Here is a 576716-nt window from a genome sequence, read left to right on the forward strand (position 1 = left end):
CCATTCATATATATTTGCATGTGTTGTGACATAGGTTCAGGTGGGGTGAGTCACAGAAAGAATTCCTGAACACTTGGGAATCAGAGAATGAAATAAGTAAAAGAGGGGATGACAGAACAATGGGAAGTCGTGACTAATTTCAATTACCTGAATTTTCATGGATTCCTAGAGGTAATAGAATTGTAGATCATAGGAACATAGATTTAGATCTGGAAAGGACCAGATCTCATGTATTCTAATATCATCATTTTATAATTACAGTCATAAAAGTTAGGTGACTTGTGCAAGTTCAAACAGAGGTAGGAATGAGACAAATTTAGACTTGTTATCTAGGAAAATTTCACAAGTTCATGTATTCTCCCCGCTTGGTGATCTTCAAATTCGAATGACCTCCCATTGAGTTTGTTTTTAGAGGAAATTCTTTTCAATTACAAGTTCAGCTAAATAGCTACAGGTCACTTCCAACTCTAAATGTGATCCTGTAAGCTGGAGGCTTATAATAATGTCATTCTGCCACAGCACTAAGTAAGCTATTATTTGCAGAGGTATATGACTTTCAGGGCAAATCAAAATCAATACGGACAGGATCCATGCCTTCAAGAAGTTTAGGTAAGGAAGAAATATACAAATAATGAGACAATTGTAGACCAAAAGCAAGTATATGATAACAAAATCCCAAAAATGTGAAAACAAAAAGACTGCAAGTTTTTGAAATGCTCAAAATGACAGCAGAAGCACTGTTATAATCTAACTATATCTATAATAAAAATAGCAACACACCAGGAGAAAAATATATAGTGTTTCCAATATTATGAACAAAAAGAACTCTAAAACACAGATGAAGACTGAGCAATGTTAATGATGCATCTTGATCCTAAAGAGAAAAAAACACCACTCTTTTTTGAACAAGAGGTAGGGAACTATATGGAAGGGATGTTTCATGATTTAGTTACTAGATTTTGAACTCCTAGAGGGTAGGGAGTTTATTTTGCCTTTTTTTGTATCCCCTCCCAGAGCTTAGCATGGTGCTTTTTGATTAAATGGGGTGTATGGGGTATTCAGAAGGACTAGAATATCTGGTGTGAGGACTTGCTGAGCCCTTAATAGGCTGCTTAACCACTCAGCTTTCATCTGTGGCTCGAACTAGTTGTAGGATATGTGGTGGTTACATCCCAAGAAAAACTATCAGCAGAGGGCTTAACCAGGTTGAGGGTAAACATTAGGCCTCAAATCAGTTGATGATTTAGGGGGGTGTCTGCCCCAAGTATGTGAAGACTTCACCAGTAGAATGGGTAGATGAGAACAATTTGTTCCAAAAGAGCATGAGGTGGTTGAAGCAAGTGCTGTAGAGTACTTAGAGTTCAGACAGACATTGAAGATGCCAAGGTCATCCATCACATCCTGGGCCATCTCCAGTCATCTTGACTTTTGTTTTGCCACAGATGACTCTGGAAAAGAGAGTGAGGCTAACAAATTTTCACAGCTCAGCCTCACTTAAATCCAATTCACTCAAGTCAAGATATCAAGATGTCATTTGTCCTCTTTGAAAATGAAGGACAAGAGGAAGCTAGGGAGTACAATGGATAAAGCACCAGCCCTAGAGTCCAGTATGACCTGAGTCCAAATCTGACCTCAGACACATAATAATTATCTAGCTGTGTAACCTTGGACAAGTCTCTTAACTCTACTGCCTTGCAAAAAATAAAAAACCAAAGAAAAAAATGAAGGACAAACCCACAGCATTGATTGACTGTTGGTTTCCTTTTGTTTGACTTTTCTTCATTACAAGGGGGAGCTCCCTTGTGATTGTGTCTGTGGAGAAGGAATAATATTTTTCATAGATGATTATGATGTAAACATAAAAAGCATCCACAAAAAATTTTAAAATAGCAACAATGAAAATTTTTAAAAAATAGTGGGGCAGCTAGGTAGTACAGTGGATAGAGCACCGGCCCTGGAGTCAGGAGTACCTGAGTTCAAATCCAGCCTCAGACACTTAATAATTACCTAGCTGTGTGGCCTTGGGCAAGTCACTTAACCCCATTGCCCTGTGGGGAAAAAAAAGAATAATACATAGAAGAGAAAGATCAGAAGGAATCATAGAAGCAAGTTATTTTGTTAAAATTATAAGTAATTTGGAATGTATTATCTTACGTACAATCATTTTATTTTACTTAATTTTGACTTTGTTGATTTTTACTTAGCCCATAATAAAATATTTTTATATTTATATGTGTGGGACAATTACAAATTATTGATTATCTGTATTGTTAAAGCAGAAGACTAAACAATGATAAAAAATTATTCATTATGATGAAATTAAAGAATTGTGATTCTGATTATATTTCTATTCTTCAAAGTCATAATTTATTTAAGTAAAGTCTTGTGAATCTTCATCCATAAAACAAGAGGTCTGGACTACATGACCTTTAACTTCTCTTCCAGTTAAAACAACCACGATTGTTTGATTAGAGCTGTTAGAGCATGAAAGTATTGGCTAAATCTTATTCCTTGGTGTTAAATATAAATCCTGTGAAATTCTGGAAATGAAAACAGAGTTTCATTTATTAATGAAAGCAAATTCTCTTAGTAATATCATTGGATGGCTTTGGGAATTATTGTGGAACCACAAATAAGTTCATCAATTGTTTTTCCCTTCTATAAACATGACTGGCCACACCTTTAGATGTGATATGCTCCTGACATTTGACAGTGTCCATGTACTTCTAGTTCAAAGTTAGAAAAAAGCAAATATAGACAGATAGACAGAAAGTCAAAGCATTTATTAAGAGCTTTCTATATGCTAAGCTTTGATAGTATAATTAAAATCAAACAGGACCATCCCTGTCCTTAAGGAGACTACATTCTAATTAGAAGAGACAACACAAAAAAGGGAGTTGGAAAGGTGAAGGTGGGAGTGGAGACAGCTATTAATGGCTAGTATAGAGATGGCTTAGTGATTTGGTTCTTGACATTTTAGTGTAAGCCAGATTAAAGTGAAAGTTCACCTAACAGAGCCAGAGGAAGATGATCAGAACCTATCAGAGCCAAAGGACACTGATCCGACTCCAAGATGGGGAGGGAGAGGAGGAACGGATGAGTTTGAGGGTCAGCATGGTAAGGAAACAAATAGGAAAAAAAATTACTCATATAATGTTTGAAAGTTTTGTTTCATAATGGATAAACAAATTGAAGTCTCTGCACATAGGCAATTTTGAGGCTTAAGCTCAACCTTCCAGGAATAACCAATGCAGCTGTGCCTATAAAGACCCAGGAGGAGCTGAAAACCTCACAGGTTATCTTGCCTGGTTCCTTTCCCAACCCCATGGGAAGATTTCTCTGCATCATGATGCTAGGCACTGATGTTGTGAATAAGCTCTCCTTGAAATCATGCTATTCGTCAGGGAGCTGTTCCCTGATGAATAAATGGTCAAAGGATATCAACAAACAATTCACAAAAAAAAAGATTTGCAGTGTTAAACTGGGGGGGGGGGGCTCTACTACAAGTCCCCTAATTAATGTGAAAGTACAGACACCTTAACTTAATCAATCGACCAGTAAACACTTTTTAAGGACCAATTACATATTTATATTTGGGTTGCAAAAAGAAGCAAAAAAATACTCCCTGCCCTCAAGGAGCTTACAATCTAATGGGAGAGACAACATGCAAATAACTCTATACAAAGCAAGCTAATATAGTATTTCTAGGAAAGGCACCAGAACTAAGAGTGGTTGGGGAAAGCTTCCAGTAAAAGATGGGATTTTAATTGGGACTTAAAGAGAGGCAAGTCAGAAGTTAAGGTTAAGGAGGGAGAGCATTTTAACCATGGGAGACAGAGAAAATGTGAAGAGTCAAGAGATGAAGTGTTTAGTTTATGGAACAGGTAGAAAGCCAATTACTGGATTGAAGGATGCATGGTGGGGAGTCAGGTATAAAAAGATTCGTATTTTATCCTCAAGGCAATAGGGAGTCTTGGGAGTTTATTGGGTAGGTAATGACAATGATCAGACAATTGGATTGATTGAATCAATAAATCAATACTATAAGCTAGTCATTGAAGAATTTTTCTATAACCTTATAACAATTGGACAAGCCCTTAATAAATTTGAAAGGTCATTGAGATCATGGAATGAAAGGTAGGTGACATTTCATTGTGAATGACTAAAGGAACTCCAGTTAAATCCCTAAATGTGAATGTGGAGTGAGAGAAAGTAAATAGTTTCTTCATTACTATGTCCCTCTCCCCATCCTGAGCTCCTATTGGAATTTCCATCACTGACTGGAGGCAATAGCCAGGCTGATGGAGGTCAATGCCAGAGGGAGGTCTATAGTTGGACCTAGAAAAACAGCAACTTTCAAGGAGAAATATCCTTTGTGGCGGAGAGAAGTGCTACCTATAGTTTCAACAGATTCTCACAACCTAGCAGAGAACCTAAGGGAAACTTCATAAGGAAGGTCTCTACAAAGAGGAAAAAAGGAAGTAGAAGATGCTAGTTACCCTTTGTCCATATGCACTCTTCATATTTAGAGGTTAATAGCATCATTCTTATTAAATGCCATTATCTCTAGGAAACTTGTGTGTGCAGGGAAAGAATACCTGTTTGGTAAAGATGGTTTTGTAATTTCTGTTCTTTTTTGTACTTTCTCAACAAATACCTACTCTAAACACTCATTGAAGTCTTGATGACTGGAATTCATGGGAAGCACACAAGCGGACTTTCCTGAGCAACAGTAATAGGGTTATTCCTATAACCCTGAGGGAAGAAGCTTCCTTCTGTACACTGGCTGCTGATACAAGTGGGAGTTGGGAAGTGGTCTGGAAAGGATCACATGAAACAACCACAGGAAAGATTGGTCTATATCATTAGGAACAAGAGAAATACAAATCAAAACAACCTCACTCTAGCAACTTAACAAAAATGACAAAAGATGAACATAGTTCACATTGGAGAGTTTGTGGGAAAATGTTAATACACTATCAGTGATACTCTGAATTGATTCACAGTTAAGTAAAGCAACTTGAAATTATGCTGAGATCAGGGAGGCTAGATGGCGCAGTGGATAAAGCACCTGCCCTGGAGTCAGGAGTACCTGAGTTCAAATCTGGTCTCAGACACTTAATAATTACCTAGCTGTGTGGCCTTGGGCAAGCCACTTAACCCCATATGCCTTGCAAAAAACTTAAAAAAAAAAAAAGAAGAAATTATGCTGAGATCAACAAGTATGTGTGAGTGTGAAGTTCCCACTATTAACTAGTAATTACTAAGTACTAGTAGCAAAAATACAGTTTCTTGTTCTCAAATTGTTTAAATTCCCTAGCCCAGGGCGGGGGGGATCCATGAAAAGAATCTGAAAGGGCACAAAATATTCATAGTAGCATTTTGTGTGGCAGCCAAGAACTGAAAACAATGTCTAAAGAAATTATATGCAGGAATGTGATGGAATATTCATATACAAGGGGAAATGTTGTATATCAAAAATGCAGGGACACATGGAAAGACTTATATGAACAAATACTAAGAAGAAGCAGAAAAAAATATATCAAAAGAAAAATGTGGAGGGAAAGAGAGAGAATGAGAGAGAAAAGAAATAGAGATAAATGTAGTTTAATAATTAACAAAATAGAATTGTATAATTTTGGGGCTCTCTGAGGGGGGAAGAGAGGTATACATTTGGAAACATAAAATCAAAAGATATAAATTTAAAAAAATTTTTTTAATTACTTTTAGAGAAAGACAGCAGGGTGGTACAATGGATAAGAATCCTGAGCCTGGAATCTGGAAGACTCATCTTCCTGAGTTCAAATCTGGCCTCAGTTACTTACTAGCTGTGTGACCCTGGACAACTTGACCCTGTTTGTCTCAGTTTCCTCAACTGTAAAATGAGCTGGAGAAGGAAATGGCAAACCAGTAAAATATTTTTGCTAAGCAAACCCCAAAAAGGGTCACAAAGAATCAGACACGATTGAAAGGACTATACAAGAACAACAGTTTTTCAAGAAGCCTAGTCTGAACTTATTTAGGAACCAATCCCTTTTTCTCTTCACACTGTCAATATGTGTGTGTGTGTGTGTGTGTGTGTGTGTGTGTGTATTTGTCCCCTATTCCCTGTAGGGGTTTGCATGACTTTTATATCTCAAGAGAGAGATCCTCCCTTATAGGGGTCCACTTGTCACTGTGTCTGAAATGACCTATCAATTGTTTCTGAAAGCTTCAGATCATTGGGAAGAAGAGACCTGTCATAAAAGCTGTCTAGTTGATGGTCTATTACCATATCATATATGTGGTTCAGTGCTGAGATCTTGGTTTTAGGACTTCATCAATATTCATCACTAAGAACAATGGGGAAGAAGAGAAATAATTAAGTAGGGGAAAATCAAATCTTGTCACAATATTCATGAGAATATTTGTGTTACCTATATAATATTGTAGCTGCCTTGGGTAGGGGGAAGGGAAGAGAAGAAAAGTAGAAAAATGCGGAATTCAAATTTTAACAAAAAGATGACTGCTGAAAACTATCTTTGCATGTCATTAGAAAAAATAAAATTAAAGAGTAAATGAGTTTGTTTGACTATATTTGTTTATAACAAGTTTTCTTTTTCTTGCTTTCTCAATGAGTGAGGGGAGTAAAAGAAAAAGAATTCCATCTGACAAAATAAAATTGAATTTTAAAAAAGAACTAAAATTTTAAACTTTGCAAAAGAACATACAGGACATGTTAGAGTTTAGACTATATGGGTCAGATTGGGTATCAAAGAGTTAAAAAATATTACTTAACCTCTCTCAGCCTCAGTTTCCTTGCTTGTAAGGAGAAGATAATAGCATTTAAATCACAGAATTGTTTATGATGATCAAATGAGATGACATATGTCAAACACTTTGCAAACCCTATGGTAACTACTATAAATGCTAGCTACTATTATTATAAGAAGAAACTCTTGAGTCCTTGACCTATATAACAGCCAGGGAAGTTCTGTGTGTATAAGTAATGATTCCACAAGCTGAAAGGGATGAATTGACCATTGATTCTCTCTACCTGGAAGCCCTGAAAAGTCTCTGGTGATTTTGTACAATGAAAGGACCTGTTTGCCCCTTTAACTGATGTATTTTCAATAGGATTCCTTGTGCACAGATGACCTCAAAAATCCCTGCTGCTCTTATTTATATGAACCTTTTTTTGATGGTGCCATAGAATTTTAGAAGTAGAATCCCAGAAACCATTTGGTCCATTCCATCTCCAAATAGGACCCTCCTTTGCAGCAAGAATTTAATTTCTTTTTTGATTGTTTTTTAAAGGGATATATATATATATATATATATATATACATATATGTATATTATAAAGAGAGAAAGAGAGAGATGATATGGCAAAGACTAGAAATAAACTAATATTCTACCCCCTCCTATACACATGTGTTGGGAGAACTCCATGTTAAACACTTATCTGTGACTAAAAAAACCTCCATTTTGATCATGTTGTGCTGACAAAGTCTCTCATTCACATCAAGGAATCCAGATTAAGCAATTTGCCAACTTTTCTTTCTGGTACAATTTCCTTGTGACTAATAGATTTGGGAGATACTTTAGGATCCAGTTCTTATAAAATATAGGAACCTAATATTTCATTGTTAGTTAAATTTCCTTTGCTTGTACTTTAAGAGAGCCTTTAGAGTTATATAAACCTAATATCTATCCTAGAAGAGAGTACAATAACCTTAATTAGAGTTGCAGTTGCTAATAGGAGTATTCTACCTTAAAGTATTAATTAATAAATTGCTTCGCTCTTAAGTTTGTCTATTCATTTTATTTGATTTCCAGTCTCGGGGGCCTGCTGGTTGGTGAAATATCCTTAGCAGTCCAACTTCCTTGAGAAAATTTCCCCCACTCAGTCTCCTGAGGAAAGAGTAGACTCAGACTTAAAGTAACTGCTATAAACATTCCTCCCATTTCAGGGAGTATTCTCAGTACCAAAATAACAGTCTTTAGCCATCATTCATTTGTATATTATCTTCCCATGTTAGAATGTAATCTCTCTGAGAACAAAAGTTTATCTTTGCTTTTATATTTGTATCTCAGGTTCTTGCAAAGAAGTATTAATAAATGCATTTTTCATTCATTCATTAGGGAAAGAGTCTGAAGTGATACTTGAGCTTTGAAGGGAAGCTAAGGACTCTAGAATGGAATGCATAACACATATGGAAGCCTTGTACAAAGACTGGGAGATGCAATATTGTACATGCAGAGTAGAGGGAAGGGGACAACTAATTGATCATCCCTGATAAATGGTCTTTTGTGCACCCCATAAAGACTTCCAGTGATATGAAACTTACTCCCCACAAAGGCAGCCCCATCCATTTTGGAATGGTGTTAGCTGTGAGCAAGTTCTTTCTCATGTTGCATTAAAATCTGCCTTCCTTTCACTTCTATCATTTGCCCCCAGATCCGCTCTCTGGGGTTGAACCATTCCTTTCCAATGAATTTCTTTTCACATGAAAATCCTCATAGATACAAACATATAAGTCTGTATTATCAAAATAATGAAAATGAAATACCCCAAATGCATGAAACATGTGTGATATAGATGACTATGACTCACTTAAAACCAGCCTAAGTCCTCTAAAGAAAACCAGGAATTTTTATTATTTATGCCAAAAAGATAAGAAAATTTATAGCTATTGCTAGAAAAATGAGTTCTCATATTTTATGTTCTATTTTAATATTATCATCTGTGCCCTGGAAACTTATGATCTGGATTCCAATATTTAACATTCATGTCATTAATTAGCATAAGGCATTTCTTTCATCTCTTCAGTATTCTATCATTTACCCACAATTTGTAACTGCTCATCTGTTAAGAGCAAGGGTATCCCCTGGAACTGCAGCCTACTTCTGTCTCCTGAGAAGGGCTTCTAATAAGAGCTCTCTAAAGCTTTAAGACTCTCGGAGTGGATTTGCCATCAAATAACACAACATTAATAGGCTTTTGCAGAAGAGAATGTGGGGAGAAAGGACAATGCAAACTTCAGGTCATCTCATACTAGAGATCAGACGGACAGTCTGGAGCATTCTCTGATTATTTTTTTTTAGAGTCAGCTGATCATAAGGGTTAGAAAGCTAACTTGGAGCCAGGAATGACTAGATTAATAACTGGCTTCTAACACCCACCATGATCATAGACAAATCACCTAAATGTAATCAGTTATGTTACATGCGAAGCCAGGTCAATATCTAATGTGCCATAGGATCATAGATTGAGATCCAGAGAAAAATTGAGAAGTCAAGAGCCCAAATCCAACTCATTTTAAAGATGGGGGGAACTAAATTAGAGGGAGAGGTCTAGTGTTTTCTAGGATTACAAAACTAGCAATTGACTCAGAAGATTTGAACTAGCACTTTACAATCTTCCACTCAACACCTACCCATAAGGCCATCAACAAGGTCTTTTCTGATTCCTTCAGATGCTACTATTTTGACTAAATACTTTGTATTTCTTTGTATTCATTTGTGCTGTTCCTTTGCAATAGAATCTGTTGAGAATGAAGGACAAACAACAACGCAATAGAATATTAGTTCGTTGAGGATGGACTATTTGACTTTTATTTTTTCTTCCCAATACTTGATATATAATTGGTGATTTATCAATTCTTATTAATTGATCGAAAAAGAATTGAAACGGTAAGGCTCAGCAAACTTTCATTAAGGATTAGATTAGAAAGTTTAAGTACCACCAAGTATAAATTGTCTTTTGTTAACATTTCTAAATGTCTTAACTTGGTATGGTATTTCTGAATTTCCATTTTTTTCCCTTATAAATGTAGCAATAGGGTATGACTCACAAAAGAACTGAAATAGCCCTGAGGCTAGTTGCCAAAAGCACTGCAAACACTTAAATCCAAAACAGTTCAGAAACTGTAAGGAAAAAAGGGAGTAGGCTTGGGCATTTGGATACAAGTTGGAATCACTTAATTCATCAGTTAAAAAGTACAGTACTCACTAGACACTGAGGACAGAAAGATGAAAAATAACTTCTTTTCTTAAGGAGCCTATGGTTGAAAGAGGTAATTAGCTGTGCATAAATAAGGATGAGAAAGGAAGGGGGGGGGGAACTTCAGGAATCATATTGTCTTTTTGCCACATGAACTCTAAATTTGTACCCACTTTCCCTTGGACTCTACATCTAGGTGGCACAGTGGATAGAGTACTGGCCTTGAAGTCAGGAGAATGGGAGTTCGAATCTAGCCTCAGACACTTGACACTTACTAGCTAGGTGACCTTGGGTAAGTCACTTAACTCTGATTTCCTCGCATCCTGATTTATATCTGTTCACTAGACCCAGATGACTGTGGAGGAGAAAATGAGACTGGTGACTCAGCACACCACCCCTTCACTCAAATCCAGTGCAAGTGCTTGTCATGGCATCATCTCATTGATGTCATGGTCTTCTTCAAAGCTGAAGGACAAACATTATTATTACATGTACTCATCAAAGACTCTCAGAATTGTCCTCCCCTTCTTGTCCCCATACTCCCCTACCCACAGCCCCCTTCTTGGGAATGTTTATACCAACTTAGCAAATATTCCTAAGAGCAAATAAAATTTGGTTAATAAATGAAATCTACAGATAATAAAAGGAAAGCATACCACTAAGGTTCAGACTCAGCTCATTTATTCCCAATCGACAAGCATTTTAAGCACCTACATGTACCAAGCACTTAGAGAATCCAAGAAAGAAAAGAAACGGTTTTATGCCTTCATGAATCTTATGGCTTTTAAAAAAATAAATATTATACACATTAATAAACAGATTTAAAAATGCAAGATAATTTTGAGGAAAGGTATTTCACATTCCACCCTTACAAATATTTTATTTTATCTCACAACAATCGTGGGATATAGGTGCTTTTAATACCTTAATTTTTAAAAATAAAACAGCTGAGGTAGACAAAGGATACGTGATTTACTCAGGGTCACATAGCCAATAGTGTTCGAGGATGATTTAAAATTGGGTCTTCCTAGCTCTAGATGTAGGGCTCTATCATCTGCAATGACTAGTTAACTGCCACATAAGCAAAGCTGATATTTTCATATTTTCATAGGCTATCCCAAAAGCTGGAATTATGTCCTTACTCATTTCTACCTCCACTTTCATTGAAGTTCCAGCTAAAATCTTACCTTTTAGAGGAACTCTTTCCTAATCCTTCTTAATTCTAGTGTCTCCCCCCTGTCAATTATTCCCCAACTTATTCTATATACAGCTTGTTTTAAGGTATCATGGACTCCTTGAGAGTAGAGATTGTCTCTTACTTTCCTCTTCTTTTTTTTTAAATTATTTTTGGGGTTTTGGTTTTTTGTTTTTGTTTTTTTTGCAAGGCAATGGGGGTTAAGTGACTTTGCTTTCTCTTCTCATGGTAAAATGCAGTTGTAGTTTTTTACCAGTTTTTAGAGGAAGTTGAGCTTGACTATTGTAACATTTAAAAAGTTTGAAAGAAGTTTCTGGGTAATTATTTTGTTAATGTAGCATATTATTAATAAAAGGAATGGTCATTTGGCCATCTCTTTCTTGAGCCAAAGATGTCCATTGACAGTGGGCACACAGTTTATATGCCCTTAGAAGAGTGGGTGTTCCTGATGGTAGCAATCAATTGATTGCTTATCAATTAATGGGAAGAATGAATATTAAAATGAAATAAAATGAGATAAATAAATAAATATTCTAATGAGGGACTGATTATATCATTTACTTCTAAATTGCTTAGCCTTAGGCAAATAATCAAAGAATTTTCCCCTACCCAAACCTATGTAGAGCACAATGGGCTAACCCACCTGGGTGAGATCTGAACAAGATTGAGGAGAAAGTTAATTCCATTTACTATCATCAGTCCTGCCCTTTAGAGTCGAAACCTTGAAATGAGTACTTTAGAAAAAGGGAGAATTTTGAATCCCTTGAAAGCATTGGCTATTAATAATCAGTTCTTGAACTTCAATGGAAAAGATGGGCATAATTTTGTTTTCCACCTGCTGGAGATAGCAAGTGAAATGTGAGATTCTGAAGCTATTGAATTTGGGATATTAATCCTAAGGATTATTATAATAATAAGAAGAAATATGAGCATAAATGTAGACTGCAAAGAAAAGAGTTCCCTACCAACAGAAGCAGATCTTTATGTGTCTGACCCCTTATCACTTTGTTCAAAAGAAGCCTAACTAGAGATCTGAAGACAGAAAGAACAAATCACAATTCTTGGGATAGAAATGTTAATTTCCTTTTTTAAAAAAAAATCATGTAGACAGAGATAGAAGAAGAATCTCAAAGGTTTTTTTTTTTAGTGATGGAATTCTAAACATCACCATCACTTTAATTTGTCACATGTTCTCTGTCAGGAAGTAGAAAAATATTCATCACCAGGCATTCTGTGACCCAGAAAGGACCTGAGATAGGAATGCCTCCATTTTGAATATTGCTTTCCAGGATTAAAACAAAGACTTGTAAATCAAAAACAGAATGGGTTCTTTAAGTCAGATCAGTGATCAACATCCATAGAACAGACAACTATCACCTACATTATTTAATGAGTGCTGAAAACTATCTGACTCCCTGAATCTCCTCTTTTCCTGCATCTTCTATGAATGGACCACAGATCTAGAGCCAGAGGCAATCTTGTCCAATTCTCTCATTTTAAAGATGAAGAATCTGAGACCCAGAGAGGTTACATGATTTGCATAAGGTCACACAGCAAGGAAGTATTGACCTGAGATGCCAATCTAAATCCTTGTCTCCAAATCCACTGTTCCTACCATTCCATCATATTGTTGTTAAAGAGATTCCTACATAGAATGATAGGATTTTAAGAATTTGGAAGGAATCATACTGGTTATCTACCCAGCAATGACTAACTGAAATTGGACATTTGTTTAACATTTATAATATGCACTTACTTGGAATAAGGTAGTCTATCTAAATTATCATTCTTTGATTAATTTTATTAATCCAATTACATATCCATTGGAATAAAGGGAAAAAGGACTACTCCATAAGTACTTTGGAGAGTTTTAGGAAGTTCTAAGAAGGCTGGTCTAGCCAAGCCCTAACTAAAGAATGAATCCCTTTCAACAAAGACAATTACATAGTATTCAACAAAGACAATCACATAGTATACTGGGATTCAAGCTAGCTATTGGAATTAAGGACCTTCTTTTCTAATGCAAATATACAATGTAGGCAGGAGAACTCCTGTCAGAAGAGCCAGTTTATTTCACAATACCCTAAGGAGATAGGGCACAGGGCAGGTAAATTTGAAGGGGGGGGAAGGATGGTGATCGAAAGGTCCAAAGGTCATACTTGATGAAGGAACCTGGATTACTGGAGGGATTCACATGGGTTTTTAAAAAATAATGTAGGGAGAAGGAAAAAAGATAGAGGTGCTTGGTGAGAGCATGCTTATTTCATATACTACAATGCAGGCGGGTCTTTACAATCTACAATGCAAAGCAAATAGATTCTTCCCCTTCTGGTTGCCCCTAACAACCTGCTACTGAAAGGCATATGTCAATGACTATTTCAATATAGAAAGGGAATTGCATGAATACACAGCCTTCTCACTCACATAGACAAGCACTCTGGATTTTAGTTTTGAAATCTCACACTAGGGAAACTATTACTAACTCTCATAACAATCAGTACCAATGTTGTATTTTTCCATCAAAAAAAAAAAAACCCAGACCTTTCCATTCACCAATAAATTTACCAAGCTGATGCAAGTCAATTATTCCTGAAGCTTTCTGACATTGAGAATTTTATTGTGGATTTTAAATTTTTTATCTTTTTATTTTTGGAAACCTCAATCATCAGTAACTAATTATTTTTCAAAATGATAACCCCTTCTTTAGTATCTTGGTACAGTGATTCACCAAGAATCATTAATGTGACCTATTCATTGATCAATGGCTCAGCTCATAAGCATCCAAGTGCCCATAAAACATCACGTGTATTGATTGGGACTGGACACATCCAGAAAATATAAGCATTCAGACACTCTCTTTTTGTTCTGGCTCTGCTCTCTTATCTTCATATCTCTCTAAAAACAACTGGGGTAAAGCAGGATTTGGCGGTGGTAGGGAACAGATTAACATGACTGTGCTTTGTGTGTGTACCTATGTATTTGACATCTTATTATTCACCCAGTTAAAGGAGAAAAAAAGGCATTCATACATAAAAATGGTGGCATTTATATTTGGCTTTTGGGTGAATTTTTAATTTCAATTTGATTTAATTCAATTCAAGACAACAAGCAGATGGCTAGGTGCCCTTGTGGATAGAATGCAAATCCTGTATCTGAGTTTAAATTCTACCTCAGATACCTACTAGCTGTGGGATTCTAAGTTACTTGTTGTTATGTTCATAGCCCCATTTGGAGTTTTCTTTTTTTTTTCATTTTATTTATTTAAGGCAATGGGGTTAAGTGACTTGCCCAAGGTCACACAGCTAGGCAATTATTAAATGTCTGACATTTGGTGTTTTCTTGACTAGGATACTGGAGTGGTTTACCATTGAGGAACTGGGGCAAACAGTGGTAAGTGACATGCCCAAGATCACACAGCTGTATGAGGTTAGATTTGAAGTCAGGAAGATTCACCTTAATGACTTCTGACCTAGCACTCTACCCACTGTGCCACAAAACTCAGTCTCTGATCTATAGCTCCTAGGGTTATTGTGAAAGTGAAATGAGATGCAATATGTAAAATGTTTTGTAAATTTTAAAGGAATTTAGACACTGTAGATTAGAGAAATGCAAATTAAAACAGCTCTGAGGCACCACCTCACATCCATCATTTTGGCTAATATGACAGAAAAGAAAAGTGACAAATTTTGGAGGGAATGTGAGAAAAATTGAGACAGTAATGCGCTGTTAGCATTGTGAGTTGATTCAACCATTCTGGTGAGCAATTTGGAACTGCAAAGTACTACAAAACTGTACATACTCTTTGATCCAGCAATAACACAACTAGGTCTGTATTCCAAAGAGATTTTTTATAAAAAAAAAAAAAGTAGAAGAATCTGCATATACAAAAATATTTATAGCAACTTTTTGTGGTGGCAAAGAAATAGACATTGAGGGGATGGCTGAACAAGTTGTGATACATGGTTATAATGGAATACTACTGTTCTATCTTATAATCATTTCTTAAATAATGAGCAGGATGCTTTCAGAAAAACATGGAAAGACTTAAATGAACTGATGCAAAGTGAAGTGAGCAGAACCAAGAGAACATTGTACAGAGTAATAGCAATATTGTATGATGATCAACTGATTGTGGCTTCATTGTTCTCAGCAATACAATGATCCTAGACAATTCTAAAGAACTTATGATGAAAATGCCATCTACCTCCAGAGAAAGAACTGATAGAGTCTGAATGTAGATCAAAGAATATTTTTTAACTTTCATATTTTTCTTGGGGTTTTTATTGGATGGGGGGAGTCTGTTTTCTTTTACAACACAACTAGTATGGAAATATGTTTTACATGACTACACAGGTATAACCTTTATGGTATTGCTTGTCTTCTCAATGAGGGGGAGGAGGGAGAGAATTTCTAACTCAAATTTTAAAAACCAAATATAAAAAATAGTTTTCGCATGTAATTAAAAAAGGAAATATTTAAATATAAATTGATTAATTAAAGGGTTTTGGGTTATTCTTATGATTTTACTGATATTGGGAACTTCCACATGAGGCAATTTCTCCTACCATTGAAAGGTGGCATCTGCTTTCCAGTCTTGTACACTCAGAGAGCTGCCTAGAAGGAGCACTAAGCATAACAGTCACATAGACTATATGGAAGATAGAATTTGACCCAAATCTTCAAGGTTCCAAGATCATCTCTGAATCCACTGCTCCACATTATTTCATGCATGCCTTTAGTACTACAAAAAACAGGTAGGTGGCACAGTGGATGGAGCAAGAAGACCTGAATTCAAATCCAACTTTAGACATTTGCTAGTTATGTGATTCTGAATAAGTCATTTAACCTTTGTCTCAGTTTTATCAACTGTAAAATAAGAATAACAATAGAACTTACTATCCAAATTTGTTGTGAGAATCAAATGAGATAAAATTTGTAAAGAACCTGGAACATGGGGGCAGCTAGGTGTCATAGGGGGCGCCTAGTTGGCACAGTGGATAAAGCCTTGGAGTCAGGAGTACCTGGGTTCAAATCTGGTCTCAGACACTTAATAATTACCTAGCTGTGTGGCCTTGGGCAAGCCACTTAACCCCATCTGCCTTGCAAAAACCTAAAAAAAAATAAATAAAAATAAAAATAAGAACCTGGAACACATTAGGCACTTACTTTAAAATGTTTATTTCCTTCCTTTCAGATATTTGTTCTATCCCTTAAATCAGAATATGCCATATCTGATATTCTAGAATTTAGTTTCAAATAAAATCATATCACCTCTCTCTCTCTCTCTCTCTCTCTCTCTCTCTCTCTCTCTCTCTCTCTTTCTCTCTCTCTTTCACTCTCACTCTCTGTTCCTCCTTTTTTCTTTCTCCTTTCTTTTTCTCTTTCTCCTCTTTCTCACTCTCTCCTCTCTCCTTTTTCTTTCTCTCCTCTCTTTTTGCATTTCGCTTATCTCATTCTTTCTTTCTCTCTCTGTTACTGTCTCTTTCCTCTTTTCTCTCTCCTTTTTCTTCTCTTTCTCATTCTTTCCTCTTCATTCTTTTTCTTTATCTCTCTTCTTTTTTTGTATTTCTCTTCTTTTTCACTCTTTTTCCTTCCCTTTCTCTTTCTCCTCTCCTTTCTTCTCTCTCTCTCTCTCTCTCTCTCTCTCTCTCTCTCTCTCCTTTTTCTCTTTCTCCTCTTTCTCTTCTTTCTCACTTCCTCCTCCTCCTTCTTCTTCCTCCTCTCTCTCTCTCTCTCTCCTTTTTCTCTTTCTCCTCTTTCTCTTCTTTCTCACTTCCTCCTCCTCCTCCTCCTCCTTCTTCCTCCTCTCTCTCTCTCTCTCTCTCTCTCTCTCTCTCTCTCTCTCTCTCTCTCCCTCCCTCCCTCCCTCTCTCTCTTCTAAAACCTTTCAAAAGGAAGGGAAGAAGGTTAAGTGTTTGGGTTACTTTGTAAGAAGAGGAAGTTGACATGTCAATAAGCCAATAAATAAGCAAATTAGGTCACTGGCTATCAATAGTGAGGACCTAAGAGGTCAGCCAAGTAAATACTTTAGCAGGATAATGTCCTGCTCCAGTATCTAGTTAAGAGTGAAATGGAAGCAAGCTTAGCTCTCATGCTATATAAAAAGAAAAGAAAGCTACTGCAATGCATACAATTACCACAACAACAGTTACCACAATCTTGTAGGCCAGAGCTAAGAACTGGGCTATCAATAGGAAGAAGCAGCAGCAGCAACTATTCACCCTAGCATAAAGACACCAGCCTTTCTCTCATGCTGAGGCAGCAGATTAAAGATTCAGAGACTCTAGATTGTTCCAAGAGCTGTTTGTCCTAGAAGAAGAAAGAAAGACATATAGCCAAGTCAGACATCTTTGTTTCAAAGTAATCTGGCTCTTGTTCCTGGCTATAAAGAAGATCCTGCAAGCCTCAGTGTTCTCCTGGATTTGGAGCATCTGTATGACTCTAGGGCTGTCCTGTGCTGGATGGGGTCTGTCTGAATGCACAAAGCACTGGGAAATGATGATCTGTGTCAGAGAACCAGGGACCCTCCTGCATTTTTTTTTTGCAGAGGCATCAGTCTTGTCGGCCCTTGCACCCCAGTGCCTTTTGACCTCACTTGCTCGGGGTGGTGGGGAGGGCTTTTTGCCACTTCTCAGTCCTATTCCTGACTGCCCACTCAAGACCTTTTTAATTCAGCTCTGGTATTTCCAACAGATTTATTCTGGCCCCACTTCTAGTGTGGCATTCTTCCAACTTCTCTATTTGGTCTCTACTATCAGCTCTGCAATTCTGATTCCCTTCTCCAAAGTAAGAGGAGCTACCAACCTCCCAATATGGGAAAGGCCCATCTCGTCCCCAGAAATAACTGTGGCTGGATGCTGAATGTCTCATCCCTAGTGGTAGGACAGAAGCATTCCTCATCATTTAACTTAAAAAGTCTGATTTGCCTCAGAAAATTTGCAATGTATTCATTCAAAGAGCACTTGTTGAGATCTAACCAGATACAAGACTGTGCTCTCACCAACCTTATAAACTAGTCCAGGATATAAGGATATAACATCAAATATAGATGTTAAAAGGCAGTGTTGACAACTCCTTAGGAATTAGTCAGCAATGGACTATGTAGCATGTTTATGTCTGTCCCCTCTGGGAGTTAGTACCATGGGTGAGCTACAAGATTGATACTGAGATTGGGGCTGAACCTGTATTTTCATTGGTGTAAGGAACTCTTATATTAGGAAAGTCCCTCTACCAGTACAAGTCAGCACCTCCTCTGCAATTTATAATCTTAGAGCTACCTAGATCACTGAAAAGTTGTGTTCTTAATCAGGTTCCCATATATGTCAGAGGCAAGACTGGAACCCATGACTTCAAGACTTTATCTACTACACTGCCTCCCAAGAATCATCACATTTTAGAGCTAAGGGGATCATAAAAAATATCCTGTCCTACCCTCCTGTTTTAGAAAAGAAAAAGCTGAATTTCACAAAAGAAAAATGATTTGACCAAGGTCATACAACCAGTAATAAACAGAATCTGGTCTAGAGTCCAGGTTTTCTGATTCTAACTGCAGTGTTATTTGGGCTTAGCCATATCACCTCCCTCTTAAGATGCTCTAATACTTATCAATTTTAGATAATTAGATAACTGTATTGTGGTACATTGAGACCCCGGTATCTTCTTAGACAATCTACTGGCTTGAGCTGCTGCTTCTCTTAATTTACCTCACTGGTTCCCCATTCTCAGCTGGCTATCTGGAAATAGAAAATTTCTGTATCTCCTCTCCCTCTCTTCCAACCACTCTCTTCAGTGTTTTTTTTAAAAAAAATATTTACTATAAAGTCCTATAGGGGAAATGGTGGGATGGAAAGGTAATGTATAAGTACAATAACACATGGGAAGAAGGGGGAAAAAATACATGGTTTGATCCTTGTCCCAAGTACCAACTGAGGTTTACTGGTTTCAACTACCTTTTTGTTTTCAGGGTTCAGATATTTGCCTTCTTCCTCTTAGAGTCCCCAATGCCTGACTCCTAGAGCTTACTTCTAGCTCAGCCTGTTTTGTCTGATGCAAGTAAATTAAATTCTACTAGGCTGTACTACCTGCTTAGGCCAAAGATTGGCTCAGTCTTTGATGGTGGAGCCTATGCTTGTAGTGGTTTATACCACTTCTCAGTTCAGCTTCTCCTTTCAGGCTAAATTTCTTTCTCTGTTTTAAAAATGTAATCACTAATCATTTGTTGAGTTGAGCTAATAGACATACCCTAAGACAAATGCATCCAGGATACCTTTCCTTGTTCTCTGGCTCCTCAATCCAATTACTTTCCTCTCTCATGATGAGTCATGGCCCATATGTGGGACCCTCCCCTCTGGGGATGAATCCTGAGGATTACATGTTTTTGCCATAATTACAAATAAAAAATGCATGAGCCTACAGCAGCAGCAACGCTTTCTCATCCTCTCCATAACTGTCAGAATCCTTCTATCACCTGCATAAAATGAGGAATTTTATCATTCAATCCCTCCTGCTCCCTACTTCAGGATGGAAATAATGAATACCTGATAGATATCGTTAGTGCATCCTCCATGATAAGATGACAGTCCTATGCCTTTGGGATCCTTGCTGTTTGCCAATCCAGTTTGAGTCATTTCTAGGTGATATATCTCCAAAGGAGGTGACCCAGGACTATTTCAAATCTACACTTACCACTGAAAGTCGAAATGGAGTTTTGATATTATTATCTTTGGCCCACATTTCTGAAGGAACTAAAAGAATGATCAGTGATCTTCTAACTGATATCAAATATCCTTTTCTCAGTCCTGATCCTCCTTTCTGTGGCCTTTAACACTACTTGACCACTCCCTCCTTTTTGATTCTCTTATCTCCTTTGGTTTCTGTGATATTGTTGTTCAGTTGCTTCAATCATGTCTGATTCTTCATGACATAACAAAAACCCCTTTGGGGTTTTCTAGTCAAGGAGATAGGAGTGGTTTGCCATTTACTTCTCCAGTTCATTTTTATAGATGAGGAAACTCAGGCAAATAGCATTAAGTGACTTATCCAGGGTCATACTAACTAGTAAGTATCTGAGAATGGATTTGAATTTATGAAGATGAGTCTTCCTGATTCTAAGTCCAGTACTCTATACCACCTAGTTTGCTTTCTCCTGCATCTCCAACTATCTATATGAATACTTCTATTCTTTGAGTTTCCTTTGCAAGATCATCCTTCCATCTTCCAGTATTTGGGTGTTGGTGGGGGTGGGGGGTAGGGGGGAGAGGTCTGTTCTCCATCCTTTTCATTCTCTAGATGCTTCCTCTTAGGAAGTTCAGCACCATCCTTGAATTCTATTATTATCTTTATGGTTATGACTTTCATCTCTCCATCTAGCCTAAAACTGACCATACAGTTTCACATATATTGCAAACTCACTGTGTCCAAAGCATACACAGCTTTATTAACCTGACTCTCCTGACTTCCCTATGTCTTTTAAGGCAGTGTTTTCTGGAGTGGGGAAGGGTGGTAATGGTGGTTAAAAGACACAAATGATAAAATGTAAAAAAGAAGATATTCAGTTATAAAATAAACATTTCCCTTTTTAAGGAAGGTCTGAACCTTAAACAGTTCAACTTAAGAAGACAATGAACCCTCCCCCAGCTTCCCTATTTCTTTTAAGACAGGGTTTTCTGAATGGGGGTGGGGGGGGACTGGTGGTGGTTAAAAGAGATGATAAAATGTAAATTGAAAAGTATTCAGTTACAAGATAAAATTTTCACTTTTTAAGGAAAGATTGGAACCTTAAATAGTTCAATTTAATAAGAAGTGGTAAGCAAAGACCATGAACACGTCTCTAGGGCACAGGCCACATCTCTACTTTGTAGCCACATATTTGTATGAGACCCCAGAAGTATAACAGAATGGATTGGGATTAATTATTATAAGATAAGATGGTGTACTGAGAGAATTGACTTTGAACCTTCGGGGTCCCTGAATTGAAGAAGAGAGAGCCCAGACCTTTCCCAAAGTTCTCCAGAATGTGAGGCACCTCAAAACTTAAAAGCAGCTAAGTGGCTTGGACATGGTGTTGTAGACTTAAGTACTGGTATGGAATCAGGAAACCCAGACAGTTTCTATGATCCATGAGCAAATCACAACCTCTGTCTGCCTCAGTTTTCTCAACTATAAAATGGGGGTAATAACACCTATCTAATGGGGTTGTTATGAAGATTAAATGATAATATTTGTAAAGAACTTGGCACATACTAAGTGCTTAATAAATATTTGATCCTTTCCCTAAGGCTCTAAGGGAGTCACAGAGGCTTGCCAATCCTAACTAAGAGTCTTTGTCCTAGTCAAAAAGAAAGTCGTAGCACTCCAATTGAAAGCAATCAGATTCTAGTGGAAGAGAGTACAAGACCACTCAGGTCAGTATGTTAGTGACTCCCCAGTGAATGAAGGTGGTGAAAGAATGTAGCTGCCCATTGAAGAGAAATGCAAAGTAGTTCAAAAGATTGACCTATACAGCAGATCCAGAGGCAGAGCAACCTGCCTGGCCAAGTCTGATGGCAGCTGCTCAGGGGCAGAGTGACCAACCACACTCAATCCAGGAGCCGCTGTGCCTAATGGCTCAGCAACCTGCCCATTCTAGTAAATACGCTCTCAAAGGAGTCAGCCCAGGAACTAAAAGATCTGCTCTACTCAATCCAGCAGTAGTTTGTCCTCGTGTAACTGAGATTCTGTGAACCCTTAAGGAACCAGCCCAGGTGAATAGGCATCTAAATGGTACAGCAAATAGAACCTGATTGGGTCTGGAATCATGAAGACCTGGACTCAGATATTCTTTAGCTGTGTGACCCTGGGCAAGTTACTTAAACTCTCTGAGTCTCTGTTCTTCATATCTTTAAAGACTGGGTGATCTGCCAAGCTGATTTTTCTAAAGCATGGGCCTGATCTTGCTTAATGAGCTACAGTGGCTCTCTATTACCTCTCCAATCAAATACAAAGTCCTCTTTTGATGGATATTTAAAGTTCTCCTTAACCTGATCCCTTCCCATCTTCTCAGTCTTCTTGCCTTTGAGTTCCCTTTATAAACTCTATGATGGGGGTAGCTAGGTGGTGCAGTGAATAGAGCACCGGCCTTGGAATCAGGAGTACCTGGGTTCAAATCCAACCTCAGACACTTAATAATTACCTAGCTGTGTGGCCTTGGGCAAGCCACTTAACCCCATTGCCTTGAAAAATCTAAAAAAATAAATAAAATAAACTCTATGATGGAGCTAAACAGGTGCCTCCTATACCATATTGCCTCTTTAGCTGATGAATATTTATTATTTCTTATGATACATTAACATTACATTTATAGCCATTTACTATGCTTTATTCATTTTATTTCCTAATTAATGCATGCACATTTTGTTTCCATTTTTAGTACCACAAAGCACACTGTTATAAATATTTTGGAATATATGAGATTTACTTCTATCTATGACTCTCTTGAGCTATAGCCCCAGTAGCAGTAGTATATCTGAGTAAAAGAGTGCTAATGGTCTAAATCACTTTTTCTACCATTGTTCTAAATTATTTTCCAGAGCGATTGGACCAATTTCAAGCTATACAAACTTGATTTTCCAGCCTTTGTTCTCATTGTTCTCCTTCTGAGTTCCAGACAACCTGGAATAATAGCTCTTCCAGGAACTCAACATTCAGCCTTCCATCTCTTTGCATTTGCCCAAACCATCCTCATGCCTGGAATGCACTCCTTCCTTGTTTCTGCCTCTCAGAATTATCTTCCTCTGTAGTTCAATTCAGATACAATCTTCTTCCCTTTCTCCTTTCCATCCCTTTTTATTATTAATCTTTTCTATCTGCAGATTACAACTACATCTATGTCTTATATGACTAATCTACATAATTATATAACATATAGGCAGATAAGTTTAAGATAAATTTGAGATGGGAGATCTATTACTCTAGGTAGATAAAGACATTTCTCTATATACACAGACAAGATAAGATGGATAGATAGATTTCTAGAGTATACTTAAGGGGCAGAGGGTTCTTCTAAAGGCTATCAGGTCAAGACCCCATCCTGTATATTCCCCTCAAAAATCAATCAACCAATTATCAATAACACCTAACCAACTTCATTTTGACCAGTGTTTTCCTTGATATGTTAATACCCAATTAACACAAATTAGTTAGTATGATGGAATATTTACTGAAAGTATATGTGGAAAGGATGCAAGTACAAGCTCCTACCTTCTAACCAGGCCATATTCTCTCCTCTATCATTACAGTCCTTGGGAAGAACAGAGTCAATCTTAAAATGGCTGGCACATATATTCTTCCCAACAAGTTCACTTCTTAATGTGGTTAATGAATTGGTCCTGCCCTTACTTGTAGGACATGATATCCTAACTGCCTTGTTGATTCAGTAATGGACTGAGTCCCATGGGTCTCACATCAAAGCTATACTGGCTCCTCCTTTGGTTTAGTTACAGCAATGTCTGCAAAGGACACCTCACTGTAGACCTCTTTTGACCCAGACCCAATCAGAGTTCTATTCACTGTACCATTTAGATGCCTATTTACTGAAATGGTTCCTTAAGGGCCTACAGAATCTCAGTTACACAGGACAAGCTACTGCTGGGTTAGGTGGAATCATTTCATCTCCAATGCTTCTTAACCTAAGATTTAGGAACAGAAGAAACAGTATAACGATGTGCTATGGACTAAAAGGTAGCTAGGTAGGTTGTCCCTCCTGATAACTGCCTCTCTCTGTACTCAGAGGCCCAATCATTTGTTCCTATTCACTAGAAAATAAAACACAAGGGAATTCCTCCATTGCAGATTTTTGTTCTAGTTCAGAAGTCAATTAAAAGGCTTTCTTCATCATGCAAGAATGCCTGAGCATGCTCTAAATCAAGATCTTTCCCTTGACTTGTTATCCTGGGACTGAAAGCAGTCTTCTCAAGAATCTTTGTAGAATTAGCATCAGGTAAAATAGACTGAATTTGCTCAAAAAGAGTGGGCCCCATTGCCCAATCTTCCATTACACTAGCACAGCACCTTCCATATAGTAAGCTATTCATAAATGTTTGTTGGACCACTTTCAATTGCTGACATAGAGTCCTTAAGAGTGAATATTCCTGTAATATATTACATAGGGATATGCACTAGACCTATGATTTCATTTGTTATAGTAAGATTCCCATGAGGAATATCCACTACCAGTACAGGTCAGCATCTTGTTGTCAATTTAGTCTTAGAGAACTATCTAAAGAACTGAGGGGTTGAAGGATTTACCAAGTATCACAGAGCTAGTATGAATCAAAGATCATTTTTGACCCCGTCTTCTTGGCTCTAAGGCCAGTTTTCTATCCAGTATAACACATTGCCTCATATTTAATAGTTATAATAAATAATAAAAGCTGCATCTTTTTTGTAGGACTTCTAACATTCATTTTTCAGTAACCTGTCAATTGTGCTCCAAAAAATCTTAATTAATTCAGCCAGACCCCACTGATTCAGAATGTGTGATTATGCTGTGTTGGAGATTGTCCTTGCTTATTAAAATTCTTTCTTTATGGATTTTGCAAATAAGATTATATATAGAATACTCAAGATTCTTGAGAGGACAACCAATTTTCACATATCCCTAAGCATTTTAGAAATACCTATTTACATATCACTGATGTCCTTACTTATCACAAATCATCGTTAGCTATTCATTAAAGCAGGTAACTCGAGGGCTTCTCATCAGTAGTAGGTTTTAGTTCCTGATATTTCTATATCTACCAAAATATCAAAACTTTATTTTAAAGTATTCTATAATTCATACTTTTGCGCATGTTATTAACAGAACACATATGTATTATACTTTATAATTAAGAATTTATCCTCACCCTGTATCATATACCCACCCACAATCATTTTACACATAAGGAAACTGAGACTCAAAGCTAAAATGGCTCTCCCAGAGTATGGAAACTCAAACCTGAATGATATAAATCCAAACCCAGAACTTTTCCCATATTACCCACATTTTCCTGGTCAGTTGGTATTACTGAGATTTACTCTATCAGCATTTTCAGAATTATACATTTGTATCATAAGAGGAAAGTAGCAAGAAATCAATGAGAATCTAGAAAGATTGGACAAAGTAAGCTAAATATCCAGTCTATGACATTTCAGTTATTCCATTTTTTTGCTTCTCACAGGAGGAATTTGGAATGATGCCGTGGGGGGGGGGGGGGGGAGGGGAGAACTATCACTGTGTATGCCGAAGACAACGTTAAATGAGAAAAAATACATCCAGATTCAAAATGATTTGACTCCTCTGGTGTTTTTAATGCAAGCTCAGTTAGAACTAATCTCCAGTCTCTGTAGAGCAAGCTGGGTGAAAATTGGAAATGGTTTCTTCAGACTGTCAAGACTCCAAGGTACAGCCTTAGTATCCCAAGGGTCACATGGAAGGGGGTTGTTAGTTCATTTGCAAAATAGCACCAGTACTGAAATCAGATTGATCTCTGTGCTCCAATTGGAAATAGACTCAGTTGTTCAGGATCTGGCCTCATGCAGGGTCTTATCCCCACCTGCCTAGGGCCCAATTCCCCCTTATTTGTTGTTGTGCAATAGTTTCAATAGTGTCCTCCTCTTCATTATTCCATTTAGGATTTTCTTGGAAAAGACACTGAAGAGTCTTCTCATTTTCTTTTCCAGTTCATTTTGTAGGTAAGGAAACTGAGGAGAACAGAGTTAAGTGACTTGTCCAGGTACACACAGCTAGGAATTGTCTGAGGTCATATTTGAACTTTATGAAGATGAGCCTTCCTGATTCAAAAATCCCATTCCATTCACTGCAGTACTACCTAGCTACCTCAATCTCTTCTTTAGCCACATTAATTTACATGTCCCAAAAGTCTTAACACAGTTTTAAGATTTAATAACTTAAAACTGACTTTGGGGGCACCTTGTTTATCCATCTCTATCTGCAGCTATAGGTCTTGTCTCTCCTGGGTGGCAATAAGGAAGAAGGCTATGGGATAATAGATGTTGAGCTGTAAGGAATGTTATAAGTTATCTAGCCCAGACCCCTCATGTTACAAATGTGGAAACTGAGGATAAGGGAATTTTAGTGATTTACCCCAAATCACCAAAGTAATAAGTATCAGGTCAGGATTTGATAAGTATCAAATTCAAATCTGTGACTCCAAATCTAGAACGCTTCCTCTTGTATTCTGCTGGGGAGCAAAATAGTTCCCAAAATGATCTGAGCAAAAACTTGTCTTGATACTAAAGCGTCCTAGAAAGATAGGGTAGTACAGTGGACAGAGCACTTAGCTGAAGAGTCAGATAACTAGATGTTAGCTGCTTAACCCTGGTAAATCGACCTCTTTTTAGCTTCAGTTTCATCACCTGTAAAATAAGGGATTAGAATCAAAAGCCTCTAAAGATCTGTCCGACTTTAAATCAACCATCCTTGGGTGGCAAGGGGAGGACCTATAGAAAAAACAGCTATTAAGCTAAACACTAAAAATTAGCATCCAATGTCTCAAGAGTGTATGTGGAGGATTGTTTTTGTTTGTTTTCTTTTATCTTATTTTATTTTTTTAATATGGGGGGGGAGTGTATGCCATACCGTATTCTTTACTTAAGCACAGCTTTATTTTCTGAGAATTATTTCACTGATCCTTGTCGGAAAAAATAAAAACCTTCATTATCCGGAACAACCTATTTGTTCATCCTCTTGTTTCCTGATATAATCTGCCTTTGCCAGGTCATCTGGTAATGTAGAAATTTAATATCTTTTTTTAATGTGAAATACAAATGCTTCATTGTCAAAACTAGGAGAGCCAAGAAAAAGGCAAATGAAGGGTTTCATAGAAGAGGCCATTGACTTTAGAACTAACTAGTTCTTCACCATGCCACTTGGTGGAGCTTAGAGATTTAAGTTACAATGTACATTATTTGACACATGACGGGGAAAATTCCTGGGGCTAAGGAGAAGACTTGCTTCAGATTTGTCACTGGACCCAGAGAAATCGGAAACCTGTAGGAGTTCCCTTCATTGAAGCAGACTTCTCAAAAGTTGAGTGCTAAAAGATTCATTTACTTATATGTGCTCTCCTGAACCCAGCAAAATTAAAAAATAAAAATAGGCCTGAAATATATTCACTTAAAAATGCATGAGTCCAGCCAGACCTGTTTGGAATGCACTCCTTCTTCATCTCCTTCCCTTAAAATCTCTAGCTTCCTTCAAGGATAGAGTCAAGGGCAGTCTCTCAGGGAGTCCTGCCCTGATCTCTCCAGTCACTAGTGGTCTTTCCTCTCCTTCCTCCATAAAACTATCGATTTTTTATTTGCATGTGACCCTCACAAAGAAGGCATTTTACAGATGATTGTTGAACTGAAATGAATTTTAGTCCGTCGATTAGAAACACTGCTGTTACTTTCTGATTTTTTTTGTCTTCAGGTCTCCTTCCTCCATATAATCCCCCATGATTATATGGGGACAAGAGTCTTTCACATTTATTTAATGTTTCCTGACTAAGTCCCATTGAGGAAACAAGAGGATGAGCGGGGTTACAATAGAAATGACAAACCTTATTATTATCCCTTAGAATGGGAGTATTAGAATTAGAAACAGGAAGACCTGAAATCAAAACTCACATCTTTCACTTACTAGCTGTGTTACCACAAGCAAATCATTTAACCTCTCTGAGCCCTAGTTTTCTCATCTGTAAAATGGGAATGGCAAATTTTGTAGTATATGATACTTTACTGGACTGTAATGAGAATCAAATTAGATACTAGATGTATAATAGATTTACAAATCTTAAAACAAGATAGAAATATGAGCTTAGATTTTCTAGAGTTTCTAATCTAGTTGGGCAATAAAGGGGTAGTACTGGATAACGTATCATTTTATTTTATTTTATTTTTAGATTTTTGCAAGGCAGTGGGGTTAAGTGGCTTGCCCAAGGCCACACAGCTAACTAATTATTAGGCGTCTGAGGTCGGATTTGAACTGAGGTACTCCTGACTCCAGGGCTGGTGCTCTGTCCACTGTGCCACCTAGCTGCCCAAAATTTATCATTTTAAATGGTAATATTCCATTTTTTAAAAAGGAAAGATCAAGGCAGTATACATTAAGACCCTAGCCAAGTCATATCCCCTCTCTTTGCATCAATTTCTTCACTTATAAAAAAAGGGTTAGGCTATACTGATATGTTCTGTGATTATTGACTACAATCCTAATTTGCCACCACAATGCAAAAAAAAAAGCCAATATTCCTTTTTTTTAAACACAGTCAATGTGTTAAGGTACTGGTCAATGTGTTAAGTTCTAGGGATACAAAGAAAGGCATCAGGGAGGTGAGGCCATGACAAGCATGTGAGTTGGATTTGAGTGAGGGGGCTGTGCTAAATTATCAGCTTCACTGTCTCCTCTGGAATCATCTGAGTCTTGTGGTCAGATATAAATCCAGGATAACAGCAGATGGCTCTGGATGCAAGGCAATCAGGGTTAAGTGACTTCCCCAAGGTCACATCGCTAGTAAGTGTCAAATGTCTGAGATCACATTTGAACTCAGGTCCTCCTGACTCCAGGGTTAGTCTCTATCCACTATGCCATCTAGCTGCCCTACAACCGAACACCTAAGTCATGATGAATAATGGTACAACAGAGTTAGAGTACTTTAGGAAGATCACTTTGGAATGGAGGATAAGTTAGAGTCCAAGAGGGACATATAGAAGTTATATTGCTAACATAGAATCAACAGACTTGGTGACACATTGGGGGGGGGGGCAGGGAGATGTAGATAAAAAAAGTGGGAAAAAGTTGAGAATGACTCCTAAATTATGAGCCTGACTGGATAGAAAGATGAATTGTAGGGCAGGTGCAGTGGATAGAACACCAGCCCTGGAGTTGGGAGGATCTGAGTTCAATACCAGTCTCAGACATTTACTAGCTCTGTGTGACCCTTAAGGCAAATCACTTAACCCTAATTACCTCTTATTCAGGGTCATTTCCAATAATCCTGATTCTTATCTGACCCCTGAATTCAGATGATTGTGGAGGAGAAAGTGAGGCTGGTGACTTAGCACATGCCCCCCAACTCAAATACAATTCACATGCTTGTCACGGCATCACCTCCCTGATACCATAACCTTCTTTGAAAACACAGAACAAAGATCATCACCAGGAGAATAGTAGGGAGATTAGGAAAGGGAATGGATTTTTTTTGGGGGGGGGGGGCGTGAATGAGTTCAGTTGTAAATACCATATATGCATTATAGATATAATCCATGGCTAACTTTAGCCCCTTAGGCCTAGGCCTAGAGATGTACAGGACCCAATCTCAGGAGAACATTTCACAATTATCTTTGTCTCACATGACTCCTACTCAGAATTTGCCCTAAGAAAATCTCTAAATACAATTCAAATACAATATATGTTTTGGTATCTACAAATGTAGATAAGAGTCCCTAGCTTCCCATATAACTACTCAAGATGAAAATATTTGTATTGGGTAAAGGGTAGTCTTTATTCTATTTCCCACCAAAAAAAATGACCAAACAATTTTCCTCTTTCTATGAGTCAACTTTTTCCCCAGCACCCCTCAAAAACACACTAGGGTTTAGTTTATTGTGTTGCTGATTTCTTTACTTTAAAAAAGTGACAGAGAACATGTTAATAATGCAGATTAATCTTAAAAATGTGTCCCTTCAAAGCCTGGAGGGATTTGCATGAACTGATACCGAGTGAGATGAGCAGAACCGGAAAAACATTGTACACCCTAACAGCAACATGGGGGCAATTATCAACCTTGATGGACTTGCTCATTCCATCAGTGCAACAATCAGGGACAATTTGGGGCTGTCTGCAATGCAGAATACCATCTGTATCCAGAAACAACTGTGGAGTTTGAACAAAGACCAAGGACTATTCCCTTTAATTTAGGGGGAAAAAACTGATATCTTGTTGTCTGATCTTGCTATCTCTTATACTTTGTTTCTTCCTTAAGGATATGATTTCTCTATCACATCACATTCAGTTTGGATCAATGTATACCATGGAAACAATGTAAAGACTGGCAAATTGCCTTCTGTGGGGGGATGGGGGGAAGGAAGTAAGATTAGGGGAAAAATTGTAAAACTCAAAATAAATAAAATCTTTTAAAAAATTTTAAAAATGTATCCCTTCAACTATGATGGATGCAGTTCCTCTTAGCAGTTCATAATCAAGAGCAGCCCTGAGAGACCTGCTATGAGCAATGCCATCCACATTCAGAGAAAAAAAAATGGAATCTGAAAGCATACTATGTTTACTTTTTAAAAACTTCTATGTTTTTCCTTCCTATCTTATGGTTTTCTTTCTTTCCTTTTGTAATTCCTCTTATACAAAATGACTAATATGTAAACATGTTAAACACAAATGTACATGTATAACTTTTACCAGACTGTTTAAAGCTATGGGATGGGGGAGGGAAGGGAGAGTGATAGAAAAATGCATTTATAGAAAAAGGTATTACAAAAATAAATTTGTAAATGGATGGATGTTGAAAACTATCATAGCATGTAATTGGAAAAATAAAAGTGTATCCCTATATACATTTTTTTCCCTCAGAGAGTCATTAGTTAAACATTTATATCATATTTCTGGTACCAATTCTGATGCTAGGAAGTTTTGTTTTGTTTTTTATGTTTTGATGTATTGCCTTTATTTATTTTTTTGTTCCAGAAATTCGCATCAATAGCTAAGGACAGCATGGTATAGTGGAAAAAATACTAGATTTAGGGTCAGAGGCTTTGAGAGTGAATTCTGGTTCTCACTTATTACCACTGCACTCTTGACCAGGTAATTTCTCTTTTATGGTTCTCCTTTTCCTCCTCTGTAAGATGAGAAGCTAGATTATGTCCAACATCCTTCCTATCTCTAGATCCAAGGATGAGACTTCAATGGCACCATAAGATGCAATTCCAACACTAAGTGCTTTCAAACTAGAAATTCCACTCAGGATCTTGATAAGTGTCCAGAGCTGTAAGTAGGAATTTAATAGCTTTTGCAGCTGGGGCAGGTACTATAAACAGCATCTGCTGCAGGTAGCCTGAAGTTTGCCCCCTTTTAAGGAGAAAGGGGACCCTATATAGAAGAAATAAAAACTGTGGGACGCTGGTTACTAGGCTGCTACTGTGCATAGAGTGGGAGCAGGGAGGGAGTGAGTAGAACAGGGAAGGGGGAAATGTTCATTCTCAATCCTCAGCCCTGTATCTGGCAGCTTCCAGGTTTATGGAATTATTCCTCCTAACTAGGTGCTAAACTCTGGTTGTTTACATCTTAATTAGGCACCTTGGGGCAAAGTTCTTGTCACACCACCTTTGTTATGGATCTGAGTGTATTAGTACTTTCCTTTGCATTATTAGTGCCTGAGGACAATAGGAACCCTGCTAACAAAACATTCTAGTATGATTCTGATCAACTTTCTGCTCTTTTTCAAAATTAATTTTAAAAAAGCTCATTTTCCTCCTCCCCTTTCTCTCATCCACAATTCCATTCTTTCTGAAAATATGTGATCAGAGATTTATAGCACAAAATATAGGACCAAGGCTCCTCATACCTGCTCTAATTTTCTTCCTCATCGCAACATTGACCTTTGCCTGTCACAAAAAAAAGGAACGAACCTGGAGAGCCTGTCCATAGAATAGCATTTTAGTTTAGAGATTACCTAGCCCTGCCTCCCTCACTGTAAAGATGAGAAAATTAAGGCCTAGGGAAGGGATTTTTTTTTTTTCCAAAGGTAACCCAGCAAGGTCCAAGCAGAGTCAGGAAAAGATATCTACTGGGACAGGAGATCTTCCCATTTTCTTTGTCTGAATTCCGTTGCCTCCTGCCTCCATGTATAAGGCCTTGCATCCTTATGTTGCCTTCAGATATTACTCAACTGTCCCAATCACCCAAAGATCCTTTTATTAAGAAACCTTGGGCCTGTCCCTCAGTGTTTCAGCTCTAATTCATCAGTTTCCAAGATGAAACTATCTTTTTCTCTTATAACTTAACTTTCACTGTGAGTAGTAATACTGTTGTCTCCCAGAATCATCAACTTTGAGAAGAAAGTGCTACATTTAATGGGATCCTATAAAACTTCCCAATATTAACAGCTTTTCCTTCTTCAGTGTTACAACCTCCTCTGATCAACTTCATTGCAATGATGCTATTGTTATAGACTTTCCAGTGGTCTCTGACTACCGTATATGCGAATCACCTGGTTACAGAATACCTCCACGACTGGTTCTAATATATCAATGAGCCGTGAGACACGAACAATGCCTGTATTGTGTAGGATATTACCTGGTTTGGAAGTGTTGTTAGGTGAAAGAAGTCTCAAGGGCTCTGTTTGCCCTTGAGGAACCTAAACTCCAGGCTTAACTCATTCCATTCTCAAATTCTTTACACATCATAACATGTCAGAGGTTGTCATGGTCTGCTTTGTCTTCCAAATGTTACCTTCCTAGGGCTAATTCAATTAGTCTTTCCAAACAAAGTTCCTCGAGCTATCCCTTCCCTCTTCTTCAACAGGGGAATGAATAAGGGTCATGTAATGCATGTTGTGGAAAATTCTTGCAACAGTTTTAATAACACCAAGGGATTTTTTCCCTTTCTTTCTGAAAAAGTAACTTGCTGGGGCAGCTAGGTGACACAGTGGATAAAGCACCGGCCCTGGAGTCAGGAGTACCTGGGTTCAAATCCAGTCTCAGACATTTGATAACTACCTAGCTGTGTGGCCTTAGGCAAGCCACTTAACCTCATTTGCCTTGCAAAAAAAAAAACCCTAAAAAAAAACAAGTAACTTGCCACAATGGGCAGGTTCAAATCCCATTTTGTGATCCAAGTAACCTTTCTGCATCTCAGTGTCCTTACCTGTAAAATGAGCGTGTTTTCTGGAATGGACTGGGGTTCTGAATTTTCTGTTTCAATAGAGTGGTTTTGACTAATCATAAGATATCAGGAAATCCTTTCATAAGCAAAATTCTCATCAGTTAGGAAGGAATAAGGTAGTACCTCTACTACCATACCACATCCCTACACCCAAAATACAACTATCTAGACAAACTTGGATGAGTCTAGGGACCTCAGTTTCGTCATCCATAAAGAGAGTGGGCTGATCTGGATGATTTCTGAGGTTCCTTCTAGTTCTACATCCATGAGTTTAAATGTCTCATTTCATCAGATAGGTCAAAACTTGTCCTTCAGGGGCAGCTAGGTGCCGTAGTAGATAGAGCACAGACAGACCATGAAGAAGGGAGGACTTGAGTTCAAATGTGACCTCAGACACTTAATAATTACCTAGCTGTCTGAGCTTGGGCAAGTCACTTAACCCTATTGCCTTGCAAAAACTAAAAAAGGAAGAGAGAGAGAGAGAGAGAGAGAGAGAGAGAGAGAGAGAGAGAGAGAGAGAGAGAGAGAGAGAGAGAGAGAGCTCAAGAAAAATAAAGTGAACAAAACAAACTTGTGCCTTATACATCAGTCAATGGTCCTTCACTGTCCCCCAAGCATGCCATTCTCATTCCCAAATCATACTGTTTTCTTCACCAGGAGTCTTTTCTAACTGATCAAATCCTGTTCTTGATATAGGCTTCACAACTTATGTATTCATTCTTCAAGGTCCAACTCAAGCCTGTTTTCATCCAGGAGACCTTTTTTGGAGCACCCTCAATTCAGAGTCATTCAATAAACATTAATTAAACAGTTGCCACCTTAGGAAAGATACAATATCGAATTGAATAAGACATGGTCCCAGATCTCAAATCTACTAAAAGGTATAACATGTGGACAACAATGCTTCAGAAATAAATGAGAAGGTGCTACTATTAGGAGGAATGAATTATCAGACAAGACTTTATGGAGGAGGTGACAACTGAACTGGACCAGGGAGGATAAGATCAGGGCAATTTCTACTTCTGTGAATAAAGAAAAACAAGAAGGGAATGAAAATTATTTCAGTAATTTTGTGAGAACTGGACATTTTTTCCAATAATGAAAGTCCTGCTCCTTTTCTGTTCCAGAATTTTATTTGCCCAAAAAAGGGCAAGAAAAGGAAATTTGTGTGTGAAAAGCAGCTTGTGAGTGCTAGGAATGTGAGAGAAATAGTGCCTTAGTTAAATGTGTTAAGAGGAGCTTTTTTTTGACAGCAACCTAGAAATAAAATCACTGACTGAAGATGAGGGGTAACTAATGTATTATCTACATCTCATTTACATATGACCATTTTCAGTGTTTTGAAGAGTATAGCTGAGAATCAAAGAATTATTTGAGGTAACTGTGGTTTGTTTACACCTGCTAGAGTTCAGAATTTGGGGGTTTTCAACCTGAATTGGAGATTTGCCACTGCTAATGAGAGATTGATTTGTATGCTGTTAGTTTGGGTTACACCTTCTAGAATTCTGGATTTGGGGAGATTGGACATTACTAATGAGGGGTTGATTTGTATGTTTTTGGTTTATGTTATACCTTCTAGAATTCTGGATTTGGGGTTTCTCAACCTGAATTGGAGATTGGACACTACTAATGAAGGGTTGATCTGTGAGGTTGGAGGATGAGAAGATGAGAAGCTCAAGATGGGAAGAGTGAAAATAGCACAGTTAAGTTGGAAGCAGCAAAGAAGACACTGTTCTCTGTTACTTGAAAGCAGAGAATTCTGCTTGAGTTGGTTCTAGGAGTTATTTGGATTGGTGGAGAGCTCTGAAGCTCCTGGGAGCTCATTGGACAAAGTAGAATTCCTCCTGTTGGTTGAAGTTAGAAAGGTTTGTCTGTCCTCAGTCAATTTTCAAAGCTGTAGATGGCACTAAAGAGCAATTTGGACTGGGCCAGCCAACAGGCAACCATCAGCACTAGAAGAAGCATTAGAGTATGGAGGAGGAAGGGAAGAGGGCTCAACTTTCAGCTTCAACTTTGCTGCTGACTAGTTGTGGTTCCTTGGGCAAATCATTAATCCTCTCTGGTCCTCAATTACCTCTTCAGTAAAATAACTAAGTTGGATAAGATTATAAGCTGAGCCTGAACCAGACTATCTAGTGCTTAAGGTATAGAAATGGAAAGAAATTAATCACATTTTAATGCCCCTGACAGTTCAACAAGAAGGTTTACTTAGCATGGAAAAAAATATTCAATAAAAATACAGCACTAGCTGGGTCAAGCTGCCCTGAATTTGTGTTGGCCATATTAGTTGAGTAATCAGGAGACTGAAAGAGAAGCTGTTGAATTCCCATAGGCAACTAGGAAACTGGTTCAAGTCTTCTTCCCCAGATCAATTAAAACTTAAAAGTGGTTTTAATGCCTTTTAAAGAAAAAACTAGGGGCGTCTAGGTGGCACATTTGCCTTGCAACCCCACCCCCCCAAAAAAAAACTAGACTAGCTTTCATGAGGGAGACTATGAGGATATTGTTCCTGTCCCAGAACAAATGACTTATAAGTTCTCTACCAGGTCTTTTTTCTACTATTACTTTTAATCATTTTAAGATTTCTTAGAAGAGGATAAACAATATAGAGAGTCAAAAATTACATAGTCTAGCAAAAGAAATGAATTCAAATATTAAAAGAATTTGTGTCATGTAACACTTTCTTTAACACATTCATTACATTTTTATGAAGTATGCACTGGTTGAAAGGCATAATGAGTGAGCTTGAGAAATTAAAAATGGAATGGGGAAAAGTCCCTGTTTTCAGGGGGTTTCTGATCCTGAAGAAAACTAACCTATTAAAAGTCTTTCAGGAATTGTAAAATGAGAATTTTTCTTTTTTTGTGGACTATAATGCTGGGAGATAATCAGATTTAGTGCTAGAAGGGACTTTAGAGATGCTCTATTCCACCTTTCTCATTTGATTATTAATAATAATAGTAGCTGGCATTTATAATGCTGTCTTCAGGTTTGCAAAGCATAATATATGTGTCATCTCATTTATTCCTTAGAACAAGCCTGTGAAAAAGGAGGGTTATCTCCATTTTAGGGATAGGACAGTTAAGGCTAGAAGAAATCACTTGCTCAAGGTCACATAAGGAATAAAGAGGGGGAAAAAAAAGCATTATTTACTCCATCTCTCTCATTTTATTACAAGCAAAAAATGAGGAGATTCAAATAAAGCCTAATGAATTAAGTTGATCCTGAAAGATCTTGGATTGGGTTCATTGTTTTGGTTCTAAGGGGGAAGTGCACCTGTAGCTGGAAAGGTAATAGGAGACATCTTACAATTAAAGGAAGAAAGACAAAGCCCTATAGAAGTAAATGAAGCCAAAGTTGACTCCATTGCCTAGAATTACCCTTGTTGGCTCATTTCCCAGAGGATTTCATTTCACAAACCTATGGAAGGTGAAAGGGGTTCAAGTATATACCTCAGTATCTACTCTACAAACTAAGTAACCTTAAAGGTTGAGTGTTTCCCAGATACTACTACTAATAATAATAATAACTAATAAGAAAAAGGAATCAGTTATGTTGGAAAATTTGGAGCTGGAATTCATGTTGATCAAATCAAAGATTTAGATTTTCTTTTTTTAAAAAAAGGACAAATATCAGTGTCCCCTTCTGGCAGAAAAGGAAACCAGGGAACTAGAAAGATAAAGTCACTTTCCCAAAGTCACAGAGTTAGTGGAAGAGCTGGCACCATAGTTCAAGTCTTTTAATTTTTATTTGTTATTAGACACAAATGAGACAATAACCAAAGTTTCTGAAAAGGCTTATTAGTTTCATCCTTTTTATCTGGTTCTTTTATTATTTGTAGGCCTATCTGTGTAGCTCTCAAGTTTAACATCTGTTATCATTGTTTATATTTCATTCTTGAAGTCCATGATATCAGAGAGGTAATGCCATGACTTGCATATAAATTGGATTTGAGTGAGCAGGTACTGTGCTAAGTCACTAACCTCGTTTTTCTCCTCCAGAGCCATCTGGGTCCAGAGGCCAGATGTGGATCAAGACATATTCAGGGGAAGTCAGATTCATTTTGGATTTAGAGTCAAGAGACCAAAAGTTCTTGGATCCTACACTATCTGAGTCACCTTGGGAGAGATAGTTACCTTTCCTTCTTCTTCTATTGAATGAGGATGATCAAATTTCTGCTGTGAGCAAATTGGTTTAACTAGCCCATGCAACTGAAATATGAGCTGTTACCATGAAATCTTAAATGGAAGATAGATCAGTTGCCATATGACAATTTTTTTCTTCTATATACTGATTCAAAGGAAACCCTAGAGGTTATCTGATCCATTTTAGAATGGGGTCAAGACCTAGACAATTTCAGAACTATCACCATTTTATTAGACATTCCTAGATGTTTATTCCTGAGACTCCTTTGACAAAAATCATAGAATCTAGGGAATATATATATATATATATATATATATATATATATATATATAATTATTTTAGGTTTTTGCAAGGCAAACAGGGTTCAGTGGCTTGCCCAAGGCCACACAGCTAGGTAATTATTAAGTGTCTGAGACCAGATTTGAACCCAGGTACTCCTGACTCCAGGGCCGGTGCTGTATCCACTGCTCCACCTAGCAGCCCCATAGGGAGTATATATTTGAAGGAAGTATAGTATAATCATAAGAAAGTTGGACTGGGAAACCATCAGATTAGAATCCTATCTCAGATATTTATTATCTGCATGACCTTTGGCAGAGGTCACTTAATGTCTCTGTCTCTAAGTTTATGTACTAAATAATGAAGACAGATAGATTTGCTCCAAAATGAGAGGACTGAACTTGATGGTTCCTTTCTAACTCCAAATCTATGGCCTTCTGCACTTCGATTTCTTTGAATCTCACTGTAAAATGGGGTTAATAACTATGGAACTTATCTCACAGAGTGCAAGGTTTCATTAAGCTAATGTATGTAAAATTTTTGTCTTATGTTTACAACAACAAGAACAATAATAATATGTTATTATTATTGTCTTAAAGGGGTCTTCCATATGTTAATTAGCAAGTAGTTATTAAATGACCACTATAAGTACCCATTATTCAATCTTAGGCAAGATATGATCTTATGGTCTTTCCATATCTGAAGATTCCTACCCAAAAGTGAAATACTAAAGACAGATTGATTCAGCATTTATTGAGTATCTCAGAAGGTAGGGTGGTGACCCTTATCATTAAATAATATTTGCTAAGTATTCGTGTACAAATGAAACATGTTGGTTAGAATGATTGTATGAGCAAGTCAAAAAATACCTGGACCTTGGCCAGAATTATAAAGAAGGCATTGAGTGTCCCTGAGGAGATGAAGTCTAATGAAATCAGACATGACAGCATGTGACTTTCTTTTAATTAGAAGATAGGAAATAAAGAATGAAGATAGAGAAAAGAGTGGTTAGGTCTGAGTTAACTGTTATGGTAGAAGTGGAAGGGGACATTGAGATGACTTAGTCTACTCTGATACTTGCTCATTGCAAGATTGTGGCCTGGTCATCTAGGGTTCTTTGGGTTTCAATTTCAACATCTATGAAGTATACTGTAAGGAGAATGCTTTGTAGATCTTAGAGGAGCTAGGTAAAGGAGAGCTACTACAATCTTTTCACATTTTATAACAAATTGTTAAGTACTGAGACTTTTTTTAATACTTAGATTTTTACTTAATACAATTCAGTAAAATGTAAAGTCCTTGAGGACAGAGATTGTTTCGGTCTGTGAACCTCTTCTGTCTACCATGTCTTGCCAATGTCTGTTGCTTAATAAATATTTGTTGGTTTACTTTAAGTTGAATTGAATTAGAAGGCAGAGGTAAAGGGAGATGATTATGGGACAATACAAGGAAGAACAATTAGCATTACCCAATACTGGGGTCAGTTGCCCTACCAGATAGGGAGATCCTTGTCAATGGAGTTATCAAACTGAGGCCTATAGGGGATTTCCTGGGTTGTCTGGGAGAGATAGAATTGGATTAGATGACCTCTAGAGTCCTTTGCTCTTCAGACTTGATTCTAGCAAGCAACATATTATAGAGGAACCATCTCACTTAGTGCTTAAAATCCTCAGCAGTAGCACAGCACAGCTCAATTTGCTTTTACTTGCTTCCCTCCTTACAAAGAGTGGCTGAGTGGCTGGAAGGGAAAGAATGAACAATCTAGAACAGCAATTCTCAAACTATGGTCTGTGGACCTCTGGAGGGTGATATGTAGGTTATTCTAAATTCACTATACAGATACTGTAATTGAATCCATATAATGAGATGTATGTTTATAGTCAACATTACATTTTATTAGAGGCAAATCTCGATGGCAACTTCCTATTAACTTGTGTCATCTCTGCTTACTCCAATTCCATGAAGCCTAGAAAAGTTAATTTACCTTTGCTACTATTTGTTAATATGCTATGCTGTTGTTTCACTATGTATATGTTTTGCTAGATTGTAAACTAGGGTTACACAAAGACTACTTTTTAACTTTATTTTCATCACAAAGCAGTTGGCATAATTAAGGTCTTCCCTTCTCCTTGGGAAGTCATGAGACCAAGGAAACTCAAGTTTTGATAGGGATCAGCTTTGCTGAGCTTGATTGATTATATTTCCATCCTTTTTGGATGAAATGGTGGCAGGATGAATTGAGTATGTGAGCTGGAGTAAGAGAAGCTGAACTATCAATCAACCAATCAAAGTTTTATTGAGCAATTTCTATTATTAAGCCAAATACTGTGCCAGATATTGGGCATGCAGATTTAAGGAATGCCATAATTCCTTTTCAAAATGTGCTTCTACCTTAATGGAGACAGTAAATACATATCATATATACATATATATATATATATATATATATATATATAAGACATAAGTGTAAAGTTCATAAATACAAAAACATATGCCAAAATAATAATAATAAGAGTCCTAACATTTGGAAGGATCAAGGAATAGTTTCATGTAGAAAAATGGTACCTGAGTTGGATCTTTAAAGAAAGAGAGGAATTTTATGAGGGTGGAGGTAAGGAGAGAGTGCATTCCAAGCATGGACAGCCAAAGATAGAGTCGAGAGATGGGCTGTTATGAGTGAGGAAGACCAGTCTGGTTAGATTGCAGAGTGGAGAATCAGGAGTATTGTCCAATGAAGCTGGAAAAATAGTCTGGGGCAAAGTTGAGTGATGATTTTTAAGTTAAACAGAGATGTTCATACTTTACCCCAGAGGCACTGGAGTTGGTTCCATAGGGGAGTCATGTGATCCAATTTGTGCCTCAGGAAAGTTACTTTTGCAGCAGGGTGGAGGATGGACTGCAGGGGGAGAGACTTGAGGCAAGGAGACCAATTAGGAGATTATTGCAATAATCTAGGGAAACAGTATTAAAGGTCTGAAATAAGGTGGTAGTTATGAAGGTGGAAAGGATTAGCTTCAAAAGATATTGTAAACATAGAAATGACAAGATTTGACAACTGATTGGATAGGTGGGATGGGGGACAGTGAGACATCCAGGAACAAACTCAGTTTGCCAACCTGAGATATTGGAAGGATGATAGTGCCTTCAACAGAAATAGAGCAGTTTGGAAAGAAAAAAGAAAAAAAAAAGAAATAGAGCAGTGTGGGAGGGGGTAAGATTTGAGGGGGGGAAACAAATTCAGTTTTAGGAATGTTGAATTTAAGATATCGGACATCCAAGTTGAAATGTCTAAAAGACAACTGGTGATATGGGATTGAAGCTCAGGGGAGAGCCTGGGCTAGATATAAGAGATATGGAGCCTTCTGCATAGAGATGATAATTAAACCCTCAGGAGCTGAAGAGGTTACCAAGAAAGAAGAGAAGAGAATTCAGGACAAAACCCTGGACAGATTTGTTGCTCCTCCTGAACAATAGAAAATTCATATGTTTAACAAGAAATTTTGGTATCTGGAGAAATTCATTTAGAGGGAAAAGGGAAGGATCACAAGAAACTGCCTCCATAGTAAAAGGTTCAAGAGACATGGGGACACAACAAGATCACTTTGGAGGTTGGTCACCTAATTTTATGGCCACAATTCTGCTTTTTTATATATATTTTTTAAGAAAACTAATCATTCTTGTTAAACTTAGTTGTTTCTAAGTTGCAGGATAGCTAGAATCTAGATTGTAGACCCAGAGACAAGATTCCCATCCTTTCACCCTGGTTAGGCTTTTGTTAATACTTGTTTGGTGTTCAGAGTACATATTTATAAACTTCAAAGTGTTGCTGCATATTCTCTGAGTACCAGTCATACTGATATTTCAAGAATATATGTAAAAACACTTTTTTTGAAGTGAAATACAACTGCGTTTTTTGATGACTTGTCTTTTTAGACTTCCTCAGTTTTCAACATTACCATTCAACATTACCATTAAAAGTAAGTCCACCCCTGGGGTGGAGGTGGGGATGTGGGGCAGGAGCAAATCGTAGTATACCTGTCTCTCTTTTTGCCCCTAAACAGAACAAACATTAATTAATCAACAAACATTTCTTAAGCACTTCTTAGGCACTAAGAGACAAAAGACTGTATCTGGAGTCAAGGAGTTAGCAATCTACAAGAGATAAAAGGGAAAAATGAAAGCCTAATTCTAATAGCAGGAATGGCCTTGAAGCAGTACAGTTTTCAGGGAAATTAAAAATATAACCTCCTACAAAGCCTAAAATCTTCCACCTTTAAAGCTAGGGTGGCTGGGACCAGGGACATAGACCAGAGATGGGTATGTCTGGGAATACCAACTGGTTACTACATCTTTGGAGAAGGCTTTTGTCTGGTGGTCTCTCAACTCACTCAGCTTAGAACTATTCCCTTGATCCTGAAAGGAAGTGAAAATTTTGAGGCCCACATACAGGTGAAGAGTATGGAGTTTCATTCTAGATCCATTGCTGCTGGAGATGGAAAATAGTCTCAAAACCCAATCTAGGGGGCAGCTAGGTGGGGCAGTAGATAGAGCACTGGTCCTGGAGTCAGGAGTACCTGGGTTCAAATCCGATCTCAGACACTTCATAATTACCTAGCTGTGTGGTCTTGGGCAAGCCACTTAACCCCATTTGCCTTGCAAAAAAAAAAAAACAACTAAACTAAAAAAAAGCCCCACAATCTAAATAATCACCCTAATTTTACATAGGAGGATTTGGCACACCCAAGATCATACATAATTAGTAGCAAAATTGCAAACTGCAGGATTCCCGAAAACTCCTGCAAATCCAGGACTCCTCCCATTACATCACAATTTACCTCTCTGGTACAGTGAAAAGTAAATAGAGTTTATAATCAAAGGATGTGAGTTCAAATTTGAGTTGTGCGACTAAGTCGCAGCATAACCTTGGAAAAGGCATTTAGTCTCAAAGTGCCTCAGTTCCCTCTTCTGGTAAATTAGGCTCATCTACTAGATGACCTGGTAGAGCATAGAACACTGGATAATGGCAGAATCTAAGATTAAATTCTATCTCAGATTATTAAAATCTAGCTCACAGAGTTTACTAGTCCTATATCTCTCTCACTCTCAGTTTTCTTATCTATAGAATGGTGATAATATCTCCAGGGCTGTTGTGAAGATAAATTTGTGATAACACATTTTCAAAACTTAAAGAACTATATGAATGCATTTTGTTGTTGTTCAGTCAGTGTCAGCTGACTCTTTGTGATCTCGATTTGCTATTTTCTTTTTGCTATTTCCTTCTCCAGTTTATTTTGCAGATGAGGAAACTGAGGCAAATCCTTGCCCAGGATCATCCAGTTAATAAATGTCTGAGGTCAAATTTGAACTCAGGTCTTCCTGACTCTAGGCCTGGTGCTCCTTATCTGCCGTGTCCACCTAGCTGCCTATCATATGAGTGCTTATGATCTCAGTTGCCACTGCTTCTCTAAGCAGATCAGAATGGGGCTGGGGAGGCCTGAGCTCAGCATTCACAGGCGGCCAGCTTCAAGGAAGGGTGGGGCTGCTGCTTTGTCTGAGCCTGTGTATTGCCAGGTGTGGCCACCTTAAAGGTAAGTCCACCCCTGGGTAGAGGTGGGGGTGAGGAGCGGGGGGCAAATCCCCATATACCTGTTTCTCTTTTTACCCCCGAACAGGACAGATAATTCATCGCCCCAAAAAATTACAATGGAAATCTGACTTTGAAGAGGTAAAAGTCTAAAAACAGGAGGAAAGTAAGTGCTAATGGCATGGTCTTCGGGGGGAGAGGGGCTGTACGGATGGGGGAGGGGGGGGTTACAAGAGTTGGCCCTGAGAAGAAAGACAGAAAAATCCCTCCATGGGCGCTAATCTGCAATTAAAGGCAATTAACGGCGGCGCGGGAGGTCTGGGCTCAGGGTCCCGGCTTCAAGAGGTGGGACTCGAATCCAGTCGCTGCGGAACTGTTAGGAAAATGACATTTAGAGTCTGCGGATCATCCGCTCCTCCTCCATCATTCGGATAAGAAACCGGAGTCTCAGGCTAATTGGCCAGAATCCTCCGGCGGCCGGCGGGCCCCAAACGTTGACCTGAGGCGTAGGCATGGGGGGGGGGGGGTGGGCACTTCAAGAAGCGGGACTGGAACCCGGGCCCCTGGCCTCTGGTCCAGTCCGCCGCCGAAGGAACTGTTAGGGAGCAGATCTCGGATCTGCGGAGCATCTTCCGCGTGCGGGTGAGGCCAGCCGGTCAAGGTCACGCAGGAGGCCCACCCGGGCCCCGCGGCCCGACCCCGCGCGCGGTCCAGGGGGCGCGGGGCCCGCGGGGCCGGGCTCCACCCCCCGCCCCCGGGGCGGGGCCAGGCCGGGCCCGCCCTCGCCGCGGCGCCGGGTTGCTGGGGAGCCGCGAGCCGCTCGGTGCGCTCATTCAGCCGCCGCCGCCGCCGCAGCAGCCGCAGCCGCAGCCGCCCCGCGCCGCCCCCCGCGCCTCGGACCCGGGGCCGCAGGCCAGTGCGAGCCGGGCAGCCGGGTGGCCCAGGCCGGCGCGCTCCGCGGCGGGCAGCCGGCGCGTCCCGGGGCGGGGTCGGCGCGGGGCCCGGGCCCCGCAGCGGGCAGCGGCCGCGCGGCCGGGATGGGAGGCGTCGGCCGGCCCTGTGAGTCCCGCGGCTCCCGCGCCCCTCCCCCTCCCGCTCCCGCTCCGCCTTTGTGCGGGGCCGCGGCGCCGCCGCCCGGCCCTCCGCCCTCCTTTGTGGAGCCTCGGGGCCGGCCGGGGCCGGGCGGCGGCGGCGCCGGGCCCCCCTCCCCCGCCCCCTCCCCCTGTCCCCGGGGCTTCGGCGGGCCGGCGGGGCGGGGGGCGGGCGGGGGTCGGGCGGCGGGGGGCTGCGTCAGCGCGCGCGGCGCCGCAGGTGACGGGCCGGGCGGGCGGGCCCCTCCCCCTCTCACCCGCCCCTCTCTGCGCCCTCCAGAGATGGACCGCGATGCCCCCGGGAGCGCCGGGCCGCGCGCGCTGATGGACGCCCGGCCCGGGGCCGCGCGAGCCCACAGGATGCCGGAGCCCGGCCCGGAGGCGGCGGCGCCCGGGGGCGCCCGGGACCCCAAGCCCGTGCACCACCGCTTCCTGCGGCGCAGCGTGGTGGACTCGGACCAGGAGGAGCCGCCCGGCCCGGAGCCCGCGGAGCCCGAGCCCGCCGCGCAGCCCCCGCAGCCGCTGCGCAAGGTCCTGCTGCTCTCCAAGACGCGCCGGCTCATCGCCGAGCGGGCCAAGGGCGGGGGGGCGCGCGCGCCGCCCGAGCCGCCCGGACCCCCGCCGCCGGCCCCCGCCGCGCCGCAGCCGCCGCAGCCGCCGCCCCCCGCCGCGGCCCCGGCCCGGAGCGCGGAGGCCGCCCCGGAGGCCGCCGCCGCCGCCGCCGCCGCCGCCCCCGCCGAGGCCAAGAGCGGGCCCGGGGCCCCCCGGCGGGAGGAGCCCGAGGAGGAGCCCGAGGACGACGAGGACGACCTCAAGGCCGTGGCCACGTCCCCGGACGGCAGGTTCCTCAAGTTCGACATCGAGCTGGGCCGCGGCTCCTTCAAGACCGTCTACAAGGGGCTGGACACGGAGACCTGGGTGGAGGTGGCCTGGTGCGAGCTGCAGGTGAGCCTCCGCCTGCGGGGCTGGGGGCTGGGCGCGTGGGCGGGAGGCGCCCGGCCCGGCCTTAGCGCAGACCCCTCCCTTGCTGGGCCGGGGAGGAGAGGGCACCTGCCGCCGCGACCCAGAAACTTCTGGGGGGTGAGAAGGGGCAGCGGCCTTCTTTGTGTTTCCAAAGCAGCCGCAGCGCTGGCATTTCGGCCGGTTGGGACGGACACCCCCAGTCCCCCAGATACCTCCCCAAAGAGCTTCCACACATGATTCGGCGCTGGGGAGCCGGGTGCCGAACCCACACTCTGAAGCCGGGCTTTTTTTTTTTATTTCCCTGGGGTAGCCGCTGATGAAGTAGAATTTGGCAAGCCGTTGAGAGGACCAAGGCCATCGGTTTCATTAAATGGATTCATGAAGTGTTGAAATAAAAACTTAAGAAAAGTGAGCTTAGAAGTAAGGGCCATCCCCTCGCCATGCATTTTTCATCACTTGGCCACACAGTGACTGTGCCCACTCAGGATGCACTACCTAAATGCACCATGATCTTACTTCAGGGGCAGTTTTGGGAAACCTTAGTGCATGGTCCAAATTCCCATTTTATCAGTACCTAATAAAATGAGAGTTTAGACAATCCAACCGGCAGCCATTCTCGGTTTTCCGAGTCTAATTACCCTTGGGATTTCAGCAAACTATTATTTGAACTAGACCCCAGTGATATCCAGGCAAAATGTTAAACTTCAGGAGTGCATTCTAGGTCTGATGCAATGCTCCAGTAAGATAGTCCTTAGTGCCACCTAGGCTCATTTTCGATGGTGGAGGGCCCCTGGATGTAATTGGGGAAGTCTGTCAAATTCAGATTCGTTGCGGTTCCAAGGGCGTGAAATTCAGAGTATAATTCTTTAATTTATTTCTATCTCGTGTATTTTTTTTGGATTTTTTTTCTTTTTCAATACAAATTAATGAAATTCTGTCTCCTGGAGTCACGGTGGGAGTGGGGGTGGGGTGGGAATTACCCCTATCTCTTGTTCCTTAGCTTGTATGTACTGCTCGGTTTGGCAGCTGCAGAGCCAGCAACTTGGAAGCTGGTCAGGGAAAAAAAGACAAGTCAGGAAGGCTGCAGTGTTGGGGAACCCGAGGCCCAAGGCAGCAACTCACCAGTTGTTCAGCAAGCACTGACTTTGGTTGGGGGAGAAGGCAGTCCAGAAAAGAAAAACTTAAGGAAGAGAAGCCAGAGGGTCTTCCCAGAAGCACTTGTATCATTTCAATAGTGGTGGTTTCTTTCTTGTTGTTACTATTATTTCTCCATATCACCCCCATCCCCCAACTTTTCCAAAACTGCCGTATTAAACTAGAAACTTCTGGGGTTTTATCGAGGGTTGTAGCATCAGTCCTTGTTTTTTTTATAAAAAAAACTACTAACACTTGACTTTCAGTTGTTAGTGTGTTGATTTGAACTGTTGTGCCAGTCAGAGAACAGGTGCTTGGTCAATTGACATTGAGCTTGTAGGTTATAGAACTGGTCTGGGTTCAGGAAGGATAAAGTTCAAAAGGTGAAGAGGTGAAGGATTTGCAGCTAAAGGAGGTGGTTAATTCTTTTTTTCTTTAAGTTTCTTTTTTTTTGGCAAGGCAAATGGGGTTAAGTGGCTTGCCCAAGGCCACACAGCTAGGTAATTATTAAGTGTCTGAGATCGGATTTGAACCCAGGTACTCCTGACTCCAGGGCCAGTGCATTATCCACTACGCCACCTAGCCGCCCCTAAAGAAACTTTTAACAAAAGGTAGCCAGCCAGATTTCTGGATTGTCTAAATGATGATGATTGTCAATTTAGGGGTCATAAGTCCAGTGACATCATTTTACAGATAAACAAACTGAAAGCCAGAGGCTTAAAGTCTCACAGTTAGTAAGGGACCTTATGGCTGTCTGGTCAAACTCCTTTCAAGGTAATCACACAGGTAAAAATTGGCAGAGGTAAGAGACTAGATCCTCTGATTGCAAATCCATTGCTATTTGCCCTCTGTAGGAGCACCGAGTCCCCTTAAAGCATAAAAGGTAAATTAAATGTCATTTCAAGGTCATTTTCTAATAAAGGAAGTAGAGCCAACACCTAGGATTTTTGAAAGGCAATAGTATGTTATAGATCATAAAATATTTCAGTGCCTGCCAGATGCTGTGTGGGAAAAAAAGTCTAAGGTATAGTGGTTGTCCTTTAGTAGTTTAGAGATTTAAAACTGGGGAAAATGTGTTAAAAAAATTAATATGCCAATAAAAACCACCCTACCACATAAGGTGGCCAGGATTAATGCCAGATGAAAGGTACACACAGGAAGTTTTGTTGGAATTCAAAGAACCGAGAGTTCAGTTCTGTGCATCTGGTCAGGGAAAGTTTTTTGGGGGGGGAGAGGAGGAGTAATTGGAGTGGGACCTTGAAGGAAGGTGAGAGGGGATTTTATATTTGATCCTTGGAGATAGTAGGGAACCTCTGGAGTTTATTGATGGGGGGGGGGGGGGGTTTGACAAGATTAGACCTGCCCTTTAGGAAAATCTCTTTGCTGAATGGAATATGGATTGATGTGAAGGGAAACTTGAGGCAGTTAGCAAGCTGTGTGGATGTGAGGTGATGAGAGCCTGTACCAAAAAAAGAGAATGGGCAGTATCTCACAGAGATGCTACAAATATCATCTCAACTGGCATTGGAAATAAATTGGATAAGAGGGAGCAGATGAAAAGTTTACCTAGGGGGAGTTATGGGAGATAAGACTGGAAGGACCAGATCCTGCAGGGCTTTGAATGTCAACCCAAGACATTTTAACTTTATCCTGTTTGGCACAGGGAAAGTATTTGATGAGAGGAATGACATGATGAAAACAGTATTTTAAGGATATGAAACTGGCAACATATCACAATGGATTGGAGGGAAAGTTAAGGCAGGGAGTTTATGTGAGAATTTTCAGGAGTTTGATGAAAGTGTTTAATGTCAGTGGGAGTAGGAAATAGGGCAGTGAAAGTTTGGCTGTGGAGACAAAAAAAAAAGGACAAAGGTGTCTTTAAAAGATCTAAGAAACCAGGGCAGCTAGGTGGCCCAGTGGATAGAGTTCTGACCCTGGAGTCTGGAGGACCTGAGTTCAAATCCAGCCTCAGATACTTAGTAATTGCTTAGCTGGGTGACCTTGGACAAGTCATTTAGCCCCATTGTCTTAAATAAATAATTTTATTACAAGATCTAAGAAACTAAGTAAATAGTAGCATGATTGACTAGACTGGGGAAGTTAGGAGGACCTGTTTTTGAAGGGAAAATGATGGATTCAGTTTGGAATATGATGAGTATAAGGTGTTGGGGGAATAATTTGCTGGAGGATGGGACTTGTAGGAAGTTAGAAATGAGAGGTTGAGAGATAAGGGCTTGATCTACAAATTTGGGAGTCAAAAGTATAAGTGATACTTGTGGGGCAGCTAGGTGGTGTAGGGAATTGAGCACAAAACCTGGAGTCAGGAGGACCTGAGTACTTTTTTTCCTAAGGAAATGGGGTTACACAGATCACACAGCTAGGTATTTATTAAATGTCTAAGGTCTAAGGTCAAATTTGAACTCAGGTCCTCCTGACCCCAGGGCTGTTGCTCTGTCCATTATTTGCTTTCTTCTTCACTCTTCACTCATCTTCAGTTTATTGTACAAGTGGAAGCTATTCATGTATCCTTGTTAGAACTGTGCCAAATATGAGAAGAAACAGGCTATGATTTAGGACTCATGGCTTTCTACTAGGAGAAAAAGACATGAATTTGTGAATTTTTGTGTATGATCTTTCTTTTGGCTTCTTAAGGACTTTTCCTCTTTTTTCCTCTCTCCCTTTTTTTTGGCTTGCTTCCTGGTTGTCCCTTGTGAAAAAAGATAGTTATAGCACCACTGAACTCTGGCTAAAGTAAGATATTCCTGTAGAAAGAAATGGCAACTAATCCTGAAATAGGGCCAGCAATGGAAGTTTAACAAAAAAAAAAAGCAGAGGTCACCCATGTTCTATGACAGTGTACTTGGTTGGTAGTGTGTGTGTGAATCAATTAGGGTCTGGTCTTAAAAAGATCTGAGTTCAGATACTTTGTAGCTGTGTGACCCTAAGAAAGTCATTTAACCTTTTTGAGCCTTGATTTCCTAATGTATAAAATAAAGGGATTAGACTTGATGACCTCTGAGGTCCCTTACTGTATTCATTAATTAATCAACCTCTTTCATACCTTCTTAATTACTTAAAAGTCCATTTCTCAAACTTTCATGTATAGCTCTATTTCCCCCTTTCTTCCCTTTTGATCCACCTGCTGATTTCAGATAGGACCTTAGAGTCAAGTCCTTGGATTGATTCTCATCTCTTCCACATAATTAGCAGTATAACCTCGAGCAGATCAAATCATGTGACCCAATTAATGCTGATTATGCTGGTACTACCTATGTCACAGAGTTGTTAAGAAAACACTGTAAACCATTCCATCTAAATGAGAATTTATTTTTTTCCTGATGCATAAGGAAAGCTGTGATTCTTTTTAAAAAATGATTATGATTGCAATGAGAATTCCTTCTATCAAAGCATATCACAAACCTCTAGTCCTTAGGAGCTAGTTTCAGGAGCTGCTCCAGTCAAAATATTAATCATCTAGTGGTCAGTCTTCTGATCCTGAGCTTCTCCAAACTTCGTATATTGATTCCTCAGATGACAGACACAGAGTCTGTTGTCAGGTTTGTCCTCAAGGACTTTCCCAGCTTGCATATAACTTGGCAAAAATCTGTGTTTTGCTGGCAGTCTTGGAGACCACAGGGTCATCTCTGAGCATTAGATGAAGATTTGAGGAGCGATGATTGGTTTTATTATAATAGTGATAATAATAATTATTTATTTGTAATTACTACTGTAACATCTGATCTGTCATATGATTATAGGAGTGATTTCTGGAGTTATATACTTCATTACTTCTCTATTCAAATATAACTGGGACCTCTTGACTCTTCTCCCCTTTCACCTTAGTTTAGATGTGGAAATTCAGGAAAACAGTCACCCTTTGAGACTAATCAGAGAAAGAAATCTTTTTGCCCATGATACCATTATTTTGGAACTTGGGTAGCAAGTTCTAAATTATTCAGGGCATTGATGGTTTATTTCAGCTTTTTGCTTACCTTGTATCTGTAGTAATGCTTTAAAATTTGCAGAACTTTTTCATATGTTTTCTTTGGTCTTCATATGTTCTTTTAATTGTAAATACCCATTTATGGGTCACCAGTTTACAAGTCTTCTATAACTATCACCAGACAAGTAAATGAGGTTTCCAGGATTGCTTGGTTGCATCCCAGTTGCTCATAAAAACAAACTAAAATTTTCATTGCCTTCCCATTTTCCTGTTCCTCTAAGTTGTTGTTTTTTTTTTCAAAGCACTGTGGGAAATATCTTTGACCTTCTACTTGCTTGTACTGTTAATAGTTTGTTTGATTTTCATTGGTGTGTACCATCTTTGGGTGAAATTAATCAGTCTAGTTGAGCTTCCTTTGGAGTCTTTAATTAATTCCTTTATGTCTCATCTAGTTAGTTTAGCTTCTAGGCTGTTCTTTCTCCGTACTCCCACTGTTATCCTAGTTCAGGCCCCTATCATGTGGACAGTTGAAATAATATCCTAACTGATCTCCTTTCTCCAAACTATGTTTCACACTATTGCCAAAGTAATCTTCTTAATGCATAGATCTGATTAGATCACTGAGGGGAAAAGTTCAGGGAAAAATTTCTGTATATTCAAGCTCCCACTGGTCTGTTTCTGACTATTATGATTTGTCCATTCCCCACAGGGTTCTTCCTCATTTGTACTGGTCTCACTGTTGGTATTTATTATCCTTTATCTCCTCTAGATTGCCATCAGTTCTTGGTTTCTCTTCTCTTTCCTATGGGTGATGAGGTGTCTTTTCAAGGTGCACTACTCAAAGGGAAATTTGTTTTTCAGCATGATTCTGTGATGACATTGCATTATGCTGGTTCTTCTCTCTCTCTTAGCTTCTCTGTCATTTTTCCTCTTGTCCTAAATGCAGGTGTATCCCAGCAATTCTGTGCTTGATATTCTCCTTTTTCTTTGCTTGATTACTTACCCTGGTAGCTGATACACGATAGTTATTATATATAGACTTAATTCATTCCTATAGCTTAACATGTCTTCTTTGTATAGATGCTTTCAAACTTTATATCTCCAGTGCTGATTTGCTTTTTTATTTTTCTAATTGCATGCTTGACATATGTCTGACCTAGGTTTCCTATTATCATCTTAGTTCTGACTTGTCTAAAACAAAACTCCTTTCTGACTGCCATGATTCAGTTTGCAACTGCCATTTTCAGTCTTATCATTCATACTTCACTGTTTGAGCTTTTCAGTCAAACTCATTCTTTCCCCAACTATGTCTTCCAGTCTTCCCATGAGAAGTACCCTTTTTTGCACTATTTCTTCTGCTGTAATTTTATATCTCCCTTCCCCCTGTAGAAAGGTTGAAACTAGTCATTTTGATAAAGCCCTATTATACTGGTGAATTCTCCTTATCTTGAATTGTTCATGAGCATAGATAATGAGAGAAGGTTGTGTAGGAAAACAGTGGAGTGGACCCAGTGTGTTTTATCCCTGTTTTCTTCGAAGTGCTTGACAAGTTTGCAGGGCTTTTGAGGATTAATTTAATTCAACAAACATTCATTTATTCATTCATTTATTGATTTATTAAGCCTATATGATGTGCCAATTTGGAGGGTTACAAAGAAGAAAATGGAAAAAAATTCCTTGCCATCAAAGAACTTGAATTCTATTGAGGGGATATCACTTGTACCCAGATAAATACATTCTAGACAAGAACACAAAGAGATGCTACTAACAACTGGAAAGGAAGCTTCTTAGAGGAAGTAGTCCATGAGTTAAGACTTATTAAAGATAAGTTTTCTGAGAGGGACTACATTGCAATCTTGTAGGGGTTAGTTTGTGCAAATTCAAAAGGGAATATTGTAACTTTAAGTTTGGGGAGCAGCTGCCAGACAAGTTTTTCCTGGAAAGTAGACTGATTTAAAGGGGAATACTAAGAATGAAAGCTGAAAATGCAGATTGGAGTCACATTTGTGGAGGATTTCAAAGACCTAGAGAGGTTGGTATGGATCATGGCATCTCTAACCCAAGGTGCAAAGTGTCCCTAACCAGGCTCACGAGATCACACATTGGGATCCTATTTGCTGGTATGTTTTCTGACTCACGAATGGTGGTCCTTTGGAGAAGTTATTTCAAAATGAGCCATTGAATGAATTCTTCAAATTTAAGGAATAGAGCTAATTCTCTCAAGTATATTCATCTTCACCAACATACTTTGATCCTCTCAATTTGTCCATTCTGATTATGTATCATTTCATTGACCTATTTATGCTGTTGAGTGTGTGATCTAAAGAAGGAATTGAGTGGAAACCATAGTATGGGGGGGGGAGCAGCTTGTGGTCTGGGAATCCAAAAAACTTGAGTTCTGGTCCTGACCACCCTGTCCAAACTGTGGGATGTTGGGCAAGTTTCTTCAATGCTCCGTATTAAAGGTTTTGACTTTAAAATGCTAGATGGTTTCATTTTTTCCATTCCAGGATGATGTTTATATGTGATGCCATTGGAAGATCTTGCTGACAACTCCTCCACCCCACTCTGTGTCCCTGCCCCTGAACCCTACCCCTTATTAACCAGGAGACAAAGCCTCCCTCTATGTTGTATATTTTATTTTCGTTGACTTTAAGGGATGTTGGGATTAAGTTAGTTGTGAATCCCAAGATTATGGTTACATAGTCAGAAAATGCAGTCTCTGATATCCACTGGCTCTTCTTTATAAAGTCTTTTCTTATCCCAACTGTTAGGGCCGCCATTCTGCTGGCATCTTGTATATGCAATGTATATATTTATATGCATGTCTGTCCTTACCATCCTTGCCTTTCTATGGAATATATATCATTCTTGAGCAATTTTGTTATTGTCTTTGTATCATTACCACCTAGTATAGAATAGTTCCAGACACTTAATAGGTCCTACTGAGTAAACACTTGTTGATTGTTTCTTACCCCCCAACCAAATAAATGTAGTAGAATTTAGACCTGCAGAGGGAGTGTAGAGATCATAAAATCTAACTTCCATTTTATCGATAGTCATGGATTTTTTTCTCCCTATGAGGTCTTCAAGCCAAGACTGGAAATACCCTTTGGTGAGACTTTCAAGTATGGATTGAATTAGGTGCCCATTAAAATCCCTTTCTATGAGCCAATATAATTGTGTGATAATTGAGGAAAGTGAAGCAGACCCTGGTAGGAAGTGACTCACCCACAATCATGGTTTAGAAACTCTTTTTTAGTATTAGTATTGGTGTGTATTAATATTCATATTAATATGCTAGTATATGTATTATTAATATTGTTGTTCCCTGAGACTCACAATATTGTGTAGTGGGCATTTATTCCCATTTTTACTGAGATGGAAAGAGATTGTGACTGGTCATTATCACAGAGCTAGCACATATAAGAGGCAGATGTGAACATGGACGTTTCTGACTTCAAGACCATCCCTCTTTTTACTATTTCACACAACTTAGAAAAGATAATGTTATTGTTAGTGATATAATATCTTAGAGGATGCATGCTGTATTGGACTGAAGGGTAGGAAAACTTGCTTTTAAGTATGACTGACTAAGGATCATTGTCAAGGCATTAAATCTCTTATTGTCCCCACCCACCCCCTCCCAGTCAGCACTTTAAAGCTTGGGTTGTTGATTTGCATTATTGGAAGGAGTTTCTCTTCTACTAATGAAATCATTAGTGTGGACCAAATATCTATATATATCTATATCTATATCTATATCTATATATATATATATATAATATGTACATATATATATATAAAATATCTTAACAGTGAATTGAGTGTTATCTCTTTATTTGAGCTTCCTAATTTTGTTGAAGATAAGTTAGTTTAGTCATAAATATTGTACTTGTTTTCTTAAATGAAATGTTTATATGATCACAATTTCAAATGTATGGTAGTGGAGTTTTTCCCGGGTTGGGGGTGGGTGGTAGGGATAACTGTAGAGGAAATTTTTACTTTGCCTTGTAATGTTTGTATGTTATAGTCTTTTCCATCTTCCCTCCAACTTCCAAAATTCAGAAATATATGTATGCTTCTAAAGCACCTATATATAAATAATCTTGGGGCTTCCTCATTGTTTCAAGGTTTCAGAGTCTTCCAAAAGCATTCTTAGTCATATAGCATGAGTATATTACAGCATAATCTTTTTGAATTTGTTGTGATAGATGTCACTACATAAAACAAATAAATGAATAAAATAGGCTAATATTTAGAAGCAATAGAAATACAATAGAGTTGTGAATGTGTTGACTGCTGTCTTCATTAGTTGAGCTGATGCATTGATAAATTTTCAGTTCCTAGCTAATAGGTTTTAACTCTGGCTAAAGTAAGATATTCCTGTAGAAAGAAATGGCAACTAATCCTGAAATAGGGCCAGCAATGGAAGTTTAACAAAAAAAAAAAGCAGAGGTCACCCATGTTCTATGACAGTGTACTTGGTTGGTAGTGTGTGTGTGAATCAATTAGGGTCTGGTCTTAAAAAGATCTGAGTTCAGATACTTTGTAGCTGTGTGACCCTAAGAAAGTCATTTAACCTTTTTGAGCCTTGATTTCCTAATGTATAAAATAAAGGGATTAGACTTGATGACCTCTGAGGTCCCTTACTGTATTCATTAATTAATCAACCTCTTTCATACCTTCTTAATTACTTAAAAGTCCATTTCTCAAACTTTCATGTATAGCTCTATTTCCCCCTTTCTTCCCTTTTGATCCACCTGCTGATTTCAGATAGGACCTTAGAGTCAAGTCCTTGGATTGATTCTCATCTCTTCCACATAATTAGCAGTATAACCTCGAGCAGATCAAATCATGTGACCCAATTAATGCTGATTATGCTGGTACTACCTATGTCACAGAGTTGTTAAGAAAACACTGTAAACCATTCCATCTAAATGAGAATTTATTTTTTTCCTGATGCATAAGGAAAGCTGTGATTCTTTTTAAAAAATGATTATGATTGCAATGAGAATTCCTTCTATCAAAGCATATCACAAACCTCTAGTCCTTAGGAGCTAGTTTCAGGAGCTGCTCCAGTCAAAATATTAATCATCTAGTGGTCAGTCTTCTGATCCTGAGCTTCTCCAAACTTCGTATATTGATTCCTCAGATGACAGACACAGAGTCTGTTGTCAGGTTTGTCCTCAAGGACTTTCCCAGCTTGCATATAACTTGGCAAAAATCTGTGTTTTGCTGGCAGTCTTGGAGACCACAGGGTCATCTCTGAGCATTAGATGAAGATTTGAGGAGCGATGATTGGTTTTATTATAATAGTGATAATAATAATTATTTATTTGTAATTACTACTGTAACATCTGATCTGTCATATGATTATAGGAGTGATTTCTGGAGTTATATACTTCATTACTTCTCTATTCAAATATAACTGGGACCTCTTGACTCTTCTCCCCTTTCACCTTAGTTTAGATGTGGAAATTCAGGAAAACAGTCACCCTTTGAGACTAATCAGAGAAAGAAATCTTTTTGCCCATGATACCATTATTTTGGAACTTGGGTAGCAAGTTCTAAATTATTCAGGGCATTGATGGTTTATTTCAGCTTTTTGCTTACCTTGTATCTGTAGTAATGCTTAAAATTTGCAGAACTTTTTCATATGTTTTCTTTGGTCTTCATATGTTCTTTTAATTGTAAATACCCATTTATGGGTCACCAGTTTACAAGTCTTCTATAACTATCACCAGACAAGTAAATGAGGTTTCCAGGATTGCTTGGTTGCATCCCAGTTGCTCATAAAAACAAACTAAAATTTTCATTGCCTTCCCATTTTCCTGTTCCTCTAAGTTGTTGTTTTTTTTTTCAAAGCACTGTGGGAAATATCTTTGACCTTCTACTTGCTTGTACTGTTAATAGTTTGTTTGATTTTCATTGGTGTGTACCATCTTTGGGTGAAATTAATCAGTCTAGTTGAGCTTCCTTTGGAGTCTTTAATTAATTCCTTTATGTCTCATCTAGTTAGTTTAGCTTCTAGGCTGTTCTTTCTCCGTACTCCCACTGTTATCCTAGTTCAGGCCCCTATCATGTGGACAGTTGAAATAATATCCTAACTGATCTCCTTTCTCCAAACTATGTTTCACACTATTGCCAAAGTAATCTTCTTAATGCATAGATCTGATTAGATCACTGAGGGGAAAAGTTCAGGGAAAAATTTCTGTATATTCAAGCTCCCACTGGTCTGTTTCTGACTATTATGATTGTCCATTCCCCACAGGGTTCTTCCTCATTTGTACTGTCTCACTTGGTATTTATTATCCTTTATCTCCTCTAGATTGCCATCAGTTCTTGGTTTCTCTTCTCTTTCCTATGGGTGATGAGGTGTCTTTTCAAGGTGCACTACTCAAAGGGAAATTTGTTTTTCAGCATGATTCTGTGATGACATTGCATTATGCTGGTTCTTCTCTCTCTCTTAGCTTCTCTGTCATTTTTCCTCTTGTCCTAAATGCAGGTGTATCCCAGCAATTCTGTGCTTGATATTCTCCTTTTTCTTTGCTTGATTACTTACCCTGGTAGCTGATACACGATAGTTATTATATATAGACTTAATTCATTCCTATAGCTTAACATGTCTTCTTTGTATAGATGCTTTCAAACTTTATATCTCCAGTGCTGATTTGCTTTTTTATTTTTCTAATTGCATGCTTGACATATGTCTGACCTAGGTTTCCTATTATCATCTTAGTTCTGACTTGTCTAAAACAAAACTCCTTTCTGACTGCCATGATTCAGTTGCAACTGCCATTTTCAGTCTTATCATTCATACTTCACTGTTTGAGCTTTTCAGTCAAACTCATTCTTTCCCCAACTATGTCTTCCAGTCTTCCCATGAGAAGTACCCTTTTTTGCACTATTTCTTCTGCTGTAATTTTATATCTCCCTTCCCCCTGTAGAAAGGTTGAAACTAGTCATTTTGATAAAGCCTATTATACTGGTGAATTCTCCTTATCTTGAATTGTTCATGAGCATAGATAATGAGAGAAGGTTGTGTAGGAAAACAGTGGAGTGGACCCAGTGTGTTTTATCCCTGTTTTCTTCGAAGTGCTTGACAAGTTTGCAGGGCTTTTGAGGATTAATTTAATTCAACAAACATTCATTTATTCATTCATTTATTGATTTATTAAGCCTATATGATGTGCCAATTTGGAGGGTTACAAAGAAGAAAATGGAAAAAAATTCCTTGCCATCAAAGAACTTGAATTCTATTGAGGGGATATCACTTGTACCCAGATAAATACATTCTAGACAAGAACACAAAGAGATGCTACTAACAACTGGAAAGGAAGCTTCTTAGAGGAAGTAGTCCATGAGTTAAGACTTATTAAAGATAAGTTTTCTGAGAGGGACTACATTGCAATCTTGTAGGGGTTAGTTTGTGCAAATTCAAAAGGGAATATTGTAACTTTAAGTTTGGGGAGCAGCTGCCAGACAAGTTTTCCTGGAAAGTAGACTGATTAAAGGGGAATACTAAGAATGAAAGCTGAAAATGCAGATTGGAGTCACATTTGTGGAGGATTTCAAAGACCTAGAGAGGTTGGTATGGATCATGGCATCTCTAACCCAAGGTGCAAAGTGTCCCTAACCGGGCTCACGAGATCACACATTGGGATCCTATTTGCTGGTATGTTTTCTGACTCACGAATGGTGGTCCTTTGGAGAAGTTATTTCAAAATGAGCCATTGAATGAATTCTTCAAATTTAAGGAATAGAGCTAATTCTCTCAAGTATATTCATCTTCACCAACATACTTTGATCCTCTCAATTTGTCCATTCTGATTATGTATCATTTCATTGACCTATTTATGCTGTTGAGTGTGTGATCTAAAGAAGGAATTGAGTGAAACCATAGTATGGGGGGGGAGCAGCTTGTGGTCTGGGAATCCAAAAAACTTGAGTTCTGGTCCTGACCACCCTGTCCAACTGTGGGATGTTGGGCAAGTTTCTTCAATGCTCCGTATTAAAGGTTTTGACTTTAAAATGCTAGATGGTTTCATTTTTTCCATTCCAGGATGATGTTTATATGTGATGCCATTGGAAGATCTTGCTGACAACTCCTCCACCCCACTCTGTGTCCCTGCCCCTGAACCCTACCCCTTATTAACCAGGAGACAAAGCCTCCCTCTATGTTGTATATTTTATTTTCGTTGACTTTAAGGGATGTTGGGATTAAGTTAGTTGTGAATCCCAAGATTATGGTTACATAGTCAGAAAATGCAGTCTCTGATATCCACTGGCTCTTCTTTATAAAGTCTTTTCTTATCCCAACTGTTAGGGCCGCCATTCTGCTGGCATCTTGTATATGCAATGTATATATTTATATGCATGTCTGTCCTTACCATCCTTGCCTTTCTATGGAATATATATCATTCTTGAGCAATTTTGTTATTGTCTTTGTATCATTACCACCTAGTATAGAATAGTTCCAGACACTTAATAGGTCCTACTGAGTAAACACTTGTTGATTGTTTCTTACCCCCCCAACCAAATAAATGTAGTAGAATTTAGACCTGCAGAGGGAGTGTAGAGATCATAAAATCTAACTTCCATTTTATCGATAGTCATGGATTTTTTTCTCCCTATGAGGTCTTCAAGCCAAGACTGGAAATACCCTTTGGTGAGACTTTCAAGTATGGATTGAATTAGGTGCCCATTAAAATCCCTTTCTATGAGCCAATATAATTGTGTGATAATTGAGGAAAGTGAAGCAGACCCTGGTAGGAAGTGACTCACCCACAATCATGGTTTAGAAACTCTTTTTTAGTATTAGTATTGGTGTGTATTAATATTCATATTAATATGCTAGTATATGTATTATTAATATTGTTGTTCCCTGAGACTCACAATATTGTGTAGTGGGCATTTATTCCCATTTTTACTGAGATGGAAAGAGATTGTGACTGGTCATTATCACAGAGCTAGCACATATAAGAGGCAGGATGTGAACATGGACGTTTCTGACTTCAAGACCATCCCTCTTTTTACTATTTCACACAACTTAGAAAAGATAATGTTATTGTTAGTGATATAATATCTTAGAGGATGCATGCTGTATTGGACTGAAGGGTAGGAAAACTTGCTTTTAAGTATGACTGACTAAGGATCATTGTCAAGGCATTAAATCTCTTATTGTCCCCACCCACCCCCTCCCAGTCAGCACTTTAAAGCTTGGGTTGTTGATTTGCATTATTGGAAGGAGTTTCTCTTCTACTAATGAAATCATTAGTGTGGACCAAATATCTATATATATCTATATCTATATCTATATCTATATATATATATATATATATATGTACATATATATATATAAAATATCTTAACAGTGAATTGAGTGTTATCTCTTTATTTGAGCTTCCTTAATTTTGTTGAAGATAAGTTAGTTTAGTCATAAATATTGTACTTGTTTTCTTAAATGAAATGTTTATATGATCACAATTTCAAATGTATGGTAGTGGAGTTTTTCCCGGGTTGGGGGTGGTGGTAGGGATAACTGTAGAGGAAATTTTTACTTTGCCTTGTAATGTTTGTATGTTATAGTCTTTTCCATCTTCCCTCCAACTTCCAAAATTCAGAAGTATATGTATGCTTCTAAAGCACCTATATATAAATAATCTTGGGGCTTCCTCATTGTTTCAAGGTTTCAGAGTCTTCCCAAAAGCATTCTTAGTCATATAGCATGAGTATATTACAGCATAATCTTTTTGAATTTGTTGTGATAGATGTCACTACATAAAACAAATAAATGAATAAAATAGGCTAATAATTTAGAAGCAATAGAAATACAATAGAGTTGTGAATGTGTTGACTGCTGTCTTCATTAGTTGAGCCTGATGCATTGATAAATTTTCAGTTCCTAGCTAATAGGTTTTAAGAATATACTTCTTTCATGTACTAAAAATTTCTAAACTTCATTGGCTTGATGCAATACAGATGCTTTCTCAAACTCTTCAGATTGCCATTGTCAGTCATTGTGTGAGATTCTTGTCTTTGTTCTTTCATGAGTCTTCCTTAGATGACCTACCCAATGTATTGGAGACTTCTCTTTTTTGTCTCCCCCCCCCCCCCCACTGTAGAATTTGGTTTGTTCTTCTCTTAAACCTTGATTTCACTGTGTGTCTAATATGTATACTTTTCTAACATTATATTTACTGTCTCGTACTTTTTATATGTGTAAAGTATGTTGGAAATATAGTTCTAAGTTAAGAAATGAGAAACGGAAGAATGATAGAAGTTTCCTGTGTGTATTATGGAGAATTTTCTCAAGAAAAGAGTAAATCAATGGATATATCCAATACTGAACATCACCAAAAGAGGAGTAGACAAAGTGACTATGGGAATCATTTATAAGGGAAAATGTATGGAGTTCAGTCATCAAATTATCAGGGGTAAAGACTTTAAGTGATTGTATGGCTTAAGTAGTGCAAATAAGTTAAGGCATTTTAGCTATTCAGATTACTTTTTAATGGAAGAAGGGTTGAGGAGGAGCAGGGAGGAATCTTGATGACATTGCAAAACCTTCTTTGAGAGTGTATCTACTTCTATTCAACCAGTAACCACAAGTAGTACTTCAAATAGATGTAAGAATGTAGAGCCAGGATTATGTTATATAATATCAATATGAGTTTTCTCACCATTATATAATATGCCCTAACTGAGTAGTAGAATTTTAACATTGGAATGATTTCCGTAGTTTTAGCTTCATCAGAGTATATGGGGGAGGGATGGGGAAGGGAGGAGTAATTGACTAATCTTTTGAATTCATAAATAGGTAAATCATGTAAGTAATATATTAAAATTGTTTAGATATTTTACCTATATGTCAAGTTTCAGTACATTACATCTTCATAGAATTTGAGAGTATTATTTTTTTTTGTTTCTGCAAGACAATGGGATTAATTGACTTGCGTGAGGTCACAAAGCTAGGTAATTATTAAGTGTCTAGGGCAGGATTTGAATTCAAGTCCTCCTGACTCCAGGATCAGTGCTGTATCCATTGTGCCACCTAGCTGTCCCAGAGTGTTCTTTAAAAATGTTGAGGTTTAAAAAAAATACAAACATTACAAATATTTCTCAATACCATCCTTTCAATTTGTAACATCTTTCTCACTTGTAACAAAAATTTTTTAGATAAAACAGAGATACTGGTCATGCACATTTTTCAATATATATAAACATTCAGGACCTCTCTGGGAGGAGAGACTGTTTCATCATTAGGTTGTTTTGTTTGTGTTTTTTTTTTTTTTTTTTTGGCAAGGCAGTGGGGTTAAGTGACTTGCCTAATGTCACACAGCTTGGTAATTATTAAGTGTCTTAGGTTGGATGTGAACACAGGTCCTCCTGATTCCAGGGCCATGCTCTACCCACTGTACCATCTAGCTGCCCTCATCATTAGTTCTTGGGAATTAAGATTGGCCATTTCATTTATAGCAGTTCAACTGAATCTAGACCAAAACAGAATGTTCTTGAGTTTTCATTGTAAGTAATTTGTAAACAAATTCCTTTTTTATATAAATATTTTATGTTTTCCAATTATGTACAATAGTAGTTTCTACCAATCAAAGCTTTGAATTTTATAATTTTTTTCTCCCCCCCACAGAAGGCAATCTGATAATCTTTACATTTTTTCCATCATATGCATATATCAAAGTTGAAAGTGTTGAGAGAAAAAAAACATCCTTAAGGATGAAAGAAAATATTAGAGATAGCAAAATTATGTAATATGACTTTTTAAAAATTGAAGATAATCTTTGGTCTTTCTTTAAGCTCCACAGTTCTTTCTCTGGATACAGATGGTATTCTTCATCTCAGATCCCCTAAAATTGTCCCTGATTATTGCAGTGATGGAGTGAGCAAGTCAATCAAGGTTGATTATCACCCCATGTTGCTGTTAGGGTGTACAATGTTCTTCTTGTTCTGCTCATCTCTCTCAGAATCAGTTCATGTAAGTCTTTCCAGTCTTCTCTGAAATCCCATCGCTCCTGATTTCTAATACAATAATAGTGTTTTATCACATACCACAATTAAACAAAATTCTTAAGAAAGGAAATTCCAAGTACTTCCCTAAGAGACTGACTTTTCTTTCTACCTCATCATTTTGTTATTTCTTTGTAGTGTCTTAATGTTGCAAAATTCCAAAACCTAACCTACCTATTTGGAAAGCTTTACTGGCATCTTTTACATTAAAATGTCAAATGAGTATATTTTTTTTGAGGGAAAGGAAGGGATGTTAATGGTGTGAAGCCTAGATATCTAGCAAGGAAGTTAATAAACATTTTATAGACTCATGGTACCTAGCTGTCTGTAGTTGGTACTATTTTCTTTTTAATTTTTAAAAATAATTATTAAGTTTTTTTAGAAGCTGTTACTTTCAAGGTCTTCTCTATTTTTTTAGTTCAAGACTATGCTCATAGGCAGCCTGTAATAAAAGAAAGGAAATTTATGTACCCTCTGTTATTTGAACTTGATTTAATTTGCCTTCATGATGGTCTCATCTTCTATAAAAATGAGAGGGGTTAGAACAGATGATCTCTGAATCGATTATATGAACTTTATTCTTTTGGTCAGCTGAAACTCCTCTTCCACTGAGGTAATCATTCTTGTCATCAGCTCTTTTCTCATTGCATACCAGCCACAGTATCTGATCTATGGCAGACAGGAGCAGATAGGTGGTGCAATGGATAAAAACTCATCTTTCTGGGTTCAAGTCTGGCCTTGGAAACTACTAGCTGTGTGACCCTGGATAAGTCACCTAACTCTATTTGCCTCAGTTTCCTCAAGTGTCAAATGAGCCAAATGAGCTGGAGTAGGAAATGGCAAATCTCTCCAGTATCTTTGCCAAACTCCAAATGCAATCATATCCAAAGAGAAGTATATGATAAAAACAACTCAACAATTCTATCAAGCTCTGTTCTATGAATTGGAGCAGTTGACAAAATTGACATGTATTTCCTGCCTTCCCAGATCTTTGAACCTATTGGGAGGAGACATTTTTTTCACATGGAAGTAAATGTAAGATAGATACAAAGTAATTTCAGGTGAGAATAATTGTAAGCTAATTAAGAGGTATGGATGGTATAAACCATTGAAATTATTGGAAGATTTCTCATTTCTTAAGTCTCAGTTTCTATTAGTATTAATAAATTAATAATGCTTAATAAATGCTTGTTGTTTGGTTAATGAAAATGGTATCATTTCTAATATGGCCCATATGGCAACTCATTCACATCTCATTTACAATTCTTGTCTACTTTTTGTCCTTTTTTTTTTTTTAGATTGGATCAACCTGTCATACCTAGACTAGAAGTACAGGGACTACTCACAAGCCAAATCTCATTGATCAGCATGGGAACTTTAACCTATTTTTTTAACCTAACTATTTTTCTGACCTGGGCCAACTTGTCCCTCCTTAGGTATCCTGATGGCCCATTGCTCCCAGGGGCTCACTAAATTTGTTTTGGGCTAAGTGTGGGAAATACGTTGGCTTTGTCTACTGTAGCTCAGAATTCTATCAACTTTGGCCTCTCTAGTAGGAAGGAATAGAGGCATACACGACTCCGCCTTTGAATTCTCCATAAAGGATACAATCAATATGTCTGAGCCCTTTCCTAATTCTTTTAACATTTTTTAATACTTGGGCAGGTTCTTACGTGTATCTGGTCTAACTCCTTCTTTGATTATACATTTCTAGCATGATCTCTTTTCTGCTTTATGTTGTGCCATCATTGGTTATATTCTGCAGCTGATACTCATAATTTTAAAGCTAGAAAGTACCTTATAGGTCATCAGGTTCAATCTCATCATCTTACAGATAAGGAAACTGAGGTTCAGAGAGGTTAAATGATATGACTACAGTTGCACAACAAGGAAAGGTCAGATTCAACATTCAAACCCAGATCTTCTTTTTTCTTCATTCCTTTGCCAGCACTTGACCCAATATAAGCATTTAATAAATGTTGATTTTTTGATTCTAAATGTAGTACTCTTCCCACTGTGCCATACTGGATCAGTTCTCATCATTGATGTCCAAGGTCATCCAGTTATAAATCTGTTATCCAGTGATTCTGTGATTACCTGCCATCTTGATTATTTGTCAATTATAGTGTTACATCATTTGTACATTTATTCCATTTATTGTATCCATTTATTCCATTAATGTAAACATTTATTCAGTTAATTTTACAAGGCAATGATATAAGATATAAGGAGGATGGCAAAATGCTTTACATAGACTTGGATAGCTTTTAACAGTCAATTAAAAAGCTTACTTTGATTGATCCACGATTTCATTGGTGTGGTTAGTTCTACCACTGGTACAGTTCAAAAACCTCACCACACATCATCTGTTGTAGTTCTTATCCTTGTCTTTCATGTCCACGTATTCATTACTCCTTTGTAGAAGATCCAGACTAGAAAAACAAAATAGATGAAAATACTAGCCTTTGATCTTATACTTTTAATACTTTGGAGGTGGGGGGTGGTGGAGACTGCTTAGTCGTCAGGCTGTCTACTTATGTCACATCTTTGGAATGAGGCTGACCTGTCTCCTGATCAGAATGTTCTTTCTTTTTTGCACTTCTTGACTACAGAGGTAACTAACACAAGTGTCAGGCTCTGACTTGGATAAATCATCTGGTTTTAATCTTGGAGACTTCTCTCTGACATACTCTCAGTCTTGTTTTACACCCACTCAGGGTCACATCCTAGCAATATCAAAATCTGGCTCATGAATCAAAGGGCCTAGGAAGACTTGGCAAGCACTGAGAAAAACAAAAGTATTGATGATAGAACAGATTTGTTAAAAGTCAGGGAAGAACAGAGGAAACTTTTAGTAAGGTAATAGTGCCCTTCTTCAAATGAGATCTGTTTCCCTTCCTCTCTTAACCCCCTGAATTTCACTGCTCTGCACAGTGCAGCACTTCATTGTATTCCAGTTTTAAGCACTCTATTACATGATGTTTGATGTTAGTTGCTCCTCTCCTTCCTTTAGGGGTCTTGTGCAGTAAATTGCATTAATGTCCATGCACCTGTTTTTGACCTGAACTCTGTTGGGCTACATCTTATATTTGCTTTCAGTATACTCCAGGAATTTTTTTCATTTCTTTCAGTCCATGTGATTGTTTGCCCCAGTTTTTCTCTGTGTTTCTTACTTAGTACAAATTTATTTACAAAATTCTGGAGGAGGATGGGTATCTCAGGCAGCCCTAGCTCATAAAGCAGTGATCAAAGAGATAAAAGATGTGTGTGTGTATGTGTGTGTGTGTGCGTGCGCGCGTGCGCACGCACACACCTGGGTGACAGGGAGAGAGAGAGAGAGAGAGAGAGAATGAATGAACATGTACCACAGCACACATCATTTCTAGGTTCACTTCTCTCCATTTTTACTTGAAGGATGGAATTCATCAGAGATAATTGTGTCCTTGATTTCTAGGATAATCCTCCTAAGTGGCTGCATTCCTTGCACTGTAGCTTCTGAGCCCCCACTAGTGAGCTTCCCATTAATATTTAGCCCTTATCAAAGGCATTCTACTCAGATAGCAAAGCAAGAATAATAATTATAAAATATCACTCCTATCAACTTGGAGCACACTTTCCCATTCATGTATAGTATCCATAGAGGAGAGAGGGCACAACTTTAAGTACAATGATAATGAGGCACAGCTGTAGGAAGTACACGTGGCTAAGGCAGCTCACAGCTCTGGAAATATAGGGCCTCAATATACTTTTTCTCTGTGGAGCTACAGGGCCATAATGTGTTTTTCACTCTCATTAATCGACTGACAGAGTTTATCTATTGGGTGTATTTTCTGTGCTAGGTGATGGTTCTATGACTAGGGTGGTTCACTAGGCTAGGTTTAGCTCCTCAGAGGGATCAGCATCAAGGCTGAATAAATTGCTCAAATGGGTTACTTCACTGATGCTCTGCTCCTAACTTGTTTGTTCCTCTGCTTATCTGGGCTTGCTCATTGAAAGTAACTGTGATCTCTGGGGTTTCCACAGCTCCTGGATCACCTGATATCCTTTCAAAAAAGGCAGAGTAATTTAGCCTAATGTTGGCAGAAGTCCCTCCAGTTCTGCTCCCTTGGCTGGACTCTGAAGTTCTTTTCTATCTACTAGGAAACAAATGACAATGCAAAGAGATATAGCCTCTCCCCTACTTTGATGGCTCTTTCTGGTTCTCCTTCTTAATGAAAGCACACTAATTGAGTGATTTTTAACCTGGGGACTTGAACATATTAAAATGTATTAAACATAGTTTTTAAAAATGATAACTATGTTTCAGCACATTGTTTCCTTTATAACTCTATGTATTTCATTTTACACACTTACAAACATTCTGAGGAGTTCAATCACCAGTCTGCCAGAGGGGTCTGTAACTCAAACATTTAAGAGCCTCTTTTGTTTAACTTATGCTAACCACCCAATACGTGTTCTAAATCTTCTGCCAGTTAATGGCCAAACAGTTCTGAGGTTCAGGGTTTTCCAGGTTTTTTTTAAAACTCTGAATTTCTCTTATTGGCCTTATGTAAAGGAAAGCTGGGAAACCAGGTCTTGAGTGAACTCTCAAGTGTTAGATGATTTCTGTCCTTAGACTTTACAACCTGCCAAAGTCTGAGAAGGGCATACCTATTTAATCAATGAAAATGCAGTTTTTAAGTGTTTACTTTATCAACAAACATTTAGCACTTATTATATTGTGAGGGGCTACATTAAGTACTGAGAATACAAATGTGAAATAAAGACCCAAACCTTCCTCAAACATATAGTCTTAATGTGGGAAATTAACACATAAGGTACCTATACTGGGAATTGGGGGACAAAGAGTGAGTGGTGGAGTCCAAAGAAGAGTAAAGGAGTAAACATGGATGACCTGGACACTTCCTTCAAATGGAGGTTCCAGGAGGAACTGAACAATCAGAAAGTATTGACAAGGACCTAGACTTCTTCCCAGGAGAGAAGTCTGCTACTGGTGCATGTTAGGGAAAGAAGTTTGAAGGATTAAGAGAGAAACCCTGAAAAAAAGTGGAAAAGGGATCCAGTGCAATGCATTATGGATCCCTATGGATCTGAAAAGCAGAGAGTTCCATTTTTATTCTAGTGGGGGAGAGGTTTCTATTTAATCAGATGGCAAGCTTTCCTTGTTCTTAGGGTACCATGATAAAACAGAGGATTATGCATAGTCCATAAATTCATTTCCACTGATAAATTTTTTTTCTGATTTTGAACAATTTGACATTGTCAGGTTCTTTGAAAACCTTGTTTTTCTAGGTCTTTGGTAGCTGCAGCTCCTGAGGAAGCAGGAAACTGTAGAAGCAGGTACCAGGTCACATCTCGGTAGGAGTTGTTTCCTGGGATGATGGCTGTGGGGGTTGGACTGAAAGCAGCCAGATAGATAAAGAATTTATTGAGTGTTTACCTTCTGCCAGGCACTCTACTATGCCCAAAAGAAAAAATATGAGAACCAGACAGCCCTCCCTGCTTTTCTGGAAATTATATCTTAGGGGTGGCTAGGCGGCGCAGTGGATAAAGCACCGGCCCTGGAGTCAGGAGTACCTGGATCCAAATCCAGTCTCAGGCACTTGATAATTACCTAGCTGTGTGGCCTTGGGCAAGCCACTTAACCCCATTAGCCTTGCAAAAACCTTAAAAAAAAATAAAAAAAAGATATTCTATCTTAAAGAGGGCCAGGAAGGACCCAACCAGGAGCTGAGATGGGACAAGGTCGAGAGTATATAGGTAGAGCAGACTGGAGGGGTAGAAAAACTGATAAAGGCAAAGGAGCTGGGATTCCTCAAGGTATGGTGGTTCCTGGGAGAGACTGCCTAATCATCAAGGATCCCTGACACAGATCCAGTCAACTGATGTGGAGGTGGAGCAGACTTTGGAATTAGGAATAAGCGAAAATCAGTGGTCTTGGAAACTACCCATTTCCAGAATTTCTTGTCAATACCAGTTGGTTAATGGTAGAAGTACATGGTGGTGAAGAACATGGACCCCTTCTCCATAGTGATTGTTCCCACAATGATGTCTCCAGATGGTGGTCTGGGGGACACTGCTATACCTACAGTTCTGTGGCTGCCTAAGAGGAAGTGATAATAGTGGTTTAACTTACTTGATCCATGCCATCTATCTCTGTTTTTCTCTGTCTCTGTTTTTTTCTCTCTCTCTACCACCTCTCTTCCTTCTCTTTTGTGGGTAGCAAGTAGTAGATTCATATTTTGCTGAGACTACCTGACCTCTTCCAAATGATAGTGATAAGTCAATTAAGAATTTTATTGGATTAAATATCACTGAATTTACTACTAGTGAAGCTAGAAAGTTGTTAGGCAGGTTTTGTTACCCTCACTGAGCTTAGAGTTTAGTAAAATATGAAAGTAGGAAAGGCCTTAAATTCCAAAAATAATCAAAAGACTTTCTACTAACTCCCTTCTCTCATTGCCATGTACTTGGCAGTAGGTTCGCTTGTGAGAATTCTAGTCTGTGGCATAGATACAACTGCCCACATCTTTCCTCTTTCCCAGGGACTGAGACTTCACATTGGAAGTGTTTGTTTTGCCTGTCTGAACAGTTGCAATATAGTCACAGCAACAGTGGTTTATGAATATTAGCAAGTCTCTACAAACTAAGGCTTGTTATTAATGGCTGAAGTTACTGAACCATCCTAAGAGACTTGCTGAGAAGGGCATACCTATTTAATCTCAGTATGATGGCCCAACTGTTGGGTCTATACTTGGATTGCTCTGAGGACTTAGAGTAGATGACTGGGCTTGAATGCATGGGTGCTTTAGAAAAGAGATTAGTTATTTCACTCTTTAGATTCCAGTGGCTTTCTCTATTTTTATTTAGAGTACAAATATGTAGTTTCTTGGGTTGCTTTATAACACTTCCCTACATTTTTGCAATTAATAGAGTTTTGGGGGTGGTTTTTTGGTTTTTTGTTTTTGTTTTTTAGATTTTTGCAAGGCAGTGGGGTTAAGTGGCTTGCTTGGCCAAGGCCACACAGCTAGGTAATTATTAAGTGTCTGAGGTCAGATTTGAACTCAGGTACTCCTGACTCCAGGGCTGGTGCTCTATCCACTGCGCCACCTAGCTGCCCCCAATAGAGATTTTTAAAAAATATATTCTTAAGGACATAGGCTCAGAGTAGAGCTAGAATAGATCTTAAGAGCTAGCCCCAAGCACACCTGCCTTATTTTAGAATTGAGTATACTAAAGCCCACAAAGGTCAATTGACTTGTCCCAAGAGAGTTAATGGCAAAACTTGAAGCTGCAATCCAAGTATTCTGATGCCTAAATCCTGTGTTTTTCCATTTCATTTTTTAAAAATGTGACTTTTGTCTTTTAAGAGCCTTTTTTGATCTCCATTTGGAACTCCTTGCAACCAAAAAAACTCAGTTAAAAAAAGTATTCATATGCAACATTTTGCACCATAGGTTCCCCCTTCTTTTTGTGTACAGTTCTTTTTTTTGTACCCTTACTAATATTATTTAGTATAATTAAGCATTTTTATTTGCATTTATGTTTTTTATAATTCTTAAGTTCCCATGAACTGATTATTTTTTTTTGCCTCCGTATATGTGTTTATTATATTCATTATCCAATTAGGGGCACCCACTCTGTTTCTAGATTTTTGCAAGCCCAAAACATTGTTCTGTGAATATCTTGATATATATGTGTGTGAGTGTATGAAAAAAAATATATATGTATATGTATATTGTTACTTACCTCCTTGGGTAATATACCCAATAGTCAAAGAATTCAGTATCCTGTTCTCTTTCCACAATAAAATACTTCTCTTGAGCCTGATCCCCTCCTTATATCACAGTATTCCTTATCCCAATTTTTTTTTTAGTTTTTTGCAAGGCAATGGGGTTAAGTGGATTGCCCAAGGCCATACAGCTAAGTAATTATTAAGTGTCTGAGGCCAGATTTGAACTCAGGTACTCCTGACTCCAGGGCCGGTGCTCTATCCACTGTGCCACCTAGCCACCCTCCCCCCCCTTATCCCAATTTTACTGATGGATCTTGCTCAACTATATTATAGCTGTGCAAGAGAAGAAACTGCCGTAAATGCTTGAGAAGCAAATTAAATGTTGAAGCAACCAAAACTGTGGCCAAATGAGCAGAAGGTGCAGCAATCGATAGAACTCACATTTTTTCTGATGACATTTGATACTGGAGTAAGGAATTGGGGGGGGGAGCTTCAGATCTCAGCTTCTTTCATTCTATCTTGCAGTGGATTTTCCTAACTATCTTCAGTATACGTGATTGCAGTGAAATGATTGAGCTAAGTCACAGAAGAACATTGTGAATCAGAAAGGAAAGCAGGCCAACCAACCATCAGGTGACACTCATGCCTCAAGACTGGAAAATCTCTCTGAATGCTTGGCACCAGATGTCATTTTTCTTAAGATGATTAGCATTCTGTCCTACTCCACTGTGGTGCATTCTCCTTCTTGACCCAAGGAGAAGAATTAGAAACTAATGTTCCATTAACCCTTCTATTTGGGAAGTTTGGAAGTGATCAGGTAATTCAACTCAACAGACTGTCATTGAGGGAGAGGCTTTGAATTTCTCATATTAATATCTTCAAAGTAAATTTTTAGCAACAACCCCAGGAGGGAGCCGAAACTTCTTCATGTTGGATTGTTCTGGGAATGTTTTAGGTCCTGAGGGTCAATAACCCAAAGTTACCAGAAGCAGCAGGTACTTATAGTATTATCCAGGACAGGCAGCCCTCACTTCTTGCAACAGTACATTCTTGGAAACCACATCATCCACAATGCACTATATTTTCCCAGATGGATAGTGTTAAAACTCAGGATTACGATTTTTGACCAAGGACGAGGGCTAAAGTAAATCATAGATATGACCAACAATGTCATAAAAGCAAATATTACAACACCTATAAATCTCTCTAATAATATAAATAGCCCTATAAAATGGGCATAAATATACATGTTGGTCATACAAGGACTTTTATTTTCTACCCACCCCACTTTCCCTTTAAAGTATTATAAATTTTATACAACATGTAACCAAATTGGAGAAAACACAGAAAATTTAACCTGGAAAGGACCTTGGAGATCATGTAGTCCTGTTCTTTTACTTTTTAGATGAGAATGGATTAGTAGGTCCTTAATTCTCAAGGGCTTTGAATACTTACCTTCTGTCTCCAAGTCCTTTCATTATTCAAATTCTGCTTAAAGTTCACATGTTGCTTTCTATGTTTAAAATTTCCAAAAGTTTGGGGAAGGGAAGGTTATGCAGATTTATTATGCAGTGTAGGTAAGGTTTAACTTAACTGATGTTTTCTCCTAGTAAATATCCTGGAGCAGAGATATTCAAAATAAATGATTACATTGGACTCAGAACTACATTCAAAGTTGATCATTCTTTCCAGAAAAGTCATCTAAATATTAAAAGGTCCCTAAGGTACCCTAAGGTCTGAAGCAGAAATTTCCTGAATCTAATAATTTTTTTCAGTTCAGCTATAAAGAAGAACCCACTCTTTGTCTCCTGGAGGTACCAATATAGAAATGATGACCCCTGCCTTTGTTTACATTCATCTTCTGCATTTTCTATTGTTTTAGGTTTTTTTTTTATTACTGTTTGGTATATCCTGTCCTTGGCACCACTGACATAATTTGAAAGTGTCAAACAATGAGGTATGTTTGTTATTATTGTTAAGTACTGGTTTTTGATAGGTTGAGCCTGTAGTATATCTACTGATCAAGAATGCTCCACTGTCTCTTATTTCAACCGAAATTTCTTCTCCCCCCCATCTATTTATTTTCCAATTACATGCAAAGATAGTTTTTAACATTCATCCTTTTGCAAGCCTTTGAATTAAACATTTTCCCACCTCTCTCCTTTCCCACCCCCCACTCCATGGCAGCAAATAATATAATATAGATTGTATGTGTACAATTTAGTTTAACATATTTCTATATGTCACTCTGTGAAAGAACTGGAACTAAGAGGGGAAAGTATGAGAAAGAAAGAAAAAACATGAAATAATTTTTTAAAAAGTGAACATTGTATGCTTTGCTCTGCATTCAGAATCCATAGTTTGTTTTTTTTTATGGATGTGGATGACATTTTTCTTAACAGGTCTCTCAGGATTGCCCTTGATCACTGAATACTGAACTCATAATTGATCATCTCCCAATATTGCTTTTCCATGTGTATTATGTTCTGTTTCTGCCCACTTCACTCAGCATTAGTTCATGCAAGTCTTTCCCTGCTTTTCTGAAGTCAGACTGCTCATGATTTCTTAGAGATCAGTAGTACTCCATAATATTCATATCCTATAGCTTGTTCAGCCTTTCCCCAATTGATGGGCATTCCCTCAATTTCCAATTCTTTTTCACTACAAAAGGAGCTGCTGTAAATATTTTTTGTATTGTAGGTCCTATCCTCTTTGGGATATAGACCTAGAGGTGGTATTGCTGGATCAAAGGATATGCACATTTTTATAGCCCTTTGGGCATAGTTCCAAATTGCTTTCTAGAATGATTGGATCAGTTCACAGCTCCACCAACAAGCATTAGTATCCTAGTTTTCCCACATCCTCTCAAATGATCATTTTTCCTTTTTTGTCATTTTAGCTAATCTTATAGGTGGTACCTCAGAATTGTTTTAATTTGTATTTCTCTAATAATAATTTGGAGCATTTTTTCATATGACTAAAGGTAGTTTAATTTCTTCATCTGAAAATTACCTGCTCATATCCTTTGACCATTTATCAATTGGAGAATGACTTGTATTCTTATAAATTTTACTCAGTTCTCTAAATATTTTAGAAATGGGTCCTTTATCAAAAACATTAGCTATAATTTTTTTCCATTTCTCTGCATTCCTTTTAAATTTGGTTTCATTTGTTTTATTTGTATAAAGCTTTTTAATTTACTGTAGTTAAAATTATCCATTTGCAATTTATTATGTACTCTTGTCTCTTCTTTGGTCATCATATTCCATAGATCTGACAGACTATTCCTTGTTCTTCTAATTGGCTTATGGTATCATCCTTTATGTCTAAATCCTGTTCCTGCAATTTCACCAGCCTTTTTATTAAGGACATGCTACATGCACTGGGAATTTCAGAGATCTAAATAAAATTGCCCCGCTCCATAAGAAACACAATTTTTATTGAAATGAGGGTGAGGAAATAAATCTATTAATATTTATTATTTAGAGATTCTCAAAGAGGTATGATTGTAAAGAGCTTTAAATCCCAATCAGCATTTTTTATTTGATCCTGGAGATAATAAAGGAGCTACTGAAATTTTGTGAGTTGGAGAATAACATGACCGTGGTCTACACTTTAGAAAAGTGTACACTTGGAAAACTTTTTGGCAACTGCATTGAGGATGATCTGGAATGACAGACAGAAGTAGGAAGACCAACCCAATGGTTTTTATAGTAGTCAAAGCATGAGACATTGACAGCCAACACCAGGGTGTGGTAGCTGTGAGAGTGTAGGGAAGGGAAGGTATACAGATATTGTAAAGGTAGAAATGACAATATTAGGTGACACATTGTATATGTGGGGTGAGCACAAAAGAGTTAAAAGTGTCATTGAGGTTGTGAGTTTGGGTGACTGGGAAGATGGTGGTGACCTTGATAGTATTTGGGAAGAGGGGAGATTTTGGGTTAAAAATGCATTCTGTTTTGGCTATTTTGAGATGTTTACAAGACATTAAGGTCTAGATGTTGAAAATTGCTGAAAGGTAGATGATGATGTAAAAATGGAATTTAGGAGATAGATTAGGGATAGATATGTTGGTCTGGGAATCATTTGCAAAAAATTGATAATTGAACCCATGGGAGCTAATAAGATTCACCAAGTGAAAAAAATGTAGGAGAGAGAAAAGGAGCCAGGACAAAGTTTTAAAGGAAAGATACTCATTGAGCATGATATATGAAGATCCAGCAAAGGAAAACTGAGAGAATGATCAGTGGAATGAAAACTGAGAGTGAGCAATGTTACAAAAACTTAGAGAGAAGGGTGATTGACAATGACCAGGACTACAGAGACTAGAAGAGAGATGACTGAGAAAAGGCCATTAGATTTAGCAATCAGTAAATCATTGGTAACTTTGGAGAGAATGGTTTCAATTGAAGGGGTTGAATATCTATTGAGGATGAGTTAGGGGTTCAAGGGCATAAGAAAAGATGAAATGATAAAGATTATGATCTTTTAAAGGAATTTCAGACTTCATGAATGTGAAGTGATCTAGGTGGGGGTGATAACAAGGTCAAGGATATGACCCTTTGTGTGTAGCTGAGGTAGACTGGAGAAGTAGGTCATGGGAATTGAATACATTGAGAAGTTGGAAAGTTAGATATTCCCTGAACATCAATGTATAGAAGCCCCTTGTGTAAGGGCAAGAATTGTGATGGGAAGAAAAACTGTAATCCAGACACTTAACTCATCGAGAAAGAAAGGAGTTTCCTGGAGATTGATTGACAATGGCTACCAGTATCTGAATTGGGTGATAAATTTAGAATGAACTTCAAAGAGAGAAAGGTTTCTGAATAATGGTGGGGTAGTCTAGAACTGGCAGTGGGGAACAAAGACAAAGGAATATTCTAGTTCCTCTAAGATGACCAATGAGTATATGTTTTTTGGGGGAGGAGGTGTTGAATGCAACCAGTACTGGAAATAGTGGCCATGGGTATAGTGCCATCAGGAAGGATCCAGATTTCAGCAAGAAACAAAAAATGGAAGGAATGAGTAAGGTAAATGCTTATGTTTGTTGTTCAGTCACTTCATGACCTCATTTGGGGTTTTCTTGCCAAAGATACTGGAGTGGTTTGCCATTTCCTTCTCCTCTTCACTTTACAGATGAGGAAGCTGAGGCAAACAGGGTTAAGGGACTTGTCCAGAAGCTGACTCTTCTTGACTCCCAGGCCCAGAACTCTTCATTTTGCCACTTAAAGGGAAGTTTCTTAATTATGGAGCAGGCACTTTGGAGAACACATATGAAAGGGATACTAGATCTGGAGTGGCAGGTGATTGGATTGTTCTCTTGTCTCAGGGTAAGTGATGATGTTAGGCCCTAGAATTCTGCTTCATCAGACAAAGTATGACCTGGGAAGTCTGGTTGAGGCATGAGGTGGTAGTGGAAGGTTGATCTGGTTAGGAGATGACTTGACTGGAGAAGACCCTGGGGTGAAGACACAGAATGAGATGTGGCCAATGTAGAACTCATCTCTTTGGAAAGAGTTGGCTGGATTCTGGGCCAATGAAAAACTCGCAGGACTCTCTGGGAAGGCTGTTGGGAGTAAGATAGAATCAGGAAATGAGTGACCAGTACTTGGATTGATGTCCATTGAATTGATATATACCACTATCCATCTGGGGTAGACAATGCAGATACACAGTGAATTGGGCCTGGAATTTATAGGAGGAATAGAGTCATAGATTGCATTTGGGAAACTGCAGTGCTTTTAATGATACCAAGCTGTTCCCTGGCACAAAATTTTTTGAGCATTCTCCTCGTGAAGCTGGGTAGTTGCTAATCTTCAAATAACCAATCTCTGCAGAGACAAAGCTGTAAGTGGCCTTAGAGCTACTGCAGAGATGTGGTGGTGTTTGTAAATAGGTTACAGGTCCTAATGACCTACATGCAAAAAGTGGTGGCAAGGGTGTCACTGAGAAGCATAAACTAGATGGAGTATAATCCCAAAGGGAGATAAAATGGGTTGGTTGAAGGATGGGACTAAAGAATGATTGCTAGATTGTCATATCTGTACCTACTTCCATCTCATTTAATATAGGAGGATCTATAGGAAAACTTGGAGGAGAATCATAAAAATTAGGGAGGACCAGTGAGATTTCAAATTCATTGAAGGAATCTGGTATGAAGACAGTCTATGATGTGAGTGGCTAATCCAGGCTGATGCTGGACTCATTGGATAAGCTATGGAGGGAAGACATCCTAGAGGGATTTTAGACCAGTGAATTTTCAGAGCTCTCTGGGAAGAGTCTGGGGAGAAAATAGAATTGAAGAGAAATTGATGTACAGTCAGTCCTTTAAAGGTTAGAAGAAACTCTGGATGGGAAGGAACGGTAGATCTGTGAGTTCAGCTTGCACCCAATATGATAATTTCTCCTTTAGAGTAGTCTAGACAATCATTTAGCTTTTCTTTGGGCAGTTGAGTATCACCTTATCCTGATTAATAGATGGAGCTGAACATTATCATGTTTATTTGGCCCAGAAGGAAAACTGAAGGGTGTGCCAATTTGTTATTCCCCTAAATAATTTAATGAATATTCCTAAATAATGAAGAATTGTTTCAGAGGTTTTTTCAGTCATGTCTCCATCTTCTTGATTCAATTTGGGTTGAGTTTGTTTTGGCAAAGATTTGGAGTGATTTGCCATTTCCTTTTCCAACTCATGTTACAGATAAGGAAATTGAGGCAAGAAGGTTAAGTGCTCAGAATTACAGTTAGGAAATATTAGAAGTCAGATTTGAACTCTAGACCCAGCACTATCAACAATTATGCCACCCAGCTGCCTTTCTTTCAGACATGTTTGAATTATCCCATTATAGTCTGAGTATTTAGTTACTTTCCATGTGCCTTTGGAGTGTGTCTTTGGAAAGTATCTTTTTTTTTTTTTTGCAAGGCAAATGGGGTTAAGTGGCTTGCCCAAGGCCACACAGCTAGGTAATCATGAAGTGTCTGAGACCGGATTTGAACCCAGGTACTCCTGACTCCAGGGCCGGTGCTTTATCCACTATGCCACCTAGCTGCCCCTAGGTTAGAATTCTTAATGATTTTACAAGCAGTTTAATCCTAGTCTCATTATATTGGTGAAGAAGCAAGCCAATTTCTCAGAATAAATTAACCTAGTACATTAGTCCACATATATTAAAACATTAAACTTTCACATATCACCAAATCCAAATATGCACATTAACAAAGCAATATTCATTAAATGCTCACTGAATTTTAAAGGAATTAGGGATGAATAAAATCTTTCTTCTTTGAATTGTACAAATTATTTATTTGCCTGATAGGGTAAAAGAGGTTCCCTTAGATAAATATTATCAATCAAAGCTCTTCCAATTGCTTTCCAACATATTGACTTGAGCACAGTATTTCAAATATGAACTCATACCCACACCTGTAAATAAAAATTCAGATATTCTTTATTACTAAAATTTCTCTGACTTCTACCTGGAAAAAATAATTAACCTTCCTTTTTAAAGTTTTATGAATGCCTTCTGTGTTTTTATATACCAACCATTTCTCAATGTGTTGGTTTCTTCCATTACCCACTGAAACCTTTTATATTGAAGAAAAAATTAAAAACAAGTCTTATTTAAAAATATATTCAACATTCCACACCTGTGGTCTTCCACCTCTACTGGGAGTAGTGTTTCATTCTGTTTACTGACCAAGATTGTGGTACCATGTACCATGTTGTCTCCCCAACCAGGATATAAGCTTTGTGAAGACAGGAACTGTTTCTGCATTTATTTTATTACTTGATTGATAACTTTGTATTCTTATTTTAACTTTCTGTATCCTCCATTCCATTTAAACTGACCTTCCTGCTATTACTCAAAGCAGCAACCTATCTTAATATCTGCAGAACTTTGGGACAAGACTAGGATGCCCTCCTTCCTCAACTCCAATACTTAGAATTCCAAGTTTAACTTAATAGTTTGCCTTAAGTGTTGTCTTCAAGAGACTTTTCACCACCCCTGATGCTTTCTCCCAGTACTAGGTGCTTAATGTATGTTTATGAATTGACTTATAACAAATATTGAATAAATCGAAACTAGACTGACTAAGTACACACTAGTGTTGGACTTCGTCTCCTGTCAGAAAAATGACCAAAAGGAAACAATCGACAGAGATCTGGTCTGATTATGATAATGGGGGTAGAGTCTTTCTCCCCTTAACAGATTTTTCTTTAAAGTTTTAATTGTTTTTCCCCCTATGCTTCTTATTTCCTGTAGATTATAAGTGCCCCAAGACAGGGGGAACTTGGTACCTCTCATCTCCTCTAACATAATGTCCTGCACACAAATACCCAGTAAATATTTTGTTATGTTAATAAAAGAAAGCTGTATCCCCCCCCCCCTTCTAATAGGTAGACATGTGGTAGCATTGAGGCAATCCTGTGTTCTTGAGTCTTTACTTTTTAAATAAATTTTTAAAAAAAGACAGACTAACCAAACAAAACCTAAACCCCAAACACTTTATATCATGGAAGGAACAGCTGTCAGGTCAAAACAAAGAGCTTTTTAGGGCTTGGCACAGTCCAGCCTAGGAAGAAACCTTGCCAGTTTTCCATCTGGCAAACTGGGCCAGTCCTCTGAGAAGTGCAGGTCCTGGGGACCAGCCCTTAATGGAGGGGTAGGTCATAGCTCCTCTGGGTCTTTTAAGAACTTCCAGGTAGAAGGCAAGTAACTCTGAGTAAGGCACAGGTCATCTGAAAAATATGACAAGAGGAAATTAGCTCAGCACCGGGGCCTCTCTGGTTTTCTTATGGGCCAGGCTGGCTGTGGAATTAATAATATAATGTACCAATTTAATTAGCATTATTCATGTGTCCTATCTGTAGGAGGGCTATATTTAGGCCTCTCTCCTGAGCCACCTTTTGTAGCTACTGGACATAATTCAGCAGTAGAGTCAAAACCTATGCAAGTTTTATAAACTAGCTTCACTTTTTCTTATTTACACAAGCCTAAACAAATGTTGATGTATATTGAGGTTTTTCCGTGAATAAGAAATAAATGTATCTTGCCCTCATTTGCCTTCAAGTCTACTCAGTTACAAAGAGGATTTCCAAAGGTATCTGCCTAAAAAAATGATTGGGCTGCCTTTATTGGCATTGTATACATTTGGGGTGTTTGTTATTTTAGGAAAAATAAGAAGTGAATTGAAGGAATGATTCTGTCCTCTGGGGCATCTTGTTCGCTCTGTTGGTTTCACATTTCAATGTTTCAGGTGTCTGTCATCGTCTCATTGTTAGGTAGATTGTAAAACCCCAGAAACCAAATGGACAGTCTTCAGGGGTCCCGTGGCCAAGACGGAGTTCATCCCTGGGAGCCCAGCTTTTGATGAGCCCCTCTCAATGCAGTGGACTTACGTCCCTCTCTTCTGAAAGCCTTTCCAAATTGGTGAAGGATCTGCCAGTGTTTGTATTGTGCTGGCGTAGCCTTTGAGAACTCGGGGTCACCTTCCTGCCATGATGAGGCAGATGCAATAGGACTTGATGAAGGGGCCTGCTAATTTGTTGATTAAATTCCACTGTCGTGGAGAAGAAGCTGAGCTGGCAAACTGTTACATAAGAATCTCTTGGATCTGAAACAAAATGATTTTGACAGGGACTTGGAGGGTAGCTTCAGAGTATGTCTAGTGTATTTGCTAATTATATCATGCTAGAGGAGGTAACTAGTCCTCTGTTTGATAATGACTTGCTAGTAGAAGGGAAGCATTCAGATAAAGTATTTGACCTTGGAGTTAGGAAGACCTGAGTTCAAATGTAACCTCAAACACTTACTCGAGCTGTGTGACCCTAGACAAGTCATTTTAACTCATGTCCTTATTTGTAAAAAAAAAAAAAAGATAATACCCACCTCCCCAAATTGTTGTGAAAATCCATTGAGACTGCCTGGCTATATAAATGTTATAATTTAATATTTAGCTATTAATAAGCAGGCCATAATTTAGCAATGTAATGATGGGATCCCCAAACCCTAATATCTTGTTTTCCTTAGTGGAAATGAAACATGCAAGTACTGAATTGTTTAGTAGTCTTCCTATGCTGTCTGCCCCCACTTCTTCATGCTTCATGGGTCAAGGATCTGCTGGGAGTGGGACAGAGCTTGATATTGGGTGTTGGAGGTGGGGGTGGCCAGGAGCTGATGAATCTATATTCTTCCATGATGGACTTGATGAGGCCAGATGAGGTCAGAGGTCCAGGCCATACAACCAAACAGCCAAATGACATATACTGGCTGTGTGATCCTAGGTAATCCCAACTTCTCAGTTTTCTAATCAACTTTCAACTAGAAGATGCAGAGAAGATGCCCACCTGCATTGGTGGAGGGAATTTTCTCACTTGGGAATGAAAGGAGAGGGATTATCTTGGCTATGTATTGTGTGATAGTTATTGTGTATGATTTATTTGCATATTACTTCTAGGCTAAGGTTAGAACCCTATACTACATCAAATTTATTTGCCTTTTTTGAAGAAAACACTATAATGCCAAAGCCCCATGACAAGACTAAGTTCAAAAGGAGGTGTAACTGGGGCCTGTCAGTCCATATACCCCTTGACAGTGTTTCTGCTCTGAGAGGGAAATGGAGCTCATCAATGGAAGGTCAGTGATTTCTGAGAATCAGAGGTTGGGACTTAATCCATTCTATTGAAGAGTGGGGCATGTGTGCAAGCCACCAAAGTGGGTGTGGAACTGCCCAACTTCTGTCCCAGATAGGAGAGTGGCTACTCAATACACCCAGTATTAAAATGGAATTGATATATTATATATTAAAGTCCTTATTAGAGAGTATGCTTCTCCTTCCCCTCCAAAGTGCTTATTCCCAAAGCATCTTTTCTCTGACTTTTGTATTCTTTTGTGCTATCATTTCTTACCTTAAGTTATACTGTGGTGTGTGTGTGTGTGTGTGTGTTATACTTGGCTGTCTTCAATTTTAGATTAAAGATTTCAGAAAAATCATATTTTTGCCAAACCCCATATTCATAGATGAGAAAACTAAGACCTGGGGAAATAATTAATGACTTGCCAAGCCAAGATCATACAGGCAGCAGGTGACTGAGTCAGGATTAAAAAGTTGGTCCTCAGATTTTAAATCCAGTAATTTTCCTACTGAGTCAGGAAGAACTAGAGAAAAGTAATTTTAAGACTTATTTAAAAAAAGCTGGCGAGGAGAGAGTAGGGCTCTAGGCCAGGCTGCTTCTATCTTAGGTCCTTTATAGTACTTGAAGGATTGTGGGAAAGTGTTCAGTCAGCCTGTCATTCCACAAACATTTATTGGGTGGCCCATAAAGGATAGAAAAATGTATGTCAAGGCCCTTACCCCCGGAGGAATTTGTGATTAAGTAAGACCTAAGCAGGAAAACTTGACTAACAATACAAGACCTTCCAGAAGATCAGGGAATTTGGGGTTGGAATACATGACTCCTGCTAGGACTGTCCTGATGCTTCATGGAGGAGGAAAGGCTGGGTGCTGGGGCCTCAGATCCACAAATATTTAATGAGCGCCTTCTCTGTAGGCACCCAGAACAGGGAACTGTAAAGTGAAGCCAGTAACCCAAGGATGCCTGCAGGCAGCTGCCCTATTGTTCTCTATTGCATAAGTAAGCTGACAAAGGATAGACTGGGTTAGGCTTCTGATAGATAGGACTACTAGATTGACAGCCCCAGACCTTTCTATCCCTAGGATTCTGATGTAATGTCTGAAAAAAAGAGTTATTATGGTATGTGAATCCTTTGTTTTTTGAAATCAGTTAAAAAAAGACCTTTTGCTCTTGTCCAAAAGCATAGAAAATTAAACAGTTATGAGTGTTAGAAAGTGCTTAGTCGGGTCTTTTTTTTTAATCTTCATTGAGCAGATTTTTAAAAAAAAGTCCATGTGAAAGGAGAGTATCTATAGTTCAACTCCTTTTCTAGACTCTATGAGAGGTACAGAGATGACCAAGACACATCTTCCCACAAAGAGTTTATAGTCAGTCTATAGTAGCATAGATGAGACGGGGTCCTAGATCAAAAGTTAGTGCACAAAGTTGTGTTCTCACTACAAATCTTTGAGGCATGTAAGAGTTGTCACCATTTAAGAGAGAAGCTGTGGACACTGAGAAAAACGATGACTTGCTCAGGGGACCATGCAGCTAATTGAACCAGCAATAGTCTTTATTATATTTTATTCATTATAGGAACATGGGGGGAATCAGGTGGAAGACACCAAGGTGTTGAGTGCTCTTAGAGACAGCTCTGCTCCTGTAAGCCTCAGGCTCTGGGGTACCTGATATGGCTGTGGATCCCTTCCAGAAGTGGGAATTATCTTGAGGCTTCGTTCTTTCTGGGATGAGGGGACCAGCCTGCCAGCCTTTGAAAGGCTTATCTCTGGGGAGGTTTTGTTTAGTCACTCATTTGTTTCTGATTACTTTGCCTCTTCTTTTCCCCATTTCCTTTCTCTATTTGCGTAGGGGAAATGCAGGTGCACTTAATCAAAATTCTTCCTCTCCTGTAGAAGCAGATTTAAGGCAACCTGTCCCCAAGCCCTGGGTCCTTTATCCCAAGGATTTAGAGCATCGGCTGAGTTGATCAGGGAAGGTTTCAGGGAGCAGATGGTATTTGGTCTGGACCTTGAATGATGAACAGTATTTCAATAAGCAGAGCTGGTAGGAGGAAAGAAAGTATGGGCAAAGAAAGAAATAAGAAAGCTAAAGGCGTCTTCTAGAGGATCAGTTTGGTTATAATGGAGTTAATATATAGGGAGGATATGGAGGGCTATGAATGACAAGCACAGAGTTTGGATTTTATCCTGTGGGTGGTAGGTAACCATTTGAAAGCTTTTAAAAGGGTTTTTTTCTATTTAACAAACCTTTTTTTTCTTTCTTCCTTTCTTCTCCCTCGTTCAAGAATGGGAGATGAGACAAAATCCTGGGAGCAAAACAGTCCATCATTGGCCACATCCAAAAAGTGACTAATTCTGAACCTTTATGCCAGCAATTGGGCATCATGCTTCAATCAATGGTTCTCTGGAATAATGGCTGGTCATTTTATCGATTAGAGAATTTGGGTCTCCATTTGAAAGCTTTTCAACAGAGGGTGAAAGGGACATGGTTAAAGTAGTATTTTAGGGAAATTAAACTAGCTGCAGGTTAAAAAAAGATAATAGATACAGGGAGAGATCACATAGATAGGAGCTCTTCCATTAGTGGATCTGATTTTGGAAGTTTGGCACTGAACATAAAATTTCCTATGTCCTTTGTGTTTGTTGTAGGATAGGAAAGTGTCTCACTTCATCCTCAGATCTAATTCTTAGGGGCTCTTAACTCAACAGGCTGATGGCTGGATTAAGTTATTCAACAAATATTGAGCCATCTGCACAGGGGGAAGTAAAACTCAAGAAGACACAGATTCTGTCCTTAAGGAATTTTATAATTTACTGGGGAGTTGAGACTTGTACACTACCAACATTAACAAAAAACAAATCTGGAAGGAAGCTTAGAGGTCATCTGGTTGAAGTCAAATTTTACAAGTGGGAAACTGAAGCCCAATGAGGTTAAGGTGGTAGAGTTAATTCTGTGGATTCCAAATCCAATTTCAACTGTAGCCCAATATAATATGAGTTTGGATGAGATCACCATTCTAAGAGATATGAATAAAATGATTTCAGGTTCTAGAGGTATGAAAAGATCAAATAAGATAAAGCATATAAAGTACTTGACAAACCTTAATTAAGGGTTTAAGTATGATAATAGTAGACTCATAGAACACATTCCCAGTTATTAATTTAATGTCATAAATATTTCTTTATTAATGATTATTAAGTTTATTCAGCTTAGAGAGATCATAGAAGTCTTAATGGAGAGGGCAGCATTCTTGTGCTTTGAAATATAGATAGGATTTTCAAAGTTACAAAAAAGGGAGAAAGGAAGGAGGGAAAAGAGAATAGAGGGGGAGAGAGAGAGAGAGAGAGAGAGAGAGAGAGAGAGAGAGAGAGAGAGAGAGAGAGAGAGAGAGAGTATTTGTATAGGGAGATCAGCATTTTAGTTTGTAAAAATAACAATATTATCAGTAGTTCACATTTATGACCTTTAGAGTTTAAAAATCACTTCCCCAGTGATGGTAGTATAAGTTGTTATTAGTTCCATTTTAAAAATTAAGGGTTAGGGATTCAGAGTTGGCCCTGTGATTTGTCCACACTCACCCAGCCTGCAGTGTTAGAACCAATACTTGAAACCAGGTCCTCTAGCACAGTGATGTCAAACTCAAATAGAATTGGGGGCCACTAATCCATACATAAGGATCATTGCATACTGCATATTGATTTAAATGTTACCCATGTCTTATTGTATTTTTAATTAATTTGTTAAATTTTCCTAATTACGTTTTAATCAGGTTTGACCACATTTAGGGGGCTATATGTTTGATACTTTTGCTCAAGTATGCTAGACTTGAGATCTGGAAGAATTGGAGTTCACATCTTAGTGACAGCCTTGACAAGTCATCAAACCTTCTGCCTAAATACCTTACATGAAAAAGTGAGAGGGTTGGGCTGGGCGAACTCTAATGTTCAACCATCTTAGGAACTCCCAAGACTATTATTCTTCCTATTATATTTTGCTAATATAATTCTTCTGAGAACCTCAGATTGTTGAATTTGAGCTTCATGATCTTCTATAAGTTGATTAGAATGGCCTGTATACTTTTGTGAAGCAATAAGAAGGTTGATAGTGGTATGTCCTTTTGATTCATTTTTTTCAAGTCATTCATTAATTGCCTACTATCTGCCAAGCACTTGGAACATACAGACAAGAGATGGAAACAGATTCTACCTTCAAGGAGTTTTTACTGTATGGGTCTGGGGAATAGAAATCCCATCCACCCCTACACACACACACACACACACACACGCGCATGCGTGCAAGTACAAGATACATACAAAGTCAATGGAAGGGGTTGGGGATGCTTTTCACAATCTGGATCATTAACATAGACTTAATGTAGAATGAGTCTTTAATAGTGTTGGTTATTCCAGGAGGAGATGGACAGAGATAAGGATGAATAACATTCATAACATTCCAAATCTTTATACAAAGCTACTGGGCATTTGCTCATATAGTTCTGTTTAAATTTTTAATTGATATTAATTTATAGTTATACTTTTAATAAAGGCTTAGTAGCTGAAAAACTTTCAGAAAGAAGCAGCTGAAATGATTCAGGATGTTCAGATAATTATAGATTTACATCTGAAAGGGATCTCAGAGGTCATCTGATTCAACCCTTTTGTTTTACAGATGAGGAAACTGAGACCCAGTGAGCTTGGATGAGTTGCACAAGGTTTCTTGTAGTTAATGGAATTGGTATTGAACCCTACTTACTGCCTTTAATGAACAAAGATAGAATTTGTATTAAAGATATGCTAATAAGGTATCTTCATTAGCAGAAGTGGGAGGGGAAATCTATTCTATGAATATGTTAGAACCTTTGCACCAGAAAAGAAAACTATGATAGTGACTGAGCTCTTGCCTATTTTGTGAAATGGATGCCAAAATAGAGACTTGAATTGTTTCATTTTGTCATTTTAAGGGGGAGAGAGGGGAAAATTAATGAATATTATCAATCAAGTCATTTAAAATGAGTCTGCTGAGCAGCCAACCTGTTGAACAAAAAATGGAAAAGATGACTCTGTCATCAGATGTGATGCCATGTTCTGCAAGTGAATTGAGTTTAAATGAAGGAGGGCTGTGCAAAGTCACTACCTCGACTTTTTCTTTCAGAGCCATCTGAGTCCAGTGACCAGATATAGATCAGGATTACTAGAGGTGATCCTGGATACAGAGAGAGACCTTGACCTTTTTGAACTGTTGAACAAAATATAGAAAAATATTAATATTTATGGGGAAATCATATGTCCACTGAGTGTGATCCATATCAAGAAATAGGTACTTGAAAAAATTTTTGATTTTTACTGATTTACAGGTAAGCCACTTACTTGAAAATGATAGACACAGAAAGAACGAATTTTTATTGATTATACTTAATATTCTGTTTCTTGAACAAAAGGAGACAAAAATATGTTAAAATGATTCTTAAACTTGATGGCACTAAAATATGAGATTTTGACCATGGGATCAGTAGGTGAACACATATAAAAGATATGTGCTCTGCCTGCATCATTGCTTTCCACCCTCCAGCTCCTCCTATTTTTGTTGCCTTCTAGCTGTGTTCATAGCAACAGTTGCTATGGTAGGAAGACAGTGATGCTCTATTGGCTTAATCACTAGAGGATATATTTTTGGCACTGCGGGTTTTTTTGGTGTCGCCTTTTAGCTGTTAATATAGCAAACAGAAATCTACTGGCAAAAAGCTACATTAGGAAAGCCTTTTAATAGCTTAAACATTTAAGAAATATTGCTTTCTTCATAATATCCTTCAGCTTAAGGAATATTTTATATGTTTTCATTTGTGTGTCTTGTTGAAAAGGTCAGTCAAACTAACATTTTAATTTCTGAATATGATGCTGTAGACCAACTGGATTTGCAATTAGAAGACATGGGTTTGAATTCCAGCTCTTCTCCTTATTAGTTCTGTGACCTTGGGTCACTTTATCTCTTAAGGCTCCAGTATCTTATTCTGTAAAATGAGGGTTTTGGACTCAATGACACCTAAGATGCCTTTTAATCCTGTATTTAGGGAATCTATACATTATAAATGGCAGCTTAGACATTTCCATATGCATTCTACAAGTTGGCACAGAATTAAATGTTTAACTATCACAGGATTTTTTTTAACCTGGGATCTATGAACTTATTTTTAATATTTTGATAGCTATTTCAATATAATTGGTTCCCCTGTAATCTTATATAATTATGTATCATGCATTTCAAAACATGATTCTGAGAAGACTGTAGGCTTTAGCAGCCTGTCAAAGGGGTCCATAATATAATAAAGGTTAAGAATTCTTGAATGTTAGAATATGTTTCTTGAAGTCAGACTGCTATTTTTCTTTGTCTTTAGCCCCAGGTTGAGCATAAGTTCAATGGCTTGGAAATAGTAGATGCTTAATAGATGCTTATTAGATCAATGATAAGAAAGCCTAAGACGAAGAAGTCAAAACACACCATATGCAGTCCAAAGCAGATAAAAATATAATTGGGAAATTTTTAATAAAATAAAAATACAGTAAAATAGATAATATTACATTTTAAAACAAAACAGTATGTGGCCAGCAAGGATACTCAGTGGCCTTTTTTTCTATTTGAATTTGATACCCATTGGTTTAAGAGATGACCTTTTCTTAGTCTCTCTCCTAAGCTCCAGTTCCACATCATCAATTTCCTCTTAAACATGTCAAATTGGATGTCAGAGTGAACTTGTCCAAAACATAACTCCTGTTCCCTTCTTACTCTTTCACCCCCCAAAACCTTCCCTCTTCTGAATTTGATACTGACACTTACAGTGTCACCCATGATTGCTCTCTCACTTGTGCATTCTACATATATTTGGCCATAATGGCTCTTTTGCTATTCCTCCCCTCCCATCGCCATAATTTTGTACTGACTTCTTCATGCTTAAAATGCCCTCTTTCCCAGCCTCTGACTCTTAGAATCTCTGATTTCTTTTACAATTTGACTTAAGCATCACCACCTTCAGGAAACCTTTTTCGGTCCCCTTCCCCCAAACACATACACCCAGCTGCAAGACTCTCCTCTCTCTCTGATATTACTTTCTTTTTTCTTTTTTAAATTTTTATTAAAGATTTTATTTATTTTGAGTTTTACAATTTTTCCCCAATCTTACTTCACTGCCCCCACCCCCCCACAGAAGGCAATCTGTCAGTCTTTACATTGTTTCCATGTTGTACATTGATCCAAATTGAGTGTGATGAGAGAGAAACCATATCCTTAAGGAAGAAACATAAAGTATAAGAGATAACAAGATCAGACAATAAGATATCTGATATTACTTTCCATCAGTTTTACTTATTTACTGTCTAATTATTTATATATGTAGTCTCTCTTATTTAAATGTAAGTTTCTTGAGGGAAGTTTTATGACCAGATAGTTTAGCAGAGTGTCTATATAATGAGTATTAAATACATGCTTATTGATTGGTTGTTTCAAAAGTGGGAAATGGTCAAAGAAAAAGGAAGCTGTTTTTCTTTTTAAAAATACTTTTATTCAGTTGGATGTACAGAATGAATCATACATCATCAAAGGCTCCTTTCATTTCAGCCTGTAGTTATAGAAGGCGTTTCTTAGTTCTTATTTTTTCTCTCCATATCTCCTCTCAGTCAACTAACAAAGATATAAAGAAAAGCAAAAAACAAAAAAACAAAAAAAACCTCAGTCTAATGGGAAAGGCAATTTTCAAGCAGTTCTGTACAAACTAGCTATGTTGGGGATAATGACCAAAGGAAGAAGGCACTAAGCTTAATGAAGACTGTAAAGGCATCTTGCAGAAGATGTAGAAAGAGTGGGAAGATGGGGCGGGGGGAGAAGCTAAAATCGAGTCTAGTATATATCTAGATTACATCAAATCCCAAATTACTATCTTCTGAATTAACAAGAGTTTACTGTTCCAAATCATTAGACTGAACAAGTCCAAAATAAAGGGCTTGTTGGGATGACCTTCAGTAATCAGTTAAAGAAAGAAAGGTCTTTAGGGGTTTTTTTAGGGTTTTTTTTTTTGCAAGGCAAATGGGGTTAAGTGACTTGCCCAAGGCCACACAGCTAGGTAATTATTAAGTGTCTGAGGCTGGATTTGAACTCAGGTACTCCTGACTCCAGGGCCAGTGCTCTTATCCACTGTGCCACCTAGCCGCCCCACACAATTTTTTTAAGAAAGATTTTATTTATTTTGAATTTCACAATTTTCCCCCTAATCTTGCTTCCCTCTCCCCACCCCCCACAGAAGGCAGTCTGTTAGTCTTTACATTTTCTCCATGGTATGTATTGATCCAAGTTGAATGTGATGAGAGAAATCCTATCTTTACAGAAGAAACATAAAGTATAAGAGATAGCAAAATTACATAAGATAATTTTTTTTTAAATTAAAGATAAAGGCTGCATTTGGGGATTTAGTGAACATGTTGACCCAGCCATACCTATGGTTATAGATAAGTCTTTGGTTTTTGTTCAAATTCCACAATTCTTTCTCTGGATACAGATGGTATTCTCCATGGCAGATACCCCGAAATTGTGCCTGATTGTTGCACTGATGAAATGAGCAAATCCATTAAGGTTGATCATCACCTCCATTTTGCTTTTAGAGTCTACAATGTTTTTCCTAGCACCATTTCTGACAAGTGGTCAACTCACTGCTTTTTTAAAGATGGCTTATGTTGGCAAGTCCACTACTACTTAAAAAAGATCCTGTTCTATTCTTTATCCATTGTCTAGTCTTACTTTGAATAATATTTAAAATGGTATAAGAGACAGTCTACTTTAATAATTAGAGACCAAGAGCAGCAGTTGGGATATTTAAAATAGATTGTCAGTTCAAAGAGACAATACCAACAATAGACAGAACCTTTGACTGACAGATTTTATGGATGACTCCTGATCTGTCCAGTCCTGGAACCAGTATTCATGTCCCTTTATGGCCAGCTATTTTGCCTCTCTGTTGGAAAGGTGAAATGAAGGGCATTAAGGCTATAGTTTTAGGACATATCTGGCTTTTATAAGGATAGGAGACAGTTGCTTATTAGCTTTTCCCCTAGTACAAATAATGGTAAAATGAATGTGTTATACACAGCAGGCATTGACAATAATAATGAAATGTGTCTCTAATTTTTGTGAGTGCTTTGTAAACATTGTTATCCAAGCTTCTTAGCAGCCCTGTGAGGTAAGTACTAATATTAACCAAAGGAAATCAAGGCAGAGAACAATCAAGTGACTTGTCCAGGGTCTCCCAACCCCATAAGTATCTGAGTCATTTAAATATAGTGCTTTTTCTAATCCTATGTTGGGCAATCTATCCACTATAAATTTTTTTCAACAAAGATCTAGAAATTGAATGAGTAGAATGTGCTAGGTTTGAAAAATTGTCAAGCCAACAGATCTGTTTACCCTAATGTACTATCTTCTTATGACAATATTTTTTTTAAAAAATTTAGCAAGATCTATGTTCCACTGAGCATTTGTTTTTTCTATGACATTAATCTCAGAAGGTTATGATTTTACTTATGGGAGTAATTCAAAGAATCTTATCCATATCTTTCCTAAATGGATATATCACTGTGATCCAATTCTTTCTTGAACCACAGTTTGTTTTTTTAACAGTCCAGCCTCAGAAGTAATTTCTATATGATTTTTTTTGGCTCTGAAAAAGAGCAGCAGCTTGACCCTGGGGACAGAACTAGGAGCTAGGTGGAGAGCTAGATTGGACTAGATATAGGAAACACTTTCAAATAATTAGAGCTGTTTAAAAGTCAGATGAACTTCCCTTTAACTGTAGGTTTCCTATCATTCCTATCTGCCTTTGGGCAAAGTCTGAATGCTCACTTGTTCTGGATGTTCTTATTGAAATAAGGTTGGACTAAATGAGGCTTTTTTTTTTTTTTGCATGCATGTTTTCTGAATTGGTTCTGGAGCCCACTACAAAGATTCAAATCTGGGACTTCCCATACTACAGGTGAAGAGAGAGTATCAGAGAGGCAAGAAAAGAAAAATATCTGAGACTATGGGAATGACCTACTTTCCCCTCAGACACTGATAAATGTTTTCCTTTTTCCCTTTCTTCTGTGTGGTGGGATAGGGAAAAGTGAAAAGATAGGAACATAGGTTAGACTACAGGGACTAGACTACCCTGCACTGGACAGACTGGGTTGAATAGTGATGAACTGAGGTTCTTAGTTTTTCCAACTTGCCATGGGACTGGTCATCTATGAGAGTCTCATGGTAGACCAGTTGATATCAGCTTCCCAGGCAGGATTGCAGTGTAGGTGTATTTCTTTCCTCTGTTTCTGCCCTTGTCCTCTGTTCAGATGTTCTCTTTCATATGATTTTCCTCCCCAGTTGCCCTATGCTCCTTACTTCCAAGTCAGAACTGTCTCTCAGTCAAGTTTCTCTTGAAAATAAAGAAAAAAATAACAATAAACTATTAGGACTAATGGTCTTCATCTACCCTGGGGGTATTTACCTCCTGAGATAACTCAAATGAAGGTCCAATCAGTATAATATGGCAAGTGCTATCCTTCCCCTCCATCTCCCAACATACACTTTTGTTATTTGACTATGTTTACCATCAGTTTTAGTAATAATGTGAGAGTGTGGGTTACCCACTAAAGTGATTAAAGTTCAGGGAAGAATTCTAGAATAAAGCAAGTCTACCATTCCTCATTTTATCTTTTCAAAACTCTTCCTTAAAGCTTCAAGAGTTTACCTCTAACATTTGGGGATTTAGTGAACATGTTGATCTAGCCATACCTATGGTTTTAGAATCCATAGAATCACAAAATCTAAAAGTACTAAAAGTGACTTGAGGAAATATCCAGCAGTCTAGCATCTCAATTTACAGATGAAAAAATTGAAGCCTAGTAAAGTGATGTGACATGCCCAAGGTCACACAGGTTTTAGATGGCACTTGAAGGACTTTGACTCTGTTGCTTCTTTCCGCTATATCTGTCTGCAGTGGATCTGTAAACTCTTTGATAGAGATACTTCCTATTATTGTGTAAAATAGATTGCGTCCCATTGTGCCTGCCTAGCCTATGTTTCTACTGTCTTTGTCTTCCCATAATTTTGTCAAAAGAGGTGACTACCCAGGGTGTATGTGATAGTAGGGAAATAGAATGGGGTTTAACCTTTATTATTTTAAGGACGGAAAGGAGTAAGAATTATATATTCCCTACTACTTGTTAGTCAGTTCACAAATATTATCTCATTTGAACCTCACAACAACCCTGGGAGGGACCTACTTTCCCCCTCAGACTCATGTTTTCTTTTTTCCCTTTCTTTAAGGTGTGATAGAGAAAAGTAATAAGAAAGGAACATAGGTTTAACTGCAAAGACTAGGCTATCCTGCACTGGAAAGACTGGGTTGAACAATGATGAACTTTTCAATTGAAGAAACTGAGGCAGTTAGAGGTTAAGATGGTAGAGTCACACAGCCAGTAAATTTTTTTTTTGATGAGGCATCAGGTTCAGTGACTTGCCTAGGGTCACACACAGCTAGTAATTGTCAGATGTATGAGACTGGATTTGAATTCAGGTCCTCCTGACTCCATGGCCTGTGCTCTATCCACTACCACCTAGCTGCCCCTAGTAAACATTTTGAGGTTGGATTTGAACTCAGTCTCCTTGATCCATGGCATCATTTGGTTGCCTCTGCCTTCTCTCCTCTTGGACTCTGTCAGACTGAAGAGACCTCATCTTTTTAGCCTGTCCTCACAAAATCCTTCTTTTAGATTGTTGAGTTTCTCCAACTAGTTTATTAACACCAAGGATTTAGGACTATGCCATAGTCTTGTGTTCATCTACCCCTGCTCCGACACTTAGGCATGCATTAGGACCATGATGCTTCTTAAGATGGAATGGAACTGTTTTTTTTTTTTTCTCTTTCCAGGAGAAAGAATTGATATGAACAGACCAGTGGAAACTCACAGATTCAAATTGGTGATTGGGAATTTTGCATAATTAGTAATTCTGCCTTGACTTGATGTATTTAGCACAAGCCCTATAGCCATTTATAGAACAGAAGCCAAAGAGGCACTTGAGGAAATTAAACTCCATGGTAACCCTCACTTTCAAAATTAAAATAGCATCGCTATAAACACCAAAACTTGGCCTTCCACCTCAATCACTTGCTCCCATGCCCAGACACTGGGAGGGTGCTTCCTGATGATGGCATCTGATGATGATGATGACGACGATGATGATGATATGTGATTGTTAAAAGTGAGGCTGCAGCTCCCACCTCTTTTAAGGGAAGCCTGTATTATCTCTGTTTTCATGAGAAGGCTGTTGTTGCTTTCTGCTCTTCTCAGGGTTTTCATGAAAGTGTGGGTTTGGCAGGGGGCTGTGGAGGGTGTGTGTCTGTTAGTTATAAACCAGCAGCTCAGGCTGTTTATCTTGGGCCTTTGTGGTCAAATTCCACCTAGACAAAATGCATGGTCAGAGGCTTAGCAGTTCTATGGATCCATCGATGGGCGTGATGGGAGGGGGTTCTCTCACCAGGGGAAAAGGGAGAGATGTTGGAGGCAGCAGTGGGAGGAGATTCTGAGTGAGTCGCTTGCTTTTTTCTGTGACTAATTCTCCCTCAGCTGGCAAAGAAACACCCGTGGGAAGCAGAGAACAGCTTCCACAGCCGAATCCCAAAGCACCTTCTCTAAAGGGCTTCTTCCTTCTTTCAGTTTCAGATGACAGCCCTTCACTAGATAGATTTCCCAAGGGACATTGAGTTTTCCTCCCCCATGCTCTAGATCTGGTGTCAGAAAACTCTCTTCTTAATGTAGCCAATGCATGGTTGGAATTATATGAGTTTACTATGAAGGAATAAGCAAAATAAAATAGAATATGTAGCAATATAGAACAATTGCTTTTCAAAGGAAGAACAGTTTTCCTGTATAAACCGATTGATGCTATCTCCCAGCCTCTGAACCCTTACATACTTTTTCAAAACTCCCCTTTTTGTAAGAGAAAGGATCAGTGAATCATGTCTCCATCAACCTGTTATTGGGCCTGTAGATAGTTAAAGGGTTGTTATTATAATATCCTTAGATGCTTTCTGGAAAGGCCATAAATTCAGAGTGGGACTGGAGAGGCCACCTTATCCAAATCCTCTCATTTTTTAAATGAGGAAACTAAAGCCCAGGGTCTTACAGATAAATTAGTAATCCTCAGAGGTGGGGTTTGCAGAATCCCCCTGACATACTTTCTCTGAGGATATGCTTAATCATAGAACATTATGTTCTTGGGATAATAATAGCTCATGTTGTATAGCATTTAAAAAATTGCAGGATGCCTTAAATGATCTCATTCAAGCAACTTGGTGACATAGTGGATAGAATGCTGAGCCTAGAATTAGGAAGACCTGAATTCAAATCCATCTTCAGATATTTTCTTGTGGCCCTGGGTAAGTCATTAAAAAACCCCCATCTAGCTTCAGTATGCCTCAATTTCCCCAACTGTAAAATGTGTACTTTCTCAAGGTTGTTATGAGAATGAAATAATAAAGATAAACCTAAACCACCTACCACAGGGACTGGCCCATAGTAGGCATTTAATCATTGCTTCTTCTTTTCCTCTTCTCTCCCTTCATTTGAGCTTCTTAGTGAACCCTGGGAGGAGGTAGATGGGCTCATTCTCTTGGTTTTATGGGGGGTTTTGTCCTTTGTTCTCAAAGAAGACCATGACATCAGGGAGGTGATGTCTTGAGGAGCACATTTGAGTGAGGGGTGGCTGATGAGGATCAGTCCTGCTGAGGACTGTATTTAGGGAGTAAATGTCTGGAGACTCGAATCCCAGGCTTCCTGACTTCAGTCTCAATCCATATCCAGCTTGGAGAGCACATTGAGACCCAGAGAAATTAAGAGAATTGCCTGTGAACTTGTGGCTGGCAGGTGGCTTTTGCAGGTTCAGAAATCTTTTATGGGAGTCTACTTACCTGGATTGGTTAACAAGCATTTCTTAAGAATTTACCATGCTGCAGCTACCTTATTAAAGATTGGAGGTTCATGGAAAGGCAAGATCAGGGTTTCTGCTATAAAGGAACTCCCTTTTAAATAGCTCAAACTCCTCAGGACCTCTGAAACTAAAACCAACACTTTGTCTTTTTATATTAAACTGCTTCACTTCATTAAGTCTCAATTTCCTCATCTCTAAAATGGGTAGATAATGATACCCAGTCTGACCTGCTTAGCAGGATTATTGCAAGGAAAACTGTTGGTCTTTAAAACACTATGTAAATGTGAACTATTATACTAAATAAGGGAGTGATCAGAGTCAAGTAGAGTTCAACTAAGAAGGTTCCTGGAGGGCAGGTGAGTTTTAAAAAAAAGTGTTTGGCTTCTAAATCTTTTTGCTTTTTTTTTTTTTAAATACTGTTCCAAAAATATGACTCTTGTTGTGTCAGAGCCCCATGGGCTAAATGCTGATGAATGAACTCCCTAGGGATAAGGCAAGGGAGCTTTTGTGAAGAAGACTTAGAAAGCTTGGAAAGGGCCTTTTTAAAACCAGACACTAAACAAACTTACTTTTGCAGGGGTGAATGTTTTATAGATAGAATAGACTTGTTCCCACCCACATACTGACAAGCCTTTAATCATAGGCAGGAAGGCGATTACACTTGTCAGACTCACACATTTGCATGTGAGTAACTGAGTCTCAAATGCAGAAATTACTGGTGGTAGAAGGCTTTCAGTATAAAACCTCTAAGGTCTTTTAGCTTGGAACCCTGGTAAACCAGAGTCTACTCTGGTGTCAATGTCCAAGAGGATGTTCTAACTCAGTAACACACACCTTACCTCTCTTAAACCTTTTGGGGAGTCACTGGTCAGATTCCTGCCAGTACAGAAAAGGAGGGGAGGGGAAGGGAGAGGTGGGAGGCAATTCTGACTGTATTGTACACCTGGGGCTGACCTCTCAGGTCAAGGCTCTGTATCCAGACACAAGGGAAATGAAACCTTTTTGTCATTTCTTTATATATTTTTCTGTGGAGATTAGGTGTTATTGTGTGTGTTACCTAAAGGTCCTTGGCTGAAAATAGTCATGGCTGTATTTACAAAGCTTGCATTGTTTTTGTCCTACCAATTGATTTGACATGTGAGATCTTCGCATTGTGAGTCTATTCAACAAAAATTGTTGGCATCCCCTTAGCTGCCTTTTTAATAAAGACTCTGATTTCTATCCTCTTCCTTCCTGCTCCTCCCCTCTATTAACTTCCAAGGGAACCAGAAGGCATGTGTGTCCCAAGCCAGGGTTTGTCTGGCGATACCTGAACTCTCCTTGCTTCTCTTGGGAAGGAAGAACTATTCCAGGATATTCTAAGAACTAGAAGGGAATTTAAATGCCAACTTGTCCAACCTCTTCATTTTAGAATGGGAAAGCCAAGGTCCATAGACATGGATTAATCTTCTATGGTTGTTCAGATAATAAATGACCTTTTTCCAATTTAGCATACAAAGGCAACACTAAGCTGCCACAGCAACCAGCTCATCCCAGAAGACTCTTCCCTCAGGTGCCAGTATCTCCTCTGATGTTTGGGTACATTTGTTAGAAACTCCTAAGTGTTCATCAGATCACTGGCAAATGCAAGCTAGAAAGCATCACAGGGGGTGAGGTAGTGGAACCTTGGAAGATGGCTTTGACTGGCACACATTCAGCTCATCTACATTCTCTAGCAATGATGATAATAACACTAGCCAACATTTAAGATTTTCATGATACATTGGCTTAATTTATACTTGTATGACTAAGTAGTAAAGACGTTCAGAATTGTCCTCATTTTGAAGATGAGAAAATGGAGGCGTAGAATGGCAGACTTCAAGTATTTGGAAGGCTGTCTTGTGAAAGAGGGATTAGATTTGTTTTATTTTGTCCCAGAGGGCAGAATTAGGAGTTTGGGGTGGAAATTGCAAAGAGGCAAATTTTGGCTTGGTGTTACAGTAAGAAAAAAATGTGTTAATGATGACAATTTCCCAAAAGAGTAAAGGCCTGCCTTGGGAGGTAGTGGGCATACTACTTGAAGAAGTCCTCAGGATTTGGCAGATGGATTGTGTATGATATGGATTCTCTTTCCATTATGGGCTGACCCAAATGAATTCTGAGGGATTCTTTCCAGCTCTGAAATTCAGTGATGGTGATTTTGTGATGGAGACTTGTTCATGGTAATCCAACTAATAAATATTAGCAAGAGGATTCCAGTTCTGCTGTCTCTTGACTTCAAGATCTGTATCTTTTCAACCAGACCGCCCTATTTCAGCCTGGGGCAGAGATGGGACAGGCTCAAAAATAGCAGTTGGCAGGACAGGGAAGGAAAAGGGAACAACTAATAAGGATTATTCTTCTTTTAACTCTTAAAGATATATGTTCTTATGGCTATAAATACTTCTCCCCATAGTATCAGTCATAACTCAGCCACCTTTTTTCTCAGCCTGTCTCATTCTTGATATATGCTCCCATAAATCCCCTTTAGAAGATTTACTTAATACTTTGGGATCCTTCTTCTAGATGTTGTTTTTTATTTTAGTTTTTTGCAAGGCAATAGGGTTAAGTGGCTTGCTCAAGGCCACACAGCTAGGTAATTATTAAGTGACTGAGGCTGAATTTAAACTCAGGTCCTCCTGACTTCAGGGCCAGTGCTCTATCCACTGTGCCACCTAGCTGCCCCTTAAATGTTTTAATAATACATGGATACCAGTGTAGTTCTTGGGACTATACATCTGTTACCCCTTGCCATTGTTATGTGACTGACCTATATATTGTTATCATCATGCCTTTCCTATATATTTTTACCCTATTCACCCATTATCAATTGATAAACATCTGTTAAGTGTCTGTTAAAAGGTCTTCAACTTTGTGTGTGATGAACCCCTTTGGTAGCCTGGCAAAGTTTTAATGTATGTGATTCTTCCTAGAAAAATGCCTTTAAATGCATAAGATAAAAAATAGAATTACAAAAGAAACCAATTATTTTGAAAGATATTTATAAGAAATACTCTTCAAAAATTCACAGACCTCAGGTTAAGAATTGTTGTTTATTATTGTTCTGTAAGAAATCATGAATGGTCAGACTTTAGAGAAGTGTGGAAAGACTTACTTGAACTGCTACTGACTGAAGTGAGCAGAACCAGGAAAAACACTACACACTAATAGCAACATTTACGTGACATCAACTATGATGGATGCAGCTTCTCTCAATAGTTCAAAGATCAAGGACAACCCTCTGAGACCTGCAAAAAATTATGGAGTCTGAATGAAGAGAAAAGCATATTATCTTCACTATTTTAAAAGGTTTTTTTTGTGTTTTTTCTTTCTTTTTCATGGATTTTTCCTTTCTCCCTAGTTCCTTAAAATTAAGCATAATTGTTAATATACATTAATCATAAGATTCCTATTTAAACATCTCATTTTAGAACAAAAGCAAAAAGAATATCCCATGATCTTTACACTTTTGTCTTTTTATCCAAACTCTCAGAATCCAATTCCATACATGATACATTTAAACCAATGCAATTACAACTGAACTTCCCAACTGTCTAGTTTGATAAAGACTTTAGAGTACCTTACACAGAGAATCCAGCAGTCACATTCCAAAAGCTCTATCCAACATTAAAATACAATTGTTAGCATTAGTAAGCTTAATATTAAAGCCAATTAGAGTTTTTTCCTAGAAGAAATCAATATATATTCCTGATAACCTAGGTGTTTCTCTTCTTAGTAACACAATACCACTTTTCTTTAACCCAAAGGTGTTACAATAGAGTTTAAAATCCCAAACCACATAACTCCTTGTAATAGTTATAATAGTGGTAAAATAGTTTATAATCCAAAACTAATTTAACAATCTAGGTTATTTAATTCCTCCCATTCTGTGCAAATTTTGTAAGAATGTTACACTAGTATCCTTTCAAAACCCTCAACCTGCTTTCCAAAACTCTAGTTCAGAAACTTTATAAACAATGAGAGTCATACACACACACACACACACACAATATATGTATTTCTTTCCCAATCACATATCCCACCTGTGGAGGGATCTCTTTTCCTTTAAGGCTTAAGTACTTGAGCTCTTCTGTCTCCCCCCCCCCCCACACACACACACACAGGTGTGTGGGACACTTAGGTAGACTCAATCTAGGGTTCAAGTCTTAAGATGGCAGATGGGATCGAGGCCACCACGCATTCAACCCACCACCCCCTTTCCCCATCCCAGAGAGAAAACATGGAATCTTTCCTAGATACTTACAAGGATCCCTCCTATAACTTCTCAGTCTTTCCCTTAAAGGTTTTTTTCTTCTCTTAAACTCTTCTAAACTCTCCCCAAACCACAGCTTTTTCTCTTTAAGAATCCCCCTCCCAGGGGCCCTAGGTGATGCAGTGGATAGAGCATGGCCCTGGAGTCAGGAGTCCCTGAGTTCAAATCCGGCCTCAGACACTTAATAATTACCTAGCTGTGTGACCTTGGGCAAGCCACTTAACCCCATTGCCTTCCAAAAACCTGAAAAAAAAATAGAATCCCCCTCCCTTCCCTTAACTCTACGCACCTAGCACAGCTACCACTGGCTCAGTGAGGGCAGGGCTGATTAACACTTGGGGGCCACTGCACACTACTTCCTTCTCCCCCACCTTCTGAAACTCCTTGGCCCAACTCCCAGCTATCCCTCTTTTAAAACTTAAGCTGCGTCCTCAGACCCAGAAATGCCTAAAACAGACACTTACACAAGACAGGACATAGAATAAACACACACACTCCGGCAGGAACATTCAAACTTACTCACACAGCACTGGATCTAATCAGCTTCCTTCCTTCTGGCTTCCAGCTAGCAGCCATGTGGCTCCCTTGTCCCCCAAACCTGGAGGCAACCTTCCCCCTTTAAGATTTTGGGGAAATTCCTGGAGGGAGAACCTAAATTCCCCTCCTTCAGGGTACCCTTTCATCCTCTGGCCTCTCCTTTGGGATAGCTCTAACACATGAAGGACTTCTCAGCCAGTCCAGGATGTTTCTGGCCATCTATGCCACCCTGGAAATCGCCCCTTTACCTCGGTTCTACTCCCAGACATTTTAATCACTCTTGGTTCCAAACCTGGGCCAGTCTTCCCAGAAATCTCTGAGATTTCCCCAGCAAAGAACACCAAGAAAGTAGGCTTGAAATCAGGCCATTATTTTCTTGTGTTCTTCCTGGAAAATACCAGGAAAAGAGATTTACATTAGTATCCCGAATGAGCCCCCAAATTGCTATAAATGGCTCAAGAATACTTAGTCCAGAGTGATTAAAATGGTTTTTATTAAGATATCTTAACAAAATGGCACACCTCTCTCATGGTGGGAAGAGGGGCCCTTTCTCCTTAGTTCTAATTCCCTTTTTACAACATGATTAATGTGTAAATATGTTAAACACAAATATATGTACAATACTTTTGTCTTAACTTTTTTGCGTTACCCATAATTTTCATTTTTCAGAGATGTGTGATACTCTATTATTCACAGCCTTCTCAGCAAGAGGTAGTGACATTGAAATAATTTGCTTCTGAAATAAAAATTTTTAAAGAAAGAAGGAACATTGTGGGGGGGGGTGAGGAAGAAGATAGAAGTATGTTCTGAGAACATCCAGTTCTTATGATGTAAACAGGCTACATGCCATGTTTGTTGTAGCCTCTCCTGATGGAATATTCATTATTAGCATTGCTTGGACAAGCCTACTTTAGAAATTTTTGTTTGGAATTAAATATTTTTGACCTTGATTACCTTAGAAGACTAAAATTCTCATTTTTGTCTTATGCAACTAAAGAGTGAGAGTTTGGGTGTTTTAGACACAGATCATTCTTTTTTAATGACTTATCTTCTTAACCTTCATTCTAGTTTATCAAGATTTTTGGTCACCTTCCCAATCCCCCACCCCTGTTCTGGTCATCTTCCTTTGCAAGGACTCCATTTTGTAATGTCTCTTGCACAACGTAGTCATCAAAAAGTAGTAAGTTTCAAATAAATGTCAGCATCTTATAATGGTTTGTTTCATGGAAACTTCTTTAAAAAATTGTTATAAGGGATGACTTTCCAGGATGGGGAAGGGAATACAGTGAACCATCTGGGTCAAAGAAAAATAAAAGATGCCAATAAATATTGATTTTAAATGATAAACGTGACAGAATATGTTATGGCCTTCATTATTCTGCCCATTAGAATTCTATTCATGCAGACTCAAATTACATTAGCTCATGTTGCACTGTTGGTTTATTTTGAGCTCAAGGTCCTATAAAGCTTCCAGATCTTTTTCTTGAGAACTGCTTTTAAGCTAATTGTTTCAGTCTTAAGCCTTGAGAAAAATGATTTTTTAAAAATTCCATATGCAGAATTTTAATCTTCTGTTGCTCTTGTCCTAATATTTTTACTTCATTGATTTTTGATTCTAAGTCTGTCATTTGAGACATTAGCAGAACCTCCTAATTTTGTGATCTTCTGACTTGATAAATCTGACAGCTTCTAAGTCACTGATGAAAGTGTTGAACAGCTTAGAATTGAGGACAATTCTTAAGGTTTTCTCTTCATTTACCCAAGATCTTGGGAACTTAATGTTTCGTAAAGTAAAAAAGCATTTCTTAATTCCTAAATATGTGCCAGGTCCTTTGATAAATGTTGAACATCTAAAGAATGTCAAAATCAGTCCCTACCCTCTGGAAGTTCAATTTTAATGGGGGAGACAAAAGTAAATAATTATGGTAAAGTAAATGGATTCCCAAGTCTGGAGTCAGGAAGACTTGATTTCACATCTCCCTCATACCCTGGACAAGAAACTTAACTTGTATTTGTCTTATCTGCAAAATTAAGGTAATAATAGCATCTATCTATTATTTGTTGTTATGAGGATCAAATGAGATCATTTTTGTTAAGTGCTTAAGCCAGTGATTGGCACATAGAAAATGCTTTGTAAATGTTAGCTGCTGCTGCCACTAGTGAGATTAGGAGTGTGAATTGAAGCCAAGTTAGAGGAACAGAGAGGCTAAATTGGGAGGGGGAAGGACAATTCAAGCATGTCCAATGGATGGGCTTGTATTTGAACTTGGTGGTATCAGTGAGTCTGGTAGCTTCCTTGGTGGAAGATGGATCCTAGTGAAGAGACTTGTAACAGAAGACCCATTAGAAAATGGTCAGGGCTCTATTTAGACAAATAGAGTTTCTTAAAGAAATCAGGTCAATGGCAAATGAAAACTCTTTGAAAGACTAAAACTTAGACCCACAGCATTGTCCTGCCATTGAAGTTCATCTCTATCAATCACCATTGCTGTGACACCAAATTGTATGATATGTGCTGCTCTGTCAGCTTTCCAGTTGAGGTTTTTTTATTTTTCTCCTTTCACCTAGGCTTTCAAATATCACACAATCAGTGTCATTTTCATTTTGAGAAATGTGACTGGTATTACAAGTTGTGTGACCCAAGTAATATCTCTTTATGTCTTCTCAACCTCTATTTTCTCATCTTTAAATCAGGGATGATGATGATGATGATGATAGTGATGATGATTCAGATTAGATGATGTGTACAAAGCACCATTATAAAGTCAAAATATATTTATACATTTAATTTATTTGGACCTCACTAATTAGAAGCCCATTTTTGGTGCTAAGACACAGTTCGATAATATACTATTAAATTTTTTTCTTTATTATTTTATTTTTCCAATTGTATACATAGGTAATTTTCAGTATTCAACCATCTAAAAAATTTTTTTAGTTATCTAAGGCAAGGGTGTAAAGTGACTTGCCCAAAGTCACACAGCTAGGCAATTTTTAAGTGTCTGAGGTCGGATTTGAATGCAGATCCTCTTGATTACAGGGCTGGTGCTCTATCCACTGCTCTGCCTAGCTGCCCAACATTCATCCATTTGTAAATTTATAGGTTCTATGTTTTTCTACCACCCTTCCTTCCCTCCTCCTCCTCCTCATGTTGGGGAACAGTCTGGTAAAAGTTATACATGTACAGTGCTGTTTAACATTTTAGTCATGTGAAAGAGAATTAGAACAAAAGGGGAAAAAACCTTGAGAAAGAAAGAAAAAAGTTAAAGTTTTAAAAAGTAAGTATGATATGCCTTGCTCTGCATCCCAGAATCCATAGTTTTTTCTTTTGTTTGGGATGGCATTTTCCATAACAGGTCTCTCAGGATTGTCTTTGATCACTGAACCTACTGAGAGGAAATGCATCCATCTTGATTATATGCTATTCAAAACATCTCAAATAAAATATGAAACAAAATATGAAAAGGAGAATCTTTGTATATCATATCTAATTTTAAAACCCAAACTTTGGACTTTAAGGCTTTCCTTTTTTTAGTAGGAAAAAAAAGCATTTTGTTGAGTGTTTTTATTTTTTCCTTTTTTAAAAATAAATTACTCCACACCTTCAAAATGAAAGAGTTCCTATGCTCCCTTCAGTTCTTAAACAAATTAACTGATTTGCAAGCATAAAGTTGCTCCCCCGTTGGTTTTTGGCTTATGGGACTGCTCAGGAATATTCCATATTTATTTTCCCAACTTTTTCCATAGAGCTGAGATTCCATCTTGACTTTTTAAATCAGGATAATTTTAATGAAGTCACCTTAGATGACAATTAAAGACAGTTCAATGAAATGTTGGGGGTAAGGAGTGTGGAGTCCCTAGCATCAGTATTATACTCTTAGACTCCTTTATATGAGTCTTTAAACTTCGCAAAGCCCTTAATGTCTCATATTTGTCTTCATTATAACAACTCTGAAAGGTGGGTGCTAGCTGAATTTTAATGATTAGGAATTTCCTTATTTTGGGGGACTTAGCCACAGTCACATAGTTAATATGCCTAACTTAGAATTCAAACTTAAATTATAAGACTCTAAGCCCAGCTCTGCCTGTTACACTATCATAACAACTATCTTCATCCAGAGAAAGGAATGATAAATAGAAGTTTGTAGAGAATAGTTATACACACAGATATAATACACACACATCTAGTTGTGCCTAATGATAGCCATGGGGGGAGGGGTAAAAGAAAGTTACATGATAGCTTTATTATATTTTTAAGAGGTATAGAAAATTGTACACAATAGATTTGCAGTTTATTGTACAATCTGTTTTTCCCTATTCTACTATGTTTTGGAATTGCTTGTGTTATTTCTTAAGTTCAGAATAAAATCAATAAACTTAAAAACACCAACTCAAGTCAAGAGTGGCATCTCTTGGAAGGTGATACAGGAGAAAAATCACTCTGTTGCCCTTATAAAGATTACAAAGATTACAATCTTTTTTAGAGAAAAAAAGAAGACATGGAAAGGATAAGAGCATGACAAGAGGCAACTATTTTGTTATGTTAAGAACATGATTAAGTCCTATGAATGTTGAAGAGAATATGTGTGTGCATTTATCTTCCTGTGATGGTCCAGTTTCAAAGAAAGAATAGTATGTGAATAATTCTAATCTTGTCCTTTGGCTCCTAATTGAGTTGGGTATGTCCTAATGAGACAAAGTCAAGTCCTTGGCGGGTAGAGGGAATACCTAATGAGGGGAATTCACGGCCAGGTCCTAAATTTGACTAAGGATCCAAAAGTCATCATCTACTGAAATTGGAAAATGAGATTAAAGGTCTGACATCATAAGACTGTAAAATTTTGGTGGTGATGGGGACTTTGAGAGATCAATATTCTCTCATCTCATCTAATCTTATTTTATAGAATGTTGAAGTGACTTACTTTACATCACAGTGGTAGCATGTGATTGAACTGATACCTGAATGTACTTTTATCTATTCCTATGTTTTTTTATATTATAATACATGAATCCAGAGCCATTTAAACATTGGGTTCAATTTAGATGTTAGCTAGAGTTATAGGATTATAGATATAGAAGTGGAAGGGACCTGAGAAGTCATCCAGACCCACATTCTCATTTTAAGGAAAGCTAAGACTCAGAGAAATGAAATAACTTGCCCAAGATTATTTAGACAAAACAGACCAGAAACACTATTTGAACACAGGCCCTCTGATTGCAAGTCTATACATCTATGCATCCTTACCTGGGCACTTTTCCTCCATCGTACTTGTTTGTTGCTCTGTCTCAATGCAAACTCAGGGCAATTGTCCACTTAATATCTATCTATGTTCTCATTGATGTGGGTATTCATTCTTTCATAATCTCATTGAGGTCTCTTCATTGGTATGGATTGAAACCCATCCACATATAATTAATTTTGTGTGATTCTTCTCCAGGTTCTGTACCAGGGAGAGAAGAGCACAAAGCTCCCAGTGCCCAAGGAAGTGTTCCTGAACTACTTTGGAGCTTCGCCGCAGTCATTAAAAAATAAAATCTATGATTTAGTTTAGCCTTGGAGCTCTGTAGGACAGTGGAAGGTCTGTAAATGAAGGGGAAGAAATGGAATATTCCCAGTTAAAGGAAGGATTTAGATCTGAAAGGAACCTTTGAAATCTAGTGTAACATTTTCATTTCACAGGTAAAGAAATTTAGACTCTAGGAGAAGTCTAACATGACCAGAACCCTTATCTTTAGACTCATAGCTCTTTTCATCATAGCACACAGTTAATTGTTCCCTGCTTCTATCTTCTGATATTTTTCTGATGTCATTTCTTCTGATTTATTTTTATGTGTGTGCATATTACATCTCTCTCTTCTAAATCGAACACTTTTTTGAGAACAACACTATGTCTTAATTGTTTCTGCATAGACTCATACTGCCTCCCATATCCTTTAATGTATGTGGACGCTTTTACACGTTTATTGGATAAATGAATGATGGGTAGATGAAGTAGTTCTGGGTTTTTTGCACCAGCTTCTCCTTAGCTAATTCCAGATGCCTCTGGAAAGAGAGGTAGAGAATTTTTTCTAAAAAAAGAAAAAAGTTCCTCATGTAACAGCTTGAATTTTCAATGTATTTCAGTTGTAGGACTTGTTCTTACAGTATTGAACAATCTTGAAGTCTTGACAACCTCTCTAAAGTATCTGTGATGTGTAATGATAGTAACAGTAAATCATAATAATAATAATAACCTTTTCTCACATAGGGAATGTATCCAGACATTGTTTCTGTACTCCACCTCTACTCCTGAACCCTCTGCTAGGAAGTAGGGAATGGCTTTGGCACCACCAAGAGGGTGACCAACTTGTGGGGCATAGTCTATTGATACTGCTTTCCTATAGTAGTCTCTCCTAGTTACCCTAAATACTTCAGAAATATTTTTGCTCAACTTGGCAGCAACTCAGTGAAATTGAGGAGTGGTGAATATTTGTACCTCTCAGATGAGGGCACTGTCCTTGGCATTGGAAAATGTCATTCCAGTTGGTTTAAAATTTAGTCCCTGATGAATAGTGGTGCCATCCAAATCTATCTTTGGGTGTCCCAGAGAGCAAAATAGCAATCAGATGGTGACCATTCACTTTCTAGAAATTAGAAATGTGATATGTTTGAGCGTGTGGGGATGTAAAAGAATATTTTATATTCAAGGATCTCTTACATTGGTTCCAAGAGCTTTATTTAATATTTTCAGTGATACTAAACTTGGTAAAAAACACAGCTTTCTGTATAAGGAGGAAGAACATCCTGCATAAAGTTGGATTTCTTCTCTCTCTAATTGTGAGGAAATACCTTGACATGGATTGGATTTTTAAAATTTTATAAAAAGGTCAGTATATAAGTATCTACTAAATACTCAACTGGGAGCTACTTGGTTCCTCATTTCATAGCAGGGTTTAACAACTTTTAACGTAGTGGGATTCATTTTCTTTTCTTTCTTTCTTTTTTTTTTGCAAGGCAAATGGGGTTAAGTGGCTTGCCCAAGGCACACAGCTAGGTAATTATTAAGTGTCCAAGGTTGGATTTGAACTCAGGGCCGGTGCCTTTATCCACTGCACTACCTAGCCTTCCCTATGGGATTCATTTTCAAACAGTGTCAGGTTCCTTTTGAATACCTTTGGAAAAAAAAACCCCACTGTACTTTAGTTATTTTAATGAAATAAATATTTTTTTCTTCTCCAAATATTAACCTGATATAAAACAGTGAGAAAATGCTTTTTCATCTTGTTAGGAGGTAAAAGTTTAAAATCAGGATCTAGAGAGCCTAGACTTCACTTTCTAGAAATTAATCTGCAGTCACAAGAACAACAGGTTCTAGTGCTTGGTTATTTTAGTATGTTCATGTTGAAGAGGGATTGCACTGTTCTGGAAGTCCTGTGTGACCTAGCATTCCAGGGACTTAGGAGCAACAACAACAAAAAAATCTATTAAGCACCTTCTACATGAGAGACACTATGTAAGTGCTTTACAAATATTATCAAATCCTTGGATCTTCTCAACTATCCTAAACTGAAGGTGTTAATATTACCATTTTTATAGTTGAAGAAACTGAGAAAGCAGGTTAAGTGACTTGTTCAAGGTCATACAATAAATGTCTGAGGTTGGATTTGCATTCGAGTCTGGCTACCTAACTGCCTCTATCATACATTTAATAGGAGGATACATTCATAACAGTTATACAAAAGAGCGGCAGATACATATGAATTGTACATTTATGTGTGTAATGTATACATGTACAAAAGGATACATACTATATACAGTATTGTCTCCCTTTTAAAGGGGCGCAAGGACTTCAGGGAAAATGCTGGGAAACTGACCTGGGAGATCTAATTTTCAACCAAAATTTTGGGGTGTCTAATGGTCAGAGAAGGTTTTTAGGATGTAGCGGCCTCAGAGGGTGACCTTTGAAGATATGATGGCAAATATAATGATAATAGTTAAAGTTTATATTACACTTTTTACATGTCACTCACTTTGCTAAGGGCTCTAATTATCTCATTTGATTCTAACAACCTTGGGAGGTCGGTGTTTTTTATTATCCCCATTTTATAAGAAAATATAAGTGACTTGTCAGACTTGAGGTCAGGTCTTCATTTTCTCCACTATACCACCTAACTGCTCCTATATTATTATTAATTATAAAGATGATGATGATAGCACTTTAGGTTTTCAAAATGTTTTGTATATCTACATATCTTCCTCATCCCTGTGAGATAGGTACTGCTATTTCAGAGTCAAGCAAAATTTTTTTTTAAAAAAAAGGAAGGCCTTAGTGATTTGCCTCCAAAATACAGAAAATGGATGGGGGGTGAAGAAAATCCATTCTAGAGATGGAAGATAGATGACATAAGCATTGAGAGAAAAGAGGGCAGGTAATGGTGAAAAAGCCACTTTGAAGCAAAGAATATATGTGATCCTTTTGAAGAGGAGCATGGAGAAATTTGGAACTCAAAACTTTAAAAAAATGTTTTAAAAAACTTTGCAAAAAGAATATATGTATGACCTAGGATTGGTCAATTAGATTGGAGTAGATGGTCTTACATGACTGAGTCAGTATATCTTATTTTAATACTTTTATTAAATATTAAAGTAGTCAATAAACAGTAGAAAAATCAGGTTTTGGAGAGAAGAGGAATGCATAATTACATGGAAATATTCAAGTGATACCTTGGGTAGCAGTTTGGAAGTTGGAAAAGTGAGGAGATAAGACTGAAAACCATATAATTGGATAGAATAGTTAAGAGATTATTACAGAACTATTTTGACTTAGGGTTTGAACTTGTATAGTTTGAGTGGAAATAGTGAGGAGGAGTCGGTTTTGAGGAATGAAGCTTATTAAAAGCTTTTCATACTAGAAAGGCAGAAGACCATTCAGAAAAGGAACTACATAGTCTGAATGCAAACTAAAGCATACTATTTTCAATTTTTAGAATTTGTTTTATGTTTATTTTTCTCTTTTTGCTCTGAGTTATCTTTCACAATATGATTAATATGGAAATATGTTTAAGATAGTTATATATGTATAACCTATTTTAGATTATTCTATGTCTAGGGAAAGGAAGGAGGGAGAAAAATGTGAAACTCAAAACCTTACAAAACAATGGTTGCTGAAGACTGCCTTTACATGTAATTGGAAAAATAAATTCATTTTAAAAATAAAAAAAAACTAAGAAAGGGGGAGAGAATAGTCTGTGTGGATCCTGCATATATGATATGTCCTTAGGGGAGAGGAATGCTATTTCTCTGGTACAGAGATTCTTAACCTTTTTTTCTGTTTTGAGTGTCTTTTGTCATCTGGATCTTTTCTCAGAATATTTTTAAATGCCTAAAATAAAATATATAGAATTATAAAGGAAACCAATGATAAGAAATATATGGTTATCAAAATATTAGTGAAACAAGTTCATCTATACCCCCCAAGTTAAGAACTTAATCTCTGTTTTCCTCAGTTTCCTCAAATGTAAAATAGGGATAATAATTGCACCTCCCTCCTGGGATTGTTTTTAATGATTAATATCTATTCACTGCCTTCATTTCTTTACAATGCCTGCCTGCCCTCTTTAATATTGTGTATTTTGATTTTCTGCTTTCTAGATTTAAACTTATTTCTCAAAGTTTACTAGTGACTACCTTCTTATCAACTCTATTAAAATCTCAGTTCTTGTAGGTCTTTTAATCTCCAGTCTCTTTTTCCATTCCTAAAATTTACCATCTCCTTATTTCTTCTGAAATCAAAGTATTTTATCTTACACATTGCTGCCAAATTCATCTTTTATAAACAGATGTTTGCATGTCATTTTAATGCTCAAAATAATAGCCTTTAAAGAGTCCCTCCTGAATAAATTCTAAAATATTTAGCCTTCCATGCAAGGCTTTCTATGCTGTGATTCTAGTGTATCATTCCAGCCTTTTCTCTCAATTCTTGCATGTGTAGACTTTGCTTTTTCTGGAGAATGTCTTTTCTTTGTTTATGTTTTACCTCAGTCTAGTTTGTTTCCTCCCCGTCTCTGCTTGTTGAATTCTCACTTAATCTTCAAGACCCAACTCAAATGTCTTACATTTTGGAATATTTTCTGTTTTCTTTTTTTTTTTTGTTTTGTTTATCAGAAGCACTAAAATCTGTGTAATTGTCTCTAGTCATAGAAATTTCTGACTTTCCATTTCTGTCACATTTTTTATGATTTGACCCTTCTATCTCATCCCAGCCTTCACCCATCCTTTCCCCCCTTCCCTCAAAAGTTTTACAGAAATCAGAATGTGTGACATGGATGTTGGAATGTGTGTTTCTATTGGAATCGTAAAGAATTAAAGGCAGTGAATAGATATTAATCAATGAAAAAAATGTCTTAGATAACACAGAGAGAAAGATCTTAAAAGGGACAGGAAGGTAGAGGGAAGTCTTGGCAAAGGATAGGAGAACATAAGGGGAAAACTGAGTATGTTTACAGAAAAATTAGATGGACTATATGTCATCAAGGTAATAATACAATTTAACAAAAGAAGCAGGTAGAAGGGTTGAATTTGATCTTTGTGTAAATATTAATTGTCTAAAAGGAGACTAATTGGAATAATCTGTAAAGAACTTTAATTGAAATTTCTTTAGAAAAAATAACTTTTCTAGAATGCTGAAATCTTTTGGGGCTCTGTTGATGTTTCATCTAGAGACACATCTCTGTGCCTTTATGAGTGTAGCTCTGAAATGAGCTTGAAAGCAAGGTTTATAAAATGGTCTTTGCTTTGGAAAGATTAAAAGCTTCAGCCTTAATTTTTCAAAGGATAAATATTTCTTCAAGGCAAATTCTATGTCAGTGTGGTGACTATCTCTCCCTCCCCCTTCCAGTAAAGCATTAAGTTATGTTTCATGTTTCCTGTAGGACAATAGCTCAGACTCTATGCTGGGCTCTAGGGAAAAAACAAAATTAAACCAAGGAGTTCATGTGAATTGCTTCCTGGGAGTCACCTTCTTTGAGTAACCCTGTTGACTCCATCTAGAATTAGAAGTTGTCTTCCCAAGAACTGCAAACTCTTCTTCATTGGTGGTGATTATGGTACATAGAAAATAGTGCAGTTAAACCCACTAGTCCATTGATCTTTCTGTCATGACTGAAATGAACCAAAGAAGGCTTCTTCAGATAGCTTAGTGTATGCTTTGCTGAGATAAGTTTCTTAAACTATTCTATCTTCCCCCTACCTAGCCCTGCCCTAGTCCTCTGAAATAGAAAAATTCTGAAGTTATGAAGACTGAACAGGGCTGAGTTCTTTCTGTCAGCCACAAAAGAACTGAAGATCTGATGAGAAAGATATTTATAGCAATTAAAATAACTCTTTTCTGCTTCACTTAAATATTTACAAAGTGATTACCTTAGAACAACTCTGTGGAGTAGGTAGTGAGTAAGGAGTGAGTTGGTAGATAGTGTGAGGTTTCTGAAAGATTGTCTTGGGGTGGAGTGAAAAGACCTGGGTTTGAATTCTGGCCCACTTACATTTGTTTCATGTAAAACATCCATACCTACACATGTTTACCTGTGTGTGTATGTATGAATATAAATCTGGGGACCATCCATTGAGCCTATACCCCTTAATTTTTTACAGGTGAGCAAACCCAAAGATGGTTAAGCAACTGGCATAGGGTTTGTTTGAGAATAGAATTTGAGGCAAAATTTGAATTCATTCTTGCAAAACCCACATCCAGAGCTCTATCTGCTCTGCTATTGTCTACCTCTCAACTTGTATACATGATTATGTACGTCATTAGAAGATAAACTCCTCAAGGTCATAGTATCTAGTACATAGTGGATGCTTAATACATGCTAAACGATTGATTGACTTTGGACAAGTAATTTTCCTCTGATGAGCTTTAGTTATCTCATGTGAAAAAAGAATTAAATTAAATCAGAATTTCTTAAACTTTTTATGTCATGACTCCTTTGACACTCTGATGAAGTTCAGGAATGGATCTCTTATTTTATTAAGTTTTGTTATCTATGCTTATAATTGAAAAAAATGCTAAATTTTAGTTAGAAATCAATAAAATAAAGATGCAATTTTTCCCCATCTAATTTCACATACTAATAAATAATGGTTAATATTTATATAATACTGTGTCAGGTGCTTTATAATTATTCTCATTGGATCCTCATAACAACTCTGGGAGGCAAGTGTTATCTTTGTTTATTTATCTATTTATTTATTTTTAATCTTCATTTTGTAGATGAAGAAACTGAGATAAACAAGTTATATGACTTGCCTAGGTTGCCACAACTCCCCAGAACTAAATGATTTCTAAATTCCTTTTCAACTTTACATTTATTATCCTGTTATTATCATTTTTCAGAAAATGAACTGAGGTTTAGGAACCCACCCAGGATGATAGCTTAGACCTGTCAAGAGTTGAGATTTGAACTCCACCCTCTTGAGTCTCCAGATCTGCCTCTCTTAAAACTATACCATTCTGCATTTCAACTACAAAGAGGAGAGACGTGTTCTTTTTTGGCACAATGATTGAATACTTGATTTACTTTCTGTTCCAGGAGAGCATGCCTGGGAATGAATTATTTCATGGAACTTGAAATTGCCAAACTGATAGGGTGTAGGCACAAGATTTGTTGTGTGAGTTTCTCATTGATCTGAATTCTCTAAATTAGAGATAACAAGTAAAGAACAGTTCAGTCATGTCTACTTGTGGGTAACACCCCTTCCTCCCTGCAGCCCCCTTCCTGATAAAAGTTAGGTCCTCTCATTTAATTTCCCCTGAAGGCCCTTGACTAGTCACATTTGAGGTCTGACTACATTCCTTACAGGAAAGGTATATTAAAAAAATTCCCTGACTGAGGTCAGAGTTACCCCACTCATCCTTCCTTGTTAATCAGGTCCTGTATGTCATCCTGTACCCTCCTTCACCATTGCCTTTAGTCTACTGCCTTTGGCTCTCTCTGCCTTGCTGTTTCCTCCTAGTTGTTGTTTTTATGCTTGGCTTTTCCTGTCACTCATTTTTACTTTACTCTCTTCATGATGATAAATTCAACAAAGAATCACTGAATATCAACACTAAAAGGGATCTTAGACATCATCTTAATCAATTTATACTGGAATGAAATTCCCCTTGATGCTATCCCCAACATGTGATCATCCAGCTTTTATTTGAACACCTGAAGGAAGGGAGGGGGACCAGCTGTCTTTTAAGGTATCTCATTCCATTGCATAGCTATAATAGGAAATATTTTTTTGCCTTAGCTTAAAAATCTGTCCATTTTCAGGTTTTGTCCATTGTTTCTATTTTTTTCCTTAGGAGTTAGGCAGAACAAGTCTAATTCCACATTCCCGTCAAATCTTTGAAGATAGTTAAGCAAAACAGGCTTGATTTCTTCAACTGGTACATATTTGATACAGTCTCCAGTTGGTTCACCACTTGGTTCAACCACTCAGGTACCTGGGACAAGCATGAATTGAGGTGGGAGAGACTAATATCATGTGAAAAGAGGTCCTGGGACCACCATTTTGGAGTGGAGCTAGAGACATTCAGATATCCAGAAGGCTATTGCCCAGGGAGCATGACAGAATATATGGGAATGCACTTGGGATATAAGAAGGTCTTGAAGTTCCACTTTGGGATAATACACACCAGTCCTTGCCTTCATCGTTGGGAGTAACTGTACCAGGGGAAGAACAGCCCATCCCCCCTCATTCTCACCATTCTTAGAAGTTGGTAAAAAGGTGCTTAGTCAGAAGATGGAGAATTCAGCCTTGGGAAGAACCCAAGATATGGCAAGAATGCCAACTGTTCAGCTAGAAGACCAATAAGCCTTCAAGGAAGGTCCCCATTGTAAAGGACCTCTGAGGATTAGAAGCCTGGGAAGGGAAGCATAGGTGATCATGCTTTAGAGTTAGTGAAGGTGCCAGAGACTGTAGTAAAACTACCAGGAAGAAAAATTGTACTTCTTGGGTGCCAGATACCTTGAGGCAAATCTCGAATTGCTCCACCCTAGTTGCATCCCTGCTTGAGTTCCTTCTGCTCACATTCCAGCTTGTCATTGTGCTTCCTTAGCTGGGGTATCTACAACTGAACCCACTACTCTAAGTGTTGTCTGACCAGTGGCAGAATATAGTCACTCAATCTGTATTACTGCAAACTAAGATAATGTAAGATCTTTTGATCACTGTCAATATTAATGACTCATATTAACCTTGTGGTCCATGAAACTCTCCAGATTATTTTTAGATTTTTTTCTCTAATCCAATCTTCTCATCCTATATTCATGAAGGCATAGGTCTTTGCAATTTAACCTTTCAAACTCACTTTGGATCCTGAACCTGACATCCTGTGTTTTAGTTCTTAACCTCCTGTACTTTTAAGGACATCTGTAAATTTAATGAACATATGATTATTACCTTCAAGTCACAAATAAAAATGTTGAACTACATGGGGCCAAAGACAGATCCCTGGGGCACTCCATTAAAAGCCTTCCTGTAAGTTGCTATTGAACCATTAATAACTACCCTGGCTTGTCATCTGACCTGTTTACGTGGATATCCCAGTCTCAACACCACCCAGTTAATGGATTTGGAGGCTTCTTCTCCTGGGGCATATTGTCTGTCCTGAGTCACTGCACTGAATCTGTAACCTTTTACCAGCTAGCACCCAGGCATATGGGGGTTCCCCATTAACAATGAGGTTCTATCCTATATCCTATTTCTCTTTGGTTCCTCCATCACAGAACTCTGGAGCTGAAGCTCTTCTCTGTTTCCAGATGGGAATAGGTTTGATGAGCTACTTATGCTAGAATCTAAGGCTATGTTTGAAGGCTACTTCTATTCCACCCTTTGTCACCACCGTCTAGACCATGACTCTCCATTATCCACAGTGTCTCTGGCCAGGAAGGGTCTCCACTTACACTAAAATTCCCACCATACCATCTGCTTCTTTTCTCTCCATCTCTTCCCAGGAGATTACTTCTCTTAACAGTTCTGGAGCAAGGAGGTTTCTATTTTATCAACTCTGTATGACAGCCCTGCAACATAGATTGTGAACTTATTGCTAGTATATTGCCTGCTTCACTGTATTTCATTGAACCAGTCCAGAGAATCAATATTGCCACATCCCTCTGTAACCATTGGACACCCAGACAACAGACTTCTTGTGCCAGAATTCTCACTGCCAATAACTCCTCCAGAGCAGGGCTTCAGATGCCTTTGATTCATCTCTTCTATAACAATATCCTTCCACTTCTTTTCCTGCCCTCTCTCCAGTCTGCTTCTCTACACTAACACTCTTATCTATCAAAGGATGACTCCAACCTAGGAAGTACTTGATGATTGGTGAATCCCTCCAAGGACTGCCATATCCTGAGCACTCTCACCCCATTTTCTGGTTCTCCTTTATGTTTTGTCTATGAAAGCTTGAAAGTAGGAACCATCTCATTTTCTTGTTTTTGAAACTACAATAACTTAACATAATTAGCACTTAATAAATGTTTGCTATCTAAAATAGCAAAAAAGTAAACCAAAACCCCCCAAACCAACTCCTTTATTCTCCATAGTACTTCTTAGTTTTGAATTATTCTTTAGTTCTCTTGACACCATTCATACTCGATTGTGCCACGCATTTCTATACATTTTCTATTAGCTGCTCTTTGACCTCTCTCTTTTGTGTAAGATATTTTTAATAAATATTTTATTTGTTTTCCAATTATATACAATAGTAGTTTTTAACTATCATTTTTTTCTGGTCTACATTTGTTTTTTATTTTTTATTTGAAGAAAGATTTTATTTATTTTGAGTTTTACAATTTCCCCTCCATTCTTGCTTCCCTCCCCCACCCCACCCCCACAGAAAGCATTCTCTTAGTTGTTTACATTGGTTCCATTTTATACATTGATCTCAGTTGAATGTGATGAAAGAGAAATCATATCCTTAAGGAAGAAAAATAAAGTATGAGATAGTAAAATTACATAATAATATAACGCTTTCCGCCCCCTAATTTGATGGTAATAGTCTTTGGTCTTTGTTCAAAGTCCATAATTCTTTCTCTGGATACAAATGGTATTCTCCATTGCAGATAGCTCAGAATTGTCCCTGGTTGTTGCATTGAAGGGATGAGCAAGTCCATCAGGGTTGACCATCACCCCCATGTTGCTGTTAAGGGTGCACAGTGTTTTTCTGGTTCTGCTCATATCTCTCAGCATCAGTTTATGCAAATCTTTCCAGGCTTCCCTTAATTCCCATCCCTCATGTTTTTTTTGTTTTTTGAGGGGTTTTTTTTAGGTTTTTGCAGGGAAATGGGGTTAAGTGGCTTGCCCAAGGCCACACAGCTAGGTAATTATTAAGTGTCTGAGACCAGATTTGAAGCCAGGTCCGCCTGACTTCAGGGTCAGTGCTTTATCCACTAGCCGCCCCTCCTCATGGTTTCTAATAGAACAATAGTGTTCCATGACATACGTATATCACAGCTTGTTAAGCCATTCCCAATTAAAGAACATTCACTTAATTTCCAAATTTTTGCCACCACAAACAGGGCTGCTATAAATATTTTTAACTATCATTTTTGTAAAATTTTGAATTTTACAATTTTTCCCCTACCTTCCCTTCCCACCCCACCCCCACCCCCACAGAAGGCAGTCTGATATCTTTACATTGTTTCCATGCATTGATCAAAATTAAATATGTTGAGAGAAAAAGCATATCCTTGAGGAAAAAATAAAATATTAGAGATAGCAAAATTAAGTAGTGTATAAAGCAACTTTTTTTTAAATTGAAGATGGTAGTCTTTGATGTATAAGACTTTAAAAAAATTTTCTTTTCAAAATTTTTTCAAAATTTTCAGGGGTACCTGAGTGGCACAGTGGATAGAGCACTGACTCTGGAGTCAGGAGGACCTGAGTTCAAATTTGGCCTTACACACTTAATAATTACCTAGGTATGTGACCTTGGGCAAAAGGATTTTTTGTCTTGCAAAACCCTCAAAAAATTATTTTTCAGAAAGACATTTTAGGGGTAGCTAGGTGGTGCACTGGGATAAAGCCAGCTCTGCAGTCAGGAGTACCTGGATTCAAATCCGGTCTCAGACACTTGATAATTACCTAGCTGTGTGGCCTTGGGCAAGCCACTTAACTCCATTTGCCTTGCAAAAACCTTAAAAAAAAAAAAAAGAAAGACATTTTAAATTATTTAATGAGTTTTCCTATATATTTATATTCTGTCTTTAGGCAGCTTTTCCATTTCTTGCTAATTGAAGTTGTTTGTGTGTTTCTTCCTAATTCAGTTCTTGAGAACTTTCTATCTCTTCTTCCCTCTAGAACTTTAGACTATTCACTCCTAACTATCCTTTTTCTGAACCTTTGGAATCCATTCTTCTGAAATCTAGGGCATGTGTCAGATTATTACTATGTTTACACTCTTTCATTAATTTTAAAGTAGGGTAGTCATATCTCCCCAACATTCTTATCATTTCTCCTTCAGACAACTTATTGGTAAGAATTGGTATATAATAGCAGTTCCCTTCAGGATCTACTTACCTTTTGAAAGATTATCTTTAACAAAGTAATGATTTATTAGCTTATCTCTTGACAGGTAGAGAGCTCTAGGAAATCTCCAGAAACTGAAAATTGCTTTTTACCACCATGTCATCCCTCCAGCCAGTCTTAGGACCTGTTTAACAAACTCTTTGACTGTTGAGTTGATTGAGCTTAATATCATCAGTCAGCCATTTTAAAAGTGTAATGGATAGTGAGATACCCCAGAGTAGCAGGTCATTCCTAGGTAAGTGTTCTGCACCTTCATCAGTTATCATATGGCAGATTATTTTCCAATTATAGAATATTGGATCTGGATGGATTATTAGAGACCATTTGTTTTTGCAAGGCAAACGGGGTCAAGTGGCTTGCCCAAGGCCACACAGCTAGGTAATTATTAAGTGTCTGAGACCAGCTTTGAACCTAGGTACTCCTGACTCCAGGGCCGGTGCTTTATCCACTGCGCCACCTAGCCACCCCATATTAGATACCATTTAATCCCTCATTCCATAGAAGGAAAAACAGAGGCCCAGAAAGCAGAAATGGTCTGTCCAAAGTTAAAGCCACAAAGCTAGTTGGCATTGAGCTGGGAAAGAAACCCACATTGCCAACCTCAGGCCATTGCTCTTTGCACAACATCATTTGTTCCACTTTCCAGGTGTTGTTCAAATGACATGCAAAATGGAAACCTCATGTCATAATCCATTGCATTTCCTTAGTTTTGTTTAATAATGTATATCCACTTATTTCTGCATGTCTAAAGCCTGTTATTTGTAGGGTGTGATCTTGCTCTTCCCTGGATTAGAACTTCATCTTTAAAGCCTGCCCTGTATCTCTTTATTCCTGGCTGTTTGCCTGCATCCCTGACTCAGTGGATCGGATCCTACTGTGATCCTCCTTTTTCTTCTCTGCTTCTTTGAGAGAACAGAGTTTCTTTATGTGAACTTCCACTGGGGGATATGTTCCAAAGAGCTTTTTTTTATTTTTGGCTGAACTAGTTTTTTGTCCTCATGCCTATCCTGGGCAGAAGTTTCAATTTAAAGGTTTTATGGTGTTGTTTTTTCCCAATTTTTTTTAAAGTGCTATCCATTCATATCTTAGTGTGTGATTTTTTTTCCCATGCCTTTAATGCAATTACAGAACACTAGATTTGGGGGTCACAGTGAATGAATTTTGGAGATTTCATCTTAGGTATTTCCTTTCTGAGACAGATGAGAATCCTTCCCAACTCAGAGAAGGAAAACTCCATGGGTTTCCCTGTTAACCTATTCAGATGTCTGATTTTCTTAGAGTTGATAAACAAGAAGTTGTTTCCTTATATGTGTGATCTCACAACAGCTTTTACTCTTCTATAACTTTTACCTTCTGAAAGGTGCCTGGGACACCTTTCAAAGGTGAAGTGTCTCAATCATATTCAGAAAGCCCATTTTTGCTAGAGATAGGTCTCAAATCTTGTTGATTGTAAGGCTTGATCCTCTGTCGCTCACTATTTCATTCTTATGGGAACTTCCAGTGTGGAAGCTTCCTCCATCAAAGAGTTTGGGGTTTCTGAAATGATAAAAGTATCTCTATAAGGAAGATTAATGTGGTAGCCAGACACTCAGAGGGGGAAAAAAGACCTTGCTATTCATTCAAGCTACAATGAGGAACTTTAATGGGAGAAAGAAATAAATTGTTTCTTTTGAAGAAATGGCTTACTGTAATTTCATCTGAGTATACTATTATGTTCATGATCCTCTCTGTCTGAATAAGTATATTATCAAAATGAACATAAGTAGCTCAACAGTATATATATTCCCACAACTTGAGCCTTCTGAGGGAATTCAAAGATTTGATTCTGTTTGGTAAGTGGGGAGATGCATTAAGTGAGGGGAGAGTGCCCTGGACTCAGAATCAGGAGACCTGGCTGAGATTCCCTCCTCAGATATTTAATAACTGCTCTGTTATAGGGTCAGTGACTTATTTGGGAAAAGATTCAGAAATTCTTTAATTGTGAAATGGGGATAATAACACTTGTACTGTTTTGTAAACAAAAGTTGTTTGGAAATGTTAAGGTACTATAGAAATGTAAGTTACTTATTTTTAAGAAACTGTGATGTCCTTGATGTTGGGAGCTTAAGTCATGTAGCTAATATGACAGGCAAGGCTTGAACCCAGGTCTTCCTGACTCAGGCGAATTCAGTATTTAGTCATTATTGTTGTTGTCGTTACCTTTTTGTGATGTATTTTATGAGTTAAGAGGCTATAGCTGAAAGAAATTCATCTTCGCTAGTAGTTGGGGAAGAGCAGTAAGATCTCTTCCCTCTCTGTTGAGACATAATAGTAGCCATAGACATGCTTAGAAAGCAAGAATTTATGTTGGAGGAGAATCAAGTTCAGGTTTCTTTTCTAGGAGAAGGAGGAGTTATTATAAGACAATAGAAATAATCAGTCAAATCAATAAACTTTTATTAAGGACTTAATTTTGTGCCCCTGTTCCAGGATGACAAATACAGGCCGAAAGATTGTTCCTGCCTACTGGAAGCTTACATTCCAGGGGAAAGATCTAGACACAAAAGAAAGCTGCAAGGGCACTGCAGGGAGAGAAGTGGGGAGGAGTCTGGAGGGAAGCCTAGAAAAAAATGAATATTGTCACGTACACTATCTAGGGTGGTTGTGAGGACAGGACCTTGCAAACCTTTAAGTGCAGGAGAAACTTAAAACTTTTATGACCTCTGCCTTTGGAGAGATGAAGCATTCAAAGCAAATATATAGAAAAATATCAACATGCAGATTCATATTTGACAATGTAAGTGCAGTCTCATATTTGACTGTGTAAGTGCAGCTATTTACTGAGTAGAGAAATCATAAAAACTTAGTTTGTAGAGTAATTTTCTGAATCCACCATATCCACTGGAGGAGTCCAGAGACCAGGTGGTCAAATCCAGTCTCTCTTCTTTCCTGCCAAATTGGGGTAACTTGGGGTGGGTTAGTTGATTTCAAAGGTTTTTTTGTTTGTCCTGCGATTTTTCTCAAAAAACCAAACATACACATGATTTTGAGAAGGTCACCATTACTCTGTGGCATTGTCTTTCTTCCAGATACTTTCCTATTCGGTTTAATTTTACATAAGTCAGATTTCCCAAAGGGATGACTTTTTCTTTGTTTTAGTGACTTAGCTTTGTTTTTGTTGTTATTGAGGTGTTTTAGTCATGTCAGACTTTTTCTCAACCCCCATTTGGGGTTTTTTGGACTTGCCATTTCATTCTCTAACTCATTTTACAAATGAGAAAACTGAGGCAAACAGGATCAAGTGACTTGCCCATGGTCACATAGTCAATTCTTCTTTACTCCATTTGCAATTTTCTTGGCAGAGGTACTGAAGTGGATTTGCCATTTCCTTCTCTAACTCATTATATAGATGAGAAAAATTTGGAGGCCCAAACCAATGTCATTTTGGTCCTCTTTGGTCATACTCATCATTTTTTGGGATTTTTTTTGCAAGGCAATGGGGTTAAGTGGCCTGCCCAAGGCCACATAGCTAGGTAATTATTAAGTGTCTGGGCTGGATTTGAACTCAGGTACTCCTGACTCCAGGGCTGGTGCTCTATCTACTGTGCCACCTAGCTGCCCCATTTATTATTTTCTAAAGTTCCAAAGATTTTTTTGTGGTTTCTCTTTTTTCCTTCCCCTTGTAGAGTTAGTACTACTGTCACAAAGAACACCATATCTAGGTCCAGTAGCTGTATTCCTCAAACCCCTTGAAGCCCACAGTGCTCACAACCCCTACTCCCCCTCCTTAATCTTTTCCTCTCTCCCAAGTCCAGTGCCTTGAGCAAGAAAATATTAAATCCTTTAAATCTGCCCAAACCACAACTTGAACTTGAAACTATTGCCTTGATCTCAAAACCACAGTGCGTCCCTGACAGCTGCAGGCTTGTGCTTGTCAGTGGGTAAGTTATATTCAACTTGCTGTGTCAGAGGCTCCAAGGTTTGCCAGCAGAGGGCTGGTGACCCCAGAAGAGAAGTCAGGTGGGGGCCTCCTTGGGTGGCACCTGCTCATCGGAGGCTTTGATTTCATTGCTGAATATTTTAGCAAGATGCTCACTTGAGTGAAGAGAAGCCACCATGCTCTTTGGGAGGTTAGAGGGGCTGGTTTGTTTTGACAGATCCTGCCTTTACCTTACAAGGTTTAGCTTCACGGTCTTTGCCGTTTTGATTCCTGCTCCTCTGACATGTGAAGTCTTGGCTCCAGGCTCTGCATCCACAGAGCACCCTTGCAGAGATGACTAAAAACTTCCCTGTGTGCTGGTCCCTAAATGAAGCTTTAACCTTTAGAAGGCACATACCCAGAATTGGCACTTGTCTGCCACAAAGCTCTGATGTGATGCTGACATCAGTATGCTGCTGCCACATTAATTTTCTTAAATCACTATTTTCAAGTTGTTTAAAGGGGGAGTAATGGAATGAATCTTCAGCCCCCATTTTCACCCCTGTTTCAGTAAAACCTCTAACTCCTTAAGTTACTATTCAAGGCTCCATAAAATACTTTGCCAGTGATATGTACCACTCTTATTTTTCCTACAAAAAATTCCTTGTATTCTAACAAACCAGTCTTCCTCCTTTTCTTATGTGTTCCATGCTTATTCTTTTTTAATTTGGTATAATTTTTCCCCAATTACATATAAAAAACAATTTTCAACATTTCCATGCTTATTCTTGCTTCTAAGCCTTGACTCATACTTTATTTCTTCCATCTCTCCCTCCCACATATTCCCAGATACTCAGAATGTATCTTAAGTCTCATCTTTCCTTTAAGGACTCAAGTCATAAACTATCATCTTTTAAATTTTTCCCAGAGCTCCAAAGCCCATACTGATATTCCTATTCTCAAAATTTTGTTAATACTTCCCTTCCCAAGGTATTCAATCCTAAATAGAAGACTCTCTAAGCTATGATAACTTTCAGCCACCATCAGTCTAGGGGAGGGTAATAGAAGATTGATCTCCAGAGAACAGAACCTTTCTGCTTCATTCTCTGGGTGGTACCTCTTTCCCATAGAGTTCTCTTCTGGGCTGCACATACATACCCAAATGAGCATGTTTCCATACAAGACAGTTGTACTACAGTATTTTAAGATAATTGTAACTTCATACTCAGTTGATTTGGATGAATATATAATCCTGTCAATGATATCAGCAAACCCTAGAACTCTGGTACTTTCCTTAGGCTTCTTTTTTTTTGTTTGTTTTACAAGACAATGGGGTTAAGTGACTTGCCCAAGGTCACACAACTAGTAAGTATAAAGTGTCTGAATCTGGATTTGAACTCAGGTCCTCCTGATTCTAGAACTTTTGTTCTATCCACTGCACCATCTAGCTGTCCCTTTCCTCAGGCTTATTCCTTCATATATGACTGCCTCCAGAGTTTGTGTTTAATAGATCCCATTGACTTGATTCCTATGCTCCTTGATCACAACCTTTTTTATAAAACTGTATGTTATTATGCTTCCTTACTGATCCACCCGGTTTTACACACACACACACACACACACACCAATCACCACAAAAACATCTTTTCTGTTGGAGTTCCAATTTGAACCTGCTATCTTTGAAACTACTCCATTTGGGGGCTTTGATGTATTCCATACCAATCCCAAATAAATATCTTTGCTTTATCTTGCCTCTTTCTATCCTGGGCACCCAACCTAGGACTTGTCCCTGGAGAACATTCTTTACTTTCTTCTCTATCCCTTCTCTTGTTGATCTCTAATTTCCCCATTACTCTTCATGTCTGTCTTCTCTACTTCTTCCAATTGCTTCACCTTAATAATCCTTTTCATAGTTCCTATCTTCATGCCTTTTCGCTTTCTTTCCAAGATGTTATTGTGTACTTGGTCCCTGTTTCAAGGTCTCCTTGTTTTACCAACCAGAGAAAGTGAACATCATTGTTTGAGGCAACAGAAAGATAACAAACTGAGGATTACTTTTATCATGTCCTGACTGGATTACCTGGGATACATCATCTAATCTATCCAGACCTCTTCTATAAAATGAAGGGATTGAACTGCAATTCAGTTCTGAGAAGGGATCAGATGATTTCACCAGAATGTCCAAGGGTTCATGATGCTAAACAAACAAACAAATAAATAAATAAATAAATATTACTACCCTTGGTGAGCTCTAAAGCCCCAAACTCAAACATTTCATGTAGACACAAACAATAGTACATCTGCAACATCAGCAGCATTAAGATTACCTTGGCTAAATGTTTTTTTTTTTTTTAAAAACACACAAAAATCAAATCATATAAGACTTGGGGACAGGGGCTGCTGAATTATAATATGTTCTATGTCACTTTTCATATTTAATCATATTCTCTTAGATGATTACTTAAACATTTCATTTTTTTCTAAAACCCTATCTCCTCTGCTATATTGTTCTTTGAGGTATGTTACTTTGTGCTAATTTTCTGCTCCCTCAGTGCTAGCTAACATAGTTCATACACATAGTGGCTATTCAGTAAACTGATAATTAGCTAAAAATAATTTTTATATAGCTTCAAACTTTACCCTCAAACCATACTTTTTCATCTGAATGGGGTCCTGTATAACTTCAAAAAACATTTTACCAAGTGACCTTTTTGCCAAATCCAACACTTTTTGATACCCTGGATTAGTTGGAATTTTAACACTGCAAACAAGTTTCTTTATTTAGATTGTGTTAATAAAGCTTATCCTACTTTCTAAGTGCAAAACACCTATGGAAATGGTATAGCTGTTTCCTCCTTAATCTTTTAATAAAAAAAAAATCTTAGTTTTTCTTCTCCTTACTTGGATAAATCTGCTGACTCAACAAAGACCATTAAGTCAACCTGGGCCACAGGAGATATTGCCTAATAAAATTACATTCTCCTGATGATGAGTGTACTCTATAGTTTCAATAGTAATAGTACAATGGCAGAAGAGTCATAAAGCTCTCTGGAGGAGCAATAGGCGGATACTGTGCAATGGGAAAGAGCTAAGTATCAGCAAAAAAATATGCAGCATCTCCAATTACTTCTGGTATTAAAATGAAGAGCTTGTTGAGTCCATGAATTATTGAAACTGTTTTAGGGTCTCACAGGTGGGTCTGGGTCCCCTTTATTATCTGTGTGACTCAGGAGAAGTCATTTGATCCTTTTGGTTTCAGTTTTCTCATCTCTAAAATTAAGGGAGTTTGAGTAGATTCTCTTAGGTCCCCTTCCATCTCTTAGTTCATGATAGTAGTAGCAATGGATTTATCCTTAGTATTCTAAAATAGATGGGAGTGAAGGGAAGCAATGAATTTAATATCATTCCCTTTTATAGAGATTATATCATTATCTTAAAATTACATCTTAAGTTAATTTATAGCTTTACCTTTGTTTATCTCATTGTCTGATGTTGCTAGCCAAGACACCAGAACATTTGCAAAGTTTTCTAGGCAGATTATAACCTCTATCATAGAGGTTACTGCTGACAAAGCACTTTTATATCAAGCTTTGTGTGAGTCTTACTGTAAAGGAATCATGTTGTGAAGTGGATGGCACTATTATTATTGTTAATTTTTTTTATTATTAATTGTTATTATTATGCCTTTTTTGCATTTGAGAGTTGTGACTTATTCCAACAGTGATAGGTTGTAACTTATTCCAAGATTAGATGGGAATTACATGCAAAGTCTTAAGTCCAGGTATCCAGGTCTTCTCTGTTAACTACAAATAATTATTAATTAGTCAGATTTATCTCTGTGCTCAAATAGATTCTATTAACTTTGAAACATTTGGAATTGGTGAGGAAGGCAATATACAGAAAAATCTGACTCATTCTTTCTCTGCTGAGATACATGCAGTGTGGTCCTTTTCAGTATTTTTTTTTTGCAAGGCAATGGGGTTAAGTGGCTTGCCCAAAGCCACACAGCTAGGTAATTATTATGTGTCTGAGGTCATATTTGAACTCAGGTCCTCCTGACTCCAGGGCCGTTGCTCTATCTACTGCGCCAACTAGCTACCCCGGTCCTTGTCATTATTGAGAAGACTAAATGATTTGAAATGAGAAGTATTATGCTGGTGTCCCAAGAATAATAATAACAATAAGAAGAATATAAGAATATAAGTGAATTCTCTTCAGATGCTTTTAATGATGCTTCACTGAAAGTGGTCTTGAGCTCTAGATTGTGTTAATGAAGCTTATCCTACTTCCCAAGTGCAAAACACCTATGGAAATGGTATAGCTGTCTCCTCCTTAATCTTTTAATAAAAAAAAAATCTGTTTTTCTTCTTTACTTGGATAAATCTGCTGACTCAACAAAGACCTTTAAGTCAACCTAGGCCAGCCCAAGCTAGAATGGTGTGAAGACTGTTCTAGAAACTTGTTCTTGCATCTTTTTACTGAGGATTAGGCCATCAAAGAAAAGAAAGACTTGTTCACCTGAAGTATGGCCCCTAGTGCTAAATCTGAAATTGAGTATTTGTACACCGAATTAATCACATAAATATGTAACAATTAATATTAATATGCTAATTAATATTTAATAATAATGAAATATAAATATATAATTCTTGGTCTTTAACACACCGGGAAACTTGTTCCACAATGGCACCAGTGTATTTCCAGAATAGATTCTCCTAGTATGTAAGAAAGAGATTTTCTACTTTCTCCCAATAACCCCATCTGATTCACTGTGGATCTTCTAGGTTATTTCACCCAGTTTCCAAAATGTCCTCAGGGTTGATACTGAGTCATTAGAACAATGCTTGTGTCACACAGTAGGCATTTAATTCTTATCTGCTGACTGGTTGTGCCTGAAGGGAGAGATCTAACAGAATGCCTCCTGACTTAATGATGGCAGTAAGAGTTATTGCTTTAATTACATAGGGAAAGGATGCTGATGTGTTCACACAGCAGAGACTATTCAGCTGCTATATGAAGTTTAGGTGTCTGAGATATCACCGATTTTTTTTTTCAGGCTAGGAACCTACAGGGTGGGGCCAGTTTCTAATTTTGTCTCCTGTCCATTTGGATGACAGTAAGTTTCCCCAAGACTAGGCAGTGCCTCATACTGACCATACCAGCTGCTCTAGAAATGTAGGCTTAAATAATATTAGCCCAAATAGTGATGCTGTATTGAAGATTTTATTGGTGAACAAGCTCACAAAATAAGTGATTTTTTTTCTTGGTCCATTCATTCTGGATGGACCAGTGCATCTACTTTGCACCTTTGATTTTTTTTATTCTGAACTTAAAAGGAGAATTTCTATCTATAGACCAGGATTATTAGGGAAGCTTTCAGTCTCCATTTTCTATTACCGATTATTATTTTTTTAGGTTTTTGCAAGGCAAATGGGGTTAAGTGGCTTTCCCAAGGCCACACAGCTAGGTAATTATTAAGTGTTTGAGACCGGATTTGAACCCAGGTACTCCTGACTGCAGGGCCTGTGCTTTATCCACTGCGCCACCTAGCCGCCCCTTACTAGATTATTTTTAAAAATGCAATATATTACTTTCAAAACCGACCTATTTGAACTTCTTTCTGTCTCTTATGCATTTTCCTTTTATGTTTCTAAATTATGTGAAAAACAATTTTTGATATTTATTTTTTAAATTTTGAGTTCCATTCTCCCTCTTCTTCCCCTCCTTGAGAAGGCAAGCAATTTGATGTAAATATTATATGTTTATACATATTCTTTTGTGTATTAAAATTTTTTAGCATCATTTTTATTGACCTTAACGTTTCTTCTCTATGTTACTGACTTAAAACCATAAGGGAAAAAGAACTGTCATAAATAAGCAGTGTCAAGCAAAATGAACCCACATGGTAGCCATGCCCAAAAATGTCTCTTTCTGGAACTTCTGCCAGGAGCTTTCCCAATAAATCCAATCACTGGAAAAGTCATTGGTCATTGATTGAATCAGGGACCTTAAGTTTTTCAAAGAAGTTAAAATGAGCCTAAAAATATAGGTCTCCTTCTGTACTCTGAGCAAGAGGTGGGTAGCAGGTGTAATGATAGTTCTATGGAATCATGGCTAGTCACTGCATTAATCAGTATTCACCAGTCTTTCAAAGTTGTTCAAGGTTACATTGCTGGGTTTTTTGTACAATATGTTCTGTTTTGCTTACTTTGCATGCATCTTTGCTTCCAAGGATTCTCTGAAAAGGTTCCTTTCATCAATTCTTATCTTGCAGTAATATTCCATTACATTCATCTGCCCTAATTTTTTTCAGCAGTTCTCTCTTATATCTTTTCAGTCACTACATCCTTTAAGCCTTAAATTTTAAGAGGTGTTATATTCATCACTTAAATATTGAGGATAAGAGTTGGGCATAAGAAGTCAGAGAAAGGGCATGAAGAAATGCAACTTTTTTTTAAAGAAAGATTTTATTTATTTTGAATTTTACAATTTTTCCCCTAATCTTGCTTCCCTCCTCCCACCCCCACAGAAGACAGTCTGTTAGTCTTTACATTGTTTCCATGGTATACATTTATCTAAGTTGAATGTGATGAGAGAGAAATTGTATCTTTAAGGAAGAAAAATAAAGTATAAGAGATAGCAAAGTCACATAAGATAATGGTTTTTTAAAAATTAAAGGTAATAGTCTTTGGTCTTTGTTCAAACTCCACAATTCTTTCTCTGGACACAGATGGTATCCTCCATTGCAGATACCCCCAAATTGTTCCTGATTGTTGCACTGATGGAATGAGCAAATCCATTAAGGTTGACCATCACCCCCATGTTGCTGTTAGGGTGTATGATTTTCTTCTGGTTCTGTTCATCTCGCTCAGCATCAGTTCATGCAGATCCTTCCAGGCTTCCCTGAATTCCCATCCTTCCTGATTTCTAATAGAATAATCATGTTCCATGACATACATATACCACAGTTTGTTAAGCCATTCCCCAATTGAAGGAAATTCACTTAATTTCTAATTCTTGGCCACCATAAACAGGGCTAATAGGAATATTTTTGTACAAGTGATGTTTTTACTTCATAATCTCTTCAGAATATAGACCCAGGAATGGTATTGCTGGATCAAAGGGCATGCACATTTTTGTTGCCCTTTGAGCATAATTCCAAATTGCTCTCCAGAAAGGCTGGATCACCAGCTCCATCAACAATGTATTAGTGTCCCAGATTTCCTACACCCCTTTCAACATTGATCATTGTCCTTTCTGGCCATATTGGCCAGTCTGAGAGGTGTGAGGTGGTACCTCAGAGGTGCTTTAATTTGCAGGAAATGCAACTTTTAATAACAAAGTCTTCCATTTCTTGGGTCTGTCCATTCTGAGTCCTCTAAAAGAAGTCAGGATTCTTCCTGCACCCATGCCTTTATTCTTACAAATCCACTATGACCTAGGGCAGGAGATGTACAGCAGGATAGACCAAAATTTTTATTTTGTGCTGTACTTATATAGTCTGCTCCTTTATCTCCAACTCATTGGTTCAGGGCTAGGAATGCTCTTAAATGAGTTCTCTTGAGTAGTAATGGAGATATTTATTGATGATGCTGCTGCTGATGGTGATGATGATGATACTGATGGCAGTCTCATTTCTATAAATACCTTTGGGGTTTGTAATGTGCTTTTCCCACAATCACATAGTTGAAACAAGTGGAACAGATGCTATCTTCTTCATACAGATGAACAAAGTGAGAGTTGGTGATTGTAAAATGACTTACTTAAGGGCAAATAGGTAATGAATAGATTATAACTTAGATTTTTAGTCTCCATATCCAGTATTCCAGTTCTTGTGCCATACTTGCTCCTTTTTTTTTTTTTTTTTGTATTTCACAATGTCATTTTTACCACACTGGGCTTTTTCATTTTGCCTTCTCTACATTCATTTAACCAATTCTTTTATGAATTCTATATGCAACACACTGTAAACACTGGAAGAACAGAGAAATGTTGTTGGGTTTTTTTTTTACAATAAACAGCTCTAGTAGAGATGAGAAGATGTGCACATTGGATGTTAAACACATGAGACTAAATGCAAGGTACTGGGCAACTAGGTGCCATACTCATGTCTTTGAACATGCATAGCTGCAAGAGGCATTATTTTTATTTATTTATTTATTTTTTATTTATTTTTACATTCCCCCCACCCAGCTACATGCAAAAATAAGTTTCAGTCCTTACTTCTAAAACCTTGAGTTCCAAATTCTCTTCCTTCTTCCTACCCCACTCCTTCATGGATAAAGCAAGTTACCTGGTGTAGGTTAAAAACATGTAACCATGAAAAAAGTTACTACAATAGACATGTTGTAAAAGTAAATATAACATAATCCCCAAAAAAAGAATTCCCAAGAAAAATAAAGTGAAAAAATATGCTTCAGTCTGTATTCAGATATCATCAGCTTGTCTTTGGGATGGATAGCATTCTTTATCATAAGTCTTTCAGATTTCTCTTAGGTTACAGCATTGCAGAAAAAGGGAAGTCATTGATGTTACTTTGTATAAGGTCTATTTCTCATTGTATCTGCTCATGTAGGTTTTTTATTGAGAGCATCCTGTTCATCACTTCCCATAACTGAACAGTATTTCATCAATCACACACCACAGTTTGTTCAACCATTCCCCAACCACTGGGCACCCCCAAATTTCCATCTCTCCACCACCAGGAGAGAGAAGCTAAAGGCATAATTCACCCTTTTAGTTGATGTGAAGCTTGAACAGGATTGCTGAACCCCATGCCAGACTCAGCTGGCTCTTGCTTATCATGGCTTTCTGACCACAAATCCTTATTCTGTGGTTTATAAAATGACAGTATTATGGATGAAGTGCATGAATTTCTTAGCTGAACTCATGTCTATGAACAAACAGTGTGTGCTTAGGTGACCACTGAGGCTGCCTTGCTGGCAACAGTTGACTCTCATTTCATGTCTAATACTATACCACCATATAAACGAATCTACTGTATGTATCTAAATTTGAGTCCCCAAACAGGAATATTTTGCAGATTGACAGACATAAAGCAGATTTCTTTGATTTTCCATGGTAAGGCTAAATACAACAATTACTATAATAACAGCAACAAAACCCATGTGATTTTACGATGGCAGAAGTTATTTTTAAAACCTCTATTTTAAAACAGGTCACACATCTCTTAACTCCTAGATCCTCTCCTCCCCACTGACCTTCCTTTAGGAAAATAGCTTAATTTATTGAAGTTCTAAAAAAGACAGTGTTTATTCTTCCATGTCAGATTTCAACTTTATGAAAGTTTAAACAACTTGGGACTATTTTAAAAAGGAAAAGTTTGGCATAGAAATGGAAACTCTCCTTAGTCTAGATCTGACTTTATCTGTTTTTCTATCTTCCTCTCAGTAGTTGAGGCTTTTTATTCTCAAGTCAAATCCAAGTCACAGATCAAGGAACCTAAGGCTGGAAGGAAGTTTTTAGAGAATATCAAATCTAATCCCATCAATAAACAGATGAGGTAACTGAGGTCTAGAGATGCTATTTTTTAACCTCTTTAGGAGATATAAATTTAAAAAAATAGAGCAAAGATCAAGTCCTTCTACTCCAATCTGTTCTTCCTCCTATATCATGTTATGCTCACTTTAAGTTTGCTCTGATCTATAGTTTTCAAATATTTGGGTACAGATAACTGTCTGTTTTATCTTGCTTTAAAATTCCAGCACTACTGGATTTATTGATTTATTGAGGATTTTGACTTAGATATAATATCAGTTTTGCAAATATTGCAACAAGCAAATTTGCATTCTGAAAACCCTTTTGGAACCTAAACTGTTAACCATCTCTTCTACTCTAGGGAAGATTGAGAGTAATTAAGTAGAAGGCAGCTTGAGGAAGTTTATTACTTACAAGAATGGGGAAAGAGGTTGTGGTTAAGTTGGGAGAAAATAGGGAAACTGGATGACTTCTAATTCAATGTGGTTTCCTTATTTTGTTTAAATTCCCATTATATTGGATACCTCCATTTTCAGATACTGCTTTTTACAAAACATAAGTGATCTGAGGGTTGTTTGCCCTTTTCAATTACTTTTTCTTTTCTTTCATTGGTGCCAGATAAAACCCCAAAGCATCAACAACTTGAGAATTGACTATATTTTCATTTTCATTCTCATCTCTTAACTACAGGTGGTTGTTGTCTAGTAACGACTAAAACTTTTCCAGTATTGCAAAGGTAAATTAATATAATGGGAGATATTAAGGGAGCAGAGAGGGCTAATTATCATAGTCTAGGAAATGACTGTCCTTGTGGGTCATGATTTCTTAATCCATGTATCCCTCAAAACACTATTACATTGCAACTAATTCCTTTGTCTTATGGGTTTCCTATTTTTTCTTTCATTGATGCTTTTTTCTTAAGGATTAAAGAGTCAGTGATGAGGAGGAGTGAGCCACATAGAGAACTGAAAGAACATTTCAGTAATCATCAACTGTATGCAAGATACTTCAGTGGGTGTTGGGATAGTGTTGAAAAAACAACACAAATTGCATGATGAGGATGGGAAGAGGTGGTTGGACAAGTGGCATGTCTGGAAATGAGGAAAGAGAAGAAAGGAAGATTTTTCCTATTTTCTTTCTCCCTGGGTAATGTGGCAAGTGCAACACTGAAACATGCTTTTCAAAAGATTGGGAAATGTCATCTTGAATTTAGAAAGTCTGCATAATAGAGAGTTGGTCTCAAACTCTCTAAAGTTAGTAGCTGGACAAATAACTAGACCTCTTTGTGTGTGCTTTAGAGGATTAGACTCAATGCCCTTGAGGGACCCTTCTAGATCTAAATCTATAGGTCTATGGTCAGTATACACTTGTGTACCAAACATACAAAAGTAAATGAAAATTCACCTGATCAACTCTGGCTTATTCTGTACCAATAAAAAAGGCTTATTTTTGTGTGGGAGATACCCTTGAGAAGTGGATAGATATCCCCCTTTGTCAGGAAGATCTGAGTTCGAGTTTTGCCTTTGAAGCAAAACACTTAACCTTTTAATATCTCAGGCAATTCTCTAAGTTCATAAGTTGTAGAGAAGACATTGACCTATACTGGTCAGAGTTTCTTCATCTTTTAAGTTCCCTATACAAAATGAAATTGCAGAGTCATCCCTATCCCTGTCCTTTTGTCTCTCAGTGGAACATTTTAATACTTTCCACTTAGATGTCCCAACTTCAAAACTGCCTTCCCCACCTGTTTCCTCCTACTCCTTTATATCTACACTTCATACTAACTTGTTGGCAGTCCCATTTTTCTAGTCCCTCGGACTTAGAACCTCCCTTTCAAGTGTTCCTGACTGTGACTTGGATACACCTACTTGGTTGCCCAGTCCTGTTGACCCTGTCTTCTTGATGTCTTTCATTTCAGCCTCTCCTTTTCTCATACAAGCCCTTATTATTTCTCAGTTGGACTCTTGTAATAATTTTCTAATGGATCTTCCTGTCTATTTACCAGTTCCCTTTCCAATCCATCCTTTGGAGTGGAGAGAATACTGGAGTTCAAAAGACTTGTATTTAAATCCCACTTCTGAAACTTAAAAGCTATATAGGCTTTCCTCTTCTGCCAAACTGAGATAAAAGGAAACAAGGTAGTAATGCAATAATCATTTATTGAGCACTTACTGGGGATGTGATAGAATGCAGGTCCTAAAAGTGAGGAAGACTCATCTTCCTGAGTTCAAATGTGTCCTTAGACACTTACTAGCTATATGACTGTGGGCAAGTCACTTAACCCTGTTTGACTCAGTTTCTTCACTTATAAAATGATCTGGTGAAGGAAATGGCAAACCATTCCAGTATCTTTGCTAAGAAAACCCCAATTGGGGCCATAAAGAAGGCATGAACTAAAAGGTTATGAATAATGGGGAGAGGGAGATAAGGAAGGAAGATAGGTATGTGTGTAGCTGGCATGTGACTGTGAAGTCCAGAAAGTAAGCAGTGGGACTAGGAGGAGAATGACTTCTCCTTCCTGGAATATTCCACAAAACAGATTCTTGAGGAGGAACTCACCAAAGGAGGAGCAGATTGCAGGAGTGGAAGGCTGTTCCAGGATGAGCCAGTTGCAACAAAGGCATGATTTTGAAGTCCAGGAAATCAGATAGTGCTTGGACATAGAAGAGGGAAATAATAACACCTTCATCGGGTTGTTGTGGAATCAACAAAGTTAAAGTATGAAAACAATTTTATGGACCTTAAAGCATTTATTTAAAACTTTACATACATACATTATCTAATTATAAAAACTTTACATACAATATATCATATTTATATAATTTTTTTTAGATTTTTCAAGGCAATGGGGTTAAGTGGCTTGCCCAAGGCCACACAGCTAGGTAATTATTAAGTGTCTGAGGACAGATTTGAACCCAGGTACTCCTGACTTCAAGTCCGGTGCTCTATCCACTGCACCACCTAGCTGGTCCCTATATAATTTTTAGAATAGAAATAAATCTGTATTGCTATTTCTGCTGTACTACTCTGGTTGAACCACTTTGAATGGTGCTTTGTGGCCTACTGAATAAAATAGAAATTCCAGCATTCTAGACCCTCATTCTGGCTCTAACAATCCTTTGGAGTCCTATCTTCTAATAACTACCCTTAAGCGACTACTCACCAGATAAAGGAAACTGCTGCTTCATTGCCAATCTCTCATCCTGCCCTTTTTCTAACTCCATTCCTTTGTTAGCACCATCTTTAGTGCTAGGATGGAGTCTTCACCTATAGATCATCATGATGCTTTCCTTTGAAGTTCTTCAACCAGTGCGAACATTTCATTTTTCCTATGTGAATGCACTCTATTTAGCCCTTTCCTTACACAGGACCATAGATTTTGAAGCTGGAAGGGATCTTAGAAGTCAGAGAACCATAGATTGAAAGTTGGAGAAAACCTTGAAACCAACTGATGATCTATGCCCTGCCCTTAAGGAGCTTACCAAAAGAATGTGAGAGCAGAGTTTTTTCCCTGCCCAGATGAAATTTGTTGGGAGGTTTTCTGAGATAAATTCCCTTTGTGTATTAGGATTTGCCCCAAAATGAATAGGATTGTAGATTTACAGCTAAAAGCAACCAAAGAGATTATTTAGTCCATCTCCCTTATTACACAGATAAGGGAAATGAATATATTATATTTATTGGTTCAATTTCCGTGGGTAGGTCATCACTCACGTACTTGATTGAATTTGAGACACTCAGAAAACAGATCTGAGTGGATGTAGTTGCTGCTTTAGATGTGTGTTTACATAGAGATAACCTATTTAGGTCCTTTTTCTCTGTAGATCTACTCATCAGTCAGTGTGTAGATATTTAGGTTGTAATTTTGCCTTAAAAATATAAGACTCAGGGGAAGTGGAAGGGAAGGGAGGAAGGAGAAAAATATGAAACTCAAAATCTTGCAAAAAAGTTAAAAACAATCTTTGCATGTAATTGGAACAATAAATTAAAATATATATGCATATACACATATGTGTGTGTGTATGTGTGTAAGTATAGATTCAGAGTCCTTGTAGCTGCCCATTCTCCTCAGCCCTTAGCTGGGCCTACAGCTCTATCTCCCAATGGAAAAACTCTGACATGTTTGAAAGCAGATCTGGCTATGGGACTGTGCCCTCTGAAATGATCACAAGTCTGAATTTGACTGCTCAGACATCAGGCAATGTCTAGAGGGAGGGAGAGATCTGAAGCTGAGGCTTTTCTCTGCTCATGGGAAAAAGCCTTAACAAGGGACCTTTTGTATATTTATTTGTTAAGCTCTCCAACTTGGCTTCGATTTAGATTTCAAAACTATAGAAGCTTGACTTTGTACTGTCCTTTAAATAACCATTCTTTAAATTGGACAGTTTGTCTCCTTCTTATTTTCTGTATGCTTCCCTGCTTTGCAGAGAGCTTATGTGTTTCTATGTAAAAGATACAACTGTGTGTTGTATGCAACCTTTCCTGATCCCTATTCCCAACTGCTAGTCCTACCCCTCCCCACGATTACTCTCAGTGTACTTTATATTTACTTATCTGCATACCTATTACTTCCCCTTCTAAGAGTTAAACTCCTTAAGACTGAACTTGTTCCAGTTTTGGCCTTTGTATTTCCAGCAACAAAACTTAGATGCTTCCATATGGTAGGGGGGTTTAATACATGCTTGCTTGACCCTAATGGCTTGGTTTGAAAAGACATAGAGAGAAGCTCCTGTTGAGGGGAGACCGTATGATGTTTTTGGGAATTTGCCAAACCAAAAAAAAAAATCTCGCTAAGCCAGAGTAATGAACTTCCTTTGAGATTTAATGACTTATTGATAAATCTGTTTAGTTTTGGTTGGAGAGGGTTCAAAAGTTCTATGATCTAGTCCCATGAGAAACATTTATTCAGTTCAACAGACATTTAGTACCTACTAGGTACAAGACCTTATTATAAGTCCTGAGATTCAGAGATGAAAGATATAAGGCTTCTCCCTCTAGTTAGGAAGTGCAGGTTCATATTAAAATATACCTAGAACTGGAAGACACTGCAGAGGCCATCAAGTCCAACCTTCTTATTTTACAGATGAGATAATGGAGACACAGGTAGGATTTGAATCCAAGCCTTCTGATTTCAAAGCAAGTACTCTTGCCTCCTGGAAGTTCCTAGGAAACCCATAATTTTTTGAAAAATTAACATAAAAATAAATTTTTGAGCTATGAAAAATAAAACCTTACATCAATACAAAGTAGAATGCAATCAGTGGAAGGGATCTGTCAGATTCACCCCCTTGTACTTGGGGCCAGGATCAGGATATTGTTCCTCTAGTATTAATGACTGATATTTGTATGATGCTCCAAGTTTTATAAAAAAAAAAACTTTCCTCACTCTAATCTGGTGGGTTTAGGCAGGGTAAGGGTGAATGTCCCAATTTCTTAGATGTGGAGTCTAAAGTGAGAGATTAAATGTCTTCCTTCTAAATCATACAGTTGTGTGGAGCTGAGAAAGGAATTATGGTATGGTGAATGAAATGCTGGCTCTGGAGTCAGAAAGAGCTGAGTTGGAATCTTCTCTCAGACACTAAATGCCTCCCCTTGGACAGGCCTTGCAAAACAAATAAATAAAACAAAAAAGGAAGGTAAACCCCTGATTCTCACCTTCCTTTTTTGTTTTATTTATTTGTTTTGCAAGGCAGTGAGATTAAATGACTAGTCCAAGGTCACACAGGTAAATGTTAAGAGTTTGAGTGTAAGGATTTGAACTCAGGTCCTATTGACTCCAGAGTTAATATTCTATCCCCTTTACCATCTAGCTGCCCCACCTTCCTTATTTGTTAAATGAGACTAGATTCCTTAAGTTCTTTATGGCTCTGTTAATCAAGACTTGAACCCCAACCTCTTGACTTAGATCCAGTGTACTTTTTGCCCCATCCCCAACATACATATAAAGTCTGTTTTCTTTGTTCTTGCCAACTCTGGAACATTGTCTTTTCTGTTTTTAGTGCTGGAAAATGCATTCAGACTAATGCTTTATTTTTCTTAACCTTATACCCTTCTCCAACCAGCAAGTACTTGCAGTGATGGAAGCTTTCGTAATTTGATCCTAAACTCCTTCCCTTGAAATCACTCTTTGGCTCTGCCTATACAGCTTTTTTATTTTTAATACTGAATTTTCTGTTGGTGGAGCCATTTTTCCTTTCCCTGGCATGTTAAGTAGGACACACCTGGGGTTAGATCCGAGGATAAAGAGTGTCTGACGTGGTTGCTATCCTATTGTGTAAACAAGATTGTAGTTAATTTTCCATGTTAAGTAATTCTGCCTGATTTTCCCCATCAGACTGTGACTTTTTCCTTAGAAACATTAGTAAAGAATAAAATTTCCTTAAAAAAATTTCTTCCTTTCCTCATCAGAGAATTGTATTACTGCTTCATCACTTGACACAATGGACTTAATCACTCTAAAATGAATATAGTGAACCCTTTGGCTTACAGGAACTATCAAAGATTTGGGTGGTTATGCATAGTAGAGTTTTCTAGATGGCTAGGTGTTCTTTTTAAGGTTTATATTTATTTTAATCATTCTTGACAGAATGTTTCTAAAATGTATTATTGCCTTCCTTATTTCATTTAACATCATTTTTCCATTTCGCCTTAAATGAATACTAAAGAAAACAAACTGGGTGGTGGTGATGAGTTTTGTTTTTAAATAGTTTTACTGAGGAAGAGATGATCTAAGCAAGGGATAGGATCCCTTCCTAGATTGAACACATGGATAACAGATGATATAAAAAGACAGAACTACTTAACTCTTATTTTACTTCTCATTCCTCTCCCAAGGAGAATGATCCTTATATTAGAAAAGACAGAATAAGATAGAGAATTAAAAGGATACCTATATATTCTAGATGAGTTTGTCACCAGACCTGGAAAAAACTATCTTTTAAAGTTCCAAAAGAATTAATAAGCATTTATTAACATGCTATTATTATATATTATCATATTAAAATATTATCAATAAACACAGTGTTCCTGCACTGTGCTAGCTGCTGGGAATACAAAGGCACACTGGCAGATATGGTTACCTAGATATACTCAGTGATCATTGAAAAATCATAAAAGGAGTGAGAAAGGGTACCATGTCACTGGAAGAGGGTAAATGAAGTTTTCATTAATAAAAAGTGGTGTGGGAGAATAGAATTTAACAAATATAGGCCAGTGAGGTTGATTTTTAATACTTGGCAGAATTCTATAACAGCATTAAAAGAATGATTTATAAACATCTTGGATGGGAAGTGGTTATCACAAAGAGCTGTTTTGGCTTTATCAAGAGTGAGTAACCACATTTCCTTCTTTTATGGACTTGATACATAAATAGGTAAGGAGAATTTTTAATGTGTACTTTGACAAAGTCTTTTCGGTGCTTGTTGTCAAGGAGAGAAATGTGAAATAGATGATAGATTTAGAACTAGTTGGAAGTTCTGCAGGTATCTCAAGCTCAAAATAGAACTCATTTTCCTTAAACTTAGCCCACCTCCAAATCTCCCTAATGAAGTTGAGTGTACCACTATCCTTATCACCTAGGTTGTGCAAACTCAGTCATTTTTGACTCTTCCCCATTCCCTCACTCCATCAAGTCTTGTCAAAGCTATCACTATATCTTATATCATCTCTTTGTTACCACCAACCTAATAATTTTTCATCTGAAATTATACAATAGCCTTTTATGTCCTAGCTTTCAGTTTGCCTCTTCTACAATTTTCCACATAGTTTTCAAGATATTTTTTCTAAAACATAGGTCTGGCCATGTCCCTTTTACTCAAGAATATAATTGTCTTTAATACAAAAGCTAAACTTGCTTTACATCTTAGAATTTCTAGCTTCTTTCAAAGCTCCTATGAGGTGCTACCTTTAATGATCTCTTTAGGTTGTTAGTGTTCATCACATTGTCTACTATTGTCTTTTTATTGAATGTTAATTCTTTGAGGAAAGCATAAAAAATGATGGACATTACCATTCCTGCTATACTCAGCCCTGAAAAGACCACATTCAGTTCCCAGTACCACATTTTAAAGTCCTTTGACAAGTTAGGGAAGGTTTAGGGGAGAGGGACAGAGACTGGAGATCATGCCATTGGAGAGAAATCGTAGAGTTTGGGAGCACGGCAGTTAGGGTGACTATTAGAAGGACTGCAGGCAGAAGGATTAGATTTACTCTGCTAATCCCTTGTGGGAAAGGGAGGACATTGCTGAGAGGCAGCTTGGAGTTCTACAAAGGAAAAATTTCCCAACAAAAAGAGCTGTGTAGAAACAGGTGCCTCTGAAGGCCCTAGTGGACCTTCTTTATGCCTCATTTCTTACATGTGGAGCCCAAATTTCAGAGAGGTTAAATGTCTTCTCTGCAGTCACATAGCTATGGGTAGAAGGTTTCCCGTCACCAGAAATTCTCAGGTAAATTTCTTAGAGTTGTGAAGAAGTTGGTATTATACATTTGACAAGTGAGTATACATTTGACTGCTTGCCCTTTTATGATTCCAACTCCTTAAGATTCTGTCTTTCTGTGAATTGTACAGATATGACCCTAAAAGGATATTGAAATGCATAGATTGTTTCTCCACTCCTTTCCATACCTTGTCCTCAAAATGAAATGACTTTATACTTAAATATGTTTAAATTTTTCTTTCATTTATAGTTTTTTTTTATTCTTTTCTCACAACCACTTCTCACCTTGAATCTCCTTTTCATCCAATCCATCTAACCTTTTTGGAAACCAAATAATCAAGTTTGTTGAAGTTGATTGTAAAGTAAAAGGAAATCAGTCTATGAGTGAGCATCTGAGGGAGTTACTTAGTAATAAAATATCTTGTTTTAGTATTTAGTATTTAGTGAAACTTATTTGTCTTCTCTGAAGTAGTTTCTGCTTCCCTTTGTGTTCTCAACTGGTGGGATTGCCAGATGGTGAAATTCCAGAGGGAGAGGCATTACATATATTTATATAAAATGATTTCTAACTGATTCTGTGCATATTTTAATAATATACATATATATGTATATATAATTTACACATATATGTACATATAAATTTTTTACTGTATCTCTAGAACAACATAAAAAATCTTCAGCCTAATATTTAAAGTCCTTTACAATACGCTCCTCCTTTTCTACTAAATTTCCCATTATTCCCCTACATAGCCACTCCCCAGTCAAACCAGCCTGCTAGTGACTATCTCTTATATGTCTGTAATATGTGTATATTTGAACTAGTATATAAATATATAGTAAAGCTTGTCCCACAGATCCTGAATGTGCTCTTTCCTTAACTCCATACCTTAGAATCCTTTTCTTCTATCAAAGCATAATTCAGGTGCAACTTCTGTATGTGAACTTCTCTTTCCAACTGTCAGCTTTTAGTGTTTACTCACCCTTGAAGTTATGTTGCATTATTATATCTATAGTGTCTGTGTATTTATATCTTGTCCCATCAGGAGAGTGAGTTTCTTGTAGGAGGCATTCATTTCATCATTTTGTATTTTATTTTTGCACCATATACAGTGCCTGGTATAGAGTAACCATTTTATAAATGTTTGTAGAGTGTAATTGAAAGGCTTCAATCGGAAAAATAAAGTCAATGCTTCAATTTTTCTTTGCCTGAAATTGGACAGCAAAGACACAATGAGAAATTGCTTTTTCTGTTTCTATACTCACTTTTCTTGAGGTAACAAATGGACTTGTATCACCGACTTAAAATGAGGATAAAGTTCATAAGTACCCAACTGATGCTGTGTTACAATTTTCTGCATTCCATAAAGAGACTGAGAAACTTGCACTTTTCCCTGTAAATAAACAATGTTTTGTGTGTGTGTGTGTGTGTGTATACAACTTTACACCCACACTGTAAAAGCAGTTTCTAATTGATTCTGTGCTTATCTCAATTATAGGACAGAAAACTGACAAAATTGGAGAGGCAACGATTTAAAGAAGAAGCCGAAATGCTTAAAGGCTTGCAACATCCAAACATTGTTAGATTCTATGATTTCTGGGAGTCTTGTGCTAAAGGGAAGAGATGCATTGTGCTGGTAACGGAATTAATGACCTCTGGAACATTGAAAACGTAAGTCCCCAAACTGGCTTCTGTACTGTCAAATCTCCACCATCCAAGAAATCCTATTCTTTTCCCCAACACTCTCCCTGTAAATAAAGAAATAAACACACACATTGTGTGTGTGTGTGTGTGTGTGTGTGTGTGTGTGTGTGTGTGTGCGCGCGTGCGCGCATTGACTATACCCCCACCCATACTTATATCAAAATTAAGTTTTTCTTTATTTGGTCTCTGAGTGACATTCATCCCAGAAAAGATAACTGTCACTATCTCTAGTTTCTTTCCCATCATTCTATTTTATTTCACGAATCACCACAGATATGCTCTTTATCAGTGGATTATTACTTTTTGATTTCTTTTTTTATATCTAAATGGTTTGTCATAGTCCAAGAATCTGTTTAGTTTGGAATCTGGTCATATTTCATTTTGATATTCTCCAAAATGGGGTGTTAGTAGGATATTAGTTTTACTTTGTAAACTATACAGTGAGGATTAAGAAGAGGGTACAAGGATTTGTAGCAGTGTTAAACAAATTTTGTTCTTCTCCCTGGATTTTGTGTGTAACTAATGTTTGCCAAGACTGTGCATAATATAGCAATATAGAAGAAACTTGGAGTGATCACTGAACTTGTGATTTTTTTAAACTTAGCATTCTTCTCTAAATATATTTGCTAATGTGATAGATGCTCTATTTAAGGCTGCAGTCATCCTGTTGGGGCACATTCTTGACAGGTCGTTTTTCCAGTGTCCACGTTGATACTTCTCTCAGATTTGCTACTAGATAGTTAAATTTATCAGCTTTTTTTGCTGCTTATGAAAAATGTGGTCCATATGCACTAGACCATGACTCTTCTTACTAAAACTTATTTTTAGACTTCTGAGCTAAGTAAAAGATCTAGACATCACAGTGTATGATGCATTGACATATCTTTTACAGAATAGTTGCGAGGAGAAGCATATAACCTATAACCCAGCAATTGACATTGCTGGTAATGGCTAAGATAAGGACATTTTCCTAACAGAATTAGTGAGTACTAGATGTTAACATTTGTATTAGATTCTAAAGCTGATTCAAAAATAGAAATGCATTGCTTTTTCAAATTGAACTTGAACAGCTTTTAAAATAAACTGCTTTCTAGAACACCACTGAGATCAATCACTTTAGTAAGCTTTGTGGTTGTGCCTTTTTACCCTCTCTGCAGATATCTGAAGCGATTTAAAGTGATGAAACCCAAAGTTCTCCGCAGCTGGTGCCGGCAGATCCTGAAAGGCCTACTTTTTTTGCACACAAGAACTCCACCAATTATTCACAGAGACTTAAAATGTGACAATATTTTTATCACTGGACCAACTGGATCTGTGAAAATAGGAGACCTGGGCCTGGCAACCCTGAAGAGAGCCTCATTTGCCAAAAGTGTAATAGGTAAATCCATCTCTTCTCCTTGGTGTACTTGGGACCTTTTGAGATATGGAGAAATATAGCATACTAAGGTTTCTAAGCAGTTTTTTCATTCAGGTAAAATATGGTCAAACTGGGGACTTGATAGCTTTAGTCTTCACTTTTCATCTATAATTTGAAAATTATTTACTTTGCTGATCTTATGAACCCAAATTCCTTTTTTCATCTATTTTCTTTACTTTGTTGTTTCTCTTTCCTTTCAATTTATGCCCCATCTATTTGTGTCTCTGCCTCTATTTCTCTCTAATCTCTCTGACCCTCATTTCCCCATTTTTCTCACATTCCCTCTTCCCCATCCCTTTGCTGTGTCTCCTTCATCATTTCATGTATGATAAGCATAGAAGAGTGGTCTTTAAATTCTGTTCTTAGATATTCAGAAACTCTTGGGCATTATTTTAGTCTTTCTATATGCATAGGCCTAGTTTCTACCCAAGTAGTGCTTAAGGAAGTGCAGAAGGAGGCTAACCCAAAGGTACACTAAAAAAAAGTCTTTCTAGAGTTGGCATTTTTAGCGTTGCCTTAGATCCCCAAAATAAAAGTGTATTCATTCAACTACATAATCACTTCTTCTCTTCTTCTGTCATTCAATTTGAAATATTCAGACCTTAATCTTAGCTTTTAACTTGGAGTAAAGAGATTGGATGCTTTATCATAAATCTTTTTTCTTTCTAATCTATTATGAGATAATATTTATAAAGTGTTTTGTACAATGTCTTGCACAAAGGAGCCATTATATAAATGCTATCTATTATTACATATAATATTCTTATTTCTTTTATCTTAGGAGTGATCAATGATTTTAGATATTGCCTAGGGCTCACATGTTATGTGAGTGGATAATCTTTTTTTTATTATCAGTAATCTATTTTTTTATTTTTTTATTTTATTTTTTTAAATTATTTTTTATTCTCATTTTGTACAAATGTTTTTCTTTACATTAATAAAATATACTTGTTTACAAGTAAACAAAATGCCCCTCCCCCCATGAATATAGATAGACTTGCTTGGGCAAAAAAGTAAAGGGGAGGAAAAAAATTAAAATTAAAAAAATAATAGTAATAATTGTAGGTATGGCCAGGTGGTACAATGGACAAAGCACCAGCCCTGGAGCCACGAGCACCCGAGTCCATATCCAGCCTCATAAACCCAATAATCACCCAGCCATGTGACATGCAAGCCAACTGATCCCCACTGCCCTGCAAAAACCAAAAAGAAGAAAAAAAACCCCAAAATAAAATAAAATAGTAATAATAGTAGGGGTGGCTGGGTGGCAGACAGAGCATTGGCCCTTGAGCCAGGAGCACCTGGGTCCGAATCCGGCCCCAGACACCCAGTGATCACCCTGCTATGTGGCCCCAGGCAGGCCACCCAGCCCCACTTGCCCTGCACCCTCCCCCAAATAATAATAACAAAAAATGTGTTTCAGTCTTTGTTCCAACACCATCATCTCTGTCGTGAGTGGATCATATTCTTTATGATAAGTCCATCACAAAAGTTACTTCCATATTTTTCCAACGTTACCATTGCTGATAGCAACTCCCTCCTTTCTTAATTCTCCACTACCATGTACTATATTTTCTCTCTCCTTTCACTCTGACTCTGCTGTAGGGTTGCTGAGTGGCACAGCAGACAGATCCCTGGTCCTGGGGCCAAGAAGCCCTGAGCCCCCCCCATACCACCCCTTAGGCCCAGAATCCACCTGGCCCTATGGTCCTGGGCAGGCCATCCAATCCCAGCCCCTTGCAAGAAGTAAAAAAAGAAAATGTGTTCTATCTGACCACTGTCCCACCATGGTCCATCCTCTCCTCCTTTATTCACATCCCCACCCCTTCCCTCTGCTCCCCGCTCCTTCTTACTCCAGATGTCTATACCCCATTGAATATATTTGCTGTTTCCTCTCCTATCCATCTCTGATGAGAGCAAAGGTTCCCTCTTTCCCCCTTGCCTCCCCCACTTCCATATCATTGCAATAGCTCATTGTAATAAAAAAAAATCTTATTATGTGAAATATCTTGGATTATTCCCCCTCTCCTTTTTCTTTCTCCCATTCCATTTCCCTTTTTTCCTTATTGACTCCATTTTTACACCATATTTTATCTTCGAATTCAGCTTTCTCCTGTGCTTCAACTATAAAAGCTCCCTCTACCTGCTCTATTAACTGAGAAGGTTCATATGAATATTATCAGTATCATTTTTCTATACATGCAGTTCATCCTCATTAAGTCCCTCACATTTCCCCCCCTCTCCTCCAATCTCCATGTTTCACCTGAGTCCTGTATCTGAAGATCAAACCTTCTGTTCAGCTCTGACCATTCCAAAAGGAACCTTTGAAATTCCCCTGGTTCATTAAAAGTCCCATCTTTTTCCCTGGAAGAGGACATTCAGCCTTGCTGGGTAGTTCATTCTTGGCTGCATTCTAAGCTCTTTTGCCTTCCGGTATATTGTATTCCAAGCCCTATGAGCTTCCAATGTAGTTGCTACTAAGTCCTGTGTGATCCTGACTGCAGCTCCACGATATTTGAACTGTGTCCTTCTGGCTGCTTGTAATATTTTCTCTTTGACTTGGAAGTTCTGGAACTTGGCTATAATATTCCTGGGGGTTGGTTTTTTGGGATCTCTTTCTTGAGGGGATCAGTGGATTCTCTCCATTTCTATTTTGCCCTCTGCTTCTAGAAGATCAGGGCAATTTTCCTGTAGTAATTCTTTGAAAATGATGTCAAGGCTCTTTTCCTGATCATGACTTTCAGGTATTCCAATAATTTTCAAATTATCTTTCCTAAGTCTGTTTTCCATATCAGTTGTTTTTTCAATGAGATATTTCACATTTTCTTCTAATTTTTCATTTTTTTGGTTTTGAAGTATTGATTCCTGATTTCTGGTAAATTCATCAATCTCCCTGAATTCTATTCTTTGTCTGAAGGATTTGTTCTCCTCAGAGATTTTTCTTATCTCTTTTTCCATCTGGCCAATTTTGCTTTTTAAAGCATTCTTCTCCTCAATAACTTTTTGAACTGTTTTATCCATTTGACCTAAGCTGTTTTTTAGCATGCTATTTTCTTCAGCATTTTTTTGGATTTCCTTGTCTAAGCTGCTGACTTCATTTTCATGTTTTTCCTGCATCTCTCTCCTTTATTTTCCCAGTTTTTCCTTCTAACTCCCTCATTTGATTTTCAAAGTCTTTTTTGAGCTCTATCATAGCCTGAGCCCAATTTCTGTTTTTCTTGGAGTCTTTAGATGCAGGAGCTTGTGCTTCCTCAACTTCAGACTGAGTATTTTGATCCTTCTTGGGCTCATTTGCAAAATATTTCTCAATGGTCTTCCTCTTGTTTCTTTGTTCATTTTCCCCGCCTAAGCCTGTTTTTTGGGGATGCTTCCTGAGCTTTTGGAACACTCCCACAAGGGTCTCTGTGTGAGGTTCTGTCCTCCCTCCTGGTCTGTGAATGACCATAAGTGTCCCCCTCTGCCACGGGGCTGAGGTGGGGGTGCCCTGCTGTTCTATGGGGGGGGGGCCTAGACTGGGATCAGGATCTAAATGTGGTCAGAGCTCCAGAGTCCTGTTCCAGAGGCAGAGGACAGAGAGCTCAGCAGTCTCTCTCTCTCTCTTCACTCCCCTCCCTCAGTTCAATGGGCTCATGCCCCGGAGGCTCCTGCTTACCGGCTCCACCTGCTTCTGTTTCCGGGTCTAGGCTGCTGAAAGACCAGGCTGCTGGCTGTGTGCCCTGAGGGCTGGGCTCCCCGTGCTTGCTCTGGCAGAGGTCCCCAGGTGTTCCCCCACTTTGTGCCGGTGCTCCCCGGGGTGCAGCTCAGGAGACTCCCCCACTGCTGTGAGCTGAGGCTCCCAGCGCCCTGGGGCTGCCTCCGGGAGGCTGAAGTTCTTTGGCTCTGGCGGGCTACCCCTCTAGTGGGCCGCCCCTCCAGGCCCCGGGGAGCAGAGCCTTTTTGCTCTTTTCCAGGTTACCTTGAGTAGGAGAAATGCCTTATTGGGTCCCTCTGTGGGTTCTGTCTCTCAAAAATTTAGTTAGAGTCCTTAGTTTATGAGTTTTTATCAGAGAGCTCCTAAGACTCGATCCCTTCATGTCACCATCTTGGCTCCGCCGTGAGTGGATTATCTTAATGGTTATGGAAATCTTTTTGCATGTGATATGTTTAATTTATCCTCCAAGTTACAAAATATTTTAAATGTTCTTCTGTGTGAAGAACCATTCTGCATCTTAATGGAACCAGAGGTAAAGTATGAAGTGGAAACCAGGAGTAAAGTCATTGGGAAAATGAAATTCCTTCCTTTAGGAGTAAATACATGGGAAGGTGAAATTCCTTCCTTTATATTACCAGGGTTTTCTGACCAGAGTTTATAATGGAGGTCTCCATTTTTCTTGTCCATGAATATGGTTGTCTTGTGAATCATTTGGAAAGTTGACCCAGTAAATGAAGTGTCGGCTTCATTGTTTCATGCTCAATTACTCTTAGCTAAATTCAAGAAAAAAAAACATAGATGTTATAGACTTAATTTAGTAGTGGTTGTTGCTCAATTGTTTGAGTCACATCCAACTCTTTGTGACCTCATTTGGGGTTTTCTTGGCAAAAGATAACAGTGGTTTGCCATTTTCTTCTCCAGCTTATTTCACAGAGAAGGAAACTGAGATAAATAGGGTTAAGTGACTTGTTCAGGTTGACACAACTATTAAGTGTCTTGAGGTTGGATTTGAACAGGGAGATTAATCTTCCTGACTCCAGACTCAATGCTCTCTGCACTGTGGTGCCACCTAGCTGCCCATGTAATTTGGTAATCCTTGCTTTGTAGCAAACCCTAGAACTCTATAGTAGGGGTTGAACAATATCTAGGTCTGTAAGATTTCAGAAAATCAAGAAAAGAAATGTGAACTATACAGATAAACCCCATTTAGTGAAACTCTGTAGTGACTGAAAGAAAATTTTCTTTGTTTTTATTTTTGTCCAAATTGGTATCTCCTTGACCAAAACCTTTCTTTAGAGCATACGTTTATTTATATGTAAGCTGATCTTTAATAAAGGGTACATATGGTTTCAAGGAGTAGGAGAAATTGGTTTTAATTAAAAGTTTTGGGGGGTCTAAGCCATCAATTCTTGCCTATGAGCTTGTCTGCTTTAACATCCCATCTAATATCTGATATCTCAGAGTTCTCCAAAGACTCTGAGGAAGGAACCCTGCAGATTTAATCACAAAATGGGACAAATTATATTCTATGAAATAACTGATCTGGTGAATTTACTGAATGTGGGCAGGGTATCATCCATAGAGCTTGGTGAACTACAAGATGGTAGAAAGAGAAAACAAATCCTTTTGCATTGAGCTGCTGTTCTCTTTTTTGCTTCCTGCTTATCATATCTCATTAGTATAATAAAGCCTCATTATGAGGGGCTTCGTTATTATATAACAGATCTGGTTTTGGCAGTAGATGGTAATGCATCTTTGGTCTGCTGCATTTGTAAATTTTTTTTAGCTAACCACTTACAGAAAGGTGTTGTCTGTTGAGCCCCTTATTTCCCTATCTGCTTTTGAATTACCTCAACATTTTATAGAGCTTGGGAGTAATAAACACAACCCTTAATTCAAAAGAATCATGAGATACCTATAAAATGTTTCTAGCTGTTTGCACTCCTCATGCCAAGTGCTTTCTTCTTCCTTTTTCTGCTCTATCATTTCAAAAGCTAAAGTTCATGTCCTTGAAGTGTAAAGGTGAGTGAGTTTATAGGTGGGAAAAAAGTCATGGTTTCAATGGAGCATTTCAAGGATTTTTTTGCCTCTACCACAACAAATACTGAATAGTGTGTAGTGTTTAAGGAAGTAAAGCAAAGATTCTTTCCTCTTCCCAAAACCCATATTGCTAGTTAATTCTAAGGAGAAAGGTAGAATATCATTTTCATGAATCTCGACAGTATCACATGGGCAATGAGAGCCTGTGGATTTGGCTAAGGCTGTAATTTATGGGGCTCTAAGTTTACAGAGAGAACTTTTTTTTTAGATCAAGATTACTTTCAAAAGTTTGCAGTCTATTCCTGTTCTCTGGGCTTGCATTTGTTCTTTGAAGATAAAAGTAACTAGCTCTCTGTTCTGTTGAAGTGGTAAGATTCAAAATGCAGTCACAGTGGAAATGGCAGGAGGACAGCCTTGTATCACATGGTCCTCCTCTCATCACCAGCTTGTTCCTGAGGACACATTTCTCTCTCCAGTATGGTCAGCTGTTGAACTACAGCGTGCATGTTCACTGTGACTGTTTAGCACTGGCCAACAGTTTAATATGACTCTGTGGCCTTTAGCATCTGGTAGCATCCCCCCCCCCCCAGTAATATGCCTGTGCTTTACAGACAACAATTCTAGAAGTGTCCTTCAAGAGGACACGAAGCCTAGCCTCCTCGTTGCTTAGAAAAAATAGTTCTCTTTAGGTAACTCAGTTTTTAACATGTGGGTGTTCATGCATTTATAATCTCTGTGTGTATATATATATGTGTGTATATATGTGTGTGTGTGTGTGTGTGTGTGTGTGTATTTATCAAGTGTTTCATTTTAAAGTAATTACCAATGAAATCCTTTCTATAAAGGCAACTGCTCTGCAATGAATTGTCTGAGAATTGTGTGTTAGCGCTAATAGGTTAACTAACATGACCTGTGTATATCAGAGGTAGCACTTAAATATGGGTTGTCTTTTCTCCTGCATCAGTGTCTATCCACTACACTAAAAGTAATGGCACTGTGGAACTTCATGAGTCTATGAATTGGATTTTTTATTTTCAATACAGTACTTTTTATAGTACTTTGTACAGTATTTGATTTCCTTTGTAATCCTATGAGTTTTATCCCTGTAAAAACATTCTGCTGAGAAGGGGTTTCCAAGAACCCCTTCCATACACACTGAACAATGATTAATTGTGCTCTCATTTTTTTTACAGATATGCCACATGTAGTATTCTTTCAACAAATGGTTATTACATACCTACTCTGTGCAGATTGCTATTCTAAGATGTAAGGATGCCACAAAGCTTAGAAAAGACATAGTCTCAGCTCTCAAGGAATCCACAGTTTAGTCTCCCATCTTCTCTTGGGGCTTGGCATTTCAGTAATCTCCCCCATTCTCCCCACTATCTTTAATTTTATTTAATCCAATGACCTTTTTCCTTCATATTTCATGACTCTTCTACGGCTTTGATGGCATTGACCTCTCCTTCTCCTGGATACTCTCTCTTCCCTCTATTCTTTGACCCTCCTCTTTCCAATTCTCTACCTGTCTGTTTATTCCATTCTTATTTACTGGATTTCTTCCCATAAGTGAGGTTATTCTACAAGGTTCTATGCTAAGTTCTTTTTCCCAGTGATCTCATCAATCCCATTATCATCTTTGTTGAATTATCATCTATACAGAGGTGACTCCCAAATCTATATATCCAAGCCATCCTTTCTGTACTAACTCTAGACCTACATAACTAACTGTACCACACAGTTCTACCTGATTTCCTATAGATCTCTCAAATTTTGATATTTTCCAAAAAGACTGCATTTAATGGGAAATGGGAAAACCTCATTGAAAACTCCCCTCCTCCAAATTTCCCTCTTCTTAGAGTACTGCCATTCCTTCAGTCAACCCAACACAATCCTAGACTCTATTGCCCTGCAGTTTCATTAAGATTCTAAGCCTTATTAATTCTACCTCTACATCTTTGCTATCTATGTGCTTCATTCAGGCACTTGCATAATTTATATGGTCTTCTCTTCAATCTGGACTGTTGGAATAGCCTCCTGATTGTTCTGCTAGGTGGCAGAGTAGAAAGAGTACCATGTTTGGAGTAAGGAAAACTCATCTTTCTGAGTTCAAATCTGGTACTTATTAGCTGTGTGACTCTGGACAAGTCATCTGGCTCTATTTGCCTCAGTTTCCTCATCTGTAAAATTACCTGGAGAAGAAAATGACAAACCACTTCATTGTCTTAGCCAAGAAAACCCCAAATGAGCTCACAGTCAGATATGACTTCAAAGACTGAATAACCTAACTGAGCTTCCTATAATCATTCTTCGATCCACTCCAAGTTCCATAGAAGTACCCAAATAATATTCCTAAAGGGCAGGTCTGACTATAACTCCTCTATTTCCAGTGGTTCTTTATTGTTCCTAGGATAAAATACAAAGACTTTTTTTGTTTATGATTACTGCCCTATATTATATTGTCACACAGTCCTATTTTACAATTCCTTCCCTTTATTTGCCATTTTTCTCCACCCTTTGCACAGAATATCCATCATGTCTGTAATACATTGCCCTCTCAGTGCTACCTCTCTGTATTTAATGGGAAATGGGAAGTATCTGAAGTTTTCTTCAAAGTTCAGCTGAGGTGTTAGTTCATATACAAAACCTTTTCTGATGATAAAAGTTGTTAATCTTCTCCCTCTTAAAATTGCTTTGAATTTACTTATCTCTATGCATATTGTATCATCTAGGAATTGGTAAGCATCTTAAAAGTAGAGAGTTTGATTTTGTCTTTGTATTTACAGCTCTAAACAAATGTATTGCACAGAGTAGACCTTTCAGAATTTTTATTGAGTGCTGACAGGAACCACTAACAGCCACAGGAAATAATATTTCATATAATACGTGTATCACAGTTCTAAAACAAGATGTCAGTCTAGTTAGTGTTTGTTTGCTTTTGAAGGAACAAATATGACTGGGCTTCAGATATTTGGATACATTACCCCCACCTCTCCAATGGTAAAATTCCAAATATATGGTGCTTAGTGATTTATAATTTCATTCCGTAAAGAGAAGGCTTGTCATCCTTCATTTTTATTATATTTATTCAACATGATGCTGTCAAGGTATTAGAAAACCTGTTTGAAAACCAATTCAATTTATATATTAGCAAGCTAATCATGGTAAAATATAGTTTCTCTTAATGACTAATGTTCTTGTCATAAAAACAATTACTACAGAATCTTTCTGATTCCCTTGACACCATTCCACAGACCTCTAGCTCTGCTCCAGAGTCAATATTCTTACCCACCTCTTAGAGAGGTAACATGAGCTTTCATTACAGCCATCTCCTAGTAAGACTGATGAATGAATTTTTCAAGGATAATGGAGTAACTAAGATGGTTAGAATAAAAATGTCCAAGCAAATAAATATGTAGGTTGCTTATATTTTCCATTTTTAATGACATGTATTTTTCTGAGTCTTTCAAAGCCAGTAAGCCACAGCTGTACCTCTGCTGTTCTAAGACAGATGAAAAAGGGACATTTTGATGAAACCATAAGGTCATTTTAGAAGTTAAAATCTTCAAGAGAGTTTTATTTAATCCTCTCTTCTGTTTTACTGGTAATTTTGTAATGCTGGCTTCTGTGACTTGGATAATAATGACAGTACCTTGTTCCATATACCTCCCAGTGCTGTTGAAAAGATAAAATGAAATCACTTGAAAATGTTGTACAGATAGTAGTATTATAAGACTGTGTCAACTTTTCTCTTGTCTTAAAAAAAATTACTTAAGGAAAACCATTTGTCATGGAAAAAAATGTTCAGATCATGGATGAATAGAATTTTCTCTTTATATTTTCTATTTCTTACATTAATGTAATTATCCCAAGTATACTTCCCTCTCCCCATCCTAGGGAATCATTCCATTTGATAAATAGTATTTTTTAAAGGGGGGGGAAGGGAGGAAGCCAACATAAATAGTTGATATATTGAAAACAGTGGTAACCCCCTTATCCATGAAGGGATAGTTTGGGAGTTATCTTCTTTTTTTTTTATTTTTATTTTTTAGGTTTTTGCCAGGCAAATGGGGTTAAGTGGCTTGCCCAAGGCCACACAGCTAGGTAATTATTAAGTGTCAGAGGTCGGATTTGAACTCAGGGACTCCTGACTCGAGGGCTGGTGCTATATCCACTGTACCACCTAAATGCCCCCCATTCTTATATATCTTTCCATCCTTGTGTGCATTCATCATACACATCATTTCTTTTTATCTTCTTTTTTTCCCACAAACAATATTTTATTTATTTTTTCCAACAACATTCAACGAGGGTTTTCAACAATCATTTTTTTTAACTACATTTTGGGTTTTACATTTTTCTCCTTCCCTTCCTTCCCTTCCTCTTCCCTCTGACAGAAAGCAATCTAATATAGGCTCTACATTTATAACTGCTAAACATAGATCCATATTAATCATGTCATGAAAGAAGAATCAAATAGAAATGGAAAAAAATTAGAGAGAGAAAAAAATACCTAAGACAGCTTTTAAAAATGGAAGATAATAAGCTTTGGTCTCCATTTAAATTTCACAGTTCCTTTTCTGGCTGTGGATGCTATTTTCCATGTTAAGTCATTTAGAATTGCCTTTGATTATTGTGCTACTAAAATGAGTAGTCCATCCATGAAAGTTTTCCAGACTTCTCTGAAGTCCTATCCCTCATGATTTTCTATAGAGCAAGTGTTCCATCACATTCATATAACACAATTTGTTCAGCCATTTCCAAATTGATGACCATTCCCTCAATTTCCAATTCTTTGCCATCCCAAAAGAGCTTCTATAAATATTTTTGTATGTGAATTTTTAAATCCTTTTTTTTATGATCTGTTTGAGATACAGACCTAGTAGTGGCATTGTTGGACCAAAGGGTATGCAGAGTTTTATTTTCCTTTGGTTGTTTTTCCAGAAAGGTTGGATTACTTCACAATTTCATCAACAGAGCACTAATGTCCCAGTTCTCTCATATCCCCTCCAACATTGATCATTTTCCTTTTTAGTCATATTGACCATCTGATTTGATGATTTGATGTTTGTCCTTCATTCTTGAAGACCATGACATCAGGGAGGTGATGCCATGACAAGTGTATGAATTAGATTTGAGTGAGCGGGAGCTGTGCTAAGTCACTAGTCTCACTTTCTCCTCCACAGCCATCTGGGTCCAGTGGTCAGATATGAATTAGGACAAGTGAAGATGACCCTGGATGCCAGGCAGTCAGAGATAAATGACTTGCCCAAGGTCACACAGCTAGTAAGTGGCAATTGTCTGAGACTGGATACAAATTGATGTTCTTCTGACTCCAAGGCCAGTGCTCTATCCACTGTGCTACCTAGCTGCCAGTCTGATAGGTATGAGGTATATATATCATTTCTTACAAAACTTTCATGTACCGTAATTTATTTAGCCATTACCCAATTAATGGTCATCTATTTCATTTCCAGTTCTTAGCTATCACAAAGAGAGCTGCTATAAATGTTTTTGAGTATAATGGAGACTTTTCTTACCATTGGTTCAACAAGTATGGATATTTTAGTCACTTAATTTGCATAATTCATAATTCAGTTGTTCTACCATTTCACAGCTTCACCAGCAATATTTTGTGTGCCTATTTTCCCATAACTGCTTCAATAATGATCATTGCCATTTTTGTCATTTTGTCAATTTGTTGGATGTGATGTGCAACTTCAAGATTGTTTTGATTTGCCTTTCTCTTATTATTATTATTATTATTATTATTATTAGTGATTTGAAGCATTTTTCATGTGGTTTGAATACTTTGTAATTCTTCTTTTGAGAACTGTTTTTTTATATCATTGCACCATTGATCTATTGAGAATAGTTCTTAGACTATACATAGATATACATATATATACACATATATATATATATATATATATATACATACACACACACACATTTATTTACATTGGATTATATATCTTAGGTAGAAAACTCTTGGGGCAGCTAGGTGGTACAGTGAATAGAGCACTCCTTAGGAGTCAGGAGACCTGAGTTCAAATGCAGCCTCAGACACTTAATAATTACCTAGCTGTGTGACCTTGGGACAGTCACTTAATTCCATTGCCTTAAATAAATAAAATTTAAAAAAAAGAAAACCCCTATCACAGAAATTTGATAGCAAAGATTCCCCCCCCCCCAATTTGGACACTTCCTTTCTTATCCTAGATGCATTAATGTTAAGATTTGGTCTCAAACACTTGCTGTGTGACCCTGAGCAAGTCATTTAACTTACTTTGACTCTGTTTCCTCATTTTTAAAATGAGTATATGAGTATACCAGGAGTATACCAGGCTAGTATCTTTGCCAAGAAAACCCCAAATGGGGTCAGAAAGAATCAGACATCTGAAACAGTTAAGCAACAACAATTTTCTCTATCTCTTATATGGTTAAGAGTATATCTCCTACCCATAGCTGTGAAATGTATATGTTCTGTTTCTCTTCTGATTTTTTTGTAGTCTGATTTTTAGTAGTAAAGTCTTGTATTTATTTACAATGTATTATGAAATTTGATGAAGATTTTTGGTATAATCTTGATTTCTGCCAGATTGCTTTCCAGTTTTCTCAACATTTTTTATCAAATAGAGAATTTTTCCCTAGGCAGTCTATATTTTCCACTTTATCAAACACTGGATTATTGAATTTTGTTGTTTGTTTCTTTCATTTGGGGTTAATTGACTTGCCCAGGGTCATACAGCTAGTCAATATCATGTATATGAGATGGGATTTGAGTTCAGATCCTTCTAATTCCAGTACTAGTGCTCTATCCACCTAGCTACCCCAAGTTATGTGTCTTTCTATAGCCAATAGCAGATGGTTTTGATGACTGCTGCTTTATAGTATAGTTTGAAGAAGTTCTACTCACATTTTTCCCCTACTTTTCATCTAGATCTTTTATGTTTCTAAATGAATTTTATTGGTTTCTCAATACCTACAAAATATCCCCTTGGTAATTTGATTGGTATTTCATTATCACTTATTATTTGTATTTTGCTTTGCCACTTCTTCCTTTTTAGATTCACTTGAGGCCTAGTAAGAATTTTTCCATCACTTCAGTTTTATTTTGTGATTGTCTTTGTTTTTAAAATATGTTTCATGTAAGCAACAGATTGTAGGATTTTGTTTTCTTATCCAAGCTGTCATTTTTTTTGTTTTACTGCATTGTTTTAACCATTCACATTTAAAGTTAAAAGAATTTAATTTATATTTTCCTCAATCTATATCTAAAAATTTTTATCATTTTAAATGATTTTTCCTTTCATCTACAGTAAACACTGTATTATGTCCCTTCACTTATTTTACTTGTCATTTTCTAAAGTGGTTGATACAGTATTAAAAGTGTGAATTAATTTTGCTTTTATTTTGGCATGAATTACTGTATCTGGTATGACATGAGCACAGAATAATCCTCCAGCTATCTAAGTTCTCTTTTGTTTCTTTAAGGAGTAATTTGTAACTGAATCTATGTTAGTCTTTTTTGTGATTTGGGAATCACATGGGTTTTTTGGTATTTTTTAGTTATTTGGAAAGCTATTTCCCTTTTCAGTATTGCTTTTACTTTTCATTATTGCTTCCCTTTCCATGATTCCATTGTTTTGTTATTATTATATAGAAATGCAGGTGATTTTTAAATGCAGGTGAAACTTGCTGAAGCTATTAACTATCTCAATTAGTATCTTTTCTGAGTTCCTAGAGTTTTTTCCAAGTTAGCCATTATATCATCCACAAACAGGAATAAGTAACCTTTATTCCTTTAATTTCCTTGTCTTGTCTTACTACTATTGCTAGCATATCCAGAACGATATTAAAGAGTAGGGAGTAAAGTGGAAAATGTTTTGAAAGTTGGTGATAAACCCACTTTATTTGACAAATCAATTAAAGTATCGTTGTTTTTGGACAGACTTAAGAAATGACCCATATAGAGTTTCCATGCTAGTTGGGGAGGTAAATACAGTGATAATTAAAAAAAAAAACTAGGGAATAAGTTAGTACTGTCTTTGATCCTAGTTGTTTAAATAGTTACAGACATATGTTGATAAATGCAAAAAGTCTTTGGTCAACTCCTTGTGATGTGGAGCTGACCTTGGGTTCTCAAAAATTATGCCTTTGGCTAGAGTGACTTTTCTAAGATCATATAGTTATTCCTTAGATGAGCTAGTACAAGTTGAGTTTTACTTTGGATTATGTTGCAAAATTGAAACCACATTTAAAGTTATGTTGGTGGTGAAGGGATGGAATAAGAAAAAATGGAAAAATACTAAAAAGCAAGGTGGTGTAGTGCTTTGGAGGCAAAGGGCCGATTAATAGTCTGGCCTTTATTACCACCTGTCTGACCTTGGGCAAGCTTTTTCCTAGGATCTCACTTTTATTCAACTGTAGGATTAGTTGGGGAATGGGGAGGGAAATAAACTGAATTATATAGAAAGTCCCTGAATCTATCTTCTTACGAAAAATGTTGGACTTAGGGATTTTCCAGTGATTTTTGCTGAAATTAAGTACTTGATCTGTCCATCCTTAATTCAAAACTGTGACACATCTTTCTACTTCCTTGCTCTAATTCTATGCAAGTGTGCTTCCTGGGTCCTGGATATACCATCTTTTCCTAGTCTGTAATACTAGGCACTAAAATATTGGGTTATGCACTTTGATGAAACAGGTTTTTATAGAGTGGTTTATGTCATAAAACTTTGCAAAAACCCATCTGTGGGTTTACAAAGCAGAATAAAAATCACTGGAAGCAATTGCATCTTTTGCATTTGACACAGTTCTGTCTTGTAATGGAATGATCACCAGGTTTGGAGACAGACTATCTGACTTTGTCCCTACCTCTGATGCTTCAGTCAGGTTTCTTCCCTTCTTGGGCCTCATCTTTTTACTCTATTATATAGATACAGTAAATCTTACACTTATTATTTCACAGTAATATCCAGACTCCAGTGGGAGTGGGCCCTGAAAATCAGAGCATGCCATAAGACATAAAATGAAAGACTGCATTTGTTTTGGATGCTTTTGTTAGGAGAAAGGTTGAATCCATTTGTCAGTAATGAGCTCTTAACCTTTTTTTTTAATGAATATGGTCCTCCCCCATAGAGGTGTTAGTCACTGGGGCAAAATGAGGTATTCTGAGAAGCCACATCAGCTAATATAGATCTCCAAGTGATCACTTTGTATGAGGTTATTTCAGAAACATCAGTGACACCCAAGTGACCTAAAAGTGTTGATACAGAGGCGCCTATTTATTCCCTGAGAGTGGCTTGTAAATGGTAGAATATGCTGCCTCTTGCCCACTTCTGTTTCTAAATAGAAGACAGAATGAAAACACAGCTTGAAACCATAATTTGAATGTATACTATAGCCACTCTTTTGCCACTGGATCTATTCAAGAAGTAAAACTGTTTATAGCAATCAGGAATTTTGGCTGTTAATTTGTTATGTACTCAAAAAAGCATTGGCATTGCTTAGGATCAAAAAGCAAGAAGAGTTGTCTAAAAATGGAATAGAGTGTGTTGTCCCTTAACTGGAGGTCTTCAGGCAAAGCCTGGATGATCCTTGGTATTTCATAGACGGGATTCTTGTTTCAGTTTAGGCTGAACCAGTCTCTGAGGATGATTCTGAACCTTGAAATTTTGTGTACTTGCTTTTGAAGTCCTTTTAGTGATTCTTTGAGCGATTGTTCTGTGTGACAGAGTCAAAATGCCAAACAGTCTTGGCAAGCTAAACTAGACAGGCAGAAGGCAGTAAGATGAACCAGACTAGAGACAAGTACGATCAGAATCAGGAATTCTGAGTTGCAAGGACCCTCAGAGACCTTTTAGGTCAGACTTTATCTAACCAAAGAGGGCATATACAGTATATATGTGACAAATGGTCATCTAGCTTTTGCTTGAAGACTTCTTATGAGCTAGAACACACTAACCTTAGAGGCAGTCTCTATTCCTCTTGTGGAAATCAATTATTCAATCAATAAATATTAAGTGGGCATCCTTGGTAGGTGTTGGGGATCCATGAAGAAGGAATGAAACAATCGCTGCTTGCCAATGAGTTTACATTTTACTGAGTTTAGACAAGTCAATCTAAAATAGGAATATGCACATACATACAAACAAGATAGCTTAGGAGGGAAGGGTACCAGTATTTTCAAGATAAGGAACATCTTGCAGAAGTCTGAGGTCCATCTTAAAGGAAGAGCTCTATTTAGGGTATTTTTCAATACGTGAAGTCCAAATCTGCCTGTATGAAATTTCCCCATATTCCTGTCACTGTTGGCTCTCTGGGACCCAGCAAGTCCAATCTCTCTTTTGATGAATCACCCAGCTACTTCAATATAGATACTCTGTCTTCTCTCATTCTCCTCCCCCAGACTTATATTCTTCAGGCTAAACTTTCCCAGTTTTTCAGTTAATCCTTATATGGTAGGATATTTGCCCTCATGGCCACACTCTTCTGGTTGCTTAAAACTAATCAGCATCCTTTCTAAAATATGTCAATTATTCAAGAATGGGTACAGTGAGACAAGCCCTAGCCCTAGGCATGATGCCTCCTACACTTAGTTTCAGAAACTCAACTCCATAAATCAGCTTAAATCAATCTCATGTGTTGAAGATGACTTGGTTAATCAACAGTCTTTTTTAATAGATTTGTGAGTTTTGGTGAACTTGAATGTCAATGTAATTTGGTAGTGCAAAATAACATCCAAAAGAATTAATGAGATCCTAGGTTTCATTAAGAAAAGTAGTGTTTCAACTGAGGCAAGTGATAATTGCACTGTCACTATTCAAATCAAAATACATTTGTAGTGGTTTTGTTCCATACATTTTTAGTTTTTGCTAGGCAATGGGGTTAAGTGGCTTGCCCAAGGCCACACAGCTAGGTGTAATTATTAAGTGTCTGAGGCCGGATTTGAACTCAGGTACTCTTGACTCCAGGGCCAGTGCTCTATCCACTGCACCACCTAGCTGCCCCAATTTCATACATTTTTTAAACATTATATTTCACTTAACAAAAATCTATTTTCTCTTCCCCATTGAAAAACAAAATTAAACTTTTAGAACAAAAATACATACCAGATGAAACAAATTTGTTCATTGGCCATGGCCCCCCAAAAATGTATGCAGACTGGAAACATGACCTTGTTTTCAGGTTGTTCAGAGTTCTGCAGTCTTTTATAATTTTAATTTTTATATAAATTGATATGGTTCTGCTTACCATATTCTGCAGTAGTTCATACTGGTTTTCCCAGATTTTTTAGAAACCATCCCTCTTATCATTTCTTAAAATCACAGTAGATTTCATTACCTTTATTAACAACAGTTTGTTTAGCTCTAACATAATTAAACTCAGAAGTCAATAAATATAACCTATGTTTGACCAAGAATCCTCCATATAATATTTTTGTGAATAAGGACTGGATGTTCATTTATTAAAAGTAATATTTCCTTCACTGTCTGGTAAGTCTGAGCAGAGCTAACCCTGCTAGTGAGTAAGAAACTACTTTACAACTTTGCAGGTTTGGCTCAAAGCAATTTTGATCTTCTGTCTGAACCCTTGAGAAGCTGCTGAAAGCATGGGGAGTAGTAGCATTCCATATTATATTAAGTGATGTGAGATTTCACTCTGTGAAAGCTAGTTGAATAAACTGAATAAATAGCCTTTGTTGATTCCTCTCATTCACTGCTGCCTTTGTTATCAATTCATAGAAATGACAGTCAAGATAAAAATCACAACAGGTCTGCCACAAACAGATGAATTGCGGTAGGATTAATTTGTTAAAGTAATTTTTAAGAAAAATTATGGTTCTTTGGTCAAGGCTAGATTGAGCTTCAGGAAAGTTTATTTCCTTTTCTTGGTAACTGCTAAAACTTCTTGCTCTATTGAACTTAATTAACATTATTACTAATTGATGCACTGTATTCACTTACTCATCAAATTTCATCTTACTTCTTTCCACCCCCTGCACTTAGTCATAGATCTAGAGAAGCTTAAAACTATAAATGACCATAAATCTCAGCTCATCTAAACCCCCTCATTAAATGGATATTGAGAAACTGAGGCCCATTAATTAATGACAGAGAAAAACACCAACTTCCTGACTCAAAAGTGTCTCCATCTACTTTCAACTCTCACCTGATCTATCTTTAACCCCCTCTAGCCTTTCTTCTTCAGAGGATAAAAATCTCTTTACAAGCACACATTCTACCTTCTGGTGATTTCCTGCTTATGGGTGTAGGAAGGGATGATCACTAGTTGGAAAGGAGACCGAGTCCAAAAAAGCAGTGGCTGAAGATGCTGTGGTCTTCTAGCCAAGACTGTGCCATCCTCAGGACTGAGAGACAGGCTTGTCTCTAATGTACTTTTATACTTTTGCAGATCTCAGATTGCTCAGACTACTCAGAGTTAAATGACCATATAATTCAGAGCAGATACTTCTAAGCCTGCATAGTAGGACTCCGGGGTCACATTGGGTTACTTTCTAGGTCATTTTCCTACGTGTAGTTTTTTTTAAACCTGGAATACCTTGTTAGTCAAATGACAGACCTTGGGTATGAAAAGACAAATTAAATTTGTTTTAAGCTTAGTGCTCCTTTTAGAATCATAGCACCATAGGATGTCTGGACTGGAAAGGCATGTGAGAGATCATTGGTCCTAAACTCTAAATTTGATCCTATGAACCAAGTTATATCTCCACAAAACCCTGACATTCCATGCATTGTGAGTGGGGTTTTTCCATGATAAAATTTCTATTCTAGCAATACTTCCCTCTCTTAATTTTTTTAAAATGTGAAATTATTATTGGACTTTGAGTAATTGCAAATACAAGCACTTTGCATTTTTCTATGGAAAAAAGTGAATAGGACAAGAGGAGAAAGCAAGAATGGGGTTTAATTATGTTACCTTTATTTCCAAATGCTTCTGAATTTCCCTTCTTTTCATTGAGGTCACTACCCTATTTCTGATATTTTAGGTTCTTAATCTCTTTACTGTCTTTGACTTCCTCCTTATAACATAATTTCTTCAAAAGTACCAATAAAATCTAATATTGTCAAATCTGATCTTTTTTTTTTTTGAATTGTCATTCTTCTTGATCTCTGTCCATTATTTGAATGTGCTGACCACTGTCTCCTGTTGACTATAAGTCTCTCTTTTTTAGGCTATTCACAACATAGTTTTTCCTTAGTTCTCCTCCTACCTGTCTTTTAATTCCTTTTCATTCTGCTTTATTGGATCCTCTTCTATGTGGGTGTGCCTCAAGGCTCTGTCCAGGGCCCTCTTCTAAGTACTTAATAAATTTTTGTGAACTGAATATCTCTGTATACTCTTACCTAGTGATTTGATCAGTTCTCATGCCTTTAATTATCATCTCTATGCAACTGATTCCCTGATCACTATATTCAACCCAAAGCTTTCTCCTGAGCACTTTTGCCACATCAAAGTTGAGCATTTCTAATCTTCCATCTCAAACTCAACATTTCTATTTACCACCACTATACTCCATCACCTCTAAACTAATCCCTTATTTCAAACTTCCATATTTCTGAAGAGGGCACTGTCTTCATTCCAGTCATAGGTTTCCAATGTTGTCTTTATCCTTGATTCTTCATTCTCCTTCTCCCTAGTCTTTTAATTAAAATAATAAATTGATAATTAATAAAAATTTATTTGATTATTAATCCATTTACTTAATCAGATCTTGTCATTATTTCCTTCACTTCAACTCATTTCTATCCATTTCTCTCTACCCATTATAGTGAGGTCAGGGCCCTCATCATAATTCACTTGGAATTTATAATAGACTCTTAATTGGTTGTCTCACTTTAAGTCTTTCTGTTCTCTTATTTCCAACTTAAATGCAAATTTAACCATATCATTTCCCTACTCAGTAAATTCAGTGGCTTCTTAATGACTCTTGGGATCAAATATAATTTCATCTTTCTCACATCCTTATTTAATTTTAATTTTCTTAAAATTTGCTAATATAATATAGTTATTAATCTGATGTATATGTTATAAAAAATAAATTTACTAACATTTACTTGACTCTTAAGGTTTTTTAATGAGCTTCTTTTTTTAATCCCCCAAACAACCTGTGAGGTAGGGATCATTAACCCATTTTATCTTACCTCAGATCATACAACTAGTTTGTGTCTGAGGGAGAATTTTAACTTAGGTTTTCCTGACTTCAGTACTCTTCTCTATTATTCAGCCTATCTGATATTATGCATATATTGGGGGTGGGAAGCATGTTCACTTTTTTCCTATTTAATAAGGCTTGTGCAATCAAAAAAGTTTGGAAACCAAATCTATTAGGTATTTAACACTTGGTAGTTCATGTATCAAGGATTAAAATAGTATAATACTGAATTGTTGGTGCTTTCAGAAGAAAATACAGTATCTTATTTCTTTTTTTTATTTCTTTTATTTATTTAAGGCAATAGGGTTAAGTGACTTGCTCAAGGTCACACAGCTAGGCAATTATGAAGTGTCTGAGGCCGGATTTGAATTCAGGTACTCCTGACTCCAGGGCCAATGCTTTATCCATTATGCTACCTAGCTGCCCCAAATACCTTATTTCTTCATCATGGCATGTTATACACTTATTAAGTAGGAATCTTTTAGTTTTTAAATCATTATAATTTGGTGATGACACTCCACTTGTATTAGTCTTTCAATATTGAATTATATGTCTAACTCATATTTTTATATCTTTGTGATGTGTTATATATTATATATTTATTTAGGTTGGAGTAGAGTACCATATTCTAGCAGAAATCCAATTAATTTGAAAACACCATCAATTCAGTATTATACTATTTTAAGTCTTGATACATGAATTATCAAGGATTAAGTACCTAATTGACTGGATTTCCAAACTTTTTTGATTGTACAGCCTCATTAATTAGAAAAAAAAAGTGAATATACTTCCCACCCCCTACATATATATGGTTAGTCCAGTTCTAGGTTGTTTGCAACTCTCTTAAGAGATTGCAGTTTTCACCTTCCTGAAGTGATATTTTTCCCAAGCAAAGGATAGATGAACTCAGAAGGAATTGTAGCTTCATTGAATCAGTAAATTATTACTAAGTATTGAATCTCTGAAATCATTTGATTGTTCAGTTAACAAACTTTTAAGTGCTTACTCTATGTCAAATACTCTGCTTACTGACACAAAGGAATGCTAAGAAACACAACAAAATAGTCATTGTCCTCAAGGAATTTTCTTCTAAAGGGGGAATAGAGCATTTAAAACCTAGGTACACACAAAATATTTACTTGGGTTTGGGGGGGACCCTAATCTTAGAGGGCAAGGCACTAGCAGTTCTTTACAACTTTGAGATTTTATGATTCTGTATTACATTTAAAAGATTTTCTTGTTTGTTCTTCAAATCCTGAATTGTACATGTTCTAAAGATTTCAGGAGGATGACCATTTTTTTTCAAATGAGAGCTTGGTATTTGGGTTAACTTTTGTGCTTCTCTTTTTTATATGCCCAGGAACCCCAGAATTCATGGCCCCAGAGATGTATGAAGAGCACTATGATGAGTCTGTTGATGTCTATGCCTTTGGGATGTGTATGTTGGAAATGGCTACCTCAGAATATCCCTACTCAGAATGCCAGAATGCTGCCCAAATCTACCGGAAGGTCACTTGTGTAAGTCTGTTCCAAGGTCCCATCATCGGTTTTCTTTATAAAGGTTCTCTTTCCTCCCCTACTGGCCAGATAGTTGTGTGCATAACTGTCCCATTAGAAATATAAATATCTGAAGTATGAAGTACGATGGGATTAGACAGAAGGAAATGAAGTTAGTTTGACATGACTTTTTCTTCATGAACTTTTATACTGGCTTCTAATGATCATCACTGTCTTTTTTAAGTAAAAAGTATTGAAATACATTTGGGGATGTGTTGAATGGGGCAAAATTTTTAAAAATCTAATTATTCTAAAACAACACTTTACCTAATCATATTTATTTTCATCAAAATAATATAGTTTCATTGGTAGTATTTTCTTTTTGAAAAATATCCCTTATTTTCTGAGCCATCATCTCTTTTAAATTCTTTGTCATGGAGTTACAGCTCTCTTTCCTGAAATTTAGAGTATGTGTCTGAAAGTGCTTCTTCTACCTTTTGAGAATTAAAATTCTCATTAAGACAAATATATATTATCAGATACTCTGCTTATCAAGACAAAACTTCCAACACACATTCAAATGTTTGACAACCCATATCATTGCTATTTATTGCCAGTTCTTTAATCTATATATTAGAAAGTCATCATCTATATTTTCTCTGGGGTCAAGTGATCTTAAGAGTACTCTCACAATTATCTTTTATTTCTCTCTTTTTAATTTTATCCTTAGACAAATACTCTCATCTTAGAATTATGTATTTACAAACACATGCCTGCATACACCTATATCTATCTCTTTGTGATCTGGCATCCTATTCCTTAATGTTTGTTTTTAAGACCAGCATGTCTATGGATATGCAAACAAGAGTAGGGAGGAGGGGGAGCAATAGAGAATTCCAACAGACATAAAGAAGATATTTCTTGCTAGTGCTTCTTTAAATATTAAAAGAAAGATGAGTTGGGTAGGTATAGCCCATTCATGCAGCATTATTATATTTTATTGTTATACTTGCTTGGTAATATGGGTTACTTTGTAGTTATAAATATTAAATTGTATATATGGTGATCTTCAACAAGTTTTTGTTGGATGATGCAACCCAGAAGAACCAAAAGGTTGGATGTTCATGATTTAGAACTACAAGGAGATGTTAGAGATCATCCATTTAAAACCCCCTCAATTAGTAGAAGAGAAACTGAAGTCCAGAGTTGAAGTACCTTTTCCAAGGTTAAATAGCCAGTTTATGACCGAACCAATTCACATCCATTGATTCAGATTTACTATTCTTTCGTTCCAGTGTACCATATTACCTCCTCCTTGGTAACCATACTAGTACATTAATGACAAGCCATCAGTAATATTTGATGATCCAAATACATGACTTGGGGACATGTTTCTTCCTTTGATATTTATGTTCAGGGTTTGCAGTGATACTGACTTGAAATTTAAATAGATGTCCCAAATATTTATTTATTTCAAGAAGTGACCTTATTCAAATGAAACTATTTGCTCATGTTCATTTTTGTTGACTTTAAATATTTTTATCACTAAAACTCTCCTTTGTATTTTTTTATTATTATGGATAAATTAAGATAAATCACATGCATTTATTGTCATAAAAATAAATGCCAAATTATCTACAAAGAAAACCAGACACTGTATTCTCTTCTTTTTGGTACTTCCTATGGTGACCACCTCATCTTTTAGAATGGAAACTTCTTTCCTTTTTTTTTTTTTAATCCTCTTAGGTTCTAGGCCCATAGGAATTCTAGACAACTCTTTGGTCTCTTGGGAAGAAGCATTTAGAATTATTGACGGTATTTCAGCAATAGCATTAGTGTACGTTGGAAACACACTTTGGAACACAACACTATGTTGAGTTTCATGAGGGATGCAAAGAAATACAAGTCAGGGTTCCTGAAATCAAGATGTTGACAGTATAGCCAGAATCAGACAGCAGTTATTATATGATTAGATGGTCACAGAGATATTTATGATAGCAATTCTATTTAGAAGTGAGAGTTGAGTGCTGGGAATCAAACATTATGGATGATTGTAGAAAAATTAAAAAGAATGATGAATGAGTTAAGAGTTAACAGTTAAGAGATCTTTAGGAATCTTGAAGAAAACAATTTTAGCAAGTTTGGAACCAGAGTTTTAAAGGGAGAAGAGGGAGAGGGAAGAGGATGGGACACATATAAAGAGAGAAAGATTTGGAAAAATGGAGAGAGTGAGAGAGAATAGTTTAGGAAATGAGACAGTAGATATAACACATTCACTGGAAATTTTTGGCAGTTGAAGGTTGAAGGTAAGAGAGTGTCCATTCTGAAGCAGGATTTACTGTTCCATAAATTTGAGGAGTTAATATAGTACTTGGATTTCATTTTGGTTTATTTTAATTGTGAGAAGTCTTGCCTTGTCTGCTGATTAATTATACTTAGTAGTTTTCAGTGCACTGCTGATGAGATTGTAATTCAATTCAGTGGACATTTATTAACACAGAACCCTGTGTAGGCTCTTGGAGATATAAAAGGTTTAGATAAGAAATGTTTCTTGCTTTCATGGACAGGAGCTTAAAGTCTGCTGAGATATGGGCTAAGTTTTATTTATATAGTAGTTACTTATCTAAGTGCAAAAAAATAAGGCAGTTAAGCTTAGCCTGTGAGGTTAAGGGCAAGAAGGTCTTTACTGCCTCAGGAATCAGGCACCATTTCTTATAGGAAGTGGCACTGAAATTACATTATTATGTTGAATAATGTGATTTTAATTATATAATTATCATGATAATTAACACTGCTCATTAAAATGTAAGTTCTGTGATAGTAGGGATTGTTTTATCCTTTCTTTTTTGTATCCCAAGTGCCTAACACTAGTGCTGGTATATAGCTGCTTCAGAAATGCTTGATGTTTGGTTAGTTGGCATAGTGCTTGATATTTTATAAGCTTTTCCTCCTCAACAGTCGGAAAATAGGTCATCAGAGTTGTCCAGGTGTTATTATTCCTGTTGTAAAAATACAAATGACATAGCCACCACAAAAACAAAGTTGATAGGCTTCAAAGGTTAGGCAGCAATTGAACGAGGAATTGGAAGGGGAAAACATTCTAGTCCCTAGGAGGAGGGGGACCAAAGGCACAGAATACTGGGAAGGTCAGTGACTGAGAACTGATGAAGAGCCTCAAAGGTCTACCAACAGAAGTCATAATGATTCCAGAGAATAGGGAGAGCTGTTGGAGGCCTTGAGCTTTGGAAATAACCTGAGTGTTTGTATCGTCTTTCTATGTTTCTGATTAATTTTATTTTCACCTTTCTGCCCTACCCTGAATGTATAGATTGACTTTTGAGACTTTTTTTTTTGAAAAACAGTGAATCATAGGCTGATTCTTAATTGTGCAACTATAAAATCCAAAGAGGTCAACAGTATGAAGACATGATGACCCAAATAAATGTCTTGGTCTTTTACTTTCTCTTAAATTAAGAAAAGACCAAGACTGCTTCATCTTAAAACAAGATATTAATATTTTAATCTGTGCCTTAGGGAAAACCTTTGTTCTTTTAAGATAAATATAGCTTTTGGACTAAGATTAAAATCTCATTTATGGTTTTATAGAAGGTCCAGTGCATTCAATAGGGTAAGGTTCTAGGGATCACCAAGAGTAATTAAATTCATGCATATATTTTATTTTAGGTAATGAAAAACTGCCAAAGAACAAAAGAATATCTGTTAGCCGTGAATTATCTATAGAGTTGACTACATGGTTTGAGCTAAGTCAGAGTTCAGAAGCAAGTTCAAAATTAGGAATTGTAAAATTTCTATCAATATGATTTTTGCACTAAAAATTCTTTAGACCCGTGTTCTGCATGAAAATTGCTTTTATGAAATATTCCCTTGCATATAATGTATTTACCCTGTAAGACTTTAAGAACCTTTAGACTTGGAGCTAGGTCATATATATACATTTTTCCCTTTAGGCACTGCTTTGAATATAGTAGGCACACATTTTTTTTCTCTTTATGGTACCACTATCCTCTTAGACAGCTAGATTTAAACCTCAGAGTTATCTTTTTTCCTCCTCCATTGCTTCATACCAAATGAGATTTTTTAGATCCTACCTTGGAAACCTCTTTTGTATCTATTTTTTTCTTCATTCACTCTTCTACCAGATTGTTGTATAACAAACAGCTTCTAAACTGATCTCTTTGCTGATGGTCTCTTCCCTCTCCAATCCATCCTCTATAAAGCTGCCAAAAATAATGGTATAGTACAAAGACTGCTAAATACTTGGCTTCAAATTCTAATTCTTATATTTGCTACTGTTGTGACCTTAGCAACTCATTTAGCTGCTCTTGGTCTCAGTTTCCTCAACTGAAAACGTTGAATGACCTTGTTGAGCATTTCCTTCCATCTCTAAATCTATGATTCTGCCATCACACCAGACCAAGTTACTCTGTGACTTAAAACATGATGTCTCAACTACAGTTCTCTACAATAGAAAAACAAACCCTTTAGGTAAGATCCACCACAATCTGTTTACAACCCACCTTTCCAGTCTTATTCCACATTACTATCTTTCCATAGAAACTATATACCTGGCTGTTCCCTAATTTGCTAAAAATCTTTCTTGTTCTCTTTCTTTAATAATCCTTATCTTCTTTCAAGGATTAATTAAACTTGTCTTATATGCTACCTCTAATGGGTTGTCATTTCTGGTCCTCCTAGCTGATAGGTCTTTCCTTTTTCAAATAATCATAGATTCCTTATAAATAATAAATTTACAAATAATCACCTTTTCTTTAACTTAGTCACACCTTGTTGTATATTATACTCCCCTATGGAATTGACTCTCTCCTCTCCCTATCTCCCCCCATCAAAGTTCTATTTGACTTTTGACCTTGTATTATTAGAGACTAGAAAACAGTAGCTATTTTAAAAATGTTTCCTTTCCTGTGGGCTATTGGGAGTAATCAGAAAGACCAATATCTTGATTTTTAAAAAGCAGATTGAGTACATCCAAGACATTTTTATGAGAATTCTGTTTAACTCACAATTATTCAGATGAATGAGACTTTAATAATAACAAATGTGACTATTCACATGTGGTAACTTACAAACAATATTTTTAAACACCTTGCAAATACATAGTACATACATGTCATATAGGAATTTGGTGCTTTGAGTTTTGTTTTCTGTATTCATTCTAATCTTTAATATGAGCTTATTGAGTAAAAACTGTTCTCTTGCTTTCCTTCCTATTTCTTTCATTCAATTCAAGAAGCATTTTTTGAGTATCTATTGTGGGAATGAAGTTGTTCTGGGTACCAGAGGTGCCATCCTTGTTGCTTACTTTTAGCAGTGGACTTGGAAATGGAGTTACCTAAGGAAATTTTTGGAAATCTGTACAGAAAATGGAAGCAGTGGCAGGTAACAGAATGCTGGCTGGTTCTCTAGGAAAGTGTTGAAGTGCTCAAGCTTACCATGAGCTGAGATTGGTCAGTAAATCAAAGGGCAACAATGGTTTTTGGTATCATACACTATAATTCCAGACTCTGAGCTTTTTCACAGGCTTGTCCTTCGTGACTGTAATTCTTTGCCCTCCAGCTTCCCTTCTACTTTCAAGTTAAAGCTGAAGTCCTACCTTCTGCAAGAAGCTTCCGAGTACTTCTTAAACTTCATGCCTTCTTTTTTAAGACTACCACCAGTACTTCCTGTCTATATCTTGTGTGTGTTACCTAAGTTGTCTGTGTGTTGTCTCCTCCATAAGACTGAGCTACTTGAAAGCAGTCTACTTTTTTTATCTTTTTTTTGCCTTTCTTTATATTCCTTGCCCTTAGCAGATTGCCTGTCAAATAATAGGAGTTTAATGCTAGTTGATTGTTTGATTAGTATCATGTACATTGCTGTCTTTTCAGTGATGAGTTTTACACAGGTCAAATGCAGGTTAATTCAATAACTTACTACTTCTGGGCACATAATGTGAAGATTTCTTTGAAATACAATTACTTTAGTTATGTGTTATGTTTAGCATCATGAGATTGTGCACCTGGCACTTGCTTTTTTTCAGAAAGAGTTTAAAATGATTTAATAAAAAGACACAAATTACTTTTTTTATGATTGGGTTTTTGTTAGGGATAAACTTGATTTTTTTGGAAAAGTGTCAGTTCTCTCCATCTTTACCCCTGCCCCAACCACCATCCCCATCTTATTTTTATTGTAGTTGAAAAGCATAAAAAAAATAAGATATTTGATATTCTTCAGGGGGAAAGGTATAACACAGGAAGATTGAAACAGTCTTCTCTATTTTGTAATGTGTTTGGGAGGTTTGGTGTGAGAGACTTGTGGGATGTGAACTGGATATATTTTAGTTGTTTTGGGTACCACTATAGGATAAATAGCCTCATAGAAAGAAATCTGTTTGGAGAGATATTTTCACCTTTGTGTAAAACAGTATGTAGGATGATTCTGCTTTGATGAAATCTATTTAAAGCGTATTTCTTTTATTCAAATGATAAACTCGGGGCAACAGGAGAAAGTGCATAATTAGAAACCAGCAGCTACTATTTTTAACCTTAAGATCAACAGAACAGCTGATTCCAGAGGCATGATGGAGATTGGATTATCATCTACCACTTGTAAGAACTGTTGCAAATGCTGTTTATTGAGCTTATACAAGAAGTCCAGAAAAGGGCAGTGTTATTTAATGTAATAGGTTTCATATTCCAATATCCTTTAAATCCTTAATGCCTCACATTTTCTGATAATATTAAAAAATATTGCTGTCCTAGAACTTTAAATCGTATTTCTCACTTTTGTCTCTTTGTTTTCCTGGGACCCTAGGAAACAACACAGGACGCATACCTTGAAACTTGTAATGTAGTAGATAAGAGAATAGCACAAAAACAGACCAATTTCGGATCTCTTGGAATCTGTCAAAAATGCTGCTATCTTTGGACTTGGACAATTTCTTTTCTTTTGGAGGGTTAATGAAAAGGTTTTTAGAGGGTCATTTCAAACCCCTCCCCTCATTTTATTTTTATCTCTATCCCTTTGACTACTAGTTTAATTAAAAATAATAATAGCTAGCATCTGTGTGGCAGACACTATGCTACATCCTTTACAAATATTATCTTATTTAATCCTTACACCAACCCTAGGAAATAGGTGTTGTTATTATCCATTTTACAGTTGGCAAAACTGAAGTTGGCAGGTTAAATAACTTGTCCAGGGTTCCACAGCTAAGGTTGGATTTGAACTTGAGTTTTCCTATGTGTGTCTATATATGTATATATGTTTGTGCCACCATACCCAGCCCCCTCTTTTTACAAAAGTAAAAACAGAGGCTCAGAAAGCAAGAATGCTAAATTAGTTGAAGTATTGTAACATTTATTTTGTTCCCCAAGCCAGACTCAGCACAGGCGCATGCTAAACTTTGCCTGAGAGTTCTCTGGCACTTAATTATCTTTGGGTTATTCTGCTATGTTACATTGCTGATCTGACTTAAAGAAGGAAAGCAATGATCTAGAAATGTCTCTAAAAAGACTTTAGGGCAGAAATGTCATTCTCTTTCTGTGAAGGCCAGTAGCTATTTTTTTTCCTTTTGGGGGGGGGGGAATTGGTAGATATTTTTCTCAAATGAGATGCTGTTTCATTCTTGCTATAAAATTATCACAAATATTGCTCGAAGATGAGAGGGATGAGAAAGATTATCTATTTATAGAGCAGTTTTGCCAATAAGCCTGTTGGTCACTTTTTACCATACTGTCAATCAATTCTGACTTTAGTTTCTTATTTTTAAAATGAAAGGGTTTGATTCAGTTATCTCTAAAGTTTCTTCCAGCTCTTTCTAATCTACCATATCAATATTTGAAAGGATAGACAGACTTTAAATCGCTTTTTTGGATATATTTTCTCCTTTTAGAAATAAAATGCTTATCCAACTATGATAGCAACTTTTGCTTTCTGTTTTATACACCCTTCCTCCAGAGCATAGAAAAATAAGTTTTCACCAAATAGCAAGAACTAATTTTCCTGACTTCAGGGATGACTTGTAAGGTAAAATGATTGGAGACATTTCTGGCCCAGAGAACAGAAAATATTTTTCTTAAGGAGGTGTTCCGTAGGAAGATAATTTTTCTTTTTCTTTATTCCCATTCTTATCTTATTTGATCCCTCTCTAGTTTTATTTGTTTCATCACCTAGTCCTCCTGGATATGTCTTCTGGGACACTACTCCCTTCTGTATCTCTTCCTCTCTGTCTCACCATTTGTTTTTAGTATTATTTGCTGATTCATCAGGCATTTCTTGCTCCTTTTGCAAGGGAATCCTCCATAGATCAGTTCTGAGCTCTCTCTTTAATAGATATTCTCTTTGTTTGATTATCTTCTCTATGCAGATGATTCCTAAATTTGCTTAAGTAACCCTTCTCTTTTTCCTGAAGTCTAGTCTCATGTCATTTATCTTTCAGATCTTCATTTGTAATATGAATGAAAAGACCTCTAAGTTCCTTCCCAAATATGCTTATGATCATCTGTTTGGTGGATATCATACCAATGTATGATCTATTAGCAACTCCAATGCAGTACATTCAAAGTAAAATTGATTATCTTTCCTTCTAAATCCACCTGTCCTCCAAATTTTCTTCTTACACACACACACACACACACATCTCTCATGGCTACTACTCTAGTTAAGGTTTTCTTTACCTCTTGCCTAGTTGTCTATATTTCTAGTCTCTCCCCTTCCTAAACTGTCCTCTTTACAAATGCTATTAGCATCATAGCTCAAAAGCATTCATTGTTATCCCTTTCTTCTATAATTCCTTAGCCTAACATAAAAGACCATCCTATCTTTCCAATCTCCCTTTCTCATTACTATTCATCATACACTTCAGATTGCTCAAATTGGAAAATCATATTTTCCCAAATTAGACATTCCTATGCCTACTTCTATACATTCCCAAAGGTTTTCCATACATGCAGTGCATTCCATCTTCCTCATCCAGTAGTTACAATATTATTCATGTTTCAAGTCTCTGTTCATATCCTGCCTTCTCCCCGAAGCTTTCCCCAATTGCCCCATTTTTTAGAGTTTATTTTCTCCTTTAATTATTTTATATCTATTTTACTACCTACTAATGTTGTCTCCCCCACCCCTTGGGGTAATGACTCTGGTTCTTCATTTTGTATCCTTAGTACTTTCCACATGGTAAGCAATTCATCAGTATTGAATAGAAATGGACAGTTAAAATGGAGCTTTGCAAAGAAGCAATAAACACGAATGCTTTTAGGCCATAAAGTGAGAAGAAATGGATGAAAATATGGTCAAGTTTAGTGGTCCTGCAACCAACTGTTGGCAAAGCATTTGAACTTCACTTTGAAGTTCCAGAGAATACAGAACAAATACTGAGGTGCATTTGTAAGGATATAAATGGATGCTCAAACATCATAGGATCAGAGTTTAAGAGATCACTAAAGAGCAAGAATAGCATTTTTGCCTTTTTTTTTCTTGTATTGGTGGCATTCAGAATAGCACGCTACATGCACGTAAGCATTAACAAAGGCAAGACCTTTTGACTGGAACTGGAGGATAGTTCAACCAGAACAGTATTGTTTAGACCCCTTCTTTTCACAAAAAAGAAAAACTGAAATCTTAGCTAAGGGACTAAGTGACTTGGCTCAGGTAATCAACATCAAAAATGCATTTTCATCCACATCCTCTGACTCCTGAATCATTCCTTTTCTCCTTGTACTATGCTGCTTCCTTTCCAAGAACATTTCAGACATTTCCAAGTAAGTTAATAAACACCATAAGTTTGCTGTCTCTAAGCACCAGATTGTACAGGTGGGTTTGTGTTCACCTTATTATGTATACAAATAGTTTCTAGAGCACAATCAAAAATAGTTATACCTGGCAAATGGATTTTATTAACTCCACCTAACATAGAGAAGCTTTCATAGAATTCTTTTTTAATCTAGGTCTGCTTTTGAAGATTGACTTCATTTTTTATAAAGATTTCAGAGTCATTTCTATCTTCTTTCTATGGATTCTGCTCCTGCAGTAATGATGACAGAAAAGGGAGTAGAAGGGGCTGAAAACTTTTTTTTTAAAGGTTTCTTGGAGAGTTTTTCTTTTTAATTTTTATTTACTTAAGGCAATGGGGTTAAGTGACTTGCCTAAGGTCACATAGCTAGGCAGTTAAGTGTTGAAGTCTGATTTGAACTCAGGTCCTCCTGACTCCAATGGTGTTCCATCCACTGCGCCACCTAGCTGCCCCCTATAAGAGAAAATGTTTTTTAAAAAATGAAAGTATTAATATTCATTCAGATCCTGTAGAGTTACTTTTGGTTTTGTTTTTCTTCCTCTGGATGGGGGAATAGCATTGTCCATAGCCAGTCTCCTAGGGTTGTCCTAGTTCTCTGAGCTGCTGAGAGAAGCTGCATCCATCAAGGTTGATCAGTTTACAATGTTGTTGTTAATATGTACAATGTTCTCTTGGTTTTGCTCACTTTGCTCAGCATCAGATCCTGTAATTCATTCCATGCTTCTCTAGAGTCTAACCATTTTTAGTTTACTATAGAACCATATTATTCCATAACATTTATGTACCATAACTTGTTCAGCCAGTCCCTAATTGATGGGTATACCTTTGGAGTATATGTTTTTAAAAAGAAAAAAACAAGCCTGGCCACATTATTTTTCTCTCCTTCCTACCAGGGTGACAGACCCAGAAACCCAAGTTATTTTATTGCTGTATACTGTTTTATATAAACAAACTTTATTTAGCTGTAAGAATTAACTAAGTTTTTATTAACACCAACAAAACATTAAATCCTGTGTTTTAGGTATAATATGCTGTCTCAAATTCAAAAGGGTAAATGATGACACTGTTGCTTCTTGCTAGTATGATGATAATAAGACATGTGAAAGCAAGTAACTTGCAGCTGGTATGAAAGATACACATCAGATTGAATCAGCTCTTATTTCAGAGATTTAAAATTACCATAAGACATCTTTCAAAAATGAATCTAGTCAAATTTTTGGCTTATGTACCACAATATTGAAGATAATGTAGCTCACGTGATACAGAAAGATATTTACAGAGTTAATTATGGTGACTCCCACAAATTTATATTAAGGCCCCACCACCAAGCCCTCAAACTTGACTTGCATTATATTTTAAAAAATAACCAATCACAAGCATTCATTAAGTACTCACTTCATCTGGCACTGAGCCAAGTGTTGGAACAGTATACAGAGAAATGCAAAAACAGGGTCCCTTTCTTCAAGAAATTCAAATTCTAAATATATTTTTATGCTAGAGATAGTAATGAACTCGAGATGACAACTCTATCTTTAAATTGAATTCTCTTTGAAGCTTTATTGGTGCCATTTGGTCTTTATCCCCGTTCATTTTCTAGCCTACTAGCCTTTCTATCTCTGCTTTGAACTCTCCCTTTTAGCAAAGTAAAATCAGTTAACAAAGCACCTGACAGTGATGCAATAAAACATGAGCACTCATAGTCATCAGCCTCTCTGCAAAGGGGAAATATCTTTCATATCATCCTTTGTTTTTGACCGAGGTTAGTCAGTGCAAGGAGTAAGTGGAGCCCTACTATTCAGTATTGCTTTAGTTTGCATTATTTTAGTCATAAAGTGTATTTTTCTCCTTACTTCAGTATGAATCAGTACAAAATTTCCTAAGAGCTTTTGAGCTCCTTATATTTATTATTTCTAACAGTACAGTAACTATGTTATATACAAGTACTACTTTTTGTACAGGAATTTACCAGTTGATGGGCAATGACTTTTCCTCTGGTTTTGGTATATATGGCACTCTTTCTATCTTTGGTATATATGGAACTCATTTTATCTTTGACTTCTTTGATTTCTATGCCCAGTGATGAAATCATTAAAAATTTAGTAGTTTTTCTCACATATTTTTAAATTGCTTTTCAGGATATTTGAACTTATTCACAACTTTACCAAAAAAAAGTATATTGGTGTGCCCATATTCCCATAACCTTCTTCTTTTTAAAAATAATCTATTAATTATTTCTTTTATCATCTTCACTGATAGTTTTTAAATCTACATGTCTTACCTAATGATTTAAATCACTTTTCCAATTGATGATTGGCAGCAATACTTTTTGGGAGGGATGGGGGTAATCTCTTTGAATCCTTTGACTGTTTAGTTAACCTTACATATAACCTTCTGTAATTTGGTTGTATCTGTTTGGAGCTCATTTTGTGGTAAACATGGTGTATTATGGTAGTTTAAATCTTATTTCTTTCAAAATATTTAATTGTTTTCCCAGGAGTTCATACTGGATAAGGTTTACTGAACTATTGATAGTCCTTCTATATCTCAACAAGTTGTAAATAATTTGTTCCCTGTTATATGAAAATAGATTAAGAGCTAGTGATATGATGTTTCATCCTTAATTCCTTAATTTGCTTTAATTTTTTCATCATTTACCATGCAATTCTAATCAAATAAGTTTTCCATAATTTCATCTAGTCCTGCAAAGTAACTCATTGATAGTTTTATTGTCAATCACTATTTCTATAAATTAATGTTTAATCAATTTTTAACATGAAACTTTGGTATGTTTTTCCTCTTTTTTCAGGGTATCAAACCAGCAAGTTTTGAAAAAGTACATGATCCTGAAATTAAGGAGATTATTGGGGAATGTATCTGTAAAAACAAAGAAGAAAGGTTAGTTTTCAAGGAAACATAAGTGACTATTTGTATTATTTCTCAAGTTGAAGTAATTGAGAAAAAGTTGGATCATTTCCTAGAAAAGAAATGGAGAATTTTGAGAGAAAATGGAATTGGCTAAAACTTAAACAAAAGGGAAGAATGTCTTGGATATTTTATGTATTGGCCAGTTTGGCATAGCAGAACAAATAAAATTGTTGTGGGCACACCAACTGGCAAATACTGTTATTTAAAGGCATAAGTCAGTCTAGTTAATTGCCTATTTGTCTAATTTAATAAGGCATAAAATACACAAGGGATAGAAATTATTTATGATATATAGGCATTTCATGTCAACAAATGTCTTCTCCTTTGAAGTAAGATAGGAGGGTGAGGTTGCATTAGGGAGAGTGTGTTCAGGTGGAAAACTTGTAGCAACTATTTATAAGGAAATTCTTTAAGATAAGTTGTTCAGCACTATGGCCAGCTCCAAGACAATTAAAATCAAGAGCATATTTCATTAAATTTTGGGGAGATCATCAATTATCTTATATTGTTTCTGTTGATGTGCCACTTAAAGATTTGCTTTTGTCTTTCTCCAGATATGAAATTAAAGATTTATTGGGCCATGCCTTTTTCGCAGAAGACACTGGGGTAAGAGTGGAACTTGCAGAAGAAGACCATGGTAGGAAATCTTCTATTGCCTTAAGGCTCTGGGTTGAAGATCCTAAGAAACTGAAAGGAAAACCCAAAGATAATGGAGCAATTGAGTTTACTTTTGATTTGGAGAAGGAAACTCCTGATGATGTTGCACAAGAAATGGTAAAAATGAGCTTTCTTTATCTTCCTCCCCCCCATAAATATATAAGTAGTAACTCTCAAAGAACAAAAAAAAATTTGATCACATAAATTTTAAAAGTTACAGACACCTTGTGAACATAGAGAATATAATAATTCTAAGTTTAAAAAATGTGAACTATAGCTCAAAAGATAAGTAAATTTAATGGAATGAACTAATAGGAATTAGCATAGTAATAACCATTTTTATGTTTTATGTTTTGAGATATAGGCAGAAATTTTATTAGATGTAATTTATAGATATAAGATTTATTGATAAAAGACTATTATAGATAGAATAGGAAAAATGTTGGATAGAGGCCACAAAAGTGAAATATTAGGTCCTATGAGAGAAATAGAGATTGTTTTAATGCATTCATTTGTTTAATTTTAACTGCCTGTGCCTATGGAAGCATATGAATTACATTTCTTCTAAGCATTTTATAAGTGTAACTGAACTTTTAGCTCCTGATCTATATGTTTTTCCTTTACTTCACTCCTCATATCTTCTTTCTTCTTCTCTCCTCTCCTCAAAGCAAAGGCTTATAGATAGAAATTGATGTCTATGGATAGAAGACAAGGATAAGGACTGGACATCTGATTTCCTCTTATGTAGAGGGACATCCCTGATCAATCAGATGTTGGCAACTTCTCTGTAACTATTAGAGTTACCTAGAGGAGGAAGATGTTAAATGACTTGTCTAGAATCACACAGTGAGATACCTTGTATGGGATACTTTGAGGAACTCAGTTGAGCTATGGTGCATTATTATATACAGAAGGGAGCATTGTCAGAAAAGACTGAAGAAAAGAGATTGGAGCTTTGTAATGAGGGTCTTCAGTCAAAAAAGTTTAAATTTTATTCAGAATACAATGCAGAACTATTTAAAAATTTACAGAGGAGAAATCTAATCTCAGTATTTTGGTGATGACGAGAACAATGACAACAATGATGTATAGTGGCCATCCAATTTGGTCTAAACCAGGAGCAGATCCCATCTGATGACATAGCCAAGGGAACATAGCATTATAGATTTACAACTGGAAATGACCTTCTGCTTAACACTCTTATTTTATAAATGAAGAATCCAGGGCCAGAGATACTGTGTCTTGCCTAAGCCTGCATTTACTGACAGTGGTGGGATTAGAGTCCAGGTCTCTCGACTCCAAATCTAGTGCTCTCTTTTCATTGTAGTCTACTGCAAGGTAATTGGAGCTGTGTGGAGCCTGGATCAATTGGTTGTGTCCTATAAGGTAGGAATTCTTTGGACTTTTGAGCCTAGCATCTCTACTTTATTTTCCTGATAAGCTACTGCTGCTGGTTTATTTCCTTCTCCTAAATAGATATAGCAAACAAAAGAGATGCACCCTGCATAAAAGTGGTTGGTAACCATAATATACTACATAATTTTAACTTGTTATAATGATAATCAGATGTTAATATGTAGACACTGAGTAGGATGAATGGGAGAGACCAGAGCCAGGAGGAAAGTAAGAGATGAGATCCAATACTAGTATAATGGTAGTGGAAAGAAATAAGAAGGTAGGATTGCAAAACACATTTCTTCTCTTTTCTCTCCTCCCTCTCCCTCTCTTTCCCTCTCTCTTCCTCTTTCGCTTATTCTCCAAATGAGGACTCTAAAGCCTAGGGATATTAAATTACTTACCTGGCTAACTTTTAAGTGTCTAAGCCAATATTCTGTTCTAGGCCTTCCTGACTCCAAGTCCTGTCCTCTCTTCACTACAGGTACAGATTTGAATCTCAAATTAGAAATCTGTGCTTGAGAGAGAGATTTGGGGGTCATCTTCACAGAGGTGCATGGTTGAAGCTTTAGGACTAGATAAGATCACTATAAGCAGAGAGAGGAAAGAGAACTAAGAAGCTTTTTTTCTTGCTATTTATCTGTTCTCCATTGACTTAGCTCAAACAACTCTGTGGTGAATGAATTAACACCTGACCAAATACCATTTTACACGTGAGAGGAATGCACTTCTAGGTAGGCCAGTCAGTTTGACATGCTCAGGGAAGCAACCACTCCCTAAGTGGTTATGTTTGGAGGCCTGCCAAGCAGTGCTTGCCTACATAGATGGTAGGTCTCTGTAAAATCCACATCTACCAGGAGCTGTATTCACAAGATGGAAGGGTTAAGATAAAAATCACAACCATCCTAGACACTGCCTTGTAACCTCATTTAAAGGCCTTCTTCAGGGACAGCTAGGTGGCACAGTGGATAGAGCACCGGCCCTGGAGTCAGGAGTACCTACCTGAGTTCAAATCTGGCCTCAGACACTTGATAATTACCTAGCTGTGTGGCCTTGGGCAAGTCACTTAACCACATTTGCCTTGCAAAAAAAACAACCTAAAAAAAATCTAAAGACCTTTCTTTCTTTAACTGATTACTGAAGGTCATCCTAACAAGCCCTTTATTTTGGACTTGATCAGTCTAATGATTTGGAACAGTAAACCCTTGTTAACTCAGAAGATAGTAATTTGGGATTTGATGTAATCCGGATATATACTAGACTCGATTTTAGCTTCTCTCTCTCTCTCTCTCTCTCTCTCTCTCTCTCTCTCTCTCTCTCTCTCTCTCTCTCTCCAGGTTTTTGCAAAGAAGTGGGGTTAAGTGGCTTGCCCAAGGCCCCACAGCTAGGTAAATATTAAGTGTCTGATGCCAGATTTGAACTCAGGTACTCCTGACTCCAGGGCCGGTGCTCTATCCACTGTACCACCTAGCTGCCCCCTGATTTTAGCTTTTACCTAAAGAAATAAGGGATATTTGCCTTTGTTTTTATTAAATGTGTACTTGGTTGATTTTGTTACTCATTACTGCCACACTCCCTTTGAAAATTTCCTCTTGCTTCTGTTTGCTTCAATCCCAGTATCAGTTTGATGAGAACACAGAAAAGTGAATATGAGGAAAATATGAAGAACAGGGCTATCAAGGATAGGTCTGGAATTCATCATTCAGAAAGAAATTACTTTTTACGGACTAGAGAAGCCAGTTTACATCTTAGCCTGCTTCTTACTTAGACTTTAGAGGATAGTATTATAGGATTGTAATAATATTTATTTTATCCTGTGTACCATTTTCCAAAGAGAAGAAGTATTTCTTAACTTGAGGATGGAAGGAAGCAGTACCAGGGAAAAGTTGGATGCTTGTCATTAACTTTCTATCCTCCTCGTGTCCTTTTTTTTTTATGGTGAGGATCTCCAAATAATTTTTATTTATGTGGGTTATAAATATTGATAGTTAATACTCTTAGAAATTAAAATTGATTTTTAAATAATTACATGCTCACTTAAAATAATGATAAATTTTAATTTAAAAAACTATATATTTCCAAAGCAAAAAAAAATGAGAAGAGGAACATAATTTGCATAATTTGAAAATCCAATCTAAGATGCTTGTTATCTAAGATGCTTGTTTACTAGTGTGTGATCCGAGGCAAGTGACTTAACCTCTGTCTACTTTAGTTTCCACAAGTCTAAAATGTTTTGACTGACTTCTATAAAGGAAGCTTCATAGAGCTTTGTAATTAGAAAGCAAGGAGTATTTTAGTTGCCATATAATATCTTAGTTCTATAATAAAAATAGTTTTGTAGTCTTGACTGAAAGATTCTCAGGGACTCCCCAGAGTCTGAGGACCACACTGAGAATCTATAAGTTATACTTCTTGTGGTCAGGGACTTTGTCTTATTCATCAATGAATCTTAACTCTCTCCTAGTGCCTACTCAAAGCCTGCATTTCAGTAGGTGGTTTTTACATTAATAAAATATTATTGTTTACAAATAAACAAAATACCCCTCCCCCATGAATATAGATAGACTTGCTTGGGTGAAAAAAGTAAAGGGGAGAGAAAAAAAATTAAAATTAAAAGAAAATAATAGTAATAATTGTAGGTATGGCCAGGTGGCGAATGGACGAAGCACCAGCCCTGGAGCCATGAGCACCCGAGCCCACATCCAGCCCCGTAGGCCCAACAATCACCCAGCCATGTGACATGCAAGCCACCCGATCCCCACTGCCCTGCAAAAACCAAAAAGAAGGGGGGAAAAAAGACCCAAAATGAAATAAAATAGTAATAATAGTAGGGGTGGCTAGGTGGCAGACAGAGCATTGGCCCTTGAGCCAGGAGCACCTGGGTCCAAATCCAGCCCCAGACACCCAAAGATCACCCTGCTATGTGACCCCAGGAAGGCCACCCAGCCCCACTTGCCCTGCACCCTTCCCCAAATAATAATAAACAAAAAATGTGCTTCAGTCTTTGTTCCAACACCAACAACTCTGTCACGGGTAGATCACATTCTTTATGATAAGTCCATCACAAAAGTTACTTCCATATTTTTCCAACATTGCCATTGCTGATCGCAACTCCCTCCTTTCTTATTTCTCCACTACCATGTACTACATTTTCTTCTTATTTCTCCACTACCGTGTACTATATTTTCTCTCTCCTTTCACTCTGATGCTTCTGTTTGGTCACTGAGTGACGCAGCAGACAGATCCCTGGTCCTGGGGCCAAGAAGCCCTGAGCGCCCATACCACTCCTTAGGCCCAGAATCCACCTGGCCCTATGGTCCTGGGCAGGCCTTCCAATCCCAGGCCCTTGCAAGAAGTAAAAAAGAAAATGTGTTATATCTGACCACTCTCCCCCCATGGTCCATCCTCTCCTCCTTTATTCACATCCCCACCCCTTCCCCCTGCTCTCCCCTCCTTCTTACTCCAGATGTTTATACCCCATTGAGTATATATGCTGTTTCCTCTCCTAGCCATCTCTGATGAGAGCAAAGGTTCCCTGATTCCCCCTTGCCTCCCCACTTCCATATCATTGCAATAGCTCATTGTAATAAAAAAAATCTTATTATGTGAAATAGCTTGGATTATCCCCCCTCTCCTTTTTCTTTCTCCCATTCCATTCCATTTCCCTTTTTTCTATTGACTCCATTTTTACACCATATTTTATCTTCAAATTCAGCTTTCTCCTGTGCTTCAACTATAAAAGCTCCCTCTACCTGCTCTATTAACTGAGAAGGTTCATATGAATATTATCAGTATCATTTTTCTATACATGCAGTTCATCCTCATTAAGTCCCTCATATTTCCCCCCTCTCCTCCAATCTCCATGCTTTGCCTGAGTCCTATATCTGAAGATCAAACCTCCTGTTCAGCTCTGGCCATTCCAAAAGGAACCTTTGAAATTCCCCTGGTTCATTGAAAGTCCATCTTTTTCCCTGGAAGAGGACATTCAGCCTTGCTGGGTAGTTCATTCTTGGCTGCATTCTAAGCTCTTCTGCCCTCTGGTATATTGTATTCCAAGCCCTATGAGCTTCCAATGTAGTTGCTGCTAAGTCCTGTGTGATCCTGACTGCAGCTCCATGGTATTTGAACTGTGTCCTTCTGGCTGCTTGTAATATTTTCTCTTTGACTTGGGAGTTCTGGAACTTGGCTGTAATATTCCTAGGGGTTGGTTTTTTGAGATCTCTTTCTCGGGGGGATCGGTGGATTCTCTCCATTTCTATTTTGCCCTCTGCTTCTAGAATATCAGGGCAATTTTCCTGTAGTAATTCTTTGAAAATGATGTCAAGGCTCTTTTCCTGATCATGACTTTCAGGTATTCCAATAATTTTCAAATTATCTTTCCTAAGTCTGTTTTCCATATCAGTTGTTTTTTCAATGAGATATTTCACATTTTCTTCTAATTTTTCATTTTTTTGGTTTTGAAGTATTGATTCCTGATTTCTGGTAAATTCATCAATCTCCCTGAATTCTATTCTTTGTCTGAAGGATTTGTTCTCCTCAGAGAGTTTTCTTATCTCTTTTTCCATCTGGCCAATTTTTCTTTTTAAAGCATTCTTCTCCTCAATAACTTTTTGAACTGTTTTATCCATTTGACCTAAGCTGGGTTTTTGCATGCTATTTTCTTCAGCATTTTTTTGGATTTCCTTGACTAAGCTGCTGACTTCATTTTCATGTTTTTCCTGCATCTCTCTCCTTTCTTTTCCCACTTTTTCTTCCAACTGCCTCATTTGATTTTCAGAGTCTTTTTTGAGCTCTGTCATAGCCTGAGCCCAATTTCTGTTTTTCTTGTAGTCTTTAGATGCAGGAGCTTGTGCTTCCTCATCTTTAGACTGAGTATTTTGATCCTTCTTGGGCTCATTTGCAAAATATTTTTCAGTAGTCTTCCTTTTGTTTCTCCGCTTGCTCATTTTCCCAGCCTGGGCCTGGTTTTGGGGTGCTTCCTGAGCTTTTGGGGCACTCCCACAAGGGTTTCAGTGTGTGAGGCTCTGTCCTCCCTCCTGGTCTGTGAATGACCATATGCACCCCCCTCTGCCATAGGGCCAAGGTGGGGGGGGCCGCTGCTGTTCTGTGGTGGGGGGGGCCTAGACTGCGATCAGGATCTGAATGTGGTCAGAGCCCCAGAGTCCTGTTCCAGGGGCAGAGGACAGAGCTCTGCAGTCTCTCTCTTCACTCCCCTCCCTCAGCTCAATGGGTTCATGCCCTGGAGGCTCCTGCTTACCAGCTCTGCCTGCTTCTGTTCCTGGATCAGGGCTGGGGAAAGACCAAGCTGCTTGCTGTGTGCCCTGAGGGCTGGGCTCCACATGCTGCTCGCTCTGGCAGAGGTCCCCCGCTGTTCCCCCACTTTGTGCCCGGTACTCCCCGGGGTGCAGCTCAGGAGACTACCCCCCGCTGCTTTGAGCCATGGCTCCCAGTGCCCTGGGGCTGCCTCAGGGAGGCTGAAGTTCTTGTGCTCTGCCCCCCCCCCCCCCCCCCCCCCCCGCCGGCCGCCCCTCCGACCCCAACCCCGGGAGCAGAGCCTTTCTACTCTTTTCTAGGTTACCTTGAGTAGGAGAACTGCCTCACTGGTTCCCTTTGTGGGTTCTGTCTCTCGAAAGTTTAGTTAGAGTCCTTAGCTGATGAATTTTATCAGAGAGCTCCTAAGACTGGATTCCTTCATGTCGCCATCTTTCAGTAGGTCTCATGTCCTTCTTCCAGATCTTCTTGTCCATATGTTCCCCACCATCCAGTAACTTGTTGTTCATTACCAAAGACTTTCATTTGAGGAATCCATAGTGCTGGTTCTTCTCAGTAATACTGCTTTAAAATGACTTCTTCCCAATTTTCTCATTCTCACATTAAATCTCTTCTCATTTCTCACTGTTTTTAGTTATATTTAGATAGCAATAAAGGAAAGAAAAAAACTGATGTTACATTAATTCACAGTAAGATTCACCATTAAAATGCTTAAATTTACAATTTTAAAATTATAGGAAAAAATAGACAGTAGTGCTATAAAAGTTGGCAATTTCAATGTACTTCTTTCAGATGTAAACAAATCAAACGAAATTAAATCCCCAAATAACAAGTTAAGGATGTGAATAGAACTTTTTCATGTTCATCTGAAATTTTCTTCTTTATAGTCTATCTTAACCCCTCTTTCTACAATGAAGTGGCATAGGATAATTCATAACTTTTACATGACATTCTTTCACATATTTTATCATAGCTCTCATCTCAAATCAGTTCTCTCTTATCAAGAATCATTAACCTACCATTTCTAGTATAGGGTGATCTCTACATATCTCTTATTCCCTTTTGGTTTATGTAGTTATATCTTTAATCTCAACATTAGTTACAGAGCACCAAACCTATTATCCCCTTCTGACTTCTGACCAACATGAGTACTGTGGAATGACTGACTTTTGTTCTTAATTTTTCATTTTAATATTTTAATCAATACAGCCTAAAATATTTAGGTTTTTTTTAGTAGCTGAATCATACTGTTGGCTCTCATTGTGCTTGCAGTTAATTAGAATTCCCAGATCTTTTTTGAGTAAACTGCTGCCATGACAGATAGATTTAATCCCATACTTGTGTGGATTTTTTTTGTACTTAAGTGTGGGATTTGGAATTAACAAGGATAAGATGTTATATTATTGTTTTGGGTCTAGCATTCCACCCATCAAGACATTTTTGCTTCTGTTACTTTCCACTTCCAGTCTTTTTTTTTTTTTAAGGTTTTTGTAAGGCAAATGGGGTCAAGTGGCTTGCCCAAGGCCACACAGCTAGGTAATTATTAAGTGTCTGAGACCCGATTTGAACCCAGGTACTCCTGACTCCAGGGCCAGTGCTTTATCCACTATGCCACCTAGCTGCCCCACTTCCAGTCTTAAAAAAGGCTCATTTTTGAAATTCGCAAATGCTATATTTCCAACTTATGCTAAGCAGGGTATGACCAGGACTAGAGTTCCTAACACATTTTACTTAGAGACCCTTCCTCAGTATAAACACACAAGCATTTATTACTAATCTTTTTTTGACTTTTGTCTATCCGTTAGCCTGAATTTCACCCTCTTTTTTAAATTTATTTTTAATTCTTTTTTGTTTTGCTCATAGGAAAAATTACTACTTCTGTTATAGCCCTGATAATCTTATTACCCTAAAGCAAAGTTAATTTTGCATGACTAGGGGGCGGCTAGGTGGCATAGTGGATAAAGCACTGGCCCTGGAGTCAGGAGGACCTGGGTTCAAATCCGGTCTCAGACACTTAATAATTACCTAGCTGTGTGGCCTTGGGCAAGCCACTTGACCCCATTTGCCTTGCAAAAATCCTAAAAAAAATATTGCATGACTAATGTTTGGCAAACTTGAGTCAATATTTTATAATTTTTAACAATTTTAATTACAAATTTTTAAACAGAATTTAAGCACAAATTTTAAAACAAATATGAGTCTATTTCAACTTGAATTTAACATGAAAAGCTTAAATTTGTGTTTTGCCACTACTTCTTTGTCCTGAGTTTTATGTAATACTGATCCTTCTGACTTCTTTTTTTCTTTCTTTTTCTTTTTTCTTTTTTTTTTTTTTGCAAAGTATTGGGGTTAAGTGATTTGCCAAAGGTCACACAGCTAGGTAATTATTAAGTGACTGAGACCGGAATTGAACCCAGGTCCTCCTGACTCCAGGGCCAGTGCTCTATGCACCATGCCACCTAGCTGCCCTACCCTTTTGACTTTTTAATACTCAAAGAATTTTTCATCCTAGAGAAGGAATCAGTCTACACAGTGCTTAGTGAGCTACTATTAAGAATCATTTTACCACTTTGTTAGTAACGAAGTCAGTTGCTTAATTGATTTATTCTTATTCATTGGTCTAAGTTTAGGGTCTCATTACTAGATATTGGCTTCTTGATTGGCTCATCCTTAGCCTTGAAATGAAATCTTAATTATCACAAAAATCAGTAAACATTTACCAAGGCACCAGGGATGCAAAAAAGAGAAAAAAGACAAGGAGTTCTCAATTTATGAGATAGTTGTAGGATGATCATCTGAGAGGCAGCATAATACAATGATAAGAATGCTGTATCTGAAGTTAGAAGACCTGGGTTCAAATTGCAGCTCTGCCCTTTAAGTAAAAGGCAGGTGATCTTAGGCAAGCCACTTAATTTCTACAGTTCTCAGTTTCCTTATCTATAAATTGAGGGAGTTGGACTATATGACCTGTAAGGTCCTTTAAAGCTTTAAAATCTGTGCCCTGAACATATTATCTTTTTTTAAAAAAACAATTTTGTTAGTATCCTTTGTTTTTACATTGCCTAAACTTTAATAGAATTCATCCTCTTTACCCATCCTATAGAATTATAGCATTTAATAAAGATTATTTTTAATGAAAATAAAAAAGGGGAAAAAAAGTCAGCAAAATTGATCAATACATTAAAAAAGATTTGAAAATATGTGTAATGTTCCACACCCAGGGCAGAGATGCACCTTTTACCTTTATGGAAGAATTAGGGGAAGATGTCTTCTTATGTCTTCTGATGGGGTCATTAAACCTTTGATTCCCTAAATAAACCTTCTTAAACTGATCTTGTAGTAATGAGAATAATGGTAAATTGAAATAGTGCAGTGATGACCATGACCTATTTATAAAAGCAGTTTGTGTCAGCAAGTGTGTGACATATGCCAGACTGGGAGCCAGTAGAATACCATTTAAATATACACATGTACACATGCACAAATTTCATATCATTTTAAAGTTCTGGAGAAAAGGAAGGTCTTGTATTTTTAAAAAGGAACAAATTTATTATATAAAAAAAAGTAAATTCAAGGACCTACAGGTAGGTTTATCAGTGCATCTTAAGTTTTGGTTCTTCTGACTTGATGTCTTTTGGAGCAGAGTACAGATTTGTGCAAAAAATATTTTAAAAAATGAACAGGGATGATGCAGTACCCCAATTTCTGTGAACCCTAAGTAAGCAAATTATTGCCTGTATCTGAAGGAGTTAGAGCTTCTCATTCCCAGAGACTGAAGTAGTTCTTTAATTTGAAGTATTTAGGAAGCTGGGTCTCAGTCCAGAGAATGTTAACACCCAAAGCTCCGTTAGCAAGATTTCTCTTTAAAAATAGAAGAGGGAAAAGTAGAATTGGATTACCAAGTAATTTCATAGCAGCCAAAAGTCATAAGAAGGCATTTTTTTTGAATTTTGTGTCTTTACTTTTGGCTCTAAGTGACAGATTACCGACAAGAAAGAAATTAAATTATTCTTATAATAATGCTGCAGAAAAATACTTAATGAGACCATGAGATAGTGAAAAGGTCACTCGATTTGGAATTTTTAAAAGATTTGACTTGGAATCTCAGCCCTCCTTTTTACCCCTGTGACTGTGGGTAACTCATCTCCCACACTTTCAGATCACTTTATCTATTAATAGAGGAGGTTGGGGTAGATTATCCCTGAAGTCACATATGGCTCTAAGACCTAGGATGTTAAGTAGGAAAGAATTTTCTCTTTCATCTCTCTTGTCCTCACACCTTTGTGAAGCTTCCCTATTAGGACAATACAATAAACTCAATGGTGGCCATCCATCTGCTGGTCACTATAGGCATTGCAAGCATACTGTGCTGCCTTGGGAAAAAAAAAATCCTTCGAGGAATCAGTTTACAAAGGAAGATTAACTATAACAGTCTTCAGTATGATTTTTCCAGGGATAGAGACATATTAAAAGATAAGACTCTCTGTTCCAAGTGAATTTCTGATTGGTGAAACTTCAAGAATTGTGGCTATCAAATTTTAACTGATATAGAAGAGATAGTCTCAGGGCACAAGTAGCTTCTGGTGCCCACTAAGCATCTGGATCAGATACCTGGATCTTCTCTATGTCATAGTACAGTGAAAAGAAAATCAGATTTTTGAAGTTAAAGGTCACTATTTCAGTAGGAAACGGTTATAGTAATCTGCTGTTTGATAAACCCAAAGAGTCTGGCTATTGGGATAAAAACTCTCTTTGATAAAAAACTTCTGGGAAAATTGGAAGTTAGTATGGAAGAAACTTAGATTAGACCAACACCTCACACCCTATACCAAGATAAGATCCAAATGGATACAGGATTTAGACATAAAAAACAAAATACTATAAGCAAATTAGAAGATCAAGGACTAGTTTACCTGTCAGATCTATGGAAAGGGAAGCAGTTTATGACTAAAGAAGAGAACACCACTAAAAACAAATGATTTCGATTCCATTAAATTAAAAAGCTTTTGCACAGACAAAACCACTGTAACCAAGATCAAAAGAAATGTAGTAACTGGGAAGCAATCTTTACTAATGTTTCTAACAAAGGACTCATTTCTAAAATATACAGAGAACTGAGTCATATTTAAAAAAAAAACCCTAATAGCAACATGGAGGCAATGATCAGCCTTGATGGACCCTCATTCCATCAGTGCAACAATCAGGGACAATTTGGGGCTGTCTGCAAGGGAGAATACCATCTGTATCCAGAGAAGCAACTGTGGAGTTTGAACAAAGATCAACGACTATTACCTTAAATTTAGGAAAAAAACTGATATCTTATTGTCTAATCTTACAATCTCTTATACTTTATGTTTCTTCCTTAAGGATATGCTTTCTCTCTCATCACACTCAATTTGGATATAGCATAGAAACAATGTAAAACGGACAAATTGCCTTCTGTGGGGGGTGGGGGGAAGTAAGATGGGGGAAAAATTGTAAAACTTAAAATAAATAAAATATTTAATTTAAAAAAATTCACTATTCCAATCTCCCCCCTTTCACATAAAACTTTTGTGAATTAAGGTAAGTCAATTAACTTCTCTTAGCATCAGCTTTATCATCTGTAAAATGATGGGATTAGATTAGGTGACCTTTAAAGTATTTTCCAGTTCTAAATTTATGATCTTGTGATCCATTATCCTCAAAACAACTTCCTCTCCTATTCTCTTGTCCTTACTTTGATTGATATGGTAGGATAAAATTGTGTTGCTGGGTTTTTTTAATATACAAATAAAGCACTTTATACATTGCCTTATTAAATTTCTTCCTGTTGGATCCAGCCTACATTATTTCTGTCTCTCAAGATTGTGGGTGCTTCCAATTGTGCCATATGATGTTTTTAGTTAATTCAGTTTTGTGTTATATACAATATGGATAATCATATCTTCTATGGTTTTTTCCAAGTCATTGATCAGTGTTTAGAACAAGATAGGACCCAGGATACAAGCCTGTGAAAATGTTCAAAAATCCTTTAGGTTGACATGTAGGCAGAGAGAGAGGGAGGGAGGGAAGAAGAGAGAGAAAAACTTCAACTACATGGCTCCCTAACTACATCCTATTCACAGTTTCATCCATCTTTTCTACAAGAAGAAAAGAGACTTTGCTAAATGTTTTGTCAAAATCCAGATATGGTAGGTGTCTAGCATTCTTCTGATCTTCTATGTCCTGTGATCCTAAAAGATAAGGAACCTGCTAATTTCAGAATCTCCCTATTTAAAAATTGAATATAAAAGCAAAATTGCTTCTTTAGACAATCTAATATACTTTAAAAGCAGGGACCCAAACAGAATGAAATCTGAGTTCATTTTGTGAGATCTTCTCATTATCTAATTTTAGTAGCTTTTAATATGTATATGTGAATGCATATCTGCCTATACATAAACACACTCATGCTTACACACACACACATACAGGGAGCTAGACAACATAGTGGCTGTCTGACCATGGGCAACTCATTTAACCCCATTGCCCTCAGTTTTTCATCTGTAAAATGAACTGGGAATGGAAATGGCAAACCACTGCCAAGAAAACCCCAAATGTGGGGACGACATGACAAATTTGACTGAAAATGACTGAACAATAAAAATGTGTGTATACATTTGCATATATACATATATGTACTTGTGCATGCACATCGAGAGAGAGAGAGAGAGAGAGAGAGAGAGAGAGGGAGGGAGGGAGAGATTGATTTCCAGTTTAAACTAATTTGTAATTGGGATATTTTTATTTTGAGTGACATTTTTAATTTGTTGCAATTAGGCTTAAATCTTTTCAATTCAGACTTAAAGAAATTAGATCCCTCTTTGATACTAATACACCTTTTTTTTCTAAATTTGCCCCCTCAGATTTCACCACCAAACTGATTTTTGCCCAAATTGCAGATAATTAAAAAGGTGTGACCCTTTCTTTTTTCCTCTCTGTGTCCCTGTCCCTCTCCCTTTCTTTCATTCTTCTTACTTGGTGTTGTCTCTCTTCTATAATGGAAAATATTTTTGTGTCAACAGTGGAGACAGAATCTCTCTCCTCATGTAGCACATGATAGTATCACCCTTCCCCTATATCTCCAGGTGGGGGGCCTATGGCATGAAGGGCTGAAACCTTAGATTACCAAGTGTGTCACCACTCTGAGTGGCTGGCAAGTGAGGATTATGGCACAGCTGTGAAGTCATGAATCTACTTGTGCAATTACACATCTTCAAATGTCAGTCACTGATCTGTCTAATGTTGAGATCTGGCTCTTGGATCTAGAAGTGGTCTCTACAATGGCTGTTAAGCAGAGTAGGCTATCTGCTTTTCTCTGAAACAGTGGTTTTCAGACATTGTGGTTTTCAGTAGTATTCTTAGAGCCTTGAAAAATCATCAGCTGCTCCTAGAAATCTATTAGAAATAAGCCCTAGGTAAAAGAACTGATAAACCCTCACTCAACATTAAAAGGCAGCTTTCTTTCTTCCAGACTTTTAAATTTACAATGCAATTTTCTCACAAAGCCTGTGAGTTAGATGGAATTATACATTATTGTTTCCCATTTGACAGAGAGGTGAATTGGCTTGCCTTTATTCACTCACCTAGGAATTGTTGGTACTAGGAATTCAGTCCAGGTCTCATGTTTCCAAAACTTAATATTTTTTTTATTTTCTAAAATGAAGTGCTGCTATATTTTTTTAAGAGTCCTTAGAGATATCTCATAGAGCCTCTTTTGGAAGAATACCACCATTTATCTTCACAACCTTATGTGGTAATTATTTCAGTTAAAAAAAAAGTATGATCTTGGTATCAGGACTTTAGGATCCAGTCCTACCACTGATATTAATAGTCATGTGACAATCATCAAGTTACATAACTACCTTTGAATATATTACTTCAACTGTTAAATGAAAGCAGTAACATCTGTAGTCTTTTTCAGAGTTATTATGAAGAGCCTTTGAAATAATAAGCTATGGAAATTATTATATCAGTGTCAACTCAAATGTCAATGTTGTTGCTGCATCTATTCTTTTTTAATTTAAAGACTGAATTTCATTGGGAAAATGAATTTTTGATCCTAAGTTTATTGCTATTAGAAGATAATGAAAACTCAATCACAAAGAATTTCTTGAATCTTTCTCTTTTTTCCCCCATAGTCATCCTCATTTTTAGCTTGCACTTGGCAAAGGCAAAGTATGTAAAAAACAAAGAGGACTATACGTAAGAGACTTGGCTACTCACATTTTTTTAATAGATTAAAAAAAGCTTCTCCCTGTGGCATGGCTATAAAATGGGCAAGAGACCAAGTCTAATTTGGTATGTGATGCTCTTGTAAGGTCAGGAATTCAAAGCCTTCTGTCACTCCAATTTTTTTTAGTTTGATTTTGCAAGAGCAGAACTACTAACTATATTTTCTCTTAGACCTTTTTGTATTAGCTGAGAAATATTACATTTTTTAAGTGTGGGGAGCTTGGTTTCTGAATAGTCCAGAAAAGTCCTAGGACCTGGGTAACCAATATTCATCTACCAGTTCTCACAGGACTGTTTTTGTGTGTTTGTTTGTTCATAGGACCTTTTCTCCACCACAACCTTGTGAGAAACGTAGGGCAAGTATTACTACATTTATTTTACAGATGAGGAAATGGTAACCAATAATCAAAGTGTCTTTCCATTACATAATCAGTAAGTCACCTGGCCAAACCAAGAGCCCGGGCATTCTAATTCCTGAAATTTGTTGTTCTTTTGACCTTTCTGCCCTGCTTTTTTTTTTCATTTCCTCTGTTTAAGTCATCTACCATTTTGAAAACTACATGGCAAGATCTCCCATGATTGAATCAAAAACTCCCAGTGAAATTCCCTATGGTATTCTAGTAGCATCAGTTAAATCCAGTGCCATTTGGTTTGAGATAAAAAAAAAACCCTACTCTTTTAGAGGAACAACTCCAGGTGGTAAATCCAAGGAAACAGGCAGAAAAACATAGTACAGAAAATATGGGCCAATTGGCTATATATTTGACACTGAACAAAGCAATGTAAAATGTTGGATTCTATTGTTAAAGATCTTTAACAATCGTCTTTCAACATCATTAGTCATGCTAGAAAAACCTTAAGCCTCTGTGGGATATCCCTGCTGGGTGAAATTGCCATGGACAGAAATGAATGGGCAAACAAGTTGAAGCCAATTCAAATTCATTTTCTTTGCCTGCAGTTTTCTTGCTGTCTGATGTCAGGCTTTCAGAGATGAGTAATTTCTTTTATGTTGGTGTATCTTAGAAACAACTTCATTTGGGATGCTAAGCCCACTGTTGGGGTTGTGATAGTAAAAAATCTTGTAGTCATAGAATCTTGAGATTCTCTGGAGCCTCTGAGAGCTCTAGTCCATAAAAATGAAGTAAGAATTGCAAAGTATCTTGTATATTATAAGCATTATAAAACTTATTATTATCATTATTATCATCATCATTAAGGTCTTCAAAACACTGCATATGTTGCATTTGACTGTTGCAACTTGGGAGGTAGATATTGTTATTATCTCTATTTTACAGATGGGGAAACTGAGATAGATAAAGTGCAGTGACTTGTACAGGGTTACACAACCAAAGTTTCTGAATTCAGATCTTCCTGACTCAGGGCTGGATCCTCTGATCTCCTAGTTGTTCTTTAGAGATTTCCTATGAGTTTCCATAAGAAAAGCAAATGTATTAACTTAGAAGATTTGTGAAAGAGTCCAGATAGCATAATTCTGGTGTACAAGACTCTCTGTGAGCTGAAGTATCTCTTCTTGAGTTTCCCCCTTCTTTTAGTATGGTTTTCCAGTATGCAGTATGTTTCATCCATTGCTCTTGTGAAATGGTTTCCAGATCTCTCTGCATCCTGCTTCAGTGCCTTAATTGGACACTCTGGTTTATCACAATCCCTTTTCAAACAATAAAACTTCAGATCAAACCAGAAAAGAGCACTGTGGAAACACAGAAACAGCCTAGGGTAGTGTTAGATTCCATTGAATAAAAGAGAGTCAATCAACCACTGGGTACAGAAACAAAAATGAAACAACCACTCAAATAGTGTAGGGGATCTAGATTCAAACTCTACCTCTGATACTTAGTAACTAAGTGCCAGTAGGAAAATTACATATTTCTTTGAGCCTCAATTTTTTCATCTGTAAAATGGGAAATGATAGTATCTGTAGATTGTTCTGAGAATCAAATGAAATAATATATATAAAGCACTTTGAAAATAGTAAGAATACTATTGCTATAGTATTATTGATGTTGAACTATTAAAATATTGTTATATTCAAGAGTCAGAGAGCTTGTTAACTTTTCTGTTGATTCAAATTGAATTTATGGTCCATTAAATTATTACCAATTTTTTGTCATCTAAAATTCTGACCTTTATAATGTTTTGTAGTTGATTTTTTTAAACCCCAGGGGAAGATCTTCACTGATCCATGATAAAATTTGACTGATTCATCTACCATCTTAGCAAATCAGTTGCTTAATCACATCTCTCAACTCAGTAACCCTCTTGTGGTGATGATCTTAGTGAACATTTACTAGCTCCTAATGATATCACTAGATACTTTTCTAACCTTTTTTTAATTGTACACCAAATATCTCTTTTTGATTCTCCCTTCCAGAATTTTGTGAAAGATTGTCAAAGTTACCAGTTTGTATTTCTCTGAAGTCACTCTTTTCTTCCCTTGATCAAAAATTTGGAAATTATCCTGGTTTTGGTCTTCCCTCTCCTGTAAGCCATGATTTTGAATAAGCAGAAACATAAACACATTTCAAAACATCCACATGCTATCTTGCTATTTCCTCACCTATCAGCAGTTCTATCTGAATTTGGTAATATTTCAATTTTGACTTTTTTGAAAGGATCAATTTATATTGCTCTTGTTTTCTGAAGCCATATGGTATGTTACTAATGAACTTAGTTTGGGTTTGTATCTATACTTTATCATGCTTCAAGGATTTGTGCTTTTACCATGAGGAGTTGGGGGAAGGGAGGGGTAGAGGGCAAGAGTATAACAGATACTGCTTTCACCTATGAAGATTACAATCCCTCTGCATCTTGAGAGGCAGCATAGTGTAGGAATGAAGGTTAGATTTGGAATTCAAAACTTGGGTTCAGAGTTTGCTTCAAACATTTCTTAATTGTAATCTTAGTTGGCAAATCACTTGATCTTTTTCAGTTATTCTATCTGTAAAATGAGGAAGACAGGAGCACTTAACTCAGGGCTATGAGGATCTCCTAACATCTAAAGGAAAAGTCCCTTAACCAACTTAAAGGACTGTTTAAAAAGTATTGAGTTTTATCACCATCCTAGTAGATGATCTCAAGTTATTATAACATGATAAATGCATCCCTCTGCAACTAATCTGGTAATAAGCTCCTCCTCTGGCTGCTTCTTACACAAAGATAGCCATTAGCTTATACTAGGTTTCTTGGTCGGACCTATTAAAAGTTCTATGTTGACATAACCTCCAAGGCTTTTTCTATGATGAGATCTCAGGATGGGATTTGAATGGGGAACCATAGATGAGATCATAGACTGGAGCAAGATGGGATACCAGAAAATGTCAGTCTAACCTTCACTTGAAATATGAAGAAACTAAAGACATGAGACTGTAAAGTAATTATTACCCTAAGGGCTCTCAAAGGTAGTTCCTGGTAGAACCAAGATCCTCTAATGTCTAATGTCCATGTCCCATCTAGATGGTTATGATGGGTAAGAAAGTAAGAAAGTAAGAAAGACTTACTGACATTCATTGTGGCTCCAGGATTTATGGGGGTTTTTTGTATGCTTCATTTCTTACTCATGACCTCAACTATGTTCTAGAAAAGGGAGATAGATTACAATCTCAGGGAGTCCGACATTATCTATGTCTTGATTCTATTATGTTTTAGGGTAGATAGTTATGTGTTAATGCTCATTGTATTTTGGGAGATATGTGTGATTTTCCTCTGCTTTGCATGCATTAGACTAACCCATCAGTGTGCCTTTCCTGCAGATTGAATCTGGATTTTTTCATGAAAGTGATGTCAAGATAGTGGCAAAGTCAATTCGAGACAGAGTGGCATTAATTCAGTGGCGAAGAGAGAGGATCTGGCCTATTGTACAGTCTGAGGAGCGCCGAGACTCAGAAAGCCTCGATAAATCCAAATTGCCACAGGCACAACTCCAAGTTCAGGTCACATACCATTCTCCTGTTGGCCAGCAGACTCCATTAGAACCTGAGGAGCCTGAAGCTGACCAGCATCTCTTTCAGCCGAAGCTTCCCACAAGCGCCACGTCGGTGGCATGTAAGTTTGCTATTTCTTTCCTTTTCAACAAAAGTACAATTGTAATATAATAAAACCGTATTCCAACATGACTTGTAACTTCATCACTCTAGCTATTTATTGTTGGAGTCAAATTGTGTTCTCTGAAATTGATATAGATATTTAAAAGCTATGAGTTAGTTTTATTTTGTTTTGGGGGGGGAAGGGAAGAAGAGAAAAAATTGGGGGGGGGGGGGAATGACTTGTCCAAGTTCACACAGCTAGTAAGTATTAAGTTTCTGAGGCTGAATTTGAGCTCAGGTTTTCCTGACTCCAGGGCCAATGCTTTCTCCACTGCGCCACCTAGTTACTCCCAAGAATCTTTTTAAAAACATTAGCAAAGGGGCAGCTAGGTGGCGCAGTGGATAAAATACCAGCCCTGGAGTCGGGAGGACCTGAGTTCAAATACAACTTCAGATACTTAATAATTGCCTAGCTGTGTGACCTTGGAAGCAAGTCACTCTTAACCCCATTGCCTTAAATAAATTTTTTTAAAAATTTAAAATAATAAAAACACTAACAAAGGGGGCAGATAATTGGCACCGTGGATTAACAAATCATTTTCATGTAGTAGGTGGGGAAATGAAAGTTATATGAAATGGGTGTTTGCAATTTCTCATTATTAGGGAATTTAAGACAACACAACCTGAGTGCTTTTTGATAAGGTTACAATTGGCTGATTTTTTTTTTTCTTATTTTCTTAATACTGAGTGCTAAGGCAGCATGATATAGTAAAAAAAGCATACTGGGGGGCAGCTAGGTGGCGTAGTGGATAAAGCACCGGCCTTGGAGTCAGGAGTACTTGGCTTCAAATCCGGTCTCAGACACTTAATAATTACCTAGCTGTGTGGCCTTGGGCAAGCCACTTAACCCCATTTGCCTTGCAAAAACCTAAAAAAAAAAAAAGCATACTGGGTTTGGAATCAGGAAAGACCTGAGATTGACTTATATCACTTGTACTTAGTCATATTAGTCAAGTCCCTTAAATTATCTAGGCCTCAGTTTCTTGATCTGTAAAATGTCCATAACAGAGTCTGTTGAATTTAACTCCCAGGGTCTCTGTTTTGAGGCCCATTGTAAACCTGAAAGATATATAAATATCAGGCAATGGAATTATACTAAACTGGAGAAAGCATTGGATATGGGAAGGCACTTAGCAATCAATTTGTGAAATTACAGTGAAAATTTTGAAATCCATCATTAAGTATTTAATAAGCTTCCATATTGTGCTAGATACTGGAGATTCAGAGACAAAAGTGAACCAGTCCCTTTCCTCATGAAACTATCAGTATTTTGGAAAAGACACTTTGTATATTTGTAGATGTATGCAAAATGAATACAAGGTAATTAGGAATTGAGTCAAGGTACTAGTTACTGAGGAAAGATCAGGAAAGCTTCATAAATGGGGCATGGCATGAGATGAGCTTGGAAAGAAGTAGAAATTCTGTGATACAGTGACAAGGGAGGAGAGGGAGCATGGTGGGGGGGTCTTACATAATTTTAAGTAATAAAAGCAGGAAAGTGAGTTTCAGACAAATTATGAAGCACCTTGAAGGTAAAAACAGAGAAGCTACTAGACTCTAGAGAAAATAGAAATGGAGTTATATGATCATTCTTGTGCTTTAACAAAAATCATTTTGGCATCTATTGGATGGGAAGAGACGTGGATCTTCTGTTTTGGAGAACAGAAGATAAGAAATATCAGTCATTGAGGGGATGGCATATCATTGGACTATAAGAATTACTTAAGTGCCTAGATCCCTCCCAACTTCCATCAACAGTAGCTGTTTTATTCTTTTTAGAACATTTCATTTAAAGTGAGAAATCAGTTGGGAACTGAGCAAGCAGGAAAACTTGTCTTTTCCAGTTTGACTTAGCAGGCTGGTGGTTAAAATTGAGTTAGCTGTAATTTGAATTTAAGTTTTTTTGTGTATCTGAATCTGTTTAATTTGAATGTGTTTTAATACACATTGACATCCACAATGACTTAGAAAACAGAAGAGGATGATCTAAGATTTGCAAGTTACATAAAATACATTATATTTAAAACTAAAATAGTTCACATAAAAAGTACATATTTTGGTCTGATTTTTCTTTTAAAAAGAAATCTACATTATAATGTACAGACTTAAAGGAGGAGTTGTTTTAGTGAAAGCATTCAAAACAATTTAAACATCTGGATTTGGGGTTGCCATAACATCAGATTAAAAATCCATGAATAAATTGATGAGACATCTCTTATTACCTTAATAAAAATCCCATAAGTTACCTCATTTTAAAGATGAGGAAACTGGGGATTATATTTGACTGATATCACTTAATACTGAATAAATAGAAAAAGACATTTTGCAACTTTCACTGATAGTTGATGGACCTCATGTCTTGTTAGCCTGGACAACAGTTCAGGAGGCTGCTAGGTAGTACAATGAATAGCATGTGTTAGGCTTGGAGTGAGGAAGAGCTGAGTTCAAATTCAACCTTAGAGGCTTTCTTAGAGACTCTACGATTTTGGACAAATCACTTAACCTGTGTTTGTCTCAATTTCCTCAACTGTGAATTGGAGCTAATAATAGCATCTATCTCCCAGGATTGCTGTTGTGAGGATCAAATGAAATAATATTTCGAAAGTGCTTAGCATAATAATAATGCTTAAGAAATGATTGCTCTCTTCCTCTCTCTCTCCCTTTCTTCCATCTTCTTTCGATTTTGATTATGTAGTGAAGGACAGGGTCTGTCATTGGTTATTATCAACTAGTAAGCTTTACAAGTACTTAATACAGTTTCTTTGTTTAGAAATCATGAAAAAAGTTAATGCTGTACTTCAGTATTTACATCTTTTGGTGGGGGTAGGAGGGATGGCAGTAGGGTTAAGTGACTTGCCCAGGATCACGCACAGCTAGTGTTAAGTGTCTGACTGGATTTGAATTCAGGTCCTCCAGACTCCAGGGCTGGCATTCTAGTCATCAAACAACCTTGCTGTACCATTTTTTCAAAAATAGGATTGGAGCCCTAGGAGAACCTGAGTTCAAATCTGATCTAAATTCATAATACTTACTTAGCTGGGCGACCTTGAGCAAGTCACTTAACCCCATTGCCTTGCCCCCCCCCCCAAACACAAACTAAAAAAATGTAATTGACCTCAGAACTACAACTAAACTTGGTCATGCTGTCCAGTAATATATTTAGTGGATAAACATCTGAAGAATAGCTAAGTTATCTAAGCAAGTCTCGTTCATAACGTCTGCAGGTAGTTCATCTAGCATAAGGAAATTGGAAGCAAAATCCCAATTTGATTTTTAACCCAATTTATTCATTTGGTGCTTTTCCACAGAATCCAATAGTCTACGTCTTAAAGTGTCGATCATTAATGCTTTTAAATTCTTCAATTTAGTATAAACAGCTCTTTGCTTTTGGGTGGTTGAAAAGAAAAAATTGTTTTGTGAGTAAATAATTTAATACCTGTGTTCACTCAAATTACTGTAAACAGAGTTTGTCTCCGCTTTTAACTGATGCTACTTCTATGCTTCACCTTTGGTTTTGAGTTTATTTGTAGTTTTACTTATTTGCTATTGAGTAAGTTCAGGGGAAATCCAAAAATTTGAGCAAGTAATATGAAGAGTGAGCTCTATCTACTGATCACCTGGATTTTTTTTTTACTGAAACAGTTTGAAGCTTAGTTTAGGCTCCTAGTATTAGAACTTGTACATCTTACTATTCACTAAATCACTGTGGATGCATGAGAGCAATAATAACAGGGAAGAAAAGAGGGGAAGGGGGGGAAAGAAGAAGGTAGAAAGCATTTTTCTTTTTAGAGCCCCCTAAATGTTTGCAGAGTACTTTTAGATTCCAATCTCCATAGAGCCCCATAGGCAACTATATTTGATCCGTAATAACAGGTGTCATTATCTCCCTTGTACCAAAGAAGAGAGGTCACAGGGCCACATAGATGGTCATTGTCACAGGTGGGCTTCAAATATAACTCCTCCTGATTCCAAGTCAAACACACCCTCTGATAAACTATGTTGCCTTATAGAGTGTTAAATATTTTGTCTGATAAATTTAAATTAAACATCTGAATGCATTTTTAAAAATTGATTATAAAAGAGAAAAGAGAGGAATTGAATCAAGTCACAAATTCTACCACTACCACTCAAGATATGCCTTTTTAAAAATTTTTTGTTTTGCAAGATAATATTGGAAAAATTACCTCTTCTGCTGTACTATCTTTAGTTTGATTATTGAGCTAGGAAAAGAAGGTTGCCATTTGGTGCTTGCAAATCCTGAGGCCAGCAGTTAGATTGTCTCTGACATTGAGAGTTTCCTTTGGGATATGGGAACAAGAAAGGCAGGATTGAGAACCAGCTGTCATTTTTCATTTTTACTGCAATGAAAGCTGTAGAGTAAACAATTTCCATGGGCACCATCTTGGAATTTTCCACTGAGAGACACAATAGTTTAGTGAAACAAGCTTGTTAATTGTACGGAGCTATTTAATAAGCTTCAGTGAATCTGAAAAGGCTCCTCTTAAGCTTTAATATTCAGTAAAACCATTATAATCCTGGCTTACATCTGACAAAGATGCCACGATGGACCAGTTGCCAAGCTTCTGTAATTTCCAGACTTGAATTCAGACCAATTCTCTGTCTGATGAGCAGCAACAAAACTACAGATTGTGCAGTTGTTTTTTAAAAAGATTGGCTCAGGGTGAACTTGGTGGAACATAGAATTTTGGATAGAGGATCCAGTCATATTTTGGATTCATAATAGGACAGCAACCAAAATACTGATATGTTACGTGATGGCTTTATTTTTCCAGAATACCAAATATAGGCAAGACCTATTCAAGTGGCTCTGTTGATCTGTTGTGAATTCTTCCAGTCTTTTGAATGCCATCAATAAGACCAATCATATTGTTAGGTAACTCCCCTACTTGATAAACTCCAGTAACCACTTATTTCTAGGTTCAAATAAATGTGTTTACACATTATATAAAAACTCTTTACAAACCTGTCCCTTCTTCCTACTTTTCCAACATATCTTCTCCCTCACTATCCATTTTGATTCAGCATATTGTATCTTGCTTTTCAACACAATACACAATAATATTTCCAAACGTTTAAGCTGGCTGTTCTCCATATGTGGAATATATTTGTTCCTCACTTCTGCCTTTTGGTTTCTCTGGTTTCCATTAAGTCACAGTTGAAATATGACCTTTTAAATGAAATCTTTCCTGGTCCTCCTACTCATTAGAATAATCCATCCTAAAACTACCTTGTCAATCAGTCAATGAGCATTTATTAAGTGCTTATTATTTGCCAAACACTTAGCTAAGCTCTGGGGATATAAATGCAAATTGAAAGATAAGCAGTCATTGCCTACAAAGAACTGACATTCAAATAAGGATATTTCTCATAAGGGAACTGAAAAGTGGTGGGGTTCATCCAGGGATGATGAAGTGCACAGAATCAGGAACAGAGAGGAGAGAAATTATGGATAGGTGACCTGAGACCCTCCCTCAAAATGAGATTTTTGAAAGACCTCACCCCATTTAGAGAAAGGGAGGTTTCAGGGTGAGAAGGCCACAAGTGATACCTGAAGTTACATGATGAGAAGGCAGTTAAGTCATGGTACCCCCCGAGTCCAGAGACTTAGAAGCAAGAACCAGAGAAGAAATGATGAAGAGATGTTTCGAGATCCTGCTTTTTCTTGTATTTATTTTCAACTTATTGTTCAAATATATGTACTTTTTTTTTCCATAGTGGAATGTGAGCTCATGGAATTAAAACACATTTTATTTTTGTCCTTGTATTGTTTGTCCATGTTTGTCCTTGTTTTGTTTAGGTGCATATGTGCTTGTTGATTGGTATATTGATGCTTTGTATGTAGCTCATATGTGCTTATAGGTATGTTCTCTTCACCTATAAGATGTTGGTTCCTAGAGGAAACATTATTACTTTGTTTCCTCAAGATAGTTAACTCTTTAAAAGCCTTGAAATTGTTAAATCGAATACTTGAAGTACTTCATAAATATATAAAAATATAAATTATTGAAAAGCTATTTATTATACTTTGTTAAGAACAGTTCTTTCCCTCAGGAGTTTATATTACATGTGATAGAACATTTACAAATATGAATGTATGTGTGGTACTTTCTTGCGTGTGTAGCTGATGTTCTTTGCAAAGCTTTTTTTTTGCAAGGCAAATGGGGTTAAGTGGCTTGCTCAAGGCCACACAGCTAGGTAATTATTAAGTGTCTGAGACCGAATTTGAACCCAGGTACTCCTGACTCCAGGGCCAGTGCTTTATCCACTATGCCACCTAGCCGCCATTTTACAAAGCTTTTAACAAATTCTTTAGAGGTGGGTTCTAATGGAGAAGTGGGATTTTAATATGCATATTAATGTTACCCTTTCCCTGAATATGTTCACATTCTTTGCTCTGAGTATTAATGGGATGTCCTTAAAAAAATGTTTACTCTAAATTTTGTTTGCTACTCCAGCTGACAGCACATTTGATAGTGGCCAAGGTTCCACTGTGTATTCAGACTCCCAGAGTAGCCAGCAGAGTGTGATTTACTCTTCACTACCTGATGCCATCCCTCCCACTATTCAGCGAGTCTACAGCCCACCTGTCAGTGATGGTCAAGTCGGTACCCAGAGCCATCCATCTCTGGGGCCCTACCAGCAGCCTACCGCAGTAAGTTCTTAGTTTCAGTCCTCAGTGTTCATGTTTATAAAGAGATCTACTCATATGATGAGCTTCCTGAATTATAACTACAGTCAATTCTCATTTATCTTCTCTAATTTGGGGGGGGGGGACGGGACACAAATACTATTGAATAAGCCAAAATTCATTTCTGATTGGTTTTGGAACACATTAAGCAACTTAGTCTGACTCTGACTAATTAGATTGAAGTCTCAGAGTATATATGCCATCTGACTTCACCAGATTTGGCCAGAAGCTTTCCAAGTAGCAGGGAGGATATCAACCTAGGATTAAAAATTTGTCATAGAATAATCCTCAGAGTGAATTATTCACACACATATGTCACTGAGAATTAAGTGTATTTTCTTATTTTCTTCCCTAACCCCCAACATCTCATTCTTCCTCATTTATCATTAATACTAAATACTAAATTATCATTAATACTAAATACTAAATTTGTATTTGCATATTTTTAATCTTGCCATAGAAACATAGAACTAGCTTTCCTTTAAATAGGAAATGATTCTGCTCGCATTTCCCAACTTTCATTAAAATTGGGATCAAATGTACACATACTCACACACAATATTTTGTGGCATTTTTAGAAATTCCCCCAGGATGCAGCAGATGGTGTCACCATGCCTAATAATTCCACCACTAACTCAGTTAGGTCTTTGAGGAGAACTCAAGTTCCATTACTGGACACATGGTCACTTCTTTCTAGATCTTTTGTCGTGCTTTTTCTTTTGTTAACTCAGTGGCTCCATTGTTAAGAGAATAAAGCTAAAGTAACTAGGAAATTGCTGTGGCAACCTTCCTTTTTTTTAAAGTTTTTTTTAAGTTTTTTGTTTGTTTTTTGTACGGCAGTGGGGTTAAGTGGCTTGCCCGTGGCCACACAGCTAGGTAATTAGTAAGTGTCTGAGGCCGGATTTGAACTCAGGTACTCCTGACTCCAGGGCTGGTGCTCTATCCATTGCACCACCTAGCCACCCCACAGCCTGACCTTTTAAGGGAAGATATGAAATAAGTCCTAGATACAAATAAGAAGAAAATCTTTTGCAGTGTCTACAAAGTCCAGAAAGACGTTCTCCCTGAAACAGGTGAAATTTTATAATTTGAATGATAATAATAATTGAGTACAAGGTGATATAGTGGGTATGTATATTATATTTTTATATATATGTAACATAACATATATGTATATGTAACACATATGGTATATTATATAAAATGCATATATATTATATCACTGTACTTGGATACTAAGAAACAAAATAGCCTTTCATGAGAAAAAACTTTTTATGTTTCTTTTCTTTTTTCTTGAAGGTACATTTTGGCAAACCCAAAATTTCCTAGTGAATTGTCATTTCCTCCATGTCATTTCCTTTTTCCTAACTTCCATTTTTGGATTATTTGGATAGTTAGCCTGTTTTACATTAAAAATCTATCATGCCTTTAAGTTGTACTAGAGTCAAATTTGAGAGGTTTTTATTTTCTGTTCTCCTCAGCCTGGACTAACTGTGGGCCCTGTTTCATCCACTGTACTCCCTCCAAGACCACAGCCACATTACCCAGAACCAGCAATGACTTTCTCAGTGCAGCCAACAACAGTTGCTTCGGGGCATATGGGGCCAGCGCCATCTATGTTACCCAGCCAGCAGGTAAAGTCTATAAAATTTCTTTATCTCTCTAATCTAGTCTTTGAGTGGAGAGAGGGGAGTAAGAGAGCTTATACTGATGCCTTTTGTTTCTGCATTATAGTTATTTCTTGCTGTGGCACCCTCCCTCTTCAAAATAAAATAAAGTTAAGCTAAAACAACTGATAACAATGATTGCATTTTATAACTAATGTTTCACCCCCTTAATAGCCTGTTTTTCTGCTGAGAGGACAAAAGTATATTTTATTATTAGTTTTACAGCATCAGGATTGATTTCTACCATTTTCTTTAGAGTTCATTTTTTTAAAACCATTGTCATAGTCATTGAATGTTTTGTTCCTCTGTCTTGGACTCTCATCTCTTCTCCCTCTATATTATATTTCTGGGTAATCTCATCAGTTCACATAGGTACAATTATTATTTCTATTGAAGATGATTTCCAGATTTATTTATCCGAACCTGTCTTTCCTGAGTTCCAGTTTCATATCCTCAACTGCTTCTTAGATACCTTGAATTGAATGGTCTATAGGCATCTCAATTCCAACATGCCTGAAATAGTCCTCATTAGCTGCCTTACAAAAAACCCCTTTTCTCTTTAATGTCTCTATTACTTTCCAGAGCATCATTGATTACTTACATTCGTTCTGTCATCTCATATCTCATCTACAGCAATAGCCTTCTGATTGGTCTCCATTTAGTCTCTTCCTTATTCCAGTCCATCCTCTATTCAACTGCCAAAGTGACTGTCTGGTCAAGTCTCTTACTCAAACTCTAGGGCTCTGTATTAACTCAACCTCAGATATGAAATCTTTTGTTTGGCATTTAAAGTCCTTTACACTCTGATCCCTTCCAAATCCTCACATACTTTGTTCTCCTCTACTTACTTTTTGTTTTTAAGTTTTTGCAAGGCAAATGGGGTTAAGTGGCTTGCCCAAGGCCACACAGCTAGGTAATTTAGTTAAGTGTCTGAGACCGGATTTGAATCCAGGTACTCCTGACTCTAGGGCCGGTGCTTTATCCACTGCGCCACCTAGCCAGACTCTTTTTTTTTAATTAGGCTTTTTTGGGGGGTTAGCACTCCACACTCTGGATCCTTCCTCTTTGCCCGGAATGCTATCTGTCCTTATTTATGCTTCCTGACTTCCAAATGCCACCTTCCACAAGAATCAAAGATTTTGTATTATTAGTGCCTCTCCCCTTGGATTACCTCCCATTTTTCCATATATATCTTGTGTACATATATTTGTTTGCACATTGTCTCCCCATAAGCATATAAATCCTTAATAAATGCTTAATGATTGAATAGTTCAGTCTTATTGAATTTGTGAAATCTCTCCATGTTTCTTTGAATTTCTCATTTTCATTCATTCAGTAAGGATTTATTTAACATGGTCTATAAGCCAAGCACATGTGGTAGGTGTTGGAGACATAAATGAAACATTCCATTGAGGAGAAACATGAGTTAAATATAAATAAAAAATAAAGTATATTAAAAGTTCAAAGTAATTTTACTGGGCTAGGTCACTAAGAACTTGGGAGATGAGGGAAGTGCTTGTGTAGGAGGTAATCACAGTGTTTAGAAGGGAAAGAGACCTGCACAATCATATCTCATTATGTTCATGTATTTAAATTTGCTTAGTCATTCCTCAAATGATGAGTACTTACTTGGTTTTTAGTTCTTTGTTTGCATGAAAAGCACTTCTGTATTTCAGTCAATACTGGTTCTTTATTTTATCTTGTTGACCACTTTGAAGTATGTGCTCAGAAGTGGGTTTGCTGGGGCAAAGGGTATAAACAATTTAGTCAGATAGCCATACTTGTTGATGTGATAGTACTTCATCACTAACTTTTACTTATGATAGATTTTTCTCTATTTACATATTCTCTTAAGAAAAATGACAGAAATTTGTTTTAAGTTCATACCTCCAAAGATGCTTGTATGAACCAAAGTTTATGTTATTTTACTTCTAAGGATAGTAAAGAGTATCCTGAAATAAGTTCTGAAGCTGCCCTAATTAATCTGATATCATAATAATGATAATACTCACACTATGCCTACTATGTGCCCTTAGGGACAAATGTAATAAATAAAACCCGACTCACATAGATTTACACACATCCTGACAGAAAAGACAAATTTACACACATCCCGACAGAAAAGACAAATAAGATATATATATATATATATATTTATATAGAAAACTATATATAGAAAACATATATAGAAGTGATTAGTGCACCAGCCTTGGAGTCAGGAGGAATTGTATTAAAATTTGACCTTGGACACTTACTTGTGTGATCTAGGGCAAATCTCTTTTCGTTGATTGCCTCTCAAAAAAGGAAAAGCAAAACATACAGAAGACAGTAAATGTAAGGAAGTTTAAATGCAGTGTTTTGGAAAAACAACACTAACGGGTAGATTGCACATAGTGCTTGAAGGTGTGTAGGGTGGTACTACTAAATCAAAGTGAACGCTTCTGTGAGGTGGAGGTAGGGGTGAGGGTGAAACAAGATAATTATATATAATACATATATAATGATATCATTATATATACATATGCAGAGATATACACATATGTATATAGGTGTATTATGTAATATATAGCATATATAAGTAATTGGAGACAATTGGAGGGATCTGGATAGAATATTATAAAAAGTGAAATTTTTAAGTGGTATTTGAAGGGTGCCAGGAGGCAGAGAGGAGGAAGCAGGACATTTCAGGCATGGATGACAGAGTTAGGAGATACAGTGGCTTGAGAAAGGAACCTCAACTAGACCAGTGTCATTGAATCACAGAATACATAGAGTTGGAAAGGTAGGAAGGAAGGGGAAGCAGTTTATGAAAGACTTTGAACTCCCAAAAGATCATCTTATATTTTATCTTGGTGGTGATAGGGAACCATTAGAATTTATTGAGTAGACTGCTACAAGCATATCTGCATTTTAAGAAGATTAATTTGACAGCTGAGTTGAGTATGAACTGAAAGAGCAAAGAATTGAGAAAGCAATATTAGCTAACAGACTATTGCAATAGCCCAGGCATGATCTAATGAGAATCTATACTGAAGTATATGTTTTTAGAAAAAAGCAAATACTCATTAGAGCTGTTAAGTAGGTAGAATTCAACAAACTTGTCAACAGATTGAATGTTAGGAAGGGAGAGTAAGAGAGTGAGGAATTGAGAATGACATTAAGGATCAAAAGGATAGTGATGCTCTTAAAAGTAATAGAGAATTGAGAAATGATTTCATATTTGAATGGGTTGAGTAAAGATGGCTCCTGGACATCCAGTTAGAGATAGGAATGTGAAGGTAGGAAGAGAGGTTAGGATTGGATAAGTAATATTCTTAGAGTCATCTACATAGAGATAATTGAATCTATGGGAGTTGATTAGCTCATCAAGTAAAAGAGTAAAGAGGGAGAAGAGAAGAGGACCTCAGATAGAGCACTGGGGGATACCTATCATTAGCAGGTATTATGTGAAAGAAAATACAGCAAAGGAGACTTAGGATCGGTTCTACAGGTAGCAGGAAGGACCAGGAGACAGCAGTATCATAAAAGCCCTAGAGAGAAGACATCATCAGAGAAAAGAGGATGAGTGATAGAATTAATGTGTGCTAAAAGTTCAAGACTGACAAAGATTGGGAAGAAAGAATTAGATATTGAACTTGGGAGCAAGTAGTTTCAATTGAATGGCAAGGTCAAAAGTCAGAGTTCTAAGATTTAAAGAAGAGAATAAGAGGAGAGGAAGTGCAAGTGCATTTTGTAGACTACCTTCTCAAAGAATTTAGTCACAGAAGGGAGGAAAAACAGTAAAAAAAGAACCCAACAGACAGATAAATGAAATAGTGATTATTAGGGTTGCAGTCTGCTAGAGGATACGAGATCATTTGTCCATGTTGAGGAGTTGGCTATAGCAGGAATAGACAGAAGGCATGTAAATAATGAGAGATTAGGAGGAAAGGTGAAGAAGGTGCTCTAGGCTGATGGCCTCAATTTATTCTAGGTATGCAGGGAAACAAGCTTTTATTCAACAATTGCCATTTGCCAAGCTCTTCTAATAATCACTTTATAAATACTGCCTTAGTTGATCTTCACAACAACCCTGGGAGCTATTATTACCTCTATTCTAGAGCTAAGTCTATTCTAAACTCAGACATATTGTCAAGAGACTTGCCAAGGTTCATACAGGTACTAACTGTTTGGGCCCAAATTTGAATTCAGGTCTCTCCAGGCTCTGCATTCTATTGGCCACACTATTCAACTATCTAATGAAATCTGAGTTTAGTTTCTGAGCCAAAAGTGGAGGGGAGGGAGAAATCATGGGAGTTTTTTAAAAGTAATGAAAAGGTTTGGAAGAGCTACTGTGGCTAATGGGATAGTAAGTTAATTAGGTAGGTATAAAAGGATTGCCTTGCCACAGTGAGGACTCGGCTGAGATTATGTAACATAAATCTAAAGTGGAAACAACAGAGTTTCATGAGTGCCGGATGTACAGTGCTATACAATGAGCCTGGAAAGCTTGGTTGAATCCAGGGTTTCAAACAACTTTAAAAAATTCAAAAGAGGAGGGTTTGAATCTAGAAGAGTAGGGAGCCTCTGGAGTAGGGGAATGACATGATCAGATCGGCATTTTAAAGAAAAATCATTTCTGGCTAACATTTATTTAGTCCTTTAAAGTTTGCAAAACTCTTTACAAACATGTTTAATGCTTACATTCTTGAGCCATGTGGTGAATTTGGAGGAGGTTTAGGGGGAAAAAAATCTTTGCACGGCCTTGTTTGTGAGCAAGGACCTTGGGCTTTGTGCACAGGTCACTCTGGTTCTCTTCCTTCTGTTGGAAACATTACAGTTTTTTTTTTAATTAAACTGGGACACTTTCCAACTACAGACATCTGAAATAGCCTCCCAGGCCCTTCTGCTCAAGCATCACAAAAGCACTGTTGTGAGAAAATATGGTTTGTCCTGTTCTGGAATCTGCTCCTTGCTAGCCCTCAGTTCTTTTATTTCCCTACTCCTATTTCTCCTGCATAGACCCAGCTGTTGTTTCACTATTTGTCTCACTGAGGATCACCTATCCTGTAGTGAAGTTTATTTTCTTAGGCTATAGTCAAGACTCTATCTGTTCCACTCTACTCTCCACACTCCTTCCAAAAACCTTAAAAAAACAAGCAAAAAACAAAAACTTAGCTCCCCAGGACACTCACAGAGCTGGAGTTCAGATCTGAAAAATGACTTGGCAAGCTGTGTCCTCATGTGCTGACATGTGCTATGCTCCTCCGTTATTCTTCTGAACTTGGCTTATCCAAGGGAATACCTGACTCAGAAACAGACTACCTACAGAGAGCCCAGGTCTACAACTTTCCTATATGACCACTGAGGAGGAAATTGAAACTTCTCACCCTTTATTTTTCTGGGTGAATCATAAATCATTGCTTTAGAGCCAGAAGCAATGTTAGAGCCATCCAGTTCAACCCCTTAATTTCTCAGATGAAATAGAATCTCAGGGAGGTGAATTAATTTACCCAAGAGCACACAGCTTTGTAAGTACTTGAACTGAGATTTGAACCTGGATCCTTATTCCAAGTCCAGTTTCTTTTGCCCCAATCATCTTTTAGTTTCTTTAATTTCTTATTGTCTATCACCAGAATAATCATACCTTAGACCTTGCCATCACTCAAATTCCATGATACTTTTTTTCTGACTAGTTCTCTCATCTTCTTTAACCTCTAAAGCCATTTCCACAGCTGTTCATCACCTTATGACTCAGGGCCTAGCACTTCCTTCTTTTTCCAATTTATTATCACTTTTTTAATCTGATTTTCCTCCCTTCCCTACCTTGACCATTTTGTGGGTCAGCTACATTTTTTTTCTCCTTTGAGTCCTAGGCCTTTCCTTGTTTTTGCCCTGCTAATACAACAAGTAACTATTTACTTGTATTCCCATTTTTGGAGCCATTGGAGGCTACTGGAGCAGGTCCTTAAGGCATACTGACAATATCAATCAGCATTTATTCAAATTAACAAATATTTAATAGTTTACTATGTGTTGGGTATTCTTGGAGGATACAAAGAAAAGTTAATTCATGGAGGTTACCATTTAATAATCTGCTAAAAATCTATGCTATTTAATGTCAGTTCAATCTTCTGTACAACATGGGCATCCTCTTCATGGCATTCCTTATCCCTACTTTCTTTGCTGTGACTGCTTATCAAATTTAAATTCTTCTCTCTAAGCAGATGGATTTCTCTTTTCCTCACTGAAAAGACTGGGGCCACCCAACATGTATTTCATCAGCCCTTTCTGTCATCTCTGTACTCAGTCATTTTCTGGTGACACTATCGATTTGCTGAAGTTTTTTGGTTTGTTTATTTGTTTTTATTGGGGGGGTTGCAAGGCAGAGGGGTTAAGTGATTTGTTCAAGGTCACACAGCTAGGTAATTATTAAGTGTCTGAGGTCATATTTGAACTCAGGTCCTCCTGACTACAGAGCTGGTGCTCTATCCACTGTCTCCTTGCTAAACTGTATCCTCTTTAACTTTAGACTTTTACTTCCTCTCTTGCACCTTCCATTTTCCTCTGTTGGGTTCTTACCCTCAGACTACAAATGAGCTCAGGTCTCCCATATCCTAAAAAAGAAAAGGGAAAACTTTCCATTTACTTTACCACCCTCTTCAAGATATTATACCATCTATCTAACTCCTCTTTGCTGACAAACTCCTTGAAAGAATAACCCACCTTCCCTGTCATTTATTTCTTCACCACTCATGCATTCTTTTTTGCTTTGAAATCCATACTCTTATCCCCATGATTCTATTCTTGGAGTTACCTCCAAAGCCACTAATGGTCTCCATATCACCTAATCCAGTGACACTTATTCTTCTATTTTTTTTCACTCTTCCTTCCTATGGCATTACACATTGTTGAGTTACATCAGCTTCTGTAATATTCTTTCTCCACTTACCTTACATGATACTATCCCCTTACCTTGCTAAATCCTCATTTTTGTTTCTTCTTTTATCTGTCTCATTTATGAATATTTCTCAACATCCTGTGTTAAGTCCTTTTCATTTCTATCCCTATATTCTCTTCCAGGAAGAGCTCCTACATTCTCTTTGCTTCAATAATCACCTTTATACTAGCTACTTCTGAAGCTACATCATCATGTCCAGTATCTTCTTAGACTTAAGGGACTATACTTTCAGCTACTTGTTAGATGTGTCCCACTTGGATACTCTACTGGCACCTCAAACTAAACATTTCCAAAACTAAGTTCATGCCTTCCATCCAAACTTAACCTGTCTGCCCCAGTTACTAGTGATTTGTGGCACCACTATCCCAGGATTATAGGCACAAAACCCCATTAAATTTATCTGTTTCACCACCTAGATCTCCAATTAGCAGCAAAATCTCTTGGTTTGGAAGAAAAAATAATTTATTTTCAACAGTATTTTCTTTTTAAATTTTGGATTTCAGATTCTCTCCTTTCCTCCTGCTCCTTTACCTTACCGCTGAGAAAGCTAGGGGAAAATATAGTTCCGTTAGCCATATTTCAAAAAGCCCAAGAAAATAAAGAGGAAATTACATTTCAATTTGCACTCAGAATTCATCAGATCTTTCTCTGGAAGTAATAGTATATTTTCATCATTGGCTTAGATCACTATATTGATCAGAATACCAGATCTTTCAAAATTGATTGTCATTACAACATTGCTATTACTGTGTCCAGTAATCTGTTTCTCTTCATTTAACTTTGCATCAGTTCATATCATGTGTTTTTCTGAAAACCACTCCATCACAACTTGAAAACCATTCCCTAGTTGATGAACATACATCTCTGTGATTTCCAATTCTTTGCCACGATAAAAAAGCTATTGTAATACATGAGAGATTAAGTGAACTCAGTTCATTTCAAAATTCTGCTCAGATGCTCCTTCTAATCCACTTAATTCCCTCAGACTCTGTAAATATTTTTCTTCATATAGATGTTTCCTTTTTCTTTGATATCTTTGGGATATAGACCCAATAGTGGTATTGCTGTGTCAAAAGGTTTGCACAATTTTATAGACCTTTGTGCATAATTCCAAATTGTTTTCCAGAATTGTATGACTGCTTCACAACTCCACTAATAGTTCATTGATGTGCCTGTTTGTCCCTCATCCTCTACAGTATTTATTATTTTTGATGAGTGTGAGGGGTACCTCAGAGTTGTTTTAATTTGCATTTTTCTAATCGATTCTTCTTTAGAGCATTTTTTCATGAGTCTATAAATAGTTTTGATTTCTTCTTCTGAAAAATGTCTGTTCATATCTTTTGACCATTTATCAATTGGAGAATTGTTTTTATTTTTATAAACTTGACTCAGTTCCATATTCAGACTATATATCACAAATGAGGTCTTTATCATAGAAATTACCACTAAAAACTTTTTGATATTGCCTCATTGTCTGTGATATTTTCTAGCAAAATGTAGTTTCCCTGATATTTTTATTTTTGCTTTGATTGAGATCATGATTACCACCCCTGCCTATTTTTTTTACATCAACTGAAATATATTAGAATCTATTCCAGCCCTTTATTTTAACTCTCTGTATATCCTTCTATTTCAAGTTTATCCATATCCCTCCCCTTTCTTCTCTTCCTTCCCCTTTCTCAAGTCTTTTTTGCTTCTAATCACTGCCTCTCCCTTAATTTTTCTTCCTCTTTTATCATCTCTCCTCTTCTCTTCCTATTTCCCTTTTGGATAACTTCTGTACCCAAATGAGTGTTTGTATATGTATGTGTGCACGTGTGTGTGTGTGTGTGTGTGTGTGTGTGTGTTATATCCTTCCTGCTTTGAAAGTGGGGTTGAAAGATTTCCTGGCACTGCCACCATTTTCCCTCCCCCTATTTTGCCATCCTTTGTGAAAGTTCTTCCCTTGAGTGCCTCTTTTATGTGAGAAATTTTTTCCCATTCTACTTCTCCCTCCTTCTTTCAGTTCACCCCCCCTTATTCTTTGGTTTTTTTTGCAATCATTCCAACATAATCAACTACTCAATTCCTGCCCTATAAAGGATAAAATTTTTAGGCATTACAAGTATCTTTTCTTATAGGAATATAAGCAATTTAACTTTATCGAGTCCCTTATTATTACTCTTTAATATTACTCTTGAATCGTCTTTGTTAAATTTTTTATTCAGTGCTGTCTTTTCATCAGGAGAGTTTAGAAGCCTTCTATTTTATTAATTCCACCCCCCCCCATTCCCCCTCCCCAAAGTATTATACTGTTTGGATGATCAGGTAATATTTTCCTATAATCCTAGCTCCTTTGCTTTCCTGAATATCATATTCCAAGTCCTCTGATCCTTTAATGTAGAAGCCATTAAATCTTATGTAAGCCTGACTGTGACTCCACTATATTTGAATCATGTCTTGCTGCTTGAATTATCTTCTCTTTGACCTGGGAGCACTGGAATTTGGCTGTAATATTTCTGAGAGTTTAAATCCTGGGATTGTTTCAGAAAATGATTGGTGGATTTTTTTTTTTTTTTTGGCAAGGCAATGGGGTTAAGTGAGTTGCCCAAGGTTAAGTGTCTGAGGCTGGATTTGAACTCATGTTCCCCCTACTCCTGGGCTAGTACTCTGAATCACCTAGCTGCCCCAGGGGATTCTTTCCATTTCTATTTTGTCCACCGGATCTAAGATACCAAGGCAGTTTTCCTTAATAATTTCTTGAAAGAAATTGGGTTCTTTCTTTGCTTATGGCTTTCAAGTAGTCCAGTAATTCTTTTTTTTTTTTTTTTTTTGCATGGCAATGGGGTTAAGTGGCTTGCCCAAGGCCACACAGCTAGGTAATTATTAAGTGTCTGAGACCGGATTTGAACCCAGGTACTCCTGACTCCAGGGCCAGTGCTTTATCTACTACACCGCCTAGCTGCCCCACCTCAGTTATCTTCCCAGTTGAAAGTGATTTTTTTTTCCTCCTTATATTTCTCATGGTACTTTGTTTGGTTCACTCTTCTCTCTCTCTCTCTCTCTCTCTCTCCTCCTTCATATCAATTATTTTTGTACTTGACTTACACCCCTACCCAATTAATTTGAAGGCAGGACCTATGTCTTATTTGCATGCCTAATGTCTCATATCATGCTAGGTACATAATATTTGTTAAATTGAATTGAAAATTATATGGAATGTTGGTCATTCCACCCAAGAAAATATCCTGGGATGTAGGAAAATGTATTTACTAATACAGATCCTGTGAAAGTAGCTGAGAATTTAAGGAAAGCAGGGGATCAACTTTCACATGAGGAGCTAATTCATCATTTCATAGTTTGGGGACATTTAGACCTAGAAAAAACTTAAGAGATACTATGATCTTGCATCCTCACTTTAGAGATGAGGAGATGGAGGGTTGGTGAACTTAAGAGATATATCAAAGTTGACATTAAATCTGTGATAGAGTTAGGAGAGATAACCTGTTCTCCTGGATCCCAAATCATTGTCTTTTGCTTGTATGAAAAGTGGGCAAAAAAAAGTCTATTTGCAGACTTGATGGTCTAAATTGTCAGTTCAACAGCAAGCATATATCAAGTGCCTGCTCCTAAAACTTCAGGTTATAGTCGCTCTTTTCAGGAAGGTACTTAGATCTCTTAAGAACTTTTATAACTGTTCACTCCTGATATCCCATGTGATTCACAAAGGAGCTAGAAAATGCAATATTCAATCTGAGCATGACCATGAAAATGTGGAAGAAAGAGGAAAGATTATTGGCTTGACCATGCCCCCCAAATTGGATCATTAGAATGATAATATTGATATTATAAATATTTCTCCAATGGCTAATCTGCTTGGAGTTCTTGTTACACAGTAGTCAGGAGGAGTTTCAAGAAGATACCCACTGACCTCACAGATGCCATGTGAACATGGAAGCAGAGACTACCAATCTTATTGCCTTTGAAGAACCAGGGATTGATGTCATGGGGAAGGGTGTAGCTTCACAGAATGAAATATTTCCATAGAAATGATAATTATATATATATATTTATATTTATATGATATGTCTTATATAATATATAAAAAAATTTTTCCATGAAAGAATATAGCCAGGGGCAACTAGGTGGTGCAATGGATAGAGCAGGATAGTGGCCCTGGAGTCAGGAGTACCTGGGTTCAAATCCGGCCTCAGACACTTAATAATTACCTAGCTGTGTGGCCTTGGGCAAGCCACTTAGCCCCATTTGCCTTGAAAAAAAACTAAAAAAAAGGACATGGATTAGGTCTATCTCTCTCTAGAGGTAGTTAATATCTGAGTACAGGTTTGTACATGTCCCTGGTCCAGAAAAATAAAAAAGAATATAACCAGCAAAGTGTATTTGTCTGACAGTTGTGTAAGGAGTGGTGTTTGTTGGTTTATCATAGCCTCCGGCTCTGGCTCAACCAGCTCCAATACAGCAAGTTCTTACCAGTCAGCCCGTGTGCCCACACCAGCCAGCACCTCATCACTTATCTCAGTACCCAGCTCCACCTCCACAGGTGGCTGCTACCAGTCAACTGCAGCCCCTGCAGATGCCACAGGTGCCACTACAGCCGCTTCCTCAAGTGCCACCTGCCCAGGTAAACTATGATCTCCTAACCTTGGTTGGGAGGGGGAGGAAGTGGAGAAGGGAACAAGTGAATGGGTTGCTCTTTGAGGTGCAAAAAGAGAGAATTAGCCTTGTTAAGTGAACTTAATTTGAAATGCACTACACATTGATGATTTTGCACAATTTATAAGAATGCATGTTTTCTTTTGAGTGGTAGTAGAGATAATAATAGTACGAGTTCAAATCAACATAGCGCTTTCAGGACCATAAAGCATTTTTTCCATTTGATCTTCACCATAGCTCTATGAGACGAGACTGTTTTATAGATGAGTAAACTGAGACTCAGTAAATTTAAATAACTTATTCCATCAGAGAGCTAGTAAGCGTGATTCAAGTCTAGGCCTCCATACAAAGGTTTGTTTGGGTGTACCCTAGCACTTAATAAAAATATCCTGCTGCCTTATGTTTTCCCTAATACTGCAACTTAAATTAATTTTGTGGCTATCAATAAGCTTCTGTGATTTTATCATAATGCTTCTCCTGCTTTCCCAACAATCCACCTTTTTCCCCTCTCCGTTCCCCAAAGTTAGAAGTATAAGTGGATGATTAGCATTTTTCCTTAAGTCTGATCTTCCTTTCTGCTTCATTTCCATTCCCCTCCTCCTAGTAAAGTCAACTAAGGTGTATTTTTGTTCCACTCACTCTTAAGTGCTAGCCAGATGTTGCTTTGACTCTTTTACTCTCATAACTACTGTAATGTAAGGTGTTTTTCTGACCCTGGTTTTTACCATTCTCTAGCTACTTAAGAAGCTTAGGTGCTGGTGTTAGAGCTGCTAGAGACCAGGAGGGCTCATTGCTAGGTTTTCTGTTGCAAAGCAGAAAGTGAGAGAACTCTGGGTTGACATAATGTTCCAACTCACCTCATGTCCTACTGGAAACAGCACTTCTACTGAGGTCCACTTAGGTTCCTTTCACCTGAGATCACAATATCATTACCTGTACAAAATAAATGAACTTTGCCATATGATCAGAGATTGCTTTTATAATTCTGATGTGGAAGACAGAGAGCAAGCAGCCTATATAACAAAGAAAATTCATCCTGGACACAATAGAAACAATGCAGCATTTATCCATATCCAGTATTTATAGTATAGAAATATCAAGCCTTCAAATGTAAAATATAAAACTTTGTAGTATTTGTTGTGGTATAAAGGGAACATGGGGTATTATTTCATTAACATTGAATAAAAACTAAATATCCAATTTCTTCTGTGAAAAAGAAATTGTTTACAAGTTTTAGATAAGATACTTCAAAATTTTCTAGATAGTAGCAATGTAGCAGTGGCTCAGTGGATAAATGTCAAACCTGGAGTTAGGAAGGACTGAGTTTCAATCTGACCTTAGAGATTTATTAACTATGTGATCCTGGGCATTGCATTTAACCCTAGTTGCCTTGTTTTCCTCATTTGTAAAATGAACCAGAGAATGAAATGACAAATCACTCCTGTCTTTTCTTTTTTTTTTTAACAAGGCAATGGGATTAAGTGACTTGCCCAAGGTCACACAGCTAGGTAATTGTTAAGTGCTGAGGTCAGATTTGAACTCAGGTCCTCCTGACTCCAGGGCTGGTGCTCTGTCCACTATTCCACCTAGCTGCCCCTCCTCTATCTTTTCCAAGAAAACAAAGAGTTATAACACAACATTTTTATTCAACAAGCACACATTTTAACAGTATTTCCTAATTGGCAATAGTTTGTTCCAGAATGTTCATTGATGAAAATCACTATTTTTCTAATCAATCATTGAGCATCCTTTCTTTGCACTTTGCAAAGAAGTAAGAAACTAGGATTCATCAGTTTTCTCTCATTAGGATTGAGGTGCACATCAGAGTAAACAAACATTCCCAAGATTTTTTGGGGCATAGAATAGAAAATTTGCTTACACATAATTTTGCCTGGTATATTCCTTATTCTTCTGCCAAAATATACATGTCTATTGGTACCACTTTCCCAATTTACCCCTTTGATGCTTGTCTTCTCCATGCCATAATGCCTACTCTCCCAACTATTAAGAGAAGAAGAGTTGCATGTCAGATAGATCTCATGAGAACTTATGAGAAAACATAAAGAATTAAATGTCAACAAATATTTATTTTATTGTCATTTAGTTGTTTCAATCGTGGTCTACTCTAAGTGAGTCTTTGGGGGAATTTTCTTGGCAGAGTGGTGTGGTTTGCCATTTCCTTCTCCACCTCATTTTAATGAGGAAGCTGAACAAAAGGGTTAAGTGACTTTCCCAGGGTCTTTCAGGTAGTGTCTGAGGATAGATTTTAACTTGGAAGTCTTCCTGACTTCAGACGCTGCACTCTATCCACTCCACCCCCTAGTTGCCCTAAACATTAATAAACTTCTAGTATGTGCCCACAAGCCCAATGCTAGTTATTGTTGCTATAAATACAAAAACAATTCATCCATGCTCTCTTTGAGGGAGATAGAATATGTTCACAGATAAATAATACAGGATGTATGTAAATACATAATCCTCAGGCCAGGAAGGGAGGAATTAGCTGCAGGTCACAGGACAGACCTCTTGAAGGTGGGTGGCATTTCAGTTGATCTTTGATCAGAAGGGGAAAAAAAGACTTGGAAGGGTTACAAATTGCTGAGGAGGGAGTACTAAAAAAACCCAAACACACGGGCACAATGTATTTACCGTTTAGTTACTATCACTCTCATAACATTATACCTCACTAAGTGAGTTTGGTTCTGAAGTATCTGAGTAACTAATTTATTTTTCAATTAATATTTTTTGAATTTTTCACTTACAATTTTCCAAAAAATCATTTGTTAATATATTTGACTTAGCTACTGTACAGAGTGGTGCCTGTTATTCACATACATAACTATTTCTCAAAGAAGTCTTGAAGAGAAAAATATAAAAAAAAAACTTGAATTTTTCTTAGCATAAATTGCTCCTAAGACCCTCAAATTCAAGTCTTCCACTTCCAGATGTTGTTGAACATTTACTCCCCCATTCCTACTTGGTTTAAAAGGTTAAAAATCAAATTGAAACAAATTGATTTCTCTCTGAATTCTGTTTTAAGATTTGTGACCATCTATTCAATCAAGGCATGAAAAAACTGGTTAGTTTGGGATTTTGTTTCAGTTCCCCCATTACTTACACATCAGTGTGGGGCCAGTGTTTGCAATGCAAACACAGCCTGTAAGGAGCATTCATAAATACTTTAAATGGAAGGAAAATCCTGCACCACCGCTATCTCCTCCCCTACCCCCCCTAAATTTTTTTTTTCAGCTTCAGTTTTGGAGGGATTAAGTAACAATTTATGTTGAGTTTAGGGATTGATTGTTTTCAAATAAAACTATTTAAAGTATTAAATGCTAGTTTAAGAAACAAACTAACAATTTGCATTCATAAAAATCATTTTCTTGCTTTTGGTGGTACCAGTTACTTTGTCATTTCTTTCTTCACGACCATTCACCTGCAAATTAGCAACACAAACTTGGCTGCCTCTTCTGTGTAGCTATAAAAATGATCTTGAGAGCATTTTAATTCCATAATCAAGAATTGACATTGATCAAGATTTTCCTGTGCAGCAGCCAAACTTAGATAATTTTAAAATATTTCTGGCTTTTTATGAGTAGAATTGGTAAAGTAGCACTTCTGTTTGAATTGCATTTATTTTAATTATTTTTCCCACACTGCTTCCATGAAAAATGATCCTAGGAGTAAAATTTTGTTTTTCCTTTTTTGCAATAAGATTATATATAGCCAGCCTCTTGGATTCAACTTTCTTGATTTATTTGCTGGGGTTTTTTTGGGGGGGGGGGCAGGAGGGAGGTAATGAAAGGGAGGAAGCAGCTGGTTATCCATGTTGGAATTTCCCTTCACAGAATAAATAAATAAATAGATAGATGGATGGGTGGGTGGGTGGATGAATGGATAGATAGACAAATTTAAAAAAACACCTTAGTTACTTGGGAGTATTAAGAAGTTAAATGACTTGCCCAGAGTCAGATATGTCAGAGGCAAGACTTGAAGCCAGGTCATTCTGATTCCATTTTATCTTACATGTCAAGATTCTAATTTATTAAATACCTTTAAAACTATTGAGGTAAACAATGGATGAATACATCCTTAATTGGTATAGGATAAGTATCTGTTTTTAATATTATAATCTAAAGTCTTACTCGAAGACCTTTTCATGACATGAAGTTAACACTAGTTTTTCAAAGACATTGCTAGTGGAGCAAAAGCTTTGATACATCCTATCCAGCTGAAGAGCCTTTGAACCACCTGTCTGGTGATCAACCTTGCCTCATCCAAGGACTAGCCTTGCTAAATTCAGAAAGGTCCATCACCAGGTGGGCCACAAGGTGATGATTTCTTTTTGGCTCATGCAACTCTTAAAGACCATCAACTAAGTCCTAGAGGGGTTGTGATCTGTATTAGTGGGGTTCGATTACCACACTGACAACCTTGTGGATTGTCAGAGCACAAAAGTAAGTATTAAGTTTGGGAAACTACTGAAGCTTTGTGTATAGCATCAGTGAGAACTCCTACAATTGATCTGATGTTATATCTTTTTCAGATTCCTCAGTTTCCTGTCATTCCTCCAATCACCCCTCTGGCAGGAATTGACAACATTCCTCCAAACCTCTCTGATTTACCTGCTGCAAATGTACCCCCTATTCCTGCTCCTTCTCAGTATTTTTCTCCAGCTGTGATTTTGCCAAGCCTTTCCATAAACCCTGTCGCCCCTCTGCCGGCTAACCCTGCCCTCCCTGTGCAGGCTGTCAAACTTCCCCACACTTCTGTGGCGCCCCTGGTCATGCCCTGCCAAACGATAGTGCCAAATATGTCTGCCACGCCGATACCTTTACTGGCTGTGGCCCCGCAAGGTGTCACTGCATTGCCCATCCACCAAGCTGTTACCCAGCTACCACCACAACCCCTGTACCAGGCTGCTTTCCAGCCAATCATTCAGAGTGAAGTTCCACCCTCTCCCCATCACACTCAGAACTTACAAGCGGTCTCCCAGCAGCAGCCACCGCCGCCACCACCACCCCAGCCACAGCTGCCTCCACTTCCTCAGTCCCTTCAGCCAAGCGTAATTCATCCTTCAGAACAGGCTATTCCAGCTTCTGGGGCTGGTAATCAGGTAATCAATTTGATGCATTCTGCTCTTTTTGGCATTCAAGAGTTCATTGTTAAAAGATTCTTGGAATCAAGAATACATCTTTGATCACAATTTGAGATATTTCTCATTTATTCAGAAGCACCTCCCTCTCCTTTTTGTCTCTCCTGGGTGACTTTTCCACCAGAGTGAAAGCTAGGAGATAATTCTTTTCTTGGTCATATATGAAAGGAAAAATCATTGACACTGGTAATTAAAATTACATTTTTGGATTGTTCTTGCTCCATCTCTCATCCATCATTTTGAATGTCAGGTAGTCAAAGATTTTTTTCAAGCTTGAGTAGCTGTTAACATAATAAAAAAGGAAGTTTTGTGTTTGGCATCAAGGAGTTACTGCTCAGCCTGCAGCAGAGGTTCAGACACAGTCCATAGACCACATGTGGCCCACAACATTCTTGAAAGTGGCCAGAACGAGAGTAGAATGTAGTCTTATTTGATTTTAATGTGTCAATGAATTGATTAAAAAACATATTATAAACATGGATTCCTTGTGAATAGTTTAGTAGCACTGTTTATCTGTATTTGAAGCCATTGATGTACTGGTGTGAAATGAGCAAACAGCATAGGAAGAGGTTCTCTGTTGCTGATCCACCAGGGGCAGTATAATTATACTTCCTGCTTTGGATATTGGTCACAAAGACCTCTAAGGTCTGTTACCATTCTGAGATTCTGATTCTGTAATATTGGTAGAAATAAAAAGCAGGATAGTTACTAGACTTTTTTTTTGAAAGAAAAATATCAAAACCAATACTTCAATAATGAGAATTGTTGTACTGTATGTTATTGAAAGTGAGCAGCAGTTACTACTTATTCCAGTAAATTTGTATTAAGTTTATACTCTCAGCATCACAAGCTTCAGCTAATTAATGAATATTTGTTACAGAAAGCATTTTGGAGAAGTCCTTTGCAGTAGGATTCAGTTGTGTAGTAATGTTAGGATATTTTTAAAATCAAGTTACTTGCAAAAAGAATCTAACATTTGTAAGATAGTTATTGATCATTGTGATCAATAAACTCCCAGTCAACATAATTTTGAGGATAGAGTTACTCTGATATCTATGATTAACAGAACATTGTCAGTTCAGAACAGCCTCTAATTTTAAATCAAAATAAAAATGTGCTGACCCTGTCTAAGAGATGGTGGGACAGGGTTTAGAAGAAGGAAGGAAAATGTAGGTCCTAGTTTCTGGCTGTATCATGAACACACAGCTTGGTTAATACTCTCTAGCTTTCCCTAAGACTCTCTAAATTTGCCCTGATGAATTTTCTGGTGCCTTTTGTCAACTATGAATTTAGTACTCAGACATTTGTTTTTAGAAAAGATTGTTTGTATGATAAGTGCTGTTAGTGAGACACAGGTGATCAAGGTCATTGGCCTTACTCATTAATATGACCCTGGAGAAATCTAATGTTTCATTTGTAAGGATAATGAGTTCAACTAGATGACCTCTAAGGTCTCCTCCAGCTCTAGTATTCTATGACTCAAGGTCAAAGAAATAACTGAATAAAATCAAAGAAGTAGGTTGGAGCAGAGGACATTAAAAGAAATTCCCAGGTCCTCATTTGGTTTCATCTTCTGCAGATTCCCTCTGTCAGCTGAGCAACTGAAGGGAACCGCATCTATTCCATTTAGTAGTAACTTTGACCCAAGTAAACAGAAGGGCAAAACTCAAGTCTTTGCCTCATCTTTCTGAAGACCAGAGTAGTTTTTAATTCTATCTTCATTCCCCAGTGCCCACATTATGTTGTTACTCTCATAAGAGAAGGTTCTCTTGAAATACAATGCAGAAATTAAAGGTTTTCTGTCATCTACATTAAATTTTATTTAAATAATCCTAACAGTTCCTTTTAAAAAAAAAGAGAAAGAAAAAAAGAAAGAAAGCCCCTGGGGGAAAAGCAAAACAAAACTTAAACTTCCCAAGATCAACTAATGAAAGGTGGCAAGTATTGATTACTTGATACTTGTGTGTGTATGTGTGTCTGCGCACCTTTGTGGCTCAAGTTTTTGTTGGGGTTTTTTTCCTTTTTTTTAATCAGTAATAACTCAATCACTGTGCATGGATTGAAATAATATAATGCATGAATTTGGGGACAGAAAATGGAATGCTCCAGGATGGTCTCAGATTAGAAACAAGTTCTGATGGTCATTCAAAGAGTTTTCTAAGCTGAACTAACTTGTAATGACTGGCATTATGAGCTCTTATCCAGTTTTTCCAAATTATTTAGAAATTTGTAAAACATATGTAAATCTGACTTGCCTTTACATGTCATATACCACCCCCCAAAGGCCATAAAATGAAATAGAACTCTATATATGAAGTACTGGTTTTAATTTGGGATTAAATAAAAAAGTTACTGAAATTTTCTGACCTATTTCCATATATATGTGTATATGAAGATTATACACATATTTATATATATAGAATATGTAATTATATCATAGTTATCAAATGAATTCAAGCTGGATAATTTTAATTCATTGTTCTGGTGTCCTGTGTATTTGTGTGGGATTGTTTCCTTCATGATTACCATTATTACTTTTAGAGTTTGATTCTTAATCCATGGATTAAATAAAGAACCCCTAATATGCATTGTTGTTCATTATGCCACAGCAAATACTTATTGGGCACCCCCCTCCATATGCCGTGGATGTTGCAGCCCAGGTCCCTGTTGTACCAGTTCGAGCATCAGCAGTCCTCTCTCCACCTCTGCAGTTCCAGCCTGAAATAATTCCTCCCATCGTTGCTACAGAGCATCTTCCTCAAATTTCTTGTACTCTGGCTACCACTACTGTGTCAGCTGATCCTAGTTTGCCTGGTCAGACAACTGGCCTCCTGCCTCAACCAAACCCACCCCACTCCCTGGGACCTTCAGCTCCCGTTCCATGTCCTACTATCCAGTTGACAACAGAACCACCTCAAGAGGTATAATATTTTTGCTCTAAAAGTCTTTTCAATTAGTCAGTTCTTTGAGTTATAGCTCAAAAATTTACAAAGAGAAAATTATTTTTAAATTGACCCAAACCATTAAACTGTTAAGTTTAACCATGATGATTGTGGCTGTGGTTCTTTTTAAGTAGAAGGCAGAGGTTCATGGATAGCAATTCATAACACTAATTACTTGCTTAAAGCATCCTTTCTAGGGTAGTTAAATGGATTTAATGTTCTTTTTCACTTCCCTTCTTAGCTCATGTTTTAGCTAAGTTCACATTACAGTGTAGTGGCTTCAGTGTTTTTCCCTTTTCCCCATGCTCTGTGATAGAGAAATTTCCCTTCAGTGAAGTTGGAAAGACACAGGCTAAAACTCACTGTTAGCCCATTATGTTCCTTTTCAGGTGTGAGAGAATGTCTTCCTATTTTTACAAAGAGAAAAGATTTGTTTTCATTCACTTGTGGATTCTGCCAGTTTTTTGAAAATCAGTTTGAGTCTAATTAAATGATAATAACAAGCTGACTCCTGTTTTGTTTTGTTCTGTTTTTCTGAAAGGCAATGGGATTAAGTGACTTGCCCAAGGTCATATAGCTTGGTAATTATTTGACTGTCTGAGGCTGGATTTGAACTCCTGACTCCAGGGCCAGTGGTCTAGCCACTAAGACACCTAGCTGCCCCTACAAACTGACTTTTTAGAAACTTTTATCTGTTTTGTTATGTATAAGATCATATATAAAGAATCAGGGAGTCATGAATTTACCAGTGACTTCATAGTAATCAAAATTTGTTGTTGTGCTTTCTCTTTTTCATTCCTTGTTTTGTTTCAGGAGCAGACAATCCAAGAGAAACAACCAACTCTCCTGCAGAACTCAGAAAGGTAATTCTGCCTAAAACTCAAAAGCCAGGTATTACTGGCATTTCATCTGGGACTCTGCATAGCCTTGAATTGTTCTCCCTCTGATACAAAGAGTGGATACACTGATCTGCATATAGAATTACACTTGCCTCATTCGCAAAATGATGAACTATTCCTTTATCTAGAATGGCTAAATAGAGGTCCCTTATGTTTCTCTGACTGGTATTAAAAAAATACATGTCTCATGTGCATACATGTACACATGCATTCATACAAGTAGACATAAACACATATATTTAATTGTCTTTATAAACATAATGTATCCTATTTGAAAAAGTATTGGGGGAAGAGGGTCAGAGAGAGAAAGATTTATTTATCTATTAAGCTATATTGCCAAGCTATATGCTAGGGAAAAGTTCATAAATTTTTAACTTTGTTTTCTTTTCATAGAGTTTATTTTGACCTTAGGGGATTCTTGTCTGACTTGAAGTCATAGAGTCAAAACATTTTGGAGTTAGAATGCTTATCATCTAAATTGAGTAAAGATCTCATCCTAATCAAGATTGTGTGGTACCTTTTCTCTCCCCTCCTCCCCCTCCATCCCAAAAAAAGACCAAAAGAGTCTTTTGTATTTGCATTTCCAATATGAATTGAGCAAAGAAACACTTAATGAGTGCTTCAAACTACTCCATTTGCAGTTGGGGGAACTGAGATCCCATGGAAGTAAAAATGACATTCCCAAGGTCACAGATCTAGTTCATGGCAGAGACAGACTTAAAATGTAGGGTTCATGACTCTCAGCTCAGTGTTATTTTTGCTACACTACCCTATACTACTCTTCCTCTTCTCTCCAAATGAATGTAATTTTTCACCTTTCAATAGAGAAACTGAGAACTAGAGACTTAGAGCCTGAAATCCTTCATGTTCTTATATGATTTGGGCATGTTTAGTGTACACCCTTTATTATTTTAAGAAAAAGGTCAGGGCGGTTAAGTGGTACAGTGGATAAAGCACTAGGACTGGAGTCAGGAGTACCTGGGTTCAAATCCTATCTTAGACACTTAATAATTACCTAGCTGTGTGGCCTTGGGCAAGCCACTTAACCCCATTTCCCTTGCAAAAACCTAAAAAAAAAAAAGGTCAAAGTTAACACTTTTCTATAATACATCCCTTAGTGTCCTTAGTAGTTTCAGGACACTTACTGCATGGGTCAATGCTTTGAATCTGTCAATCACTATGCTGGTTTCTTTATACCCTTGATTTGTCCTAGTTAATGAAGCCACTTGTCTGATTCTTAAAATTAGAAATTTCCCTGCCTGGTCTTCAGATTAGTTGGGCAGATATCCTGTTCATACTAGAACTGTGAAGGAAATGTCATAAAAGGATCAGTAAAAGGAACTAGATATGATAGACTTTATGATGAAAGGGCTTAGGAGATAATATATAATTGATGTATTCAAGTGTTTGAAAGAACATTTCATAGAAGAGAGATATTAGATTTAATACTCCCTACTATAGCCAAGAAGTATTTGTGAAAATTGAAGAAAAATTTAGACTCAGTATGAGAAAAACTTCTTAATGATTAGAGTAATTGACCACTTGAATACTCGAATATGTTATAGAAGTGAGTCTTTTTCAGGTTGATAACCACTTCTGAATTCTTTTTTTTTCCACCTCGGAATTCTAAGATTTATTATAATGCCCTAAAAATTGAGATGTTTCATTTCAGCTAATTGGTCTTAAAAGGGAATTATGGGGGATTTCCTGTCTGATCCCCACAGCTAAAAGCTTTGACACCAAAGGACCTGGGTTCATATTTTGCCTTCAATGATTGTTACCTGGGTGATTTTAGGCAACTCCCATTGGTCTCATTTTTCTCTATTAAAATGAGAAACCTGAACTAGGTGACCTGTGAGGTCCTTCATCACTCTTAGTCTGTGGTCCTACATTAAAAACATGATGATTTTTCAGGTTAAAATATTGCAGTATTTTGTTATTTTAAAATCTTGCTGCTGAAAACTGCTTTTTTTTAAAGTTCAAGTGTGGTTTTTTTTTTCCATTGTTTTGTTTTTCTTTCTTCTTCCCCACCCTGAATAAATATTCTTGGTATTGATGAAGCTATGGAGGATCTGATGTGGCTTCAGGAAAAGAAATGAGTGATAGCTGTGAAGGTGCATTTGGAGGTGGGAAACAGGAAGGAAAATCTTCAAAGAAGCATCATAGGAAGTCCACCCGGACTCGGTCACGTCAAGAAAAATCCAACAAATCAAAATTAACTATCCTTAATGTGAGTTGGGGTGGGTGGGTATGGGTGTGTGTGTGGGGGGGGGGTGTATGTTTAACCTGCTTTAGTGACCGATAAGCATCTGTATTTTCTAGGTATGTAACACTGGAGATAAAATGGTAGAGTGCCAATTGGAAACACACAATCACAAAATGGTAACCTTTAAGTTTGATCTTGATGGGGATGCTCCAGAAGAAATTGCTACATATATGGTAAGACTTGACTTTCAGATTTCCTATGATAAATAAAAAAATCTTGCACTGATTTATTTATATTACAGCTTTCCCTTAGTGCAAGGGTTCTTAGCATAGGAAGTGTAGACACACATTAAAATTTCTTTTATTAAATTTTAGCTTTTCTACAAAATATAAAAAGTTTCTAAGCGTGATAGAATAAATGATCTAGGAAAGTGGTCAGAATAAAAAAAAATATTCTAAGGCAGCAAAGAGGTATTTGTATTATTGTCAGGAAGTTAGAGAATTGATAAATATTTTTCTGTGAATAGATAGGAAAGAGATACTCAGCATCATCTCCGAGTTATTTAATGGGTAGACTGCCCATGGAAGATAATCATAGATCTTCTGATAAAATAACAACTTTTAATAATCCTTGGAAACATCAAGGATGATTCACAAATGACCAAAAAATTTCAAGAAATCTTGTCCTTAGTCAGGAAAGAGAATTGTATTGTGAAGGTTGCTTTCTCCTTACCAAAGGCTATCAAGCTGCCCATCTGTAAAATTAGACATGGCTATACTGTGCTGTCTTGGGCATGAGTCCAAGGTGCCAGCTGTGATACGAACTGAAACTTAGATCTGTTTGTTTATAAGTTTAGAAAAATAGAAGAAATCTAGAATGGAACTTGGGGAAGGTCACAGGTGCTGTTTTTTTATACCTTTGCCCTATGGAAGATTATGATGTGGAAAAGAGGAAACAGGAAGCAACTACAGGTGGTATATTAGATAAATCACTGAACCTGAAGTCAAGAGGATTTGAATGAAAATCTGGCCTCAGATACTTGATATGTAGTAGCTGTGTGACCTTGGGCAAGTCACTTAATCTCATTGCCTTGCAAAAACAAATAAAAAGAAGATATAAGAAACATCTTGGAACAAAAATTGTATCAAGACTTCAGTCTATACATAGGTTAAGATATGAGAAGAATTAGCTCCTGAGAAGTCATCAAATGCCCCATTGAGAAGGAAAAGGCTGTATTTGGCAAAAAAAAAAAAAAAAATTGTAGACTAGATCAAGAAAGCTTTACATTATAATTTGGTTTAAATGTGATTTAAGACTATTAGTAAGAGTGGCAAAAAAGATGCCGTTTTGTTCGGTTGAAAACATAAGATTTTGTAATCTCAGATAGCTGTATATTACAAAGATATGGAAGAATCAGGGAACTTGACATTTTAGTAGAATTTGACATCTCCTAAAAATCTCTAAGACTTAGTGGAACCTGCCTGATGTCTTAATGAAGTCTAGAGTGTATTGTCAAACTGATGAGAGGTCTTCACATGCATCCTCTAGTCTCTTCTTGACTTTGTTCTTTCATGTGTATTTTTTTAATGATTTAGAAGAAACCAAAAAAAAGTATTTCCAACAAATTTGTAATGACCTAAAGCCATATGAGATAGCCAACATATGAACTGACAGAGTCAGTATTCTAAAGCTTCATTGTCTGCCTATCCCAAATCAAAAATCTGAAACTTAACAGAAATAATGATCAAGTCCTCCCATTTAGGATATAAAATTTACTTAGAAGTGTTGGTTTTAGTCGATCACAAGCTCAGTGTGTGCTATGTGTTGCAGCTGCTAACACTGCCAAGGTAATTATGGACAGCATTACTAAAATACTAAAAAGAATGACATGACATTTTCACTGCAGTCTCAACATTTCTAAATTTCTTTTGCTGTTTAGTCATTTAGTCATGTTTGACTTTTTCTGATCCATATGTGGTTTTCTTGGCAAAGAGACTGGAGTAGCTCATTTCAGATGAAAAAACTGAGTCAAAGAAGGTTAAGTGACTTGCCCAGGGTCACACAGCTAGTCAATGTCTGAGACAGAATTTTAACTGAGAAAGATGAGTCTTCCTGATCCCAGACGCCTCACTCTATCCATTATACCAACTAGCTCCCCTTTTAAATTTCAGATTCAGCAAAATACCATTTTCTTAATTATCTTGCCAAACTTGCCTCTACTCTTGACTTTCATGTCTTTGTCTGTAATTCTATCAGGTACACAGGTGAAAAAAAATGTATAACTTCCCTCCCCATCCCATCCAGATAGTCACCTAAACCTCTGCCTTCTTTAATGTTTCTCAGTCATGTCACTTTTCAATTCTATTGTGCCATGCTGATGTATGCATACATTATTTCTCTGCTATAATCTGTCATTCTATTCTACGAGTGTTTTTCTCAATGCTACCAAATTACATTTTCTTTGAAAAGCAACGTGGTATAGTGAATAGAAAGTTGGCCTTGGGAATCTGACATTTAGTGCCTCTGTCCTTAAGCAAATTACTTAACCTCTCAGTATCCCAAATAAATCTGGAGGATTATAAATTAAAAAACATTGGTAGAGGAAGACTATCTCCAGGAATTCTTTAAATTACCAGAATTTCCATTCTGGTTTCAAAACACATACATACACACACATACCCACAGTATAACAACAGGGTCCTATTTCATATCAAGAAATCACTGACTCTCTAGAAGGGATCATAAACCCCATACCACAGGGTTCCCTTCATCAACACTCCTTGCAGATCATCATTCCTATTTTTAAAATGAAATTGTTCCTCTAAGCCCTTTGTGTTTACAGGTAGAGAATGAATTCATACTTCAGACCGAAAAGGAAACCTTCATTGAACAAATGAAAGATATCATTGATAAAGCTGAAGACATGCTCAGTGAGGATATGGAATGTGAACAGAATTCTGACCAAGGGATGAGCCCTCAGCATAATGCCTCTGGACTTGACACAGGAGAAGTGAGTTTGCTGTGGCTCTGTTAGTAAATATCAAAGTCTTGTTGCAGATATATGGTGCCCATTAAAGGTTGTATTCATATTATCTTCCATGAGGGGGATATAAGTGCCTCTGGTCAATTATATACTGGACTTCTGGTAGAAATATTAGTAGCCACTAAAGATAATCTAATGTGAGGGAGAAGGTTGGACTGGGTGACCTCTTTTTTTTTTTCAATTTCAATTTAACTTCACATAAGTTCCAAGCTTGGATATTAAAAGATCATATCTTAAAGTAAGAAAAGCAAAGAAGAAATTACTTTTAGGATCTCTGGCTAGATGACCTCCTAAGGTTAAGTTTGTAATTTATAACATAATGTGTTTGAAAAAGTTTCATTTTTCACATTAATCATATTAATTTCTAATCTGTTGTCCCTTGAAAAGGAGACTCGACAATCTCAAGTGAATGCCCCTGTGTATCAACAAAATGGTAAGCATACCTTCCTTGCTACCCTTCCAAAAAACTGTATAAAAATGTTATCCTCATGTCTCATGATGTAGAAGGTATTCTGGTGTTTGAAAGCCCTGACACAAGGAAGAACATGGTATATGCTGCATTTTAGGCACAAGCCTTCCAGAAGCAATTTTTTATTCATACATACATACATACATACATATATATATATGTGTGTATATATATATATATATATATGAAAACAACAGATCTAAATATTTCTTCTTAGAGAAAGGGACCAAAACTAGATTGAATTTCCACATAGCCTTCAAAATCTCACACTCCACTTCTTTCTATGCCACAGCTTATAGTGTTTCCAGAAAAAAAAGGACAAAATTCTGCACAGTTAGCTAGAACATGGCTACAAGTCTCTGGTAAAAATTTGATTTACATTTTGCTTTATTAAACAGATCAATAATATTCATCTTTGTTATATCCTTAGAAAATTGGTTTCCCAAAACCATTCAGTCCTTCTTTGGCCATTCCCTCCAAAGTTTCTCCTTTTCTGAAGGTCAAACTTGAGGGGATTCTTCTCTTCATGAGAATAATCAAAGGCTTCTCTACTCTTCATCCAGGACTTCTTAACCTAGGGTCTGTACTTGTTTCTTTAATATTTAAATAATTACATTTCAGTATAATTAACTTTTTCTGTAATTTTATATAGATACAAACATTCTTCTTTATTTGATACGTATAAAAGCATGCTTCTGAGAATGAGGTCTACAAGCTTTGACAGACTGCCGGAGAAAGTTTAAGAATTTTAGTCTTAGTCTGATTATTAACTTAATTGTTTTGAGGATGCCCTCTTGAGCTGGTTATGAAGAGTTATCTTGAGGGATGGATTAGAAACTAGTCTGATCTTTGATAGAAGAAAAAGGAAATCGTATAATTCAGGAAAACTGAACATGCTTTTAAAAGTAATAGTTTAAAAAAGACTATAAAATTTTTCTTTCCGATTAGTCCAAAGACTAATTGTAGGGAGAAAAATACTCTTTGTAAAAGAGAAAGCAGGAGCATCTTAGCATAAATATTTCCACATTCATCAAAAAAACATTTTGGGAGGCGGCTAGGTGGCATAGTGGATAAAGCACCAGCCTTGGAGTCAGGAGTACCTGGGTTCAAATCCAGTCTCAGACACTTAATAATTACCTAGCTATGTGGCCTTGGGCAAGCCACTTAACCCCATTTGCCTTGCAAAAACCTAAAAAAAAATTTTGACAGATTCAAACCAGTTGGGAAAGTGTCAAATGTCTGCTCAGTGGTAGATGCTTTGTCTAAAGAAAGGCCACCTTGACCAGGCAGAAGTTAATCGCAAAAGTTTCACCCAACATTTGCTGGTATTTTTTAACCACATCTTTCCTCATGATGGACAAAAATACAAAATTTCTCAGGCTTGTGTACCCTTTTTGCTTCTATTGTATCACAAAATCCAGAGTTCTTTGATAGTCTACATCAGAGGTGACAAACTCTGGTGTCCTTCAAAAATACTTAGTCTTGCCCAAACCCAATGAAAATGTAATTGGGAGATGTTTAACCAAATAAGTAAAAGTATCATGCAGATACTGTTAATTGTGGTTTTCCAAGGAAACATGGAGGCCCCTGCAGGTACCTGTTTTTATTTTATTTTTATTAAAAGAATAGTTGCCAGATTCTTTTTGGAGAGGGAAATAAAAGTCAGGGCACCTGAAAACATAATTTTATAGCACATATAGTCATTTTTCCTTGAAATGTTTATAAAAAGCATCATCAAACAGACTAGGATGAAAATCATTGCAGAGCTATTGCAAAGGAATAAGAGGGAAACTTTAAAAAAATTACATTTGACAGTTCAGTTCAACAAACATTAATTGTTCATCATATACTAGTCATTGGAGTTTAGATAGCTGAAAAGTTTACAATTCAGCAGGGCAAAGAACATATGTAAATAGTTGAGAATGATGCAAAGTAGAGTAAAAGAGGTATTACTTTCAGCTGGCAAGGCAGGGAAGCTTTTCTGGAGAAAGTGATGCCTGATCTGAACCTTGAAGAAAAAAAAATTTAAAGAGCAGAGAGAGAGGGCGTTTTAGTTATATAAGACAGTCTGTACTGATGCCTGAGAACAGGAAGGAGGAGGAAGAAAATGAGGACCCACTAGGAGTCCAGTTGTATTAAAACATTGAATGTATAAATGAATGCATTTGTATAAGTCTGAGCCCATCAAGACTTAGAAATAACTATGATATTTGTCTTTTGGTTATGTTAGTGTGAAGGTAAGAACTAAGAGAAAGAAAGATAGTAAAAATTATTGAAAAATATGTCTAATGGATAAGAAATATAAGACTCTGTCTTTTAAATTGCTCCTAGAACTCACAAATCCAGTCTTCAAAAAGACGATTGGCAGGTGTTCAGTACAATAGTTCTTTAAGTTTTCTCATTTACATAAATATATTTTAACTGACTAAAAATAATTATAGACCTGGAAATAATTTCAAAATCACCTATATGGAATCAGCATATCCTCAACTGACTAAAGCAAAAGTAAATACAAAAATTAGAAACAATGGATAATGATTAGAAAATGTCAAATGTGATTATAACATATGTGGGAATCTATTTATCTTGTTGAAACAATCTGCCAGATCTAGTATATAAGAAATGGGCAAAAATAAAGTCAATGTCTTATATCACCATTCCCCTAACTTGTGTTCATTCAACCTTTGCCCCCCCCCAAATAAAGTCAACCTTGGCTAGAAATCAACAAAATAATTTTTCTCTCCAAGGTTATTTTCCCACAAATACTGAACAAAAGAAATTTAGTTACTTAATATTAAAGTTTGTGACCTTTCCAATAAAGATTTATAAAATAGTGGGGAGGGACAAAAATTCAACCCACATTAGCAATTTATGTTCTCCTCTCAGAAGGAGGTCAGAAAAACCCAGAAACTGCCATTGTGAGCACCTATTTAACTTTGCCAAGTGGAACATTACCAAAGGTTAGAATATTTACAAAATACTACAGACATAGATAGCTGAAGACCATAAGCAATATTGATTCCTGCAACAGTGAAAAATATCTAAAAGAAAAATGAGCTGACAGAGATACACCAAGTTACATTGTCCAAAGAGTATTTGTAGACAAAACCAGAAGGAGAACAAACAGATGTAAAATGGGATATATCTACTATTGGCTTTACGGTCATCTGTTTCTCTAAGACTATAAATTCCAATGCTATTTGATACTGGCAGACCAGTTTCTTCATTGGGTACTTCCTTTACCATTAAAGCTACAGGTCCAATCAAAAACATGGATAATGTGGTTTTCCATGACAATGATAGTGGGACCTCACCACATTTGAACTCTGTAACCAAAATAAATGTGAGGAAGTGATAATAACTCTTAAGAGGAAGTCAGTGAAACTAACTGAACCTGTTGAAACATATATAGAAAATTCTGTGCTGGTGGTAACACAATTCTAGGCATTCAAGGATTGATTTTTTTAAATAATCATTCAAAGGGGGAAGTTCTTAGTTCTTATCCTCACACTAACATAACCAAAAGACAAATATCTCATAGGATGAGCTCAGACTTATACAAATGTATTCATTTTCCAAAATGGAAAAGATCAGCCAGTGTTTTTACAAGGAAGCATCATTAACAATCAACCTACATATTTTCTTTTTCATCTCACAAATATATGAAAATGTCTATAAATATATCAAGGGTATTGTCAATGGAATATGAGAAAGGAAAGACAGACTTATGATTTTGCACAGTAGACCAATGTCTGCCTTCCAACTGAGTTGTTATAGATAATATGATATCCTATTGCATATATTATTGATTTTTTTAAAGAAGTAAGATTCAGAAAAAAATGTTTAAAAATGTATTCAAATAAGATTTCTCCTACATATGCACTAAGCTGAACTATAGGATGACAGATATAAAAATGAATGTAAACAGTGATCCACAGATATAATGGGGAAAAGTAGCAGGACAATCACTTATTCATTCAGGAAACTTTTATTAAACTCTGAATATATACTTTATCTTACACTTTGCATTCCTAAGGTTTTTGCTATCATGGAAAGTATCTCCAACCAAATTAAAACACGAATTTATAATTCATGGTGAGGTTGTCCAAATATTCCTAGTTACAGATAACAAGGTCCTATTTACTGCAGCAAATTTTCATCATAAAATCCATCAAAATGTAGAAGCAACTGATAAATAACCATTCACAGTGGAAGAATACAGTGTAAGAAAAAAATCTATTTTGTCTGAACCTCGAAATGCTATGGTGCCCACTCATAGAGTTAGCCCATGTATTTTGAGGAGATGTAAACAGTTGAGAGACTAGAATGGATCATAGTTGGGAATCGGCAATATTTTTAATTGTATTAAATTGCTATGTTTTCAATGATGTCTGACTCAAAAACCCATTTCCTTAATACCAGTTCTTCTCCTGGTCATGGGATAAGGTTGGGGAATTTTGGAATTCCAATGTTTTTGAGTCAAAACTTCAGATAATCCCAAACAATAGAAAGATGACCCTCAATAGAAGTAATATATTTCCAGTGAGATCTTACACACATAAGTATCATAAAAGACAGTGGAAGGTCAATGATGAACAGAAATAATAGGCAATTCTTAAAAAAAGAGAAGAAAAGCCATCAAGTATTGTGTGGGAACAGATGAGTCTTTGGAAGGCTTATAGAAAAGACATTGACAGGAAATATACAGGACAAAAAGATATGAAGAGATTACTTTTTACTTCCCCTGTTTCTAAAGTGTGACAAGACAATGGATGTTTTTAAGTTCATAGATCCTTTCTGTCTATTCTCTTTGCCCTTGAGTTCCATTATATTCTCAATTAAGATTCCCCCAAAGTTAATCATGCAGAATGGTCCTTCAAACAAGAGAGGCCTGAAGTTGTGGTCCAGAGATGCTTTTTTAACATCATTTAGAATCTGAGGCATGTCTGTCAAAAAGTCATGAGTGTAGAGGGCTCCCTAAAAAGTCCAAATTTAGTTTCTCATATTTCCTATCATATTGGTAATGAAGAAAAGTCTTTCCCTACATGCATGCTTCATGCATCTATAAAGCCTCTTTCCTATTTAACTGAGCTTGATATATAACTAGTCCCAATTCATGTAGAAGAGGTCTTTTCTGCATGAATTGGTACTAGTTTTATATAAAGGGAAGAGAGAGTGACTGGAAGGTTAGTACATGTCTTGTGGAGTCATTTCCTTGGAAAATTAATCAGCAGGGAAGGACTTTGATTAAGACAAAGAATTTGTAATTCTTGTAGTATTGACTGACTTTCTTTTCATTATACCTATAGTTCTACATACTGGAAAAAGGTGGTTCATTATATGTCCAGTAGCAGAAAATCCGACAGCAGAGGTCCCTGAGTCTTCTCCCCCTCCTCTCTTATGTCCCCAGCAGCCTGAAGGATATCAAGGTAGGGAAAGAAGAAAATAGCGATTTCTAATATCTCTAAGCTCAGGGATTCTAATTGTGTAACCAGAAAACTGCTTTTCCTTCTCTTTGCAGCTGAATACATCATAGAAAGGTTGTACTATGATGAGATTTATTTGACTTCATTCCATTTTCCCTATTCTGTTCTGTGTCCTGTAGATACTTATTTATCTGTTTACATTCTCTGTATAATGGTACCCACAGGGAGCTGGGTGGCCCTCTATCCTGAATGTTGTAGAAGGAACCCCCTCCTTTGAGTGTTAGGTTGGATTGCATGACCTTGGAAGTATCTTCTGAAAGAATTTTGAGTAAATTTGTCTTATTTATGGGCATTTGGGGGCTAGACTAACTATATGGCTTGAATCTTGATCTTATATAAAATATGAGCCGTATAGTAAAATATATTTTCTAATTAATTTCCATCATAACATCAGATAAACATTCTTAGGATAAGTAACTAACACATAATGAAAACTATCCTTCAAAGTCCTAATTTTCCATTAAAGAATCCTTTGCCTTTATCAATCCAGAATCTCAGTGTGTTAAATTCTCACAACCCTTTCAGAAAGGTTAATCTAAAGGATAGCCTATTCACATGAACCCTTTAATTTAAAGTTAAATTTATCTTCCAAAGCCCCTAGATAATGATATATGCTCTTCTTTATTCTTTTCTTTTTTAAACAAAATATTATGTTTTCAATGTTCTGTACTTTCTAATGTACTTTCACATTGTTAGCTCATTTCACAATATCCTTGAAACAAGTATTGGGTTAGGCAGTTAGGTCCATTTTATAGGCTGAGATGATGTGATTGGTTCTCTGAGGCCTCACTTATTAGCATATTAGTGTAGGACTGGGCTCATATTCCAAATTTCATAGCTCCAGTTTGGGTTTTTTTGTTGTTCTTTTTTTTTGTATTTTGTTTGTTTTTAAAATATCAGACTCAGATTCACATTTCATTAGTAGAATGTAGGAACCCTGGAAAGGACCAAAAACTTCAGCCAAAAGAAATAGTGACTGATGAAAGCTCATCTAGATGGTGAGAGACACTTGATTTTGAATTTATCCCCTCCCCCTCTTTTTTTAACCAACTCATGGTCAATTCTTCCTGCTTCTGTGAGATGTGAATGTTTAAATATCCTAACTGTTTAGGAAAGACTCAAACAAGATAATGGATATAAAAGGTCTACAATTTAGAACTGTAGAGCACTCAGAGGAATTGAAGTCTCTGTTGAGCTGCTTAAAGATTACATTATATGAATAATAGACACAGAGTAAGGTTACCTGGTACAAGATGTTTTTATTTCCCATTCCAGATCCAGAGCCTTGTGAGGACCTGCTGTCACGGACAGAACACCAAAACATCTTAGTTGGTACACAACTTCCCATTCAAGCTGTTCTTGGTGACACTCACAGCGGGACACCAGCTCCTTTGGCACAGACCTCTGTACCTTTGACTGTCTTGCCAAATGAGGCAGAAATAGCAGCTTCCATGCTGCCAGAGCCAGCTATGTGTGTCCTAGAGCCAGCTGTGAATGTGGGCCAGGGAGGGACTCCTGCTGAGCCACCGAAACCAGCTGGTCAGTATGAAGCTCCTGCCCCCAGCAGCTCTTTGATGATGGAAGCTCATGATCTTCAACTTGTGAAGCCTGCCAACCCACCTGCACAAAAAAGCGACCAAGATGTTTGTGGCCCTACTTTGGAGGTCACCTGTTGCACGGGGGGACGTCGAGAGTCTGTCCTTGCTCTTTCCAGTTTGGCAGTAGAGGCAGGGCCTATCTCGGAAATTATCCCAGAACCTCAGACAGTGCTCTCTGCTGTTCCTGGGCCTGAGACCAGCCAGCCAAGTGGGACTACTCATCTTTTCCTCAATCAAATGCTTCCTTCAGCTGTCATATCAGAACCACTCAAAGCATCTCAAGTTCCAAGCCCACCTCAAGTCTCTACTGGCATGCCCCAGCAACCAAGCCTCCCTAGCCAGTCCCAGCCAGTGAGTGGTGCTGGCCCTGCGACCAGTCTCCCACAGCCACCAACTGCATTTGAATCGGATGGGGAAGGACCACCTCCTCGAGTTGGCTTTGTGGACAACACGATTAAGAGCCTAGATGAGAAGCTGCGCAACTTACTCTACCAGGAGTATGTCCCCACTTCTTCTGCCTCAGCAGGAACCCCTCTGGAACAGTGCGACAGTGAATTTAAACTGGAGCCACTGAATGAAGACTTGCTTCCTGCTCTTACTTTGGCCTCCACTCTTGGCTCCCACCAAGCTTCCAGTGGTACCGCTTCTGCTGCTGATGAAAAACTACCATCATTCATCCCTGCAGATATGTCCTCATACCATGCCCTGCCTGGACAGGGGGTGAGTGGATATGCCTTTAATTGGAGAAGCTATCTGTGGAATATGAGAGGGAGGCACAGGGCACAACTAGAAAGAATATGTTATAAGGGAATTTCAAATAAAAGGGAAAGGAATCTAGAGAATTGGGGGGGGGGGGGATAAGGGGGAAGGGGGAAGCCACCCACAGAGCTGAAACTTGCCAGGAGAGAATTTCCTGGCACTTTATCACAATCTAATCACCTCCCCCCCCCTCCCACTTGGGCCCTACTATTTCACTACACCCCCCTCAACTTTCTATAACAAATAATTCCCTGTTTGAAGGAGCATGAGTTAGTGGATGTGTTTTTGCATTAGAAACAGGTTGTCAGATGTGTAAGTAAGCTGAAACTAAGCTGCTTGGTTATGTATAAATCAGCTTCCTCCTATTCTTGAGCTCTCCAAATTATTAGGGAAAAGTAAGTAAGAGAGTCAGGGCTTCCAGAGACAAAGAGAAAATACACATTGATTTCTTTTTTTCCCCCAAACAAAGATGTGATGAGAGGACAATAGATGGTATTATTTCTCTTTTGTTTTTTGTTTTTCTTCTTGAAGGTGGAAACATCAGAAGTGATACAAATGGGAATTGGACTGTCGGAACTTCAAGCCTCACCAAAAAAAGCAGGTAACTGAAGACAAGCCCTGATCTGATTAGGAAACTTTCAGAGATTGTATGCTAACTTTCTTCATACTTCAATCTTAACCCACTTTGGATGTCTGTCATAGTGTATACTCTCAATATATTTTCAGTGTATTTTCTCAATACATTTACAAGATACTGTAACTGTACTTATCCTGGGTTTATATAAACATTTTGAATAAGTTTTAGAATGAACTTTTTAAAAGAGGTACAAGGGCATATACAAAATGAACTCAAATTGAATATTAAAAGTCACACTGGGGTGGCTAGGTGGTACAGTGGATAGAGCACCAGCCCTGGAGTCAGGAGTACCTGGGTTCAAATCCGGCCTCAGACACTTAATAATTGCCTAGCTGTGTGGCCTTGGGCAAGCCACCTAACCCCATTTGCCTTGAAAAATCCTAAAAAAAAAAAGTCACATTATTAAAAAAAACACTTAGAAGAGAATAAAATCACAACTGTAGCTTGTAGGAGAATTCTTAACTAAACAAGTAATGAGGGCAGTTTAAAAAAAATCTAAATATCATTGGCAGAATACAAACCTTAACATTTTCAGAAAAATCTCCTGCATGCCTTCAAAGACTTAGTTTCACTTGGAGGAAAAAATAAAATGTGTAAATCTTCTCTGGAAAAGAAACACTATTAAAGGTCTAAATTAAATTTATCATCCTTTTTTTTAAGGTTTTTGCAAGGCAAATGGGGTTAAGTGGCTTGCCCAAGGCCACACAGCTGGGTAATTATTAAGTGTCTGAGACTGGATTTGAACCCAGGTACTCCTGACTCCAGGGCTGGTGCTTTATCCACTGCACCACTAGCCACCCCTAAATTTATCATCTTTTAAGACATTGCTGGCAGGGATCTAATGACCTCCTAATAGGGGATGAATGGCTACATTAGAGCTAATTTTAGTTCTCTATTTAAGAAGGTAAAAGGATAAAATTGGAATTTTACTAAAATAAAAAATTTCCAAAGCATCTAGCTTTTTTTGAACAGAAGGAGAAAATGCTATCAGGATGGAGGAGAGGGAGTTTCTGATAGCTAGACAGAAGCAGGAACAGATCAAAGAAGTCTTTTTAAATATGGAAGTATAGGATGATTTTGCCCCATGTACACTCTCCAGATTTTGTGGAAACTTTTTTTTTTTTGATATGGCAAATATCCCATATCTATCAGTGAATTTAGTCTTTTAAGGTGTGGTTGTTCATTCTTTCTAGAGGGTTACTGGTGATAAGAAATGCCATAATTAACCAGACTTGCATTTCTATATACAACTGGCTCTGTTCTTGGACCATGACCAACCTTATTTGTGGGTTTGCATCCTAGACTCTAAGTTAGTCTTGGGAATGACTTTATACATATTAATTCTGTAGGAATACAGTGCCAGATGGGTAAGGCAAACCATGTTAATCTATTTAGCACCAGTATTTTATGTAAACACCTGGCTTGGCTTCATATACTCCATTGATAATTGTTTTACCACATAGTCCTATTATTAGAGTTCCTTTGGACCCTTGCTAAATGGTTTGGCTTAATATTGACAAGGGAACTCTTAATAACAGTTTGTGTTTGTGTAGGGTTTTGAGTTCTTGAATATACTTTATCTCATTTGATCTTAATGACACTCATTTAGTTAATGGAAAGTAAGATACAGGGGTTAAATAATCATTCTTCAAGTCATTTTAGCTAAATTCAGTGTCCTAACTCTTACCCTTTCAGAACTTCCTGCTGAGTTATTGGAAGCCAGATTTGCCACCCAAAACAACTTGTTCTCATCTTAGGATTTAGAAGTGTTAAAAAAGACATCTGGTCACCCTCTTTTTTACCCAACTTAGTCCTACCCTGTTCAGATTTGTCCCCTTTAGTCTTTCTTTATTGTTTGTATCATTGTCATAGTTATATTTATTTTGTTGTGGTTGTCCAGTTTTTATTTCAGTCAGATCTGACTCTTCATGAGCCCATCTACGATTATTTCTGGCAAAAATATTGGAGTGCCTTGCCATTGCCTTCTCCAATTCTAAATGTGTATGTAAAGGCAAAAAAGTGATTTAAAAAAAGTATTTACTATGTGTCAAGTCACTGTATTGGGCTCAAAGCATAAAATTCACAAGTCTTTACCCTTAGGAAGCTTATATTCTTTTGGGGAGGAGAGAGGAAGGAGCATGTCAAGAACCATAGAGCATATTGAATTCAAAAATTAGAAACAAATGCAGACAAATGATAATAATTGATTTAGGGAGGGGACAAGACAAATAATGTGGGAGAATCAGGAAGGACCAGAGCAAACATTTGGAGAAAGCTAGATTCAAAGAAATGGACTTCCACTCTATTTAAGAGATGGGATGTCATTCATGGAGAAAAGCATAGAGAAAATTTAACTGTTATATTGAATGTATAAGAAGAAAGAAAAGGTGTAGTTAGCCTGGAAAGATGGGCTCTAAAGGGTTTTTAAAATTTTTTAAAATCTCAAATTCTATCCTCATGGACTTGTGGCATATTATCTTTTGAGGTCAATACAAAGGAGCATAAGTTACTGGTTTTATATAATGATAATTGATTTTTTTTATCCATCTTAAAAGAAATCTTGTCTTCTGAACTAGTTGCTTTGTATCTTTATATATAGAGGTACTTTCTAGTGAGCCCAAATGTTTCACATTAGACAGTTTAGCTATAACCTAGTCATTTTCCCCTTTATTGTACTTTCTAAGTAACCTTTCTTTTTTTAAAAATTTATTTAGTGGAGTCGTCTTTAGGAGACTCGTTAAGTTCCCATGGTTGCTCAACAGCCATCTCAAGCACAACACAAAACCTTCAGGTAACAACTCTTTTGAACAAAACCCTTGCCTTTTGTTGGTGGGTCCATTTTTGAAATGAATCTTCATCTCTGTGTTTGTTTTTTCTCCTCTTAAGGGCATCCCTCCTTCAGTTGTCACAAAACATCTGGAGACTTCAATAAGGGATGATCAAATTGAACCTGAAATCTTAGTTAAGCCCATGGAAACTTTGACACAAACATTCATAGCAGATGGACGACTAAGTAACCTGCCGAGGCACAGTTCTTTTGATTCTGATTCCCATCGAAAGCAGATAGAAAAGGATGACATTGGCACACCAGCCAAAACTATTGGCAGATTTTCCGTTGTCAGCACACAAGATGAATTAACTCTGGCATCACCCCAGTGCTTAAGGTACTCTGCACCACCTGATGTCTACTTGGATGAACTTCCTTCCAGCCCTGATTTGAAAATAGCTGTCCGGCGTGTGCAGACAGCATCTTCCATTGAAGTTGGTATGGGTGAGCCCATTTCTAGTGATTCAGGGGATGAATGCATAAGAAGAAAGCCCTCCATTCAGAAGCAGTCCTCCCTGCCCAGTAGCAGTACAGCCAGTGACTTCATGAAGAAAGCAGCTGCAGCCCTCTTACACCGATCAGGGAAGACTGGATCTCTGGGCTCTGATTCTCCTAGTAAAAGTCAGGGAATGAAAATCCCCACCATTAGTGTGACCTCTTTCCATTCCCAGTCCTCCTATGTGAGCAGTGACAATGACTCTGAATTCGAAGATGCTGATATTAAAAAGGAACTGCAAAGTCTAAGAGAGAAGTAGGTATCACAGTCTGTTGTTAAGACTGTATGCATGTCATGATAGGGCATTGTCTCCATGGGTGTGTGTAGGAAGATCATTGCAGTGTGGATCAAAGTCCAAAATAATTATAGTCTTTATTATGTCTAGGTGACAATCTTTTGGAAGTGAGAAATGTCACAAAAATGTGTGGAGAAATATACATCTGTAAAATGCACATGCATGTAGAATACCTCTAAACTGAGAATCCCTACTTGTCCATCCATCATACACTGAACTCCCTTAGGCTCTACTGCATGTATAGAGTTCAGAAAGGTGAAGGAACAATGGGGAATAAATATGATGCACTCAGAAAACAATGGTCTGATTAGAATAGAGAATATGGGTTAGAAAGGTAGGAGGATAAGATTGGAAAGACAGAGAAGGAAAAATATGGATATCATTAAAAAGCAAATAACATAATTTATAACAGTAGAAAGCCATTTTAATTTGTTGAGCAAGAAGCCTATCTGATAACAATTAGTATTATATACTGACTAGTCTGGGGGGTACAGGATCTTGTGGGGTAGAAATCTGTCAGACACCCACCAATAGAGGATTATTGAAATAATCCAGGTTTTGAGGCTTGTGGTAGGATCAGTAAATCAGGGAGATGTTTGAAGGAAAAGATAATATCTTTTTTTGTTTGTTTTTGCAAAGCTTTGGGGTTAAGTGACCTGCCTAAGGTCATACAGCTAGGTAATTATTAAGTGTCGTAGGCCGAATTTGGACTCAAGTCCTCCTGATTCTAGTGCTCTGTCCACTGTGCCACTTTGCTGTCCTGAGATAATATCTTAATGACAATTTAGATATGGAGAAATAAAGAAAAGGGCAAAACAAAAGACTGTAACCTGAGAGGCAAGAATAATATTTGTGCCACTGACAGAAAAGGAGTAGTTCAGAAGGGGAGCTTGTTTTAAGAGCAGTTTGGACCATGAATTTGTGGGTGTGGTGTGGCATAGTTGATAAAGATATTCTTACAACTAGAAATAAATAGGCTGCAGAGTAGTAAAAGGCTAGGACTCAAGGTCTAGATTTGTTAAGTCATTTTCTTAGAGGTAATATAGAATAGAAGGCATGGGGATAGTTGTATTCACAAAAGAAGACTATTTACAGAGAATAACAGATAGCAAATGACAAAGTTTGGGGGAATGTCAGTTTTCAGATTCTTAGGCTACCTTAAAATATGCTTCACACTCGAACTATTTTGAATATAACTGAAGTTCATCTTTTATAGTCCATGGGAAGACTAATTCTACATAAATAAAATCAACATCTTTGGAATATTGCACTCAAATGAGATGATATTCCTTGTAAAACAGAAGTTTTATTGTATATTGATTCTCAGGCTTGGAGGGAAATCCCTCCAAATGATGTTCTTTTTAAAAGGAGGAAGGAATTGCAAAAATAATTTGTTAAAGAAAAAAATTAATTACTTTGGGACTGAAAGCATACATCTTATTTCTCATTTTCAACTAAGAAAAAATCAATTTCTCTAAAATGGACAGAATAAAATTTTAAGATTTAGAAGATCCATTTTCCCTTTGCTGTAACCACAGAAGAATTGGGAGTAGGGAGGAGAGAAGTTGTAGCAAGACCCACCAAAGATCCATATACAGGAAAAGAGTCTAACACCATTCTCTATAGCTATTGAATTGCCCTTTGGAATGTGTACAGCATTAAGTATTGTGGCCAAGATTTACTGATTTTTTTTTTTACACTGGAGATATCACTACCATTTTATGTAGTAAATTAAAGATGCTAGTCCTGGCAACTCCTTTGGCTCTTCATTTACATCTTTCTCAGTATTGATTCTGATAGATCCAAGATCCTTAGTCTTTGATCTGCATTCATGTCAAGGTGTATTGTAACACAGAGCCCATCTGTTCTAGCATAATACTTTTCCTGCTGTTATTGTCTATAAAACCCTCTGTAAATCCTGGAAAGAATTGGAAGGGAAGGAATCTGGGCATTAGCAGCTTGGTAGAAAGGCAATCAGTCTAGCAACTTGTGCAAAGTAACCTCAGATCATCTTCTTCCCCTTACTGGTAATGGCTGAGATGACATTCATTTTTAAGACATAAATTTCTACTATATTTTTAAGATGACATCTCACTTCTTAGCACCCACTTTTTTTCCAAGTTATGAACTTTTGATTTGTTTTCCAGGTTGCTTTACTATGTAAAACATTTTTTTCAAACCATACCAGGAGATATATAGAGAATAAGAAAAGATCTGTGATTTTGTGGAGAGGAAAGCAAATTCCTCTGCTAAAAGTGGATATGTGGTTTTGGAGATGTATTTTAGAACAGTCTGAAATACATAGGGTCATAAGTGGCTTGCAATGAGACTCTCATTAATCAGCAATAGATCGTATTTGACTTCAGATCTTTATAACTCCATCTCCATGATGTTGCTTTTCTTATATGTTTGTCTCTATTTTCTGGATTGAAATATCCCATTTCACCCTGCATCTAATAATTAAAAGATTTGAAGCTATTGGACCAGAATCCTGCAGTATGAATCCCATTTATTATCATTCCAAAATGAACAAATTGATTGACTTTTTTAAAAAAAGTGTAATCAGGGGTGGCTAGGTGGTGCAGTGGATAGAGTGCTGGCCCTGGAGTCAGAAGTACCCAAGTTCAAATCCAGCCTCAGACACTTAATAATTACCTAGCTGTGTGGCCTTGGGCAAGCCACTTAACCCCATTTGCCTTGCAAAAAAAAAACCCTAAAAAAATGTCATCCAAAGTAGCTGAGTTCAAATCTGACCTCAGTCAGGGGCCTTTGTGACCCTGGGCAAGTCACTTAATCCTGTTTGACTTAGTTTCCTCATGTAAACTGAATTAGAAAAAGAAATGGCAAACCACTTCAGTTCTTTGCCAAAATGAAAAACCCAAAATGGGGTCATGAAGAGTGAGACACTGAAAAAAACAACAAACCGGAGTCAGTCACTGTATTAAATATGTTAAATTATCACTAAGCATTCCATGATAATATATTTCTGATTTGATAGGTGACAATAAAAAAATGGACATTAATTCTTAATGAAAAAATCCGTAAGTTTTCTTGAAATATTCCATTTCATTTTGCACTTAATAATTAGTAGATTTGAAGGTATTGAAATCTGCAGTGTGAATTCTTTTTATTATAATTCCAAACTGAACAAAATGAGTGACTTTAAAAAAAAAAGGTAATCTATAGTTTGCTACCAGGTTTTAAATGTAGCTGAAGCTTGCCTTCAAGCATAATTTTATTAATTTTCAGCAAATAACTTGGAAGGTGTAAAATATCTAATAACAGTGTATTGGGGGTAGAAAGTACTTGTAGGAGACTTGGCATCTATTTAAAAAAATATTAATCAGTTCTCAAGATGCCCAGGATTAGGCTAGAAAATTCAATCTTTGATTCTTCCTCTTTTCTCCTTCTCTTTTCCCCCTCTTTTCTACATCAGACACCTGAAGGAGATCTCAGAACTGCAAACTCAACAGAAGAATGAAATAGAAGCTTTGTACCTTCGTCTGGGGAAACCCTTACCTCCTAATGTCGGGCTCTTCCATACTGCTCCTCCCAGCGGTCGGAGAAGAAGGACAAGCAAAAATAAATTAAAAGCTGGGAAGCTGTTAAATCCTCTGGTGCAGCAGTTAAAGAGTGTGGCCTCCAATACAAGTAGGCAAATAGTTTCACTTCATGGAGATCTTGAGACTTTAATGGTGTTCTGGTGGGCATTTATGTTGGAGAAGAGAAGAGTGGAGTGTATCCTTAGCTTACACCTCCCTCCATATTCTCTGGCTATGAACTTGGCCAAGGATATTGCATTTTCCTTTATGTTCTGAGACAGAGAGTGGAAAATTCTGTTCTACGTCACTGTTTCCTTGGCAGGACTTTTAATTGTTCTTTATTTTGTTTGTTTGTTTGTGGCAAAGTATAGGAGTAGGTTAGGAACCAGTAGAAGAAAAACCCTTGGACCACTGAAGCAGCCCTAGATTATGAATAGACAACGTTTTTCTGTGATGCAAAAACTCTTAGGGGTGAGGGATGGTGGACTTACTGAAAAAGGACCAGAGTTGCTTTTCTGAACTGGATCCAGTAGAGGAGAAAGGAGGTGTTAACTATTTTTCTAGAATTGCTGTGGATAAACCCTTGATATAAATAGAAAGAATGGATAATTACCCTGTTTTAAAGGTTACATTTTAACAGTTTGATGATGTGATGTTAAGAAGACCAACCCTTGTCATGAGAACTAAATATCCCACTGCGAATCCTGATATTTTACCTCTTTTACCCGTGATTGGAGTTTAGTTTCCTCTGATCAGCCTTTTTAAATGTGATTAGCAGCTGAAATATTGTCACCTTGAGTCACATGAACTGAATTTGGTGGTGTTTTCTGCTTTGTTTTTACTTTTTCTTGTCTAACAGTAATGCTTACTATATAGGTGGAATTGAGTTAGAAAAGGAAAAAAGGAAAGAAAAAAAGGAAAAGAAAGGTAGAAAGAGGGGCGGCTAGGTGGCATAGTGGATAAAGCACTGGCCTTGGAGTCAGGAGTACCTGGGTTCAAATCCGGTCTCAGACACTTAATAATAATTACCTAGCTGTGTGGCCTTGGGCAAGCCACTTAGCCCCATTTGCCTTGCAAAAAAAAAAAAACCTAAAAAAAAAGAAAGGTAGAAAGAGAAAGAACAAAAGAAAGACTTTTTTGAAGTTGATATGAGAGAGAAAAAGATGGAAAGAGGAGAGACAGACAGACAGAGAAGGAGAGAAGAAAACAAAACAGTTTGGAGTTACAATTAGTGTTTGGCCCTAAGGGGGATAATGTGAAAGAATTTCTCCTGCTATTGCTGACCAGTCTGTAATCAGAATTGAGTTCAGTAACTAGGACTCTTCAAGAAGTTTTATGTAGGTCTCTATGGTAGTTGTAAATCCAGAAAGATATCAAAGCTTCGAAAGGAAAGTTGAGTATTTATCTTTAATATACCTTGTCTTTATATACATTTCCCCTCGAAATGGATTCATTTTGCATTACAAATTGTAGTCCATCTAACATAAGGCTAATTATAGTGATAAGCAATCTGTTTGTGCTTCGACTTCCATCTCTAGAAGTACTGAAATTTTCTAGCTTAGCTGTTAATAACCTGGTTTTTTTAGTTCAGTAATGTAAATTAATAATTCATTTTCATGTTAAGAATATTTTCCCCCATTTCTCTATCACTCTCACTTGGCAGGTGGTATGGTGGGTAGATCTCCATGATAAGACATGTAGAACCTCAGGCACAGAGGGGTCGAGGGTCTCACCTAAGATCTCATAAGTATGGCATGTGACCCTAGGTAAGACCCTTCACCTCTTTGTTGAGGGGGTTGCAGATACAGGGATGAGGACCCTTGGGCGAGGCCAGCACTTGGTCCACTAGAGCCAAGTGTCTGCTCCCCCTGCTGTAGGTCTCTCATAGTGCCTTTTGCAACTTTTTTCCCCGCCATAGGTAACTTGTCAGACTGCAGAGGTTCTCCCTCTAAAGACACCGCTAAAGCGCGGCCTGGTTCCACCGCAGTCACTTCCTCAGCTTCAGGCACGTTCGGAAAGGCAGTACAGACACAGCAACCCTGCTCTGTCAAAGCCTCCCTGTCTTCTGACATCTGCTCCGGCTTAGCCAGTGAAGGAGGTGGAGCACAAGGCCAAGGTGATTTGCGGCTTGACCCTTTTCCAGCATGTACTAGGAAATTAGGACAACAGTGGTGTTCCTGGGCAGTCTCCTGCTAACCCAGAGGAGAATATGAGCTACATTCTCTATCGACTGGTTTCTCCCTCCCCTCTAAAATTCAGGCTTTGCATCAATCTAACAAGAGGAGCTAAATGAGCCTAGAATCCTCATTTGGGGGTGGTTTTTTGTTGTTGATTATAAGTGGTCTAGTGGGATATTGGCTTCCTACTGAGCTGGCTTGACTGAGACCACAGAGGTTTAACAGAGGGAAGTCAGATGGTGCTATCTCTCCATTCTGTGTTTCATCCTCTGGTTCCAGATCATTTTACTTAGAACCACCCCCACAATGGAGCTGAGAACTCCTGTGAATGAAGCTAACCTCCCAAGTCCTCCTTCAGTAGAAGTAGTCAGGAAGGAGGACTGTGGAATAGGGCATGAGTTTTCAGTGCTGGGTGGGATTAACTTCTTATCTGATACTGAAAAGGGTTTTTCTTTTTTCTTTTTAAATCATGGCAGTTGCTTTAACAGTGGCCGTATCATAATCCTGAAGTGGGCTAACCTTTAGCATATCCAGCTCCTTAGATTCCCGGCTCTCTTATCTTACCATATATTTTGAAAACTCTCATGGCAATTACTATCGAAATGCCAAAGCTAATGCTGCCCCCCTCTCTGGCCCAATCTCTGAGAGTTATGTCTTCTCTTCTGCTGCTGTTGCATTCTTTTTGTATATATGGTTGATTAACTTACTCCTCCTTGGCTAGGCTAAAATGGAGCTGTGGATGATTAACTAACAAGAACTGATTTGACTGATGGTATAGGACATCGATTCACAAGCTATTTGTACTTTATAAGTGTCTCTTTGTTTTCTTCCCTTTATATTCATTTGCAGGCTGGACGGTTTACCATCAAACGTCTGAGAGAGTGACCTATAAATCTAGTAGCAAACCTCGTACCAGATTCCTCAGTGGACCTGTGTCTTTGTCCATCTGTTTGTATTGGTTCTTTTTGTATTTTATCACTCCCCATCTCTTTCTTTTCCCTTTCCCCTTTTCTGAGCTCATCAGTATCTTGGATATGTTTGGCAGGATGCCTTCTTCACCATTCCTTCCCTCCCCTTTCCTCATGCCCACCTTTCCCATTGAGATCATCTTTTTTAGTTTTAAAAAAACACACATACACACAAACATTCCCCCCCCATTTTTTCTTTTCTTTCCTTTTTTTTTCCAAAAGAAAAACCCAATCATCATCAACCACTCATTAATTTTTGTTTCTCACAGAAAGCTTTTGTGCATCACTTTTGGCTCATGCTCAAAAGCATGTGTGGAAGATCTTATTCCTAACTCCTAGCCTTGTGGTAAACTGTTGTAGCTCAGACATACCAAGGCTCTCTGTATTCCGTGGATTTTTTTTTATGTTGGAAATAATTTTTTCAGTTGCAATGTGGCAAATATCCATGTCTGCTGTCCCCAGTTCCAGCGACAACAAAAAGAAAAACCCAATCTTCTGTAGACGCATGGTCTCTTTCACACATGTTTGGACTATGAAGACATGCATGTAGCAAGCCGATACAATTCTAGAAGGTCACTGAAGGGTATAACTTCTGTAAAAGGGCTGTATTAAAACAACATACAGTACTGTTTATATCTACTGTTTTTCCCCTGCTCCCTGCATGTGGAAATGCTGTTAGAACGGTGCTCCAGCTAGAACTTCCCAATTCATTTTCCTAGGTGGTAATTTTCTACCTAGATCTTAAGTATCTAATTTCCCAACCATCCCCTTTCCTACTTTTTCCCTTTCCCATCTCTTCCCTCCCCCCCCCAAATTAAACTTTTCAATTGAATGATATGGCTATGGGAACACATTCTTCCTTCATCCTCCTCTTCTCAAATCATCTAGCTGGAGCACTTAACATGTTGTATTTTCTGATATAACCTCATGTGACCTCAGAGATGAAGTCAATTAGCAGTTCATCAAAGTTCTACGAAAATAAAATTTTATTCAGATTTTCTTCAGATATTTTGAAATGTATCCTCAGTATCCAATAACTTCCATTTCAAATAACTGTGCACCTGTTTTAATCATTTGACAACGTGCATTTTATTTTTAGCTTCAAGAAAAATTGGCTATTGAATCCAAAGTCATTGGGTTTGGGCTTTTTTTTAAGTAAAAATAAGCTTTTTTATTGGGCATTTATGCTGGTTGGGGGCATATGAATTTTTACTTGTACAATAAAGATATATTGTACTGGTCAGGTACAAGAGGCCACTTGCATATAATATTTAGCTAATGTTCTCAAATAGAAATTCTATTAGTTAAGTGTCCATTCCCATCAATGCCAGATTTCCCTCCCCCATTAGAGTTCTGCATTGTTCATCATTATCGAGGTGAGACAGATCAAAGGCACAAGGACCACTTAGATATGCTCCAGCTCTTTTCTAAATATACTTCTTTTAAAAGAACTTTCAAAACTTCCAACTTCATTCCAGTTCAGAGACTCCTGCTCCCTAACTCAGGATATAGATAAACTTTGAATTTAGTTTTGACTGGAACAGCCATATGTTTTCTTTCATTTGAGTTTTACAGGTGTAGAATGGAAAGACAAAGGGGTTCTAGTAACGGTAGGAAATTTCTAATGAGGGGAACCTTTCTTTATCTCTTTCTCCCTTCCCTCCCCAACAAAAACAATCATTTACCATACTGAACCAGTGTTTTACTTTTGATTTTGCAACAGGGAAAACTGAAATCCAAAAAAGGGAGTATGGACCATTTGACATTTATGGGACATTACATTTGAAAGTGTAAAATATCTCAGATTTGCTATCCTTACCATTCCTACATGTATGATGTCAATCCCTGTCAGATAGGTAGCTAGTGATATATTTTAAATAAGTGGGGAATTTGAGCTAAGAGTAATTTCTGACCCCCCCTTAGAGATATTTGAATATTTCAGGTTTCCAGAAATGAATGACTCCATATTCTCAAACCAAAATTATGATTCTTGCTTTTAATTCCTGAAATCTTTTTTAAGTGATAGAACTAATAAGCTATTAATACGTTAGAAATAACAACTAAAAGAGAGACATAGAGCATGAATAAAGGAAACTTATAAAACCAAATTTTTAATGGAATCGATTATTTTCCTTGTTTTTCATTTACTCTTTCATTAATCTTAATTAAAAGGAGACAGGAAATCAAGCAGGGTAGGGAGAAGGAAAAGGAAAAAACAACAGGTATAGATAATATGCACATTTGGGTAATCTACTTCTATTGACTTATAGTGGTGAAATTCCTCATGTTCAAGTGAGAATGTGAGATTCACTAACCCAATGTTCTATTTATTAGCCTTTGCTTTCTTTCATGTTCCTGATGTTCCTGACTAAATTATTAATATATTATGTAATATTTGTAGCACTCTGGGTTTAAGGTAATCAATACATTTAACTGAATATTTGAGGCAGTTTGGTGATGCAGTGGTAATAATACTGGACTCAGCAACAGGGAGGACCTGGATTCAAATATTACCAAGTCATTTATTTAGATATATGATCCAGAACCAGTTACTTATCTTCTGTAGATCCCATTTTCCTCACTATGAAATGCTGATGCTAATCTCACCTACCTTGAAGAGTTGTTGTGAGGATCAAATGAAATGCTTTGCAAACTGCTACATAAATATTTGTTGTCATTATCATATTTGCATAAGATCAGGAAAGACAGGGATAATCTCCCCAATTTACAAATGGTGACACTGAGGAACAGAGACATTAAAGTTTGGCCATGATTAGTTATAAAGCCACTAGTGGTTTATATTAAGGAAGTTTTTATTTTTTTCTTACCATATACATGTGCATGCCATATAAACATGAATTCATATCTTATTCAATCATTCTCATAGCAGTTGGAAAAAAATCTGAGTTGCTCTCTGAGATACATCAGAGAGGAGGTTCCTGTATAAGGTAGGATGTTGGACTGGACGGTTACAATGATTTCTTTCAGTGCCAAGATTCTGTATTTTGATATGAGGCCAGAAACTAAACTCTCTCAAGTATATGCTATGGTTTATTCCAAATTTCTTATTTTAATTGACCGTGCCTAACTAATGGGTCTGTCTATAGGTATGGTCCTACAATCTGATGGTTTCATTTATTCTAATGAACCTTCACTGCCTAGTGAGGAAATCAATTCTTCTATGTCTGCTGTTCCATTGTCAGTAAATCTTTAAGAGAAAGGAATCAGGTAGGAGCAGCTGGGAATTGGAAAAAGATGCGATAAAAATGGAGACAGAAAATCCACAGCAGAGGCAAATGAGAATGAACTCAAATATTATTAGTAAAATGTCTCTCACCCCAAAGGTCAGGAGTCAAAAGCCATTTCCTGAGATTTGAAGTGAAGATAAAAGACTTCAACAATTTCTCAGCTTTTGCCCTAAAGTGTGTGGTGGACACACTTAGACTCGCTTAGCTTAGTCTTAATTACATACTGGAAAGAGCAAACCTAGCTTCTAGGCTCAGACATTTCAGAACCTGTCCTGGAAAATGCAGTGATCAACAATTTTTATGAGATCAGTGGAGGATGGATTGTTATTTTTTTGTTTAATGAATTTTAAAATGAAGGAATGAAAATCCATCCTGTAGACTCTAGCATAGGGCTACCTTATATTAAATGTGACTGTATAGGTCTTGAAGTTCAGATCACAAGTAGATAGTTTATATGTAGAACTTGTTTTTAAGAATTTTAAATTTGGAAGGCAACTAGATGGCTCAGTGAATAGGACATCTGGCCCTGGAGTCAGCAGGACCTGAATTCAATACAGTCTCAGGCACTTAAGGCTTAATTGTGTGACCTTGGGCAAGTCACTTAACCCATTGCCTTGCCCCCCAAATTTTTTTACTATAAGAATTTTAAGAATTAAAAAATTAAATTAAGAATTAAAGAATTACACAGATTGGTGAGTTGATAATACCATATTTCTTCATACTTTTCAAATTAACCTTCCCAAATATAGTATCTTCTTTCAGATCCTAGATCAGGTGATGCTTTGCCAAAGATTATCTTCCCCTAGTTCTTGCCTGAAGAAAGAGCTACAGTAGGGTCTTTATGGTTATCTATTAGAATTGTTCATCATAAAAATAAAATTATTGCCATTTTTAAAAAATGTAAGCCAAAAGCTCAAAAAGTGACTTTAAATTGAGTATGAACGAAGTTAAAAGGTGGTGCCCAAAGCTCCACCATTTGACAGAAATAGTATTAGAACCTAAGTCTGACTTCTCTAGTTTGAAAGAATTTTGTCATTTGGTTATGGTGATTAGCTGTTACAAATTTAGGCCAAAAAGTACATTAATGTTTTAGTCAAGTTTCTTTCAATGTCATAAACTAATGACTAAATTGTTTGAAATACTTTCTTTCCATAGATAAGTTGGGGAAAGTTTTGATTGACTGTTGTCTTCCTTGTAATGGTGAAACAGTGTCTGTATGAACATATTTTGGGGGTGTTTCAAATCCCAGGATTATGGTGGGTTCTGTTTTGATACTAATTGGTACCTTGGTCATTCTAGGGCTTGGGGACCAGGAGCACCTGTGTATTTCAACTGTTACTCCTGCTGCTCTCACATGCTTCAGCAAACACTTCATCCTGCAAATATTGGGACAAACTAGGCTCACTCAGAAATAAAATGGGATGAATGGCTGAAAGTCCTGACCTACCTTATAAAGCAGCCCTTCTGAGTAAACTATAACAATTTATCTGAAAACCTTTCTTTGGTTTTTGAATGATTGATACTTAAAGATTCCTGTTCATAGTAGTCTATTTGGATAGCAACTTTTTTGATGTAATAGGTTGTGTGAGACCTACTTAGCAAAATCCAAAGAAGTAGAGGCTTTTATGAAAGCCATTGACAAGGGTAAGGTAGTGAGAAGAGATTCCCTTGTTAGTTAAGCTTTTAACTATGCAAATTAGGTAAAGTTTGAATAGAACTGGGACTCATATAGTCTTGATTTATCATCTTGGGCAGTAGAGGTTACTTTTTTCCAAGGGTGAGGGAGGGAAAGGAGAGGGAAAAAATAAGCATTTTATATAGTACCTACTGTATGGTAAATATTATCTCATTTAATCCTCACAGCAAAATGGGGAGTACTTGAGAAAACTGAGGCAGAGAGAAATTAAGTGATTTACCCAGGGTCACCCAGATAGTAAGTATAGTTTCCACTGACTTTATTTGAGCTTGGGACTTTCTGATTCTGAGACCAGTGCTCTATGCACTGTGCCACCAGCAGCCTCAACAAATAAGAATCCCTACTTTTTACACTAGCTGTAAGGTAGTCTGCCAGTCTGAACAATGCTGAGCCAGATTCCATTGGTAAAAATTTCCTCCCTATCATTACTTTGCTCATTTCATGGAATCTCTAGTGGTGGTGGTAGATATTGCTATTTTTTATCCCCATTTTCTAGTTTAGAGAGGGTCCTATAACTTGGAAACTACATCTAAGATATCTGGGTCTTGGAATGGCAATCTTTTATTTCTGCCCAACAAGAAAAATCTCTTTCCTGCTAATCATATGAATGAGGTAATCAAGGTTTTCAGTCTCCTGAGCAGAGAATTATTTTGTTTTTGTGACAGATTATTCTCCTCTAGTGTCTTGTCTGAAGAGTTATAGTAAGATCTTTAAAAGTCCTTCTGTTACGATTATGTATTATTAAAATAAGATAAATGTTTTTTAAACTGTTAAAGGCCCAACAAAGGACCCAAAAGGTTTTTTTTAGGTTTTGGGGGGGGTGCAGGGCAGGTGGGGTTAAGTCGCTTGCCCAAGGCCACACAGCTAGGTAATTATTAAGTGTCTGAAACCGGATTTGAACCCAGGTACTCCTGACTCCAGGGCTGGTGCTTTATCCACTAGGCCACCTAGCTGCCCCTGACCCAAAAGATTTTACAGTAATTATCTGCTGGTTCTTCTAGCTACTTAGATATTCATTAGGGGGGAAAGTCTTTGTTTAAGGTAGATGATGCTAGGTTGAAGAGAAAAGATTTTCTTCTTTTTGATATTGCTAAATCTGATTCCTATTGCTACCAGTTAGAAAAATACTTTCTTTTTTTTGTTTTTAAGACCTTGCAAAATAATAATAGAAACATAATGTCATATTTCTAACCTTTCCACCTCTCTCCTAAGTTTTGTTTTTTCCTGGATATAATTCTCCAGTTTTTTCCTAGCTTTTGTGCATTTCTCATCCAGTCCTCTTTTCAAAGTTTCCTAAGTTAGATCTAAGCCAATTCAATGGATTAGCAGTGGTCTGTGTTGCTGGGAAAGATTTTGGTAAGTTTATGTACCAGTATGTTTGGCTGTTTGGGGGAGATTTTTTTGTTTATTTTATTTTTATTTTAATATGTTGTGAGCTAAGGGATCTCAAGTATTCATGGTAGAATAGCCTGGATAGAAGTGGGGGATTTCATTCCTTTCTCCAAGTTGCATTCTAGAAGGAGGGGGGAGATATATGAGATGATGATTATTAGAATTATTGGATGGTGCCACTTTCAATGTTGATTCTAACTATAAAGTTATTGTTGGGTACAAGGCAGGAAATCATGTAATCTATGGTACTGCCACCCTGATGAGGGTAGGAAAGGTTTAAGTTGTAAGAACTGTGCTTTTAATCCAAGTAGGAGTGTATCATCCAGACAGGATTTTAATAAACCCCAAATTAGGTTAATTTGTATAATTGTCCTAAAATTTTCTTTCCAAGAGAAAAGGCCTGTTATGCTGTTATACAGTCTGCCTCCACTCTCACCCCCCTACAAAAAATAGCCATAATAATTTACATTCATTTAACTTTATTGTTTGTTATTGTTTTTACAATTCACAAAATGTTTTGTCACAGCCTTGTGGTGCAGAGATAACATTATTATCCGTTTTAAAGATTAGGGAAGAAGGAGTAATATGACTAGAATAGAAATTCCACAGACTCTCTTTACTATCTCTGTGATCTTGGGGCACTTCCTTTAATCTCCCTGGACCTTAGTTTCCTCATCTGTAAAATGGTGGAATTGACCTGAGATCCTTTCCAACTTTATAACTGTGATCCTGTGATCCCTGGTCACATAATAAGCATCAAAGTAGGGATTTCATCTAACCATGGTCTATATATCCAATTCATTTCTGATATATTCTCTTTTTCTTCCTCTCTCCCTTTCCTCCCTTCTTCATCTCTCCTTCTTTCCTACCTGTCTGACTAGAAGTCAGATACGTGTTCAAATCTTCACCTGGTCAAAAATGGACTATGGGGATGTTTTGTTTTGTTTATTCTCCAGAGTAATTTTTAAACTTTGGTTAGGGTCTGAACTATGAAATAAGATGGAGATTAGATGGCAGACTGCTTGGGCAATGTAGGCAATGAGATATTTTTCAGAATTGGGATAACCCAACCCCCCACTTTCTTGTTCCTTTGGAGAATGAATTTTAAGTACAGAAAATGAAAATAAGTGATAGCCTTGGAATGTGTGTGTGGGTGGGTAGAGTGGTAGCAGGAGGGAGGAATTTTCAATTAAAATATTATACCCTGCCAAGATGCCTATTTTGGACATTTTTCCAGGTGGTATGAGATAATTAAAAGTGAAGTTGGTAGAGTATACCACATGGCCACTTTTCTTTACCTGAGCTCAGATAATTCCCCCTACTAATCTATTCCTCTATCATACCCTCTGTACCATTGATCTGAGGCAGATAGTGTTCAGCTTCCTTAGAACTGAAGTCCCAATGAACTTGAGGGGCATTCCATGATGCTGTTACCCACCCCCCCTTTTCTGGTAATTTTTGACTAGTATTTATATAGGGGGAAAAACAGAAAGTTCCTGAATACTTGCATACATACATACTTACATATCAATATATAATATATATAATATATCAATATACAATATATAATGTATGAATATGATTTCTGTATCATCAGTAGCCACTTAAGAAATTAAAGTGAGACACCTGCAGTTACAAAATAACAGTGACAAATTGTTATCTGATTCACAGACTTAGAGCTCTAGTCCATCACCCTCATTTCAGAATTTCCTGATCTATTCTTATATTTAAGCTTCAGAATGATCCTGTTTTGATGGTTATCATTACTTTAAAGATATCTTTGAATCTGTGACTCCTTCAGGGCCCTTTGATCAAACAAAACTTTTTAAAGAGCTATGAAACTATGAACATGATTTCATAAATAATAATGAATAATAGATACTCATCAGAAGATACATAGATAAGATGACCAGAAGTCTTCTTCCTGCTTTAAAAATCTATGATCTGAAACTACATCTTATTATATAAATGTATTTTTAACAATGAGCACAGATGATATGTATTTTAAAATACCATCTTGGTTTGAATATAGAATGGACTTTTCCTTTCAAATATGGCTCGTATAAAATTTGAATCTGGCCTATAATTTGTATTTATTTTTCAATGTGTATATTTATATGTACGCACAGAGATATATACATATATATAATTTTTATTTGTATTTTGCACAATTATAACTTTGAATATTGAGAGTAAGTAGCCCTTGAGATTAATTGTTCCCAGAATTTAAGTACTATCAATACTATTACATAATTACTGACTCTATGATTTACAAGTAAAATCTCTACCTACTGAATGTTCTATAGGGAATTTCCATTTCCTAGCTACCTAAGAAGACCACTTTTTCCAATCCATTGTTGGTTAGTGTGCAGAATCTGAAAATGCAGCCTTAATTGAACGCAACTCATTTTATTGCTAGCCTAGGCAGAACATAGCATAAATCCATTGCACAAAAGTCTAAGGCATATAAAAACCAAACATGCTTTTGGATTATCTCTACCTCTTGCTAATCCTGATCATCAAAAGACATCCATTTCTGTCATAAATATCTCATCATGTTAGCTAACATTTATATAATGCTTTAAGGCAGTGAAGTGTTTTATAAATACTCCCATTTTTTCCCTCATAACAAACCTGTGAGGTAAGTGCTATTAAAATTAAGGTAGATGGAAGTTCAGTGATTTGCCCAGATGTCATATGGATAATAAGGAAAGATTTGAATTCAGGTTAACTTGAGTCCTCTCCTAGATGCCGCTTTGTAATCTCACTTGATATGGAGTTAGTGATCATTCCCACCTACAACTGAAATTTAACTTTACACAATGTTAGGAAGCAATCAATAGATTGGAATCTCCAGATTCCAATAAATATTTATTAAGCACCTGCTATGTGTAAGATCTAAGTTCTTCATCTATTAGATTCCTAAGTGAATTACATTTCAGAAGTTTATTGGAATTCTAAATGCCCTTTCCTGTTTCATTCCAGAACTTTCCTACTAGGACTTCTCCTTAACCTCAGGTTTTCAGGACTTCAGGAAATTGTTATTACTCCTCGCAAAAAGGCTAAAAGAGAAAAAATTGGCAAACATAGTTACAGTGAGTCAGGTCTTGTTCATGTAAAAGCTTTTGTAAGCTGACAATTGAACTCCCCTTCCTTAACTGCAAATCCTGAAGGGTTAGGTCTTTATATGTTATTTTGGATTTCACCTCCCACCATCAGCCCTATGATTATGGTGGAAAGAAATAAAATAGCATTTTAAAAAGACATTCCATTACTCATGTATTTTTTTATTAAGTCCAATTGTCTCTTCCCTTCAGATTAAATAAATTTTAATGCAGCTTTACTAAACCATTACTAATGTCCATCAAAAATAAGAATTTTATTTGGATCACTGCTATGTATATATACGGACCCATCTGTTCATCATTGATATAGTTATTCAACTGTCTATATTAAGGAATATCAGAAAAGGATTTAAGAAAAATTGAAAAACTTGGAAATGGAGTCTACATGAGGACAATTTGTTTTCTAAGATTTTTGGTGTATTAACAGACTTGAACAACAGATGTTCTTGGTGAAATAAACCTTTGGGGCTCCCAAGTTAGACTGGGAGAGCCTGTTTGATGTGTACATTACAGATTTCAGTAAGTCAACAAAGATTTAGGGGAATTAAGACATTTGGGTCAAAGAGAACAAGTAGATGAGAAAGAATAAAGAATTTTTAGTAAAGTCATAATGATCTTCATTGTCTTACTTGAAAATTATCATCAATTTATTTTAATGGAAGCACTACAGTTTCTTCATCCAGCCAAATTATCTCTAAAGTTCAACTGTAATGTTTGTGTTTCCAGTTTATTTTCCCCAAATAAATCCTTGGTGGGGGGAGGTACCCAAAATTTTGGCTTTCCATAATATAAACACCTTGAATTTTCAAATTTTATCATTCAGTTTGTTTTCTGATACAAATTTACTTAGATCATTGAAATACAAAGAGTCAGGGGGGCAGCTAGGTGGCAGCAGTGGATAAAGCACTGGCCCTGGAGTCAGGAGTACCTGGGTTCAAATCTGATCTCAGACACTTGATATTTACCTAGCTGTGTGGCCTTGGGCAAGCCACTTGACTCCATTTGCCTTGCAAAAAAACCTTAAAAAAAAAAAGAAATACAATGAGTCAGGTCAAAACTAAAAGGAACTTTAAAGAACTTCTAATCTAACCCCTTTCTTTTTTCAAAAGTAGAAACTGAGAACTGAGGAAGCTAAGTCACTTACCTGTGTTTACAAAACAGATTAATTATAAAATCCACAATTCCATACTTCAAGCTCAATGTTTCATTAAAAAAGCAACTTCAAATACCTTCAAGTCACAATTTCGTTTGCAGGTAAAAGATTATCATGATGGTATCACGATAGGGCATTTGGTCTGTGGTCAAAAGGACCAAGTTCAAATCTCAGCCTGTGCTACTTACCAGTTCTGTAACCCTGGGAAAGAAATTTATTCTTTTTAAATTTCTCCCCAACCCCTGCAGTCACATGCAAAAGCAAGTTTCAACACTTTCAAAATGTTGAGTTTCACATTCTGTCCTTTCCTCTCACCCCACTCCCCACATTGAGAAAACAAGTTAATGTAGGTTTAAAATGTGTAACCTTGAAAAACATTACTACGATAGTCATGTTGTAAAAGTAAACATAAGTCTCCCCCTCCTCCTCTACCACACACACACACACACACACACACACACAGAAACCTCAAGAGAAATAAAGAAGTAAAAATGTATGCTTCAGTCTGGGCAAGAAATTTAATCTCTTAGCCCCAGATACCTCAATTATAAAGTGGTCATAGTAATACCACTTACCCCACAATACACAAATGAGATCATATTTGTTTAAACACACACACACACACACACACACACACACACACACACACACAACACACACACACACAGCACAGTAGGAAGCCCTAGTTAAATGTTTGTTATTTCCTTTCCCTTTTCCTCCCTGAACCTCAGTTTTCCTCTTCTGTTAAGATTTTTGGAGTCTTGGTTTGCTCATTTCTAAAATAAATTGGGGGGGAGCATAATATTAACTCTGCTTGCATCACAGGATAAGGGAAGAACATATTTTATAAATCAGAGAGCCTTACAGAAATGTGAATTGTTATTTCTGCTATCTCATTGTTTCCATAATGCCACCTGGAATCTTAGGTGCTTGTTGTGATGAGTCTCTAGAAAACCAACTGTGTCCTAGGACTGTATCATTCCAGAATTCAAGTCCATTTTTTGTCAAATGCCATTTAATGGATATTTCTTAGAAAGCCCACTATGTGCTTAAGCATTCAATTCTCTAGATTTTCATTTCAAACCTAAGGATATACCAAAGAAGTCCTGAGTCTCTACTCTCCCTCTAGGAATGGAAGCTTTCACAAAGTGCTCCTATTTCTTACCAAGTAGAAATAGCAATTTCAAATTACCAGCTGCTCTCAAATGCTTAATTTTGTCTCTTTCTACAACATAAAAATCCTTTAGCTCAATTGTTCTTATTCCCCTCCACCCCTTCTCTGTTCTAAGTGGTTTGGTTTATTTGTTTAGTTGGGGGTTTTTTCCCCCCTAGAGACCTTCCTAGGCAGCTTAGTGGTTGTAATGGATAGAGCATAGGCTGGTAGTTAAGAAGACCCGAGTTCAAATTTGACCTCAAGACTTTTAAGAGCTATCGAACCCTAGGCAAGTCATTTCAAACTGTTTACCTAAGTTTCCTCATCTGAAAAATTCCTCAGAATTATTATGAGAATCAAATGAGATAATTGTCATAAAGCTTTTAACTCTTCATAGCAGTCCTATAGAAACGTTAACATTATCATCATTATTCATTATCATTATTCCTCAGTTGACTTGCATAACATGTATTCTTTTCTGTGCAATCAATAATTATGTCCATATAGCACTTTATAACTTACAGTGTTTTTTTTGCTTCCTCATTTGATAATGCCAACAACCCTGTGACATGAACAGGGTTTATGAAATTATCAATTTAATTTCTCAACAAAGGACTTTCTTATTCCATTTCCCTTGTTTTACAGACCTGGGCTACCTGACTAGTAAATGATGGAGTTAAGACAGAAGTGTAATTTCTTGTTGTTGCTGTTTGGTTTCAGTCTTGTCCAAGTCTTCACAGACCTATTTGGGATTTTCTTGACAAAGATATTGAAGTGCTTTGCCATTTCCTTCCCCAACTCATTTTCATAGATCAAGAAACTGAGGCAAACAGGGTCAAGTGACTTGCCAAGGGTCACACAGTTAATAAGTGTCTGAGATCAGGTTTGAACTCAGGAGAATGAATCTTCTTGACTTCAGGCCTGATGTACTTCCCTCTAATTTCTACAAATATTATTTGCCTTAAACCACATTGCTTATAGATTTTTACCCTCCAGCTGGCAGTAGAAGAGTCTTGGGTCTTATCAGACACTAAGTGATGACAGGTGCTGGATCTTTTTCATTTTCTTTCTTTTTGCTTCTCTTTTCCCTGCTTTCTTAAATGTGATTTATCCTCTTTTACTTTATCAATGACAAGAGGAAAAAAAACAATTTTATGTTTTAAGTATATTTCTTATTTTGTTGCACAATACTGGGAGAAAATCTGAGCCTCTTGTCTTTGAATCCTTTAAGCAGCACAGATTTTCCTGATCCCCAATATAGCCCACAGAACATGGTATTGCATGGTGACATGGAAAGATCATTTGAATCTAGAGACCAAAAAATGTGGACTCAAATCACATTATCTCTCTGAATTTTTCTTTCATCATCTTCAAAATGGGTATGTGAAATTCTCCCTATTTACTTTTTTTTAGATTTTTTTTTTGCAAGGAAATGGGGTTAAGTGGCTTGCCCAAGGCCACACAGCTAGATAATCATTAAGTGTATGAGGTCAGATTTGAACTCAGGTACTCCAGATTCCAGGGCAGGTGCTCTATCCACTGCACCACCGCGCCACCTAGCCACCCTCCATTTACTCTTAAGAGTATTGAAAGTAGTGAAATGCTTCCTATCTCCTGATGGAAAGGTGAGGGTTTCAGAGTACAGTTTGAGAAGTATTTATGCATATAACCAAGGTGTTTTCTCAATAGGAGAGGGAGGGAGAAACAGTGAATCTTTATTTGAAAATAAAATTTTAATTTAAACATATAGATATACCTTTTACTGTATATTATGTAAGTATATTTTTTAAAGATAACTATAGAAGTAAATTATTCTTTGATATATGAGCTAGTTCTGTGGGTGGGCAGAGGAAGAAGCAAGGCAAACAAGGGGAAAATTTTGGCAATATAAAAGAAGATACCAATAAGAAATTTTTCTTTATGCAAAAGTAGAAAGTATATTATAAGTGAATGGGTAATTTTGTTAAAATTCCATCTGGTAGGAAAGGGTTGACAGAGTTATTTATTTCAGAAGATCCTTTGTAAGGGTAAAGATGAGCTTCTGCACTGGCAGGTATGAGCTATAACCAATTCTAGCCCTTTAACAACTAAACCTAACTTAGTGGTGTTCCATGGGGGGGGGGGGGGGAGAATTATTGAACTTCTCTTAGATTTAAAGTGCAAAGATATCTTGCAGAAATAAAATGTCTTGCCCAGGGAAACAGCATGATACAGTAAAAAGAGGGCAGCTAAGTGGCATAGAACCTGGAGTCAGGAGGACCTGAATTCAAATGTGGTCTCTGAAACTTAACAGCTCTGTGATTCTGGGCATGTCACTTAATCCTATTTGTCTCAGTTTCCTTCTCTTTAAAAAGGGCTGGAAAAGGAAATGGTAAACCACTGCAGTATCTCTACTAAAAAATTCTCAAATGATGTCACGAAAAGTTGTACACAACTGGAAAAGGACTAAACAACAGTCAGCGAAAAGATAATTGGACTTGTAGTCAAATAGTTTGGGTTCAAATTCCAGGTTTGCCACTCAGACACAGAAAAACCATGGCAATGCTCTGAAGAAAAAGACACCGAACTTTAGAGTAAGGATTCATAATGTATGGTCTAGATATTACTTTGTTGTTGGTGTTTTGTTAATATTTTTGGTTCATGGTAACATACTTGACTTCCATTATAATATTGTATATTTTTATACATTTTTTTAGGTTTTTTGGGGGGGTTGCAAGGCAGTGGGGTTAAGTGGCTTGCCCAAGTCCACACAGCTAGGTAATTATTAAGTGTCTGAGGCTGGATTTGAACTCAGGTACTCCTGACTCGAGGACCAGTGCTCTATCCACTGAGCCACCTAGCCACCCCTTTATGCATTTTTTTAAAAGGAATCCATGACATTTTTTAAAAAGTGTAGAATCCCTAAAGGGAACTACATTAAGTTTATTATATGTATGACTTTAGGAAAATCACTTAATCTCTCTGGCTTCAGTTTCCTCATCTGCAAAATGAATGAATTGTCCCTCCCATCTCTAAAAAAGATAATACTAAGAACCTAAGAAGAATTATAAGTCAGAGGTTGGAAGACCTTGATCATGTAATCCAGCCTTTTTGTCTTACAAATAAGGAAGCCATTGAGGTGATCTTTTCCCCCAAGTCTACCCAAGTAAATAGTAATTCCTTTTAACTCCAAATTCAGTTTCCTTGGTACCCCAGCCCCTCCCTCGCTGCTTTAGATTTGGTCTACAGAAGCGCTGTTACTGGGTATCTGTTTCTGGCTCCTTGTAGGAAAACATTAAATTAAGTATTTTGTACTGTTTGCAGAAGGAAGGCAGGAGAGGGCTGTAAGAGTTGTGTCTTTGTTATACTTAAGTCCATTTGTTATTGGATTAATTGAATAGAAGCAACTTTGAAAAGCTCAGCTGGAGCTCCCTCTGCTGGCTCCCAAGCTAGTGATTATAGTACTGTGCATCACAGCAAACCAAAAGGAATTTTTCAGTTTTTCTTCATTATAAGTTAGAAATATAGCTTTAGATGAAAAGACAACAACAAAAACCAGACTAATGGTCTCATGTCTTTTTGCTCAGTCTAGTCAGGTACTTAGGTACCTTGCCGTCATGTTTCCCTTTTCTTGGTCAACTTTCTGAAGTGGGTTTAATTATTACCATTGTCATGAGAAACATTTACCATCAGTTTCATCTCCTTGACCTTCACAACAATTCTCTGGGTTATTTTGTAAATGAAGACTGTCTTGCCCCAGAGGTCACACAGAGTAAATGGATTTGCCTGTGATCACAGAGCTAATATGTCCAAGCAGAGTTTGAATCCAGGTTTTTCTGACTCTAAGATTGATCCTTTCTGTACTGGGCAGAGCTAAATGGGTCCAGGAACTAGACCTATGATTTCAGGGGATTAAGAAACTCCAAAATGAGGAAACTCACTCTATTAGTGCAAGTCAGCGCCTTCTCTCTAACTTAGAAAATTATCTAGAGTAATGGGCACTGTCTAGACCTCAAAATACATTGCTTGGGGCCACACAACCAGTATATGACATAGAAGAATCTTAAAGTAAGGTTTTCCTAACTCAAAAGACAGCCTTCTATCTCTTCTACTAGGGTTTCTTAACCTAACCATTGAAGAGTTGGGGGGGGGGGTAACAAGATATAATTTCTGCCTTTAAAAGATTATTATGATAGAGTGTGGGATTGATTATAAAGGAGTGAGTCTAAAGACAGGAAAACCAGCTAGAAAGATTTTAGAATAGATGATGAGGCCATAATGGGTAGATGGAACTGGGGCTGGGGGAGCTCACTAGGAGAAGAATATTTGAATGTCTATGACTTTCAGTGAATTTGTCTTTCTTTGTTTTCTCATCTCTGTGTGAAGATAAAATCATGAAGCTGGATTTATATGGCACAAGAGAAAAAAAAATCACTTGTTTTCTTCCTAACTAGACTTTATCCAGTTGTTTTGGTTTTTTGGTATCGATTTGTCTTACCACTTGTCATGTGGATGTCTCACATGTGAATGTGTTAGAAGTGATGCCACTTACTATGTTATTGTCGGTGTGTTCAAGTGTGGATGATGACAAGATACACATGGTCTTTCCTTTTCTCTGTAAGCAAAACTTAGGTCATATGTCCTGTAGCTTGTGTCTGCATGTTGTTGTGTTCAGCACTATTGACATCTGCCTCAGGACTCTGAAGCCTCATAGCTCAATAAGAGTATATATACGTTTATATATATATATGTATATGCATATATATATATGCAGAACTGTAATGGCATATCTTAAAAAAGAAAGGGTTTCAGATACCTAATCCCTCTATTGACTCGGTTGTCTTCTTCCCCTATCCTCCCATCCCCTGCAAAAAAAAGAAAGAAAGAAAATAGATCTGACATCGTTTGAAAGACACCTGATGTCAGCTTCCTACAGAGATTTGCTTTTCCTTACTACAGTTCTATTCACTAGTAGGAAAAAAAAAAAAATCCCTTACACAATTTTGCCTTTAAATGAGTGTGCCATTTTTTTCATAAATGTGTTTGAAAATGATATATAATTTCTTGGTCTTCCCCTAATATGTTCATATTTAGACTGATCAGAAGCATGAACTCTTAGGTCCTCTAAGTTTGTTCCTGTGTATGTTTGGATATTTGTTGTTTGCAGAATGTTCATTGTTGAAATGTAATTTCATCTCCCTAAGCATTAATTTGGAATTTGTGCCAAATTCTATTTCAGTGTCTTTAAAGAATTTTTTTCTGACAATATAACCATGATATCTCTGTAAATTCCTTGAACCATCTTTGATCTAGGACTTGTTTCCATTATGGGAAAGGAGTACTAGATATGTCAGCTACTAACTAGCTATGGAAAAAAGGAAATATGGAGCCAACGTGTGTAAATGGGTAAGATGTTTGAATGAAGTCAGGGCTGGTCCTCATTCACCTTTGTGTCTCCAGTACCTTGCAAATGGGTCCCTTAATAAATGGTTGCTTAATTAACTCAAAAGAAAAGATAGAATGGTTTCTATAACTTAATAAAGGAAAAACTGGGCAGTGCATTTCACTTAGTGGACACATATTAAATGCCCACTCTGCGAAGAACACTGCATCAGTCACTGGGAAAAATACAAATTTTGAATACAACTATAAGGTGCCTGCCTACATGGATAATACATTATATAGTAGTATGAGGTATGTGCCAGCTCAACTAAGTACTGAGTGGAGTGTCTTAGGAATTAACCACTCAAATTTTGCTTAACTATACTAGTTTTATCATAGTATCCTTTGATTCACATCTTTGGAAGAGTGTCTAAGAAAGGGGTTCTTTGGGAGCCTTGTGATCACACATGAACCCTATGAGGAATCTCTAACATAATCATCACAAAGTTGGTGAGGAAACAATTAAAAGTAGAAACAGAAGAAGATAATATATTGTCCCCTGACTTCTCCTCAATATACAATCATTTTCTACAATATACCTCCTTCATTAGTGTTTCAAGTTTGGATCTCTCAGGGCCTGGACTTGAGTCCAAGAAGAAAAAAAACAAAAATCCTCTGGGTAATAACAAAAAAAAAAGGTAAATATTGCCATGGCATCTGTGTGTATTGATTAAAAATAAAAATAGTCCTTCTTTGGAGCTACAACTTTCAGTCTTAAGACATTTTACCTTTATTTTCAGCTAAGGACAAAAATTACTTTTTGACACTGGAAGAGAATGGATGTATAGAGCATATCAACTTAATAGATTAAAAAGATCTACCAGCTTGCTCCAAGAAAATATTCTCATCTTTTTTGATTTTAGAGTATCTCACTACAGTATCCCATAATTGGGTTGTGATTTTGCACTGATTGGTTTTTATACTAGAAACTTAAGTGGCTTTGTTTCAGTAATATGAAAAGACCTGGATTTGGTTCTACCATTAATCTAATTGAATGCCATAGGGAAAGTGACTTAGACCCTCTTGTCTCTAAAATAAGACAGAAACTTCCTCTCTTATCCTTTATAGGAATGATAACAGTTTGTTAAGTATTTTCTGAGTAACTCCTTTTAAGGAGTTTCCAGGCATAAAAAAGGAGTCATTTCCCAGTGATGGTTTCCAGATAGTTTTAATATAATAAAAACTAATATATCTAATCTAAGTCTTCAAAAACTATCCCAACGGTACATTATAGATAATTAATATTGAAACCAGAGTAAGGCAGAAATGCCCTTTGAACTAATTATTAATTAGTCCTGTTTTTCAAGAGAAAAGATTGTGATTTACCTATATCCAGAGATCTGTTGTCTATTTGGCCTCTTGATTTTAAATCTTATTTGTTTGAGAGGAGATAAACATCCCCTACCTCATCACCACCACCAGTACAGAAAATTTATAACAAAACTCATTTTTGAATGACCCTCACCCACAGCTTGAGCAGTTTTTAAACAGAAAATTGAAGGAACTTGGGTGCCATTAGTGGTCCTCCAGGTAAGAAGGTAGTCATGAAAGGAAGATTAACTTCTTGACCCCACCCCACTTTCCCAATACTGAAGACATGCATAAAAAGGAGAGAATGATAGTAAGAGCTTTTGGGTTATGTGTCATAAAACTTCTATTTCTATATCAACTTTGGTCCTTTGAACTAAGGATGGGCTAATTTTTATTACACTTGCTTTTGCTACTGAATTCAGAATATTCAAACCTCTTAGAAGCCCTTGGATATTAGAATATTTTCCAAATTGGCCTCAGACCTACAGAACAATGTATCTTTTTGGACTTGTGAAACTTTGAATTTGTCCTTTACAGCCTATTAACCAACTGCTGGCTAGCACCCATTTGCCTAATAAGCTCTTGTAACCGATTTTATACCGCTTTATGTGTCTTACCAGAGCGGGGGTCCAAGTGCTTGTACTGGAAAGCCACGGGGAGTTGTTTTTTTAATAAGCATATTAGAGACATTGGGTTTTCACACACAAAGTCAAACTCAAAGTCAAACTTGAAGCTTTCAAATATTGCTCTCAGCATATGGATGTGCTCAGTAACCTGCACACTCACTAACATAGGTTTGGGATGCCCAGTTAATTGAGGTTTTTCTCTTCTCTCTGAACTGCTGACTTTTTGTCTGCTCTTCCTTGCATAATGATGACCTTTGCTTGAACATACAGTAGCTTGTACAGCAGAAGTGTACTGTCCTGCCTAACTCTGTGTGTCTTATATTGTTTTACCTTGTAGGGTCCACCCTGAAACGTCTATGCCTAGGCAAAGAGCACAGTAGTAGTAATTATCTGATTTTTTTTCCCCCTCCTTTTCATGTTTTCTCCATTGCATGGGCTCATTTCCTTTCTTGGCTATACCATTAGGGTTTCATTGATGTTCTTGCAAAAATGGTACTGCCTGGACACTATGAGTGAATGAGTAGACAGACAACTGTGTCTGTGAGTGATGCCTGTTGAGTAAACCTGGCTGTTGTTTCTGTGGAAGTGGCTGCTCTGCTTGTGTCTGGGTTGTACCTGTAGCTTTGGTACAGTAGCATCTCTGCTCCTTACCTCATCCTGGCTTCCTGCTTCTTCATCCTTGCTGCTGTTTGTGACATTACCAATGTTACTTCAGGGGCTCCTTCCCCCGTAACCCCCAAAATCCATAAATTACTAATAACTAATTGGCTTCTTTTTCTAAATTATAAGAATATATATATTCCACAAAGTTTGGTTTGTTTGTTTTTTTTTAATAAAATAGAGTGAATGTCTATACAAGATGAAAGATGTCCAGGATTAAATAGGTTCCCGGTTCACCTGGACTACTTTTTCAGCCACTGGCTGAAAAATTCCAATTAGAAGTAGAAGACATCTGTGTCTGTGCTTGTTCATTGCTAATTACTAAAATAGACTCATAATAGTGCATTGTGTTTCTGAACTGTTTGTTTGAAGAGATGGTCTCTAGTTAAATCATTTTGAAAATGTTAATTTCAATTTTCTCTTTTTTTAAGTTTTTAAAAAAAAGTGCCTTCAAAAAACCTTGCATTCTACTTTAGTCTGTGATAGGGCAAAGTATTTATTTCCCCAGGCATTGAACCAGGCTTCCTGCTTTCATGCAGGTAAAATGCAGGCTGCTTCGCCAACTCACAAAAACAGTAAGTTAGTCCTTGACTTAACAACATGCCAACCAACACTAAAAGAAGCTAAACTTCTACCTCCAATTCCCTTCCTAATACTTTTTAAGTTAATTTAGAACCTCCATATAACTGAAACTTGTTGAACTTTAAAAAAAAATCTGGCCTCCTGTAAGAAACATTTTCCTCTGGACATATGAATCTTGTCACCATGTTCTTTCTTATTCACTCTACCCCATGAGGTCCATGCTGTTCCCATTCTGGGAACCAAGCTTGGAGATTGAGTATTGTACTCACTGAGTACTCAGGGATCACTGAACCATGGTGATGAAGTGCCTGTGGTAGAACAGATGGGTGCTGTTGATAAAAGCAAATTGGAAAAATTCTCATAAGAATGGCCAAGCTATTTGTCATTGCCTTATCCCCACAAGGCATGCTGACTCTTGATAGCACTCCCAAAGAGGGAGGTCTATGTCCTGTGCTTCAACAACATAGAATTCAATGATAGGCAAAATATGGGAAATAATCTGTGATTAGATTTAAAAAAGAAATTAAAAAAAGAAGGCCCCTTTCTGCAGACCAACTCTTGAAGCAAAGGTGTTCTCCAATGCAGCCATATCAGAAATAACCTGAATAGCAAAGAGTGCCTTTATGTTAGCCTTCTAATTGATCCTGCCTTGTGTGTGACTTCCTAGGATCTTCTACCACCAGTCTGGTAACAGGTCCTGAGCCAGTGCCCCCAGCCACCCTGCAAGTCCAGGCACAAGTCAATAATAGCAACAACAAGAAAGGGATGTTCACGGATGATTTGCACAAGCTAGTGGATGAATGGACAAGCAAAACTGTGGGAGCTGCTCAGACAAAACCTTCCCTAAACCAACTGAAACAGAACCAGAAAAGGCAAGATATGGAGCCTCGAGCAAATCCTGCACAGGCACCAAACGAGGCACCAGGCGTAAGTGGTGGTCATTGGGGAAGGCAATATTGTGAGGGGTCGGAAGGCCAAGAGAGAACCTGTTCTTGTCTAGAAGGGGGCCTAGAAAGTAGTGAAGCCTTCTTATTGAACAGCATCGACATCCCTGGGTGGCAGAGGGCTACAGGGTGGTGTCCTGTATCTTTGAAACCAATTCTCTAAGACATGCTCTTCTTTGAAATTTCTTCTCTGCTTAATGCTAATCTGTTGCAGTTCCTATGAGTGTTCACTGATAAACACCTAAACTTGTTTAACCTGCCTCTCTAGTCAATAATTTCCATTATTAATTATACTGCTTGACCTGTTCATGGATGAGTTTGACTTGTGTCTTGGGTGGCAGAAGATTCCTTTGACTTCTGAGGTTCTCTTCAGATTTGGGGTGGTCTATGGACCAAATATTAGTGACCTAAATTCCTCCTTTCCTTCTGCATGTAATTTTTAGTGCTGTTTAAATTTTAAAATGTATTATTTCTGCTCTGATAAACATTTACAGCAATTGAGTAAAGAAGTCATTGGCTACCATATGCTTCCTTCCCTTCTTCCTTCTACCCTCCTCTCCCTCCCTAATTCCCACTTTAGGTCAATGTACCATGAAAGAAATGTTTATGGTACATCTTCTCTTTTATCAACCCCTCAAGAAAAGATCAGGTTCAAGGAAACTTTCCTCCCAAAGATTTCAATAAATAGGTGTTTATTAAGAACCTACTAGGTACAAGACACTTTGGATACAGAGACAAGAAAAAGTCTCTTACCCAAAGAACATATATTCTATTGGTGTGCCTTCAAGGATCACACTTCAGAGATTAAGACTGAACTCAGGGAGAAAAAAAAAACACAACATGGTAGTATATCAACCTTCTTTACCCAGTTGCTTTTTTCTCTTGGGGCTAGGAAAACATACCTTAGTGTAAACAGCATTAGCCAGAGTTTCAGTGATGGTTTCTGGTTCTGACTCCAAAATGGGTTCACTCTATAGTTAACCATGGCCTTTTTACATGGCTTCTCCCTTTTAAAATTCAATTTCCACTCCTGAATGGAGAATAATCATTTCTCTTCTTCCTGAGCATAGACAGGGATTATGCTTGTTACTGATTAGCTCAGGGAAGATTTTATTTGTCCTTCCTCTGCCCCTGCCCATTCAAATACATACAAACAAACCAAGAAGAAAGGTCACTTTGGTACATAGTTCCATTCAGGAATAGTCCTTACAATGGATAACAAATGCCTGGGTTTGTTTTTCTGATTCTTTAAGGCTACAATAACAGCTACGTGAATGACTAATTGATTTCATTTTCATGAATACAATGAGATCCATTTATGTTTCCTCTTATGTTTAGAGGATTCATTGAAAGACTATACCTGATATACAGAGTACCTTGATAAGTTCTTCCATATATCCTACTTTTTTCTGCCTCAATCCTTTGGGGATCCTGTCAACAAATCTATGTTATTTGGAAAATGAACCCTTTTCAAAAGCCAGCTAGGCTTTTGACCTTTTCTTTTCATCCACAATTAGATTAGGGGATAACCTTCTCTACCACCATCATCATCCCCATCAGACCTATTAGTTTTCAGATCTGTGGGTACCTGATACTTGGCTAAAGGAGTGATGACCTAAACAAAAGAGAAAAATTAATTGAAAAATTAATTAATTCTAGGACTTGATCTTAGTAATTTAGCAGATAGTGGTTTCTACTTGATTCTAAAGTAGTAACAATCAAAAAAAAATATCCTTTTCTAAAAAGGAGCCCCAAATTGGTATTTTTCTAACAGTTGTAGGGGGACATCTAGCCTTTCCATAAGAAGGGAAAAAAAACCCTGAAGTTGGATGGGTGCAGAACTGTCTGGGTGTTACCTGGTTAATCTCATGAATCAGCAATTAAAGGTCTGCTAACAGGATACCCCCATTAAACCTGTCCAAGAGCAATTTAAGTGATGTAAAAACAAATGATATCAATAAATTTTCTTTTAAAGTCTGACCTGGATAGAAGATGTAAGTTTTGCTTCTGCCTTAGTCTTTCTGAATAATTTCTAGAAGGAAGTGAAAGTGAGGAACAGGAACCAAGAGATTGATTGCCCCACAAACTGTTTCTTGACTTAAAGTTGAATCATAAAGGATTCTTCCATTTCTACAGTTTGTATATTTTACTGTTCTGTCTTCGATTATTTTCTTAGTAAAAACACCTTTTGAAAATACTCCAGCATTAGTTCTGGTTGAACTGAGGAGGAAAGTCTTCTCTTATACCTTAGTCTGGGTCACAAGAGGGACCAGCATACCAGTGAGTAAGGTGAGGTGTCATTAGTGCCCAGATCAACTCCAAGCTTGAAGTGATGAAGCCCTAGACACTAGGGAGGTGGCTATTATGAAAAGAGAGAAGACTGAGATGTTCTTTCAAAAGAAGAAAAGCCATTTGGAATTAAGGAGGATAAAGAAGATATAAAATTCAAAGCATTGTTAAAATTTGAGCCTGAGGGAAAGGAGATAGATAGGGAGATCAAAAAACTAGGGAAAAAGAATATTAGTCCAGATGTTGATAATAATCTCTTTCTACTGGAACAATCCTATTAGTAAGTCTAGGTCTTTGGCAAACAGCTGCTTAAATTAGCTAAAGAATAATTTTCTCTATATTATGCTGGAAAGTAATTTGAATTCTTAAATCTTGCTGAATTCTCCCAACTCTGTTTTTGTAATTTTTTAGGTTTTTGCTAGGGTTCTGTTTATTTTTGTCATTCAAAGAGAACTGGAAGGTCATTAAGGCATTTTCCACTGTTTACTATCCCAGAGACCACCTAAGAAGAAGAAGAGTTCAGTAATAGTGTTAGATGAAACAGAATTATCATTTCCATCACTCTTTCCCCTACCCCAAGAAAGGAATATCAGAGCTAGGATAGGCCAATAATATATAAGTCCATAATATTCAATGTGACCTCTTTCAGCTATTAACAGGAATTTTATGGCCCTACTCTGTATTCAAACTGTGATTGGCTCGGTGACTGAAATAGAAATGTAAGGGACAATCCCTATCCTCAAGGACTTACAGTTTAGTTGGGAATATAAGTAATATACAAAACCATGGAAAGATTTAGCTAGACAAAAATGAAATGCTAAATTGGTTTATATACGTATGCACCTGAAAGTTTTGAAAGGTTTTCCTTCCAATGGATTCTACAGAAGAACTAAAAGGAGAGGAGGAAGAAATCCTAAGTTTTAATAATGGACTTTTCTGGTATTCTTGGATTAAAGTCCACATCCTCTCTAGTCTTGAAACTGAAGACATTCCCCAATGACAACTTCACAGGAAGATGGTCCTAACTCTCAGACCATCAAAATATTAAATGAATTTAGAAAGAGCCATTGGATTAAGGTGTGAAATCAGGTTTCTACCATTAAGAGCATTTTTTCTTAGAACCTTCTTTTTTGAATGTGTATATCACTGCCACTTCAGTACAAAACAGTGATTGACTTTCAAGCAACTCATACAAACAAAAGACATCCAGAGTTTTTGCTTTTAAAACTCTTGTGAAAAATCATGGAAATATTGGAGAACGTGGGAAAAATACTGTAAAAACATCCATCAAAAAAGCTCACAACATCAGCTTTGGGCATCTAAACTGGGAATGGTTGGAAACAGAAATCTTAAGGGTCAGGTGATTTTTATCTCTGCCCCAACTTCCCATCCACTACCTGAATTATCATACCTGTTTGCCTCTAATGTCATTATTTGGCAGTCCTTTGACATTGTTTAAAAAAAATAGTCCCATGACCCTCTCAAAGTAGGTATGGGTCATTCACACTTGAGCATCACTTATATTATTTTGCTTTTCTCCTAACACCTAAGTGAAATCAACTGTTCTAAGATGATAGCATCAAGTTCCTTGTCCTGAGGTTTGTGAATTTGGATGTAAAACATAATTAATTGAAGGTTCTTAGATCTCACATGACTCCTTTCTCCTACATAAACCAGAAGTTTGTATAGGACTTTTTAAAAAATTAAATTAAATTTCTTTTCAACTCGAGTATTTTCTCTCCCTCCTACCTCCCCACTGAAAAAACCCAAACAAACAAACCCTTTGTAATAAATATGCAGTCAGGCAAAATAAATTCCCATTTTGGCCATATCCAAAAATCAATTATCTGTCAAGTCTGTCACCTCTTCATTGTGGAGGGGGAGATATAATTTCTCTCTCATGGGTTCTCTGGAATTGTGATTGATTATTGTTTATCAGTCATTAAGTCTTTCAAAATGTATTCATTTTTATAATGTTGGTGTTATAAATTATTTTCCTGGTTCTGGTCACTTTATACTGTATCAGTTCATAGGATTCTTCCCAGATTTCTCTGAAATTATGCCTTAAACCATTTCTTAAAGCAGCACAATAGTATTCCATCATAATTCACTTACACAATTGGTTCAGCCATTCCCCAACCAATGGACATCCCATTAGTTTCCACTTCTTTTCCAATACAAAAAGAGCTGCTACAAATATGCTTGTTCATATGGGACCTTTTCTTCTTAGCTGATCTCCTTAATGTGTCGGTCTTGCCTGTTTTCTTGAAGACCCTCTACATTTGTCAGGTTGCCTTTTTTTCTCATCTTATGGGTGTGAAGTAGAGCCTCAAAGCTGCTTTTATTTGTATTTTTTAATTATTAATGTTTTGAAGCATGCTTTCTTATTGCAGCTGATAGCTTGGATTTCTTCCCTTGAGAACAGCTTGTTCATATCCTTTGACTAATTATCAATTGGGGACTAGGTTTTACAGCACTCACTCTCTCTCTCTCTCTCTCTCTCTCTCTCACACACACACACACACACACACACACACACACACAAAATGTCTTTTGACTGATCTCTAAGCTAGTTTACCCCAGTTGTGTGTCCTGCATTGGGTTCAAATCAGTTAGACCCCCAAAAGCAATTAGACTTTTCTTTGTAGGTGACTGGCACATAGCTGGAAGACTCAAAAACTCAATTTTAAGTGTACACGAGTCACAGTTGTTTGTATCAAGACTGTCTCCAATCTACTATCACTGATATTTTAAGTCAGGGGCTGGTTGGTTCTTTGTATTCTGTTAACCTGAGGTGATTTCTTTCTGAACCCAAAGCTGTAGGACTTTTGAGGAAATTTTAGCATCAGCATCTGGGTCAGGGTCATCATTCTTTGGCTGATTTGTAGACTGGAAGCTCATCCCCGTTTTGTGATCTAATTCTGCTTCAAATTGAGATCTTTTATGTGGGAGGACAGGTTTTTGAATTAACCTTTTGTGTTCAAAGGACTGTCAGCCAAGAATGGAGGGTCAGCTCTCTTGCAATCTCCTTGAAAGTGAAGGCCCTGCCTCATTCACCTGGACATTTCAGGTGAGATGTTAGCTTCTTATAATAACCTGGAAGGGCTCTCTCAAGATTCCTGAACATGGGGAAGAAGCATCTTATGAATTAGGAAGAAGATGGCCTGATGATTTTTCTTCTCCACCCCTCAACTCCAAGTCCTGGTTGAGTAGTTGAATCATTAGAAGGCACCAGATTCCAAGCATGGTTCAATGACTGCTTTCTCTTGGAGACAGAGATATCTACTTGGCAGGTTCTTAAAGAATTTCCAGAGTTGAAGCAAATATATTGTGTTGACCCTGGTCAGTCAACCTGAGCATAATCCTTCTGCATGTCTTTGTGTTTTGTAGGTTAATTCAGTCAGAACAGGAGTGGGGAAACAATATCTTGTTCCAGCGCCTGGCCCTATGTCAGCTGCATTAATTCCCGGAATCCCTCCAGCCTTGCCAATGCCTTTGACAGGTACTCCCTTTTCTGGCCCGGTCCCGCCTTATGTGATACCTCCTTGTCCATATGGAGGAATGTTCCCAACACCTGTGTATGGTATGCAGTGGCCAGACACGGTGGGACAACCTGGGATTAGAGGAGGGCATAGCCTTCCACCGTTTCCAGGCTTGAGCAAAACGGGCTTGCAGTTATTCCCAGTATACCTGCAGCAACCTGCTGTCAACCCATGCAGCTCCAAGCTGAGAATCACCTAGCTTTGTGACTCACCTATAAAACAGTGTGTTGTCTTCACACACACACACACACACACATTCACTCATTCACTCAATCACTCACTCACACATACTTCCAAGAGAGTATTTGAGCCTTGGGATGCTGTTTGTCTGTGCGGCTTTGGTGGCTTCAGCTAACAATCAGAGTAAGCCTGGTAGAACCCACCATAGCCATACCCCAAGAGTTGGTTTGTTCATGGCAATATCTGCATATTTCACTGCTAAAGACACTTTATTCTCCATTGTTGTGATTGTGGTGTATTCTCAACAAACTTTAAAACACGAATAACTTCTAGTACTTGACTTGATGATAACAACAACATTGTATTAATCCTGCAGGAGTATTTGAGTGCCTTGAATCTTGACTTTTCAGTTCCTTACTGGAAAGAGATGTAAAATATATCTATATATAGAAACATATATATACATATATATATTGGAAAGGTGTATTTTATTTAGTTTGCTTGTGAGTTCAAAAAATATCCCTATTTTAAGTTGCAAAGATATGCAGAGTTTACACACTTTGAACCGAAGCTTGTGGTCATGTTAGGTTGTTTTTTTTTTTTTGGTTTGATTTCTACTGTAAATGTGGTGTTCTCATTCATCTTAATGGGAAGATAACCTTGACTATCAAAGGGTTGCAATTATTAGGTTGGGATTTGTTTGGAGGTTGAAAAAAATTAAATGAGAAAGAGAAGACAGAATTTTCTTTTTGAAGTGTACTTCAAGGAGTGTATCTGGAAACTATAAAAATACCCTGCACAGAAAGCCAGGTAATAATAACTTTGGCCAGAGTGTAGTACCTGGCCTTTTTTGGTAAAGTGGTGCAGGTGGTAACTTCTTTCTGTTACCAGAGTCCTGAGAGATAATGGTTGCTTCCCTTCCCTTAGTTAAGTATCCAAATTTTGCCACACTTTAACCAAAAGGACATGCAGAAGTCAGTCTAATTTGAAATCTGTACATACTTTATTGGTGCAAGGCAAGAAGAGGCACCATTTATTGTAAGGCGCCTTCCCCCTCAACCCCTCCTCTGAGAAGGCAGATGGCCCCCCTCTGGGTGCTGCTTTCTGAGGAGCAAACTCAATTGAAGGCAGAGACGATGCTTAAGCTGTCGCTATTCTCTGCCTTCTGTCTAACCACATCTTTCAGAACAAAATCACCTGTATTGTAGAAGGGGAAGGACTCTCTGCCCCAGTTTGGTCCCGGTTATAGTCAAGGGGACTCTTCCATCACCCAACACACCCCTCCTCCCCCAAGTCTTACACGCCACAGGTGACCAACATAAAGCCAATTTGTCCATGGCAAGCTTCCTCTTCATAGACAGCTCAAGCTCGACAGGCCCATTCTGGGCATGGGCAATGAAAACTTTCCAAGGTGGAACATTGAAGGCGCACTGTTCTCTTCCTGCAATGACGTTTTATACTCCCTGCCGGAAAGCAGAATGCTCTGTGCTGCCAAACATGGGAACTGTATCATTCTATTGTACTTTGGAGCATTCTTAGAACTGTCTCAATTATTTGGTTTGTACCCTTTGAGAATATATTATTCCATCAATTCAGTTAGAATTGAATTTTATAGACAATTAGGCAGAGTCTTCTGCCTGGGCAAAATACTGACTGTAGTAAGAGATTTCTGTTCTCTGTAACATGTATATTTGATTTGTTTGTTTTTAGATTCATGTCTGTATGCTTCATGAGCAAACATTAGGAGACTGTTCTCATTCCCCCTCTACACCCCCATTCCTCTTTGAGCTTGCATTGGAACTGTCTGGAGTCACTATTGCCTGTTAGTTCCATCCTTGTACACAGACAGTCAGTGGAACGAAATCCCCAAGAGACTGTATATATTAAGGAAAAAAATAAACATTTTGTGCTTGAAAACAGTGTGAAAACATCTTTTTCTTTCTCCCTTTCCCCTAAAAACCACAAATATCCCCACCTGCCCAAATGACTTGGGATGCCCCCCACCAGAGCCTTTGCTGGTCTCTTAGTTTTGTTTTTTTTTTCCATTATCTATATCTTGGTATTTGGAGATTGTTTTTTCTGGGCTTTCTTTTCACCTGTTCAAGGTCATTTTAATGGAATCTGTGACTCCCAGGCATTCCAAGGTTGCCATTTAGGGCCTTACTCATTCTACTTTAGGCAAAATTTTCCTCCCCCTGTGGTGAGACTAGATAGTGAGCAGGCTGTCAGTCAGATTGAAAATAGTATTTCTTTCTAGATAACCAACTCCCTGCAACAATGTAGTAGAGATTGCCTTTAGTTAGATTCTCCATGGTTGCTGGGCTAGGAAAATATACTTCAAATACTGACAGTGTCTCAATATCCTTCTAGGTCACCTGTTTCCAGATTGAAGAATTTAGGGAAGGAAGAGAATATTTATGTCTACCTACGTGTGTGTGTGTGTGTGTGTGTGTGTGTGTGTGTGTGTGTTGGGGCTGCTGAGAATTACTTGAGTTTTGTCTCCCTTTTATGTTTTATTTTTTTTACTATGAATTCACTTTTGTTGATTGTAGATTGACTTTTATACAGGGAACAGAGGTTGAAGAGGAAGGGTGGAAGATGCTTTTTTTTTCTTTAAGCAGTTATATAGATAAAGATAAAATCTTCTTTCCTAGCTATCATCTTCCTGAGACTAGGTGGGAAATGTTTGGGTAAATGGCAATATTGGAATTCCTCATTAACAACGATTTCTACCCTCCACAAAGCAAGCACATCTTCCAAAGTGATGGAAGTTGAGGAGATTTCTGTCTCCTTAGACTGACTATTGGACCTTCCATCCACCTTATGAAACTAAAACAGCTTCCCTGATTGGGATCATGGAAATATAATATTGGCATATTCAAATTGAGTCTGTGGAGAAGTGGATGGAGAGGTCACCCTTTTAAAGTGTAGGTAGACTGCCTGTCCATGATAACTTCTTGCTATTTCCCTTATATCAACAAAAGTATTATTTGATTCCTAAGCTGAAGTAGCATTGTCATAGCATGGCCATTGTAGATAGAGTACCCAGCTATTCCAGCAGGCCAGGAAGCAAGATATATAATGCTCTTTGCCGAATGATGGAAAGGAAACAGCATTTTTTGTTGGGATCTAGCCTGCCTACAGGTTAAAGGTAGGTCTGACCTAATGGGAGCTACAGGAGCTGTCATTGCTAGACAATCCTTAATATGCCTGGGGTTAGGCTGACTCTTAGGATATGCATGATCTGACTCTGGCTTCTTTATCAAAGTTTCTTCAGGCCTCTCCTTTTGCATGGAAGAAATGGATGTGGGTTATCTTTGGAAGGGCAGACCACAAAGCCAGAGGAAGCACACCTTCTCACTTGACTGCCTCTGTAATTGTTTCTTCTAGCTAATCCCCAGCTGTGGCCCCCAAACTGATGCATTGGTGAGGAGGGTTCTAAGGACTCATGTCTGTTGAGTCCCTAGGTAGAAGTTGATGTAGGATTAACTCTGGGCTTGCTATCTATTCTCATCCTGTTAAAACTGCATGACACGGTGTCCTTATTTAATTATTTAAATCAATTTACTAAGGAAACACCTACCTTCAGATTTTATTTGGATTGCTGTGAGGCGAGCCTCAAAAGCATCTTATTGAGGTGGTAATATGTTGGTGTCTGCTTTAGAAGCTGCTTGAATTTCTTTCTGAAATGGTCTTGAGTGTGGTCTTTCCTGTAAGCAGGGTGTTTAGTTGACTTAATGTTTGGTTGAACTTTGTGTAGACTTTCTGGAGTTAATTCTGCTCTTCTTCTGTGTTATATTGTAGGGCAAGAAAGACATGGACTTTTCTTTTCTTCATCAGCAATAAGAGCCCTGTCCTAGAGCAACAAGAATCAGTACTACATGTGTTAGGTGCCTTTGAGTCACCATTGCCCATTTTGAGTCCTTGGTTGATAGAGCTTCAAGACTTTTATAATCAGTAGAGGCTTAGAAATCTGTATTTATTTAATTTATTGCTTTACTTTCATCAATGTCCTGGGTTTAGGTCTCCTCTCCTTTTGGTTCCCTTCTCGGTTTATCCACTCTTCTCTTAGGAAAGTTTGGCTTGATCTAGAAATATGCTCCATAGGACCATTGGTGGTTGGCAATGGTGGTGATAGTTCATTGAGTTGCTGATGGGAGAAGCCTCAGGTGCTTTCAGAAGACTGGCTGGCACCTTCAGAACAGATTGGGCGGTCAGCACCTTGTCAGGACTGTAACTGGCTATGGCGGTTTTGTTTTCTAGATTCTGAGAATTCGAAGCCCGACTGACCCCAGGCCAGCTGAGCTTGCGTCCCAGGCGCCAGGTCCCACTTCATCTAAGGAGGACGAAGGGGAAGATGGGAAGTGATTTGGCCTTGCTGTGTGTGAGGCAACCTGCTCCTTGTCTATCCCATTGCTGTTTTGTAACTACTTTCTAATTTTTTTATTCACAATTGGAAACACAAATGTTATGCAAGAATAAAAAATATTTTGGGGGAAAAATACTTTGGTTTTTTTTGAAGATCATTCTCCTTTCTCCTGGTCCCCAGGCAGGGAGGCCAATAGGGAAGTCATTTAAGTAACAGGGAGAGTGAAGTACTTTGACCAGAGACCAAGTGGTTCTCAAGACGTTCTGTGCTAAGGGAGAGGACTTCGGGATATAGGGTCCTCCTCATCCTCAAGGGGCTTATCCATTTATATTCACCAGCACAAAGTGAGCATTCATTTATGGTATCTAAACATGAGACCCAACAGCATCCCTAATAAAGTCACTATCCAAGGGCCAATCTACCTCTGGGGAAAAAAAAACAAAGTAATTCTACCCTTTGGTCCTCGAATAAAGATTTCAGAAACCAACATCTGCTGTTATTTGGCAAAGTTCCATTTCCTCACCTGTGGAAGCAGATTGGGCTGTGCTCTTGAAAGGAATCATGAATCTTTTTTTCTTGAGGTGGCTAGAATCCTGGGAGATGTAAAGGGCAAATGTCCCCAGGAGACCTAAGACTGCCCTTTTGAGGCCTGATAGGGTTTCCATTTCCAACGTAGAGAAATCATGAAAAAGAAAAGAGCAGTCATCCTAGACTTAATTCTTCTCATTAGGGGTGACCTTCAGGTGGATTTGAGAAATTACTTTACCTTAGGCAACTTCTGAGGATGATATCTCCCCCAAAAGCTGAGCTTTGTTCTAGTAGTGAGTGAAGCTATTGAATACGGTGTGATGTTGAATGTCCTGACTGTCTAGCAGGGAAGTTGTAGGACAAAAAAATAAATTTGCATTTAGGTGGGGAGAGTCTCCTGTTTAGTCTCATCAAGTATATTGTAAAAGCTCTGGGGTGAGTCCAAATCTCAATTCTGTCATTACCTTTCCTCTTGACACCTCAGTTTCCTTGTCTATAAAACAGGCACAGTGGCCAAGCTGGTCCTTTCCAGTTCAAAATATCCATGATGTTATCACTCCCACTCAGATATGAATTGGACCAGTTGGCCAGTGGGGCATCTTCCAACTCTAAGTCTTACCTCTCCATTAGAGATAGAAGCATATACTTGACTTGAACTATTCAGCTAGAATGGCAGGTGGTCCCTGAATCATACCTTATCGCATTATGCTGTAGAATCAGAAGGAATGTTCAAATCCCCACTTTTCTACTTTTTACCCATGGTTGGACTTTTGGACAAGTTACTTAACTGCTCTTGGCATCAGACCAAATGACTTCTAATGTTCCTCTCAGATCTTATGTCATCCTCTTGTCTATTTAAAGATACCTTCTATCCATACATCTAGTTATCTAATTAGTAAATTCAAACTTGAACTCTTTCTCAAAGGTGCCATGAAGTGCAGCCAGCTTTGGAGTCATCATTCTGATGAAACCCCAGAAAGGCTGAATCAAAGAATTTCACATGTCAATTCAGCAAGTATTGATTCAGGTCAAACTCAGGAGCTAAATGAGTAAATTGTGCCTGTATCTGCAGACTAGTGAGAGGGTCCCAGGAAAATCTGCCAGGTGAGGGATATAAGTTTCCTGAGACTAGGAGATAAGGAAGCAAAGAGGTTTGAAAACTACTCCACTGTGGCTGTTGCATTCAGGAAAGAAACAGAGTAGCTGCTGGGCAATGATCATCATTGCAGCCTGTGAAGACAGGTGAATGCATTGGAATACCCTATGAGAGGTAGCTAGAAACAGACAGATGGAGAGGCTCTTCTATAACCTCAAGACACTTAAGCTCCTTCCCTTAAGTAAGTAAAGGCCTGAACAAAATACTATCTCACCAGCCCCTGCCCCTGGCCCACTTCTCATGATCAAATAATATTGAATGAGTCCTTAAGGAGATTTTTCATTGGAAACCACTGTAAAAGATCATCTATGCTTAAAAAAATCTTTATTGTGGTTAAGACCTGAAGACTTTTTACATTATTTGAGCTCTCTGGGGACCTGACTAATATTGCATGAGATGCTACAGACTAGCACAACATCTCATCAAACATCACTCCTATCCCTACTTCCATTCTGTTCAATAAACTGTTTTGGATTAATCTTTCTAGAGCAGTACTTTGATCATGTCTCTCCTCTGCCAAGTTACCTTCCTGTTGCCCATGGGATAAAGGCCAAGCTATCAGCCTGGCATTCAAGACCTCTAAGAACTTTCCTTCCAAGGCCCTTTCTTAGTAAACAAGTATGAAGTGCCACTTATGGGAAATGCACTATGCTAGGCTCCAGGTGAAGATACAAAAATAATGAAACAGCTATACTAAGAGTTGGGGCTGCAAAGAAAGGCAAATATAATCCTTAAGGAGCCCACCTTCTAATGGATCAAGGGGAGAGGGAACAGCATGTAAAGAGTTAGGTACAAACCATAGAGATGACATGTAAATAGGATTTTTTATACATAATACTATATATTATAAGGAAGTAGGTGGTACAGTGGATAGAGTACTGGGATTGGAAGCAAGGGGACTCATCTTCATGAATTCAAATCCAGCCTCAGACACTAGCTCTGTGACCCTGGGCTACTCACTTAACCCTGTTTGCCTTAGTTTCCTTATCTATAAAACGAGCTGAGAGGGAAATAGCAAACCATTCCAGTATCTATGCCAAGAAAACCCCAAATGGGGTCAGTCAAACATAACTGAAACGACTGAACAACAGCATAAATTGGGGATAATCCTAGGAAGACACTAGCATCAGGAGGAGCTACAAAGGTTTTTTGCAAAGGAAGGCTTTTAGATGGGACTTGAAGAACTCTTTACAAAACAGAAATATGAAAGGTGAACATTCCATCCCCATTTCTCTGGGGACAGCCAAAGGAAATACTTGGGTTCAGGAGAGGGAGTATCTTTCTCACTGAGAAACATTGAGAAGACTCATTTCACTGGATTGTGGAATAAACTGTAGAAATGTTCTATGTAAAAAGAGGTCAGATTGTAATGGGATTTTAAAAGCTAACAGGCTTTGATCCTTGAAGTTAATAGGGAGCCCTGAAGTCTATTGAATGGGGTGGGGTTTATTTGATCAGACCTCTTTTATATGGCTGAGGATTTTTTGGTGGGTTGTTTTTTTTTTTTTTTTTGGATGTCTGATAGACTAGAGAGAAACTTGAGGCAGGGAGTGAGATAATAAAGTTCTATACCGGGGCAACTAAGTGGCACAGTGGGTAGAGCACCAGCCCTAGAGTCAGGAATACCTGAGTTCAAATCCAGCCTCAGACATTTAATAATTACCTAGCTGTGTGGGCAAACCACTTAACCCCATTTGCCTTGCAAAAACAAAAACAAAAAAAATTTAAAAAATAAAGATCTGTGCCAAGATAGTGGCAGTATGAGAAAAGGAGATCTTGTGAAGGTAGAATAAATAGGACTTAGGTTCCTCCAAGTGAGAGATAATAAGTATCTGAACTAAGTAATGGCTATTTAAGTGGAGAGAAGGAGTTGGAAGAAAGAGTAACAAAGATAGTATCAAGGATATTTGGCAACTGATTGGATATAATTGAATATGTAAAATTGAACTTCAGTGACTTAAGGATTGTGGTGGTGTCTTCAATGTAAGTATAGAAGTTGGAATAGAGATAAGGAAGAGGGGAAGGTGATGAGTTTCTATTCTAGGCATGTTGAGTTTGAGGTACCTTGGAGAGACATCCAGTAATTCAGCACTTGAATTGTGTATAGAGACTTCCTACCAAGGAAGAAAAGATGGTAGGTCAACCCGATAGAGTTGGGTGGGTCAAGAGTGATGTCCCTAAAAGGGAGGTTGAGAAGTGGAGATAAGAATAGTAAGGACTTGGGGGAAAAGGATACTCAACTTGGTCATTAACTTTGATAGCCTTTGAGACAGCGGTTTATTAAGGCAGATTACAAATGGTAGAGATAAAGAAAAACTAGTGTTGCTATAATTATTTGAAGATTAGCAAAGCATTTGTTTCTTGCAACAACTAAGTGAGGGAGGAATTCTTATCCCTATTTTGTAGAGGAGGAAACTGAAGCTGAAAAAGGATTAACAACTTGTTTGGCGTCACACACTTAGAAAGCATTTGAGATCAGATTTGAACTTTACTCTGTTCTGACTAGGTCCAATGCTGTAGCCACTGTGCCATCTCTGTGCCTTATCAAGGTGATTAAGAGGTGGGAAATGGGAAACGAATCCAGAGAGTTCTGTAGAGTCTGTACCATAACCTATTCTTCTAAACTGTTGTGGTGGCTCATCTTGTTTGAGATTTTTATCTGTCTAGTTTCCCCATCTAAATAACATATTCATGATAAAATGGAAACAGTGCCACATTTGAAATCAGAACCTGGGTTCAGATCTTTACTCTTCTACTTCCTTCTACCTGGGGAAATCACTTAACCTCTCTGGGACTCCATTTCCTCACCTGGTAAATGAAGGGCTTGGACTAGATCTTCCCTGAGGACCTTTCTAGCATTCAGTCTCTAGTCCTGTCTTTTATACTTCTTTTATACCACTTTCTAGACCTCAACCTTTTCAGTCACCGCCCAGGGCCTCACTCAGTGATGAGGATATAATTTGTGATGAGTAAGTGTTCAAAGAATTAGATGTTTATTTAGATGGGGATTCTTAACCTAGGAAGTGGGGAGGCCCACAAATAGATTTCAGGGTTTCTCTAAACTTGGATGGTGAAAAAATATATGTATAAGACCTTAATTTTCACTGTGATTGGTTTCCTTTGTAATACAATGTATAGTATTTTACATATTTTAAAACATTATTCTGCGAAGGGATCCAGGACATGAAAGATTAAGATGCCCTTGACCCCACCTCAGCGTAGAAGAAAGGCAGCCTCTCATAGTCTTCAGGAAGGATCTTTGAACTGGCTTTCTGCTTAGCCATAATATCCTTTTGTCTTCTGATTTCACTTAGAATAAGGTCAGGATTTATATGAATCATGTATGTATACTATATATACATATATATGTGTGTGTGTGTATATATATATATATATATATATATATATATATATATGCATGCTGTATAGTAGTTGGCTCAGTAGAGGCCAAAGACTTTGAAAACTAAGAAAAGACCATTGGGTTTAAAGTCTAAGAGTACCCCCAGTGGCCTTGGCAAATACAGTTTCAGTCCAGTGGTGGTGTTAGGAATCAGATTGCAAAAGGGAGCTGAGAAGTGAGTGGATACCAAATGGGGGCAGTGAATGCAAGGCTTCTCTTTCTAGGAGTTTGGCATTGAACAGCCAGGGAGATCTATAGGGCTATAGCTATTTTTGGCTGTGAAGTCAGTTAAGCAGGATAAACAAATCCCTACCCGAGGTAGAATTAGTTCTCCTGAGCCTACCCTGCCAAGGGCATGAATAGCAACAGGACAGCTGGCCAAGAGAAGCTCGTATTGGCAGGCAGGTCAGCTGAAGAGCAGGAGCTCCACAAATGCTTCAGAACCAGGCAGACCAAGAGTTAAATCAGAAAGTAGGGAATAATCAAGATCCAGAGGTTATGAGTGGCTGAAGCTGCACCAGCAAGCGGGGTAGTGTGATCCGACTAGAGGCAGGGTCTGGGGGTTCTGGGGCCTCTTTTTATTTAGCCTACTGGGTAGGAATGGACTTCAATCCTCAGGTCTGTTAGTCTTAAGTAGTCCTTCAGAACCTAGCATACAAAACATAGAGGAGAAGGGGAGTTTTTGTAAGGTTAGAGTTTCTAGTAAAAACAAAAGGAGGGGGTATGACATACATATATGTCTATGGATACAAATATATGTTTCTATAATATTTGGCTGTGTTGTCATAATACATCATCTGCAATCATATACATTATGTCTTATACTACCATTGTATTGTGTCTCTTATATCATGTTACATTATGTTCCATATCATGATATTATGTTTATAGTATATCAAAAATTACATTGTGTTACATATTATATCATTTAATTATATCAATTATTCTGTATCTCCCTGTCACATCCAGGTCGGAAGGAGAGAGGCTACCCAAGGGCCCAGTTCCCCTACTAATTGGCATAGGGGCTTAAATCTACTAAATTTCCCACATGGGTTAGTTTGCTCCTCCTTGGGCAAACTAGTAGCCCCCTCTTGGGGCTCGCCACACTGATGCCAGACTGAGTGGGAGCTCCCAATCCGTGTTGCCTCTACTACAGCTCAAAATCCTGGATTTGAGTGATTCACTAGCCTCAGCCCCCTGGCAGGAGGGATTACAGATGGGCACCATCACATCCAGCTCACAGATAGCTGTACTAGAAAACAGTGCATGAGGCAATATGAAATAGTGGATGGAAGTCTGACCCCAAAGTCAGCAAGACTTGAATCAAGCCCCTTCTCTGATACATACTGATGGTGTGACTTTGAGTATATAATTTAACTATAACTAAGGCAATTCTTTTGAGTCAGATAGTGGACTACTCTGGGTCAAGTGCTGTTGATACAAAGAAAGGCCAAAAACAAACCAGTCCCTGCTCTCAAGGAGCTCACAGTCTAATGAGGGAAACAAAATATGAGCAGCTATGGACAAATAAGATGTATATGGGATAAATTGATGGTAACCTCAGAGAGAAGTCACTAAGAATAAGAACTTGGAAAAGCTTCCTGGAGAACATAAGACTAAGACCTGGAGGAAGCCAAAAAAACCAGGAGCTGGCGTTAAGGAGGGAGGAAATTACAGGCATGGCAGACAGCCATTGAAAAGGTCCAGGTGACAGATAGAGGGAGATGGAATCTCCATCTACAAGGAATAGCAAGGAGACCACATACTTTGAACTGCAGGGTATGGGGAAGAGTATTAAACTACCAGAAGTCTGAAAAGGTAGGAAGGGGCCAGGTTACAAAGTGATTTGAAAGCCAAACTAAAGATTTTCTATTTATTTCTGGAAGTAATAGGGAATCACTGGAGTTTATTAAATAGGGGACTTAAATGGACAGATCTGTGGTTTTAGATGATCTCTGACAGCTGAAAAGAGCATGAATTGGAGTCGGGGAGAGACTTGAGGCAGTCCAAGAGACCAAATAGAAGGCCATTAAAATGTCTGTGAGTGAGGTGATAAGGGCCTGCACCAGAGTGATGACAGTGTCACAGGAGAGAAGGGAACATACATAAGCTAGTATAGAGTTGGGAATGATGAAATTTGAATATGGGAAAAGAGAAATAATGAGGAAACAAGGATATCTCCTAGGTTATGAGCTGGAATGACTGGGAAGATGGTGGTTCTATCAGTCATAATAAGGAAGTTAAGAAGAGGGGATTTGTAGGGAAAGGTAATGACTAAGACTATAGGTTGCAGAGAATGTGCCAATCTATATTGGCAGAGGGAGTTTCCTCATTTCACTGCCCATGGCAGTAAAATCACAGGTCTGTACCTTATCCAAAATTCAGGAGTGTATAAGGCCTATGATACATAAAAACATATATATATATATTATATATATATATATAATATATATATATATACAAACACAAAATGATCTTTAGTTCCTTGCCATTCCTTTCTACTCCTCCAGTGACTGTGCCTAAGTGACAGAAATGTGGTGATGGGTGGGGCAAGTTGTGCTGAGAATTGCACTGTTCCTAGATCCTCTTTAATGGCTGACTTAGCTATTAATACTGTGTGTAAAAAGTCTTATCCAGTGACTGAGTATGTATATATACTACAGTAGGAAATGCATTGTATGAACCTTGACCTTTTTACCATAAGTGAAACCAAAAGACAAATGGAGAATGCAGTCAAATGAAAGGACAGCTCACAGATCCTCCTTGGAAAAGTAAAATGAAACCTTTTATCATGGAACATTTGGGCATCTCTCCTATTGTTGTGCTTCTGATAAGGATTTACAAAAAGGCCACCAGGAAAGGAAGTATAGCTTATGTACCAGCATATTACAGAGGATATAATTCTACAAAGAATTGATACTCTAAAAAGGACAGCTAGGTGGTAAAGTGGGTAGAGCAGGAGGATGGGAGTTCAAATCTAGCCTCAGACACTTGCCACTTACTAGCTGTGTGACCTTGGGCAAATCACTTAACCCTGATTGCCTGACATCCAGGGTCATCTCCATCTGTTCTGATTCATATCTGGTCACTGGACCCAGATGGCTCTGGAGGAGAAAGTGAGGCTGGTGACTTAGCACAGTGTCCCCCTCACTCAAATCCAAATCACATGCTTGTCAAGGCATCACCTCCCTGATGTCGTGGTCTTCTTCAAAAATGAAGGACAAACATCATTATTGTTATTAATACTCAAAAAATTAAATCAGCATATATATTAATCCTCCAGGGCTTCAATGCAAAGGTAGACATAGTGAGGAGAATAGTGAAAAATTGATTAGAAAACAGAGTTTGGGAATAAGAAAGAATAAGAAAGTCAAAGACTTCTAGTCTACATGGAATCCTCATATCGATAACTGAAGAATACTTTCTTTAACAAAAATGTTGGGAAGAACTAGGTATTGTTGAACTACAAATTCTGTTTCTTCTTTGACTGTGTCCTCTCTTCTCTCTCTCTCTCTCTCTCTCTCTCTCTCTCTCTCTCTCTCACACACACACACACACACACACACACACAAACACACACACACACAATTTCTTCTGAATTTCTGTTTTAAGAGACTGGAAACAATTTGTTACTAATATGGAAGTCATTTCTGAATTAACCAATTTATGTGTGGACAGACCACCCATTCAGAGCAAAGAGTCAAATGGAAACCAAATTAGAAAAATACAAATGACCTGTTTAAACAAGTTGTTAATGCTGGAAAAGGAGAAAGGAATAAAAGAAGATGCATTGGTTTAGAGCTATCACTATTTCCTAAGTGAATTTAATTGAGCTAAGTCAGTTGTTACAATGAGGAGACCAAAGGAGACCAGAAAAAGACAGAAAAATGGTAGGGGCAACATCAATTTAGTATATGAAGTCATTTTTTGATCTGTAGAAGAAGATAGTAGAAGATCATCAGTAATATTAATGGCCTCCTAAAGAGTAAAATGAGATGGACAAAAACTAATCTATAGATTCTTTTGTAGGAGATCCAACAACTATATCATCCACTATGGTTAACTGGGAAAAGAACTGGATTTGGGGTCATCGGAATTATATTCAAATCCTGTCTCTGCCCTTTATTATCTGTTTGATTTTCATTAATAAATCGCTTAATCTCATTAAACCTTAATTAATTCCTCTGTAAAATGAAAGAATTTAGCTAAGTGACCTTTGAGATCCCTCCTGCTCTATTCTTATGAAGCCAGGAACATTCATATCATTTGGAATATAAACTTGTTGATAAAATCTTATGGAGGAAGATAGTACAGGATTATGAAGTGTATCATCTCATAAAATAGCAGGAAGCAGTAGAGGTAAAATCAAGTTTACTCAAAGTTTGGCAAAAGTCCCTGAAACAGATTGTCCTGAGATAATCTAAGAATGAAGCTGGAAGGAGGACTACAAATTAGAAGTAGAAAAGATATGCAGGAATTTCTGTGATCAAGCCGCCTCCACATCGATGATGGTGGAGCCACCAAGTTTAAACACTGACCTTGTAATCCTCAGTGTGTAGCATCCAAAGGTAGAAATAATACACAGACAATTGAAGATGGGAAAAGCAACTGAACTAGACCACATTTACACAGATCAGCTTCACACCGGAGACTAATTTTGTAATGTATAGGAATTGCCTTGATGTCTGAAAAGAAAAGAGAAAACGATTTCTTGGGAGAAAGGAAGGGAGGGAGGTGGGAGGGGAAATCCCAGACTTTATTATTATCAAAAAAGGATATAAAAAATACTTCACAACTAAATACCAATCCACATACCTAATTTTGAATCCACACAAAATCTTTACAAATGTAAATACAATTATCAAGTATTTCCTTGATGCCAGCTTGAAAAGGCAACAATTGGACTTTGTCAAATAATATTCTACATGAGACCACAGCTTTGCAGTCAAAATTCACTGAATGGTGGAAAGAAAACAGAATTTCATTATGCTTATTGTTTGACTTTTTTTTAAGGCTTTGATTTGGTTGGGCAGAATTCTATCACAAAGGCTCTCTTATAGCAAGCTATCTCCTATGTCCAAATCATCATACATAATGCCTTGAAAGATATTACAACAGAGAGATAACTTTGATTCTCCCCTTTGGTTACCACTATCAAGGAAGGCTATAGTTACCAAAGATCTGTATCCCTCTCCTCCCCTCCCCCATCACATCCAGTACAGAGTCAAACCAGAAGAGGCATATATATGAAGAGATGGCATAAAAATTCTTGTGTGAAGGTGATATGCTGATCACAGAGCTTTCTTAACAAGATTCATGCTTACTCAAAAGAATTCAAACCAACCATGTACATACAGCAAAAAGAATATCAGTTGTTCTGAATGTGATATATAATTGATGGACAAAGCTGGTTTATCAGTACCTGTATCCTGAGCAGTCCATGGACATGAGCAATTTCCTGAACAAGAGAGGAAAGCAGACTAGGACAAAGGTATTGTATTTGCTACTCAAGTACTCAAAGGCCTATGTACCTTCCAGTTCCAATCAATCACAAGCATTTCCTAGACCCTTACTGTGGACCTAACTCTGTACTAAGTGCCAGGATTGCAAAGAAAATACAAAAATATTCCTTTCAATAAAGGAATTTTTCATTGTTTTGCTACTATTGCTTAGCACAGATTCAGTTCACTTTAGATGTATCTTCCAATAAACCTCTTACAAAATATATTAATATTTCCCTAGACTTGAATTAGCCCCTTAGGTCTTTCTGGATTTGGGGGCAGAATCAATTTGTCCATTTGGAGAAAGTGAGGCAGCTAGGTTGCTCAGGGAATGGAATGCCAGGCTGGAATCAGGAAGACCTGAGTTCAAATGCAGCCTCAGACACTTAACTAGTTGTGTAACCCTAGGCAAGACACTTAACTTTGTTTGCCTTAGTTTCTTCATTTGTAAAATGAGCTGGAGAAGAAAATAGCAAACCACTCCAGTATCTTTACTAAGAAAACTCTAAATGGAGTCACAAAGAATTAGACACGACTGAAAACCATGAAACACATTTGCAGAAAGGCATGCCTCTGCAAATGGGAAAGTTTCTACTTGGGTAGCATTCACCTTAAGAATTCTCTGTCTGGAGGCAGCTAGGTAGCACAGTGGATAGGGTACTGGCCCTTGGAGTCAGGAGTACCTGAGTCCAAATCCAGTCTCAGACACTTAATAATTACCTAGCTGTGTGGCCTTGGGCAAGTCACTTAACCTCATTGCCTTGCCAAAACCTAAAAAAAAAAAAAAAAAGAATCCTCAGTCCTCTCTCCACCATGGGTTCTACTATCCTAGTTAAACAATGGCCAAAGGGAAATGAGAGAATCTAGATGATCACAATCTGCCCGAGAAATCTTCGTAGCACATCAATCAGTAAGTTTTTATTAAGCATTTATTATATCTAAGCACTGAGGAGAAAAGGTAAAAGTCAAAACAGTCCCTCCCCTCAAGGAGCTTATAGTCTAACTGGAAAATATCATATATGTATGTATGTATGTAGGTATGTTGGTATATGTATGATATATAAATTATCCAGGATAGATAAAAGGTGACTGGGCAAATTGGTGTCTGGTGAAGTGGGAAGGAATCAAGGAAAGACCTTACTAAAAGAAAAAACAAAACAAAACAAAAACTTGGGCTGAACCTTGAAGGAAAGTAGAGATTCTGAGAAATAAGGAAGGAAAGGATCACATTCCAGACATGAGGAACAGCCAATACAAATGGCACAGAGACAGGAATAGCAAAGCCAGTACGGTTGGGCTGTAGGTAGAGACCAGATTGTGAAGAACTTTAAATTCCAAATAGAGGAGTTTATATTTGCTGTGATCATTTGAACTAATAAGAAATGGCTTTGCATTTTAGCACGACTTCTGAAATTATCTAACAAGTTGGAGGAATATGGACTATCAAGGAACACTGCTGAGCACAGAAACAGGTATAACTTTTTCTGGATCCTGTCAAAAATAATGAAAGGGACCTTGGAGATAATTTTTTAGGATAAAATCACACTTGATGAAGCTGCCTAAGTTCCTTGGGTGAGGCTATTAGTAGTCAAAGAAAGAACATTTTTAAAGCACCCACTTTATACTGAATTTTTTTAGTGATAGAAAGAGAAATTGCCTAGGCTTTTCAGAAACTTACACTATTGTGACTAACAAGACTCAATCTATTTGTCTAACTCTATATTATTGTTATTTAGTTGATTGGTCATGTCTGACTCTTTGTGCCCCCATTTGGGGTTTTCTTGGCAAAGATAGTGGAATGGTTTGCCATTTCTTTCTTCAACTCAGTTTACAGATGAGAAAGCTGAAGCAAACAGAGTTAAGTAACTTGTCCAAGGTCACCTAGTTAAGTGTCTGAGATTGGACTTGAATTCAGGTCCTCCTGACTCCAAGGCCAGCATTGTGCTACCTAGGTGCCCTCTATCTATCTGTCTATCTATCATCTATCTATCTATCTATCTATGTTTATGTATATGTATATATATACACAAAATAAGTGATTCTGATGGGAAAGACACCAGAAACTGGAGGAAATCAAGAAAAAACACATATAGATAGTCACAACTTGAGCTGAAATGTAAGAGAAACTAAGGAGGTTCTAAGAACCAGAGGTGAGAAGGCATTCCAGGCATCAAGGAGAGCCATGCCAAACCATGGAGACAGATGGACCATAAGGCCAGTCTGGCTTTGCCACAGGGTATATGGAGAAAAATAATGTACAAAAACACTGGAAAGTTAGATTGGGGGCCAGGCTGTGAAGGGCTTTGAATACCAAACAGAGGTATTCACACAGGCAAATAGAGAAACACTGACATTTACTAAAGCTGCTGGTTGTTGTCCTTTGTGTGGGAAGAGGACCAAAATGATGTCACGAGGTCAGGGTCAAGGTACAGTGTGTTCAACTGTGGTTGATCAGACTGGGATGAGCTCAGAAGTATCTCCCCCAGGTTGGGCACAAATAGTCCACAGGAACATTTGTCTAAATTTGCACATCTTACATTTCTTTTGAACCAACGCAATTAGGCTTCGCTCATTGAGCACTTTGATGTGGGGACAATCTTGCTAAGTACTAGCCTCTCCCACGTCTCATAATAAATTCCAGAGTTCTACAGGGAGACATCCTTTTATTATTTCTTCTGACCTCCATGTGAGCACTTGTCTTGTTTGAGTTGTCCACAAAAATAGTTTTTAGGCAAATGTACATTGGACATTTGAACATCAGACTTGTGCTTTCTGTAATAGGGTTTAAATGCTTGCCTGTTCAACTTGAGAAAGACCTCAGTGTCCAGGACCTTATCTTATCAGGTGATCTTCAGAATCTCCCTAGGACATTTCATATAGAAGCAATTCAGTCTTCTGGCATGGTGCTGGTAGACTGTCCAGATTTTGCAGGAATACAACAAATAGATCAGCAAAACAGCCCTGTAGAGTTTGTTTAGTAGAAAGTCTAATATCTCTTCTCTCCCATACTTTCCTTCAGAGTCTCCCAAACATTGAGCTAGCTCTAGAAATGGGTAAATCAACTTTGTCATCTGTGTACTTCCCTGGAAGTATACTGCTAAGGTAAGTGAACTTATCCACAGCATTCAAAATGTTTCCACTTAGCTGTAATGATGGTTCCACCTAAGGATGATGTGGTAATAGCTGATGGAGAACTTCTGCTTTCTTGCATTGATAGTCCAAAATTAGCACAAGCAGCAGAGAATCAATCTATACTCTGCTGCACCCCAATCTCAGAGGTGATGTATTGATTGCACAATCATCTACAAACAAAAACTCATTCACCAACTCTCTATCCAGTTTAGTCATGGTTTATAGCCTTTTCAAGTTAAATAATGTACTATCAGGGTAGTAAGGGACTTTGATGCCATTTTCATCCTTGTTGAAGATACCTAACATCTTTAAAAACATCATGATAGGGTCAGCTAGACAACGGATAGAGCACCAGCCCTGGAGTCAGGAGGACCTGAATTCAAATCCTACCTCAGATACTTTATACTTATTTAGTTGTGTGACCTTCAGCATATCACATAACCCCATCGCCTTGCAAAACAAAACCAAAAAAACAAAACAAAACATGCTAAACAGCATAGAAACAAGCCTACAGTCCTACTTCACTGGGAAACTGGGAAAGCATGAGACCTTTACCCAATATCCAGAATCTATGCTTGCATGCCATCATGACACTAACATACATTGCTGACAAACTTCTCCAAGCAACCACATTTTGCCATTTATTAAATGGGAAAGTGACATCAGATCTGCATTGAGCTCTTTTTAGGAAAGTCTCTTTGGCAGTTTTATGGAGGATGGATTGAAGGGGGAGAAATTAAGTCAGAAAACTAATTAAGAAACTGTTACATTGGTCAAGACAAAAGATGATAAGGTTCTTGGGGGGGTGGTTGCTGTGTAAATGGAGAGAAGGTATACAAGAGAGGTGGTGATAAAATCGACAAAATTTGTTAACTGGGTGGGTAGGGTGAGGGAGAGTTGGGAGTTAAGGGGTCCTGATTGACAATATCTTATTATTAGAAGGTTTCCCAAAAGATATTTTATCCACCTCTGATGCCAACTTTAGAGCATGAATAAGAAAACTATATTACTTGCATCCGGGGTAAAACAATTTTCAGCATCTTGAAGATTCAAGATGAGATTCATTTTCTTAGGAACCAGCTGCCTTCCCTGTCCACAGTCATTTTGGTGAAGATAAATGTGAGATCTGTCTTGTCAAGTTAGAAGATTACGAGTAGCAGAGGGCCATCCATCAGATAAATACAAACAAGCAATATTAGAACCTTTATTATTGCTGTTATTCAGTCTTGTCCATCCTTCATGATATCATCTGGGGTTTTCTTTGCAAAGATACTAAAGTGGTTTGCCATTTCCTTCTCCAGCTCATACAGATGAAGAAACTGAGGCAAACAGACTTAAGTGACTTGCCCAGGGTCACACATCTAGTAAAGTGTCTAAAGTCAGATTTGAACTCATGAAAATGAATCTTGGGGTTCCACCTAGCTGTCCATTTATTAGAGCTTTAGTAATCAAGTTGGAAAGGACCTTTGACCATAAACTATAAAAGCTAGAAGAAACTTAGGAAAGTCAGAGATGAAAGGATTTAGTGATGCTCTCTGTCAGTGGATTCATTTACAAATGAGAAAACTCTTGCCTTCAGAGAGGTGACTTGCTCAAGATCAACACATTGTTGACAACACAAGTAGTTAATGGCAGAGTTGAGACTTCATTGTTCTCTCCTGCCTTAGACATGGGCTATGTGACCCTGGGAAAATCACTTAACCTGTCTCAGCCTCAATTTCCTCTAATGTAAATTAAGGACAATGATCATACCTGCTTCATAGAAGTTATTATAAAGATAAAAAAAAAATAAACCAGATGCAGCTAGGTGGCACAGTGGATGAAACACTGGCCCTGGAGTCAGGAGAACTGAGTTCAGATTTGGCCTCAGACACTTAATCATTACCTAGCTGTGTGACCTTGGGCAAGTCACTTAACCCCATTGCCTTGCCAAAAAAAATACAATTAGATAAATGCAAAAACAAAATAATTTCCTCAAAAAAATAACCCAGAGAAAATGTTGTAAATGTTAAAACATGAGGATGATGATGATAATTTCATTCATGCTTATTTATGCACAGTAATATGCCATTTCCAAGGGTCAGCTCTGCATCTGAAAAACACAGTAACTAAGGTTCCTTTACAATTCTTTGCTTTGAGAACTCCAAAAATAATTGCAATGCATATTTGGGATAGTTTGGCATGAAAAGCAGAAATGACTATGTAATTATCTTATCATTATCAGTTGTGTTCCTGCTGAACAATTCTATGGTCAATAGTCATCACAAGAAAATGAGAAAGTCTTTGTGACCAGCACAATGAGGTAGTTAAAAAAAAGATGGAGACACATACCTCCCCCCCCCCCCAGTATTGTACAAAAATGAAGCAAAACAATAATTGTGTTATGCTTTCCTGGAAACCAAGCTTAACTTCCTCCGTCAGCGCTGTTTTTTTTTTCTTTGGCTCCAACTGACAAACATGTTGGATACTGGAGTCTTGGCCAGTTTGTGGGCTACCCAGCAGGGTGGGCTCTCCCACCTTCCTCCCACACAGTTCATCAGGTGTTGTTGTAATGAGCTCTTGGCTACTGGATAGAGGAAGTTTGCATTGGGCTGTAGTGGGGAAAGAGCATTGACTCTGGAGGGAAGCAGATCAAGTTAGAAACCGTTGGCAAATTCCTTCCCTTTTCTTGGCTTCCATTTCCTCCTCTGGTAAATGAGGGGTCTGAACTCTGCCCCTTCCTACTCTAGTCATCTGTAAATCTGAACTTTACTCATCATAAAGGTAGGGTTGTGCACAGACCTAGATTAGGAGACCTGAGTTTAAATCCTATCCCAGATATCTACTAACTGTGGATTGTGGTCATCATCCAACTTCTCAAAGCTTCCTCAGCTTCCTCATCTATAAAATGGGGAAAAGAGTACACAATCTAGCTCCTAATATAATATTTTGCAATCCTTAACAATATAAATATATTATATATGTGTGTATTAATGTGTATATGTATATTATCTATAAAATATATGTTTACATATGTAAATATATATGTAAATTAAAATATGTACACACTCCTTCATGTTTGGTTTAGGATGACTTTTTTCTCCAAGACAATGACAACATAAAGAATGATGATAAAAAGCTCTAACTTCTATCCTTATAAATTTTGTTTTGAGGAAAAGGTCAAGTGATTAGGAGACCCAGTGCTAATGAAGACTTTCCCAGATGGCCTGGGTACTACTAGAAGCCAGAAGACTTGATTATTTTTAAAAGGCTCCTCTGTATTCTAGGAAATACTTGTCAGAGCAGTGCTTATTGAGGCCAGATCAAAGAAAGCCATGACTTGGAATCCAGGCAGACCTATGCCTTTAGGTAAAGGCCATTGGGTCGATAGGATGGCAACTGAGAAGAGGAATCTTCAGGGCAGTCCTGGTGGAAGGCCAGAAGGCATGTGAGTACCCCAAGCTGTAGCTGATGTAGTACACACAGTCCATCCATGGACCGTTGGCTAATTTTGGTCAGTAGTGCTAGGGAGACCTAGCAGGATATCAGGTGAATGGATGAAACAGGTAGAGGACAGGTACTGGAGCAAGAGAGGAAAAGTTTAAGCATAAAATAGGATTCAATTTTGAAGGCCCTATGACTAATAGATTTCTGAGAGTCAGTGTGGCATAATGAAAAGAGCATTAGATTTGGGTGGCAGTTCTGCTACCTAAGAAGTTGTGTGATCTTGACCCATGTTCATCAACCTGCCTGCCCATTAGTCCCTTCATCTGTAAAATGGGAATAAGGCAATGTATACTCCCTCTACCCTAGACTATGCTATATAAGCCTCATAGGATTTCTGTAAGACAATGCTTCATAAACTTCATTAAAGTGCTATAGAAATATGAGTTTTCATTTGCTTCTTGATGCAAGTTCTGCCCCAGTCAGCCCACTTGACACACATTTAAATTTCCATTAAGTTTACTTCTTTTGCAATCTCTTGTTTGATTCTCTCCCCTTATTTGTACTTGTCCCTTATCTCTCTAACTTTTCCTCAGTTTAGTTTAAGCTCTATTTTATACCCACAAAAGAATCTTGTGAAAGTTTCTAAGTGGACCCTAGAACCTGGAGTTCTCCTGAATCGGAAATCAAGGCTTCTAAAATACTTTCATTTGACCATCCTTTATTAAGTGTCTGGTCTGTATAGAGTGCTGCATGAAGAATAAAAGAGACATGGACCCCTTTCTTCATGGAATTTATAATTTAACAGGGGAAAAATAACACAAAGCATAAATGGGTCCTTTGTGAGTCTGTAGTCTTAAAACTATAGCTTATGAGCCCCCATCAGCATGTTTACCTTTCACTAGCCAGGCAGAAGGCACAAAGCAAAGGCATTTCCTGGAATAGTATAATAAGATTTACAATACCCTCCTGTAAATTTAGGGCACATTCACCTGCAAACATGCAAGGGGAGAGAGTGAACAAGTAGAAAGATCTGACATTAGAATACAAGATGCATGAGAGAAGGAATTGTTTCATTCTTTACATTTATATCCTCAGCACATGCATAGTTCCTGACTGTCCATATTTACATAGAGTTTGTTGATTGGCACATGAGGAGGCCACATAAGATGAATTTATATTTCTGATACCAAAGAGGCTGCTTCTCTACTAGGTTTGCTGGGACTGATCTCTAGAACTTATTGCTCTGCCAATAGTTCTTCAACCTCCAGTCTTTAGCTAAGAGAATATCCTTGGCTAGAGCCTACTAGAGTCTTTCAAAAAGAACTAGAGCCCTTACCCTACACCAGCAGAACTCCCTCTCCCCACCACCACCACCAACTGGTACCAAATTCACTCTTTTAAAAGCCTTCTTAGTATCAATCCCCCTTTGAAACTTATTGATGTTCTTGCCCAGTAACAAGGCCCTTTTGTCAGTCAATCATCAGTGAGTGTTTTCTGGGTCTTTCATATGTACATAGGCCACTCAAGGTCTAACCCCTTTCATGCTATAAATAAGCCACTCCAAATCTAACACTTCTACATATGCAATATTTTGCCATAGCTATAATGCATAATGAAACACAAGGCAAAGAGCAAGGCAAAAAAAGAAAGATCATTTCTGACTTGAGGTGGAGAAGGGGTGCAGTTCAGGGAAGACACTATGGAAGGCAACATATGATCTGTGACTGGCTAGGAATTCAAAAGGCAAAAATTTGAGGAGAGCTTTAAATACATGGGGAAAGGTGTTGACAAAAGCACAGTGGTAGGAAGCATTGAACAATGCCAAGGATAATGAGAAGTCCTATTACTTAAAAATCAGGTCAAGTCAAGTAGCATTTATTAAGGCCTGCCATCTCCAGAAATTGTGCTTAATTCTGGAGATTAAAAAGGGGGGCAAAAAATGGTCTCTGTTCTCAAGGAGCCCATAGTTTGGTGGGAGAGACACCATGAAAACATGTATGTATGAACAAGATGGCAGATGTCTCCAAAGTGTTAGTATACCAAGATAGCCTATTGAAGATCAGGATGAAGGAAAGACACTAACATTAGGAGGGATCAGGAAAAGTATCCTGATGTTTTGGTAAAAGGTAGAATTTTATCTGGAACTTGAAGAAATCCATAAAATAGAGAAGAGAATTCCAGGCATAGGGATGAGGAAGAAGTCATTGAAAAAGCACTGGATTAGGAGATGGCATGGCATATACAAGGAACAACTAGGAAACAAATATTATTGACCCTAGAGGGAAGTAATTTGTAAGAAAACTGGAAAAGTCAGATGGTAAAGAACCTAGAGGGGAAAGGGAGTTTTTTGAGTGGAAGTGGCACAGTGAGGGGTCATATGATTGATTTGCCACTGAGTGGGGATGGCTACAGTGAATTGAGACAAGATGGGGAGACCAACCAGAAGGCTTTTTCAGTAGTCCCTGAATGAGAAAAGGAGAGTGGTACAAGAGTCAAAGAAGGGAGCATAGAATTGATTGGTCAGTAATCATGTATTCTGAAAGGGCTTGATAATTGTTTAGGTATGAGATGAGGAGACAGAGAATTTTGGGATGACTCCTAGGACATGACCCTAGGTGACTGGGAAGATGGTGATGCTCTTGACAATAACAGGAAATTTAGGAAGAGGAGAAGGTCTGGGGGAAAATATAATAACGTTCATTTTGGACATATTTATTTTAAGATGACAATGGCCTATCTAGTAATTGGAGACTGGAGGTCAGGGAAGATATTTGGATTAAACAAGTTGGCTTGAAGATCATCTCCATAAAGATGATCATTGAATCCATGGGAGCAGATGGGATAACAAAGCAAAATAGGTTGTTGTTTTTTTTTGGCAAGGTAATAGGGTTAAGTGATTTGCCCAAGATCACACAGCTAAGTAAGAATTGTGTCTGAGATCAGATGAACTCAAGTCCTCCCAAATCCAGGGCCAGTGCTTTGTCCACTGTGCCACTTAACTGTCCCCAAAAGAGTATTTTTTAAAATTAAATATTTTATTTATTTATTTGGGTTTTTTCCAACTACATGGAAAGGTAATTTTCATTAATTATTTTTGTAAGGTTTTGCAAGGTTTTACATTTTTCTCCCTTCTTCTCTTCTCTCCCTATTCCCCAACAGAAAACAATTCAACATAGACCATACATGTATAACCATGCTAAACATAGATTCATGTTATTATGTTTTGAGAGAAGAATAAAAGCAAAACAAACAATAGAGAGAAATAAACAATCTATAAGACAACTTTTAAGAATTGAAGATAGTAAACTTTGGTTTGCATTTAAACTCCATTGTTCCTTCTCTGGATTTGGACAGTATTTTCCATGTCTTTGATTACTGTACTGCTGAATGAAGAAGTCCATATTTGATCATCACTCTGTCTCTCTCTCTCTCTCTCTCTCTCTCTCTCTCTCTCTCTCTCTCTCTCTATATATATATATATATATATTCAGTTCTTAGAAGTCTTTCCAGGCTATTGTGAAGTCCATCCCTCATGGCTTCTTATAGAACAATAGTATTCCATCATTCATATACCACAGTTTGTTCAGAGATTCCCCAATTGATGGGCATCCCTTCAATTTCCAATTCTTTGCCACAAGGAAAGAGCTACTATAAATATTTTTGTATATGTGGGGGTTTTTACCCTTTTTCATGATCTCTTTAGGATACAGACTTAATAGTGGTCTTGCTGGATCAAACAGTATATGTAGTTTTATTGTCCTTTAGCAAGTAAAATAGTATTAAGGCGAAGAGTGTCCAGAATAGAGTCCTACTTATGAGTATGACCAGGATGAAGACCTTGGAAAGTAATCTGAAAAGGAATAATCAGAAAGGAGGAGCAGAACCAGGAGAAATCAGTATCATGAAAACCTAGAAAGAAGAGAGTGATTGGCAATGTGAAAAGCTACAGAGTGGTCAAAAAAAATGAGAACTGAGAAAAGACCATTCAATTTGGCAATTAACTGGAGGGAGCAGTTTCACTTAAATGATGAGGTCATTAAAGAATGAGAGAAAAAGGAGGTGGAACAACTGAAGGAACATGGTGTTTTCAACCTAAAGGAGAAAAGACACTCAAGTATTTGAAAGGCTATCAGGCAGAAGAAGGATTAGACTAGTTCTTCTAAGTCCATAAGGAAGATTGGAAGCAGTGAACAGATTTGGGTTAAAGAAAATGGAGCTCCCACAGTGCAATGGACTACATTGAGAAGACAAGGATTTTTGGTCCCTGGAGTCTTCAGGAGGAATCTAGATGACCCCATTGTAATGATATCATTTTCACCTCCTTCGCCATTAATGTATGGGTTGAATTCAATGACTTCTGAGACTGCTTTCAAGTCTGAAATTCTTTAAGATTTTAGAACATAGAGGTGTTTGAATATCAGGTTAATGAGTGGAGGCAAGAGAATCATTGGAAGGTTTTTGAGCACAGTGACCTAACTAGCTCTCTATATAAAGAAGTTAGATATGACATAGGATGTAAGAGAGACTGGAGGAGAGAGAGCCTGGAAGTCAGGAAACAGGAAGTTGTTGTCATCCAGGTGAAAGATAAAGACAGTCTATACTAAGGGAGTGGACCTGGGGGAATAAGGAAGAGGTAGTAGGTAAGAGAAATTTAGTGGAGGAAGCATTTACTGGACTTGGTAATTTATTAGGCGTGGAAGAGGGAAAAGTCACCTGTATCTTAGATGTCTCATGCCTTAGTCAGAAGGAGGAGTTGGAAAAGAGGGAGAGCAAAGATAAGATCTATTTTGGACATGCTGGCAACACTTGGATGTTCAGAGGGAGGTTTAAGCTCCAAGTTTTTGGCAGGATCTGGCTTTAACTTGCTGCCTGTGACCTGTTGTGTCTACAGTCACAGGGAGACAGACTGTCTGGTACAGAGAGAGTTGAACAAAACCCAAAACCCTCCAAACTTCCCCCTTTATAAAGTCCTGGACCTCATCAACTTGGCCTCCAGTGATGGATTGCCTCAGGGCTTTGGAAGAAAGGGGGAAAAGGAAGGAAGATCACAGGTCTTGAGCTGGTGTAAGAGATGGCTAGTCTCCCCAGCTTAGGCCTCAACTATTTCTTTCTTCGTCTCCTAATTCTCAAGCACCAAAGAGAAAGAATTAGCCAGAAATACTGAGAATTCAGTTAATACTGAAACTGGTAGTATGAAAGAGAAAGCCTGTGAATTTGGTTCAGTTAATACTTACTGAAAGTTCTGTACTTAAAACTAGAGGGGATACAAAGGAGTTCAAGTTGGAATCATTGACCTTAAGGAGTTCCCGATCCAATAGGGTTGATTTGACATGGTGGTGTTTATCCATTCCAATCTATCCTTCCTAATAGGGCCTGATTCATTTTCTCAAATCATAGCCAGGTCACATCTCCCCTTGGCACAAGAGACCTTACTGACTCCCCATTGTCTACAAATTAAGTTCAATAGACCCTTATTAAGCACATACTATGTACAATTCTCTGGAAATACAAAAATTTAAAAAAAAATTACTTGGGCCCTTCCCTTCAAGGAAGTCATACTTTTTTGGAGTGTGGAATGGGAGGTGGAATGGAGGTGGAATGGAGAATAGCCAAGATGATATGTAAGAAAGTATAAGTTAAAAGAGGACATGAGAAATTCAAAGCAATATGGTAGTTAAGGAGACAGGATTCAGGAGTTGGAATCATGCAGACGAGTTGAAATCCTAATCCCAAAGCTTAATCAGTCTGTGACTATGACCAGTCACTTCCTTTGAGCTTCAATTTTATCATTTGTAAAACAAGGATTTATTAACCTCAACAGGGTTAATGTGAAGTTTCAATAAAATAAACTGTGTATATGTGCAAATCATATAATGCTCCACAAATATTGGTTATTAGTAGTATCTCTCTAAACTTTTTATTTTTCTAATTTATTATGAATATTGTTATTTTCTTATTAAATGGAAGATTTAGGAAATGGGCTTTAGGAAAAAACTCTTTGAAGGAGAAAAACGCTCTCAACTGAATGGAGAAAAAAGGGTATTCTAATAATCAAGATTAATTTCCACATTTTAACATTCAAGGCCTTCTATACTCTGGCTTTAATGTTCCTTTGGAAATTTCTCACTGTACATATCCCTGAAACATATCCTGCATCTTCCCAACCTGTGCTTTTCCTCATATCTTCTAGTCCTAGAATGCCCTCTGATAAAGCAATCTCTACCTGTTAAATTTCTAGCTAATCCATCATGGCCCATGTCAAATGCTCTCTCCTCCATAGACCCTTCTCTAATTGCATATGTGTATGCACTAGATGTGATTCCTTTGACTTTCCATGGTTTTTTAGTTGTACCCAAAATGTACATATCACTCTCTACTTATATTGAATTTGACATAATTGATCTCCCTAAATTCATTAAGGGCAGAGTCTCTGTCATATTCATCCAAAATTTCCTGGTCATTGCTCCTTAAGTGGCTGTTGAATTGAATGACATAAAATAATTAATAAGAAATACTAAACTATATTGAGAATTCCTCTCTAAGATTTCATCTTTAATATATAGTTTGGCTTTTGCAAGGAGGCATAGGTGGAGAGAAATTCTATTGGGTGGCAATGCAAATGACACCCCCAAGAATCTTCCCCAATTGCCTCAGCTGCCAACATACTCCACATCCAACAAAGTATACATTGCATATATTTCATGTCTACGTTAGTACATGCTGTTTCTCCTAATAGCAGATGAACACCTTGAGAACAGAGTCCTTCCTGTTTTCCATTTTTGTGCCCCCAAGAAGCCCACACAGTACCAGGAACATCACAGGTGTGTGATTGATCGGCACCATCTGCTGCACTATGTTCTCCAGGAAGTGGCCCCTGGAGGATGAACCCACTGACAAGGCTCTATTACCCTGTAGTCACACCAGACATATGCTTAGGGGTCATCCAACTTTGAAGAAGCAAAGTGGTGAGCTAAGCAGAAAGCAAACTCACAAAAAGCCCTTGTGTATCTTCACAACATTAATTTATTCAGTGAACTTCTGCAGTGTTGCTAGGAACTGAAGGAAATACAAAGAGAACTGAGTCCATGGTCTCAACCGTGGTTTGCAGTCTAGATATAAAGGGGGGTTGGGAATTGGGGATGGGGAGAGTGGAAAGGTAAGACACATATATAAAGTCATAATGCAAGGTAGAAGAAAACAATTGTTATAGAAGAAAGATTTCATGAAAGTCAGACCCCTGAGCTGGACTATGAAGGTTGATTGGGATTTCAGAAGACAGTGATTGGAGACTGGGTGGGATAAAGACATGGATGTGATCAGGGAATCGTTTTTAGTACAGTTTTATTGAACTTCTTAGAGTACATAATGGGAGCAGAGAGAAAGAGAAGGCCGGAAAAAATATATTGGGGCCAGAGCTTGATGAGGAACAGTCCTAACCACATGAATAGATTGTTAAGGCCTTGCCATCTAGGGGACATGGCACAATGGCTTTCATTCCAAGGATTGCTTTCTTTCTTCCTCTATAACCCCTGCATTCAATAATTGACCAAGCCTTCCAGGAATGGGACAGAGCGGGAACCCCATGCTGTGACTGCTGCTGCTATTTGCCATGATCCAGAGGAACTGGAAACTGTCCCAAAGAAGAAAACCTATAGGGATCTGGACAGTCCCTCTAAGATCTGATGAGAAAAGAAGAAAGCAGTTGATATTTCACTCAGTAAGATTACTGGATTCTCATTGGAGATCTGTGGCAGAATAGAGGGGGAAAAGCCACAGCTAGTGAGAAGGCAATGTACTTGACTATGTTGCCAGAGGAATGTTGGAAAGAAAGGTCCAGTCACCAAGAAGTGGGAGCTAAGAGAAGGGAGAGAGAAGACAGGAGGCTCGGGTACCTGAGGGAAAGGACCCTAGAAACTCAATCTAACAAAGTTGTTATTAAAGTATCTTATAGATGCACTTAAAAAAAATCAATTATCAGTCATTATTCCTTAAACAGAAATGATCACAAATATTCATTGCCATGAAATGAAATTATAAAGTGCCTACTATGAAAAGTAGGCATCTTGTTAGGTCCTGGGGATAAAAATGACAAAAAAAATGACTGTTTTGGACTTGATTGCTTCTCTTTATACTGCCAGGATAATATGTACAGAAATGCAGTAGAAAGAGCACCAGAACTCCATATTTGACTTATTTGTTTTCTTTTGATTCCATTGAAGAATACTCCAGATAAATAGAAAGGGTTCCTCAGTCACACTCAATCTGCACTAACTCCACTGTCACCTTTTTGGGTATTCCAGGAAAAGATGAGTTTTGTGGAACAGGGAAGATAGAAGAAATCTCATTCTGAAGAGGAGAAATCCAACTTTCAAGACCTCTGTTGTTTCCTCTCCTAATGTCTGTTAGCAGCCCTGACTGGAGTATGGATTGTGTTTTAGGAGAATGTACTCCACATGTTTTTTGTAATTGTGATTTTCTTATCTACCAAAAGATGAACTGGAAATAAGTTGATCTCTTTTTTAAATAGCACTAAATTTTACATGAGAGAACCCAGGTTCAAATCCCAGCTTGGATGTGAAATTTCACATCTGTAGATTACAGCTTCCTCATCTGTAAAAAGAAGGGAGAGTGGAGAAGCCTCCAGGGCCCAGCTGCTGTTCAGTTTGTGAACCTCTGATCCCCTTTTTGCCATGTATTGCTTCTGTGACTGTAGGTGTGCTAGTAAATCTTTAACAACCAATTCTCTGGGAGGGGAAAAGTATATAGGATGCACTTTTAAATTTAATATGTACTATTAACATTTTTCTCCTCCTCCATTATTTTCAAGCCCTGGTTTGGAGTGTTGACCCATATTCCATGAAAACAATGATTGATTCTTGGACTCTTGCTGGTTAGAACTCAATCACAACCCTGTGTGTAAAATCTTTGCCTAGATACATAAATACTTACATTTACACACAAATGTGTATATATATACTCACACAAACATAGAGGTATGTGTGTGTGTGTGTGTGTGTGTGTATAAATATATGTGTATATTTGTATATAAAATAGAGAGGAGGAAAAGAAAAAAGGAAGAAAGGAAGAAAAAGAGAAAGAAAAAGAAACATACACATATATAAAATATGTATACATATATAAAATAGAGAGAGGAGAAAAGAAAGAAAAAAGGAAGGAAAAAAGAGAAGGAAAAAGAAAAAAGAAAGGAGAAGGAAAGATTAGCAAATATTTATCGATAGCTTTATCAAAAGTACATATTACATGCCAGGCAATATTCTAAGCATTTTACAAATATTATCTCATTGGTATCTCACAACAACCCTGACAGATGGGTACTGTCATTATCTCCATTTTACAATTTAGGAAACTGAGACAATCAGTCTGCTCAGAATCACATGGCTAGGAAGTGTCTGAGGCTGGTTCTGCACCCAAATCTTCCTGATTTCAGATCCAGTGGAATTAGATGACCCTGAGCCAAGTTGTGAATGACAAGCCTTCCCAAGATAAAGTTACAGACTCAGGAGGCAGAATTATGACATGGCCATTGGGAGATTTGGTGGGGTTGTTTTTTTTTTTTTTTTTGCTTGTCTCCAAATATGTGTTACAAGAGTTTTGTTTGTCTTTCGTTCAGTGGGAATGGAAGAGGAGGGATAGAAAATTGATTTTTGTTAACTGAAAAAATAAAACTTAACTTAGAAACAAAAGAAGGATAAAACTTTGACAGGCAGAGATGATGGTAGAGATTATTTCACATGTGGGAGAGGCTTTGTGTGAATGCTTGGGAGTGAGAGATAAAGTGTCAATTTTTGGCAGCTTTCCAGTTAGCAGTCCAGTTTGGAACTCTGAATGAGTGAAGGAGGGTAATTTGAAATAAATCAGAAAGGGGAGTTTGAACTATATTGTGAAGGATCATAAATCACAGGCTGAAGGGTTCTTCTTATTTTTTCCTGGAAGTAATAGGGAGCCCCTGAAGGTTTTTGGACAGAAAGTAATATAAGAGAATAGATTTAGGGCTGTATTGGACCCCTGTGATCCTGATCTGTGAATTTAAAAAATATATATATTTTGATAACTATTTCAATAAAATTTGTTTTTAAATAAACTTATGTATTTTACTTTGTGCTTTTAAAAAACATTATTCTGAGAAGAGATCCATAGTTTTCACCAGGCTGCCAAAGGGGGTGCCATGACACAAAAAAAGATGAGGAACTGATGATTTCCAGCCCATGTACCTCATTTTATAGATGAGAAAAATTGAGAAAACAATAACAATGATTAATATTTATTGAATGTCTCTGTGATGTAATTCATTTGACACACATTTATCAAGAATATATGCATACTGAGTGCAGGCCATGATTGCTAAGTTTTGGGAGAAAAGGGTTCAAAAATAAAAAGATAGTCCCAGCCCTCAAGGAATTTAGTTTAGTGGGTAAGATGCAAAATACAAATCAATAGCATACAAAATGGACTATGAAAAGGGTATAAAAGAAATCAAAGCAAATGCCATTTGAAGTCTGAGGAAGGAAAGATCATTTCCAACTTGGAGGACCCAGGAAGGCTTAAAAGAGGTAGCAGGATCTTGAAGGATTAGATAGAATTAGCCAGGGATGAGTGGTGAGGGAAGAGGACCACCCAAGTCTAGGGAATAATATCCAACTGGAAAATGAGATGGGGCTAATTTGAATGTCAGATGTAATATGTAAAGGATTAAAATGAGAAAGATCCTTAAAAAGCACATGGAAGTAAGGACTTTCTTTGCTTTTGTAAATCCACTTTTCGATCATTGAAAGTATTTCCTGGGAATAAAAATGCTAATTGAACAAAGTCAGACTGACCAGCTAATCAAAACCTACAATCTGTGCAGGATTAAAATAGAGTATCTTGCTGTGGTGATTGGCAAGCACTAAGAGGGTGTTAGCAAGTATGACATCCATTTCTCTTGATTTAAATACCAAAACAGTGCATTGACAAGAACAGAGAGTGGTCCCACATAAATCTTCTTTGAAGCTGCGCCTTTTGAGAAAAGCTACTAAATCTTGCCTTGTTGAAGGAGTGTGGCTCACCTTAAATTCTAGGAGAAAGCTCTGCTTGGATTGGGAAACTAAGACTGAATTTGGTTTTTCTTCCTCCCAACTTATTAGACAGCTTCCAACTTCCTTTCTGGGGCCTGTCAGAAGATCTTTTTGGGTTTAAAAACCTCTGCTAACCCTATATGGGGAGGAGTCAGTATGGGCTTCCAGAAAAAGCAATGAGATTGTAGGCAGAAGAAATAGCCCTGCCCCACGCTAGCCCAGTGACCTTAGGGCATCTCATTGGCTTAATCTTTCTAGGCTGAGTTTTCTCATCTGTAAAATGGGGGCATTAGCTAGAAGAGGTTTAAATCCTTTGTGGCCCAATCAGGAAGAATGGGAAAGCCCCTCCCTGATCTGCTGCAGAATTGAATTTGAAAGTTTTCTTTTAATTTAATATTTATTTATTCTCATTTTGTACAAATAATGTTTTTTTATACATTAATAAAATATTCTTGTTTAAGAGTAAACAAAATACCCCCTCCCCCATAAATATAGACTCGCTTGAGCGATAAAGTAAAGGGGAAAGAAAAAATTAATATTTAAAAAATAATAGTAATAATGGTAGGTATGCCCAGGTGGTGCAATGGATGGAGCACCAGCCCTGGAGCCAGGAGCACCTGAGCCCACATCCAGCCCCAGACACCCAACAATCACCCAGCTGTGTGACATGCAAGCCACCCCAACCCCACTGCCCTGCAAAAACCAAAAAAAAAAAGAAAAAGAAAGAACCCAAATAAAATAAAATAGTAATAATAGTAGGGGCGTCTGGGTGGTGGACAGAGCACTGGCCCTTGAGCCAGGAGCACCCAGGTCCAAATCCAGCCTCAGACACCCAATGATCACCCTGCTATACAGCCCCAGGCAGGCCACCCAGCCCCATTTGCCCTGCACCCCCCCAAAAAAAATAATAATAATAAAAAATGTGCTTCAGTCTGTGTTCCAGCACCAACAACTCTGTGGATCACATTCTTTATGGTAAATCCATTGCAAAAGTTACTTCCATATTTTTCCACTGTTGCCATTGCTGATCTCAACTCCCTCCTTTTGTATTTCTCCACTACCATGTACTATATTTTTCTCTCTCCTTTCACTCTGACTCTGCTGAGTGGCACAACAGACAGATCCCCGGCCCTGGGGCCAACAGGCCCCAAGCACACATACCACCCCTTAGGCCCAGCATCCACCTGGCCCTATGGTCCCGGACAGGCCATCCAATCCCAGCCCCTTGCAAGAAGTAAAAAAGAAAATGTGTTATATCTGACCACTCTCCCCTCATGGTCCATCCTCTCCTCCATCACTCACATCCCCCCCTTCCCCTTGTCCCCCTTCTCTCCTTCTTACTCCACATGTCTATACCCCATTGAGTATATATGCTGTTTCCTCTCCTAGCCACCTCTGATAAGAGTGAAGATTCCCTCATTCCCCCTTGCCTCTCCCCTTCCATATCATTGCAATAGTTCATTGTAATAAAGAAAAATTTTATTATATGAAATGTCTTGGCCTATTCCCCCTCTCCTTTTTTCTTTCTCCCATTACATTTCCCTTTTTTCTATTGACTCCATTTTTATACCATATTCTATCTTCAAATTCAGCTTTCTCCTGTGCTTTATCTATAAAATCTCCTACCTGCTCTGATAATTCAGAAGGTTCATATGAGTATTATCAGTGTCATTTTTCTATACAGGAACACATGCAGTTCATCATTAAGTCCCTCATATTTTCTCCTTCTCCTTCAATCTCTATGCTTCACCTGAGTCCTGTATTTGAAGATCAAACCTTTTGTTAAGCTCTGGCCATTCCAACAGGAACATTTGAAATTCCCCTCGTTCATTGAAAGTACATCTTTTTCCCTGAAAGAGGACATTCTGCCTTGCTGGGTAGTTGATTCTTGGCTGCATTCTAAGTTCTTTTGCCTTCCAGTATATTATATTCCAAGCCCTACGAGCTTTTAATGTAGTTGCTGCTAAGTCCTGTGAGATCCTGATTGCAGCTCCACGATATTTGAATTGTGTCCTGGCTGCTTATATATTTTCTCTTTGACTTGGGAGTTCTGGAACTTGGCTATAATATTCCTGGGGGTTCATTTTTTGGGATCTCTTTCTCAGGGGGATCAGGGGATTCTCTCCATTTCTATTTTGCCCTCTGCTTCTAGGATATCAGGGCAATTTTCCTGTAGTAATTCTTTGAAAATGATGTCAAGGCTCTTTTCCTGATCATGACTTTCCCAATAATTTTTAAAATATCTTTCCTAAATCTGTTTTCCATATCAGTTGTTTTTTCAATGAGATGTTTCACATTTTCTTCTAATTTTTCATTCTTTTGGTTTTGAAGTATTGAGTCCTGATTTCTCATAAATTCAGCAATCTCCCTGGGTTCTATTCTTTGTCTGAAGGATTTATTTTCCTCAGAGAGCTTTCTTATCTCTTTTTCCATCTGGCCAATTTTGCTTTTTAAAGCATTCTTCTCCTCAATAACTTTTTGAACTGTTTTATCCATTTTATACATTTGACCTAAGCTGTTTTTTAGCATGCTATTTTCTTCAGCATATTTTTGGATTTCCTTGACTAAGCTGCTGCTTTCATTTTCATGTTTTTCCTGCATCTCTCTCATTTCTTTTCCCAGTTTTTCTTCTAACTCCCTCATTTGATTTTCAAAATCTTTTTTGAGCTCTGTCATGACCTGAGCCCAATTTCTGTTTTTCTTGGAGTCTTTAGATGCAGGAGCTTGTGCTTCCTCATCTTCAGACTGACTGTTTTGATCCTTCTTGGGCTCAAAGGCAAAATATTTCTCAATGGTGTTTCTCTTTTTTCTCAGCTTGCTCATTTTCCCAGCCTAAGCCTGGTTTTGAGGTGCTTCCTGAGCTTTTGGGACACTCCCACAAGGATCTCAGTGTGTAAGACTCTGTCCTCCCTCCTGGTTTGTGAATGACCATATGTGCCCCCATCAGCTACTGGGCTGAGGTGGGGGGGGGGCCCTGCTGTTCTATGGGGGGCCTAGACTGCGATCAGGATTTGAATGTGGTCAGAGCCCCAGAGTCCTGTTCCAGTGGCAGAGGACAGAGCTCTGCAGTCTCTCTTCACTCCCCTCCCTCAGTTCAATGGGCTCATGCCCTGGGGGCTCCTGCTTACCAGCCCCGCCTGTTTCTGCTTCCTGGATCTGGACTGCTTTGGCCATGCTACTCACTGTGTGCCCTGAGGGCTGGGCTTCACTTGCTCACTCTGGCAGAGGTCCCCCACTGTTCCCCCAAGTTGTGCCTGGTGCTCCCTGGAGCGTAGCTCAGAAAACTCCCCCAATTCTGTGAGCTGTGGCTCCCAGCACCCTGGGGCTGCCTCCAGGAAGCTGAAGTTCTTTCGCTCTGGCGGGCCACCATTCTGGCAGGCCGCCCCTCCAACCCTGGGGAGCAGAGCCTTTCTGCTTTTTTCCAGGTCACCTTGAGTAAGAGAACTGCCTCACTGGGTCCCTCTGTGGGTTCTGTTTCTCGAAAATTTAGAGTCCTTAGTTTCAAAGATTTATGAGAGAGTGCCTAAGACACAAACCTCTCTTGTTGCCATCTTGGCTCCGCCCTGAGTTTGAAAGTTTTGAAGGTCTAAGAAAAAAAGTAAATGTTTTGCCAGAAAAGGTTAACTCATGAAGCTGTTATTTTCTTCTAATACCTGTTCATAGATTAGTTTTCTCCAGTGATCTGACCTCAAAGATGAGGGTTCTAAAGGCATGAGTCAGGTAGTTGGGGTATGACATTTGCTACCACTTCATGAATTTAGCTTTGTAGTTTTACCTTCTAAATAAGGTTAGTCGCTTCTCAGCAGGAATACACGAAGGTATCCTAGACAGAAGTCAAGAAGACCTGAATTCTGGGGCAGCTAAGTGGTGCTGTGGATAGAGCGCCAGCCCAGTAGTCAGGAGGACCTGAGTTCAAATTCAACCTCAGAGGCTTAATAATACCTAGCTGTGTGACCTTGGGCAAGTCACTTATCCCCATTGCCCAGCAAAAACTAAATAAATTAATGAATAAATAAAATTTTAAAAAGAAGACCTGGATTCAAGTCCTGCCTCTGACACATCCTAGTTGTATAACCCTAGGCAATTAACTTAGATTTCTAGATTAACTAGAGATTTCTAGTTATTTTTAGGCAGTTCTCTAAGACCATAAATTGCAAAGATGCTGAATGTGCTTTGGTAGAGGAAGCCCCCTCGATGATAATTTCCCCAAAGCAGGGAAATTGGAGGACTAGTCTAGTCCCCTATTACAACTCAAAACAATAGAACCTACAAATTAGGTATGATGTTACCAGGTGGCAGCAATTTGCCACAATCATATAGGACCCACTAGTTATAGGAGTTGCAATTTATAATTTTCTTGCTAGATGTAATCAAATTTAATCATGAGTCTTCAATAACAAAAAGGAAATGGGGGGGGGGCGGTTTGCAAGGCAATGGGGTTAAGTGACTTGCCCAAAGTCACACAGCTAGGAGATTATTAAATGTCTGAGGTCACATTTGAACTCAGGTCCTGCTGACTCCAGGGCCAGTACTCTATCCACTATGCCACCTAGCTGCCCCCCAAAAAGGGAAAAAAAATGACAAATTTGGACAGCATCAACTGGTAAGGCCCAATAATCCGGTAGGGACACTCTACAGAAATCAATCTCAATATACCATTTGGTGTCTCATTAATCTTTATCATTTCTTTGTCATCTCTCTCTGGATGGTACCTTGGAATCCAAACTCCTCTTGTCCTCACTCATGTCAGAGAATGTGTTGCTCTGGCTATCACTTCTATCTGACACAGGCTCAGGTAATTCAAGCCCGTCTTGTGGTTGATCCAGGAACAATGGAGATCTGAACTCTAGTCCTGTCTGCCCCTGGTCAGCTGTGTGAGATTGGGCAGCAAGCTCATTGGATCCTCATCTCTAAAAGAGGAATTGGGAGGAGATGATTTACTAAAGTTCCTTCCTAGATAAATCAACATCTCCGAACTCCATTCATTTTCCTTGGCTATTCAAGCAGATTAGGGGAAAGGTTTCAGTTGACCTAACCAGCACCCCAGATTGGATGGGAGGCTCCTGGCTGCTCCCTTGCTCTGTGATTTCCCAAGGCCTTTCTCACAGGAGCAGAAGAGAGAGAAAAAAAATAATGTGATGTCACCGAGTTCTAAAAGGACCCTAAACCTCCTTTCTCTAAAATGAAAGGAGCCTCTCTAGGTTGCTGCTCCCCTCCCCCTCGCCCCCCTTCAGCTTCGACTTCTTCTGCCAGAGTTTTATCTCACCTCATTTGCATGCACTGACTGGAGTTAATTAGTATCCCACTTCAGCTCATAAACTGCCCCAGATAACAAGAGATTTTTTTCCCCTGAAATGTTCTTAAAGGATTTATAGCTTTTATACAAAACAATATTTTGAATAATGTTTAAGCAATATTTTTGAGCAGAAATGCAAATTGACTTTAGGGAAAAGGATCAAGAATCATGAAAGCAACATATAGCTTATAAGGTAGAAATGGGAGTCATTAGATTCCTTGTTCTTGCATGACCTTGGACCAGTCATTATACCTGTATTTTAACTTCTTTATTTGTAAAAACTCATGAGTTGGGAAATATGATTTCTAGGGTTCCTTTGAGCTCTTCAATTCCATGATCTGCTCCGAGAGCCTAGGTCACTAGGGAGGGGGAATTCTTCTGGATACCTTTGCTATAGACCCTAAACTTTGGGAGGGACAGTATCAGACAGAATCAGAGACTCTCCATTCAAATTCAAAACCTGTTTGTCCTTGAGTAAATGACTTCTCTCTGGGCCTCAGTTTCCCCATCTGCAAAATGAAAAATTTGGACTACATGACCTTCAACAACAAAAAACACTGAAAATGTAACAACCAGCTCTCTCAAGAAGCTGGCTCCACCATACCCGGTTCGTCCCCTCTGGAGGTCTATCACTCTTAGGGAATTGCTTTCTCTCTGACTCAGCTACTCTGACCTATTGGTCCCTGGTAACACTCCATCCCACCTTTATGCCTGAGGCTGGGGGGAGGTCTCCTAGGAGGCCTCAGAATCCTGGCTTCCTTAGCTTCCCTCTTCTACTAGTTCCCTTCATGCATCCTCATACATGTGTGTGTTCTTAGAATATCAGCACATGTACAATACACACACCTCCATGTGCAAATATATGGGATATGAGTCTGTTGTGTGTGTGTGTGTATGTGTCTGTGTGATGTGAGTCTATTATATTTGCAATGGGCATGGGTGCATACACAGTGCATATATGCATTACACCAAAGCACAAGTGTGTTCACATACATGTACACAAGCAAAGAGATACCAAACACATGCATGTTTGTGCCTATGTGTATGCAGGTATATGATGCATGTGTGTGAACGGACATTGTCCTATATTCTGTGTGTGCTGAGTCTTTTGCTTGTTGGCTTCCCCTCGGTCTGTGTAACCCCTCAAGAGCAGCAGAGCAAGAATCAAGTTTCTGACCTTCTTTGGCTCCTTAAAGCTTCCTTCCCATGGGACGGGCACACAGTTCCCACTTGATAACCACTTGACCCACCGAAGAGAGAAGAAAGGCAGGAGGGATCTTCTTTCCTAGGCACAGTCACTCCAAGGAGAAGTCAGCCTGGGCCCTGCCACTCCCCTTGCCCACCCCATGGAACAAAACTGTGCTAGCTGATTTCTTATAAGCTGCATAATTATGAACCTCAAGAAAAGGAACATGGGAGAGATCCTTCTGGGGGTGGTTAGTCTGGAGAAGAGAAGACCTAGGGGTCAGAGAGAATAGGGAGGGAAGCAAACTGGAAAAAGCCTGCAGGGATAGAGTGAATCCAGGCTTTGGAGGTCTTTAACAGAAGCAGCCTTCTCACTTGAAGGGTAGAGTATGATCATGGTCCTGAGGCAGCATGGGAGGAGAGTGAAAGACCTCCAGAGGAGAAGAACTGGGTATGGTGGAGCCAGCTGCTTGAGAGAGCTGGTTGTAGGGGCCAGATTTAGGAGGACGATGAAGGTGGGAGCAGGGGCCAGAAGCAGAGGGAGGCAGATTTCAGTTCCACATGAAGGTTGTAACAACGTCAAAATGGGTCGACTTATCAAGAAGTGAGCTCCCCGTCATTGGAGGTGTTCAAGTACCATAAAAGACAAGATTGACACCTATTGAGGATGGTAGGGGAATTATTTTCAGACAGGGTTTAGACTACATGGTCTTGGGAATCCCTCCAAAATATTCCGATTTGAAGTTTTCCCAATTTTCACTAAATGTCCCAGGTTTATAAGGAAGAAGGATTGATCTGTGATTTTCTTAGTATAGAGGACTCCCTGGACAAGAAACTCCTCTTGGTGATACGGTTGGCACCTTTGGTACAATTTATTCTTAGGGAATTGCTCAGAACCCTGAGAAATTAAGAGACTTATGCAGCATCCTGCAGACAGTTCTTGTAGAAGACCATGACATCAGGGGAGGTGATGCTATGACAAACACAAGAATTGGATTTGAGAAGGGGCTATGCTAAGTCACCAGCCTCACTTTCTCCTCCAGAGCTGTCTGGGTCCAGTGGCCAGATAGGAATCAGGAGGACTGGAGATGACCCTGGATGTGAGGCAGTTAGGGTTAATTGACTTGCCCAAGGTCACACAGCTAATAAATATCAAATACCTGATGGCAGATTTGAACTCAGGTCCTTCTGACTCCAGGGCTAGTACTCTATCCACTGCAGCATCTAGCTGCTCTCTTGACTTAAGTGAGGTAGAGTTAGAACATTCAATTCTTATAAGAAAATAGCATTTCCATTCGGATTAAGGCTATGTTGTTGTGTGTCAGAGGAGATATTTGAATCCATGGTTTCCAGGCCCCAAAGTCAGCTGTCATATCAAGTCCAATGAGATAACCACAAAACCTGGTGGTGAATGGAGCCTTCAGGAATCACTCTCAGCATCAGGACAGAGTCCATGCACAGTCAAGGTGTTTATCTAAGAGGCCTGAGCAAGATGACAATCCTTGGGTTCAACCTGATGGAACCCATGAGCAGGGGAACACACCCTGCCTCAAGTCCTCATCCCAGCTGCTGTTTTAACCCAATTAACAGAACATTCAGGGCCTCCCAAGGGATGCTGGGGCTTGGAAGAGCCAGGCTCCAGCGTTCACCAAGCTTGGCCACGTGGTCGGCATGGGGAGCTATTTCATCCTACTGGCTTCAGAAACATTTTCTTGGCCGCAGGCAATCACTGCTAACCTACTTAATGAGAACTTTCCAAAACATTCCATTTATGTCATTTCATAAGCCCTCCGGGAAGCCTGGTTGTCCCTCTTCTGAATCGGAAAGGAAAAGTGCCCAGTGTGGGAAGGTGTGGTGTGTGTGAATATGTGTGTATGCGTGTGAATATGTATATGTAGGGGGTAGTGTGTGTATGTGTGTGTGTGTGCACGTGTGTGTGGAGGGTATGATGTATGTGTGTGTGTGTATGTGTGTGTGGTTTGCGTGAATATGTGTGAATGTGTGTATGTGTGTGTGTGAGAGAGAGGAAAAGAAGCACCGGACCTGAAAAGAGGGGTTCCCAGTGGATTGCCAGATGTGACATCTAAAATAACAATTTCTCAAGCTGGCCTTGAAGGTCCTCCACCATCTCCAGGCCTTTCAAGCCATCTATAAGGGTCAGTGGAAGGTACTGGGGCTCTTTACCTTGGAGAAGAGAAGGCCTGAGGGAAGGAAGGGAAGTGGGCCATGTGAACTACATTTGTTCTCTCTAGTACTAGGAACAATGAATTTTTTTTTTCCCCCAACTAGACCAGAAGTTACTTAAGGTCAGAAATGATTTCATTTTTTTCCCCCAGTGGTCACCCAGTTGATTTCCTAGGGATTGTGGGGTGCTCCATCAGTTTAAAGAGACACAGCTTCTTCTCTGAATCCTGAACAGTAAACTCCCTCCTCTTCTCTGGGATTTCCAAGGAAAGACTCCTGCAGATCTCTCAGGCTTTAGGTGCCCTGCCCTGGCAGAAATGGTGACTGTTGTCTATGACACTGGTGGATGATCCTAGACATTCCTAGCCTTGGGGGCAGCCCAGCAAGCCAAGGCATTCCTTAGCTCCTCAGGGAGATTTACTTGAAAGCAGAAGGAATTTCTTGCACTGGAGAAGGTGATCACTGAAATGATGGGGGACCAACACCCCCAGGAGAGATTGACCAGAAGCTCCCTGAGCTGCCTGGCATAGTGGTTTCTGATTGCCTAGCTTTGACACTTTGACAAGAAGTGCTGGGCCCAGTGTGGAGGCAGAGTCTGCCTCAAGTACAGGAATGTAGGTGGAGGGTGAGTGTTGTCCTGACATAAGGAGTCAGAGTTATATCCCAACTTTAGAGGGGAGGGCAATGTTGGACCCTGGCATAGAGGGGCAGTAGGACAGCTGTACCACTTTCAAACAGGAGGCAACAGTTGACTATGGCAGAATAGGCAGGACCAGTTGATGATGGCACTGGCCCTAGTGGTAGCGGTGGTAGCAACAGGCATCAGAACAGGCCTTAACAGCAGTGACAGCCTAAGGCAAATAGAGTCCACAGTACAGGGCAGTGGGCATTAGTCTGGGCAGTGGGAAGGCAGCCAGTGGAACCCTTTGCTTACTGTACTCTAAAACTGACTGATCCTTCCACATGGCCAGCAGTCCCTGTGGAGCTCCTCCCCAAGAAGGGCTTGGATTTTTGGAGAAATGGTTTGCTTTCTGACAAGGCCTCACAAAAGAAGGGGAAAAAGTCCCTCAAAAACCTCTAATGGAGCAATGCTATGTTATTGCACTTCACCACCATAGAGCCACCAAGAGGGGGGGGAGGGTCTGGCTGCTGCCCCAGGGCAATTCTCCAACTCGTGATAAGGGTCCATGACTAACTATTAAGCAATCAAATGGATAGAGCACTGGTCTCGGGAGTCAGGAAAATGGGAGTTGAAATTCAGCCTCAAATACTTGCTACTTACTAGCCGTCTGACCTTGGTCAAGTCATTTAATCCTGATTGCCTCACATCCAGGGCCATCTGATTCCTTTCTGGCCACTGAATTCCGATGGTTCTGGGGGAGAAAGTGAGGCTGGGGACTTAACTCAGCCCTTCTCATGCAAATCCAATTCATGTGCCTGTCATGGCATCACCTCCATGATATCACGGTCTTCTTCAAGAATGAAAAACAAAAACATCAGCCCTGATGTTCTCAGTGCTGAGAACATTCGTCTCTTTACATCCAAAATGCATACTATGACTAGCAAAGAGTTGACAAATACAAGCAAAAAAGAAAGCCAGTCCCTGTGCTTGTAGAGCATTTATTCTAATGGGGGAAGATGACACACAAGAAGCAGCCGACAGGCCCAAGAGGGGAATGTTCAATGTTTTGTTTTATTTGTGCTGTCCTTCGGTTCTTGCTTTTCTTTGCCTCTTTCAGGATGGGCTTGGCCAGACTTCTTGCATCCTGAAAGTCAAATTAATCAGTAACAACCCTGAAGTCAGTTCGTGGTGGCCATCTGAAGAGTCTCTCTAAGAAGGGGCAGAATGTGTCAGGGGACGACAGCCTAACCTCCTTGCCCTGGCCCCAGGCAAGTTAGGCTTGCTTATCCTTAGAAGGTATTGGGACCATTCTCAAGACTTAGTTGGCTCAGAAGACTAAAGGCCTGGGCTCCTAATATATTGAGTAGAAAACAGCTCAGAAGGGATTCAAGAATTCTCTCATGCTTCAAAGATGGGACACTTTGGGCAGCTCTGAGGCAGAGGATTTCTTTGGTTGAATCAACTGGGGTTGTCCTTGATTCCTGGCCTTCCCCAGCTAGGGTGAAGTAAATCTTCTGTTAACTGGTGAATGACCTTTGAGTTTCCTATTTCATTCTAATATCAGACTTCAATTCCCAAGGGATTGATTGGCTTGATTGATTTCCTGCTACCTCCTCACCCTGCTGCTGTGAACATTACATCCCCAACCATCCTTCACTACCCCTTTATGTGGCATCTTTCCCTCTTAGAATGCAAGCATTTTGAGGACAGGGATTTTCTTGCTTGATTGTATTTGTCTATACATAATAGACACTCAGGAAATGCCACACAATTTCTCAAGCCATTCTCCCTTACATGTTTGTTCCCATCAAAATGAACTACTTTATATTCCCTGAATGTTTCCTACCATTTCTCACCCTACATTTGTCTCCCCCTTTCCTTCCTTCCTCTCTTCCTATCTTCCTGTCTGCCTCCTCTCTCTCTCTCTCTCTCTCTCTCTCTCTCTCTCTCTCTCTCTCTCTCTCCCTATGTTCTTGTCTGCCTCTTTCCCTCCCCCACTTCCTCCCAACAATGTAATTCCTCTTTAAGCTCCACCTATTAATATCCCACCCATCCTTCAAATTCAAATTCAATAAATACTTGCTAAGCATTGACTCTGTTCAGAGCATGATGTAGTCATGGAGCTTCCAGTCTAGGGAGAGAATGAGATTTATGGGATGCCTTCATTATAAAATAGCACAAAAGGTCAAGATTAAGCTCAGCTGACATGCTAGGCCCCTCCTCCCCCCCCAAAAAACCAATTTCCCTAATCTGATCCTTTCCTCTTCGGGTTGCTCAGAATACTGGTTTTCCCTCTCTTATGCAGTTACAGGGGTCAGCAAACTACAGCCAGTGTGCTTAATCAGCCCACCAGATGTGGCCCCCTGGCCATGGTTTGTTGATCCCTGACTTATGGCATTCTATTTTGCACCTTAATTATTTGTGTTGTTGTCAGATCTCTCCCTGTGCAACTGTGGCGTCCTCAAGGATGGGGACTGTGCTTCATTCCATTTTGTAACTTGCACATTTTTGGAACTGTGCACAGTCTAGTCTTAATAAACATTAATTGAATTGTCCAATTATCCTGGACTAAATCCTGCACAATTATCCTGGACACAGTTAGTTACAAAAATAACAAAATTTAATTTAAAATCTATCCAAAGAGTCTCTGCTTCTACCAGCCTTCAGCCCGTAGAAGCTTGATACATTTGTTCAAATTTAAAAGAATGTTATCAAGGTTTTTTCCAGAGTTCCATTTTGTGTCTGTTGATTTTAAGTGCTAAATGGGCCTACCATCCCCGGGGGCTGATTGTCTGCAGCCTCAGGTCAGTCTTGGAGGCACCCTCTCCAGTCTCTTCCCATAAACCCAGCTGTGTTACCAAATGGGGGCAGCACCTCTCTGACCCCAGACCCTTAGTCCCCACCTGTACCGGCTCCGTGGATTCTCAGTTCAGAGGCCTTTAAAAGAGGGGCAGCCTATGCTGAAAGGGCTTGGATTAGATGCGCGTGGGTAGGAATTTGGTCTCACTGCACAGGCTATTCAAGGGCCAGCACCTAACTCACAGTCAGCATCAGGAGACGGTCCTGGCTGCTGGGGATGCTGAAGGCAGCATCTGTACCAAAGAGAGTGGGGGAGGAGCAGAGGAGGGATATGCTGCCAGGATTTGATTGGGCATCGGAAGCCGAGGAGAGGCCTGGTGGTGGAATGAGCTCACCAGATGCAGAATACATGGGTTATGTCACCCTAAAGTGTGATTAAAAGCGCTTTAACCAGATTAAGACATCCCAGCATTAAGGATGTTTTATTAATTTACTCTTAATTGTGTTGCTAGCACTCAGCCCACACCCTGAGAGAGAGAATTAATATAATACAATTCACATCCTGTCATGTTTCTCTCACAGTCACTTCTTCCTCAATTAACTCATACTCAGCCTGGTATGACATTAGAACATGAACTCAGCGAGGAGACTCAGATTTTTCCCCCTTTTATTTAACACTGCTAACTACCCATTCTGGAATCTTCTACATATGGGATACATGTTTGTAGCTGAATACATTCTTTTTTTATAATTATTTTCATGAACCTGAGTCATTCATTAACTAACATGAAAACTTGCAGTTGCAGAGAAAAAGATTGCATATAATATTGAAACTTCTATGGGCAGGTTTTTTTTTTGTCTTAAAAGATACATCAAGTTTTATGTGGTAGAATCAACACTCCCTTTCATATCTGTATCACCTTCAGAACTTCCTTCAACTATCTTCTGTATATCTTTTATATGGGATTTTTATATTTATTTATGCTAAATATATTACCAAAGCAGGTGACCATCTTTATCTTAATATTATTCTCTCTAAGCTAGATGATGGATCATCTAGGAGATACTAGTCTTATTAACCATTCTGAGGCTCCTGTATGATTTCCTCAGTCACCATCATGGGAAAAAGGAAGGTTTCTGTCCCTAAACTGAAATCCACTCTCCCACCCACCCACACACCTTCACATCAATCAGTGAAAAACAGAGGCAGAATACAAATCAATAGTTGGAAGGAAACTTAGAAGTCACTGAGTACAACTCCCTCATTTTGCAGATGAGGAAACTGAGACCTGGAGAAGAGAAGTTATTTACCTAAGATCGCCCAGGTGGTCAGTAGCAGAGCCTTAGTGTTCTGACTTCAAATTCAGGACTCTCCATTTAACTACTTTGGCTTTCACATAAAGATTTTAGAGATGGAAGGGAATGTATCTTTAAGACATTAAATGACTTTATCCAATGTAATTTATAGTGGCAATTTTTCTTTTCAATGCTTACTTAAAAGGTTACATCTGAGGCCATGAAGAGCATAATACAAGGGCAGACACTCCTGATTTTGCCTTACTCTCTTCTTCCTGTCAATTTTTTAGATTGTCAGTGATCCAAAGTGACTCATTTAATTCCTCTACTCATGCCTCAGTAGAGACTATTTCTTCCTCACTTTCCTCTGTCCTCCTTCCTCAGACCAGTTATTGATATCTCTAGTACTTGCTTAGGGCATGAGCCTTCAAAGCTACTCCCTACTTGAAAGAAATCTCGTAAGTGAAGACATAGGGAAAATGATCCTGGAATTCAAAGGTCATGAAATTATAAAAGTCCACAGTTCCAAAAATAGAACAATTCTTAACATGAATCTGCTAATTGGCATGGAAGTGGTTTAAGTTCCCAAATAGAAAATTCTTTTTTAAAAAAATTTTTGAAGGTCTCTGGTATGGAGCATGGAATTATAGGTTCAAAGGTTGAGGGTGAAAAGTATCTTTTAAGACATTTTATCTAACCTCCCCATTTTCACAAATGAGGAAATGGACACTCAGAGAAATGATGATTATCCAGATATTTAGGGCCAGAAGGCCTGGAATATGATATTCTGAAGGGCAAAGGACCTTGGATTCCAACCAAGAATCAACTACCCTGCCCCAGATATTTAGAAGCTAAGCAGTTCAGTGGTAGTCTAACTCCCATTTGTCAAAGTCTCCTGATGAAGAATGATGGAGTTATTTGCACTCTCCCTGCTCCCCCCCACACAAGAATTCAGCTCTATCTTGCTCGGCCACTTATGAAAAGGAGGTGAAGAGAATCTAATTATCTGATTTGTTGTTTAGCTGTTTCAGTCATGTCTAACTCACCATGACCACATTTGGGGTTTTCTTGGCAAAGAAACTGGAATGACTTGCCATTTCCTTCTCCAGTTCATTTTACAGATAAGGAAACTGAGGCAAACAGGGTGCCCAGGGTCACACAGCTAGGAAGTATCTGAGGTTAGATTTGAACCCAGGAAGATGATTCTTCCTGATTCCAGGCCTGGTGCTCTATCCACTAACCACTTAGTTGCCTTAATTGTTTGATTATTAACATATTAATGAATGATTTGTTTTGCTCATGATATGGAGTCTGATTTGATTTTTTTCTGTTTTTTTCTTCCTTCTGGTATATTTCTGTAAATTAAATGATGAGGCTCACAGGTTCTTTATGTGAAAATTTGAATATCAAACTGATATAATTTATTTTTAGTAAAACATTTTGCCATAGCTCTCCTTTATGGTAGCAAAATTTAACTCCCTTACCCAAGAATGCCTAGTTATCTGTTCCATAAAGTCATCAATACTTCTGTGGCATGATGTAAAGGCAGAAAAGGCACTGGTTCAGCAAACAAATTTTCCACCATCCTAGGAGATGTCACGAAGGTAGGCAGAACAGAAAATTTAGGGTCGGGTGCACAAGTTGGACTGGGTCCTCTGAGGACAATGACTCTGACTTTTGGTGTCCGTGCAGTTAGACAATGGAGTGGTCAGAAAGCTGAGTTAAAATTTGGCCTCAAATTCTCAGTAGATGTGTGATCCTGGGCAAGTCACTTAACTTCTGTCCACCTCGATTTCCTTGACTGTGCAATGGGGATCATAATATCATCTACTTCACAGATGTTTGTAAAGTATCTGTTTGTAAAGCATATTGCATTATTTTTGTTCTTAGTTTCATTTGGATATAGAGTTTAGAGTTTAAAGTTGCAGTTTAATCATTTTTCATTCATATCTGACTCTTCATGACTCCATTTGAGATTTTATCAGGGATGCTGGAGTACTTTGCCATTTCCTTCTCCAGCACATTTTACAGATAAGGAAACTGAGACAAACAGGATTAAGTGACTTGCCCGGGGTCACACAAATATTCGTATCAGCCCTTGGGATAACAAAGAAGTAGAAACAAAGTAGACACGTATTTGTTAGAAAATAACTAAACAAATTGTAGTTTGAGGCTAGATGAGTCTTCCTGACTCAATGCCTGGTACTCTATACACTGTACCACTTAAATGCCCCAGGATTTAAAGACCCACGTTCATATCTAAGCTCTGCTGCATACTGACTCTATGACCTTAAGTAAATGATGTCACATCTCGGGGATGCCTGTTCCTGCCATACCTACTACATGGCAATGGTGTGAATAATGGATATGTAAATGTTCTACAAATCTAAGATACTGTTCCCTGACATCTGATTCTAAATCAGAGAACTTAGATTAGAATCCCAGCTATTCTACAGACTACTAGGGTGATCTTGGTCAAGTCAAACTGACCTCCTCCTCCTTCTAGGACTCAATTTCCTTATCTACTAAATGATGGAATTGGACTAGAAGGTCTCAAAGTTTCCCTCCAGCTCTAAATCCTATACATATGACTTCTAATGATGATAATTAACTACTTGACCATCATCCACAGTGACATTCTGTGACTCTGTAAGGAGTAAGCCTTGCTTAATTAGTGCTGAGTGCGTGAGCTTTCTTGATCCACTGTTCTCAAATGATGGTAAGTACCAGAGGGATGAATATGAAGTGTAGAATAAATTATAATTATAACCACTGGTTGGACCTATGAAATGGAATTATGCTAAAGCAAGTGAGTAAAATAGCTCTGAGATCTGTTAGGCCTATTCCCTGGAATGCCCCAAATACAACAAAATATTCGTATCAGCCCTTGGGATAACAAAGAAGTAGAAACAAAGTAGACACGTATTTGTTAGAAAATAACTAAACAAATTGTAGTTTGTAAATTGAATGTGATATCACTCCACTGTAAGGAATAAGAAGTGTGAAGAATTCAGAGAAGTATGGGAAGATTTATATGAATTGATGCTGAGCGTAAAAAGAAGAATGAGAAAAACAATAATACAAGTATTTCAATAATGGAAATGGAAATAACTAAAAAGGAAAAACTCTGAATGTTATGTAATTATAATGATAAAGCTTGGTCTGAGGAGAGATAAAAAGGCAATGTACTTTTATATAATTATTGTATTGTTAGGTCATATTATATTTATAAAATTATCATATAATTATATAAAAATTCACAAAATATTAGACTTGATGTCTTGGCTAGTTTTGCTGAACTGACATTTTTTTCTCTTCCTTTTTTATTCTTTGTTACAAAGGATGGTTTGCTAGGTAACAACGGTGGGAGGAATATATATATTTGGAAAAGAAGGTGATAATAGTGATAGAAACAAAAAAAAAGAATAATGTCAACAATATATTAAAATACACAGAAAAAAAGGAAAGGAAAATAGAGCAATTTGTTACTACCTATACTGTTCCTACTATACTGTAAACACTATAAATAGAAATTCACAACTCCTTATGCAATTTTTTCTTGCTCTTTGCATATATTTAAATGTTTGTGTTTGTTAGTGATTAACTTCATAATAAAAATAAAAATTTTAATCATGAAAAAAAGTAATTAGAAAATAAGAGCTGTCAAGAAAAAATTTTTAAAAACACGTCACTCCTGCTGCATGGGTCCCTAATCTCTTGATCCTACTGGTCAGTCCCCAAACTTAATTGCAGAGATTGTGCTGAATTCTTTTAAAAAAGAAAGACAATTCTCTATAAAGCCTCCTCATTGTTGAATAGGGCAGGAATATCCCCAGCATTAGCTGAGAGAAACTGATGCTCAGTTCACTTAGAAGAAAGGAAGACTAGCCACTTCTTTCTGTCTTTTTCTTTCCTTTTCTTCTCTCTGTTGCTCCCTTTTCAAAACTCTTCTTGTTTCCTAGTTTTTCTCCTCTTCAGTCTCTCAGTGTTTTTCTCTTGCTACTTTTTTCCTTCATCTTCATCATCCTCTTCTTCCATTTCTAACTCCTGATTAATGTCTCTCTGATCAGAACCACAGGAGATTTCATCATTTTAGGAGCAATAAGCACAACAACTGTCTCTAGTCTCCAATCCTAACCAACCAATGCATTTATTTAACACCTACCACTTGCCAGGAGAGAAGCAACATGGTAGAAAAAGAGAACTGGTCTCAGAGTCAGAAAGACTAGGTTCAAGTTCCACCTCTGACACATAATATCCAGCATCCCAGGCTATCTAAGGCTATAAATTAGAAAGAAGGTGCTGGCCTGCGTTGGAAGAAGGAATTTTCTCATCCAAGAGTTATCTATGTCAGTGAAACCCCAGATCCCTTCCTTCTCTCATCCTTAGGAACTATGCTAGATGCTTTACAAGGACAAGAATGAAATATTCCCTGCCTTCAAAGAGCTTAAGGAAAATAATATGTACATAAGCAAGTATATACAAATGCAAAGAATGATAGGACAGAGGGACAACTCTAGCAACTTTGGATATCAAGAAAGATTTCATGTAGGAGGTGACGTTTGAGAAAGTCTTGAAGGAATCTAGGGACTCTGAAAGGCAAAGGTGAGAAGGGAGAACATTTCTTGCCTGGAGAAAAGTTTGTGCAGAGGAATGAAGGTGGGAAATGGAATGGCATGTACAGAGAATAAGTATGGAATGTGGAAAAAATATGGGGAGGAGGGTAAGATAAGTCTAGAAAGACTTTGGAGACAAGTTGTGAAGAGCTTTAAAAGTCAAACAGGAACTTGCATTTCATCATTAGTCAAGCAGATATTGAGTACCTACTAAATATTGAGCTCAGGCAAACTAAGACAAAAATGAACAGTCCTGAATCTTAAGGAACTTCTATTCTATCGGAAGAGACAGCATGAATGTATCTAAGTATAATATATACCACATTTAGTATATGCCACACATAGTATATGCCACATGGATAGCTAGTTGGCAAGACAGAGTGCTGGAACTGGAGTCAGGAAGACCTGAGTCCAGTCTTTAAAAATGGCAAGACCAAGCTATTCCTTCTCTTTTCTACCAGGTTTTAAAAACATGGGCAGTCAATCAAGGGGGCTACCCCCACATATGCAGACGTAGACACTAAAGGTCTTTAGAGCCATTGTGCTGACCTCATTGCTATATGCCTGGAGAGTCTACCAGTGCCACGTCAGGAAACTGAATTGTTTCCATTTAAATTGTCTTGGGAAAATTCTGAAGATCACCTGGCAGGAGAAGATTCCAGACACTGAGGGCCTTTCTTGAGCTAAACTATCTAGCATTCCAACATTACTACAGAAAGTGCAACTATGATGGGCAGGACACGTTGTTAGAATGCTAGAAATAGGGGCAGCTAGGTGGTGCAGTGGAGTCAGGAGTACCTGAGTTCAAATCTGGCCTCAAATACTTAATAATTGCCTAGCTGTGTGGCCTTGGGCAAGCCACTTAACCCCATTGCCTTGCAAAAACCTTAAAATAAAAAGAATGTCAGACATATACTTGCCAAAAAAACTATTTTATGAAACACTCATACAGGGCAAGTGTTCATAAGGGGGGTCAGAAGAAGTGATACCGAGACATCCTGAAGAACTCTGGAATTGATTATACAGCATCCAATTATTACAGCCTCTATATCCACTGGCACAGGGCCACCTAGCATGGCATGCTCTCAGCAGTGAAGACACTACACTCTACAAGGAAGGCAGAAGTAAAGCAACTCAAAGGAAACATGACACCCGTAAGTTTAGAGTATCGCCCCCAGATGTTTATATGGACTCTTTGTGCCTGATCTGTGGTAGAGCATTCAAAGCTCATATTAGTCTGACCAGCCACAGTTGGACACTGAAATTTGCCTCAAACATAGTTATGTCATTTTGGTCTTCTTCAGTAGCTTAGGACAAGAACCAAGATGACATAATGGGGTATGTTGGCTATACTGGGCATACTCAAAAGGCCAATCCAGATTATAAGCATATATATATACATATATATACACACACACACACACACACACACAAATACATACATATATATACACCTTGATATTGTTCTCCCCAACCTAGAATATTAGTTTCTACAGTGACACAGTTATAGTTCTTAGTTTAGCTGCTTTCCTTATATAAACCTGAACATAACATCACTTCTAAGGTCTGTGTACCTATACAGAAGGTATCTTATGAATTCACTGTAGGTATCTACAGGCACTGCCCACCAAGGCAGTGATATAACAGCTTGGACTTATGAACCCACCTCTGGAATCTACCCAAGAGTGAATGGGAAGGCAGATAGCCTTGTGGTTCTGACATATATTTAAAGCATTCCACAATCTGATCCCCTCCAATTATTACAGCCTCTATATCCACCACTTCCCTTCCTGAACTCTAAAATCCAGTCAAATGTCTTCTTTCTCATCCTCAATAATGAGTGGTAGCTAGCATGGACATAGTCCTTCAAAGTTTATAAAATGCTTTGCAGACAAAATGCTTTTGCATCAACTGGTTCCATGCTCACAAGAGAATAAGGGGTCTTGGTATCCATTTCAAGGAAAAACGAAAGCTAGTGTAACACAAGGGATCAAGGGTCCCCCTCTACTATAAAAGTTCTTCCTTGTGGCTGCCACAAAGCAGTGACCATATCTTTCTCAGGATCTTACGAACTTGGAAGCATCAAAAACTCGCAGATTCCTAGAACTACCGAAAACACAAAAAAAGCCTATAATTTCAGACAGTCCCTTCCTACTTCCAGGTGAGCAGAGTTCAACTTTTATAAAATGTTCAAAGTAAAAAGAAAGGCAGAAAAATGAGCAAATGACAAAAAAATAATTTGACCATAAAAAGCTACTATAGTGACGTGAGGACCAAGACATGAACTCAGAAGAAGACAAAACTATGACAGCTACAAAGAAGGTCTCAAAGAAAATGCTAATGGAATTCAAACCAAACAAGAATTCCTAGATGAGTTAAAGAAAGAGATAAAAGTAGTAGAGGAAATTATGAAAAGAGAATGAATAACTTGATAAAAAAAAAAAAAGGTACCAAAAATCTGAAGAAATAACATCTTTAAAAAACCAGAATTGGTCTAATTGTAAAAGAAGTACAAAATTTCACTGAAGAACAGACCTCCTTAAAAAATTGAATTGGGGGACAACTAGGCAGTGCAGTGAATAGAGTACAGCCCTAGTGTTCAAATCTGACCTCAGACACTTAAAAATTACCTAATTATGTGATCTTGGCCAAATCACTTAACCCCATTTCCTTGCAAAAACATAACCAAAAACAAAAAGCAACCACCCAAAAAAAAACCAGAATTAGACAAATAAAAAAAGAGATACAAAATCCCAATGAAGAAAATGATTCCTTAAAAATCAGAATTGGAGGGGCGGCTAGGTGGCACAATGGTCCTGGAGTCAGGAGGACCTGAGTTCAAATCGGGCCTCAGATACTTAATAATTACCTAGCTGTGTGGCCTTGGGCAAGCCACTTAACTCCATTGCCTTCCAAAAAAAAATAAAACAACAACTAAAGAAAATCAGAATTGGAGAAATGCAAGCTAATGACCCTATGAGTTATGAAGAAAAAATAAAATAAATTTACGAGAATGAAAAAATGGAAAAAAAATGTACTACCTCTTTGGAAAAACACCTTATCTGGAAAATAAATCAAAGGGAAATAGTTTTAATTATTAGACTACCTCAAAGATCAAAGGAAGAGTCTAGATATCATATTTCAAGAAATTACCAAGGAAAATTCAATGTTTTAGATCCAGAGGGTAAAATAGAAATTGAAAGAATTCATCCATCATCTCTTGAAAAGGCTCCCCAAATGAAAACTCCCAGGAACATTGTAGTAAAATTAGGGAACTCTTGGTTAAAAAAAATTCTTTAGGAAGTCAAAAGAAATGAGTCAAACAGAGCCACAGTAAGGCTCACACAAGATTTAATGACTTAACATTAAAAGAGCAGAAGACTTGGAATATGATATTCCAAAAGGCAAAGGAGCTAGGATTACAACCTTGAACAACCTTCCAAGCAAAACTGAGTATAATCTTTCCGGGGGAAAAATGTATATTTAATGTAATAGAGGACTTATGAGCATTCCTAATGAAAAGACTAGAGCTGAATAGAAGATTTGAGATAAACATGAAAGAATAATTCAAATAGTTCCAATAAAGTTAAACTATTATAATCTTTTTGGGGAAGATGAAAAATGTGACATCCAAAAATTTTATCATTATTAAGGCAATTAAAAGTAAATTATATAGACAAAGAGCATGAGTTAATTATGTGGAGATGATCTTCCAAAAAAATTAAGGAATGAGAAAGAAGGGTGCACTGGGAGAAGGGGAAAGGGAGCAGCAAAAAAGGAGAAAACTTTCTCATATAAAAGAGATACACAAAGAAGAGATTTTATAGTAAAGGAGGAAATTATGGGGGGGGGGATGCAGGCAATGTTTGAACCTCACTCTCATTAAAATTGGTTTGAAGAGGGAAGAATATATGTATATTTATATGTATATGTATGCATATATGCATATTTATCACATATTTGTACACACACACACACACACACACACACACATACACTCAGTTGAATATAGAAATATAACACCCAATGGAGATATAGGAAGGGAAAGGCATTTAAAAAAAGGGAGAGGGAGATAATAAAAATAAGGCAGTGGTTAAACAAAATAGATATTTGAGGAGGGACAAGATTAAAAAAAGAGAGAAAAAAGAAAAAGAAAACAGAAAATGAGATGGAGAGAAACACAAAGTAATCATAACTATGAATGTCAGTAGGATAAGTTCACCCATTAAATGGAAGCAGATAGCAGAATGGATTAGAAACCAGAATCCAATAATGTTTTGTTTAGAAGAACCATAATCAAAATTAAAAAGCAGACACATAAAGGGTTGAACCAGAATCTCATATGGTTTACCTGAACTAAAAAAAAAAAAAAAAATGGCAAGGGTACAAGTATGAACTCGGTCAAAGTAAAAACAAAAATTAACCTAATTTAAAGGGATAATCAGGGAACCTAAATTTTGTTAAAAGCTACCATAGACAATGAAGTGATATGAAAACTTTATTTAGCAGGTTTCTCCAATAAAGGCCTCATTTTTCACCTTTATACTGCATATGAATCTGAGTCAAATTTATAAAAATAACTATTTCAAAGGATATAAACAGTTTTCAGATGAAGAAATTAAAACTATCTATAGTCATATGAAAAAATGCTCCTAAACACTATTGATCAGAGAAATGCAAATTAAAACAACTCTGAGGTATCACCTCACATCTATGATAGAAAAGAAGAATGAATCCCCAAGAGAGCATAAGAAAGGGGGAAAAGCATCCAAATGTACAAAAATATTTATAGTAGTTCTTTTTTGTGGTGGCAAAGAATTAGAAATTGAGGGAATGCCCAACAACTGGGGAATAACCAAACAAATTGAATATGAATGCAATTGTGCTCTAAGAAATGACAAGCAGCCAGATTTCAGAACAACCTGGAAAAACTTACATGAACTGATGCTGAGTGAAGTGAGCAGAACCAGAACATTAAGCACAGCAACAGTGTGTGATCCACAAGAACTAAAACATTGTACACAGTTAACAGAGATGATCGGCTACCATAGATTTAACTCTTCTCAGCTTTCAATGATCAAAGACAATGCTAAAAGACTTGTGATTAAAAAAAAAATGTCATCCACATCCAAAGAAAGAACTATGGAGTCTGAATGCAGATCAAAGCATACTATTCTTACTGTTTTTTAATTTGTTTTTTCTTCCTTGTGGTTTTTCCCTTTTGTTCTGATTCTTCTCTCACAACATGACTAATCTGGAAATATGTTGGACATGATTGTACATGCATTATCTACATGAGATTGCTTGTCTTGGGGAGGGAAGAGAGAAGAAAAAATTTGAAACTCAAAAGAATGTTGAAAACTATTTTTACATGTAATTGGAAAAAAATAAAATACTTTTAAGGGGGGAAAAGACATTTCTCAATTGATCAAAGAATATGAACTAGCAGTTTTCAGAAGAAAAAAATCAAAGCTATCTATAGTCACATTAAAAATGCTCTAAATCATAAGAACAATGCAAATTAACACAATCCTTAGGTACTGTCTCATACCTAAACAAAAATGTTAAATGCTGGAGGGGATGAGGGAAATATAGGAACTCATGAATTGTTGGTATGGGTTTTGAACTGATCCAACCATTCTGAAGAACAATTTGGTGCTATGCCCAAAGGGTTACATAACTGTACATACCCTTTGACTCAGACACTACTAGGTCTATATCCTAAAGGGAGCAAAGGAAAATGAAAGAACTTATATGTGCAAAAAATATTTGTGGTAGATCTTTTTGTGGTTGCAAAAATTAGATTTTGAGGGTATGCTTATCAATTGGAAAATAGCAGAACAAATTGTGATATATGATTGTGATAAAATACTATTGTACTGTGGGAAATGGCAAGGGGTGTGGTTTCAGAAAAACCTAGGAAGACTTATATGAACTGATGCAAAATGAAATTAAGGACTAAGAAAGCATTGTGCACAGTAATAGCAAATCACAATGATGATCAGCTGTGAAAGGCTTTACTATTCTGATCAATACAATGATTCTAGGCAATGCCAGAGGTCTCAGAGAGAGAACTGATGAATTCTGAATGAAAACCGAAGTTTAATTTTCTCACTTTATTTTTCATGCTTTTAAAAAGATGATCAATATGAATATATATATATATATATATATATATATATAATTGATGTCATATTGTCTGTCTTCTCAATGGATTGAGGAGAGGTTGGGGGTGGGAAAGAAGGGAGAGAATTTGCAACTCAAAATTTAAAAAGAAAAAAATGCTAAAAGTAAATAAATAATACATTTTTTATAAAGAAGAATGATGATTTTGATGAGCTGGAGAATTTTTCAGGGCTGGTCAGCAGCTGAAGTTGCAAAAAGCCTTGAGTCCCTTTGAAGATTGGTTGAAGGAACTGAGATCACCTTACTCTGGAGAAGAAGAGACTCAGTGGGAACATGCTAACTGAAGAGTAGTCATGAAGAGGAGAAATTGGACTTGTTCTGTTTGGCACTAGAATTATCTGAGGCAGCTGGGGATACCAGAACGCACAGAGCACTGGGTCTGAAGTCAGAAAGTCCTGAGTTCAAATCCTATCTCAACTACTCTCTAGCTGGGTGACCCAGACAAGTCACTTAACCTCTCAGCCTCAGTTTCTTCTTCTGTAAAATTGATCTAGCACCTACCTCACAGGACTCTTTCAAGGTTCAGTTGAAATAATTTTGCAAACTTTGAAGTCCTACATAAATGCTAGCCATGATGATGATGATAGAACCAGAAGTCCTGGGTAGAAGTTGCAAAGAAGCACATTTAACCAGAATGTCCTAACAATTAGTGCCGTTCAAAAGGAAAATAGATTGCCTGCCTCCAGAGTCAGTGATTTTCTCCCTCTGTGGAGGTCTTCAAGCAGAGACTGGATTATGACCATTTGTCAAGGATGTAATAAAAGGGATCTTTCCATATAAAGATTGGGTTAAATAGTTTCAACTCTCAAATTCTATGATTCTCCCATGTACCTACAGACAATCCTCTAGCTTGTTTTCCTGTTTTGCTATTCTGATCAATACAATGATTCTAGACAATGCCAAATGTCTCAGAGAGAGAACTGAAGAACTTGACATCCTGAGGGCAGGGACTATTTTCCTTTGGCCTTTATATACCAGAGCACATATAAGGGTAGTACCAGGCACATATAAGAGCTTATGATTGATTGATTGATCAATGATTAATAAATGTGACTACTTTGAATGTGTGTATGTATATTTAATAGACATATAAACAGCAAGTATCTGCCACAGAAATTCATGACATATTTTATAATTTAATATAATAATTATATGTCTATAATTATAAATTCATAATTATAATCCTTCCCAAGATAGCAATTACAATAAAATTTATAGTTTTATAATATAGTATATAACTATGTAGATGCACTTTTATGTCTTCCTCTTCCTCATTTGATATGATCTATGGCTGCTACTTTGAGACCTCTGTTTTCTAAATCTCTATTTAAAGTAGAATTAATCTTCTCCCTCCTAACACTGTCTGTCTTCTGGTGTCATCTTGCTTATTTTCTGCAGAAGATGGTGATTTCTCTGAGTGTTTTGCATTTCAGATCTTTCTATTAATAAATGCATAACCACCAGAGCATGATTTTCATGCTAAAGAATCTTCTAAGACAGTAAACTCGTTGCAGGCAGGAGCCATATTCACCATCTCATCCAGTACCTAGATTGGTCAGCCCTTTGTTCTAATGAAGATTGTCATTTGTATGATCATTTCTTATGTTTTTGCCATATGTGAAATGCTCAATTGATATAGCTTATCTATTTGTAGAAAACTCTTTATCCCTAAACTTAATGATTTAACATTAAAAAAAATTACTATGTAGTGCATATTAATTGAGAGACATAGTGGCGTAAGGTGTGTAGAGACAACTTTGGAGTTAGGAAAAATACAAGTTCCAATCCTACTTCAGACACATACTTTCTTTGCAAACCTGAGCAAGTCACTTAAAATTCCTATTGCTACCTGTCTAAGATTTCATAAACTACAGAGGTCCTAATCTACATGGTAGGAAAGAATTTCCATCCTGGGAGTTCTCTAAGCTAGGGAAATCAGATCTAGATCCAAAATAGCCCTAAAACCCACAGACTCTAAATAATATATGAATAATGCAGAATAGAGCTCTAGGTCTAGGGATATGCCATTAATTGGACCGAGTGTCCTTAGAGGAGTCACTTGGCCTTTAGGGACCTCAGTTTGGCTGGATTAAATGTCCTTTAGAACCCTTCTGACTCTGAGGGTCTCTGATCCTGGGATACTCTAAGCATTCTTTGAGTTTTCTCTGGCAGTTGCTAGGCTGAGCCCATGAATCAAATCTTTTGCCTTGTTCCTAAGCCAGGGCCAAGCTCTGCTGCTTTGGTCAGGAATGTGAGTGTGTCAGCAGGACTGGCCGTGAGTCAGACAAGATCCAGATTAAAAAAAAAAAGAGGCAGACTCTCTAGTATGCAGGGCAGGCAGGGTCTTCCCTTAACATGAAGGAGCAGCTCCCTTGTGTGAAGGCAGGGGAGAATGCACACGAGCAAAATGACCGAAATGGAAACGGGTAACCTTCTGAAGTTGGTGAAACAGCTGTCTATTTATAGGCCAGGGCTTGTCATTCATTTACTAGTGATCTAAAGACCTCCGCCAGAGCCAGAGCTTGGGTATTAGAAGGCCTTGAATTCCAGGTCAAGGGGGTGTTCCCTGGGAAAATTCATCCCCAAATGCTTTAGGAGGGTCAACCTGGCTGATAAGGATCAACTGGGTCAAATACAGGCTGGCTATTCCCTAGGGAGAGAATATCCTATACCAAATATAGGGTAAGTTGAAGTCAGCGGGGCTTGCCCTCTTTACATCATCCCACTTGTATTAGGGATTTCTTGTTAAATGAGCCAGCTACAATAGCTTATTCTTAGGGGGAAATCCTAGGACTGCAGAGAGCAGTACTTTGAATTCTAATCCTGACCTGGCCACTCCATAGAGAAAAGGAGTCTAATTAGTGAACTTGAAGTCAAAAACTCAGAGCTCCAGGATGAATTCCACCAGTTATAATCTGTGTCACTGGGGGGATGGTAGGTCACTTAGCGTCAGAACCTCAGTTTCCTCTGATGGAAATTGGTGGTGACAATCCTTGACCTATTTAGGTTGTGGTATCTATAAATTGTATAGGATATATATCCCTATATATATATATATGTATACATATATATATATGTATGTATGTGTGTAGATAGATAGATAGACAGACAGAGAAGTAGATATAGCTACATACATATGTGGGCTTCTGCATTGAAGAGCAAGATGAGGTTTTGTTGACCTGAGGTCTTTACCTGAGGTTTTGTTGACCTGAGGTCTTTACCTGCTTTTTTTATTCTTTGTTCTCAAGTTTTCTGGGATGGGGAGGGAGAGAAGACACGGAGCACAGAAGCTCTGAGATCAGCAAAGATAAAGTGAAATACCCATCAATTAAAATTCAGGGTCACAGAGCTGGGCCTTTCAGTTCCACATGGAGATAGAGGCTAAGACGGGTACAACATCTGGAAGACCCACTTTACAGTACTGCCAGGAGCCTCTATGAAATAATGTTTGAAAAATACTTTATAAACATTAGAGGAGTCTATAAATGTCAGTTATTAACATTGTTGGGGGACAGATGTCATCCCTGTCCAGGATATGAGGCTGAGGTAGCTTATTAACAGATGAGGCTGATATCAAAGCCCAAGCCAACACAAAATATGGAAGTCTGGGTGAAAAACTACTACCTACATTGCAACTGAGAGGGGACTAAAGCTGGAAAACAGAAATAAGAAAAGCAAACTAGGGAACTATAATTGCTTAAGAAAGGGCTGTACTCTCTATGACCTGAAACCAGCAAAATGTGAACAGGTGGCATGGTATAGTTTGAACAGATTCCCATGACAGACATCAAGAAGCTCAACCATCCGTTGCATTTGGGACTCAAGGAATAATTACTGAACACACTGAGATTCAAGTAACAAGAAGAAGAGAAACAATTTCCTCCCAGGGCCCGGGACCTCTAAGTGATTCTGATCGGCCCTTCATAAGGGAGCAGGAAAAGGATTGCCCAAGAACAACCCAAGCCAGATCCAAATGAATCAGAGGTATAGTCAGAACACAGGGTTTGTCCACAGTGATGCAATAGTCTATCCACAAAGACTGGAGCAAATGAGGAAGTAATAGGTGACGGCCAACCAAATCCACTCATGCATGCTGAGTTCTGACCAGGCTGGTCATTTCTAGTCATGTCCTTGTACTCTCCACCTCCACACCTCTGCTCACTTTGTTCTCTGAGTCTGAAATGTAATCATCCCTCCCCCTCTTTTCCTGTTCCGTTTCTCTCCAGTCTTTAACACCTAACTCAAATGTCAGTTTTTTCTACTTCTCCTTGCTCCTTGGTAACAGCTCTTTTCCCATCAGACCTCATGTGGCATTTTATTTCTCACCACCTTATTAAACAAATAATGCTCTAACGTTTGTTTTTTAACTTGTCTGTTTAGGAATCTTCTTTCCCTACTTCAGAAGGGGAGAAATTTTTTTAAACTATATTTTGTGTTTTTCCAGTGCCCAGCATAGTACTATGCACACAACAGGAGCTTGTTGTTTTTAATTGATTTGAACCCAGTCCATAAAAATGATGACACAGAAGATTGTCTTACACTGTTAATATGGGCAAAAAGTCCTGACCTGCCATTGTGAAAATTTCACTAAGATAAGCAATCTTTTTTCTTTTGAGCTAGTTTTGTAAAATATAGTATTATTGAACTTTTGCTTACATTACCTAACTTTCCTATTATATCCCTTTCCTTCTTTCTCACTCCTAAATGACAGAATATTTTGATAGGAAACTCTCCTGTTGTGGAAGAATATCCAACAAAGCCTCTTTTTCTTATAGAAATGGGGTTTTCCTGACTCCAGGCTCAATTCTCTATCCATTGAATCACTAGCTGTCCTAGTTTATAAATCAAACACATCAGAATAGATGCTTTTCCCAGTCTTCTGGGGTTGCAATCTTTCCCTTACTCTAAATATCCACAATGCCTCATATTATTCCCGCCCCCCCCCCCATTTATGTATGTAGCTACAACCTTTCAGGTTCTCACTTGGACTATTACAATATTCTTTTAAATATATATATTATTTATTTATTTTTAGCATTTTTTTTAATTTTGAGTTCCAAATACTCTTCCTCCCTTTCCCTTAATGTGAAGGTAAGAAATCTGATATTAATTATACATGTAAAATCATGCAAAATATATTCCCATATTAGCCACATTACAAAAAAAGCAAGAAAAATAGGAAAGTGAAAAAATTATGCTTTTAATCTGCATTCAGTTCACTAGTTCACTTTTTTGGAGATAGATAGTTTTTCAACATTAGTCCTATGGACTTGTCTTGGATCATTTTTTCATCAGAATAATTAAGTCATTAAGTTAATCATCATACAGCATTATAATTATTATATACAATGTTTTCCTGGTTTTGTTCAGTTTACTCTGCATTACTTTATATAGGTCTTCCAAGGTTTTTCTGAAACCATCCAATTCAACATTTCTTATAACACAATAATATCCAATTCCAATCATAAACCATAACTCATTTGGACATTTCACAATAGATGGGTATCTACTCAGTTTACAATTCTTTGCCACCACAAAAAGAGCTGCTATTAATTTTTTTTTTTGTTACAAATAGGCCCTTTTCCTTTTTCTTTGATCTCTTTGTGATTCAGACCTAGTTGTGACATTGCTAGATCAAAGGGTATGGCACAGTTTGATTACCCTTTGGGCAAAGTTACAAATTGCTCTCCAGAATGGTTGGATCAGTTCATAATTCCACCACCAGTGTATTTGTGTTCCTTTTTTTCCATATCCCTCCAACATTTGTCATTTTGCTTTTCTGTCACCTTAGCCAATTTGATAGGTTTGAGGTGGTATCTCAGAGTTGTTTCAATTTGCATTTCTCTAATCAGTCGTGATTTAGAACATTTCTTCATAGGACTATGATAGTTTTGATTTCTTATTCTGAAAACTACCTGTTCATATCCTTTGACCATTTCGCACTTTGGAAATGACTCATATTCTTCTAAATTTGAGTAGGTCCTCTATCACAATAGCTTTTAATTGGTCTTCTTGCCTCAATTTCTCCCCATTCCATTCATCAGCCAGACAGTGTTAATGATTTCAGCAAAATGCAAATCTGACCATGTCATGAACACACTCCAACACCTCTTGCTCTGAGATAAAATATAAACCATTTTTTGACATTAAAAGGTTTTATGATCTGGCTCCTTCATACCTTTCCTATCTTCTTGCACACTATTCCCTTCTATTTACTTCTATATATTTCTAGACACACTGGCTTACTTTCTATTCACCACACATTAGAGTTCATCCCTCATCTCTAAACCTTTGCTCTGGCAATCAGCAGTATCTGCTGTGCTCTCTCCTTCCTTACCTCAACCTCCATGGCTTAGAATTCTTGGTTTCCTTCAACCTTCAGCTCTATGGCAGGCCTTTGAGGTCTTTCCTGGTCCTCCCAGCTACCAATGCCTTCCCCGTTTAGACTGCAGAATATCTATTTTATAGATTTATATACTATATATATTATACTATATATGTATAGCCTACTCTGAGTTATACCTTTACATACATATTGTGTCTCCTTTTAAAATAGAACTTCCTGGGGCAGCTAGATGGCACAGTGGATAGAGTACTGACCCTGGAGTCGGGAGGATCTGAGTTCAAATTCAACTTCAGACATTTAATGACCAGGCTGTGTGACCTTGAGCAAATCACTTAACCCCATTGTCTTGCAAAAACAATAACAATATAAAAATAGAAGTTCCTTGAGTGATGTTTTTCTTTGATGTTTGCATATACATTGATCAGTAAAATGCATAATAAAATCTGATTGATTGAATGTCTTCCAGACCCAGGACAAATCCTCTGAATATGCTTTATTTTATTAATATTGCTTTTTTAAAATAAAGAGACCAGAAGTGAGCAAAATACTCCATATATGACCTGACCAGAACAGAGTACAGTATGATTTCCTTTATCTAGAGACTATGAGTTTATAATTTAAGATCACTGACTTTGAACTACCAATATTTATTAATAACTGTCTCAAAAGACTTCAGGGAGAAGGTAGGAATGTATATATAAATATAAACATATATTTATGTATCTATATATTCTAATTTAATTATCCTAATTTATCTTCGTTATCCTCAAAAATCTTTAATGAGCCTCCTTTTCATATGAAATAATTTTCTAGTCTGGGATTGTTACTTCTCTCTGTCCTCAGTCTACCTTTCTCTCCTTATCTCCTACTACTCTCCCTTTTATCCCCTGTGCTAATTGGGCTACTCATTGAGCATCCTCCATAATTTCTCTACCTTTGAACTTTTGTTTATGTTATTATCTCTGCCTAGAATGTTCTGTCTTTTCCCCCTTCACAAATTCTATCCATCCATCAATATGCAGCACAGATGCCTCTTCCCCCGTGAAGCCTTCCCTTATTCCATTGATCTTAATGAATTAATTTCCTCCAAACTTTCATACCATTTTGTGCCCAATTAATCATTTTCTCCTTTGTTTTATGTTTATGTATGTCTGACATCTCTGAGACCAGAAGCTACTAGCACAAATGGAACTGTCCTACTCATCAGGGCCTTCCTATTCACTATCACAAAGCCTTGCACACAATAAATCTGCAAATAAATAATGAATGAATTGACAAAAAAAAAGTGACTCTCCCAGAGTACAGAGAAATCAGAAGCAAAGTGAATTGCAATTTAGATCTCTTAATATTTTTTTCTTCTTTTAGTAAGTGAGTGATTCTTACCATCTTAGAATAAAAGATTGCTTTTTAAAAACAGGGCCACATGTAAAACAATGAGAGAAGGCAAATGATTTGCACTTAAAAGGCAATGTTTATATTTAGGACTGCCCTTTTAGGTTTGGGATTTAAGTCCCTTGGGTTCTTGAGGAGAACAAGGCAGCTGCTGCAGCCTTAGCTTATTGTTCAGGAAGGTGAGCTCGTAGCCCCATAGCCAAGAAATGTGGTAGAAGGGAGGCAGAAATAGAGAGTAGAAATGAGGAAACTGAGCCTTATCAAGGAAATTAGTGCTGGTCAGCTACCTCTGCTACTCTTCCTTTTAAAGTTTTGTTCTGGCAACTAGATTGGGCAGTGGATAGAGCACCCACCCTGGAGTCAGAAGGATATGGTTTTTTTTGTTGTTGTTTTTGCAAGGCTATGGGGTTAAGTGACTTGCCCAAGGTCATACAACTAAGTTATTATTAAGTGTCTAAGATCAGATTTGAATTCAGATCCTCTTGACTCCAGGGGCAGTGCTCTATCTACTGAGTCACCTAGCTGCCTGAGGCTGTGAGTTCTAATTCAGCCTCAGATCCTAACCAGCTATGTGACAAGTCATTTAACCCTACTGTTTGAGAAAAGAAAACTGTAACCCTCTTCTGATATGGCAAGAACAATGGACATAGATTTTATAGCTCAAATTATCTAATTCAACTCCTTGACTTCATAGATGAGGCCCAGAGGCCCAGAGAGTTTGAGACTTGATCAAGGTCTCACAGATACTAACTAGCAGAGTTATTATTCTAATTTAGATGCCTTAACTCCAAATTCTACCTTCCCACTGAATTATCCTGTCTTCTTACTTCTGACACCACTTGTTTTAATGGGGAAAAAAGGGTGAGCAAAAGAGGCAGGAGAAGAGGGAAATTATGCAGGGAAAGCATTTTTCTTGATTCTATTTTCAAATTTTGCATGTGGGTACATTTGAGGGAACTACATGAGTCCTTAAAAATAAACAAAGAAGTGTGGCATATCATATTTCCCTTTAAGGGAAACATGGCTGTTTGTTTTTGGGGGGGGTGAAAAAACTCCCCAGCATCGGAGCCTTAACCAAACAACATTTTGCTAGGATAATCAATCAATCAACAAGCATTTATCAAACATTATTATATGCAAAAGAACTGAACAGATGGCTTAAAAATCCCTTAAAATGTCTTTCACATGCCAAATGTTTATTAATAATAATAGTATAAAATAAAATATATTTCTCCGACTATAACATACACCAGATTCTAAGAACAGGACAGTTTTGACTTCTAAGTCTGATTTTCCCAGACTTTTCATCTGAAGAGAATGGGTGGGGAGGGAAGAGAAAGTATTGATATTGTCAGACTCCTAAAATGTTATTACTGTAGGGATCTTAGAGTTCATCAAGGATGAGGTAGTTAATGTTTAACAACTAGTCAAAGTTTAACAAATGGCTCTGAAAAAAATATATACACATGATACACTTTTAAATGTGATCTTCATCATTTCCATTTTCTACATCACTTTAAAAAAATTTTTTTGCAAGGCAATGGAGTTAAGTGACTTGCCCAAGGTCACACATTTAGGTAATTATTGTCTGAAACAAAATTTTATCTCAAGTTCTCCTGATTCCAGTGCCAATGTTCTGCACCACTTAGATGCCCCTATCATTTTCTTAAGCCCAGAAATAATAAATCAGGCCCTGATTTGTAGTGTTTGCCCATTTGGAAGGTAAAAATGCTCTCTTTGAAAATTGAATGATCAAATCTCAGAGCCAGCTCCAGCCCATCCAAACCCCTCATTTTATCTAGGCCCTGCCCCCCCCAAAGCATACTCTTTTCTTGAGTATGGTATTCCATAATCCCAAGCAGCTAGTTCAAAGATCCTTTGACTTTGAGATTGAACAACTTAAAACTACTTTTTCGGAGGAAAATTAAACATTGTATATTGTGATAAACACAAGACTTGGAAGTTTAAAATTGAAGGGGGGGAGGCTATGTGGCACAGTGGATAGAGCACCAGCCCTGGAGTCAGGAGGACCTGAGTTCAAATCCGACCTCAGACACTTAATAATTACCTAGCTATTATGGCTTTGGGAAAGCCATTTAACCCCACTGCCTAGCAAAAACCTAAAAAGAAAAAACTAAAAAAAAAAAGGGGGAAGAAGACTCCCCATTCAAGGGTCTCAACCTAATGAATATAAATTTGGGGGGAGGTGATTGTATAAGAAAAAAAGATAGTTTGCTTTTCTCAAATATTTCTGTTCCTCTCTTTACAAAATAGACTGAGTTATTTGAATGTATTTGGAAAAATTAATAAATACATTTAAAAAAACAGACTAAGTCACAAGATTGGTCAATAGATCAATAAGATCAATATATCAATAAGTATTTGTCAAAACATAAGGGTAGGGGCGGCTAGGTGGTGCAGTGGGTAAAGCACTGGCCCTGGAGTCAGGAGTACCTGGGTTCAAATCCGGTCTCAGACACTTAATAATTACCTAGCTGTGTGGCCTTGGGCAAGCCACTTAACCTCATTTGCCTTGGAAAAAAAAAAAAACTAAAAAAAACCCAAAACATAAGGGTAGAGATTTTAAAATCCCTTTCTCCTCAGTCAACTTAGTTACATATATAATCACAAATTAATGTGGTAACAAGGTGCTAACACATAGTTATTTCCTTATGAATAACTTTCTTGGATGAAATGAAATGGAGACTAGTCATTGTATTGAGTAAGCAAACTGACCTCCCTCATTTACACTGAAAACTTTAAAAAACTAATCCCTAGAGACAGGGAGACAGTTTATGCAGTTCAAAATCTGGAGACAGCTGGTAAGAGTCGATATCACAGAAGAATCCAGATCTTTACTTCCTCTTCTTTCTCCATCCCATCATTTTCTGGATACCACATCCACTAAGTGGAGTTACCCTCCTGAGGGAAAAACCATCTAGCAGTTGGAAAAGCAGTTTAAAAGAGTCTGAGGCACAGCTGAGTGAATCATGTGGGCACAGGGAGAGTCACTGCAGATCAGAAGTTATTTCAAGAAATATAAATATCCCCCACCCCACCCCCCACATACACACCCAACAATGAGAACCCACCATGGATTCTATAAGGTGCAGACCTAGAAGTCCAGATTAGCAATGACCCAGAAGAGATACTATGCATGGTTGAGAGCTCTGTGAGGATGCCAAAGGAATGTGTGTAAGGGAAGGGAACAAGGGCTAGGCACTATGCTTACCCTTTTACAAATATTATCTCATTTAATGATTACAACAATCCTGCAAGGCATAATATTATGCTTATTTTTACAGTTGAGGTAACTGAGGAAAATAGAAGTCAAGTGACTTGACCAGTGACTGAGGTCAGATTTGAACTCAGATCTATCTTGTCACTCTATCTATAGTACCATCTAACTACCTAAAAAAGGACTTTGAGAATCACAGGTTCTTAGAGGAATGGTCTTGTTCACAGACATTATAACTATTTATTATGCCATCTTAATAAATGCCATAGCCAAGAGATAATTATGTCTATTGGCTTATTATGAAAGATAAGCTTATTGGTTGGGGTTCATGAACTACAATGTTAAAGAGCAATTTCACAGTTACATATTAGAATTTGAGAGTAGCAGATGCCCTTTGGGAAAAAAAGTATAAACTAAGGATAGCATCCTGGATAGAGTGCCAGAGAAGCACCTATTATGTTCCAAGTCAGAGGTAGGCAAATTATAGTCCACTGCCTGTTTATTTTTATTTTGAATGTAAGAAAAAAGTATTTCTATAACATATAAAAGTATTTCTATAACATAGTAGAAAAATATTTCTGCAATATAATAGAATAGAGAAAAAGATTGTACATAAAAGCTGCAATCTATTATATATATTATATATATATACACTTACATTAAAATGTATAATAAAGTTATCATGTAACTTTTTTCCCATCCAAAAACAAGGGTTAAGTCAGATTTGGCCCTTTGGGCTGTACTTTAATGATCCCTGTGTTAAGGTATAAAACTGTAAGTAGATAATGTTTTAACAGACAGGAAAAGACTCATTAATGACATGGGCATTATCTCTGAATCAATCTATATAGAGGCAGACCATCAACTTGTTGGAACTAACATCCAAATTAGAAAAGAATAAAAAAAAGAAAGAATAATGAGAAAAATGTGGAATACAGTTAAAAAATTAAATCCTGAATTATTAAAAAAAAGTGATTGATGATTTAAAATGGAAAACATGTAACAGAAATGACATCAGTACAGATTATAATATTTAACTAATTAAACTAAAAAATTAGCTAATATAAATTAAACTGCCATAACAAAAAGAGCCAAAGAACCCAGAAAGAATGCTAGCCAGCAAGCATCTATTTGCCAAATGAAGAGAGATGGATGTCAAAGACAATATCAGCTTAAAATATAGATTTATTAGTGAAATATTACAATGATGGATGACAGTGAGTTTGTCTCATAAAACAGAGAGAATTAGTTGAAGCTAAGAACCAATTTAAAGAAAACTTGTGTCCACATTCTCTGAAGATCAAAACCATTCTCTTAACTTACCAAACCCTTGAGGAGACTGAAAATGAGTTGGGAATGCTATAAGGATTCAAAAGTCTTCTCAATGACTGAAAGACAGTTGACTCTGGAAGATGGGATTGGCAATCAGACTCTTAACATGGTGTATATAAAGTATGCCTGTAGAAGTAATGAAAGAGAAGAAATACAAGGAGTTATGGGTATTAACTGAGGACTAGATCATACTCAAAATATAAGTAGTGTGCATTCAGGCAACAGATAAACCAAGAACATAATTCGAAACAACTATACATTAACTCAGGACAAGAGAGGAGTGTCCTGCTTATATTCCTGCTCATTTAAAGGGAAACTGTAATAGTGAAGCTCAAAGATTAGTCAAAGAACTAAAAAAGTAAGAATACTTCACTGATATTTGCAGAAGCAAATTTATTTATTTGTTTATTTTTGGTCTATGGTGATTTATTAAGCTCCTACTATGTGTCAGATACTGAGAGCTATCTGGTAGAAAGGTCACTGAATTTGCAAAAGTCATTTAACTATTCTCAATCTGAAGCAAATTTATTTTAAGACAGCATTCTGTTTAACCCTACAATGATGAAATGAAAGGAAGTCTTGTCATTGGATTGAGTAAACAAATTGACCTCTCTCACACTGAGAGCTTTAAAAAGTGAAGCCCTGGAGACAAGGAGACAGTTTACATAATTTCAGTACTTGTTTCTCTTACTCTTTTTTACTTTGATTTGCAGCTATATTTCATGACTCTCTTTGGCTATTTCCCACTGTCATTTTCTCTATATATTTTCTCCATTTACAGTTTAAATTCTGTTTGAAACACTATTTAAAAAAAACAAGAATTACAGAATATCAGCAACTGTGGGAATTGTTCACTTCATTACTAATCAGAGACAGAAATTATCATCACATCTTTCTGGCAGACCCAGCTAAATTCTTCCTACCACAATTCCTGTGCTGGCCATTTTTAATTCATCTTGACTGCTTAACTGTTTATGGAGCTTCTTGGATTAATGAAAAATTATATGGAAAACTACTTATTAATGCTAAAAAAAGATTGAGATTACCAGTAACTAGTATCCTAAATATATATTCTCCCATCTATTCAAAGTCTTATGAACTAAAGACATTTTTGATGAGAATATTTGGAGGGAATATGCAAATTTTCATGAGTGATGATTAATAATAGAGTACTTCTTTTTCTTGCACAATAATTGAAATACATAAAGAATTTAAGATCCTACCAGGCTTATTGTTTATTGATTATGAAAAAGTATTTGATTTGATAGAATAAATATCACTTGGCAGGCTCTTTTTCTTCACTTCCATATATCATGATCTTTCAGAATTCCTTGAAAAATATAGCAACATAAATAATCCTGTTCAATGACTCTCTGATAATAAATGTCAGTCTAGGTATCCAACAAGGAGACAGATACTCAACAAAAGTTTTTCCCACTATGAGTACCAGTTTAGAGTTCAAGTTGAAAAGTATTTCTGTAAATGGTGAGGTCTTCCAGATATTCTCCTTTGTGGATTGTGTCATTTGCATCAGATCCCTAAATATTGCCAAGCCTTGTGGAAGAGATCTGACATTAGTTTAGAGAAATTTAGTCTATCAACACAGGAAAGCCCAGGTAGATAAAGAATGTATATTGCTTAGATTGCATCATGCATTTGGATAATAACCTTGGTTGAATTGGTACACCAGTATGTATATCCAGAACAGAAGGAAGAGATGGACAACAGGTCAGAACCAGAGTTGAACAAGAGAAGAGTGGACAGAATTTCTTTCAGAAAATTGCAAAGCTTTTTAAATAATTGTCAACTTTCCATGAAAGCAAAGACCCATCTTTCTATGGGTGTTGTTTTAGGGCACTGAAATATGAAATAAAAAAGTGATTGAAGAATGAAAAAGGAATATCATACAGAGGACAATGGAAGGACACATTGTGGGTGTGAGCAGGATGACAAATACAATCTGTGAGGAATTTTGAAGAATAGAAAGAAAAGATATCATCAAAACAACTGTATAAGAAGAAGAAAAGATGGGCTAGTTATATAATCCTCCATTGTATTTTTCACAATGTCAGAAGATAGCAAGCAAAACCCATTGTGTGAATCCTTAGCAGTATATTTATGGAAGGAAGTAGACAAAAGTCTCACCAAAGGAGAAGGCATGATCTTCAACAGGATTAGAATCTGTGGTATTTGAGGATCTTCAATATGGTTGAGATCCCAGATTCATGTGAGTTTCTGAGCCAGACACCTTTAAGCCCTGGAAAACCAAAACCAAAAATGAAACTCTCAAGGAATTTATATTCTGTAAGAAGAAACAACATGTATACACATAAGTATGTATGAGAAAAGGTAATATGAATAGCTTAGTGGGGGATCGTGAAAGACTACATGTAGGAGGAGGTTTTTGAGCTGAGTTTTAATGGAAACTAATAATTCTAAGAGGCAGAGTTGAAAAGGGCACACCTTCCAGTCTGTACAAAGGCTTAGAGATGGGAGACCCCTATGGTGTTACAGCATTTTTGGAGGTCTTGAATAATCTAGCTGCAATTCAGATTTGGCTTCTTTGGTGTGATGTAAAAAAACATGAAAATAAATATTTGCTCCATTGGCCTGCCACAATGATGAAATGGTGTCTTTGAGGTAAGGCATCAAAATCTTTAGTAACAATGCAAATATGTTATGGGGGGGGTCATCAACTATTGATTAGCTTTAGCTCAAGATACTTTATCCCACTGACCTTAGTAGAGAGTCAAGTCTTGGGAGAACAGATCTGAGGAAGCAAAGCTTTAATGATAAAGAGATGGAGAAGCTGGACTGTGGTTATAGGAGTAAAATCTACAATTATTAGTTAAAGAAACCAGTTTAGTTGATAGTTCTTTCATTACATTGGGTTTCCCAAATGTCTTTGTTTTAAGTTATTAAAGTTGTTTATTAATTTAAATTATTAAAACCACACTAAGCTTTTCAATTAAAGTCTAAAACTACACTAATATTGTTCCAATTATTGAACCAAAGCTTTAACCAACACCAGAAAAATGTCTTTTCCCCCAACTACTTTACATTGGTATAGAGAAAGGTATGCCTCTGTGCTTCCTCCTCATGGTGACTACAGTAATACCCCCCAAAATCTTCTGTCAGTCCTTTGGAAAGTCAAAACCCTGTGACTTTCTAGATCTCCTTTCCTAGACTGACTATGTCCTAGGTGGAGCTATCTTCTTAAGCTAGGTGACCCTGTGGATAGAGCACCTGCCCTGGAGTCAGAAAGACCTGAGTTCAAATTCAGCCTGAAACCCTTCTCCTTTACTAGCTGTGCAACTTTGGGCAAGTCACTTATCCAGAACTGTCCCCAGTCATCCTGATCCACATCTGGCCACTGAACCCAGATGACCCTTGAGGAGAAAATGAGACTGATGACTTTGCACAGTATCACCTTGCTCAAATCCAATTTACTTGTTTGCTTGCCATGGCATCACCTTTCTGATGTCATGGCCTTCTTTGAGAATGATGTACTAAAACAGCAATTCCTCCTTATTCCACCTTCAGTGACCATTCCTCTACCCTCCTCAAATGTCCCAAATGAATTTTCTTCAGGCTCATTTTGGGTTACACATTTTTGTTTACAAGGTCAAGACTGAGAGAAGCCTGGACTGAGGCTTTTTAATATCTCATTTTTAAAAAATGTATATGTTTAATACAAGCAAATTCCATTAACAGTAAAATAGAAGTTTTTATTTTGTAATAAGTCAAATTGTACAGTAGATACTCAATGCTTTGGAGAGGGAACGGATACAATGGAAAGAAAGCTTAGTTTGATGCACTTCAGTTCAAACCTTGGCCCTGACACTTTGCAAATGATCTTAGGTCAAAGGTTTCCCTTTTCTGGGTCTAAATTCCCTCATCTGTAAACTGAGAGGATTAGATTAGATGACCTCTATGGACCCAGTAAGGAGGTGCAATAGATAGAACACTAGATCTGGAGTCAAGAAGACTCATCTTCCTGAGTTCAAATCTGCCCTCAGACACTGACCCTGGCCAAGTCACTGAGCCCTGTTTGCCTCAGTTTTCTCATTTTTAAAATGACCCAAAGAAGGAAATGCCAAACTACTATAGCATCTTTGCCAAGAAAACAGCAAAAGGAATCATGAGCCAGACATCACTGAACAGTAACATGGCCCCTACTAGCTGTAAATCTGTGATCCTGGATCATTGGAATGGAAAGGAAGGCATAAAGTCGGAATGAACAGACTTTGCCTAGGGCATGCAAATATCTTCCCCAGGTAGTCTTTGTCTTAATTTTCTCCTCAGTCAGGAAGGAGTTAAATTAAGTGACCCCCCCACCCAAAGGCTTCTTCTTTCTCTACAACTAGGCTCTAGTGATTCCTTATAAAGCTAACATTCTAAGCACATCTAATTCTTTTCTAATTACAGTCAAATAGTAAACGATCTGCTAGATAATGAATGTCTGGGCTATTATTGGGTTGGCTTGGATAGAAGGTTGGACTTGAAACAAATATTAGCTTTCCCTTTTGTGTGCTGAGTCAAATAATCCAATTACTATTGGGTGAAATTGCCTTAGAATGCTCTGCAAGAAAGACAATGGAAAATGATCAACATACCTTAAATGCATCTAAATACAAGTTATTGTTATCATTATTATTACTGTTCTAAGCTAAGACTTAATGGACTAGTGAATACAGTCCTAGCTTAGTAATTACCTGGGCACCACTCAACTGAGGGCACAGGAGCAGGCAACCTACAGCAAACCTTTAACTATGGCTTGTGATTTTCCCAACATTCAGTTCTGAAGAAAATCTGACTTTTCAATAGGGAAAGCAGGCTTGCTTCCCACTTCTTACATTCATTGGTTCCTTCCCCTGGAAAATAACTAATTACAGTAATATTGGTTATAGCTCTAGTCTAGAGTTTTCCCCCCAAAGAAGGGGGAGGGGGGGAAGTGCCCTTTTTCACCCAGAAAATAGTATGCTAAGCAATAAAGAATCATTGAATGATTAGAACAGCATCAATTACTAGCGAAATCAGTTGGAAAGTCAATAATATTCAAACCTCATTGGGACATGAAAATTTTTATGAATACCTCTAATTAGTCAGTTTACATTTCACCTTCATTAAGTCCACAGTCTAATCAAATAGTAAGGATGGCATGATGGCTCCTCTATCTCACAGATGCCAGGTCTTCTCTTGGCACCAGCTTGCCCCTGCTGCTGCCGCTGCAACAGCCACAACAGACCACTCTGGCTGCCTAGAGGGTCTCCGGGAGTCAAAATTCACAAGGTCACATCCAGCTTGAGGTTGTGAATTATCCCCCTGCTTGGTGAAGGAAATACAAGAAAAGAGAGGTGGTCCCTCTTGCCTCTGCCTGGACTCACAGCTGTAAGGGGTCAAGTGGGGAATGTATTTTCTGACATTTCCCCATTCATTTCTCCAAATAATACTCCTACTTCAAAGCTGGAAAGAGGAACTTTGAAGGGGCTGTTGCTCCTTTAGTTTATTCCTAAAGTTACAGTCCAGCAATTAATCAATGGGATTCAACTCAGAAATGATTCACCTAGAAAAGGAAGCAGATAGAGGCGGCTCACATTTCCATAGTCACTGGAAATGCCATCATCAATAGAAATGGTGACTAAGTATGCTCCAAAAGTTGGGGTGTGGGTGGGGGGTTCAAAGATAGCTTAGTAACAGTTTACCCCTCTCCCTACAACAACAAAGGAAGAACTATCATCTTTGACAAAGCTCTCTTTCTTCTTAGACAGTTTCATTTCCACTGCCACTAGACATATTATTCCCCAAGGTTCTCTTTCACCCTCATTTCTGACTTCACACTATCTCCACAAAGATCTCATCTACTCTTACAAATTTAGTGATCACTTCTACTTTGATGACCCCCAAATCCACATCTCTGCCTCTGACCTGTTTCTTGAGTTTTAGTTTTAAATGCCCAATTGCACGTGGAAAATTTCCCATTGGATGATTCACTATTGCCTGAAAATGAAACCCTTCATTGTTTTCCCTAAATCAGCTTTTCCTCTAAATGAGTTTATTTTTGTCCATTGTTATTCCAGTCACCTTGATTCAGCTCCTTGGCCCATTCTGATATTGGACAACTCTTGAAAGCACTTTGATTCTTCCCTTTTGTCTTCACCAGTCAGTCACCAAGTGTGTTTCAGTCATCCCTCATACATTTTCTCTTTCGAATCACACTAATAGCAATCTAATCCAGACAGGGATGGACAGGAGACAATTTTAATCAATTTACATCAACTGATTGTTAAATTTTCTATGTGGATTTTCTATACCTTGGAAATAGGCAAATACTTCAACTTCTTGGTTGTCTAGAAAGGGATGGAGAAAAATGTTGACAATGTGTGTTAGGCTTGAAAATTTTTTGGGAATACACTCTGGTTTTTGGAGAAAGCCAATTGTTAAACATTTTCCAGCATACCCCTGAGTCAAATAAGAGAGTCAGAGGAAGTGCGCATCTACTTTATGATTCTTTGCTACCACCAATTGTTCTGCTACAAATATATATGTGTATATATAGTCTTTCTTTTTTGTCTGTGATATTCTTGGGATATATACCTAGCAATAGGATCTCTGGGTCAAATTGTTTAGATTGTTCAGTCTCTTTTTATGCATAATTCCAAATTGTTTTCCAGAATGGTTGGATCAATCTACAGCTATTTCAAGGAATGAATTCCACAACCACTGCAACAGTAGCCATCCCCATCTTTTATCATTTTTGCCAATACATTGAGTTTAAGATGAAACTTCTGAGTTGTTTTGATTAGTATCTCTCTTATTATGAGGCATTCTTTAATATTGTTGTTAATCTTTTGACTTTCTTTTAAGAACTTTTTGTTCACATTCTTTGATAATCTGTCAATTGGCGAATGACTTTTGATTATACATATTTCCAATAGTCTTTTCTATCTTTTGGATATAAAGCCATTACTAGAGATGTTTGATAAGATTTTCCCTCTAGTTGACTTATTCTCTTCTTACCCTTGATGCATTAATTTTGTTTGAGCAAAAACTTTTCAACTTTATATAAGCAAAATAATCTTTTTAACTTTAATGATTTCCTGTATCCCTTATTTGGTCAAGAATATATCTCATATAGACTAGCAATACAGTGATCCAAGATAATTCTAAAAAATTTATGATGGAAAATGCCATCCACATTCAGAGAAAGAACTAAGAAGTTTGGATAAAGATCAAAACACAATATTTTCACTTTTTAAAAAATTTGGTTTTTGTTTTTTTCTTTCTCATGATTTTCCTCTTTTGTTCTGATTCTTCTTTCACAATATGAGTTTTTTGTTTATGTTTAACATATACATGAATAACCCGTATCAAATTGCTTGCTGTCTTGAGGAAGGGGAGGGAAGAGAGGGAGGGAGAAAAATTTGAGAGTCAAAATATTAAAAAAATGTTACAACCCATCTTTATATGTAATTGGAAAAATACTATTATTTTAAAAATACATTTCCTATCCACAGGTTTTAAAGATATTCTCTGCTTTTTTTAAAACTGTGTAATCATAAATATTCAGGTCATGTACCCATTTTGAATTTTGTGCTATATTGTGTAAAATGCTAATCTACACCTAATTTCTGTTAGTCTACTTTGCAGTTTTCCAAATAGTTCCTAGCAATGATTTAGAATATTCTTTCATATAGCTATTAATTTTTACAGTTCTGAGAATTTTTTGCTCATATCTCTTGACAATTATTCTGTGGAATGATTTTTGATATATTTGATAGTTTATATCTTTGGATATCAAAGTATTATTATTAGATATCAAACTACTATTTTTCTTAGATAATTTATGTTTGAGGGTCTATCAAATATTAGGAAATTGATTTCAAATATTTCTGATTCTTTCTTATCTAGTCTACTTTATTTAACTATATTTCTATTCCTTAATGATTACCAAAATTAGCAATCATCAAAATCATGAGTGTTATTTCATACTTGCCTTTGACTTTTGTGGTCCTTTCCATTTCCATTTACCGGTGCCATAGGTAAGCATGTGGCAATATGTATCTGTTTTCTTGGCTCTGCTTACTTCACTTTTCATAAATCCATATAATTCTCATACTTCTCTGTAGTCATCATATTCATCACATCTTACAGTATAACATTCCATATTATATCACTATATCACCATTTCTTTAGCTATTCCTCAATATTTGCCTTTAATCTTAATCCTTTTCAAGGCATCTGCTTAACTATGTCAGTGATGGTTCATCGTGGATTCTTGCTCAGGGATGAGTTGGTCTCTAAGTGTCCCCAGGGCTCATCCCCAGCTCTAAGAGTCTGAAAATCTATGGAACTGAGCATCAAGGTAATGACTTTACCACAGAGTAATGACTCCTAAAACTAGAGTACCAGGAGAGGGCTTTGAAACAAAGCCAGAATGAGCACAAAAGGTCAAAGGCCCAGGAATGAGCTGTTCTAATTCTGAGCCACCCAACCAATGAATTTATGTGCAAGTTCTTCTAGTTCCCCTTTTTAGGAAAACTCAACTTTCAACATTTCCCTGTAAAGAACTTACCAAATTCAGAATTATATTCTTGAAGAAAGCTGTCCAAGGACAGAGAGCTATAAGTGGAGGTTTTGTTGTCTCCTGTCTGATGCCTATGATGTAGTAAATGCTTCATGCTTGTTAGATTGAATTGAATGAAATGGCTGGAGCAAAGTCAGCTTGCTTAACTTGCTAACTTAATTCATCTCAGTTGTGAGATCTAGGGGATGCCCAGGACTCCTCCACTGTTCCACGATATTTAAAATATCTTGTTATCCCCTTTGTCTTTTTGGGACCTCATATGTAGTAGATGAACAGCAAAGAGCAAGAGGTAGAATGGTATCATAGAATCCTGTATTTGATCTCGGCAAGGCTGGGTTCAAAATCTTTTTCTGACATTTACTAGTTGAGTATACTCAGGCAAGTCATAAAATCTTTCTGGACCTCAGGTTTTTTTTTTATCTGAAAAATAGGGATACTTATACTTAACTTCACGGGGTGATTATGAGGTTATAATTTGACTTTTATATGTAAAGCATTTTGCAAACTTTAGAAAACTACATATATGTTATCATTTAAAAAATGTTGTTCACAGAGATGATGATACTTATGGTGACAATGATATAAAACCTAGTTTCATCACATCATTCTCCTGCTCAAGAGCTTTCAAAAGTCAGAATTATATTGGTTTGTACCAGAGGTTGAGTGGCCTGACCTACAGAGCAATGAGTGAGTACATTGTGATCTTTAAAACAAGTAATAAAAATACAAACAGAACAAAGCGGCCTGGCTTTCTGAATGTAAAAATAGGTGACATTTCAAAGTTCATTTCATAAAAGAAGTAATCAGATCAGGGCATCACTGGGTCCTGTTGTTTTAAATTGAGCTCTGGGCTTTGAAGTGGTCAAAGCAAATAGATCCCCTTGATTTTGGAACAAGACCTAGTCCGCCAACTGGTCTCTACTCGATCAAATTTGTCCTATAAGTCACTTCTAGATTAATTTTTTCTTATCTATGATCATCACCCTGTTCTTGTCTTTCCCTTATTGAAAAACTGTCAATGGCTCCCTATGATCAACAGGATAAAATCTGTCTAACATTCAAGTCTTTTTTTTTTAACCTTGGCTTTCTCTTACATTTCCAGCTTTTTCCCATACTATTGTCCCATCAGATAGTTTACATTGCCACCAAAATAGACCTTGGCATTCCTAAATGTCTTCCCACCTCCACAACTTTCCCATTCTCTGTGCCTAAAATACACTTTCTCCTTTCTTTGCCTCTTCACAACTTAGCTACCTTTCAAGGACAGTCTTGAGTGCTTCCTTCTTCAAGAATTGTTCTTTATCAGAGATGAAGAAGAAGCTAAGAAATTTCACATAAGAGTCAAGAAAAGCTTTTTCAATGAAGTGGAAAGGGGGAAGGCAAAGGGGAATGAGTGAGCCTTCATTCTCATCAGAAATGGCTGAGATGAAATAACATGCACACTTAATAGGGTGAGGAAAACTAGCTTACCCTAGAGAACAATAAGAAGAAAGGGACTGGATAAGGGGGAATGGGGGAGGGAAGGGGGGGAATAGGTGATAAAAGAGAGGGAAGATTTTGGGAGAGGATATTCAGATTCAACACACTTTTGGACAGGGCCAGGATGAAAGGAGAGAGAGAATAGAATAAATGAGAGTGGGGAGAAATAGAGTGGAGGTATAGCTAGTAATAGTAACTGAGGGAAAAATATTGAAACAACCTTTCTGGTGGACTTATGATAAAGAAAGCAACTCACCCCAGAGACAGAGCCACTGAAATCTGAACACAGACTGAAGTACATTTTTTTTCTCTTTCTCTATTCTTGAGGTTTCTCATCTTCTTGGGGGGGGGTTATGTTTATTCTTATAACACATTCTACTTACATCAATGTATGGCATGGAAACAATGTAGAGACTATCAGACAGCCTTCTGTGGGGTGGGGGAAGAAAGGAGGTAAAATTGTAGAACTCAGAGCCTTGCAAAAAATGATGGGTACATATTACTATTGCATATAATTGGAAAACAAAAATGTTAAAAATGAAAAAAAAAGAATTGTTCTTTATCTCCCTCATTGGAGAGTAATCTTTTCTACATCTGAAGGCCCATAGTGTTTGATGTATTCTAATTTCATAGGATCATGAATTTAGAGTTCAAAGGGACTTTAGGAATTGCTTGGTCCAAACCTCTTATTTTACATATGAAGAAACTGAGTCTTTTTTTTTTTTTTGGTGAGGCATTCAGGGTTAAGTGACTTGCCCAGGGTCACACAGTAAATGTCAAGTGACTGATGCTGGATTTGAACTCAGGTCCTCCTGACTCCAGTGTCAGTGCTCTATCCACTGCACCACCTAACTGCCCTGAGGAAACCAAGTCTTAAAGAAGCTAAGTGAAGTTGACACAATGGCAGTCAGGATTCAAACTCAGTTCTTCTAATTCCAAATCCAGTGTGATATCCTGGTTGTATATGTTATATCTTCTCTATAAAATTCTAAGTTATTTGAGGAAAATCTCTCTCTCTCTCTCTCTCTCTCTCTCTCTCTCTCTCTCTCTCTCTCTCTCTATCCACCCAACCACCCATCCATCCATTCATCTATCTATCTCCAACATTTCTTGATTAAAATTTAATAATCCTCAATAGAATTTTTTTTACCTGTTTTCTTCAAGGTTTCCACAGCTTTAGATTACCCATGGAAAGCCAGGCATGGGTTACCAGAGATATGGGCTGCTAAGAAAAACAACCAAGGCAATGAATGATCCTAGGTTGGAAGCCTATGATGAAATTAGAGAATCAAAGTGTTTGAGGGACAGGAAAATTGATGCATCCAGATTAGAAAATGGTTCTGATACCAAGAGAAGAGAAAATTCTCTCATTTCACAAAAAGTCCAATTCTTTTTGTGTGAAAGGTCAGACCTACTTTCCAGTTTTACTTAAGTTAAGCTCCCCACTGGTATACCTAACATTACCCTTAGAAAGGCAGTCAACTGTATGTACAGGTAGATATTAAAGGTCATAGTCTTCTTTTCCTTTTTGTTTGTAAAGCACTTACCAACTTTAAAATATTTTATAAATGCTAACTTTGTATTAACCTGAGTGTGGTAATGAACCAAATAGACTGATATTCTATTGTCTATTGTTCTTGATATATGACCCACCTTTTGATCCTCCTTTTCTAATCATATATATTCTCAGAAACACCTCTTTTTATTTACATTTTATTGCATCTCATTCTTTCCTATGTTCATTTCCTAATACACAATTTCCCCTCCTTTTCCAGAGTCATCCTTTAAAACTAAGAATAAAAAAAGAAAAAATTTCACTAAAATAAGCCAACATACCAATCTAGTCCAAAAGTACACACAGTGTTCCACATCCTGAGGAAATAAAGTCTTAAAGAAGCTAAGTAATCTTGACCAAAGTCCCACAAAGTCCATAGTTTTCTACCTCTGTAAAGAAGAGAGGGGAAATTCATTCTCATAACTTTTTTTTAGACTGATCATGATCATAATTTCAGAGCATCCAGTTTTGTTGTCATTCTTTCCATTTACATTGCTATAGTCATTGTGCATATTGTATTTATAGTTTTGCTTATTGTACTTTGCATCAGCTCATATAAGTTTTCCCCATGATTCTCTGTAGTCATTGTTTCTAAAAGCACAACTATTGCATATTTATGTGCTATATTGTTTAGTTATTCCCCAATCTGTGGATCCTCAGGAAAACCTTTTTATGACCTTTCTTGCATATAAGACTTCATGGGTAATATACTGAAGCCTACTTATAACCGCTAATGCCTTTTCCAAACCCTTTGGGTGATTTGTAATTTTAATTCTTCAGAGATCACAGGGTTTTGTGATCCTCAACCATATGGCATGACTGGAAGAATATTGACGGTAATGAGACAGACTTTTGCAGCAGGAAGCAGCTTGGTATCATTGGAATCACTGCATATTTTTCTCTTTTTTTGAAAACTCTATTGCAGGCTGTCCTCTCCTTCTTCCCTTTCCCCTCCTCCCCCATTAACAAAATTAAAAAGAAAAACAAAACAAAATATGCATAGTCAAGCAAAACAAATTCCCCCACTGGTTATATCTGAAAGCGTAGATCTCTTGTCTGTGCCTCCCTGTCAGGAAGTGGGCAGCATACTTCATTAATGATCATATAAAATTGTGATTTATTATTATATTGATCTTAGTTCTTAAATCTTTCAAAAATGTTTTTCTCTACAAAGCTGTTGTTATTATATAAATTGTTCTCTTGTTTGGATTCACTTCACTCTAAGTCAGTTCCTACAAGTCTTACCAGGTTTGTCTGATTCTGTCTCTTTCATCATTTTTTACAGCATTATAATATCCTACTATATTAACATATCTCAATTTGTTCAGCCAATCCCCACTTGCTGAACACCACTCTCACCTCCTGTTTCCAGTTTTTTAAATTAAATAACAGAAGAGAGTTACTATAAATATTGTGTGCATATGGGACCTTTTTCTTTGATCTCTTTGATATCTCCGGATTAAAAATTATACACAGTTAAGTGATTTTTGTAGCTTAGTTTCAAATTGTTTTCTAAAATAGCTAGACAAATTCACTACTACACCAATAGCCCATTAGGGTACCTTTTTTTTCTCATTGCTTCTCCAAAAATTATCGTTTTTATTTTTCTCTGTTTTTGGAATCCAGTGAGTATGAGGTGGAAACTCAAGGTTGATTTAATTTTCATTCTCAAATTATTAGTGACTTGAAGCACTTTTTTCATTTAGCTCTTGATAACTTGAAATTTCTTCCTTTTACAGCCACCTATTTAATTACTTTGATTGTCTGTTAAGGAATGACTCTTGTCCTTATATATTTGAATTTTTTCCTTCTATTTCTTGAATATCAGACCATATATATATATATATATACATATATATATATATATGTATATATATATATTAAATATCAAAGAAACTTGTACAAAGGTTTCCCCCCAAATAATTTTTTCCCTTTAGATTTCAGTTAAATTGGTTTGGTTTTGTGTAATCAAGATTGTCCTTTTTATTTTCTTTGATCTTCTCTATCCTTTATTTCGTTATGAAGAGTCCCACTAGACATTCCCCAATCAATTCAAAAGATAGTTGACCATCTTGACTTGCAGTGTTTCTGACTGTGTGGGGAATTGGAATTGAAGTCAGCAAGACTTAGGTTTACATCCCACCTCAGATACCTACCAGCTATGTGACACTGGGAAAATCACTTATCCTCTCTATATTTCAAAGTTGTTTTTTTCATTTGGAAAATGTGATTGAACTTAAGGAGCCTTCTCTCCTAGTCTTACTAAGATCCTGCATTGCTTGGAATTGCCTGTTTACTCCCATCACTGACTGGTCAGAGTGAAGGTCAAAACAAATATCAAATTAGAAGAGAGTAAGAGTGCTCACATTTTCTCTAGTTCTATTTAAACTTGCTGGAAGAATTAATTGCAAGTTATGAATTGAAACAGGGCTAAAATAAAACCACACTTTCATTAGCAGCTTGAAATTTGTCTAAGCTCCTGATATCGACACCACCACTACCACCAAAGATGCCCCAGAAGGGTGATATGGATGGTGCTCCCACTGACTGCAGGACTTCTGAAGAAAAGCCTGAAATCTTGGGCAATTACAATTATTAACAATGGACTGTTCTTCCTCTAAAAAATCATAGAATCATCAATTAAAAGCTGGAAGAGACTACTAAGTTCAGTATCCTCATTCTACTAAGGGGAAACTGAGTCAACAAACTAAGAGAGATTAAGTGACTTACCCAAAGTTATCTAGCTAGGAAGTGTCTGAAGCAGGGTTTGAACTCTGGTCTTCCTAAATCCAAATCCTAAACTGCATCCACAGAAAAGGTAGGAACTCTGGCTGTCCAGTTCTACTATGAGAGGAGGAGGATGCCTATTTTTAAGGATCTTCTTCCAGCTCATCAATAGACTTGTGTGATCTTGTATGAGTCTCTGTGCTGCAACTCAGTTTCTGTTCCCTCGGGGGAATTATTTCATGTTTGCCCACTGGGATTATGCCAAGCGCTACTAATATTACTAATATATTGCTACTAGGTGGTCCAGTGGATAGAGCACTGGACCTGAAGGCAGGAAGACCCAAGTTTGAATGCAACCTCAGATACTTCCTAGATGTGTAACCTTGGACAAATAATTTAACCTCTGTTTGTCTCAATTTCCTTACAACGTCCTAGAGTTGTTGTGGGAATCAAATGAGATCATACCATATAAAGTATCTTGCAGATTGTTCCACTGTTGTTTCTTCTCTTCCTGCTGCTTCAAATAGAAATGGAGCCACTAATCCTCACATAGTGCAGATAGCTGACCTCATAGTGAATAGGTCTTTGGGTCTGGAGTCAGGAAGCCTTATCTCCCTGAGCTCAAATCTGACCTCAGATATCCGCAAGTCACTTCACCCTGTTTACCTCTTTGTCCATAAAATGAGTTAGAGAAGGAAATGGTGACCCATTCCAGTATCTTTGCCAAGAAAACCCCAAATGGGTTCACAAAGAGTCAGATACAATTGAACAACAACAAATAACAATAAATTCTATGTTAAGATCCTTACCAGCTACATATTGATTTAGTTTTGAAATGTGTTGTATATTTTATTGCATTTTTGTTTAGTTTGCTAAATATTTCTGGACTAATATAATACTTCAATTCAATAACCATTTAAAAGAACCTACTAAGTACAAAGCACTGTGTTAAGCTCTGGGGATACAAAATAAGAAAAAGAAAACTTAACAATACACAAAGTAAGCTGGAAAGGGTCATTGAGCTCAAAGGTCGACACCAGGAAGAACCTCCATATATTATTCTGTGGAGCTAAACTCAAATAGAGCAGTAGATGGAGAGTGGATTGGGTTGGAGTCCAATCCCTGGTTTTGCTCTTATACTTCTAAGCTATTCAAGCCATTGAGTCTTGGACCTTCTATCCACTCACTGCACCAACCATTCTGCTCTCTCCAGGTCAAGGAGACAAGACCCTTTTCCTTTGAACCCTTGACGATGGAGGCCATGCTTCCTTTAAATGATGCTCAGTCAGCTGATAGAGGTCCCTTGCTATCTTGGTTCCTCTCCTTTTAATGTAATCTTCTAGTTTAGCAATGATCTTTTTAAATCATGGTTCTTTTAACTGAACACAGACCAGCTTTGGTCTGTTTGGGGAAGAGTATAGCTAGACCAATATATCCCTTGATCTGGGCTGTATGCCTTTCAATGAAGTCTAAGCTGCCATTACTTTGGGGAACTTTTCAGTTTTCAATAGATTAAAGTTCCCAAGATGTCTTTCATAAGAAATATTTTTCATCCATGCTACCTCTATTCTATACTTATTCAGTTGGGTTTGTTTTTTTATTTTGTCTTTTCATTTATTCCCATGAAATTTAGTTTTAGATCCACTTCATTGCTTTAAGTTGTTAAAATCTTTTTGAACCACGATTCTCTCTTGCAATGATTAATTACACCATTCAGATGATTTTTGTTATTTAGTAACATTACAAGCATACCACTGACTCATCTGAATCAAAGGTAAAAATAGTAAATCATAACAAATTTCCAAGTATTTCACTAATGACCTCTGTTGAAGTTAAGATAACGACACTTTGGACTACACTGGTTTCTCAACCAGTTCCAAATCTATTCAACTATACTGTTGATCTCCTAGTCTTGTCTATGAGAGAGAAATTCAGGTTTGATATGTCTATGGCCTTCTGCTAAACAGTCTAGCAGCCTTACTGGCAAAAGAAATGGAACTAGTTTGGCATAACTTGTCCTTGATGATACCTTGCTAGTTCTTAGTGATTCTAGCTTTTTTTGGTAAATGCTCATTTCTTTGAAATATTTTTCTACAATTTTGACAGTAATCAAAATCATATGTCCATAGTTTTAGGACTCCACTTTCTCTACTTAAAAAAATTAGAACAATTCTATGATTTTTTTCAAAAATCATTGATCACAGAGTAGTACCATTGACTAATTCTTCTGGAATCAAGGAATAGAATTCTATTGTCCTATTCTATTGTTCTGGTCATTTGACTTAAAGTTAGGTCAGCCCAGTCTCTCCTTCTGACATCTCCTAGATGCAGGTTACCGTTGCCTCTATGACCTAAGTAATTAGATGTTGAGATGGATACCTGTCTGAACAGGAAATGCTTAAGGGGCTCCTTAGCTAAAGCAAAATTTAACTTCTTTTTCCTGATTTTTTTGATAATGCCTTGAATCTATTATTCTAAAGGTTTACCTGATATGAAGAGTTCTCTATAATTATGATGTTAATTTTGTAGATAGTATGTTCTGGTTCTGTGTAGCCTTGAAGCCCAGAAGACCTAAACTTCAATTTCTACTTCTTATTCATGACAGTTGGATGACCCCTGAACAAATCCCTTAATCTTTCATTGGTCTAGGCAACTCTATATTTATGTGTGTGTTTGTGTGCATATGTATGTGTGTATATGTATATACACACATACATATATATCCAGAGAAGACAACAACCTGCACTGGTAGAAGAAAATTTCCCTAACCTAGATTTCAAAAGGTAGGAAAACCTTTGGTGAAGTACCTAGATATTTTCAAGTAACTCTGGTCCTCTCAAAAAAAGTTTTTTTCCCAAGATATTTATGTATTTTCAACATGAAAGATTTAATTCAGAGTTTGCCTGAGGCAGAATGATGTCATCACAAATCTCTGTGATAAGAAAAATAGCTCAAGGAAACTATTCTTAAAAACAGAGACCCTGGTGAGGACTGAAACTGAGAGGAAGAGATCTGGTCCAGAGGGAAAATTTGACTGCACACCATTTCAGAGGAGGAAACCAGCTGTTCTGATGTCCAACAAATGGGTCATATTGCTGTCCCTCTGCAACCACACATTCATGACTTTGGAGCATCCTGTATGACGCATTCCTTTTAAGGTCAGACCATTGGTCCTTGATTAGATGAGCCACTAGATGGCACTCATCCTTGGGAGCTTATGACTTGGAAACCTTTCTCCCTTAGGCTCCCTCCTTTTGGGTGCTGAGGAAAAGTTTAGGAATACCCATTTAGGGGTTATAAGACAATTTCTTAACTGGTTAATTTTCTAAAAAAAATAACCTACTTAACAGTGACAATATTACAAAGTCACTCTGCAGAAGACATTTCAAAAAAGCAAACAACTCAGGAGCTTTCCTCTCTAGACTCACCAAAAACTATCTAATGTTCACCCAAAGTAAAATTATGATTTACAATGATTAGCATTACAATGTAGGTTAAGATTTCAGAGAGCCTCTCTGGCGGTCTCCTTCCAGCACTAATAGCTTCCCTGTACAGCTGCTCAGTAATATAACTCCAGAAGCTAACAGATTCAGGAGTCTGGAGACCCTAAGATAGAATTTACTTGAGTCAACAATGTGTTCACTAGCTATTTAGGACCAAATTGGACAAATTTCACCCACTCTGGGAGACAAATAATGACTCTTCTTTTCTATTACCGAGGGATGGGGTGGGTGGGGGAGGGAGAGGGAAATAAATCCAACTGGAAAAAGTGGTCATTTTTCTGTATCCTCTTTGCCACCTGATTGTTGTAGGCAAGAGGACTATTGAGCCTAAATGGAATGGTCCCCCCAGTCCTTAAGACTCTAGAATGTAGATAAGATTGTTGTTGTTCATCCATCTTTCTCAGAGAGGACCAATGATATTACAAGGGTGATATTTTGATGCAGACATCAGCCTCATTTTCTCCTCCAAAGTCATAGAAGTTCAATAGCTGGATAGGATTCTAAAGCTAAAAGAAATCTTCCAGGTCAACTAGTTCAATGTCCTGATTTTGCAGATAAGGAAACCGATCTAGGGAGAATTAATTATTTATTCTTGCTAGATGTGTCTGGTCTTGCTCAGGAAAGACTGAGATCTTGTTCTCATAGGATTTAAAGCAAGAAGGTCCTTTAAAGATCAACTGATATATTCATTTTACAGATGAGAAAATGAGACCCAGAAGGGATAAAATAATTACCTAAGGCCACACAGCACCATAAAAGGTTGAATTGGGGTATGAACCTAGACCTTGTGTTCCAAGGCCAATCTACTCATCTACTCATACAGTCTACTCTTTAGACTGAGATTCTAAATTGCTAGTTTTTGCTGATGGGCAAAACTAAAAATCACCTGGTTTCTTATGGGCACACATAATAAGCTCCAAGAAACACATACAAAAGCATTCAAAAGATATAATATAATTAGCTTTCAGGGCATTTTAAAATGACTTTAAATGTCATTTTAAAATGACAAAGCTATGTATATGACTATATTACATAGAATAAATCAAATATGGTTATTTTAAGCAATGACTTGAGTTTTTTTCTTTGGCCTCCATTTTTGTATTGGTTGGATGATATCAAATAGGCAAATGAACAACTCTAGAAGAAGTTGGTGTTGGAACCGTGGAAATATGATGTGACTCTGGTCAAGTCAATGAACTTTTCAGTGATATAGACAACTTTTTAAAATGAAGATAAAGTGAATTTTCATGAGAAGAGACAATTTTCTCTTCTGGGAGCTCTCCATACCAATGCATTCATAGGTGCAGCTCCCATCTCTATTTTTAATTTAAACAAAAGTTTTATTTTAAAAGCTTATAGAATCCAATAAAAGTCCTATAGAGATAGTAAATGTTCTATTATTCCCCTAATATGGCTATTCTTCCCACCCATGTGGATATCAAATCTTCCTTTCAATTTCTGTAACCCCTTAAATTCATCATCTGGTGGCAGATTGCCTGGTGATGAATTCTTCCAAATTTAAGTAGACGGATCCTTGCTAACATATGGAGAGTCCATTCCTAGCCCCATGTTCAAACCTTGCCAGTTGGAAGGCTCTGTCAGAGTATATGGATTGCTAGTATAGCCTTGGGTAATTTAGGGTCAAGTTCCTTTCATGTCATGGCATTGGAACAGGACTTCATTGGAGACACATCTCATTGTTTATATGTATTATGTGTGAAATGTAGCAAAGACAAAGTTTTCTGGTCCTCAGACCTGAACCAGCAATGCCTTCTCTGTTATCCTAATAAGCAGCAACAATCTGCCACAAAATAGCATATGGGGCAAAGGGCACAATACAGGCAGGACCTGAGAAGCTTGCTGAGGATTTGCCAAACCCTCAATCAGTGACAGGAATGTTAACCTGTTTCTGACCCACTGCCTTGTTCTGACCTACATTACCTGTTTCCCTGGTTCCTATTACCTAGTTTCTGACCCACCGTATGCCTTGAAATAGAGCACCTGTGTACTCTTTGATTTCTGATTGTGTTCCTTATTCAAGATACAGTGCTTAACCCTATCTGTAATAACAGGGGGCTCCCTATTTACTGATTGTCCTAACTTCCTACTTAGTTTCTATGATGTTTAATTTGATACATTATAGATATACCATGACAAAAATTAAGGAAATTGGGCAAGGGATCTGTTCAGTGAAGGGATTTGAGCAGATGTTGTAGAAAGATTCTTCTGGTGGTTATTTTCACAATGAACTCTAGTAGGAATAGGATAGAACCAAAATAACCAAATAGAAAACTATCAGAGGAGTTTCAAGATAAGATGATAAACTCCTGAGCAATCAATCAATTTTTATTAAACACAGCACCAATTCTGGTCCAGGATGTACTAAGCACTCAGTATACAAAAAACAAAAAGAAAGATAGTCAAGCTTTCAAGGAGTTTACAATCTAATGAGGGAGACAATGTGCAAAAAAAATATATACAAAGTATATATATATATATATATATACAAAGATAAATCTGCATGTATGTATGTATGTATGTATATATGTAAAGCAACGATACAGGATAAATAGGAAATAACTAAGAGAAGTTAGGAAAGGCCTCCAGTAAAAGATGGGATTTAAGTTGAGATTTAAAGGAAACCAGGGAGGTTGAAAAGTGAAGTGGAGAAGGATTTCAGTCCAAGCGTGGGGGACAACAATCAGACAAAATGCAAAAGATGAGAGATGGAACAGTCAGAAAGTTAGTGTCATTGATTTAGAGTATGAGATGGAGAATAATGTATGAAAAAACTAGTAAGGAGAAGGAGGCTAGGTTAGGAAAATCTTGGAATGCCAAGAAGAGCATTTCATATTTGAGTGGTATAGGGTTGGCTTGGTATCCACTTGGGAACTTACTTTGGATTTTCCCCAGCTTGAGATGACTCAAGAAGATCTTTCTGCCTTTATTCTTCCAGTCTTAATTTCTATTTCTTTGACCTTTCTCTTAATCTAAAAGCTTATAATTACTGATTATAACTGACAAACATTATCTCATTAGTACTCATGAGGTAGGTACCTAGGTATTATTATTATTATTATTATTATTCTCCATCATACAGAGAAGAAAACTGAGACTCAGAAGTGTTATTCAGAATCTTAAAAATACTTCGTCTAGATATCCACAGGAGGTTTTTCCCTGACCTCTTAAGAAAAATCTCTATTTTTCTCTTGTAAGATTAAAGTAAAACACTCATCTCCTTTCTTTCCCAAATCTATATAGGACTTGCTAGTTAACAGCTCTCTTAGCTGATTTCCCTTAGCAACACTTGGCAACTGAACTTTTCTTAAAATTTACCTGAATTACAAGAGTTTAAAGTGACACCAAATTCTCCATTTAAGTAGGATTAAGCAAGGCATCCCTTCATTTCTCACCTGGCTGCAGTCCTCTGGACTTCATCATGCCCCTGAGTCAGGCTCCCTTTCTTCCCTTCCTCTGCCCTCCCCACTTTTCAACTTCTTTTCATGGATTATCTTCTCCCATTAAATGGTGAGCTTCTTTTTTTGGTCTTTGGTTTTGTTTTTGCAAGGCAATGGGGTTAGTGAATTGCCCAAGATCACATAGCTAGATAATTATTATGGCTGAGGTGGGATTTGAACTCAGGTCCTCCTGACTCCAGGACTAGTGCTCTGTCCACTGGGCACTCAGCAACCCCTGATTATGAGCTTCTTGAGAGCAGGTATCATCTTTTGCCTTTCATTCTATCACTAGTGTTTATTATTGTGTCTGGCACATTAATAAATGTTTATTGACTGACTACCTGGTGACACATAGCAAGTGACTTCTCTTAGATTTTACTTAAGCTACACATTGAATTTAAAGTGAAAGGGTAAAAATTTGATGAAGTTAACTGGTTTTTATCATAGTTATTATTAAATCTGTTAACAAAATACATAAACTATGGGAATAGTAGAATGGCCTAGTGAATAAAGGGGCATCCTTGAAACCAGAAAGCCCTAGATTATAGTTCAATCATCTACATATATTGGCTGTGTGACTCTGGGTAAGTCACTTCACTTGTGATTGCTTTAGGCAATCCCTAAGATTATAGATAACAGTGAAGATACTGACCATAATTTGGGGAGGAGTTTCCTCACTTGGGTGTTCCTTAAACTAATGAAATTAGAGGTCCACTACCATCTAATACCTGATTTTGAAAACATTTGCCAGTTTTTAAAACAGAATTTTGTTATATTTTGGAGGTTAACCTTTTTTTATAATTTTATAAAATATTTAACTCTTAGAAAACTGACTGCATACATCTTTTTCTGAAATATGTTTCATAAAATGAAGAATAGTTATTATCCATAAATTAGATTAAGTAAATTTTAGGTGATTATCCAAAGGCACTAGAAGTTAAGAAGATGAAAAGAATTTTTTAAAGTTAGATTTGATAGACATCTGGGGAAAACTGAATGGAGAAAAAAAGGAATGTATTGGTTTTTTTTCAATTATATATGTCACTTTCACAAAAATTGACCATGTATTAGGGCATAAAAATCTTACAGACACAGAAAAGCAAAAATATTAAATGTGTCCTCAGTTACAATGCAATAAAAATTATATTCAATAAAGGGCCATGGAAACAAATAAAAAATTAATTAGATTAAAAATTAATTGTAAACTAAATAATCTAATCCTAAAGAATAAGAGAGTCAAAGACCAAAACATAAATAATTTGATTAATGACAACAGACAATATTCCAATTTAAAAAAACTAGAAAAAACAAATTAAAAATCTCTAATTAAACATTGGAAAAACTGAAAATCAAAGGTGAAGTTAATAAAATGAAAATAAGAAACCAATTGAATTAATCAATAGAACCAGGAAGTGGTTTCATGGAAAACAATAAGATAGATAAACTATTGGTAAATTTTATTTTTAAAAAAGAAAGAAGAAAACCAAATTACCATTATCAAAAATGAAAAGATACCACCAATGATGATGTAAGAGCAATTTTTTCAATACATGCAGAAAAGTTTTTGATGAAATAAAATGCTCATCAATTAAAAACTATAGAAAACATGAATAAATGGAGTTTTCCTTAAAAATGATAAGAAGTTGTTGTTAACATTGTTGTTCAGTTGTGTCTGACTTTTCATGAGCCCATCTTAGGGTTTTCTTGGCAGAGATGCTGGAGTGGTTTGTTATTTCCTTCTCCAGTTCATTGTATAGATGAGAAAACCGAGGTAAACAGGCTGAAGTGACTTGCCCAGAGTGTTTGAGACCAGATTTCAGTTGGCGAAGAGTCTTCTTGACTCCAAATCCAACTATGCCACCCAGCTGTCACCACTTTGGATTTCATTTCTCTTTCCTTCTATCTCATGGAAAAGTTAGATTTCCTTTTACAAAACTTTTTAAATTTTATATATTTAAATTTATATAAAATTTATATATTTTATATAATCAAATTTATCTATTTTATTTCCTAAGATTCTCTGTGTCCCTTGTTTGATCATGAACTTTTCTCCTATCCATAAATATGATAATTTTTCTGTTTCTCAAAGTTCTTTATGATATGACCTTTTCTATTCAAGTCTTATATCCACTTGGAGATGATCTTTATATAAGATGTGTGAGGTGTTAGATACTGGAAGCCTCTTGAAGGAAGGAAATATTTCATTTCACTTTTGTAACCCCACAGCCTAGCAAAGTACTGGCATATGCTTCAAGAATATTTACTGCATTGAAATGGACAAACACTAACTTTGACCATTTGAGGTTTGAAAGAGAAATAATTTTCAGAAAATTATCCTGGGCAATGAACTCATCACCTAGATATCAACTTTTAACACTATCTTCTGTTGGGGAAGGATTAAAAGCATAGAATACACTATTGCCAAAAAATCAGAATTGAAGTTTGCCCAAAGGACAATGGAGGGATACATGGTGGGGAGGGCAGTCACTATTGTCAACGATGGCTCTTGTTCAAGAGGAGGCATTAAAACTACTACTATACAGGAAATGTATGACTTGAAAAGGAGGAGGGCTCGCAATAGTAATGAAGATGGCAGGATCAGTCCAAGAGTTACACTAGTAGTTATGAAATGTTAAATGACCCTAAAGAAGAACTCCAACATATCAGGAAGACCTCCTCTTGGGGAACATTAGCAGGAATCATTCAAGACTAGAAGGCATGACTGCACTGAAATTTGTACTAATGCCCAAATAAACTCAAAAAAGACCCATAAGTCTTAAATATAGTAGAACATTTTCTGTACCTATATTTGGAAGTGAGGATTTCCTGTTGAATAGATATTTCTCCCAGAGTTGATTCTACCAAAAGCCCTTCAAATTTTGTGAAGTATGTGTCTGAGACAATTTTCTACATTCTATTAATCCCAGATAAAGCTTTTTATTTTATTTAAAGCCTTCATAATTGAGCTTGTCAGAAACATTCTTGTAACTTGTGAATTCTACATTTGTCCATTAACCATGCCTCTTTAGCTTGCAAAGGGAAAATGTACCATGAAAACAATTTTGAGTAGAAATGTCTATTTCTCCCACCCTCCACAGCTCTCACACTGAAGTGGTTGGGACAACCTTGTTCCACTGGAACCCTGCAATAACATAGTCCTAAGGGGCAGTACAACTGTGCTACATTATAATGAGGTGCTTCTAAGCCTTCTTGCTTGGACAGAGTCTAAATTGAATTTGTTTTGTTACAATGAATTCCATTCCAAAATGAGGCTTCCATTTGTGTTATAAATATGATTCATGGAGAATACAGAAAATACGTACCTATAGGATTTGCTCTTAGGCAAAACTATAAGGCAAGTGAGATTTATTTCCCTATTTCCTCTCCATTCTTTCTGGAACTCACTTCTTCATTTTAGGTGTCATACCAATGACCTCATATCATCCATTAAGTGCTCAAGGGTCCCTGTTGTGGCATTTTCCTGGTCTCCACAGTTTTCTCTTATCCTAGCCTTTGCCTCCCTCTCCACCACACTCCTATTGATCTTGGATGCCATTCCTGAAGCTTTGACAGGTTACTAGGTAGATAATCTGATGTCCAATTTCTGCTAAAACCATAGTTTTCGCTTAATGAACTAGTGTCCCCCATACAACATTTAAATTTAATTCTTTGCCCTAAAAGAATGAAAAGCCAATTAAGAATTTCAAATTCCATAGTTGGCCAGTGGGGAAGATATTTTAGGTGTCGATGAACCTTTATAAACTCCTCAAATAACACTGCAGGAGCGACTTTCTAGTTCTTCTTGTGAATTGTCTGTCTTCTTACAGAACTAGTTCATTTGTTCTCCCATAAAAACTTCCTATCCTAACTAAATGAGTTATTTTATTTCTCTTTAATCCATCTTGCTCATTACTTCTCCTTATCTTTGTTCAAGTTGTTATCTGTTCTTGGAATCTTTCCTCTTTCTCTTTTCACATATCCAATATCCTATTCATTCTTCAAGACCCAGTTCAAGATCCACCTTCTCTTCACCAAACCTTCTGTAACACATCGCTTTCATACTTTTCTGAAGATCTATGAAATCTGTTATTTGTATGAGTCATGATGGCAATTATTTATATATCTTATAATGTTCTCTAATGAATATATCTGAATATATAATTTATGGGCATATATGAATATAATTTCATACACATGTATTTTATAATACATAAAACATCCATATTTTCAAGGTGTTCCAAAAGTCTTAGCATGGTTTTAAGCTATTAAACCTTAAATGTGGACATACATTACACATTTTTAGCATATCTTATGAGGTGGTAGTTTCCTTAAAGGCAAGGAGAAGGTCTTATGTTTGTTTTTTCTGTACCTTCCAATGCTTTCAACAATGGTAATCAATAGTAGGTACTCAGTTAATATTTATGGAATCTATCTCTCTAAAGCACTTCAATAAACTTAAAAATCTAATTTTTAAAACATGATATTACTATGATGTTAGCATCCCTATTCATTTGGGAAGAGGGGCAATTTGGAAGTTGGCATTTGAATCACCATCCTATTACATATACCAAATATTTTCATATTTTACTTGATGTATTTTTGTGAACTTTTAGATTATAAGTTACAACTATAACAATTTCTGCGGTCTCTTGTCCCCACAACCTTCTTTTTTAATAGCACCTAACCAAGTCAACTAACCATGTGCAGTCAATAGACTACTAGGTTTTCTATGCTGCAAAAGAAGATACTCTCTCAGTTCAGGGAGGAAGAAAAGTTCACTGTCCCTTACTCAAGATCTAATTCCTTTAGTGAGTTCCTGGTGTAATGTTTTGCAGCATTATATAACCACCCTCTATTATCCATACACACCAGAGACAGATTCCTGGTTCTTAATGTCACACCTTTGTCCCTAATCCTTCCAGAGATTATTGTCTTATCACTGGACTTTGGTCTCTGTGGGTGGGTATCTGCTATCTGCTCCTGGATAGCACCAATGAGACTTGTTAACTTGTGCTTCTCCCTATTGTTTGCACAGACTAATGGGATGCCATTTTTGCCCATTTGCCAAGACCCCCAATTATGTGGCTCTTTCCTCACCACTAAGCCGGGCTCAGAAGACCTGCATGGTGTCTAGATTCCAGTGGGATTCTGATCTGGCAATCTTCATGCCTGAGCCTCAGTTTTGATAGTGAAATGTTTTTTTCCTCCCCCCCAGCTTTTCCTCTATTGCACATCTGTGTGTGTGTGTGTGTATGTGTGTGTGTGTATGTGTCTAGAACCACAAATCTAGGAGGAACTTAAGTCAAACCACCTCATTTTTAGATAAAGAAATGAAAGTACAGAAAAATGAAAAAGTAATACATCTAGTTAGAGTCAAAAGGGAATTCAGCTCTCCTCAATGCTAGTCCATATTTCCTTCTCTATACTCAATGTTCTTCTTAGATATCCTTATTTAGGGTTCTAGGATCCTAGGTTAAGAACCTGGAGGAACATCAGAGGTCATATAATTTATCCCTTAATCACTTCACTGGGGAAACCAAGGCCCTTAGATGATAAAGAAACTTGTCAAAGGTCACAGTCTCAGAAGCAGGATTTTAATATGTGATTGGAAAAAAAAATCTTCATTTATTTTTCTGTTCCTTAATTGACTAAAAAGATAGAGGTTTTACAATTTAGACAGTGACTACTTAAGTAAGAACTTAGTAAATTTGGAGGTGTCCCTTTTGGTGTGTGCAATATTTTAATTAAATTGGTTGACCTTTTTATATTGGAGTCTGTTTATGTGACATTATTATACATCCTCAGCTCTCAGGGATTTATGTCATCTCTTTGCTGATGATTCTCAGATCCACTTTTCCAGCTCTAATCTCTCTGCTGACCTTTAATCCCACATGTATAACTGCCTTGGTGTCCAGAAGACATCTTAAACTCATCAAGTCTAAGACTGACCTGGTATTTCCCACCTTCCCTGTTACCATAGGGAGCAACGCCCTACTCCCAAGTCCCTCAAGCTTGAACCTAGGAGACATCCTGGACTACTCACCATCCTTCATTTCCAATCTGTTGCCAAGGTCGCTGACTTTACCTTTGCAATATCTCTCAAATATCTCCCTTTCTCTCTTCTGTCCCAAGCATCACCCTGGTGTTGGCCCTCATCATCTCACACTTGAATTATTGTAATAGCTACCCATGGGTCTGCCTGTCTCAAATCTCCCATATCCTCCAGTCAGCTACCAAAGTGATTTTTCTAAAGTTCAAGTCCTCCCATATCTCATGACTCAAAAAATTCTAGTGGTTCCTTAATATTTCTAAATCAAATACAAAATCCTCTGTTTAGCATTCAAAGCCCTTCATAACTCCCCCTTTCTCTTCACCCCCCACTTAGAATCTTCTTATCTCTTACTCTCTGTCATAAATGCTTTGATCCAATGACACTGGCCTCCTGACTGTTCTATGAAGAAGATACTTGGTCTCTTGACTGGGAATTTTTTCAGGCCATCTCTCATTCCTGGAAGGCTCTCCCTTTTCACCTCCACCTACTAGCTTCACTAGCTTCCTTTAAGACCTAACTAAACTACAGGAAGCTTTCCCAATCCCTCATTATCCCAGCGCCTTTCCTCTCTAAAGTATTTCCTAGTTAGCCTTATTTAGCTTGTAAATACTATTTCCCCATTAGAAAGTGAAAACAGAGGCTGGTTTTTGGCTCTTCTTGTATCTTCATTGATTAGTATATAGTTAATAAATGTTTAATGATGGACTGACATTTTACACAGCCTCTACTTTCAAATTTGTTAAACTATTTCTATTTGTGAAAATGATTCATTCAGCTCTGTTATCTTGCCCAGGGCAGCACATGCAGATAGTGGGTGCTCAGTAAATATTTGTTGAATGAATAGCCATAACCCACATTTGTATCATTCTAACAGCTAATAACTCTGTAAGATTATCCTTATGGTATAGATGAGGACATTGAGATTCAGAGAGTAATTTCCCATGATTACATGGTTGGTAAGTGCTAGTGCCAAGATTCAAATAAAGACTTTATGTGAGTCTGTATTTTTTTTAAATTTCTAATAAAGTTTTTGTTAATAAAAACAAAACAAAATGAAAACTCTTTCTGGATGCTTTGATAGCACAATCATTTTTTAATAACAATTTCTGTGAATCCACAGGAAGTCTATCTTTTTAACAAAGAGAAAAAAAAAAACAGCTAAACAGAACCAAAGCAACATGATTCCTGTCTGCCAACTCACACACTATTTTCTACATCCATAATTCCTTAAATATAAAATGAAAAGTGGGAGGTACATTTCCTCATCTTTTTTTTTCTGGGTCAAGATTGATCATTTTTACATAGGAGAATCCCAGTTTTGAACTTTTGGTAAAATATAAATCTGATAAATTGTGCATAACTTATATAATTAAACTTTCTACACAGTACCAATACAATTTGCCGCTAGGCAGATAGATTTTTTTTTTTTAAGGTGCTCAATCTCAACAGAGCAACTGGAAAGAAAAGAAAAAAAAAATGGTCAACATACCTTTGTGGGGAGGGGTGTTGTTCATAACAAAATTTTGATTTCATGTGTGTGACTTGTGTCCAGATAAATTGATGTTTTTGAAAAAAAAATTTTAAAAAGAAAATATTTAGAACTTCTTAAATCTGGTTTATGCAAAGAGATGTCCAATTAATCTCTCATGACAGAGTATTGTAGTACAAACACAATTCCGCGAGGTGTTTGAAGTGAGAGGCTACCCTCAATACTTTGTTCTTTATTCTGACTTCCTTTGAGCTTTCCAATTCAAGTTGTTTGTGGTTTAAGTAACCTCTCTGTTTTTTAAGGAACACTTTTGTCTATAAAAATCCAGGTACTTCTAAAGAGAGGTGAGAACCAGAATCTTTTTAGAAACTTGAGTCAGATGCAGAGTGCTTTAGCAGGTAATCAAACCCCAAAGAGTTGTTGTTCTTCTCAATATTCAAAGATGGACCTTATGGCTGAATGTTTTGTTCAAGGAGGAAGGCGATTTGCTTCGGAGTAATAATGGGCAACCCTTTATCTTGTGCTCATTGATCTCAGGGTAATTAGAATTTGAACCTTAATGAGATTCCCTTCTTAGATTTTGTTTCTACTGTACATAAGAAGTAGAGTTTATGATTATGCTTTAAATATAGTTATATTAAATTAAGGGAGTGCAACGTATGTAAGCACACAGATCTATGTGTCCTTCTGCACATACACAGAAATTCCGTGCTGTTTTTCTTCTCCTTGGCCCAATTAAACTCTTTGAAGGGTAATTCTGGTGCCCGAACACAAGCCCAACTCCTTGGAGTTCAATGAGTGTTATGTGTTCATGTAAGGACTTCAGAATCGGGCCTGCGGCCTATTCCTCGAATCCTTACTTGAATTTCTTTTGCTTAGTTTTCAAAAGATAGTTTCCCGGATCTCTATTCATCTGTACACTGCTCCTTCTCTTTCCCTTTTGTAAATCTGGACCATTCAGACCCCAGCCCTCTCCTTGGTTGCCACAAGTTCCGCTCTCCAGCTCCCTGTTGCCTGGCAACGGGTTCTCTGGCTTTTCCTTTCTCTAGTTCACCACCGAATTGCAGATCAAAGCCCCCACATACTCTGACTTATTTACTAAATGAATATGAGGAGACAGCCTCTTGTTCTATATGACTTATAAGGTTATGAAACATGCCATGGGTCCTCTAAACACCAGGAAGATACAGATCTCTGGGATTTTATTAAAAGTTTCTTATTGAAATCCACCAACGGGTTTATCTCATCATTTCTTATTATCTTTATCTTATGTGAGCTCTTTTCTAATTTTGAAGTTGTCTGCTTTTAAAAATCAGTAAGTTGAATGTGTTTTTTAAAAAAGTCTATTTACATAAGTTCAAATTGTAATAAAAAAATATATTAAATATATATCTTAAGCACCCTTATGGAAATTTTCCATCTTAGTTTATCCCCTATTGTGAATTTACTTTCTATCTGATAACTTTTAAAAATGCTAAGAGAGTTGTCTTCCTTTGTGTTTTATAAGATGTAAATGGGCTGAGGATTTGTTGGTCTTCAGAGGTAATTCCAAATTCAGGCCCTCAAGATGCTTTGGGGAATGGGAAACATTAATACACACACAAACACACACACACACACACACAAGCGTGCGAGCTTCCCTCTCCCTCCCTCCCCCCTCCACCTCTCCAAGAAACTCCCATTGAGGGAGATCATCACCCACTCTAGAAAACTTAAAAATACTGAAATGACATCTTCCTCAACCAAGAAGTGGATAAAAGTTCCAACAGTTTGTTTTTAAGGAGAGGCCTCAGTGATAAAGCATTGTAACATTAAAAATTCATCACCTGCCAAATTATCCACTGCCCTGAAAAACTCCTGTTGCTAGGAAAAGATCAAAAAGAATTCTTGAGCCTCTTAGGTGTGGGGGTTGGGGGTAAGTGGGAGGAGCTTTTGTATTGCTAAAAAATCAAAAAAGTTTTTAAAATGTACACAGTCTTGGAACACTTTGATGTGCTGCATTTGTTTGGGGTTCAGAACTGACTGAGATTCTCAATTCATTTTGTCTTCTGAGCCACTAAGCAAAGTAATATAACTTTTTCCCTCAATGTTCCAATCTGAGAGACTTAATAGCTAGCATTTATATAACCTTTGCAAAGCACCTTACATAGATAATCTCATTTGATTTTAAACACTACTAAATCCTTTAATGAAGACATCTTACAACTAACTTATTATTTGACTCTGGGAAAAAGAAACAATATTTATATGATAGGGACCCCTTATAAATCTGGGATTGGGTGATGGTCTATAAAATATACCTCTTAGGCCAATTCATTTTTTTCAGACTTTGATTGTAATCCCTGTATTGCATCTTTGTGGCCACATATATCAAGGGACCTTATATGATTTTAACATGTCCAAAAGACTTCCAATGTTTCAGGATCACTTTTAAAGTTATGTTTTGCTTTGCCAGTTCACATGCTTTTTGGCAAAAAACAATTAATCACATTTAACATATATCATTTGAAAGTTTACAAAAAGTTTCAAGTATTTTATATCATTCACTCTTCACAACCCTGTGAAGTGGGTGCTGAGGAAACAGGCTGTGAAAGGTAGTCACACAGCTAGTGTCTGAGTTACACTTTGTACTCAGATCTCTCTTCAAGTGCACGGCTATATCCATTGCATCACTGTCTCATGTTATATTTCACACAGCAGTATCTTGTCTTTTTGTTATCTTTCATTCAGTTGTGTTATTGCAAAGATGTGATCTTCTGTGGAAAAAGTATTTGTGATTCCCTCCTTGTTGCCTTCTCATATATTTATCAAGGACACTTCCAATCTAGATCTAGATCTTCTCATAAAGCAAAAGTAGGCATTTGGGTTCGTAGTTATTTAAACCCTCTCACCCACCTTTTTTGATGGCAGGCTCATCCATGAGTCTTTCCATCCTTTTGCAATCTTTTTCTCCCTGAGATATCTTGTAAAAGGATTTATATGTGTGTCTGTCTGCCTGTATATGTATATGCATGTATGTATGCATAATATTTTATTTTCAGGATTGGTCACCAAGATTCATTTCCTTGCTAAGTACTTGGTTTCATGCTGCTCAGCTTCCTACCTCTATTTTTAAGTGCCATTTCTATTTCCTAATATATTCCATCAGAGACTGATGTGGTAGTTTCACTATCACTAGGAACAAAAATAAATCATCACAGAAGCCCTGATAAATCTCTATTTTGTTTTCTATCTATTTGCTCTTGCCAGATTCATCTATGAATGTTCTTAGGAGAATATGACTTGGTTGAGTCTTAAGTTGAGCTTTCAGTAGACTGACTTTTTTTTTTAGGTTTTTGCAAGGCAATGGGGTTAAGTGGCTTGCCCAAAGCCACACAGCTAGGTCATTGGAAAGTGTCTGAGGTCGGATTTGAGCTCAGGTACTCCTGACTCCAGGACCCGTGCTCAATCCACTGTGCCACCTAGCTGCCCCTAGAATGACTTTTTACCATCATTGCCTTTCAATATTTTATGATGTTGTTTGCAATCTTCCACCCACATCCTCCCCAAGGGGTTTCAAAAAAGAATTTGTATTCTAAATGGGGTCCACCTTGATCACTAGCTCTCTTCTATTGACAAGGAACATATTTGTTGGTTAAAGCAGTTTCTAGTCCCTTTTGGTCTCTCATCTGACTTCTTTAAATTAGTTATATTTTTTTTGCAGGAGAGGATGAAAATCAGTATAATGTTTTTTTTCAGCATTTGAATAAGTTAGATTGAAGTGTTTATGATTTTATTCAGTGTTTTTCCTCTTATCATTATCCTTTCTTTTGATGTCAATTTTATCCATTTTTCTAACTAGTTGGTCATCTGACTGTACATAATTCTGGAATCTGAAAAAACCCCTCACATTCACATAAAATTGTCTTTTTGTTGTTTTCCTCCTTCCTTCCTTCCTTCCTTCCTTCCTTCCTTCCTTCCTTCCTTCCTTCCTTCCTTCCTTCCTTGTAACCTGTGAGTACTTGCTTTTTTCCCACATAAGTCATCTTGTATGGGGGTCTTGTACATGTGCATATTCCATCAACTGATGAAACTTCTAAATGAAAGAGGCTAGGAAATTGTTTCTGGGAGAATAAGGAAGTATCTTAAAAAACCTGTAGAGCAAGTAGGGCATTTGGTAAGTAGTTTCACAGGATTACCACATGATTAGGATGAGCCTTTTTTAACTGGTTGAAAACCTAGAAATAAATATATATGTATTATTTTATTTTTCCCCAATCACATATTAACAATATTTTAAACTTTTTTTAAGTTTTGAGTTCCATATTCTAGATCTTCTTCCTTCCCACCCCCTCCCTGAGATAGTGAGCAATCCAATATAGGTTATACATATGCAGTCATGTAAAACATTTCCATAAGAGTCATTTTTTATGAGACTTGAAAAGAAAGGAAGATAGTATGCTTCAGTCTGTATTAAGATAGTATCAGTTCTTTCTCTAGCGGTAGGAAGCATTTTTCATCATGAGTCTTTTGAGTTCATTGTATTGCTGAGATGAGTGAAGTCATTTCCAGTTGATAATCATACAATATTGCTGTTAATGTGTATAACATTTTCCTGGTTCTGCTTACTTCACTTTGCATCAGTTCATGTAAGTCTATATTTTTCTGAAATAACCTTGACATTTCTTATGGCACAATAATATTCCATTGCAATCACATACTACCATTGTTCAGCCAATTTCCAATTCTTAGCCACCACAGAAAGATAGCTGGAACTTTTGACATCTACAAAAAAGGTCTCAATCAACTCTGATTGCTTTTTGGCTTCATTAACTTCTGGAGTTAATTTAGTGATTCTCTCTCATAGTTCTGAGAGACAACCTGTAGTTCAAAGAGTGGAGTACAATTCCGATCTTGGTTGGGAGAGTGAGTCACAGGAATTTGGTTAGAATGCAGGCCAGGAGGAGGAATTGATGTACAAGAATGATATCTGGGTCTGAAGGATTCATCTGCTAGTCCCACTGCATCTCCATGGGAACTTGATGGGTCTGAGCTAAGTTTGAGCAGCTCCTCTAGAGACTAGGAGGAGTATGGGGGAAAGTATATTTCAGAAGTATATAAGAAAATGCTTCTATGTTTTCCTTGGAAAATTTTTGAAGATTTGTAAAAGCTATTCAATGTTAAGCGCTTAAAAGAAAAAACAGGGGTGCCAGTTAATGGCTTATAACAATAGGGAGTTTATAACTAGTGGGGGTTCATGCTGACAGTTTTTGTTCAATTGTGTCTGAGTTTTCCTAACCCTATTTGGAGTTTTCCTGGAAAAGATACTGGAGTGGTTTGCCATTTCCTTCTCTAGCTCATTTTATGGATGCAGAAACCAAGGCAAACAAGGTTAAATGACTTGTCTAGGGTCATGCAGTTAATGCGTTGACAGAAGTAGAGAAGAGAAATACCTCTACCATTCAAGGAAAAAAAGTGTAGCCTGCCTGACTTTGAGAAGAAGGACTAGGGGATACATATTAAAATTGAATTAATCATTTCATCTCACTGAATCTTTCTTCATCTACAGAACAAAGAATTTAAACTCAATAATCTCTAAGGTCCTTACAACTCTTAAATTTTAGCATTTCTTTTTTAAAGATAACAAGGCTTACTGTACATTTAAAAATAAGACCCTATCTTATATTAAATGTCACAATAAGTTCAAAATGGATGTTACTTGAATATTTAATATAATAAAATAAAAAAATAGGAGACATATACTATATCTTATGGCTCTGGCTAGAGGGATGAATTCTTAAGCAAATTTAATTAAATAAGGCAACTAAGAAAAAAGAGAAGTGGTTTATTGGAGAAAAAATCTTTGTATCACTTATCTCTGATAATAGTTAATAGCCAGGGAGGCTAGGTGGTGCAGTGGATAAAGCACCAGTACTGGAGTCAGGAGTACTTGGGTTCAAATCCAGTCTCAGACACTTAATAATTACCTAGCTGTGTGGCCTTGGGAAAGCCACTTAACCCCATTTGCCTTGCAAAAAAAGTATAAAAAAATAGTTAATAGCCAAGAGGTTCAGACTGAAATATATAACAACAAAATTTATTTCAAAATAAGTAAGTACTCAAAGGATTCTAACAGTTCTCAAAAGATTTGTGGTCTATTAACAACCATATAGGAATGTACCAAATCATTAATAATAAGATAAATACAAAATAATCCTAAAATTTCATCTCAGAGCTAGCAAAGTGACAAAGATGATAGGAGATGGGAATTTTCAGTATTGAACTAATTTGGAAAAATAGGCATCCTAATGTATTGCTGGCAGAGTTGTGAATTTACCAAGCCATTCTGGAAAGCAATTTGGAATTATGTGAATAGTGAGACTAAAATATCTATACTACAGAACCTTATGCCCTCTACTGCCTGGTCTATACCCCAAGGAGGTGAGTGACAAAGGTGAGTGTACTAAAAAAATATTTGTAGTAATACTTTTTTTGTAGTAGCAAGGAAATGGTAACAAAGAATACACCCATCATAAATTGTGGTAAATGAATGAAATATAACATTACTATACTTCAAGAACCAATAAATCTAATTCAGAGGAGCATGAGATGAATTATATAAAATGTTGTAAAGTAAGTAAAATTTGGAAAAATGACATTCTCAATGACTCCAGCCATTATCAATGTGAAAAACAGCAGCAAAACAATTGAACTGAATGCTGTAAAGTTCTAATTTTTATTGTTTAGTTAATTAGTCATTTCCTACCCTCATGACCTCAATTGGTGTTTCCTGGCAAAGTTATTGGAATGGTTTTCCATTTCCTTCTCCATCTCATTTTACAGATGAGGAAACTGAGGCAAACACGGTGGTGTTTGCTAGCTTAGACAGCTAGTGTCTAAGGCTGAATTTGTAGCCAGGTCCTCCTCACTTCAGAGCTATAGTGAGGTGCTCTATTCACTGTGCCACCTAACTGCCCTATAATAACCAAATCTAACCACAAGGAAGAGATATGAGAAGACACTTTTCTTCTACACAGAGGCAAAAGACTATAGTTATGGAATATTCCAAATAATACCATACTTTGTCAATAGGTTGATCAAAAGGTTGCTGAACTTTTTTTTCCTCTTTTTATTCTTTATTAGAAGAGATAAATCTCCTGGAGGGCAGGATACAGTAGAAAATGTAGGATATAAAACAAAAGACTTCAATAAAATTTATTTTAAAAAGACTTCAATATTAACAATGTTTACTTAGCTATATGGTTCTGGACAAGTCAAATCTTCTCTAAATTCAATTTTTCATCTACAAAATGGAAATATAATTGTACTAGAGAGTCAGTGTGGTGCAGCAGATTCAGCTTGGAGTAAGTAAGAAATCTTAAATCTTGACTGGCTATTTAATAGCTGTGTGTAAGTAAGCTACTTTATCTCAGCAAGACTCAGTTTTTTCATCTGTAAAACTGGCATAAAAATTAATCTGTAGTGCTTCCATCACAGGAATATTGTAAGGATAATATAAGATCATGAAAGTAGAATTCATTGTACAATATAAAGGGTCATGGAAATGTCAATTCTTATGATCCTCCGATTAGGTCACACTTTAATCTCCCTTTCTTTCATGAATACACTTGGAATACAAGGAACCTAAACCAGGATAGATGAAAGTCATTTTTTAAAAAATTAAGTCATGGGGCAGCTAGGTGGTGCAGTGGCTAGAGCACTGGCCCTGGAGTCAGGAGTACCCGAGTTCCAGCCTCAGACACTTCATAATTACCTAGCTGTGTGGCCTTGGGCAAGCCATATAACCCCATTGCCTTGCAAAAAAAAAAAAACTAAAAACTAAATCAGATTTAAGGGGCTAGGTAGCGCAGTGGATAGAGCACCAGCCCTGGAGTTAGGAGTACCTCAGTTCAAATCCAGACTCAGACACTTAATAATTACCTAGCTGTGTGGCCTTGGGAAAGCCATATAACCCCATTGCCTTGCAAAAATCTAAAAAAAAATTAAATCATATTTTAAACTTCTTTCAAAACACTGCAAATAAAGAAATAAGGAGGCATTTATCATCATATTTTCATAGCAATACTCTGTTCAAGTCACTCTGCTAAGCTCTTTACAATCATGATCCCGTTTTAAAGACAACTTTAAACCAAGAGGGGGTCACTTCCCATTTTCTCACTTAACTAAAAACATTTTTTGAGAATCTCCTTACACAGAGGCAATGCTGGCTTGGACACAGGGAGAGGATGGGAGAGTTGGGCTTCAAAGACCTAAGTTTGAATCCCATTTCACTTCCTAGCTGTGTGACAAGTTATTTCACCTCTTCAACCTCACTTTTCTCATCATGGCATGATGATGGTACTTATACCTTATTGAGTTATTATAAGGAAAATCCTTTACAAACCTTAAAGTACTATTGAGAGGGAGGTGCCAAGAAGGAATGTAGTACAATTGAGTTGCTAATATTGTCCGTGGGGTTTTCCTGGCAAAGATATTGGAGTGGTTTGCCATGTTCGTCATTCCAGAGTCGAGGTTTGTAGCCAACAAAGCATTGATGACTTGAGGAGCAAGAAGTGATCCCAGCCCAGCCACAGTGGAGACATGGACTCAACCAACTGTGGTGTCTGTTGCCTCTGGATGTGAATTTGGTGGGAATGATATTATGTAGGAATGCACCTACATTGAGTCTATTCTTCACAGAGATGGAGTTGCCATAAGTTATTGGTTGTGGTGGAATGTGTGGGTACATAGGTAATGCTGTTTTTGCTATTTCTTTAAAGTAAAATCCCTTTGTAAAAGCTACTAAATAGTGGATAGTTAAATGGAATTGGAGCACTAGTCACAGACCCCCCCCCCAAACAATGTGGGGAATACAGCTGGTAGGGCCTTAAGCCAAAGTCAGTAGAGGAGGGACACCCCACAAATCCCTCTGAGTCCTTTGGATCCATGATAGCCAATGATAGCCAATCTCCCCATCTGGGCCAGTGTCACTGTTAGAGACTATTAATCTATTAATTATCTACCACATGCCTGCCCTGTGCTAGGCTGGAGTTACACATTTAGGACAGTTCCTACCCTCAGGGAACTTACTCTGGAGAACATGACCAGTTGGCACAATTTGCATGTTGGTGACCTCAAGCTGGACTGATGATTGACTCACTGAGGTTCCAGGAAGTGCCTATGTACTCAATAACTGGTTCAGTCAGTTTCTTTTAAAGAAAGAATGCAAGGCTTTCCTGATCATAATCAGTTCAGCAAACTGGATATAATTATATACATGAATCATGCATGTATTACATATATGTATGCCATCTCTCTGCCTCAGTTTCCTTAGATTTAAAGGGAGGATTGTGACAGTAATTACCTCCTAGAATTGTTGTGCTACATAAATACTATCATTATGATAGATACCAATGACTGATAGACGGGTTATCCCTCACTTTCACTATCCACCTCATTTTCCACTCATGCATTGGAGGAATGTTCTTGATGCTGTAGTATCTCATACCATTTATCATAAGCAAGTCATGATAATATGCTGCAGACCACTATATTCATCTTGTGCCTTTTTTATTCTTCTCTGGATCACCAGCAGTTTTAATTCTTCTATGATCAAGTAAACAGACCTGTGAGATTGTGTCTCTGTGAGGAATTGTCAGTGTAGAAATGCAGACCAATTACTTTTTTGTATTATTTTTCTTTATTATGAGACCTCCACTAATGTGGATCAACATTTTTCTTATAACATCCAGTCTTAGAGATTTGTCCAGAACACTGAGGGTCATATATTGGGCTTGTCAGAGACAGAACTTGCACCTAGGTCCTCCTGATTCTAAGGCCACACTAGTGCTCCCTTGGGATCATGGATTTCAACATTAAAAATAAATAAAATTACATAGTTGAGTGGGTCTTAGTGACAAATGAGTAGGACAGGCAGGCTAACAGCAGCAGCAGACCAGAAGATGAAATTATGGTAATCAAGGATGATTAGGGAAGATTTTACAGAGAGAAGATGAAATATAAACAGAGAAAATATATGAAAAGAATAAAAAGAGAAAGAGCATAATAGAACTGACCGAGCAAATGAATGTTAGAGCAAAGTTAGAATGTATTTTAAGGTTGAACATTCTCTTTTCTTCTCATGCTAGACTCAAGCTACACCATCAAATGTCATCAATGATCTTAGCCTAACCCAATCCAAAATATTTTTCTTAGTCTTTAGTCTCAATAATTTCTATGCGGTATCTGACACCATTCCCTTCTTCCTTGAAATTTCCAGGGTCAATGTCAAGTCAAGAGAAAAATTTCCTTAGTCCATGTATCCCTTTGCATATTCTTGGTGACCTGCATCCTGAATGTCTTTAAACCTGGAAAGGGAGGCTATATTTGTTTTGTCTTTCATTCTTGAAGACCATGACATCAGGTAATGCCATGACAAGGACATGAATTGGATTTGAGTAAGGGTGGGCTATGCTAAATCACCACCAGCTCACTTTCTCCTCCAGAACCAGGATCAAGGATGACTGGAGATGGCCCTGGATGTGAGGAATCAGGATTAAGTGACTCATCCAAGGTCACACAGCTAGTGAGTATTAAGTGACTGAGGATCCATTTGAACCCCCATCCTTCTAACTCCAAGGTCAATGCTCTATTCACTGTCACAAATTTAATCTCAAATGAATACTCAAGGCCACTGTATTCTCTAGCCTGAGGCAAGGGTCAAGAACATATAAAGAATCCCATCTCAGTATTTCTCTCATTCAGCACGGAACTGCTTTTATTATTAATCCTAACTCTAACCTTGGAATAGCTGCTGCAGCTCTAATTGCTCTAGTCCCCTGTTTGGATTCCTAGAATTGTATACACAGAACACTGAGAAAATACAGGCACTAACTAGTTCCAAGAATTCTGGTCCCAGTTCCAAGCAGACCTGCATCATGTTCACTGGTGATTCCCCGCTGGCAGATACAAAGATGACCATCTGTAGATATGCCATGGTTAATCTGAAGATGTGCTGTCTTGATGGAACAGATAGCCAAGATGTGATGGAGACCCTGCTTGGGACTCGTGGGAGCCTTCAACCATTCCCAATTTCTGCTGATTCATATAGAAACAAGTGTTGTAATTGGAAGAAATCTGATATCTATTTCTAATGCCTTTGGGGGACAAAATATTTTCTTCTCTTTCTCCAGTAGAAGATAGTGACCTTGGAAAAGAGGCCATAGAAAGTTAATAACTAGCTTCTGGGTGGAGGTCCAAGTGTGGATTTGGTCTATTGCAATACAGTTTCTGATATCAAAAGGATAGGTTCCTAAAAAAGGAAAAAGTATGTCGTACTAAAATTGTGAGGAATGTGTTTTGCAGAAGATTCACAGATCTGACCAAGAATATTTTAAAACTGAAATGCGGCACACCTCTCTCTTTTCACTGAAGAGGTGAGGGACCATGGGTGAAAAATGTTGCATATGCTGTAAGGCACATTAGATGTGTTGATGAGCTTTGCTGAAGTCAGTTTTTAATAAGAATCTTAGTTACAATCACTGCATGGGGAAAATGGAAAGTTGTTAAGACTCTTGCCTTGTGGCACTCACTGTGTGATCCTGGGCAAGTCACTTAACCTCTTCTTCTCAGTTTCTATCTTTCAGGGTTTTTTAGGGGATCGAATGAGATATTGTCTGTAAAGTGCATAACCCAGCCTCTGAGACATGGTAAGTGCTTAGTAACTATCTACTTCTTTCCTTTATTCTTTCCTTCTTTTTGTCTTTCTTTCCTTCACCTGGAAATGGAATGGATATGACATAAAAGCAAAAGAATCAATAAAAGTTTTAAAAATAAACTGAAACTTGTAAGGAGAGGGAAAAGCCCAAAGTAATAACCTAGATACTGTCAAATATGAAAGGTGTGAAATAAGGAAGACGATGTTGGAAGTGCCCAGTTATCATCAAATAAAATTAACAGGAAATGGGCTTCTGGCAACAGCAGAGAGTGTCTCATGAAGACAAGGAAGTATGTGCCTGGCCTTGGCAATAGACTCATTGACATGCTCAAGAGACCTTTAAACAGAAAACTTCCTTGTATTATACCAGCCTTGCATTACAGGTATAAATTCAACTTGGTCACAGTAAATGGGCCTTTTATTGTGTTGTTTATTAAAATCCTATTTATTAAATTTTTATTTGCAATTGGTGCATTTATGATACTAGCTTATAATTTCTTTTGGCATTGTGCTTTTCACACATTATGTTAGGTTAACAACTTATTTGCCTCAAAAATGAACCACAGTCTATGAACTGCACAAGATAGACAGACTATCTGCCCAAAGAGTTCAGTGTCTGGCTTGTATTCTTCACCACAATATGTAATGCTTTCCAATTTTGATCCAGAGAAATAAAACTAAATTTTTAACTAGAGGATCTGGTTTGAATTTAGACTATGCCATTCCCTAACTGACCTTAGACAAATCAGTTTTTCTGTACCTCAGTTTCCTCATCCATAAAATTAGATGTTCAACTTTCCAAGCAGAAATTTATGAATCAATATGCCCTGCCTTCATACTTGATGTATTAAAGGTTGATGTTTTCTCAAACACCATTAACTTCTTCAACTCCTATTACCTATATCTTCAGTCTACCTCAATCACTGGTGGCGATGGTCACATTTAAGCTCTTGCCTAACCTATAACCAAGCTGTCTCTGTGATAAGGAACTCTGAAATTCATCTTTTTTTAAAAAAAAATTATAACCTCTATGCTTCCATCTGTCCCTCTACCTCACTCCTCCTAAACCTATTCTTTGTCCTTACTGTGAAGTTATCTCTCCACTCTTTCCTGTTTTCCCAGTTCATCATCCCTTTTGAGTTGCCTGTGTTGAACCTAAGGTTGGATATACTATCTTTTACTCTTGAATTCCTTGCTCTCTTGTCCTTGCTTGTGCCATGCCAACCCCAACCCTTAAGTTAACCAGTTCTTTGATCTTCACTGTTCCTCAGGTGCCACTGAACACTAAGGCAGAAAGTTATGCTTCTGACTGGGTCCTCTAAAATTTTCTATTATCTTTCAAATGTACTCTCACTAGTAAACTTTTTTTTATTCTTCACTGACTGCACTGCAGCAGCTATTCCAAACTTTCTCTTCTTGCTTTGATTTCCTCATGCCTGAAAACTCCACCTTCTCCTTTATGGAACACACAAAAGCCCTTGACATCAGACAGAGGTGTAGCCTATGACATTTTAAAGTTTTCAGGGTGCCTTAATCCATGATATCATTTGCTTTTCAGAATAATCCTGAGAGCTAATTTTTATTATTATCCTCATTTTTATAGATGAAGAAATTGAGACTGAGATTAACTGATTTATCCAGGGTCATGCAGCCAACTATTTATTGCTTGACTCCTATATAAGATACAGTCATTGCCTTCATAGGGTTTATGGTCTAATAGGATTCACTGAAGGTTGTAACAACCAGGTCCCATTCTATTATTGGTAGTAGAACAGTATTAGTCACCAGCACTTCAGTGACTTTTATTAAGGCCAAATCACTTTATGTGATTATGGTATTACCAATATATGGTTCACTGGTATATTTAGTTAAGAATTTTCTAGAAATCAGTGTCTCTTTATTACATTCTTGTGAATGAGATGGACTAATATGACCCAGATTACCGTACAACCAAGGGTATTCCGAGTTGGTTATAAAACTAAGAAAGTGTTGATTAATGGACTGATGTCACTTTGGAGTTCTTTCTACTTCTGTTCTCCAAGGCTCTATCTTTGGTCCTGTTTCACTCAGTAATGTTATCAAGCACTTTTTTGGAGACACAGAATCCAGGACTGCCGGGTTCACAATTTCTGAGGTGGTTCAGGGGGCACACTGATAGTGTGCTTATGAAAATGTGTATCCCCAAGAGAACTAACAGTTTTATGTAACCATAAACTCAGTAAGAAGTAATTGTGTATCAAGTCTTGGGTCAAAATAGCTCCTGTTAAGTCAGTTTTTTTATTCCCTTTCTCCAGAGAATAGTTAGAACTCACACTCAATAATTCCAATGGGAAAGTCTTGGATATAGTCACAGATGCGTCCGTCTTGACTCAGTGAATGGCTAGACAAGTTGTCTGGTCCCCTTTCTGCATCCCTACATTCATGATCTGTAATCTGTCTCTCTTTTAAGTGGTTCCCAGTTACACTACCTCCATAAAGCTCTCATTTTGGTTCACATCAGGTACATCATTTCTTGACCTCTATAGGTCTGACCATCTCATCATCACTATCACTTCATGCAGACCTTGATGTTTAGAGTTCAACAATAAACAGCCTGTTATTGTTGCTACTTATTTTAAGAAAACTGCATTGCTCTGCATGACAGCAAACTGTATTACTTTTCCATCTTTGTACAAGACTTCTCTTCTCCTGACCATGATTATAACATGCCTTGTGGGAAACAGAGTTTTTATTCTCTTCCAAAAAGCAGTCATACCTGGGGAGCTGGCATCCTAGGAAATAAGAGTCCTGTCATACCTCAGTTATATCTGTCTTATGTGATGTGGCTGCTGAAAAAGCTAACAATCTTAAGGCAAATTAATAGAATATTGTGCTGATTATAGAAAATACAAGTATTCTGCTCTAATCCAACTTTTCCAAACTGTATTCAGTTTTTAATGCCACAGTATAGAAAGGGCACTGACAAATTAGAGATGGGTGAAGAGTACCAATTTTTGTGTAGAAATATGAATGAAAAAGCTGACTGTATGCCGAGTGCTGGGACTAAAAATCAAAAAAGTAGACAGACCCTTCTCTCAAGAGGTGCCTATTCTAAGTGGAGGAGGCCAGATGTAGAGGAAGTCTTAAATACACATCAGAAAGAGAAGTTCTGTGATCTTTAGATGTGGTGCAAAGTGGATGGTAATGAGTCTTCTTTAATGTTGTGTCCACGGGTAAACCGTCTCCCTGACAGAATCAAGGGACTTTGGTGGGAAGAATGCTCTTTTCTGGGTCTTCAGTGACTGCCTGCTGCTGAGGAGGCAGGGACTACAGCTCATGCAGAAGCAGTTGCCTGGTCACAAACTCCACAAAGGGCGTCAGGTAATCCCCAGGTTCTTGAGTTTACCTGAGAACGGGTGGCAATGGCATAAACTGCCCCTTGAACATAACTATCAGAGGCCAAGCTGGAAGGAGTGCTGGTGGTCTGAGGGGGTGGGGGCAGTCGCCACTGTTCTTTGGGCTCACTTGGGGAGCGGCGCGACCTCCCTGGCACGCCCATTCGGGGTGCTGAAGGGCACGGCCCCTTCTGCACAAGTCTTGCTTCCCTGAAGGACCACAGGCCCGGAGCTCGAGGGGCACAGCAGTGCCAGTGGGGCAGCGGCTGGTCCGGCTGGTCCGGACTCTGAGTCCCTTTGACAGCGGGCAGAGGGTGCTCAGCGGGTCTCTCCGCGCTCCGGGCCAGGGGTCCCAGCTTTTTTAAGGGGTCGCGGAAAGGTCACTGAAATGGCAACGATGGCCTTGTGGACCCCCGATTCCCTGCCCTCGTCGAGGAGTCCATGCACGCACACGGCACGTCCCGGGTCTCTACGCTAGAACGCGCTCTGGGTCCCGCCATGTTGGACGCTTCTGGGTCCATCACAGCGGGAGCCGCCAGATCTAAGCTTAAAAAGCAGCTTCCACCGTGGCTAGGGGCGTCCGTGGGCAGCGTGGGGGCGCGGGCGGGCCCCGGGGCTGGTGCCCGCTCCGGTTTTCTTTCGGGGGGCAGGCGGGGCGCGCTGCCGGAGGCACAGGTGCGCCGGCTCGGAGGTGAGCCGCCCGGGGACAGGTGCGGAGCCCGCGGAGCCCGAGGCCCGGCCGGCGGCGGCGGGGCCGATGAAACGCTAACGGGGCCCGGCCCGGCCCGGCCCGGCCCCAGCGCAGTCCTCCGGGCGGGCGCCCCGGGTGAGGCGGGGGAGCAGAGCCTTGCGTCCGCTCCTCCGGGGGCCCGGGCGGCCGGCGGGGCGGGCGCCGCCCCAGGGACCGGCCGGCCCGCTCCCCCTCCCGCCCTTTCTGCCGCGCGCCTCGCGCTGACGCACGCCCCCTTCCCCCACCTCGCCCTTCCCCTTGACCCTTGACCCAGGGCTCTCGGCCTGGGCAGGCCCCCCGCGGCCCCGCCCCTTCCCGCCGCCCATGGCGCATGCTCGGTGGAGCCCGCGGCCCCGGCGTCGCAGGCCCCAGCGTCGCAGGCCTCGGGCCTCCCGGCGGCGGCGGCGGCGGCGGCGGCGGGGGGGGGCGGGGCGCGGCCCGCCCGCTCGCGGCTCCCGGCCCGGCCCCTGGGCCCCGTCCGCCCGCGCACGGGGGGGCCCGGCCCGGCGCGGCTCCCCCCGCAGCCTCGCTCCCACTCCGGCCCAGGCGCCGCCTCTTCCGCCGGCCCCCGCAGGGTCTCCTTCCCGTGCGGCGGCGGGCTGTACGTCAGCGCTCCCCGCTCGCCCGCCCGCCCGCCACACACCGCCCTCCGCCTCCGCCTCCTCCGCCCGCGCCCCCTCCCTCCCCCGGGCGGCAGGCGCGGCGGCAGCAGCAGCAGCAGCGGGAGGAGCAGCGGCCGCGGCGGCAGCAGCAGCAGCAGCAGCAGCGGCGGCGGCGGCACGGCCCTCCCCGGCCATGGCCCTGTGAGGCAGCGGCACATGGCGGCCGGAGCAGCCATGAGCGCCCCCCCGACTCGTACGACTCCCCCCTAGACACCGCCGCCCGCCCGGCTCAGCCCCCGACGACCCCGCCGCCCGCCAACCGCCGAGGAAACCTCCGGCCCGTCCTCCCCCGCCCCGCTGCCCAGCCGCCGCCGCCGCCGCCGCCGCCGGAGCCCGAGGGGGGAGCTCCCGGGGAGGGAGGGAGGGAGGGAAGGAAGGGGCCGGACCGCAGCCCGCCCGCCCGCCAGCCCCTGCCGCCGCCGCCGCCGCCGCCGCCGCCGCCGCCCGCCGGGCTGAGGGAGAGGAGCGGGCGAGGGGAGGGGGAAGGGCAGCCTCCGCCAGGGCCCGCCGCCCGCCGCCGCCGCCGGCCTGCCCTCCGCCCCGCCGCCGCCGCCGCCGCCGCCGCCGCTCCCGCGCCCCCGCCCGCGCCGCCGCCGCCGCCGCCGCCGCCGCCATGGGAGTCCAGGGCTTCCAGGATTACATCGAGAAACACTGCCCGAGCGCCGTGGTCCCGGTGGAGCTGCAGAAGCTGGCCCGGGGCAGCCTGGTGGGCGGCGGCCGCCAGCGGCCCCCCCAGACCCCGCTGCGCCTCCTCATCGACGCGGACAACTGCCTGCACCGCCTGTACGGCGGCTTCTACACGGACTGGGTGAGCGGCGGCCAGTGGAACCACATGCTGGGCTACCTGGCGGCCCTGGCCAAGGCCTGCTTCAACGGCAACATCGAGCTCTTCGTCTTCTTCAACGGGGCCCTGGAGAAGGCCCGGCTGCACGAGTGGGTGAAGCGCCAGGGCAACGAGCGCCAGACGGCGCAGCAGATCGTCAGCCACGTCCAGAACAAGGGGACCCCGCCGCCCAAGGTCTGGTTCCTGCCGCCCGTCTGCATGGCCCACTGCATCCGACTGGCCCTCATCCGCTTCCACATCAAGGTAAGGGCCCCCCGCCCCGGGGGGGGCCCCTTCCCTGCCCCCACGCCCGCCCCTCCCCCACGCTGGCACCCCCACCCCGCCTGGCTCCCCCGGCATCACAGCGCCCCCTCCTCTCCCCGGGCATCCGTGCACCCTCGGCTCGCTTCGACTCGCCCTCGCCGAGCGCCCCCTTGTTCCCTGGCATCCGAGCGCCCCCTCTCATCTTCCCCGGCATCGCGCCCCCCCCCCCCCCGCCGTGCCCTCGACCCGGGTTCGGCAGCGCCCGCCGGACCCCCCCCCCCCGCCCGAGGGGGGGGGTGGAAGCGTCCCGGGCCCCCCCCCCCTCCCCGCGGACGAGCCGCCGGCGGGGTTCGGGGAAGTCGCACCCCTTCCCGGATCCGCAAAATGTCGCCCCGAACCGGCGGCGCCGGGGGCGGGGTGAAGGAGCGGAGCCCGTGCCCGGGAGACGGGCATTGCCACGGAAAGTTTGCGGCGCCGGGCCCGGGCCCCGCTCGCCCCGGCTTGGGCACTAGGACTTGCTGGGCCAACTCGGCCCCGGGGGCGGGCGGCTTGCCTCGGGCGTTCGCCCCGCAGCTGCGCCCCCCGGGCCCGCGGGCTCCGGGTCGGGGCTTCAGCGTCCGACCGCAACAGGTCCCGCCGGGGGGCGGCGCGGCCTCCCCGAAGCGGCCTCGCGCCCGGGGCCCGGCCCGGCCCGGCCCGGGGCCCGTCTGGGAGGGGGCGCCCCGGGGCCCGGGCCGCCCCGCACCGCTGCTCCGGCGAGCGCGAGCCGACTCCAGACCCAGCCAGAGCGGAAGTCCCACCTCTGCCCCCGGCGCCATTGGTGAAGGCGGCTTTTGAGTCTGTGGGTCGATGGATCCGGGGAAGGGATTGGCTCCGGGGCATCGGAAGTGGGCCCGGGATTCGAGTGCGGCGGAGAGGGCAGAAGCCCAGAGCCGCGGGGCCAGGCTAGGCAAGCCCGCCGGGTCGGGCCGGAGGAGCGGTTCAGCAAGGTCAAAAGTGTTGCCTTTTCCCAGAGTCCACTCGAGTAGCCTGGAATTAGGAAAAGAATGTATTTACCTTGGCACCCCCCCCCCCCCCCCCGCCCCCCGTGCCGGGGCTCCGGTCAGGCCTCGTTCGATCATGAGGGACTTCTGAAGACCTAGATCGCCAAATGCAAATACTGCGAAGAAATGCTACGGATCGGCTTTGTGACTAAAGTCTATATTAATAATTATGTAGACAAGCAGAGTGATTGATCATTCATCTAGAATCCCAACTCTGCAATAAAGCTGGTAAAAAGACCTTGGAGTCGGTAAAAGGGCCCTTTCCTGAAGTTCTCCTGCCTTTAATTCGTGGCAGAAACTTTGAGTCCCTTACCCATGCCCTGGTTATTTTTCTTATAAATTTATTCAGTAGAAGGTAAGCTCTGTGAGGACAGTGATTTTCAAAACTGACTTGTGGACCTAGCTCCTGGCATGGATGGCACTATTGGAACATAAGAGAGGCATAATAAAGCTGGCTTTCTGATTTTCCCAAATTCTCAAGAAGCTCAGCTCAAATTCCATCTCCTTTGTAGGATGCGTTTCCGATGTTCCTAACTTTTAGTGCTTTCCCCAATTGCTTTGGCTGTATTTTATATTTACTTTCCAGTAGAAAGTCAGGAGGTAAGGACTTTTACTTTTGTCTTTGTTCCCCCAGGGTAGCACATATGTGTTTTAGAAGAGTCAGACATATAAACCCATGTTTTCTCTCCCTTTTTTAAAGATTTTATTTATTTTGAGTTTTACAATTTTCCCCTCTAATCTTACTCCCTCCCCCCACCCCCAACAGAAGGCAATTTGCCAGTCTTTACACAGTTTCCGTGGTATATGTTGATCCAAATTGAATGTGATGAAAGAGAAATCTTATCCTTAAGAAAGAAACAAAGTATAAGAGATAGCAAGATCAGACAATGAGATATTAGGTTTTTTCCCTAAATTAAAGTTTATAGTCCTTGGTCTTTGTTCAAACTCCACAGTTCTTTCTAAACCCATGTTCTCTTTCGCCTCTGAAAAGAAGGGAAGGGAGAGGTATTAAGATATATATCTCTTCTCTGGAGAGAAGCCTAGTTATTATAATTGCTTGGCATTCAATAGATTGTTTAAAAAGGGAAGAAAGTATTTGATATATTTTAGAGAGATCTCCATTAAAGTTGGTTTTCATAAATATTTTGACTTTGTTTCTTTGGAAAATGTATTTATGTACATTTAACTCTTTCCCCAAGGAGCTATGGCAGTGGATCAAGTGCTGGGCTGGAGTTAGGAAGGTTTGAATTGAGATCTGGGTCTGACCCCTTCTAACTGTATGATCTTGACCCAGTCACTCTACTTTAGTGTAATAGAGATATTAATAGAACCTACCCCTAAGGGTTTTTTGTGAAAATGCCAACCTTAAAGCACTGCAAAATACTAGCTCCTACTGTCAATGAGGTTTTACCTTAATAAAAATGTGCTAGTTTATGGGCTAACTCAAATGGAATACAGCAAAGGTTTTTTGTTTTTGTTTTTGTTTTTTATTTTTAACCTATTTAGGTTTTGAGTACCCCCATCCTTGCTGACCACAGAGACCTCCTTGGCTTGCCCAGGGCCTTGTAGCACACATGTTTAGAATAACCGTGGCATTTCTTTATGATCCCACCTCCTCCTTCTCCCAGTTTCCATGTGGCCTTGGGCAAGTCAGATGATTGCTCTGGGCTTTGGTTTCCTCTTTTGTAAAGTGAAGAGCTTGAGTGAGATTATCTTTCTAGTTCTAACACCAGAGACTCAGAAACAGATTTGAGTCCCCATTCTGTTCTGCCTTACTTGAATGGTGTTTTGGCAACTCTCACTGTACCTCTTTGGGCCTAGTGTTCTTATCATTGAATGAAGGGATGGATTAGGTTTTCTCTAAGGTCCTCTCTAGCTCCAAATACTGTGATTCTTTGAGAACCTGAAGTAAGGCTGCCAACTATTTTTCCCATACTGTGTTAAAAAGCCTAATCTGAATTTGGTTTTAGCTGGTATCATAGAAAATAATCCCAATGTTTTAAACTTCTTAATAGCATGTGAAACTTAAGTGAATGACCTGTTTTTATTTAGACATTTTGGTATCATGTTATCCTGGGATCCTCATGTATAAATGTTATTTTCAGAGTACATGCTTCCAAATCTGATTTGTAGGTGAGACAGTTTTGAAGTGGGGTCATTCCAGATTTTATAATTGAATCTTTCTTGCATATAAGTAGCATGTATTTTTTTGTGTCCTTAGGTCAGGGAATATGCAATTGGCTAGTAAGAACTAATGGTGAAAATACTACTAATTCTGTTTTTGATGTGACTTTAACAGCAAAAGTTCCTTATTCCTTGTATACTTTTAGAACATAAAGAATTGGTGGTTCTAGAATTGATCAACCCATTGATTGTTCTCCACACCTGGGTTGCATTTTTCAAAATCTAAAGTAACTTGGCCCCATTTTTATACTCACTAAACTCAGCTATCTATGTACAGGGTCAAAACAAATGCTTTGCTTAAATTTGATTCTCTTTCCTCAGGATTGGAACTCTGTAAAAACATGGTTGAGATTAGTTTATCCTCAAATAATTCTTCCTGAAATGTTTACCAAACAAAATTTGGAAATAATGAAGCAGGTTATTTAATGATTGGTTTTTGGAAATCTGTCAGAAACTTTTTATGACCCTAAGATCCCTGCTGATATTCTTTTTTCCCCTCTAATCTTTTTTTAACTAGCTTTTTTCCCCCAATAACATGTAAAGACAATTTCTAACATTTCTAACATTCATTTTTAAAAATTTTGAGCTTCACATGCTGTCCCTTTCTCCTTCCCCTTTTTTCTCCCTTGGAGGATAAGCAATTTTATATGGTATAAATGTATGCAAAACATTTCCATATTAGTCATATTGTGAAAGAAGACACAGATCAAAAAAGAAAAAAACTGCTAAAAAATAAAGAAAATGAAAAATAATAGGTTTTGATCTATATTCAGACTCCCTTCACTTTCTCTGGAGATAGAAAAGCATTTTTCGTCTTGAATCTTTTGGAATTGTCTTGATTATTGTATTGCTGAGAAGTGCTAAGTCTATCAACTGATCATTGCACAGTATTGCTTTTACTATATACAACGATCTCACTTCATTCAGCATTGCTTCATGTAAGTCCAGGTTTTTCTGAAATCTCTTGCTTGTCATTTCTTATGGCATAATCCATAATTTGTTCAGTTGATAGGTATCCCCTCAATTTCCAATTCTTTGCCACCACAAAAGAGTAGCTAAAATATTTTTGCACAAATAGATCCATTTCCTTTTCCTTTTATACAGCATCAGTATTGCTGGGTTAAAGGCTATGCAGTTACAGATTGCTCTCCAGAATGGTTGGATCAGTTCACAACCTCACCACCAGTGTTACAGTGTCCCAGTTTCCCCACGTATACTCCAATACTGATTATTTTTCTTTCTGTCACACTAGCCAATCTAAGGTCACAACTTCTGAGTTGTTTTAATTTGAATTTGTCTAATTAATAATGATTTCTTCTAAAAGGTGTCTGTTCATATCCTTTAATCATTTACTAACTGGAAAACGATTTGTTTTCTTAAAAATTTCAATTAGTTCTCTATATATTTGAGAAATGAGACCTTTATCAGACACTGACTCTGAATCCCCACTTATATTCTTCAGAATTGAATAAATGTTTTAGTTTCTCTGAGAATTTACTGCCTACAGCTTAAGAAATTTTTTACAGTGTTAAGAATTTTACTGTAGCCTAGTCCTATTTACAATGCATATATCTCAGGAACTTTGCCTAACTTTGCCTGAGTTTAGTGTTCTCAGAATCTTTTTCATGATCTACTCATTGGTTGACTTTTTTCCCCCCATCGTTTTAAATCCCATTTGTCATTTGAGTAATTCAGTCCCTCAGTGCTTCAGTATACTAATCTGTAAAATGAGAAAATTGAATGAGTTTACCTCTAATGGAACTAACTATAGCTCCATGGGATCCTATGGCTATCCGTTACCTATCTCCTCTTATTGTTTATGGCATAAAAGTGATATGTCTTGAGTTTTATGCTAGTCAGGTACAAGCTATTCCTACCAAACTAGAAAGTCTTATAGTAGGTTTTGATGATGGAATGAGTCTGTCGTAGGACAAAACTACAGAGCATTTAGAGAGACTTGACCCAGTGGTAGACATCGCTATGAAAATGTTTGATGAGGAATAGAGAGGGTCTCTTTAGTACTAGGAGTATCTACACCCATGGGAAGATACTTTTGAAGCATTGGGATCATATAGTAACTCCCTGACTTGAGAAATTTTGGGAAGACAGAAAAAGATAGCATAAGGAGAGACAGTGGGATGTAATAGAGGCCTAGTCTTAGTGTCTAGTCTTTGACCTAATATTTTGGGAGATGGTGGACCACAATGTTATTTAACTTATTAGTATCTGAAGTCACTCTTTAAAAAAAAAAAAAGTTAATTCTTTTGTTTTATTTTCACTGCTGCAGTGTACTTATTCAGTTTCATTAATTTTTTTCCAGTGAGCAAGCATTTTGAAAAACAAATCTGTCCTGGTAGTCTTCTTCATTGTAAAGGGTAAACCATAAAGGAATAAAAAATGAAAGTCCCCTGCTACATAGCTATATAGTTTAGCAAAACAAGTTTCCACATTAATGCTGTCTAAAATTCATACATTTTTATCAGTAATTTGTTTCATCTTCATTCGTTTGGATTTGTGATTACTGCTTTGATTATTGTTTTAGCATCTTTCAAAATTGTTTCTCTCCACATTTTTTTTTAGTTTTTACAAGGCAAATGGGGTTAAGTGGCTTGCCCAAGGCCACACAGCTAGGTAATTATTAAGTGTCTGAGACCTGATTTGAACCCAGGTACTCCTGACTCCAGGGCCAGTGCTTTATCCACTGCGCCACCTAGCTGCCCCTGAAACTGATAATTTCTTATGGCACAATTAATATTTCATTATATTAACATATCGTAGTTTGTTTGGTCATTCTCCAATAGAAAGCTACTCTTAGTTTCCAATTTTTGCCTACCTTGAAAAGAGCTGCTATGAATGTTTTTATACCTACAATCCTCTTCACTCTTTCCTTTGGGGGGTATAGTTAGAGCTAAAAAAAATTAGCTTGGTCAAAGTGAATGAAATTAGGTCACTTCGTGGTTATGGTTCTAAACAGCTTTCCATGATGGCTGATCAACTTCAAAACTTCATTAGCAGCATAGCATACCAGACCAGTGTTCTATTCATTGCACCACCTGGCAGGAGGCAGAAGGATGAGAGTGTGAGTGTGGCCTCAGACACTTGACACTCACTAGCTGTGTGACCTTAGGCAAGTTACTTCACCCTGATTGCCTCACATCCTGATCCACATCTGGCCACTGGACCCAGATGGCTCTGGAGGAGAAAGTGAGACTGGTGACTTACCACAGACCACCCCCCTCCCCTCCCCAATCCAATTCATGTGCTTGTCATGGCCTCACTTACTTGATATCATGATCTTCTTTGTTTCTACAAAGGACGAAAACAAACAAATAACAGCCTACCTATATTCTACAGCCCATCTACCATTTGTCATTTTCTTTTTTTTCTATCTTATAATTGTGAGATAAAACCTTAAAGTTGTTTTAATTTGCATTTCTTCAATTATTAGTGATATAGAGCATTTTTTCATATAATTGTTGATTGGATTTTTTTTCTTTGAAAATTTCCTGTTCTTTTGAACACTTGGGTTATTTATTTGTTGGGTAATGACTTCTATTCATTTTGAATTAGTTTCTTATATATTTTGGGTATGAAACTGAGAAACTTACAGCAAGTGTTTTTTCCTCAGTTATTTCATCTTCTGTAATTTTCTCATTTTTACAGATGAGGAAACCGAAATCCAGAGAGTTTATCTAGAGTGATATAAGAAGTAAATTGATAAGACAGGATATGAACTCAGTTCCTCTGACTTCAAATGAATTAATATATATGTAAAAAGCTTTCCAAATTGTATAAAGCTAAATAAATGCTAGCAACAACACCGCCATCTTTTTCTCATGGTTATTGGGTTGCTCCTGCTATGTTTTTCTGGACTTTTAAAAGTTGCTGAATTTATAGCATTTTGATCGATTGGTTGATTGATTTAGTCTTAGGTTTCCCCCCTCCAAGTATTGCCTTTTTTAAACTTATATTCATCTTATTTAAATTAAGATGAGTAAAAATCCATTCTAATAAAATTCTCTATTTGTCAAGAATTATTAACATTTTTATTTTTAATAAGATACTGAAGAATATTTTAGTTAAAACATTTGTTTTGATATAGTACAATTCCATATTTTTATAAATATATGGTTTAAATTCATGTCAGTTGGCTTTACATTTTAAATGATTGTGTTGTTTCTTTTTATTCACTTCCATGTTCTATAGTTCAGTAGTTTTTTATAAAAATATTATATTATAGGGGCGGCTAGGTGGCGCAATGGATAGAGCACCGGCCCTGGAGTCAGGAGCACCTGAGTTTAAATCGGGCCTCAGACACTTAATAATTACCTAGCTGTGTGGCCTTGGGCAAGCCACTTAACCCCACTGCCTGGCCAAAACTAAATATATATATTAGATTGTATAGGATATTATTGACCAAAATTCTGTCATACTACTGTTGCATGGTAAATTTAATGAGAAGCAAAGCCACAAATAAATATAGGAACCTAAATGTTTATGACTGAAGATTAGTTTAAAAGTTACAGTATTATTCACAAATAAGACTTGTGATTTTAGGGTTAACTTTGCCTTCAGACCAACCATAAACTTTTTAACTACATTGCAATCATAGCTTTTTTTATTTGCAAAGTACTTTGTCATTGTCTGCTATAGTTTTTTTTTTTTAATATATTCTGTGTGCTGGGCACTATTCTAGTTTTCCATTCAGAATCAAATGGGAAGAGTTACTGCTATCAACATCAGTGATCTGCTTCAGAGAATGAATCTGAAAATTGTCCTAGACAGGACTTCAGAGCCGCACTTTGGACTGTCTTGTGGTGGTTTTCTCAAGATTCCTCATGTTCCATCGTCCCCTACTTATGTCAAGCTGAACATTAATAGGCATCATACCTAGAATGTTTAGGAAATGGTTTTAGAATGAGTAAAACTATTTAATGATAAATTTGATGTTTAGGTGACACAGGGAATAAAGTGTCAACTTGGAAATTGGGAAGAATTGTGTTTGAATCCTCCCTTAGACTATATGCCCTCAACCTCAGTTTCCTCATCTATAAAATGGGACTAATAATTGTATTTTCTTCATAGGACTGCTGTAATATTGAAATAAGATTCTAAATCACTTTGCAAGCCTAAAAGTGATATATAAATCCTACCTCTTATTGTTATCATCATTCTTAGGTTAATATAGAGCCAATGTGATTGGTTTGTGGGCATTTGAGAGACAGTAATATCAAGAATATTTAACCAATTCAGACTACTAGAGGGCTTTTACTTTGATAGACTACATAGAGAACATGTTTTTTCACCTACATAGAGAACATGTTTTTTCACCTATAGCTACACTAAATTTTTTTTTAGGTTTTCTGCAAGGCAATGGGGTTAAGTGGTTTGCCCAAGGCCACACAGCTAGGTAATTATTAAGTGTCTGAGGCCGGATTTGAACTCAGGTACTCCTGACTCCAGGGCCGGTGCTCTATCCCCTGCGCCACCTAGCCACCCCTAAACTTTCTAATAAAATACATTTTTCTAATTTAAAAAAAGTTGATGATTAAAAATTATAAATTCAGTAAATGGACTAGCTAATAACTGGCAGTTAACACTGAACTTTGGTTTCTAAGTCTTATGAAATGTCAGTATCACTATCCTCATTATGACCATCATCACAGTTATCATTTTACTGATTTTTGTCCTCATAGCAACCCTCAGAGATAGGTGCTTTTATTATCCACATTTTACAGATGAGGAAACAGAGGTTTAGGGAAGTTAAGTGACTTGTCCAGAGTCATTTAGCTAGTGTTGGATGCAAGTTTAAACTCAGGTTACCCTGACTCCAGGTTCAGGATTTTTCATTTCAATACCTAGCTACCTTTATTAAGTATCAATTGATATAAGGATATGAGATCCCTGTAAAAGATGGTTTATGTCACTTTACACTTTTTGAGTTGTTAGAGGATCAGAATAATGGACCAAAAAAGTATAATATTTAACACGAATTCTAAAGTTTTCTTATGGTTTTAATAATGCGGCTTTTTTGTTTTATCTTCAGCTGTGACCACATAACCTGTCATGATTGTCCATGGGGTTTTCTTGGCAAAGATACTGGAGTGATTTACCATTTCTTTCTCCAGAGATTTAAGGCAAACAGAGGTTAAGTGATTTGTCCAGCTTGTAAATGTCTGCAACCAAATTTGATCCCGGGTTTTTGATTTTGAGACCAAAGTAATAGTCGTTTTTGAGGAATAAATGAATATGAAGGTTGTGAACTTTGCTTCTCAGAGAGGGTGTGTTTCACATTGAAATATATTATGGCATATGTAAACTGACCTTTCCCTAAACTTTACCATAAAAATCTTCCTCCTAATTTGGCTTGATTTTTTTTTTTTTTTAATATTCTTACATTTTGAGGGGAAACAGAGAAGAACTGTACTGGAAATTTATCTCCAGTTGTTAGCACCTGCTTAAGAAGAGTAAGCTCTTTTATCTTCCTATGAAATAAGATCATAGGTCAAACCTGGATTTTTTGGATAGAAAACAGCATGTTGACCTGTATATTATGTTGATTTATACCTTCAGCACATGGTAACTGCCTAAACAAAAACATAGATGGCCAGGAAGAAGAAGAAGAGGATGGCTGTACAAGAAGCCTTTCTGTGGTGGGCTCTCTTTGCACAGGGCTGCTCCCTATTCAGGGTCAGATACACTTACTGACTAGAAAGGCGAGTGCTGTCAGGGCAGGGGCTATTTGCCCCTTTCTTTGTATACCTGGAGCTTAACCAGGTGCGTGAAATATAATAAGCAGTTTTGAGATGCTTGTTGATTGATTGACTACTTGGAGTGCTTCTATTGTGGAGGGGGAAAAGTTCTAAATTTAATTTAGATCCAAGTTATTTTAAGCATTAGTAAATAATCGTAATCAAAATTCCTAACTAGTATTTGAGGATCTTCTAGATTCTAGAAGATGTGGATCCTATGGGGAGGAAGAAACTTCTATTATACTCCCAAGAATGGAGTAGTCACAGTGATGTCTCCTCAGATGATCTAGTGAAGGACAGAGGAAAAAAGAAGAAGAGAAGAAGGAAGAAGATTAGTTGGTGATTTCTTGTTCAGGGTTACTTACTGAGGGGATTCCCTTGGTCAGTCTGACAATAATAATAGATCTATTATCTGTCTGGGGCATGTATCTGTTACATAACAGGACTTTCAAAGATTTACTTGAAAGGAATAACAACTACTGACATCTGTGATTTGTGTGGGCACAAGTGACACATTGAGAAGGAACCTAAGAAGTATTAACAGTGACTATTACAACTTGAGCAAGGAACTGAGACCCCAGAAGCACAGGTTTTACTTTCCTCCTTGTTTGTCCCCAGTGAACGAAAGGAATGCAAAAGAGAAACATTATTTTGGGATGTGGACAGCTGCTTAAGAAAATGAGATTTGGACTTCTGGCTCAAATTGTACAGTACAATGTTGACAAATTCCTCATCAGAGATAGTTTATATTTAACAAAGGTCAGTAAGGCTATATTGTCAGGTTCGTTGGATGTAAGCTAAAATATTGAATCTGAGGGAAAAAAGACTGCCTCAGAGATTTAGCTGTAAAGAGTAGCCATAGAGAAAGAGCCAGAATTAGTAGCTGGAATATCATATATAATCCAAGAAAGCTCTTAAAAATCCCTCAAGTATCTGTACAATAATTGTCTAAAGTTTTGGGAACAAATAGGAGGATGTAGAGGACATATATGGCGGGGGGGGTGGGGCACATTTGACTGACCACATATTACTAAGTCTTGGTGGAAAGAATCTCATGGGAATGAATAGGAATGAATTTCTTTGATGACAAGAAACAGGATAGGTAAAAGGGCATAGGGTAGCATTGCACAATGAGAAGATACATTCATGCTAAGAAATATAAGCACCAGAGGTATGAAACAAGAAAATACTTGGGTGAAATGGAGGTAGGGGAACAGAAATTACTTTATCACTGGTGTATTCTGTAAATTGTTTGAACCAAAAGGGAAAATATGTGAGTTTGGGGAGACAGACCCCAAGGCTGACCCAGAGGGATGAGGTAGTAGTGATAGAGAATTTGTAAATAATCTAAACATCTACCAGAGTAGGCATCCCCACCCCACCCTGACTCCAGCTTCTTTCCTTGCCTCCACAATCTTCCCTTGTCTCCCTACCTGTCTTCATTTTAATTAAGAAAAAAAGACAGAACAGATAACTTTTTGACTTTTCCTTAGTGACAATTTCATCATTCAAAAGGTAGAGGAACTAACAAGGGAAAATTCTATTTTGAATCTGATTCCTCTATTAGGAGGTACAGGTTGCTAGGGCTTAACATAATTTTTTCTTAGAATTTATGCTAGAACATTGGAAGAAATTTAGGGATACTCATACTGTCTGACATGTTAGTAGTTATCAATCAGTCATCAAGCATTTATTAAGTTCTTATATGTACCAGGCTCTTTATTAATTACTGGTGATACAAGTAAAAGCAAAAATATAGTCTTGTCTTTCTAAGAACTAAGATTCTAATAGGGAAAGATAACACATTAAAGAATCTGAAGAGTCAAAGTTTGATGTGTAGGTAAAGGAACATGGTAAGGTGCAGTTAGAAACAGATCCAGGAAAAGAAAGCAAGATACATGTTTGGAAGCAGTTTCTCATAACGGAGAAACTTGTCATTGGAAAAAGGATTCCATAGGAGTGGAGAAATGTGCCAGGGTGAGAAGGCAGCTGATACATGTGGTAAAGTCCAAAAGTCAGGGTACCTGGGAAAATAAAGCAACCCGTGATTTTGGGAAGGTATGATTCCTTTAAATCAGATGTTTCAGGAGAAGTTAGCTGAGGAGGAATTAGAAGTGCTCAGGAATGAAATTCCACAATACGATAGAAACAATTCCATTGTGGAAGAAAATGGAATTTGTTTGTTGTAGATATTAATATTTTTTATTTATATATTTATTTTATTTTCATCCATTTGTATATGCATGTTTCCAAGTTACAAAATTTCCTTCCACTCTTCCTGCCCACCCCCCTCCCCTCAGTAGAGAACAGTCAGGTTGGCATTTTATATACATAAATTGTTAAACATATTTAGAAATTAATAATATTTTGCATGAGGAATTAGGATTAAATGGAAAGAGATACATAAATAATTTTTATTAAGTGTTTATCTGATTCAGCAGGGGAGGGTTTTTCCTGTGTTTTGTTTTGTTTTGGTTTTCTTTGGTTGGGGAGAATATAGATCATTACCAGTCTAATGTAGTTGTCCTAGCTCTCTGGACTGTTGAGAGGAGGTGCTTGCATCAAGGTTGTTCATCTCATAATGTTGTGTACATTGTTCTCTTGGCTTAACTCCTTTTGTTCAGCATCAGATCACGTAAGTTATTCCATGCATCTCTAGAGTCCAACTATTCATGGTTTCTTATGGAGCAATAATATTCCATAGTATTCATGTGCCATAACTTGTTTAGCCATTCCCCAATTGATGGGCATCCCCTCAATTTCCAGTTCTTTGCCACTACAAAAAGAGCTGCTGTGAATGTTTTGGAACATGTAGGACTTTTCCCATTTTTTACAATTTCTTCTGGATTTAGTCCAGAATTGGAATTGCTGGGTCAAAGAGTATGAACAGTTTAATTGCTCTTTCAGTATAGTTCCATACTGCGCTCCAGAAAGGTTAGATCTGTTCACAACTCCACCAGCAATGCATCAAGGTCCCCAATCCTTTCACCTCTCCAGCATTGATCATCTTTTCTTTTTCTCTTCTGGGCTAATCTAATATTAATGTGGATACATAGGGAACGCACCAATCTATATAGATTTTAGAAAGATAGAACCAAGATGAGAAAAGAGAGAATTAGTATGAGTGTGGCCCAGTCTGATAAATATGGTATCAGGTATCTTCTCTGGAATGATCTGAGACTGACTAGAGGAGCAAAGAGTAACACAAAGGGTGATTTGTAATCCAACTATTTTATGAATAAGAAGAGGATCAGGAAATGATAAGACTTGCTTGGGATGGATAAGATGATGAACTACTTAGTTTTTTAAACTCTCCATTTCTTTGTAAAGCAGAAAAACTTTTTAATGGAAAATGGTAGAATAAAAATGATTAAGGACATTTCTAACTAAAATAAGAAAGGAGCATACCCAACTGCTCTTGATGGGTTCATCAAAGATCTTGAAATGACCTGGCAGATGAGATGGTTGAGCTACTGTTGGTAATATTTACAAGGTCAAGATGAGAGAAGAATAACCTTATTTTAGTTTTTTTTGGTTTTTTTTTTCTTGCTAGGCAAATGGGGTTAAGTGGCTTGCCCAAGGCCACACAGCTAGGTAATTATTAAGTGTCTGAGACCAGATTTGAACTCAGGTGCTCCTGACTCCAGGGCTGATGCTCTATCCATTGCAGCACCTAGCCGCCCCCTCCTTATTTTCAGATAGGATGAAAAAACATTCACCAGCCTTAGGCCAGTAAGTTTGACTAGGATCTAGCATGATTTCATTAAGAAACTTCTGTCAGACCAACTTCTCTTTCTTTCTTTCCTTTTTTTAGACTGGATTATTAAAGTCATAGATAGAAGAATAATTTTAACATAGTTTACCTTGATTTGAATAAAACTGTTAAAGCATTTTTAACAAAGTTTTCTCTTCTGGAGAAAATATAGAGAATGGATTGGGCAGTAGTACAATCAGATTTCAGAACCAATTGGATGGCCGTGAAATAGTCTCCTTTCTTGGTTCCAGTGTCAGTCTATCCAGAGTAACCCAAGGGTCTTGGCTCTTTGCTATTTAACATTTAATCAGTGATTTGGATAAAAGCCTTTGTGGAATGCTAATCAACTTTACCAATGACTGAAAGCTAGGAGGGATAGCTAACTGTGAAGGGTTATAGTAGCATTCAGAAGGTACTCTAAAGGCATGATCTAATAAAATAACATTCAATAGAAATAAATGTAAAGTCTTGCATTTCAGTGTAAAAAAAATCAACTTAAGTATAGGTAGAGAGCTGTTTTGGAAGAGATGGAAGCTTTAATGGACAGTAAGCATACTAGGAGTCTGCAGTATAATGTGGCAGCTAAAAAGCTTAGTGCAATTTTTAACTGCTTTTAGAAACTTATATAGCTTCTGGGACTAGAAAGAGAATAGTACTATTGCCATACTTATGGAGAATTGTTTTTAGTTCTAGACTCCATGGCCTTAGGAGATTATTGATATACTGGAGTGAACAGAGGAAAGTAGCACAGAAGCAAACTTAGATTAGATATATTAGCATTGTCCACAAGGGTTGGGACCTTTTTCTGGTGATAGAGGATTTCACCCTTTTTTGGAGTTCTTAAAGCAGAGACATAGCCACTTGGTGAATATGCATTTTCTCCTATCTTAATTACATTGTATTCGGTTTTTTGGTTCATTCTACTTCAGTTGTGGTAGTCATTGTAGCATTCTTTTTCTTAATTCTGATTATTTTACCCTGCTTCTTTTCAGTAAGTCTTCCAATTCTTGTCTGGATTTTTTATATTCATTGTTTCCACACTGTAATATTCCATTACATTTGTTTGGCCATTCTCCAGTTGTTGGGTATCTATTTCCCCCCCAGTTCTCTCTTACTGTCATAATAAATGTTACTATGACTATTTTGGTGTATAGAGAACCTTCAATTCTATCTTTTGACCTGTGGTCTATTTCTGTCCATGGGATCTCTGAATCAAAGGGTGTAGTAATTTCAGTTACTGTGTGTGTGTGTGTGTGATTACAAGATTTAAACATTTTAATGGTATAGAAAAGATTACAAAAATGTTGCCAATTACAATATTCTCTGTGCCATAATTCCCTGCATCCCTCCCACCTTAACCCCCCTCATTGATAAAGCAAGTTATATGATATAGGTTAAAAACATGTAGTCACGAAAAACATTACAGTAGTCATGTTGTAAAAGTAAATATACCACCACTACCACCACCACCATATACCCCCTGGTCCTTGTAAAAAAAAACCTCAAGGAAAAGTTAAAAAAAAAAGTATGCTTCAGTCTGTATTCAACTCTGTCTTTGGGATGAATAGTATTCTTTATCATAAACCCTTCAGAGTTCTCTTGGATCACAACATTGATGAGAAAAGGGAAGTCATTCACAGCTGATCATCCTACAATATTGCTGTTACTTTGTATATAGTACATTTCACATTACATCTGCTCATGTAAGTTTTTGCTGATAGTATCTTGTTCTTCATTTCTTATAACAGAATAACATTTCATCATAATCAGACAACACATTTTGTTCAGCCGTTCCCCAACCACTGGGCATCTCCTCAATTTCCAGTTCCTTGCCACACAAAAAGAGCTTTTATCCTTATACATATAGGTCCTTTTTCTTCCTGGTTTTCATCTCTTCTGAAATATAGAGCTGGTAATGGTATTGCTAGGTCAAAGGATAGGCATGGTTTTGTAGCCCTTTGAGCATAATTCCAAATTGTTCTAGAGAATGGTTGAATCATTTTACAACCTCAGTAATGCATTAATGTCTAATTTTTCCTATATCCCCTTAAATATTTGTCATTTTCTCTTTCTTTCCTATTAGACATTCTAATAGGTATAAGGTAGTACCTCAGAATTGTTCCAACCTGAATTTCTCCTGTCAGTAGTTAAGACCTTCAGTTTCACTGAGTAGTTGATTCTTGGCTGTAGTCCAAGCTCTTTTACCTTTTGGAATATCATGTTCCAAGCCCTATGGTCCCTTAATGTAGAAGCTACTTAATCTTGTGTTATCCTGACTATGACTCCATGATATTTGAATTGTTCTTTGGTTTTTTTGTTTGTTTGGTTGGTTAGTTTTTTGGTGGGACATTGGGTTTAGGTGACTTGGTCAAGGTCACACAGCAAGGTAATTAAGCGTCTGAGGTTAGATTTGAACTCAGGTCCTCCTGACTTCAGGGCCAGTGCTCTATCCAGTGCGCCACCTAGCTGCCCCCAGTCTGGTTTTTAAGATGTTATTTTCTTCAGTATTTTTTTGTCAGCAGTTTCACCAAGCTGCTGTCTCGGTTTTCATGATTTTTTTTCCCCTCATCGCTCTCATTTCTCTTCCAAATTTTTCCTCTACCTCCCTCACTTGATTTTCAAAATCTTTTTTGAGCTTTTCTATGACCTGAGACCAATTCATATATTTTTGTTGGAGACTTTGGATGTAGAAGGTTTGACTTTGTTATCTTCTTATGAATGTGTATTTTGATCTTCCTTAGCCCTATAATAACTGTCTTAAGGGCAGTTTTTTTTCCTTCTGTTGCTTGTTCATTTCCCTAGCCTTTGACTTGATTTTAACTCTTTGTTAAAGTGGAGAATCTGCTTCCAGGGTGGAGTTCACACTATCTTAAGCTGTTCAGGGTTTTTGTAGCTGTTTCAGAGATACTTCTAGCATTCTTCCAAGGTCTGATGAAAGGTATGATTGCTCTCCGTGCTTGTGCTCTGGTCTGTGGGTGATCACAAGCATTCCTTTCTTCCCTGGAGCTGTGAGGAGAGCCCCTGTTCTGCTAGGGCTGTTTCTGCCTCTGCTGATTCAGTGGCTCCTGAGGCCAGCTCTTGGTCTGCTGGAGTCCAGTCTGCAATGCTGAGGCCTGTGCTGGACTGTGCTGTACTCTCACCCCAGTGGGGCAAAGTTTTCTTGCTGACTTTCCAAGTTGTCTTTGGCAATTTCTGGCCTGAGAGGTTTGGAAGTCGCCCCACCTGCCATTGACCCAGGGCCTGGTACTGGGGTTGGTTCTCTTGGGTGCAATCCCCACAGCTCTGTGCTGCTCTGAGCTCCTTTCTTACCCCAATGCAGTGGACCCTTCCTGTGGATCTTCCCCGTTGTTTTAATCTAGAAAATGGTTTCATTCATTTTTTTTGTGGGCTCTGCCACTCAAGAATTTGATTGGAGTCACACTATTTAAAGGTATTTGAAGTGGTTTGAGGAAGAGCTCAGGAGAGTCCTTTACTCCTCCATCTTGGTTCTGTCTTTTATTTCAGGCACTTTTTAAGCATAGTTCTAAGTTGCTTATCAGAAAGCAGTGGTTGAACCAATTTGCATCTCCATCAAAAATGTGTTAATCTTTGTATCTTTCCAGTATTCCTCCAAAAAGTATTATTATTATTATTATCATCATCATCATCATCATCATCATCATCATCTTGTCATCTTTGCCAACTTCCTGGGTATAAAAGTGACACTTGAGAGTTGCTTTGGTGTGCATTTCTTATTAGTTATTTGGTTAATTCTTTCTGAAGTAGAATCTCTGTTGAAACCTATGACTTGCACAAAATAGTGTTTTATTCCACCATTTATAATTGAATGGGTGCTAAATTTGAGAACTGTTTGTTAATTTTTTTTGACCACTAATAATGGAGAATGTCTCTTGCAAGGTCTAATATCTCTACAATCATCTACTTCAGGGCTATCTAAAATGGGACCCACAGGCTGCATGCTTCCCACAGTGTGATTTTTATACAGCCTCCTGTGGGTTTACTAAATGCTTTAGTAAATACTGTAGAACTCTCACTAAAATGACAAATCAAAATATATTGTCTATTTCAATAAAAACTTTTAAAAGTAAGATTGGACAGCCCTTATCTACTTGATGCAAAGTTTTTTTTCCCCCTAAAGATAGTTTCCCTTATCCTAGTTGCATTGATTTGATTTTGTTAGTGCAAAAGCTTTTCAATTTCATGTAATCAGAATTATCTGTCTTGATCCTGAGCTATAGCTATGAAGATACTTGATTTGGGTCCCTAATGATTTTTTTTATATTCTGACTTGTTATATTCTGATTGCTTATCATTTTGACCTGTGATTTATGCTACTGGTTTCCTGGTCCCAGTAGTTCTTGTTTTTAATAGCCTAGTCTCATCTCTTATCCTACTTGACCTTTCTTTAGCTTTTGTCCTAGTTGAACACCTCTCTTTTACTAATTTCTTGACTTCTCTGACACTGTTCTTTTCAGTATCCTTTGGACTGTCATTGATTTCTCCTTCTCTAGGTTGGCTTGAGTGCCTATCATAGGTCAATCCAAGGTTGACTTTTCTCTCTAGTTGTCTTTCCTCTGTTGCTTCTTTATCCATTCCTTGACCTGACAGTTACAAGATCTCTAAGATGTTGCTTCAACCTCTAGTTTTATTTCATTTTACTCCCTTTCATGTGCTTTATTCCAATCAAATGTGGCTTGTTATTTCCTTCCTGGTCAACATGCTAGATTTTTGCTCTGTGCATTTGCACAAGCTGTCTGCCATGCGTGGAATATATTCCTTCCTTATTGCTGCATGTTAGCATCCTCAAAGATATTGTGATAGAGTTTGAGGCTTAGATTCTAGGATAGGATTTTATTCAGGAAAGTATTGGTCATTTTTTACTGTGTGAACATGGACAAGTTACTTTTATTTCTTTTTGCCTCAGTTTACTAGTCTAAAATGGAGATAGTATCTGTCATACATCACAGGATTGTTAGGATCAAATCATACATGTAAGTATATATAACCCTGTATAGGTCTTACAGTACTCAATAAATATTATTTATCATCTTTCTATCAAAGCTTAGTCTTTCTTCATTCCCCAGTTGCTACTACTTCCTCCTTCAAATTATCTTGTATTATCCTTTTTCAACATGTATTTTTATATTCCCCTGTAAACTCTTTGAGGGCGATGTTTGTACTTTTAATATTTTATAAGTAGTAGATACTTTAAACTTGAAATTGACAGTGAAATGGTTTTAATACCCTTGCTTTATGGAAATGACTTTTATTTGGGACCAGCCATTAGAAAAAAAGTTTTGATTATGTTAGTGGGAATATCTTAAGCAAATCAGCTATCGCAGCCCCTCTTTTGGTAGGAAAGGAAAGGGACATAAAAGTGTTTTATCTGCAGCCTTTCCTAATGATTCCTCTATCAGTCTGATTTTTCTTTTTCATATAGGAAGATAACCTCTGTCATCTAAGAATTGAGAACTATAAAGCATACTGGGCATTTATTTATTGAAGTTTCATTTCTTTATGAAGTAGAATAATACCTTGTAAATTTACTGGTAGTATAGTTGGCTCAGAAATTTTAGCGCATAGTTCATAGCATCACAATTTTAGAATTACCTAAATTAATGTTACATGGTCCTTCATCTTAAAGATGAGAAAACTCCCAAAAGAGGGATGTCCAGTGAGGTTGAGTGACTTAAACTTGTAACAAATAGCAGAACCAGGCTTTGGATCCAGGTCTACTGACTCCAAATCTAATTATTTATTATATTGCCAATTAAAAATGAAAATAATTTGGTTTCTATAATGTTTAGAAGGATCAAAGGTATGCACATTTGCTTTCTATTACCTCTTTTTTAAAACAATGAGAATAATATTAATATATTTTTTAAAAAGTAAGTTGCCTATCTCTTTCATTTCTCTGGGAATGATTTAAAACTAATGTTCTAAAGTCATTACCTCTGCATTAAAACTCTGGGTAAACTGATATCTAGGAATCTCAAACTATTGTTTTATCTTTACAAATAAATCTTCATCATTAAACTTGAATCTTATCTTCAGATTCAATTTTTTAGAGAATCAAATCTGAGAATAGCTCTCTTATAGCCTCCTCTCTATCTTTCATTCCTGATTTTCTGACTATTAGGAAAAAAGATTCAGTGAGGAATAGCATTTACCCAAGTGTCTGATGTACCCGATCTGCTGTTTTTGCTGTGGTGCATTTTTTTTTTTAAATTAGAGATTTTCCTACAGTAGATTCTTTGAGATTTTACAGTTAGGTTGTCATTGTCTTAAGGCTGATTAAATATATATTATTTGTAATGACTGAACAAAGAAAAGAATTCTCTTGTGGTACAGTTTTGCTTTCTGTGAATTTTTAAAGCAATTCTGTGTTGTCACATATTTATTGGCATAATTAGAAAATTGTCACATACATGTTAAAATTAGTCCAAGTACTAGAGGTACTTGGTAGTAGACTTAAGTAGACTTAAATGTGAAAGTTTGTATTCATAAAACTAAATTAGAGAATGATTCAGCTTTTTAGAAAAGAAGTTCTACTTTACAAATTGACTCTCAGTCTTGTAATTTAAATTCCACTGTTTGTATGGCACTATGCTTAAATACCATAGTGGGGAGGAAGAAGTTTATAATTTTGAGAGCCTTAGAGAATCTTAGTTGGGAACAAGACAAAATATATGGAAAGTTGAATGATAACATAGATATCACAAGGGAACATATGATTAATTGGCATGTGTTTGTTTTACTTCTATGTTGTATTTAGAGTAGGGAAAGATCACTGTAGATTGCAGCAATAGTCTAGGAAGGTTCTAGAAGGAGGAGAGCTCTGAATTGAGTCCTTAAAATAAATAAAAATGGGAGTAATGTCAAATAAGTGAGAAAAGTACTGGGGTAGAAAACTGCAAGGCTTGCTCACATGATGGGGGTCAGTTGGAGAATCTGAAAAGGTAAATGGAGAAAAAAAAAGTATTAACCTCCCCAATACTTGATTTATTCACATTTTAAAGTTTTCATTTATGTATCCATCTTTTACATTTACATCATTTTACATTTCCCTTCAAAAAAAATTGCTCTCCAAGATATCCTAAGGGGTTTTCATTGTACACTTGCTTCTTTATGTAGTGAGAACGCTGAAACTGGAGTCAGGAGAGCTTAGACTCCAGTCCTGACTTTGTCGTTAATTAGCTTTGTGACTTTAGAAACTAATTCTTTGAATATCATTTTCTTCCTGCTAGTTAAATGAAAGCCCCTTGCGACTAGGGACTTTTTTTGTTCTTGGTATTCACATCTATCCTGGTACCTTTTACATAGTAGAAACTGATAAAGATTTGTTGAATTGTTGAATCTGTACAAGAAATAATATAACCGGTTTAGGAGAGCTATTTCCAAGTAACAGTAACCAATCTACTTCACAGAGTTTCATTTTGAGTCTAGTTCAACCCAAGAATCCCCAGCATTTAGGAATGTATTATCTTCAGCATCCCATTCCTCTCTGGGACATCCCTAATTATTAGAGTATTAGTTATTCACATATAAGCGATTAAGTCATTTTGCTGAAGGAATGGGAGTGGTTTTCAGTGATCATTAATCTTTCAATATCTAAAAGTTGAAAAATTTGCCACAGTGGGAGCCAGTGCTTATTAAGACTGGGAAATACCAAGATATCTTGTTTCAGTTTTTCATCCTATACATCTATATCTTCATAAATACTGTACTCACTAGCAACCACAGAATGATAAGTGTTTTTTGTTTGTTTATTTGATCCTTTTGGGAGAGGGAAGTATTTTAAAAAGCAAATGGTATTGTTAAGAAAATCATTTGAATCTTGTAGATTCACTGAGAAGGGATTTGGTTAACCCCAAGAGGTCTGTAGAACCTACTTTGAAAATCTTTATCCTAGATTAATGTATTTGATACATTGTTCTTATTTTATGATAGGAATATAGCATCAGCAGCAGCATCACCAGGATTTTTGTAGCCCCTACTATGGGCTAGGCATTAAGAACTTTATATCTATTATCTTATTTGTTCCTGAAAACAATCTTAGAAGGTAGATTGCAGTTAAGTAAACTGAAGCAAACAGAAGTCAAGTAACTTGCCCAAGGTCACATGGCTAGTAAGCGTAAGAGGCATAATAAGAACAATTATACAGTTCACCAGAAAATTTGTTTTTCCTTTAGATGTATTATTTAACCATCTAGTAAAGTCCTCCTGATGCCTTATAGAATCATGAATAGAGGCATCTATGGCAAACATAGCCTTATACAGGACCTACCAAATTAAAGCAGTGGATGAGTATGTTTTACAGCTCTGCTATTAAAAACCAATAATCATATGCTTGTTTTCCTATTTTCCTATTTCCTATTCCTGTCTAAACTCAAAAGCTTAACCCCAAGTTTGACTTCAAGGAGATACATTTTTCAGCTACGACTCTCAGATGCCATTTTTCCTTGATGGATGAAACATAGACACCAGCAAAATCACAGATTTTAAAAGTATTTAGACATGTTACTGGGAAAGGATTACTGGTTCTCTCACAGTATGATTTAATTATATCATATTATATCAGGCCAAAACATTTTCTAGCAAGATTAGTATGAGACTTATCAAATGAGATGAGTGGGAAATGGGATTCTTCCAGGAAAATTTGCTTTATTGGTTGAGCAATTGCTCATTTGTCCTTGTTAGACTTTAAGTCTACACCAAGAATTCTTACCTGGGGGTCATGAACAATTTCTCTTCCTCCTCCTTCCTCCTCCTCTTTTTTTTTAACCTCATTTAAAAAATTTTTTTAATTAATTTTTTCCCCCAATTACATGCAAAGGTAGTTTTCAACATTCATCCTTTTGCAAGCTTTGAGTTCCACTTTCTTTCCCACCCTTTTCCCTGTGGCAGCAAACACTCTGTACTTATAAAATCACATTTAAAATACTTCTACATTAGCATGAACTTTTTAAAAAATATTTTAATATCTATTCATAGGTTTTACCAGATTGCCAAAGAGATCTAGGACACAAAAAAGACTTAAGTATAACTGGTCCATTTTTCCCCTGTCCTCTTTCCCCAAATACTTTGGAGAACTCACTTTTTTATACTCACCTGAATCATTTCTATTATAAAATTTGATTCCCTTAAGAAATGTATTTGTTAAAGCATTAAAGATCTTGTAAATTAGATTTCTGAAAATCATCTTTTCTTCCCATCTTTATTGTCTGTGGCTTCCCTGCATCTGAACGGTTACTCATCTAAGTCCTCCATCTCATGATTCAGATAGACTCTTGCTTATAACCTCTTATCAATACTTCAGCAGGCATCTATACAACAGACTTCTTTGCAACAAACATGTGGTTTCCAACCCGTATCTTGAATCCTGAGCTAAGGTATTTCTGGGAAAGGAGACCTTTTAACTTTCAATGTAGAAACAGTGGTTAAATGTGATTAAATTGTTAAAAGGTACCATGTATGATTTAGGTGAATTTTCAAAGGAATTGTTTTTCTGTTATGTTTCTTTCTTGTCAAAGAAATTTCAATATTGATTTTTTTCTGATAGGGTACTTAATAAAAAATCATTAAGCTGGCTTTTTAATATATTTTTATGTTACACTATTTAACTTCTTTTAGGTGGTTTTGATTTATAAATTATCAATATCCTGCATATATTAGGCATGTAATGAAAGTTGGTTATGCTTAAATGTGTTTAGATGGTGGAACTTTATAATTCTGCACTGTGGATAGTCTATAAATAGATGGAAAAATAAAACAACCCTTAATTTTAGACCTTTTTTTATTATGTCATATACTATAACTATAGACTTTAATGCAAGTATCTTGGTTGATTTAGGCTGTATATCATTTGTTTTTAGACTTCACAAACATAAAATAGATGACCTGAGAGTGTGCATTCATATATGCCCTCCCATTCTCCATTATTACCCTTTTTATGTATGTATGTGTATGTGTACGTGTGTGTATATATATACATATATATGTATATATACACACATATATACATGTGTGTATGTATGTATGTATAACTCCTTACTTTCAAGAAACCTGAATGAGATTTGTGGTTAAATGATATTTTGTTTTCAGAGATGCCCTACTTCATATTTTATAATAAAACTTGAAAGTCAACCTGTAATGTCATACCTTATTAAATTCCTGACCAGATGATAATTTAAATCAGTTTCTTATGACAGGGTGTTTAGTAGAAAATTAAGAAACTTGCCTCTGAATATATTTTCATGTTAAACTATTTCACTTCTTTGAAGTAGTTCTTAACTATGACAGGGATTCTTACCTTTTTTTGCGTGTCTTAGGCAGTCTGAAGCCTAGTTACTACTTCTCAGTGTGATATTTAGAAATGTATAAAGCAAAGTACCTAGTATTACAGAGAAAACCAGTTAGAATGAAGTTCAGTTTTAAAACAAGATTCAAGGTCTCTAGCTAAAGAACTACTGCCTGAGGGACTTAGCAATTGGAGGCCTGCTTTATTGTGATACCTTTTGACTATTTGATTTACTTGAATATCCTAATAATCTTAGAGTTCTCAAATTCTTTAAAATAGTTAATGTCAATCTGATTTTTGTTTTATAAGAAGAGATCATTGTTTCTTTTTAACATTACATTTGATGCTTTTTCCCCCATTTACATAGGTTGCACAGAGCATTGAAGATCATCATCAAGAAGTAATTGCTTTCTGCAGAGAAAATGGTTTCCATGGCTTGGTTGCATATGACTCTGATTATGCATTGTGCAACATCCCCTACTATTTCAGTGCCCATGCCCTAAAACTGAGCCGTAATGGGAAAAGTCTCACAACAAGCCAATATCTGATGCATGAAGTTGCCAAGCAACTGGACCTGAATCCAAATCGTTTTCCTATTTTTGCTGCTCTATTAGGTAGGTGGAATGGCAAGAAAAAGTTTGTGTGTTTTATGTAGGAATTAAATTTACCAACATCAAGAGTAGCAGTTTTATTTATTATTACTGCAAGAATTGTGAAATGATATAAATTGTTTAAAGAGCCTTATCTAAGTGCTTCCTGAATTTTCAGCATTGTTCTATGATGTAACTAGCTGCTATAGGTACCTCGAAGATAGCTGTATCTCATGTACTTGTCTAATCTTCCCTTCAGACTAAAAGAAAAGTTTGTTTTCCAAATAGAAATTTAAACTTTGACTCCTTGAGAATCCAGAAGCTCATGGTCTTTATTTTCAGGCATTTTAACTACCTTAGGATTAATAAGTGAGTTAACAAGTGATACTCAGCTTGAAAAGAGATAAAATATGCCTTAAATAATTTTTTTTTTTTTAGCTATGAACTGGTTGTTGAGTAATATTGGTTAAAGATTTGGGGTATGTATATTTACATGTAAAAATTAATATGCCTTATTGATGTAAGTATGCATGCAGTATAGGTATTAGAGTTACCCATGTCTATAATGGTAATGAAGATTTTAAATTAACATATACTCTGCCACTCTGCCTTCTAAGGACTGATTATCTGTTGACGTGAACCAGAAATGACAAAAATGAATATTCCTACTATCTGAATCTTGCCCAATTAAGTGGTAAAACATGTTTTATTTTTTAAAAAGATTTTTAATAAATATTTATTGAATTAAATTGGACCTCTCCAATGGAAACTAAAATGTTTTGTGTGTATTTGCTTTAAACATAAATTTTGTAAATGTTTGCTCTAAAGTAGGGGAATACTGAACAAAAGTTAGCTTTTTCTTAATAACTTAGAGTTATCATTGTGGATGTTATTTGATTGTCCTGTAATAACAGTGATGCTCTTTAGGGATCTTGAGGTATGTAGAACTATAGCTTCTACACTATTCTGTTAGATAGCTTATATCTATTTGTTACTTAGATTTTTCTTATTTTGCTGTCACCTGTCACTTTTTATGTGGTCAGTATACCTTCCTTGAGCAACATTCCTAATTTGATTTCTAATTTGTTGTGGTCTAAAAAGTTTTTATTGTTAAGATAAAAGTAAGTAGAATTTGAGTGAACCTAAAGTATAGTTTTCACTCATAGTTTTTGTGTATATTCTTGATATCTCTAATATATTTTTTGGAACTTACCCAAAACCATGAATCATATAGTTGAAATAGCTGGATAAATCTGATAATAAGTTTTGGGATTATAGTTTTCTTTAGATCAATAGCTACTTAGAGGTTATTGGTAATTTATTAAGGTTTTTTAGTTCCTTGTCAATGAGTGAGGAACCTGGGTGAGGGGGTGGGAGAAGGAAATTTATAAGAGAACACAAGGATGTTAGAATTTGTAATAGGGGATATTATTGTTGACAATTTAGTATTTTATGGAATATTTAAGATATTTTATAACATATCTCAAGAATTACCTCTGTTGGCTTCATTTCATTTAATCTTTTGTTATCCACTAAAATTTATAGTTGGGGATATTTTTGACCTTTGGAATTTAGAAGATTTACAGCTATAACATATTAATTTACTTTAAAGATTTTTCAAAGATGAATGTTTCTTGTTACAAATTGGTTCTATTTTAGAGCATATTTAATTGACATTTTAATTTCCATTAATTCTTTAATTAAATTTATTTTTGCTAACAGGTGGGTCACTACTTTCTTTAAGAGTTTAAACTTTAGGGGCAGCTAGGTGGCATAGTGGATAAAGCACCAGCCTTGAAGTCAGGAGTACTTGGGTTCAAATCTGGTCTCAGACACTTAATAATGACCTAGCTGTGTGGCCTTGGGCAAGCCACTTAACCCCATTTGCCTTGCAAAAACCTTAAAAAAAAAAGAGTTGAAACTTTAATGCAAACAGATTACAAGTTTTGGCTGGGTTATAAGGTGGGAGGATAGATTTCTCATCTTTTATTTAAATCTACAATATTTATTAAGTGTCTGCTTTGTGCCAGGTACTATGTTAGGCTATGAATACAAAGAAGGAAATACACTCCACTCATAATGAGTTTACCATCTAAAGGGGAGAGAGTCAGTGTATTTATGTGCATATATGTATAGCATAAATGTGAAGGCAGTAAATTATATTTGCAAAATAGTTTAAAACAAGGTAGATTGGGAAAGGGCACTAAGAGATGAGAGGATTAGGAAAAACGTCATTTAGAAAATTGAGCTGAATCTTAAAGGGAGAAAGGGAACCAGTGAGGGGTTGAGGAAAATGATGAGCACAAAGGCTGGAGCTGAGGCATGCTCTGTTCTGAGGGAGGAGCAGAGAAAAGGCTCTTTATCCTGGTCATAGTGTGAGAGAAGCTGAGAAGTGGGTGAGGGCCAGGTGTATCTGGCTTGAATGTCTTGGCTGAGAAGCTTGTAGTTTTTCCAAGGAGCAGTGGGAAGCTTCTTGAGTTAATTGATTAAGGGAATCCCATGGTCAGATCTGCACTTGTGGATAATGACTTTGCTAGCATGTGTATGATATAGAATGGAGTTGACTTGAGAAATGGGAAGACCAATTAAGAATCTTTTCCACTAATCTAAGCAAGAGGGTATAAGGACCTGGACAAACTAAGTCAATCAAGACAGTTGTGAAGGTAAAAATGGCATTATTGTCATTATAAGAATTGTAAAATGCATTGCACAGTGCTCTGTCCATAGTCATACAAAGCCTTCTGCACAGAGTTGGGGCTCCCTCTAGCTTCACATGGTAAGTCATGAATGGAGCTGAGAAGACAGGTGATGGCTCAAGTAGAGAACAGTAGAGAGCTGAATGACTAAGTCCTGGGTAGTTGGAAAGGTATGAAAGGGAAGGCGAGCAGGAGTTCTGACCTAAGAAATTATTGAGAGATGAAGGAAGAGGAGTTCACCAAGAAGGTGAAAAACATAGGAAGCAAGGGGTACAGCATAGGAAGAGGGATGTTATGGCAGGACAGTGAAAATAGCCAAGATTTTCATTTAGGGAAATGAAATATTTGTGGTTAATGGAAAACCAGTATGCAACCAAGTCTGTGTGTGATTTAAATGGAATGAAGGAATAAGTAGGTTATTGGCACTAAAGGAAATTGAGAAAATGGGAGGTTAGGAGTTGAAGGAAACACTGGGAAAAAGAGGAAGATGGTGAGTGAGGAGCTGAAATCCTTGAGAAAGCAGAAGAATGATAGGTAGTAAGTATACCAAAGCTATTATAATTTTGATGGAATAGTGAATTTTAATTTATTGTACCTCAAAAGAGAAAAATGAGTGAAGGGTTCAATGGTAGAAATGACAGTGGGAAGCCAGGCACATTTAGCACCTTCAGGGCCAACTGTTGTTGGAGAGGATAACCAGAGATGCAGTGTCACCTGAGGGGAAACGAGGGCTTAAAAGATGGAAAGGGTGTGAAGTAAATAGTTGGTAAAGGGATGACTTCCAAAGAGCATCATGGAATAGGGTAAGCAGGGTTGAATCTGGATATGGACGAGGGAACTTGAGGGTAAGAAGCAGTCAGGACAGTTACCTTAAGGTAAGAGGAAGGAAACATAAGAAGTAATTAAGGGTAATAGTATGTGGCAAATGGGAAGAGAATGTTATTACTTATAATTACTTAACAGAAGACTATTTCAAGTATCGTATTTTTCCTGGTTAAGCTAGCTAGTCAAATGTTGAGCCCTGAAACAACTAAATTCTAAAAATTCTTTTCTGTCCCAGTGATTTAGAACATGCAATTACTTTTGAGTTCTGTTGATTTTATTGAGCATTTAAACATAAGGTGCAGAGAAATTAAAACTTAAGTAAGTCTCTTGGATTTTGGTAGTTGGCCTATAATTTTTCTTTTTCCTTTTTTTGTTTTTGTTTTTCTAAGGCAATGGAGTTAAGTGACTTGCCCAAGGTCACACAGCTAGGAAATTTTTTTTAAGTGTCTGAGATTGAATTTGAACTCAGGTACTCCTGACTCCAGAGCTGGTGCTCTATCCACTGCGCCAACCTAGCTGCTCCTTAGTTGGTCTATAATTTTTGAAAACATTAGGTGAATCTTCAACTGGACAATTCCCCTTCAACTATTCTTCTAAGTTCTTTTATTGTATAAAATGTTAGTTACACTCTATACAAGTCATCTATTGGGAACCTTTCTGGTTGAGTATAATAATAATTCACAAAGAGACTTTGAGTGAGTGTAATACTTTCAGGACAGCTAGTTGGTAGAGTGGATAAAAGCATCAGGCCTGAGATCAGGAAGATTAGTCTTGCTGAGTTCAAATTTGACCTTAGTCACTTATAGCTGTGTGACCTTGAGTAAATCACTTAAACCTGTTTACCTCAAATTCCTTGTCTGTAAAATGAGCTAGAGATGTCAAAGCACTCCAGTGTCTTTGCCAGGAAAACCCAAATGAGGTCACAATGAATTGAACAGTACTGAAAACAACTGAACAAAAACAAAAATACTTTAGAAATCTGGAATATGTCAAGGACTTACAGTTTTCTCACAAGAATTTACTACTTTTGATTGAAGAACCAATCCATCTTTAAATTAGAGCCTTAAGAATATATATTGGAGCTGACAAGGGTACTCAACTTCACAGTAGTCACACAGCTAGTGAGTGTTCAAGTCCTCATGTAGAGATATGGGAACTGACCTTGGATCTTTCTTATTCTAAATCTACTACTCTAACCACTGTGCAGTGCTACCTCTCATTTGCCTGGGAGGCAAAACACACCCAAACCCATTCAGTCATTCTCTCTACAAACATTTTATTGAAAACTTAATATTTTCCAGGCACTGTGCTAAGCTTTAGAGGTGCAAGGAAAGGTAATACCTGGACTCTTAGATTCTAATGGGGAAGGTAACATATAAGTACATATCTATGTAATATAGCTTGTATATATAAGGTGTGTATTTATATATAATAAATACACACACACGTGTGTGTGTGTGTGTGTGTGTGTGTGTGTGTGTGTGTGTGTGTGTGTAAAAAGGTTTGAAGGGGTAGAGAAAGGTCCCCAGGAATGACCTTGACCCCCTGATGCAGAAAGCATTAAATTGTGAACTGAATCTTGAAGAAAGCCAGGGTAGCTTAAGGGGTTGAAAATGGAGGGGGGAAATTCATTAATCAATATATGTTTGCCCATAGCATATGGTTATATTTAATTGAAATGGTTGTTTCTTAAAATTAGCATATCTTAAAGAAGTTGAATATTTTCTTCAGACCACATCTTATGAAAGCTCTAATTGGCATTTTATGGATATTTCCTAGTCAAGATTCATAATTCTCTTAGTAAGGGAAAACTTAAGGTTATTTGAAAGTTCTTGTTCTTGAGGAATAGTCTCTTTTTGGTTAAACATGCTTTCATTCTGTATTTTGCATTTATATGCTTTGAGTAGGTGTAATGTAAGCATATGTGATATGAAAATCTCCCTTTCCTCTCTGTTTGAGACACCCAGGTGGCACAGTGAATAGGCTCCTGGGCCTGATGTCAGGATGACTTCAATCTTTAGTGTTCAAATGAAACCCCAGTCATTTGCTACTTTGTGGTGTTGGTCAAATCACATAACCCTCTGTCTACTTCAGTTTCCTTAACTATGAAATAGGTAATAATAGAATCTGCCTGCCAAAGTTGTTGTGAGGATCAAATAATATCTGTGAGGTGTTTAACACAGAGCCACATAGTAGATGTTAAATACATGCTACTTAATATTGTTGTCATTCTGTCAGACCAGTTTTTATTAAGTTACTAATTTGTAAGTCCACCCCTCAAAATAGAGATCACATTATATAAAATGAATATTATAAAGATGTTTCTTGAGATATGAGATATCCTTTATATAGTATAGCTAAAATACCAAAAGATTTAATAGTTTACTAACTAGATGTCATAAAAATAAAGAACTCTCAAAATAATACATTTCTTAGTAGTTCAGTATTATTGGATTCTATGACTCAGGGTTGGTAAGAGGATATAAACTTAATTGTGTTTTGTTAGGATTTTCAGAGTGTTCTTTGTTAGTTGACTCTTTAAACTTAGAATTACTTAGTGATGTTTATTCAATTTGTAATGTGTAGTCATTGTCATGGAGAGTATTGATTGAGAAGGGAAAAAAAAGACAATTTTTGAGACTTCTCTTAAGTTTCTTTGGTACAATACCCAATTCAAGACAAATTGAACCACTGTTATTTTGCAAATAAATAAAAATAGGAATTACCTAGCCAACAACTTAGACCAGCAGAGTTTCCTAAAGATAGAAAAAACAATTCTGATTTTTTAAAAAACTAATCCTAGGAAAATAATTTTTATTTCGCTTTTACATTCTGTTTTGTTGCAAAATTGTATCTTTTGAGTCAATTAGCTACATTTTTCTTTCTGTAAAAAGATTGATTCATTGTTACAGTTGCTTATTTTTTAAGTGTTAGTATGCTAAGTACTCCTTGATTTGACTTAATTGATGGTAAATGATATCAATTTAAATGTAATTTGCAGTCTTTTTAGAAAATGTAGACTGTAATAGCTTAAGAAATAGAGCAAATTTTTAAAAGTCCCCCAAAGGACACTAATAAATTGTTGGTGGAGCTATGAATTCATCTAACCTTTCTGGAGAGTAATTTGGAGTTATGCCCAAAGAACAACAAAAATGTGCATACCCTTTGATCCAGCAATACCACTACTGGATCTGTACCCTGAAGAGATCATGAAAAAGGGTAAAAATAGCACTTGAACAAAAATATTCATAGCAGCTCTGTTTGTGGTGGCAAAGAATTAGAAATTAAGTGAATGTCCTTCAGTTGGGGAATGGCTTAACAAACTATGGTATATGTATGTGATGGAACACTATTGTTCTATTAGAAACCAGGATGGATGGGAATTCTGGGAAGCCTGGAAGGATTTGCATGAACTGATACTGAGCGAGATGAGCAGAACTAGAAAATCATTGTACAGCCTAACAGCAACATGGGGGTGATGATCATTCAACCTTAATGTACTTGCTCATTCCATCAGTGCAACAATCAGGCACAATTTTGGGTTATCTTTGATGGAGAATACCACCTGTATCCAGAGAAATAATCGTGGAATTTGAACAAAGACCAAAGACTATTTATTTATTAATTACCTTTAATTTAAAAAAAAATACCTGTTATCTTATTATGTAATTTTGCTATCTCTTAAACTTTATTTGTTTTTCCTTAAGGATATGATTTCTCTCTCATTACACTCAACTTAGATCAATGTAAAGATGTTCAGACTGCCTCCTGTGGCAGGGTGGGAAGCAAGATTAGGGGAAAAATTGTAAAATTCAAAATAATAAATAAATTTTTTAAAAAATCCCCTGTGGTTGATTTTAATATTAATTAGCTTTAAGTTATACATATTATCTATTCTAGGTAATCACATTCTACCTGATGAAGATTTGGCTTCCTTTCATTGGAGTTTACTTGGTCCAGAACATCCACTAGCCTCACTTAAGGTACAAACTTGATTTCATTTCAGAACTTAAAATAAAAGTGCTTACATTATAATACTTTAATATTGTAGCTGGTTCATAGGTTATGAAAGTAGACATGTTAACATTACCATGTTTTGGAAGAAAAACATGATACTGCTATTTGATCACTCACTATTAAAAAAAAAACAAAAAAAACTGTTTTACCCTTAATCTTTACATTTTGACTTTATACTTCTTACAAATGTCATTTCTGTTCATTTGTCAATTTTATTTTTCTTTATTTCCATTTGGTTTGAAAAAATTGCCTTTTGCATTCTCAAATCTGTATTACTGGCAGGACCACTTTTTCAAGTAGGATTGAATTTTTTCATGCTAAAATATCAAATCAAAACACAAAACTTCTTTTTTAGTTTGGACTCTACTTATCAATAACTTAACAGTTTTAAATTAGTATCTTTATGACATACAGTAAGGAAATTCATAAATTTCTTAAAAATTTTTACCTTACAAAATTTGAGGACTTAATCTTATTAATAATATAGGATAATTTAAGCTGCATCAGAATGAATGTGATTTCTTTACATTGTTTTAACTTTTCACTCAAAATAGTCTTTTTTAACTATCTTAATCATCCTTTCTGCTTTCCCTTATTCTTCATTCTCATGTGCCTTAATAAGAAATGATCAGAGAATGTCATTTAATTGTTAGATTCCCCAAGGTGACTACAGTTCTTTTTAAAAGGATGTGATGTTGTTTTAGAGTAAGGGGTTCTTTACTTTTTGTGTGTCATAGACCTTAAGATTAACTAAATTTGGTGAAGTTTTGAACCCCTCCTTGGAATAGTGGTTTTATATGCATAAAATAACTAGAATTACAAAGGAAACAAATTATATTGAAACAACAACTTTCAAAATATTTTTCAAAACTAAACAAATTCACAGACCACAAGTTTTAGAACCCCTTCCATAGAATTATGTATAAATTTATATTTTCTTCATATAACAATAATTGTTTTAATTTAGAGTCATAACAGACACTTTTTAGCAATCCATTGGTCAATTTGCTTTTTCCCTCTGGATTAACAGTTTACTGTTTATGGGCTAATTATGGCTAAAATGGTTAACTGTAATTGAAAGTCAGAATGGTTTGATAGAGCACTGGATGAGACTGGAGTCCTGGATTCTTGTTTTGATCTTGCCACCAACTTATCTGCCACTTCTACAGGTCTCCTTAACTTCTGGACCTCAGGTTGCTCAACTAAAATAAAAATGATGTATTAAGTCCTTTCTGACTTTTAAAAATTAAATTCTCATTTGACATACTGAAGGGCTTTAAATTGGGTAACTGAATTTAGTTGATGTTAACTTTCAAATGGGTCTTTTATATATTTTGCTGCCTATTTATTTTGTATATATTGAGAATGAAAATGAATGAATGCCTGACAGTATTCTAAGATTTCTTTGCTTCTTTCTGTCCATATTATCCCATGGTGGTTAAAACCCTCATACATTCTTTCTCTATCATGCCTTAGTGTAGTTCGCCAGGCCCAGATGAACTATATCCCAGGGTACTGAAAGATCTGGTGGATGTGATTGCTAAGCCACTGTCAGTGATGTTTGAAAGTCCATGGAGAACAAGAGAGGTAATGCAGGAGGATGGAGCCTGTAATTATAGGCCAGTGAGTTCTGCTTTGTTTCCTGGCAAAATTGTAGAATTGTTAAAGGAACTGTGAGGGGACATCTCAAAAAGGAAGCGATGATCACAAAGAGCCATCATGGCTTTATCAAGAACAGATTGTGCGGACTAACCTTGTTTCCATTTTCTTTTGACATTGTTACTAGATATGTAGGAAAGGGGATTGCTAAGATTGTTTATTTGGATTTTATTATAGCATTTTTAAAGTCTCCCATGTTGTTCTTGTGGAAAAGATAAAGAAGATGCAAGTTAGATGATTGTGTAGTTAGTTAGATTTGAATTTGATTAAATGACTGAACCTAAAGATTATTAAATAGTTTGATGTCACCTTGGAAGGAATTCTTCAGTGGAACTTCCTTTTTTTAAAAAAATTTTTCATCAGTGTCTTAAGTCAAGGTACTGATGACATGCAGATTAAATTTGCAGATGACATAAACCTAAGAAAGATATAGCAATCGTATTGAGTGACAGAAACAATATTAAAAAATTGAAGACTAGAATTTCAGGCTAAGTTTAATAAGATGACAAATGTTAAGTCCTAGAATTAAGTTAATAAAATCAAATACTAACTGAAAAAAAGATCAGTAGCTTTTTAATAGACTGTATGTTCAATAGGAGTCAGTGATATTAGGGCAACAAAAATTTAATTAATTTCCATTTTAGTTATTAACAGAAGCATGTGTCCATCCCCCAGTGAACTTGACCTTGCCATTCCTAGAGTAATGTTAGCTTTGGATGCCACATTTTAAGAAGGATATTGATAAATTGTAGAATGGAGTACAATCAGAATGGTGAAGCCTCAAAATCATACTCTTATGAACTGGGTAAAAATATCAATAAGAGGAGTTTTAGAAGGGGACATTTTAGGAATTTTTTAGTACTTGAAGGACTACTATGTGCAAAGAGATTGTATTTATTTTGTTTGTTCACAGAAAGCAGAATTAATGAAGGGTGAAGTTACCAAGACAGAAAATTTAGGGTTGATTTAAAAAAAAAACTCAACTCTTTAACGATAGTGATACAAAAATTGAATGGAATGCCTCAGCAGATGTCCCATCTCTGAAACTCATTTCAGTGATGACATTCTGTGATTAATTATGTATTGTAAGAACAGTATATGATTTATATAGGCTTATCTGTGTTTCTCTTTATAGGGATCAGGACAGAATTCCTAGGTTACTATATGTTTTACAGATAACTAAGCAAAAACCCACCTACTACTACTACTATTAGAAAAAGTTTGTTCTATTATTGATGGTGCATCACAACAGATTTAAGGAACAAAATTAGGAGAATAAGTAGTATTTACAAAGTAGAATTCTAGAACTTTAACACATCTTTCCTTTTGGAGCTAAAAAACAATGCATGTGTTTATCAATCTTTTTTTTTTAAACCTTCCGTTAGAATTACCATTATGTATACTTAAATTACATTTTCATCATCATAACTTCGTTTAAAAATGAAGACATGGTTTTTCTGTGAGCATACTTCTATTTTCTTTGCCCTAGTTCTGTAACTTTTATCTATTGGGCATTTATATAGGTGAATTTTGCCAGTCTCCAAAGGTTTGTTTCTTAAATCTTTTTGAATTACCTGAACAGAAGTTTCAAATAATTTTTGTGGTCCGTTTTGCCTTAATAATGATTTTAATAAATATGTTGGAGGAATGACCAATACCTAGTATTTTAAACTATAATGAAAAACTACAAACAAAACAAATTCAGTCAGTTAGCAAGTACTTTGCTAGATAATTCTAATACAAAGAAAGACACAAACTTAGTCTCTGACCTCAAGGAACAAGCAATCATGCAAATTAATAAGTACAAAATACAGAGTATTTTGAAGTTGATGTCTGAGAGAAGATACTAACGATGTTGGTGGTCTTGGGGGGTGGGCTGGAAGACCAGAATAGTTTTCTCAATGACGGTAGAATTTGAGGTGATTCTCTCTCTCTCTATAGAAGTTGATACAGAAGAAAAGAGAACATTCCAAGTATTGGGAACAGCCAGACTCTTAAGCATATAGGCCCAGTAGACTTTTAACTTGGAATTCCTAAAATAAGTATACTTGAAAGCTCGGCATATTAAGTAATATCATATTTGAATGGAAGAAATGAAAGAATATTAATTTTATTATTATAGCATCCTACAGTATCTAATGAAGTCCATGAACAGAAGCCTATAATATGAAAAGAAATGAATAAAAATATTTAGTATTTTACACAGTACTTAGATTAAATATATATATATATTTAAATTTTCAGAACATTACACACAAATATATACTATAGGAATCTTAAATGTTTTTATTTATTTTCTTTTATTTGGATCCTACAGTTTGAGAGATAGAAAGCAGAGTAGGTTCAAATAAATATGATGATTAGGAAGTTCATTAAATAAAATCTGAAGGGATTTAGAAATTAAACTTTTTGGGGGTGGCTAGAGGGAACAGTGGATAGAGCACCGGCCCTGGAGTCAGGATACCTGAGTTCAAATCTGGCCTCAGACACTTAGTGTGCCTTGGGCAAACCACTTAACCCCATTGCCTTGGAAAAAACCTTTTACAAAAAAAGAAATTGAACTTTTTTTTTTTGCAAGTAAGATGAAGCTGTGGGGGATCTACTTTGTACTTAAATTAATCAGATTGTTAGATTGGTGAAGTAGTATAAGACATATTAGAAATATATTCTAGGAATATTTGTACATAGCACCTCCCTTCTTCCCAACTAAGCTGCTTCCCTCCAATGAAATCATCTCCTACACATATTAAGAGTAGCCATTCTAATAAGAATGGTACTAAAACTTTGGTTCTAACATTAAATCTCTATATAGAAGCAGTGTTAAAAATGTAAATTTAAGAAATAACCTGTGTACCTTTTAAAACAGTTTATTTTAGTTATGTTTGTCTTTTTCATATTTGTTATTCTTTATTTCAAAATAATTTTTAAAATTAAATAGTTTAATGATTTATTGTTGAGTATTCTTTGGTAAACAGGTACATAGGAATGTTATTTCACTGTCATGTGTTATTTCACTAACACTTGTTAAGCCTTAAAAAATTTTAAAGTATTAATTTGATGAAGATTATACAATTTAGCCTAATAATGATCTAAGATTTTTATTATGGATGTCTGTTATGGTGGGTTTTTTTTTAAAATTTTTGCAAGTCTATGGGGTTAAGTGACTTGCCCAAGGTTGAGCTAGCTAATTTATTAAGTGTCTAAGGCCGGAATTGAACTCGGGTCCTCCTGACTCCAGGGCCAATGCTCTATCCACTGCGTCACCTAGCCGCCACATTATGGTGGGTTTTTATAGATGGGAAACACATGTAATAAAGCTCTCTACAATTTCCTCCTCAAATGCTTCTTGTATACTTCTAGTCCACTATTACATCCTTTAGGTTGTTTTCTGAGATTCTTGGTTGTATAAGGCTATTTCTCCCAAATTGAAGTCCATTAGGTAGCTGTATTCCTCTAGCTGACAGTTGTTCTTCTTGGCCATCACTGTTCTATACTATGACTCTATCTACTGTCTACCCTCCATTGTTGCTCTTGTCCATACTGTCTACTGTTGTTCCCCCTACCCCAATCCCCCATTCCACTTTGTTACTTTCATTTCCTGCTCTCACATGTTTTGTTTCTTCATATTTTTGTGACCATGTGTTTTACTATCTTCTGGTTTTGTTTAATTTTCCTCCTTTTCTTGTTTTTGAACTCAGGTGCCTAAAAGTGTAATATTTCTTTGGGACATTCTTAGAGACTACTTTCTCTTCCAGCTAAAACCATTATATCTTCTTTAGTCTTCATGTTCTTGATTCTTATTTTTATTAGTGCCTAAATTAGGAATCTTTTGTTTGCTTCAGCTTTATAGCAGTTCTGTATAATTGAGAATACAGGATATTTCATATGTTATTGTTAGGCTCTTGGGAACACCTGAAACAAAAATTTTCATGGGAGTCAGGGAATAAAGTAAACAATAGTTATTTGTTTTCAGTTTTTCAAATTCTTTGGACCTTCATGGAATCATTCTAAAGCTCATATTTCTTTTTGAATACTTTTGTAGATGTATGATTTATTTCTGTATGATAGTCAAAAAACATCAGAAATTCCTTTCTCGTTTTGAACTGTGCATTTACTAGCTTGAAAATTTTGGAAGAATTCCATTTACTGGTATTTATTTGCTTTTTCTTTAATTTAGAGTGTCCAGAACTCTTACATTCCCCCCCCCCCCCATCTTATTTTCTTTTATTTAAATTCACATTTGGGGCCCATAGGAATTTATTTCAGAGGGTAACTCTTTACTTTGTCTTTTTAGATGACTTTTTTGCTCTTTACTATTTCATTTTTTAATTGTATTATGAATTTAATATATTCAAGTTGCATCTCTTTTGGTCTTCATTGGTTTTGTGTAACTGGTTCCTGAACTTTTCCTCTTGATGTTCCCTCTAGCATTTTACAGTGTTATGCTTATTTCCTTTCAATTTTGTTTTAACCCTTTTTCTTCTAATATATTCACAAGTCATTCTTTTATAATACTCATTTTTTAAGTCCATCCTTTTCATTTTTGTAAGATTTTGAATTCCACATTTTTCTCCCTCCCCTTTTCCCTTAACAGCTAGTAATTTTATATAGGTTTTACATATACAACTATGTTAAATATTTTCATATTAGTTGTGTAAGAAGAATTGGAACAAAAGGAGGTAAAAAATCATGAGAAGGATAAAAAATATAAATTTTCAAAATTGAAAATATTATGCTTTGATCTGCATTCAGATTCCATAATTCTTTCTCTTAATATCAGATCGATGGTATTTTCTATTACAAGTCTTTTTTAGGTTTTTGCAAGGCAAACAGGGTTAAGTGGCTTGCCCAAGGCCACAGCTAGGTAATTATTAAGTGTCTGAGACCGGATTTGAACCCAGGTACTCCTGACTCCAAGGCCGGTGCTTTATCCATTATGCTGCCTAGCCACCCCCATTACAAGTCTTTTAGAATTGTCTGATCTTTGTACTGCTGAGAAAGGCTAAGTTTACCATAGTTGATCATCATACACTGTTGCTATTAATATATGCAATGTTCTTTTGGATCTGCTTACTTCATTCAGCATCAGTTCACGTAAGTCTTCCTAGGTTTTTCTGAAATCCACCTGCTAATTATTTCTAACAGAACATTAGCATTCCATCACATACATATACCACAATTTGTTCAGCCATTCCCATCCTTCTCTTAATCCATTCCCTTAGTCACCCAACCATAATTTATCTCTTTCCTGTATATGTTTAGATTAGTATCTTCCTTCTAGTCTTTTATTCATGACTGTTCTCCCTTTGATTATTTTCTTAGCTTTCTTCTGGTTCACCTTTTTCAACATCATTGAACAGTTTAAAGCAATAGATAATCTCCTGGTTAACAACTAAGAAAACTTGGTCTGGTCAAGGTCTTATTCTCATTTCATGTATTTTGGGGAAAACCCATTGTTTTCAATTGGATGTCAGCAATGCTTTCCCAGAAAATGTTATCATATCTGGTGTCTGACCCAAGTAAAAGAAGTTGAATAGATGACAGTTGTGACTTGTAGAGGGAGAATGAATGATTCTGTTTATAGCCCATTACTATCCCTATAAAGATCCTTTTACTAAAACTCCTAGTTGGTGACTAATGAACACTTTTCTAATTTGGTGACGTCTTTTGTTTTAGAGGAAATGAGCTGAGGGACAATTTAAGCATCTTTTTTTTTACTCAGGAAAACTTTTGAATTTTGGTAGAAACTAGGTGTGGATATCTGAGTTGTTTGGCCTCTGGAAGATGTATTGCTTTGAATTTGTTCTTATTTTCTTATTCTGTGTGTCCTATGTCTAAAAGATTTTCTTTATATTGCTGTCCTTAGCTATGTGCCTCAAACCTTAAAAACCCCTAAATGTATGAATTATTTTGTATTACTGTGTGAAGTAAAAAAGACACATTCAAAGAAAAGATATAGCCAGATTTTCACCTCTATATTTGGCCTACTTCTTTTAGGAAAACACATGTCTTGTCTTATTTGGTTAGATACCAATATCTAAGTTGCTGTGTACCTCTGGTTTTTTGGGAGAGAGATGTAATGATACAGAAGATTTCTTTTCTGCTTTTATCTTGAAGTCAAAGAGCTCCAAATAATTACTATTCAGGAAAGTAAATGGAAAATCCTGGCAGGAGGTCATCTTTCACTTTTAATACCGAGACCCCTTTCAGTTTTGCTTTCCCCATAAAATTATTAAAGTCTGCCAAACAGAATTCCTTCTTAGTGAGTTGAACGTGTTTGTCTTGCCAGGTAGCTAGAAGAGAGGCCAGGGAAGGGAGAGAACTAGTAGTGCCAGGAGAGCATTGTTTCCTGTTATATTCTGCATGATTTGTTCTATTTACAAAGTGTCCTTATGTTTCAAAACTAGAAGGAAAGAGATGAGGTTTACAATAGAAAAATTAATTGAAGAAAAATGAATAGCAATTCTGTCACCCTTCAGGCTCTAGCCTAGTGATTTGAGTTATAGATAGCAGTGTCTACCTTAATGTTAAAAATAAGTATAGGATTACAGTTTTATTGCCCGTCTTCCTCAAGAAGCTTACTGACAGTAATATAAAGAAAATGAACCTTATTTTCTCTTTGAAAACATAAAATTTTTACTTTTCCTTCTCAGAGGCCCAATTCCTACTCCTAAAAGGCTTATCGAGCAGTGTGTGTGTGTGTGTGTGTGTGTGTGTGTGTGTGTGTGTGTGTGTGTGTAGCCCCAAACTTGAGTCACAATAAAGTTAAGGAGGTAACAGGGTATGGTGACTCCCCAAAACTGTCTTTGAGTCAGGGAAGACCTGCCTTCAAGTCTTGCCTCTGACTCTACAACTCTACAATTCACTAAATCTCAGAGTACCCCTAGGCAACTTTCTAAAAAATATAAATTGCAAAAGAAGTGTCCAGTGGTATAGAGTTGATTCCTCATCAAAAGTTTCTTACTTTGTACCTAGTTCAGTTCCAAAAAGATAAAGACCATAAATATATTATTAATCAGTAGACTCTAAAGAGAGTTTTTAAGTTTAGGAAACAGAAAAGTAAATTATACTGGCTCTAATAGCAAGACAAAGTTTAATAGAAATAAATTTAAAGGCTTGCACTTGTTTATTTAATTTTAAGGGAGAAAGGAATTTTATTTATTTTTTAGAATTTTTGCAGGCACATGGGGTTAAAGTGGCTTGCCCAAGGCCACACAGCTAGGTAATTATTAAGTGTCTGAGGGTAGATTTGAACTCAGGTACTCCTGACTCCAGGGCCGGTGCTCTATCCACCATGCCACCTAGCCGCCCCTTGCATTTATTTTTTAAAAAATCAAATGTGCCATATACAGTGTGGATAAGGTCTGGATATATGAATTAATGTTAAAAAGACTGTTTTCAAGTTGATTATAGGTAAGTATGCATTAACAGTGTGATTTGGATAACAAAAATGTGAATACTTCCTTAAATGGATATCATGTCAAGTCCTGATGGCTAAATTAAATCTAGATTATTCTAGTCAAGTTTGGTCACAGAGTTTTAAAGAGGGACATTGACATGCCCCATATGACAGTGGTCTACCATAATGAGGGCATTGTAACTGAATTATATGAGGTATATTTGGAACTTAAATCTAAAAGAAAAGATTGAGAAAAGACTTTATTTGGTTCAGATCAAGGACATGCATAATATATAGACTAAAGCATGGGGAGAGATACAGAAAAAAATGCTGTTTTTTAAATCACAGAGTTTATGATCTAATAAGGGAATATGGAATTGTCACAAATGAATAAAAATTGCCCTCATACTTTAAAAATTCTCATGTAAAATAGTGTAAACTACTATGTTACCTCGTAAACAACTATGTTACTTCAAATGGTATATCAGTATACATTCCTCTCCTTCTCTTTGTCACCAAACCATCCCCATTACAAAAAAATAAACAAATGAAAAAAGGTTTAGCCAAAGCTAACCAATCAACCATTACAATCATATGCAGTGTTATACTTTTATTCTCCCACCTCTGCAAAGGGTGGTAGGGGATATTATGTGTGCTTTCTTATTTAATTTTTATATATTTTTCTGATTCTGCTTATTTCACTGTGCATCAGTTTACGTCTGAATCCATCTGAGTTCTTCTTATCCATTGTTTCTTTAGGGTACAATAATCTCTTATGTTTGTGCACCACATTTGTTTAGTCACTGCACAATTCAAGAGTATTTGTTCTGTTTCTGCTTATTTGTTACCACAATAAAATTGTTTCTATGAATATTTTAGTTTATTGTAGACCTTTCATTCTATCTTTACTGTTCTTGTAAATTACTATTTTTCTCTATGCCTACTAGGCTCTCAAAAATCAAAGAAGTTATTTATTTTGGTTACTTTTTTAATAATATAATTTGAAATTCCAGAATGATGGTAGCAATTCACAATTCTACTAGCAGTTTATTACTATGCCTGTTTGAGGTTCTTCCAACAAGGACCATTTCTTTTGTCATTTTGGTTAGAAGTGATCACACGTTTTCAGCATGTCTATAAAGACAGTTTCCACTGACTAGGAAAAAGTTACTTGATTCAAAGAACTTTCCAACAATAAAAACAGCATCTTTTAGAAGGTAGTAAGTTTTTAGTTAGAAATACCTCCTACTTTTTTCAGGGCTATCTGTCCTAGAGGGATCTCCTCTGAGATGGTCATTTGGATGAGAAGACTGTTTAAGGACTCCTTCGGCTCTCAGAGTGTCTGATGCTGTCGTATATTCTATTTATTCTTTTAACACCCCCAACAGTTGCATTTTTATTGATACCTGTTATTTTATGTGACCAAAATTTCCTCTTTTATAAAAAGTACATGCTACCCTTCCCAAGAGCCCTCCTTTGTTAACAAAATAAAAAAGAGTTAGCCAATACACCTAACACATATGACATCACACACAATGTTTCCTAATAATAGACCCCCTCAGGTCTCTAAAGAATCGGGGAGGGGGCACTCTCATGTCTCTTCTGGGAAGCCAGGTATGGTCATTAGCATTCTACGACAGGAAGTTCTCATGAGATGCTTCCTACCACCAGTGAAATCAGAGTTTCACTGTCATCCCCAGCATTTGTTGCTGTTGGGTCTGTATCGTTTTATTGGGGATTTTTTTTTGGTTAAATTGTTATCATTGTGAATAGTGTTTTCTCTCCTTTTTTTCACTACTTCATTTTGCATCACTTAATATAACATCAGTCTTCCCCCGCTTTTCTATATTTATCATCATCAACAACATCACATCAAATATCTAGTCCTTTAAAATTCACAAGAGACTTTACAAATGTTAATTCATTTAATCCAACAACCTTAGGAGGCATGTGCTATTTTTATCCCCATTTTACATGTAAGGAAACTGACCTGAAAGAGGTTAAGTGATTTGACCTGGGTTAGCAGCTAGTATATGTCTGAGACTGATTTCACTTTAGGTCTTCCTGATTTTAGGCTGGTGCTCTATCCCCTGGGCCACCTACCTTTCTCTAGTTTTTTGTGGTTCCCTAATACTACATATATTCACACAGCACAGTTTGTTATACTGGGCATCTGCTTTACTTTTGCTACTACCAAGAAATGACATTATAAATTTTTAATATATGGATCATTTTTCTTTTTCCCTTTTTAAAATCTCCTTGTCTGTGGATTATGATAGTCCTAGTTCTCTATAAAGACACAGTTTCCACTGACTAGGAAAAAGTTATTTAATCCGAAGAACTTTCCAACAATAAAAATGTGATCTAGTTATATTATATTGGGGAATACCACTTGCACATGTTTCAGTATAAAGGAAATGAAGGCATTCATGTAGGGAGGTGGTACTTAAGATGAATCTTGAAAGAAGTGAGGAATTCTCTGAATTGAATTATAGGAAAGGAGCATTTTCCTAACAAGAGTGACATGCAGTGCAAAGGCATAGAAATGTAGGGTTGTGCTTAAGGAACCAGTTAAATAGCTGAACTTAGCAGTTAAATTGGTAAGAAGAATCTAAAGAGGATAGTGTTCTGGAAGTAAGGAAAATAGTCTGTCAAAACAGATATCACTGTCAAGTACTATAGAACGTTGGAGGATCAGGTGGACTCATTAGATTTGGTAGTTGACCTAGATCATCACAGACCTTGAAATTTTCTATTTAAGTACGTTAGAGTGGAAATGAACTGAAACCAAATTTCTAGGAGTTAAGTAAGAAGTATAGAAAATACTATATTTTTTAAAGTTTTACAGTGAAGGGAAGAGGGGTATAAAAGATGACTTTCAGTTTGGGGTGTTTTTATATTTAGGTGTGTTGTTTCCATTTTTTTTTTTGATGGAACAGGAAAAGACAAGTTTATTTGTAGACAGAATGAAAGGAACCAGTACAGAATTCTCTCATACAATATTGATATAGAACTGTATTGACAGACTTCAAAGGAGAACTTCTGTCTCTACTTCTGGATTAAAATAAAGTGGATATAATGGGGCTGTTTTTTTTGTAGGAATAAAATATGTTGGGGGTTTAGAATTTATATTAAAATTGATAAAAATATTAAATATATTTAGAATATTTTTTATTTTCAAGAAGATTTATACTCTTAATTAGGCTTCCCTAGGAAAGGAGGATACTTGTACTTGCTAACTGACTGAATTTGTTTTGTTCGTAGTTTTTCATTATAGTTTAAAATGGTGAAAGGAAATTTGTAGAAGTAGGATTTTATACTTCTTTACTCTGTGACCGTGGAAAAGTATTTTTATTTTTTACCTTCTAATACTTAGACTAAGACTTTATAAATTGCAGTCACCTTTGGTGGATGGAATTTACTTAGTGGAAATTCTTCCCTCTGGTTATGAAGGTTACTTTGTCATTTTATAAAAGATTCACTTGTACTGAAGAATTGGTCCCTAGCAGAGAGATTCTGTGTGACTCTAGAACGTAGAAGTAGGTATAGGAAGGCAGATAAGGAATATCTTCATAACATAACAATGAATGGAATGAGACATCCTATTAAGTATTTTTTTTTTGTTGTTGTTGTTAGTGAAGATGTTTGAGCCAGATGGCTTTGTTGGGAATGTGGTAGAGAAGATTTTTATCAGGTACAGATGTTGTGGGGTCAAGTTATGTCAGACACAACTGAAACAACTGAATACTAGCAGGTGTTAAAATAAATGATCTCTTAGATCTGTGCCAGCTCCAAAGATTCTGTAATTCTGTATTAACAGTGACTTATTCTGATTGTGACACTTGTATTTTTTTAATTTTAAATCTTATATTTTAAAATGAGAGTTATAAACCATGTAGCCACAATCACATGTCCTTTTCTGTTCTTAGTTAAATTGGGCCTTGGAGCGTACCTTGATAGCAACCTTTCCTGTCAGGCTCATGTTCTCTGCTGGGTTGTCTCCTTGCCCCATTTCTGATCCCAACTGGCTTTATGCTCTTAGACAAGTCCCCTTGTCTTTGAGTTCTGGACCTTTTACCTTCTCATCTAAATATTGAATGGTGTGACCTCTGTGACTTCTCCAAGCTGTAATCTAGAAATGAGGTCTGCCCATATCCCCAGGGAAAAGGACTTTGTTTTTCAGTTTCTCTGTGTGCATGCTATGAGTCCTGCCCTCCCAGAAGATTTGGTTAGCACAGTGCTAGACCCCGAGAAGACATGAAACATTTGTGATCCTGGACAAGCCATCCAAGCAAACATGGTCCACTCACATCTTCTTGTAAGTGGGCAGAATTTGATGGAGAATCATCTAAAACTAATTTACTTATCATTTTGGAACAGATTGTATTTTTCTTTTTGGTCACAGTTTCTTGAAACATCATTGGTACTTAATAAATGCTAGTTGAGTAAAGGACTTTGGGCAGGTTTGTTTTCTTTAGCATGTAACCTAAGCAGAGGGAAATGTGGAAATGAGATCTCTGGAATTCACAACAAAATTGACAATAAGAAGATAATTCTTTGGGATTCAGGACTACTTTGTCATCCAAAAAATATTAATGCATGTGGTTATTTTTGATCATATCAAATTTCATTGAGTGACTTGGTACCCTAGTCAAAATGACTAGGGTAAAATAAGCAACATTAGCAAAAATGTCAAATAGAATTAAATGGAACATTTTATACACACACATATACTTATATTATAAAGTTCAATTTGGACAATTTAGATATTCTGATTTGGGATTTTAAAATAACATTGCATAAGACAAATAAACAGTGACGATACCAAATAAGCATAGCAGAAGTTGTAGTGGACCATAAAGCTAAAACTGAAATGTAACATAGTATTCATTAGAAAAGTAGGATGAATATTAAAAAAAGATAACTCATTATTGAAATACATTTAGAATTGGTTGAAAAATAGCTTAATCTGCTGTCTAATTGGATAAGACAATAGAGACATGAACCTAGTCTCGAGGGTCCGCTATAATTGGAAAATAAGGAATTGGGGAAAGAATGTTGAAGATGGGGAATTAAATCTAACTGAGATTGAGTAGATCTTTTGGGTTTAAAAGTAGATTCCACATTTCTTAGCAATCCTTACCTGATAATAAAAAAGCTGGACTTAATGGCCTTCAGTGATTCTTTTAAAATTCTAAATATATTGGATAAGACTATTAATACATATAAAGAATGTTACTAAAAACAAAGCTGGACAATGACTTGCCACCAAAGTTGTTGCATGTGCAAATTAAAACTAACTTGTGGGTACTGTATATACAAATTAACTAACAGATGAAGTATTTTGAGATGAGAGGATATTTTTTTCCTGCTGTAGCTTAAGTTCATTGCAGTTTTTTACAACATTTTTGCTTTTCTTAACATAAACTTTGGGACAGAAGCTAAGAAAACCATTAAAAGATTTTTCTCAAAAGAAAAGCACTCTTAAAAAAAAGAAGTAAAATGAACTTATAATTTTCTGAAATCCATGATAAGCAAAGAAAACCCTCACCAGATACTAGTTTGACTGTTAAATATGTTTTTGAGATAAGGCAAGGACAAATTATTCTAACCCTCCTTTGCAGTTACTGCTGTAATGGAATGTCCAAATGCTGTTTTAGTGCTTCTTTGAATACGAAGATTCAGCAACATAAGGTAATGTCATTTTTTGTGGGTATGGGAAAGTCATAGTGGTTTTTGTTAGCTGAGTGATTTGATTGGATTTAGGATAATAGACATTAATTGTGGAACAATTTCCATTTTTGTTACATGGAAACATTTTGATTATGGACAGGCATAATGACTAAGGATAGAATTGGAAGTATCTGATGTAGCTTATTTTAGAGGTGGATGTCAGCTTCAATTTGTCTATTACTTTGCTTTAAATCTGTTATTTTAGTATAAAAGCAGCAACAAATAGTATTTTTTTTCCCTTAGTAATCATTGGTTCTGCTATGAAAGACATTGTCTTTAGCAATTGAAGAAAATGGGAAATATTGAAAAGACTCATGAATGTTAAGGTTAAGTTCTTGAATGTGTTTCTGAAATTATTCTAAATTAAATGCTTGTGGGTCTAGTTCTTTGAAGGCAAGGACAGTTTCTTGTGTTTGTGTTGTTTCGGTTTGGGTTTTGTCTGAATCCCCAGTGCCTTGTGTGGTACCTTGCTCAGAGTAGATAATTTATTCTTATCCTTTGTATGGACTTTTTTGAGTGGAGACCATTTTAAAACACTACCTCTCCCAGCCCCCTTCCCTCACCTTTTTTGTGATGAATATTTTCAGACATGCTGTGGAACTTGCATACCTAGCACTGCATTGGAATGACTTCATTTTTTTGGACAGTCATTTCCTCTAAGTTCAAATCCCCTTAACTATAACTCCTGTAGAACAACAAATATCTATTGAGGAATTCAGAAACTTATGCTGGAAATAGCTGAACTAGTTCTGCACAGTCTTGTAGATGAAGGGAGGTTTGGGAAGATTGTAAGTGAAAACCCATCTATCAAGTACATGGGTTATTTGGTCATTATAAGGATTTCAGTTTTAATTGCTACTGAAATTACAATTCCACTTTGTAGTAGAGACATTTGTGCTTATCTTTTTTCTATTCCAAGATGGCTAGCTCTAAATATTATTACTTAAATTCTCATTAATAGTAATATGAATCCCTGATACCTCTTCTCTCTCTCGTAATAACTCATAGCATTGCAAAATGAAAGAAACAAAAGTCATTTTTATGTAGCCTTATTCATAAAGCTATAGTTGTTCTATATAAAATTGTATTATTTGAATTAGACTTGAGTTTGTTTCCTACTAAAATGCTTGTGAACTATCTGAAGATGAAAGAATTTTCATTCTAAAAATATTCTTTATCAGTGATGATACTATAGCTTTACTGAAATTTGTGTATTTTAGAATAATAGATCCAATATTGAAAATATCTCAGTATGAAGTAGCAATGAAAAATAGAAATGCTATTAATGATATCGTTTTAACATTTGATTTATAATAAACATTCATGAATTTAATCTCTCCTAAAATTTCATTTTGAATTAGCATTGGTTATGGTATATTTTTGTCTTAAGTGACCATTTATTAATTGAAATGCTGAATTTTATTAAGAAGCTAGTTGTATAAATGGCATGTGCATTGAAATCATTCATAGCTCTGCAACATTATTATGCTTGCTATCTTCTCTAAATTCACGGCTTCACACATTCCTTTTGGAACTTAACTAGACTGGTCATGGACAGCTGGCAATACAGTCCATCACCAGACCTGCCCAGTTTGGTACAATCTGCCAAAGCTAGCAACCTACTGGCATAGTTTTGTTGAAGTCAAGGTTAACCTTTTTGCTAGCAACACACAAAATGAACTTCTGTGTAGAGAATGACTTGAAGTAGTGAAATCCTAATTTATATTTTTTTCTCTCTTCAGTGGATAAGAGGCAGAATGACAACCCAATTCAATTAGGAGACCCTATGATTAAAACCCCCTGGTAGTGGTAACCAAAGAGAAAGTTTCAGGATTTTAATTTATTGTTGCATAGCCATTTGAACTATTTTTTTGCTGGGCAAAATGTTTATGTTAATGTAAAAGTAGAGATGTCCAAACCTTGTAGCTGTTCTGGGCCCCATCAGCCAACAAAAAAGTCAAGGGTCACATACAGAATTCAATGCCCATTCATGAATACAATACAATCCATCCCACCACCTTGGAACATATCACTGAAGGTTGGACACCTGCTGTAAAGTTTCCTTAAAGTTATAAATTATTTGTTAAATACATCAATACTTAATATAGGGAATAGATTTATGAAAAGTTATTGGTAAAGAAAAAAGGGAAGCCAGTGGACTGAGAAGAATGATACAAGAACATTCAAGGGAAGGCAAAAAGATGAAATCAGTCACCTGCTTTTCAAGGTTGTTAGCTATTATTTGAGGGCCTACTATCTACCTAGAACCACACACAATTTTAGAAAAACTTGGAGGTATTTCAGGTACTTCTGTGTGTGTGTGTGTGTGTGTGTGACAATAAAGTTGATTTACTTAGATCTCTGAAGAACCTTGATAAAATATTGGAGCTGTTTAGGATCTGACTTTGGTGAAGATGAGCCTGTTTAAATTGCCCTTTGAAGGTGTTTATTATAAGGAATTGGAATTTTGAAATCAATTTTTTTTTTTAAAAAGATATTATCCAGGGGTGGCTGGGTGGCATAGTGGATAAAGCACCGGCATTGGAGTCAGGAGTACCTGGGTTCAAATCTGGTCTCAGACACTTAATAATTACCTAAGCTGTGTGGCCTTGGGCAAGCCACTTAATCCCATTTGCCTTGCAAAAACCTAAAAAAAAAAAAAAAAAAAAAGATTATCCAAAAGTACTCCATGTATTTTAAAAGTATGTGCACTGATGTGATATTTTCTGCTAAGAGGTAGTATTTTATAACCTGTAAACTATAATATTCTTTGGAAAGTAAAAAGGTTTTAATTTTAAATCTCTATAGCTTAGCTAGGTTTTGAATTTGAACTTAACTAGGTTTTAAGAAGATACAATTTTTGTTAATATAAATTTTTAAAGTATTTAAATATATAATACTATACCTTGACTTTTAAATGCTAATTATTTCCCTGTAGCTAGTAGTAGTATTACAAGGAAAAGTCAAATCATCAAGCATTTATTTAGCTAGCTGTGTCCAGGTTCTGTCGAATTAGGTGCTGGGGAAACAAAAATAAAACAGGTTCTCCTCCTAAGAAATTCATATTTACAAAGATATTTTCAGGTTTGGGTTGATGTTCTATACAAACATCTTTTACTTGGCTACAAAATAGTATCTATAAAGCTATCTAACATCAACCATATTTTCTGTGGGGTAACTGGCTGGAAATAACATTTCAATTAGGAGATCTGACTGTGACACTAATACTTCTTACCTTAGTGAAGTCACCTCATCCTTCTCTGAATCTCAGTTGTTGATTTGTAAATTGAAGTGATTTTACTAGATGATCTCTAGGCTCTAAATTCTTTGATTGTTTTATTAAAAGAAAAAAATATATCTTGTAGTTGATTTTTGCTCTTTTTTAGAAAATGGTCTTACCTAGTGTGTGAGGGTCAATAAAAGTTGGGAAAGGAAATCTTTTCACTTTACTTTGTTCACTCTTGTTTCAAATATCCTTGTTAACCTTGCCAGGCAAAAGAATAGTCAGCCAACTTTTAGACCCAAACTTTCTCACTTTCTGTTTTAAAACCCTAGGATCCCTCTTCACCAGGTTAGATCTCCTCTCCCTACAAATTAATAGCTGAGAAAAGGAAGGATTTAGGGAAGCATTGTGTGTGTGTGTGTGTGTGTGTGTGTGTGTGTGTGTGTTTATGTGTGTGTGTATGTGTACATGCATATTTGTGTGTTGGGGGGTACCTTCTTGAAAGTATATGTAAATTTCATTTAAAACTTCTTTTCCTTTATTTGTTTAAAATACTATTTTTGACTTGTTACAGATTGGTAACTTTTTTATTCTTCCAGCTGAGAAAGTGTTTGTGGTAACTTCTTTATTCTTCCAGCTGAGATAGTGTTTTGTGGCAGTAACACACTATCCTGAAATTTCAAAGCATATATTTTGAGGATAGAATTGTAGGCAGTTCTGGTAATGACTGAATTTCATAAACTTTCAGAAGTTTGATTTGAGAATTTAACATTTTGTGGCTACAGGAGTAACTTTGTTCAGTAAAAGGTCATGCAGAAAAGCATAATTGATTACTGTCACAAATTTATATCAGAAGGCTAAAGAAATCTAGTGTAGTTAGTACTGTGAGCCATAGTTTTATTTTAACTTTCCCATAAAAATCTGGTATCATTTGTTTTTAACTTGTGAATCTGTAGAGTTTTTTAAGTGGAGCCACTAACAAACATTTTAAGCTAATAGAATATACACTCTTTTAGGTCAGGGACTGCTAGGGTTTTTTGTCTTTCTTTTCCCAGCACCTTGCACATAGTAGAACTTAATACATGCTTGCTGAATTAAAGGCCATGAACCTTAATGTTCTAGATTTTATACATTTGGGATTCACCATCATGTGGAAGAATACATATTTTACAAGTATATCTTTAAGATTTTGAAATTAATAATAAATTGTGCATATCATTTGAATAGCTTTGGGTAGGAAATAATGTTCATTTAATTAGACTTAAGTCTAAATCCAAACTAGAGAGACTTGTTTTCAGACAAAAGAAAACTTCATAATTAAGCCTAGGACAGAATTTTGGCAAAATTTGAAGTAGTAAAGGAAGGAAAACTTTAGTGATTTGAGGTCCTTTTCATTCATCTCTCCTGAGTTATTAATAATTAATAATTAATGTATCAAGACTTTAATGTGTTGCCCCTCAAGTATTTTCACAAAGTATATTGAGTTTCTAGAGTCTCTTCAAATATTTTTTTCTTTAGTAGAACTAATTTAATTTTAATTGGTGGAAAGAATGAAATAATTTTAAAAAATGATGGAGGAGAGGACTGAGGAATTTTAGGAAGAAATAACTTGGGTAAAGAAATAGGTAATTCATAGCAATTCTTTCTTATTACACAAAGATTTACATAAATAGAGTTCTTATGTAGTAAATTATATTGATTCAGTTACAGCTTAAAAGTTTTAAAATCTTTCTATCGGATCTACTATCGTTATTCTTCTCCTATGAGAAAAAGCAAAAACTATTTGGATAATTCAGCTTGGAGTAGATGTGGGTGAGGAGTTATTCCTCATTTTAAAGATTATGAAGAAAAGATGGTTCCTGAATGTTCATGTTTTGCCATCCAAAAAAATGAAGTGAACTTAAATTCACTTAAGTTAGAGGTTTTCATTTCTGAGGAAGAATTGTTAGGTATTTAAAAACTGAAAGTAAGGTGCCAAAGCAAGTTACATAGGGGTCTTAGATTCCATAGATTTTTATTCTACTACAAATTGATTAGGAATCTCCTGAAGATGAGAGGGTAGATGGAATGCAAAAATGAATGGGGTGTGCCTTACAACTTAATGATTTTCTTGCAAAATTGAGAATACTTGTTTGACAAATTGGACACAGTGTACAAATTCTTAAGTAAGAGAGTTAACAGTTGTAGGCAGTTTAACAATTTATGGGATAAAATTATGATTGTAGGCTATCTGTTCAATTTCATGCATTGGATTCAAACAAAGGTTTTTTAAAATAAGGGAATAAAGGTCCTAGGTGAAAAAACAACTAGTTTTTCTTTAGGAAAATTAATTTTATAGCTTAAAAGGCATAAAGAAATAAATTTGTGATTTGACTTTGCTTGGTTTTAGTTTGGTTTTTTTTCCAAATTAATTTCAGAAAATTTTTCTTACTGTATATTTTTGGGGGTGGGGGGAAGAATAAATGCAGATAGAATTGCATTACAATAAATGCTGAACAAAAAAACTGGTTTAATAGCTCTCATTCTAGAGTGTGATAGAATTTATTTTGAAAGAGAATCTAAGATGATATATTTGGTCATTGTGCTGCATGTATGTGTGTGTGTATACACACAGTATGTACGTACACACACACACACATATATATACATATACATATACATGTGTGTGTATAATATATATGTAAATATTCCTGAATGATTCTAATCATGTCTAGACATACAGATTAACCCTGAAAGGAACTTCCTTTTATAGGTGAAGAAACAGGCTTAGAAAGATTAATTGACTTGGCCAGGTCACATTGCTAGTTTGGAACTAGAAACTACCCTGGATTGGCTTCTCTACTGAAATGCCCTCAAGAGATTGTGATATTAGTTCTTTTTGATCTGGTTAAATAAAGGAAGAGTTATACACAAAGATTTTTGCACAGTTCCTTGTACTTTATACTGATTTTTAGGGCAGTTTTTGCTCTCAGCTACAACGAACTAAGGTATGAGGTGTTTTGTTTTATTAAATGTCTGGTTCCTGTAGATTAAAAATGTAATTTCTGAAAATGTCAAGAACAACATTTGGATGTAAAACTCAAAGTAAGGGAATTTTACTAATGCCCAAAGTCAAATGACCTCTTGAGTTTAGTGTTGGATACATGTCTAAAAAAAGATAAAGCATTAAACATTATTTAGCAGATAAGTAGAGTTTTTATTAAGGGTTCTTTATATTTTCTTAAAATAGAAAAATCTAAAGGAAAAATGTAATTATCTCTGTGACAAGGAATGAAAAATTTGAAACAGTCTCAATGCTAAAAACTTTTAGGTAGAATCACAACTGGGCAGGTGGGGCTATTAGGGATCTTAACTTTAGTATTATAAGCTTTCAGGCCCTTAGTTATGAATTTAGATCACCCTTAAGTATTCTTTGACCCATTTGTTTATATATCTGTTTATTTTCCTAGGTACGGGCTCACCAGCTAGTTTTACCACCTTGTGATGTAGTGATCAAAGCTGTTGCTGACTATGTTCGTAATATTCAGGATACCACTGATTTGGATGCCATAGCTAAAGATGTTTTTCAGCATTCACAGGTAAAACAGAGGTTAAATATAATTTGCTTTGGCCAGCTGCTAACTTTTGATTATCTAACTGTAATAAGCTATTTGCTTCAATTCTTGAGTAGTTTTCCAATATGTTTGGGGGAGGACTGTGTGTGTGTGTGTGTGTGTGTGTGTGTGTGTGTAGGGGGTTGTGTAAGAGTGAAAGAGCTTTAGGAATGGCAAGATTATTTGGTCTCACTTCCTCATTTTGAGGAATCATGATTTTACCCCTGTCTCCGTGCTTTATAACTCCACTGTCCTTTCCACCACACAGTTAAGAATCACTTTGTAGATCCTTGCTATGGACTCTACACAGGCAACCTCTAGAACCAGTCAGAGGGGCTTACTATTCAGCTTCTGCACAATTAGTTAGGCTTGTGTAGACTTAGCATTTATGTTTTTGCCCCAAAAGTAAGAACTGAAATAAATTGGCATCAGAAGGGTGAATATTGGTAAATAACAGATTTTATCCCACCCCACACTCTGAATACTTGGCAAATATTCCATTGATATAACTTGTATTGCTCCCCATGTATCAATGGGGAAGAAAGTGCTTTAAGGTTTGAAGTGGTTTTACAAGTTGCTGATAGTAGTGCTAAAACAATACCTCTTCTCAGTCTTCAACCATATTACTTAAAAATAATTAGTGCTAGATAGTGTACTTCTTGAATACTTTTGCTTTTTCTTAAATAATTTAGAGTATTTTTTGAAATTCTAAGCCAGCATGAAGGTTATTTAATGCAGGAGGGTTATTTTTTTTAAAATGTTACCTGGGAGCGGCTAGGTAACCTAGCACAGTGGATAGAGCACCGGTCCTGGAGTCAGGAGTCCCTGAGTTCAAATCCAGCCTCAAACACTTAATAATTACCTAGCTTTGTGGCCTTGGGCAAGCTGCTTAACCCCATTTGCCTTGGAAAAACCTTAAAAAAAAAAACCCAAAAATGTACCTGGTTAGATGCATAATGCTTTTACAAAGAATTTTTCATTTCCATTTCAGTCTAGAACAGATGACAAAGTTACTCGATTTAAGAGAGCAGTTGGATATTATTCAGCAACTAGTAAGCCTATGCCATTTCATCCACAACATTACTTAGGTAAGTAAATAAAGTACTGAATGAAAACAATTGGTAACAAATTTCAGTCCCTTTGAAAGTATTTTCTCATATTCTCCACTCCCTCTTTTCTTTCATTAACCTTCATTTAACATCCATGATCGTATTAATTTTTAAAATGCTGAAATTCATTCCAAAAGACAACTTAATTCTCATTGCAGATTGAGGATGATGTATATGCAGTGATCCTTAGATAGGAAGGGCAAGGAATATGAGCCCGTTTGTGAGTGAATTCCTGTTGACTTTTGGATATTGGTGTTGTCGAACCACAGGTGTGGAAGACAAGTGATTTGCCTTCTCCTTTCCTGTTAAGACCTTTCTTTTAGTTGGCTGAGATCGACAGGGAAATGAAAGGATTTCCTTATTTGACTCATCCCAAAGTTCCTCACCATGGGGGCCTTGATGGGGTGGAGCTGGAACCCCATGGGCTCCTTTCTGGCTCTTCAGATTCTGCCCTACCTCTTTGGCCAGAAGGAAGGAATCTGTTGGTAACAAAGACTTTGGAACAAGTATTTGTGTTTAGTGAGCCTAGATGTTTGAAAAATATACACAGTGTTATGAATGGTGTTCTTCCCAGAAAACTTCAGTGAAAAAGTGCATCTCTTGTGTAACTGCTGTGAGAATTGTACATCTTTGAAGTTTCAAAGTGATTGAAGAATCGTTGGACATCAGAACTAGAAAGATGACAGCTCCCCATCTCCTCAATTCATAGAAGAGTAAACTGAGGCATTATGGAGAAGGCAACTTGTACAAGATCATCTACCCAGCTAATTAGTGGCAGGGTTAGGATTCAGGCCCATCTGTGCCAGCTCTATTGTACCACCGTTCTTTCCCAAAGCTAGATCTTCATCAAAAAGAGGAAACAGGTTTCCTACTTTGTAGGTAGTTAGGGTCAGTTGTTAAGCATCTAAGTGCTTGGAACAATACAGAATTGAGAATATTTCTGAAGAAAGGAAAACTTAAAAGGAGGGGGGAAATTACTGCTGGAAGATTGTCTTGCTAATGGTCAGTGTTCATTATTGGAAGAATCTAATATGATTCTGATTTTCTTAGTAAAAACCACTGGGAAATTAATTTGTATTCTTGATTTTAGACAAAAGGAACATTTGTGTAGATTTTTTAATGTCTTGTAAAATTTCATTTCAGTAGCTATTCTTTTGAGCTTAGTGCTCTGCAGAATAAGATATATTGGCCACTCTCCTTTTTGTGGGGCAAAACAGGTCCTAATTTAGGCAATAAGTAATAAGGCAGGGTAGTTAAGAGAAATGGGTAGTAGTTAGGTAGTTAAGAGAAATGGCTATCTGTCTTTGTTTAGACTGTTTTATATTACTTCATATTCTTCTATCTATTGTATTGTTCTTAGATTATTCCAGAATTCAAGCCTACCCTGAGTTCCACTCTAAATGGGGCAATTTTCAAGTAGTGTTTGTTTCTCAATGATATGTGCTTGATTTTGGTCATACACTAGCAATTTTATAAGAAGAGTGCTGCCAAAACTTTATAGGTTTGCAGATGACCATATACCAAGGGAAATGCTAAGTTTCTGGAGCTTAAAGACAGGAGTGTCTCAAAAAACTTTGAATCAGCAATAGATGGAGCAGATGCTTGCAAGGATACAGTGTTGATGTTTTGAAAAAAGTAACCCAAATTATAGAAAATTGGACTTTGCAATTTATCAGGTATAAATCTTGAAAAGTGCCCTTGGATTATTGTTAATTTGTAAGAAATTAGTCTACTTTACCACTGTGTTCACATAAGTATTGAAAATAAAATGGGAAGCATGGTTTTGTTATATAAAACAGAACATTATATGCAGTTCTGGTCTTAATGCAAGAAAGATGAAGAGAACTCAAATGAGTAATGAAATTGGCACTTCCATTTGTGAATGGATTAGAAAGATTAAGTTTCTTATCAGCCAAGAAAAATTATACCTAAGAAAAAAATGCTACAAAAGTTTGTTTTGTATGTCTAGGATAAATATGAATTTAAGCAATCTGACTTAGATTATTAGAAGTATGGGACAACAATGAATGGAAATAGCAACCAACATTAAATAATTGAAGTAATGTTTCCAAATTACAGAACCTAAGCATAACTCCAAAGAAATATTATTAAAACATAACTTTTGCTAAAAAAATTGTTGTTACATGGGAGCATAAAAAGTTTAAGTTATTTAAACACACAAAAAATTTCATTTTATAAAGTTGGGGCACCCATAGAAAGAAGCTTGAAAAGTTACAGAAGGGAGTCCTAATTTCTGCAAGAAGCCTCTCCCAGTTCTCTTCATTCTTAATGCCTTCTCTTAGAGATCACTGAATTAATCTGCCTATATCCTGTTTGTATATAGTTGTTTGCATAGGGTCTCTCCTCCACTGGATTGTGATTTTCTTGAGAGCAGGAATTGTTGTTTGTGTCTTTTTTTGTCTCCAACCTTAGTAAAATAGAGACTTCATGAATGTTTGTTGACTGACTCATTACAGGCTTTTATAAACTGTAGAGAGTAAATATATGGAACTGATTAAGTGATACAGCATAGATTACCTTGAAGAACATTTCAGTAGATTTACTTATTTTGAAAATTGAGCATGATTTGATTAATCTTTTCACATGACAACTACCATGCTCTTGTAAATCATTTTCTGTTCAACTCCTGACAACAGAACCTCAGTTTGCAAGCATCATTGGTCTGATTCAGTATATAGTACTTCAAATATTCTCATATGTGCTTACTGGGATTTTAAACCACATTCATCTCACATTCAACTTTCAATGCATTCATCATGTAATCTTTTGATGCAGACATCTATAGTAAAATATAAAAATTGTAGTATAGATAAGTCATATTCATATAATTTTACAAACAAAAGTTGAGCTCTTACCCTGGGTAGTTATTTTTTAAAGCAAGATTAAAATGTCCGTAAATATGTGTTATCATTTTATTGTAATGATTACCTCCACTTCTTTTTAGTGTAATGATAAGTTCTCTGGTTCTTGTTCTTTGTTATCCTTTTGGTCTTTGTCTCTAATAAAGAACAAGAACCAGAGAACTAACCAGTATAATAAGAACTACATTCCTTTAAAATGATAGAGGTTGGGGGGGGGGGGGGAAAGAAGGCAAAGAATAAGGAAAGATTTCCTAGTGCATTTTCTATACAGCCTATAGCAAGTATCTCCTTTCCAAATTAGACCCTCCTCCCATCCCATCTACCTGTTAGCTCTCAGCACTAAGCATACCTTTTAAGTCATTGAGAACATCAAAAATGTCAGGTGCAAACTCTTAAATAGACCCCACCTTATTGATGTGATCAATTATCTTCTCTTCAATATTCCCCTTTACTTAGATGAAGAGTTTATTATCTTAAAAGGCAACACGCCATTATAGAAAGACTTTCTTATAGTGGACTGAAATTTATCTCTTATGGTATCCATCTTTTCATTGGCCCTAATTCTGTTCTTTGGACTTAACAGAAAAAAATGCTACTGTAGACAGCATTGGTTCATGAGATAGCATGGGAACTTTTGAAGAAGTGACTATTTCATCCTAAAATATGTAACAGAGGGAAGCTAGAAACAATCTGATAGGTGTTCGATATTTGAGGATACCAGATTACAAACCATTTAGAAAAAGTATAGATATGGGATTCCATGGACTAAAATGTCAACCCTGGTCATGGTAAGAAACTCCCAAAAATGAAGTTCTGAATTGAAACAGTTCCAATAAGGTATAAGAGAGAGTTTTTTCGGAGAAAATTGATCCTTGACTGACTTAAGTTCTTAAAGAAGTGCAGAGGATAGACGCTGGGATAAATAATGAAAGTTGAATGCAAGAAAGTGATGTGGTTGAGTAAAACTAGAATCAAGAATGTTCAAACAAAATGAACCAAAGATGTCATGGAAAGCTAAGGACAATCAGACAGGACTTGTTAATGGCTATATTGTCATAGCTGTCTGTCAAGAGGAGGGAAGGTTCTCTTTGCCAAGAGGGGCCTAGGAAGTCATTGTGATTTTTGTAAATATAAAAAGTATCAAATTTTTTTTAAAGGAAGTAGTGATCACAAAACCAGGATGACTTCTTGTAGAAATGTACACATAGTCCAGATGTAGTCTGAAAGGGGTAGGGGACAAATGGATTCCTTATTCTTTACTCTTAATGTAGGCTGCAATCAGATTTGCTTTCTTTACTGGCATGATCACACTTTTGACCTCTATTAAACATGCATTCTACAAAAGTCCTGATATTTTTATGAGTTAACTGTCTATCCATTCCACTTTCTCCTTTTTGTACTTTGTGAAGGAGGATGATGTCTTGACTTGGCAAATGAATTGCAGTTGAGTAAGGCAGAGCTGTGCAAAGTCAGTCAGCCTCACTCTACTCTCTCAGATCATCTGAGTCCAGTGGCAGGATATCAGTCAGGATGACCAGTGATGGCCCTGTTGGAGGTAGCCAAGGGCTTAGTGGGTAGCCCTGGGCCCAGAATCAGGAAGTCACTGAACCTCTGATTATCTGAGAAAATGGATACATTGCAGAGGGAAATGGCAAGCCACTCTAGTATCTTGGCCAGGAAAGTCCCAAATGGGAGTTACAAAGGGTTGGAGATGACTGAAATGACCTAATAACCGCAACAGAGAACTTAACATTTACCTCTGTTTCATTATAGTAGATCTGTTTCATATTCTAGACATAACTTTAGGGAGAACCCCATTTGAAGGGGCTTTGTGAAGATTAACCTTCAGAAAAGGGAAAAAAGAAACCAAGAAATAGGAGTTAGACCTACAAGAAGACAATATCATGAAGCTTGGAGCAACAATGACATCAAGAAGCACAGGAGGGTCTCTAATGTCAACTGTTTAAGTGGCATCATAGAAGATGAGGCCAAGGTGTAAAGAGAGGAAAGAAGTGTGAAAAAGTGAGAATAATACTGCTGGTTTTGTTGAGAGGGTTTTTTTTTATATGACCTTGTAGGGAATAGTTTCAGTTGAATGGTAAAGACACAAACCAGCTTGCAAGTGAGAAATGAGTAAGGAAATTTTACCCCACTAATACTTATTCCTGAATACAGTTTCAGTGTGAACAAAACTCAAATAAATTTACTTGTGTTGATTTTTCATTAGAAAAATTTCAGCTTGGAAAAATATTGCTACTTAAAAGGATTAATTGCTTCACAGATTAAATAATATACTGTATGAAGTACCTTTACATGATAATCCATTTCAAAATATTTGTTAAGGATTTTATATATCCACAGATGGTAGAATTCCATTTTAACAAATTTGAGTAAGTGAGATTATAATAGAATAGAAAGAAATTTATAGCGAGCTTTAATCACCATGTCCACTGACTTTAAAAACAGTCCTTGACTACTTCTCCCCATATGTTGTTTTTCCATATTGGGATGCAAAGTCTGTGAGGACAGGATCTGCCATTGTTTGTTTCCCCAGCATAGTACAATGGCCCTATAAGTAAGAACCTAATAAATACCCCTGGTCTCTAGTCTTAATGTCTCCAAATGCATTTTGAACATCTTGAAACTGATCTCCTGCAAACATCTGAAATTCACTATATCAAAAACCAAATTCATTATCTTTTCCCAGAAGTTACTAGTTCACTTTGCAACATTATGTGGAGGTCTTTCCATGTTTCTTGGTATTCATCATTTTTGTTGTTTTCTCATAGCACAGTAATAAATATTCCATTACATACTTGTTGAACAGTTTGTTTTTTAGCCATTCCCCAATGCATGAACATCTTCTTTATTTCCAGCTCTTTGCTACCCCCAAAAGTGTTGCTACAAATAGTCTTTCTTTTTTTATCAGTTTTCTCTGTGAGTTATATGCCTCAAAATGGAATCTCTGAGTCAAAGGTTATAAACATTTTAATCATTTTATTTATATAATATCAAACTGTAAAACAATCTTCATTAAACTACAAACTCAAAAAGATTCCCTCTTAATTATTTCTACCATCAGTTACAAATTCCTCTGTTTGGCATTTGAACTCCTTTCATGATGTGTCTCCAAGCTATATTTCCAATCTGATCTTATTTTCTTCTTCCTCAAGTACTCAACATTTCAACCAAACTAGGTACTTGTTTCCCATTCATAATGTTCCAACTTGTGTCTCTCAGTGCCTTGAAGGCCTTTCCATTCAACTTTCCCCAAAGTATTTTGTAAAATTATCTGACTGAATAATTGATTCTTCTCAGAAGAATGTAAGCTTAGTGGCAGAGACTTATTTGATTTTAGTTTTGTATCCCCAACATCTGACACTGCATGAATAATTATTGAATTGAACTAGATTTTTAAAGCTAAATTCTTAGAGAATGTGAAAGCAGTATTTCAGGGCAAAAGCAAAATACACCCATTATTTTGCTCTGTAATTTTAAAGGAGGCAAATCTTTTATTTGATTTTAAAAATAAATTAATATTTTTCTAACTTTATTGATGATTTTTAGACTTTTAAATATTAAACCAATTCATGTGACTTACTGTTTTAAATGAGTTATAAAATCCAAAGTAATTTTTCTGTTGGGCTACTTCTCTAAAATACTTTGATAAATAAATTTAAGTATATTATTTTTTAACACAGACTTATAAAAGTGTAGTTCTTTAATATAGGGAAAATAATTAAAATACAATTTATGTAATGTTTTCTCTTTATCTTTTTATCTCTTTGATAAGATTTTTGAAAAACAACATTAAAGGTTCTTTTTACCACCTGCTATAGCTGAATCACTTTTTTGAAATTTATTTTCAGAGAAAGTATTTCTTTCTAAAAAAATTTCAAGAAAAAATTCTGATACACATTACTTTATATTTAAGGCTAAAATGCAGTAAGAAAAATATATTTATTGAAGCAAAGCCCAAGATCATTAGTTTTCTTTCTGGATCTAAAAAGGAATTGAGACTTCTCTTACTTCTGGAACTTTGTGATAATGCATCTTCCCATTCCTCCTGCTATTTGTGAGAGATAACTGTTGGGAATGAGGGAGGAGGGAATTTTGTTAGAATTTTTTTCCTTTTCGGTGAGAGTTTTCAGAAATCCCTTCCTTTATCCCTGTAGAGAAGTAAATTTTAATGAAGCCAAGGATGCAAAACTGCTAAACTAACCTTCCTGGAGAGAAATAGTGCCAAGGGGGGAAGAGAGTGCCAAGTGAGTACAGGTGTGTTCTACTTTGGAAAAATGTGAACTTTACATAAAAGTTAAATTAGGGATTTATTCATATTACTAATGGATTTACCTAATGGGTTCCTTTATAAATTAGCAGTTACAGTAGTTGTGAATTTAAATGTTGTATTTGCCAATCTTTTGGTAGTTGACTAGATCTTGAAAAATCAATCTTATTAGAGCTACAAGGAAACTTAGAAGTCCTCTAGCTCAATCCCTTCATTCTATACGTTAAGGTAACTGAGATCAAAGAAGTTGGAATTGATTAGAAGTTATGTATGGTATTTTGTTAATGATAGAGCCTTTCCACTTCCTCAGACTTCTTGGTCTCAGGACCTCTTTATACCCTAAACTATTATTGAAGACCCTTTGGTTAAAAGTATGTTAATCCTTTTTTAAAATCACACTATTACATGTTAATATAAATAGCACATTTTAATGAAAATAGCTATATTTGCCAAAACAAATAAGTTAGTGAGGTGTAGCATCATTTTACATAGTTTTCTAAATCTCTTTAATGTCCAACTTAATAGAAGACAGCTGGATCATCATCTGTTTCTTTGCTCAGTTTGTTGTGATATGTTATTTTGGTTGAAATATAGGGAGAAAATCTCAGCCTCACACAGAGAAGTGGTTGGGAAAGACAGGAGTAATTTTAAAGACAAATAACATCTTAGAATCATTATAAAAATACTTCTGACCCTACAGGCCCCATTGAAAGGGTCTTGGGACCCCAGGGGTCTGTTGTTTCATCTACAGTCTTGGGAGTACACCTCTCCTTTTGGATTAGGGTCTGGTGGGGGGAGGGATTGTTCACATAAAGGGGTCCTTTCCAATGGTCTTTGCACTACACTTAGAATTCATACTTATAAAGTAATGACAACTTTTTTATTAAACAATTTATTGTCAGGCACTGGTCCAGCACTTTTACAATTCTTATCTCATTTGATCCTCACAACAATCCTGGGAGGTGGGTACTGTTATTATTCCCATTTTACAGAGAAGGAAACTGAAGCAAACAAGGGTTAAGTAAATTGCCCAGGCCCACATAGTTTGTAAATATCTCAGGTCACATCTGAACTCAGATCTTCTTGACTCCAGGCATCCACTGGGCCACCTAGCAGTCTGGTAGTAAAAGCAATGTTTTATTGGGATAATTAGTACCTACTGAATTTTTTTTTCAAACTGCAAGATGGGAGACAGTGAAGGCAAGTACAGATTACTCTTAAATTCTTGAATCTTTTAATTCAGCTTTGCATGCTTCTAGGAGCCTGATGGTAAAGTTATTACCACAGAATTTTCAGCAGACAAAGCATTTTTCTCTAGTGCAGGTGTGTCCAAACCTTGGCCCTCAAAGTCCATTCATGGGGCATTATTACATTTTATTATTATACTCATTGGTAATTTGGATTATGTTGTAGTATTAAATATGAAATTCTGTATGTGGCCCTTGATAAAGTTTTTGTTGGGCATTGTGACCCAGAGTATCTAAAAGGTTGGACCCCCATGCTCTAGGGTAAGAATATTTATTTCAGGGGTGATTTATTTAAGGGGAATCAAAAAACTGAAAAAAATGTTACCTCTAATTACATGACTTGGAATGAGCATCTTTTGACTCCTAGTTATTGAGATGGGTCATTTATGTTAGTTAAATTCATTCATCTATTCAGTTTTGTGTGCTTAATGTATACAGTATACTGTGCTACCTCTGGGGTAGATATAAAGTTAGATAGGATGGTACTTGGGGATAGTAACATCACTAAACAGTAAAAGAGCAGAAATTGTTAGCTTCATTCCACTGGGATTATGGAATTTCAAGGGCAGCATCCTATAATAAACAGAAACCAAAAGGAACTTTGCTGTTCTTTTCAAATTATACTAAGAACTTAAAATGAAATGGTTTTTCCTGAATTCTTAATTTTACTAACTTTCTGCCTTTCAGCACTTATGAAGCTTTAACGCACATTAAATATGCAATTTTAAAATGTCAAAAATATTTGGAAATTTTACTCCTTCCCAAAGAATTAAAAATTAAGAGAATTATATTGATTTATCTTAATCTGTGTTATATAATTACCAAGGTTAGTGATTTGTGGTATCATATTAGAAGATTATATATTGATGCCATGATGACAGTATCTTTGGTGTTTGAATTATCCAATTTGAAATAAAAAAAAGTGGGTGAACATTCTCCTTTGGTTTTACTTGTTAGTATTCAAGGTAAAACATATATTAATTTCCCCACCCCCACATCCTTATTTCTAAGAGCTATTAATTTAATTGTATATATTTTATTTATTTTTAGTTTCTTTGAATTTTAACCTGGACCTAAAAACCTTGCTATTCTATTAGACTTCAGAGCTTAATCATAGGCACAGTCTTTTCTCTACAGTCTCATTTGTGACAAGAAGCAAAAGTTCATTCTCCCTCCGCCACCACCCCCAGCATGGGTCTGGGTTTTTTTTCCTTTAGTGCTAAAGCAGAAGTGCTTTACCTTTTTGTCATGTGCCTTTGTAGTAGTCTGTAGCCCTCTTTTCAGAAAAATGTTTTTCAAAGCATAAAGTAAAATTCACAGAATTTTAAAAGTCAGTTATATTGAAATATAGCTATCAAAATATAAAAGACAGACAAGTTAATAAATCCCATGTTAAGAATCCCTATTTTAAAGGAATTACTCATTTTTAATGACTAAGTCTATTCATATATTCCATATGAAGTTTTCTTTTCCTTCACCTATTCTTTCTGTCTCTCCATCTCTCCTAAGCATACTTTGCAACAAAAGCCTACTTCTACAGTAAGTATTTATAAAAGGAGTAGAATGAGAAACTGGTAGTGTTAATCTCCCTGATGTGAGCCCTTGTGTCTATTCTGAGAAAGATCCTCTTGTCATGAAAAAAGACTGACAATGACTCTGCTTAGCCAAGCCTTGGAATGAGAACAAGAACTAATTTAGAAGATAGTGCTCCCAGTAGCACAGAAGCCTGTTACAGTTTATTCTGTGTTTCTTCCATTTTCCCCCCAAATTTTTTTAAAATTCATTAATTAAATTAAATAGGATTTATTAGTGCGTTGAATTGTGCATTTTGGGAACAGGAACAGAGAACACAATTTGTGGTTGGCAGTTGTAATCCCTTTACAATATAGCCAGTCTATGGACCATGTTTTGTTTTCAGTTTGTTGTTAACAAAAACCTGCTTTTCAGAAGTTTCAATATGGAATGATTAAACAACCAGAGTGTATCTAAGATGTTTATCTTCAGTTTAATGTTAATTAATGGTAATCATCATTAACGAGATTCATTCTTATATCATTTAGAAGGATAAAGACAACTAAAAAGGGCTTGCAAATGGAATTATAAGGGAGCTATATAAGCTATATATAATTTGTTTGTAATATCTTTTCCCTGTACAATCCCACAAAACTAAATGTATAAATCTTCTAAATATAGTAGAACCAAGCATTTGTAGTATAAGCAAAAAGAACTTTGTAATGTCACTCAGTTAACCTGGGTTGCTCTCCCAAATCTGACACTGTCTGACTCCTTATGTGGCACAGGCCACTTCACCATAGTGGGTCTTCAGTTTATTCATCCGTTGATTGACTTTTGGTAATAGTTTATAGAATAAATTATTTCTAAGGTAGCTTCCATTACTAAATTATAGCGTTCTAGGATTCATCTCTCCACCCCAGACCCCATACCATATTCTCATCCCAGGGTCGATTTCCAGAATAGACTTCTTCTACCAATGTTACCTGTTACTTGTGATCCTAGAGTTGTTTGGGAGCATCAAGAGGTTAAGTATCTTGTTCATGAGTATGCTGTCATCTGATATATGCCATATACATAATGTGAGAGGCATATTGAACCTATGTCTTGTTGGCTTGATTCCAGGACTAGCCCCCTCTCTGCTATATATATATCATTTTTCACTAGGATTAATAGAATCAGATTTAGAGCAGAAAGAAAACTGTGCAGTCTTTGAGTTCACTCCTCTTTTTCTCATTTTATAGATGAAGAATTGTAGCCCAGAGGAGTTAAGTGATTTGCCTATGGTCTTTCAGGTTATAAATGGCAAAGTCAGGATTTACTTTCAAGTCCTCTATTCACTTAACCATGTTCCCAACTGATTCCAACTTTTCATCTAAAAAGAAACTATTTCATGCCTAGACTCAAAATGCTGCATCACAAAATTATGGTATCTATTTGCCTTAAGTCAAAGGAATATTTCAGTGGTACAATATAATGCTCTTACTCTGGTTTTAAAGGGTTTTTTCCCCTTAAATTTGGGTGCCTTTCGGTTTGAAGTCCTATAACTTCTCTTTAGCCTCTACTCTTGGAGTTAGGATTGAAACATAAGATACTGAATAAAAGATAAACAAAGACTAATAGTAGCTTTTAAGTATGTCTTGTCTTAGCCATTTACTTCCTATATGACCAGGATTATGCAATCTACTGTTATAATTTTTCTTAATAATTTTTTTTAAATCTGCAAATTTTCATTCCTGGACTAAGACCCTTCTTAGTTCATTTTTTAAAAAAAGTTTCTCTGAACTTTTGAAACTTCAGACTTTAGTGCACTGATAGTCAGTTTTTTTAGGTACTCTAGATGATAATGCTGACTAGCATCTAATCAAATTTAAATGACTAATTTACTTTTAAAATAATAATAATCGCTTTTTTCAAAAGAGGTGTCATTATGAAAGCAAATTACACAGCTCTTGTTTTGGGTGGTTTGTTCGTTGTTTTGACTTTAACAAAAGGAGGTTTTCATTGTGGTAACCTAGGATTTAACAGGACTACTGTCCATGCGGCTGAGGTCAAGCTCTGGATTATTTAGTTCCACAAAGCTAAACTAGAAAGGTTTTGAATAGACCTGGTGGTGGAGTGTATCTGTTGTCCAGATGTTATAGATTGTTGTCACAGCAATTTTTGAAGACTCTTGGAACTTTACATAAGTTTTTGATCTTTGTCAGTAGAGGGAGTAGCTATACCAATGGAATGACAGATTCCTTAAGTATTGAAATAAGCAGGTGGAGGAAGTGATTCATATTCGTCTACCAATGTGGTTTATAGACTTAACGGCCACAGACAATGCTAGCAGATAGCATAAAACAGAAAACTGGAATTTATTTTTGTGACTTCCTTTAATTCATTAAGTGAACTTAAATGTTTTTGAATTTAATATTATAGCATGTAATATTAAATAAAGAAGATGGCTGTTTATTCTATATGAGAAATAATGTAATTATTGCTGTAGCAAAAATTACATTTTTTCCATTTCCATTCTTATAATGCGATTAGTTTTCTACGTGAACCTAAGTCCCAGTTTTCACAAAGCATGATGGAATTTGTTCTTGACATTATCAGGAATGACCTCTGTAGTGTTGAGCTTTTCCTTGGCCTTTCCAGGATGAGTTGCTGTATCTATCAGCTGAAATTCCTGATTTCTTTTCACCTGATCTGACACTATTTTGTATTTTTTCCTACAGAATTCATGTCTTTGTTTTATTTATATTTATTTCTATTGAGCCATTCTTCATATGGCTTTCTCTTGGGCTCAGGTTCTTTATTTTTAGCACTGATCTTGAATATCATAAGGAGTGAATGACAACTTTAGCACCAGTTAGTTTATAAAGTAATATTCAAGAAAAGAGCAAGGACCTTAGTATTCTAGTTTATTTATGCAGAGCATATTAAAATACTGTAGATCAAAATTACTTTTTAGAGAACTCTTGAGTAAGTTTTTTTTGTTTGTTTGTTTTCCTTAGCCATTTAATTTCTTGTGTTTAAAGACTAGTTTTGCTAAGAATTACTTTAGGTATCAAAAGGAGGAGAGAACAGAGATAGAAAGTTTTTTTTTAAAAAAGAGATTAAAGGTTAAGGGAAGAGAAATTGCCAAAATAATTACTGCAGTGCTATTGAAAAAACAAAATAATCCTCACATTTTCGCATAGCTCAGTGTAGAAATTTATTGAGTTTTTCCAATAAAATCTCCATTTTTCTAGCTTTTAAAAAAGTTTTCTGAATAGTTCTGTGGTTGTGGGAAGAAAACCTAAACAGTGTTGACATGAGAGATGTCACAAGTAGGCAAATGACAAATGGGTAAGTGTGCTAGCTGTTAGCATTTCTGAAGTAGGTTCTGTGGGAAAATGTGCTGCTATTCACTTTTGTTTTATTCTTTTCTTCCACTTCTGATGAAACAGCCAGACCAAATCAGTTTGGAATGCCTGGGATAGTGCCACCGTATGTTCCCCCTCAGATGCTTAACATTCCACAGACCTCTATACAAGCAAAACCTGTTGTAAGTATGCTTTTTATTCTATTAATGACTTGTATTGCCAGTTCTTAGGAGTATATATGTGTTGAGATTTGATTATATGCAGAAATGATTTCTCAAAGTTTTCTGGAACTGCATACTTGGGGGGAAAAAAAGAAACTGTCAGTGAGTATAGTGTTAAAAATCAACTAAGAATTCTTTCACAGGATAAATCTGTTACTTACTGGAGTCTGACAGCATCCATTTATTTATTTTTTATTACTTATATTTAAATGAGACCATTTTGTTCTAGGCCCAGCAGATGTCTAGCCCAGGTGGTGCTCCAGGTCAGGGTCCATACCCATATAGCCTCTCTGAGCCGGCTATCACCTTGGAAACAAGTGGAAAAAATTTGTCTGAGCAGAACAACTATAGTAACATTCCTCATGAAGGAAAACATACTCCATTGTATGAACGATCCTCTCCAATAAATCCAGCTCAGAGTGGCAGCCCTAACCATGTGGATTCAGCCTATTTTCCTCCCTCTTCAACATCATCGTCATCTGATAATGATGAAGGCAATGGAGGAGCTACAAAGTAAGTAATGAGTTTTATGGTGAATTTTCACCCTTATATGGTTTAGTTACTTCTCTTAAAGTAGCTGAAAGTATTTGTGTCCAAATATTCCAGTTATATAGGACATTGTGTTTTTGATTAAAGGTCTAATTTCAAAGAATAATAAATATATATTTGATAAATGAACATAAAATCCATGAGTATAAAATGGAAAAATTTATCATACTGTTTATAAAATCAGTTCTTCAAATTATTAGTTGGTCATAATGTGATTTTGACTAGTGCTTTCTTTTTTTTTTCTTTTTTACTTTTTGCAAGGCAAATGGGGTTAAGTGGCTTGCCCAAGGCCACACAGCTAGGTAATTATTAAGTGTCTGAGGCCGCATTTGAACTCAGGTACTCCTAACTCCAGAGCTGGTGCTCTATTCACTGTGCCACCTAGCCACCCCTGACTAGTGCTTTCTAAAAGAAACGATTCCTGTTAGTATTAGATTATGGCCACAGTAAGATGGACTCTGATTATGGGGAGTTGTAGCCCAGACTCCATCAGGCCATGGAGGAACACAAATGTTGAATCCTAGGAGGTCCAACTCATAACTGAACAAAACCCCCCTTTTTAATATGTCTTTATAATCATCCAGTCAGTTTTAAAGATTTCTTTGCTTAGCCCTTTACCCTTCTAGAGAATACCACTTTTTCTTGATATTAAGCCTAATTGTGCCTCCTTGGCAGCTTCCCTCCATTACTTTTGGTATTATCCTCTAAGGCAAGTAGAATAAGACAAATTCTTTTTTCCGTACAACAACCTTTCAAATATTTATGAGATTGGCATTGTCTGGCACATAACCCTTACTTAATAATTATTTTTCAAGTTGAATTGTCTACTATAGGCAATGATCATGTCATCCTTAAATGTCCTCTAGAAAGAAAATTCCTATTTCATTCAGCTAATATTCATATGGCTTGAACTTGATCATTACACAGTGCTGCTGTTATTTTTGTGGGTCCTCTTCCCTATTTTATGATCTCTTTGATATACAGACCTAGTATTGGATCAGAGGGTATGCACAGTTTTATAGCCTTTTGGGTAAAGTTCCAAGTTGCTTTCCAGAATGGTTGAATCAGTTCACAATTTCACCAAAAGTGTTCCTGTTTTCCCAAATCCTCTCCAGCATTTATCAATTCCTTTTCTGTCATCTTAGTCAATCTAACAGGTATGGGGTGGTATCTCAGAGTTGCTTTAATTTGTATTTCTCTAATTGATTGATTTTTTTTATATGATTATAGATAGTTTTAATTTCATATGAAAACTGGCTGATCATATCCTTTGACCATTTATCAATTGGGGAATGACTTGTTTTCTTCTGAATTTAACTCAGTTCTCTATATTAATTTTAGAAATGAGTTCTTTTTCAGAAATACTGGCTGTACAAATTGTTTCCCAGTGCTCTGATTTCCTTCTAAAGTCAGTTACATTTATTTTATAAAATCCTTTTAATTTAATGTAATTAAAATTGTTCCTTTTACATTTTATAAATGCTCTTTATCTCATTTGGTCATGAATTCTAACCTTATCTATTGATGTTTGGTCAAACACTTCCTTGCTCTCTTAATTTGTTTATGATATCATCCTTTATGTCTAAGATGTGCTTTGACTTGGAAATGGAATGTGAGATGTTGGTCTCTGCCTAGCTTCTGCTACAATGTCTTCCAATTTTCCCAGCAGTTTGTGACAATAGTGAAGGTCTTTGTTATTAGAGGCATATATTTTTTGACTATCTCCAGACCTAGAATCCTCTTCTTCCTCATTTCTGACTTCCTTCAAGTCCTGACTAAACTGCCCTCTTCTCCAGGAGACTTTTCTCAGTCCCTTCCAATCCTGGTATCTTCCTTTTGTGACTGGTTTTGATTTATCGTGCACTGAGCTTGGCTGAGCACCGTTGTTCACATGTTGTCTTCCCCCTGGTTTTGTGGACTTTGGAGCTTAGACCCATCTCTTACCTTATGTGTAGTCTGATCACTTGGCACTGTGCCTGGACTGTGATTGCATGTCCAGCTGGTGTGAGGCAGCCTCTGCATCCTCCCTCCTCCTACCCTTCCCTTCCCTTCTCTTCCCTCCCCTCCCCTCCCCTCCCCTCCCCTTTTCCTTTGTATTTGTATCCCCAACCCTTAGGAGAGTACTTGTAACAGAGTGCCAACTTAATCAGTGTTTCTCACCATTCTCCAAAAATGTTCACATACATACTCCAGTGTTTCATTGCTTACTGATTATAGATATATAATATTGTACACATATATATATTTTAAAAATAGAAATAAAAAGGATTAGATAGTTGAAATAATTAAAATTCTAATATTATAAAAGCCTTTCTTCTTGTTAAATTATTAAATATTAATTGGATTATTAATAGTTTAATCTGCTTTTAAAATAAATTTTATGAATATCTTTTTTAATATCTCCAGAATTTTTCTCATTACTCAATATTCTTTCTCATTCTTCACATATAACAAGAAATTTTTTTTTTTAGATTTTATTTTTTCAAGGCAATGGGGTTAAGTGGCTTGCCCAAGACCACACAGCTAGGTAATTGTTAAGTGTCTGAGGCAGGATTTGAACTGACTCCAGGGCCAATGCTCTATCCACTGCGCCACCTAGCCACCCTTAAGAAATATCTTTTTTAAAAAGAAAAGAGAAAAAAACAAGACCTAAAGTTTGAAAATGTATATAAAGTTCTAGGCTTGTGTCCCTCCTATTTTGGGACTATGTGTGTTCTTTGTTTACACTGTTCATTTTTGGTTGTTTTGCAGTTGCTTTTTCCTTTTACATTAATGTAGACGTTGTATATATATTATTTGCTTAGTATTACTTCTTTCCTCATCAAATCATCTGCATTTTCTTATACTTCTATATTTTTTATATATTATTTCTTACAGCACAGTAATACTCTTTTTATATTCATGTGCCGGTTTTTTTTAACTACTTTCTAATCAGTGAATGTCTTCTTATTTTGAGTTTTTTGCTATCAAAAAAAGTTGCTCTAAATATTTTGATATATATGTGAGCTTCGAGGTTGAAGCCTCATTTTGCTCATGTTGTATTCAGTGAGTTTCTAGTTTCTTAGGAGAAATCTTAATCATGTCCATTCATTTTGAATTAGTTTAGTTAAAACAAGATAATGTAATCATTAATATGTTGCAGTACACTGATAGTAAACAAAGAAAACTGAAGGTACCACTATTAACTCCCTGGTGTAAAACTCTTAATACTCTGTCCTCAAGATAAACCTCATATACCACTTATGATTTAACCATCTGACTCATGAATGTAGAAAGGGTGCTAGTATCATTCTATTAAATAAGTTATCGTCCAACTTGTTATTTTTAGGTAGAAAAATATAAAGAAAAAATCTATATTTGGAATCTTTCACACTATACTTTGAAGGTAACTCCAGTGGGCAGTTGATGACATGAGAGATAATTTCTACTTTTTAATGCAAAGGGAAGGAAACAGAATCAAGAAAACAGTTTACAGTGACTACAACCACATAAATGAAAAGAACAACAATAAAATACAAAACAAAATAATCAATGTTGTGTATTTATGTAAGCCAGTCTTGGAACCAGAGGAAAGAGATAGGAAAGGATACTTCCTTCCCTTGGTTTTTGAGTATGGCATGTAATATAAGATTTGGTGTAGCAGAACTGCTCCCCCTCCCCTTTCCTTTCTTTTTTATCCTTTGTTATAAGGAATGGTTAGTTATGGAAGGAAGGAAAAGTATTTATATATAGGGTTAGTGAAGGTAATATAAAAACAAAAAGCAAAACAAATTTAAAAAAACACCTAGATGAGACCATAGATAACTTAGTTTTATTCCTTAATTTTACATGTCCACTAAGGTTTGAGCAATCTGTTGAACTCATCTTGTTAATGTTAGTCACGACTGAGCATGGCATGGCCTCTGAGGTGCCTTCTAATTCTAGTTGTTCCATCCTTTGCAAAAGCAAATTCATATCTCCTAATTTTCCACTGCACTGCTGTTTCCCATTATGCCACTGTTTTAAGATTTCAAATAAAAGATTTTCTATTTTATCAGTAGGTCAAGTCTAGGGAGATGAAAATAATATTATCATTTATGTTCAAAACAACATTTTTTTAGTGGCAAGAATTTTTATTTCTAATATTTTATGAATTTCCATCAAAAGTCAATTCTGGTGTCTGCTTTTTTTTGTACTTTATACATTTTGGGTACTATATTTACTTCATCAGAAGTTATTATTACCCATTCTTTTACTCATTTTTAAAGTTTTTGTTTTTTGTTTTTAGGTTTTGTGCAAGGCAATGGGGTTAAGTGGCTTGCCCAAGGCCACATGGCTAGGTAATTATTAAGTGTTTGAGGTCAGATTTGAACTCAGGTCCTCCTGACTCCAGGGCCAGTGCTTTATCCACTGCACCACCTAGCTTCCCCTAAAGGTTTTTTTAATTGTTTATTTTGCAGTCCAATTTTTTTTCCTTCTCTCTCCTCTCCCTTATCCATTTGAGAAATCAAAAAATATAATACCCATATGAAATGATGCAAAGCAAATTTCCATAGTAGCCATTTTGGGATTGGGAGAAGAGCAAGAAAAATAAAGAGAAAAGAATATGTTCATTCTGCTCTCATGTATCTCCATTTCTTCTGGAGGTGAGAGAGTATTTTTCATCCTGAGAGTTTTGGAATTGTTAGAGAGCACTAACAATCAGCTTTGTCAAATCTTTCAAAGTTGATAATTGTTACAATGTTGCTGTTGTATACATTGTTCACTTTATTTTTTATCAGTTCATATAAGTCTTCCCAGGCTTCTCTGAAACCATCTTCTTTCATTATTTTTTACTGCATAATAATTTTCCATCGTATTCCCATATTCTTTACCACCACAAAAAGAGCTGCTATTATAAGTATTTCTGTACATGTAGACCCTTTTCCTCTTTCTTGATCTCTTTAGGATACACCCCTAATAGTGGTATTGCTGGTCAAAGGGTATGCTCATTTTTATAATCCTTTGGGCATAGTTCTAAATTGTTTTCCAGAAATGGATCAATTTACCACTGCATCACCACTTCATTCTTAGTGTACCTTTTTTCCTTATCCCTGCCAGCATTTGTTATTTTCTTTTTCTTATTATTTTAACCAGTCTTATGGCTGTGAGAAGATTTGCAATATTTTCATTTCTACTTCTCCAAGAATTTGACTTAATTACTTTGATTTTTTTTCTGGAAACTAGCTGCTTACATCCTTTTACCATTTATCAATTGGAGAATGGCTTCTATTTTTATCAATTTGACTCACATATATAATAAATAAGAAATGTGCCATTTATCAGAAAAACATTTCCAGTTTCTTGTTTTCATTCTAATTTTAGTTATATTGGTTTTATTTGTTCAAAAATTTTTTAAATTCATGTTATCAAAATTATACTTTTTATGATCTGTGATCTTTTATCTCTTAAATCTCTATAAAACGGCTGGTAATTTTTTTTCTATGCTTCCCTAATTTGCTTATTATATCCCCCTTTATGTCTAAATCATGTACTCATTTTGATCTTATCTTGGAATATGGTGTGAGTTGTTGATCTATGCCTTCTCTCTGACAGACTGCTTTTTAATTTTTCCAGTATCTTTTATAAAATGGTGAGTTCTTTCTCAAACACTAGATTATTATACTCCAACAAAATTTCTAACCAATGTAAAAGTAATGAATTCTTTATTAATGGTCCATCTCAAATTTTAATTCTCTTCTCTGTCTCGATCTCCCTTTCACTCCACTCCACTATCACGTCTGCCTCCTTCCTTTCTTTTTCTAACTATGGTAGAGAAAAACTGCTCAAGTGTGTTGGGAATACTTTGTAGCCAAGGATTTAACCTGGATCATGACAACCATGTGATCTGTTAACTGAGAAAAGAGGCTCCTTTCTACAGATATTATTTTTCTCTAAGCCTTTTGTTGGTCTGCCCACTTTAAATGTCTTCCTAGTTTTTTTGTTTCCTTGCTTATTCTGGCCTTCCTAGAAGGACCTCCCTAAGACTTCAGTTCCTTTAAGGTTTCTCATATAATTCTAACCCACATCACTGCCCCTTCTTTAATTCCCACAGCATCTTTGGTCTTTTATCTTAATCACTTAGTTATTTTTGTTTTCTATTAAATATTTCTTAATTGTGTCTTGGTGGGAAAATGAAAACAGAAACTGTATTTGCCATCCTACATAGCTATTACCACATCAGTCACTTATAGGTACTTAGTAAATCTTTGTTGAATTAGAAATTATAAATATTTAGTATTCCCTTTTAAGCCTAACAGAAAAGATGTGGTGTTGATAGTGTTTACTTTAATTACATAATGTTACTGTTATCTATTCTTTTCTTAAAATGACAAGATACTATTATTATTGATTCCTAGATGATTTCATGTAAGATTTTTGCTATAATGAATTCTTTATCATAAAGAGAGTTGACCTGTAATCTTCCTTTTGCATTTAGCCATGTCAGTGGGAACAAAGTTGGCTGGGAAAAGACAGGAAACCAGTCAGAAACGCAAGCACGTGGAGATCCAGGAGACCAAACAAAGGTAGCATATGTAGATTTTCTTTTTTCCTTTAAATATAAAAGTTATTAAACTTTCAGAGTGCATGAATGTATATTTGTAATTAGTTATCAGGGGAACTTTTCCATAGCAGGAGTAAAAACTCAGAGAATTTTTGTTGTCTCTTCTGACTTGCAACTTTCAAATCCAATTACCAAGTCTTTAGAAATATTATTTCTGCAATATCTTGCATATTGCCACCCTTTTTTTTCTTTATGACCCTAGTACTGACCCTCACTGTCACCCACATCTCTTCTTTTCTCTTTTGAATGCATCTTTTTTTAAAATTTATTTTAAGGCAATGGTGTTAAGTGACTTGCCCAAGGTCACACAGCTAGGTAATTATTAAATGTTATTTCATATTGTTACATTCCACATTCAAGCCAAATGGGCATACTCTTAACATTTACATTTGCCTACCACCTTAACTCATATTGTTCCCTATACTTGGAATGCTGTATTGGCTTTTCACCTTTTCACTCCTTAACTACTTTATACATAAAAGTGTAACTAAAACACTATCTTGTACAAGAAGCCTTCCCAATCCAGTAGCTAACAACTCATCATATCCTTTGCTTCTCTCCTCTTACCTAGTTTCACAATACTCTAATGTTCTTAAAATGAAGTATGTTATCATCATCTGCATTTATATCTTTTTCCACTAGTAAGCTAAAAGCAACATGAGATCAAGGATCATATCTTGTTTAAACTTTGCATCTTCTCTGGAGTCTACCACAGTGGCATGATTACATAAGTTAACTTAAAATAAGGTATACTTCATCAACTCAGTTCTACTTTACTCCTCAGATTTACCAACACAGTGCCTATTTACTTTCACATAGAAATTTTAAAATGAAAAACAACAAAAAAGTTTGAAATAAATAGAAAACAGAGATGGAATGGTTACAGTAGCAAAAGCAATACATTTGGAGTCTGAAGACTAGAATACAAATACTGATTCTGCTATTTAGGTCATTCATGATCTCTTGAACAAGTAGCTCAATTTAGAACCTCACTTTCTAATCTCATGATTTGATGAAGAATACAAGCAAGAATAAAATAATAGCCTATTACCTTGTACTTAAAAATTGTACCTTCCAAAACAATTTGACATTTACCCTAAGGCAATTACTTTTGCATTTCCCTAAGGCAATAGGATAGTCTCCCATTTTAAATATAAATAATCTTGTTATTCTCCTGAGTTCAATAATTCATCAGCAACTAATTGGTTGCTGCATATTTCTACCTAAATAATCTTGTCGGAATCTCAAACTCATTATATATATATATAAAACTTAACTCATTATCTTCTCTTCTCAGAACCTTTCTCTCTTCCAAATTTTTCATTTATTGTTAAGGTTATCATTTTTTTCCAGAAACACCAAGTCTACCTCTCAATCATCTTCATTTTTCTTTCCAGTTCACTGTCCCATAAGTTGGCAAGTCTGATTAATTTGCCTCCATAAGACCTTAAATCTGTTTAAATCTTTTGTAGTTACCACCTCATTTTAGGTCCCCATCCCTCACCTGGATTATTAAAATAGCTTTCTAATTGGTCTTCTTGCTTCTTTTTTTTCCCCCCCCTTTCTAACATTCTTCCTAAAGGTACCAAAATAATATTCCTAAAGCACAGGTCTGTCTGACCATAACTCCCCTGTTCCATAATCATTGGTTATGACCACTTACCTCTAAAATAAAGCACAAACTCTTCAACCCTCCTTTTAAAATCTCTTCACCTTACACTCTGTCACTATTTTTCCATCCTTATTTCTCATGAATCTCCTTCATGTTCTTTATATTTCAGCCAAATTGACCATCATGCTGTTACCCATCCATGACATTCCATTTCTTTTTTCTTTCCCTTCGCAGTCTCCCATTTTTAACTCCTCCCTCACCCTCTACCTTAGAATAAGTAGTACAACTTACTGAAGGCAGCTTTCCCTTTTTCTGCTTATAGTGCTCTCTACTTCAGTTATCTTGTAATTCTTCTCATTGTCTATGTTATCTTCTCAGTAAATGAAAACTCCTGGAGGTCAGGGATAATTTTGCTTTTCATCTTTTTATTATAAATGTTTTGCTTATTTAATAGCTATGAAATGGATACATTCAATTAAATTCCACAAAAACATCACAGACAACACAAATGAGTTGTTGAATGTGTCTTGATTTTCTAATTTTAATCTTTGTTTTTAAAAAGATGAAATTAAGTTCACATTATTCTATTTATGTTTGGCAAGCTTATTAGAATTATACTATAATCTACATTTATCCTTTATCATGGGGGTTGGGGGGGGGTTTATGAGATGATACATGCCTTCATTATAATTCAACATTTTCCCCCAAGATTTTAACTAGGGGTCCATTTCTCGTATACCATAATTTCCTTCTTTGCAAACCCCATTGATTATCTCCATATCAGCACCTTTTGGAGGTCACTGACAGAAAGAATTCAGTGCAGAAAGAGGATTGCATTGGCAGCTGGGTTCTTTAATGTCTCACTTTGTGATGGAAGGCAAGTCACATTACTCTTAGTTCTCTCGTCACTCATCAACAAGACGAGTTGGTTGACCTTAATAGTTTTTAAATTACCTCCTAGTTTAAATGGTATGATATTAAATATATTTTTCCTTTTCTCTCTTTTAGGCAGAAGGTTCCTCTACTGCCTCTTCAGGAAGCCAGATAGCTGAAGGGAAAGGGAACCAAGCCAACACTGCACAAATCCCCTGCCTTTTGTCAATGCCCACCAGGAACCACATGGATATTACCACACCTCCATTACCTCCTGTTGCACCAGAAGTATTGAGAGTAGCAGAGCACAGGCACAAGAAGGGGTTAATGTATCCCTACATCTTTCATATTCTTACAAAGGTATTATCTAAGATGACACTAGTATTACTGGGTTTATAGATGGTAATTCCTCCTTTTTTAAAAAAAGTGTATTCTGTGCCTTTGCAAAGTATTTTAAAAATAATTTCACTACACTGCAAATTTCATTTTTTTCTAAACAGGAATATATCAAATTGTACAAAAACTTTTTCATATCTAACTCCCAGTGAATACACAAAAGTATCATTTACTTCTTGTAGAAATGATTACTTCGTTATATATATCAGAATTGTTTTTTCTTCAGTTTAGTGTAAATCTCTTAAAAGTTTTTCTTCTACTTATATAGCAAAATAACACCTAAATTATTTTGGGATATCTTATTTTTTCCAATTTGATCTCCATATATTTCAATTTCAGGTTTCATTCTTATTTTAGATAGAATCTCTAATATGTACAACTTAATGTCTGCCTTTTGAGTGGCTAATGCATTCTGTATTTTGACATGTTCATCTAATTGAAGGTGATTTTGTAATACAAAAATATTTTAAAAATGTATTGTAGGATGTTAATTGCTTTATGTGCATAAAATCAGAAAATGCAAGGATCTTTTCCATAGAGATGTACTTGAATTTTTTAAAACTTTCTAAGTGTATACCTACAAATATGTTATATTGGAATAACATTTTAGGAAATCTTAATTTTTTTTCAGTTCTAAGGTTTATATGCAATTTTCATACTGATTTCCAAGTTAATTTTCTTTATGTGATAGTCATAGACCTTGCCTTACATAGGGAATTCTTCTGATCAATTAATTTGTTAATTAATGTGTATTTTTTTAATTGTTCCATAGAAGCACTACTTTGATTTGTGCAGGGAGTCTCTCAATTAAAAGTTTCTTTTCTGTCTATCTTAATGTAATTAATTCCATTTGAAATTTGTAGATAGCGCTTGATTGATAGAGAAAAAAAGCCATACACACAAATGCGAAATTCTGAGATGAATTTATTTTGGTAAGGAGTGTTAATCAATTAGCCTCAGTCCTGCTTAGTTTTATAAATTAGAAGAAATCAGGAGTGTTCAATCTATTACTGTTTATCCAGGTCTTTTTATTTATTCCTTTAATTGTAATTGTTTCTGATTATACTGCATTATTTTATTAAGATGTATGTGTACAGTATTACTTGTAGTTTATCATTTTTAAGATGGAAAAGCTTTTGAACTTGGAACAGATGTTGAATTGGATAAGTGTCATTGTAGGGAAGGGGGTTTTAATCCTTTTAGAGAATTAACCAACTTCTTTAGATACCACATACTCTCTCTCCCCGCCATGTTCTTCCATGTGTCAGGTTCTCTGAAATCACCAGTTGTATCAGAATAATCAAATCTACATAGTGATGGATATACTACTCGATTTATGTATAACTGTTAAGATCCAAAAGAAAACCATACAATTTTATGTGCATCTGCATTTCACTATTACTCATTATTTTCATAATTATTTTGAAGGCAAACATTTATAAACTATGTGATACTATGTTTGTCATCAAGACAACTTATTTTTTCCAACTTGCATTTTAAAGACTTTCTTGAATGCTAAATGTATTTAGGAACACACAAATCAGAGAGTATGTTATGAGTTCAATCTTTCCCAATGAATCAACTTGGGCACAACATTTTCAGGGAGATAATACTTCAAACATTTCTAGAAAGGTAATTTTTGTTGAAAAACTTCCCTTCTCCTAAGAGAAAAATATATTGAAGATGCTGTTTATATCTGATGACATCAAACAAATAATTCCTAAAGAATTTTTAAAGCAGAATACATGGTAAATAAAATAACTCTAAAGGAGAGTGTTAGAACACTGTAGCTACCCAGGCATAAGTAACAGTATCTTTCATAAAACTACATATAGAATTAGAAGTAACTGACAGTTTAACATATGTATGATTGATTTATGGTGTCAAATTGTGTTTGGAAGAACCACTCTAGCTTTGTGCCAACCATTGTTAGATGATGTCTAGTCTAGTCAATAATTTAAATTAAGATTTATTTTTATGTTGTGAATATAGAATTAATTAGTCACAAAAATCATAAAACATGCTCATTAAGGTGTAAATAGTCTACCTGAATAAGTGGCCATAAAGATTTTCTGTAGCTCTTTTGGAAGATGGACCCATTGTTCTCTCTTGGCTAGAGAACATCTTGAAACTATGATTGGGAAGAAAGGGGTGACAATATAGGAGAAATGGAAAAATCAAGCCTGATCTTTGTGAGACTGTAACTTAGTTGTCTTGGAATTTAGCAAGTATTTATTGAGCACTCACTATACCAGAACAAAAGGACTAAAACATTAAGACATAAGTTAATATCATTTCAAAAGTTTATTTTAGGTAAGTCACTTAAGATAATTTTTGCAGAAAAGGGTAAGAAAAGTTTAATCAAATTCTTGTTTTCTTAGTAAACAGGGAGATTTATCTAATAAAATCACATAATCTTAGAGTGGGAAAGTTTTGTAGAGATAGATTTTTCTAGTTCAACTTGTTCTCCAGTGCAGGCGTCCCTTCTACAGCATGCTTAAGTGATCACTTGCCTGATAACATTGTTCCAACCCATTACAAAGCATTTTGACTCATTCATAGGATTTTCTTCTTTCCTAATTTGTGAACTAAAATAGTGAAAAATGTATTTTAAGTTCTGATAAAAGATTTTTGACTACAGGTTACTACATGAACTCATACCAAACACTTCATTCTGCTTGTTTTAAGATGGCCATTTAATTTAGATTAACATTGAAAAAATGTTTTAAAAGGAATTATACGGTATATTTCTGTAAGCTTTTTTAATTCAACATGAAAAATGTGCAATATTATTCTGCTTTCTTCCATGCAAAGGGTGAAATCAAAATTGCTGTTTCTATTGAAGATGAAGCCAACAAAGACCTGCCTCCTGCTGCTCTGCTTTATAGGCCAGTTCGTCAGTATGTTTACGGAGTCCTGTTTAGTTTGGCAGAAAGCAGAAAGAAAACTGAAAGACTTGCTTTTAGAAAGAACAGACTTCCACCAGAATGTATGTACTGTAAAATCCATTGTTTGCTTTCTTCAGTACCTCATAATCTTTTGTGCATTTTCCAAAGGTTTAGAAGAGACATTATTCAATTAGCTTTGAGAGCCTCATAAATGTAACAAAGATGACACTTCATCTGGACAGTAGGGCCAGGTTTATTTAAGGGGATATGTGATGTTACTCTCATATTATCTCACTTTAATAAAACAATCAAATGTTAAGTATTCATTTCATACTGAAAGTGGACATAAACAGTAAGCTTTCTGACACGGTTTCATTTCTGTAATTAGCATATTTCATTCCACAGTATGTGCTTAAATGCATATGTTGTGGTTTTTTAAAGTTAAAGTTTGAGACTGAATATGTCTGGATTTCTATTATATTTGATGAAACACATGAAAATACTCCAGTGTCTTTTCTGCTAATTCAAGGTGCTCTTTAAAAAACAACAACTTTAAAACTATATTATTTATGATCTGATTTTATTGCATCATTAATAACATTGTTATGGTAAATTTTTGCAAAGTCCACTTAAAATTTGTGTACTGATCAGCAGATTAAATGAAACCATTTAGGGGAGACTAAAAGAAATTGTTCGAAATGTTGATAAATTCTGATTAATTAACAGTTTTTAATCTTTTAATTGCAACTATGTAGGGGTTAAGTAGTGTTGCAAAAATGCTACTCCTAAAAAAATTTATCTAGTAAAAGAAAAATATATTGAATGTATTGTTATTCTGTGTATTTTGCAGAGAAAAATTATTTTCAAAATAAGGAAAAAGTAAATTAGAAAAAGAGAGTAAAATGATGGTTACTAAATAAACTTAAAAAAAATCCCTGTGGTATATTTCAAATAGTAAATGACAAACAAAAAAGATAGTGTATTTTCTTCAAAAATTTTCAGATCCCTTGTGAATTTAACTAATTCTAGGTCACAGATTGAGGATAAGGATTTCAGATTTAAATTTGGAGGCTACTTAAACTCTTCTAATTAATATTATTTATTGGTTGCTCATATTCTATAAAGTAGTTTTTTAAGTATGATTGTAACATACATTTCATTTTTTGTGACAGAAACCATAATTCTGTGAACTTGTTATAAAATTAATTGGCTAGCACTGCTATTAATTTAAAGCATATGACTAATGCCTGCTGTTTTTAAATGTGACTAGAAAGAGGTGTCTTTGAATAATATATGCTTGGGGGTACATGTTATGGTATTTCTTAGTATATAATGGGAAGATTCTTTTCAGTACTTTATAGTATATTAAATGTATATACAGCCTTTTTTCTGACAATGCTTCATATATTTGCTTCAAAACATACTCTCTTCCTGAGTTATGTATAAATGCCATTGGTCTTCCGTTGCTGTTTATCGTTAATCTTCCACTTGCCAATTTATTAGAAGTTGTTTCTCTTTCTTTTGTCTTTCTTGAGTTTACTGATACACTTTCACTTACCATATAGAAAGAAGTGGCTTAGATTTCCTTTTGGTATAGCTCTCTTTCTTTCTCTCATTCTAAAGGTAATGCTAAAGAAATTGATTTGAAAATGGATCATTGTATTTAATATTGTTTAAATATTATCTTTACTTTATTCCTTCAGTTTGATCTAACCTATATGATATTTTAACCATCATATTATTTAGTTTCCTTACTGACCTTTTTAAAAAATTCCATTTGCAAGTTAGTGTATTCATTCTCTAAGCAGAATTTCATGACAGTTTCTACTGGTGTGATGAATGCCAGCATAAGACCTAGTATGCTTCAGTATTTATATCCAAACCACTGCTGTGCCTCCAATAATTTAATCCGAATTTGTGTTTGTGCTTTAAGAGTATAGTCTTTATTTTGTAGCAACTACTGTATAACACTCTTAAGTATGTTTTGTAATCATAATCTGAGTTGAAAATGACTTACTTCAATTTGCCATGAATTCCAAAAGAATTTCAAGTCTCTTGGTATTTCTATGACCACAGCTACATAAAATACAGATTGAATAAGATAATCTGTTTTACCATGTAGTTTATAATATTGATGCTAGAAAATATGTATTAATTGAGCACCATAAATTCCACTGTTGATTGATCATGTCAGTAATAGTAAATGTTGAAATTTTTTAAAGATATTCAAGTTTATGGGTCTTCCAGAAGTAATAAAGAATTTTTAATAAGGTTGATGAATGCCATTTATCAATCTTTATCTTTTCTGACCTTTTGCTTTTAACCTAACCTTTCCTTTTCTCTTGAATTGTAGTATGAAATCATGTTGGTATACTGGGAGTACTGTTGGCTTTATTATATAGTTATACATAAGAGATAACAAAAAGGACAAAGTGTACAACCAAGATAAAGAGGAACAAAAGTGAATTTGAGTGAAACTGCTATGATTCTCTGGTTTTGAATTCACATTTTCTTTTGCTTACACACAGTCATACACATGGGTACACAAGGTCACAGGACTAGCATATAATCTGGATACTTATTTAAGTACAGTGATGATTTTTTTCCCCATTCATAATTGAAAAAATTTCAAAATTTCCTTCACCTATCCCTTGATTAATGGCCATTCTCTCAGTTTCTAATTACTTGCCACTGAAAAGGACTTCTCTAATTATTTTTGAGCATGTGTCCTTTTCCTCTTTTTTTAAAAAATAGATTTTTTTAAAATATAGATTAGATGTAGATTAATTTTTATATCTCTTGGTCAAAGGGAATGTGCAGTTTAATATTGTTTTGACCATAGTTTCAAATTACTTTCTAGGAATGGCTAGACGAGTTCACAGCTTAATCAATAACACGTTAATGTATCTCCCCCCCCCCCAACGGCTTCTACAGTATTTTATTTTTCCTTTTTGTCAGCTTTGAAAATCTGATGGGTATTAGATGAACCTCAGAGTTATTGAATTTCTTTAATTATTAGTGGTTTAGTGTTTTTTCCTATGGCTGGCTATTGATATTTTGAATTTCTATCTCTGAAAACTTTGTTCTTATTCTTGGATCATTTATCAGTTGGGAAATGGCTCTTAAATATTTGAATCAGTTCTATATATATGTCTTAGAAATGAATATCAGAGAAACTTTCTGAAAAGATAGGGACTATCTGTTGTAACTAATATATATCATATCTAAGCTGGACAACATTTTTTTCTAGTCCTGTAGTTCCCCTCCTAGTTCAGAGAAACCATATCATCTAATTTTTTGGTACCCTATGATATGTTGGTTTTCTGTATTTTGAACTTATGGAAAATATGAGTTTAATAGTTTTACCTTTTCTTTTTCCTATCACAAATCATGATTCTAACTCTTATTTTGATTTTGTCTCCTACATTGCTTTAAAAAAGTATTTTTTGTCTTAAATTTGTCACAAGCAGTCACTTGTTATATAATTTAATATTTCTAAGGTTATTTTTACAGGATTTTGTCTTCTATAGATTTTTAGGATTTTTTTAACCCTTCTGAATATTTTTAAAATATTCAATGAGGTACCTTCAGAACTACACTAGACAGTTTGTACCTTTCCTTTTTAAAATTATTTATTATTTTAAATATAATCATTTTTCTAATTGATTTGCTTTTTAAGTTTGAGGATCATGTAGTCCTACCCCACCTTTCCTTAAACTCATTAACATCTATTGTACAGATGTTCATGGCTGGTTTTTTTTTCTTGGTATCTATGACATTACTCAAACTAGTGCCATGCTTATATTTCTCATTGTTATTGGGATTACATGTTTTATACATTGAGAAATAACTTCTTTTCTTTTTCTTTTTTCTTTTTTAGATTTTTTCAAGGCAATGAGGTTAAGTGGCTTGCCCAAGGCCACATGGCTAGGTAATTATTAAGTGTCTGAGGCCGGATTTGAACTCAGGTACTCCTGACTCCAAGGCCAGTGCTCTATCCACTGTGTCACCTAGCTGCCCCCTTAGAAATAATTTATTTCAAAAGGAAGAATGTATGCTAAAACTTTTTCACATTCAGAGGTCATTAAAAGTAAGCATAAAGAAACAGCTATCTTCACAGCGATGAAAGTAATAACCATGTTATGTGTATGGTTTCAGGAAAGTTGGATCCCCCCCCCCAACTTTCGTGGTTCTTTAATTTTAAGATGAAAAGTGGTAATAAAGAAAATATTATAATTAGGAGTTATATACTGCTGTTGTTAAAAAGTAGTTTAATATGACTAGAATTATCTTGGGAATGTTTCACGAAGAGAATTATAAAATTGTTTAAAAAATCAATATAGTAGAATAGATATATGGAAATGAAGGTAAAAGTCCCCAACCCCCCTTAACTACAGTGTAAGAGCTACAATTTGTTTTGTTTTCTTTTAGGTTTTTGCAAGGCAATTGGGGTTAAGTGGCTTGCCCAGGGCCACACAGCTAGGTAATTATTAAGTGTCTGAGACCAGATTTGAACCCAGGTACTCTTGACTCCAGGGCCTGTGTGTGCTTTATCCACTGCGCCACCACCTAGCCGCCCCTACAGTTTTTTTTAATTATAAAAGAAATGTTATAACTTTTTTAGACATCCTGAAGGTTTTGAAGTGGGATGGCAGAGTATAGAAAAAGTAGAGAAATGTGGGAATCATTTAGAAAAGCCTGTAAGGTCTTCCCAAAATGATAATATCTATGCTATTCACCTTTTTAAAAAATAAAAAAAAAGTACCTGGAAATCTTTCACATTGTTATTTGCTAAAATTCTATCACATAGAAGTTCATCTTGATAACTAAAAGGTTTTAGAAATATAAATAACCCTACACAAAGTATGTTTTAGGGGAGGGCTTTTAGTTAATACATGATAAGATATTTTTAGGAGTTTCACTATTTAGATATCTTTGTAACACTATTGTTTTAGGAATTAAATACTTGCATATATCATTTTAGTATTGGTAGAAGTTATTAGTATAACTTCTTTGGAGACCCAGTTTTTAAATTTTTTAAATATTTAAATTAAATCAACTCTCAATGACTAGATAAACTCAGCTGAGTATGCTGATCTATGCTTAGTCTTGAAAATTCAATATATTTTAACGTTCTTTATTTTGATTGGAAGAGCTGTTTTGATTTTAAGTAGAGGAGTTGGATTCTAATTTTGATTCTGCTACATTTACTACCTTTCTGACTTTAGGCAAATTATTTGACTTAGAGTGATATAAAATAAGGAAATAGGGCCAAATGCCACTTCCAACACTGGATCCTTTGATTATAGGAGTAGATTTTTTAATGCCTTTAATTCTAGCTAAAGGATAATATAATAAGCAGACTTTTGGATATCCTATTTAGTAAATAAGGGGCATGATTTCCTAAAGTTAGGAACCGATTCCTTTTTTCATTAAACATTAAGTACTTAATGTGTAATAAATAGTACATTGTTCTTGGTTATTGAAGGATTTACAAAGGTAAAGGTGATTTCTTTCTTCAATAATAAGCTTATACTTTCTATAATATAAATATCATTATCATCATAATAAGCCTTTTTTGTGAAATGAAAAACTGAAACCTTGTTAATGTCCTTGAGATTTCCATATTGTGAGATAAACTGTAATGACTTCATTTGAGAAATTAAACCTTTTTTTTTTGTTGACCCTGAAATATGGGCCTCCCTGTTCTGGGATCTATGATGTATTTGTTTCTGACTAAAATAATTTCCCAATTGAGTCTTCCTTTTTTTAATTTTTTTTTGTCACCTCAAATGTGATCTAAGTGATAGCCTTAGCACCAGGAAAAACATTCTGAAGGGGAAAAAGTCTATTTAACCAATATTTCTAAAGTAAATACAACAAAATTAAAAGTTTGAAATTTAAAATTGTCGATTTATGCACCTAACTCAAAAGAATCTCAATGTAGAGCTGTTTTTGATAGGATTTATTATATAATTTCTCCACTAATTTTCTCCTTCTACTCTCATTTTTAGTTGATTAGAGCCAGATCTCAAAATATAGCTCTACTGAATCCATAAACAATTTTTATTTATGAAACTTACCTTAATTTTATCACATGTATGTCATTGTCACTTTTTGAAATCTGATTCATCTCAATGAATTCTTGTTACTTTTAAACATGATCAACAAAAACATGTAGGACAATACAATTTAGTCATTTCCCCAGAATTCATGTGGTGACACTGTATATATTTTAGATGAAGAGTGCCAAGAGGATCTTCAGTTCTCTAGTTCTTCTATGTCCCCCAGGTGACCAATTCTTCCCCTTGTTTTACAAACATTTCATAAGTAATAGGGGCAATCAAAACTGCCAGATTTTTTTCTTCCTGCCTAACTACTATTGTCATCAACTCAAACGGAAAAGTAATTATGTGTGTGAGCTCTGTCTGGGTTATTGATCACTTTGGTTGTTCCTTGCCTGTGAAGTTCATCTGATTAGTAACAGCAACAACTTCAGCAGGGTGAGAGGGAACCTAGAACATTTAGAATATTGGGTGAACCTTTTAATGAATTATAGTATAGACCTATATCTTGATAAAATTTTAAACAAAGATTTTGAAGTTCATTCTCACTCAAAAAGGTAGGTATAACCTCTTTGCTTTATTAAATTTTTTTTGCCTCTTTTGTTTTTTACTATAACCTTCATTTCCAAATATATTTCCTCTCTCAGATCGAGCATGAAGGCAATAAAAAAAAAGGTTGATCAAAACTAGCTGATATTTTATTAGCCAAATCTGAAAGTACATCCCCAGAGCTCCACCCTTATGCAAAGAAAGAAGAACATTAAATTTTTAAAAATGTGTTCTTTTTTTTTCCCCAGTTACATGTTAAAATCCATTTGAATATTGCATTTTTTAAAAATCTCCTCTTTGGGACTAGTCTTATTATAAGTACACTGTATTAAATTTGTTTTTTGTTCTTTCCATTTACATCTTATAATCAGGTGCATGTTGTTTTTCTTTATTCCACTTACTTTCTATGAAAGAGTGTTTATAATTATGTCTTTTCTAACTTCTCAATGTCATATTCACTGTTTGGAATATGGAATATTCCATTATATTCGAGTACCACAGTTGTTTTTTTAACCATTTCCCATTTGTTGGGTATCTATTTTTCTTTTCATTTCTTTACTGCCAAATTTGTTTATATTGTGACATATGAGGAACCTTTTTTTCTTTGACTTCTTGGAGATACCCTTCTTTTGTTCTTTCATATGTAAAAGGGTGATAAAATGGAGACTTTTTTTAGGGAGGCAGTCCTAAGTTTGACCAGATAAGGTATTTTTATTGAACCTGATGGTAAATTTAAAATATTGTGATAAGAAATATATTCCAACTATTGTTTTAACAGAATTATCTGGTTTTTTTTTCATTCTTTGGCATTTTAGAACAAGAAGAAAACTACAAAAAAGGAAATGACTGGTTTTGACACATTTTATAAGTGTTTTGGTAGACAAGTAAATTGCTTATTCAAACTTGCTTCCTTATGTTTAAATAATTCCAAAGTGAAATCATTTAGACTGTTTCTTTTTAAACAATACCTTTTGAACATTTTTGTAAAATTCAGGACTATGGATTATGTTTAAAATAAGTTAAGATATCCTTATTTATCGTTTATGAAAAATGATTGGCAAATAAGAAGGTTTTTCTTCTATGACTTTTAGGAAAGGAAGTCACAGCTTTATTTTGTGTGACTCTTCTGATTCTGTATACACTTTCTTTCAGAAAAGTTGAATGGTTCAAGCATAATGACCATTCAAAAGTTAGCTGAACAGCTGTAGAAAAATCCAAGTTTGTTAGAAGTCATTTGCTATTAAAATTTTGGATCAATATTTTCTCCAAAATATTTTACATACTGAATTTCTTTTGTGATTTTCTACAACTATGAAGAAGAAAAAGAAGTGATAAAAACCTTGTAATACATGACAAGATATCTTGTGTTTTCATATATGATGAAGATCAATTTAGTCTAAAGCCAAAAAGTTGAACTTAAATATGTATCACTTACCAGTGAGATTTGGAGAGAAGAATATGTGTTCACCTTGCTATCTTAGTGAATCAAAATCAGATTTGGGCAACTGGACTAGTTAAAATCTCTTAAGTATCAAGAAATAGGTACTGCATGAGATCTCTTTTGTGGTAAAAACCCTGTTGCTCAGGTTTACAGAGCACTTGATGCAAGTATTGAAACCACTCTCTTGGTCCCCTGATCCAATTAGTGTTCTTTCCCCACACGATCCTTTCCATCTGAGATGAACATATTCAAAATATGTTTCTTTTTTGTTTTGTTTTTAATTTGGGAGGACAGTAAGGTATGGTGGATAGTGTACTGGGCTTGGATTCAGAAAAACTTGGCAATCACATCCTGCCCTGTTAAGTTAGGTGACTAGGGACAAGTCACTTATTTGAGCTTTTAGTCAGCTCTTATTTTATGTTCTAACAGGGACACATAATGGAAGGAATTCCCATACCAATGAATCATAGGACCTTGATTATTAACACTTTTTAAAAAGGGAGAGGAGGGAAAAAAGCAAACGGAAAGAGAAATCAGATATATGAACAGAAGCAATATGTTGTACTGAGTAGAGAGCAGGATTTAGTCAGAGACCAAGGGATTCCTGGGTTCCAAGTCCCACCTAGTACATATGATACCAGACAAGTCACTACTCGGAGCTTTTGGCAACTGTTTGAAATTATAAACTGTAAAAATAAAGATGTTGACTTGAAGAGGGAATTTCCTTAACTGGGGATTCCCTATATCAGTATAATCCCAGGTCTATTCCTTATTTTTTCCTTTCTTTAAAAAAGAAGTAATACTGTGATTATTGAAAGCAGGATAGGATTGGGAGAAAGCAATGTAATATAAAACAGGAGGAATTGCAACTAAGAAGACCTAGTGCCTACAATTATAAATTAATGTAAGAACTATTGAGGGCTAGAAGTAATTAAGTTAAAATTTTTTCCTTTGAGAGCTTTAAAATAGCTTACTTTTTTTCAGTCTTTATTTAGATGATGGCTTTTCAAAAGTAAAGAAATAAAATTCAACAATATTAGCAACTGCTTATGGGTAGGAGCTATGTCTTAATATGCATTTTCATTAGTCTTCAGAAAAATTTTTTAGGAACCATTTAATGAATAAAATGTATTTAATACTATGGGGACAGGGGGAATTGAATGTACAATTCTATGCATGGTAACTACTCAGGAAATTCTGCTTGGAGTATCCCTTACAACATTGTCATGATTATCTGAGTTATAAATCTGGAAATCCTAAGTTGAAGATAGGTGAATTTGATGTCACCAAATGTTGCAAAACTAACTCTTGGACACCCTGGGACCATGAAAAAGACCTCCCAACTCAGCCATCTTGGAACTTGCCTTTGAGAGCCAGAGAAAACCCGTAAGGTCGGAGGTGATTCAGAGAGAACTTTGCATTAAATTAGAGGGATACAGTCGCTTTTTATCCCACACAAAAAATAATTTGAATTAAAATTATTTGAAGCAGATTGGTATACCAATGGGCAGTTTGATATTTATGTTATTTTCTCTATATATTTCAATGAATTATTCATTCATTAGTCATTCTACTATGGTAAACCCAAGAGGGAAATAAGTGGGAGGGAAGAATAAGAATAAGTGATAGAAAGTAATTGGTAGTGTACCTGAAGTAATAATAGATCAAATAGGAGTTTTGTTTGCTCAAGAAAGCACAACAATATGCTCTGATCTGTAAAATCATTATAGATATTAACAATCTCAGCGTTAACAAGAACTGTAACATAATTGTTCTGAACTATAGTATTCAAAGAAAAAGAATCTTGTGTATGTTAACCCACGAATCAAGGATAAAGCCATATAATTTAGTTCACTTATATAGCATTGAAACAAGTACATTCCTAAAAGTTAGTCTTTCTGTATATTGATTATATCTAAAATTTATGACGAATTGTTTGTTTTACCATGGTATATAATGGCATTTATAAAAGAATAGAAATATAGTCAGTATTAGATTGTTATTTTTGAAGATATTGTAGTACCTGACTCAGAAAAATGGATAAAATTGGTTTTCTGATTACAGTTTATAAAACCTAAATGATTTTTAGATTGTGAGCCTAAGGGCAGGAACCAACCAGCTGTATAATTCTTTTTCTTAATTTTTATGTGATTCTTTTGTATATTGATAATACCTACAAGTGTACCTGTGTGTGTATGTGTATATATATATATATACAGACATCCACACATACAGACAGTAATGTGAAATGTCTAAAATTTTTCTTTCAGAATCTTTCCAAAACATAAAAACTTGTATATTTCAAAGATCCACCATTTTATCGATATAAACTGACAGATTACAAACCCTTAATACCTGAGTAAAGTTTCTTAAATTATATATTCAAAAAATCAAAAGATAAAAGAAACTTTTCAAATAGTAACAACAGGAAAAGATTAAGAAAAGTATTTCTTATGTTTTGTTTGGTATAGTTACCAAAAAAGCAGCTAATGTTGATTAATCATCAGAAAATGGAATGAAATATAAGAATAGCCTATATCATTCTTGCTATGTATTCGTATGACTCTTACTGTTGTTACCTAAAACCCTTGAAAAAAGCCTGACTCAAAGATTTACATGTATTTTTTTTCTACTGGTGATTTTCTTTGGTGTAAAGTCTAACATTTTACCCTCTACATTTTCTGAAAAATTATATCATTGTGCATCTGTACTTAAAAATAGTAATCGAGCAGTCATTCATTGGTTAGTTCCCTTACCAAAATCTTGATGCTTTAGAATGCTTTTCTTTTTTGGTTTAGTCCAGCTATTAATAAAGCGGGTCTTGCTTTAAGAAAACCCCATCATAGGATAGTGATTATTACTTAGATAGGATATATTAATGCTAAAATTAGTATTTGTAGTATGAGCCAATCAAATACTTATTAAGTGCCTACTCTATGCAATGTTTTCCTTTCAACTTGAGTCATTATGTTCAATAATATATAATAATCAACTCTAGGACTTTTCTATATTGACCTGGTCTATGCTAGCCTCAGAAGTTCCCTTGCTATTTTTACAACTAAAATGGATTGCTTATTATTTTTAGATGTGATTTTGGTGATTTTTTTTAAACATGTTTAAATTAATATACATTCTTGAGGATTTAATTTCCTTCCAGGTGATAAATATTAATTGTTCTGTAATTTGCCTAACATAGGTCTGTGCATAATTTGGAAGTTGGGAAATGCATGTGGTTTTTATGTGAATTTTTTTCTTGTTGCTAAAATATCATTTATTTTTTATTGAAATTAATTTATCTTAATTTGTTCCTACTTGGTTTAAAATTTCAGATTCTTGAGTTTTATATCTAGTTGGATTCTTATGGGATTTTGAGTCAGTTAGTTGCTCAGTTATTACTTGTTAGTTTTTAAAATGGGAAGATTATAATTATATATCTGTAAACTTAGAGATAAAAAGGATAAAAGGGAAATGAAAGAACATTAGACTTTACGAAAAGAAAGAAGTATTTGCTTTGTAAATTAATAATAGCTTTTCTTCATGGATGTGGTTGATTTTGCAATGCTTTTATAAACTGAAGTACATAAATTCTGTTATTATCTGGTTGATAGGTAAAAGTAATTAAAACAAGAATTGATTTCGGATGCTTCTTTCCATTAGCAGATCTTTGGAGGAGAAATAGTTTTATAGTTCCATTCCAAAGGAATTTTTATCTCCTCTTCAGGACATACTTCTCTGCCTTTATATAAGCTCTAAGAGGTGATTTATTTGAATTGCATAATATATTCAAGATGTAAAAAAAAAAAAGTTTTTTGGGGGGGTCCTTGTTTTTCCCATCTCAACAGGATTTCAAGTGTCTTATGTATAATTAGTTTTTTCGTGTGCTAATATTTTAAAGATCACAAAATAGACACTATAAAAGGCTTTTCAATACTTTTTTCTTTCCTCAGTTTCGCCAGTGATAATTAAAGAATGGGCTGCTTACAAAGGAAAATCTCCCCAAACACCTGAACTGGTGGAAGCACTTGCATTCAGGGAGTGGACCTGCCCTAACCTGAAGAAACTATGGCTGGGGAAAGCTGTAGAAGATAAGAATAGAAGAATGAGAGCATTTTTGGCCTGTATGAGATCAGATACACCAGCAATGCTCAATCCAACTAATGTGCCCACTCACCTTATGGTGCTCTGCTGTGTATTACGGTTAGTATTTATCTCTCTCTCTTTATTGCAGTTAAGTTAAATGTGAATTAACACAAAAATAAAACTTGAGTGAACCAGGAGACTCAGAGAATATTATTTTCATGAACTGAACAAACCTTGTATGTATAAAGGACTGTGCTGGATCCTAATGGCAAGATTTATTCCACTTTCTCTAGCTCTCTCCAAGACCTATTTCCATATGAAATCATCATTGACTCTTTCTCCCTTGACCCTGGTGAAAAATAGTCACTTTCTTCTCACATTTTCTAGCACTTTGCTAGGCCCTTTGTCCTTGGCATATTCTGCTTTGTGTCAGTCATATTTATTTGCATGTCCTGTCCCTCTTATTTAAATAATAGATTCCTTGATGCTGCTTGAACTGGAATACCTACCTCTTAATATCTCTTTAACCTTGAGCAAGTAATTTGTTACTCCAAGTCTAACCTATAAAATGGAAAATATTCATACTTTCTTATAGGTCTAAAGTTACAAACCTGTGACTGTCATTTTTCCTCTTTATGGCCTTGAATATCAACATTTGTGCAAATATTTGTTAAATTGAAATGAGTTGACATAAGCTTACAGTCTAACTAGGATAATAATTTCTATTTAGATACATATGATAGAAAATAAAACTTCCAGCTCCACATCTCTAATCCTAAGAACAGAGGATTTTTTTTTTAGATTCTTTTTGCATTCTGCCTTATGACCCTTAATAGTTGCTGTTGCATGAATTTGTGTATATATGCCTTTGGGTGTAAGTTCTCCGAGTACAGGGACTATTTTTAGTTGGTCTATTTGTCCTTAAATGCCTAATATGCATTGGTGGAATTAAGAGGCAGTAGACCTGAATTCTATCCTGGGCTTGGCTGAACAAGGCTCTTGACCATTCTGGATCTTGAGATCCTTAACTGTGAGATGAAGTCTGTGCTGTCTAACAATTCCAGAACTGTACAAGTGCCTGATAACCCAAGTGCTATAGGATTTCAGGAAGAATAGACATTTGTAGCTTTTGAGTGACCAGGGCAGAGAAGCAGATAAAAGGAAGGACCATGGAGAAAATAATGTTTGATACAGATCATGGAGAGTTAAATAAAATTTCAGGAGTTGGAAGTAATGAAAGTTCTGAGCAGAAGGGAAAGAAAACAGACCGGGGGAAATATATAATCTGTTTTGTATGATCAATTTCTCTGATGATATGGGGGAATAATGTGAGATGAAAATGAAAAAAGTATGTTGAAGGCTTTGTATGTCAACCAAACCAAACCATAGTCTTTAGGGTTTTCTCGGTGGACAGAGTACAATATGAGGGGTGTGATATGATTTGGAACTTTTGTTTAAGGTTAATCTATCAGTAGATAGATTGCAGGTGAGAGTTGGAGTAATATTTAGTAGCTTGTAATGGTTAAAAAAAATTGTCTTCAACAGTATAGATACTCTTTCTATTCACATTTTTTTAAAATCTACTTCATTTCTTGGTGGTCAACACTCAAGGTCATGAGCTTCTCCATATAACAAAATACAAAGTCCATTGCTAGCCCATACTGAGAACCTTCCCTGCTTGGTAGGATGTAACCAAGGTCATACTCAGAAAAACTTTTGAGAATCCAGAGTTCCTTCCACACCAAAATAAAGGTTTGAAGCAGGCCTTTAGTGTAGCCTACAATATAGTATGCTTTCATTTTTAATTCTAATGTTGTTTTGATACTATCAGAAAATTAATTGACCATTTAGAAAATAAATAATTTACTCTTTATGTGATTTTTTTTTTTGCATAGATGCCCCCAGCCTTGATTCAAAAGTGTTCCAGTTGGTGATTATTAGTCATTCTAAGTAACATAAGATGAATTATAAGGGAACAATGTAGGAGGCAGAAAGATCAGTTAGAAAGTTATTGCATAGGTGGCACAGTGGATAGAGCATTAACCCTGGAGACAGGAGGACTTGAGTTCAAATGTGGCCTCAGATACATAATTATTATTTAGCTGTGTGACCTTGGGCAAGTCACTTAATTCCCTCCACTGCCTTGCAAAAAAATAAAAGTTATTGCATTAATCCACAATATGGGTTAAGAAGTCCCAATTTAGGGGCAGCTAGGTGATTCAATGGATAGAGTACCACCTCTGGAGTCTGGAGGACCTGAGTTCAAATTCTGACTCAGACACTTGATACTTATTAGCTGTGTGACTTTGAGCAAATCACTTAACCCCATTGCTTTGGAAAAAAAATAATAAAGAACCAAATTAGAATATAAGGGTCTTGGCAATGATGGGGAAAGTATTCAGAGAGGGAGTAGGGAGTAAAGGGTTTATAGAATTTAAGGAACAAAGAATTAGGATGAACAAAATATGTGTATAAAATTTGATGGTTAAAGAATGTGGATACCTTTAACAAAAAATGTTATAGAGATTGTAAACAGATTTCTGAAAATTGTTTTTTCATACATAGGCAAGATTTTCAAAATTCCCTGAGAAATAAACTGTTTTAAAATTAAAAGTGAAAAATATACATGCCAGACATCATGTAGGAAAAATTTTTGTTGTTATGAAGTAAAAGTCTGGAGAGAATCATCATTTAAGAGGACATTTTGTAGTAGACAATCTTCTAGTGAATCAATTTCTAGTTGAATTAATAGTAAATTGTGGTATTCTAGTAACTGGTGGAAAGAGCACTAGATTTGACATCAAAGATATTGGTTGAAATCTTAGTTCCACTCCTTATTGTTTGATGTGAACTTAGGTAAGTCATTCTCTGTAAATCAATTTCTTCACATGAAAATAGGCCTGGGGGCAGCTAGGTGGCTCAGTGGATAGAGTACCAGCCTTGGAGTCAAGAGTACCTGGGTTCAAATCTGACCTTAGACACTTAATAATTACCTAGCTGTGTGGCCTTGGGCAAGCCACTTAACCCCATTGCCTTGCAAAATCTAAAAAAAGAAAAAGAAAATAGGCCTGGAGAGACATTTATATTGGTAGAGTAGTAAGAAGTATTATAGCCTAACTCCTCCTCTGCAAAGATCTAGAAAATACACCACACCAAATTTTGATTGGGAAATCTAAGAACAAGTCACAGTGAGTTATTTTTCTAGCCCAAGATGGTCTTAGGACATAGCAGATAGTATTTGGCCAGGCATTTATTGTATGTGGAGAACCAAGGGAAGCATAGGGGTAGAAAAAGAGCCCAAGGATCCCTGAATTAGTACAGGGTGCAGAGATTAATGCCATGTGGCAGCTTTGTTTCTCATTACTCCGTTTCAGGTTGGACTAAGGAGGGATTTTGGAGAGGAGCAGGAGTTAGCAGACCCTGGCTGCATACTGAGGAAGGAATCAGTTCAGAAGTAGAATAGTTATATGACTGATCCCAGAAACAGAACCAGGGACTCAGCTCTAGCCTCCAACCCAGCTTGGAAGCTTGCAGTGTATTAGCCAAGGCAAGAATCCAGACCAAAGAGGAGCCCTAGATTCATTTGCTCTGGATCTACAGAGACTTGTTGTGGGCTACTAGTGGCTGGATCAGTCAGTGGTCTACTGAAACTTCCAATCAAGGTCAAGCCAACAGACCTAAACCTGCATCAGAGACTAGCAGAGCTCAGACCAGGACAGTGAAGAGACTTTTGCTCCCAATCCCATTATTTTGGAAGTAGTGAAAATTTGTAATTAGCCCACTCTCACCCTGACTTCCCCTACCCCTGCCAAAACTAAAAGCAGCAGAATTACTTAAGAGGTCAGAAGCTCAAGCTAGACATTCTTCCCAGAAGTATTCAGGATCCAGCAATAACAAAGTCTCAACTCAAGTCGTTTCTAAAAATTGAGCAAATAAGGAATCTTGACTTGAAGTCACTTTACCTCAAGGTAAAACTACAACTTGGACACAAGTTCATCAAGAATGTGGAAAAGAATTTAAAAGGTAATAAGTAGAATTGATTTTTTAAATCTTATGAGAATAATAGTGGAAAAATGGGAAAGAAATGAGAGCTATGATGATAAGAGAATTAACAGCTGGAAACGAGGTACAAAGTCTTATCCAAGAAAATAGCACCTTGAAAATTAGAACTAACCAAATAGAAGCAAATAACTTCATGAAATATCAAGAATTATTGAAATTAACTGGGAAAAAATAGAATGTATATAGTTTCTTACATTTAAAACTGGAAAACAGATTAAGAAAGTAATTTAAGAATGATTAGACTACCTGAAAGCCATGACCAAAAAAAAAATAGAATCTAGATATTTTTAAGAAATCATTAAAGAACCCTGCAAAGGTTTCTTTGAACAGAGGCCAGGGTAGAAATTGAAAGCATTCAGTCATCTCCTAAAAGACACTCAGAAATGAAAAATGGACATGTAATAAGGCATTTAAAGATTACAAATGCACAAAAGCAGAAATATTAAATGCATCCTTTACTGACCATAATATAGTAAAATTTGTAATAAAGATCTTGAAAACAAGGATTAAAAAATTAATTTGAAATGAAAAAAATTTTATTCTGAAGTGTGTTATAGAAGTGATAATTTTTTCAAAGAAGGGGGAAAAGGAATAAGCGTTTATATAATGCCTTCTCTGTGTGAGGCACTGTGCACAATCTTTATAAATATCATCTCATATGATTTCCCACAAAAACCCTAGGAAGTAAGTGTTACTATGATTCCCCATTTCAGAGTTGAAGAAATTGAGCCAAACATAGATTAAGTAACTTGCCCAGGCTTCCCAATTCCAGATCCAGTGCTCTATTCACCATGTTAGTCGATAATAGCAGCAATACCAAAATTTTGGAAATCTAGTCAAAGGAGTAGCAAAAGGAAAACATCCATCTATAAACATTGTCGTAATTAAAAGAGAAAAGGACAGATAAACGAAATGGTTGCGCAATTAAAAAGAAAACCAACAAATTGAAAATCTGCAATTAAACATCAAAATAGAAATACTGAAAATCAAAGAATATCTAAATGAATATTTACAAACACATAAATTCTCAGATTAACAGAACAGGAAAGAAGTGGAATGCTTATAATTCTACCTCTGAAAAATAAATATTAGGAAAATTACAAATGTAATTAATCATCATTGGTTTTTAAAAGCCATGACTACTTTAATAGATACAGAACAATCTTTTGACATGATACAGTATCTACTCCTGATTTGATATTGTTTAGTTGCTCTTTATTTGTGTCCAACTCTTCATGACTTCATTTGGGGTTCTTTTGGCAAAGATACTGGAGTAGTTTGCCATTTTCTTCTCCAACTAATTTTACAGATGAGGAACTGAGGCAAATAGTATCAAGTGACTTGCCCAGGGTCTTAAATAAATAAAGTCTTCCTGATGCCAAACCTGGGATTTAAGCCACTGCTTAACCTAGCTGCCCCAGCTATTCCTATTTAAGGCATTGCAGTGCATAGGAATTAACAGAGCATTCCCTAAAATAACAAGGAGGATCAATCTAAAACCAAGAGTCAATGTTATCTGTAATGGAATTTTAGTATACTTTTCAGTAAGATCAGGGGTAAAGCAAGGATGTCCAATATCAACATTACTGTTCAATATAGTGTTGGAAATGATAGGTATAGGAAAATAAAATTGGAGAACTGAGTTTAGACAAAGAGGAAATAAAATCATTTTCACAGATCATATTATGATCTCTAACCTAGAAAACCCATTAAAAACAATTGCAAGAAGGGTAGCTGGTGGGGTGGCTAGGTAGCACAATGGATAGAGCACTGACCCTGGAGTCAGGAGTTCAAATCCGACCTCAGACACTTAATAATTCCCTAGCTGTGTGACCTTGGGCAATCCACTTAACCCCATTTGCCTTGCAAAAACCTTAAAAAAAAAAGGCAGCTGGGTGGTATAGTGGATAGAGTCTCGGCCCTGGAGTCAGGTGGACCTGAGTTCAAATGTGACCTCAGACACTTAAGAATTGCCTCACTTTGTGATCTTGGGCAAATCACTTAACTCCATTGCCTTGCAAAAACCTAAAACCTAAAAACCTAAAAAAAAAAAATAGGCAAATTAGAGAGACAAGGAAGATATTACCAAGCAAATCTATAGTAAGAGGAAGAATTCTTGACCAAACAAAAAGACAGAAATGCCCTGTGAGGTAAAATGAATAATTTTGAATATGTAAAATTGAAAAGTTTTTGAACAAACAAAATTCAATGCATATACAATTTGAAAAGAAACAAGAAATTGGGAAAATGATCTGTAACATGGACAAAAGTCTCATTTCTAAGATATGTGTGTGAATTAAATTTAGAATTGGAATCATTCCCCAATTGAAATATGGTCAAAAGATTGGAATGAGGAATTTTCAGAAGAAATAATCCCAGCCTAAGAATACAGTTATCTACATAAGTAGTAATTAGATAAATGCAAATTATGACAACTCTGAATTACCATTTCAGGCCATTTAGATTGGCGATCTAAGATGACAATATAGGAAAATTACATGCTAAAGGATCTATGGGAAAACAGGAATGTCAGTATACTGTTGGTAGAATCATATACTACTGATTCAGCCATTCTAGAAGGCAATTTGAAAACATCCTTAAAATAATTAAACTTATATTTGGTGTTTACTTCCAAGAGATCAAATAAATAAGAAAACCCATTTATACAAAAAATATTTTTAGCAGCTCTTATTGTGATAATAATGAATTAGAAACTGAAAAAATATCCCTCAACTGGACAATGATAAGGGGTTTTTAAAGATAAATAAGTATGATAGAATAGCACTGTGTCAAAGTAACAACAGTGTTATAAGGTCAGGCAATGTAGACAAACTCCAGTTCCAGAAGACTCCTGATACAACATACTTTCCACCTCCATATAGTAGTGAGATTGGAATGTGCTGTATTTTTTTAATGTGTCCTTTTTTATTATATGCAGCAGATTTTACTTCAATGTCATCCTCAATTCTAAGCCATCCACATTGTTCCAATCCACAGAATCTTTAAGTGACAAATTGCAGTAATAATGTTAAAACTTTTCACTTCACCATGTGTCTTTCAAGACAATCTTGTGGTTAGGATATACTATCTAGGATAACTACGAATCCCTCTGTTAGGCTTTTAAAACTAACCCTAGTCTATCTTTTCATATTTATTTAACATTATTCTAATCAAGCTGACCTGCTTTCTATACCCTATACTCAGCATTCCTTCTCTAATCTCTGTACCTTTGCATAGTTTGTCCCCCATTTCAGAAATGAATGAAGAAATCCTCTTTCAGAGGGAATCTTCTGCTTTGTATAATTCTTAGATTCCTTGAAAATTCAGCTTAGCTGTTCCTAACAGAATATTTGTCCTTATTCCTTTCCTCATTCTTCTACCCAACTCCCTTCCAGTTGCCAATGCCTTATCTCCTGAAATAATTTTGTACTGAATTTTCTTTGTAGATATTATTTCATTCCCTTCCTCCAATAGAATGTAAACTCCTTGAGGGCAGATAGTGTTGTTCTTTTGTTGATTCTTTTTGAATCACTAGTTCCTGGATCATAGGCAGTAAATAAGTGCTTGGTGAAGTTGACCACCTTGCTTATAATATAAAAAAATATAATAAGCTTGAAAATGTAAGTTGGGACCAGATTATGAAGAACTTTAAAAGGCACAGAAGTGTGTGTTTTAGTATAGTAACAATAGGGAGCCACTAGAATTTTCTGAGGAATGACATGGTCTTATTTAGAATGCTGTGTTGCTATCTGTGGGAGAAACAGATTTAAGTGATTTGAGTCAGTCTGTGACAAACATGATGAGGACCCAAACTAGGGGTAATGACTTTAGGAATAATAGAGAGCCAGCATATATATGGGAGTTTGATAAGAGAAGACAAAAGGTTCACAAACAGTAAGTGATACTTGAATAAAGGACAGGAGTATGAAGTTTAGTCATCTGCAGAAAGGCAATAATTGAAGACATGGGAGTTGAAGAAGTAAGTGAGAGAATGTAAAGCTGAGTTGTCAAATCCAGCCCAACTCTTAGGCCAACTCCTAGAATTACCTGAAGGAGATTAAAGTGTAGGAGAAGTTTTAATAAATGAATAATATTAATTTGTAATTTTCTAAGTCAATATGCAGCCATTGGGATTTCTGTTTGAGCTTGATACCATTGTCCTAAATCATACTGCCTAGATGATGACCAACTGAAAAAAACTATTTTTTCCCTTATTGGGATATTGAAAGTTCATATGACAAATGGTAGTTTCTCCAGACCTTCATATTTCCCTGAACCCGGTTCATCCCCTTTTGTACATGTTGATTAGTATAGAGCCGTCAAGCATTTTGCCCATGAACCATATGCAGCCCATGGCAATCCTGAGTGTTGCCAAATCAGATTCATAGGTAATTTGGAAATAATTAGATAGATAGATAGATAGATAGATAGATAGATAGATAGATAGATAGATAGATTAAAAACAGTAAAACCTAAGGAACCACAGGGTTCCATATGTACAGTTTAGTGGCCTCATTTCTATTTGAGTTTGACACTCCTGGTATAGGGTAGTGATTCTCAAAAGATATGTATGCCACACTCCTCTCTAGACATGCTACAGATTGTATGGACTTGAATAAATTATTGCATGCATGTGCCTAAGACAGCCATTGTTTGCTTATGAATCTTCATTGCAAAGAATATAGTATTATGAGTTTTAAAATAAAACAAGCAACAAAAAGAGCCGATACCTATTAAGAACCTGTGTAGAAAGAGAATCCAGTGCATGACCCTTGAGCTTAGAGAGAATCAACAAGTAAATTTAATTTGGAACATTTAATAGCACTACAGTTTTTTGCAACATTTATCTTGCTAGTTACATTGTACTAAAATTAGTTTCTGTTTCTGATCATGTTATCACCAACTATTATTAGGAATGCTTGGTATTAAGGGTAGCCTGTAAGTAGAAATGATTTATGGTTCAACTTTGTACTTAATGTGTCATCTTAATTTTATCATTTATTTGTAAGGGAAATATTTTAAATGTTTGTAAGGATCTTGAAAGTCATAGTCCTACTTCTCCCGTGGTAAATAGTTCTTAAATAATTCTGACAGGTACTATTTCACGAGGCAGCTCATTCCATTTTTGGACAATTCATATTGTTATTTCCTTTTTATGTTAAGCTGAAATCTACTTTTATAATTTTGTTATGCTCTAATGTTAATAATAGCACAATAAATAGATGACCTTCACTTTGCACATTAGTGATTTGTTTACTACTGTATATAACAGTGAAGAAAAAGAGTTCAAAGGCACAGGGTTACCAAAGTTGAGTAAACCCTTCTGGATAGGCCTTCCTTATATCATCTCAGCATTTATTCAGAAAATAGGCTTGGATTTGTGGTGGGGTTTTTTTTTTCCTTCAAATTTTAACCTAGATTTTAATAAGAATTTCTTTTCTTATCACCTTGCCTCCACCTAGGTATATGGTGCAGTGGCCAGGAGTACGGATACTGCGTCGCCAGGAACTTGATGCCTTCCTGGCTCAAGCATTGTCTCCCAAACTTTATGAGCCTGATCAGCTGCAGGAGCTCAAGGTAACTGAGGAAACTGAATGTGATTGTCTTAGGAAGCTTTACTTGTCCAATGATAGGTTCATTTGAAGACAATATTTCTGTAGCAAATCCATCATTCTAAGTCTGTGGAACAAAACACTTGCATCAGTAACATTCCTTAGCAGTTAGGGATTCCTATTACTTGATAGAGAAATACATCAACTTTCTGATATACTTTTATTATTTTCTGAATTTTCCCATATGTAACATTTTCATTACAGGAGATTGAACTTGAATTCTTTATTTTAGGAGATCATTTCTTTAATCTTCTTTTCCCTCGATCTTGGTTGACTTTTTCTTTACATAGCTTGTCTCATTACTCTTATTTGAATGGATGAATGAATGAATGAGTGAGTGAATGAATGAATGAGCTTTTGTGAAGCACTATGTCTGAGCACTGTGTTAAGTATTGGGGATATAAATGGAAAAAAAAATGGAGACAATTTTTCCTCTCCAAGAATATTGCATACTAAATGAGGGAAACAGCACATAAAAGGAAGTTCAGCTTCAGGGCTGATGACAAGGCCCAAGGTTCTTCAGAGAACATAATTAAACCAAATGACAATGCCAGGGGACTATAGGTTTTAGAGGTGGGGTTGATGGTTGTAGTATTCATCTTTTTCAGAGAAGCATAGTTGACATCAATCTTAATCAAACCATATTAGCATTCAGGCTCCTTTGGAAAAGTGAAAAACAAAGGAAGAAGATTGAAGAGGATGTCTCCAGATGATGGTGACAGATCTTCTTCCCATTTATGTATCATAGATGATTTTGTGTAGTCAGGGGAGGAGGAATCAGCATTGTGATCTAGGGTTATTATTTCACATATGTGCCTTGGAACATTTGTTTTTTCATTCTAAGTTCTTCATTGGTTTGACTCCTTGAACATTCCTCAGATTGCTGCTATTTATTATAATAGTAACAGGCTTTGTGGTTTTTTGGGGGGGATGAGTTTCTGTAAGGCAATGGGGTTAAGTGACTTACTCAAGATCACACAGCTAGGTGTCTGAGGCCAGATTTGAACTCAGGTTTTCCTAACTCCAGGGTCAGACTCTATCCACTGTGCCATCTAGCTGCCCTCTTTGTGTGTTTTTCAGTATATTATTTGTCATTGGTTATGTGTGTTTACCTTCATCACAGGATAGTTGTCGAGAAAAGTTCTAGAGTAATTTAAGTAATTGCTGACAAAATCTTAGTAGTTGTTAGAGTTCTTACTCAGTCTTCCTTTTCTTGTATATGTACATGGAAATTGTATGTTGCCTTTTTAACATGACATTCATTTCCAAATAGTCTCTTTCCCCTCCCCATCCATAGAGCTCTCCCTTGTAACAAAATTTTTTTAAGAGAATGAATTAAAATTTTACCATTCTCATATTTAGTTTTCCACTATTTCTTGTTTTCTCAGTCATTTCCCCTATTTTGTGTTCTCCCAAGCAAAGTTTCATTACAAGGATTTTAATGTCTGCTGTGTGCTGAGTATTGTGCTAGGTGAGTATCCAACAACAAAAATGTACAAAATTTCCTGCCCTCAAGGATCTGACCTTCTGTTAAAGGAGGTCATAGAGCCACATCTCAGGAATGGACAGTAGCAATTTTCCCCCATTCTTTTCCAATGAAGCATTTTCTCAAGTAACCCTTTGGCTTTTTATTTCTTTGGTACATTCTTCTATCTCCCTTATTTGAAATTAAGCTAAGTTTCTTAAGTTTCTTTACTGTTTCTTAAAATGTAATACTTCAGTGTTGAACCACTTGCTCTCTAGACTCTGTTCCAGGTCAGCTGACTCATAGCACCCAAACTCCAAGGAAAAAGTCAATGTATCACTATGAATGGTGACCTGGATTTAGTGTCCTCAACAATTAAACTCAAGTCTTTCTTCTGACATACTTGTCTGGACGATCCTAAATAAATCACTTAAACTCTTAGTTCCTCGGGCAACTCTTTAAAGTCAGAAGTTGCTAAGCAAAGATTAGTCTGTATTGGTAGAGGAATTTTTTTTTCACAAGGAGTGGCTTGTGCTAGTGAATTCACAGGTTTGGGCTTCCTCAAAAAAGAAAAGGCCTCATTATTTTCTTCATTTTATAGAACAAATTTTCATACAGAAAAACCTTTTTAATATTATCAAGTATTTTTTTTTACTTTCCTTTGGTATCACCTGGTTTGAATCAGATGCTAACTTTTTTTCTGTTCCTACCCAGATTATTTCCCCACCACTACCTTCATTTTCATATTACATGGCAATGATATTGTAAATATTTTAACTGTAGCATAGTACAACCTCCTCTACCTAAATCTACTTCCTTTTTGGGGGGGGGGGTGCTAGGCAATGGGGTTAAGTGGCTTGCCCAAGGCTACACAGCTAGGTAATTATTAAGTGTCTGAGACCGGATTTGAACCCAGGTACTCCTGACTCCAGGGGCCGGTGCTTTATCCACTGCGCCACCTAGCCACCCCCTATTTTTCTTATATAGATTTTTACATCAGTGTTGACATTCCAGGTCTGAAAATCAGATCAGGTATGTCTACTGAGTCTTATTTACCATCAATTTTTTATTAGTAGTTCATCTTATATTCCATCTTTCCATTTCTGGGTTGATATACACTATAACCTTTTTTAATATTTTGTTTCTTTGAAGATCTTTGCATCAGAGCACTTTTTCCCTGAATCTTCATCTGCAGACTCAGTTCCAGAATTCTAATTTAAGAAAGCTACATGTTGAGTATAGTTATTTTTCATTGCTTTTTTTTCCCCACTAGTCTAGCTCCCTTGGAAATTCCCAATTTCCTTTGGAGAGCATAACCTTGTACACAAAGGTGATATCTATTTTTTATTTGTAGGAAAAAGTTTTGTGGGTTTGGGGTTTTTTTGGTGTTCTTTTTTTTTTTTCAAGGCACTAAGGTTAAGTGACTTGCCCAAAGTCAAATAGATAATTATTGTCTGAGGCTGGATTTGAACTCAGGTCCTCCTGACTCCAGGGCCGGTGTTTTATCCTCTACGCCACCTAGCTGCCCCCTGGAAAATTTTTTTTTTTTAATGCCTATGTCTAGGGTCAAGAGGAGCAAAGGAATTGCCAAATGGAAGATGCCAAGAAAGAAGGAAATTAAAGGCAGCTTCAGCTGTGAAAAGGCCTGTTAAATACTTTGCTCTAGGGATAGTTTTCATTTATCTGATCTGTTTTTTAAAAAATTGGGGGGGGGGCAGCTAGGTGGCTCAGTGGATAGAGCACTGGCCCTGGAGTCAGGAGGACCTGAGTTCAAATCCAGCCTCAGACACTTAATAATTACCTAGCTGTGTGGCCTTGGGCAAGCCACTTAACCACATTGCCTTGCCAAAAACCTAAAAAAGATTTTGGTTTTCAAATTTTAAAATAATCAGAATGTTTTTCACAACTTCAAATCGTTTTTTTTGCTCACAATTTATGATATTAATAAACTCTTGACTTTTTAAGGATTCATTATTCAACCTGTTCTTTGCCCAAATTTTATCTCCATATTGTTTTCTTATCTTATGATCATCTTTTGCTTATTAACTTAAGACCTCCATTGGAGCAGAAGGGAAAAAGAACCAACTATCTGAGATTTTGGTAACTTTTAGATCTTCTGGTCAAGGGGTTAGTAAAAGCTGAAACCATTTGATAAAATAGATTTTCAATTAATTGAAGTTCTTTTCATAGCCCCAACAATTAATGATTTTCTTAAGTATTTCCTTTTTTATTCCTAGGAATAAAATCAAGTCTTAGATTACTAGCACTAGCCTGTCATTTCATTTTGAAGAATTGGCATGGTAGAAAAGAAAGAGGCCTGGACTCAGAAGACCTGAGTTCAGATACTAGCTTTCTGCCTGGGCAACTTAATGGCATTGGGCCTCAGTTTCCTTGCCTGCTTTGATGTATAAGGCTTAATAAAGATTATCTTTAAGACCTTAGAGTTCTAAATCTATGATCTTGACATAAAGAAAAAGCAAAAAAAAATCTTTCCTTAATCTTGCCCTAAAAAATCTTTGCCAATTTCATTTTAGATGCAGGATGTAGAGGATAGAAAAATGACAGGCATTAAAAATTTTTAAGGTGGAGGGTATATCATGTCAGCTTTGTGATATTTTGTATAACTATGTTACACATCCCAGACTTAGTAAAACAACTTGACATTGAGTTTGCATCTCTGGCCCAGTCATAAACACTTCACATTTAGATAATAAACCAACTGCAGGATCTGAATTTCAATTTGTGTGGAATATGGTATGTAAATCTTAACCATAGCTTTCCTTTCTTCTCTATACCCTGCTCGAAAATGGGTGTTATCAGTGTTGTTGATACAGTCAATAAATTATTTTTTCAGAAGTGAGTTATTCATGCAGTCCTCTCAAATGAATACAGCGTAATGCAGTATGATGCTTCTCCAGCATCAGTGAATTTTTTAAAAAATATTTTGTTTTCCAATTATTTACAGTAGTAGTTTCAATCCATCATTTTTTGTAAGGTTTTGAATTTTACAATTTTCCCCTCCCTTCCCTCCTGCCACCCCGCCACAGAAGGCATCCTGATACAATCTTTACCTTGTTTCCACAGCATCAGTGAATTTAGGTAACACAGGTGAGAGTAGATTCATCACTGGTGCTGGGGAACAAGGTGAGAGAGAGAGGTGGTTGTTAAATACCTTGCCATTCATATATATTTTGTGTACTTGTCATTGAGAAGATCCTAGAGCAGAACACAGAATGGCCAAATGCTGATTTTCCATGTGGCTTCAAGTGACACCGAGCTTGAATGTGACCTTGGGTGGCTCTGTTGCTATAAACAAAGTAACCTGTTGTTGGGATACAGTTTTCTTTATGAAACTTGAGTATTCACCTAAAATGATAAAATTACCCAAAGAACCCTTTCTTAATCAGTAGTTATACAGGCAGATTTGAAAGTATGTATAGGGAGGGCAGAGCCAAGATGGTGACAAGAAAGGATAGCTTCTTAGGCGCTCTCTGATAAAACTCATAAGCTAAGAAGCTAAGGACTCTGTCAAGAGACAGAACCCACAGAGGGACCCAGTGAGACAGTTCTCCTACTCAAGGTAACCTGGAAAAGAGCAAAAAGGCTCTGCTCTCCAGGGTTGTAGGGGCGGCCACAACTTCAGCCTCCTGGAGGCAGCCCCAGGGACCTGGGAACTGTGGCTCACGGGGGGGGGGGGGGGGGGTTCTCCTGAGCTACGCCCCCTGGGGAGCACCAGGCACAAATTGGGGGAACAGGGCAGGAAGACCTCTACCAGAGTGAGCACATGGAGTCCAGCCCTCAGGGCACATAGCTAGCAGCTTGGCCAGCACAGCCCAGATCCAGGAACAGAAGCAGGCAGAGCTGCAAGTCTATATTTATTGGGGGGAGGGGGTATTTAATTTACTCTTAAACAAGAATATTTTATTAATGTAAAAAAACATATTTGTACAAAATGAGAATAAATATTAAATAAAAAATTAAAAAAAGAAAGTATGTATAGACCATTTAGAATTGTTCCATTTTTCTCTCCTCTGTAATTGGGAAAATATAGTAACCCTTTGTAGTGTTTTTTTGTATTTTTAAGGCCTTCTATGTGTCAGACCCTGTGCTGAGTACTTTACAGTATTATCTCAGTAAGATATACTGTATCTTTATAGTATAAGATAAACTGTGTTTGTGTGTGTATGTACATATATACATCATATATACATATATATAATCTTACAGTATTATAGCAGTCCTATAAAGACTTAAATATAATTTTATTTCAATAAGCACTTAATTATGTCATATCTGAAGTGGATACATTAAATTACTATTGAACTAAATAATACATGCATCTTTATAAACATCATAACACATTGCTGGCACTTAATCATCTCTTTTGTAGGTAGAAGGGGTAAAAGGGAGTGACTTGGAGATGTCTTTGAGATGTTGAGATGATGTTCCTCTACAGTCTTAAGCTCTGATTCTCAGCCTACAAATGGAGTTTTAAGTAACCTTCCAAGAAGTATTCTCTTAGAAAATGTGAGATTAGAGCTAGAAAGAGGAAATGCCATTTCCTGATAGTAACACAAAAACAATACTTCTCTATAAGGAAATTTGTGAGTCTGCATATGAACAAAAATGCATCTACTTTATATTACGGAAATTCAGCAGTATGTGTTCAAACCTAGTAATAAGGCTTTGTAGTAATGTGCATGTTAAAGGTAAATTTTTATCTATAAAAAATTTGATTTATACTAGTTATTGATGAGCCCTCATTGACTTACTCAAGGTTAAGAAGAGTGGAATAGGAATTGGAAGTGCTTGGTTCTGGGTCTACTTCAGCTGTAACCCCTAGAAAGTCGTATGTTGTCTTGGAGCCTAAGGTTCCTTATTTACATTAATTTCATAGACTGCCTCAGAAGATTGTTGTGGAGATGTGAAATGAGGTAATGTCAGTGAAAATACTGTCTATGCTAGGAAACATAAAGATATTGAGTTCAAATTCCTGACATCCCTTTATTGTCCAGTGCTTCCTAAGCTTTCTAGCCTAATCTCCTAATCTCCCTATATCTCAGATTTTGTAACTAGACCTCTTTCTCCCAAAAACAAAACCCTTTGTTTTCCTGTGGTTGTGACTTTGTTCAGACTGAGTCCCTATTCTTGGTGTGTCCTCACTTTTTCTCTTTACCTTTTTGATTTCTCATTTCTATTTTTTTGTTGTTGTTTTCGCAAGACAGTGGGGTTTAAGTGACTTGCCAAAGGTCACACAGGTAGGTAGGTAATTATTAAGTGTCTGAGGTCACATTTGAACTCAGATCCTCCTGACTCCCAGGCCAATACTCTTATCTACTGTACCACCTAACTAACCCCCTACTTCTATTTTTAAAACCTAGTGTAAATGCCTCCATGAAATGTATTTGGAAGTCTAGATAGATAGCTTGATTAGGTAGGGCATATCTTTTCAGGTTGCAGAGGAGGGGGATTATTCTAACTAATACATTCTCTAGTTATTGTTCTTAGAATAACACATTTATTTTACTTCTTTTGAGTTTAATATTAAAATGTTATTATTATACCCTGAGAAGTTGACAGCATGGAGGCTGTGAGTAGGTCGGGTGAGAAAAGGGAAAACAGCTAAGTATTAGAAAATTTTCCAAGATAATTACAAACTAAGTCATTCACATATGGATAATCAAGAATTAACTGCATTCTTGCTAGTATATGAAGGGCAAAAAATCCAAGATTGTTGGAAATTTGTAATGATAATTAAGTATCAAGGTGTGCAGGTACAAATTAGAAATGTATGTACTCATTATATGTTTATGTAGTTAATGTAGAAGAAATATTATATCCTTTTTCTCCCCAGTTCTCATCTATTTACTGTTAAACTTTTTGACAATCATATTCTTTAATCATTTGATACTTAATTACTTCAATTTCAAAAAAATAAGTGGTTTCTTGACTTTGCATAGGAGACTTCCCTCATTGTAGATCATTTCATTGGTTGCTGAGGAACTTGAGATAGCAGAGTCTGTCACTAGCTAGTATACAGGATTTTATGTTTCAAGAACCCTCATCCTACTGAGTTTTCAAGAATTTTAGGATCTTGATGCCATAAAATATGTTCAAAATTTGGTCATGTAGAATCATTTAAATGATGTGAGATTTTCATTATGATGAAATCATGCCAAATAATCATTTTTCAATCAATCATGCATTTTATTAAGTCCCCAGTTGTATGAAAGTTGGTGTGCTGTGGGGAATCCAAAAAAGGTTAAAATGACTCTTTTGCTCAAAGCATTCCAGGCTCGACTGACACTTGTATTTGGGGCTTCTCAAAAAACCCCTGCTTGGTTAAAAGGCTGCCCCGAGTACAGGTCTAGACCCTAGGTCCTGAGCAACAACTCTGGCAGCTGGGTGAAAGGGTACTGGGTTTCTAGCCCCACTGTTAGGTGTTTGATCGTGCATTAGACGACCTCAAACTTCAGTTTGCCTTGTGGTATTTTTGGCTTATTTTGCTTGTGCTGTCTTAGAACAGCTCTGAATTCCTCTTCATATTTGTAAAGACCTTCATTCTTGTGTGTTTCTGCAAACTTACTCCCTAATCACATGGCATCATCTCAAGGTACTTGACTCTCCTGAATGCTCCCTTCTAGATACTTTGGCTTATCGATTGACAGTTTAAAATGTTCTCAGAACTGAACACAGCAGAGAGTTTGTCTGTGTGTGTGTGTGTGTGTGTGTGTGTGTGTGTGTGTGTTGCCCTTGTGTACTACTGCTAACTGATTATTATAGAAATATCATCAGAAGTAGTTCTGGTCACTAATCTTTTCTTAATTCAGATCCATTAACTTTTGTCCTTATGAAATTTTGTTATTTTCATCTCATGTTCTAGTCTTGTCAGGATCTTTTCAAAAACTGCCATCCAGTTTATTAACTGCCCCTGCTGGTTTTATGTCATCTGCAGATCTAATAAACATCATTGATTTAACAAATAAATAAATTCTGCCATGACAAAAAACAAAAGACAAATTGAAATTGATCTAACATAGACTTTTTAAATTTATATCTGTGTAAAGAGTTGGGGGCAGCCACAGAGAATAAGATCCTATAGAACTGGGCAAAAATAGCCAGCTTCTTAGATACACATCTTATTTGCAATTTTACTACTTGAGACTTCCACCTGACAGAAACTTAAATAGGCAAAAAGTATAGTAGAGATTTTTTTTGGCAGCATCATCCTTGAACCTTACTACAAGACCCTGGTTCTATAAAAAATACTTGCTCATAGGCGCTTTTTCTTTGCATGGATCCTGTATGTAGAAACCATTTGCTAGATTTTTTTCTCTTTGTGGCTTTCATGTAAATTGTTAAATACATTGGTGATATAAAAGCAAAATTAAACAAATCCCCTGTAAAATGTTATTTCATAATTTCAAATAAGTGTGTTACCCTTATAGATAAGGGTATTGTGGATTTGGTCATTTAAGCAAGAAGATTATTGTTTATCTAATGTTTCAATGAGAATGTTTCAGTATATTTATAAAACAAGTTCTTATTTGTTTAACGCAACCCAACTGAAGCTCATTTATACTGTCAGGAAATGTATAACAGGGCAGAATGGTAAAGATAAAGTAGTATTCATTAGACTTTGAAGAATGGCTTAAAATCTTATGTTTGCTAGCAATACGACCTTGGGCAAATCATAAAATCTGTGTTTTAAGTTTCCTTTGTTTAAGTCTTGGTTTTCCATTTTTAAAGTGGGGTCATACTGACAGTAGTTACCTCAAAAGAAGAATGTAAGAGAAGTACTACAAAACTTGTTATGAATTTAAAATAAGAATCATCCTAAAGAGTTTTAAAATGCATTATAAATGTTGGCATTAAAATTGTTAATATTATTTAGCTTATGAATTTACAATTTTAACTTTGAAGAATTTAATGAACATTTAAGGAGGTAATTAGTACTCATACCATAGAAATTGATTTCTTTTCCATTTAAAGATCGAGAACCTAGATCCAAGAGGAATTCAACTGTCAGCTTTGTTCATGAGTGGTGTGGATATGGCACTCTTTGCAAATGATGCATGTGGACAGCCAATCCCTTGGGAACACTGCTGCCCTTGGATGTATTTTGATGGAAAACTCTTCCAAACCAAACTCATCAAAGCAAGTCGGGAGAAAATTCCACTCATTGACCTCTGTGATGGTCAGGTAGGTGACCAGAAATATGATATAAGATTGTGGGACTCATTTTAATGTAAGTCACATTGCTGATTGTTTTCATTTATGCAAAGAAATTTAAGACTTATTCTGTTTCTTCTCTACCTGTTCTGTATACTTCATCTGAAATATTGTTTTGAGAACAGAGATCATGTGCAGTATTCACAGTAAATGTTGAATAAATATTTGTTTTGAAAGATGACCTGAATCAAACTTTCTTTAGCTGAATGATGTGTATATGGTTTAGCAGCTGATAAACCCAAATTTGGTATCCATTTATGGAGAAATCATAAATTTTTGAAATTGCTTTAGAGCTAGAAAAACAGAAAAACACTAAGTGAGGCTACCCAGTATAAAAGATGGAGAACGTACCCACCTGATCAAAGGCAGGTCCTACCTCTGAGTCATCCTTTAGATGGGCCCCAGCATTGCCAAGACCCTACTGCAGTCCCAGGTCTGGTCTTTTGACACTGGTAAAGTACTTTACTCACCTGTCCAGACCCTCTTTCTGTTCCCCATCCATTCATCCCCACCCCATCTACCCATTACTATTCCATCCCTGAGGAGAAGTGATGGTGAAGGAAATTAATTTGGGAAGTAGTGGTTATCTTAGTGTTTCGATGAATGAACTGGAACAGAATCAAACATTTTTTTTATTAAAACTAATATGTAAATTTTTATGGAAATTTTAAGTAATATTTGTTTTCTTCTATGGAAGGAGTTTGGTTTATGCACTTGAATGTATATTTCTATTGATAGTTACTTAACTTCAGAAGTTTGATTTTTTTTTTTAAGAGAAAAAATCTATAGAGATCAGAAATTCCAGGTTCCTTAATTCTTTCCAATGCAAATAACAAAGAAACCAGTTGAGAAAATAATAACTTAAGTTAGAAGTTCAGTCAATAAAGAATCAGTCATAATATAACACCTGCTACACACAGGAGATGTTTAACGACTGATTCTTGTTTGTGTTTTTGTTTTTGTTTTTACAAGGCAATGGGGTTAAGTGACTTGCTTAAAGTCACACAGCTAGGTAATTATTATTAGTGACTGATCTACATTTAGATTCACAGTTCCTTCTCTAGATGTGAATGATATTTTCCATCACAAGTCCTTTGGAATTGTCTTTTGATTATTTTACAGCTGAGATGAGCAAGTCTTTCATAATTGATCATCACACAATGTTGCTTTTGCTGTCTATAATGTTCTTCCAACTCAGTCTCTTAATCACTAAGGATTTTTAATAAGAATTCAAAGGGCAGTAACAGACCTTGTGATGTTTTCTAAAATTGTGTTCCCAGATTTCTGAAAATGTTACTTTAAAGTAGGATCATTTTTATCAATTGATAGTTTTACAGTTAATTGTGTCCTTGTAATTTTATATTTTTCTTTTAGTGTTAATTTATAATAGTTTAAATAGTTGATAAAAAAATTTTTAATATATTATACATTTGATTTCTAGGCTGAGCAGGCTGCCAAGGTAGAAAAGATGCGTCAAAGCATCCTGGAAGGATTAAATTTCTCCCGGCAGAATCATCCACTCCCTTTTCCACCTCCTCCTGCTCTGCCTTTCTATCCAACTTCTATGTATCCTCGACACTTTGGGCCAGTCCCACCACCTCAGGGCAGGGGGAGAGGTTTTGCTGGTAAGTGCATGTGAAAAGCAAATGTTTTTTATAATCACTCAAATGGATTTTCTTTTACTTTTATGTCTTTTATTGTGTCTAATGATAAATTCACTTAAATAGTTAAAGTAGAATATGGACCATGTTTCTAATACTATTGTCCACACTAAACACAATTTTTAGAGCTCATCTTTGTTAGTATTACCTATGAACTCTGTATTGGAAGTGGGCAATGTAAGGGAACACCAATTATGTCACATTTTTAAGGATCCATTTATCTATGTGAAAAGACTGGAAGGAAAATCAGGGTCAAGAAACACTAATTTACAAACTATTCAGATTTATGAGTATGACTAATACCAAGATAGACACCATTTCTTTATTTCTGTATAAATTCTTTCATGTTTGTATAGAAATAATCCATGCAGCACACCACAGTTGAAAGAGAAGCTACTCCTTCTCTAGTTCCAATTATTAGAAACTTCCAGGAACCAGCCTTGCCCCAGGCCAGTGTTTACTGAATTAACTCTCTAGAGGAGATCCTAGAGAAATGATATGCTCATGTTTTTGCTAATTTTAACCAAAACTCTAGGGTGGTGTTGTTTCACAAGATAACTTGTTCCTCAATCAGCTTTCTGTCTAGATTCTTCAGTTTATTAAAGTCATAGTAAATGAGGCGATCACCATGATTTAGGACCAAGCACCAAGGTAATTCTTCCCTCCTGGTGAATCCCCTTGTCTCTCTCTGCCCTGGGTCTAACAGGAGTCTATGGCTTTGGAGGCCCTTATGGGGAAACAGTAGCGACAGGTGCTTACCGTGCCTTCCGAGTGACAGCCACAGCAGGACACTCCGCAGCCTTCTCTGGCAGTGACAGCGGCAGGACTAGCAAGTTACAGGGCGGTAATTATACCTACACCTTTTCTAGAGCTTCTGCCAACAGCTTCTGCACCATGGTCTCCTACTGACGACCAGTTTTTCTTCTTCCTCAACTGCCTAATAACCGCTACCCTCTTCTACAGAGCGTTTTTCCCTCTAGGTCCCTGTGATGGCACTTACTAACTGCTAGCCTCAGCTTGAATCTTTCTTCAGGCCTTAGTAACCTCTTAACACATTGCTGTGTCCTCCTGTGATTTTTTTTTTCAAATGGATTTAACCATCTTAATTAATTGATATTCATAATAGGAAAAAATTTTTTGAAAAGTGTTGTTTTGGTGTGATGGTATTTTCCATTAGCAGACAGTAAAATTTGATAGATTTTAATACCATACCAGAAGTACTGGCATAAAGGTTTTGTGCTTTAATTATAATCTGGTTTTCAGGACTATGTTAGATAAGATAAGGATGATTAATTTGAAAGGGCTAATGAATTTTGCCTAAATAATATGGAATTTATGACACATATATAACACTTGTCATGGATTCCACAGAATAGGATAAGCCTGTTCCGTACTTTTATGTGGCTGATATATTTTTACTATTTGCCAAGATCACTGTATCAATTCAGTCTATTCAGTAGGTTTATATAGCATGGAAGGGACATATTTTTTTAAACAGTAATAAAATAGCAAAGATCAGTTATCTAAAAGTGATTAGCCCCTAGTTATTTGCAGGTTTATGGGGTTGCTCCTTCTTTCCCCCTTCCATTTCCTGTCTGCCTTCACTACTACTGTCTTCTTCCATCCAGGCCTTTTCCAGGATGGTTTCCTCCACAGCTTTCCTTTCTTTCCATTGTGCTACCTCACTAATTTCTCTGTTTGATTCTCTGCAAAGCTGCCTCTGCTCCTTGACTTAACAAATGTTCCTGTTTATTTCCCCAGCCTAATCCTGGAGCTAGTTAATACTTGAGATGAATTTCAGGGGCTTGGGGATGTAGGGACGGTATTAGGGTAGAGGACAATGAAATAGAAATCAGTTTTTTACCTCTTCTTTAAGAGCTAGTAACAACCTAACCAAGACAAGGAACTTCTAATATTATGTGAGGGAGCTTGAATCCTACTTCTCCTTTACTCTGAGAGTGTCATGCTACTTATAGCTCTGATGGGAACTCATTATCACCACTGATACTCATATAATTGCAAATTAACTCAAATAAATTACTCAGTTTTTCAGACAAAATTTATTTTTTTTTGCATCTAAAGATTCTTGGATAAGTTGTAGAGCTTTTATGTAACATATCAGTAGTTAATTAACATATTCAGTACTTGAGGCCCTTCTTGAACTTGTCGATACCAAGCATTGAAATTTGACAAACAATATAAAATAAAATTGAATAGGCTTTAAGACACATAGGATTATAGGGAAAAGAAAGAGTATGTTTTTTCTTTATCCAAGAAAAAAGTTGCATAGCTTTTTAAAAAAAAAAATTAAGGTAATGGGGTTAAGAGTAACTTGCCCAAGGTCATATAGCTAGGAAATTATTAAGCATCTGAGGTCAGATTTGAACTCAGGTCCTCCTGACTCCAGGACCAGTGCTCTATTCACCGTGCTTCCTAACTGCCCTCTCTGCTTAGCTCTTTAGCTTGATAGCTAAGCTCTATTAAAAGTAGCACGTATACTGAATTTTAAGACAGATGTTAAATTGCTTACAGAAAGGTAGCTATTACTATACATGACTTAGTATACCTTACATCATGTAGGTTTTTACAATTTGTTTTATAAGAGCAGCAGATCCAGTGTCTACACTGAGCTCAAATAATTGCAGTGATTAACCTGATTTTTTTAAAAGAGTAACAAAATTCTCTTTTGTAATTTGTAAACAAAATGAGTAGTCTTGGGCATTCTCACCAATAATAATAAAGTCTACAAATTAGGGCAGGGAGTGTTCATATAAAACAAAGTTGGGGAACAAATTTCATGTTTCCATTAAGTACCTTTAATTCTGTGGTTGTAAAGATTTTTCTCCTTTTTTGTGCAGGAGTCCAACCTATTCCTTCTCAGGGAGGGAAATTAGAAATAGCTGGCACTGTTGTTGGCCATTGGGCTGGAAGCAGACGAGGACGGGGTGGACGAGGACCTTTCCCTCTACAAGTGGTTTCTGTGGGAGGACCAGCAAGAGGGTAAGTTAAAGTAGTAAATTTTTTTAAAAATTATCTAGCTAAATCAAACAGTTTGAAATTAGTTGAAACTTCTTGATTTCATAGTTTCTGATTCAGAGAGTAAATGGTACAGTGGAGTAAATGGTTCTCAATAAAGGTATTATGCTCTGTGACATTTTTATGGTCTTTCAATTTTATGTATACTTTCAGTTGCCGTATCTACATTTACAGCATTTCTTATATCTGATCCATTCTTTCTATTCACCCAGCTTCTACCCTATGTCAGAACCTAACCTTTTGCCTAGAATACCATCTTGGTCTCTGTGCCTAAAGTCTATAGACCTTCTCCATAGTTGCCAAAGTATTTTCCTAAAGCTTAAGTCTCCTAATCAATAAATTTCCAATGACTCAAATACAGATTCCTTGATTTGTCATTAAGAGTTATTCACAACCTAGCCATTACCTTCCTTTGTAGCCTTCCTCCACATGATCCCCTGCCTTCCTGCATGGGACAGGACAGCCAGTTTGATCCTCTTGTCTTTCTTCCCATTTAGCTTTCCATCTCCCATCTTGTGTCTTTGCATAAAAACAAGATGCACACACTGCCTGTCTCTATCTCCACTAACCACTAGAAATTTTCCCTCTTTTTTCCTTCTTCTCCTGCCTTTGATTAACCCTCCTTCCTGTAATTACGTGGTATGTATTTTTAGCTTTTATGAAGGAGGAGTAGAGTCGAAAGCTGTCCTTGAAGCTAGTCAAGTCTAGTACCTATTCTGTTTCGATATATAGACTATACAATCCTACCTGCTTGGATTACTTAACCTCTTTCAGAGCCATAGGCAATTCTTTAAGAATATATGAGTCATGGGGCAGCTAGGTGACACAGTGAATAGAGCACCAGCCCTGGAGTCAGGAGGTCCTGAGTTCAAATTTAGCCTCAGACACTTAATAATTACCTAGCTGGGTGACCTTGGGCAAATCACTTGACTCCATTGCCTGGCAAAAAAAAGTAAACAACAACAACTAAAAAAAAAGGATGAGTCACAAAGAAGTTATTGACCTTTATTAATAGGGAGAATTTCTTCATACACAGTTCTCTACAGGAAATGAGTTGAATTAGAAGAATAATAAGAGCCATTCCCCAATTGATAAATGGTCAAAAATATGAATAGGCTGCTTTCAGAGGAAAAAAAATCCAAGCTTTCAATAGCTATATAAAAAGATGGCTCTAGATAATTACAGAAATGCAAATTAAAAATACTACCATTTCACATCTGGGAGGTTAGTTAAAATGACAAAAAAGGAAAATGACAAATGCTAGAAGAGATTTCAGAAAAGCTACCCTAATGCACTGTTTGTAGAATTAAGAACTGGTTCTACCATGCTGGGGAAAAATTTTAAATTATGCTCATTTGATCTAACAATGTCACTTCAATCTATCTCCCAAAGAAGTCAAAGAAAAGGGAAAAGTATATGTACAAACATTTATAACAGCTCTTTTTTGTTAGTATGCAGAGAATTGGTAGCTGAGAGTGTCCCATCAATTGGGGAATGACTGAACAGGTTGGTCAATGAATGTGATAGGATGCAATTGTGCTATAAGAATTGATGAAGGGGTTAATTTTGGAAAACCTGGGAGATCTTGTATGAATTGGTACATGATGAAGTGAGCAGAAGAACACAAAGTAAACAACAATATTTTAACAGTAATCAACTATTAAAGACTTAGTTACAATGGATAGAGCACCGGCCCTGGAGTCAGGAGTACTTGAGTTCAAATCCAGCCTCAGGCACTTGAAAATTACCTAGCTGTGCAGGCTTAGGCAAGCCACTTAACCCCATTTGCCTTGCAAAAGCCTTAAAAAAAAAAAAAAAAGATGTAGTTACTCTGATCAATGCAATGACCCCAGTTCAAAAAGGACTCATTATGAAACATGGTAGCGATCTTCAAATAGAACTGATGGACTCTGAAGTATATTTCCTTCTCTTTTTATTTTATCTTTTGACATGATTATTGGAGGATTTTTTTTAAATCTCTTAAATATGACTATATTTGTGATAAATTTTGCTTTTCTTGCCTTCTCAATGGGTTGTAAATAGGGAGGGAGAAAATTTTGATCTTAAAATTAAATTTTAAAAAAGTTCTATAATGATGATGACATGATAATGATAATGATGATGAAGAATCTGTATACCACTGGAATCACCAGTCTGGTCTACATCCCTATATTATCAAACTCTTATTTATGTCCATATCATTTTGTCTGGTATATCTAAACCTATTGAGGACAGAGATGATTTTGGTTTTAGCTTGGTATCCCTAGCATAAAACACAGTATCTGATGTATTTATAGTACAGGCTTAATAAACGCTTAATGTTTTTTAACTGACTGGTACTTATTAGTTCCTTTGCTTTTTTGTTTTTTTAGTTTTTGCTAGGCATTGGGGTTAAGTGGTTTGCCCAAGGCTGCACAGCTAGATATTATTAAGTGTCTGAGACTGGATTTGAACTCAGGTACTCCTGACTCCAGGGCCAGTGCTCTATCCACTGCGCCACCTAGCCACCCCCATGCACCACCTAGCTGCCCCTGCTTTGCTTTTAAATGAAAATGATAGAAACAAGTCAGAATTGTTTCTGATGTTCCTATAATTGATAAAACATTTAAAAATAATGTTTATTTAAATATAATAATGAAAATAAATCCTGTTAAATTTACCTTCTTTTAGTGTTGAGTGCTAGGCAGTTTGAGTTGCATTTTGCTACTAGGGTAAAGTTCTTTAAAGTTCCTTTTACATAGATGGAAAATAACATTTTTATTTCTCAAGGGTTTTTTTTTTTTAGGTTTGTTTTTATTTTTGAAAGGCAAATGGGGTTAAGTGGCTTGCCCAAGGCCACACAACTAGGTAATTATTAAATTAAGTGTCTGAGGACAGATTTGAACTCAGGTACTCCTGACTCCAGGGCTGGTGCTCTATCCACTGCACCACCTAGCTGCCCCTCTCAAGGGTTTTTGTATGAAATAAGTGTGCATTGAGTTATAAACAACAATCTCTTGGTGTCTCTATTTTGAAAAACAATTTGCTAATATAGTTTTAATAAACTAGTCACTGTTGAGATCATTAAACCCAGCCTGTGTCCTTCAAATTAGCCATCTTTTTAATTTTGCTTTGTTTGAAGAACTGTCAATGAAAAATATAGATAATTTTATTTTTGTTTTATACCTTAGACGTCCAAGAGGAGTAATTTCCACTCCAGTGATCAGAACATTTGGAAGAGGTGGAAGGTACTATGGAAGAGGTTATAAAAGCCAGGGAGCAATTCAGGTAATCAGCAATGATTTCTTTGCTTTAGTACCCCATACACCATCCTAAGCTGGTCCTCTACTTACTGTGGTTTTATTTTCTCTACTGGTCTCTGCAGAAAAAGAAATTTAGAATATGCTAGCAAATTATTGACATTTCTGCTTGTAAAATTAATAGAAATATTAGCACGTCATTAAGAATAACATTCTAAAACAACTATGAATAGTAGATTTAATGGAAGTAGTTCAGGTGATTTCAGGTACAATTTTATGTTAAGCATATTTTGTTAAATGTAGCTAATTTGAAGGTTTAAGAAAAAAAGATGTATATTAAAAGAAAATTTCAGAACTCTTATGCTTCTTCTCCCTCCTAGACTATTTTAGCCAGTTCTATTAACCTATCTCTTTTTTCTTTTAATTGTTTTTTCCCAGTTTATCTGAGCATGTCCACCATAGAATACTGTAGCTGTTGTTTGATACTCCCTTTAATATTTTTTTTTGGTCCACTGTAACACTTGAGAACAATGATAGTGCTTGATTGAAATGTTATTATATACCATACTAATGATATATATACACAATCAACACCATGTTTATTAAAACTTTTGAAAAGTGTACACTCTTACACTCTAAGTAGAAAATTCCTATTCCAAGAAACCCTTAGAGCCTTCCCAACACTCCTTCCCTTGAAATACAATTTCATTTTGTTGTTTTCCAGTGACTTTTTAAAATCTTAGTCTTGGTATATGGGAGTCATGGGGGTGATATCAAAAGCATCTGGGAATATGTACTAAAGAAAATATTTTAAGTTAATGGTAAAATAATTAAACAAGTAAACATGCCAATGCAAAAAAGAAGAAAAAGAACTGCCATTTTCTGAACAGGAATCTGTATTTTGACCTGAAGAAAGAGGTCCTCATGGACAGCCCAAGTGTTGAAAATAGCAATCTTATCTGGTGGTACAAAGGCCTGACCTACACTAGTAAGATCTAAATTGATAAAGAAATGAAAATGGTAAATAGAAATGAGAAATCATAGTTTTGGTGATTTCAGCTGTTTGTGAATTTAATTATGGCACCCAAGGTTGGAAACTATTTGAACAAAGGGAGAATAAATTCTCTGACTTGTCCAAGGAATATAGTATTCATAATCTCTAATTGTTTTTACTCTTACTGCCAACACCTTGGTCATTCAGATGTACCCCAAATAAGTATATTTCCTGTTTTCCAAATTTGATTCATTAGACTGTCAGGAAATAGTTGCATTTTTCAAGTTCATTGTTACTTCCAAAGTGCCACACTCTAGTGTTTCTTACTGACATATACCAGTTTGTAAGACAATAAAGTGGTTATGATGAAATGCATTGTACCAGAGATTTGGGATCTTCGATCTCTCAGGGCAATCCAATTCCTGTATGATAAAATTCCAAAACTTTAATTCCATAAGATTACTATTTCATAAATTAATCTTAATACTAAATATTAATTTTAGTAATTTATAAATTTGTGAAAGTGTGCAAAATATGGAATTGAAGTGGTGCTTTGTAAAATGTTATAAGAGTTAAGAAATTTAGAAGTAAAATAGTAAGAGAAGGCTTCATAGAAAGGAGTTTGGGTGTTGAATGAAGAATAGAATTTGGCAAAATGGAAAAAAGTACTTGTATGGAATAGAATATCATTTTAGTATCAGAAGGCTGGAAGGGACCCTTAAGATGAGTTAGTCCTCACTTCTTCTTTATTATAGCTGAAGATATTAAACCCAAAGTGGAAGTTACATGATTTCAATCCTAGGTCACCATAACAGAGTTGAGATGTAAATGGAGGTCCTTTGATTCTAAATCTGGTGGTCTTTTTGCCATGCCACAGCATGTTATTTTCCTGGACAGTGATGTTCCATCACAGTAAGGCCACAGGAAGCCATCCTCTGACAACCGCCATTATTCTCTCCAGTGGTCTACATTGTATACAGAAAACCAGTACTTAATATTTCATGACACAAAACAGCTATAGGCAAACTGTATAATTAATTGGTTTTCATATGAAAACTTTTTTTTTTTTTTAAGGAAAAAGCCTATAAGATGTGTAGCTTCAAATTAGGAATATATTGGGGACAAAGTTGGTGGTCTAAGAGTGGTGCCATATAGTTAATAATTGGATGAATGCATGTTCTCAGCAATGTAAATGCAGATTGGAACCCACCTCCAGGCTTACCTCTTGTGCCCTTCTTGTCTAATACAAAGTGATCTTCCTACTGGAATTTTGTGAAGAGGTGTCTTTGCTTTTTCAGTGCTTTTAAGGATCATTAAAGGGCATGGATGGGTTATGTTGACAGTAAATTATTTGAGCAGAGCAGGGTAGGGATGCTGGTGGAAACTTCCTTCTGGTCCCCACTGGGAATTCCTTCAGTGTATAGAGAGAGGAGCCCAGGGTCCATTTCAGAGATCTATTGGTTGGAAACTTGCACTAAAATAACCGATGACTGTTTATGTAATTCCCCTTTTCTAATCTCACAAACATATACCTTTAGCTTAGTCTCCAATTCCATGATACTTCCCTTTTCTTATTTCTCTCTGTCCCTTTCTTATACCATCTTTTCTATTTTACCCATTCCTTCTCACTTCCATTTCCTAACCCCAGCATGACAGTTGACATTTCCCAAAGATCTCTTTTAATCTCTTTTTTCCTTCTACATTCATTCATTGTCTTGATCATTATCTGGTTGAAGGTGCCTAGATCTTCTAAGCCCCATAGATCTAGCTACCCATAGGAAATCTCTATTTGAATGCCTTGCCATTACCTCCAACTTAGCATGTTTAAATCTGATCTCATCTTACTCCCAAGGTATTTCTTTTATCTCTAAATTTTCTCTTTCCTTCATAGAATTGTAGTATGGATTTTGGAGATCATCTAGTTCAAGGGTCTTAACCTTTTTTGTGTTTTGATCCTTGGGGTAATTTTGTGAAGAATGCATAAAACAAAATGCAAATTATCAAAATAAATTTTTTTAAAGATGAAAAACCCTTATATTAAAAAGGGACAAAGCTCAGTCTTTATTATTCTACACCTTATTAGGCACTGTTAACTAGTGCTCTCTCATATGCTTTCATTTAACTCACGTTTTTACTTTTAAAGTTTGCTTTTGGTTCCTCTATAACTTTAACTACTATAACTGAAGTGACTAGTTGCCCAGAACACTGAACCTGGTGTCATAAAGGACAGTTCAAATCCAAACTCAACATTTATTAGCTGTGCAAGTCCATTAATCTCTATTTGCCTCAATTTCCTCATCTGTAAAATGAGGATAATAACAGATCCTTCCAGATCTGTGTTTTTTATCTCTCAGAGTTGTTGTGAAGATCAAATGATGGTAATAAATGATATGCCTGGCAAATAGTAATTCTGTATAAATGTTAACTGTTATTATTCTCCAATATTAGCTCTTGCCTTTTTTGTTTGATTGATTTAGATCTATGAACAGTTTGTTTAAAAAGCCTTTTACCAGTTTAGAATCTAAAAATCTCATTCATTATTCCCCTCACTAATGCTTTTGTTACCAAATGTTATAATATTCTTTTTTTCCTTCACAGTGACCAGTATTTTTTGGATTTACCCTTTTTCTTCATTTCTTCTTGAATGAAGTCCCTCATCAGAAATGCTTTGGATTACCCCCATTAGAGTCCTAGCTTGTCTTCCTATCTCATGTCATGCTATCCATTACAAGTTAACTTTCTTAAAATAGCTTTCTTGTCATATCATGCCCCTTCTTCAGGACCTACAGTGGAATATTCTATTACAAATAATATCTAATCCAAACTCCTTCAAGGCTTTTTTAATAATGCTATCCACCCAATTTCCATTGATCAGTAGTCATCCTGGACTTGTAAGTCCTCTTTTCTCTGCCCCACACACATGCCATACTTCCAATTGCTTTATCATTTTGTTCATATAATTCTTCCTAGAATGTCCTGTCTTTACCTTTCTATCTATTCAAATATCATCTAATCTTTAATGCATTCTGCTTCTACCATGAATGTTAATAGCTGCTCTGGTTTATATTGCTCTCCCTTTTCTGAAGTCAAATTGTATTTGATGGATTGAAATATTCACACCATGAAACATACACATCTGAATCTAGTGACCCTGACCCTCCTAAAGAATTTTTTTTCTTTTGGTTCAGTCTGAAAAAACCTAAAGGACAATAGAGTAAAATGTCCCTTTGTACATGGCATGACAAAGTCTTTTAAAGAATTCTGATTACAGGAGAACTGTGGTCCAGCTAGAATTCCTTCTAAAAATCTCAACAAAAGGAACTTTGGAAATAGAAATTATTCAAGAATGAATTCTTGTGTTTCTCAAGAGTCTTAGCAAGAAAAGGTAGGAAAAAACTGTTCCTACAGTGGTCAGATCACTGAGAAATTATTTGAGAGTTGTATTGGACCATGACAAAATGATTTCTGAATGCAAAAAGCAGAGGTGTAACTCCTTTGTGGGGGTTGATTATTTAATATATTTTTTTTATTTTGAATTCCAAATTCTCTCCTTTTTCTCCCCTCCCCCACCTTTTGAAAAACACGCAGTTTACTATAGGTTATACATATGCGTTCATGCAGAACATAGTTCTATATTAGTCATGTTGTAAAAGAAAACACAAAGAAGAAAAATAAAGTTTAAAAAAGTCCACTTCGATCTGCCTTCAGCCTCCATAAGTTCTTTCTCTGGAGATTTTTCATCATGAGTCCTTCAGAATTGTCTTGAATCATGCAGTGGCGGAACTCTTGAACTGAATTAGTTTCTAACTCAATTAAAATATAACTTAATTACTTTTATTTGTCCATGATAGCTACATTAAAGATAAAGTTAAGTCATTTAAATGAGGAATTATTTTGAACACCAATACTGGTGTTTTTTTTCTGGTGTAATGATCAGCAGAAAAGATTCAGAAGGAATATAATAGTATAATTCTATGCTGTTGTTTTTCTGTTGCCAATAATGTTTCAAACTGAAAAAAAACACTGAAGACAATGATGATGTTGTTATGTCATTAACACCTTCACATACATTATTTCATTTGATCTTTTTTTTTTTAGATTTTTGCAAGGCAAGCAGGGTTAAGTGGCTTGCCCAAGGCCACACAGCTAGGCAATTATTAAGTGTCTGAGACCAGATTTGAACCCAGGTACTCCTGACTCCAGGGCCAGTGCTTTATCCACTATGCCACCTAGCCGCCCCTTCATTTGATCTTGATAGACAAACCAGTTACTTCCCATTTTAGTCATGAGGAGGCTGAGATGCAGATGGAGATTTGCTCCAAGGACAGTAGAAGTCTCTTGTCTGGCTTCCTGGCCAGCTCTGCTAACCCTCTTGGCTTCAAGCAGTCTACTGGAAGCATTAGGCTGCTGAACTTGGTTGCTTTGTATTCCTTACCTTGTGCGGCATTCCTGCCACTATGCTTTCTTGAGGAGACACACCTAATTTAATACAAGAAACATATTAACCTTCCTTGGATCAGCTTTTCTGACCTTTTAGCTATCCCCTGACCTGTGAGTTCATAAGGAGAGAGCTGTCACTCCCATCCTGTTCCACTTGATGAATCCATCATCCTGCTTTTCTCATGTCCTCTTGACAGCCCATTTGTTCAACTAGCAATGTCACTTATCACCTGGGAATGTAGCATGTAGAATTTATAAAACTTATTTACAACTCAGGTCCCCTGATAACATAGAAACACTAATACATGAACAGAATGGAAGGAAAAAAATTCATAAATGAAAAAGAATGGTGTGGCTCCACCCTAGAAGGGGAGAAGCATCAGTGGCTCATATTAAGAAAAAGAAAAATCATTTTGGGGGAGACAAAACATAAAATTTTTTTCCTTTTCATCATCTCCTTTCATCCTCCAGAGATTGCAAGCAATCCGGATTAATTTCCTTTCAGTTCTTCCTTCCAGAATGTATCTCAACTAGCACAGCTTTCCCTTCTTTTGGCCCTTAATACTTCTTTTCCAGTAGCCTCTCTACGTTGGTAATTACCACATAATTTAGCACTAAATTATAAATAGCTTTGTATTGGTTCTTTCATGTGACTCAGACTAGATCATAAGCTCCATAGGACAGAGACTCTGCATTCTCCTGCCTTTCTAAGAACTGCAATATAGTTTAATGCAATATTCAGTGAATTCTTGTGAGTTGCATCATCATCTCAAAGAATCTGACATTGATATTGTTTTCAAAAGAAACTAGACTTAATGGGAGGGGGGGAGAAGAAAAGAAGAAGGGGAAAGAGAGAGAAAATCCTCTCGTGAGGCAGTTCCTGAAAATCCGTAGCTCTTTTTTTTTTAACTGTCTCTTGTTTTTGTTTAAACATTTTCCATTCTTTTGTCTGTTTCTAAATACTAGTTGTCTGACTGTACTAAAAGCTAAAATAATAGAATGGAAAATAGATTTTTTTAGAGAAATCAGGATCTGAGAAGAAATTTTATCTCTTATCTAAAGTTTATAAAGACTAATTTCTCAGTTGGTAATAATCAATAGGTCATCTCCATTGATGATAGAGTATGAAATGGGACTTCTGTTTTATCATGATAATTATTGGAAGGTACTGATCACAGAATTTCAAATGTGGAACAGAAAAATCACAGAATTTAAAATGGAAAGGTGCCATAGTAACCATCTAATCTAACCCATGCCCAAAAAGAAATGAGGGGAGCCAAATCCAACCCCTCCTGAGAGAACCCATTCTAATTTTAGACCACTGGCTATTTTGAAGTTTTTTTTTTTCCTCCTTTTTTTGCCTTCAAATCTAAATTTGCCTCTTTATGATTTCACTCTGCTTCTGGTTCTGACCTATGGAGCCAATAGAATCAGTCCACATGACAGTCCTTTACATACTAGAACCCAAGGGTATCTCCTGTTGAGTCTTTTCTTCAGACCAAAAATCCTATTACTTTCAACCAGTTCCTCATGTGACATGTATTTAAGTACATGGATTCCTTTCTGGTTGGCATCCTGGATAGTCTTAAACTGCAGGACTTGGAATGATAAGCAGGATTTCAGACATATGGTCAGGAGAAAGCATGGAGGGACTTAGTCCTACTAACATTTTCCTGGAATTCAAAGATTTTGGGGGTTTTTTGATGCCTCTTCATAAAATCTCACTTTTCCTTGGAGTGCTTATCTAGCCTTTGCTTGATAACAATGGATGATGGGAGTGGGTTAGTGGGGACTACACTACCTTCTGAGGTGCTCATTCTGTGTTAGGACTTCCTCTAATGAAAAGGACATTTCTTTATACCTAGAGAAAAAAGTATGCCTTTTTGAAATTTTCCCCAATTTTTTTCCAAATAATTTTAACTCCCACTCAGATCTTTTCTTTTCCAGGCTAAACATTCCTATTTTTCTTCAGTTGATCATTCTATAGCCTAGTTCCTGTGCCCTCTTCATTTTGGTTTACTCTCTTCTGGTCTTCCTCCTATTTGTCATTATCCTTCCTATAAAGTAGTCCTCACCACTGAACAGTGTCCTTCATGGGTCTGATGAGTACAAATTTTAGTGGGACTATTCACCTTTTTGTCTAGACATTCTACCCCTCTTAAATGAAGTGGTATTTAATTTTTTGACTGATCTTTCATATTGTTGATTTATCTAGATCCTATAGTATTCTCAGCCTATCCTTATGTTCTCCTTCCCATCTCTCATCATTGTCACATCTCTAGATTAATAAAAGACTAGATTTGGAAATCTTAAAATTCATCTGTGATGTCATCCCTGTAGCCTTGGTCAGGTCACCTGATTTCTTTGAGCCTCACTTTCCTCATTTGTAAAATAGGTGTAGTATAACCTGTACCATATATCCAACAAACATTATGAATGGTACAGAAGAGGCAGAGGACCTACCATTGCCAATTTGCCTTGGATACTTAACCTCCCTCTGCCTTTATTTCCTCATCTGTAAAATGAGTTCAGACTAGATGACTCTAGACTTCTGTGATTTGAAGAACCTTAAATGAGGTATTCAGTATATTTACATATTAAATTTAGTCTCTCATTCCTGCTTATCATGATGATCCAAGATCCTGAGTTCTATTCAGCTTGTTAGCTTATTACTCTCAAATGGGTCATTTGCAAATTTTGTAAGCGTGCCATCTGTGCCTTCATATAAATCAGTGATACAAATGTCAAACAACTCAGGTCCAAGAATAGATGCCTGGAGCAACCTCCCAAAGCCTGCTTTCCAAGCCGGATATTAGTTCATGCTGCCTTTTCTAGTTCTAGTAAATTCAGCTAGTTTCAGCTTCCCTTAGTGTACCATCATCTTTTTTCATAAGCCTATTCTGAGAGACTTGGTCATTTGTAATAGTATACATCCAGGACCTAGTGGAAGGAGCAGTAAACTAAAAGGCAGGAGTTTCGATTCCTTCACTAGTAAAATGAATGGAGCTGGGCTAGGAAGACAAATAAAGGTCTTGTCCTGTTTTATCACTGTCATTTTCTGGCTCTTTGATAATTATTGGGTAGCTCCAGGTGACTCTTGGTTACACATCTAGAGGGAGTTTTTAGTTTTATGGAGAAGCAGAATCAGAATTGTATACTTCATTTTAAGGCATCTTGGATGTATTTTAAGCTTCAGAAAAAATATAACCAAGCTAACCTGTCATCTTTTGCAGCTCTTTTGAATATTTAAAGTTTCTTGCAATATCATTGATTCTATCATGAAGAAATGTCATTTTTTCATCACAAAATAGAAATTCATATTTTAACGTTTAGGTCCATAAATATACCATGAATATATAATTTAGAACACTTATCTTTTCACCTTAAGGAAACTTAATACATACATTTGGATTTACACATAGGAATGGTTCTTCATTTACAAAATTAATGTGATTCATTTTACATATGCCTTATCTGTAGCCCAGTTGTGTAGGGAGAAGGGAAGGAAATCAATGTTTCTTCTGCATAGAAACATTTAAACTTATCCCACACCGGCTCCAGTACAACCCCAAAGTTTGTTCTTTCCAAGGCACATATTGTTCACTCATTTAAAAAACCTTATGAGTAAGGTGCTTATCTAGGACGTTACCAGAATTCCTTCAGTGGAGATTGCCCTTCTGCCAACCACTGACAACATCAAATGATTGCGAAGAGGAGAGGGAACTTAAACCCAGAAAGTGTTGAAGCTGGTGGTCCCTGAAAAGCAACTCTAAGGGGAGAGTGAGACATCCTGGAGACTGATGGGAGGCAGAGGTGATAGGAAAACCCAAGTGAGACGTAGCCTTTTTGGAATACTGCTGGGTACCTACCACGTATGTGGAGGTGAATCTGGTGTCTGTTTGTTCAAGTATCATTTGACAGGAGCTAGTGTCCTTTCATCGCCAGCCTACATCTGGAACTTTTCTTACTTCTCATTTTCTCTTGTGTTAAACAGGGTAAACCTCCTTATGCTGCTTCAGCAGAAGAAGTGGCCAAAGAACTTAAGTCAAAATCAGAGGAATCTAAATCCTCCGTCGTGTCTTCAGATGGATCCCTGGCTGAAAACGGAGTAGTGAATGAGGAGAAACCAGCTTCCCAGATGAATGGGAATACAGCAGATGGCAGGGCTTCCAACCAGTCTGAAAGTGCCTTGAGTAATGACTCTAAAATGTGCAATACAAATCCTCACTTAAATGCACTAAATGCAGACAGTGTTTGCCATAAAGATGATACTCTGGAGGCAGCTGTCTTAAAAAAAGAAGAGTAAACTTATTTTTTATAGAGGGTGAAGGATGTTGGAATGGTAAGGATTAGGAATATCTGGAAAGAAAGAGAGCCTACAGTTATGTACATTTTTTCCTTTCCGTAAGAGAAAAATGAGGACTTTGGAAATTCGGATCCCTCTTTGATGTCAGAGATTTAAACAACACATTTTTAGTTTTAACCAGTTGTAGTCAAAATGCTACAATAAAACAAAAAAAAGAAAGAAAATGAAGAGCATTTGACTCCCGCACTTAAAATGAAGTATACATAAAGTTTAAACTGGTTATGACAAAAGCTTGTAGTTTTGTTTCTTGAAATATAAAGAAAACAAATTTTGGCAGTCTTTAAGTATATATAGCTTAAAATATAATTTTTAGTATCTGGCACCATATGTATGCCATTATATTTGATTTTGCATTATTGTGTCACAATAAAAGCTTTCTTTAAGGCTTTGATTTCATGATTATGAAAAAAATAAGGCACAACCACAGTTTTTCTTTCTTACTTAAAATTTCATCACTGTTGATGTGGTTCTTTTGTGTTAAAAATGTGCAACTATCGAAACTAAAAATTATAGAGTAATCTTGCAGTTCTGCTGATTTTCACTCTACAGTACGTCATACATACTTTACAAGCAAGTTCAATGGAGATAAACTTGAAATCATAGAAGATGCAAATGACCTTTCAAAATCAACACAATGTGTTCTGAAACTTTTTGTGACTAATACCATGCATCCGTGATCAATGAACTATGTGGTTTTGAATCGGACGTAGACCATTAGTACTACTATTTGAGCTAAACTTCTGCATGGTTCATAATTTTTAAAGTGTGTAGTTAATATTATGCATGTTATTGTCCTTTCTTCCATTCTTACAAGTACTGTGCCCATTTGCAAAACAAAAAAGCTAATAATCAGTAATAGTCCTATAAAAGATGTTAACTATGTTTAGTCATTGACTGATCTTGCTCTAACCTTAAAATTTTGTGATTATTGACCTCTGTTGCATTTATTCTAAAACTTAAAAAAATTATCTAGCCGTTTTGAATATCAACGTTACCCTGGTGTACTCATTGCTGTATGCATTATTGTTCTCTGTTGCTGTTTTTTGCCTTCATATTAGCAAATATGAAATTCTGTGAAAAACAAAAAAAAAGCTTTGATCTTCAAAAACTACCCCCCTTCTGTAGCAGGAAACAAATTGCTTGTTCTTGAGAACTTTCCCATCAAGAATTTAGTATAAGCAAATATACCTGTATCATTTTGATGTTTTTGTTAGTGTTTCCAAACTTAATGTACTTCGAAATCAGAATCATTTCTTTATATTCGTTTTCATATAATTCTCCTGATGCTCTTCATCACACATTAGTGATCAGAAATGAGGTGTAATTCCCCATTCCCTGCCCGCAAGAGCTAAGTAGGTATCTTAATGTAAGTTGAAGGGAGTTCTGCCCTAACTCATGGATTGTGCAAGAATGAACTACTGTTGGGTTTGATTGACTGTAGATGGATTGTGGTGTGGTGTATTTGAAGGCTATTGAATGCAACTTACAATGCTTAATAAAAATCTTTATTCTTTTAGTATAAACTATAGTATGCCTTTTTAATCCATTTTTTAAAGACTACTAGCCAAGTATTTACACATATTTTAGCAAAGTCAATGTCAGCAGATTTTAGTAGATACTTAAGAGCATTAGTAAAGTGATTATTTCTTTCTTTTAGATATTTAATAGCCATTTAGGACTAAAAAGCCTAGATGAGCAATCATTAACCATGTGGCAGCTAATAAAGAAGTATACAGACATAACTGACTTTTGAGCATTTTATCTCTAAACTTAATGGAAGCAGAGCACTGGAATTACATGTGCCACCTTGTAAACAGGACCTAGAATCGAAAGGACAGACACATTGGGAAATGAGTTAGAACAGAAGTTATTTTTAGTTCCTTAATTTGTGATTCTCACTGTACCACAGAATTTAACTTCCAGTAGTACTGAAGTCTGCTTCTTTGTTTTCTTCATAGAAATTGTAAATTCCTAGACATAAGCTAGAATGACATTATTTACTCTAGGGTTTGAGGATTGTGCATTGTTCATATTTTGCATTACATTGAAAGATGACTATATATCATTATGTACTCAGGAGGATGTGATTTGACTTAGATGTAACCAGATTAATGTATTTGATGAGATTTAGTCTGTTGTTGATAATCTATAAATACATACATATATGTATATTTATTATGAGAAATCACACACCCTTCTCCTAGGGATTTGATTCTCTGCCACTGCTCCTAGTAGTGAGAAATCAGGAGAAAAGGCAACATTGATGTAATGGATGAAGAAGGCCAACCCTGAAACAGAATGCCCTCCACCTCCCTTCTAACACATACTGGATATCCCCAGAGCAAGTGATTTAACCATATGCCTTCATAGTGTTCAGTAAGATAATGCATAGTGCTGTGCAGAGATAACTTTCTTATTCCTAACTCTTTATATAGTGAATTCATAGACTGGAAAGGTAGAGAGAGAATTTCCTTTAAATGTTAAGGTCAAAAAAGAAGCATAGAATGGTACTTAAAAGACTTGGCAAGTCCCATCTACTTTTTTTGGCTATTTGACATTGACTATTGCTTCAGATTTTTTCAATTTATTGATTGGTTTTATTGATATTTTTCCTCAAAAATAATACATGAGGTGACTTGGGGAAGGGATTGCAGGGAGAAACTTGAGTGATAGAATAACAAAGATGGAGGCAGCTAGTTAGCACATTGGATAGAGCATGGGCCTTGGAGACAGGAATACCTGTGTTCAAATCCAGCTTCAGACACTTAATAATTGCCTAGCTGTGTGATCTTGGGCAAACCACTCTTAACCCCTAAGCCTTAAATAAATAAAAAAAAAATTTAAAAGAAAGAAAAACAAAGATCAAAAAAATTTTTTTTAATTAAAAAATAGAGAATGCCAAGAAGGAAAACCTCATTCCTATCGATGAATAGTAGATTTAGCCTTAGAATGATAAAAGAAAGAGACTAGTAGCTGTGGTTAGACATGGTTTCATAAATAACAGCATTAACAGGGCAAAGTAAAGTTAACAAATTTTCTTACTTGATGTCATTGTTAAACATTAATCAAGCACTTATTTAGCACCTGTTATGTCATGGGCACTGTGTTAAGCTTGGTGCATATAAATAAAAATAATGAAATAGTCCCCAATTACCAGGACTTGCCAACATGTGTCTATTTATCTACTGTGCTAAGTCCCTTATAAATATTTCATTTTTCTCCACAGTCCTGGGAGGGAGATGCTTTTTCTTATTGTTCAGTTGTGTCTGACCCTCATTGGGGTTTTTTGGCTGAGATTCATCAGTGGTTCCATTTCCTTCTCCAGCTCATTTTACAGATGAGGAAACTGAGGCAAACAGGGTCAGAGGACTTGTCCAGTGTCGCTAGCTGGTAAGTGAAGCAGATCAAGTGTGAACTCTGGAAGATGAGTCTTCTTGACTCTGGCTCTGGCACTCTTTCCTCTGTGCCTCCTCATTGCCCACCAGGCGATATTATCATCCCCATTTTATAGAGGAGAAAATGAAGCAGACAGTGTGGATGGTTGGTCCAGGGTGACCGGAGGAAGTCAATGCCTGAGGTCAGAGCTCAACTCAGGTCTTTGTACCTCCAGGGCCAAGGTCTGTCCATGGCCCACCTGGAAGGTTCGCCTTGAACCTTCTGCTAATTGGAGCCCATGTAGCACACATATTTGAATAAAAGCTTATATTGCAACTCTGAGGTCACATGAACTATAAGATGGAGGATTAAATTGCATGACCTCTCAAGTCTCTCCAAAGCAGAAATCATATATCAAAGATAAGGAAACTTCAGCATTCTCTATGGTCTAGAAGTTTATGAATACCTCACAAGCTGATGCACAGCAGCCCTAAGCTAACTCGGGATCATCCTTCTCCTCACTTCCCATGCCACTATTTGTGAAGCCACACTAGCAGACCCAGAGACCCAGCACAGACTTCCTTGCTTGGTTTGCTTCCCCCTCCCGCTTTGCAGTGATAGAGAAACTCTAGGACCAAGAGTGTGTTCCCTGCAAGGTGGCAATGCCCTGAGAGCGGTGGTGTAAAACTGAACCACTGTTGGCAGTAGAAGTGGACCTCTGAACTGCTGCTTCTGCTGCTGGCAGCCAAGGAAGTGGTGGGGTGGGGGGCACCCCAGAGGAGGATGGGGGAGAGTGCCTCAGCATCCACTGGAGCCATTTCTGTTCACCCAAAGGCAGATGTAGAGACAGAACACAGAAGACCAAAAAACCTTGACACCATAATGCCAGAAACAATAGAACTACCCAGAACATATGAAATGAAATACCATTTGAAAAAATTTATAGGTCACCTATGGGAAAAAATATCCAGCTATATAAACTTCAAGACATAGTGGTTAAATATAGCCAATTCAGAAGCAAAAAAATTCTTCAGATCAAGAGAAAGGCTGTGAAATAAAAAAGCAAGGAAATCTAGGTAACATAAGACTACATTCTACACCACCAGAAAATGCAGCAATGTGTTCTGAAAGCAGTGGAGCTCGAGATGCTGTGCAGAGTAACTTACCCTGCAAAGCATGGGCTTCACTATAAAATAACAGATTTATGTTCAGTAACAAAGGTATTTGAAACTTTTTTGCTTCTCAGACACCCCCAGACAACAGAAATTTAGGAGGAATGAATAAATGTATCCCCCAAAGACAGGAAAAGCAAAAGTGATAACAGCAATAAGAGACTTTTTTTCTAAATGTGCACAAGGATATAGATGACGGTGGGAGCCCAGGGGAGATTGCATTAGGAGCAGGGCCTGGGGCATCTTGGACAGAGCCTAATGAATTGAGGTTTTTGATGGAACCTTAGTACAACATGGCAGAAATGTGGAAAGGAGAGATCTAGGAGATGGAGAGGAATGTGTTGTGCCTAGGTCAAACAAGGCCTAATGAGAGGCACATGTGCCTCTGAGGGCTCCAAACCTGCAGAGAAAGATGTAATCTTTGTACTGGGTAAGTTTTGGGTATTTTGGTGCTTATAATGTCTCTTTATTGTACCTTGGAAGGATAGGAGTTGGAGCCTCTGGGGCTAACTAGGGCACCTAGGGGAATGGGGACCTGTAACGTATAAGGAGTGGAGGGGGTTGAGGAAGTTATCAGTGATGGGCTGTATAATCCCGGAGTGGAGGGCTATCCTGGGACAGTATTTTCTGACACCTGCAAATAGGGACATTGTTCAGAGTCACAGTGGAAAAGTCAATCCTTATGGCTCCCCTTAAATGTTGTCTAGACAGGAGAATCTAGAATGGGTATCTTGGACGTTTTGCAAGAGGGATAGAAATTAGAGAGATTAGATACTTATAGAGGTCACAAAACAGAAGAAGCAGAGAAGTTGAATAATGAAGAAAATAAATCCTTTGAGGGAAAAAAGGATACAAAAAATGAAATTTAAAAATCTAATGAAAACTAATTGAAGGAAAGGAGAAGAATGGAAGGAAACTTTAGCTAAGAGAGTATTTGTTATCTGGTTATGTAATCAGATAAAAGCACAAGAGAAAGAAACTGGAAGTAAAACAAAATCCCAAGGGAAGGGGGTAAAATAAATGAAAAGACAGGATCAGAGGTGAGGGGAAGAAAGCCGGTAAGACTTAAGACCAATTTAAAATAGATTACGGTATAGTAACTGAAGGATCATAGGTACAGTGTTTATAGAAGGGGGGGGTGGGATTGGAGAGGATCATAACTTGGGAGGAAAAAAAACCTTAGAGACAGAAGGAGAAATATATAAATCTAACTGAAAATTTCAAATCAATGAATTAAACAATCCAACAAAATGAAAATGTGACATGTTGGATGAGAAAACAAAATCCTACAATCTGTTGCTCTCAAGAAATGCAATTTAACAGCAGATATTAACAAAAACTATGGAGATGGAAAAATTTTCTAGACATCGAATAAATTCAGAAAGCAGGACTTCTAACTCTTCTGACAAAACAAAAACAAACATTGAAAAAATAAAAAGGAAAAAGCAAGGAAACTACATTATGCTGAAAGGAATCAGACAAAACCACAAAACAAAAACAAAGTCATTATTAAGCTTATGTGTTCCATCTGCTTCAGCATCCAACTTCATAAAGTATTTGAACTAGAAAACCCACCCAATATTAGCAGGAGACTTGGATAAGTCTAACAATTAATAGTGAAAATGTGAACTGAAAGCATAGTTAAGACGACATCTTCTAAATGAGAGAGGAATAGAATACAAATACTTCTCAGAATGAAACTTTTTAATTGATCATGTACTAGAGGACAAATACATTGACAGCATTAAATGTTAAAGGAAAGAAATAGTTAATGCATCCTTTGTGGACCAATACACAATAAAAATCAAAATTGGTTCAGGGACCACAAATAAAAAAATAACAAATGGAGTCTTACCAATGAAGTCTTAAATAATGAATGAGCCAAAGAATAAATCATAAAACAATAACCATGCAAAAGAAAATTATAATGATGAAACAGCATACTAAAATTTTCTGGGATGTAACAAACAGTTCGGGAAAATTGTAACTCCACAAATGTATATTAGCAAAATAGAAAAGTAGAGGATTAATGAACTGAATATGCATTTTTAGAAAATCAGAAGACCAACAAACCTAAAATAAATACAAAGGATATTAAAAATTAGAAAGGAAATAGATAATTTGGAAATAAAAATGAAAATAATAGTTGATTCTTCAAATAGATAAATTTGTACCAAATTTTAAGTAAAAGAGGAAAGCAAAAAATGAAATCATTAAAACAGCAAATGTGCAAAGTGAAATTGCAATAAAACCAGAAGATGGAAAACAATAATCAGGATAATGTGCATAGTTAGATACTAACCGAACAGAACACAAAAGAAATAGAAGAATACTTTCAAAAACTATGAAAAAGGGGGAGGAGCCAAGATGGCGACAAGAGAGCAACATCTCTTAGGTGCTCTCTCATAAAACTTCGAAACTAACGACTCTAACTAAACTTTTGAGAGACAGAACCCATAGAGGGACCCAGTGCGGCAGTTCTCCTACTCAAGGTAACCTGGAAAAGAGCAGAAAGGCTCTGCTCCCCAGGGTCAGAGGGGCAGCTGGCCAGAGGGGTGACCCGCCTGAGTGAAAGAACTTCAGCCTCCTGGAGGCAGCCCCAGGACACTGGGAGCCACGGCTCACAGCAGCGGGGGAGTCTCCTGAGCTGCACCCCAAGGAGCACTGGGCACAAAGTGGGGGAACAATGGGGGACCTCTGCCAGAGCAAGCACATGGAGCCCAGCCCTCAGGGCACACAGTGGGCAGAGTGACCAGGCAGCCCAGATCCAGGAACAGAAGCAGGCGCAGCCAGTAAGCAGGAACCCCCAGGGCATGAGCCCATTGAACCTAGGGAGGGGAGTGGAGAGAGAGAGAGAGACTGCCGAGCTCTGCCCCTGGAACAGGACTCTGGGGCTCTGACCACATTCAGATCCTGATCACAGTCTAGGCCCCCCCATAGAACAGCAGAGCCTCCCCCCACCTCAGCCCTGTGGCAGAGGGGGGCGCATATGGTCACTCACAGACCAGGAGGGAGGACAGAGGCTCACACACTGAGATCCTTGTGGAAGTGTCCCAAAAGCTCAGGAAGCACCCCAAAACCAGGCTCAGGCTGAGAAAATGAGCAAGCAGAGAAACAAGAGGAACACCATTGCATTGAGAAATATTTTGCATATGAGCCCAAGAAGGATCAAAACACTCAGTCTGAAGATGAGGAAGCACAAGCTCCTCCATCTAAAGACTCCAAGAAAAACAGAAATTGGGCTCAGGCTATGACAGAGCTCAAAAAAGACTTTGAAAATCAAATGAGGGAGTTAGAAGAAAAACTGGGAAAAGAAGGGAGAGAGATGCAGGAAAAACATGAAAATGAAGTCAGCACCTAGTCAAGGAAATCCAAAAAAATGCTTAAGAAAATAGCATGCTAAAAACCAGCTTAGGTCAAATGGATAAAACAGTTCAAAAAGTTATTGAGAAGAATGCTTTAAAACGCAAAATTGGAAAGATGGCGACAAGAAGGAGTCTTAGGCGCTCTCTGATAAAACTTGAAACTAAGGACTCTAAACTTTTGAGAGACAGAACCCATAAAGGGACCCAGAGAGGCAGTTCTCCTACTCAAGGTAACCTGGAAAAGAGCAGAAAGGCTCTGCTCCCCAGGGTCGGAGGGGCGGCCCGCCAGAGGGGTGGCCCACCAGAGCCAAAGAACTTCAGCCTCCCGGAGGCAGCCCCAGGGTGCTGGGAGCCACGGCTCACAGCAGCGGACGAGTCTCCTGAGCTGCACCCCAGGGAACACCAGGCACAATGTGGGGGAACAGCAGGGGACCTCTGCCAGAGCGAACATGTGGAGCCCAGCCCTCAGGGCACACAGTGAGCAGCTTGGTCTTTCTGCAGCCCAGATCCGGAAACAGAAGCAGTTGGAGCCTTTCAGGAGCCTCCAGGGCATGAGCCCATTGAGCTGAGGGAGGGGAGTGAAGAGAGACTGCAGAGCTCTGCCCTCTGCCCCTGGAACAGGACGCTAGGGCTCTGACCACATTCAGATCCTGATCGCAGTCTAGGCCCCCCCATAGAACATCAGGGCCCCCCCCACCTCAGCCCCATGGCAGAGGGGGGTGCTTATAGTCATTCACAGACCAGGAGGGAGGACAGAGCCTCACACACGGAGACTCGTGGGAGTGTCCCACAAGCTCAGGAAGCACTCCCAAAACCAGGCCCAAGCTGGGAAAATCAGCAAGCAGAGAAACAAGAGGAAGACCATTGAGAAATATGTTGCATATGAGCCCAAGAAGGATCAAAACACTCAGTCTGAAGATGAGGAAGCACAAGCTCCTGCATCGAAAGACTCCAAGAGAAACAGAAATTGGGTTCAGGCTATGACAGAGCTCAAAAAAGACTTTGAAAATCAAATGAGGGAGTTGGAAGAAAAACTGGGAAAAGAAAGGAGAGAGATGCAGGAAAAACATGAAAAAAATGCTGAAGAAAATAGCATGCTAAAATCGAGCTTAAGTCAAATGGATAAAACAGTTCAAAAAGTTATGGAGAGAAGAATTCCTTAAAAAGCAAAATTGGCCAGATGGAAAAAGAGATAAGAAAACTCTCTGAGGAGAACAAATCCTTCAGACAAAGAATAGAATTCAGGGAGATTGATGAATTTACTAGAAATCAGGAATCAATACTTCAAAACCAAAAAAAATGAAAAATTAGAAGAAAATGTGAAATATCTCATTGAAAAAACAACTGATATGGAAAACAGACTTAGGAAATATAATTTAAAAATTATTGGAATATCTGCAAGTCATGATCAAGAAAAGAGCCTTGACATCATTTTCAAAGAATTACTACAGGAAAATTGCCCTGATATTCTAGAAGCAGAGGGCAACATAGAAATGGAGAGAATCCACCGATCCTCTCGAGAAAGAGATCCCAAAAAACCAACCCCTAGGAATATTATAGCCAAGATCCAGAACTCCCAAGTCAAAGAGAAAATATTACAAGCAGCCAGAAGGACACAGTTCAAATACCATGGAGCTGCAGTCAGGATCACACAGGACTTAGCAGCAGCTACATTGGAAGCTCATAGGGCTTGGAATACAATATACCAGAAGGCAAAAGAGCTTAGAATGCAGCCAAGAATGAACTACCTACCCAGCAAGGCTGAATGTCCTCTTCCAGGGAAAAAGCTGGACTTTCAATGAGCCAGGGGAATTTCAAATGTTCCTTTTGGAATGGCCAGACCTGAACAGAAGGTTTGATCTTCAGATACAGGACTCAGGTGAAGCATCGAGATTGGAGGAGAGGGGGGGAAATGAGGGACTTAATGATGATGAACTGCATGTATTCCTGCATAGAAAAATGACACTGATAATACTCATATGAACCTTCTCAGTTAATAGAGCAGGTAGAGGGAGCTTTTATAGATGAAGCTCAGGAGAAAGCTGAATTCGAAGATAAAATATGGTGTAAAAATGGAGTCAATAGAAAAAAAGGGAAATGTAATGGGAGAAAGAAAAAGGAGAGGGGGAATAGGCCAAGATATTTCACATAATAAGATTTTTTTTATTACAATGAGCTATTGCAATGATATGGAAGGGGGGAGGCAAGGGGGAATGAGGGAACCTTTGCTCTCATCAGACGTGGCTAGGAGAGGAAACAGCAAATATACTCAATGGGGTATAGGCATCTGGAATAAGAAGGAGGGGGGAGCAGGGGGAAGGGGTGGGGATGTGAATAAAGGAGGAGAGGATGGACCATGGGGGCAGAGTGGTCAGATATAACACATTTTCTTTTATACTTCTTTCAAGGGGCTGCGATTGGAAGGCCTGTCCGGGACCATAGGGCCAGGTGGATTCTGGGCCTAAGGGGTGGTATGGGGGCTCAGGGCTTCTTGGCCCCAGGACCAGGGATCTGTCTGCTGAGTCAGTCAATGACCCTACAGCAGAGTCAGAGTGAAAGGAGAGAGAAAATATAGTACACGGTAGTGGAGAAATAAGAAAGGAGGGAGTTGCGATCAGCAATGGCAATGTTGGAAAAATATGGAAGTAACTTTTGTGATGGACTTACCATAAAGAATGCAATCCACCCATGACAGAGTTGTTGGTGTTGGAACAAAGACTGAAGCACATTTTTTATTATTATTATTTGGGGGAGGGTGCAGGGCATATGGGGCTGGGTGGCCTGCCTGGGGCCACATTGCAGGGTGATCTTTGGGTGTCTGAGGCCAGATTTGGACCCGGGTGCTCCTGGCTCAAGGGCCAGTGCTCTGTCTGCCACCCAGCCACCCCTACTATTATTACTATTTCATTTTATTTTGGGTCTTTTTTTTTCTTCTTTTAACTTTTTGCAGGGCAGTGGGGATCGGGTGGTTTGCATGTCACATGGCTGGGTGATTGATGGGTCTATGGGGCTGGATGTGGACTCGGATGCTCGTGGCTCCAGGGCTGGTGCTTCGTCCATTGTGGCACCTGGCCATACCTACAATTATTACTATTATTTTTTTAATTTTAATTTTTTTTCTCTCCCCTTTACTTTATCGCCCAAGCAAGTCTATATTCATGGGGGGAGGGGTATTTTGTTTACTCTTAAACAAGAATATTTTATTAATGTAAAAGAACCATTTGTACAAAATGAAAATTAACAATAAAATTTTTAAAAAAAGCAAAATTGGCCAGATGGAAAAAGAGATAAGAAAACTCTTTGAGGAGAACAAATCTTCAGACAAAGAATAGAACTCAGGGAGATTGATGAATTTACGAGAAACCAGGATTCATTACTTCAAAACCAAAAACTATGAAAAACCCAAACAATAGACCAACTAGAAATCTTAAATAAGGAAATAGAACTAGCTGTAAGGGTGTTCTGAAAGAAAAAAAACTCTTAGTCTTGATGGATTCATAGGAGAATTTTATCAAATTTTAAAAGAACAATTAGACCCCATACTTTACAAATTATTCTCAAAAACTGATAATGAAAACATCCCATCAAAATCCTTTTATGAGACAAATCATGTCCAAATACCTTATGCAAGGAATAATAAAACAAAAAGTATAGGGCGGGACTCACCTGAGTTCTTCCTTAAACCATTGATCATACCTTTATATTATGACTCTAAACAAATTTTAGAGCAGCAGAACCCACAAAACATGGAGTGAAACAATTTTCCAGCTCAAGACAGCTTAGGTCAGCATGAAAGGTCTATTGCAGCAGGGTGAGTGAGGGGCACAGACCGGACCCCCGCAAGCTAGAAACAGGTCCCTGAGTGAATGATCCAATGACTGCAAGGAAGCTTTCAGACCTCTCAGCTCACAGATGCCAAAGACATATTATAAGGCTAGTAGACAGATTCTGTCAAACCTGGGCGAGAGTGAAGCACAGTCCAGAGCAGGCCTGACCACCACAAACCCAGCCTCAGCACATCAAGAACAGGCTTTGGGAGGCTCTGATCAGCAATGGCAGGAAAACCATAGCCCACAAAACCCTACCAATTAGACTATGGTGATTTGTCAAAGAAATCATCAGCTTTGACCAAGTGGAATTTATATCAGGGAAGTAAGCATGGTTCAACAAAAGGAAAATTACCAACATGTTTAACATAAACTGAAACATCCAAAACCATATGATCATCTCAAAAGATTCAGAAAGCCTTTGAAAAAATACTCTTTTCTCAGAGAAAAAAGCACTCTTTATGCTAATGCCCCTTCAAAAAGTTCACATGAACTTTTTATAAAATCGTAAAAAAAATCTAAAACCAAAAGCAAGAATCATTGCAAGCAATAAATATAGAAGTGAAACAGGGATACCTATCTTCCCCACTGTTATTTCATATAGTTCTGGAAATGCTAACTATCAATAAGATAAGAGAAAGATATAAAGACATAAAGATAGTTAAAGAGGAGATGAAACTTTCTATTTGCTATTGACATGGTAATACATTTGGAAAATCATAGGGAATCAGCAAATATTCTAATTAAGACAATAACTTGAGCAAGGTTGTGACTATGAAATAAACCCTAAAAAAAAAACAAACAACCACAGCATTTCTATATAACACAAAAAAGAATAAGTGAAAGGGAAATCACAATCCAAATAATTACAAAATGTGTATAATATTTAGGTATCAACCTACCAAAGCACACAAAAAAAATATTTGTATAGATTCAATTACAAAGTAAACTAAAGAAATAAAGAATACTTTAAATAGCTGGAAGAACTTTCAAGGCCATGCCAATATGATTAAAAAATTGACAATACTACCAAAATTAATTTATATTTTTGATGAATACCAATCAAATTACCAAGGGGATATTTTATAGAATTTGATAAAATAATGATTCCTTTCGAAAAACAAAAGACCCAGAATATAAAGAAGTGATGAAAAGTAGCTATGAACAGGGAATAGCACTTATCGACCACAAACTATATTATAAAAGCAACACATCAAAACTATTATTCGTTTAAAAACAGAGACAGCTCCTAAAACAGGCTAGTCAATTTGGAATCAGAAATATTAGAATTCACACACACTCAGTCTTTGATTAAAAAAGAAAATAAATTACCTAGATGAAAAACTCCTTATCTCATAAATATTGCTGAGAACACTGGAAAGCAATCTGGCAGAAACTAGGTTAAAATCAGCACTTTACACCAGGCAAAGCATACAGAATGCCAGATTTGAAATTGGAAAGATTTATCTTCATATCAGACCTCTGATACTTACCCTGTGACCCTGGACAAGTCCCTTTACCCTGTTTGCCTCAGTTTCTCATCTGTAAAAATGAGCTGGAGAAGGAAATGGTAAACCACTTGAGTATCTCTGCCAAACCCTCCCTCCCCCCCAAAATCAAACAAATGGGGTCACAAAATCAGATAGTGACTGAAATGACTCAATAACAATACCACCTTACACTATAGTCCACAATATATTCCAAGTAGATATGCAACTTTAATATTAAAGATCATTGCTATTAAAAAATTAGAAGAGAAACATAAGCAGACCATGTTCCACATGTTTAAGAGATATATGTCCAACCAGACAAGAGAGAACAATTAGAAAATATTTAATTTTAATTATATAGCATTGAAAGTTGCTACACAGACAAAATTAGTACACCTAATATAAGAAAGGAGTTGATTGAGAAAAATTTTGTTTCAAATATTTCTAATAAGGGTGTATAAGATATAAATAATATGTATGTGTATGTGTATATATAAGACTATTAGTCATTTCCCACTAGTCAAAGGAAATAAATTCAGAACCGTATGACAGAAAGCTCCAAATCACTAATAATAATAAGAGAAATGCAAATCAAAATTACCCTGAATTTTACCTCACATCCTATAAATGGCCCCCAAAATATAAGTACTTAATGTTGGAGGGGTTGGAAAATGATGGGCACTCTGATCCATTGTTGGTAGGCATTTCCTAAAGAAGTTTAGGGGTGGCTAGGTGGTGTAGTGGATAAAGCACCAGCCCAGGAGTCAAGAGTACCTGGGTTCAAATCCGGTCTCAGACACTTAATAATTACCTAGCTGTGTGGCCTTGGGCAAGCCACTTAACCCCATTTGCCTTGCAAAAACCTAAAAAAAAAAGTTTATCTGATGTAACTCAGTTATCCAGAGTCCAAATGGAAATGGGATTCCTCTAGGAGGTCCTCCAAATAATCTAATTTGTGAATGACAATCGACTTTTTCAAGCTCTGGAACATTGCAGAACCTTTCAGAGGAAACCTGTGATTGTTCGAAAGAATAAAGCCTCATTATTCACACAAGAAAAGCCAAGTGAATAAAGAATGCCTGCCACCCAAAGTGTGGAAGCAGTTGAATGGTCAGTCCTGTAAATCAGTTAGAAACATTCCTTGCTCTGGACCAGCACAGTGTTAAGTGCTAGGTTACACAGAGTCAGAAGAGAGTCTACAAGTCATCAAATACACATGAAGAAGCTGTCTAAAAATAAAGAAGAATAGCTAAGAGAGAGAGGAGGCACTGGAATTAATAGGGATTGGGAAAGGGTTCTGAGAATGCAGTCAGGAAAGCTAGTGGGTGGAAATGAGGAGGGAGAACATTCCTGACACATGCGATGTCAGAGAAAATGGAGTGTCTGTAAACCCTGTGGAAGAGTAAGGTGAAAGAAAACTGGAAAAGTGGGCATGGGCTCCTGAAGGCCCTAGGGAGCTCCTGGAGTTTATTGAGTAAGAGGGTGACATGGTAGGATCTATATTTTAGGAAAATCACTTTTGAGTATTGTTTGGAGAGGAGAGACTTGAAGCAGGCAGACCTACCAGTAGGCTATTAACCATAATCCAAATGTGAGGGGATAAGAACCAACTCTAGAGTGGTGACAGTGTCAGGAGAGAAGGGGACATCTTTGAGAGATATTGCAAAGGTAAAATCAGCAGACTTTAGCAACAGATTGCGTACGAGAAGTGAGAGGTAGTTAAAAAGTCCAGGATGATCCCTAGGTTGTGAGCTAAGAGACGGAGGATGATGTTGCCTTCTAGTAATAAGGATGGTAGGAGAGAGGGAGGGTTTTAGGAGGAAAGATAATGAGTTCAGTTTCATTAGTACATCATGGACTGACTCTATCGACAATGAACAGACTTAGGATTGAATAAGAGGAAGAGAAGGGGATGGATTGCTTTTGGAAAATTATTTAGCCCCTAATGATCACTAAACTCATTCATGAAACAAAATGCATAATTTTTAATGCCAGTGATGCTAACTAAATCATAGAATATTGCATTGTTCAAGGAATGAAAGTTAATGGCTGTTCAAAGGTCAATAGACTAGAAACTGGATACAAATTGGATGCAGCATACTACCAAGAAAGAATTGTGACCAAAATATGTAAAAGAGCCTAAAAAGATGCCTTATCTAAAGGGGAAGTAAGCCAGTTGTGTGGTATGAGTGAGCAGGACCTATGGACAACCTTTTTGCTCCATTATTATCCTTACACGATGTCAAGAGATCTAGAGCAAGTTCTTCTGCACCTTTCATGCACTTCTTGTGGCAGGTTCATGGGACCGCAGTGACAGGAGCCTCATAGGATGAGAACTTGTGAGTGGATTTTTCAGCCACCCCCTCGAAAAGGCACTTAGATCAGTAAGATCCCAAAGCCATTGAAGTACCTAGGGAAAATGTTTTATAGGAGATATAAAAATGAACTCTTGTCTCTGACCACAAAAGCTCCATAGTACAGATGAAAATGTACACAATTAAGTATGCCAGAACAAGGTGATAGTATTCCAGTTTGGTTAGAACAAAGAGAATGAATGAGAACAATATGGAATAAGGCTGAGGAAATGTTGAAGCTGGATTGTGGGAAAAATCCTCCATTTCATGCTAAAAACTGATTATGTCCTATAAATAATAGGAAACTGATGAAAGTTTTTAAGGAGAGGGAGTGACATGCAAAGTACTGTGCATTGTGAATATTATGTTGGCATCTATATGAGGTATGAATTAGAGAAGGGAGAGATGGAGAGGTTAATTAATGCACAAGAGTGAAAGAAGTACCAGATTTGGAAGTAGAGGACCTGGGGTTCAATGCCATATCTACCATTCACTGTCTTTGTGACATCCAATAAATCATTTAATCTTTCTAGGCCTTAGTTCCTCATTTGTAAAAATGAGGACATTGAACAGAATAACTTGTATGATCCTGCTGAATTAGGATGGTGTTAGCATAAACAGAGGAAAGAATTGTTGTGATAGAGTGTCAACAAAATTTACCAACTTTGTTTATGGGGGATGAGAAGAACCAGAAGATGATGAAGTTTCCAACCTGAGAGACAAGAATGGCATTGTCATTGTTGCCATTAGAAACAGGGCAGTCGGCCTAATGGCAACATGGGGGTGATGAGCAACCTTAATGGACTTGCTCATTCCATCAGTGCAACAATGAAACACAATTTTGGGGTATCTGCAATGAGAATACCATCTGTATCCAGAGAAAGAATTGTGGAGTTTGAACAAAGATCAAAGACTATTACCTTTAATTTAGGAAAAAAAGTTATCTTAGTATGTAATTTTGCTATCTCTTATACTTTATTTTTCTTCCTTAAGGATATGATTTCTTTCTCATCACATTCAACTTAGATCAATGTATACCATTGAAACAATGAAAACACTAACAGACTGTCTTCTGTGGGGGATGGGGGAGGGAAACGAGATTAGGGGGGAAATTGTAAAATTCAAAATAAATAAATTAAAAAAAGAAAGAGGGCAGTTGGAAGAAACAGAAAATTAGGGAAGGGGACACTGGAAAGGAAATCATCTTGAATATGGCAAGAAATGAGGTCATTAGTTTTGGAGGAAGAAGGTATGACTGGGAATCAGGAAAGACCTGGTTCAAATCCTATCTCCAGTACTTAAAAGCTGTATGGCTTGTCAGCAAATCATCTAAAATCTCTGAACTGTAAAATGGTGATTAAAAATTGTGGTACCTACATCCCTGTGTCATGGGGAGGATCAAAGAAAATGGAAGATGTCAACTACTTAGTAAGTCATGCTGCTCTATAAAGCTGCTGTTGCTCTGCAGCTCAGAGGAGTAGTTGGGACATGGTCTCTACCTTTAATATAGACTGAGATAGAATCCCAAAGTTTGGATGTTGGAACAGACCTCAACAGGAATCTAAATCAATCCATACCTCATACTCTGCATTCTTACCTAACTTCAAAAAGGAGGGGCGGCTAGGTGGCGTAGTGGATAAAGCACCGGCCTTGGAGTCAGGAGTACCTGGGTTCAAATCCGGTCTCAGACACTTAATAATTACCTAGCTGTGTGGGCTTGGGCAAGCCACTTAACCCCATTTGCCCTGCAAAAACCTAAAAAAAAAAAAAAGGAAACCCACTGCCTTTATGAACACAACATAAGGTGATGCCAAATTAATCGAATTTCTATGTTTTATTTAAAGGATTGCCCAACTTGTATTTGAGAGAATTCTGTGAATATAGTTTACCTAGATTTTGGCAAAACTTCCAATTAAGTATCTCATATTAGCAGAGAAGATGTGAGTTAGACAATAATACAATAGATGAATTTAGCACTGGTTGGATACTGGATCAAAAAAAGATAGTTGTTTATGGTTCATTGTCAATGTGGCACTTCAGGGATTTATACTTGGCCTTGTGATATTTGATAGTTTTAATCAGCAACTTGGATAAAGGCTTATATGGCATGCTCATCAAAGTTTCAGATCACACAATGCTGGGAAGGATAATGAACACACTAGATTTTCCATAAACCAAAGTCAAGCTCCTTCTATTATTTGCAGCCTTTGCTTTCTTCTTCTCTTCCTCTTCCTCCTCCTCTTCTTTGGTTGTAGCTCTTCCAAATTCCATGATCTTCCTAATAGCATGAAGAGATTCATCAAACTCATCTGTTATTTTTTTTAGTATATTATCATATGGGTCATCTGGGCCAGGTGACTTGAATTTATCAAGGACAATAACTGCTCTCCTTCTATGCTCCTTTCTTATCTTAGTTGGGTATCTGCTCTCTATTTGTCATTACTGGTCTGACATTTCCAGTGCAAAGGCCAACCTTAACAGAAGAAACAAAAGGGAAATTGGAAATTAACTACTGTCCTGTCTACCCTGGACAAAATTCTTACTCTTTTTTGAATCTCCCTTTATTCTCACTTAAGCTTAAACAAAAACAAAAAGCCTGCCCTCTTTTTTTTTTGTCTTCAGCTTCTCTCAGTGAACTCAGTTCTTTTTCTGTAGTGGCACTTTGTGGTTTGAAACATTCTTAAGTGTTTCTCATCTCTCCTGACTTCCCACATTTTTGGAATCCTAGATATCTTTCCTGAAACCTTTTGAATCTGCTTACCTATAATCTGGGGTATATGTCAGACTATGCTGGATTTCTTCTCTGGGAGAAAAGAGTCCCTTATTTCCAGAATTAACAACATTTCCATCTCAGTAATCTATTTTTCCATATTAATGAAAAAGCAGATCCAAAATTACCTCTATAGCTTCCTCTCCTGAAGATTTGAACTCTGATGTTTCTGAGTTTAAGTACAGAATTATTATCCAGTCACCACTTTGCTAGCAACATCATTAAGAAAAATAGTTTAGGGGCAGTTAGGTGGCATAGTGGATAGAGCACCAGCCCTGGTGTCAGGGGTAACTGAATTCAGATTTGACCTCAGACACTTAATAATTACATACTGTGTGATTTTGGGCAAGTCACTTAACCCCATTGCCTTGAATAAGAAGGAAGAAGAAGGAGGAGGAGGAGGAGGAAGAAGAAGAAGAAGAAGAAGAAGAAGAAGAAGAAGAAGAAGAAGAAGAAGAAGAAGAAGAAGAAGAAGAAGAAGAAGAAGAAATGATAGGGGCTGGTCAACTGTCATCAAATGCAGAGGTAGAATGAAGCATGAGAAAAGACCATTTCATTTAAGCAGTTGAGATCCTTGGAAAGAGTAGTTTTAATTGATTAGTGAAATATGAAATCAGACTGTGGTGGTTTGAGAAAAGAGTGACCAGTAAGGAAATGGAGGCAACAAGTATAGACAACTTATAGGAGACTAGTTGTGAAATGAAGAAGAGATTTAAGATTAAAGTTGAGGAAATGTCATGGTCAAATAAAAGGGTTAATGTTATGTGCTTAAGGTGGTGGCTACCTAGGCATATATGTAGACAGTAACAAAGGAGTAGATAAAAAGTACAACTTGGGAGAAATAGAGGAAATGATTCCAAGGTCCCAGAGGAGATGGGATGATCACAAGTGAAGAGACTGAATTTGAGAAAGAGAAAGAGAGCAGAGTATGGACACTGAAGAGGGACTTTGAGGTATATAGTCAGGGAAAAAAGGTAGTTGGCAATGAATTGTCTCTTTTTTTCTCAGTAAAGCAAAAGGTCTTTTGCAGAAAGTTGGATAGGAAGGTAGAAGGGAGGTAGGAAGATGGCAGGGAGGTAGGAACTTTTATGAGACGGACAATCATAATGGACGATCATATGAAAAATACTCTAAATCATAAATAATTAGATAAATGTGATTTAAAACAAGTCTAAGCTTTCACATCACATCAGCTTATCATATTGGCAAAAATCGCACAAAAAGGAAGATGTCTGTAGCAGCAGTAGAAAGATAGGCACACTAATACACTGTGAGTGGAGCTATGAATTGGTTCAGCCATTCTGGAAAGCAGTTTGAAACTCTATCCAAAATGACTATATTTGATCTAGTTATACCATTACCAGGCTTATACCCCAAAGAGATCATATAAAGAGAATAAGAAATGTTTTAAAATATTTATAGTCACTCTTTTGTTGTCACAAAAAAAAATAGAAACTAATAAGAAAATTCATTGATTGAGGAATGGCTAAACAAATTATTGTATAGGATTGTAATGGAATACTATCATGCTGTAATAAATGATACTAGAAGCTCTTTTTGTTGTGGCAAAAAACTGGAAACAAAATAACAAAGGGGATGATTTTAGAGAAACTTTGGAAGAAGTATGAACTGATACTAATCAAACTGAGCAGAATCAGGAGAACGATTTATACAATAACAGTATAAAGAAAAACAACTAAAAATATGGAAAAACTGTATCAATTAAATGGCTAATTCCATCTTCACTACCAATGATGAAGCAAGCCACTTACCTTCTGACAGAGAGAAGACAGACAAAAAAATGCAGGATACATGCATTTTCTTTTTCTTTTTTTTAATTCAATTTTACTTTATTTTCAGTTCTGAATTTTCTCCCTTATAGTACCTTCTTCCCACCTTTTGAGAAAGCAAGACAAAAAAAGACTTGTAACAAATATGTATAGTTGAGCAAAACAAATCGCTGCATCAAGCATGTCCAATTTATTTATTTAGTGTATGTCTGAACTCTTCTGTATCTCTCTCTATTTGGAGGTGGGTCTCAGATACATACATTTTCAGATATGGACATATGGTTTTTCCACACATGTGTTTGTTGCAAAACTCTCATTTCTCTTCTTAACTAGTAAGATAGAATTGGGGGGAAGCAAATAAGAGTGATAATATCAAAGGCAAAAGAAAATCATTGAAGCATTTAAAAGAAAATACACAGAAAAGAAGCTCAGTAGAAAATACAGATGAGCAGGATAACTTTACAAGTAACAATTTTTTTATATTTCCCTTTTAAAGTTAAGTGCAGATTTTTTAAATTTAAAGAAATTAAAATTTAAAACTACAAAGAAAATTCCCAGTAAAGATATGAACAAAAAATTACAAAAGAGGAAACACAAATTGTTAAAAATTAATTGAAAAATGTTCAACTTCGCTAATAATCAGAGTTACCACATAAAACAAGACTGAAGTAAATTATCTTACAGCCTCCAGATTGGAAAAAAATAACTAAAAGTGATGAAAACAAAGTGAGTGGCAAGATTGTGAAAAGCACTCATCTATTGCTGGTTTAAATGTTAACTAATAGAGGCTTCCTTGGAAAGCTATCTGACTATACACAGTAAAAATTTTTTTAATAATCTTATATTTTGACTCTATAATTCTACTGTTGGGAATAATCCTTGAGAATATTATCAATAAGAAAGAAGTTCAGAAATATTAGCAAGATTATTTGTAACATAAAAAACTGGAAGTGAAACAAGAAGCACGAAATTAATTTATTAGAGAATATATGAGAAAATATGCCAAAATTTACGGAAAGTAGCTCAATGTTAAGAATAGGGAAATGAGAATCAGCTAGGTGGCACAATGGATAGAGTACTGACCCTGGAGTCAGGAGGACCTTAGTTCAAATTCAGCCTCAGACATTTAATAATTACCTAGCTTTGTGACCTTGGGTAAGTCACTTAAACCCATTGCCTTGCAAAAACCCAAAAAAGAAAAAAAGAGAAAAATAGGGAAATGTTTGAATTTATAAAGGACCCATATATAGTAGAATATATATTATTGCAATTAAGATTAGGAAACATGAGGAATAGAAAGAAATGGGAAAGAACTTTGTGAAATAATGAAAACTCAGGAAAAAACGCAGAAGGAATACTAACTGTAAACAAATAAAGAATAAAATAAATGGGAATAGAAGAATGAAAGAAGAAAATAAGCATTTATTCCACATTTACTACAAAGGCACTCTGTAAGATGCTTCATAAAGCTCTCATCTGATCCCCACAACAGCACAGGGTCGCCCAGCTGGTAAACCTAGTCTGTATTTGAATCTAGTGTTCCAGACTTGAGGTCTGGGGCTCTGTGGCCACCATCTAGCAGCCTTCAAGTAATACCTGAAGAGGAATCAGAGGAAGTGACTACAGTGTTACAATATTTTATGACAAAATCATTTTCTCTAAGTGAAAAATAGTTGAAAAGCACATATAATTTGGTAATACTGATGTTTGATATTTCACTTATAATCTCATATATAATCATATGTATTATGAAGCATAAAGTATAAGAAAGATAAAAAAGTAACCATGAATCAACAGATATTAGAAAAAATTAAACCAAATTGTTTATGGCAATTTATTGAATAGAAATCTAAGAGTATACTTGCTTTTCACTATTATGTTTCATATCTAAAATATTCATATAGTACAGCATAAAGAACTAATAAATGCAGAAAGTTTTTTAAAATTATTCTTTTTAGATCAAAGAAGAACAAAAATTTGTAATTAGAAAAATATGAGCAAATGATGTAGACCTAAATGGAAATTAAATAATAAAAACTGAAAACAATATATAATTTATTGGACAATAATAATAGATAACACACCAAAAATTATGAGATGTGGTAAAAGCAGTTTAGAAGAAAATTCACTAGTAACAGTTTGTATAATCAGGGAACCAACAAGTTTAGTGACTTGATTACCACCAAATAAAAAAAGTAAACATTTTGAAAATTAATTGGGGAGGGTGGAGTGAAGAGAGAGAGAGAGAGAGAGAGAGAGAGAGAGAGAGAGAGAGAGAATGTAGGAGACAAGAAGAGGGAAGACAGAGTCAAAGAGAGTAGGGAAAAGAGAAGGAAAACAAATTTCTAAAGTCAAAAATGAAAACATTCCCAATAAATTTAAAATAAAAATATCAGGATAACAGATACTATTATATCTAGTTATATATCCAACAAACCAAACACTTAAATGAAAGGGGTGAATATTTGCAAACATTAAAAAAAATCCCAAGATTTAAGAAACAGGAAATAAAAAACTTAAAAAAAATCTCAGGAAACAAAATTGCACAAGACATATAAATGAAAACCTAAAAGAAAAAACTTCAGACTCCCATGGATTTAGAAATGAATTCTTTCAAATACTTAAAGGAAAAAAAAACATTCTCAAACTTCTTCCAAAATCTTTCTTTGAGTCAAATAAGGCCCTTATCCATAAACTAGTGATGAGTAAAGCAGAGAAAGGAAATTAGAGATGAAGACTGATGGAAAATATTAACAGATGCTACAACAATACATCCAAATATTACTCATTATGAGCAAGTTAGAGTTATATTCAGAATGTAAGGACAGTTCAACATTGTAATAGCTATTAACTTAATAAATCATATTAATTGTAAGAAAAAAATCACCTGAACTTTTCAATAGATTCAAGAATAAGCCTCCAACAAAACACACTCTTTTTTGTTTTTTTGTAAATGGTAAAAGTCATACAGAGTAATAAGAAGACCTTTCTTCAAAATGAGCTAAGTTATTTACTTCAAGCCAATTTTTGTGATCAAAAAAACTATGAAGACTTTCTCAATAAGACAGATTAAATTAAATAAAGATATTCACTGCCTCCACTATTTTTGACATGTTACTAGAAATGTAGAATTTTTTAAAAGGGTAGACAAAGGGTAGGAAAATTAGAGTGATATGATTATTCAGAAAATTCTAGAGAATAGACAAAATGTAATCAAAATATTGGTTTAAGAAGGTAATAGGTACAAAATAAACATATAGAAATTATCAACATTTCTTTGAGTGATTAGTTTAGATCTGGAGGAAAAGAAATTCTTTTAAAATGAAATGCATAGGGGCGGCTAGGTGGCACAGTGGATAAAGCACTGGCCCTGGAGTCAGGAGTAACTGGGTTCAAATCCGGGCTCAGACACTTAATAATTACCTAGCTGTGTGACCTTGGGCAAGCTACTTAACCCCGTTTGCCTTGCAAAAAACCTAAAAAAAAAATGAAATGCATGCATTTTTGGAAAGTTAACCTACCAAGACATAGATACAACTTATATAACTAATTTTTTCACAGAAATAAAGACTTTAATAATTGAAGTTATATTCAGTGTTCATGACTGAGCCACACACACATTTAATAATAAAGACAAACCAATAATAAAATTCAGATGGAGGAAAAGTCTAAGAAGATAAAAATAATAATTGAAAAAATAAAGATGAGAGCTTGACATTACCAGATTTTGAAATATATTATTAAACCTCCTGCCAAGATAATTTACTGAATAGGAGGAGGTGGCCCAGTTCTCACATATCTAATCCAACCAAAGAAATCTAAAGGGATGATTTCTACATACACACAAAGTGCAGATTAATCTTCCTATTAGAGAAGAAGGTTAAAGAAGAATTGCCCCTCTACTCTCCAGGTTACCAAAAAGAATGCAAAATTCTTTGAAAGTCTTTAGGTGATTCAAGCAGAAAATAAAAAGATCATCAAACTCTTGTATCTATGAGCAAGTTAGAGTTATATTAGGATAAGCATCTATACCTATGGAGTTCTAAAGGACCTATGGGAGTAGGGAGGAAGCTAAATCTTTGGAGAAGAAAGCAATTTCTTGTGTTCTAATAATATTGAGATACTCAGGTCTCATCAGAGCCAAGTCAACCACTTAGGGGGGGGTAATCACCTACTCCTGGTGATTCATATAGAGATAAATTATAATGTTACACAATGTCAATACTTAATTGTATACATAAAAATAGTATTGCTGAAGACATAATGGATACAATAATGGATTTGAGGTTAGAAGGACCTAGGTTTCAAATCCTGTCTCTGACATTTATAATTGTATGACCACAGACAAATGAGTCTCAGTTCTCTCACAGGTAAAATGGATGTGTGTTATCTCTTTCATAGCATTTGTTGTGGGGTTTGAATAGGTTATTATATGAACAATGTTTTGCAAAGCTTAAATTATCGGACTTATGGCGAACATGTCAATCTGAGTAGATGTAGATTGCCCAGCTCCCATGTACCTGTTCCAGGAAAAACATGAAATTCACAGTAGATCAAATAATGATCAAGAAATACAGAAGTGACTTTTTTTACTCCCCTAAAACTACATATAAATCTGGCTAGAAGCTCATCAGCCATAAGAAAGGGGCCATCAGCAAAGCCAGTTCCGGAGCATCAAATAAGCTGGTAACTTCTCAGCTGGACCATGGAGTACCAGAGAGATGGGCAGTCTTCAAGGCCCTCTGGTGAGAGGCAGTAAGGGAGTAGATTCCCCACAAGAAAGTCCCAGGATAATTAAAAAAAAAAAAGGCCCTAACACAAGAGGGGCTGGAGCCTGGCCCTCTCACAAAGCCCAGATCAGAAATGAAAGCTGAAGCAATGAATAAATCAAAGAAAATACTGACCTGTATTAAAAATCATCATAGATAGTTGTTTAAAAGGCCATCCTAGAAGGAGAAAGTAATTCCATTGAGAACTGTAAACAGGTTCTCAAAGGAAACAACTGATTTTGTTTTTTTATTAATAAGCATTTATTCCCTCTATCTCATATCATCTCCCCCAGTTAAACAAAAAAAAAAAATTTTTAAAGAAAACTTCATAACAAATATACAGTCAAGCAAAGTGAATTCCTTCACATGTTTCTCATTCTAATTTGAATCATCTGGTCTCTGTGAGGAAGTGGTGGCATGTTTCATCTTTAGGTCTCTGAAATTGTGATGCATTGCATTGGTTAGAGTTCTAAAGTCTTTCAAGTTGTTTTTTGAATAATGTTGTCACTGTATAAATTGTTATTCTGCTCATGTCATTCTGTTTCACTTCATATAGATCTTCCAAATTTTCTCAGAAACGTCCATGATGGGATAATATCCCATTACATTCTTTGTTTAGTAATTCCCCAATGGGCATCTTAAACTCAGTATGTTTCTCCCAACCTTTTTCCTTCTTCATTTTTACTAATGCTGTCCAGGACATCACCATTGTTGCAGGCACCCTGGTTCATAACCACCATCTGTGACCAAGTCTTTTCACGTCTTCCTTAGCAGCATCCCTTTTCTTCACTCCTATCGTGATCACTCTGGTAGAGTGACCTCATCACCTCATACATGGACTGTGAAACTAGCCTTATGCTTGGCCTCCCTGCTTCAAGTCTCTTCCCATTCCAGTCCATCCTCCACTTGGCTGCCAAATGATTTATCTAATGTAGAAGTCTGACTGTGTCACCTCCCTATTTAATAAATTGCAGCAGTCCCCTATGATCTCTAGCATCAAATAGAAACTCCTCTGTTCTGCACTAAAGGCCTTCACAAAGGAATCCCTTCTTACCTTTCTCATCTTCTCTTTTGCCTCCCTTCAGACATTCTGGGATCCGGTTCACTTGAGTAGTTCTCCAGTGACTCTGCAGTTTCTGCCTCCAGGCCTGCTCCCTGGCTGCCCCCACCCCCCCATGTTTTCTGACTTCCTTCAACACTCAGCTCCAATCCCACTTTGTGCAGAAAGCCCTTCCCAGGCACCGCAATTGCTGGTGCCTTTCCTCCAAGGCTGACTTCCATTTTCACAGGACAAATTTTACATGCTAATCATTATTTGTGCATCATCTTCCCCAGTAGAATGTAAGTGCGTATATAGCTAGTACTTCCAGGTTTGCAAACCAATTTATAAGTGTCATCTCATTCGATTTTCACAGCAACTGTGAGAGATGTGTTACTGTTATCCTCATTTTACAGATGAGGAAACTGAGGCAGACTGCAGTTAAATGCCTTGTCTAGAATCTCACAGTTAATAAATGCCTGAGACAGGCAATGGACAAAGGTCTGTCGCTCTCCATTGTCCCATCCACCTGCCTCAAGGGACCCTTGGTATTCCCAACACTTAGAGTTTGTTCTTTATAATTATGAAATACTCACTTTTGATTTTGCTGTTTGCATGGCTGTTATTTTACATGGCTGTAGACACTGGTATACTGTTTTCTTGACTTTATGTACTTCACTCTGCATCAATTCATGTAATCTTTCTATGAATGTTATTCATCACATTCATCATTTCTTACAGCACAGGACATTTTATTATTTTTATTACTAATATTACTGGTAATGCTTCTAGCATATCTTCATTATAGATAATGTGGACTGTTAATTTGAGATAGAATATTATTTGCCATATTAAGGAAAGATTCATTTATCCTCTACATAGTGGAGTTGTTTTTTTAACAGATTGTATTTTGTCAAAAGCTTTTTTTTTTTGTATCTTTTGACAGAATAATTTTTTTATTTATAATATGAACTACTATGTCTATAGTTTATTAAAGTTAACAAACTGTATTCCCAATATAAAATAAATCTGGTCATAATGTAGATATTTTTGTTATATTGATGTGGCCTTCTTGCTACTGTTTTATTGAAAAATTCTGTGTCAATATTAATTAGGGATAATAGTGTATGGTTTTCTTTCTCTGCTTTGTGTCTCTTCAGTTTGAGAATCGATGCCATGTTTGTCTCATAGAAGAAGTTTACTAGAAATCCTTTTTCTACTCTCCCAAACAATTTAGGTAAAATTGGAATTAATTGTTTAATCAATATTTGATAGAATTCACTTGTAAGTTCACTTGGTCCTGGGGGAGAGGGTTGAATTTTCTTTGAAAGATGTTTCTTTTGGCATGGCTAGGTGGTGCAGTGGATAGAGCACCAGCCCTGGAGTCAGGAATATCTGAGTTTAAATCCAGCCTCAGACACTTAATAATTACCTGGCTGTGTGGCCTTGGGCAAGCAAGCCGCTTAACCCCATTGCCTTGCAAAAACTAAAACAAACCAAAAAAAAAGATGTTTCTTTTTCTGATATGGAGTTATTTGAATTCTATATTTCATATTCTGTTAATGTAGGTATTTTGTATTTTTATAAATATTTATTCACTTTATTATAAGACAGGCAAAATGGTTTCTAATGATTTCCTTTATTTTGTCATTTATTGCAAATTATTTTTTCATTTTTGATATTAGAAACTAGATTTTCTTTTTAATAAACATTTAAACTATTTCTTATTATCTTTTAAAAGTACTTCCTAATTTTATCAAAGCAATGAATTTTTTTTTGTTTTCAATTTTATCTTCCATTTTCAGAAGTTCTATTTTTTATATTGAGTAGGGGAGCTGATTTTGTGTTGCTACATTCATAAATCATTGATCTGTCCTTTCTTTTTCTTTTTTTTAATTTTGGTTTTTGAAAGGCAGTGGGGTTAAGTGACTTGCCCAAGGTCACCCAGCTAGTAAGTTTTAAGTGTGTGAGGTCAGATTGAACTCAGGTCCTCCTGACTCCAGGGCTGATGCTCTCTATTCACTGTGTTCCTTCCCTTTGGACTCTAAAAGATTGTTTAGAAATTCAAATTTTGCCCTGAGGACTGCTTTGGCTACATCCTAAAAATTTTGGTTATTTTAAATTTTCAGAATCAGATTATTTAGTGTTCCCAAATTTTAATCCTTTCTTCAAATGTACTTTTTTGGTTTACACAACAAAACTGTCATGTCTGATTACCCTGGATTTTAGCATCAGCTGATGAGGGGAATTTCATCTTCCCTCCTTTATTATAACAAAAAATGTGTTTATAAGGCAATACTTTAACGAGTCTTTGATCTCACTGATATTGGCACTCCTTCTAGTGGCACAGATTGCAGTCTAATGAAGTTTCTTATTCTTTGTGAAATATTCCTCTATCTCAATTAATCTCCAAGCATTTAATAAATATTTATTATGCAATAGACACTGTTTGAGGAACTACATTTCCTAGGTACTGGTGTGATGTTTGCATTGTCCCTCTCTCTTGCCACAAGAATCATGTGCCTCCTTTTCTGATCACACATTGACTGGACAATAATGTTTATGCTATTTATGGTATACAAATTATCATGAGCAATATGCTAAAATTTTCCTACACTCAGCATGTATCTCCTTGAATCATCACAGTTTTGGTTTTCAGAGAATATGGCATGCAAACAAAAAATGGTCTGAGGCCATTTAGCATCACTAGAAGAATATTTATTTCTCTTTTTAAAAATAAGTTTTTGTGTTGGTAATGAAAGTTTTACAAAATGTTGTAGGGCTCACTGTCTTCTTCCTCTTCAATTGTATCTCTCTTCAGTGACTGTCCAAGATGTATGTATATATATATATATATATATAGTTTTTTTTGCAGGGCGAATGGGGTTAAGCGGCTTGCCCAAGGCCACACAGCTAGGTAATTATTAAGTGTCTGAGGCCACATTTGAACCCAGGTACTCCTGACTCCAAGGCCGGTGCTTTATCCACTACGCAACCTAGCCGTCCCTATAATTATATATATATATATATATATATAGATATATATATATATAGATATATATATGTATATGTATATGCACATGTATATGCACACACACACACACACACACACACACACCACTGAATTAATTTAGTGTTGCCTGTCCGACTGAATGTCATACTTTAAATCAGGGGTTGGCACACTGCGACCAAAGGCAGCTTGCTTGCTTGTTTTTGTACTACCTAAAAGCTAAGAATGTTTTTTTAATTAAAGATTTTATTTATTTTGAGTTTCACAATCTTTCCCCCAATCTTAGCCCCCCACAGAAAGCAATTTGTCAGTCTCTACATTGTTTCTATGCTGTACATTAATCCAAATTGAGTGTGATGAGAGAGAAATCATATCCTTAAGGAAGAAACATAAAGTATAACAAGATCAGACAATAAGATATCAGTTTTTTTCTAAATTAAAGGGAATAGTCCTTGAACTTTGTTCAAACTCCACAGCTCCTTATCTGGATACAGATGGCACACTCCTTTGCAGACAGCCCGAAATTTTCCCTGATTGTTACACTGATAGAATAAGTGAGTCCATCAAGGTTGATCATCACCCCCATGTTGCTGTTAGGCTGTACAGTGTTTTTCTGGTTCTACTCATCTCACTCAGCATCAGTTCATGCAAATCCCTCCAGGCTTCCCTGAATTCCCATCCCTCCTGGTTTCTAATAGAACAATAGTGTTCCATGACATGCATATACCACAGTTTGCTAAGCCATTCCCCAATTGAAGGATATTTACTTGATTTCCTATTCTTTGCCACCACAAACAGGGCTGCTATGAATATTTTTGTACCAGTGATGTTTTTACCTTTTTTCATCATCTCCTCAAGGTATAGACCCAGTAGTGGTCTTGCTGGATCAAAGGGTATGCACATTTTTGTTGCCCTTTGGGCAAAGTTCCAGACTGCTCTCCAGAAAGGTTGGGTGAGTTCACAGCTCCACTAACAATGTAATAGTGTCCCAGATTTCCCACAACCCTTCCAACAATGATCATTACCCTTTCTGGTCATATTGGCCAGTCTGAGAGGTGTGAGGTGGTACCTCAGAGAAGCTTTAATTTGCATTTCTCTAATAAGTAATGATTTAGAGCAATTTTTCATATGGCTATGTATTGCTTTGATCTCATCTGTAAACTGCCTTTGCATATCTTTTGACCATTTGTCAACTGGGGAATGGCTTTTTTTTTTTAAAATATGACTCAGTTCTCTGTATATTTTAGAAATGGGTCCTTTGTCAGAAATATTAGTTGTAAAGATTGTTTTCCAGATTACTACATTTCTTTTGATCTCAGTTGCAGTGATTTTATCTGTGCAAAGCTTTTTAATTTAATGTAATTGAAATCATCTAGTTTATTTTTAGTGATGTTCTCCATCTCTTCCTTAGTCATAAACTGCTTCCCTTTCCATAGATCTGACAGGTAAACTAGTCCTTGATCTTCTAGTTTGCCTATAGTATTTTTTTTATGTCTAAATCCTGTATCCATTTGGATCTTATCTTGGTATAGGGTGTGAGGTGTGGGTTTCTTCCATACTAATTTCCAATTTTCCCAGCAGTTTTTATCAATAAGAGAGTTTTTATCCCAATAGCTGGACTCTTTGGGTTTATCAAACAGCAGATTACTATAATCATTTCCTGCTATTGCACCTAGTCTGTTCCACTGAATCACCACTCTATTTCTTAGCCAATACCAGACAGTTTTGATGACTGATGCTTTATAATTTTAGATCAGATAGGGCTAAGCCCCTTTCTTTTGCACTTTTTTCCATTAAGTCCCTGGAAACTCTAGACTTTTTATTTCTCCATATGAATTTACTTACAACTTTTTCTAACTCATTAATTTTTTGGAATTTTGATTTATATGGCACTAAACAGGTAAGTTTAGTTTTGGTAGAATTGTCATTTTTATTATATTACCTCTACCTATCCATGAGCAGTTGATATTTGCCCAGGTATTTAAATCTGATTTAATTTGTGTGAGAAGTGTTTTATAATTGTTTTCAAAAAAGATTCTGAGTCTGTCTTGGCAAATAGACTCCCCAGTATTTTATATTGTCTGAGGTTACTTTAAATAGCATTTCTCTTTCTAGCTCTTCCTGCTGTATTTTGCTAGTCATATATAGAAAAGTTGGATTTATGAGGGTTTATGTCCTGCAACTTTGCTAAAATTGCTAATTGTTTCCAGTAGTTTTTTGGATGATTTCTTGGGATTCTCTAGGTATAACATCATGTCATCTACAAAGAGTGAGAGTTTTGTCTCTTCCTTCCCAATTAAGAATGTTTTTTATATTTTTTAATGTTTAAATCAAAACAATATATCATGAAACACAAAACTATATGAAATTCAAGTTTTAATGTTCATAAAGTTTCATTGGAACACAACTACACTTATTCATTATGATATTCTGTGGCTGCTTTCATGCTACAGTTACAGAGGTGGATAGTTGCATCTAAAACAGTGAATGGTACCTTCTTCTCTCAACATATTATGGAAGTGATGCCATATAACTCAACAGTGTTTTAACTGCCACTTATGTTGCCATACTGTGATAGTTTATTTCACTTTTTATTACCAGTTACCAAAAGAAAAAGAGGGAAAACTATTTTGAGCTCAGGGCCAATATTAAAATTTCTTCTGAACATGAAGAATCACCTTTAACTACTAACATTGAACACTGAATGGCTTTGAAAATTAACTTTTGCTGATTTGATGTTTCTTAATCAATTCAATATAAAATTATGAGGCAAAACAGTAGTTGTATGCAAAATTTATACTGAGACAATCAACAATTAATGTGAATTCAACAGTTAATGTTGTTCCAATCACAAGTGATATCATATTCCCTACATACTTTTCATACTGTCAAAAACTAAAATGAGAAGGAAGATCTCCATTCCCACCTAAATTTGCAGCAGAAATATTTTCTGACCTCCATCTATCATTCCACTAGCATTTTTCAGACACTGATGCAAGTGCAAAAGAAATTTCCATATTTTAAAATCTATTTAACTGCAATCCGGGAGATCTCACCTAACTTTCAATTAGAAGTGATTAATCTACAATGTGTAATGACATTATAAAAGGCAAATATTGAGAAGAATCTAAATAAATTCTCTAAATGTCATCAAGTGATGAATAAGCTCAATTAAAATCACATGCTCATGGCCTCTATCAGTATTTGGCAGTACCTTTCTGTGAAAAGACAATTTCAAAGATTAAATACATAAAATTTTATCATAGATCAATATTAACAGGTGAATATTTACAATTAATTTTGATGATAAGGAATACTAACTTTGGGTCCCAAATAAGTGAAAGGTGATTTCTGCCCCCCCCCAATAGAATTCCATTCTTCTCATTAACAGACCTGTATTACAAAAAAATTGAACTCTATCATTTTTCAAACTCCATTGTATTTTTAATTTCATTGACAAAACTATCCTAGATTTTGCCTCTTGGACCAAAAGCCTAAAGTATTTACTCTCTGACCATTTACAGAATGGATCTTTTCTCTAGATAATAGGTATTCTTCATCCCTTTGGGTTTTGTGGGTAGACTGATAGGTTAATCTTATTTGAAGAATTATAAATGTGATATCTGGGACTTGATGCAGTCTGCATATCGTTTTACATCATTTGAAAGAACTGAAAATTGTGTAGATGCCCACTGGTGAAAAGTTGGACAAATGGAAAGCAATGTTATCATGTGTTAAGTTATGGCAAATATGGAAAAAATGTTTTTTTAATGTGAAAAGAATAAGATGATATAAAGAAAGAATAACCAGAAGCACAATATACATAATGACTAGAATAACCTAATGAATAATGATCAGTCTTGGTCCTGGAGGAAAAAAAAAATCATCAAGAAATTCCTTCTTTCTTTCAGTAGAAGAGGAGGTAGGAACCATGGGTGTAGAATATTGCATATACTATCGAGAACAAAAAAATCAAGAATTATTGCAATTAAGGTGATTATTTGTTGTCAGACATGTTTTCAAGGGCATACCTCCGGAAGGATTTATTAGATTAGAAGATTCCTTCTAACTTTTAGTGAGGAACAATGGGAAGTAGGCTGGATTTGAAATCAGAGGAACTGAGTTTAAATTCCAAGTCTGATCTTGGACTAGTCACTTAATCTTTCTCTTTTAGGCATGTTTCCTCATCTGTAAAGGTAGGACCCCATGGTCTTTCTGCTCTAAACCTTGGATCTCATTTCTTCTGATATGTGTCCTCCAGGTAGGAGGAAACTGAATCAGCTTCTGAATCAGATTTAGAATTTGGCTGTAGTGTTTTCCTCCCCTCACTTCCCCTTTAACTTCCCCATTAACCTCCTGAGTGTCTGAACTACCTTGAACATGGCTAAGACTTGACTTTCCCTACAAGAGAAGGGATGGTATTATGTGCTCCCCCAGACTTTGTGTGAAGACTGAGGAGGCTATAAATGTGGGGTTATAAATCTTGAGTTATTTTTCTTTAAAGGTCTGTTTTGTTTGACTGTTGGTGGATTCTGCCTTTTATGGCCTTCAGTCTTCTCAAGTAGGGGATAACCAGGGGGTGGGAGCCTCTTTTGACTGCTAATGAGCTGTTAAATGGTTCCAAATTGAATGGAGAGGAATTTTTCCAGAAGTGGAGGCTATAAAAAGTTGAAAGGTGCTTTGAACATGAAGTTTTAAGTTGATGTGAAAGAATAAGATAATCAGAGAAAAATCAAAGCTGCAAGAAACTTTCAGTCATCATTTTTACAGTCAAAGAAAGTGAGGCCCAAGGACATTAATTTATCTACGGTTACACAGCACAGAAATAACATATGTGGAACTCAAACCCAGGGCCTCTGAATATACCATGTTGCTCTTATTGCACAGAAGAAAAATGAAAAAATAAGGAGTATCAGTTTTTATTCTTCCTCCTGAGATGCCTATCACTTTGGATCATAGAATTTAGACTGAATCCACTACTCCCTAATTTTACAGGGTAGGAAACCAAGGCCTGGAGGCCCTTACCTAAGATTACAGTGTTAAGTTGCAGAACTGGAGGTGAGCTCAGGTCCTCTGATGCCAAATTCAGTGCTTTTTCTCATTCTTGCATACCACTTTCATGTCTATGTTTATCTGGACTCATGTCAGGTTTTTGAATATGGAAAATTTGTAGGGTAAAGTTATATGGGATCTAACTTTCCAACATGAATAGATAAGAGGCAGTGATGTGCTAAATGGCAACTTTAGAAGAGGATTTGAGGCGAAGTGGCTCTGTAGGGTTTCTTAGCTGGGCTAATTAACCAGATGCCTTGAGCTCTGGCTTACTGAGCCAGGAAGAGGATGGATAACAGAGATTTGCTTTGTATACATGCAATGCCTCAACCACCAACACTTCTGCCTTTTGCACTTTCCTGTTTTAATTTCCTCAAAATCCCCATCATTTAAGATATCCCTTTGAATGAAACTATGGTGGGCTCTTGTTAAAATGTATAAATGTTTAACAGCCATTGCAAAGCTCTAGTTTTCACCTATTTGCACATTAACAGGGACTAGTTTCTAATTTGTTTTCCCTAAGATAGCCCCTTAGAGGCAAGAAAAGATAGACAAGGAGATGTCATCGAGGCTAAGAGAAAGCTAACAGCCTATTTGTGGTACATCTGGGAGTAGGCCCCGGTGGGGAAGGCAGGCTCCACTGGGTGGGGAAGGCAGCACAAAGCACCCCGTCCTATGGGCCTCCTGCTCAGGTCCCAGCAGCCCCGGGTACGGTAGCTCAGGATGCACAACTCTGCCTCAGCTCCCCGCCCTGGAGGGCGCCGCAGTCTGTGCCCTGGAGGGCGCCGCAGTCTGTGCCCTGGAGGGCGCCGCAGTCTGTGCCCTGGAGGGCGCCGCACCCAGGCCGGGCTTCGGCTCCTGGTCCTGCCAGTGTGGCTGCAGCACGTGGCCTCTGCCAGTCAGAACCCGGGGCACGGCTGAGGGGCCGGGCGGGGGGGGCGCGGGGACCCCCGGAACTCGTGTCACCGCGTGCCCGGGGCAGCCGGGCCCCGGGGGTCCTCAGGGCAAGGGGTGGCCGGGTGAGGAAACTGGGGGCGCCCGTGCGTGGCCGTGTGGCGGGGGGGGGGGGGGGGGAGGGGGCGGGGCGCAGCGCGGGGCGGGGCCGGGCCGCCGAAGGCCGTTGAGGCCCCGAGGTCCAGGAGGGACAGAAGGTTCTGGAGCGAAGCTCAGGTAGATGGCGAGCCCGGCCCGCCTGGGGCCGCCTCGGGGGGCGCCGCGCCCGCGCCCGCGCCGCCGGGCTTTCCTCACAAGGCTCCGCAGGCGGAAAGTGTCAAACGTTCCGGAAGGAGGCTCCGGGCCCAGGCCCGGGGCGGGCCGCGGGGCCGCGAGGGACGGCGAGTCCGAGGCTTCCGGGCCCGGGGTTCCCTCCGGCGGTGACGTCACAGGTGGCCCCCGGCGAGGGGGGGCGCCGAGGCCCGGGGGCGGGGGGAGGCCGGGGAGCCCCCGAGCAGAGGCCGCCCCGGAAGCCGCCGCGGCGCCCGGCACGCACCACGCACGCACGCGCGCACGCGCGCAGGCTCACGCCGGAGCACGCAGCCTCGCCCTCGCCCCGGCCCCGCCCCCGCCCGGATTCCTCGGTTCTCCCGGGGCCCTCGCGGCTCCCGGGCCGCGCTCAGCCCCCCCCCGCGGCGGCGGCCTCGCCCCTCTCGGGGTCCCCCTGCCCAGGCGCGGCCCCGCAGAGCGCCCCCTTTTACCCCTGGCAGGGGTCCTGGGGGCCCCCGGGAGGAGCGGCGTGAAGGCGCGTGCCCGGGCCCCTGCACCCCCCGGCCCCCAGCAGGGGGGCCCTGGGAGGAGACGGTGGGGCGCGCTTCCCGGGCGCAGAGCCCTGGCCCCGGAGCTCCCCTGGTCGCCCCGCCCGGGGCGGGCCCCCATCACGCCCGCAGCCCCACACCGCGTGCCGCTGCCCCCCAGGGCTGAGGGCGAGCCCCGGGCCCGGGGCTGCACTCGCCGCCCCTCCAGTCCGCCCAAGTCCCTCCGTCCTTGTCGTCTCCGTACAGAGGCAGGCAAGGGCCAGTCTGCTTTGCTGCTCCCCAACTGACCACAGGCGACTTTCTTAATTCTTAGCTATCCCCCCCCAAAAAAGAAAAAAATACTGCTCCAAATAGTTTGGAGGATATGGGGACCAATAGTCTTATTTTTTACTTTCTGGGGCAGAAGCCCCTCAAGGAAGTCTCTGCCTCACAGTGTGCATCTTTTACTTACTTTATGTGCTTCATTCCAAATCGCTTTCTAAAATGGTTGTACCCCACTTGACAGCTCCACCAGCATTTTATTAAAGTGCCTGCCCTCCCACAAACCTCTCCCACATTGGCTTTTGTCATTATTTTGACCTTTTTTTTGGTCAATTGCAGGCTGTGAGGCAAAATCTCAGAGTTATTTTGATGAGAACTTCTCTTATTATTAATAATTTAGAGAATTTTTTCCCCACCAATTGTAAGTACTTTGCAGTTCTTTTCAGCAATTGGTCATATTCGTTATCTATTGGGGAATGCCTATTGGTACATGTGTATGCACACTCATATCGCATACATATATAATTTATTTATCTTAGACACCAAACCCCAATCAGAGAAATCTGAAAGATTCCCTTTCAACTACTTTCCTTTTTCTCCTAGATGCATTAATTTGAATAATGCTTTTCAGTTTCAAGTAATCAAAATTATTTATTTCATCTTTTGCAATTGTTTCTATTTCTTGTTTGGTTAAGAACACATCTCTTACTCCTATCTGTGAAAGGTACACGAGCTGCTTCTCTCTTTTTTTTTTTTAAAGGTTTTTGCAAGGCAAATGGGGTTAAGTAGTTTGCCCAAGGCCACATAGCTAGGTCATTATTGTTTGAGACCAAATTTGAACCCAGGTACTCCTAGGGCCAGTGCTTTATCCACCGTGCCACCTAGCCACCCCTCAAACTGCTTCTCTTGTAATTTTTTTGCATATCATTTTTAATATTAAAGTCATATATCCATTTAGAATGCATCAAGGAATGTGGTATAAGGTGTTGGCCCATGTTTAATTTGAGTTAGTTTTCCCAACAGTTTTTAATCAAATAGGGAGTTTTTCCTTAGGTAATTTATGTTTTCCACATTATCAAAATTCAGTTATTGAGGTTTATTGTTTTTTTAATCTCCTTTGTCTATTTCATTGATTTATCTCTTTATTCTTTATCCAGTACCAGATGGTTTTGATGATTTCTGCTTTATAGTTTGATCTAGAAATGTTCTTCTCCTTTTGTCTTCTTTTCATAATTTCCCTCGATATTCTAGATCTTTTGTTTTTCCAAATGAATTTTGTTATTATTTTATCAAACTCTTTAAAGTATTCCCTTGGTAATTTGATGAACACTGAATGTTCATCAGTACTCCAAAAAGCACTAAATATTCCTATTTAGGTTGTCCTTTATTTCTTAAAGCTATATTTTGTAATTAAATCCATATAAGTCTTTTGTGTGTTTGGGGAGGTTAAATCCAAATATTTGATGCATTTTGTAATTATTTGGAATGAGATTTCCTTTTTCATTATTGTTTCTTGTGTTGTGTTATTATATTAAATTGCTTTGATTTTTCAGTATTTATTTTATAGCCTGCAAATTTGCTCAAGTTTATAATTGTCTCAATAAATATCTTTACTGATTCTCCAAGATGATGTTGAAAATGTTCCTACTAAACCATTATATCATCAGCAAATAGGGATAGTTTTATTTTTTCTTATTTATAGTTATACCTTTAATTTCTTTCTCTTATTGCTATTGCTAGCATTTCTAGGAAGAATAATTCTTAATTTGTTATGTATGGGTACTAACTGATCTTTAAAAGTTTGATGGAATTCTCCCGTCCAAGAGGTTTTTTTTTTTGCCTTTGGTAATTCCTTTACAGCTAAATCTATTTACTTTTCTGTAACTGGATTATTTAAGATCTCTATCTGGCCTTCTGATAGTTGGGATATTTTATATTTTCAAAGGCATTTTTCTTTTGTGTTATAACTGAACAGTAGCTTCTGATTATTCTTTTTATTCCTTCTGGTTTTACTGGGATTCCACTTACCTTATTTGCTATTTTCTTGATTTGATTTTTTTATTCTCTTTAATCAGGAAAGCTAAGGGTTTATCAATTTATTAGTCTTTTCAAAGAACCTGCTATTATCATTTCTATGTTTTTTACATCCAGTCTATTATTTCTTCTCTAATTTTAGTTTCTCCTCTTTTGTATTTATTTTAGGTTTGTTTATTGATTTTCTAATCTTTTAAAAGTCACATTCAGGGGGCAGCTAGGTGGCACAGTGGATAGAGTCCCTGAGTTCAAATCTGGCCTCAGACACTTAATAAATAATTACCTAGCTGTGTGGCCTTGGGCAAGCCACTTAACTCCATTTGCCTTGTGAAAAAAAACACCCTAAAAAAAGGTCACATTCAGTTCAGTAAACTACTTTTTCTTTATTTGCTTGTATGATTGTAAAGATATGATTTTTCCCCAAAGAACCACTTTAGTTGATCCCAGCAATTTTAGTATATTGTTTCTTGATTATTATTTTATTTTTTATAATTATTGTATTTTTGTATTTATAAATTTGTATTTTGTATTTATATTTGTATTTTGTATTTATAAATATTGTATTTTTTATAATTATTGCTTCTATGATCTGACCCACTCATTATTTCATTGTTATATATCTATTTGGGTCTGTATCACTTATTTGTGTTCTTTGAATCAATTTTTATTATTTATTTATATTTTATTATTTATTATTATTATTATTATTATTATTATTATTATTATTATTGTCTTCCATCAATCAAATTTATTAAACACCAGGTATAATGCTAAGTACAAAAGGAGGCAAAAGATAATCCCTATCTTTAAGGCACTTACAGTTAAAATAAATGATATATCTGCCTTTTTCTATTTGTTGGCAGTATCTCTATGTCCTAGAATATGGTCAGTTTTTATAAAAGTTCTATGTGGTGCTGAGAAATATACATATATATTCTTTTGCTGTCTCATTTGGAAAACATTATAGTAGGTCTTTTCACTCTAGGTTCTCTAGTTATTTCTTCAGTTTCATATTTTGCTTCTGTTTGTATTTCCTTTAGACTTGTCCAGAACTGATAGAGCTTTATTGAAGTCTCCTGTCACTATTGCTTTATCTTCTTTATATTCAGATAATGTTTTCTTTATGAACTTGAATGCTAAAGCATTTGAAGCATATAAATTTATTACTGATATTAGCTTCTTGTCTGTAGTTCTTTTCAGTATTACAATTTGATTGTTTATCCTTTTTTATTTTTTGAATGTCTTTTAGCATACTGGCAGCGCCTGCTTTTTTTTTTTCAGGACAGTGGGGTTAAGTGACTTGCCCAAGGTCACACAGTTAGGTAATTATTAAATGTCTGATCTGGATTTGAACTCAGGTCCTCCTGACTCCAGAGCTGGTGCTCTGTGCACTGCACCCCCTAGCTGCCCCCCAACTCCTGCTTTTTGGAATTCACTTGATAAATAGTAAAGTTTTTTTTTCTGATGTCCTCAGTTTTATTTGGGAAAGTCTTTGTTTTTTAAATGTTCTGTCAACAATAGATTGTAGGGTGTTTTCTTATCTAGTTTGTCACTCTTTTTCATTTTTTTTTTTGGATTCTTTAATCCATTCACATTTTTTAAAAAATTTGTATTTATTTAAGGCAATGGGGTTAAGTGACTTTCCCAAGATCACAAAGGCAATTATTAAGTGCCTGAGGCTGGATTTGAACTGAGGTCCTCCTGACTTCAGGGCCAGTGCTCTATCCACTGCACCATCTAGCTACCCTGCCCCTCCATTCACATTTTTTTAATTAAAGATTTTATTTGACTTTTACAATTTTTCTCCCAGTCTTACTCCCCCCCCCCAGCCCCCCATGGAAAGCACTGTCAGTCTTTACTTTGTTTCCATGTTGTTATATTGATCCAATTTGAGTGTGATGAGAGAGAAATCACATCCTTAAGGAAGAAACAAAAAGTATAAAGCGATAACAAGATCAGACAATAAGATATCTGTTTTTTTTTGTTGTTTTTTTCCCTAAATTAAAAGAAATAGTTCTTGGACTTTGTTCAAACTCCACAGCTCTTTATCTGGATACAGATGGTATTCTCCATAGCAGACAGCCCAAAATTGTCCCCGATTGTTGCACTGTTGGAAGGAACAAGTCCATCAAGGTTGATCATCACCCCCATGTTGCTGTTAGGGTGTTACATTGTTTTTCTGGTTCTGCTCATCTCACTCAGCATCAGTTCATGCAAATCCCTCCAGGCTTCCCTGAATTCCCATCCCTCCTACTTCCTAATAGAATAATAGTGTTCCATGTTAAATATACCACAGTTTGCTAAACCATTCCCCAATTGAAGGACATTTACTTGATTTCCAATTCTTTGCCACCACAAACAGGGCTGCTATGAATATTTTTGTACAAGTGGTGTTTTTACCCTTTTTCATGATCTCTTCGGGGTATAGACCCAGTAGTGGTATTGCTGGATCAAAGGGTATGCTCATTTTTGTTGCCCTTTGGGTGTAGTTCCAAATTTATTTCCAGAAAGGTTGGTCCATTCACATTTAAAGATATGAATTAGTTTTATATTTTCCTCAATCTGTCTCTAAAATTTTTTTCCCCAAGTAATGATCCCTCCCCCCTGCCCCCATGCCTTCTGCTATAAACACAGTACTATTTTCCTTCAGTTATCTTACTTAAATCTTTCAAGTGGCTTTATTCTAATTGGCTTTCTTCTCTTCATCCCTGATCCCCTCTTCTCATTTATAACCCCTTTAAGGTTTTGTTTATAGTTCCTCTTTTCTATCTTTATCTAGTTATCTATTTCTTCCCTTTTTTTCTGTTTATTCAAATAGATTCCCCCTTTCTCTTATTTCCTTCAGCTTGTCCTAGCAAAAGTCTTTTAATTTCATTCATTTAATTTGCCTGCTCCTTTTCAAAAAATATTTTTCTCACTCTCTTCATTATCTACTCTTTGTGTTTAGTCCCTCATGGTCTGATTCATGACCCTTATAATAATCTGGACTCTACTGCCTCTGCCTCTGTCTCTCTCTGTCTCTCTGTCTCTCTGTCTCTCTGTCTCTCTGTCTCTCTCTGTCTCTCTGTCTCTCTCTCTGTCTCTCTCTCTGTCTCTCTCTCTCTCTCTCTCTCTCTCTCTCTCTCTCTCTCTCTCTCTCTCTCTCTGTCTGTCTCTCTCTCTCTCTCTCTCCTTTGTACAAGCAAAGCTTCCAGAACATCCATAAGCCCTCTGGGAGCTCTCCATCACTGCCTTGTAGGATTTTCCCCATGGATTCCCTTTTCCTTATGCCTCACTCAGAACAATGCCAATTATGGCAGGTGTCAGAGAGGATGCTGCTCCCATGGTAGGACACTTCTCTCACCCTCACTGATCTGTATCCTCTTTTTTTGGACTTTTTTTAACTTTCTTTTGGATTTTAGGTGTTTTAGACTATTCAAAGATATGAATTTGCTAAACTTTTATGAATTTCTCTTTTGAAGATGTGTGAGAAGTTATAGGTAGAAGAAAAATATCTAGTCCACCATTTTGTTTGCTCACATGATCCAGAAGTTTCTAATAGGGCTCATTTGGAGCTACTGTTGCCTCTCTTTCTGTAATATCTTGTAGTGATTTCATTGACTTAGATGATCTCTCTGGTGAATGAGGGACCTTTGCTGCTTTGTTCTCTCTGACACACTGGTCTCAGATGGACAGCTCTGCTTCTGTGGCCATGATTCTCTTGCTACCAGCTCCTGGTCTTCTACTCTGTCATCTCTCTAAAGTATAGAGAAAAGCCCCCCCCCCCCCAAATCTTCAGTTTGAGCTTCAGGGGAATATTTTGTCCTTTTGTTATGTAGATCCCAGTTAGCTACATCTAGCCAATTAGCTAAGAAGCTTTTAGGCAGCTTTAAGTCTGTCTTTTAAACTTTCCTGCTCTACCTCAGTCCATGTTCTTCTTTGAGCTATAATCTAATGATTTAACTCAAACCACATCATTGAATCATGAGCCTGAGTGCTCTTCAAATTATACAATGGACTCCATATAGCAAAACTAAAAAATGATTGCCCAAACATATGGGTAAGGGGCTCCTTTCAACCTTATCATGCCCATGGCTCCCAGGTAAATCAACTTAAGAGCAAAACTGACATGGCTTGGTAAACTTGTCCTATATGCCTACCATCAATAAAATACTAAGTCTCCCTACATTAGGTGAAGTTGCTTGTTACTAATGTGATCTTATTCAGCTTGTTGACATTTTACCATACTGAGTGGGAGAGCAGCATGGTTCTCGAGAAGATAACCTATTTCCAGGATTTGCATTTCCATAAGACTAGAAGCTCCACGAGTGCAGAAGCAAGATTGTACCTTCACAGTGTGTCACCCATAGCAGGTGCTTAATAAATGTTTGATATAAAACATCTACAGAATTGTAGCTTTAGAAGGGACTTCAGAAGCCATTTAGTTTTTGATAAGGAACATCCAATCAGTCTTTGCTTAATTCCTATATTGAAGAGCAGTTTTTATGTTGTGTTTGGCAAGTATTCAGCAGGCCATGGAGAGTCAGAAAAAGTTTTCAAACAGGGAAGTGCCATTATATAAGCTCTTTTAGGAAAAGTAATGTAGCCATGTGTGCAGGATGGCTTGGAAGGGTGGGGGCAGGCACCACAGGAAAGAGGAAGGAAACTGGAGGGAGAGATGGAGTAGAATACTATTGTTCAGGAAGAGATGTGAACTAGGATGAGTGAGAGTTGAAGTAGAAAAAGTAAGGATGGATAAAAGGAATGAAGAACATTCAGGATTATGACCAATGAGATGTGGGTTGAGGTTGAATTGCACTTGTTTAGGGCAGAGCAAAGAGAGATCACTGAAGTTGCCAGCTTGAAGAAACAAATATGCATTATGAGAACAATTTTTATGCCAAGGTGTAATTTGACCACTTAAGGCAATAAAAATTCAGGCTCTTCTTTCTACAAGTGTTTCTTACCAACTCTTTGCTACCAGCTTCTCATGGTAGAATGGAAGCTTCTTTAAAGCAGGTTATGCCCTTTCTTTGTATCCCAGTGCTTGAGTCTGGTACCTGGTTAACACTTAATAAGTGCTAGTTGACTTGAAGACTGATACTATAGAGCAATGGGGATGAATGAGTTTGGAGAGTGGAAGAGGAGACATGTTGAGTTTGAAGTGCAGGGAGGACATCCAAGTGTTGATATCCAACAGACAGATGGGGATGCAGGAGTGGAGTTGAGAGGATGAGAGTTGAAGCAGTTGGGCGCTTATTCAGAGCCTTGGGACCCTCTTCAATAGGTGTACTGTGGCTTTATAAAGGAGGCAAAGTCAGGCAAGATTTTGTTGAGCCCTGGTTCCCACCTGGCTGCTGGTACTCAGACCTGTGCCTACACTCTGATCTATCCCTGTCCTTAATGCTGCTTCTCACCCTGCCACAAAAGCATTGGTTCCTGCCTTGACCTTGGATGGAACATTCTTAAATATTTTGGATAACCTTTCTAGTCCTTTGTTACCTACCTTGCCCATCTCCAGAGCTCTAGCTACTGACTTTGTTTGGACCCATACTTCTTCACCAGTGTGCCATGTTCTGTATTCTGTCTTTGGGCTGTCCCCTGGTTTACACCAATTGTCTGAAAATATACACAACCACCACCATTCTACTCTCATCAAACACTCATTTACCACCTATCCTCACACCCTTCTTTGAACAAGGATTTACATGTTTAGATGTTCCTACTTCTGGGTTACTCAACCCCCCCCCCCCAACATTTGACCAACTGAACCTCATGTTAACTCTTAATGGCTCAGAGGTGACAGAAAACAGATGAGTCCTGGGGAAAGAGGTGCGGAAATTGAAGATGAGAGGAGCAAAATGAATCAGCCAAAATCAGGAAAGGAAGGCAGAGCCAAAAGAGTCCAGTGTTTAAGGAAGGAGAGAGCATTGAGGAAGGAAGGGGGTCAGCCCTAAGGATGCTGCAGAGAAATTGAGAGTGATGAGGTTCGAGAAGAGGCTACTGAATTTAATGAGGTGGAGCTTAGCTGGAGTTCCTGTAGCTATGAGTGCTAATTGTCTAAGATCCATTGTTCCAGGCCTCCTGGCATCCAGTTTGTGTGGGCCTCTCTGGAGTCAGGGGACAGCTGCTCGGCCAGGGGCAGGGGGCTGCCTCATTAGTTTCACATCCATCACTTTAGACAGTGATTGCGTATGAATTCAACATAGCAGTTCTGTCCTTTCTCCTTTCTCCCCCAGTAATTCCTTCTACCACCGACTGGAACAGCTCTTGATATTATATCATTAAGGAGTGAGCTTAGGGTTGTCTTTTCCTTTCCAATTGAAAAAAACAAACAAGCAAACAAACCCGGTTCCAAAGAGTAATACATGGAGGAGTAACTGGCAATCACCTGTTTGTGCCTAAGTGTGAATGAATTCATGAGACTGGCAAATTTTAAAGGAGAGGGAGGAAAGTAAAAGTTTGACTAAACTTTTGGGAATAGTAAAAAACTGGAAAGAAAATGGATATCTATCCACTGAAAATGGTTGAATGACCTGTGGCATATAAGTGTAATGAAATATTATAATGTTAAATTTCAACATGAATATATTAAATCATTAGATATTAAATATGATGAATATGAAGAAGTCATACAAACATGGGAAGAATTTTAAGAAGCAATACAGAGTAAAATAAGTAGAAACATGACAATGGCTAAAATAAAGGAAAATGATATCGTATCGTAAGACCTTAGAACTAATTAATGTAGTCTTCAGAAGACTAATGGTAAAATATGGTGCATATTGCCTCTTGTATTTAGGAAGCAAGATGGTAAACTGGGGGTGTAGAATAAGGTACATTTTCAGATGTATCCAATGTATTGACTATACTTATTACATGGAGGGTTCTTTTGAGAGGGAGTGAGTGAGAAGTCAGAGTGTGTTGAAGGAAAAAAAGTTAATGAAACATTAAAAAAAAAAAAGCCTGGTTTAAGCCCCGGGAGAGATTGTTGGCTTGGGCAGGTGAGAGAAGGGTATTGAAGGATGAATTGGAAGAAGAGTAAGAAAGGAATTTTAAAATTTTCAAGTATTTTTTTTTAGTATTGAAATTACTTTATTGTCTCTGATTCCTTTTAGGATATAGTTTCCTTCCTCATCTCTCTTTTTAAAAATTAATTTATTTTGAATTTTACAATTCTCCCCAATCTCGCTTCCCTCTCCCGACCCCCCCAGAGGGCAGTCAGTGGGTCTTTACGTTGTCTCCATGGTCTACAGCCATCTCCCTTGGATGTGATGAGAGAGAAAGCATCTCCTTGAAGAAGAAACAAAGTATAAGAGAGAGCAGAATGGCAGAGTAAGATAACGGGGCTTTCCCCCCGCATTGGAGGTAACAGCCTTGGGCTCTGTTCAGATTCCACAGTTCCGTGCCCACCCCGGCAGGTCGGGAGCGTTGTGGCCGCCAAGGCCCGCGGGCCCTCCCGCAGCTGGACAAGGGGGGGAGGGCTGAGCGCCCCCCCCCCCGAATGGAGCCACAGAGAGTAAGTGCGGGCAGGGAAAGGCCTGGGGGCGCCCCGGGGTCCCGCCGCGGCCCGGCGCCCCCGGTGCCCCCGCGAGGGCTGGCAGGAGGCGAGGGGCGAGATTTCACACCCGCAGGCGGGCCAGGCACATGCGCAGTGCCGCAGCCCGGAGCGGGCCTGCCCCTCTGCCCCCGGACCGGGCACGAAGCCCGGCTCGGGCCCTGGGGGGCAGGGAGGGAGGGACCCCCATGTGCTGGGCAGGAAACGAGCTCCTGGTAGCTTGTATGGCTGTTAGGCGTCGCCACCCTCCTCCTCCTCCGAAGCGCGGGAGATGAAGGCGGCCGCAACTCAGTACGAGAGGAGGGATTGCCCACAAGGGTCCTGGCGAGGTGCCAGGGAGGGCCCTGAGGGTGGGGCTTGTGGCGGCACCGCCATCCCCGCAGCCCCATCTCCTTGGGCAAAAGCGCACTGGCTCCCTTAATTTCTTCATAGACTGAGCTTTTCCAAATGAGCCATAATTGTCTGCCAAAAGGGATATTTTCACTTTTTTTTTTTTGCTAAATCTTTTAATTATTTTCTTTTGTCTTATTGCTATAGTTAGTGCTTCTAGTGTTCCAGAAAATAATAGATTATAACTTACCCTTGGACTTTCTGGGAAACATTCCAGTCTTTCTCCACTGCAAAGAACACTAGTTCTTGGTTTTAGATATGTGCCTGTGGTCACATTAAAAAAAAAAAGGCCCTTCTGTGCCTAAAATTTTCAACATAAGTAAGTTCCATGTTTTATCAAAGACTTTTCTGTATCTGTTGAAATAATAGGGTTTAGTTATATTGTTTATTTGGTATATGATACTAATTGTTTTTCTCATACTGGATAATCCTTGCATCGCTGAAATAAAGCCAATGTATTCATAATAAATTCATTTTAAAACATTGCTCTAGTCCTTTTTCTCATTTTTTAAAAAAAGTATATCAGTATTCATCTTAAATATGGGTTTACAATTTTCTCTGCTTTATCTATCACTCCTTGGCTTGTGTTATCATAATTGTTTCATAAAAAACGTTTGGTAGAGTGCTTTTCTCTATTATTAAGAATTTTTTGTAGTATAGTTATTAATCACCCTTTAAACATTTCATAGAACAATTCTCTTGAAAATTCATTGAATCATGTAATTTTTTCCCATCTTGTAGTTCATTTTTTGAAAAATTTCCTTCTGATATTTTGTAAATTTGAATATTCTACATTTCTGATTTTGCAGCCATAAAATGATTTATTTTTGTTTTTGGTAAATCTCTATTTCTTCTCATTTGGTATTAATGAAACTTGTGCATTTTTTTTAAGAATTAGGCTTGTTTATGGAAAACATCCACAAAAAGAGAAAAAAAAAACCAGGGAATCTAAATGCATACCAAAGCATACAATTTTCATTTTTTTTTAAATATGGCTTTTGATTTTTCTTTCTCATTTTTTCTCTTTTGTTCTGATTCTCTTTCACATTATGACTAATATGGAAATGTGTTTAGTATGATTGTAATGTATAACCTATATCAAATCACTTGCTTGTCTTGGGGAGAGGATAAGGAAGGGAGTGATAAAAAAATGCACTGAAAATCTTAGGAAAAATGAATGTTGAAAACTATCTTTGCATGTAATTGGAAAAAATCCAATTAAAATATTTGCTTAAAAAATTAGGCTTATTTAATCTTAGAAACATGAAGGTTATGATATCATAGTTTAATCTCAGTGATAATTCTACTTGTTTATTTGTCTTTTATTTAATTGGTTTGTTTATAAAATATACCACTATTCACATTTAGTTTTCTTCAAGGATGGATCCCAAAAAACGCCCTTTTGCTGAAAGGTCACTTTTTTTTGGTAATTAAACTTAGTTTAAAAGGATATATTATTTTGGTGTCCAACAAGTTTCCTATGCTTTTTTACAATATTTTATTCCAAATATTCATTTGATGTCTCATAAAGGATTAATCTTTAGTGATTTGGACCAATTATTTGGATCAGTTTGGACCAACAAATCATATAAAGCATTTTAATAGATATCTGCAATATTTGTTATTTGATCTTGGAGCTCTGAAGATTGATTATAACATTTCATAGTGAATTAAACTTTGCTTTTAATTAACACTAAAAGCTATATGACCCTAGGCAAGCCACTTAACCCTGATTGCCTGGCATCTAGGGCTTTCTCCAGTTGTGTGCCACTGAACCCAGGTGGTTCTGGAGGAAAAGTGAGGTTGGTGACTTAACACTGCACCCCTCACATTCAAATACAGTTCACTTGCTTGTCATGGCATTACTTCCCTGAAGCCATAGTCTTCTTCAAGAATGAAGGACAGGGGGTGGCTAGGTGGCACAGTGGATAAAGCACCAGCCCTGGAGTCAGGAGTACCTGGGTTCAAATCCAATCTCAGACACTTAATAATCACCTAGCTGTGTGGCCTTGGGCAAGCCACTTAACCTCATTTGCATTGCAAAAACATAAAAAAAAAAGAATGAAGGACAAACAACAACAAACTTTGAGTTCTAATTCCTCCTCCATCTTTATTTTCAGTGCTTTTAAAAATTCTATTATTATTTTCTGAAACATTTTACCGGTTCTTGTAGTTGTTTTATTATAATTTTAGAGAGTATACTATTAATTCATTGGTTCTTTACTTGTGTGTGTGTGTGTGTGTGTGTGTGTGTGTGTGTGTGATGGATCCCTTGGCATTTTGGTGAAGCTTGTGGATCTCTTCACAGAATAATATTTTAAAGTGAATAAAATAAAACACTGTTTTACAAATGAAACCAATTATAGTCAAAGAAAGATATAGTTTCCCCCATCTAAGTTTATAGATCCTTTGAAATCTATGCCAAGTTAAGAATCTTTGTGTTAATTGTTTTATTACTCTCCCCTGTTGGGAGTTTTGGAATCAATTTTTTTTTCCGTTCTATAGTAATTGTATTCATTGTGTTAATCTTTCTTGATTATTAAATTTTCTTTTGTTGTCAGTGTTTTTGTTACTTTTAATCAAGTTTTTTCTTGTAGTGAACTTTTCCCAACCTTCTCTTTGTATCTTATTCTGGATGGTGAATTCCTGACTCAGAAGAGGTTTGGTGTTTAACCCTGACCTCCCTTTACACCATCATCTTGCTGAAAACTCCTCAGTCTTCAATCTTTCTTATCTATGGACTCTTTTTCCTGTCACCTACAAACATTACCAGTTGTCTTTCATCATTAAAGAATCATTGCTGGGGTGGCTAGGTGGTGTAGTGGATAAAGCACCAGCCTTGGGGTCAGGAGTACCTGGGTTCAAATCCAATCTCAGACAATTAATAATTACCTAGCTGTGTGGTCTTGGGCAAGCCACTTAACCCCATTTGCCTTGCAAAAACCTAAAAAAAAGATTCATTGCTGGATATTGCCTTTCAAGCAATTACTCTCTATCTTTCCTTCCTTTCATAGACTAACCCACAGAAAAATCCATCTGTACAGATTGTTTCTACTAGCTTCATTTCCCACTTCCTCAGTTCTCAACCCCATGCAGTCTGGTTTCCAACCGTAGCATTTTTTTTTTGGCAAGGCAATGAGGTTAAGTGATTTGCCTAAGGTCACACAGCTAGGCAATGATTAAGTGTTTAAGGTCAAATTTGAACTTGGGTCCTCCTGACATTAGGGCCAGTGTTCTATCCACTGCACCACCTAGCCGCTCCAACAATTGTAGCACTCTTGCAAAAATGTACAAGGTTGTCAATTGCCTTCTAATGATTAAATCTGATTCACCCTTTTTTTTTTTTTTATCATTTTTGACTGATCACTGTAGAATTTGACATAGTGGAACCTTGGATTTAAATTCTGCCTCAATGCTTACTAGTGTGTGATTCTGGGTAAGTTGCTTGATAACTCTGCCTGTAAAATTATGAGGTTGTAATCTATGACCTCCATGGTCCTTTTCAGCTCAAAATCTTGGATCATTCTTTGACTTAAATCTCTGCTATCAATTCTGACTATTTCTCAGGTTCCTTTTTTTTTCTTTTTTTAAATTTTATTGTGAATTTAACAACCATCAACAAGCATAATCATTTCAGTATTCCAATAAAAACAAGAAGATGTGCATTCTCAGATATGGCCAATGTATTGGTTTGGTTTTCTTTCAGAAATCATGATCCGTTTCAGTATTTGGGATTTTTACTTAGAATAAAATCAAAAGACAAAATAAAGATTCAATAAAATGGAAAGTTATCCTAGGAGAGATACATTATAGAGTTGTCTAGATTTCATAAATTGTTTTTCATGTAGAACAAAGCTGAAAGGTAGTAGATGTGGAAAGGTACTAGATCACAAAAAAATGAAAGTGATTTTAATAGAAATTATGGTCCCTGATGGGACCAGTTTTCTGTGTATAGTTAGCAAGGCCATAGCTAGAAATTCTTGAACCTTGATAAATTCATTTGTAGGGTAGGAAAATAAGGGAATCATATCTGAGATTTTTAGTGCATTGTTCATCTGGGACTGTGGGGACTGTGTTACCCTTCTCTCTAGACTGAATATTATCTGCAGAAGAATCATATCCCTTGCTACAGAACAATCTGACATTTGGTCTCTGAAGGATATGGTTCCTGAAGTTTTCCTTTGCCTTGAGAGTTGGAGGTACTAAGGGGTGGGCTGCTTAGAAAGAACCTCTATAGATATAGATAGGAAAGCACTTTCCTTCCCCCAGAGTAGTCCTGCCCCTGTCTTTTGAATTCTAGGACCATTGAAATACCCTCTCTTGTCTGCAGAATTATATTCCTTCCCCAGGGAAACAAATCTCCTGAAGGACCCTTCTGTGGCCTGAAATTATCTGGATTAATAGAATCCCATCTTCCAACTTCCTTCTTATCCCTGGTCTGCTGTCTCTGTTCTGGGACACACCTAGTTTGAAAGAGCAGTGTGTTTCCAGTAGATACTACTCATATCTACTCCTGATCCCAGGACTCACCTGCTGGAACATGGATTGTCTTTTCCCTCTGCTACCCTGGGCAAAGATCAGCTAGAATCAGGGAGCACGTAAGCCTCCTGGGATGGCAGTTCCTGGAGTGAAGCCTTAGTGGCCCTTTCCTAGTTACAGCTCTGGTGGTCAGGTGGACTATCAATTCAGAGCTAAAATGAAAACCAATATAATATTAGAAGAAAGGATAAATATGAGAACAAGACACAATTACATTTTCAACTTTCCCTATTTAAACAAGCTATAGATCAAATTCTTTTTTAGATTCTATTACATGTTTTGTTTTAACATTTTTATTTAAAGTTTTGAATTCCAAATTCTGTCTCTTCTTATTTCTCCCTGTGATGGTAAGCAATCAGATATAGCTTATAAATGTACAGTTATGTAAAACATTTCTTTATTAGTCATTTTGTGTAAGGAAATAAAAAGGAAAAAGTGAAAGAAAGTGAAAAATGTCAAGCTTCAGTCTGTATTCAAACAATATCAGTTTTTCTTTGGGGGTGGACAGTATGCTTCATTATTAGCCTGTTGATATTGCTGACTTGAATCATTGTATTGTTGAGAAGAGCTAAGTCATTCACAGTTCTTAATGCAACCATATTGCTGTTAATGTGTGCAAGGCTCTCCTGGTTCTCTTCACTTCACTTTGCATCAGTTCATGTAAGTCTTTCCAGGTTTTTCTGAAAGCATCCTGCTTGTCATTTCTTATAGCACCATAATATTCCATTGCAATCATATGCCATAGCTTGTTTAATCATTTCCCAATTGATGGACATCCCTTACCATTTCCAGTTCTTAACACCACAAAAGAGCTTCTGTAACTCTATTTGTACCTGTAAATCCTTTACCTTTTTTTAAATTGTCTTTAGGATATTGACTTAGCAATGGGATTGCTGATTCAAAAGGTATGCCCAGGGGCGGCTAGGTGGTGCAAGGGGTGGCTAGGTAGTGCAAGGGGTGGCTAGGTGGCGCAGTGGATAAAGCACTAGCCCTGGAGTCAGGAGTACCTGGGTTCAAATCTGGTCTCAGACACTTAATAATGACCTAGCTGTGTGGCCTTGGGCAAGCCACTTAACCCCATTTGCCTTGCCAAAAAAAAAAAAAAGGTATGCCCAGTTTTATTACCCTTTCTCATAGTTCCAAATTGCTCTCCAGAATGTTTGGGTCAGTTCACAACTCCATCAACAGTACATTAGTGTTCCAGTTTTCCCACATCCCCTTCAATATCCAACATTTCCTTTTTTTTTGTTATATTAACCAATATGATAGGTGTGAGTTAGTAACTTAGATTTGTTTTAATTTACATGTCTCTAATCAGTAGTGATTTGGAGCATTTTTATATGAATATAGAGAGCTTTAATTTCTTTGTCTGAAAACTTCCTATTTATAACTTTTGACCATTTATCAATTGGGGAATGATTTGTAGTTTTATAACTTTGATTGGGTTCTCCCTGTATTTGAGAAATGAGAACTGTATTAGAGATATTTGATACAAAATTTCCCCCCCCCCCATATTCTGTTTTCTTTATAATTTTGGTTGCACTGGTTTTGTTTTGTAAATTTTTTTCAGAGTTATTAAATTTTTTTATTAAGACTTCTTATTTACATATTTCTAAAATAGTCTCATTGTAAGAGTAAGCATAATCCCCCTCCCCCCACAAAAATAAAAAACCTCATGAGAAATAAGGTGAAAAAGAAAAAAAAATGTTCTTCAGTCTATGTTCTGATACCATCAGCTCTGTCTCTGGGGTGAATCACATTTTTTATCAAAAGTCCATCAGAGAAGTTACTTCCATATTTTTCCACAGTTGATGTTGCTGATTGTAATTCCTTCCATCCATTTCTCCCCACTACCAATTATTATATTTTCTCTTTACTTTCCACTCTGTCCTCTTCAAAAGTGTGCTATGGGACACCTGGGTGGCACAGCAGACAGAGCCCCAAGCCTACATTCCATCCCAGACACCCAGCAACCACTTAGCCCTATGGTCCCAGACAGGCCACCCAATCCCACCACCTTGCAAAAAGTAAAAAAGAAAATGTATTATATCTGACTATCCTTTCCCATGATCCATCCTCTCCCCTCTCCCCTACCTCTCCCCTTCCTTTCTCCCATCCCCTTTCTCTCCTTTTTCTTCTAGATTTCTGTTGTTTCCTTTCTGAGCCATTTCTGATGAGAATGAAGCTCCCTCATCCCCCCCCTCACTGTCCCTCCTTCCATACCATTGCAAAAGCTTCTTGACTCTTTTACATGAAATATATTAATCTATTTTATCTCTCCTTTCTCTTACTTCCAGTACATTTCCTTTTCACCATTGACTCCATTTAAAACATATATTAAACCTTCAAATTCAGCTCTCTCCTGTGTCTCCACTATAAAAGCTCCTTCTAACTACTCTAATAAATGAGAAAGTTCATATGAGTATTATTTGTATCATCTTAACATGCAAGAATACACACAGATCATCATTATTAATTTATCTTTCTCATCTACCCTCTCTGTGCTTCACTTGAGTCATGTACTTGAAGATCAAACTTTCTCTTCAGCTCTGGCTGTTTCAGCAGGAAAGTCCATCTTTTCCTTGGAAGAGAATGTTTAGTTTTGTTGGGTACTTGATTCTCGGTTGCATTCCAAGCTCTTTTGCCTTCCAGAATATTATATTCCAAGCCCTAAAAGCCCTTATTGTGGATGCTGCAAAATCCTGTGTGATCCTGATTGTAGCTCCACGATATTTGAATTGTTTTGTTCTGGCTGCTTGTAGTATTTTCTCTTTGACTTGGGAGTTCTGGAACTTGGCTATAATATTCCTGGGGTATTTTTTTGGATCTCTTTCAGGAGGAGATCGGTGGATTCTCTCAGTTTCTATTTTGCCCTCTGTTTCTAGTATATCAGGACAAATTTCCTGTAGAAATTCTTTAAAAATGAAGTCAAGGCTCTTTTCCTGATCATGACTTTCAGGTAGCCCAATAATTTTAAAATTTTCTCTATTGGATCTGTTTTCAGATCAGTTGTTTTTTCAATAAGATATTTCACATTTTCTTCTAGTTTTTCATTCTTTTGGTATTGAATTATTTATTGTGTCTTGATTGCTGGCAAAGTCATCAGCTTCCTTTAGTTCCATTCTACATTTGAAGGATTTGTTTTTTCCAGAGAGTTTTCTTATTTCCTTTTCTATCTGGCCAATTCTGCTTTTTAAGGTATTTTTTTCCTCCTCAATTAACTTTTTGAACTTTTTTTTTCCATTTGACCCTAAATTAATTTTTATTATATTATTTTCTTCAGCATATTTTTTTGTATCTCCTTCACAGGTTGCTGACTTAGTTTTCATGCTTTTCTTGCATCCCCCTCATTTCTCTTCCCAATTTTTTCTCTACTTCCCTTACTTGATTTTCAAAATCTTTTTTGAGCTCTGAAATAGCCTGAGACCAATTTCTGTATTTCTTGGAGGATTTAGATGCAGAAGCTTGAGCTTTGTCATTTCCTGATTGTGTGTTTTGGTCCTCCATGGGTCCAAAATAATTACTTGTCTATGGTCAGATTCCTTATTTTCTGTTTACTCATTTCCCCAGCCTGTGCCCTGGTTTGGGGTGCTTTCC

The 576716-nt window shown here is 37.1% G+C and overlaps 2 protein-coding genes and 1 long non-coding RNA gene across 13 annotated transcripts; 2 read left to right on the plus strand and 1 right to left on the minus strand.

Moving 5' to 3' along the window:
• Positions 1-44544: 44544 nt before the first annotated feature.
• On the plus strand, positions 44545-285673 carry WNK2 (WNK lysine deficient protein kinase 2). 10 transcript variants are annotated; one of them, XM_074198336.1, is made up of 30 exons: positions 44545-45144; positions 140354-140526; positions 141717-141937; positions 163250-163407; positions 176007-176095; positions 176680-176899; positions 195472-195763; positions 202281-202477; positions 203995-204147; positions 215547-215741; positions 220320-220889; positions 223538-223849; positions 224684-224733; positions 226831-226999; positions 227092-227208; positions 229818-229985; positions 230406-230451; positions 235797-235916; positions 237249-238291; positions 238862-238931; positions 241682-241758; positions 241854-242545; positions 246022-246236; positions 248046-248243; positions 249154-249252; positions 268735-268779; positions 270307-270566; positions 275859-275942; positions 276263-276374; positions 280858-285673. In XM_074198336.1, the coding sequence occupies exons 1-30, from the start codon at positions 44560-44562 to the stop codon at positions 280881-280883; spliced, it is 6756 nt and encodes a 2251-aa protein (XP_074054437.1). In that variant the 5' UTR covers positions 44545-44559; the 3' UTR covers positions 280884-285673. The 10 variants fall into 10 exon arrangements, with proteins under 10 accessions (XP_074054437.1, XP_074054438.1, XP_074054433.1 ...); XM_074198337.1 differs by lacking the exon at positions 280858-285673 and adding an exon at positions 278305-280851; XM_074198332.1 differs by lacking the exon at positions 280858-285673 and having other exon boundaries at positions 276263-278297.
• Positions 285674-345559: 59886 nt separating this feature from the next.
• LOC141494965 (uncharacterized) lies at positions 345560-375504 on the minus strand. Its single transcript, XR_012470598.1, has 3 exons — positions 374524-375504; positions 347819-347930; positions 345560-345799 (listed from the first exon to the last, which is right to left on the minus strand). It is a non-coding gene; the product is annotated as an uncharacterized LOC141494965 (long non-coding RNA).
• A 16078-nt stretch (positions 375505-391582) lies between these two features.
• FAM120A (family with sequence similarity 120 member A) lies at positions 391583-525775 on the plus strand. 2 transcript variants are annotated; one of them, XM_074198343.1, is made up of 19 exons: positions 391583-392071; positions 416472-416718; positions 424116-424198; positions 425709-425819; positions 445696-445824; positions 446831-446927; positions 460315-460412; positions 460681-460964; positions 467458-467545; positions 470204-470428; positions 473279-473453; positions 485355-485604; positions 495012-495126; positions 504619-504828; positions 506300-506483; positions 507226-507363; positions 509378-509519; positions 512726-512822; positions 522223-525775. In XM_074198343.1, exons 1-19 carry the CDS (start codon positions 391598-391600, stop codon positions 522532-522534), a joined length of 3459 nt encoding a protein of 1152 aa, XP_074054444.1. In that variant the 5' UTR covers positions 391583-391597; the 3' UTR covers positions 522535-525775. The 2 variants fall into 2 exon arrangements, with proteins under 2 accessions (XP_074054444.1, XP_074054445.1); XM_074198344.1 differs by lacking the exon at positions 425709-425819 and having other exon boundaries at positions 522223-525772.
• Positions 525776-576716: the final 50941 nt, after the last annotated feature.

This window comes from Macrotis lagotis, chromosome 8 (assembly GCF_037893015.1).
Source record: "Macrotis lagotis isolate mMagLag1 chromosome 8, bilby.v1.9.chrom.fasta, whole genome shotgun sequence".
NCBI lineage: Eukaryota > Metazoa > Chordata > Mammalia > Peramelemorphia > Peramelidae > Macrotis > Macrotis lagotis.

Bases quoted from the DNA above. Each gene is read 5' to 3' on its own strand.
- FAM120A (XM_074198343.1), top strand. From the start codon at position 391,598: ATGGGAGTCCAGGGCTTCCAGGATTACATCGAGAAACACTGCCCGAGC. The intron at 424,199-425,708 runs GTACAAACTTGA...ATCATGCCTTAG, and splicing joins ATCCACTAGCCTCACTTAAG to TGTAGTTCGCCAGGCCCAGA. The intron at 507,364-509,377 runs GTAATTATACCT...TTTTTTGTGCAG, and splicing joins GACTAGCAAGTTACAGGGCG to GAGTCCAACCTATTCCTTCT.
- WNK2 (XM_074198332.1), top strand. From the start codon at position 44,560: ATGCCGGAGCCCGGCCCGGAGGCGGCGGCGCCCGGGGGCGCCCGGGAC. The intron at 220,890-223,537 runs GTAATCAATTTG...ATTATGCCACAG, and splicing joins CTTCTGGGGCTGGTAATCAG to CAAATACTTATTGGGCACCC. The intron at 227,209-229,817 runs GTAAGACTTGAC...TTGTGTTTACAG, and splicing joins AAGAAATTGCTACATATATG to GTAGAGAATGAATTCATACT.